Here is a 576716-nt window from a genome sequence, read left to right as displayed (position 1 = left end):
AGAAGAACCATACTTGGGAACTTTTTCCAAAGCTTGATGATAAGAATGGCATTGGCACAAAGTGGGTTTCCAAGAATAAATTGAATGATCATGGAGAAGTGGTAAGAAATAAGGCTAGATTAGTATTCAAAGGATGTGTTCAAATAGATGGATTTGAATATGATGGAATTTTTAATTGTGTTGCTAGATTAGAAGCAATAAGAATGTTTTTTTCATTTTATTGCTTTAGAAAAATCAAAACCTATTAAATGGATGTCAAATTTGCCTTCCTCAATGGAGACTTACAAGAAAAAATTTACATAGAGAAACCAAAAGGTTTTCAGCTAACAGAGAAATCAGATTAAGTTTGTAGAATCAAGAAGGCCTTATATGGTCTCGACCAAGTCCAAGGGGCTTGGAATTCTAAGGTAAATTGGTACTTGCTCAAGAGTGGACTCAAAAAGGTGTAGTTGATAGCAACTTATATGGCAAAGCAAAGGATGGAAAACTTATCGTGGTGGTTCTATATTTTGGTGACATTATCTTTGCCAGTGATTCAACTTTGGTGACCAATGAATTTGTAGTTGATATAAAGGCCAAGTTCAATATTTCCATGCTTCGAGAGTATCGTATTTCCTTCAATTGCAAATTGAATACTCACCCAAAAGAATTTTCATCTCTAAAAGAAAGTATCTCAAAGAAGTGCTAAGGAAATTCAGGATGGAAGAAGTCTCTTTTGTGAACTCTCCAATGGTTACAGGTTGCAAACATAGTAAGATGGATGAATCTATAGTAGTGGAACAAACTTTATATAGATCAATAGTTTGCAGCCTCTTATATTTGACTGCATCAAGACCATATATAAAATAGATTTTTGGTATAGTTGGAAGATTCCAAGTAGCCCTACGACAAAGGCATCTACTAGTAGCCAAGAGGATTCTTAGATATCTCAGAAAAATAATGGATTATGGATTGTGGTACCCTATAGGTAAATATTTTTCATTTACCTTTATATACTAATTCAGATTTGGCAAGCAATGTAGATGATCAAAAAAGCACAAGTGGTGTTGCTTCGTTTCTTGGAGAATGTCTAGTTTCAAGGTTGAGTAAGAAGAAAACATCCATTTCCTTGTCTAAAACTAAAGCAGAGTATATTGCAACAACTTCTTGTTGCACTCAACTATTTTGGATGAAGCAGACATTGCAGGATGTAAAAGTGCTCTATGATCAACCTATTCCCACTACTTTTGACAACACAAGTGCAATAAGCATGTCAAAGCATCCAATGTTCACTCGAAGGCAAAGCATGTTCGAACTAAGTATCATTTCTTAAGAGAGAAAGTTCCTAATCACATTGTGAAGCTAGAGTATGTCACTACAAAATAGGAAGTTATTGATATCTTCGCCAAGCCACTTCCTAGAGAATAGTTTGAGTATTTGAGGCAAATATTGGGAGTTATTACTCTTGGTCCTCCCCACTATATCTTCCTTCAAGATGAAGAAAGGAAATCGTTGTCTCTTAAGCACATCAAGGTCAAGCTTCCAGGTCCATAGGATCAACATGATCCAGTAAGATTATTGATAAGAGGAGTATGCTAACAGTGAGAGGATGTTGGTGTCTTTTCCATTAACATTAAAAGGGGAGAGATATAAAGATAGATACATGGGGATATACAAGGATAGATACATGGTGGTCAAACAAAATAAGTAATAAGAGAGGTACTTGGGAAAGGGCGGGTGTTAGTGATCCACAACCAATAACAACAACTGCACCAAAACTAAGTATTTTTTGTTAAGGATGTTTAGTTTGATTTTAGTGTTGCCATCAATTCCAAAGGGGAAGAGTGTTGGAATTATGTTATTATTGATGTCAACGAGTGGCACAAGTTTCAAAGAAGGCCTTAGGAGATCATGTTCCAACCATAAGAAGAGGAATCAAGGAGAAACATGATTGAGAATGGTGTAGAGAATTTGGAGAGATTTCTAGAGTAATAGATCATCTCAAATGTAGATGAGACCCACCTGAATCGAAAGAGCTCAAAAAATATTTCCACTGATAGAGCCAATCAAAGTTGTACGATCCCAAGAAAATGTTCAATAGGGATAGAAGGCTTGGAGACCCTTTTTGAGTGAAGCCAAGTTTGATGAAGCATCCAAGCCCAAAAACATAGATGGAGGAGATTCCATGCAAAGCACTAGCCATACATGGCACGAATGGAAATGTAGTATGAAGTAATGTGATTGGCCACAGGTGGATCCCATGATTACATCACATCCCAGTAGAGTTACCTCGATGAAGTTATAAGGATTTCTTAAAGTGCGAAAGTGGGTTGAAACCAGTAGATGATGTTATACCGGTGGAGGCAACCCGACAGGTGCAACCCGAATGTTTTTAAAGGGTGCACAAAGGTAAGTATGAGGATTCAGCAAAGGGGGATGATGCAAACCTGAGTTAAACTGCAGGAAAGCCTAGCAATGGTTGATGCAACATGTTCCCCAACCAGTATATCAGAATGAATTCATAGCGTTGAATGTTTTAGATGTTAACACGTAAGAAAGGTCATGGAATAAGTTGTTTTGATTCGTCTACCATCTAGAGGTCAACGTTGAAGTTTGACGACACACCCTCCCTCTAAAACCAAAAACCATGTTTAGGGGAGTGCAAAAACCACGAATGGTTTTGAGACCATGGAGGAGGGGCAAGGAACATGGCGGTAGTACTGCAATGTAGAAAAAGGCTAAGAATTTTTATAAAGAAAAGTGGTACAAAATGAAAGGCTAGGACATATTCTCTCTCCTCTCTCACAGAAGGATTGGTGGAAACATATGATTCGTCATAGGTGATGTCAACAACAATCCAATAAGAGATGGACACGTGGCTAGATGATTTGGTGTTTTTGGGGACCAGAAAGGCCCATTTGTGAGTGAGACATTGACCAACCATAGGCCAAAATGTGGCGCAGGTGATATCTCGGTGATCAAAGACTAGAAGAATAAAAGAGCGGTGCGCAAGGGAAGCATTGGGCAAGAGGCATCGAGCTGAAAATGTACATCTCGTTGAATCATAAATTACTAGAATCGCTCAGGTTCCCTCTGATATATGAGGAAGAATACTAGCTATAAGATGATGGCTATCTTCCTGGTACATTCAGGTTATCCCTATTGCTTTGAGAAAGATGCTTACAATTTCCTTCCATCGCAATTATTTTGATTCCGTTTTCAAAGTGTGTCAAGAACCAATATAGGACATGGTGGCCTACAACTTTAGGCTATCTTGGCCGAACCCAAGTTCCTACAGGTTCTTGGTGCAGTCTCAATACAATAAATACACCTTTTCCTTCAGGATCTACTTATCCAATCAAATTAATTAATATACTTCATTTTCTAAACACACTAAGGAGAAATAATCATAGTCGTATTGATTACATGAGTTGATGATAGGTGTAATCAGTTTACTGTATATATTTTCTCAAAATCACCTGCATGGTTAATTCCATAAAATGATTTTGCATTATTCATATTATAACAGTATAAATACAATATTCATTTCTGTATGTTAATATGTCCCATATCATCTATGATGAATTTAATTAAGAATAATTTCCTAGAATTTCATATTCCTTTTTCTTGGTAAATATACAGATTTAACCATAATAACAAAAACATCATCATGATTTCTACTTCGTAGATGTCCAACTTTTGATATGCATGATGATTAATGTCCACTGTAGAACAAACACAGAATATAACTTTGTAACATAATTTATAACATAATCAAAGAAGGCGAATGGGTATGTTGTTACCACAAAGTTACTTTATGTAACCGAATCACACTAGTGAGAACAATTTTCCTCCCAACCATTAACCCTTTTTGTTGGTCCCCGCCGAACTCAAATTGAACCTTTCCCCCCCAGAATCAACAACCACTGTTGGTCTATATTTTTCTTTCCCAATAGAATTTCTAAAATGACATCCCATTTTTTGGGAATCTGCTTTTCCTCATAACCTAGGATTTTTTTTTATAAAATGATTCTTTTTTTTGCATTTTTAATCCTTTAAAGCCCGACCTTATCTGCCACATGACGCTTTTCCACCCCTTCTAGTGTTGCTTCGCCACCGCACTCAATGATTTTCCTAGATTCCTTTCTCTACTTATCTAGAAAATCATCTAGTTCTACTTTAAGAGGATTTTTCTTCAGAGTGACTTGGGAAAGTTATATGTTTTTTCCCGCTTTTCCTAATATGGTCCCTTCCCCAAGATAAATGATCAGGGTAATGATCTCAATCTTCTTTTGTTATTTCCATCTAATTCATTTCAACCATCTTAAATCCACATAAATAATTACATTATCATAAACATGACTTGGCCAACCTATCATTATTACCAATATTTTTACTACTAATTATATTCTCTTAGTCATTATGACTTTACAAAACATAAGAAAAATAGGGATGTTACAATGTAAATGCTAGGCAAGCAATATGGTTAGCTTTCATAAGCAAATTTGACATGGAAATTAAACACATTAAGCAAAAGGAAAGCATGATCGTAGATATTTTCTTTCATTGCTTGCTAGTGTAGAATAAAATAATGTAAACTTTGAAACGGGAACTAATCTTGTTACTCATTTCATAGAGATAGCAAAAAAGTGACCTGATGTACATTGTGTTTTAGAATGGTAGTGATTTTCATGCCGATTTAAAAAAATGCTAATTCTGCATCAGACCCTTTTTCTAAAAAACATATTTTTTAACTTTAGATTTTATAATGTATGAAATGTAAATAATTATTTTTTCAATTTAATAACTTTTGAAGTGGTCGTTTTCTTCATATTTTTTTGTTTTTATTTTAATTTTAATTTTTTTGTAGTGAAGTTTTTATTGTTTTGCATTTTTTAATTAGAAGGTCGATATTTTGAATTTTCGATATTCTACATATTTATACATCCTTAATTAATTTTTCAATCCGCATGAAATAATAGTTTCTAAAAAACAATACTTTTTAACAATGGACATAGAAATAACCATTTTTAACCTAAATATAACTAAAAAACTACATGTTTTGATAATTTTTTGCTAGAATTGACATGTCAAAATCACAATTTTTATTCGGAAATTTTAACTAAAAATGGTTAAATAATAGTTTTTTTTATGAATTTCATGTTAAAATAATAATAATAATAACTTTTTTTTTTCAAAAAATAATGAATAACATAAAAATTAATGTGAAAATCACATATTACAAATATTGAACGCATAACAGTATCAGTTTCTGTAATCGCAATCAAATAACCACCGCCCCACTGCCCAGGGGGGTGGCTATCCGATTCTCAGAATCAGATAGCCACCACCCGACCACCCCCACAGGCGGCTCAGTGGTGGCCATCTAATTTTGAGAATCAGATAGCCACTGCCTAGCCACCCCTACAGGTGGTTGGGCGGTGGCTATCCAATTCGAGAATCACAAAGCCACCCATGGTGGTGGCCGGGTGGTGGCTAACTAATTCTTTCTAAGAGTGAGATAGCCACCCCCATGGGCAACTAGGCGATGGCTATTCAATTCCGAGAATTGGATAGCCACCCCCACGGACATCCGGGCGATGGCTATTTGATTCCAAGAATCAGATAGCCACCCCCCACGGGCGGTCGAGCAATGGTTTTCGATTCTGAGAATCAGATAACCACCCCCACCAGTGGTCAGACGATCGCTATCCGATTCTCAGAATCGGATAACCACCCCCTAACCGCCCTTGAGGTGGATATCCGATTCTCAAAATTGGATAGCTACCACTCGGTCGCCCCCACGGGCGGTCGAGAAGTGGCTATCTAATTCCGAGAATCAGATAAACACCACTCGACCACCCCCACAGGTGGGTGAGTGGTGGCTATCCGATTCCAAGAATCGGATAGCCACCGCCCAACCGCCCGTGGGGGTGGCCGGGAAGTGGCTATTCGATTCTCGGAATCAAATAGCCACCGTCCAGCTGCCACTGAGGGCCGTGGCTGATAAAATTGTTTTTTTAATAAAAAATAAATTTTGTTAAATATATATATATATAGATATATATATTTTAATTTTTTTTATTTTTTTTTAACTTTATAAAGATTTTAAATATTTTAAACGTTATTTTAAAAAATATCAAAATTATATTTAGCTTTTTTTAATTTTAAAGCTTTTTTGAAAATGATGTTTAATTTGAAAATATGTATTTTTTGTAAATTTTAATTGTTATTCGGGTTTTTATTTTATTTCAATTTCAACATTTTTTTTTAGGGTTTTTTGAAAATGTTTTTAATCTTAATTTTTGTAGTTTTTTAATTTTGTTTCCTTTTTTTTGTTATTTTTCTATTTTTTTGAGTCTAGTTTCTTTTTAATTTTATTTTGTTTTTTTAGTTTTTCCTAATGCTTTTTAAAAATTTCCTATTTTTACTTAATTTCATAGTTTTATTTTATTTTTTTTTTTTTTTCCAAATTTTTTTATGGTTTACCAAATTAAAAAAAAAAAAAAAAAAATGTTATTTTTTTGAAAATATGTTTTTCTTATTATTTATTTCTTTAAATTTTCTTAATTTTTTAATTCTTATATTTTATAGGTTAATTTTGTTTTTTTTCTTTTACATTTTTATGATTGATCTTTTTTCTTTTTTCTTTTTTTTTTATAGAATTGAGACATTGAGATCCATAATATGTTTGTGAGAATAATTTCGGCAAAATCACATAAAAAATAATTTTGTTTTTAATATATATTTTTATTTACGTTTTGGTATTTTTTTTTAACTTTTTTTTTGCATTTTTCTCATTGTTTTTTTTTTGTTTTTATTTTTAGTTTTATGTTTTCATTATTTTTTTGAAATTTTAATGTTTTTCGGAGTCATAACAAAATCTTTTACACCATTATTTAAAAATGTTGAAAATTTACCCAAAAAAAAAGAAAATGTGTTATTCGAGAATCAACACTTTTCGTTTTGAGGGTGTTTCTTGCACAATTTTTGCACATAAAAATTCAGTTTTACTGGCAATTTTTTTAAAATGTTGAAAATTAACCTTAAAAAAATCCATCGTTCCATTATTAGCACTTTTCATTTTCAGGATGGTTTTTGCACAATTTTTGCACAAAAAATTCGTTCTCACTGCCATTTTTAGAACATGTTCAAAATTGACCCTAAAAAAAAACCATCGTTCTAGTATACACACTTTTCGTTTTTAACATTGTTTTTCATGTTTTTTCGGGGTTTTTTGGGCAGAGTTCTTGTTTTGAGTTTATAATTCTTGTTTCAAAGTTTACATTGTTATAAAAACATATTTGGAGGAACAAATAAAAGTGATAGGAAAGCAGGAGCCGAAGTATCAAGAAATGCAGCTAAGGATACAACAAGGGAAAGTCATGGGATATGATTTAAACTCAAAAGGATTAATTACATATCAGAATAGTTTGTATATTCCAAGGTAACAACATTAAAGAAAATGATTATAGATGAATTCCATAAGGGACCATATGTCGGTCATCTAAAGTACCAAAATATGATAACCACCTTAAGAAAATAGTTTTTTTGGCTAGGAATGAAGAAGGAGGTGGCAGAGTACTTATCCAAATGTCTGCAATGCCAATAGGTGAAGGTGGAACATCAGCATCTAGTAGGATTGTTGAATCCACTACCCATACCTAAGTGGAAGTGGGAGGTGATATCCTTGGATTTTATAAATGGGTTGCGTAGGACGAGACATCAGAATGACTCTATCATGGTCGTAGTAGACACACTGACTAAAGCAACACAATTTATCCTAGTACAATCCACCTTTGGTACTACATAGATTGCTAATGTATTCATGTGGGATATCTTCTAGCTGCATGGAATACCAAAGATGATAATATCGAATAGAGATGCAAAATTTACATCCAACTTTTGGAAGGCTTTGTTTGTAGGCTTAGGAACTAAGTTGAAATTCAGTACTGCATATCATCCACAAAAGGATGGGAAAACTAAATGAACAAACAAAATTTTGGAGGATATGCTCTGAATGTATGTAATGGACAGACCCACCAAGTGGGAAGATTTTCTACATCTAGTGGAGTTTGCCTATAATAATAGCTATCAAGATACTATCAAGATGAGTCCTTTTGAAGCCTTGTATGGAAGGAAATTTCATACTCCACTCAGTTGGAGTCAACCTAAGGATAGATTGATTCTCAAACCACAAATCTTGTAGGAAATCAAACAAATCGTGCAAAAAAATTCAATACAATATTAAAATTTCCCAAGACTGCCAAAAACGTTATGTAGACCAAAAGAGAGACCATAAGGAATTGTGGGTGGGATACCATGTGTATCTAAGAGTTAAGCCTCAAAAAATTACTCTTAAAACTGGAGAGTGTGCAAAGCTAACACCTTGATTTTATGAACCATTTTAAATTATGGATCGCATGGGTCCAATAAAATACCAGTTGATACTGGCTATTTATGTTAAATTTTGTAATGTTTTTCATGTGTCATTACTCTAAAAATATGTTCATGATCCTTCTCATATAGTTGACTGGAATGTGTTACAGGTGGAGCCCGAAGGAGACTTTCTACTAGAACCACTCTGTATTTTGGAGCGGAAAGAGACTGTGCTCTGTAATCAGGTCGTGGGTTGGGTTAAAGTGCAGTGGAGGAACTTTACTCTTGAAGAGGCCACTTGGGAACTAGAAGACAATATGAAAGAAAATTATCCTGATTGGACTGCCATAGAGATGTCCAAGAAATACACACCGAGGATGGTGTACTTTTATTTTTGGGGGGAAGATGTAATATCCCTCTTTTTTGTAAAGTCATAATAGATAAGACATTATAATTAGTAGTTAAAAATACTGGTAATAATGGCATGTTGGCCAAGTTGATTGTGGAAAAAGAAACTATGATAATGTAATTAATTATGTTGAAATAATAAATTGTGATGTTGCAAGGAATTAGATGGAAAGAACAAAATAAAAAATGATATCATTATCGTAATCCATAGTTCTAGATGAATGGATTGGGTTTAGGTAAATAAGTAAAATACTGAACTTTGCCTTGAATCACTTCAAAGAAAATTCCCTTGGAGTAGAACCATGTGACTTCTAGATAACCAGGGAAAGAAATATGGTAAAAATCACCCATTATGGGGGAAACAACACTGGAAGTGGTGGAAAAGCACTGTAGTATAAAAACATGGGCTTTAAAGGATGAAAAAGAATCCTTTTTCCAGAAAAAACAGAAAAATCCTAAGCTACAGGGATTATCATATCCTCGAAAAACTGGACATCATTATAAGAATTTTGTTAGGGAAAGTGAGACATAAATAAAGCCTCTACCAGAACAACAAAGCTTGTTGGTTCTAGGAGAGGAATTCATCTTAGCTCAGGGGGAACTAGGAGATAAGGTTCAAGGTTGGTGGAAAATTGTTCAATCCAAATTAGTTCGGTTGCTCAAAATTGGATTTTGGTAACAATTTGCCCATCTTCTTTTTCAGATTATATAATTTCTCTAACAATAGTTTCTCTAAAATTCTGATATAATCGTGTGGCACTAAGTTATGTACAATTGTTTTACAATATTTATTTTATATTATTCTTATCATGCAGAAGTAGTTAAAGGTATGATCATTAGAAAAGTGGTGACATGGGTAGTGTGAATTTTTAAGAGGACTCAGTGGAACCCAGAAAGGGTATTACATATGTTAGGAATGTGATTGCATATGAATTGGTAGTTTTGTGCCCAATTTAAAGATGTATTCTTAGTATTGTAGGTTAGTAAATTCACTGTACCTTAATGTATACATTATGATTAAGACTATCGGGTCTCGTTTTTCATGTTACCTTATCATAAATATGAGAAATTTTCTCGTAAGACTATCAGTAGTCTAGTAGGCATAATGGGTTGTAGTGGTGGAGGGATGGTGCTAGGGATGAACGCATGTACGTTGGGGTCACAAGAGTACCACTGAAAATATAACACAAGTTTCACAAGGAAGGGAAACCCAGGTTCATGATTAACCCGAAACATAAAAAAAATGTTGAGTAAACAGGGTTCCTTTCAGGACAACAGAGGATTCAATGATAACATGATCCAAAATCTGATTCCCAATCCACCCCTGTGGTGACTAAGTATAATTATATGGAAAATGAGGAAATTAAATGACTCTCCCAAGAGTGAGACACGTTCGCTACTCTAATGCCTAGGTCAAATAATTATATCATGCACTGTAAGGTAGCATAGTGGAATTAGTTACTTCATTACCTATATAAGACCTCTTAAAATTAGGATGAAAAATGCCAAATAGACATGGGATTACATATATAAAAACAAAGAAGAAAACCAAAACAGAACTAATTGAATATCAATCTCGTAGTCAAGTAATTTCGATGTCTGTCGGGTTAATTTGTTCCCTTCTGTTTAATAGAGAAACTATAGTAAAACAATTTAAGAAGTGGATTCAACTCTGTGGATGGTCTCACTTCAATAATACACTCTAGTTAACAAACTAATTATAAAATGGAAGAATTTTAGTGCTAAACTGAAATAGTGAGAACAATGTCTCATTGCTAGAGCCATTCTAGCTCCAAATAAAAAATTCATTAAACAGTCACCCATTGGAAACCTTATCAGGAACCCTTCACTCACATTATTATGCATGCAATGGGAGTGATATCTACATGTGTGAGCCTAGATCCTAGCCAAGGCTATCTCCAAGAGACAATGCGTAGTCCTTTCCTGTAATAGACATAACATAAATCGCAAAGGAAATAGATGAATATAGTGAAATAGGGCTATCTTATTTTAACAAATGACAACAGTCTCATTCTAAACCATTTTCATACTCACGAGCAATACAAATATCACAAAGGTATTTACACTAACAGAGTGAAGAGTAGTCCACATTAAAGACTAAGGAATGACACAAATCTAGTGAAGTATCAATATCAAAATAGTAAATTATAGTCTGCATCCATAATTGACACACATTTTATACATTGAGGAATCATCAAAGGTACAACAATAATATCTAATCCCCATTAAAATAGTTGGCCGAGGAGGGTCATCACCCAAAGACAAAGCTCAAGGAGATGTCAAGAAGAACAATACATTATGCTGAATTTCTTAATAGAATCTGAGATTGATGATATGCATAAGAAGAAATAAAAGAATAAAGGGACTAGATGGCTAATTGCTAGGTAAATGTGTAATACATAGCGAAAGCAACCAAGGGGGCTTCATACAAAACCAATTTATGTAACTATGTCAACAAAGCTAGAGAATCTTTCCTCTAAGATGCATAAATCAGTTAAGACCCTTTAAGGAGATTTGAGAATCTAGAACCGACATGGGAAATTGTAAAACTTTAGGTTAGTTGGGCATATTTCTTGAAATACCCTCTGAAATTCCAAACCGTGGTCTAAGGTTACCTATGACTGCAATAAGAATCAATAGTAGACAAGTGAGCCATATATAATTATCGGTTGAAGGAATACATAACCTTCTACTATAGAAAAACAAATACCCCTAAATTATACCTTCATGGGGTGGTATTCATTGTAACCTGAGCATGGGAAACTGCATTGCATACCAAACATTGTAAGATAGCTAGTATAGTGAAACTATTTAACAACATAATAGGCATAAATGTCAGTTAGTGGAATAATTCAGCAAAGTTGTGCAAAGAGGAAGGGTGTGCACCACCTCTAGAGGTCCATCGATCCATTTCCATGGTCTACACAAAAAACTTACAGAAAATGGGTAATCACACATATTCATAAGATAAAAAAGTGATGGGGAGAACAACAAAACAAAATCCATATGTTATAATCACATACGATGGTCAAAACCCTAGGATTTCTACAGATGCGAGGAAAAGAGCTAGAAAAAAAGAAGTGATGAAACCCTAGTGATAAGAAGGTGTCCATCATTGGGAATGACCATGATCCTATCACTTCTCCCACCTAACCAACTTCATCTCTAAGGCATAATTCAGTTGTAGAATGAAACCACCAAAAACAGACAAAAAAAACCAAAGTGAAAATAGAGAGTTAAATTAAGTGTTGACAAGAGGGAAGGGAGGTCAAATGCAACGAACACCTACAGTTATGAGGATCCTTTTGTGTCGTTGATCCTTCAACATATGATCACCACCCTCTAAGTCTCATCAAATAAAATGATAGAAATCTGTGGAAAACTATGGTATGCTAAGGAAGTCGAGGCCACATGGCCCAAGGGACGTGTCACTCTCCCATTCAACCAAGGTACAAATGGAGGCATGGGTGGATAGGGATGCATTGGTGGCACTGGAAGGAGGTCATGGGGAAATACAAAAATTAAATGGAGGGGGTATCTATTAAGGTATAGAAGTATACCGTTTTACGAATTTTCAAGTGGGATAATGTATTATTGTTTAGTTAGTGGACAAGACCCTCTCGCTATGTAGTAAATAATCACTTCATATGAATACCTTCATCAAATATAATATAGTTATAATACTTAGAATGAGTATGGTGTATTCAAACCTAGCATATGTAGAATTGGGAAGCATATGAGGTAGGGAGTGTGGTCACCATTCTTTAAGGGAGGCAAGGTAAAATAGACTAAAGATAATCAAATGATTAAATGATTGTTATGTGTTATATTTGTAATACTATAATCATTGATAAATCATACCTCATGGCTACTTTTAAGATGACTCCATTGGGAGAAAAAAGAAATTAGGGATGGGGAACATGACACAAGTCTGATCCCCACATGTGTCATTAATGGAAGAATGCTAGAAGAGAGAGGTTTGAGGCCTAAAATGTGAAAGTGCATATGGGGAAGGCCAATGAAATAAGAAGAATGCATGGGAGGGACAACTACCTGCATGCATATCTGATATGTTGTCACGATGGGATGGCAAGTGAATTGCCACGATGTCGTTGGTTTGAGAGAAGGGAGATTGCATGACATCACAGTGCATGAAGGAGTGAAGGGGGAAAAGAGAGGGGGAAGGTTAGGGAGTGAACACAGGAAATAGGGAAAGGGAGGGATAGGAGTAGGACCTTATCTATCATTAGGACCAAGAATATTAGGGTGGAAGGGAGGGCTAATATAGGGTTGCAAGAAAACCATGAATATACTAAGGAAGATATGCAAAGCCGCCAATGCTATTTATTTTAGTTTTTCCTTCAACCAACAGATAAGCCTTATTCGCAAGGAGATCCTCTTCCGAGTTTAGAGATCAAAGAATGTGGAAGGGAAAGAAGGATGAGAACTTCGCAAGGAGATCCTCTTCCGAGTTTAGAGATCAAAGAATGTGGAAGGGAAAGAAGGATGAGAACGCATGAAGAACATTTTTTATTCTGCAAAACAATAATTTGAGCACATTATCTTTAAGAGAAGAGTCCATTTTCAAATATCAGATAACGATGAGGGAGTCTCCTATCTTTGACTCATCTTAAGAGAGCTATTATCAAACCCATGAGAAGCTTATACATTTCAACCTAGTTATTAGATTTTCCACCTAAAAGCCATGAGAATATATCCATAATTGTTCTTTTGGCATTTATAATCCATAATTATTCCTTCTGGATTTATAAGAATCCCTCCCCCTCCTTCCATCCCTGAATATATATATATATATATATATATATATATATATATATATATATATATTAATGTCAATAATAATAAAGCATTTTAATGCCCAAAGAGAAGAAGTAATTGGAAGTAAAATAATTCAATTAGCATGTAATAAGAATAATATAATTCATTGAATTATTAATATAAATCTAATTTATAAATAAATTACTTCAATGCCCATATGTGTGTCCATCTTAACCATGAATCTACCAAAATTCAAATCTCTTGAAGTACAAATATATTTTTTGTAATGCAAATGTATATTTAAACTCACACTTAAAATAAATAAAATATAAAATTAAAATAAATTTACACCATTAATCGTGGACCATAAATGCGTGAACTCCGTCGATAGCTGCCGGAACCTACGTTCACGTCGAGGGCATCATATTGAAGTCCGCCATAAATGATAGCATTGAACTCTATCATAAAAGGAAACGTTCGTGATGGAGGAGAGTACTCGAAAAACTAAAAATGAAACTTTCGTGAGGGAGGGGGAGAGTACTCGAAAAACTAAAAATGACCGTGGTTTGAGGTTCATCCATTCCAGCCGCTTAACATTACTATTAAACGTATTCATACCTTGAACGCTTAGATTCATTTTTTCACATAGAAAAGCTGGCCTACCCGAGGGGCCTTAGATTCTCTCCGACTTGGCTTTTCCAGGCAAGGTCGCTTTCGGCGATGAAGGACAGCGATTAGATTTTGATTGCTCGTACGGACGGCCAGGTTCTAACTCGAGGTTTGAGCAGAGCAGCTTACATGCAATGAACAAATCGACCGGCATCTTAAAAATTATATCACAGCTCTAGCCGTGGAGTTACCATAAAAAGATTGAAACTGACATACCAACTCCGGTGCAGAAAGTAGTGGAAACGAGAGAGAAAAGTTTTTTGATGAAACGCATTCAAAACCCTAGAAGCCGCAAACGCAAGAACCAATTGCTCAGGAATACATTTGAACTTCTTGTTCTCTGTCATGCTGAAGTCGCCGTTATCATCTTCTCTGAAAGCTGCGAGATTCACGAATTTGCAAGCCACAACGAGTAAGTCGCTTGTCCCCTTCGATCACTTTCACTCTTCAATGTACTTAGGTGTCAGTGTTTGCTTTCGGTGAAATAGTTGTTATCAGACAAGTCCACCGCCGCAAAAGCTTATTAAAATGGTTGTGTCTACAAATCCGTTTTATCAGCACAGTTTCGTATTTCATGCCATGCCACAGAAAGTATGAAAAATGGGTAAATTCGTTAGGGTTTTCAGATAAAGTTAACGGTAGCTAGAGTTCAATAGTTTTAGCAATTTTGGTAAAAGAGTGACCCTAAATTGAAGCGTCTGAAGTTGAAAATTAATATATTGGGCCATTTGTGTGCTCTTCCTGTTAGTGTTCGGCGTTTTAGATAGAATGAGTTGTGAATAACAAAATGGGATTCACAAATAAAATGGGAATATCTACGAATCGACTTCCGTAGGACACTACTCGTTCTAAGTATTTAGCCTCTGTGATAGAACCAGTTACAAATAGCAAAACATTCTGCAGAAATAAAAAGGTGACATAATGATTACTATCTCCGTTTAATCTTCCATTTCATTTGAGAGCATAAAGAAGACACCTCAATCTTAAACTACCATTTCCTTGGCATCGTCGAATAGCTAATTAAACGTTAAGCTATCACATGGGAAAGCAAGGGCGATAAAATTTGTTCCTTTGAATGTTTGAAAACACCGGATATTGAATTATTACCAGAAATTCAGGGAAACCATCCATTAGGCTGCCATAGGTTGTGTGGAATGACAAAATTAGGTATTTCAACCCTTCCTCTCCAGGTTTTATAACATTGATTAGAAAAGGTCACCTGTGCAGCCACAGCAACTGTCCGCACATAAGTTGTAATCTTGTTATGAGAAGTTCTGGGCATTACTTTATAATATTTTCATATGTCCTTCCTTTAACATAGTTGTCATATGAATTGCATCATTGTTATTATAAGTTCCTTTAATATAGTTTTCATAAGAATAACAGCATTGTTAATAGATATTCTTTCACATTCATAATATATATTCTTCACAGTAAATGAGAATATTTGTATTTTCCTTCCTTAACATGGTTGTTATTTTCTGTTCTGAGATCTTTAGCTAGTTATTTTTCTTTCAAAAATTTGCGAGACGAACTTGTTTCTATCCTTTGTAAACTTACTATCAACTCTACCATCGCCAAAGACAACAAGTGTAAATAATAGTATCAGAGAATAAGGTAGGGATTGGATTTGAACTTAAACATAAGTACGAAAGAATTTTACGTTATATTTTGTTGAATAATAAAAAAATTAAATATATGGTAAATAATAAAAATTTTATATTTATAAAATTTAATTTATAAAATGTCTAATAATAGAAAAATTAAATATATTGTAAATAATTAAAAATTTATTTTATAAAATATTACTGGATTAATTTATATAAGTTAATTATTTTATATTAATATTAGAATGAAAATAATATGAGTAGTTATTTTAATCTTTTAATTATATTAATTTTATTAACTATCTACAATATTTAATTACAAATAAAAAAATAACTTTCTACAATATTTAATTATAATTAAAAAAATTATCATAAATTATAATCAATAGAATTTAAATCTATATGTTAATGAGTTGTTATATCCTAAAATAAAATGCAAATAAAACTAATTTAAAAAATTTTAAAGGTTTTGGGATTTTTGGTGAGAAGTTATTTGGTAAAAGTAATCATAATAATTCGGTTTTTGACAAAAAGAGATAGTATCCATGGCAGTTAAATATGAAAATAATAATCCATTATAGTACTCTCATAGGTATAGTAACAAAAAGTTACCCATTATAGTGTGATGATACAGAGAGCAACACCTACTTACAATCAAACTTCCCATTCCAAAATTAAAAAGTGGAACCATGCCTATGTTGCCTATTAAGAATGATCAACTAAAAGCTATCTAGGAAATGCACAAATAAACAAATGTTTGATTTAACTTATTTATTATTAAAATTGACCAATATCATTTCATATTGCTTTATTAAATTTAAATATAAGTTGAATTAGATAATTATTTCATATTATTATATAAATCATTTTGATCTATATAAAAAGGGGTTTTTTTAGAAATTATTTATTATTGAAATGGACCAATATCATTTCATATTGCTTTATTAAATTTAAATATAAGTTGATTAATGTAATTATTTCATATTATTTTATAAATCATTTTTATCTATATAAAAATGAGTTTTTTTAAGCAATGATGTAATATTTAATGAGGATTTTCTTTTCAAGAATTATTATAATAATTTGGTGGTTAATATTTGATAATTTAATATAATGTTTTTATGATATATAATATTGATAACTTAAATCAAAAACATTTTTTTTTTTTTTAAATAATTGTATGGAGAGGAGCTTCTATTTCAATATGGGAGAGATATTGTCATGTGACGACACTTCTTACTTACCTGGGAACTATGGAGATTGTCTAGGTCCAGAGCCCCCCTCTAAGGCGCAACCCTACAATCTTTTCTTCTTAAACATAACATGAATTCAAAAATTGTTGTTCGTTATTTATTTAAGAATGTGAGGACACGTTCAGAAAGAAACAAACCATAACCTCATGGCGGGAGACATTAAAGGAAAATTATTCATGGTGACTATTAGGCTCAATAACTTTCAAGTGATTCAAGATGTTGAGAGAAGGGGTTAATGAGAAGGGGGGAGATAAATTTGACCCTAGGACCTAGGGGATATCACATGGAATAAACAATAAAGGAGCCATAACATCCTCCACATCACCAATTGATAACGTAACTAGAGAGGATATCATATTAGCTAGAAAATATGAGTTTAAATATGCATGCTTAGGCTAAGTGCTTCTGCTTGTTCTGCATTGTGGACCACCGACAAGGGGTGGACCTATAATTTGACTTGTAGTTAACATCTCTTAAAAATATTGTAACAACTCTGAGTTAAAAGTTAATGTAATAAAGCTAATAAAGAAAAAATAACACCAAGGTCATGGGACACATATTCCAAGAAAAAATATCCTAGTGGGAATCACTTGTTATGTATTGTGGAAAAGTGGAAATTGGAAAAGTAAATGACAAAGGAATTAAAAAGACAAAACAACATTATTGACATTTATTTATGAAAATAAATGAAAATAGGAGAAGAGGAATGTGAAAGGGTACATGTTGCATGTGAGGAGGAAATTGAATGAAAATAAAGAAATTAGAGGCATCAATAATAAAAAGACATCAGAGCATCAATTTGGGGGCTTTATTTTTCACATCAGTTTTGGAATTAGTCTCAGAGAGGAGAATAGCACCAAGAGGAGAAGGAAAGAAAGCAAGCAAAGGAAGGATAAGGAAAGTAAAGGAAGGACAAGGAAAAGCAAAGGAAAACAAGGATCAAGCAAGGAAAGGTTGGAGCAAGCAGCTTTAGTGGGAATATTTGCAGGAAACAGGTTGCATGTATGATTTCCTAATTGGGTTTTGGCATGCATGGTATATGCATGTGTGTATTAGGTCTATTTTATTGTCATTGGCATGGGCTTTGTCAAGTTTCGATTGTGGTTTTAACCTTGCCTTGCCATTTCCGAATAATCATTGTGTGATGGGATTCTTTCTTGGTTGAGCTTTGGATTGCCGAAAATTTCGGATTCGGGTGAGGCAGTCTCAGGAAAATCCCAAGGGTTGGGGTGGAGATGGTTTTCTCCGGGAAGCCCTTAATAGGAGGATGGAGATAGGAAAATTCCTCAAGGAATGATGAAGGAATTCTAGGGCATCTAAGCTCAGTTTGGTTTTGTTACCTGGGGACTAGTTTAGGTGAGATCACAGTATGGTGATGGTGGAGGTGGTTTAACCTCTAGATCCCCTTGGTTGTTTATGGAGTGGTTTATGCCATGAGATCCCATGTTCATGCTTTCAATATGGCATGGGGGTGATTGGATGAAGGAAAGATTTGATTCAACCCAATCTATGCTCAATTGGTACGTGGAAGTACCTAACATGGTTGGATTTTGCAAATGAATGATACAATCTCCTTCTCCTCTATAATTCATGAGTAGTTATACTTGTTATTATTTTTATTTAATGGTTTTTCTATCATTGTTATTTATCTACTTATAGGCTTGCTATAAGCATGGTTTTATGACAGATTCATGTTATGGCTCTCATGATATTTTTACTTGTAAATAACTGGTTAATGAATGCATGACCTTATTGGTTTTATGAAATCTATGGTGAGAAGGCATTGGCCCTTCTTGTTCAACTTCAGATAAGTCTCAGATCCTTGTTTTCAAATATGCATTCATGACATGTAGGTTTCATGTTTAACATGTGTTTGATGGAATGCCTACCTTGGTTGAGAGGGGTTGGGTCAAGTAATTGTACAAGTTTTTGTTTTAAAAGTTTTGTTTCTATGTTACTAATCTTTTCTGGAAGTTTCAATGAGTTCGGGGCAAAGGCCTGTGTCCTAGCACTAAAAATATGGCTGAGAATTCAAGGTCACTAGCAAAAAGCTTATGGGAAAATTCCACACTCACTGGGAAGTAGGCTTATGGGAGAGATTGGAGGCTTATAGTTTCTTGGAGGCCTTGTTAAGGGTCGATTGAGGCTCTAGTCCAATGAAAAAGAGAGTTAGCTTAGGGGGTGGACACTTGGATGGGTTGGATAGCTCCTAGAGGCCATGTAACACCTAAGGGAAGTTAGTAAGGTCTTAAGCTGTCATCTCCATTTCCTTAAGGTCTTATAGGAGGTTGAATATTATCATAGTGACCCTCAGCTCAATTTTACCCACGCGTAAACTGTTGAAAATGGGTAAATGTGGGAGGAGGAAGTGACAAATAATACCTCTTTACCCTATCCACATTTAGGTTGAAACGAAAATACTTTCAGGCTAGTGAGGAGATTGTTTTGAGAAAAATGCAATGGCCCAGGGTGTTCCTTAGTATGTGATAAACAAAGTACTTGAGAAGAAACCTTTAATAATTCAACCTTTGTACCCAAGAGCATTCCACATAGGAAATTTTGATCTAGTTCATGAGCCCCTTAGATGTGTCCAACTAAACCACTATGCACAACCACCTCTATTCAATTTTGGGTTTCCACAACTTTTCTACATGAATGAATTTAGTCAAATTATTTCCAATTCCTTCTATGAACCCCTACATCTAGAACAACAAGGGTAGAAATAGGAGAATAAACCTAACTTGTGACATGTTTAGGGGTTCTCTACATGGATCACAAGTAAGCTCCCAATTGCTAATGGGGAAGGTTGAGTGCTCCTAAGACGAATTTGACTAACCATTGAGTATTTCTCCTCCTATGAAACAAACTAAAATAACATCCTTCCATGGACTAAGAAAAGGAATTGGCCTATATCCCATGATTTCTACCCAATTCTTCTCAATCTAAGAATGAGTCAATGGTACTACTAGGGATTTTCCACAAAACATTCCCACTACTACTTTTTTCTAATAGCTTTAGGATATTTACTAAATGAATATCCTCACCTACCACCATTTTCACTTGGTTTTCTTGCCTCCTAACAAAACTAGGCTTATAAGAAGGTGGCAGGCTTGTATTGTATCATTAGCCACCTTCCCACATAAACCGTCTATAAGAGCATTGGAACAACAAAAATAAGTATAATGCAAGGATTTATGCCCCTCCTTATTTCCATCTACTAAATAGGAGAAAATCACATGAGCTTGAGCTTAGCATCATGAGGGATATTTCCCTTACTTGAACTAAGCAGGGACATTCAATAACCTAGATAGGTACAAATCTCATTGATAAATGAATGGTCAGACTAACTTTATAAACTCCTCATCCATTTATAAGATCACACTTGAGGGGAGAGGATACTCTCCAATATCCAACATATCATGAATCATGTTTGCAACTAATAAAGTCCATTACCACAAATAAAAGGAAGAGACAACTAACAAAGAGGGACACTGTGTCATCCTCCCACACCTATAACACATGTCAATGTTGAGTAATTCATACATTAGGGCTCACTTAACCTGAAATACAATTATAAAAACCTTATGAAAACCCATCATATTACATCATTGTATTTTCCTAAAAAAATATATAAATGATATATATTTATGAATGAATGTAATAAATATTTACTTTCCACACATATTAAATTATTTATATTCATTATATATAATTCTATAAATATTTAATATATATACCTATGACTTCTGAATTAAAAAAATATTATTTATTAATAATACTTTCTTTGATTTCACGACGTACTATAAAATATCAAAACAACAACATCATGTCACTTCCAAAGAAAAAGGTGTCAGATGTCGTATTTTAATATAAAGAAATTTTAGGTTGAAATGAATTCCATCTAATCACACTTTTTCAAATGAGACATAAAAATATATTTATATATATTTCATAAAGTTTGTAATGGTAAAAAACAAAACAACTTTGAAAAGGTCAAAACTAATTAATACTATAGTAAATAACAAAATTCGAAATCGTAAATCGAAACTACTCTAGGGTAGGGTAGGGTGGGCACAAAGGCATTACAATGTTTTAAAAATATTAAATTGTAAATCCTTACCAATACTAACCAAACATTATTTACCCTATAGAAATAATGGTATTAAAGTTTTATAATATCAATTTGGGACACATTTTGGCATGATAACTATTTAAATATAACACCACAAACTTAATAGGATAAATAGTTGAATGTTCATTTATTAGATATGTTATTTATATATCAGTAAATTTGAATTAAATATTTGAATTTTGTATGAAATTATTAATATAATATATTGAAATATGTAAATTCAAAACTGTAAAAATAGATCTATTAATGATGAGGTATTTTTTTTTACACTTTTTGATATGAAGTTATAAGTTAGATATGTTGAAAATATTATTTTTTTAAATTTACAAAAAAAATTATAAAAACAAAATATCTTTATATAATTTAAAAATATTATTTTAAATAAAATCACACTTCTCTACCTATCATAAAAAAAATTATATATAATTTAATAAATTCTACTATTACATTAACAAATTTGATTATCTTAAATTTATAACCAAATACTTCAGATGAATTGATAAAGAATCCATGTCATACTCTTAACATTTTATTATTTAGAATTATAATACATTAATTCATATTTCAATAATCCAAAGGGACACACTAAATCATAAATAAATATTACATTAATTAAACAAATACATTGTAATAATGCAATTCCAAAAATTAGATATGAAAATAGGTAATTATGTGAGTTTATGATGAACAATGGAAATATGAATATTAATATTCCTTTCAAACAAAATATAGGGATTATATATGAGAAATTTGGGTCTGGGTAATAAGGTTGATCTTATCCAGACTCGTACAAATTTTAATATTTAGAAAAAAGGGAAAAGCTTATAAGCAAACACTTTTATTTTAAAAAGTGAAATACGTTAATTTAAAAAACTTAGAAATTATAAATTTTAGAATGATCTACTAATTTTTTAGAACAATAGCTTTATGGGTGCTAAAATCTCCAATCAAGAAAATGACCAAAACTTTGAAGTTGAGACCTAAGTAACCGCAACGAGCTCAGTTGAACTATAAACTAAAATAGTTTTTGTTGTAGAGGAATGTGAAAAGAAAACATTGATAACCGCAACATTAATACTTTAAAAAAAATATGTTGTTAAAGAACCAAAAAGAAGCCTTCGAATAGAAGAATATAACATCAAACCATCAAACAAAGATTCACATCTATAGAAATTGGAATATCTAAATAGGAAGTATGGAAAATATTTTGAGGAGAAATAGGTATCTCTGCCTTTCCAATGCCATAAAAGATTGATATAACTTGTATTAGAGGATCAAGCATGGTTGAAAAACACTCTTGAAGAAGTACGAACACTATGAGCACCAATGTTGTTCGAACAGAAGTAATGAAATACTATCAAAATAATCATCCAATTCGTCGAAAGAGTTGCAAAACTACTATCGAAAATACAATGGAAGTTATCCAATAGACTAGGAAACAAGGTGGCATGATCCATTTAATCATTCAACTACATAGAAAAACAGAAATGCTAGGCATTCTCTATCAATAAGAAAAATCTCTATCATCACTAAACATATCCCCACCCATTAAAAAAACTAAAGTAGTAGTAAGAAAACACCAGTCGAAGCCCAGATGATAAACAACCTAGTTAGAAACACCAATTAATGAATTTTTACTCACAATTTGTTGACCACTTCCAAGAAAATAAGAGAAACATTGTATGATTGTACAAGAAATTATTCACACTGATATGAATTCATCAAGCATCCATTAAGATTATTCAATGAGTGTTCACCAAGGAAACTATAATTGATTTGATAATCAAGATTGATCCATGCTTATGTCTTTCACATTGTTTATGTAACAAGTTGAATACACAGCTAAAAATATTCCAAGAATTTTGATTCATAGGTAAATTTGTTAAATGCTTATGAGAGTGATTACATGGTATATATTTATAGTCAACATTCTTAAATCCTATGAACCGACATGATTAAATATTGTGCAGCAATAGGAGTACAAAACTATACTTCAACTGTAGTGTCATTCACAATGACATTTTCACCCATCTCATTAATCTAGGAACATAGTCAGTTAGGGGCTTTCCTTCAAGCAACTAAGTCTAGACTCCACTCAAAACAAATAACACCTTCCAAAATCAACAAGATCAGACATAGGTAGAGAGTAAATGGCAAAAACATCATATCCAAGACCTACCCTAGATGTATATACCATTGGTGTAATAGGAATAATGAACCCCTATCCACTCATCCCTCCTCTAATATATCCCATTTTGTTCATCAATGGAGACCTAATAACAATAATGTGGGTTGCAAAGCTAGGAGAAATAATATCATTATTTTCCACTAAAGCATGGGATGAACCACAAACATCAACATCGTCCTCTTAAAAAACAATGAGGTAACAATCAAGATCCTAAAATGTGGAAGAAGTAATAGGGGAGCTCAGTAACACACCAAAAATAGTCCTCTTCTTAACATTTTGTAGTCAACTGAATTCTAGCTCATGGCTTTGTTTGCAATCTTAGAAGTGCTTAACAATGTCATTCTTCTTAACCAACAATAATAAGAAGGAATAATAATATTTTTCAAAACATGATATCTATCAAACAATATATTACTATCTTCTTGAAGAGAGGCAATGTCATCAAAAAACTCATCAACATAGGTTTATAAATGGAAAACCATCATTAGTCATATGGTAATTACTCTCTTTCAACATACAAATTTCCTCCTTCAAGGAAACATTTTCTGAATAAGGAGAGCTTTAACTTCGTATTTCAATTCATTAACGAGGTTGGCCTTATTCTCAAACTAATTGATAAGGTTCTGGAATAAGGTTTCCATGGTTGTCGCTAGGACATCAATCTTCCAAGTTTTATTTTCTATAATAGTCCTAAATAAAATAGCCTTAGTCTTCAACTAATTCTTCAGTTCTTCATTCTTTGTCTACAACAAAGAAAAAAATGTTAAAAGGTAATGACCTAATTTTGAAGTCGATCAACTACCTCTTTCTCATGAAATTTTTACAATCTTTTACCTACTTGATAAATTGTTCACAACACCAATTTTAATGTGCTAGTCAAAACATTAAGGGAAAGTAAATGACTCTCCTATCATCAATAATAGACACGACTCTTCTATTACATGCATCACTAGATTTGTGTATAGTATTCTTACAATGATATAAAGCAGTAACAACCATGTTACACCCAATGATCAAGTTCAAACGCGCTAGCTAGCAATATCGCATACCACCACTAACAATGTATAACAAACAGGAAGCATATGTGTCTGCAAATAAATCCTTGAGAGGATGGATTGCATTGACAATTGGTCTAGGTAATAATTATTTGTCGTTTTTGTGACAATGTCTATCAAAAAAATATTAAAAAAATATCATTGATTAGGCTCCCATACAATTAAATAGGAGAGGAACTTTCCATTCATATGCCATGAACTCTTGGACTTAATTTGATCTTCGATAAATCTCATATTATCATATTCAATACATATATAATATGTTCTCCGTTTATTAACAATGGAATCAACCAAATCTTAATAAAAGATGATTATATAAAGAAATATGAGGCTTAATTAGATTTTAGATAAATCATATATTATTGTATTGAGTATATAAAGGGTATCTTTCATATATAACAACAAATAAACTAAATATAAGTATAATCACACAAACTACATGACCTTACCTTTGATAGCAATAATTTGTTTAAAAATGCCAACACTAATATATTAATATGATTTATCAAATAATATTATATGATACTAAGTTTTAATATAAAAAATATTTATCTCATAACTATTTATCAGTTAATAATAAATCATATAATTCTAATATAATATATATAAAAATATAAATAAATTCCTCACGAAAACATATAAGTTAACTAGTTAGGTGATGAAGTGCTCAAATTATGCTAAAAAGCAAAGTGTCAAAATTTTATTAAACTTAGCTTTAGATCAAAGAGATCATTATTTTGATTTCAATGTTGTGAATGACACTCAAATCTGAGCTCGTGTGTAGAAATTAGAGCAAGTAAAAGTTCATATTTGACTTGCTTACATGGCAGGATTGGATGACGTGGCAAGATCTTTCAGCAAATGAGGAGGCATCGAATGGTAGGTTGCCATTGGCCCCTGCATATCTCAAATCACATGTCATGGGTGGGTCCAGTTAAAGAATTGGCCCTAAGCAAGGCCAGGGTTGCGATGCGATATATCACAATCACACTTCACAGTAGGGAAGCCATTGCAAAAATCAGCCCCCATAGGTATCGGGTTGTGATGTGATATTGAAATCACAGATCAGAAAAGGGCCAATGTTACGGAGAATCGGCCCCTCATAAGTACCAGGTTGCAATGTGATATCAAAATCACATATCACAAATAGGGCAAAGTCTGATATATATATATATATATATATATATATATATATATATATATATATATATATATATATATATATATATATATGACCATCGGTACCCTATAATTGCGATTAGCGAAAGGATCCAGATTTCATACGTTATAGGCTACAATTTAATAACCCGTCGGGTCCCCCGTTATTGCAATCACACATTTCTACATTGTTCACAGACCATAAGCCTGCATAAATCTGTCGATTGCAATTTGCAGTGGACAGTCAGTGCCGATGGATTATGGCCTATTGCTGGGCAAAATTCTCGCTCGGTTAGCAGATTTTTGGAGAAAAAATGTGGGTTCCTATCAGATGTGGAGCAATTTGTGGAACAAATAGTGGGAGAACTAGGACAAGTCATAACTTCTTGATTTTTCCACCAAATTGGTTGAAAAAAGAGGATAGATAGCCCATTTTTAGTATTATGAACTCACGGAGATAGATGTCAGAGGAATTTGAGCATTGAAAACAAACTTTTGTTCGTAATTTTGAGCATAATAGAGAGGTCCAAGCATTGGAAGCTAGACCAAGGAGTTGTAGCCCAAGAGAGGTGAACTGCTCATCAAATCTTTATGTTCTGTGTTGTATTTTGATGTTCTCTATTATTATTTTGTTGTTATTCAGCATATGTTTTATGTTAAATTCTTTATATCATTTACGTAAGAAACTCTCATTGGAATCAATTCATTAAGAAAAATGGTTAATTCGTAAGCACTTGATAAGTAAATGATAAACATCTTGGGTTTTATTCTGGATGGGGAATTAGCACAACATTACTAATCTGCTCCATTTCAGATCAAGTTGGTATAAGACCACTGGTTTTTATTTACTAGATTTGCTTGTGCAAAGGAGTATTGTTTGCTAGTTTTGTGTCATGCTAACAAGGTTATAAATCAAAACAGGTGATGGAAAGCTAGTTGGAAGCCCTGAAGTTGGGTCTAGGGGAAGAAAAGTACAGTTGCCACAATCTCCAACACCAGCTTAGCCTCAAGTTGTAGTCGAGACTTGAGAGATCATGTCTCAGGAAGGAGAACCTACAAACACGACAAAAGATGAGAAGACCTTCAAAAAGGCTTTCTTTGATATGAAAAAGATGGTGAATGTCCTCTCAGAGGAATAACATGTTGCAAGGAGAATGTTCGAAACCTCCCAAAAGAGAAGGCTCTTCAGGAGGAGGTAATGGAAAAGGAGGTAATCTGAATCGAAACAAACCTCCAACCTCTCTACAATCTTATTCATCTTCTTCTTCACAAGAATATTCACACTCTTCCACTAATACAACCCATACTGATACTCATCATCATTCCTCAAAAGTAGCTGGAAAATAAACTCTACTTAAACTAGATGTTAAATTCGAGTTGCCCATGTATAATGGTGAAGTGGGTGGAGAGAAGCGTGAAAATTGGATTCGTGAGTTGGAGGTGCATTGTAGAATTCAGAATCTTCAAGAGAATGATATCAAAATTTAGTTGGCTTCATTGAGAATGGAGGGTACAACACTCATTTGGTGGGAAGCAAGGACTCAAGATGAGATCAAAAAACATGGTAAGATCTCTATTACTTGGTCTGATTTCATTGCTGCTATAAAAAGACAATTCTACCCTTTAGCTCATATGCAAAAAGCTATCATGAATTAGCAAAATTTCAGACAGTTAAAAGGTCAAAATGTGCAAGAGTATACTCAAGAGTTTAAAAGATGAGCTCTTATGCTAGGAGTAGACTTGTAGTTACAAGATACTTTGTTGAAATATAGAGGAGGTTTTCATATCTATCTTCAACACACCATTCTTATGTTTAATCCTAGGAATCTTCATGAGGTCTGTGTTCAAGCTACACACCTCAAAGAAAGAGGGAAAAATGTACAAGCAGAAGGTAAGAAGAAGCCATTCCAAAGTTGTGAAAAAGGAAAGAAATCTAAAGGAAAGTAAAAGAAAAATGCTTCTATTAAGAAAGAAGGGGAGAAACCCGTGTGTAAGAATTGTTCCAAAGAGGGCCATGATAAAGCACATTGTTGGAAACTTCATCCTGAATTAAGACCGAAGAAATTTTACAATAAAGGGAAACATAAGAAAAACATTGTTGTACAACAAGACTTGGGTTCTGACTCTAGTGATGAAACAAAGATCGCAGCCACAATCACTAAAGGAAAAGTCATGGCAAAAACAAGAAAAGAGGATGTCATGGCAAGCATTAGCAAAACAAATAACTCCTACAATGCTTCAAATCAAGAAAAAAGAATTGAGTTGTTCCATATCAGAGTTATTTCCAAACACAAAATGATTGATATGTTTTTTGAGAGTGGATCCTAGGGAAATTTAATTTCTACAGACTTGGTCGAAGTTAAATCTAGAAACTATGCCTCATTATAAACTGTATTCATTGGGTTAGATAACCAAGGATGAAAATCTTCAAGCCACAAGGAAATGCGATTTTAGGTTTGCTATTAACCAATTTCGTTGATGAAGTCGAATTAGACATAGTGCCGCTAGATATTTCTGGAATGGTGTTGGAATGGACATATCTATATGACTGAAAAGCCAGTTTCCATATATTTTAGAACAAATATCATTTGTTCAAAAATGTAGTGGAGTATATTATAAGATCCCATCATAGAAATCTTAATCTGTCTTTAGCAAGCGCAGGGCAAATGAAGTGGCTGATCAATTCCAACTAGAATCTTGTGCTCCTTATGATCAAGTAGGAGATTGACACAGAGCGTGAATCCTTTGTAGGCTATGACATGAAGCTAATAGACGAATTGGTTGATGTGGTTAATAAATATTGATATGTGTTTCAAGAACCAAAGGGATTGCCACTAAAAGGGGGAATTCAACATGAAATTTAGCTATAGCAAGACTGTCCACTCCCAAATATCGGTATGCATCAAATGTCAATTTTATAAAATTTAGAAATTAAGAAACAAGTACATGAATTGTTAGATAAAGGTGTAATTCATCCCTCAACTTTACCATGTGGTTCACCAATTATTTTGGTACTCAAGAAAGATGGAACCTGTCGCATGTGTGTAGATTATCGAGCTTTGAATAAAAATACCATAAAGAATCAATAATCACTGCACATAATAGATGATTTGCTAGATCATTTGAAGAATGAAATATATTTCACTAGATTACACTTGAGAAGTGGATATCATCAAGTTAGAGTAGCTGAGGAGGATATTTGGAAGACTATTTTTAAAACCAAACAGGGATTGTTTGAGTGGTTGGTTATGCCTTTTGGTCTTTGCAATGCTCTAGCTACATTCATTAGAGTTATGAACGACATTTTAAGATCCTTTATTGACCAGTTTGTAATTTTCTATTTAGATGATATTTTGATATTCAACAATTCACGAGAAGAGCATGTCAAGCATTTGAGAAAAGTATTAGATGTCTTGAAAAAGGAATAGTTATTTCTGATGATTTCTAAATGTGAATTCTGGAAAACTTTCTTAGTGTATCTGGACCACATAGTTGTAGGAGGTGAGTTGAAGATTGACCCCTCTAAAGTTTCCTTCATTGTGAATTGGCCAATACCCAAATCAATCACTAAAGTAAGGAGTTTTCTAGGAGCAACATAGTACTGGAGGAAATTCATTGCCACTTTCTCTTCCATAGCAGCTCCACTACATGTTTTGACTAGCATGAAGGTTGTCTTTCAGTCGGGAGGGAAATAACAAGAAACATTCGATGTTTTATCCAAAATATCAGTTCAACCCCAATTTTAGCATTACTGGATTTGAAAACCATTTGAAATACAAACAGATGCAAGTGGCTATGGCATGGGTACAGTTCTCTTACATCATGTTAAGCCCATTTCATTTCATTTTGAGATTTTTAATGTCATTGTTATTAACTATCCTACATATGATAAGGAGCTTTATGCATTGGTGCAAAGTGTGAAAAAATTAAATAATTACTTAATGGGAAAATAAACCATTATTCACAACAATCATCAACCATTGAAATATATGCAATCTCAAAAAAAATTACAGCAATCAAGGCACTTCCGTTGAATGGGATTCTTACAACAATTCCACTTGGTAATCAGCTACAAGAAAGGTATTTATAACAAAGTTGTTGGTATGCTTTCTAAACTGGTTGTTGATGTATCCATTTTACTCAAGAATGATTCTGTTTTTTCTAAAAGTTATGTTGAACAATATGAACAATGTAAACTTTGAAACTGGAACTGATACAATTACCTGTTTCATAGAGGTAGCAAAAAAGTGACCTGATTTTGAAAAGTGGCAATGCAAAATAGACATATTTTTTTAGCATACTTTTTGGCACTTTAAATTTTTTATGTGCGTTGCTTTTTAGAATGTTAGTGATTTGCCTCTTGATTTTAAAAAGTGTTGATTCTGAATGAGGCGTTTTTTTTAAAAGACCTATTTTTTTTAGTTCAAATTTTCTAATGTATTAAATGTGAATAATTATTTTCTAAATTTAACAATTTTTTAAGTTCTCTTCTTCTTCATATTTTCTTGTAGTGAGGTTTTTATTGTTTTGCATATTTAAAGAAGAAGGTCGATATTTTTAAAGTTCCGATATTCTACATATTTATATATCGTTAATTAATTTTTCAATGCACATCAAATAATTGTCTCTAAAAACCAATAATTTTTAACGATTGACATAAAAATAACCATTTTCAACATAAATATAACTAAGAAATTATACATTTTGATAATTTTTTTTTTCTAGAAATGACATGTCAAAATCACAATTTTTATAGGGGAAATTTAACAAAAAGTACTTAAATAATAGTTCTTTTATGAATTTCATGTCAAAAAAATAATAATAGTCACTGCTTTTTTCAAAAAATAATGGTTCACGTAAAAGTTAATGTGAAAATCACATAATACAAATATTGAACACATAACAACATTAATTGAATACTTATTCTTCTCATAAAATGTCAAAGTAAAAACATTACAAGCATAACTAATTAATAGTTATAGAAAATGAACTTGATTTCCAAGCATAACTTAAATTTAATCAACATTATCACGTAATCCAAACTCTTCATCCTCTAGAGTTTCATCATTGTCTTCTTCCATAATATTTTTTTCTTTATTTTGCTCATTTTCCTATTCTAATGGATTTTTGATATCTATGAATCTCCGAATGTACGCCTTTCCAGTCATTCTATGTAATGTTGGTTGAGGTTCATTTGCCTTTTTTGCCACATGTGATTCACTAAAATCCCCTTTCGTCAACACAATTTCTTGCATTGCATCTGGAAGAAATTGAAGAGCATTAATTATTTTCTGAATAAAATTGCAATGTACTAGATCCTTTTCAATGGAAATGCAATTTCTTCGTTTTTGTAGGCAACATGCTAGTGTTGTACCTAATTATCAAGCACAAAATAAATAATGAAGTAAATTAGTATAATGACATATAAATTAAGAAAGAAGATATTGAAATTCAATTTCATATAATAAAATTTACGTGAGCCGGAAAATAAATCTAGAACCCAATCTCCTTCATTTGAACATATGTCTATAAGATAGTTAATCAATAACTATGGCTTTTGATAAATGTTAACTATCTCTCCTTTTGCTTCTCTGTCTTCACATGTTAGTTTTTTCACAACAACATCATAAGCCAATACTTAGCTATGACTCTTTCCATCTACCCAATTAAAAAACATAGACATATTGCTATCATATTTTGGCCAACTATCAATATGGATGAACTCACAATCATTTATAAATGGTTGATATTCATGGATAAGAATATATGAATTTTTCCTATAACATGAAATAGTGAAAGTTCAATTAACTTGTACATAAGTGAAATTTTTAACATTAATCAAACATACATTTTTAATGTCTTACCATGTAAGCTGCATCCTTGAGTTTGTTTTCCCTTTGAAGCTTGACAATAACCTTGCCAATTGTGTGTCTGAATGAAATGTCACAAATCTTTATAATGGTGATGATGTGACTTCTACGGATCTTGAAACCACTTTACTAAGAGCTTGACAAGTATAAGGGTCACTATCATAGTCAAGGTTTGCTATATTGAAAACATGGGGAATATCTGGAATAACTAGGGAATAATCCCTTTTATGTATGAGTTTAACAATGTATTCATAGTCGCCTTGTATTACTTGATATTGAATAGTGTGAAGTCCATTCCAAATGAAACGAGTAAGAGTTGGATCAAGTTCAACATTCTTAAGATGTTGCTTTTTTAGTCTTTCTATATTAATTTTTCAATAAACGTTATGAAACTATCTGGCGCTCCATTTGCATCCTTCCTCATCTTTAATAAAATGAACAAATATATGTATAAGTTATAAAATAAAAATAGTATACAGATGAATAAAAATTTATGTATAAATCAACATACCTTTTTAAATGAAAGATGCAAAAATTTAGTGTTGATGTAGAACATGAATTTGGATAGTTGTGTGCAACATCATCCCAACTATCTTCACTATTTTCATATAAATTCTCTGATTGAATACATAAAGTAAAAAAAGTTAATATAATGATATGTATAACAAATAACACAAAGAACAATATGTTATATTTAAAAGAAAACTATAATCTAGAAATAAGTAAAAATAATTCAACAAACATACTTTTGAAATTCCTCAGACATTTCCTCCAATCATAATTCCCCTGACCTCACACGACATAATATTGCTTTGACAAGTTTTTCATCCTTCACTCCTTGCAATGCTCTCCAAGGTGTGATAGTCATATCTTCTGGAAGCCGCTTCATTTCAGAACTTCATTTACTACTGCTACATATCAATGGTGTGGACCTTTTAACCTTCTGGATTTTAATGCCAATGTTCTCCCACATGCTAAAAATCTCATTAATCAATTCCCATATGTATCCAGTTCTAAATGCGAACTCGAAAATGTTATCAATACCTTTGAACATATCAATATTTACTCTACTGCCTTTTGAATTGATTTTCTTCTCAATTTGATAGCCTATTTCCATACAACATTCCTTTCGGAAATATATAGTAACATTTATCTTATCCCCACCACATTTTTTTTCAAATTCACTATGAATAAATCTAACCCTTTGGATGAAAGTCATAAACATCCTATGCTCATTATCGGAATTATGATCCCATGCCACTAACTTTGCTTGTATATCTGATAAACCAACATAAATGATGCATTTCATTATTTCAAAATGTGGGTTATTGGGATATTCCTCCATCAATTATCTTTGAGCTTCTTAGAATGGTTCCCCCCAAGCACATAATAATTGTATTTAAAACCATTTGACTTATCAAATGCTTCTTTCTTGGGAACTTGAACTGGATCAACAAGAAGCACATAATTAACCACATAAGAATATGGATTGTACCTCATCAATGTCTTCAAGTTGTGAACATGCAGGTGGTGTAGCATCATGAATTACTAATTTTTTCTTGTTTGCCATATCTTCTTCTATCCCTGAGTAGAAACCACCGACAACATTCATAACATCTTGCTCTACGAAATGAATTCCTCCCAACATAATTGAAAGACTTTCAAAAAAAATCTGTCAAACAAAATATCATATGTCAATAAAAACTAAGTTATAAAAATATCATGAAACAGTTACAATAACACAAAACACAAAAATAAATAACAAGACTTTCGATATCTTGTGTAATGTCATTTCCGATTTGTTTACACAAATTTGTAGATACCTCTCTCGTGTCATACAATGAATATACTAACTGATATTTAATCCTGTCATGTGACATGGGCGGTTTTGTGAGTATATAAACAACACCTCATAAATTCCACCATCATTAGGGATATCAACATATAGATATGTCTGCACATCTTCACCTTCTCCTTCTTTCACATACCATATATTTTCTGGAAGTCTCACTTCTTTTGATTTCTTCAAGCATCAAATTGTCTTCATATCATTTAAGGCACTTAAAAGATTTGCAGCTATCAGCTCAAGTTTGTTTCGTTCAATAGTGATTTTTTAGGACCCACCTTCAATTTTAGCAGTCATTGGAACAAAAAGATTCACAAAAATCTTCTTTGATACCATTCTCCTACAAAAAAATACACATATAAATCAGTAAATTACAAAAAAATAATAGCTTAAAATAACAAAAAAAACAATAAATAATAATTAAATTTTTAAAACATAACAATTTAATTTTTTTTTTTTTAAATATAGCCCTTGTCACCCCAACTCAGAAAATCGGCTCGCCACCCAGGCCGGTGCCTAACCCCCCACCCCACCCCGACGGCCCAATAGCCTGCCACCCGACCTGTTTGTTAGGCCACTGGGTGGCGTGGGAGGGCCGGCACTAGATTCCTCGCCCCACCATGACAACCCAACTGTCGGCCTGGGTGGCGGGCCGTTGGGCTGCCAAGGTGGGGTGGGGTGGGCGGTTGGGCAACCAGTGCCCTGCCCCTCCCCCACAGGCCCGTTGGGCCATCAGGGACCATGACCGGGTCCACCACGCCCACTTTGGACATAGTGCATAAATCTGAACCATTTAAATTTTTAATTTCTACAAAAAAAGGATCAAAACTTGCACATGAAAAAAATAAAAACTAACCTTCCAAATGCGATAATCTTCCATTGAATATGTTTTTGATAGCAATGTAGTTGCTCCACAAATTCGCTCCAAGTCTTTTAACAAACCTCAAGAAACCTTGATGTGATGTGAGGAATAGTGATAAAGAAATTTATGTTATAGTGGAAATTACATAATTATTTTACTGAACGATTAATGTGGGACTAATTTGTTTTTATAAAAACTTTAACATGTAAATTTTGTTATGGAGATATAGGGAACTATGATAAAACGAACATTACAAAATTTTTTTACTACACGGTGAATATAGGATTAATTTGTTTTTATAAAGACTTTAACATATATTTCTTGTTATGGTGATATAGTAAACTGTGATATAACGAACATTACGGAATTGTTTTACAACACGGTGAATGTGGGATTATTTTTTATAGAAGATATAATAAAAATTAAAAATTAAAAAACATTCATTTGTCCAGTAAATATTATATAGTTTAAGTAAAAAAATTATTTAGGTAAAAGATTTAGTTTGCAATTTTAATTTAAATATTTAATTTAAAAGAAATTTTTTTATAAGAAAATTTTAGTTAAATTTTTTTAATAAAATGTAGAAGAAAATTATGGAGGGAAATACATGGAGGGAAAAAATTTGGCGAAATTTTTTGGAGGGAAACTTTGGAGGGAAATTTTCATTCTTTAAGTTATATATTATCATTAGGATAGTTCATTTGTATCATTCAACCTCTTTTGTTTTAAAGGCGTGGATTCTTCTAATAGTGAAGTTTCGCTTTGTGAAGTATCAACATCTTCGTTGCGTAACAACTCTATTCATATTGATGAATATAACGAAAATTCTTCCACTATGAATAAAGAGTCAAATATTCCACTTAGTCCTAATCCCAAGGACTATGAGAGTAGCATTGATGAAAGACAGGATGAATAATTTCACGTAAATAAAGAGTCACAGTTTCCACTTAGTCCTAATCCTATGGACTATGAGAGTAGCAGTGATGAAGATTATGAGGAAGATTTTCAAATAAATAAAGAGTTGTGGTTTCCATTTATTCTTAATCCTATGGAATATGAGAACAGTAGTCATGAAGAGCATGATGAAGAATTTCAAATCAATAGAGTGGCATGGTGTCCACTTAGTCCTAATCCTATGGAGTGTGAGAGCAACAGTGATGAAGAGCATGATGAAGAATTTCAAAAGAATGGCATGTCACAGTGTCTACTTAGTCCTAATCCTTTGGAGTATGAGAGCAGTAGTGATGAAGAGAATGATGAAGAATTTCAAAATAATGGAGTGTTACGGTGTCCACTTACTCCTAATCATATGAAATATTAGAGCAGCAATGATGAAGAGCATGTTGAAAATAGCATTCCAAGATATACTCCAACTTCGTTGGAAATAGCAAGAAATAGAAATGCTAAAAATAGTATTGCTATAAATAGCATTTCGGGATATATTCCAATTTTGATTTGTCCTTGAATCAAAAGTGAGAATTAAAGGAGACGCAGAGAGAGATGGCCAACGCTGAGAGCTTCTTCTGCTCTGGAAATGAAACCATTGACATTGTGGTCGTTGGAGGCGGCGTTGCAGGGCTGGCCACAGCCACTGCCCTCCACAGGATCGGCCTTAAGAGCGTGGTGCTGGAGCGCTCTGACTCTTTTCGAGCTACCGGTACGGGCTTGGTTATGTGGCCCAACGCCTGGAAAGCACTTGACGCTCTTGGCATAGCAGACACCCTTCGTCCAAATTACCCTTTGCTTGATGGGCCAAATGTATCTAAGGCGGAACTGAAGGAGAAGCTCGCGAAGCTGTACGAGGTCAGAGATCCGCACACAATATTTGTCTTTGGGTTCAGAACCCAACTCGGAGGTGGAAAATCGTCAGGGTTTGGCTTGATTTATGACAGCCTGGAGCACGCCAAGAAATATGAACCCAAGTACAGGCTTATCAGGGCCCTGGATGGTGGACGTCTCCAACACCAGTCTGCTATTCTACAGGCTTACGCTCATGCCAACAGTGTCCCTCTACTCCCGCCTCCTGCATGCAAAGATGGGGGACTGCACGTTGCAGATCTGCTCCATCACACAATTGCATGGCCCAAACTCTGCAGATCCGGGCCGGATCTATCCGATCCGAGCAAGATTCAAGAATACCCAGAACCCAGGCAGCAGATCGGTGGAAATATGCATCGATTGAGCAGAGGGTACGCAGACCGCGACATGCAAATGGAAGAACGACCCAATAAGAGGTCAGATCTGGAAGATTGCGTACAGCCAGATCACATGGCAATCAGCAGCGACACTGGTCCAGGCAGATCAGGAACTCAGCCAAAACGCAGACATCAGGTAACAACAACTCGATTTCAGATTTTTATTAAAACCCCTGAGAGGAAATCCTTTTTAGTATGGGTACATGCAGAAAGCACTATTTTGCAGCTAAAACAACAAATTTTGGCATTAAGATGTCCTGGTCAGATCCAACATTTAGTCAGTGGCAGGTGGTCTCTCTAGGACAACAGAACCCTGGGAAGCTATGAGATTAGTACAGGAGAAACCATTGTTTTGAACCTCAGGCTGAGAGGAGGGGCCATACCTCAGGGACAGCCAAGCAGCTCAGGAGGAGATAAGGGGAAAAAGACAGCACCTCAGCATCAACCCAAGGGAGGCTTCTCCTACAAAAACATTCTTCAAGGCAACAGCGACTCAGGGCCCTCACCAGATCAAGGCGGATATACACCCAGGCCATACATAGTAGATCAGCTAGGGAAAACTCCAGCCCTTAACTTTGATTCCACAGGGCTTGATGATTATGTTAAGTCCTATGAAACGCAGGCTCTAATATGTCGTTTCAACAGTTTTTGGCCAAAACCAATGGACCTATTTCATTGGATTTTCACCACTTGGACCATGGAATGTGATATACATTTATGCTCCAAAGGGTTTTTCATAGTTAGATTTGCATCCAGGGAAGTCAGAGATACAATCATCAGTGCTGGGCCTTGGTTCTGGGGAACGTCGGGGCTGTTCATGACTCCATGGTTTCCAGATTTCGATCCAAACAAAATGACTGTATCCAAAGTGCCGGTCTGGGTTCGTCTATATAACCTTCCCCTTCACTTTTGGAGTGAACGAGTCTTGGAAGGAATTGGGAACAGCATAGGGAAATACATCAAAACAGATCTGGAAAGGATTGATGAAAGGGTCTACACTTTTGCACGCATTTGTGTGGAAGTAGATCTAAGTAAAGGGCTGCCAGACAACATAAGGCTGATCTACAAACAACAAAATTGGTTGCAAGCACTAGATTATGAAAATATTGCTTTCAGATGCAGGCTCTGCAGACAAACAGGACACTTGCAAAGCACATGTCCAGAAGCAGAGAAAGTAAACACTAAAAGAAAGCAGAAAGGGAAGCAAAGGAAAGGATGGAAATTCCCCCCTCCTAACTCAGAGGATGAAGAATCAGAAGCAGAAGAGGAAGATACCCCCACAGAGAATGCTGAGGTATCCCAAGAAATGGGGACATAGAAGGAAACCATATCAGACAACACGGCTTCACAGCTTCACCCAAATCAGGCAGAGAAGACAAACGAGGATCAGAGCATGGGAGGGATCAAACGGCATCACCATCCAGATACTTCAGATTCAGACACGGAAATAGGCTCGCAGAAAGCAGAAACACAGTTAGTCATAGCTTCGATCGAGCCCACTCAAGGAGAGTGGCGCAAGGTCGAAAAGAAAAAGGGTAGAAAAACTTGAAGCATGAGTTTTACTCACATCTGAAATAAGTTTTTCTTGCCTCCTCCTTTCTTCTCTCTCTCCCTTTCTTTTTCTTCTTTTTGCACGTTAGTTGTGTAACGTTGCGAGGGGTACGAAAGCACCTAAGCCCAATGGGCAGCTTATGGAAATGCTTCAATGCATCTGCAAATGTAACTTTTCATTTTTTAAATAAAAGGTTACAGCTTTTTTCTCCGGAAAAAAAAGTGAGAATTAAAATTCGAATTTAGTCTCACTAGCTGTTTGAAAAACAATTAATTAATTCATCTTGAGTTAATTAGTTGGAGAAATTCAAACATGAAGTCCTTGTGAAGACATGCAACAATTATCCCTTTGATTGAGGAAGTTATCCCTTAATTAAGGAGATAAGCATGAGTTGTATTTTTGTTGTAATTAGTTAGCTCAGTTAGTTGAGTTAAGTCTAGTTAAATTAGTTCCAAGTAGTTTGTGGAACTGATTGTGAGTTCAGTCAGTAAATGCATGCATGCATGCAACTAGTGTTCTCTAGATAATTGAATATTCTCCCATAAATAACCAATGCATGTCACTTCAGAGAAAGACCCAGTTGAGATTAAAGGAAGGGACAATGTACTATCAGTTGGAGGAATTTTCTTACAAAGGAAACTCATCCATGTAGAAGGAATTATCTCCTTCAGGATTACACAGTTATTTCAGAGGTCAGAGCAATGTGTGAGGCATTATTACACACAGGTGGTAGCTTGAGGACCCAGAAGAAACTACGCAAGGAAATAGGAGGCTTAGAGGACTAAATGAAGGCATATGTGTTGTCTATTCTATCTATGAGCAACAGTGAGGGATTATATTGAGTGCTAGATAGCTTGTGAGCTAAAGCTTTGTGTAATCCTGAGATATTTCCACTTGTATGATAATACAGATAGTGGGGCTTTTAGTTGAGGCTTTACCCAAAGTATTATTTTGTGTTTCATGTGTATGATTTATTCTTGCTCAAATTGATTAAGCTTCTGCAAAGTTTGATAGTAGAAGTAGATAAAGTATTTTTCTTTAGTACATTGCATTATCAGGTGATCTACAGTCAAAATTTCTACATGGTATCAGAGCTAGCTGATCTACGTAGAAATTTCTATAGAGCATGATGAATAATTTCAAATGAATAGAGTGTCACAATGCCCACTTAGTCCTAATCCGATGGACTATTAGAGCAGCAATGGTGAGGAACATGATGAAGAATTTCAAATAAATAGAGTATCATGGTGTCCACTCAGTCCTAATCCTATGGACTATGAGAGCAACAATGATGAATATTTTCAAATAAATAAAGAGTCACAGTTTCCACTTAGTCATAATCCTAAGGATTATGAGAGTAGTAGTGAGGAAGGATAGGATGAAACACTTAGTCCTAATCCAAAGGAATATGAGAGCAGCAGTGACGAAAGGCAGAATGAAGAATTTTCAGTAATTAAAGAGTCACATTTTCGACGTAGTCCTGATCCTATGGAAGACGAGAGCAACACTGGAAATGGGCATGATGAAGAATATCCAATAAACATCGAGTGAAATTTTCCATTTAGTCCTAATACTAAGGACTATGAGAGTAGCATTGAAAAAGGGCAAGATGAAGAATATCCTCCAAGTCAGTATTTCAAAAGCACAAATGATCATAGTGAGGATAACATTCCTCAGAATGATGATGAAAATGCTTATAAAAATGATGATCCAATGATGGAGATGTTGCTAGGAAATATTGTATCCAGTGGTAGCAGCAGACCTTTTCGTATCAATCTAAGATGTTCTAGTTACACAAGGGGTAGTGTAGAATATCAGATGAGAAGAAGTTCTATGAACGCTCTCATTTCAAGTGAATGTTGTGAAAAATATTGCTTGAAACATATGGATTTCAAGTTTGCATTAGAGAAAAGGAAGATATATTTGTCAATGAATAAAAGCATGCAAAGTACATATTTAGTGGGGTTCATGCAATCTACATTGTCAGGGTATGATTATCATATTGGGTCTTTATTTATCTGTAGAAAGGATTTCAAAATGTTTCATTCAATGGGTAATTTTCGTTTGTCAACAATCCAAGATAATTTTGGAAAAGGATCCCACATTTTATTCAAAAGTATGTCATAAATGATAGTTTGGGCCATTATCAAATACTACAATTTCATGGATGAAATATTTCTTTTCAAATCATGAAGAGTGTATGCCAAATAGAGAGACAATACATATTCCAGATAATTTCTCAAGATGAGAAAATTACAACTTATACAAAGAATATGCAGAAGGTGCTGAGGGACATGGTCAATTTATTACATATCAATATTTTGTGAAGGTATGGAAGAGAGAATTCAACAATGTTTGTATTCCTAAGAAGATGAGGATGGGGATTTGCAGTACGTGTGCTTCTATTAAATAAAAAAAGGATAAATGTGAAGGGTCGGAAAGAGGTAAGCATTCATAACTTTAACTTTTAAAATTTTATAGTCATCAACTATGAAAACATATTTCTTAATGAATTTCTTTTATGTTGTGTAGATTCCAGTGTCAAAGAACTTCAAGAGAATCGCAAACAACAAACAAGTGAAAGGAAAAAGTTGCACAAGCATCGAAAGAAGTGTTACGATAATCTGAATAAATTTTTGGGTTTGATAATTGATGGTATGGACCAGAAGAAAAAACTTTTACCACATTTTTTTCACACACCCAAAAATTTACAAGAGAAAATTTTTATTCATTATCACTTGGTTGGTTGTATGGTCTTCAATGAAAAAATGTTGCCAAGGGTGTACTTCACAGCTCCAAATATTCATAATGATGCAACCCTGACAATAACGATAATTTATGATGTGCTTTCTCATAGGTATGGTGATATTCCTAAAGTTTTGTATCTGCAATTGGAGAACACTTGTCGCGAAAACAAAAGTCAAACTATTTTTGGATATCGAAACATGCTTGTTGAATTGTGAAATTTTCAGAAGGTAAAGGTTGGTTTCCTTCTTGTTGGGCACACTCATGACCATGTTGATCAAATGCTCAGTTGTTTTTCAGTCACATTGAGGAGGAAGGAAGTTCGGAGCTTGTCATCATTAATTGAATGTATTAAGAAATCATACATGACATAGCTTACTTTTGATGTGTTGGAAGAAACTGTTGACAGGCGATGATTTATTTTGGGATCGCATGTTGAGGAGAAATACATTGAACAACTTAATGACATAAGCTTCCAACATCAATTATGTATCAAAAAAATTGATGGGAAAACACTAATATAGGGCAAGAAGTACTCAACTACTCCAGAATGGGCATTGTCATCAGGTTTAGAATTTTTGAAGTCCATTCCATATCATCCAACATTTGCATAATAGAGATATGAATTATTCTGATTGCCTAGAAGAAATTAAAAAATGTATTAGATATACGTATGAGTACTTTGATATTGTTGTTTCAGTTTGGTGGTAGTATTTTATCAATAATCAAAGTGATATCATTTCAAGAACAAGAAATGAAGATATACCTTTGAAAAATTCATTTTTTTGGGCACAAAATGTGTCAAATGAACATGATGAAAGAAACATTGTTGAACAACAACAATCCCAAGCTATTATTAATTCTTCACAAATATAGGAAAGAGAGATGTATATTAGTTCCAGAAGATCTTGTGCACAATGTGAAGCCATGGAAGACCTTTATAGGGGTTCAGGATAGGATATTAAGGAGGGTTGCGTGATCGCAATGCTAGCAGATGGAGATCCCAATGGCTATCTATTCTAGGTTTCTAAGGTTATAACAGTCATTATTGAAAATGAATATGTTATAGGTGTTCAAGTACATTGGTATGCCAAAAATACACACCCATTCAATGGTGTGTATAAGCCATAGATGGTAGTTGATAAAAAAATTGGTGGAAAAAGAAAAAGAAAGGGTACAAATATAATTCATCTCATCATAGAACTCTTAAAATTGGAGGATGTTGACATACTTATTCATGACTTCAATTTAACAAAGAGAGAAACTCTTCACTTCAAGACGATAGAGATTTTGAAAAGGTTGTTACCAGAAGGAATAGTGTTGAGATGGGAGTCTGCCGAAACCAGTCATACATCCAGAAGGATTTTGAAACCTGAAACGGTAGGCATGCATGTGGACTCAGATGGGGCACTAGTTGATGAAAGAGAAGAAAATGGAACATCTTCATCTACATCTAGCCATTCATCTTAAGATGTGAATTCTGATTGTGTGGAAGAAAATACAAGTGATTTTGAATAATTTTCTAAGATATTTCATATAACTGCTATTTTCATCGTATCTTGAAATAAAAATTTTGATTTCCATATGGTGTTAAATCAGAAGTTATGAGTCTTTTTTATGTTTGTTGTATTATATGTTTTAATTATGATGATTTTTATTGTTTAGAATATCTACAATGCAACAATAACTTAGAGATATAATATATGTTTCATTCAATCCACAAATAATGACAATTTCATTAATTTAGTCATGTAATTTGTTCACAATGTCATGGTTTCTTAATTTTATGGTTGAAAATTTTCCAAAGCTTTTTGTATCTTTAATGTTATGGTTGAAAACAATTAGAATTTTAGCAATCTTTAGTGTCATTTTATTATATGTTTAACAACATGGATGAAAACTAATAGAAATATAAGGTGTTTTAGATCTCATTATTTTATCTTTATCATCATTACTACAACATGTTGAAATTATACTTAGGAAAGAAAAATGTTATTCTACCAAAAACATTAGTGTGTTTTTTCTCCTCAATCTTTGCACATAAAAATTCGGTTTTATTGGATTTTCTAAAAATGTTGAAAATTGACCGTAAAAAAGACCATAGTTCCAGTATCAACTCTTTTCGATTTCAGGGTGTTTTTTGCACAATTTTTACTCAAAAAATTGGTTTTCACTGCCATTTTTAAAACATATTCAAAATTGACCCTAAAAAAGAACCACCATTCCAGTATACGCACTTTTTGTTTTTAGCATTGTTTTTCATGTTACTTTGGGTTTTTTTGCCCACAATTCTCGTTTTGAGTTTATAGTTCCTGTTTTAAAGTTTACATTGTTTATGCACATGATGCTAAATTCCAAGACTTATATCCAGACTTGAGTCAAGGCCACCAAGTTGAGGAATTAGACTACCATGTACATGATAATTTTTTGTATCATTTCGGAAAACATTGTGTTACACTAGGAGAGGGAGTAAATGTCACAAGGGAAGCACACACTTCTCTTATTGTTGGACATTTTGGTGTAAGTAAAATAATGAAAAATCTTCCGAGGTATTTTTACTGGCCTTTTATGCTTGAAAGTATGTCACGTTTTATCAGAGGTTGTTCATTGTGTGCAGTCAATAAGTCTAGTAATAGGAAACTATAATTGTACACACCACTTTCCTTGCCTTCACATCCATGTGAGTGTTTCTATGGTTTTTGTAGGAGGTCTTCCTTTCTCAGGAAAATGTCATTATTATTTGTACGTAGTTGTGGATAGTTTCAACAAGATATTCATATTAATTCCTCCTAAAAAAACAAATTATAGCTAAACAAACAACTCAACTTTTCTTTCAAAATGTATGGGTTCATTTTGGATTACCTATTTCTATTGTAAGTGATCACGATTCACAATTTGTTGGGAATTTTTGGTCAAATTTATGGAACTTGATGGACAACAAGTTGAAGAAAAGTACAGTCTTCCATCCACAAACAAATTTTCAAACTGAAGTGGTTAACAAGACATTTATCCATTTGCTATGTTGATATTGTAAAAAACATCCTAATTCGTGGGATGAATAGTTGCATTATATTCAACATGCTTACAACTGAGCATAACACTCTTCTACTCTAACTTCTCCCTTTGAGGCATGTCTTGGTTATTTACCTAAATCACCTTTAGATTTCATCTTTGAGAAGGATGTCGCTATAGATGGACATAGCGACATAGACATAGCAAATAAATTCATTGAGCAAATTCTGTTGAGTCACGAAACAGTTCAAGAATAGCTATAAAAGAGTCAAGGAAAGTATACGGTAATGCATGATAAGCATCATGTGGATTATCAGTTTCAATTTGGTGATGAAGTTTGTATTTACATTAGTAAGGAAAGGCTTCAAGGTGAAGGTAAAAAGCTGAAACCAATCCCTTATGGTCCATTTAAAATTCTCGAAAAGATTCGTAATAATACTTTCAAGCTTGATTTTCCTTCATTTATGAAAAGTTATTCCATTGTTAATGTTGAAAATTTGAGATTGTATGAGCCTCATTTGATTGAAGATCAACGAGAAAGTGTACATATTCCATCAATTAAATGTTTTTCTCCATGATTTCTTGATGAGCTTCAGTAAGACACCATACTTGATAGACGAACAAGGTCATCAAAGAGGGGAAACATTGATTATCTTCGAGTGGCTCTCAAAGGTAAAAATCCATCAAAGGCCAAACGGATTGAAGAAGGGAGGGTGAGGGAACAATACCATTATTTGTTCAGTAACTGAATATAAAGTTTTGGGTTCCAAAAGCTTCCAGTGGGGAGGAGTGATCAGGTGCTCAAAATTATGCTCAAAAATCAAAATGCCAGAATTTTACTAAACTTAGCTTCAGATCGAAGATCTCATCATTCTGATTTCAATGGTGTGAACGACACTCAAATCTGAGCTTGTATGTAGAACTTAGAGCAAGTCAAATTTCAGATTTGACATGCTTACATGGGAGGCTTGGATGATGTAGCAAGGTCTTTCATCAAATGAGGAGGAGTTATGTGGCATGTTGTGATTAGCCCTCACATATCGCAAATCACATGTTGCAGGCGGGTCGTGTTAAAAAAATCTGCCCTAAGCAAGGCCAGGTTTGTGACGCGATAAATCATAATCGCACTTCGCAACAGGGAAGGCATTGCAGAAATTAGCCCCGACAGATATCGAGTTGCGATGCGATATCGCAATTGCAGATTAGTGAAGGGTCAGTGTTATGGAGAAACAACTCGCGGTAGGTATCAGGTTGTGATGCGATATCGCAAGAAAGGCATAGTCCCGCATATATATAAGATCGTATATACTCAATCATTGCGATTAGCGAAAAGATCCAGATACGATAAGTTATAGGCTACAATTTAATGTCTCCTCAGGGACGCCGATATCACAATCACACATTTCCACCTTATTCACAGACCATAAGCCTGCATAACTCTGTCGATTGTGATTTGCGATGGACAGTAGGTGTTGATGGATTATGGCCCACCACTTAACGAAATTCTCGCTCGGTTAGCATATTTTTGGAGCAAAAATGTGGGTTCCTGTCGGATGTGGAGAAATTTGTGGAACGAATAGTGGGAGAACTAAGAGAAGTCATAACTTCTTCAGTTTTCCACCAAATATGTTGCAAAAAGAGGCTAGATAGCCATTTTTGAGTATTCTGAACTCATGGAGATAGTTTTCAGAGACATTTGAGCATTGAAATCACACCTTTGTTTGTAATTTTGAGTATAATAGAGAGTCCCAAGCATGGGAAGCTGGATCAAGAAGACGTAGCCCGGGAGGGGTGAACTCCTCATCAAATTTCTATGTTGTGTGTTGTATTTTGATGTTCTTTGCTATTATTTTGTTGTTGTTCACCATATATTTTATGTTAAATTATTTGTAACATTTACATAAGAAACTCTGTCATGGAAATAGGTTCATTAAGAAAAAATGGTGAATCCTTAAGCACTTTATAAGCAAATGATAAGTATCTTGAGTTTTACTCTGAATGGGGAATTGACACAACAATACTAATCTTCTCCATTTGAGATCATTAGGTTTAGTAATTGGGGTGGGGAATAAGTTAAGCATTAAAAGAGAATCTTAAGTTTAATTTTACATTGATTTAAAATATATATATTTTTTTAATTAAATAGTAAATGTAGGGTTTTCATTTAATATTTCTATAATTAAAACTAAAATAACATTTTTACTATTTTTTCCTAATTTTAAAGAAATTTACAATATCTACAATTTAATTTAAAATATAGATTTGTTATTAATAAAATAAAACATTAACTGGTATTATTAAATTTTGAGTTGTTTTTTGTGCTATTTTTTGGAAGCTTTTCTTGTGGGGTTTTCTGGTGTAATTTCTCTAAAATCCTGGAGGAACTTATTGAAATCACAAGTTTGATGAGTAACCCCTACACAATCAATGTGCCCTACTAATTTTTCAAGGTGATGAAGCCATATATACAATAAAAAATAAAATAACACAAATTAAGATTTCACCTCAAATTTTACACTAGAAAATTGAAAAAGTCCCACTAATCCAATTAATTTTCATAATAATGATAAAAAAACATTTATTATATAGTTAAATATGAAGTTGTCTTTAGTGCAACATTTTGGAGTTTCCCATGTGGAATCCAGAATTTCTTATTTAAACTAGTTTTTTGACTAAAAATATGGATTCAACACCCTCCTAAGGCACTTCTATTTTGCAGAAGTTATTTGTGATTTCAATGAATTCTTGCTAAATTTTAAAGAAATTAAATCGAAAAAAACCCAAAAAAAAACTTCCAAAATATCACACTAATAACAACTCAATTAAATATATGATAAATATAAATTAAAAAAAATATACAATTTCTCATCCATCATTCGTTCTGCATACACGCATCCCAATAACAATTCTTTTGAAAGGCAACGGATCAACATTCATATGATAAAGATTATCTACTATTACTCCACAATTGAATTAAGATCAACCCATTTCTTCATATTTATATATTTACGAGAGATGTTTTACGAGCTACATAATATATAGAACAGGTAATTAAAGTAAATTTAATACACACTGATTAATTGATTGTTTGATGCTGATATAAATTTATTAAATAAAGAAATATTATATTATTAAAATTATGCTTTTTTCCATTTATATATATATATATATATATATATATTTAATTTTACAAATATATAATAAATTAAAATTAAAAAATAAATATAAATTATTATATACATGGAATAAATTCTAAGACTTACACCATATTACCATGACTGAAAAATCAATCATTATGAAAGGACACCATGATAATTTCGAAACGGGGAGGGTTGTCGCCGTGAATGTAGAAGGCACTGTCATAAATGTTCCATTCGAACATGTCAATCAGACACTCGAAACGGAAAGGGGTGTCGCCGTGAATGTAGAAGGCAAGATGTCATAAATGTTCCATTCGAACCGGTCAATCATACACTTTGAGAAGAGGGCAAGATGATCCATTGCAACCGGTCAATCATACACTTTCAGAGAAAAATAGGGCGCACATAAATTGTTGAAAATAAGTATTCTGTTAATTGTTATTAAATGAGCCGCGTTGTATTTGTATTATATATTTATAGTTGGATTTTGGCAGGTTAGTTATCCCCACACCGCAAATAAGTAGTTTGTCAATAAATATTATAGAGTAATACAAATAAATATTAATTGACCAGAGGACCAGAAACTATATATAGCTATAGTTCGATTTTGACAAGCCAATTATCCAAATTATTGATATACAACTCCGCTTATTTAATACACAACGCCCCTGATTTAATGCCCATTGACAAAACACACAATTGTGTTGCGCACACAAAGTGTCTAGGATTATCTGTTGGACTGTTTTAACTGAAAATGTGTACTTGGGGGACATGGCTTTACACGGCGGGACATGAACAACAGCGATCCGGACAAAGAGTGTGTAGCCCTGGGTTTTCGGAAGATCCAATGAACGAAGCAACCGGAGCTTTAAGATTAGAATATAAATCTACCCCTGGCGCTCTGACGAATACTGAAACTAGAGATACCTACCTCTTATCTGGTGTGGAAGGCAGCCAAAATGGGAAAGAAGAAGGTCGTGGTGAAACTCATTCAAAACCCTACCAGTCGCCACTCAAGTTTCTACAAACGCAAGGGCGGTTTGCTTAAAAAAGCGTTTGAGCTTTCTGTTCTCTGTGATGCTGAAGTTGCTCTTATCATCTTCTCCGAAACCGGCAAGATCTACGAGTTTGCAAGCCACGACGAGTAAGTTGCTTTCATCGCTTCATTTCAATTGCATTCTTTCTTCAATGCATTTGCTTATCAGTAATATGCTGGGTTGAAATTAATGTTCCCAATTTATCAATACAATTCGGTCAATAAGGTTATTAAAAATGGCATCTAAAGAGGTCTGCATAGCAAATTTCATGATGGAATAGGTATTGCCCGCTGGGTCCAAATGGAGCAAAAATGTTTAAAAATTATGTGTAATTTGTGAGCACTTTACCGTTCGTAAAGGGCCTAATTTCAATCTGATGTACTGACAGAGTTAGGGTTTTTTTTCAGCTGCATGATAAAGGGAAAAAATCGAACTTTTACAATAAGCAGATATATACCGGAAAAATAGTCCAGTGTGTGACGGGTAGTTGATAGGGTTTAAGAATAACATCCCACTCAGATTCTGGCATCCCAGTTGCAGATGCTTGAAAGTTCGTTGATTATTCGTTTTTTTTTGGGTACAAATCGTTGGGCTCTTGTGAGTCTCCAGTTTTGGAAACCGCCAAATGTTTGCTTCTCTGTCTTATTATTTTCCCCAGAGCCTATGCATCTTCCTCTGTTTTACGGTGATACAGGGATAACCCTCGTTTTCTTCTCAGATCTGCTCTCTTAGAGACGAAAATCCTACTTGATATTGTTACAATAGAGCAGTTACTGCGTTTTGCCAATAACTATTGGTATTACATATCGAAATGTCCAGTTTCCCGTCTCTCAAATTGCTATACCTGAAGGCTGCAGCTGATAATATATCGGCGATTTAAAAGTTAGAATTTGTAAAAATGAGCGGAATAAAAAAATATACATGGCGTTGTGTAGCTTAGGGTTTTCGGCGATTTCAAAGTTAGAATTTGTAAAAATGAATGGAATAAAAGAATATACATGGCGTTGTGTAGCTGGTGTTGTGTAGTTTAGGGTTTTAGACGATTTCAAAGTTAGAATTTGTAAAAATGAGTAGAATAAAAGAATATACATGTCGTTGTGTAGTTTAGGGTTTAATGGGCCTTTTCCCTTTGTGATATTGGTAGGGTTTTAGTTGGTTTATTTCGTGCAGGATACGGAAGAAAATACTCTAATCGAGTCTATTAAAGATTAGAGGTATTAAAAATTTGTGTTTTACTTGTTTTATTTCGTGCAGGATGAAGAATGTAATTCTCTAATGGAATCTGTAAAAGATTAAAGGTATTAATAACTTGAACATGCACCGAGAAGTACTTTTACGAAAACTGTTAGTACACAATTTTTTGATGGCAATGGACCGGGGAAGACATTGGAGCGATGGTGATCATATGTGATAATCATTTCTAAACAACTAGAACGCTGAGTAATCCTATTTATCTGCAGTGAATAGAGTGAAGTAGATGAGTTAAATATGAATGTAAAAACTCATTTTTCACAGGTTAGAGAGTAAGAGGTAAGAGAGAAAAAAGGGCGCAAGTCTTTCGGAGAAAATGGTGGAGCAAATTTTGGTGATTGTGTTGCTCCACGCCAACGTAAATAAGTATAAAGCTTAGTTTTTACTTTGTGAATGAGCAGCATCCTCATTTGAATGTATTTTCATGTTTTAGAATTCAATACTAAGTTTTTATTGTGTTGCTCCAACCTTCTCTTGTTTATCTTTGAGTTTGTCTAATAGCTCTGCGAAATGAAATAGCTTCGCCGTGGGTGAAGGTAGCTGCGTGAAAGTAGCTGTAGCTTCGCCAAAATCATAATTCTCTGCTCCTCTGTGAAAATTAAATTTCCTAAAAATTTCTAACATGGTATAGGAGCGAGTAAAATATTGTTAGTGTAAAAACAAGTGTTTTTACTAGCAGTAAGAATTATTTTGAGGGCATATTGTTTTTAGCATATTTACTAGCATGTAGAAAGTTTCGTTACGCTCAGAAATAGCAACATCAAGCACAAGCTTGACTAATCCTCAAACACCTAAGTTTAATGGAAAAAATATATGATTATTGGGCTATTACAATGAAAGCCCTGTTTTCTTCTCAAGACATTTGCGATTTGGTGGAGAATGGTTTTCAAGAACCAGTAGAATGGTTTTCAAGAACCAGTAGATGCAGTAGCATACAATGCCTTATCTCAACAAGAAAAAGATGTGTTAAGGGAGAACAGGAAGAAGGATTCAAAAGCCCTATTTTATGTCTTTCAAGCAGTTCATGAAAGTATTTTCCCAAGGGTTGTAGCAGCAACGAAGTCCAAGCAAGCATGGAACACCCTCCAGATAGCCTACCAAGGCATGGCAAAAGTCAAGACTACAAAGCTGCAAATGTTGATGAGAGATTTTGAAACACTTTGTATGAAAGAGTCTGAGAATATAAACTCGTTTTTTACACATATAAGTGGGTTGGTTACTCAAATCAAGTCTCATGGTGAGACACTTGAGGAAATAAAAATAGTTGAGAAAGTTTTGAGAAGTTTGCCACCAAGGTTTGAGGCCATTGTTGCGGCCATAGAAGAGACAAAGGACCTCTCACAGTTCTCAATGGATGAGCTTAATGCATTACTAATTTCTCATGAACATAGACTGAATAGAGTAGCATGCTCCTCATTGGAGCATGCCTTCAAGGCACAAGTATCATTTGGTCAAGGTCAAGGTAGAGGAAGAGGAAGAAGTCCACAAAGAGGTGGAAGAAGCAACCCTTCAAGCTCAAATGGAAGAAGCAATAATCAAAATCCAGGTCAAGGCCCAAGACAAAATCAAGCAGAAAGTCAGAAGTATGATAAAACTCAAGTTCAATGTCATTACTGTTAGAAGTATGGTCATTATGAAAATGAATGTAGAAAGAAGCAATACGACATTAGTAACAAACCAAACGTAAATTTCACAAGAGAAAATCATAACCATGATAGCATGGTTTTAGCTTCTAATGTAGCACAAGAAAAACATAGTGATATATGGTATCTAGATTCAGGGTGTAGCAACCACATGATAGGAAACATAGAAATGTTTTCTGATCTAGAGCAAAGTCTCTGTCATGGGAAAAGGAAGAGTTAATATCTTAACAAAGAAGCGGGAGAAGAAATGCATCTGAGATGTTTACTTTGTCCCCAGTGTGAAACATAATCTCACGAGCATTGGAAAGCTCATGCAGAAAGGCTATAATGTCTTCTTCAAAAATGATGTGTGCACAATTTTGGATAGGCCTCCAAGAAGACATCTGATTGCAAGGTTCAGATGACAAACAATAGAATGTTTCCCGTAAAAATAATATCTAATTTGCAGAAAGAAGGTGCACAAGCACAACTATCTATGAACTCACAAGAAGATGGAAGAAAAGAGGCAGCTGTCACACAAGTAAACATTCAAGCAGAGGTAAAAGATGAAAACTGGTTATGGCACTTGATATTTGGACATCTCAACTTTGGAGGTTTGAATTTGCTACATAGGAAAGGCATGGTGAAGAGTTTACCACTCATAGAAAAACCAGACAACATATGTGAAGGATGTATCTTGGGCAAGCAACATAGAGAGACATTTCTAGTAGGAAAGTCAGGGAGGGCAAAGGCACCTTTGGAAATTGTCCACTCAGATTTATGTGGACCAATGCAAACAACATCAATTGGTGGAAACCACTATGTATTGACCTTCATAGATGACTACAAAAGGAAAACATGGGTCTTTCTCCTAAAACAGAAAAGTGAAGTGTTTGAGTGCTTTCACCAATACAAGGCTCTTGTTGAAAAGCAAAGTGGACACTACACCAAAGTCCTTAGGACTGATAGAGGTGGAGAATACATCTCAAATGACTTCCTTCGATTTTGCAGGGAGAATGGAATTCACAAGTAATTTACAACAAGATATACACCGTAGCAAAATGGTGTGGCAGAAAGGAAGAATAGGACCATTATGGAGATGGCAAGGAGTGTGTTCTTTCACATTCCAGCGCTAGAATTTCTTTGGTGTAAATTGTCCAGTGATCTTCTCTTTTCGATTCCACAAGGTTGTAATTAGGGAAGTAGGAATAGAGTAACGAAAATTTCATATCATTTTTGGAATTTCTTGTGATTCGCTTCTAAGTTTACAAAACCCTCAGGTTGACAACTAAGTGTTGAAGGAGTCTCCTTAACTACAATTCTTGCACCCAAAATTTTGGTGCCATTGCTAGGGAGGTGATTTGAAATTGGTAAGAACTTTCCATTTTCTGCAATAGGGGTAAGTCTGCTATTATTTTTTCTTGCGGTATGCTTATATTGTTTTAAGGATTTTACGAGTGTTGATTTTTTTATTCTTTGCAGCAATTGACAAATTCTTTTCTTTAAAACATCTGAATTTTTTTTTTGGATTTGGTTTTTTGAAATGAATGCCTAAGAAAGGTGAGGGTGCGAAGCCCAATAAGGGCCAACAACACACTAAAAATTATGAAAAATCTTCTCATATTGGACCTTCTTTTGCAGGTAGAAAGTCCAAGCAGACCTAGACTCATCATGCCAGAACAGTCCTCTTGGATTTTGGAAATAGTGATTCAGGTGAGACACAACCCAAAAAGGGGAAGAAGGAGGCTAATGGTGATCGGAAAGTCCAATTCAACAATATTCAACCTTCATCTTCTAGAAGTGGTCCGATTGGAGGCACAACAATGACTGATCATGAAGTCCATGCATAGGTGAGGGTCAAGAACCAGGTAAATAAAGAGTAGTCCACTTTTGGATTTCCAATAGTGAACTCAGAAAATGAACGTGAAAATGAAGAACATTTCACCTTAACCTCTTCCACATTTTCAAGGTAAGGTGTGTGAAGGCCCAGATTCATTTATTTTTTAGTTTGATATATTATGTAAGAGTTATGATTATTCTTTTGATGCCAAGAAATTAAAATTGTTTCCTGCAACTCTCAAGGATTTAGCCTTGCACTGGTTCATGGGACTAGGAGTAAACATTGTAAGTTCTTGTGAACAAATGAAGAGAGTATTTTTGAATAAATATCAGGAATATTGTAAAACTAGAGAAATGTAGGATGAGATATCGACCATTGTACAAGGTGATGATGAGACTTTGGAGGACTACTTAGATATATTTTTTTTATATACTCCAAAGGTCCAAACACAAATTTTATTTAAGTACTATTCAAACCATGTCCCTACGAGGACTTACTGAGGCTTCTAGACATAATTTGAATTTGTTAGGACAAGGAGACATTGTTCAAAAAACTTTTGAACAAATTTGTGACTTGTGCATGAAGTTCTCACGAAATCAATCTCGATCCACTAGAGGAGGTTGAAGCAGAACTAAGAAATTGGGATCTACTGATGCTATGATCATTGGCTTGGAGAATAAAATGGACAATAGGAAAATCAAAATAATGAATATTGTTAGCAAACAAATAGACTCATTGAACAAAAACTAGAAAAAGAATAGGAGCCATTGTCTATTTTTTGCCCACAATGTAGGAAAAAGCATGCTTTAAAAGAGTGTTCTACTAATATAAAAAGTGCTAATAAATGTGTGATATGTGCAGAGAACCATGCCACCAAGGGTTACTCTCCATAACTGGATTAAAAGCTTCATTTGAAGCAGATCATTATGAACCTGAGCCATTACATGCCATTGGAGCATGAAGGAACTGGCCACAAGTAAGTGTAGGTATGGTTCCTGAACTACATTTTTATGGTTATAATGCACCTCCATATTCCTATAATAATAATAATCACTCTCAACATTGGGATCACAGAAACCATTTTCACCATGGGCAGTCCTCTCAACCTCGGAAACAAGGTTGGAGAGGGCCAAACCGTTCATATCATTCCTATCCTTCTGAGGTGCCATTATATCCTCCTTCATATGCACCGCATCATATGTCACAACCATCTTTTCCCTCTCTACCTCTTTTATTGTCACCATTTTCTTTGCCACCACTATTTAGACCACCTCAACCACCTGCTCAACTAGTACCAAATCCTAATAATAAGGTAGTATAACTAATTCATTCAGTTGGACCATCCCCTTCTCCTACCTATCAAATCCTGATGGTTGCGGTAAATGAGCTTCAATTGAGATGTGGAAGGGTAGTTAAACCTGAAAATAATAATAATAATAATAAGCCATAGTGATCATTGAGGAGAAAAATGAGGTGGAAACTCCTGATCATTTGAAAAATAATGTCACCATTCAACCCATTCTCGTACCTCTAGATTCACCATCTTCTTCAAACCAGCCCCCCTATCCAGAGAGGTTGCCTATGGAGAAGAGTGACCGCGAGTCCACTCTCGCTTCAGAGTTAAGGAATCTTTGTATAAAGGTCCCTTTACTTCAAACTATCTGAGAAATTACCATCCGTACAAAGATCAATAGGGAGTTATGCCTTAAACTGCCATGGAGGATGAGACTAGAACCTAGGACCATTCAATTTTGTTAAACACATATATGGTAGACAAAAAGTGTGAATGATAAGCATGAGAGTAAATATATTATTGACAATGATATACATTTATAGTACATGGTGTGACCCTTGTATTCATATTCCAAGTGGTCTCTTGGACACCCTTTGGATGTTCAGCTTCCACACCAACCCTTAGAGGATTAGGTGTCCAACATTACCCCGCTTAATCTGAAGGGTTATGTATGAGTCCAAGAAGAGAGTTGTAATACAAAATGTGAAGAAATGCATGGCATCACTAGGATGAATGTGCTCTCTCAAATGTTGGTATCAGAGGGTTGGTTTAAGGATGACCAACAACATTGGAACACTTAGTGTAGTTCTGAGAACTCTCCCAAGTCTAGCAAGAAGCTGAGGTCTTCTACTAGAGGAAGTGATCCTAATATTTTGAAGAGGGAAACCATCAACCTTGAAAGGGAGGCCTCACCCCGCATAAAAGGGAGAACCTCAACCTAAAACGAGAGGTCTCAACCTGTGATGGTCTAAGGATTACCACCAACTTTGGAATGCTTTATGCAATTCCTGGAACTCTTCGAAAACTGGCAAGAAGGTGAAGTCTTCTACTAGAGGAAGTGTCCCCAATTATTTGAAGAGGCATCACCAATTCAAGTCATGCTCAGGGGCATACTTGTCTCTGGCTACAACTCTGAATCTGGTATGCGAGGTTGTGGCTTAGGCTCACTTGATGTGGCTTTGAAGCTTGTAGATGACCTTCACTTCGCCCCCTGTCAGATACAAGGTGAGATGATGGAGAGAACTCAACTGCAAGATTGTTCGATACTATAGAACAAGTTCTGACATATGACTAAAATATTTTCTTGGTTGTTGAAGCCCATTGCCAAGAAGCGATCCATCCAAGGTGAATCTCTGTACTTGTAGGAGACTTGTTTTTGAAGCACATGTTTGAAGAATGACTGGTTTTATGACAATGATTACATGGATGAAGATCAAAACAATGATCTTTCATATGGAAAACTTGGTCACAATGTTTGCATTTAACATTCTATTGTTGATACTGTGGAAGAGGAGAAAAATCTGGAACAGCTAAAGGAGAACTGTCATAAAGAAATCTCGCACCCTAAAACTGAATGAACTTTCATTAATCTGGAATGTGAAAGGAACCATCATTTTCATATCCAAGACCAATTCTATTTTTGTTTTTGATAATCTATTCCCAAGCTTTGATAATGGGTTTGGGAAGTGAAAATTGACCTTTTGCATCTGCATGCACATCTACTCTTGGAATGGGTACTGCAGCAACCGTTTCTCACTACTGATGGGAGTCTGTCTCAATCTTGAATAGAGGATTATTTTGGATAGAAAATGGTTCATAATGAAACCTCTTCTGTTGAATCTCATACCACTGGAATTGAGACTCTAGTTACAAAAAGTCAATCTTTTCCTTTGCATTTTGTAGACATATTTTAATGTTGGAAAGATTTCCCTTGCTGATGTTTACCATCTCATATACAATGGAATGCATTAGGATATTCAATATGTTTAATGCATCTTCATGTTTGGCCATTGTCTTAATAGATAAACCCTGATATGCAAATTATTTTTTCCACAATGTTCTCCACTATGGGTGATTTTCATAAGTTTATTCATTGTACAATTCTTTTAAGGCTTCCACATGCACTCACAATCTCTAAATAAAATTGTATTTTTCAATAGCAACTTCAGAAATTAAATGCAATAGCCATTAAGTTACCAAGGCCAAGTTATCAAAGGATGGGACCAAGGCAGAACATGCACTATTCATGATACCTCCATTATTTACACAAAAATCCACGCCTTCTGCTGGAAATTTCGCCACGAGCATTTCACTTTCACGCTGCCATTACAGTCAAAACAACAAAGAATGTAGAAAATATAACTCTCACCATAAAACCTGCATACACCTAGGGTAAGGATGTTGAAGAGGGGTTTGCTGCAATTCCTCCAAATGCTACTATCACTATAAATCTAGAATTATTTTAATTTAAAGCACTAAGCTACAAGATGGCACGATCTTGAGAAGAAGGGATATCACAACCTAAAAGAGGTCAAAACCCTTCGGAACGAACTGTCTGAGGCTCTCCTTAAAGTCCTGGATGCGGCGAAGCTGGTGATGAATGCTCTGGAGGGCTATGATTTCTCAGAAAGTGGCACGATTCTCAGAGAGAAGAAGAGGCCCCCATTTTCTCCCAATAGAAAGGCTTGCATTTTGATTTTGGAATCCCTTTTCCCCATTTTTGGTGACGATGATAGTGGTGTAGTTCCTTCGGATGTCAAGGATTTGGCCCGGGAGATTGCCGATGCTTGGAGAAAAGAGATGAAAATTGAGAATGTGGAGTCTGCTAGTTGGTTGGATATTCAGGCCTTCCTGTAGCTCTTGGCCTCGTTTAGGAACTGTGAGAAGGATGAGCTTTGGAGGCTAATGTTTACTATTTTGGGCCGAAAGCAAGCTCCAGAGTTGTGTTGGTCTCTTGGATTGACCTCCGATGTTTCAGATGTTATCGATAAACTTTCCAAAACTGGTAGATAGTTAGAGGCCCTTAGATTTTCTCATGAATTTGGCATGGTGGATAAAGTGAATCCCGTGGATTTGTTGAAATGATATTTGGGACAAGTGGAGATTAGGCTGCAAAGGAAATTTTGATAAATAGACATGGCTCAAATGCTTATGAGAATGAATCATACACAAAGAAGGTGACTTCCATGCAAATTGTTCTTGGTCTTATCAAAACGTATGGTTTGCAAGTTTGCATTTTTGAATACCAATTGTAGAATAAACTAAGACAAATGAATCAGGAGGTATGGCCCATAACGTATCACCAAAAACAACGTAAATTAATGTGAGAGGGGAAGACCCATCAAAGTGCATTCGTAAATACAACTGAAGTGTCAAGGCTATTTGGAAAAAGACTAGTGGAACACAACGAATGAGATACCTGCATCACATGCCTGAGAGGGACTTCTTGCAGCTGAAGCCATGTTACATAGATACAAGAGATCTCATTCCACCATCTGCTCAGGAATATCCGATCCTAGGGCTCAATTTACTACGTCTTCTGGTGCAAAATAGAATTGTAGAATTTCACACAAAGCTGGAGCTCCTTTCACCTAAGGCATTTGAGAATCCATGCATTAAGCATGCTGTCGAATTAGAGTAATCATTCATGGAGGGTGCCTATAACCATGTTCTCAAAGCTTGGCAATCAGTCCTGCACAAAACTTATGTTTATTTCAAGGACCTTCATGCAAAAACTTTCAAAGATGAAATCAAAGGCTGCAATGAGAAGGCATATTATCACTATAGGATGCTAAGCAAATCTCAGGATGATTATTAACAAAAATTGAGCACTCATTCCACTAGTAGAGAAACTTTCGCGCTCATTCCATGAGTAGAGAAAGTACCTCGGACAACGCTGAGGAGGTTTCAGGCGTGACACACTGACAAAGAAACGATCACTGACATACTATTCGAGTAGGCACAAAAACTGAGAGGTAACTAAATGAAATATAGGAAGGGCATTACTACGTGCATATGTGAGCAGAGATTGCAGCTAGAATTTAGCTAAGAAAACATTCATGTGAGTAGAAATTGCACCTAGAATTTAGCTGAGAAAACATTCATGAAATGCAGAATTGATGGTAGAATTGACCTGCACAGAAAGGCCATAAAACAAGTGGCCCAAATATGAGCAAGGCAGGATATCGCCCGCTTTGATACCATGTTAATAACATACATGGAAGACACAAAGTGTGAATGATAAGCATGAGATTACATCTATTATTGACAATGATATGCATTTATAGTACATGCTGTGACCCTTGGATTCATATTCCAAGTGATTCTTTGGACTCCCTTTGGTTGTTCAGCTTCCACACCAACCATTAGAGGATTAGGTGTCCAACATTGGTAGAGTAGTTGAGTTGATGATAGGATGCACTTACAGATATTCTGGAAACCCAGTTGTTTCTATATAGATAGGTGATATCCTTGTCTTTAATGTATAAATAGACCTAGGGGTGACCATCAATGTTATGACTAGGAAAACCACAGAACAACTGGGTTGGGCCATATTTGTCCTACACCCATCGTGCTTGAACTTGCAGACAGATCTAAAATCAAGCCCAATGGAGTATTGGATGATGTGGTTGTCTCTATAGATTCATGGGAATACCCCACGGTTTTCACTGTGCTTCAGCCAAAGAATCCAGTGGTAAGACATCCTTTGATTATGGGACAACCATGGCTTTCCACGACCATTCTTATATTGGATGTCGCTTTAGTGATATGTACATTTCACATGGAGACTCTAGGAAAAAGGTCACCTTATATCCACCTGCTGATCTATTCGAGAACTCAAGGACAATTTATGGCTAGAGTATGACAACAATGATGAGGAGACCCGGTCTGTCTCTTTGATTCATCATCATACTTAGTCCACCCAGGATGGTGAATCATGAGATTTCTTTAACAATTTATAAACTATGCAAAATTTTAACGCACTTCATTAGATCTTTAGTCTGGATTTTCAAGAAAATTTGGATTCCCAACCTTCCTTATCCCATACTATGGCATCATCTTCCTATACTCTTGAGCCCGACCACTCTTTCTAAAATTAGTTCAGGAAAAATTTTACACATTAGCTCAGACCTGAATTCATCTTAGCAGGAGCATCTTATTACCTTGTTGCAAGATCATTTGGATGCATTCGCTTGCAGTTACGAAGACATGAAAGGAATTCCTCTTGAGACTTTTACTCATAATATCTATGTCTAGGAGGGAGCTTTACATGTCCGACAACTCTAGAGACGAATGAATCCCGCGCTAAGAGATATTGTTAAAGAGGAATTACAAAAACTCTTAGACACTAATTTCATCTATCTAATTTCTAACAGTCAGTGTGTATTTCCATTAGTGATAGTCCCTAAGAAAGATGGGAAATGGTGTATTTTCATTGACTACAGAGAATTAAACAAAGCCACACTCAAAGGATTAATTTCCCCTTCCTTTCATCGATGATGTGTTAGATACCCATGCTGGTAAACAATACTTTTCATTTTTAGATGGCTTTAGTGCGTATAACCAAATCCATATCTCACTCTCAGATCAAGACAAAACTACCTTTACATGCCCTTGGGGCACATTTTCTTATCAAGTGCTTCCTTTCAAGTTGTGTAATGCACCCGCCACCTTTCAAAGGGGCTTGCTCGCTATTTTTGCTGATCTTGAATGTGTTGAGATTTATATGGATGATTTTTCTGTGTTGGGTAACTCATTTGATGAAGCTCTTAGAAATATAGAAAAAGTTCTTTTATGTTGCTAAGAGGCTCATTTTGCTTTGAGTAATAAAAAGATGTAGATTAATATGAAAAGCAAGAGTGCTTCTTGGTGATTTGATTTCTGACAAAGGTATCCAGGTAGACACCACTAATGTTGAAGTCATTATTCGTTTCCCTACACCCAAACACAAAGGTAAGTGAGAGGTTTCCTGGGATATGCTGGGTATTACCCGATATTCGTTGAAAATTTTTCCAAGATATCTACCCACTTTTTCTATTATTACCTAAGGATATTGAATTCACCTGGTCCACAGCTTGCCAACAGTCGTTTGAGATATTGAGGGAAAAATTAGTACAAGCACCAGTTTTGAGGGTACCAAACTAGTCCCTCCCATTTCACATTTCCTCTGATGCCTTAGACACTACCATTGGTGCAACTTTAGGACAAGAGGAGCATAAACAATTGTATGCTATTTATTACATCAGTACAAAAATTTCACCTGACAAATTTAACTATAGAGAGACTGAGAAAGAATTTTTAGCTGTTATTTTTTTCTATTTATAAATTAATACATTACAGTACAGGATATGAATTTGATGTGCATATTGATCATTCTTATATAAAATATTTAATGAATAAACCTTTACCTAGCGGTAGAGTGACTAGGTGGTTGCTTTTATTATAGGAATTCAGTGTTACAATTATCGATAGACCAGAAAAGTCTAATGTTGTAGCTGATTGTATTTCTAAATTAAATAATCTCAGTGAAGTAATTCTTGTTGATGATGATTCCCCTGACGAACATATTTTTGTTATGTGAGCAAAATCCATATGGTTTGCTGACATAACTAACTATTTAGTCACCGGGAAAACACCACCTCACTTATCCGCTTGTGAAAAGTGGAATATCATTCAGAAAAGTGCTTCGTATTCTTGGATATAGGGAGAGCTCTTTTACACTTGACAATATTTTGTTATTCGTAGATGTGTGAGAGAGGAAGAAATGTTTGATATCTTAAAATTTGCCCATGATGAACCTTGTGGTGGCCACTTCGCTGATAAATGAAATGCATATAAACTTTTACGCACTAGCTATTTTTGGCCTTCTTTGTTTAAGGATGCCAAGAAACATGTGTTATCGGGAAATCTAGTGTCATTCAGAGCTGCTAGTCCCACTAAGATGGGTAGATATCTTAAAAACAAACAGATTAAAATCACTTGTTTTTCCTTTATGAGAGAGAGATGGGAAAGAAGCAGAGAGTACCAACCTCAGTCTTCCGCTTGGCTCCTTGCTTGTTTCCTTTCCCCTTTGACAGAATCTCGCCACTGCTTCCTTACTTGTCTAGCTTCAAAGAGCACCTGTAGATTCACAACAACATAATACCATCAAAGCATAGAGATCTTTCACTGTAAACAATATAGGACCAGATATATATTGACCATACAAATGCATATAACAACACAATATTCAGAGATACACAAGAATATTGAGGAAAACTCAAATAGCTTTATTAGTAAAAGTCATAGAAGAGAGGATTACAACCACTTGGTCTGACCCTGCACCATCCTCCCAGCTTGAAAGCCCTCTTGACCTCACACAAAGCAAGATCACCCAACAATGTCCTCAAAGAGAAACCACCAGCACCTCTTTGCAAATTACCAAATTCGAGCCTTTGGATCTCTTGGATGTGGGATCTATTTATAGATATTTTCAGGGGGGTGAGTCAGCTTCCGGGATTTTGATTAGTGTCATCTCTCTAATAGTTCTTAGTTCCACATAAAGATATTAGATCTCTTACTCATCCGTAGGCAAACTCAGAGAGGCAAGTGTCAAATGAGCAGTTTCTAGAAGATTCTATGGGTTTCCACCTAGAAAATACGTGTGCCAATTGTCTGCTCTCGCTCATTGCACCCTATGAAAGGGCTTTGCAGTATGCATCGCACTTTTTACATGTGGTAGATGAGATGCATTGCACCTTTAGCATTGGGCAGTCTGTATGGTTCTGCTTTGGCCAGTTCCAAGTAGCTTTTCATGGAGAACTTCTCGAAGATGATGTAATCAACTGACCATGCTCCTTTAGGGTATGAAACAACACTTTTAGGGACTTAGAAGCCCTTGGTTTATGGACATATGTGATTGGGGTTGCAGTGCCAAAATATGTCTATAATAGTTGCCCCCTAAAGCATGAGGTTGTAAATCTTTTGATGTCGGGTGAAATGCTTTATAATGAGGATCCGAGGTTTTTCACACTGGAAGGTGACCTGTAATAAGATACAATACAATACATTATCTTCATAATATTTCCATGATCTAGATGAGGTGGGCATTCCCAAGCTCAGCTTGATAAATTCATTTTCATGTACATAGGACAGACAACCGTCTATGTGCAGACTGATGATTTTGGTAGAGCCATCATCCCTTAGTTTGGATGATTATTTATGCAACAATGATGTACATTTGATGTCTTTATTTTCCTGATTATATCGCAGCCCCGATGGATGAAACTAGATCTGGGGACTTCAAAACTCGTTCAATCTTCACCCGAAAGTACAAGTCGATCCATGTGAAAATATTTCTGATGTCAAACATGGAAGGACATCGCCTGATTACCAACCAATGATGTAAGTTGTTAACAGACGCGAGAGGAATCACCGATGATGATGATGACCCTCAAGGTACTGCAGTACAATTCATGTGGTGTGAATACATGAGTTGATGTCGAACACCACACAAAATATTTCAGTCGAAGGCCATTAGTGTAAACCTGTCACCGGAAGTGAGAACTTGCCATTGAGGCATGCAAGCTTCAAAGTATTGGAAGGGTTGTCCGTAGGTCAACTTCTTGGATAATGAGCTGATGTCGACAAGAAGTTACCCGTTGTAGGAGGGCATTAATGTATCCCTCATCTACGACATGGAATGGAGCAAATTATTTTGTGGAGGTGAAAACAATTTGATGATACAAGGTTCAGGATGGCGGTCATGAAAGAATGAAGCGTGAAGGTATTGTAGCAGATGAGACACAAGCTGGGTAGGTGAATTCTCTGAGTGACTTCCCTTGAACATATCGGTGACACTGAAATGGATTGGTAGCATTAACCCCAAAAGTGGATGGTACGGTGGACCAATGGCGATACGACCGATGAACGGAATAAATGAACCCAACTCAATCATGGTGATGGAGTGAAAGTGTCATGTTCAAGAGCGACCTGCTACCAATAAAGTTTCTTCAAGTTTTCTTCCCAATTTTCCCCAGCCATTTCTGACCAGTACCTCTTTATTTTTTTCAAGCTTGAGGAGGATAACATATGCTTGTTCTATAATTTCCCTTCGGGCAAACCCGTCACTATGTTTTAACAAGCCTAGCGACAGTGAAACTCATTCTTGTCTGAATGGACAAGTTTGTCGCTATTATTTTAATGAGTTTAACGACAAGGATAACTTGGTCCTTTTCAATTTTAGAGAGTCTGAAAAAAGACAGAAAGAAGACTCCAATATTCCCTTTTTTATAACATAATCCCTTAAGTCCGAAAAAGTATAAAAGAATGCGAAAGGGATGAATTTTTGATAGTTTTAACAAGTCGAACAAGACAAATGCTCGATCTTTTTGTGTAATAATCCCTCAGGTCAAAAAAGATTAAAATCTAGAGGAGGGATAACACTTTCAATCACTTTAACGAGCTAAAGAGGCCAATCACTCAGCAATATTTTCATATTTTACAAGTCAGATGAAAAGAGCTTAAAGGAGACTCGTTTTCTGAGGAACGAGTGTTGTTTTTAGATAGCATCTGGTTCCAGGTAAGGTTTGGAACTTTCCAATCACAACAATGTAAAAAGGTGGCTAATAGGATCACTTGTTGCAGTTGTTCCTCAAAAGGGGTAAGCAATCAAATGGAGGTAGATGATTGGCAACAACAGAGTGCAGGTGATTGTAAGAACACGACCAAGGCTCAAAAATTGATGACTATGCATTCACAATGGTTATTTACCGGAGGTGGGTTCATTTTTTAATGAGTTTAAACTAGGGTGGAAATATGCTCATTGCTAGGTTTAATTTTTAACGAGCTTGAATTTCATGTAAAACTGCTCGTGCCAGTTGTATAATAAGCATGTCTCATTGATAGGTTCATTTTTTAGGGAGCTTGCACCATTCGAAATTATGCTCCGACTCCTTTCATTATGTACGCTAGGAATGACCAATCCTATGAGTTTAAAGGGTTAAGAACCTACAAACTAAGAAAATAAATGGTCGCTTTTCACTTTCACGCAAAAAGTTTGCATGCCCCTAGGTATAGCGAAGTAGAGTTTCCAAGGTTACCCCTCAATTTGCAGACAAAACACTTGTATATTGGGAAAGGCCTACCTTTCTAGGTTACCCTTCAATTTGCAGACAAAACATTTGTTCTATCGGGAAAGGCCTACCTTCTATCTTATTTCAGTCTAATCCCATTTTCCTAAACAGATGGGTGTGTTAGACCAGTCATATATCCTCTGCGGAAACCTACCCTATACCTCAAGTTTTCCTACCGAAGCAGGGCAGGGTACATGCCTCCTGGGTTTCAGTCTTGACCACTGAATCACTCGCGCTCATCAGGTGGACGGACTCGAGATTGATGAGACATTCCTTGCACAAAAAGACTTGTTAGTGATGGCATTTGACTATTAGCTATGTGTGAACCGGGGAATGAAAGCTGGTCTACGAGTTGGACCACTCTGCCTTCATGCAGAAAACACATTACTCTAAAGAGTGAGGAGATGATGGCTCCCATGCTATAAATGTAGTCACGCCCAAGGAGTAGATTGCAATCTAAAGGTCCTTCGACTACCATTACATTCAGATAAACGGTTTTCCTTCTCAAAGTTATAGGCAAATTTGGAAGGATCCCTAACGGCCGACTGGTTCCTTTATCGAAGCATGTCAGGTATTGCATCTCAGGCAAAAGCGATGGTGAACCAAGTGCCTTCCAAGCAGTTGAGGAAAGGATACTCACAGAAGCCCCTTCATCTATCATGGTACCAACCATGACCATCTTGTAAGTTTGCACTATGATTCGAAATGGTACATTAGATATTAAACGGGGCTTGCCTAGTAGATTCCAATCGAAGGAAATGACTAGGTTGCTTGGAGGTGGGACCGAATAAACAGCCGGATACAACTCTGATGAATTTCCTTCCTGTGGTAAATGAATGGGCAGATTGCCCCCATGTTCATCGGAGTCTGTGTTTACGAAAATAATTTGAACAGTGTTGTTCTCATTCTCTTCGGTGACTATATCATCTGAAGGTAAATCTTCTAAAGCTAAGATGGGGTCGACTGCCATCTCAACCTATTGACTTTGGTCCGATGTGGACATAGAGGGTCTATCTTCAATGATAGGTGCTTGGACTTACTCCAAAGGTGGGTCAATCGGATTTCCAACTAGTAATGGATTCGACAAGAGTTTCTTGTGCCAAGGAGGGAGTCACTGTGGTGATAAAGAACGATTGTCTAAGACTCTTTTAGCTTCATCTAGGAAGGGACAACGATGGAGGGCATGGTCGCCTTCACACAGTCTGCAGGGAAATTTAGATTTTCCTTTTTGTCCAGTGACTTCGCTTTCACTAGTTGACGGTGTACTTTCAACATGATTATCAGAGGTTGACGACACTGGATCGTGCAAGTGGGGAGACCAGTCCCTTAGGATCCGTGGGATGCAAGGACAATCTCGGTGATAGTGGTCTCCTTTGCAGATGACACATGAAGATTTGGGTTTGGACGGTGCAGTGTGTGGATTTTCGCTAGACGATGCATGGTTTCCCCTTTTTGCCGTTGGCTCCTTCTTCTTCTTCTCCTTCCCCTTCTTCTTCTTCTCAGTTACTTGGTTTTTAGTTTTACTATCTTTACAAAGAGAAGAGGAAGAAGGAGAGGGAGAGATAAAATATGTAGAAGGTTGGGGGGGAACTCTGGTATCATCTAGTTGTTGATTCGATTGTTCAAGAATCACGGTGCTTTGAACGACAGAGGTCTAGAAAAGCCATGCTGGCAGGCCAATTGTCAGTCCTGGAAGGGACAATGTGGCCATATGAGGTGCAACAACATCTCTCCAAGAAGAGAAAGGACTAGGACTTCCCCCAAGGGGAAATCCTTGGTTGGTGGAATCCATTTTCTCAACCTAAGACCAACGAGGCAACAGTGACATTATTCCGATTAAAATAAATTTTAGACGCTTTGACACAACTTGCTTTTTCAATTTTTAAGAGTCGAGGAAAAGCTAAAGATGACTCTAGTCACCTTTGATTTTTAATGAGCCTAAAGTGAAAAGTGCTTAGATGGACCTTTTCCTTTAGGGAGTCTGAAAATGAATGAAAGAGACTGCTCTGGAAATCTAGACAGGGGGATTACCAAACCAATCGCAAAACTACAGAATACTTTTTACGGTACGACAGTCAATCTTCTTGAATGTTGTGCTCAGTGCATTGCGATTGATAGGGCGGCAGACATGGCTTCCTAAGGATAAAGGATATAGCCTATTGTGGTCTCCCAATATATACTCGATGGTACATGGGAGCACAAGTCCATACTGGCACCTATCGTCTCAAAGAGGAGGAATCACCCAACCTATGATGAAAGCGACAGTTACCAGGCTTTACGACACCAGAATACTAGCTTAGACTTCTAGATGTTGTGCACTAGGTTCCAAAGAGTTTTTAAGTTCATTAAATTTATTTTACAGTTGATCTTTCTTAAGAAATTTTCCTTTCAAGTTCACCGCGTGATGTAGATATACGAATCCTAAAATGCATTCTAAGATGATAAATAGTCGTTTAATCCTCTTTTTGCAAATGAAAATCCTAGCTACTAAGGAAAGAGAAATGAAATCTTTTCAACATGGAGCAGAGAGCACACACTAGATGCACTATCCTAAATCAAAATCAACAAGCAGTCTAAATGCAAATGCATGTGCATGTATTTGTTTTCTACTTTCTTAATGCGTGAATGAAAAAACAAATGCTAAATACAAATCTGAATTATTTCTTATTTCAAAGTGACAGTACTAATGATTTTCTTTTCAAAAAACGACAGGAAGACAAGACAACACTTTGCGATTTTGAATTGAAAACTGCTTTCGACACTTGAAATACTACTAATTCAGATCAAATAGAAGAGTAATAGTACAATCGACTATCAAGAACAGTAGGATTCTTTTCTTTGACTGAAAACGACACTTGCGACACTTCCAAATCAAAAGACAATAGTTCAACTAAGCTACTTCTTTGTAAAAGAGAACTGTAAATGGCACACAATACATAAAAACATTCACAATTCTTTGTACAATAGAGGTTGGATGATGCAAGGAAGGGGGTTTCAACAGTGTTATACTGATCACAGACAACAAAACTCCTGAATAAAATTGAAGAGAGTGAAGAAGAGAGCAAAATCTGGAGGCAAATCTAGTCTTATCGGATCATCGCACCTACAACACAGGGAAACAGGGATGCATCCGACCTACTGCACACAGGAGGTGCGATTTATCCAGATTTCCTAAAGGAGAAGGTGCGATGGTCAGGGAACGAGACTTTAACTTGGTTTTTGGTCACAGTTTGCAGTTTAGTCCAAGGATTTAGGCCGAGAAAATGATAGTCAGTTACTACAAAGTATAGGGCTAATCTAATGAGGTTACTCAAGCTACCTCTAGGGAACTTAGGATGTTTGCAAGTCAACTGTTCAGTTCATAAAAAAACCCGGAGATTAACTGAAGCAGCATTGATATACTTTTCACTTGCATAGAAAATGAAGTTCGAAGGCTAGTTGGCTTGACTTCAAGCTCCGTCTCTGGTTTATGAATCAAACAAATAGAGACAAGCAATCAAACTAATCACTCCCCAACAGAGTCACCATTTTGTTATCGGGAAATCTAGTGTCTATTCAGAGCTGCTAGTCCCACTAAGATAGGTAGCTATATTAGAAATAAACAGATTAAAGTCACTTGTTTTTCCTTTACAAGAGAGAGATGGGAAAGAAGCAGAGAGTACCAACCTCAGTCTTCCACTTGGCTCCTTACTTGTTTCCTTTCCCGTTTGACTGAATCTCGCCACTGCTTCCTTACTTGTCCAGCTTCAAAGAGCACCTATAGATTCACAGCAACATAATACCATCAAAGAATAGAGATCTTTCACTGTAAACAATATAGGATCATATATATATTAACCATATAAATGCATATAACAACACAATATTCAGAGATACACAAGAATATGGAGTAAAACTCAAAAAGCTTTATTAGTAAAAGTCGTAGAAGAGAGGATTACAACCACTTGGTCTGAGCCTGTGCCATCCTCCCAGCTTGAAATCCCTCTTCACCTCACATAAAGCAAGATCACCCAACAATGTCCTCAAAGACAAACCAGCAGCACCTCTATGCAAATTACCAAATTCCAACCTTTGGATCTCTTGGATGAGGAATCCATTTATAGATACTTGCAGGGGGGTGAGTCAACTTCTGGGATTTTGATTAGTGTCATCTCTCTTATAGTTCTTAGTTTCACATGGAGATTTTAGATCTCTTACTCATTCCTGGGCGAACTCAGAGAGGCAAGTGTGAAATGAGCAGTTTCTAGAAGATTCTCTGGGTTTCCACCTAGCAAACTACTTGTGCCATTTGTCTGCTGTCACTCATCGCACCCTATGAAAGTGCTTTCGAGTATGCATCACAATTTTTACATGTGGAAGGTGAGATGCATTGCACCTTTAGCACTGGGCAGTCTGTATGGTCCTGCTTTTACTAGTTCTGAGTAGCTTTTCATGGAGAACTTCTGGGAGATGATGTAATCAGCTGACCTTGCTCCTTTAGTGCATGAAAAAACACTTTTAGGGACTTAGACGCACTTGGTTTATGGACATATGTGATTGGGGTTGCAGTGACCAAATATGTCTATAACAACATGTCAGTTGTTGTGATAGTTATCAACAGATGGGTCAATTTGTTCAAGCCAATGAAATGCCTTTATGTCCCCAGGTCATGATTGAGCCCTTTGAAAAATGGGCTATTGATTTCGTAGGACCCATAAACCCCACATCTTTAAATAAAAAGCATATCTTGGTTTGTACTGATTTTGTTACTAAATGGGTAGAAGCTAAACTTGTTTCTTTTGCCACTGAAAAAGTTGTTGATTTTCTATTTAATGAATTTTTTACTAGATTTGGTTTTCTTAAAGAAATTGTTTTTGAAAATGGACCGCAGTTTTCTTCTAACTTGGTAAAGTAAGTCATGAATCAGTACAACATTCGCCACATGAAATCTACACCGTACCACCCACAATCAAATGGCCAGGTGGAATCTACAAACAAGGTGATCGAATCCATCCTGACCAAAATAGTAAACATGCATATGAAGGATTGGGCTAGTTGATTACCTGAATCCTTATGGGCTTATCAAACCACTTGGAAGAATAGCATGGGGCATACACAGTATGAGCTGGTGTACGGAAAACAAGTCCTTTTACTGATTGAATTTCAGATAAGACTTTTAGAACTGTAGTTTAGTTGGGTCTAGATCCCTCGAAAGCACAACAACAACGTCTATTACAGTTAAATGAGTTGGATTAATTTCGAAGGGATGCTATTCAACATAATATTTTAGTGTAGCAGCAACGTAAGAAGTGGCATGACAAGTTTATCAGGAAGAAACAGTTCTTGCCACGTGATTGGGTACTTCTATATGACTCTAGATCTAAATATTTTAAAGGGAAGTTCCATACTCATTGGACAGGACCATATGAGGTAATTCAAGTCTTTGACAAAGGGGATGTAGAAGTCAAAACTATCGATGGGAGAAATTTAGTTTTCCTTGTGAATGGGCATAGGCTTAAATCATACTTTCAACCCATCACAAAGGAAGATTTCATGTAGTAAGTGCAGCAGCAGTACAAACTTCAGTTGGTAGGTGGCTATGCCAGCCTATTGTGATATGATTTCTTCTCTCTTGAAATAAAGTTTGAAGAAAATCCAAAAATATATATATATAATAATAATAATAATAAAATAAAAAGAAAAAGAGGTAAAGAAAAAAATCTTTTCATGTGATTTTGAAAATCAATTTTACTAACATGATTGCAGAAGGGTCAACTTGAAAGCCAACTTGCTGGCAAGAAGATCAAGTTCTAATAAAAGGGCAATGTTGCTTGATATTTAGATGTGTTGAATGTCACCAAGAACAAGCAGGTTCAAGTGCAGGAACGAAGCCCTTATCCAAGTTAGGGATAATTGGCACGAAAATTTTTATCCAAGCAAACACTCAATTCCCAATGCATTTAATTTTCAGATCAACACTATACAGGTAGATGTCAGGTGAAATTCTGCCCTTCTTCTATTCCCATTTTCTAAAAAAAAACCCTTTATTTTCTTCTTTTTAATCCCATGAAGTTTACCATCCCTTTCTTCAAAGAATCTTTCTCTATCCAATTTCGTATTTCCCTCTTTTTTTCCCTTGAAATTTTTTCCCTGAAGTCCCTTTTTGATTTGTCCCTCTTGGTGGCCTCTCCCTTGAATTCCCTGTCATAATTTCCTTCCTATTCTAAAATTTACCATTTTTCCCACTTCATTTTCCCCTCATGGACCGATTGAAGGATCTAATGTGAACTCACAAATCAGATCAGAAGGCATATATAAACACCAAAGAGTGGCGAATAAAACCTCCCTTGTATATCCAACAATTTTTTTTAATCCATCCTATGAATTATATCCTATCAAAATTTTTTGGTTCCCTTTCTCTTTCCAGATATGATACAAATATCCCTGGTGCAGGAATGTGTGTTTGAGTGCAAGCATGTTCAGTGCAGGATTGTTCAAGTGCAGGCATGTCTAGTGCAGGCATGTTTAAGTGCAGGCATGTTTAGTGCAAGCATGTTCAGTGTAGGCACATTCAATATAGGAATCTACACTGCTGAGCGTGCCCAATTAGGAAAACAAAGGTTCTAGTGCAAGAACACTTGATACAAAAATGTGTATTGAAAAGCTTATCTTTGTTTCATAAATTTTTGTACAGGAAAAATAAATGCACCACCTATAGATCATGGCATTCAATAATTTGTATTATCATTAACACTTTTCTTTATCATTTACTAAATTAGGAAGAAATCGTTTAAGTACAAAGATATTTTAGGATATGAAATATTATATTTTTAATGAGCACCGAGTACACCTTATGTGAGATCATGAAGTAAATGTGGGATGGTACAATTCTCCTGAAATCCAATACTTACCTCTTCTTGAAAAACTCGTCACATGTTAATGATGGCCTTAGTCCATATCCAACCTTGCATGACCATTACATTGAATCATTATTTAAATCGTCTCCTTTCCCAATCATCATTGTCTGCCTATACTTGAACCAATTCATATTCACATCCGTCCCAAGAGTGTGATTTTAATGATGAACCATGACCATTCGGGACGTCGTGAATATAGCGACAGATGTATAGCTCGACCATCATTTTGAGTTCTTTATATTGTAGTTGTCTTTCAAATTTTTAGACAAAGATTCGGTGAATTCAAATAGAGAAATGCCACCTGTAAGGATTCAACCATGGTCTGTAAAGGAGATGGAGAAAATGGCCAAGTATAGAAACAATCTTGTAATATTGTAGGAATCTGGGTTCCTCCCATTTCTCCAAAAATCTGATGGATTTGACTCAACCGTGGCACTAGAATTCATCTGGACTTTTGATGGAAGCCAAGCCAAGGTTGGTTCTTTGGAATTTGTGGTCACAGAGGATTCCATATCTCAGGCTACAAGTTTACCAGTAGAGGGATAACAATGGTTTAAGAAGGGGAAGATAGAGAAGATGTTGTGGCACTAATTCATGGTCAGCACAAAGCAAAAGGTGGACTGGAAGAACGGTCTCCAACATAATGCTATGACCAGAAAATGGAAGGATCTTCTTTATGTATTGAAAAAGCTTCTTACTTGTGAGGTTCATTATTCACTGACCTTCCTATATCACATATGATTTCTCCTGCATTTTGAGTCTGGTAGGCTCATTAATTTTCGTTATTATTAAAAGGTGTTCAGAGAGGGAACTCAAGCCAGGTTGCATACAAGTTATACCACCATGGGCTTATCACGATATTAATCAAGAAAGAACTAGAGGTTAAAAATGTGACCTAGGAAGAATTTTTAAGGGAGTTTCAGGGACGAGCTGCAGGGAAGACGACCAAGAAGAAGAGTGCAAGAAAGGAATAACAATCGAAAATTCGGACCCTGTGACCTACTGAGACTAGGAGGTAATATAGGAGAAGGACTTCATCTTCAAGGGTGGGTCATGTTCAGTCGACCTCCCTGATACTATTGGATGACTCACCACCTGTTTCATCAGGTAACAATAACCTCCCGATCCTCGCTAAGGTGGCGGCCCATATAGTAGTCAATGAAGACTATGCAGAGAAGGAAGATGACACACCCTTATCAGACCTCTTTGCTGGGATGAAGAAGAGAAAAATAATGTCGAGCGCAAGCAAAGACCTGACAAAGGATCAGATGGATGATAGGGAGCAGGACACTGAAGCCCTGGATAATTTTGAAGTTTCAGGTACTGAAAAACCTGGTAAGGTGAACGATAAGGGTACTGAGGCCCTTGATAACATTGAAGTTCCAGGCACTGAAGCCCTTAATAATTTTGAAGTTCTAGGTACTGAAACCACTAGTAAGGTGAATGTGCAGGGTACTGAGACCCTTTGTGACATTGAAACTCTGGGTATTGAAACCCTTGATGCTGTTGAAATGCAGGAACTGGGTGGCCAGGATAACCTTGACCTTGATGATGTTAGCACATGTTTAGAATCGACTACCAAGAAGTCTGCACCAGAGGAATTGGGAGTAGAAAACTCCACCCTTTGTTTGAATAATCGGATAGAAGAGCTCAAAGATCATTTTTACAACTTGGAGATATTAAACCAATCCATGAAAGAGCAGAATACATTGCGGAAGCAAATGAATGCAAAGTTGGCAAGAGAAGTGAAGGAGTAGAAAAGACAAGTTAAGATATGGAAATTTTGGGCCTCAAAGTGCTATAAACGTCTTAACAAGGTGACCAAGAAAATCAAGGAGGCTCAAAGCAGGAAGGCAAAGATAGTGAAAGCAGGGATTAACATACAAGTTCATAATTGAAGGGAAGCTCTTTTGTTTTGTTTTTTTTGCAACAGGTAAAGGTTGTGTTAGGACCCACAACAACATAGGGAGGGGAGGATGTTGGTAGGCTAAATTTCTTCACTTTTAACCCTTTTCCTACTTCAAAATCAAGACCTTAGACCTCTGTTTTAACCTTGCAACCACCTTATTCCTGCACTACTCCAAGAATCAAACCTTTTTGTGCGCTAGCTTTATATTTCATATTTAAGGGTTACAAATGTTCTTAATTAATTATTTTTATAGATTTTATACCTTTGATATTCTCTGCAACTAATATCTTCTTTCCTAAAGTATTTGGTAAGCAACATGTTAATCATTTCTTTAGCATGGTCGAGTGCAGGTAGAATTCCTACATTGATGGAAAATCCTAAACTTTTGTGACAACTCAGTACCTAGAGCGAACATCTTGTTTAGAATTAGTCATCTCGAGTTGGCCTCAGGGTTGAGATAAGTCAGGGATATGATAAAGATTAGGTCGCTGGTCAAATGCTCAAGTTTAGCATTTTGTTATAGCCAAAAGGCTTAGCATGTAATATTGTTGTTATTTTGTTAAAGATGAAAGGCTTAGATTGCAACAATGAATGTAATTTGGTTATGGCCGTAGGTCTGAAGGGATGTATATAATGTAGGATTCCACTAGAAAATGGTAGGGATTCGATTTCATCATAAACATTTGTTGATTCTGAAATGTAATATAAAGGGACTGCGCCATGTTATTTCAATCCTGTGTTTTAATTTTGTGTTGATGCATCATTGAGAGCTGAGTTTCCAAGTTTTCTAAACAAGGAAATGAGTTGGTTGGCCAGGGCCCAACCAACCCAACTCGTTCTCCCTCGCATTCTCCTTTCTCATTAAAGGCGTGTTGATTTCATTTTAATGCAAGGTGTGAATTAAGCAAATGGCCTCATTCTTTCACAAAGTTTAGGTTCGATTTCATTTATAAGAAATGTGTGATGAATTTGTGTTGTGGATGCTTAACTAAGTTTGATCTTACCCTTTTGTAATTTCTTCTCTTTAAATCTTATTATTATTTCTGCCTGGATCATGCAAGCACGTTGTTCCTACACTAGTTCATTTACAGTTCTACAGTCGATTTCTTTGGTTCATTATAGGAAGAGTTTTTTGTTCTTTTCTATTATAATAGTCTTGACGCGTTCCTGCAAGTGAGTGTTCATCTTTTAGAATTATCATTTATATCTTGAATTAACTATTCTTTGGTAATTAAAGAATGAACGTTGTTATAATGCTAGGGATGTTGGGTCCCTATAATACTAGTGATTACCCCATTACTATTGTAGTTATACCCCTTATTTATATTGTTGTGCCCCTATTACCCCCATATTGTTATTTCTGTGCCCCATAGAATCCCTCTATTGTTATTTTTGTGGCTTTATATTATTATTGTTAGGTCGGCTGGATTATATTGTGACTCCGTAGACTCCTATATATAGAAAGGAGGTTTTGTCATTTGTATCATCCAATTGTTCATTTATGTAATGTAAAGGAGGTTTCCCCCTCAAAGAGGCTGAATTCTAAGGCGTGGATCTCTCTTTTCTAACTTTTTGTGAGCTGGTTTCATAACATTTGGTATCAGAGCTTTGGATTCTAGGGTTTCGCTGCTCCAAACAGGTCATCGTGGCATTTTCGCTATAACTTTTTTTCTGTGACGTTTCAGAAGTCGCAAAACAAACCCATTTGAGAAGAAATCGTGCTAAACCTTGGATCCAAATTTCAGAGCTTTTCACGCGATATTTGCATAGATATGATCTGAGGAAGTTGGTCTTTTTGCAAACTCCTGAATTACATTCAAAACAGGTGATCTGGGGAAAATCATCATAACTTTCTCTCTGGGGATCGGATTGAAATTTCATAAGAAGGTACAGAAAGAGGACGGATTGTAGTTTCTTATGTGTCTGTTTCAGATTCAAAGGTTGAAACAGTGACTCGTGGCACGTCGTACAAGTTCGCTCTACTGAACCAGTCTAAAGACAAGTCACTGTGGGAGATTTCACATAACTCTTCCTTGCAGAATCCAATTTGGCTCAGACTTGTGGCATTGGAGAGAGGACATAGAAGGCTACTACAGGTAGCAATTTCAGAATTGGATTATCCGAAATTACAGAGATACATCAGATCCAATATCAGGCTTCTATAAAGTAAAAAAAGGTGTGTAGTTTTTTTTAAATTTTTGTGTAAGCTTGGTTTAACGGAATTCAAAGGGCATAGTAAAGCATTATTATCGGTAACTGATGCCCCGAGGAAAGAAAATGCAAACACCTAGTAAGGAACCTGAAAGCTCTAGCATGACCCATGAAGAAGAGGAAGAAATGCTACATGATATATCAAAATTACAAGAACAAGTGCAACAAATGTCACACTCACAAAAGCTAACAGAAGCTAAGATAAGTGGCGTGGAATCTAAGATAAATGGCGTGGAATCTAAGATAAAGGGCATGGAAGCTAAGATGGATGATTCGAAGACAGATTTGAAGAGAGACATGGCAGATTTGAAGATAGATATGAAGACAGACATGGAAGAATTGAAGAAGTTGCTACAAGAAAGGTTCACTAATGGTGAAAAGGTAGTAAAGGAAACTCATGATGAGAACAAAAAAAATGTTAATCATGATTCCATAGACGCTAATGTTGGATCGAAGAATCACCATATTCTAAAAATCGATATGAGGAAGTTTGATGGTAAGGATCCCGCCACATGGATATTACAGATGGAGCAATTCTTCGATCTCAATAATGTGCAAAATGCACAAAAGGTACGTATGGCAACTGTATATTTGGAACCAAATCAGTTTGTATGGTATCAATGGATTTTCTCTCGTAAACAATTTATCACTTGGGCAATTTTTACGGAAGAATTGATAGCACATTATGAAGATACAAAAAGCAACACTTTTTTTAGCCAATTGATAAGTCTCAAACAAAAGGGTTCAGTAATGGAGCACATTGAGGAGTTCCAAAAATTGAACATAAGGGTAAAAGATATTCCAGAGGAGCATAGGATTGATGTGTTCATAGGGTCTTTAAAGGATAATATCCAACATGATGTTCGCCTTTGGGAACCTGATTCATTAGAGAAGGCATTCAAGTTAGCAAGAAAAATGGAAAGCAAAATTATGGCAACCAGGAAGCATACCACTCACAACTATAAAGACGGAAGTGTTGTTGCCCCTAGTCTTCCACAACCTATAAGGTTGACACCACAACAATTGGAAGAAAAAAGAGCAAAAGGGCTTTGTTACAGTTGTGATAGCAAATACACTAAAGGTCATAAGTGTGCTGAGAAGAAATTATTCTACATAGATTGTGAAGAGGAAGAAGAAAAGGAGCAAGAAAGGTCAAAAGAAGAAGATATACTTCAAGAACAAAGCCTAGATGAAGAACAAATAAATCCGACCATATCTTGTAATGCATTGGCAGGAATTACCACTCCTCAAACCATCAAGATAGAAGGACAAATCAAGAAGAAAAAGGTAATAGTGTTGATTGATTCAGGAAGCACCCACAATTTTATTCATTGTAGGGTAGCAAAAGAATTGAATTTCTTCCTATATCCAGCACTAGAGTGTCAAGTGATGATTGCAAATGGAGGAACAATAAATTGCTCTGGAAAGTGCCATAATATCAAGCTATCCATGGGAGAATATGTATTGACTAGCCCAATGCTTTCCATTCCAATGGGAGGTGCGGATGTTGTATTAGGAGTCCAATGGCTACAATCCTTGGGTACAATAGCTTTTAATTTTCAAGAACTTTTCATCAAATTTTCTACGGAAGGAAAGGAAGTTGAATTAAGGGGTATTGCAGGGAAACCAGGAAAGATAATCAGCTCTCATGGTATGACAAAGCTTCTAAAAAAGGAGCAAAGAGGTGTAATTGCACAATTATGCTCGCTAGATGTTTCCACATTGGAATCATCTATTTCTCCAGATCTCCAAAAAGTCTTGGACAATCATTCCAAGGTATTTGAGACTCCCAAGGGTCTCCCACCTATGCGTGATCATGATCATGCTATTCATCTGATTCCAGGAAGTGTTCCTCCAAACATCAGGCCGTACAGATATCCCTATGTCCAAAAAAGTGAAATTGAACGTATGGTTGCAGAAATGCTAGAGGCTGGTATAATTCAACCGAGTCAAAGTTCTTTCTCAGCTCCAGTAGTATTGGTGCACAAGAAGGATGGATCATGGCGCATGTGTCCAGATTATAGGGAGCTCAACAAGCTCACTATTAAAGATAAGTTCCCCATTCCTGTTATTGATGAATTACTGGATGAATTGCATGGATCAATTTACTTCACCAAGTTGGATCTTCGTTCGGGATATCATCAAATCAGAATGAAGGTTGAAGACATTCCGAAAACGGCATTTAGAACTCATGAGGGTCATTATGAATTTTTGGTCATGCCTTTTGGCCTTACCAATGCACCTTCAACATTTCAAGGTTTGATGAATTCAATTTTCAAACCATTCCTTAGAAAATTTGTGTTAGTATTTTTTGATGATATACTAATCTACAGCAAGTCTTGGAAGGATCATGTTGAACATGTTGACAGGGTGCTACAACTATTGGAGGAGAAACAATTATATGCAAAAAGATCCAAATGTTTCTTTGGAGTCCAAGAGGTGGAATATTTGGGTCATATTGTATCTCATGAAGGAGTTAAGGTAGACCCTAGCAAAATTAAAGCCATTAAGGAATGGAAAATCCCCACATCCATAAAGCATCTGTGAGGATTTCTTGGGTTGACAGGGTATTATCGCAAGTTTGTTAAGAATTATGGGAGAATAGCAGCACCTCTAACAACATTATTGAAGAAAGATTCATTTGCATGGACTCCGAAAGCAACAAAGGCCTTTGAACATCTTAAAGAGGCAATGTGCCAAGCACCGGTCTTAGCTACACCGAACTTCACAAAAACCTTTATTGTGGAATGTGATGCTTCAGGAAATGGAATTGGTGTTGTTCTAATGCAAGATGAAAGACCCATTGCTTTTGAAAGTTGTCCAATCAAGGGAAAGTTTTTAAGCAAAGCTATCTATGAGAAGGAAATGTTGGAAATACTCCATGCACTTAAGAAATGGTGACCCTACCTAATGGGAAGACACTTCAAGGTAAAAACGGATCATGATAGCCTTAAATACTTTTTAGAACAAAGATTATCCTCTGAAGAGCAACAAAAGTGGGTCACAAAGATGTTGGGTTATGACTTTGAAATCATCTACAAAAAAGGGAAGCAAAATGTGGTGGCAGATGCACTCTCAAGAAAGGATGAGGATGTGGAAGCATTTTTGTGTGCCATTTCTACTATCCAACCAGATTGGATAAACGAAGCAAGGGAGGAATGGAAGAATGACGAAGAAGTGTGGGCACTTACTCGAAAGCTACAACAAGATTCCAGTACTTTTGATACATTTAGCTGGAAAAATGATTCGTTATGGTACAAAGATCGCTTATACCTCTGTAAGAATTCCCAGCTAAAACAAAAGATTCTTATGGAATTGCACACTTCTCCCTTAGGAGGGCACTCAGGATTTTTAAAAACTTACCACAGGGTTAAGAAGGAATTTTTTTGGGATGGCCTTAAATCAGATATTCAAAAGTTTGTGGCGGAATGTTTGGTTTGCCAGCAAAATAAAGTTGAAACAATTAAGACACCGAGTCTATTACAACCTTTATCCATTCCAAGCCAATGTTGGGAGGAGGTTTCAATGGATTTTATCACAGGTTTACCCAAGTCTGAGGGAAAGAGTGTCATCATGGTGGTAGTTGACAGACTTACCAAGTATGGACACTTTTGTGCATTATCACATCCATTTAAAGCTAGTACAGTTTCTACTGCATTTATGGAAACAGTTCAAAAGCTACATGGAAACCCAAAGATTATTGTAAGTGACAGAGATCCCATTTTCACTGGAAATTTTTGGACGGAATTATTTTCTTGTCTTGGTACTCAGTTAGCTCATAGCTCATCTTATCATCCTCAATCTGATGGGCAAACTGAGATAGTAAACAAATGTTTGGAAGGATATCTTCGTTGCTTTGTATCTGATAAACAGACACAATGGGTCAAATGGTTGCCTCTGGCTGAATGGTGGTATAACACTTCCTTCCATACAGCAACAAAAATGACCCCATTTATGGCACTTTATGGGTATCAACCACCATCCATCACATCATATTTAAGAGAAAATTCTAAGGTTCAGGCAGTGGAACATCACATCGAACATCAACAACAAGTCCTCCAACTCTTAAAGGATAACCTCGTGTTGGCACAAAATAGAATGAAACAACAGGCAGATCAACATCGCAGTGAAAGAAGTTTTGATGTAGGTGATTGGGTATTCCTACGGCTGCGACCATATAAGCAAATGTCCCTAAAGCAAGCTAAAAAGGATAATAAATTATCACCAAAGTATTATGGTCCCTACAAGGTGTTGCAAAAGATTGGTACTATGGCATACAAATTGGAGCTTCCTGCAGCTTCTCGATTGCACCCAGTTTTCCATGTTTCATGTTTAAAGAAGGTTATAGGTGACAAGCTCCCAATTCAAACAATATTGCCAGAACTTGACGAAGAAGGAAAAATTATATTGGAACTGGAAGCAGTCACAGAAACAAGAACTCGACAGCTACGAAATCGATCAATTTCAGAGTATCTTATCAAGTGGAAGAACTTATCCACTGAAGATTCCACATGGGACGATGAGAATTTTATGCAGAAGTATCCAGAACTACTCAAGCGTTGAGGACAACACTTTTTTGAAGGAGAGGGGCATGTTGGGTCCCTATAATACTAGTGATTACCCCATTACTATTGTAGTTATACCCCTTATTTATATTGTTGTGCCCCGATTACCCCCATATTGTTATTTCTGTGCCCCATAGAATCCCTCTATTGTTATTTTTGTGGCTTTATATTATTATTGTTAGGTTGGCTGGATTATATTGTGACTCCCTAGACTCCTATATATAGAAAGGAGGTTTTGTCATTTGTATCATCCAAGAATTGTTCATTTATGTAATGTAAAGGAGGTTGCCCCCTCGAAGAGGCTGAATTCTAAGGCGTGGATCTCTCTTTTCTATCTTTTTGTGAGCTGGTTTCATAACAGATTAGGTCGCTGGTCAAATGCTCAAGTTTAGCATTTTGTTACAGCCAAAAGGCTTAGCATGTAATATTGTTGTTATTTTGTTAAAGCTAAAAGGCTTAGATTGCAACAATGAATGTAATTTGGTTATGGCCGTAGGTCTGAAGGGATGTATATAATGTAGGATTCCGATAGAAAATGGTAGGGATTCGATTTCATCATAAACATTTGTTGATTCTGAAATGTAATATAAAGGGACTGTGCCATGTTATTTCAATCGTGTGTTTTAATTTTGTGTTGATGCATCATTGAGAACTGAGTTTCCAAGTTTCCTAAACAAGGAAATGAGTTGGTTGGCCAGGGCCTAACCAACCCAACTCGTTCTCCCTCGCATTCTCCTTTCTCGTTAAAGGCGTGTTGATTTCATTTTAATGCAAGGTGTGAATTAAGCAAATGGTTTCATTCTTTCACAAAGTTTAGGTTCGATTTCATTTATAAGCAATGTGTGACGAATTTGTGTTGTGGATGCTTAACTAAGTTTGATCTTACCCTTTTGTAATTTCTTCTCTTTAAATCTTAGTATTATTTCTGCCTGGATCATGCAAGCACGTTTTTCCTACACTAGTTCATTTACAGTTCTACAGTCGATTTCTTTGGTTCATTATAGGAAGAGTCTTTTGTTCTTTTCTATTATAATAGTCTTAACGCGTTCCTGCAAGTGAGTGTTCATCTTTTAGAATTATCATGTATATCTTGAATTAACTATTCTTTGGTAATTAAAGAATGAACGTTGTTATAATGCATTAATCTCTACCTGCATTGTATACTTTTAAGGCAAGGACCGAACTTCATATTTAATTTCAAAGTGAACCTTTCTGAATTAAGAAGGTTGAAAAAGGTAGATCAGATTTGTGTGAATAACTATTAGAGGGTTAAATCCTATTGTCACAATTAAGATGATTTCCTTAGTTGCATGAAAGAGTTCCTTCATTAAAGAAAAGTGTGCTTTGACTTTAGAAGTTAATTCTCATTTTGAAGTTAAGTTGTGTTGAAGCATATTTCTGCTTGTGGAAGCTATTTCAAAGTTTTGTTCACCTTTGTAAATTCTTTCCTTAAGTTAACACACTCTTTATTCTTTTATGAAAGAAATCTTGAGAATTTGGTGCAGGAATCTCTGTTTCTGGAACAGGAATAAATATCCTGATATAGGAAGAGAGTGCTCTAATCCTGAGGCTTATAGCTCCTACATGAGGACATAAATCCTCAATACAAGTATAAAATAAACTTTTTTCCGGTACTAGTGCAAGAATATTGCAAGAGTACACGAATAACAACTTAGTGTAGGGAGAAGGATCTATAGAGAAGTCAAACGTCTTCAAGGGTCCAATTGTTAATATGACATCCAAATGTACCAAAGATGGACATAGATTTCCATTTCAATTAGTCAGGATTTCTTATAAGAGTTTGAAAGTTCCTTTCATTTATTTCTCCACAAAAGTACTTTCTTTCACATTCCATCACTAGAATTTCTTTGGTGTAAATTATAGGGTGATGTTTTTTTTTCGATTTTGCAAGGTTGTAATTAGGGAAGTAGGAATAGAGTTAAGAAAATTTCATATCACTTTTGGCATTTCCTATGCTTCGCCTCTAAGTTTACGAAACCCCCCGTGTTGACAATTAAGTGTTGAAGGATTCTGCCTAACCACAATTCGTGCACCCAATAGTAATAACATTGTAACTTAAGCCATAGCCAAATTCATAAGAGCTAATAACCATGTTTCCATATGTGCTAGAGGGGTAAAGCTCCTTCACATAAAGTTTCTAGAATTATAAAGTTGATTCCATATAGACAATTTTCAAAGATTTATAAAAGCTATAATGAGTTATAATGAGGCATATTACACTCCCAAATGAGTATACGTCCTCCTCTTTCTATGTTCTCTCATGAGTAGAATTGATGATGATGCTAGAGATTGGACAACCTTCGTCTACTTAGTTCTAAAAGGCTCTCTATCCCTCCTATTTGCTAATGGGCCCCTCCAAAAATAAAGTATTCAAACAAATATTTGAAATATATATGGCCTCTTCAAGATCAATACTTTCTGTTAAAATCTTACCCATAATTTTTTTTTAATAGTAGAATATATTCAGAAGAGCAGGATTCTTTGGTCTTTACCCACATCTTCTCTTGATTCCCATTCTTCAAAAAGGTTTGGATTATGCTCTCCGTGATCTTTTTCTTATGCTAGTATGGCCCTCTCACCTATCCAATTTCTTTATTTCTTTGGAAGAAAACTATCTTGGAGAATTCCAAATGAAGTCAATTTTCAAAAAAGCATGGAAATATCTTCCAAAGTACATATGTTGGAAATAAATAATTCAAATTTTAAAACACTTATACACCTCCTTATGTAGTAGTGGTTTGAAATCTCTCTCATTCGTCAGAATGATTAAGGTCCAAAAATATCTCCCTTGTTACTTAGTAGTAGCTAGACCTTAAGGAGAAGAAGATTGTATCGAAGAGTAGTAGCTACGAACGTATCGAAGAGAATATTGTTGAGGCATATTCTTTGCTACTCTAAATGAGCTTGCATGTGTAACTTTTGTGAGTTTAATGTTGAAGTGCACGATCTGTTGTAGAGGAGTGATTGTTGTATATGCTAAAAATTGAGGACATGTGCATACAATAGTGAACTAGTGAACTTTGTTGCATGGAGCTTCTTGCATGAAGTGTGTCTAGAAGAGTGAGTTTCTATCTAGTGTATTTATGATATTGTCTTCATCAACTAGTATCGAATATCGAAGATTTATGCAAGAGTTGTAACTCATTGCTTGGTGAACCTTCTAAAGTATGCGTCAATGAAATAAATGAGAAAAGCCAAGAGGTTGAGAAAGTCAAAACAACAACAAGAGTTGTTTGAAGTCTATTTGAGAGAGTTGGAAGCCAAAAGGAAAAAGAATGTCTTAACATTAAAATGCATAAAGAAATGTGTAGATGACAACATCCTTCCTCTCATTGTAGATGCAAAGACAACGAAGGAGGCTTGGGATATCCTTGAGAGGAATTTTGGTGTAAGGGGGGGTAATCAAGTCAAGGATAGTAGTGTTGTATGACCTACTATAGTAGTGCTTGAAGATGAAAAAGAAGGTGGTTCTATAGTAGTAGATTTATAGAAAGTTGAAGAGTTTGATAAATCCCACTTGAATGTGGATGAAAATGATGGTGTGTTACCTAGATGAGTTGATTTTGTCATAGATAAAGTTGTCATTGGAGAAATAATTTGTTTGGTGGCTCTAGTAATTGAAATTGCTGACGTTAAATTTGATGAAGAAGAATTAACTAGCGATGAGTGGTTGCATATGATGTAACAAAAACGTCTTATTGATATGTTGTTATTCGGCGAGATAACCCCACTTGTGTCTCGATACCAAGAGGATAACAACTTGCAGTAACAAAGGTGAATAAAGAAGTGGAAAATAAAGATTATGATGCAATGACAGAAGCTGAGAAAGGCACGAGAGAGTTAGAGAAGAAAGCACAAGAGAAGAAAACTCTCATTGCATAGCAGAATGAATAGACTCAATATGGTTATGAAGATGTTTTTCATATAAACTTAACATTTATTTTGTGTGTGTAGAGGTTAGAAACAACCATGAAGAAACAATTTTTTTAAAGAAGAAATAAGCTCCCTTAAAGCATGGCTTGAAACACGATGTTTTGATGAAGTCTGCATAGAAGTTGCAACAATGAATGTTGAAGACAACAAAACGATGTAGAAGATGAAAATGTCAATGAAATTTTCGTGTACTGGAGTCTTGAAAAGATAAAATTTTACTAGGGATTTATGTTGCATCAAATTGATAATCAAAATATTGATGATAAAGATCAAATTATATGAGATGGCATGTGGCAACAATCCACATACAAGTAGATTTTTGAAGAACTAGAAGACATCTATGGATAACCTAAAATGATTTTCTATGTTTTCACGATAAACATAGATTTAATAATGGAAGAGGTGCAACAACAAATGAAGAAACTCAAAGTTTGTAGGTTATAGACAAAACACAAAGATGAAGAAATTTAGAGGATACATGATTTGGAGGAAAAGGAAAAAAAAATCCAACACAAACCCTGATGTGAAGTAAAGGGGAGTGTTGGAGATAATTATGAGACTGTTGGAGATAATTACGCATGTCTATCAAATAAATCATTCACCAGCACACTATCTCACACGGCCTCACACCATCTCACACCGCCTCAACTTGATCAAATTCTAAAGGGCAACACTGCCATAACACTTTCAACCTAAAGAAGCAATTAACCGACATTGTTTTTTGTATAAATGTAGATGATCAAGGATAGAAGAGACGAACAATCAGGTACTTGTAGCTGCATATTGGTAATTCTCCTTGGCTTTGGTATGTCAATCGTTTATAAAATCATGTCTGGTTTTTTGTTAGTAATGTACTTGCTTTGTCACTGTGTACGTTCTTTCAGAAATCCACAAACCAACAGAACTGTAACGAAACCAACGGACCTTTTAAGAAACAAAAGTTTCTGATATTCATGGTATTTTTCCAACAATATTGCCTTTGGCCTGTAATCCCTAAAGAAGTACTATTTTTTCATGTCCAAGTGTCAATAATAATGCCTTCTCTTACGGATAGTGTCTTCCAAAGGTATTTCCCTTTTAAGAAAAAAAGTTTCTGATATTCATGGTATCTTCTGACGGTATTGTCTCTGGTATTTAATCCCTAAAGAGGTACTAATTTTTCCTGTCAAGTGTCAATAATAATGCCTTCTGTTACGGATAATGTCTTCCAAAGGCATTTTCTTTTTGTCTCTGACGTCTAAACAAGTGCTAAGTTTTCTTGTGCTGTGTCCAAACAAGTGCTAAGTTTTCTTGTGCTGTGTCCAGAACAATTGGCCTTCTCCTGAAGTGTTCGCGACACCTTGGGCCATGTATTCGGTTTTCTTATTTTTATAACACAAAATTTATTAGACTATGAGAACGCTTCGTGTCCTTCTCGATTTTTATCATCTAGTATATCATCAAATTTAGATCTCATCAATTCTATTTTCACTATAACATTATGTGTCTCTAAGTTCACTTAAAAGTCTGGCTTTCAATGGAAGTACCGTGAATATTTGTTTTTATATTATTTCATAAACGAGAGCCTAAGGTACCATCCCTCATGTTTTGTTCCAAGTAAATGGATTTTCAAAGTATAAATTGGAATATTTATTTTTTAGATATGGTTGAAGAGGGAATTATATTTCGATGCTTTTTCCTTTTACACTTACAAATTGCTCAAATGTAATTTCCTTTTGTGAGAAGCGTGGCCACAATTCTGGCAAAATACTCGATACAAAACGGAACAACCACAAACGCGACGCCTTCCTCGCTTCAAAAGACCGAGGTAAGTGCTTATGTTTACAATCATCGTAGAAAAATGAAATCTCCGTTGTGTAGTATGAAGAAAGAAGCAGTTATAAGAGTGATTACTTTTTATAAAAAGATATTGCATTGTTAACCGATAAAGAACGTGTCGTATTGAGGCTTATGCTATCCCTGTGCTCCTTCATGAATTCTAATTCCAATCAGCATCTTACATATTTCACATCGTTGCTTTTGTTGCTAAATTTATGTGTCAGCTAATATGAATTAATGGATATTAAAGTTTAGTCAATAAGAAATACTGGTAAGAATTAAATCATCAACACAATAAGCAACAATGTCAATATTTAGGCACTGGAACAAATAAAAATAAAATAAATAATATGTTAGGAAAATATGTCGTTTTTCTGTTTCGCTAAACCATCGAAGAAGCATTAGATTATATTTTTGGTTGTTCCAAAGGTCTCTACCAGAAGCATAATCTTACGGTTCTCCCAATCCCAGCAATATCATGTTTATCCCTGATTTAAGTTTTAATGTAAATTAAATAACCTAAATTATATAACATATATATAGAGAGAAGTTCAGTAATGGTGGGGAATTTAACCAGTAATTTAATATCCCTTTAACAACATACCCGATGTCCAATAACAACACTTAAAAATATAAAAATATATTAATTGAATAAAATTTATACTTTAAAATTGTATGTGATAAAATAAAACCACTACAAATGAAAATTGTTGAGTCCATATTTCAACTTTTACAAATATAAGAGCATGACAATGTCATGGATATATACAAAATGTTGAGATTTTCTGTTTCATAAAATAAACAAAAATCTCTAATGTGTGACAACAATAGGAATTTGTTGCTAGATTAGTTCTAGGTAATTGGGAAATAGTTAATGTATCCTATATTTGTTGTGAGAGGATTTATGAGTTAGTTAGATTCTCTTGGCTATAAAATACAAGCCCGTACAAATATTGGTGAATGAGAGTTTGTGAGGAAATTGATTATTTTGTAATCCCCTGTTTGATAATAAAGAATTGCCGATGCCTATGTTTGGTGGACGTAGCCCAGATTGGTTGGGTGAACAACGTTAATCTGTTGTCTCCTGTGTATGATTTATTTGCTGTGTATATTGTTTATTTGTATGTTGCACACCTTTGCCTCTAACAAATGGTATCAGAGCAAGTTGGAGGCGTCGTGTGAGCGTGAGGGTGCTGAGTTTGCATACTGCTGCGTGGACCAACTGCGGATGCGTAGAGGTGAATCGGCCAACAGACCAGAGAACCTGCGTGGAGGTCGTTTTTCAATCTACGTGGAGCTCTTGTTTCCAACATGCGTGGAGGTAACATAGCAGTGGACCTCACCGGCATGAGCATCAAATATATATGCCACAAAGCAGTGAAAGCGAAAGATGATGGATGCTACTGTCACGTCTTCACTGTGCGTTAACTTTTCTGCTACGTTGAGGTTGGTCGATACCCCATTTACACGCTGGTCAATATTCCTGTTCAGCTGTATGGTATGTTGCCTGAAATTTTGTTTTTAAGGGCTGCATTGAGCTGCGTATGTTGGTATTTTAAGTGTATGTTTTCTGGTGCGGTTTGGTGTTGAACACTGTGCGCTCAACAAAAACCATATTGTTGTGCACTCAAAACAACCATATTGCTGTGCGCTAAAAAAAAACACCGTGTTGGCATGGCTGTGGGGCTGCGTATGATTAGTATTATTTGTGTTAAACCATATTGAATGGCTGCTGGTGCACTGGCATTATTTTGATTGAGGTTCAGTTTTGTGGTGTGCCTAGAAAATCTGAGTTTTTTATTTTGGCATTGGCGCGGAATTTGCACAGCAAATGAAAATTGTTTGTTTTTTGAAAACAAAGCCAGTGTACTATATGGCATAGGCATTTCTTTTGAGATTAACTTCTGTTATTTAAAGATCAGAGATAAATCTGGAAATTGTTTAGTTGGAACACGAATTTGGAGTGTTGCTTAAAATTAAGATATACATTGTTTTTTAATTTATGGTCTTTAATAGTTGGTTTTGGAGATTATTGTGTTTTTTGGTTAATACAAGATGGCAAAAACTCGGAGTGCCCATTTTGAAATCGAGAAGTTTAATGGCAAGAATAATTTTGAGATATGGAAGGTGAAGATGTATGATTTGCTTGTCCAACATGGTGTGGCAAAGGCGTTGTTGGGAAAATCCAAACAGCCTTACAACATCACAGATAATGAGTTGGCCGAGATGGATGAAAGAGCAATAAGTGCTATTCGACTGTGTCTGGCGGATGATGTCCTGTTTAGTATCGTGTCGGAGACAACAGCTGCTGGTTTGTGGACGAAACTAGAGAAACTGTACATGACCAAATTGTTAACCAATAGGATTCTCCTGAAGTGACAGTTGTACAGTTTGCAAATGAAGGAAGGTACATCGATTGCTCATCATTTAAATGTTTTTAATACTCTTCTGGCGCAATTACAAAGTATAGAAGTAAAAATTCAATCCGAGGATAAAGCTATTAGTTTATTGTGCTCATTGCCCGAATCATGGGATCATTTTGTTACTTCTATAAGTCTTAGTTCATCAGAAACTATTGAGTTTGATGATGTAGTTGCATCTTTATTATCGGAAGAAACAAGGAGAAGGTCGCATTCAGAAACCTCTACATCCGAAGCTATGATGGTTAGAGGTCGTTTGAAAGAAAGATGCTCCAGTAGGCCGAGCGACTCACGTTCAAAGTCAAAAGGGAAGAAGAGTAAGGTAAATTGTTGGTTTTGTGGCAAATCAGGGCATTTAAAGAAGGACTGCTAGAAGTGACAACAACAAACTTCTAAAGCAGATTCTTCGATAGAGAAGGAAGCAAATACAAGAGATACAGGTTCGACATCTGGTTCAGGTATGAGTGATGAAGTATTATCAGTTAATGTGTCAAATCATGGTAAACATTGGTTGTTAAATTCCGGTGCGTCAAACCACATGTGTATTCATAAAGACTGGTTTAAGATATATAAATCAATTGATGATGGTGTTGTGTACATGGGTAATGATGTAACATGTAATATTGTGGGAATTGGGAGTATACGACTGCAAATGTTTGATAGGACAACTAAAATGTTAACTGATGTGAGGCATGTACCAGATTTAAGGAAAAATTTGATTTCATTAGGAGCACTTGATTCAAATGGATATAAAACTGTAATTCAAGGTGGAGTAATGAAAATTTACAAAGGTATTTTACTAGTTATGAAAGCTAAGAAGGTAGGAAATCTATTTTAGTTAGAAGGAAGTACAGGGTCAGGTCATGTGTCTACGGTGTCTAAACATGACAGTAGTTCCATTCACTTATGGCATCAAAGATTGGGGCATATGAGTGAAAGAGGGTTAAAAGTTTTGGCTGATCGCAAGTTACTTCCAAATCTAAAGTCTGGAAAGTTAGATTTCTGTAAGCATTGTCTGTTTGGAAAACAAAGCAAACAAAAGTTTAAAACAGGCAAACATACTAGTAAGGGAATACTTGATTATATCCATTCAGATGTTTGGGGACTAGCCCCTACAACCTCATATGGTGGCTCGTCATATTTTGTATCGTTTATTGATGACTTTTCTAGGAAAGTTTGGGTCTACATGTTGAAAAGGAAGTCTGATGTTTTTTCAGTTTTCAAGCAGTTTAGAGCATTGGTAGAAAACAACACTGGTAGAACAATAAAATGTTTAAGAACTGACAATGGTAGAGAGTTTACTTCCAAGGAGTTTGACAGCTATTGCAAGGATGCAGGGATCGAGAGACATAAGACCACGGTTTATACTCCTCAGCAAAATGGAGTTGTTGAGCGCATGAATAGGACTCTTCTAGAGAGAGCAAGGAGTATGCTGAGTAACGCTGGGTTGCAAAAGGAGTTGTGGACAGAAGTGGTGGCAACATCTTGTTATGTGATAAACCGATCTCCATCAACGGCGATAGGCTGCAAGATTCCTCAAGAGGTATGGAAAGGTCACCCTTGTGACTATTCTAAACTCAGAGTGTTCGGTTGTGATGCATATGCTCTAGTACCTAAACATCAGCAAACTAAATTGGATCCAAAGTCTAAAAGGTATATCTTTGTTGGGTATGGTTGGAACAAAGGGATATAGATTGTGGGATCCTACTACCCGCAAAATCATCATCAACAGAGATGTAAATTTTAATGAATCCTCTCTTGTACAGTTAGATGTAGATAGTAGATTGAAACAGGAAGATGTATCTGACTTTCAACACATTCAGTTTGATAGCGTTTCTAATAATAGTCATGATGACCATAGTTCAGATACTAGTCATGAACAGGTTTCAGAATTAGAACATGAACAGGGTTTAGGTATAGATCATGAACAGGTCTCAGATACTGATTGTCAAGAAGTTCCTATAGATGGTAGTCAGCCAATCGAGGAAGTGCCAGAAACATCCTTAAGGAGGTCGACAAGAATCAAACGACCACTGAGAAGGTATGATGATTATGTCACTTCTGTTGCATTTACTGCTAATGATGATGAACCTTTGTGCTATCAGGAAGCAATAGAAGGTTCAAAAAGTGACAAGTGGAAAGCAGCCATGAAGGACGAAATGATGGCCTTAGGTAAGAATGGCACATGGGATCTGGTTGAGCTTCCGAAAGACAGGAAAATTGTAGGGTGTAAATGGGTTTTCAAGCTGAAACGGGGTGTGAATGTTATGGAAGACAGGTACAAAGTGAGGCTGGTTGCAAAAGGGTTTTCTCAGAAAGCCGACATTGACTTTCATGAAATTTTTTCACCAGTGGTTAAAATTGTTTCAATTAGAATTGTGTTAGCATTAGTGGTTTTTCTTGATTTAGAGTTGCAGCAGTTAGATGTTAAGACTGCATTTCTACATGGAGACTTAGATGAGGAAATTTATATGGAACAACCGGAAGGGTTCGTCAGCATCGCAATGAGAAATTTGTCTGCAGGCTCAAGAAATCATTATATGGCCTGAAGCAGTCGCCTTGGCAGTGATATAAGAAGTTCGATTCTTTCATGTTGAGTCAAAAATATGTTAGAAGTGAATATGATCATTGTGTTTATTTTAAACAGTTAAATAATGACATATTCATTATCTTGGTATTGTATGTTGACGATATGCTTTTAGCAAGCAAAAGCATAGAAGAAATCAACAGGTTGAAGGCTCAGATGGCAAGAACATTTGATATGAAAGATCTAGGAGCAGCAAGACAGATTTTGGGCGTGGAGATTTTCAGAGACAGGAGCAATGGTAAGCTATGGCTATCACAACAAAAGTATATTGAGAAAATACTTTGAGGTTTGGTATCAATAATGTGAAGCCTGTGTCAGTCCCTTTCGCTTCCCATTTCAAGCTTTCTTCGAGTTTATGTCCTAATTCAGATGAAGAAAAGGAATTTATGTCTCAAATTCCATATGCTAACGTAGTAGTGTGTTTAATGTATGCGATGGTGTGTACGCGACTAGATATTTCACATGCAGTTGGGGTTGTCAGCAGGTATATGGCAAATCTAGGTAAAGAACACTGGTCAGCAGTGAAATGGGTGCTTCGGTATTTGAGAGGCACAAGTAGTTATTGTATCACTTACAATAAGAGTAGTGAATTTGTTTGCGGGTATGTTGATTCTAATTTTGCAGGTGATTTGGATAAGAGAAGATCAACATCAGGGTATGTCTTTACTCTTGCAGGTGGAGCAATTAGTTGGATGTATAAGTTACAGAATATTGTTGCTTTATCCACTACTGAAGCAGAATACATTGCTGCTTCTCATGCTTGCAAAGAAGCGATTTGGTTGAAAGGTTTGTTTGGTGAGTTTGGTAGACTGCAGGACAACATCAAGTTATTGTGTGACAGTCAAAGTGCAATACATTTGGTTAAGAATCCGGCCTATCATAGTAAATCAAAGCATATACTGATCAAGTACCATTTTGTAAGACAGGTTATCACTAAAAGGGGAGTCTCTCTTGAAAAGGTGCATACAAAGGAGAATTGTGCAGACATGTTCACAAAACCAGTTTTGTTAGAGAAGCTACGTTGGTGTTTGGCTTCTCTTGGCTTGCAAAAAAGATAAAAATAATAAAAAAACAGGGTATCAGGCTAATTGTTGTCAAGGTGGAGATTGTTGAGATTTTTTGTTTCACAAAATAAGCAAAAATCTCTAATGTGTGACAATAATAGGAATTTGTTGCTAGATTAGCTCCAGGTAGTTGGGAAAGAGTTAATGTATCCTATATTTGTTGTGAGAGGATTTATGAGTCAGTTAGATTCTCTTGGCTATAAAATACATGCCCGTACAGATATTGGTGAGTGAGAGTTTGTGAGGAAATTGATTATTTTGTAATCTCCTATTTGATAATAAAGAATTGCCGATGCCTATGTTTGGTGGACGTAGCCTAGATTGGTTGGGTGAACCACGTTAATCTGTTGTCTCCTGTGTATGATTTATTTGCTGTGTATATTGTTTATTTGTATGTTGCACACCTTTGCCTCTAACTTCATGTATATGAAATTTGATATTTTAAAGAAAATACCACCAAAAACTCAAATTGTACTAAGCATTGCATTTTTTTTTCTTATAAAGTATCGAATTCTATTATGAGAATCATTTACCTGAGAAACCATCTCGAGTCGACTTCTTAGAGTTATATTCATTCATTTTAACCAATTTGATATATTCATCTAAAGTGGGGTCGTGGAAAGTGGATTTTCCTGCTTTGGAGATTTGAATTTCACGCCGAGAGTTCCAAGTGCCCTATTTTGAAATATCTATGACTCTGCTCAAAGTTTGTCCATGTAGAAGACGAAACATCGGACCAAACTTTGAATACAAGTTAATTTAGAAAATAAATTAGCTTTTACATTGGAATTTGCCCACTTATGAGGTGAATGAGAACCAGATATTTGCAGAAGGACGTAGACCAACGTATTAAACATTGAAGTGTGAAATACACACCAATATTTGAAAATGATCTTTTTATACATTTAATTTTTTTGACGACTGTACTCTGATTGTTTTTTTAATGGTTATTAAACATTGAAGTATGGAATGTACAACCATATTTGAAAATGTTCTTATTTGTAAATTTTTTTAATGGCTGTATTTTCATTTTTTTAAATGAGGGTAATTTCATTGTTTCTATGAAGTATGAATAATCAAAAATAAAAAAATTACAAAATACAAAAAAAATCGTAATATTAAAAAATATTTTGCAAAATTGCAACAATAATATTAAAAATTATTTTACAAAATTGTGAAGCTCACCTATTTATCATAACATAACTATTATGATAAGCCTGCTAGAGACTTACATGAAAATATAATGAGAATTACATGTATGAATTATGGGGAAAATACTGAAAAATTAATTAATAATAATTTAGGATTTCTTAAGAATAGATTTAATTTTAAACAATAATACTAAATTCAATTTAGGATTCATTTTAGGAAGTATTTGTATATATAAAAATAGGAAGTAAATAAGTTATACATTTTTAAGATTTGGTCTATTTTATTGAATTTTGGCATCTCATTTATTTAGAGTCTTTGAACATGAAATGTAATGTAGATGGAGATAAAAGTTATATTTTTATAATTAGTTTGTAAGTTTATCTAAACATCTATATTTAACATCATGAAATTCATGATTATCAATATTGTTATAGAAATAAAGTTCATTATTTTGGAAATTGTAAAATTATAGCTTATTTTGATTCATCCTTAAGAATTTATCTAACTTATTTCAAAGAATTTGATTTGTTTAGTTTCTGAATGTTGAAGATAATGGAGAATCCTATAATAGTGTGAGTTGGTTCACGAGACCTTACGATAGGAATTGGTTTCTCTTTCTTAGGGTATGGTTCTAGCTTCCCTATAGCCATATATGTTATATAATGTTTGAAGTATATTAAGAATGTAGAGCGTTCTGTAGAGCAAAACTCTCCCTGTTCAGACTCTCCTTGGTAGAGCTAACTAGTGGATTTTTAGTTATTAATTCAAGCATCTCATTTTAACATGGTATCAGAGCTACAGAGCTTAGGAACATGTCCCTGAGTGGAGAGAGGCTAGCACAACTGAGGTGGAATCAGCATGGATTTTGGCAAGAAAATCGCGTCGAAATCACTTCTACACTTACGCGATTCTTTATCTTCAAATCGACGTGAGTGCTTGGAGGAAAATCGCGTTGACCTCGTGTGACGGGAAGAGACTGCATTTTCTTTTTTAGTCTTTTCATGCTGCATGGTAGGCTGCCGTCTAAGAAGGTCACATGGATTGCAGTGTCAGAGTAGATCTGCGTGAAATAAAAGCCACTTGGAGGAGGCCGCGTTGGATGCCTGGAGGTGTGCATCCAATCCGGCAGCATGTTGGATCTGAATCACTTGATTGAGGCTAAGCAGTTTGCTCTTTGCCTTCCTAGGTCGAGGCCAACACTGCATCAAGCATCCGTGGAGGAAGGCAAGATCACTTGATTGAGGTCGGGCAGGTGTGAGGCCGAGCAGGTTTGGTGTGGTGAGCATGGATTCGCTGCCAAATCACAGGCCGAAGACTTTACCTGAGGCACAGTGGAGGATCTTCTTAGGGATCGCAAGCCGGAGACTTGCACAGAGGTCGAGTGGAGGATCTTCTCAAGGATCGCAGGCCGGAGACTTGCCGCTGCTGGCGGTCAAGGTCACGCTATATTTTTGATGTTGATTAATGGTGCATCATGGAAATACATTGGGTATTGGAAATTTTTTAAGTTTTTAAAGAGGGAGCTCTAATTAGAAAGGGTGAGCTTTTTCTTTGAAGGAAAGAATTAAGTAGTCCTTTTCAAAAGGAAAAAGAAAAGGGGCAATTATTTTTAAAGAAGGAATATGAGTTTTTTTTATTTAAAGTTCTTTTTTAAAAAGGAAAGGGGAAAGAATTCAAGCTCTTTTAACTCTTTATTTAAAGGAAAGGAGGGGTTTGTCAGTTGAAAAATGGGAGTGATGGAAAAAGGGGAGATATGGGCTCTCTTTCTTTTGGATCCGGGCTCATTTTTTTTAACAGTCATTTCAAATAGTTTATTTCTAAGAAGATTAGGGTCTTCTTTAATTAGGGTTAAAGTTCTTTTTATTCATTCAAGGTGAATAATCAAGTAGCATAAGCTTACCTCAATGAAAGCAACAAGCTGGATGGATGTAATTACTTTGGTTGGAAATTTAGGCTGCAAACACTGCTTGAGTGACACAATGCATGGACAATTGTGAACAATGATAAGGTGAAGCCAAACCTCGTTGCAGGAGGAATATCAACAACAATACAAGACTGGGACAAGTGAGAGACTAAGGCAAGAATACTCCTAAAATTGTCGGTCAAACATTGCATTACCCCCATATCCATGATTGTAAGACTGCACCAGAGATCTGGAAGATGCTCAAGGATCTCTATGCGGTCAAAAACACCGATCGGTTGTTGTTCTTGAAGAGCAAGATTCTCTCCATCAAGATGGAGGAGAATGAGATAATTGTATGATTAATTTCGCAGATAAAGGAGCTCAAGAACAAGCTGGGTGAAATCAGTGAAGTTATGTCAGATACAGATCTGGACATGATTACCATGAATGGTATGACTGACGAGTATCAGTTGTTCATCACTGGCTTGAATGCAAGAGAAAAAGCCCTCGTGTTTGAAGAATTGAAAGGGATCCTCATGCAAGAGGAGGAAGGGCGTCTGACTCATAAACCCCAGAGATCAGATCTGGCATTAATGGAGAAGAAGAAACCCTTCAGAGGAAAGACAAATGCAGCAAAGAAGAGCAGTGCATCCCCACAGAGAAAGATGCTCTCACATCAAGGTACGTCTTTCAATAAATGACTCTGTGACGAAATGTTTTTTTTGTGGTAGAACTGGCCATATAGCCAGATATTGTATGAAAAATAAGTTTGATGAAGGTCAGAAAAGACATAAGCGGCATGTAGGTCATTTTGCTGACGAGGAACACAGTCAGAACATCACAATGTATATATCTGATTCTGCACTTTTGGCTAAGGAGGATGAAACACATACCTGGTTTCCGACTCAGGTACATCCATCCACATGATGGGGAACAGACAGTGGTGTGAAGACTTCAAGGAGACCAGCAGTGGATCAAAAATCTATCTTGGCAATGAAAGAGGGTACCAAAACAAAGGTTATGGTAATATTCTTGTTGTTTTTATTGACGGAAATATTATAAATATCCATAATGTTATGTATGTACCTGGGATAAAAAATAATGTGATCTATGTTTCTACTATGACTCATCAGAATCTCAAGGTAGAGTTTTATAAATCATATTATGTCATTAAAGACCTGTTGGATTCTATGAAGCCTATTGCATCAGGTACTCATGTGGAAGGATTGTACTAGTTAAATGTCAAAAGCACACCACATCAGGCATTAGCATCATCTGCCATGACTATAATGGACTTATGGCACCAAAGGTTCGGCCATATTAACTTCAATGATTTGCTGCTTTTACAAAATAGGGGTATGGTTGAAGGTCTTCCTGTTTTAAAATCCACCCATATTGATTGTGATGCATGTGCACTAGGAAAGTTGCACAGAGATGAATTTCATGTGAATTTTGATAGATAGAGGAGAGATATACTCAAGCTGATACACACAGATCTATGTGAACCTATGTAGAATCGTTATGTGATGCATACTCTTTTTAATTGTTTATTGATGACTATACTAGATTTACTTGGGTGTATTTCCTCATGAAGAAGAGAAACACTTATGAACATTTCAAGGAGTTCAGAAGTATGGTTGAAAAGCAGACAGGTAAATGCATCAGAATTCTCTACTCAGATCAAGGGGCAGAGTACAAGAAAGCTTCTATACTCAAATACTACAAGGATAATGGGATACAACATCAGTTTATAGTACTCCATACTCCTAAATAAAAGGGGGTTATAGAGAGGAAGACTAGAACCCTTGTGGAGTGTGCTCGTAGTACGTTGAAAGCTAAGAATCTTTCTAACGGATTTTGGGCTGAAGCGATTAATACTGCAGTATATCTAAAGAATAGGAGTCCAACAAGAAGTTTGGATTTTAAAACTCCTTTTGAAGATTTATTTGTTTATAAACCTGCAGTTAAGCATTTGAGAGTTTTTGGTAGCAAAGCCTTTGCTCATATCCTAAGGGAAGATAAAAAGAAACTTGACTCAAAGGCCATCAAATGTATTTTTGTTGGCTATTGTACAAAGTTTAAGGCTTACAAACTGTTTAATCCCTCTACTCATAAATATGTTTGCGAGCAGAGATGTAGTCTTTCATGAGCAGGTTAATGATGCAAGCCATGAGAGTGCTAAGGAAGAATGGCACGTTCCCTTGTTGGTGGAAGAAGGAAGTGATGAATCAGGTGAAAGAAATGAGTAGTAGTAGATGCAGCAACAACAGGAAGGCAAAAAGCATGATGTAGCTGTGAAGCCAAGTCGAGAAAATGATGATCAGATAAGGTTTAAAGCTACCCCACCACTTAGAAGATCATGTAGGAAAGATCAGTTGCCAACAAGATATAGGGAAATTGTTTTTATAACTAGTATGATGAAGGTTGTTGAACCTTCTAGTTATAAGGAAGCAAATGAATGCAGTGAATGGAAAACAACCATGGAACAGGAGTATGAATCTATAATCAGAAACAACACTTGGCAGCTGGTTGAAATTCCTAAAGAGAAACAAACCATAGGGTGTAAATGGTTGTATAAACCCATGATGAATGTAGATGGAACCATAGATAAATTAAAAGCTAGATTGGTAGCAAAGGGGTATTCACAAAAAAAAGGAATTAACTATGAAGAAACATTTTCCCACATCTCTAATCTAAATACTATCAGAATGTTGATTGCTTTAGCTACTAAGAAACATTGGATGATTCACCAACTAGCTCTAAAATCAACATTTTTATATGGGTAGTTGAAAGAGGAGGTTTATTTAGAGCAACCTAAGCGGTTTTTCGAGAAAGGGAAAGAAAATTGACTTTGTAGATTAGTGAAAGCTCTATATAGACTAAAACAAGCACCTAGGTCCTAGTATGAAAAGACTGATTCATTTTTTCTGCAACTTGGTTACAACATAAGTAAAAATGACCCTAATTTGTATACCATGAAAGATGAAAAGGGGCACATAGTGTTGATTTATTTGTATGTAGATGATTTAATTATTACAGGTGATCCTATTGCTCTAATCAAAGGAATCAAGCAACAAATGTGACAGGTGTTCAAAATGAAAGACCTTGGTGAATTAAGATACTGTTTGGGTCTTGAGATCTGGAGAGATTCAGGACAAACTTTTCTGTCCCAAGGTAACTATGTCAAAGGACTACTCGAAAGATTCAGGATGGATCAGTGTAAGGTAACAGTAGTACCACTATAGCAGAACACTGAACTTCACAGTGAGGATGGATCTAAAGAGGCAGATGCGACACTTTATAGATAGTTGGTTGGGAGCTTAATCTGCCTGACCACTACTAGACCATATTTGGCTTATGTAGTCAGTGTGCTAAGTCAATACCTGTCCAAACCACTTGAGAGTCATTGGAATGTAGCAAAAGGTGTTTTAAGTTATCTATAAGGACATATAAACTATGGTATTATTTATACTTATTCTTTTGATGTTAGATTGACGAGATTTATAGATTTCAACTCGGCTAGAAATGTAGATGATTGTAGATCCATAACAGGATATGCATTCAGCATTGGATCTGGGGTGATTACATGGAGCAGTAAGAAATAGAACACAATTTCTTTGTCTTTAGTGGAAGCAGAGTATCAAGCTATGCGTACAGCAACATGTGAGACAGTTCGGTTGCGGAGACTTCTCTAGCATGTTAGGGAAGAATAGAAAGATGCAACAACAATCAGATGTGAAAACTAGAGTTCAATCAAACTTGCTAATAATCTGGTGTTTCACAAGAACACTAAACACATTGATACACAATTCCACTTTGTCAGGGAGAAAGTTCAATCAAAAGAAATCCATTTTGTATATTGTTAAATGTGTGATAATGTTGCAGACATTTTCACTAAGCCTCTTGGAAATATTAAGTTTGATATGTTTAGGGAGATGATAGGCATATTTGTGAACCCTTCTCCATTAAGGGGGAGTGTTGAAGATAATGGAGAATCCTATAATAGTGTGAGTTTGTTCACGAGACCTTAGGATAGGAATTGGTTTCTATTTCTTAGGGTATGGTTCTAACTTCCCTATAATCATGTATGCTGTATAATGTTTGAAGTATATGGAGAATGTAGAGCATTCTGTAGAGCAGACTCTCCTGCTTCAGACTCTCCTTTGTAACGCTGACCAGTGAGTTTTTATTTATTAATTCTATAGGAATTTGATATCCTAGTTTTTTTTTTTTTTGGGGAAAAACATAGTTTTTATTAATTAAGTCATATTTTCTATATATTAAACATACAAAACTATCTAGATTATTATTTAGTTCATTAGCAATATTCTTTAATTAATTGTTACTTTTTTCCTAAAAAATTAGTTATATTTATTTAAATATTTAAATTAAACTAATAACGCTTTTAAATTGAGAATAAAACTCATATCAAAAACCGATTTTCTTCTAATTAAAATACTACTTTAAAGAAAATGTAACATTTTTAGTTAGTAATACTCTTTTTTTTGTGTAATGCATAGTTTTTTCCTTTTATACTTTACAAATGTTTGTAATATGGAAATAACCTCTTCCAAATCAAGGCCAACTCTCGAGCTACGAGTAGAAGGTACATAAGTGAATTACTGCTAGTGTATTATTACTTTCTGATGTTACGAATTAAAAATCACTAACCTTCATGAGCCCAACATATTATTTCTTAGCACCATGGCCTTCTGAAACATTATAATAGCGTCCATGATGTACGTACATTACCGATAAAAAGGTTAAGCACATAACGTTGCAGTTTAAGGTAATGAAAAAGCTAGAAATAAAGTCAATACTATCAAAATAGGAAATAGGCGGAAGTTTTTGATGAGGAATTTTGTGAAGTATTCAATATTCTAAAAACTCTCAGCATAACTCTATAGTGTTGAGAAAGGGAAATCAAGAAGTGGAGTGTTATGAAGAGAGGTGTTAGAAAACATTAATTCTAACCACTTGCAATAAATGCAGTAGCTAGCCTCTTCTAGAGAATTCGGCAGATGTCTCGAGAGATAGATAGCTTCTAGGAGAAGCCACCGACTCCATAAACTTCTCTGTTGTATATAAAAACCTCTTCAGCAATTGAATGAAGATAGTGTTCTGAGTTTTGTGTTTAGTATCCATGTTGGGTTATCTGATTTGGTATCAGAGCTTAGGTGAGCTGTGAGAAGAAAGAGCTCAAGTGAGTTGTGAGGAGACAAAGATTAGGTGAAAGGTGGATTGTTGTGAAGGGTGAATTGTTGTGAGTTGGAGCACTCTGTTTGGCCTACCCATGTTGAAGGTTGAAGGCCTTGTGGAGCTGCCTAGAGCAGAGTAGAGCTGCGGAGCTGCTTCGAGCGGAGTAGAGCCACGTAGTAGAGTCAGCTGGGGCTGCTGTAAAGTGTTTTTGGAGGATGCCAAGGGTTGTAGCATTGTGGCGCTGTGATGCTCTATGTAAAGTGGAGGTCGATTAGTAAAGAGCATCATGAAGCCTGCCTGACATTTGGAACTTGGATTGTTTATTTGATACCTTATTTTTCAAGTGCATAGCCTTGTGTTTGGTGAGGAGGACTGTGTTATATGATAGAGACCGCCATAGAAGGTAAACCCCTACACTGTTTGTTTTTTTTGTTTTTTCTCCAAAGGCTATTGTAGGGACCTATGTTGGCATGGCCATAGGAAGCCGAGGTTTGAGAAAGGAAGTGGATGCTGAGAGAGTGTGAGTGCTACCTGGAGATAATACTTTGTAGAAACTGTTGGAGCTATTGCTACCGCTCCTTGATGGGCATGTTGTGAGCCCTACAAAGGTGGATCCTTTGTGAACACTAAAGAAGCTAAAAGCTTGAAGGTGAGTGTTTTGTTGAAAAAATTGTTCATTAATTGTTGTGTGAAAGTGAGAGAAGTAAAGTGGCATGAATGTTAAAAAAAAAAGCCAAGCTCATTATGTGTTTGGTTCTTAAAGTCAAAAAAGGTTTTTTTTTGTGCTATGTAATATGTATTATTGTAACATGAAACCAAAAAGGAAGGAGGATCGATTTAAATAAAGGAAAGAATTTATTGCATTTACACAGGGACATTAAAGTTGTAAAAGTACCTTGCCTCAAAATATTTATTTAGCGGAATATTTTTAAGTGGATTTATTAAAAAAAAGAAAAAAAAGAGGAGGCAGCTACATTATCCAATGATATTAGTTAAATTTTATGATTTATGCTTGATGGTTTATATTTGTGAAAATTAGTAATTTTTTTGGTGATTGGTACGGTGAAAAAAAAGAAAGTAACATGGCTAATGTATTGGAAGAATCTTATTTATCTAAATCTAACAAGTTAGACAGTGAAAATTATGCAAATTGGAAGCATAAGTTGCAAACTTTGATGGAAGGCAACAATACATGGGCAATTGTGTCTGGAGCTGAAGTTAAGCCAGTGTCCCCTCAAGCCACATATGTTGCAATTTAAGATGGGGAGACGGGAAAACAAAGCAAAGGTGTGTTTGCAGATGATGGTTAAGGACAACATTATTCCACACATTAGAGAGTGTAAAACATCCAAGGAGACATGGGACACTCTCAAAAATTTGTATGAGACAAAGACTAAAAATCGAATATTGTATTTAAAGAGTAAGCTTCTTTCAATTAAGATGGAAGAAAATGAAAGTGTTAGTGATTTTATTTCTAGAATTAAAGATCTAAAGGATAAATTAGGTGACATTTGTGAATCAATATCTAGTATAGACTTGGTTACTATGACATTAAATGGAACGATTGATGAATATCAAATGTTTATCACTGGTCTTTCAGTTAGAGAGAAGGCTCCTACTTTTGATGAGTTGGCAGGTATACTTATGCAGGAAGAAGAGCAGAGAAGAAGCCTTAAACAGAAATCTCCCAATTCAGATTTGGCATTGATGGCCAAAGGGAAGCAATCCTTCAAAGGCAAACAGTGGTAGAAAAATAAAGGAAAAAAGCTACAGGTAAAATCATTTCAAGGTACATCATTACTAAGGACAATTGCCAAATCAAGTAGAGATGATGTGTGTTATTACTGTGGAAAACCTAGTCATTTTTCTAAGAATTACATGAAAAGAAGGTCTGATCAATTTAAACAAAGAAGGCATTCAAGAAATTATGTTGATAGAGATGAAGCAATTAGTCATGACTTTAGCAATCTTAAATTGTTTGTGTCCAATGTTGCTTTATTAGCAGAAACTAATGATGATAATGCTTGGTTTATAGATTCTGGTGCATCAATCCATATGTCATGCAAAAGAGATTGGTTTGATACTTATCATGAGATTAATAATGGTGGACACATCTATTTAGGAGATAATAAATCACATGAAATTAAAGGATATGGTGATATAAGTGTTATGATGCCTAATGTACAAGAAAAACAAATTCAAAATGTGGTGTATGCTCCAGGATTAAAGAAGAACTTAATTTCAGTCTCTACTATCATAGATCAACATTCAAAAGTTGGATTTGTGAAATCACATTGTTTGGTAAAGGATGTGCGGGACAACTACAAGGTTGTTGCAAAAGGAATGAGAGTTGGAGGCTTATACAAGTTGGACGTAATGAAGAATGGGCATCAAGCTTTGGCATCAATAGGCATGTCAACTAAAGAACCTTGGCATGAAAGGTATGGACACTTAAATCATAATGACCTAATGTTACTACAAAAGAAACTGATGGTAGAAGGTCTTCCAATTATTAAGGGTGAACACTTTGATTGTGAAGGTTGTGCACTAGGAAAGCAACATAGGGAAGGATTTCCTGTGCATGAAAATAGAAGAAAATGTGAAATACTTGAACTAGTGCATACTGATGTATGTGGTCCAATGCAAACTAAGTCACTTGGTGGAGCATATTACTTTCTTATATTTATTGATGATAGCACTAGATACACCTGGGTATACTTTATAAGAAACAAAAGTAACGTGTTTGAATACTTTAAAGAATTCAAGAGTATGGTTGAAAAGCAAACAGGAAAGAGCATTAAAATTCTTCGATTAGATAAAGGTGGTGAGTACACTTCAGGAGCTTTTATCAAATATTGCAAACAAAATGGAATTATGCAACAATTTACAGTACCACATACACCTCAACAAAATGGAGTAGCTGAGAGAAAGAATAGAACATTAGTTGAATGTGCTCGTAGTATGTTAAAAAGTAAAGGAATTTCTAATAGTTTTTGGGCCGAAACCATTAACACAACTGTATATCTTAAAAATAGAAGCCCTACTAAGTATCTTGAGCACAAAACACCATTTGAAGCATTTTATGGTTTTAAACCTAAAGTTAGTCATTTAAGGATATTTGGATGCAAGGCCTTTGCTCATATTCCTAAAGAGGATAGGAGAAAGTTAGATGCCACAGCTATAAAATGTATTTTTATTGGATATTACACTGATCAAAAAGCATATAAAATGTATGATCGAAGTAATCACAAGGTCTTTGCAAGTAGAGATGTAATATTTCATGAGCATGTAGATAAGAAAATAAAAGAAGATGAACATAATATATGGCAGTCTCCTTATGGAAAGTTTAAAGAATAAGAAGAAGTTGTGGAATCAACTCAAGTACAAGAACACATGGACATTCCAAAAGACACATCAAGGAATCAAAGTCCACAAATAAGTGATGAAGGCACTCCACAGAGAAGAAAAGGAGAAGGTACTCCACAAAGTAATGAACCTCTAAGAAGGTCATCATGACAGATTCAAGCCCCCATCAGGTGTAAAGACTATGCCTTAATGTCTCAAGTAATGACTGTTTTTGAGCCCTTAAATTATGAGCAAGCCAAAAATCATAAAGAATGGATGGAAGCTACGAAAGTAGAATATGATTCTATAATGAAAAATGAAACTTGGGAATTAACAGAATTACCTGAAAATAAAGTCCCTATAGGATCAAAATTGTTATACAAGACAAAATTTAATGCAGATGGTAGCATAGACAAGTACAAGGCAAGATTGGTTGCAAAAGGTTTTTCACAAAAAGAAGGTATAGATTATGAAGATACCTTTGCTCCGGTTGCAAAATGAATACAATCAGAATAATGATAGCATTGAAAACTAAATATGATTGAAAGCTACATCAATTAAATGTAAAGTCATCTTTTCTAAATGGTGACTTAAAAGAAGAGATTTATCTTGTTCAACTAGAAGGATTTGTAAAGAAGGGTTAAGAACATCTTGTATGCAAGTTAAAAAAGGCCTTATATGGACTAAAACAGGCCCCCAGATATTGGTATGAGAAAATCGACAGATTCTTCTTTCAGCAAAGATTTAAAAAAAGTAAAAATTATCCTAATTTGTATGTCAAGACAGATAGAAATGGGGATATAGTATTACTCTCTATATATGTTGATTATCTAATAATAACAGGGAGGGCTGATAAATTAATTACAAATATAAAAATAAAGTTATCACACGAATTTGAGATGAAGGATCTTGGTGAGATGCACTATTGTCTAGGTCTTGAAGTATGGAGAGATGATGGAAGAACCCTAATCACACAAAGAAAATATACAAATGAAGTACTAAAGAGATTTCATATGAATGGATGTAAAGCAGTGAGTACTCCATTGGAACAAAATGTCAAAGTAAGAAGTGATGATGGAACAAAAGAGGTGAATGGAACATTATATCGAGAATTAGTGGGAAGTCTGAATTATCTCACTACCACTAGACCAAACATTGCTTATGCAGTAAGAATACTTAGTCAGTTCATGGCTAAGCCTCATGAAAGCCATTGGATAGTTGCACAAAGGGTCGTTTGATATTTAAAGGGAACTATCAATTTTGGTATTGAATATACTAATGCTTGTAATGTTGAATTGACAGGTCATTCTGATTCTGACCAGGCTGGAAATCTAGATGATAGGGAATCCACCATTGGATACATCTTCAATATAGGATCAAACGCTATATCATTGAGCAGTAAGAAACATGCAACAATTTCCTTTTCATCAACTAAAGCAAAATATAAAGCATTATGCAGTGGCACCTGTGAAGCTATATGGCTCAGAAGAATACTTGAAGATGTTGCTGAAGGTCAACAAGAACCTACAGTGATCAGATGTGATAATCAAAGCACCATCAAACTAGGGAACAATCCTGTATGTCATGCAAGGTCAAAACATATAGACACACAATATCATTTTGTAAGAGAAAAGGTCCAATCAAAAGAAATTTCTCTAATATATTGTAATACAAATGAGAATGTAGCTAACATATTCACTAAGCCTCTTGGGAAGGAAAAATTTGAGTTTTGTAGAAGTAAGTTATGTGTTGTAGAAAATCAAGATTATATTGTAAGCCTAGCTGAGACTTAGACCAACAGGCATGACAATTAAGAATATGTTTACAGTATCTTATGTATGCTGCTATAGTATATTTGTGATATGGTTGGAATTAAGGGGGAGTGTTGGAAAACATTAATTCCAACCACCTGCAATAAATGCAGTAGCTAGCCTCTTCTAGAGAATTCGGCAGATGTCTCGAGAGATAGATAGCTTCTAGGAGAAGCCACCGACTCCAGAAACTTCTTTGTTGTATATAAAAACCTCTTCAGCAATCGAATGGAGATAGTGTTATGAGTTTTGTGTTCACTATCTGTGTTGGGTTATTTGATTAGAGGCTCAATAATGAGAAATCAAGAAGTGGGGAGTTACCAAGGGAAGCTCAAAAATGAGAAGAACTATCTATCTATAGTCTAGAGGTGGCATAAGTGTTAACAGGGACTTAGGCAGTTTAAGGAAAGTAGAAGAATGCTCATTGATACCTGAAGGAGATTTGAGAGTTCTATATGTTTTATTTGAATTTATTTTTCATTTCGTTGAAGTTGTTAACACTAATTGTGAGAAAGAGCAATCATCACATAGCAACCAGTGGAAGAGCTTGAACAATTTGTAACAATCATGATGCTGACGAGCACTATCATCATGCGCACACTTGAATTGATAGAACAAATGAGGCTATAGTGGATGCTATGGGTATGCATCCATGGAATAATACTTGACCATGTTCGAGTAGCATATCAAAAAATAATATCTATAATGCTTTAGTTGCGTATACATTCATAAAATTCTTTGTGATGTTACAAATTTACAGGGGAAACACAATTTCACCGTTGTTATAACTCTTTAATAAAACGGTATTTAACATCAATGAGGCTATAATGGATGCTATGGGTATGTGTCCATGGAATAATACTTGACCATGTTCAAGCAACATATCAAAAAATAATATCTATAATGCTTTATGCCCACATGTAGATATCATGAACTTGCATTTCGTTGCATATATTTTTATAAAATTGTTCGTGATGTTACAAATTTTACAGGGGCAACACAATTTCACCATTGTTATAACCTTTTAATAAAATGGTATTTAAAATCAATGTGCTTGGTCTTCTTTTGAAAATTAAAATTCTTCGATAGTACAATTGTAGAAGTGTTGTTCCAGAAAATAGTTGTTGTTCCCTCTTAGTCGTGGCATAGATCTCTTAACATCCTTCTCATCCAAAGTGCTTGAAACATTGTTGCTTTTGAGGTGACATTTTCAGGTTCTCTTGTTGACAATGACATTATTGGCTACTTCTTGGAGGCCCATGAAATGAATCCAAAACCCAAATGAAAAACATATCCTGATGTGTTATTTTTGTCATCAACACTTTCTGTGCAGTCACTGTCGATGTAACCAACCAACCTAAAATCATTTGTAGCAGTGTATAACATAATCTTGACACTAAACTCACTGCATGCATTATATCCAGCCTAGTGGTGGTAAAATACATAAAGTTACCCACCATACTTTTGTATAATGTCAGATTGATATTGATGATGCAATCTTCTTTGCTCAACTTCAAACCCATGACAGTTGGAGTTGTTGTGGGATTGTTGTTTTGCATTTTAAACCTTTATAAAATGTCTGCTACATACGTTGCTTAGGAAATAAAAATACCATTTTCTATTTGCTTCATTTCTATGCCTTAAGGATATCTTAACAACCCCAAGTTAGTCATTTCAAATTCACTTTTCATGACTTCTTTGAAATCAATGATGAAGAAATCATGACTATCTATAAAAATTAAATCATCTAAATATAAGACAACAATAAGAAGTGTACCATCACTCTCTTTATTGTAGAGAGTAGACTCTCCATCACCTTTGTCGAAGCCATTGTCCAACAAGTAAGCATCTATCCTACTATACCATTCACGAGGTGTTTGCTTCAGCCCGTAAAGAGCTTTCTTCAATCTATACAGCTTGTTGTGTTGGCCTTCTACCTCATAATTAGGTGGTTACGCAACATACACTTCCTTTTTCAGCACTCCATTCAAGGATGTTGATTTTATGTCCATTTGATGAACTTTCCATCCATGTTGCGCTAAAATCCACATGACTTTACGCACTGTCTCAATCCTCATGACTAGCACAAATGTATCCACATATTCTTTTCCATGTTTCTATTTGTATCGTTTGACAAATACCCTCGCTTTATGCCTTTCAATATTCCCCTCAATGTTGGTCTTGGTCTTATAGACACACTTCACTCCAATGAATTCTTTCCCTTGTGGAAGGTTCACTAACTCCCATGTATCATTCTTTTCTATTACCTCTATTTTTTCCTCCATTACAATAACCCATTTTTTTCTTTGTCTACATACTCAAAATCGACTGGGTCATCTACATGACAAAATAGTGCAAATAAGGAATTCAGAGAGGCACTACTATCAGCTTTATCTTGTTGATAAATTTCATTGAAATTTCTGAATTTTTGTCTTCTTATTCTTGTGTAAGATGGGCTTGACATGCCACTTGGTGTTGTGGTCTACAACATGCTTGTAGAGGCACCTAGTTAACTACACAACACTTTCCTATTATTTGTTGACAATGTTACTTGTTGCCTACATTTTTGCGCTTGAATAGGAGTAGAGGGAGTCAGTATTAAGGAATTGTTTGTTGTTGTCAATTCCTCTTTGTCCTCATGTGATATACATGCTTTGATATTGACTATCTTCTCTAAACTTCCATCCCATGCCTCCTATTATATAAACTACACATCTTTGTTGATTATGACCTTCTTGGTTGATGGATTATGGAGCTTGTATGTCTTAGATTCATTCCTATATCCAAAAAATATTCATTTCTCCCCCTCGTTGTCCAAATTCTTCCGTAACTCATCTTGGACATGTGCATACACCACACATCCAAACACTATCATGTGAGTGACAACATGGTTTCTTCCACTCAATTCCTCTTTAGGAACTGCATTCCTGACACTTTTGGTTGGACACCTATTCATGATATATACTACATAAGCAACAACTTCAGCCCAATAATCATTTGGAAAATGTTTTGTTTTCAACATACTCCTTGCCATTTCCATAATGCTCCTATTCTTCCTTTCCGTGACACCATTTTGCTGAAGTGTATACCTTCCTATAAATTGCTTGTGGATTTCATGCTCCCTGCAAAATCGAAGGAAGTCATTTGAGATGTATTCACCACCTCTGTCAGTCCTCAAGACTTTGATGTAGTGTCCACATTGCTTTTCAACAAGGGATTTGTATTGACGGAAGCGCTCAAACACTTCGCTTTTCTGTTTTAGGAAGTAGACCCATGCTTCCTTATATAATCATCTATGAAAGTCAAAACATAATGGCTGCCACCAATTGATGGTATCTGCATTGGTCCACATAAATATGAATGCACAATATCCAAAGTTACATTTTCCTTTATTGACTTTCCTACTGGAAATGTCTCACTATGTTGTTTGCCTAAGTTGCATCCTTCACATAGGTTGTCCAGTTTTTCTATGAGTGGTAATTCTTTCAACATGCCTTTCTTATGCAGCAAATTCAAACCTCCAAAGTTGAGATGACCAAATCTCAAATGCCATAACCAATTTTCATCTTTGAATTCTGATTGAAAGTTTGCTTGTGTGACAACTACATTTTCTCTTTAATCCTCTTGTGAATTCATTGACATTTGTGCTTGTGCCCCTTCTTCCTTCAAGTCTGATTTTGTCTTTAAGGAAAACATTTTATTGCTTGTCATATGAACTTTTGCAATCAATTGTTTGCTTGGAGGCTTATCCAAAATTGTGCACTCATCATTTTTTAAAAAGACATTGTAGCCCTTTCAGATGAGTTGTCCAATGCTTATGAGGTTATGCTTCAAGCCAAGGACAAAGTAAACATCTGCGATGTATTTCTTCTCCCTCTTCTTTGTTAGAATATTGACTATTCATTTTCCCATGACAGAGACTTTTCTATCAGTCCATAATATCACTTCAGATTTCACACTTTCAACTAAATTGGAAAACATTTCTATGTTCCCTCACATATGTTTGCTACAAACTGAATCTAGAAACCATACATAACTTTGTTTTTCTTGTGCTACATTACAAGCTAAAAATATGCTATCATGGTTTTGATTTTCCATTGTGAAATTTGTTAGACACATACATGGAAAACACAAAAGATGAATGATAAACATGAGTATGTGTTCATTATTGACAATGATATAAATTTATAGTACATTCACATGACCTTTGGTTTTGTATTCCAAGGCCTTCTAGACTCCCTTAGATTATTCAGCTTCCACACCAACCCTTAGAGGATTAGGTACCCAACATTCCCCCACTTAATCTAAATGATTCCAAGAAGAGAGTTGTAATACAAAATGTGCAAAAATTCATGTCAGCACTAGGCTGAATGTTCTCTCTGAAATGTTGGTATAAAGGGCAGTGGTTTAAGGATGACCCCCGACATTGGAACGCTTAGTGCAGTTCCCGAAACTCTTCCAATTCTGGCTTGAAGCTGAGGTCTTCTGCTAGAGGAAGTTCTCCTAATGCTTTGAAGAGGGAAACCTTCAAGATTGAAAGGGAGGTCTCACCTTGCATAAAAGGGAGAACCTCATCCTAAAAAGCGAGGTCTCAACCTGTGATAGTTTAAGGATGACCAACAACTCTAGAATGCTTAATGCAATTCTTGGAACTCTTCCAAAACTAGCAAGAAGCTTATGTCTTCTACTAGAGGAAGTGTTCCTAATTCTTTGAAGAGGCATCACCGACTAAATGCATGTTGAAGATAATCTTTTCTCTATCTACAACTCTGAATCTAGTATGGCAGGTTGTGGCTCAAGCTTTATTGATGTCGCTTTGAAGTGTTAAAATTGGTAACCAGGGCAAAACTTCATGTGGGTCATCTTATTTATGTATGATAATATTTTTATTAGATTCCTCTCATCGAGAGGTGTAGGATTGATATAAATATCATCCAATTCCGATAAGTATTCATGGAGATATGCATTTATTTTGATTATGGAATTATCATCAAGCCGACCTACAACTCATGTAGGCTCAGAAGCCCAACAATCACATCTATTTAAACACAAAAATCATGTATAAATACAGGAGGACTTTTCCTAATTTTGACTCACTCATCTCATCTCATCTCTCTCTCTCTACTGCGTAGAAAAGAGTCTCTTCTCTACTATGCAGAAAAGGATCTCTCACTCACACATGTGAAGCTAGAAGCTACTAAAACTGAAGCTGCAACTATAGAAGTAAATATTGACCTGCATGGACTAGAAGATATCCTCATCTAAGTCACACTATAGGATCATCTAAATGTCCTCTAGCAGCCACAAATTTTGGTGGTGGAATCAAGTCAATCTGACGGACAGTTTGCAAGATATCAAATGCCCTAGTTTGAAGCTGGAAGCTGCCGAAACTGAAGCTGCAACTGCAGAAGTAAATATTGACCCGCATGGACTAGAAGATATCCTCATATGAACTACAATATAGGTTCATTTGAAGCTCCTATGAAAGCGGCAAATTTTGGTGGCGGAATTAAGTCAATCTGACAGATGGTTTGCAAGATATCGACTGCCCTAGTTTAAAGTCAGAAGCTGTTGAAACAGAAAATGCAACTACAGAGGTAAAGTTTGACCTATGTGGACTAGAAGATCTCCTCATTTGAACTACGTTGTAGGTTCATCTGAACCTCCTTTGGAAGCTGCAACTTTTGGTGGTGGAATCAAGCCGATCCAATGGTGAGTTTGTGAGATATCATCTACCCTAGTTTGATGATGAAGCTGCTAATGCTGATGCTGCTGATCTATAGTTTGCTATTGCTGATATGAATCAGATTTATTGTACTATTTCTCTGTGCTGAATGTTGAAGATAAAAGAAGATTTGATCAAAGGGTCTCCCCACACATTGTGGGGTTTTTCCCTAGCTATCCGCCACATCTTGTGTCTCTTGTCTTGGCTTGTTTTCTATTGATCGTTTAATGTTCTATCTACACTTTACTCTATGTACATGTGATTGCTAATATGTGGAATATAATAAGGAAAAGAAGTAAAGTGTTATAAGCATAGAACATACCATGTGTTAAGATGGTATCAGAGCTGAGGTGAAGACAAAGCCCGAGCAAGAGAAAGAGAAATCACCGAAGAGAATATTGGAAAGGCTATCCTAAAAGAACAATGGGGTCCTCAACACTCTTTCCTACTTAGGACAAGCTCCGTCAGAAATCTGACTATCACGGATGGAAGATGTCTATTGATCTAACCCTTGAGGATCAAGAAGTGTTTGGTCATGTAAGAGGCAATATCGTTGAGCCTCCATCAAATCCATCTGCTGCTAATAGGAACAAATGGAAAAACAGAGAAGTTCAAACAAAGAAGATCATCTGGGACTCTATCAACAAGCACTTGGTGGCCTACATCTCCAACCTGAACACCCCCAAGTAAATCTACAATAGACTGGTGAGTTTATTTAAATTAAATGATGCAAATTAAGTTTTGTTTCTTAGAAATAAACTAAGGGAAATCAAGGTGAGTAAAGATGAGAGTATGCAATACTTCTTAAGAATCACCAAGATCAAGAATGACATCCTATCTATTGGGGAGACTATTACTGATAGAGAAACGGTACGCACGACTTTTAGAGGATTACCATCTGAATGGTACATGTTCAAGACTACCATCTGAACAATAATATAATTCCTGTTTCAAGGAATTAATGGCTAGATGCACTCAAGAAGAAACAAGGGTAGAAGAGCAAGAAATGCCCATGCCTAAAGGTCCTCCTGCTACGTTTTCTTCTCATGCTAAGAAAAAAAAAATCTGGGACTAAATCAAAAGGAAAATATGGACCTTAGGGTGGAAGAAAAGGATGATGTTACATCTGCGATAAAGCAGGTCACTATGCAAGGAAGTGCCCTGATAGAAAGGACTCACACCAGGATGATGATAAAAATCCCTCTGATGGAAATCAAAAGAATGTCAAATTCAATAGCAAAGGTAAGAGGAGAGCTGGGAATCAAGGAAGAGGACAACCATTCAAAAAGTCTAGAAATTCCAAGATGTATTAAATGCACCTGACCTCAAAAAGAGCCTGGTGTCCATCTCGGTAATGGAAGACAAAGGCCACAAGGTAACCTTGAGCGATGGCAAGGTATGTGTATCGAAAAATAATGTTAAAGATGCCTTTACTCTTGGGTTTCATGTTATCAGGTCGATGAAAGTCAGGTAGGTGTCATGTTTTATGACACATCTCTTCAGTCTGAACTTTGGCATTGGAGGTTTGCCTACCTTCATTACAAAGATCTACTCAATGTAAGACATATGGTAATAGAGATGCCCAAATTCTATGTAGAAAAAGAAGGTGTATGTTTGGGATGTGCTAAAGGAAAGCTCAAAAGGGGACCATTCCCCTCAAGCCTAAGCAAGACCTATAATATATTATAGTTGGTTCGCTCAGGCATACCTGAGGTTGGCATTAAGAGGGAGACTACTACACCACATACTCTAGAGCAAAATGGTGTGGCACTGTATGATTGTGGAAGCTATCTCTATGGGTAGATGGTGTAACAATGCCTAATGTGGAAGAATCGATGGATCCTATTTATCCACCTCAGCCTTCCTCTTCCAGGAAAAGGCCTTAATGGCTTACGGGGCTACTTAATGGTGCTGAAGGAAATGTTGCACCCTAAGGAACCTTCCATGAAAGTAAGAAACCCAACAGGTATCAGGGATACCTGACCAGTATGAGTACAATCATACAAAATGAGCCTTCATCATTCTTTGATGCTGTCAAGCATCAAGTATGGAAGGATGCTATAACCATTATGGAGAATGATGTCTGGGAAGTAGTTCCCAGACCCCAAGACAAGATAGTTGTTACTTCCAAATGACTTTGCAAGATAAAGTTGCAGCAGATGGAAGTACGGAATAGTATAAGGCTCATTTTGTTGCTTGTGGTTTCTCCCAGAAAGAAGGTATAGACTCTGATGTGATATTTGCACCTGTTGCCAGATATATGACTATCTACTTGGTCATAGCCCTTGTGGCTTCACAAGGATGGAACCTACATCAGATGGATGTCAAGACCACATTCTTGCATGGTTTGATCAAAGGAGAGGTCTATGTCGCGCAACCAGAAGGATTTGAGATTTATGATTGAAAATCTCATGTATGCAGGTTGAAGAAGGTTCTCTATGGGCTAAAGCAAGCACCCTGAGCATGGTATGAGAGGATCGATAGCTACTTGATGAAGTGTTGAATCACTAGGAGTGAAGCCAATCCTAACCTTTACTTCAAGTTTGAAGATGACAAGCTTCTCATACTGGTGTTGTATGTGGATGACCTCTTTCTAATAGGTGCATACCCTCTCATTCACATATGTAAGAGGGAGTTGGCTTCTAAATTTGAAATGAGGAACCAAGGACTTGAAGTGTGGCAGATGCCAAGGGAAATTTTCCTATCTCAACGAAAATATGTGGTGAAGATTCTGAAAAGATATGGTATGGTGGACTACAATCCTGTGACTACCTCGAGGATCTTAACTTTCAAAAGTTATATGGTAGTGATGTCGAACCAGATTTGGGAAATGAATCTAAGTTTCAAAAACTCATTCGCATTGATGTTCTTGGTGAACCTCCACCTGAACATATGTTTTGTAGTTAGCATTGTGAGTTCATATTTGGTTGAGCCTCACTAGATTAGTGCCAAGAATCTTCTTAGATGTCTTCAGGACACAATCTCTCATGGATTGAGATACACTGCCGGAAATATGAAACTACATGATTATTCGAATGCTAATTACGCAGGTAGTGTGGAGGATCACTAGAGCACTTCTAGTGTTGTTTCTCTTTGGATTCTGCTTCAATATAATGGATGAGCAGGAAGCAGAAGTAGGTTGCCATAAGCACCACCGAGACTAGATACATATTTGATCTCTTATGAAGCTGACTAGTTGGGGAAGCTCTTCAGTGAGCTATTTGAACACATACCACTGTGATTCTCTGTAACAACGAGAGGTGGGATTCGATTATTGAGGAATCTCGTATTTGTAAATTGCTCCAGTAGATAGACATCATCTGGGATATGGTAAGTCAATGAGAAAGGAGGCTCCACCGCATTAAGATTATGTACAGGTCAATACACCTTGTCAAAGCCCCGAGTAAAGATCTAATCTATGATTTTCCCAAATGACTTGGAGTCATCTAGAAACCCTTGTAGAAGGGTCCTGCATGTTGCATACATTGAGCTCTGGGAGCTTTGAGGGCTTGTGGTTCTTACTGGAGCAACATACGACCACAGGGTGACTCACCCTCCCCTGGTGGTGTGCACGAGAACAAGATGATTCACTATCTTATGGGGCAAGATTATTCACTTTCTTGTGGAACAAGATGATTTGCTCTCCTATGTAACAGGATGATTAGTTCTCCTGGGAGGCCTAGATGATGTGTTCTCAATGGTGATTGTAGTAGGATTGATGTGTTCTCCTGTGAGGCATAGATTGAAGTGTTCTCCATGGTGATTGTATCGAGATTGGTGTGTTCTCCTATGAGGCCTAGATAGATGTGTTCTCCATGGTGGCCTAGATTGATGTGTTCTCCATGGCGATTGTAGCAGGATTGATGTGTTCTCGTGTGAGGACAGGATTGATTAGTTCTCCTGTTGAGGCATCCTACCTATGCAGTCTAGGACTCATGGGAAGTACCTCTCATCTAATCAATGAGTAGGTAAATGAAGTTAGAGACCATTGTAGTACTGATGGACGCATCGTTGTATCTACCCTACTCCCTACGCTAGGATGACCTCCATTGATCTGGGATCAATGATACTAGACTAGGACTAGTGGTAGGAGTTGTAACATACTATGACACTGACTTTGGGTCAGTTGAGACTAGTCAGTGACCAATGGTACATACTGAGACTGACTTCGTGTCAGTGCAATACTGTTCTAAGACCAGTGAGAGTGGTACATACTACGATACTATCTTCGGGTCGATTGAGACTACTCTGGGACCAGTGGTACACTCTCTGAGACTGCAATACTGGTTTGGGACTAGTGGTAGGAGTGGTACTTACTATGAAGCTGACTTCGGGTCGGTTGAAACTGGTCTGGGACCAGTGGTACGCACTTTGAGACTGACTTTGAGTAAATGGAGGATGATACTGGTCTGGGACTAGTGGAATTATAATCACTATGACACTGACCTCAGGTTGGTTGAGACTAGTCTAGGACCAGTGGTACATACTCTGAGACTGACTTTGAGTTAGTATGATACATCCTCAATCATTTCTTCTTCTTCATAATTCGGATAAAAGTAGAGCAGAACATAACAATGCAAGAGCAGAGTAGAACAGAGCGAAACAATACAGATCAATACAGGGTAGAAAAAGACAAAGCAGAATAGGTAGAATAGAGCAGAGCAGGGCAAGGGATAGGCTATACAGGGTAATGCATTTGATGGATGAATAGTAATGACTGATAGACAGATTGCAGATGAAGTTCTCCCTAGTTGAGAGGGAGTGTTAAAATTGGTAACTAGGGCAAACTTGATGTGGGTCATCTTATTCATGGCTAATAATATTTTTATTAGATTCCTCTCATCGAGAGGTGTAGGATTGATATAAAGGTCATCCAATTCCGATAAGTATTCATGGAAATATGAATTTATTTTTATTATGGAATTATTATCAAGCCGACCTACAACTCATGTAGGCTCAAAAGCCCAATAGTCACATCTATTCAAACACCAACATTGTGTATAAATATAGGAGGAATTTTCCTCATTTGGACTCACTCATCTCATCTCACCTCTCTCTCTCTACTCCGCAGAAAAGAGTCTCTTCTCTACTCTACAGAAAACATCTTCATATAAATAAACACTTCATATGAAATGGCTTGTTGGAAGCTCAATATTTTTCATACAGTTTATCCAATGTCCTCATCAAAACCTCTGTTGTATTTTATTTTAAAATGTTGGAAGTCATCAATAGTGTCAAGCATAGTTATATTGTTCCCAAGTTGTTTCTATTAATTATATCTAATTCTTCATCTTTCATTGTTTTTGGTTTCTTTGCTATTCCATATAATGGCATAATTTTTTTTCCTACATAATCTTCCATTTCATCCTACATAGTTAGTAGTTTCTTGCTATTAAACTTTTTAACCATAAAAGCCTCTTTCTCCTTTTCTCACACTCAATCCAAGAACCCTCCTTTCCTATGAGCTTTAACAACCAAATAAACCTTTGTGTTTGATATTTCTTAAGAATAAAATGACATAGGAAGAAAATATAAATAAATGAAGAAATAAAAAATAGAATGAAGAAATACAAAGGAGACACTAGTATATGTGCTTCAAACAATTTGGGCTACATTCATTGAGAAATAGGAAATCATTTGTTTTGTTTTATGCAACAAAATGAAGCAATTATAGAGTACAACACATATGTTACAACCTCATATTCTCTCTCCCCCATAGTGTTTTCTTCATCAATTACAATGCTCTGTCATTAGTATACAACTACAATTTAATTCCCTCATAAAAATAGGATTTCCTGTGAGGGAGGAAGAAAAACATGATGTAACATCCACCGTTATATATGGTACCTAATGATAAACAATCTAGAGTCACTGTCAAATTACAATAACTTATAAGATTATTTTTCCAAAAATTTCTCTTTGGGGAACTTGCCCTCCAACCCTACCCATGGGAGGCTCCAAAGAATTTTTGTCACCCCACTGGATCACTTAGTAGAAATAGTAAGGGGGCAAGCCCCTATACACCCCTTGTCGGGAACTAGAGACCAAACATGCTTAAAAATAGTACCTGTAAATGAAGAAGATAATCATCGTCCACAACTAACAAACTTTTGATAAGTGATTCAAGAATTTTATAAAAAATTTTCTCACTAAAACATATTTAAATTCCTTGTGTAAAGGGATAATTTCCTAACTTTTCTATAAAGTAAATTGAAATCTGATTATTATGAAACCTACACAATATCCAAATTTTCTACTCCTTTATGACATTGAAATCCGATTATTATGAAAACCATAAAGAATAATATTTAAAATAATTTTAAGAGAAACAAAAATATTATGCTGTATTGTCTTGTTATTTATATTATCATAATTCAATGTAAATTGAATATATTCTAAATAATTATGTAGATTCTCACTTTTAAATATACTACGTAAACTTATGGGAAAAAATATATTCTAAATAATTATGTAGATTCTCACTTTTAAATATACTACATAAACTTATGGGAAAAAAATATATCATAATTTAGGAGATAACTAGTTTTAAATAATTATTTAAATATAATCATTTACTTTCATGTAAAATACTAAATATCTTTTTTTTAACACCATATTTAAAAAGAAATCAATATTTTTTTCTACCTATCTTTAAATAATTTTTCCCCATATATGAAAATTATACTCACCGATATACAAAATGTGAATTTGATATGTTACAGTTGGAAAGGTTGCATGAAAAGATAAATATGTTGGAAAAAAGAAAAAAGGTAAGACGATATAGAGGGTTATACTCGTTTACTGTTTCATCATTTATATGAGAGGCTATTAAAAAATTTTAATTTATTTTATTTTCTTTTGTGTCTTCCTTTCTGATTTTTTATGCGCAAGAACATGGATGGTGAAAATTTGGAGTCATTAACTGTCAAAGAATTGCAACAACTTGAAAAGAAATTACGTAAAAGCATAAGAAGGATTTGCGATAAAAAGGTACATAAATTTAAAGGTAATTTTATATTTTTCATTAAATTATAATTAAAACTAATTTAATATTTTTTTGTTTATTGCAGATGAATGTATTTTCTCAGTGTTCCAAATTATTACTACACGAGGTACATCCAATATCCCTTTTTTTAGTAATATAATTTTAATGTTAATAATCTATTAATAAATTGAATGGCGTCAGCAGTACATTATGATAACCAAACTAAACTTTAACTGTTGTATTATTTTGAGAAAGTATGCGCTTATTCCGTAATTTGGAATACATATATGCCAAATCCTCCAAAGTGAATCAAATCATTCCCTTTAAATATCCTAAATTTAAGTACACATAAAATAATAAAACATCGATTTTACGACACCTAAAAGTATGAAACATTTTGGAATCATTTCAAAATGCAACACTATAGGGTTTTGTTAAGCTTTTTAATTTGATTGGATAGGCATAAATCCCAAATCCCTGGCTGGTAAGTGGCATTGGATAGGCATACATATTGAAAAGACCCAAATAGAAATAAAATTTAATAAAATAAAATCCATATTAGAAGCACAAATTTAAACCTAAAAGAAAATAAAAAAAAAAACAAAATTGTTGTTTTATTAGATTTGTATTTTAGAGTAACAATTAATTTAGAAGGAAATTTTTTGGTAATTATAATACTCAAATTAGGCACGTGTAATTTGTGTTTTCTATAGCATAGAAAACGCTACAAATTATTTATTTATATAGTTTTTAGTTTATATTTTTGAAAGTATTGATATTCAATTATTTTATTATCAAATTTCTAGGTTAAGATTCAAGGGTTTTTATGTTAATGGCTTAATAAATATTTACTATTAGTATATGTGTTATATTAGTATATGTGTTATATTACTTAATTGGGTAGAAATTTTTACTAGAATTGATTTATTATAATGAGATTCAATGTTATAATGGTCATGTTTTGTATTGTGCATTGGATTCAATGTAAGAGAAAGTTTTCCTTTTGAAGTGGATTGATGTTGATTGAGTTTTTGTCATTTGAAATATATTTTATCTTAGAATTTTGTCTAAAGAGTATATAATCTTAGCATTTTGTATGGACAAGCAAGTCATCTTATCATTTTTTTATAATTTTAATTCTAGAAAGTTTTTGAACGTGACATTTTTATGTGGTTGAGAAGAAGTAATAATGTACAAGTGGTCAAAATTTCATATCTTGATTCATTACTTATATATATATATATATATATATATATATATATATATATATATATATATATATATATATATATATATATATACACGTTAGCGTTACTACTGGTTTGTGATTAATTATGAAATTAATTTGAAATCTCATCTTGGATATATATATATATATATATATATATATATATATATATATATATATATATATATATATATCAGTTATAGAAAATATGTTTTTTAGAACCTTGAGGACATATCATGAACTACTCACGGAATTTTTTTAAGAATTTGATGCACTATAATTTATAATATATAATTTATGGACGATTAAATGATTTTAGGAGCTTTATCCTCGGGTTAAGAAGTTCATTTAAAAATAATATAGATACATGATATGCCATATTCACATAAAATTGTCATTTAACATATGAAACTATAGCATAAAATTATCATTTAACATGTAAAACTACGGTAGGGGAAGAAGAAACATAAGAGTTACACATGGGTTTACCTTGTTGGAAATTCTAGTAACCTTTTTTGGTATCCCTTCATGTAGAAGAAATAAAAAGTTACTTGCATAATCTCACTTTTATGTACCTTTAGGTAAATAAAAGGTCCCTTAGTAATACCTTAAACTTGATTTATATAATGTATTGGGTTTCCTTGTTGTTATATACACCATAACAACACTCAAAGAGACAACTCTCTAGAAATTAGATAGTAAGGTAGCATGGCCAAAGGCACAATTGGGCTTCCATAGTTATTGAACTAAGATTTCAAGCTAACTACTACTATTTTACCTTTCATGTATATTAGAGAGATATAGTACCTAATATTTCCTGGTCCATAGGACCCAATAACTATTTCCATTGGATCCTAAGAAATATCCAAAATTGACTGCACTAATTAAATTTACAAAGAGATCATACATGATTCACCAAGGAAATGATGATATAAGAAATCAGCTAACAAAATTGGATAGTCAAATCTATGATTTAAATGATAGGTCAATGAATATGGCCTATTTAATCAATTCTCAAACAAAAATAGAATGAAATGTGGAAAATAAGATGGATGATAAAAAAGAACATATGGAAGCAGTGTTAAAGCAATTGAAACAAAATATTGTTGAAAAATAAGTAACAATTTTAGGGATCCCTAAAAAGGATTAGAGAATCTACAAATGTGAGGCTCATGAAAATAACAATAGTACTCTTGTTGAATAAGTTTCCAATAATAAGGAAATTTTAAGAGAATTTAACTCCAAAAAATGATGTTACTTGTGGATGTTTTACAAAGGGAGTGGTCTTTCCAAAGGTTGAATTAAATAAGTTTGATGGAGTAGAGACCTTTACCTTAGTAAACCAAATAGAGAAATAATTTGAATTAGAATAAATTTTGTTACATTAAGAGCAATAACATGTGTACTAGACCAATTAAGGAAAGTGAATTGACCCTATTAAGGGTATCAATTAATAATAACCAGTACATAAAATTCATACAATAATATAAGTGAGAAAATAATGTGAAATAATGATTTCTCTATAATCAATTTGTAGAAAGGGATAAAGTATAAGCAATCATATGAAGTAGGAAGAAACATAGAATATTCATATCAATTCAAAATAAATAAAATGGAGATTTTTACAAGGACTTGGTAGATTTAGGATCCTATAAGTGAACAAGATTTTAGGCTTATACATAAATTACATTGATTAAATGACATTGGCCACTAGGCCTAAAAACCCTCAAAGGGGAGAACAAGTACATATTAGAAACTAAATTAACTCAGAAAAATTTGTTTTTATGTCTGTCGAGGAACCACACATAAGACAAATAAGACTTATCAATCACATTCATGGTAGATAATCATTAGGAAAATACGACCGAACTCTAGGGAGGAAAATAAAGCCTATTGTAGCCTTAGTTGATGAATGTCAATTTCCAGAGATTAAATGGCATGGTGTGAACACACTTCATTAAACACCATACCTACAACAGATTCAAGACAGGGAGATAAACATAGGAAAACAAAATAATACAAACAAATATTATGAAATGGCCGAGTGTTCGAGTGCATAATGTAGAAATAAAATCTATACCTTGAAAGTCAGAGTTATATCATCCAACACCATCTTTCTGCAAGACCAACATAGATTCATTATTAGTATAGTATTTAAAAAAAAAACTATATTATATGAGTAAGAAACTAGAGACTTGAATAAAAAGTTGTGTATTATAAGTTTGATTCTTAAGACTTGCGAGGGTCATTTTGAAGTAATAGAATGTTATGATAACAACGATAATGCTTAATGGAAAAAACCATAGGTTTAGGGTGACAACACTGAATCATAAATAATAAAATTCTTTAAGAGACCCAAAAATAAAAAACTCATAGGGACAATTCTAAATTAAAAGGGATAAATATAGAGGGGATTTCAAGCCTAAAAGCCATGAACAGTCAAAGCATACACTAGTGTAAAGTGACAAAGTCTTAGGGTTAACAAGGAAAAAACCTAGTTCACAATGTGATCAAGACCATATAGTGAAACTAACAAAGATTGTTAAGATTCAAGAGTGATATGGATGCTTACCAAAAACCCAAGGAATTGATGGCAAAGGAATGGTGTATTGGAAACATGACCACTTCGAATTCCTATATAATGATAGAAGGATGGGTTATTAAAAATACCCTTAAGGGCATGTATGCAAAGAAACTAAGGAACTGAGAATAATGAAGATCAGTACCATTGGAGATATGTGCAAGAAGGCACACAAAACATGTTGCAATGCCATTAAGGAAGTATTAACCTTGTGCAAAGTTAAATCCCCTTTACTTCCTACAAATTTCCATTGAAAACAATGAGTAAATTAGCAGGACAAATGAAAGAGTAAAGGGAGTTTGAATATAAAGGAATGAATTGTGAATTCCAAAACATTTACCATTTGTCCATGAGTCCATAGTTGTTTCTCCTTTGTGTAGACATGTCAACATAGATAGAAATAAGGAAAGCAATTGTAAGAATGAGGGCTACTGTGGAAATAAAATCCACTAGAACACATAAGAAAGATGATATCTTTCAAAATATCCATCTTTATATTTGCAAAACAAATCCAAGCAATCAAAATATGAGGTAGGCATGGGCGGTAATTCCATGTGAAGGAAGGTGGGATCATTAGGCTCGTTGCATATGAAATTTCAACCCATATGCGATGGATGGCCTACAAAATCTAACACATGCAGCATGTCAAGTAAGGGGTTAACCCATATATGTCAACACTTTTGACCTTGGTAGTGAGAAATTTAATGCATCCCATAATCGAATTTATTAAGAGTTACGGGGTGAAGTCTATAGAAATTTCTCAATAGATCACCTTTGCTCTGATACCATGTAGAATTTCCCACTATAGATCAATAGATTATGCAATATACTTCTACAACAAACTTTGTGGAAGCTCAATCGAATTGAGCAAGATCAATGAGAACACATATAACTGAGAATGAGAAATCAATCACACAGAACACAGAAGAAATAACCCAGGGAAAGCCGTAGCTAAAAACCCCACTATCTCTATATTATCATACAAGTGGAAATATCTCAGTATTACACAAAGCTTTAGCTCACAAGCTATCCAGCTCTCAGTACAATCCCTCACTGCTACTCATAGAGAAAATAGACAACACCTATGCCTTCTCATCTATCCTCCAAGCTTCCTATTTCCTTGCGCAGCTTCTCTTGGGTCCTCCAGCTTCAACCTGTGTGATTCTCACCTTACACACAACACTGACCTCTGAAATAACTACGCAATCCTGAAGGAGATAATTCCTTCTACATGGATGAGTTTCCTGTATAGGAAAAATCCTCCAACTGATAGTACACTATCCCTTCCTCTGATCTCAATTGGGTCTCTGTCTGAATTGACATGCATGAGTTATTTATGAGAGAATATTCAGTTATCTAGAGAGCAGCAGTTACATGCATGCAAGCATTAACTAACTGAATTCACAATTAGTTCAACAAACTATTTGAACTAATCTAACTAGACATAACTCAAATAACTGAGCCAACTAATTACAACTCAAACTACAACGCATCTTGATATCCTTAACTAAGGGATAAATTCCTCAATCAATGGAGAAGTTGTTGCATGTGTTCACGTAGACATCATGTTTGATTTCCTACAACTAATTAGCTCAAGATGAATTAATTAATTATTTTACAAATAACTACTAAGATCAAATTCGAATTTTACTTCTGAATTTTAGTTCAGGGACTAACTAAAATTGGAATCCATCTCGAAATGATATTTATAACAATGTTATTTTTAGCACTTCCATTTTTCATTCCTTGTTGCTATGTTCAACACTGGTACCTGAACTGTTATTTATAGCAATGCTATTTTTAGCATTTCTTGTTTCCATTTTCAACACTCCCTCTCAACAAGAAAGGCATTCAACTCGAACTCGATCTTGAACCTTTGGAATGTTCTGCATGCAACACTTCTACCAAGTGTTGTTACTCCACCAACTCTAGAAACATAAATTCTCACAATTGACCTCCCTGTTGGACTAGAAACATCCTCTGATGCTGAAGCTCCATCTGTCGCTGATAAGTACTCCCTCTCTGACCTCTAATCTACTGCAACACTCCATGCATCTCGCACCATTGCACACCTCTTTGTGCCATCCTGCACTGGTACAACAGTCCTGTGCCTCTCGCATTGTTGCAACTTGCTATCACTGCACTGTCTTGGGATTCCCGAAATGTAGCTCTCTCTGTCGCTCCATCCACATCTGTCTCTACCCACTTAGCAAGTCTTGCTACTCCTCGTCAGGGCTCTCGTAGCAAGGTCTAATCAAAGAGGTTGGGTACCTCAATGATCCTGCCCCTATTCCAGCCTTCTTAGGGATGTCATTCCACATTGCCCCACCTCCATCCTAGAGGTATGAATGCATGTGATCCCTCATCCCACTTGACTCAAAATTTCCCCCTACTGGAGGTCTCTGCATGAGTATGTGTCTCTACTCGATCTCCTCTCAACTTCTCTAGTTGTGGCTACTCCACAACCTCCTGAAGCTGCTTCACCAATTGTGGCTCCTCCACAATTGTCTAAAACTTCTTCTAGCCCAGCATGTTGAAAGGTAATGTACTCTCCCTCTCAACCACCAATTCTCCATCAGTTTCCTTGCTCCTCAAGGCTTTGCATGAATCTTGAACCATAAGAGCCTACACGTTCTTGACTCATGAACCAATCTCGTGGTGATGTGTCTAAGGAAAACCTTTCCCTTACTAAAGACTACATCACAGCCTTTTTCTTCCAGCATAGCGATCGACACCAATTTTTTCTTCAGTCCTGGTACATACTTGACATCGGTTAAGGTAATGTGAGCTCCATGCTCCCTCTGAAGGACAACCATGTCTACACATGTGACACTATACTTTTCATCATTACCCATCGTTATGAGTATCTAGAGATCTTTCCCCTCCAAGGTACTGAATAAACTCTTGTCACCGATCATGTGGAAAGAAGCTTCACTATCAAGAAACTAACCATATCCCACCATGGATGAAACGATGCATGGGAGGAGGGTGAAATCCAACTCGAAATGTGAGGCCAATGCCTCACCTTCAGATCGTTCCTTGGATTTCTTCAGTGGACAATTTGTTGCAAAATGGCACACCTGATGACAATGAAAGCATTGCACTTTCGATTTGTCAAACTTCTTCCCACCATGGGAAGAACTTGATTTTGGATGAGAATCCTTCTCCTTCCCTTTCTTTGCCTTACTCGCTAAGGCGTAATTTTCTTCATCCTCCTTGGATGAAGAACCATCTCTGGTGCTTCTTCTTATCCCCTCCTGCATCAGATCTGACCAAAGTCGTTACTAATATGGTAGTTTTTCTCTTCGATTTACGGAGTCTTGGTAGATATGCCAGCTCTTAGGAAGACCGAGGAGCACAAAACTCAACATGTCATCATCGACTGTCATGATCCTTACACTTCCAATCTCATCCATGCAGGTGGTGAGCTTGTTTAGATACGTAGAGATCGCGTCGCACTTTTCGCATTTGATTTTTCGAAGCTTGTATTTCAACACCAGCTTCCTTTGATCGCTGCTGTTCTGATATCGATATTTCAATATTTTCCACATCGAAAATGGTGTCTCCTTCCTCTAGCCACACATTTCATCCATTCCGCCAATTCTGTAGCGTTGGCCATTACCGGCTTGGGGACTTCTTCATCAATGAATTCCTTTAGACCGTTATCCTCTAATACTACTTCCATGCAATCCTTCCAGGTTATATAATTGGAACTGCCACCAAGAGCATATCCAAGTCTTAAACCATTGGATGCCATTGGTGAAATTGAGATGTGATAAGAACTCGATTTCTATATTTAGGAACCTCAAAGTTCAAACTTCTACCTTCTTGTATATTATTCTCTCCTTTGATCACCTTTGCTTTGATACCATGTAGAAATTCCCACTGTAGATCAACAGATTATGCAATATACTAAAGCAATCTACAAGATCTACTTCTACAACAAACTTTGCAGAAGCTTAATAAAATTGTGCAAGACCAATGAGAACACATATAACTGAGAATGAGAAATAAATCACACATAACAAAGAAGAAATAACCCAGGGAAAGCCTCAGCTAAAAAACCCCCTATCTCTGTATTATCATATAAGTGGACATATCTCAGGATTACACAAAGATTTAGCTCACAAGCTATCCATCTCTTAGTAGAATCCCTCACTGCTGCTCATAGACAGAATAGACAACACCTGTGCCTTCTCCTCTGTCCTCCAAGCCTCCTATTTCCTTGCGCAGTTTCTCCTGGGTCCTCCAGCTGCTACCTATGTGATTCTCACCTTACACACAACACTGACCTCTGAAATAACTGCAGAATCCTGAAGAAGATAACTTCTTTTTCATGGATGAGGAAATAACTGCAGAATCCTGAAGAAGATAACTTCTTTTGCATGGATGAGTTTCCTATATGGGAAAAATCCTCCAACTGATAGTACATTGTCCATTCCTCTGATCTCAACTGGGTCTCTGACTAAACTAACATGCATGAGTTATTTATGAGAGAATATTCAGTTATTTGGAGAGCAGCAGTTACATGCATGCAAGCATTAACTAACTGAACTCACAATTTGTTCAACAAACAATTTGAACTAATCTAACTAGACTTAACTCAGATAACTGAGCTAACTAATTACAGCTCAAAGTACAACTTATCCTGATCTCCTTAACTAAGGGATAAAATTCCTCAATCAATGGAGAAATTGTTGCATGTCTTCACATAGACTTCATGTTTGGTTTCTTACAACTAATTAACCTAAGATGAATTAATTAATTATTTTACAAATAGCTGCTAAGATCAAATTTGAATTTTACTTCTCAATTTTAGTTCAGGAACCAACTAAAATTAGAATCCATCCTGAAATGCTATTTATAGCAATTCTATTTTTAGCACTTCCATTTTTCATTCCTTGTCGCTATGTTCAACACTGGTACCCAAACTGTTATAGTAATGCTATTTTTAGCATTTCTAGTTTTAGAATTTCTTGTTGCCATTTTCAACAAAGTCCCTAACCCAATTTTATATAAGTCTGGTATTTCAACCATAGGCTCTATCACTTTAGAATGAGTCATGCTATTTGACTCTTGAATGAGTTATATTGTAGAACTTTTGAAATATATAAATTACAATGAATTGAGTTTATATATATATATATATATATATATATATATATATATATATATATATATATATATATATATATATATATATAATTCCTTTTTTCTAACATATACATCAAAACTAATGGGAATTACTTGAAGACTACAATATTCAACCGAACATAGTGTCTTTGTTGTAACATGAGATAATAGTGATACAAGGGTGTTATTTTCAATTAAAAATGTCCATATGTAGGATGATAGAATAGGAAAAACTCACCTGTTGAAGAAAATACTCCTCCAAGTGGACAATACAGATCATCAATATAAGTCTAGTGTTTCAACCATAGACTCTATCACTTTTGAATGATTCATGATATTTGACTCTTGAACGAGTTATATTGTAGCGCTTTTGAAATATATAGATTAAAAATAATTGATTATATATATATATATATATATATATATATATATATATATATATATATATATATATATATATAATTCTTGTGTTCTAAAATATACATTAAAACTAATGGGAATTACTGGAAGACTATAATATGAATCCCAACATAGTCTCTCTGTTGTAACATGAGAAAATAATGATAGTATGGAGTTATTTTCAATTAAAAATATTCATATGTAGGATAATGGAATAGGACAAACTCGCGTATCGAAGCAAATACTCCTCCAAGTGGACAATAGAGATCATCAAGAACAAGAAGTTTTGATTTTGGGATAGCAACACCACATTCCACAAATTCAACTTCAAGTGACACATCAAATCCAACTTTGGCAAGCTTGAGAAGGCGAAGACTCAGAAGTTTGAGTGATATTTATGAAAAGAATGAAGGTTAATGTAGTGAAGGTTTGAATTCTCTTTTGTCGGATAATATAGAATATAATATTCATATTTGTCAGATAATGGCTTTAGCAAAAGTGATGGTGAACATACTGTTTGTATTAAATAAAGTGATGGTAAGTTCTTAGTTGTGGTATTATATGTAGATGATTTAATTTTCACAGAGAATGAGGATCTTCTTATTGATAATTTCCAAGAAGTCATGAAAAATGGGTTTGAAATGTAAGATTTTGGGTTGTTAAAGTACCTTCTAGGAATAAAAGTGAAACAAATGGAAGATGGCATTTTTATTTTTAAAAATGAGTATGTAACATACATATTAAAGATATTTAAAATGAAAAACAACAAACATGCGCCAACACTAACAACAATGGGTTCAAGTTCAAAATTGAGTAAGGAAGATTCTAGCAACATTGTAAATATAACTCTATATAAATGCGTAGTTCGACACTTGATATATTTAACTACAACTAAACCTAATTTAACGTATGTAGTGATTTTGGCTTCTATATTCATGGAGACTCCAAAGGAGACACATTGGTTAACAACTTAAATAATTCTAAGGTATGTTAATGGAACCAAGAGATATGGAATTTTGTGTACCACATCAAATGAATTTAGGCTAGTTGGATATACTAATCATTGGGAAGGAAGTGTAGATGATACTAAAAGCACATCAAGCTATGTTATCCATTTGCATTCGGGAGTCATTTCATGGGTTTCCAAGAAACAATCAAATTTTTCTCTTTCCACAATTGATGTTGAATATGTAGTAGGAACAAGAGAAACTTGTCAAGAAATTTGGATAAAAACAATGTTGAAAGATTTAAGACGAGCAAAAAAATAGAGATTTATTGAGACAATAACTCTACATCTAAGTTATCCAAAAATTTCGTTTCCAAAAAAAAATAAACACATTGACACAAGGTGTCATTTTATTAGGGATCTTATCGACAATGCAAAAATTGTTTTGGAACATTACAGATCTCAAGATCCATATATGGACATCTTCACTAAACCATGGGAAAAAGAAAGTTATGCTCATCTAATGGATAATTTAGACATTGTGAATATTAGTATTTGTAATTAAGGGAAAGCATTAGAAATAATCCCAACTACCCCATTTAATCAATATGATTGCTCTATTCCTAAGTAAAAAGAAAACCACATCTTCGCCCCCATTCGTGGAGTAGAAGGAAAATCATGTCTCATATTTTTTACTTAAATTTGAAACTTTGCGTAACCAATCTTTTGACCGGCATACCACTTTTCATCTCCATAAACCACGAGTAACAAGAAGTCAACATCCATAAAGTAAAATCATGAAAATATTAATGCACAATTGATATGATCTTTTAATGTAGGGGTGAATTGAGCAATGCATACTTGAATTGCTTGCAATCAATATACATATTGATCAAATTTATGATTTACTAATAGTTAATTTATGTATTTGCATGGTTTTATGTTTTATTATATAGTTTTTTAGCTCTATGTAATCAGTGAAATGTGTGTTTTAATATACGTTAAGTACTAATGTTTTTACTGTGTGATTTTTTCATCCTTGTGTGCCTAAAATAACTTTAGTGTGTGTAAAAAAGGAGTTGTGGTAAAGCTCTATAATTTTTTTTTTGCAGTTGTTGAATGGAGGTGTAGCCTCCATCTTTTTAGTAAAATGTATTTTGTCTCATGAAATTATAATCTTAAAAATATATATTGTTGCATGCTTCATTTTCATACTTAATTTTTTTTTGTATGCAGGTTACTCTCTTTTACTTTGTTTTTTATCTTCTATCTCTTTTTTCACAATATTGGAGTTATAAATAAAATACTTAAATGTATTTAATGTTTAAGGCTGGATAAACCAACACTCCTTATGTGTTTCACGACATGTTCTTAACCATCTCTCATGGATCTATTAAATCTGGTGATACATGTGTTTACTAACACTTGCAGGGTTTGGTGTAATGACAATTGTGATTCGACGGGTACTTTACTCAATGAACCTCTAACATAGCATGTGTGTTCATGGAATAGTAAATAATACCCTTAATTCGACTACATATTGGAAAATATCTCTAAAAATCACTTTATTAGACCCCCTAGCAAAACGAATCCAATACACCTTCCAAATTTAAAAATCCCCTACTTTCACTATATATTGTAGGTACCAATTTTTTCATTAACATTTTTTAATCTTTATACCCCTTTGTATTTATATCTCTTTATTTTCTTTAACAATGGTAATAAAATTATGCACCTAGAAAGAAAAACCTAAATACTAAATAGGTAAAAGTTTGTGTGTTTCAATAAAAAAAGATGAAGATATAAGTTGGCTGATTTCACAATTGCACACCTTTCATTTCACTTATAGAATAGGAAGAGGAGACAAAGTACAATGAATACAGACACATGGAAAATCCTATCTAGTTAGAATGTACCAAATCATAGCCCTAACCTCTTCGCCTCGTGAACCATAGTTACATGGTAAGAGTGCCAAGTAAGTGTATCTCCATCAGGAACTAGAGCATGCAAGCATGCATCCCTTCCTTGAGATCTGTGTCCTCTACTTAATATGGAATATTTCCATACATAAACATTCTAATTGACTAAGGGTCTACACCACCTTAGTAAGAATAGCTCATGCATGCTAAAAATAGTGAAAGAAAAGCCTTAATAATAGAAAATATCTATCCATAACTGAAATTGCTAAATTTGAAATAACATCTGAACTCGAATTAATTGAAGACATGACATGTGTGCCCTTATCATGCATACACCCTCTTACAAATAATAGTTTATTTCACTGTCTCCTATGGTATGCATGTGCCCTCTACCAAGTAATAGTCGGTATCATTGTCTCCTTCACTTTCATTCAACTTGTTCATCATTGATGTAAGGAAAGGGTGAAGGTGTTGTATTTGTTTTCTCCTCTACTACCCCATCATTGGGAGGATAAATAGTGGAGAAACAAGTAAAAGATCTTAACACACACACACATTAGACATAGATCATAGGGGTATTACTAATGTGATGCATGTATGTTCTGTAGGAAGGTTTCTTGGAAGTAACAACAGAAGTGGGATGCAGGAGTGGGAGTGGAAGTGAGAGAAAGGGGTGACTTTTCCAAAAGCTCCTAGGTTGGGAGCATTTTTGGGAGTGAATTTTATATAATATATATTTCTATATATTTTGAAGCTTATATGTAAAAAAAAACATGGAGAATGATGAATTTGTGATAAAAAAACATAAAAACATGGATTAAACGATATAACATAATTAATCTATAAGTTATGATCTTTATCAACCATAGGTCTACAACTTACAAGTTCTCATTTATATAACATGCAAGGATGCACATAACCAAAATACCATCGAGTTCAATCCATCTCTGAATGGAAAATACATCAACAAATAGGCTTTGGATGACCTCTAGCATCCAAAAAAACCATGCTACAATAAATACCTACATATCATCAAAATCATTGGCTATCTCAGGATATTTTTCATGAATATCACCCTCCAAGCATTAACAGAAGATAGAAAAAACATAGCATGTCAAGTCATGATTCAGTTTGAGGGACAGGTACATTTTTAGTAGGGTCATGATAGAGGTGTCTAAAAACCAGTGTCACTAAAATCAACGTACATAGAGGGCTTGGTTATCTTGATTAAATATGAGTTTCGTACCTTAGTACATGATAAATTCCAATGGAAATATTGCAATCCCTTTAATCCTAAAATATTGAAAAATTGATAAGTATGTTAGATTTTAAGTGAGAGCTAAAAGTCTACATTCTCCATATCAAATGTAATAAGGTCGAAAAACTCTCAAGTATCCTGAGTCATTTCATGCTAATGTTAAAAATTTAAGAAAAATGATGAAAATAAAATATAAAGCAAAATGTCACTCTTACGTAAACATTACCATGAATTTGATATCAATACTGCGGCCATAGGTTTGAATATTAGGTTATTATGAACCTAATATTACCATAGTGTTTTCCTTCTCCCCCCACTCTCGATACTCCCAAAATACTCCTAAATCTCTATTTCTCCATCCCACTTGTTTTTGTCTCCATGTGCCAATATATTGTATAAACAATATCTTATAATACAAATATTGCTATAAAACATATAAAAACCCTTTACCCCCTTATTATATGCTTAATATATTATATCATTTTTTTCCTCAATTTTTATCCCTGAATATGAATGCACATGATATGGTATTTCTTTTTCAATGAACCTCCCGTGATTAGAGCAAAAGGTCTTGAGCTTGAATCACACCTAGCTCATGCTTGGGGAAGATTGTAGGACATTGGATAGACCAACACTCGTGTGTTTTACGACATGTGGTTAACCACCTCTCATGGATCCTTTAACTCTAGCGATGCGTTCGTTTATATTAACTTTATAGAAATAAAATAATTAAAAGTTAAAAAAATTCTTTATTTTTCTTATAGGTATTTCAATATAAAACTTCAATAAAATATTTGAATATTCATATATATAAATATATGGACACAAATATGAAGATAAAGCATGTATGTGTTGGTGTATGTTAATGTTAACCCTAGAAGAAGAAATTAAAAGTAAAATAATTTAGCTTGTTCTTAATAAGAAGAAAATTTGTAACTTATTGAATTTTTAAAAAACTCAAACAATTACACGATGAAATATGAAATATAGAAAAATATTGAAAATACAATTTAAAAAAAAAATACACGTGTGAGAGAGAGAATCACTATAGATCTATTTCAACAATAAATTTCTCTAGTTGCTAGATCCGTGGTTAAGATGGATAATTAATAAGCTATTCAATACATAGCAAATTTATTAAAGAATAATTGTCCTTCAACCTCTCTCATTATTTCAATTATACTATTATTACTTATAAATAATTTTAAATAATTAAAATATATTACAAGTTGTTGTTGTTGTTGTTGTTGTTGTTGTTGTTGTTGTTGTTGTTGAGGCTAAGCCATTGTCAACTTTAAAAAAAATTATTTCATATATATAATTATAATTATAATTATGATTATAATTATTTTTAAAAATATGGAAAATTTCATTTTTATTATATAAATTTATTTTTGTTATTAATAATACAATATATATTGTTAAGTCTCACTAGAATAACTGGTTCAAGATGGGTCTCCTCAACAAGGAGACCTGGGAGCAAACCTCAAGGGGTGGTTGTGCCTTGTGCTAGAGGGAGGAGGGTTGGTTGTGCCTTGTGCTAGGTGGAAGAGAAGGTTGGTGTTGCCCCGGGCAGTTGCCCTCTCTGGTTACTTTGACAACTTTGACAACTTGGGGGGTGATCCTGTGTCACCTTGACAACTTTCACAACTTGGTGGCGATCTTGGGTTACTTTGACAACTTAGATGCGGGATCACTTTGACAACTTAAATGCCTTTCAATGGCGGCTCAGCTACTCAAGCCACAGGTCAAGCCTAAAAAATCATAGACAACTTGATAAAGAAAAATGATACAATATATATTATTTATTTATTTTATAAATTATATATATAAATTAATTAAGTTAATTAAACATATGAAACTTTTATAAATATATTAAATAGACATCCTGCAGCATATAAATAAAAACAATCGACATTCTATTTAAAGGTTTCCAGAAAACTTGTTTATCTAAACAAACTTCTTTGTACAACTACTAATTATTTTAGTATTAAATAGACATCCAACAGCATATAAATAAAAGCACTCGACATTCTATTTAAAAAAAAACTTGTTTATTTAAACAAACTTCTTTGTATGATTACTAATTATTTTAGTATTATTTGTTTGTTGTTATTATTATATTATTTGTTTAGTTATTATTATAGTAATTTATTGTACTCGTCGTTAGTTGTGACGATAATGTATAATTAGGATAATGTATAATGAGTAGGTGGTGGATTTAGTATTCACATTATAAAATCTTAAACATGATTATTTATTTCTATAAATTGTTTTCGTCTTGATTTTTACTATTATGCTATAAAAATTTTAAAAAATAAAAATATAAAAAATAAAATATATATATAATAAGAAAACAAAATTTTATTGATGATAATAATAATATAATCCATCCTTATACACAATAATCATTTTTGTGGTTTGTCATTGCCGTTATAGGTACGCTGTTTGGAAAAGGAGAAAACTGAACTTCTTACAAAGGTGCTCTTTTCTTGAAACTCGAAATTCAGTTAAGATGCATATAATTTTTGGCTATGATGTCGATAGGCTGAGCTACATAACGTGATGGTTGTGTCGCAGCTGGGTACCAGAGGACATTCTTCCACTTCAGCGGTAGAGTTGTCCCAAATCTCTCATACTAGAGGCTATTCCTCCACTTCAGGAGCAGAGTTGTCCAGCGATGAGGTATGCTAATCACCGCCTCTCTATCTTTCTGTCTATCTTTATCCTATTTTAGTACTAATTAGGGAGCTGTATTGGCACATTTCCTCATCATAGCCTTTTTAGCGGTCGCTGTGACGAGAGCAGAGATGGCGACTCGTCCTCCAGCGAGCTGTCATAATGCGATAGTACTGCTCTATATCTAAACCTATCTTTATCAGCATTAAAATAAATCAATAACGAACAAAACGTGAATGCACTATGAGCATCATATATTTATTTTTACTTTTGAAACACATCATCGGCAGTTCAGCCTCTTATTGACTTATTGCTGCGATACCATGTCCAAACCTTTCGGAATGCATATTAATCTGTGCAGAAATGGCATGCCACGATTGCAACACCGAGTTGCCTTTTATACGTGAATATAATTAAAAATGACATTTGATGATTGCAACAACGAGTTGCCTTTTAGGGGTGAATATAATTTATTTATTTCTGATGCTCAGTTTTGTTTGTTGCACTGTTCCAAATTTATATTTCGATAGGGTTTATAAATACGTCCAAATAAATATTAAAATTTTAAAACAAAATATTTTGCTTTTGCTTAGTTTAAATGTAAGTTGATTATATTTATTTGGTTAGTATATAAATAATAACATCCATTAATGATGATATTCAAGTTAAGTTTCATGTCTTCCATGATGGGTGAAATGCTCACTCCATGTGTGGAACATTTTACAAAATACACATAGCAATATTCAAAATGTATTTCTCTAATCTATACCCAAAGTAAAAGGACTCCTCAACCTATTACTAATAACATCAATTAGTTAGTTAACATTGAAATGTCTTAAAGATTAAAGTTGGGAAATGTGTTGGAGTTTTTTTTTTGATATTTTAATCACCATCGGCTAATTCATAGTTATTAAATCATTTTATATAATTTAAAAATTGTTTAATAGATTTAAGATTAAAATTAAAAGTTAAAAATAAAAAAGTATTTAATAAAAAATTAATTTAAAGTAAAATTTGTTAAAAGTTAAAGGTTATAAATTAAATTTTGTATTTTTTTTAATTGTAAATAAACATGTTTATTTTGAAATAAAGTTTATTTTTTTAATAAAACTAAAAATAGATTAGATAATATTTATAAAAAAAATATATTTCTAATCATTATTACATATAAATGAAGCATATTAAAATCTAAACATAATATTGATATTTAATTTATTTTTACTCTATCATTTATTTCAATTATATCAGTGATATTATATTGGTTAACTAGAAAAAATAGCCTTAATGAAATAGGCTGCATCATCCTATTTTATGAAATAAGACCTTGAATAAGCTAATAACCAAATGCATTCAAAGAGAGTAGGACACATCATCCTATTTTAAGAAATGTGATTTAATTTTAGCTTGTAAGTGAAGAAAAAATATGTTAATGACTTAAAAAGCCATATGTCGTCATATATTGAGCACATATACATGTTTATAATAGTAAGAAAACCTAACCAATGCATTCATGAGAACCACGAAAAATTAGAATAATGCAAATGCTATATAAGAGAATAAGTTTTATATGAAATTTTTGTATTTAAGGGATTCGTTATTCACAAAGTATGTGGAAGATTATGTTCTCAACTAAGTAACTAGAAAGAAACACAATAAATAAAATGAGTTTTCCTTCACTATTATTATTAACATGATCAACTATGTTATTAAATGAATAGACATTGATGTCCTCCGTATACTCATTTTACTTAGTTATAAAGTAAAATGACATATTTTTAATTTCTTAGTTAATATGTATATAGAAAAAATGTTTAAATAAATATTATATTATCAAAATGTGAGAGATGTAACATAATGGATAATCAATAGTATTTGTAGAAATTATTGTGATTATTTTTTTATGAAGATTTTTATTACAAAGTGTGGAAAATTTTCATTAAAAAGGGATGGCATTATATTTTATGGAGATGCATTGTTAAAATGTCAATTTACCATTTTATGATATTTCCAATTCAATTTTTCATTTGCAATTAAATGTCTTTATAGAACAAAGGATCTAATGATTTACAAACTACATAGTTGAATTTTATTGCTAATTAGTAGGTATTTTTCTTTCATTATGAGTTGGATGTAGATTTATTTTTTATATAATGAAATATATATCTATAAAGTTAATTTTAAGGTTGGAAAAAAATCATAAAATGTACTTAAAAAGTTTTCCCAATATGTTATTATTTTATTAGAAAAATATTTTCATAATATATTTTTCAAACATTCGATAGTAAAAAATATGTGTCACTATTATACAATAGCTTTTAATTGCAATTAATTTTTTTTTTATATACATTTTATTTTTACCATATTGATTTAAAATAGACCTATAAGTTAGTTCTAGAAATAAAAGTTAATGTAAGAATGATAGAAAATTTGATCATGTTATGAAAATTTACTTTATATTCCCTTAATAATAAATTGTCTATGTTAAACAAAACATGCATTGTTTTGGATGTTCATGTTGATTCCATCCAATAGTCCTATGATTTTTGGTAGGTGCATTATTCCATACAACACATTTCTCATCGATTGCTATCTATTGATTATTTCTTAGGTGAACAAATAATTATAGAAAATCTTGTTTGGTAGTGTTAAAGTCTCTAATTTGGTGCTCATTTAGGACATTTTTATAATATTCATACATCTGAGGAATGTAATGAAAAATATTAATTAATAGGCCTTAGGCATTAGAGATGGATGACATAATTGGATTATGGGAACTTTATTGAGGGTTATTTGGTGTTTTGGAGATCATGTATAGTGCCCTTAAAGTAGTCAAGGATGGATCTATTTTGGAATTGGGATTTCTTTGTTCTATGTAGCGTATGGTTATTCCCAGTTGGGGTTTGGAAATAACAGGTTTGGTTTCTCATTATGCTCATGGTAAATAAGTCCCCTACAATCCAATAAAATGATTTTGTTTATTACATTATTTAGTAATTTTTCCTAATTTTAATCTAAATTTTCATAAAGAAAAAAAAAAAAAACTAATGATATTCAATTAAAATTTTTATTTGGGGTCCAAAAATGATAAAATTTGTTAACTTGACACTCAATGTAAACCATGGAGGCAATCTATGGCTCAATGGAATTCCAAAAAAGTGTCACATAGTAAAAAATGTGGAGGAAGAGAACTATAGGCATCTGAAAAATATGATGCATCAAAAATCCATATACATTCTTAAGAACATATGTAGAATATTAATCCATTCCTACTTTCCATCACACCTAGAATCCTAATTAGTGTTTTTGGGGCTTGCCTGATATTAACGCCCAAGATCACATGCATGTTCCAACGAACATGCATTTGTTACTGATAGCCACATTGTTATTTTTGGGGCCATCGTTATCATGGAAAAACCCTTAATGTCATAAATGTGTCTCGTAGATGATTTCTCTTAACTTGATAACTGCTTGTGATATTGTTTTTACTAAACTTGATTAGCTTCTTCTTTCACTTGATTATTAATAGTGTTGTTTATCATAAAACATCTACTAAAAGATAAGATAAATGAGATAACATGACACAAGATGTAGGTGATCATCTAGGGCCAAAACCTCTCCAACTAAGAGGAACACCCACAACAATTCTTCTATTTTTATAGAACTTAAATAGATGAACTCCAAAGCCTATGACCCTTGGAAAAGTGATCTTTAATTGAAAACTGGATGGTGGTATACAAATTGCAAGTGAAATTTTATGTATTTGGAGTAATGGATCAAGTTACAAAACACATAAAGTAATGAATTTTAAACTTAGTTAATGGAAAAAACAAAGAAAAAATACCATATCAGAAACACATAACAATAAAAATGATAAAGGAGTTCACCCCTCTCCTAGGCTACATCTCCCGGTCCAACAGGGCCTCTTTCATTAAGTGCTCAGATTTATGTCTTCATGGATTTACAGTTCTTAGAATGCAAAACAAATGTCTCCAATGGATCGATAAATGTAAAAAACCCCCATTTGCGCTCATTCTGCACATCATTTGGCCAAACACTGAGAAAGTTATGCTTCTTCCACATTTTTCCCAGTTTCCACAACTAACCATCTTCCAATTCAGCTCAAACCTGGGTTGAGGTCCCCAAACCCGGAACTTGCATGCAAACTTGGCCTACAATCCTACCCCACAGGCAAAATTGTCACATAGTTAAAATGTTCATTAACCCCTACTTTACAAAAAATGTGGTCATATGGGGGCCACGTGCCCAGGGGTTGGGGCTAACCATTGGCCCCTATTGACCATGCTCCCAACACCTAGCGCTTGTTCATTTTCTAGCATATAAGATCGTGTTGGTGGCCGAAAAATTCATGTGCCAAACATTAGAGACTTAGGTTATATAATGTGCCACAGGCCCTGGGTTGGTCCCTGTTGGAACAATTCTTAGTGGATGGCCCCCTTCACTCCCGCCTATGCTTATGTGAAGGGTCTTATGACTTGGTGCTATCCCCCATCCATTCTCTGCTCATGGTTGCATTGTGCGTTAATGGTGACGAGATTGTGACCATGGGGTTAGCCCTAAGCCCTGGCCCATGGTCCAGCCCTTTGATTTTGAGGGCGCAGGCATCAGAGCTTGCACTTAGCCTCGACCCTTAACTCTAATTTGAAATTCACTCCAATTTAATTAGAAGTTGAAACCTCATATGGTTAAGAAACAATTTAATGGTGTGGCGGCAGATAGTTTTTGTTGCTTTGTGCTTGATCGTTGGTTCGACTCCTGTGGGGTGCTTGGGCCCCCATATAGAATTTTGACTACCACCTGTAGGCCACATGGCAACCTCCCATTAGCATACATGGCCTCCTACCCTTGGTCCTTCCAAAACACATCCAATCAAAATGAACCATTTTTTGACCAGTTTGATGAGGCCAAGTGGAAGCCTATCACTGGCCCAAAATGTACAGTCTCCCTATCAATTTTGCAAACATTTACTTGTTTGGGAAATCTATCAGAACGCAATATCAAGAGCATACACTATCGGTTTTGAACAATTCAAGTTGTGTTGGATTCAAATTGTCGAGATCTATGCACTGGTATGAGTTTTGAACACTTTTGAACACTTCAAATTTTTAGTACTAAACTGATCACCTATATCACTCCTCCCAACTAGAAGCTTTTGGACATACAAAAGACTATTTCCAGTCAAAAAATAAATAAGGGTATAGTTCTCTCACCCTTCCCTTCTCAATCCATTTGGCTTTGCCTGAATTTGTACCTTGGAACCCCATATGAAGGTTCTTCTCGTTCCTTCTTCTTGATGTTCCTATTTCTCTGTCAAGGATAGGAGCTTGCTGCAACTCTTGAAGATGTTTAGAAGAGAAAAATTATGTTAAAGAAATATGAACATTCTCTCCTATGTCTTCAATCAAAGGAGGCTAACCATTTTCACGTTATTTTCAGCTTGAAAATTGTCTTTGCTAATGCAAAGCTTTACATTATTTCCGACCTAAAAACTATGGTCAACATGAATATTATCATGTCGACCATTGGTTTATTTTTTTCTATTCACCAAATGTGATCACCATTGCCATGTACTATCATTCTTCAAAGCCAAAACACTAGGAGACCCATACAAATATTAATTAGAACTAGTGTTCCATTTGTCAAATAATGCTCACATTTGATTCTTGATTCCTACTTTCTCTAACATTGGCATCTTGTTCAAACCAATGTTCAAAGGTGAATCATCCTGCTGCAAATCAACTTCATGTAGCTTTCCTGTTTTAAGAGGTAACACATTAAATTCCTAAAACATCTTATCATATGTATTAGTAACTTCAAACAAATCAGATTTTAAACTTGTGTCACATCCTTAGAAGGCTTCATATTCATCAACATGTTTATGTTTAATCATCAATGATGTAAAATTATGACTAGAATTTACAAGCCTCTTCATTTGTCCAACATTCACAAGAGATAAATTCAACTTCTTGCTATGTTCTCTAACAATGTACTCAATCCCATATTTAAACAAGTGGCACTTGTTCTCATGGCAATGAAGGATGGATTTCCTGTCATATAAGTATGGAGTTCCCAAAGCAATCCCACAAATGTCAAGTGGTACCACATCAAGTTCTACCTCATAAATAAAATCTACAGTGATGGAAGACCTAAGTATGCATTTTCTTATCACTTGCAACTTTGCACTATCACATACCCAACCCAAAGGATAAGGTTTAGGATGAGGAATGATTTCCAAATTTATTTTCTTGAAAACATCTTCTAAAATGAGGTTTTCTTTTGAACCACTATCAGAAAAAGAATCTACCTTGTTATCTTTTGTGATGATTCTAATATGAAATAAGTATATTCTTTCTCTTTCATTTGAGTTTTAATTGGTTTTCTAGAAGAACTAGTACTTGCAATTGAATCATTACCTTTCAATCCCATGACTATGATTTTTCTTTCATATTTGGAATTAGATCCTAGATCTTGTTGTATAGTTGCAATAGTCTTTTCTTTCTCCTTGCTATTAAATGTTTTAGGTCTCATCTCAAGATGAATTTTCCAACAATGGTATTTATCATGGCCTTCTTTAGAACAATGTTTACATATGAGTTTTTCTCCTTCCTTCTTGACTGAATAATTCTTTTTATCCTTGTATATGAATTACCCTTTTCCTTTTTCTCCAAGCTTGAATGACTTCTCACTAGTTTCTTTAGAAAGCTTTTTCCCTCTTGCCTCTAAAAGAGTTGCCTATACAAAAACTTCACCTAGTTTTGTAGGGTTAAACATGAGAATGGTGTGTCTCAAGTAACCATGTAAACCTCCAATTAATTGAGCAAAGTGTCTTGAGGGGACAAATATATACCCAAAATCAAAGCTCATTTTCTAAATCCTTGAGTGTAGCTTTGCACATTTTTACCCATAACGTTTCTAAAGTTTTTCCAATCCATGATAGTTTTTTTCATGTATGCTAATGGAAAAAACTGCCTTCTTATTGCCTTCATTCCAAGAGGATAAAATGTTAACATGTTTCATCATGTCCTATTGAGTTTTGGCCTCCCACCAAATAAGTGTTGCACATTCAAATATAAGAGAATAAAACCATATTCTTGTCTCATCATCCTTGATTCTTTGTATCATGCAATACACTTCAATCTGATGAATCCAATTATCTAATTTCTTAGCATCTACCTCTCCATTATACACAAGAAATTCAAAATTAATATCAAGCTTTAACAAAGGAGTTTTAACATTAACCTCATGAGAATTTGGAGGTATTTGTGAAAGGGTAGAAGAAGTAGGAGAAGATGAGAATGAGGATGAGGATGAGGATGGAGGTGAAGGTGGTGGTTTGTCACCATTTTGTCCATTCTATTTTGGATATTTCTCTCCTTTTCCTCCATCTCATTTTGGAGGTTTTGAGCTCTCTCCATACAATCGTGAATTAGGAGAATATGAGGATGATGATGAGGATGAGGATGGAGTTGAATGTGGTGGTTTTTCACCATTTCATCCATTCCCTTTTGTAGGTTTCTCTCCTTTTCCTCCATCTCTTTTTGGAGGGCTTTAGCTCTCTCCATTCAATCTTGAATTCCTCTCTTCATAAAGAAACTTTACCATTGAATACAATCACAAAGAAATATAATTTGAAAGTTCTTTCATATTCAGACATCCCTTCAAGACCTTGTTCATGTGCCATGACTATTGAAGCTTGAGGTGTGTTTGTTCTCCTTGAAACAATTTGAGATCCTGGCTCCACAAGTTCTCCTTCTCCTCTTTTAAGATTCAACCTTGTAATAATTAGAAAAAAAACTTGGAAACCAAATCAAATGTTCATAATAACTTGATGCTTTGATACCAAAATGATCTATAATTGAAAACTTCAAGGTGATATACAAACTACAAATGAAATTTTATGTATTTCGGGTAATGATTCATGTTACAAAACACATGAAGTAATGATTTTTAAAATTAGTTAATAGAAAAAACATAGACAAAATGCCCTATCCCAAACACATAACAACAAACATGATACAGGAGTTCACCTCTCTATTGTGCTTCATCTCTTGGTTGGGCTTGCAATGTAGGGCCTCTTTCATTAAGTGCCCAAATTTGTGTTTTCATTGCTTTACAATTGTCAAAATGAAAAAAAAATGTCTCCAATGGACCTAGGATTGTCAAAAAGCCTCATCTAGGCTCTATTTGCCCCTTATTTGAACAAAAAATAAGAAATTTATGCTTCTTCCAAGTTTTTCCAAATTTCCACCGCTAACCATCATCCAATTCAGCCCAAACCTTGCTGGAGCGTCCCAAATCTGGAACTGGTGTGCAAACTTGGCCTACGATTGTGCCTGATGGAAAAAAATACCAAACAGCTAAAATGTCAATTAACCCCCACTTTCCAAAAATTACAATCGTATGGGAGCCACATGCCCAAGGGCTGGGGCTAACCTCCTACCCCCACAAGTTGGGCCCCCAATACTTGGCGCTTGACCATGTTATGGCGCATAATAGCATGTCAGGTTTTGAAAATTTCACACCCCAAAAGTCAGAGACTGAGGTCATATTATGGGCCATAAGCCCTAGGGTTGGCCCCCATGAAAACCTCTTTGGGGATCGCCCCCTCCTCTCCCAACTGTGGTTATGTGAAGGGTGTTGTGACCTAGGGCTAACCACCATCCCTTCACTCGTGCTTGCATTGTATGTTAACAATGATGGGGATGTGACCACGAGGCTGGGCTAAACCCTGGCCCATGGTCCCACCCCTTAGTTTTGAGGGCACGGGGACTAGGGCTAGTGCTTAACCCTGGCCCTTAACTTTGATTTGAAAGGGGCTCCAATTTAATTAGAAGCCAAAACCTCATATGGTTAAGTAACAATGTAAGGGCGTGTTGGTAGATCGTTGTTGTTGCTTGGTGCTTGGTGCTTGGCCGTTGGTTCAAATATTGTGGGGTTGTAAAGCCCCCATAAAAAAATTTAACTGCCATGTGTAGGCCACATGTCAACCTCCCATTGGCCCACGTCGCCTCCCACCATTGGTCCTTCCAAAACACACTCAACCCAAAATATTATAATAAAACAATTCGAACCCAACAATATTAAAAATAATTTTGAGCCAATCAATATTAATCATTTTTGGACCAATCTAGAGAGACCATGTGGCAACCTACCACTGGCCCAAAATGTATTGTCACCCTATCAATTATGCATTTTTTTACTTGTTTGGGAATTCGATTAGAACTTGATATCAGGAGCATACATTATTGGTTTTGAATGATTCAAGTTGCACTGGATTCAAATCATAGAGATCTACTCATTGGTACATGTTTTGAACACTTTTGAACACTTTGAATATTGAGGACTAAACTGATCCCCTAGATCACAAAGACCCTCTAAGACGAAGTCAAACCTTGCTTCCAACAAATCCTACAATTTCAACTTGTCAAACAAATTATTTTGGAACTTTGACCTACCTAGAAAATTCTTTTGCAACATTGACCTACCCAGTAAATTCTTCTTCAACTTCAACTAGCCTAGCAAATTATTCTACAACTTTGACCTGCAAGTTCTTCTACAACTTCGACCTATAGAGTAGCTTCTTCTACCAAATAAAATTTTCTGCCTACATTTTCTTTGCCATAAAATTTTTCTACCAAACTATTGTGGAAACCCTAGCACAAGAGAGAGAGAGGCAAAAAAAAATCGAATTAGGTTCTTCTCCTTCTTTTTTTTCCTTTCCAGCATCTATATTGAGAATATAAAACTTTCTTGAGCGAGTCTACAAATGAGCTCTAGTTTCTTCTTATTTATAGTTTGTGAGGGGTAAAAATTGTTTTCTTTAGGCTGACTTGATTTTTGCATCATGACGAGGTCTTGGAGGTTCTTTTGACTCTATTTTGACACAAATAAATTATTTTTACAATATTTAACATCCCTATATGGGTCTTCAATACATGGCAATGACCGAATTGAATTATAGACTAAATAACAAGCTTCAAAAATACTCAATGGGTGCTTTTCCTTAAAAAAATTTCCTTGAGCATGAAACCCATGCCTCAAGAATAAAAAATAATAATTTTTTTTTTCTTTTCATTAAATATGAAAAATAATTATTAAATATTTCATTGTGAAGATCGAATCTAGTTACATATTTCAACACTCCCTCTTAACTAGGGAGGTATTCATAATTCATACAAGGTACTCAGATATTCTCAATATGAATAATTCTCATAATAATATCCAGATTGGTAACCCATCTATTTAGCATCATATCAAGTATCATTGTCACATAGAAAGGACTTGACTAATGACTCTTTCTCTCCACCAAATCAAATCAAAATGTTGGCAAGACTAAAGGCTTGCTTACATATCATCATTGTCTCTCAAGATGCACACCCCACCGAGGTGTTCAAAGAGTATGTCCTTCTGGTACAATTCTTATCTTGGATTCATAGTCCTCAAATAATATCAATCCTCTTTAACTACTATTATCCTGGATGTCGTACCACATCCTCAAAGAGTATTAGATGCGAGATGCTTACCCAATCCTCCATTCTTTCTTCCCAAAGTGAAGAAAATAATTATGTGTCTATATTTCCCTCTCAATTATGGAGGGTATACCCATTCCTATGAAGGAATGTACCAATTCCTATAAAAGGAATGTACCCAAGTTCCCTATTAACCAGGGGCTTGACCAAGCTCCCTCTTAACTATGGACTTGCTTCCAACTTCTTTCTGCTCTAGGTGGAGATCATGGGACCTTGAGTTGCTTGTAGAGATCCTTCTTTTGATGTCATGAAATTCATCTTCAAAAATTATGGAGCCTTCTTCTTTTTGTAGGGCATAGGTCATCCATCACTTTTCTCACTCATGTCATCCTTACTTTATTGAAAAGTGATCTTCTAGTCCACATCTAGCTTTCCTTCATACAACTACCTCTTCCACGTCATGCTTCCTTAAGGATCTTCCATCCCACCACATGAGTTCTAGTTGTACATGACATCTACAATTCCTTTTTGGTAGCCATGCATTAACCCATCTAGATGTTGTTTAAAAATAAGAAAATGAACCTCAAATAAAAATTACCTTTTATGATGGCCCTTCATCATGACATCTTTCTTGCCTGCAAAATCTTGCACACTCAAAGAGACATCTCCAAAAATTCGTATGTAAAGGGTCTCCTTTCTTTGTAGACTTTATCATAGTCTTCTCCTCCATGGAGATGTCATGATCAACTCTTCTAGTTGTCAGATGTTGACACCTCGTAGTTGCATCTTTCATGATTTCTTATTTCTTTATTCACATACTGCTTCCCAAGAACTTATATCCACGTCATTCATCTTTATCAACCACCTCATATTCCATTTGAGGACATATTATGTTGATTTCATTTAGTCAATATGTAAGCCATTCCTTCATGCATCTTCAAAGAAATACTCTTTATTTGATCATTCTCATGAGGTGGAGTATTCACCCATGACATTTGCAACTATGTGATGACATGACTCAATTAGATACATGCATACATACCACTTTCCCTATTTTGGTCATCTAGGCTTCCTTTAACAACCATTTTTTCTTGATTCAGAGTACTTCAACCATCCCGGTATGTTCCATTCCTTTGTCAACATACCATCATCCTTCTAATGAATCCCACAAAAGGTCGAATTCTGAATGGCACACTTACTTCTCCCAAGAGAGGTGAACCTTCTAATGAAGATTCCAATAGAGGTGAACCTTCTAATGAAGATTCCAATAGAGGATCTAGATTATCCTAATCTGACAGAAACTCCTTTCTCATGATAATGTTGTATGGTGAATTTATGATATCATGCTATATGAGTTTCATCTGCACTACACATGATTTTATGAGGTTACTAAGAGCTTCTTCCTTTATAATATGACTACTACATCCATGCAAACTTCCACTTCAAGCCATCTTTCAAGATTTTTATAATGGTGTCATGAGCTCTTTCTACAATAGCGTGCTTATAGTATGATGCCATATTCTACTAAGATGCATCTTGTCATAATGCTTCTTGTCTTGACTACCATGGTGGAGGTCTTTTCACTTACTACTTCTCCTAGATAGGTATTGGAGAAACGACAATAGTGAATGTCTATTGCTTTGGATTTCTTCTTACTAAGTGCATCCACTTCTTTCTTGATATGAGCTTCATTTAATTATTCCCTTTTGTTGTCGTTCTTGAATTTTAGACAAACTATTTTATAATGCCCATATTCTTGACAACCATAACATTGGATTTTTGAGATATAATTCTTCTGGTTTTTCTGAGGACCAAACTTGCGAAGCTTTCCTTTCCTCTTAGCCATGGCAACAAATTATTGTACGTGCTCATTTAATCCTACATCGTTTTGTTCCCTCAGCTGGGTTTCTTCAATTTTGCACAATGATCAAAGTTCATTGAATGGGGTAGCACCCTTCTTTCCATAGATGCTTGATGTAAAGTTGTCCCATTCCTACGATATTTCATTGAGAACTATGGTGGTCATTTATTTATTGAACATTATTTCTCCCAACACTTGTAGTTGGTCTCTTATTTCTAACACCCTCATAAAGTATGAGGTTATTCCTTCTTCCTTTGATATCTTCATCTTGTAAAGTTCTTGTCTTAATGATATCACTTCTCCTACAATACTTATGGAGAATAATTCTCCTAGCTTTCCATATATTTATTTAGATGTCTCTAACCTTAATACATAAGGTATGAGGGGATCCTTAATGGATTATATGAGAATGCTTTCATCCCTTACTTCCCCTTTCATATACTTTTCTATAGCTTGAGCTTTGGAGGTTTAGTGATCATAGCCTTAACATCTTCAACGAATTCATTCTCTATGAAGATCAAACCTGCCTTCTTCTTCCATCCAAGAAAGTTTGATGACCCAACCAATTTGTTTCTTTCATTGGAAAATGAAGTCATTTTAATATATTCATACATATGTATAACGATACTTACTTTTCATGTGAAGATGTTTCTTGATGTTATTATATTCAACTTGATGCCTTCTTAATTTTGATGATGATAGAAGACATCTTCTTGATGAAGCTGTGTTATTGATGAAGATGTATTCTCTCAAAAGTCGCCTTCAATGAAAGGGAGATCACCTTCATTCCTTGATGATGATGATTACACTCCTTCATGCTTCTCTAGTATGTAAATAATTTTAAATTCTTCAATGTGTAGTTATGCTATGGATGAGAGAGGGTTTTGAGGTCTTCTTAGTTCCTTCTAGTCACTCTTTTATAACTTACAACTTTAGATTTCAACCCTTCTTCAGAGTTTCAAATTTTTATTGCAAGACTACAATTTTAGCTTCTTCTGTAGAAACCCTAGTTGATACGTGTGACTAGAAGATGGTTGGATTTGTCTCCTTCGATTGAGATGGAATATTCTTATTATTAATTCAGATTGAAAGGGAGACTTCTCTTTCCCAAAAAATTGGCTCTCTTGGAGTAGCTTATACTTCATAATATTCCACTACAAGATGATGCCTTAATCTTTGCACATGTGGAGGAATATAGCTCAGAAACATATCTAAGATGCTTCGCTTCTCCTTCTTCATTCTTCATTAGGTGTTAGGTTTATTTTTCTCTATTTAACAAAATTATTGATGATTCTTATATTCTTTTATAGTGTTGAAACCCTTGAGTCTCCTTCTTTAAGTTTCCATTCCTTATCTTGTCGCCTTAGCTCTAATATAATGTTGAGAAATATAGGGGCAGCTAGAGTAGATGCCTTCTCTTAACCTTTTAACTTCTTATGATATATTTTTACTTAAGTTAATTATATTCTTCTTTCACTTGATTATTATTAGTATTAATTATCATCAAAAAACTACCAAACAATAAAATCAATGAGATAATAGGACACAAGATGTAGGTGATTAGCTAGGGCCAAAACCTCTCCAACTCAGAGGAAAACCCTCACGAATTATTCTCCTCTTATATATTTTCAATTGAAGAATTAAAAAACCTATGACCCTTAACCAAGACCCTCCAAGGCCATGTTGAACCTTTATTCTAGCAAATTCTACAATTTCGACTTGCCCAACAGATTCTTCTAGAACTCTGACCTGCCTAGTGGATTCTTTGGAAACTTCGAGCTAGCCAGCAAATTCTTCTACAACTTCGACCTACCCAAAAAATCATTCTGCAAAGTTGACTTTCGTACCAATTTCTTTTGACCAACACATTTTTATTCCCAACAAATTCTTCATCCCAACAAATGCAAAAACCCTAGCACAAGAGATAGAGAGGCCCAAAAATTCAATCTAGTTCTTCTCCTTCCTTTTCATCCTTTTCCAGCTTCTATCTTGAGAATAACAAACTTTCTTGAGTGATTCTCAAAATTAGGTGAAGTTCCTTCTTATTTATAGGCTTATGAGGGGTACAAATTCCTATCTTTAGGATGACTAGTCACTTCATGTAGGCCGACATGATCTATGAACCATGGCGAGGTTTTGGAGGGTATTTTGACTCTATTTTGAGTCAAATAAATTATTTTTACAATAATTAAGATGCCCAAATGGGTCTTCAATACATGAGAATGATTGAATTGACTTGTAGATTCAATAACAAGCCCTAGAATCACTCAATGGGTGCTTGACCTAAAAGAAAAAATCGCTTGAGAGTGAAGCCCATGCCTCAAGAATCAATAATAATAAATTTATTTTCCTCTTTATTAAATACAAAAAATCATGATTAGATATGTCATTATGAAGCCCGAACCTAGTTACATATTTCAACAGTGCCTCCATGGAGGGCTCATAACATTCGTCCCATGTGACGAGAAACATAAGGGAAGAGGGGTCGATTGCTCGATCAACCATTAGACATGTGTCTAGTTCAACAGAAATGATTTGTTTGGGGTATAATAGACCATGGCCATTATTATTAATTTGTTAAGGTAAGTACCTACCCTGAGTCCCTCTATCACTTTGGACTCATTTGCGATTACGCAGTTTGACAACTGAGTTCTATAACCTTAGGTTTAAGTTGGTAAATAATAGAGTTATACCTTGTATTGGAAGAATTTTCCACCGTTATTTGGATTTTCTTTTTTGGCATATTGGAGGAAAAGAGGTTTTATTTTTGGTTGAGACACAGCTTGCAAATCATGTGTTAATTTCACCCTCATAGTATGTTCTTTTACGTTTCTTTGCTATATGTATAATTCTTTGTAACATTGACTAAGATTTTTGTAATTTACTATGACTAATTTCTCTTTGTTCAGTGATACATGCAAAGGGAAAACACTGACTTTCTATAAAAGGATATAATCTCAAAAACATCCTCTACAGGGATTTTACAAATGCCATTCAATTATTGACCCTTTCTCGATGGTAATTCTCCAGAATTTAAGTGCAAAATAAAAATCCCATCTTGATTATATGTGTGTGTGTGTGTGTGTGTGTGTGTGTGTGTGTGTGTGTTGTAAATAATGAGGATTTTCATAGTAACAGGACTTTGGAGTGACAATTTTTCCCTCTTTCATCAAAGCTAAAATAATATATGCTACCCTAAAATTCCTTTTACATATTCCTATGAGAAATTTCCAGGTGTTTTGTAACAACAGTGGTCAAAATTCTTTTTAACGAAGTTAATAAAGGGGAAATGATAACTAAGGTCATGGGACACTTATTCCAAGCTGAATGTTGGGCAAGAAATCATAGTGTGGGTGTTCATTTTCTTTATTATTGCTTAGGAAATTGGCAAAGGCAATGACAAAGGCTTTGGAAAGGAAAACCGACATTCTTAACAATTTATTTATGAAAATAAAGAAAATTACGAGAAGGGAATGGTGAAAGGTCACGATTTGCATGTGAGAAGGAAAATGAAGGAAAATAATGGAAAAATGAAGAAAATAGAGGCATCATTAATAAAAAGGCTTCTCAGGATCAGTCCGTACCTTTTGTTAGTTTAACATTTTTATCAATTCAGTTTTGTAGCTCTCCCTCTATTTTCTCTCTCTCAAACTTTTGGACACTTACATTTTTCTTGGAGCACTTCGACATCAAGTCAAGGGGAGGAAAATAATGCAAATGGAAGAAAATATCAAGTAAGGAAAAGTAGGATCAAGAGGCTACAACAGGATTACTTACATGTATTGAGCTGCATGTATGATTTCCTTGCTAATTTTGGCATGCATGATTATGCATGTGGGTTCTTGGTTCTCATGTTGTCATGGGCACGGGTTTTTCTAGGTATGACAGTGTTCTTTAACCTTACCTTTCCATTTCTAGATAGTCATGGTCTGATGGGTTCTCTTGTATTTGGTTTAGCCAGATTGCTGGATGGTTTTCAAATTGTGTGATGTGGTATTTGAAAGAAGGAACATATGGCCTAGTAATCTGTAAACCAGACTCAAATTGTGTGAAAGCCAAATATTGTGTGCCTCAGTGGGCCCAGGAATCCTCAACGAGTGAATGAAGGGATATACAGTAAATCCTAAAGGTGTATGGTCTCGATCAGGCCTATTAATCCTTCGACGATGAATGATGGGATATACGGTAAATACTCTAGGGGGTTTCTTAATTAGGCCTAGGGGTCCTCAACCATTGTATGGTGGGATGTATGGTAAAGCCTAGAAACTAGGAGAAATGAAAATTCCTCATGGTGTGGGTGGATAAATTTTTGGAATCCATGACTGTTTAGGGCCTAGTCATTAGGTGGGGTTTACGGTAAAGCCTATTTATATTGATTAGGGTGAGGTGGTTTAGACTCGACAAGCCTTGGTTGATTTTGGTTATGATTCCCACATTCATGCTTCGAATATGGAATGGGGGTGATTGGCTAAAAGAAAGAGTTGGTTCAGCCAATCTATGGTCAGGTGGTACATGGAAGTTCTGAACCTGGTTGGCTTATGTATTCATTAATAAGAGTTTCTTATGATTGGTATTTCATGTGTAAATGTATTGGTTCATATGTGGTATTTATGGATATTGAATCCTTGTTATTTCTATTGGTTATATGTTGGTTATGAGTATGTTTCATGACAGTTATGATCTATGGATTTCATCATGTTTGATTTACAAATTAATGATCAATTAAGATATGACCTAATAGATGATAATGCAACTAATGTGATAAGACATCAATGTTTCATTATGAATCTCAGATAAGTATGAAACCCTATGTTTTGATATGTTGTTATGACCGCTAGATTACATCCTTGTGACATGTTTGATGAAATTATTGTCATGGATAGTAGGGGTCTAGTCAAGTCATTAATTAGTTATTTTCATTAGTATGTTTATTCCCATGTTATTTATCATTTCTGAAAGTTTCATGAAGTTATGGGTAGTGGCCTAAGTCCTGGCCCTGAAGAAGTGGCATAGAGTCCAGGGGTCACTGGCACAGAACTAGCTAAAATAGTCCATAATCTCCAACTTTCTTTGGTGTGGGAGTGACTCGAAGCCTATAGTCGCATGCATGCTTTGTCATGGGAGAAACTACGGTTCTAGGGTAGTGAAAAGGAAAGTTTTCTCAGGGGTTGGTCACTTGGAAGGGTTATTTGGTTCCTAAAGTTTTAGTCACGTGTGTGGAGGTGAAATTGGTTTTGTTTAGTCGGTTCCACTTACTTAACTTTACATGGGGAGTTGAATTAACTCATATTATCCTCTCATCAGAAGTTTACCCCAGTGGACCATTTTGCATGGGTAAATTTTTGGAGGATAGTGCTACAAAGTGGTATCAGAGCATGGTTTATGCCATCAACTCTATCGGTGGTGTGCGTTAGTCATGCATTCATGACAGTTGCATGTGGGTTCCTTATGCTTATGGTATATTTTCTTTTTGTGTAGGCATGGTGATGGTGATGGTTGTAGTGGTGGCACTATGTGAAAGTGGATGGTGTTATTATTGGATGTTGTCATCATGAGTATATATCGAATATGCATTGGTTATGCATGTCAATGATTACATATTGTTATTGTTATGAAACCATCTCACAAATAGATAGAAAATATAGATCAATGGCTTAGAAATTAGCCTCTTTAAGGGGGCAACCTCCTTTACATTATACAAATGAACAATTCTTGGATGATACAAATGAAAAAACCTCCTTTCTATATAAACGAGTCTAAGGGGTCACAATATAACCAAAGTCGACCTAACAATAATAATATAAGGGCACAAAAATAACAATAGTGGGCTTCTATGGGGCACAATAATAATAATATGGGGACAATAAGGGTTGCAATGACAATAGTAATGGGGGAATCACTAGTATTATAGAGACCTAACATGCCCCACTCCTTAAAAAAAGTGTTTTCCTCAATGTTTGAGTAGTGCTCGATGCTTCTGTATAGAATTCTCATCATCCCATGTGGAATATTCAGTGGGTAAGTTCTTCCACTTGAAACGATAATCGATTTTGTAGTTGTCGGGTTCCTTTCTCTATGGCTGCTTCAGGTTCCATTGTGATTTTTCCTTCCTCATCAAGTCCTTGAAATATTGTTTGAATTGGGACATTGTCACCTATAACCTTATTTAAGCATGAAACATGGAAAATTGGGTGCACTCAGGAAGCTGCACGAAGCTCTAATTTATATGCCATAGTTCCTATCTTTTGCAACACCTTGTATGAACCATAATACTTTGGTGATAATTATTATCCTTCTTAGCTTGCTTGAGGGACATTTGTTTATATGGCTGTATCAAAATGACTACCCAATCACCTACATCAAAATTTATTTCACTACGATGTTGATATGCCTGTTGTTTCATTCTATTTTGCACCAAAGTGAGGTTATCCTTTAAGATTTAGAGAACTTGTTGTTGATGCTCGATGTGATCTTCCACTTCTTGAACCTTAGAATTCTCTCTTAAATATGATGTGATGGATGGTGGAAAATATCCATAAAGAGCCATAAACGGGGTTATTTCTTTTGCAGTATGGAAGGAATTGTTATACCACCACTCAACCATAGGCAACCATTTCACCCATTGTGTTTGTTTATCATATACAAAGCAACAAAAATATCCTTCCAAACATTTGTTTACTATCTTAGTTTTCCCATCATATTGAGGATGATAAGATGAGCTATGAGATAACTGAGTACCAAGACAGGATAATAATTATGTCCAAAAATTTCTAGTGAAAATGGGATCTCTGTCACTTACAATAATATTTAGGTTTCCGTGTAGATTTTGAATTGTTTTCATAAATGCAGTAGAAATTGTACTCTTTTTAAATGGATGAGATAATGCACGAAATTGTGCATACTTGGTAAGTTTGTCAATTACCACCATGATAACAATCTTTCCTTTAGACTTGGGTCAACCTATGATAAAATCCATTGAAACCTCCTCCCAACATATCATAGCTTTCGTATCTAGGGTTTCAGTGCTCCAAACAGGTCATCGTCGCATTTTCGCTATAGCTTTTTTTTCTGCGATGTTTTAGAAGCTAAAAGAAACCCCATTTGCGATGAAACCTCTTTTATACCAAATGCTATGAAACCAACTCACAAATAGATATAAAAGATAGATCAACGACTTAGAAATCAACGTGTTCGAGGGGGAACATCCTTTATATTACACAAATGAACAATTCTTGGATGATACAAATGACAAAAACTCCTCTCTACATTTAGGAGCCTATGTGGTCACAATATAACCAAAGCCAACATAACAATAATAATATAAAGGCACAAAAATAACAATAGTGGGCCTCTATGGGGCATAATAATAATGATATGGGGACAACAATAAAAATAAGGGCTACAATGACAATAGTAACGGGGGAATCACTAGTATTATAGAGACCTAACAGTTATGGATACAATGATATTCTTGTACTTTCCATGCATGAGGTCATGATATGTTGTTTGTATAGTCATGCATTGATAGCTGGATAATGGTTGAAATGACGATTACATGCTAATATGATTATTTTTATACATGTATTATGCTAATATGGTTGATCGTGGAGATGAAATATCCTCCCGAATGATACTGAGGTATATTGATTATGTTTATATTTTCATTTAGATGACATGGTATACTTTCAGGAAGAAGAGAAAATGTGACTAGCAAGATGGTAGACAATAGTTCTTGAGACTCTCCCTGTGGATCAAATGAGAAGTGGGGTTTTGGGCACTCTTCTGACTTGGAAGACACATTGAGATATTTGAAGACATAATTAAGGAGTTGTAAAGTAGTTAATGATAGGATCATTGAGGCACATGAGAAACAAGAAGAAGTCAATGCAGTAATCCTTTAGAGTTTGTAAGAATTGCAGTGACAGGGGCCACTTCGTATCATCCACGAGAAGGAGGACAAGACTAGTGGGACATATGGATATAGGTCTAAACATGGGAACATGTCGGATAGCAATGAGACGATCAAAGATGGTAGAATTTTTTATACTCTAGATAGGAGAGGTGACATATAAAAGTTCTATTCTAGTTTTGGTTCTAACAGGAACTATGATTGTCATCATTATCATCCATATAGGAGGAGTGATATGGGATACTTTCCAGATGAATTCAAGAAAGAAAAAACACCTACATTTGATGATGATTTGAAGAAGCTGGAATATGTAGAAGCACAGTTACTTGGGTTGAATAAGTTCTTTGAGATGCATGAGTACAAAGAGAATATGAAGACCAGAATAGCTCTTCAGCCTTAAAGGGAAAGCAGACGTCTAGTGGGAAGACGTGAAGTGGATTAAAGACATATGGATAGAAGAGTTGAGTTGGCATGAATTCAAGAGACTTTTTAGGAAGAAGTACTTGTTAGAGAGGTACTAAGAACGTAAGGCTAAAGTCCAAAGATTTGTTAGTGGATTTCCTTTATCATTTAGAAATCGGATTGAGTATGATGAATCTCGGTCACTTGAGCATGTCATTAGGAAACTGAAGTAGTGTTATGAGTAGTCAAAGTGTAAGACTGAATCTTGTCAAGGTTGGAAGGGGAAAGACAAAGCTAAAGATAAATGGTAGCCAAAAATAACAAGGCCTCAAGATGTCAATGAGAAAGAGAATGTTGAACCTTACAAGAAGTTCAACAAGTTTAGACAGGGACATCAGTCACATCATGGAGGGTAATACTATAGGTGTGATGATACATGATGGTTGTAGTGTTGGACATACAACGAGGATCATGTTAAGAGGAATTTTTAGAAGAATTAGAGTGGTAGGCTTCATATTTGCAGTGCAGTGGAAGCGCAAACTTTTGGGGATGTTGGGCAGGGCATTCCTTGTATCTATGCAATATTTGATATCAGGCAGGAAGATCACCAGACATTTATTATCGATATGGATGGTAATATTTGTGATCAAGTTGTTTTAATTTTGATTGAACTTGGATCTAATTATCATTATGCTAGTCCTGACCTGGTGAATAAGTGTGGTTTAAATAAAGAAGTGCATGTAGAATCTTTCTTAGTGCAGTTTTCTATAGGTACAAAGAAAAAAGTTCAGCACTGGGTAAGAGATTTCAAATTTGAGTTGAGTGGTATGCCTACCTTAACACATTTGAATGTATTGTTGTTTGGATCATACAATATGATTTTGGGTATGGACTATTTGTATCCTCGTAGCAATAAGGTGGATTGTTATGACAAATCCATTGAGTGCTTGGATGATAATGGAGAACAAAGAATCCCGTAGGGTAAGAAGAAGGAAATATTAGTTAGAATGTTGATAACTATGCAGGAAAAGCGTAGTCATAGGAAAAAATGTGTGTTATTTGTAGTGCATATTTATAGAAATAAAGGTAAGGAGGATGAGGATGCATAGGTATTGAGAAAGTACTTGATCTTGCAACACCTGATCTTGCAGCAATTTCAGGATGAATTTCTAGTAGACATTTCAGAGTTTCTGCCTCAAACAAAAGTGGAATTTTCCATTGATTTGGTACCAGGGGCAGCACCAACATCGAAGGAACTTTATAGGATGAACACTCTAGAGTTAGTAGAGTTAAAGTTGCAATTGAAGGAAATTCTTGACAAGGGATACATTAGGCCAAGTGTATCACCTTGGGGAGCATTGGTATTGTTTTTGAAGAAGAAGTATGGTCCTCTTAGGTTATGCATTGATTACAAACATTTTAACAAGGTGACCATCAACAAAAGGTATCCATTGCTAAGGATTGATGACTTGTTCGATCAGTTGAAGGGAAAAGCAGTGTTCTAAAAGATTGATTTGAGATTCGTAGATCATCATGTACAAATTAAACAAGTGGACATCCCCAAAACATCTTTTTGGACCAAGTATGGGCATTATGAGTTTTTTGGACTTCCATTTGGTTTAACTAATGCTCCATCTATCTTTATGTGATTTATTAATAGTGTTTTGCATCCTTATCGGGATAATTTGTTATTGTATTCATTAATGACATCTTGATATATTATAAGAATAATGGAGAGAATTATGATCATTTAACAACAATGCTTAGATTGCTTAGAGAGCATCAGTTGCATGCTAATCTTAGTAAATGTAGTTTATTTCAGGCAAAGGTACATTACTTGGCACTTGTTGCTTCCAAGGAAGGCATAACAGTAGATCCAGAGAAGACAAAAGCTATTATGGAGTGGGAAGCTTCTAGAAATGTCGAAGAGGTAATATAATTTATGGGGTTAGCAAGTTACTATAGGAGTTTCATCAAGATATTCTCTCAGATTCCATATCTTATTACGTCACTACAGAGGAAAGGCTATAAATTGAAATGGGCAGAGGAATGCGCAGTAAGTTTTGAGCAGTTAAAGAAGTTGTTGAAAAATGCTCTAGTGTTAAAGATTGGAGACAAATAGTTTTTGGTACGTATAGATACATGTAAAAGAGGACTTAGTGAAGTCCTTACGCATGAAGGATAGGTGGTATACTATGAGTCACATAATATAAATGAGCACAAGTAGACTTATTTGACACATGATCTTGAGGTAGCAGTGATAATCCATGATTTGAACATGTGGAGGAACTACCTTCTTGGGAGGGGATTTGTACTCATAAGAGATCACAGTGGGTTGAGGTACTTATTTGACCAACCAAATCTAAATTCCAGGCAAGCTTTGTGGTTTTCCACGATTAGTGAGTTCGACTTTGAGATTAGGTACATGAAAGGAAAGGAGAACAAGGTCGGAGATTCTCTTAGAAGGAGAGTGGAGGTGAATCATATAGCAGTTATGAGTTATTTTGGGATATAATTACATGATAATATCTTAAAGGCCAGTCAGCAGGATGACAGGTATAGGGAGCTTATGCACATGTTACAATATGGAACATGTGATCAAGATGTGGACTATCATCTCACAGTAGATGGTTTGGTCATATTTAGAGACATGTTCTATGTGCCAGACAATACTGAGATGAAGAAGACTATCTTGAGAGAATTTCATGCTAAACCATATTTAGGTCATGAAGGATACGAGAAGACATTGAAAACAATGAACAAATTTTATTATTGGCCAAATAGGTGGTTGGATTGTTTGTAGGTGAACGTAAAGTGTAAGCATCGAGGTGGATCATTACAACTAATTATGATTCCAGAGTAGAAATGGGAGTGTATTTCCATGGATTCCATCACAGTTTTGCTGAGGACATCTAGACAAAATAATTACATCATGGTTGTTATGGAGAGGTTGACAAAGGTAGTGCACTTCATTCTAGTGAAGTTAGCTTATTTACCTAATGATGTAGCACATGTTTTTATCATAGATGTAGTGAGTTTGCATGGTGTTCTGAAGAAGATTGTGTCAGATAAGGATGCTAAGTTCACTTCCATGTTTTGGAAGGAGTTGTTTCCAAGATTAGGGACAAAGTTGGCGTTTAGCACAACTTATCATCCACAAATAGATTGATAAAAAAACAAGTTCAACACAATATTCGAGGACATGCTGAGGATGTCCGTGATGCAGTAGTATCAGAGATGGAAGGAGTACATTCTGTTGGTTGAGTTTTCTTACAACAATGGGTACTAGGAGTCATTGAGGATGAGTTTGTTTGAGTCATTGTATGGGCAAAGTTGTAATACTCCAATCAGTTGGGGTGATCCAGTTAATAGGTTATTAATTATGCTGAATATGTTGACATACATGGAACAAGAAATGTAGGTAATAAAGAAGAATCTGAAGGCAACAGAGAACACGAAAAAAATTTATGCAGATGAAAACAAGATGTTTAAGGGTTTCATGTTGGGGAACAGGTGTACTTGCACATCAAGCTGAAGAAGAGTGCCTTGAGGATTAGATCATGTGCCAATATGGCACTTTTCAAGATTCTTCAAAGTATTGGATCAATATCCTAAAGACTTGTAATGCCTCCGACAATAAAATTCCATGTGTTTTTCCATGTGTCATTGCTTAAGAAGCATGTTAAAAACCTTGATCATGTCATTGACTAGTTTGTATTACAGGTGTATCCAGAATGAAAATTATAGCGAGAAACATAATGTATTTTGCAAAGAAATATGACCATGCTATAGAACAAGGTAATTGAGTAGGTTAAAGTGCAGTGGAAGAACTTTAGGCTTGATGAATCTACATGGGTGATGGAATATGAGATTCAGGATATGTTTCCTTCTTTATTCGCTAGCTAAGAGAATTTTTTTTCACATGTGTTTCGGTGTGATTTTTAGTATATGCCCCGTATATGGATGCAAATAACGCCATGAGATGTGTTATAAATCTCCAATAAGAGGTATGGGTGTCAATTCATTATATTGGTCATGTTTTTATGTTGTCATGTTGGTTATTTCTTAGCAAGTTGATCATTGTAAATACTGAAACAAGCTAAGTTATCAAGCTACATGGGTAGTATGTTCTTCTTCCAACATTTTTGTTGGTTGTAGGTGTCACTGAACACTCAAGATGGTGTTCCCCCAAGGGGGAGGAATCTGTAACAACCCTAGTGAAAATTCTATCTAATAAAGTTAATAAAGGATAAATTATAACCAAGGTCATGGGACACTTCTTCCAAGATGAATATTGGGAAATACATCCTAGTGTGGTTGTTCATTTGGTTTATTATGGCTAAGGAAATTGACAAAGGCTCTGGAAAAGAAAAATGTCATTTTTGGCAATTTATTTATGAAAATAATGGAAATTAGGAGAAAAGGAAGGTGAAATGTCGCACATTGCATGTGAGGAGGAAAATGAAGGACAATAATTGAAAATTGAAGAAAGTATAGGCCTAATTAATAAAAAGGCTTATGAGGATCAATTGGTGCCCTTTTTCAGTTTAAAATATATATAAGTTCAGTTTTGGAACTTCCTCTCTATTCTCTCTCTCTCACACTCTTGGACACTTAGAGTTTTCTTGGAGCACTTCAACATCAGATCAAGCAATGCAAATGAAGGCAAAGGGAAGTAAAAATCAAGCAAGGAACAGTAGGTTAAAGTGGCTACAACATGATAGCTTGCAGGTATCGAGTTTTATGAATGATTTCTTTGCTATTTTCGGAATGCATGGTTAAAAATGTGTATTCTTGGCTCTCTTGTTGTCATGGGTATGGGTTTCTCCAGGTGTGACAGTGTTATTCAACCTTGCCTTTCCATTTTTAGATAGTCACAGTGTGATGGGTTCTCTTGTATTTGGTTGACCTAGATTTCTAGATGGTTTCGAAACCGAGTGAGTTGGTCTCTGAAATAAAGAACATATGGCCTAGTAATCCCTTAAATGCACTCAGATTATGAAAAAGCTAGATAATGTGTCCCTTGGTAGGGCTAAGAATCCTTGATCGCTAAATCATGAGATATGCCATAAAACCTAAAGGGTTGTAGGCTCAATTAGGCCTACGAATCCTTCCCCTATGAATAATGAGATATATGGTAAAGCATGGGGGTTGGAGTATTGATTAGAGCTAGGGATACTTGTTTTTTGTATGGTGGGATGTAGCATAAAGCCTAGTGACTAGGTGACAAGACAAATCCTCATGGTGTAGGTGGAGAAATCCACTGGAATCCATACTTGTTTAGAGCCTTGTGATCCTGTGGAGATTGTGGTAAATCTTGGTTCTATGTTATGAAACCAGCTCAAGAAAAGATAGAAAAGATAGATCAACGCCTTAGAATTCAGCCTCTTCGAGGGGGCAACCTCCTTTACATTACATAAATGAACAATTCTTGGATCATACAAATGACAAAACCTCCTTTATATATATAGGAGTCTAAGGAGTCACAATATAATCCAGCCGACCTAACAATAATAATGTAAAGCCACAAAAATAACAATAGAGGGATTCTATGAGGCACAGAAATAACAATATGGGGGTAATAGGGGCACAACAATATAAATAAGGGGTATAACTACAATAGTAATGGGGTAATCACTAGTATTATAGGGACCCAACATGCCCCTCTCCTTCAAAAAAAGTGTTGTCCTCAACGCTTGAGTAGTTCTGGATACTTCTGCATAAAATTCTCATCCTCCCATGTGGAATCTTCAGCGGATAAGTTCTTCCACTTGATAAGATACTCTGAAATTGATCGATTTCGTAGCTGTCGAGTTCTTGTTTCTGTGACTACTTCCGGTTCCAATATAATTTTTCCTTCCTCGTCAAGTTCTGGCAATATTTTTTGAATTGGGAGCTTGTCACCTATAACCTTCTTTAAACATGAAACATGAAAACTGGGTGCAATCGAGAAGCTGCAGGAAGCTCCAATTTGTATGCCATAGTACCAATCTTTTGCAACACCTTGTACGGACCATAATACTTTGGTGATAATTTATTATCCTTCTTAGCTTGCTTTAGGGACATTTTCTTATATGGTTGTAGCCATAGGAATACCCAATCACCTACATCAAAACTTCTTTCACTGCGATGTTGATCTGCCTGTTGTTTCATTCTATTTTGTGCCAACACGAGGTTATCCTTTAAGAGTTGGAGGACTTGTTGTTGATGTTCGATGTGATGTTCCACTGCCTGAAACTTAGAATTTTCTCTTAAATATGATGTGATGGATGGTGGTTGATACCCATAAGTGCCATAAATGGGGTCACTTTTGTTGTTGTATGGAAGGAAGTGTTATACCACCATTCATCTAGAGGCAACCATTTGACCCATTGTGTCTGTTTATCAGATACAAAGCAATGAAGATATCCTTCCAAACATTTGTTTACTATCTCAGTTTGCCCATCAGATTGAGGATGATAAGATGAGCTATGAGCTAACTGAGTACCAAGACAAGAAAATAATTCTGTCCAAAAATTTCCAGTGAAAATGGGATCTCTGTCACTTACAATAATCTTTGGGTTTCCATGTAGCTTTTGAACTGTTTCCATAAATGCAGTAGAAACTGTACTGGCTTTAAATGGATGTGATAATGCACAAAAGTGTGCATACTTGGTAAGTCTGTCAATTACCACCATGATGACACTCTTTCCCTCAGACTTGGGTAAACCTGTGATAAAATCCATTGAAACCTCCTCCCAACGTTGGCTTGGAATGGATAAAGGTTGTAATAGACCCGGTGTCTTAATTGTTTCAACTTTATTTTGCTGGCAAACCAAACATTCCTCCACAAACTTTTGAATATCTGATTTAAGGCCATCCCAAAAAAATTCCTTCTTAACCCTGTGGTAAGTTTTTAAAAATTTTGAGTGCCCTCCTAAGGGAAAAGTGTGCAATTCCATAAGAATTTTTTGTTTTAGCTGGGAATTCTTACAGAGGTATAAGCGATCTTTGTACCATAACGAATCATTTTGCCAGCTAAATGTATTAGAAGTACTGGAATCTTGTTGTAGCTTTCGAATAAGTGCCCACACTTCTTCGTCGTTCTTCCATTCCTCCCTTGCTTCGTTTATCCACTCTGGTTGGATAATAGAAATGGCACACAACAATGCTTCCACATCCTCATCCTTTCTTGAGAGTGCATCTGCCACCACATTTTGCTTCCTTTTTTGTAGATGATTTCAAAGTCATAACCCAACATCTTTGTGACCCACTTTTGTTGCTCTTCAGAGGATAATCTTTGTTATAAAAAGTATTTAAGGCTATCATGATCTGTTTTTACCTTGAAGTGTCTTCCCATTAGGTAGGGTCGCCATTTCTTAAGTGCATGGAGTATTGCCAACATTTCCTTCTCATAAATAGCTTTGCTTAAGAACTTTCCCTTGATTGGATGACTTTCAAAAGCAATGGGTCTTTCATCTTGCATTAGAACAACACCAATTCCATTTCCTGAAGCATCACATTCCACAATAAAGGTTTTTGTGAAGTCCAGCGTAGCTAAGACCGGTGCTTGACACATTACCTCTTTAAGATGTTCAAAGGCCTTTGTTGCTTCCGGAGTCCATGAAAATGAATCTTTCTTCAATAATGTTGTCAGAGGTGCTACTATTCTCCCATAATTCTTAACAAACTTGCGATAATACCCTGTCAACCCAAGAAATCCTCACAGATGCTTTATGGATGTGGGGATTTTCCATTCCTTAATGGCTTTAATTTTGCTAGGGTCTACCTTAACTCCTTCATGAGATACAATATGACCCAAATATTCCACCTCCTGGACTCCAAAGAAACATTTGGATCTTTTTGCATATAATTGTTTCTCCTCTAATAGTTGTAGCACCCTATCAACATGTTCAACATGATCCTTCCAAGACTTGCTGTAGATTAGTATATCATCAAAAAATACTAACACAAATTTTCTAAGGAATGGTTTGAAAATTGAATTCATCAAACCTTGAAATGTTGAAGGTGCATTGGTAAGGCCAAAAGGCATGACCAAAAATTCATAATGACCCTCATGAGTTCTAAATGTCGTTTTCTGAATGTCTTCAATCTTCATTCTGATTTGATGATATCCTGAACGAAGATCCAAGTTGGTGAAGTAAATTGATCCATGCAATTCATCCAAAATTCATCAATAACAGGAATGGGGAACTTATCTTTAATAGTGAGCTTGTTGAGCTCCCTATAATCCGGACACATGCGCCATGATCCATCCTTCTTGTGCACCAATACTACTGGAGCTGAGAAAGAACTTTGACTTGGTTGAATTATACCAGCCTCTAGCATTTTTGCAACCATACGTTCAATTTCACTTTTTTGGGCATAGGGATATCTGTACGGCCTGATGTTTGGAGGAACACTTCCTGGAATCAGATGAATAGCATGATCATGATCACACATAGGTGGGAGACCTTTGGGAGTCTCAAATACCTTGGAATGATTGTCCAGGACATTTTGGAGATATGGAGAAATAGATGATTCCAATGTGGAAACATCTAGCGAACATAATTGTGCAATTACACCTCTTTGCTCCTTTTTAAGAAGCTTAGTCATGCCATTAGAGCTGATTATCTTTCCTGGTTTCCCTGCAATACCCCTTAATTCAACTTCCTTTCGTTCTGTAGAAAATTTGATGAAAAGTTCTTGAAAATTAAAAGCTATTGTACCCAAGGATTGTAGCCATTGGACTCCTAGTACAACATCAGCACCTCCCAATGGAATGGAAAGCATTGGGCTAGTTAATACATATTCTCCCATGGATAGCTTGATATTATGGAACTTTCCAAAGCAATTAATTGTTCCTCCATTTGCAATCATCACTTGACACTCTGGTGCTGGATATAGGAAGCAATTCAATTCTTTTGCTACCCTACAATGAATAAAATTGTGGGTGCTTCCTGAATCAATCAACACTATTACCTTTCTCTTCTTGATTTGTCCTTCTATCTTGATGGTTTGAGGAGTGGTAATTCCCGCCAATGCATTACAAGATATGGTCAGATTTATTTTTCTTCATCTAGGCTTTGTTCCTGGAGTATATCTTCTTCTTTTGACCTTTCTTTCTCCTTTTCTTCTTCCTCTTCACAATCTATGTAGAATAATTTCTTCTCAGCACACTTATGACCTTTAGTGTATTTGCTATCACAACTGTAACAAAGCCCTTTTGCTCTTTTTTCTTCCAATTGTTGTGGTGTCAACCTTATAGGTTGTGGAAGACTAGGGGCAACAACACTTCCGTCTTTATAGTTGTGAGTGGTATGCTTCTTGGTTGCCATAATTTTGCTTTCCATTTTTCTTGCTAACCTGAATGCCTTCTCTAATGAATCAGGTTCCCAAAGGCGAACATCATGTTGGATATTATCCTTTAAATACCCTATGAACACATCAATCCTATGCTCCTCTGGAATATCTTTTACCCTTATGTTCAATTTTTGGAACTCCTCAATGTGCTCCATTACTGAACCCTTTTGTTTGAGACTTATCAATTGGCTAAAAAAAGTGTTGTTTTTTGTATCTTCATAATGTGCTATCAATTCTTCCGTAAAAATTGCCCAAGTGATAAATTGTTTACGAGAGAAAAGCCATTGATACTATACAAACTGATTTGGTTCCAAATATACAGTTGCCATATGTACCTTTTGTGCGTTTTGCACATTATTGAGATCGAAGAATTGCTCCATCTGTAATATCCATGTGGTGGGATCCTTGCCATCAAACTTCCTCATATCGATTTTTGGAATATGGTGATTCTTAGATCCAACATTAGCATCTATGGAATCATGATTAACATTTCTTTTGTTCTCATCATGAGTTTCCTTTACTACCTTTTCACCATTAGTGACCCTTTCTTGTAGCAACTTCTTCAATTCTTCCATGTCTGTCTTCAAATCTATCTTCAAATCTGCCATCGAATCCTCCATATTAGCTTCCATACCCTTTATCTTAGATTCCACGCCATTTATCTTAGATTCCACGCCACTTATCTTAGCTTCTGTTAACTTTTGTGAGCGTGACATTTGTTGCACTTGTTCTTGTAATTTTGATATATCATGTAGCATTTTTTCCTCTTCTTCATGAGTCATGCTAGAGATTTCAGGTTCCTTACTAGGTGTTTGCATTTTCTTTCCTCGGGGCATCAGTTACCGATAATAATGCTTTACTATGCCCTTTGAATTCCGTTAAACCAAGCTTACACAAAAATTTAAAAAAAACTACACACCTTTTTTCACTTTATAGAAGCCTGATATTGAATCTAATGTATCTCTGTAATTTCGAATCATACAGTTCTGAAATTGCTACCTGTAGTAGCCTTCTACATCCTCTTTCCAATGCCACAAGTCTGAGCCAAATTGGATTCTCCAAGGAAGAGTTATGTGAAATCTCCCACAGTGACTTGCTTTTAGACTGGTTCAGTAGAGCGAACTTGTACAACGTGCCACAAGTCACTGTTTCAAGCTTTGAATCTGAAACACACACACAAGAAACTACAGTCTGTCCGCTTCCTGTACCTTCTGACGAAATTTCAATCCGATCCCTAGAGAGAATGTTATGATGATTTTCCCCAGGTCACCTGTTTTGAATGTAATTCAGGAGTCTGCAAAAAGACCAACTTTCTTAGATCATATCTCCGCAAATATCGCGCGAAAAGCTCTGAAATTTGGACCCAAGGTTCAGCGCGATTTCTTCTCAAATGGGTTTTTTTTGCGACTTCTGAAACGTCACAGAAAAAACGTTATAGCGAAAATTCCACGATGACCTGTTTGGAGCAGCGAAACCCTAGAATCCAAAGCTCTGATACCAAATGTTATGAAACCAGCTCAAGAAAAGATAGAAAAGATAGATCAACGCCTTAGAATTCAGCCTCTTCGAGGGGGCAACCTCCTTTACATTACATAAATGAACAATTCTTGGATGATACAAATGACAAAACCTCCTTTCTATATATAGGAGTCTAAGGAGTCACAATATAATCCAGCCGACCTAACAATAATAATATAAAGCCACAAAAATAACAATAGAGGGATTCTATGGGGCACAGAAATAACAATATGGGGGTAATAGGGGCACAACAATATAAATCAGGGTTATAACTACAATAGTAATGGGGTAATCACTAGTATTATAGGGACCCAACATTCTATTGATGAGGGTGAGTTGGTTTATCCTTAGGAAGACCTAGTTGATTTTGGTTATGACTCCCATATTCATGCTTGGAATATGGCATAGGGGTAATTGGGTGAAAGAAAGATTACATTCAACCAATCTATGGTTGGGTGGTATGTTGAAGTCCCAAACCTAGTTGGCTTATGCATTCATTAATAAGAGTTTTGTATTATTGGTATTCTATGTGTAAATGTACTCATTCATATATGGTTTTTATGGTTGTTGTATCCTTTTCATTTATGTTGGTTATATGCTGGTTATGAGTATGTTCCATGACAATTATGATATATGGCTCTCATCATGTTTGATTTACAAATGAATGAACAATGAATATATGACCTAATAGATGATAATGAAACTAATGTGATAAGGTATCAATGTTTCCTTACAAATATAAGATAAGTATGAGACCCCTATGCTCAGATATGTTCTTATGACTTGTAGATTACATCATTGTGGCTTGTTTGATGACATTCCTGTCATGGCCAGTAGGGGTCCCATGAAGTCATTGATTAGTTATTTGCATTAGTATGCTTATTACCATGTTATTTATCATTTCTAAAAGTTTCATGAAGTTCTGGGTAGTGGCCTAAGTCTTGGCCCTAAAAACGTGGCATAGAATCTCGGGTCACTTATAAAGAACTAGGTGAAAAATTCCATAGTAGTTGGCTTTCCTTCATGTGGGACTGATTGGAAGCCTATATTCACATGAATGCCTTTTCATGGGAGTGACTAGGGCTCTAGGGCAATGAAAATGCATGTTGTCTTAGGGGTTGATTACTTGGAAGTGTTGGTTGACTCCGGAAGGGTCAGTATCATGTGTAGAAGGTCAGATTGGTTTTGTTTTATCAGTTCCACTTCCCTAATTGCACATGGGGAGTTGAATCACCTCATAGTAGCCTCTTGTCACATGTTTACCCTATTTGAATATTTAGATTGGGTAAATTTGGGAGGAGGGTGTTATATGTTTTGAGATCAAACTAAAATTGTTTCTCTCATCATTTTGCAAGTTAGTCCATGGCCACACTTGGGTTTTGTTCTGTGGCATTTCAGGGGTTAAAAACTTGCAATTTACTTCTTCCTACTATAGTTACTATATGTTCCTAATTTCAATTATGCTTTACAACTTCTTGATGCCTACTTCAGACTTCAACTTTTTTCTCTAGTTAAATATAATTTGGTTATAGTTGGGGTATTCGTAAAAGAAAAATACTATAACTAGCGAGGGTTCCCAATATTTTCTTGTATTTTTCTTTTAGTGGTAATTAGAATTATTTTGGGAAGAAATCCCATTCATCACAACTATAATGTTTGTTTTTATTTTTATCAAGGGTTTCCCCACTTTGTTAACTCATGTCTATGTTTTTTTGTTATATAAGCTATGGACGAAACCTACAGGGTTCGAAATTGGTTTTTTATTCTCCTTTTTGGGGAAAAGAACTATATAATTCCTTTTTTAAATTATTGCATGTTGATATATGTACATTATGGGTTTTTATGGCCTACACAGTTTTGTTCCTTTCTGTTCTCCATGCATGCATATAATGTAAATTATTTTTGTTCTTGCATGTGGTTATCATGGCAATATTGGAGTTTATGGAATTATTAATTTTTATTTATCTGTAACCATGCATGTGTACAAGGTATCTTTTACTACAACTTATAGTTATGTAATTATTATTTAATTTAGCAAAAAAAAATCTAGGCCAATGTCCTAGTGCTCTCCTATAATGGGGGACAACCTAAGGTTTTAATTAGGTCCTACTATAATATCCCTAGGCCTACACATTGTAATTTTAATTACATGGAAAATATTCTGGCGTGTCGGTGACATCAATAAATATTTGTAGAATAGCTGTGATTGGATCACTCACTAGTTCAATAAAATATATGGACTTGCGTTCTTATGAAAAAAGGGTTAGATGTGATTCTTTATGTGGTTTTTCTATGGCTACCATTGAAATCATTGCTAGTATGTTTATATCTTATGGAAGTCAAATCAACAATGAAATAGAGGATGAAGTAGACACACCTTCTACTAGTCCATTTAGAGTAGATCTCATACACAAAGCTACTCTTATCTCTGAGTTAGTGGTGTTGGTGCACTAAGATGTCCTATTACAAACAATCTCAATACCTACATCCATTATCAACCCAGGGCAAGTCTTTTTATTTCAAGAGTGTCAAGACTATATATGCAGTGAATTGAAAGGTCAACCTATGCTAGAATCATTGCAATTGCTAATGTCTATCTATATTCAATCCAAACGCTTTTGAAAGGATTTCATAACTCACTTTGCAATTCTACTTAATCTATTTTGGAAGAAAAAGAATCTGAATACACTTAGAAAGAATCACACTTGGTAGTCTTAACTGGAATTGAAACTAACTTACTTAACATGAAAGAGAGCTATGATAATTGAACAACAAATGACCAAATAAGAATCTCATGGAAAGAAAACAAATCTGGCTTTAAAATCTATGATAACATTACTTAGAATGAACAACAATAAAAAATGAACATAACCAATTTGAGAAAGAGAATCACGCATATATAATCACACAGCTAAGTCTTGAATCTTGAATAAAGAACAAATGTAAATCAGAATCTTCAATCATCATAGTGACCACAATGATATTAACTTAACAATAACAAAGAATAAATAATAAACGAAAATGATTATAACACAGGTGAAGTAGTATATCTTCTCTTTAGTGGGCCCAAAGTGTCCAGAAGTCCCCGCAATTAGATACTTAGAATATGGTTATGAATTAAACACAGTCTTCTTCATTAAAATAAGTATCTGAGTTACAACATCACCAAGATGAAAGTATTTATGTCCAAAAGAATAATTATAATCTATGAATTTCTAAACTAGCTGTTATGTTCTCCTTTCTGCCTTATATAACATTTACAAAATTAAAAAGATAAAAGTGAATCCTTAGGATCAAGGGATCCTAAGGATTTCACAATACTGAAACTGATTCCATCATAAAATAGCTTTGGTATTCCTCATCTTCTGTTGTCCTACTTGCCCTAGATGTTGTCTTCTTCCTTGACTGGCTACTACTGTTCTGTCGATTTAACATCCATCACCCAATCCGCATCTCTACACATAAAGAGAGTAAAAATCAGTTTTCCTTGCCCATATTTATGTAATGTGTTACTAATGTCTTTTACCCAACTTCAGCTATTGTTTTCTCTATTTTGATCTATAAAATGAAGATAAACATTTGAAGACAAATGCTAAATTAGGCTATTTACGAGGAGAAAACATACCTTTTTCTTGTCTCAACATAATCCCCAGCTTACCTTATTGCATGTCCTCATGAAATTAGATGGTAAGGTGTAATTGAGTTAAGGAATAGGTTGGGTATTCTTCCTCGTTGTACAACCTTAAACCATTTTTCTTTTTAAGCAGAGCGAAAGCCTGGTTCACTTCTTGATCTGTCAAGTCGTAATCGCTGCATTACCTATACAAGGTATACCATATAATTGGGCTTCTATACCAGAAACCTATCCACTCATGCCCCATGGTTAATACCATGTGTTGGAAATAATACTGAGAGGGGGGGGGGGGCTGAATCAATATTATCACATCAATAAAACTTTTTCATTTCCATATTCAGATTCATATATGCTACTTCCACAACTTCTTATGATTCAGTTAGTTGATCCTTAATGAGTGCATTAGAACATTATCAACCATATTAACAGTAAACAGGTGCAGTAAAATAGAACAGATCATCACACATAAGCCACACACATGAACACCATGATATAAGGTGGAAACCCAATGTGGGAAAAAACCACCTGCTACAAGTCATCTCAATCTTCTTCTTAATAAGCAAATCCTTTTACAATATTTATGTACTGGTGCAGTCTTATACCAGTACGTAGGCTTCTACCTGCAGAGAGCTACAACCCTCTCTCGTTCTCCAGTCTCTCCTGGAAGGGAGCTACAACCCCCATAGTTCTTGTACTAGCCGATCCATTTACTAGTACGCAGGCTGCTACCTACTACAATGCTCCAAAGTTTTCAACTGCTACTGGAAAGGAGCTACCACCCCCTTAGCTCTTGTACTAGCTAAGATACTAGTACGTAGGCACCGGCCTACAATCTTCTCTCCTCCAGGTACCACGTTTCATACATTTTCAGACTGGATACTCCTGAAGCACAACACATAATCTGAAAGGCCACGTTTCATCCAATTTTCATACTGGACCCATTAATATCATTGAAGCACATAATCAATCAATCTTCTGAATCACCCAAACACCAGATCAATACATATACAAGGATAATATATGTGTTAGCACCCAGATCTAGTCCATCAGATCACATAAATATGAGTCATTATGATCCTGATCCAATATTAGTTCTCATCCATCAATACTGAAGCTAAACACAATCAACCAAACAGGATATGCAGAATACTGACACCTTTAAATCGTCATCAGAACCCATCAACAACCAGAACCACCTGTGACTTCAAATGTCATAGCTCAAATTGTATACGCTACTACAATAAACCAAACCTGCATATATACGCGCTTACACCAAAGCCAACCAACGTACAGATCTATAAATATTCAAACATGACTTGCAGCGATTTCAAACTTAAGTTATACCCAGTTCAGATCATTTTTCAATATACAAATCTAGAATAAGCATAATCAAATATATAGAGATAGTTCATTTCAAACCATTTGATCCCGATCTATCCTTAGATCTTGTTCTCCATCAACCGGTGAGATCCCTCTTTAGCTCAGATCCAGATCTACACCATAACCCAAACATAGTATTCCAGATCTAGCACTTTATCAGATATTCAATAATTCAGATAATGCTTTGCCAAATGATCTCCTTCCTCTTTTATAGCCTTAGTCCTTTCTCAATACCACGGTCCAAAACCATAGGATCAAAAAACTGTTGGACTAATACCATGAACCAACCATGAAAGTGTGTGAGATCAACACTTTTGGATGCAATACCATGAACCAAAACCATAGGATCAAAAACTGTCGGACTAATACCATGAACCAACCATGAAAGTGCATGAGATCAACACTTTTGGATGCAATACCACGGACCAAAACCATAGGATCAAAAACTGGCGGACTAATACCATGAACCAACCATGAAAGTGTATGAACTTTTCTCTTGCATGAAGGGAACTTTTCTCTGCATGAAAGTGCGTAAACTTTTCTCTACATGAAATAAACTTTTCTCTGCATAAAAGTGCGTGAACATTTCTCTACATGAAATAAACTCTTCTCTGCATAAAAGTGCGTGAACTTTTCTCTACATGAAATAAACTTTTCTCTGCATAAAAGTGCGTGAACTTTTCTCTACATGGAATAAACTTTTCTCTGCATAAAAGTGCGTGAACGTTTCTCTACATGGAATAAACTTTTCTCTGCATAAAAGTGCGTGAAATTTTCTCTACATGGAATAAACTTTTCTCTGCATAAAAGTGCGTGAACTTTTCTCTACATGAAGGAAACTTTGTTGCACTATAATTTATCAAATAAATTTGCTGCACTATAATTTATCATTTGTGTGATTTGCCATCAAGGACAACACTTGTCTCATAATGCCAACGATCTCCCTCTTTGGACTTGTCATACTGAGAGTTGTCATCTGATATCTCTTCCGTAGATTCATCTAGATATATATAAGTGAGTTGATCTTCTATGAGTTGTTTGCCATCAAGTACAACACATGCATCATAATGCCAACAATCTCCCCCTTTGGACTTGATGGCAACAATACCAAATCACTCTCCCCCTTTGACATCAAGGGCAAAGGGCAAACCAAGATATTCTCTTTCTTAGAAAGGCATTCCGCTATTCATACTCCCCTTGAGTACCTGCTGAAATCTCTGAATGAGCTCCCCCTTTGTATATGCCAAGGTGTACCAATCTGTCCATGCTACATGTTGAAATCTCTGCTCTTGCTGAAATGTGTTGTTCATGCTCCCCCTGTGTGTAAGCAATGTCTGCAAAAAAAAAAAGGTGTTCTACAAGAACATGACTCTATACATCATACGTGACCTTCCTAGCACCAAATACTCATACATACATCCATCTCCCAACCAAGTGGGGATATACCAGAAAATGACAACCAAGTACATTACATCATTCATCCCAGGCATAGTGGGGAAACCACACAGACGTCCGTTACATGACCTTGATATGACTGAAATATTTCATCAAATGACTACAATAGATAGAGACACACTATTACATCATGAGTCTTGATATGACCTTTACATCGAATGATATACATGACATTTATAACAGAGACCAAACACCTAAATAAGATCATGATAAACATCAGCAATGACACTGAATGATCTGCTCCATAGCATCTGTCACCAGCAACTTGTATTAGTGCATGAATCATCAAGGTATGTCCATATCAACTCATCCTTTTGAACAGAATTCTGTATATACAGAATCATTCTATCATATGTGAGAAACACCATAGCCATCCAGATCTGCATGGACCAAGTATCATCAATTGGGAATATCAATCAACATATGTACGAAACAACCTATCATCATATAGGTAAGAACTCATCATCATCAAGTCTCCAACAATGCAACTTTGAATAATCATCCATGTATCCAGCCAACAATCCTCATCCATATATGTGCCAAGAACAATAGGAATCTTGCATCATAACTGTAATATATGATCTTTATGCATATGACGACAACAGCATATGAGTGACTCACCATCAAGTAAAGAAGATGTGAATTCAAGCTATGTACTTCTCCTTATCCTTATGAAGATCACCATGTCACCATTAGAGGATCAACCACAAATCTGATCTAAATATCAACTATGTAACCCCAAGAATCATCTGAACAACTCATAACCATATCATAGCAAGATGAATCATTTATCCATATAAGCATCATCACCAAGGACTATTAACCATAATGCCAACAATGCATTAAAAGCATATGCTCCCCCTAAACCTGTGCCATCTTGTTTACTGACAGATCTGATCATTCATATCAGCAAGAAGTATCAATACATAATCATTATCAAGTTAGAAACAAAACACTTCTAACCATCAAGTAATTTCCACACATCATCAGCAAATTGTAACCATTATCAAACAGCCAAATAATAAACCGAATCATGACTGATCCTTTTTCTGAGCTTGTCCCCACTTCTTTTCCTCACACTGACATATACGCGACTTTGCAGTGTCTAACTCGCGTATATACGCGACTTCCCTTTAAGAAACTTGCGTATGAGATTCAGGACACTGAAGTTTTACACTTTCAGCTCCCCCTAAGTCTGTTATGTCTGTGCTGTGCTGTGTCTCAGTACATTGTGCTATGCCACATCTTTCTGACTGTACTTCCTTCTTCTTCCATATCTTCAAGTGTGATGATGTTTTCTCCTTTTGGTGTGATGTCTGTCCTTTGTTCCTGCATTCCTTTGCTATATGTCCAAGCTTGTTACATGCATAACATCTTACATGTTTCATATTCCTCCTGTAGCAATCAGCAGCTTTGTGACCAAACATATTGCAAGAAAAACAATATCCATTAAAGTACCTGGAATGTGATGATCTTTCTGTGTGATGATCTTGAACCATTCTTCTTCTACATCTAGCTACAACATGTCCAAGATTATGACAGTCATAACATTCAATATTATTCATCTGAGTAAATGGCCGACTATTACTTCCATAGTTAGGAGTAAAAGACTTTCTTTGAAGAATCTCTTTCCTTGATTGTTGATGGGGTTGACCTCTCATCTCTCTTATCTCCTTGTTGATCATTTTAGATTTCTCTTTAGAGTTCCTTGCCTCACCTTGTGAACTAGATTCACCTTCAACAGATTCATGAAAACCAAGACCAGTCTTGATAGCAGGAGACCTTTGACTACTAAGAATATCATCCAAGGCTTTAGTACTATCTTGAAATCGTAACAGTTTATCCTTTTCTTCTAATTTACCTTTCAATATATTTACCTCAACTTGAAGTTGTTCTTCCTTTTCTAGACATTTCTTCTTCATGTCTTCTTCATCTTTCCTTCCTTCTTCCAACTGATGCCTTAGTTTGAGAATCTCCTTTTCTTGTTCTTCATTCAGATCCTGCTGCATTTGACGAATTCTAAAGGCACATTCCAGCTGAGATTTTAAGCTGATAACTTCGTTTACCTGCTTTTCAATAGCTTGGAGTAGATCTTTATTCTGCTTCTTTGATTCTTTAAGATCTTCCTTAAGTGAGCGGATCGTGGCTTCAAGACTTTCATAGTAATTGGATCTATCTCTGAGTTTGTTGATGGTTGTGCTTCTTTCATTGACTTCATCTCTTAGTGATGCTACTTCATCCTGCAACTTTTGATATTTGCCCTTGAATAACTTCCTTACCTTGTTTCCTTCCTCTAGGTGGGCTTTTAGTTTGGTAGCTTCTTCTTTGAAGTCACATTCCCTTTTGTTCAATAGATCTCATTGATCTCTGATTTTATCTGAAAGCCTTTTAAATTCTGCCTCTATTTGATATCTTTCTTGTTCACCCATAAGAGCAAATTCAGTTGTTTCGCTATCACTTTCATCTTTTCCAAATGGATAGATAGCTGGAACATCAGAGGATAGCAAATTCATACCTGATAGTTCATCTTCGTTCTGAAATGATTCTGAATCTGATTCTGAATCTGAAGAGCTTCTTACACCTAATCCCCAATCGATTCTCCCACTGTCATAGTTCTTCTGAGATGTCTTCTTCTGCTTATGTGCTTTCTTCTTAAGCTTCCTTCCGATTGTTCCATGGATCTCCTTTAAGCGATCAAGCCTCTACCAAAGGACCTGCTCTGATACCAATTGTTGGAAATAATACTGAGAGGGGGGGGGGTGAATCAGTATTATCACATCAATAAAACTTTTTCATTTCCATATTCAGATTCATATATGCTACTTCCACAACTTCTTATGATTCAGTTAGTTGATCCTTAATGAGTGCATTAGAACATTATCAACCATATTAACAGTAAACAGGTGCAGTAAAATAGAACAGATCATCACACATAAGCCACACACATGAACACCATGATATAAGGTGGAAACCCAATGTGGGAGAAAACCACCTACTGCAAGTCATCTCAATCTTCTTCTTAATAAGAAAATCCTTTTACAATATTTATGTACTGGTGTAGTCTTATACCAGTACGCAGGCTTCTACCTGCAGAGAGCTACAACACTCTCTCGTTCTCCAATCTCTCCTGGAAGGGAGCTACAACCCCCATAGTTCTTGTACTAGCCGATCCATTTACTAGTACGCAGGCTGCTACCTGCTACAATGCTCCAAAGTTTTCAACTGCTACTGGAAAGGAGCTACCACCCCCTTAGCTCTTGTACTAGCTAAGATACTAGTACGTAGGCGCCGGCCTACAATCTTCTCTCCTCCAGGTACCACGTTTCATACATTTTCAGACTGGATACTCCTGAAGCACAACACGTAATCTGAAAGGCCACGTTTCATCCAATTTTCATACTGGACCCATTAATATCATTGAAGCACATAATCAATCAATCTTCTGAATCACCCAAACACCAGATCAATACATATACAAGGATAATATATGTGTTAGCACCCAGATCTAGTCCATCAGATCACATAAATATGAGTCATTATGATCCTGATCCAATATTAGTTCTCATCCATCAATATTGAAGCTAAACACAATCAACCAAACAGGATATGCATAATACTGACACCTTTAAACTATCATCAGAACCCATCAACAACCAGAACCACCTGTGACTTCAAATATCATAGCTCAAATTGTATATGCTACTACAATGAACCAAACCTGCATATATACGCGCTTACACCAAAACCAACCCACGTACAGATCTATAAATATTCAAACATGACTTGTAGCGATTTCAAACTTAAGTTATACCCAGTTCAGATCATTTTTCAATATACAGATCTAGAATAAGCATAATCAAATATATAGAGATAGTTCATTTCAAACCATTTGATCCCGATCTATCCTTAGATCTTGTTCTCCATCAACTGGTGAGATCCCTCTTTAGCTCAGATCCAGATCTGCACCATAACCCAAACACAATATTCCAGATCTAGCGCTTTATCAGATATTCAATAATTTAGATAATGCTTTGCCAAATGATCTCCTTCCTCTTTTATAGACTTAGTCCTTTCTCAATACCACGGTCCAAAACCATAGGATCAAAAAACTGTTGGACTAATACCATGAACCAACCATGAAAGTGCTTGAGATCAACACTTTTGGATGCAATACCATGGACCAAAACCATAGGATCAAAAACTGTCGGACTAATACCATGAACCAACCATGAAAGTGCGTGAGATCAACACTTTTGGATGCAATACCATGGACCAAAACCATGGGATCAAAAATTGTCGGACTAATACCATGAACCAACCATGAAAGTGTGTGAACTTTTCTCTTGCATGAAGGGAACTTTTCTCTGCATGAAAGTGCGTAAACTTTTCTCTACATGAAATAAACTTTTCTCTGCATAAAAGTGCGTGAACATTTCTCTACATGAAATAAACTCTTCTCTGCATAAAAGTGCGTGAACTTTTCTCTACATGAAATAAACTTTTCTCTGCATAAAAGTGCATGAACTTTTCTCTACATGGAATAAACTTTTCTCTGCATAAAAGTGCATGAACTTTTCTCTACATGGAATAAACTTTTCTCTGCATAAAATTGCGTGAACTTTTCTCTACATGGAATAAACTTTTCTCTGCATAAAAGTGCGTGAACTTTTCTCTACATGAAGGAGACTTTGTTGCACTATAATTTATCAAATAAATTTGCTGCACTATAATTTATCATTTGTGTGATTTTCCATCAAGGACAACACTTGTCTCATAATGCCAACAATCTCCCCCTTTGGACTTGTCATACTGAGAGTTGTCATCTGATATCTCTTCCGTAGATTCATCTAGATATATATAAGTGAGTTGATCTTCTATGAGTTGTTTTCCATCAAGTACAACACATGCATCATAATGCCAACACCATGTTACTCTATTTATGTAAGCGAGTGGAGGCAACTTTGAAATTCCTGAATCCAAATGGCTATCTGTTTCTGATAGTATTGTTGGATGCTTCACATCTCTGCCTAGTTATAGATAAATATTCTTGTTTGATCTCCTAGAATTACTCGTTCCCTGCTTGTATAATGTCTGTGTGGAATGGCCCTAATTGGGCCACAACACCCATTCGTTTCATAAATTATTTGTCATGGACAGAGAGGTGAAGGGGTTTTGTAGGCTCTCCCCTAACCCATGGGACTATGCCATATTATTGTTTACTAAAAGTATTATGGGCCATGGCCCATTTGATCTAGTTAGTAGAAAAGGAAAGAAAGGAATGGAATTGGATATCCCCTACGAATGGGCCAAGATTGATGTTTATGTCATCTTCTAAAAATAAAGTATGCATGTAAAGTTCACACAAGAGGTGTTGTACCTCCTCATTCTGTTCTCTGAAACACTTGACGAAGTCTGGGGTTGTCTTGATTTCCACAGAATTGCCAACTTTAATAGCTTTGACCTTCAATGGGATCTCTAGTAAGAACAATGCGTAGTTAGTAGCAGGAGCTTGGCATGACAGGGCATCTGAATAAATAGAGAAAATAGCCTCCAATTGCTCTTTAGCCTTCTGTAACTTGACCTTTGGTTTTTCAACCTTCTTTTCGTCAGGCTTATAATTTGCAAAAGTTTCATCCTCTGTGACCATGAGTGCCTCAAATTTCTTTTGTAATTCTGGGTGTACTCGTAGCGGCACTACTTCCTCTTTATGTTGAGTTAATTCCTGCTGAGTCTTAACTAATTCATTCTATAATTTCCTAAAGACCGCTTCCCTTACAAAGGGAATCTAGGCAGGTGTGTCATATTTTTTGACCTCATCATCGCGTGTTTCCAAAGGATTAGTATGAACAACAGCCTCGATTGCTTCTTGAATCATGCAATAATGAGCTTGGGTGTTTTCTACAGTATCAGTTTGAATGGAAACATTGATAGTAGGGAAGTCCATTTGAGTTTCGTGTGGGAAAAGACAAGGTTCCTCTGTATGCATTTCACTATCTTATAAAAGACATGGCTCTGTTTGGGTTTCTTTTGACTAAACCAACAAGGTTTCAGTCTAGGTTTCAGCATTTTCACCAGAGAAATATTGAGTTTCGGTCTATGTGGCCTCCAATTCTAATTTCACTTTCTTAACCATGACTGCCTCCTTCAACCACTGTCTTAGATGTTTAATTATTTTATTTTGCCTCCTATATTTCCTGAGCATTTTCTTGAGTTTGTCATTGTACATTTGCTTTGTTGTGAAGTTGCATGACTGTATTTACTTCAGGTCCCTGTTTAGGTGAAATTTTGTCGACATCGGGGGGGTTCTATTGGAACCATATCTCCCGATGGATCTTCACCTTCCAAGTCTCTTTCGTCATGAATTTCTTACTCAGGAGACCCTAATGGAATGGTGTCTCTTGAGAAATTATTGTTTTCAGGGTTTTCTTGTACGTGAGCATTGTCCTAAGGGGACATCATAAAACTAGTGTTCCCTGGTTGATTTTCACCTTCAAATGTTTCTTCTATAGGGTTTTCTTCAATTGGGGGTCTAGTGGACTAGTAGATTCTGCTTAATTTCCTCCTCTAAGAGCTTCCTCTGCATGCATTTCTGCTTCAAGGGGCTTCTCCACATAAGGGACTAGCTCCCTCTGTTTTTCCAAATTGTCAGTAATCAGTAGGGTTTGATCATGACTGGTTTGGAGCGTAATGTTTCCCTTCAGAATTCTTAAATTACTCCCTTCTTTAACCAAATATCCCCATGTTTTCTAGTACTATGGCCACCTCTTCCTCATAGTCTTGCAAGGACTCATCCTGTGAACTTAGAGGGGGTGTGTGAGATGGCCCAACCTCATTTACTTGAATTGGGGTGTGTCTCTACGACTTCACCCACATAGAGCATCTTTGTTTTGCTAGGACTGAGGCCACAGAGGAATTGTTCCTTTTCTGTGTCCTTTTCGGACTTGTGGCTCTTGGCCCTTGATGTTCAGTTGCTGGGTTTCCTATAGGTGGGCCAGAGTAGGATTTACAACATTATCCAAGGTTAGTTGCTACTGGGCCAGTCCATGAATGATAATCAATATGATCAGCCCATGATGACTGATGACTGTATGTGGGTCCTTTGCTTTTCTAACTCGATGAGCAACATCATGAACTAGGGAATTTAAATAAAACGACAAGTTAACTATAATTTTTTGTTTTAAAATGGTTAACAGTTTAATTTGGCAGGGCTTTACCACATCCTGTCATCTGTCGCATGTGATGTACCTTTTCACAATGGCTGCCAATTCCTACCATGGCTATCTCAGAGCTATAGGGTGAACACTTTTTCCTATTCGCACCAATTTCTCATCTGGGTCCTGAAATACTGTGACCACATTGTGCAGAAGAGCATGTTTGTCTGTCTGCCTTGTTCCTTCAGCTAGAAGTTCGGTGACTTCGGTTATGACTACTTCAAAGACCGTTATGTTCTTGCCTCTTACCGTGGTGCTTACATTCTACAAATTCTGTAGAAATTCAAGTGTTAGCCCTTCGTGAAATCCATATGATTTTTTCAAATATTGCAGTAAGCGGGTGCACTCAAGAATTGGGCGAGCCTGGTCTAATACCATGAGCACTGTGGGTTCATTTCAGATGGCTCTACCTCCAATGGCATTTGTTTTCCTATGACTGGTTCACTTGCATGCACTTATCTCACACTTTCGCAATTAAAACAACAACAGAGAGCATTAATGCTATTGACAGGGAAATGATGTTGTTTTTAGAATTAATATCACATACAGTCAAGTCATCTATCTCAGCAAAAATATTTGACACAGGATCATAATCAATCTACATGCTATCCATAATGGTTTCGGTCCTTTTGCCAATCAGAAATAGTTTGATAATTATTATGCATACACAATCATCATGCAATCCTTTAACTAGAAATCAGTTTAAGAATTATCACACAACTATCCATAAATTGCAACACATGTTGTTCACATGCAGACCATCCCCCCTCCAATGAGAAAATGGCATCCACGTCTGCCAATCATGGGAAAAATCATAAATGAAGGCAACCAATAAGTAAAGGTATCACAATATAGGACAACAAAAATCAAAGTAGTACATGTCAACAGATTTGCAATGCCCATAAATTAAAATAGAGATTTAAAGCCTTATGTCAAAAGATTTTTACCTTAAGTGGGAAATTATCAAACGCATGATTGATGGTAAGTATTAATGACTATCATTATAGTGATTGGTCAAATATGATATAATGGATTTATGATATAAGTTTCCATGCATGTTCAACTTTTAGGAATGTTGTTCAAGTGGGAAATTTTCTTTTAGAAACGAATCCATGGGTGGTAATAAGACATAAAGAATTTGGTAGTGTCACATAGTACTTAAATACCACAAGCAAAGCCACTACTGCTAGCAAATGTCCATAGCCTCGATAGGGTTTCTTTTTAACCCTTCAAATGAGCCAAAGTCCTCCTTTTGATTTTTAGATGATTCTCCCTTTTCTTGCTATAAAGAGACCACTATGCTGGGATGGTAACCAGATAATCATAGTTCCATTCACCAGGATATAACAAAGTGATCAGGTTGGCTCGTGATGAGACCTCCTATACTTCTAACATTTTAATTATCAAGAAGGTCATTACCCTGGTTTGGTGGACAAAATGGAATGTCACCCATTACATCCTTATGATCATGGTAGGCTAGCTCATGCTGAGACCTCATATCCTCTTCAAGACAATGTTTGTTGCATTTTCATATTTCCATATTTTCATATTTTGCTGCTTTTATTATAAAAAGAGGGGGCTCATTTACTCCTTAAGAGTCAGGGATGGCATAAGAAGTAAAAAAAATTCCAATGAAAGTTATACGTTTAGCCCCATATCATCATATCAAAGGGGTTTACCCATTTGAAAGTGTGAAAGATAAACCAACATGGCATTAAAATAATAAATCATTTTATGATGTGTCCAAGGAGAAGATATTCAACCAATCATTATAGATATGCACCATGTTAGCTTTTGAATAAAGATAGCCATAAAAATGTTTAACATGTCATAATGGTATTAACATTTTTGTTCTTTATATTGGGCACAAATTCAACCAGATGGTTTTTATTCAAAACATAAAAGAGAAAAAAATGGAAAAAAGAATGACTGATGATGAAATAGCAAAGAGAAATCATAGTTATTCATTGTACTGATTTAAACAATAAAAACACAACAAGGAAAATCAGGGTTGTTCAATTGATTGAACAATAATCATTCAATTGATTTAACAACAAGAAATAATACAAAAACTATTGTTCAATTGATGGAACAACAAAACACACGAAAATGAAAAAAGTGTTGTTCAATGGATTGAACAACGATCGTTCAATCGATTCAACAACAAAATCATAAAAATGCAAAAAGTGTTGTTCAATTGATTGAACAACAATCGTTCAATCGATTGAATAACAAAATCGTAAAAGAGAAAAGGTGTTGTTCAATTGATTGAACAACAATCGTTCAATCGATTGAACTATAAAAAATCGAAAAACGCAGAAAGTGTTGTTCAATTGATTGAATAGAAATCTTTCGATCGATTGAACGAAAAGATCAAAATATGCACAAAGTGATGTTCAATTGATTTAACAACAGTTGTTCAATCGATTGAACGATAAAATCGTAAAAACGTAAAAAGTGATGTTTAATTGATTGAACAACAATCCTTCAATTGATTGAATAGCAAAATTGTAAAGACACAAAAGTGTTGTTCAATCGATTGGACAATAAAATCGTAAAGACTCAAAAAGTGTTGTTCAATTTATTGGACAAAAATCATTCAATTGATTGAACAAAAAATAGGCAATAAGTGTTTTTCAATTGATTGAACAACAATCGTTCAATCGATTGAACAAAAAACAGGCAAAAAGTGTTTTTGAATTGATTGAACAACAATTGTTCAATTCATTGAAAAACAATATATATACAAAAATAAGTGTTGTTCAATTTATTGAACATTAATCGTTTAGTCGATTGAATAGAAACACACATACAAAAATAAGTGTTTTTCAATTGTTTGAACAACAATCGTTTAATCAATTGAACAAAAACTACGAAACGCACACCAAAAACAAGAAAAATCCTCGTGTTTACATGCTGATGCCTAACTAGATTGCAATCAACCTTAAAGGAATATATACATCATTTACAATCAGAGGAAAATGCAATTTCACAAGAGCAATGTTGTTGGGTCATTACTCCCGGTAGCTAAAATTTTCATGGCATGGTTGTCACGTACCTATTGGCAGAAAGACTTCTTGGTGAGTGGTTTGTGATAAAGATGCACCCGGTGCCCATTCACCTTGAAGGAATGGATAGACCCATCATTGGTAGTCAAGGTGAGAGTACCATTGTTATGTACTTCTTAAATTTCATAAGGGCAGAGTACCTTGTATGTAACTTGCCAAGAAAGTCTTGGAATTTGGAGTCATAAAGGAGTCCTCAATCTCCTTTTTGAAACGTCTTCTATTTTATAAGATTGTCATTCCATTTTTCTACCGCTGAATAATTGCAGTCCATTGGAGAGAAAGTAGTCGAGCCTCATCTAATTCGTTTATTTGTTAGAGTCACTTGGTTTGGGCTTTTGTTAGATCTATTCCTAGTTCATGGGCCGTTCTTAGAGTATTTATTTCAAACACAATAGGAAAAATATGCTCTTTTCCATACACAAGTTGTTACGAATAATATCGAGTAGTATTTCACCAAGTTGTGTGGTAGGCCCACAAGGCCTTTGACAGTCTAGTAGCCTAGTCTCACTGATGTGTTGAGACTATCTTGGTTAGAATTGCTTCGATCATCTTATTGGTGCTTTCAACCTACCCATTTTCCTGCAGGTGATACATGGAAGCGATTCTATGTGTAATGTGGTAAATTCTAAGAGTAGTTGTAATCTTATGTCCTACAAATTTCCCTCCCCCATCTGTTATCATTTCCCGAGGTAAACCATACCATAGAAATAGCCCAAAAAGGAAACTAATTATAGATCCTTCTATAGTTCTTGGCAAATCTATTGTTTCTACCCACTTCATCACATAATTTGTGGCAACGAGTATGTAGGCCGTTTGGTTTGATTGTGGATGAAATGGGCCAACAAAATCTAGTGCCCACCATTCAAAGGGTTCTATCACTAATTGGGTCTGCAGTGGAATTTCATCGGATTGACCAGGTCAGTGCATCCTCTGGTAGCAATCACAAGCCTAGGCATATTTCTTAGCATCTTTAAAAATAGTGGGCCAATAATAGCCCATCTGTAGTACCTTATGCCCTATTCTATGATCTGCAAAGTGTCCTCCACAAGGCTCATCATGGCAAGCCTTCAGGATGTCATAAATTGCATCCTCACGAATGCATCTGTGTATACACATATCACTTCCCTTGTGAATAAGGTATCCAATCCAAGAAAACTTGGCACTGCGCTGGACAATCTGTTTTCTTTCTCTTGTTGTCAAGTGCTTGGGTATCTTCTCCATTTCTAGATAGTTTGCTACATCTACATACCATGGCAATTTGACTGCTACGGGAAACAAATGTTGATCTGGAAATTGGTCATCCATGTAAGACTCAAGTCCTTCATTCATCAAATTGGTAAAAATTTCGAGTATATCTCTTTGAAATGTACTTGGGGCATTACATAAGCCAAATGGTAACACTCTGTAAGTGAATGTACCCCAGGGATAGCTGAAGGTTGTTTTGTCTTGGTCATCAGGGGTGATTTGAATCTGATTATAGCCACTAAAGCTGTCTAGAAAGGAAAAGAACTGCTTCCCTACCAAAGTATCAAGGACTTTATCAATGAATGGAAGAGAGAGGTGATATTTCAGTGTTGCCTTATTCAATTCCCGATAATCCACACATATATGCCACTTCTTGTTTTTCTTAGGGACAACTACAAATGGAGAGACCCATTTGCTATCCAAAATGGGATAAATGAAATTCACATCCAGTAACTTCTATAATTCTTTTTTTAAAATGTCCTTGAGGTGTAGATTCAATCTCCGCTAAGGCTGCCAGATAGGAAAAGCATCCTTTTTGGTGTAGATATGATGTGGACACAATTGTGGGTCTATAACCTTCATATCAGAATAATCCCTAGCAAAAGCCCCTTTATATTTTTGCAGGACTTGAATGAGATTTTGCTGTTGATCACTGTGCAGGCTATCATTAATATTTAAGAATTTTCCTAGTTCAATTTCAATAGGCTTGTTGTTATGAACAATAGTTGCCCGAATATGATGATCATCAATATCTTTCAAACGGTCTTCCAAGGCTTCATTATTAAGAATTTATTTTAACATTTGACATTTTTCATTGTTTAGACTAGCTGGTTGATTGATAAAGTTATTCATAACATCATCATCAGTCTGATCCTTCAATTCAAGTGCCTTTTCTACTGTAAGTGGTGAACACATGCTTTCTTCCAAGCATGTGGGTGGTTGTTTACACATTTTTACAATGGGCACACTTGCTTTGCTAGGAGGATATAAAACAATATTTTTTATAGCATCCCCTTTAGCAATAGTCATGCTACCCTCTCGGAAGCCTATGTAAGCATTGACTATTGCCAGCCAAGGTCAACCAAAAATCATAGGGTGTCCATCCAATCGACTCTTTGTGTTTATAGCAATAAAATCTATGAGATACTCTGATGATTCAATAGAAACATAATATCCTGTAAAGTTCCCTCTTGCCTTACCACCAAATGATCAACAAGTTCTAGCAGAGTGGTGGTTGGTTCCAGAGCTGTAATATTGAGTGTTTGATAGGTTTTTGTTATTAAGATGTTAATTGCTACACTCAGATCAACTAGTGTATTTGGAAATAAGAGGTCATATATTTGAACTGTGACAATGGGATTCCTAGGATCTTCATATTTACTGGAGTTTCCCCTCCCAAGAGTAAACTAGATAATGTCCCTACAACATGAATGGTGGGTGCGAGTTTTTTCTTTCCTCACAGGCTTCTTTACACATAGCTCTTTAATCGTTTTACCATGAATAATAATGTTTTGGATGGCTAGGAGGAGAGGAATTTTAATACAAATATTTTTTAGTTCCCCTACAAGATCAAAATCTGGATAAGCAATTGTCTTGGGTATTGTTAGCCTTTCGGGAACGGGGCAGAAGTGATTATGGGATTAACCGAATATTTATGCTAATCTGTATCTTCTCCTTGTTTTATTTTGGTGTCAACTACAACTGATGGTATATGTATAGGTGGGGTTTCCAACTCAATTGATGGTTGGTCTTTATTTTTCCCAGGGTAATGATACATCTTGACCTCAATCTAAGTTCATTACATTCTTTTTATTTAATCTCATACTATGAGTTATCGACAATTTGTACCAGTTGAACCGATCTGTTATTGGGATTCAGATTCGGTTGAGCTGGTAATTGAGGGCACAGAAGAGGCTAAGGATTTTTTTGTAATGGATATGTAGCTCATAATGCAGGTCGAGGTTGAGGACCTATCCCCATAGGTGTATTGGATATCCCCAAAGGTTGCCGCCAATTCAGAGACTGGTTTGGCTTCTAAGAAGTAGAGGTAGGCCACTGGGATGGATATGGATTACCTTGCCAAATAGGAGCAAAAGGAGAATTCGGCTAGCCATTCCCAAGAAACGACTGAGTTGGCCAAGGTGACATATGGAATGGTTGGGATTTCCAATTCGAGTAAGGTGACTGAACTTGCCATGCTGCCCTAGGGTTTTGTTGTTGATTAAATGGTGAAGAGGGAAAGAACAGGGATGTGTCTTGTGACATACCTGTAGGTTTGATCTACCACTGATGATATTGGTTCATTAAATATACTAGATCTATCTCTTCTTCTACTTCCTTGAAAACTGCTTTCAACCCTAGAAGTGATGGACACTGTTCAGTGGCATGGTCCTTAGTGCAGATAGTGCATGTCTAAACCATGTTTAATGGGCACTCCCGTTGGTTGTGCTTCTTCCAGTAGCATGGGCAGAGAACGACCAAGTTTTGTTCTACTAAGGCTTGTTTCTGTTTAGCCTATAGGACGTCCAACTGTGTTGTGAGGGTGCCCACGATGTCTTTTTGAAATCTTCCAGGAGGTTACCAATTTCCATTCCTATTAAGCCTCCATTATGTGGTTTGCTTCCCCTGGTCATAGGATCTTAGCTTCTTACTCCTATGCATCTGCTTCCTCGCAAAACCTGATACACAAGAGAACGATTTCATCATAATCTTCTTGAGAAATATCTCCTTTCCCCATTAAATTTAGAGTTTCTATTCATTATTCTTTCATTCCATTAATTAAGATAGCTCTAGGACATCCTTTCGTAAGGTGGTGTGAGGGGATCTCTACAAATTATAGTGAAATCGTTCGACATATTCTACTAGAGTTTCATATTCCTTTGCAGCCATCTTAAAGATTTCATCTTTTAATTCCCTAGTGTTGCAAAAGTCTTGGTATCTTGTGACGAAGTAAGTTTTCATGTCATCCCAAGAGTTAATAGTATGTCCACATAGAACCATGAACCACCTCAAAGATGCTCCTTTTTGAGTAGAAGGGAACATTTTTAGTTTTTGAGGGTCGGTGGTATAGTCATATCCTCTGCAGAGGACATCCAACTCGAAAAGGAAGTCATCAAGATCCTCTGTGATCATCCCATTAAAATTTTGGATGCTTTGTAAAGGAATGGATTTCATCAGGGCTTTTGCCACTTGCTCAACTATGGGGTATTCCAATGTCAAGCTCTGACCTTGAGTTGGTTGATTTTCCATGTGGTAAAAAATTTGCCAATATCTTTTAGGGATTTCAGGGGGTTGTTTTTGTGTAAGCAAGGATTAGCAATCCGAGTAGGTTTTTTAGCATTGCCTAGAACTAGGATCATAGGAGATCCTTGTTTAGACAACTGAGGTTCTTCCTTAGCAGTTTCGCTGGTTTCTCCCTCTCCTTCTCTTAAGTTACATGATTTTCCCTCCTGTAGAGGATCATAATGTAAATTTGCTGTAGGCTGAAGACTCTGTTAAGATCCTCCAATTTGGCTATGAATCTTAGCGTAGGATACAGACGGTGAGCCTACTACCTAAGGGATTATAGTAGGGATTTTTCCAGTGACAGTTCGAAATCCTATTGATGCTTCAGACTTTGCTTTTCTTATGATTTTTTTATAAAAGTTGTTCTCCCAAGTCTCACCGATCCCTTGTGTTTTGTGGATTTAGGTGGGGGTCCTGATCCTTTTCTACCCTTTTATTCCTTGTCATTGATAAAAAAATATTTCTATTTAACTTCTATTCTTTTGCTAAAAAGTGTGCTGATGAGCAAGCACTTTACTTGCTGGTCACGCAGGTCTTACCTCTCATTTTTAAAACCCAATTCACTTACAGCAAGATAAAAGGAAATCACTTTGAAACACTCTCTCAAGCAACGATGCCAAAATGTTGGTGCACGAAGATGTCCTATTACAAACAATCTCAATACCTACATTCATTATCAACCCAAGGAAAGTCTTTTTATTTCAAGAGTGACAGCACTCTATGTGTAGTGAGTTCATAGGTCAATCTATGATGGAATCATTGCAATTGCTAATGTCTATCTATATTCAATCCAAACGCTTCTGAAAGGAATTCATAACACACTTTGCAATTCCACTTATTCTATTTTGAAAGAAAATGAATTGGAATACAATTAGAAATAATCACACTTGGCAGTCTTAGCTGAAATTGAAAGTAACTTATTTAACATGAAAGAGAGCTATGATAATTGAAAAACAAATGACTATATAAGCATCTCATGGAAAGAAATCAATTCTAGCTTTGAAATCTATGATAGCATTAGTTATAATGAACAACAATCTGCAATGAACATAACCAATTCGAGAAAGAGCATCACACATATAACATAACCATTTCAATAAATATCATCACGTATATATAATCACACAGCTAAGTATTCAATCTTGAATAAACAAAAATGTAAATCAGAATCATCAATCCTCACGATAATAAGAATGATATTAACTTAACCATAATAAAAGGTAAATAATAAATGGAAATGATTATAACACGGGTGAAGCAATAGATCTTCTCTTGAGTTGGCACAAAATCCCCTGAACTTTCCACTATTAGTTACTCGGAATATGATTATGAATTAAATGCAATCTTCTTCATTAAACTAAGTAACATAGTTACAACATCACCAAGATGAAAGTATTATATGTCCAAAAGAATAGTTATAATCTGTGAATTTCTAAACTAGCTATTTAGTTTGCCTTTTGGCCTTATATAACATTTAGAAAAGTAAATAGATAAAAGTGAATCCTCATAATCAAGGGATCCCGAGGATTTTTCTATACTCGATCTGATTCCATCATAAAATAGCTTCTGTCTACATGGTCTTCTATTGTCCTGCGCCCCAGATGCTGTCTTTTTCCTTTACTGGCTTCTGCTATTCTGTCGATTAAACAACCATCGTCGAATTTGCGTCTCTACACATAAAGATAGTAGAAATCAGTTTTCCATGCCGAGATTTATCTAATGTGTTACTAATCACTTTTACCCGAATGCAGTTGTTGTTTTCTCTATTTTGATTCATAAAACAAAGATAATCATATGAAGACAAATGCTAAATTAAGGTATTTACGAGGAGAAAACATACATTTTTCTTCTCCCAACAAGTGGAAGGTTGGAATCTTTAAATATGGTGTCAAGCTCCAACATTATACTTCCAAAAATGTTTAGTGTTATTAAACTCCCCTTAATTATGTAAAGGGAGGTGTGGGTTCATTTGTGGTAGAAAAGAATATATTGCGGCTTTGTTTAAACAAGTATTCTTTGAATAAATATGGTAACAATGCAAGTTGCTTATAAAAAGAAACGGATTGTTTCCCCTTACAATCTATCTAAGTTAGATCGCAATTGTGCTTACATTGTTGTCTGCGGTAGAAAGAGTGTATGAATATGTGAGTACATCTTAACATTAACGTGTGGGCTCTTTGTCGATGTTTGAAAAATACCTACACCTCGGGAGATGTTAATTATTACCGGCACAAGATGGTTTCGAGCATTTTCCGTCCATCATGGTTGAAACAATTATTGGGTATGTTCATATATGGAGGTGGATAAACAAAACGTAATGGTACACAAACTCAAATCCTTGCATGGAAAAATACTTTATGAGCATGCAAACTATGTGTTAGAGAATTATTTGCGTGTGCCCTGTAATGGAAATATATATATATATATAATTAATGGGTTTTCAATGTTCAAAACAACAAGTTGTTTATTGACATCTCACATTGTATCACCAATGCATTGCGATGATAAAACAGCTGTGGTTCTACAACGGTTAATGCATCTGATTTTTCATTCATAAAAATAATATAAAGATGGTTTTAGTAATGCATAGGACTTTGCATTTTCAGCACTACTTAACCATGATTTTATAACTACAAAGCATTTATCTAATACATGTGAAATATGGATTGATGAATATATATGACTTTATAATGTTGTTTCAATGCAAGTGAAATGAGCATGAATAGGCATGCCCTTATAATCACGAAGCATTTATGCACGTGAAACGTGATTAAATAGACATGGATTTATACACGTATGCATTTATTTAATGCATTTGTAATACTAGAAAATAGACCAACAATTATAATGGTGTGCTTTTGTATTATATGTTGGGAATAAAAACAACAAGATTAGTCATATTTTATAGTATTAACCTATCTTGTTGCATTGGAAAAGAGAAGAATGTTTTGTATTCAAGGGAAAAAGTATATTTTTACCCACAATTTTATGTTTAAAAGAACAAGTAGATTGTTAAACATGATTTTGGCAACAAGAAGAAAAACTAGGAGACAATACCATGGTTTTGAAAATTGATTCCCATGTTTTTTCATTTGGATTAAATGCATTAAAAGTGTTCATTTGGATTAAATGCATTAAAAGTGTAGTTTTCTAATTAATGGTTAAGGTATCACATATTTAAATAGTTATGGTTAAGTACCTGATGGTGTATGTAAAGGAAAAATATTATTTATGGATTTGACTTTTACTTGTTGAGGCAGGTTTTATGACTTTAATCAACAAAGTGGATGCAACCTAGATCAGGGTTCTTTAAACATGCAATTTTGTTTGGGATGGTCACTCTCAATGGGTTTTAAGCCTCTATTGGCCTAAATACCTCTTCCTCTTTTGAAATAAAAGAAAAGGGGTTTCTCCTACCACTATCCTACAATTAATCTGAAACTATTGTTTATGTTAATTTACCTATTCTACAAGTTAAATGATCTATAAAAATGTTACAAAGAAGAGAAGTCATAAACTAAAATGACTTGCAATAACAATGAATGGGGATTTTCTCTTCATGCAAATGATGAATATTTAAAATGCGAACTAAATTCAAAGTGTAAACTAACAATGTGATTGTAAATCTAGGATGTTTATACTTCTTGATTATATAAAGTAAAAGATAAAAACTAAAATAATATAAGAATTCAACCTTTTAAACGAAGACATATCAAACTAGACTCGTTTAAATGTTTCAACATCAAGAATTACCAACAAATGCAAACTATTTCTATCTAAATTGTCTACCAAGGTAAATTGGAAAGATAACGGTAATCATTTCCATTGATTAAATGATATTTCAATAACCCATTTATGAAACAATTAAATAAATAAATAACAAAATTTAATAAAAAATTAGAAACTACTATAACACAAATCTTACTGAAACTTATATAAAATGTCATCCTTTACAACCTGAATTCCTAGACACAATTCATAGGAACCTGGATTGAATTAATATCCAGATCAGTGTCACCCCTAAGATAGAAGTCACCGAAAAATGATATGACTGAATATAAAAAATTAAAATTGAACTAACATAGACGAAAATAAATGCAAATACATTCATTATTTTTTCGTGGATCCATGTCACAAAATGATAGTTGTTCTATCTTTGAAACTTTTAGAAATCAAATGTCAGAACGTTTAAAGGAAAATAATAAAAAAAGCTATGGAAAAGAGAAAATATAGAAGTATGCATTGTCTGATTCAAACTAGATCAACAAAACATACACAAAAAAAATATTCAAATGAAAATTTCCACCGTCATCATATGATTGACCAAAATTTATTTTTAGAATTTTCTTCCCTACAGCCTATGGCCTTTCACCAACATTTTTTTTTAGTATTTTCTTCCCTACAACTTATGGCCTTTCACCAACATTTCTTTTAACAATTTTCACTCCTACAGCTTATGGCCTTTCACTAACATTTCTTTTTATAATTTTCACTCCTACAACTTATAGCCTTTTAGAATGCACACCCCTATTTTTACATATATAAATACCCTTCCCATATTATAAGCTAAATGGCCTCTTTTTCTAATAATACACATGTAAGCACCCTAAAATTGTGTTTGACAATTTACTTTCAAAGGGAAAACTTGAATACTTTATGAAAATAAGTTTGCAGATAGGATCTGCTAAATATCTTCATTGTTAGATTAAAACTATCCTTCAACAAATCGAGCTTAGTGTTAAAGGGAATAAATCCAATTCCAATTTTTGTGAGATGCTATTCTCCAAAGATGAAACTAAATCTATTCCTCATTTGATTCTGATCTTTTTTTTCAAGAACAGAAAAAATACTTTCATATTAATAAGAAATAAGAACTTATAATTAAAACAGGGGATTAGGATCCCGCTAATTCATCTTCTGTTTGAAACAAAAAACGTTCCTACATTGTTCTAAAAATATTTGAACCTATTCTAGATTGGAATTTCCCTAATATTCTGAGATGGATCATTCCTATTATATCTTCCAATGATAGTTTTTGAGTTCATTAGCAGGTGCATACAATTAAACTAGAATGTGTCGCAATCCTTGAAGAGAACCAAAGGAAAAATATTTGTGGAATATCATGTCAGAACTTGAGTTGAAACCTTCTTTTGACAGCCAATTTGTTGCACCATTATGTCTCTGATAGATGTTGGTAATGGTGACAGAGTTGAAAGTCTTGAGAAGAACTTTGATACAACATTTCTATATATCTAGGTTTGGAGAGTTCAAGGAGCCTCTATTGTTTTTCCAATATATAATGGATTTGGAGTCCCCAAATATAGTAAGAGATGATATTCCAAGCCAAGATGCACAAAATATGAGCCAGAGAGAGTGAGGAGTTATGCTTGAGAATTAATTCCAGAACCGTAGTGCCAGTGGAACCCATAGTGTCTCTCAGAACTTATGTAGATAACCATTCGATATCCATAGGAGTCAAATGAAGAGACCACATCAAAAAGCCTATAGGGAAGGAAGGGATTTTTGGAATCAATTGTTTGTGGGAAGAGAATTCTAGATAGAAAGTAAAAATGTTGCAGCTGGTTTTCCATATGTTAGCAGGTATATTCTAAAAATTTTAAGGGCATTTCTGGCTATCCAAATTCCCCATATGATGAAAAAGGCTAGACTTCGGTGTTTGGGGTGCTCCTCAAGCCAACAAAAAAGGTAGGAAAGGATGTCACAGTGGTCCCAGGATGCAAAGGGATTAGTCATTCAGATCACACTTTTCCAGACAAAGGAGGCAAAAGGACATAGAATGAGGAGATGGTTAATGTCCTGTCTCGTAGATTTATAGAGGGAACATCTTCACGACCCCTGGAAACCTCACTTTATGATTGTATCCAAAGTGAATATTATATTATGTGTCACAAGCCAAGTTAAACATTGTATTTTGAGTGGGAGATTCCATTTCCAACTTTAGACCAGCCAAGGATAGATATGATTGTTTCGGTGAGGCTCATGTATTATCTCATATGCCTCGGATGTTGTTATCCAATCTATTTGTGATCCGACACACCAAGCAAATATGTCTTCTTTAGAGGAGAGAACAATTCCTAGAATTCTAAGATCAATGATGTATGAATTCCATTCCTGGATCAGATAAGCAGGTATTTCCAGATCTTCCCCAACTTTCTAGTGTGTATAAGTGGAGGACTAGAGATTTTTGTTTGTAATGCCCTTTATCACATAGAAACAATTTTATGTAGAAAATTAAAAAGTTGATAGGATAATAAATGAGGACCTTTTAGACTGGATAAGGGATCCAATCCTATTTTTGTGATAGAACCCTTTCCCACATCCCATTTTAGATTGTTGAATAGCCAATACTTGCTATGAAGAAAGTTGTGCCATGTGTCTACAAACTTTTTCCCCTCATCCTTTCTACAATATAATCTGTTTTAAGAATTCATTAAAAGTGTTTCAATCTTATCAAGATTATGATCTCCCTCTGATATATGAAGAATCACCAAGTTTTTCCCATGCCGAAAAATATTTAAGAGTTTTATTAATTTGGGATTTTCAGCAAAAATCTTCTATCATAAACGATTAGTGTTGCATAAAACTTCAGCAACCAACATAGATAAAATCAAGTTTCTATCATTAAATTCATAACAAAATATCACACTTATATCAACGTTGATATTGAGAGTCTAAATTTGGAGTTCTACAATAAAAAAATAAGTTCATTAAATGAACTCATTGATAATTGGTTCGTAGTGCCATTTTCCACCTGTAAAACAAAGTCTGATCAAATGCACTTAAAGCCACAATATAAGGCACAAAGATCTAGAAAATTCATTATTAATACTAAATTCGATTGATTGTAGTGTATTTAATATAATTTATCATTTAAATGATTTCATGTCAATCCTTCCCTTTTCCAGATGTTTTGTTCCCCACACAATCAATAAAACTGTGATATTGTAAAATGCCAAAATGAGTTGAACAACAACCATAAAATTTATTTCCCATTAGCTAGCTTGGAGTTTGATGTGCTCCTTTAATCATAGCCTTGTTAAATTGCGGCTCCAATTTTGGCCCGTTGACGCTCGTGGCAACATTCAATAGCATCCTAGGTTATATTTTGCAAATTGAGAGCCGAAATAATCACAAAGGATGGTGAGTGCTAAGATACTGAATGTGAGAAAGTCATGTTAATTGGGATTTTTGCATTCATCGACTCTGGGATATGGTGTTACATTGGATATTCAAGATGAACTGCGCAAATAATTGCTAAAATAGCTTGGTTTATGGTCTTTCGATGTGGAGAGCACACATAATTAGCATGAATCTTGGTCGCATATCCACCTTTACTGTGTTGTAATAATACCCTGCGAAACAAATATAACATGAATTGTTATTTCAACATATATATGAATGGAAATGCACTGATGAAATTTTCTCGATAACTTTATAAAGAACACAACACGTATGTTATTTCGCGTTGAAATTCTACAATGACAAGAAACAAATCAACGTGAATATGTTTACCGTTACATGATTCTATATTTTTATTCGACCTTTTTTCCCTATGTTTTGAATTATGAAATATTTGTCTTGTATATATCATATATATTTACAAGTGTTGGGTAATGTAAATTTGTGAGATTATGTTTTAATTTATATTATTTACTTAATATACACACAAAAGAGATGTGGTATATTATTAATATAACATTTATTTAATCTTTTATTTTTATATAGATATGTGTAGAATATACATGATATAAAAAGCTAAGAGATATAGTTTATAAAATTAATGGAAATATATATATAGGGAGAGAAAGAGATTATTTACAACATATGGAAGTCTATAATAGTTTACATGTGTGTCATTTTGATTTTAACTTAGAAATGCAAAAATAATAACAAGTGAAGGGTAGGAAGGGTCAAGGCTTAGCAACGAAATCATATTTTCTCATTTGTCAAACAAAATAGTCCTCAAAAGATAAAATTTTCAAAGAAAGTTGTTGGGACAGTGTCCTCTCGGGTAAATTCAGTAATCACTTTTGTTAATTATGTAAAGTATCCATATTTTGAGGAGAGCAATGCGAAGGTCGTAGGAGTCGAAGGGGATTTAGGAAGGTGAAAGCCTCTAATTTTGTTAGAAGTTAAGATGTTTTTTGACCCACACATGGTTTGCAAACCATGATATTGTAATGAAAGAAGCTATATACAGGAGTCATAGTGAGTTATAGGAGGTAGCTAATAATTCAAAATCATTGTATGTGCAAGTAGTCTAAGGAAGAAAATCTTTTTTCTGTACTTGGGCGAAGAAAGAAGCTAAATACAGGAGCCATAACGAGTCATAGGAGGTAACTAATAACTCAAAATCATTGTATGTGAAAGTAGTCTGAGGAAGAAAAGCCTTTTTTCTGTACTTAGGCGAAGGGGAAGGCTCCTACGGCTTTGTGCGCGAAGACCTTGGTATATTCGCAAGATGAGTGCATGTGTCATTGGAGCTATGTGCGCAGGGAGGAAGAGTCTGTAATAGAAGGATTATATCTAATAAAGAATATTTTGGAGCAACAATTATGTATCTGTGTCTTTATATTTACTTATGCAACTTATGTGTATTAGCTCTTTTTTCTGCATTTATCTGAACAAACACTTAATTGGTGTGCGCAACTGGTAGATCTATATGTTTACTTGATATGAAGTATTCCGCGAAGGGTTAGATTTTATTTTCTGTAAGTTGTTGTAATTTCCACACTTTAAGGGTTAGGGTTCGCGGAGCTCAAGATAAAGCCCCAGAAGTAATAACAACCCATCACACATAACTTTTTTATGCAGAAACCTGGTTCTGTCATCCCCCAATATTGCTTCGAGTGAGATTGCAGCCTACACTAGGCGGGTTGTCGCCTAAAGGGCCAACAGTGTATGGTTTTGTTGGTTGGCACAACTAACTTTGAACCTGGGGCAGGACACCTCAATCCAACAAATGGTTCCATTTCCAGGATCAAGATCTATCTGAGGAATGTGTGATGTCAAATAAATGGTTTCCAACTAAGAAGGAAATTGAGAAGTGCATAGATAGGAAGTTGCACGAATTTGCGGCTCAGGAAAACAAGAGTTCGTGTCTATCGAAAGAACTATGGTTGAATGTATATATGTATAGAGACAAGAATGAAATTTTCTTCTACTCTTTTCTGTGCAAATTACACCAGTGGTTGTCGAAATTAGAAGATAGACAAGGCATGTGGAAGTTGGAAAACCCTATTATGTCGACTCTAGAGTTGGTAAGGCATGTAGAAGCTTTAGAAAAAAACATCACAAGGGTTGTCGATTACTGGATCGATAGCATTTTGTGTGGATTCATTACTGAAATCAAGATCGATACATTTGTAAGCTATAGAAAAGTTGAACGAAGATTCATAAAAGGACCAAGAGGTAAGTATCTGAAATCCCTAAAGACTTGGATTAAAATGTTATTGTGCGAGAAAAGGGTTATGCCACTAAATTAATGTGTAAAAGAGATTTATTGGGAGTTAGGCGAAGTGGAAAAATGTTCAGAGGAAATCTAGATTCAGGTGTTGAGTACAGTTCTTTGTTGGGAGTGTCTCACAGTGATGAATAAAGTAGTGTTCTATGGACACCTATAGGTGTGCTATAGAAGGTAAACAAGGATACTCCGGGGATACCAAATTTATCCACTCTGCCTCCATCCTCACCTCCACCTCATACACCTACACCTACACCTCCACCTCCACCCCCACTATTGGATATGGTCAATGCTATGAAGATGCCCATATTCAGAGGTCAGGGGATAGAAGACCCTAAACAATATTGGTTTCTAACAGGCATTGTGTGGAAGTCACAACAAGTTACAGATGATGATTTGAAGAAAGCGTAGGTGGTTGCAACACTGCAAGATAGAGCACTAAGCTGGTACATTAAGTATTGTTCGGTGTATCCAAATGTAACACTAGATGAGACAAAGATGACACTAAATAATGAATTCAAAAAGCCTAAGTTGCAAGCCCAGTTACTGACAGAGGTCAAAGAGATCCCCCAGTAGGTGAATGAGTCTGTGTGGGACATTGATCAAAGGCTGAAATGTTTGTTGTAGCAGGCTAATATGGAGATCATAGAATATCAACATAGGGATTGGCACAATGCTTCACTATTACCCCATCTGAGATTGTCGCTGTCACAACAGAAAATTTGCACACAGGTTGAAGCATTAGAGATTAGTATGAGATTGGAAGCTTCACCCATTCATGATACAAATATGGGGGTGCAACAGATTCAGTCGCAGTTGGCTAGGTTACATATGGAGTTGTAGAGCCTAAAAAATGGGAATGAAGTCCCAACTAAGGTTCATACAGAAGTTTTGTGCTTGAAATGCAAAGGCTATGGTCATCATAAGGACCATTTCTCGATCTATCAGAATTATCTTATTGTGGGAGGCCCTGTTCCCTGAAGCCAGAAAACACCACTACACCGAGCACGGGAGTAGCACCATGGTGCGCTATTTGTAAGGTAATAGGTCAACATGCTAAAGATAATTGTCATCTACTACAGAAGTTTGTATAGACCCCCTCGCAGTTGCTTTGCAATTTCTATAAATCTGTGGGTCATGATGAGTGTCATTGTCAAAGTTATGAATTAATGATGGATAGAACCCCTACGTATACAATGCAGGGAGGGACTTGTCCACAATAATATCATAAAAAAACTACAATGTGCGAAGGATTCCAAGGCCGAGGAAGAGGGTGATGACAACGAGGTGGAAGGGGTCGTGGTCAGAACATCTGTTACAATTGTGGGGAAGCAGGTCATTTGGCACGTGATTGTTAGAATCCAACACACCCTTCCTATCAATATTGTCAACAATTCAACCATGTTATAGAAGATTTCATAGTGCTTATCAGAAATATGCAAGAAAAGGATACTCATAACCAAGAACCTATGCAAAAAATCCAAATGATGAGGTCAGAGCCTTGCGAGGATGGGCATAGTGTCAATATTGTTACACGAAGTTGTATAGATACTAGAGAAGATAAGGGGAAACATCCAGAAGCTGATGTATGGGTTCACAAGGCTGCTGATAAGGAGACATAATTCAATTTAAATAAGGTGAAGCAAATGTTTATGGAAGCAAAGAGGAGCTTCATGGATGAAGGAGCTTCTACATCAAGGACTCAAAATATGAGAAAGTATGAAGAAACAAGTACTACGCAGGAGACAAACCCATCATTATTAGCATCATTTTTAAAAACTTATATGAAACTCCTAAGGGATAAGAAGGAATTAGAAGGAATGCAGGAATTGATAGATAATTGCATTAGTAATAACAAGCCTATACTAGAACAATGCGTAGTACATTCAGTGCGAAAAAGTAAGAAGAGAATCAGTCACGAAATGAGATTAACTTGCCAGATTGGAAAATACGAAATGGACCATGTAATTCTTTATTTTGGGTCTGATGCAAATGTTCTACCAAAGAAAACATGGGGAAGAATGGGAATACTAGTGCTACAGTTGTCCCCAATCTAGTTGAGAATTGTCAATCAACAGAAGATTATTCCCATGGGGCTCCTACATGGAGTAACTGTGGATATTGAAGGGGTGGGCACCATAGACGAACTTAAAGTGATCGAAATAGTGGACGAAAATAACCCAAATCCAACATTGCTCGGAATTTATTAGGCGTTTGATATGAACGTGATCATCAACCTAAAGAAGTGCAACATGACATTTGGAAAGAAGGAAATAAGGGTGATCGTGCCATTGGATCCATCCGAAGGTGTGCGGAATACTGAACTTGTTCGCGATTATGAGGAAGATGACGACATTGAGCAGATTTATAACTAACTCTGTGGGATGAGGATTGTATCAACCCTACAGCAGATATGTAAATCACGTGGGAGAAGGACAACTCCTGTAATTCATATTCAGACGTCGAGCTCAAACACTGGTAGAATTGATTCCATGAAGTATCATCGCCGCGCTACAATAGGCTTACCAAATCGTTATGATGTATATCCACCGAGGAACACAATTTACCATATTATTATGGTTTAGAGGATATCAATTTATTTCTAGATAAATTTGAAAGGTATGTACGAGAGGAACATCGGTTCGAAGTGCTAGACATTGCACTATGAGCTACGCCTACCCGGTGGTGGGACACACATAAGAAAATTTTTGCAGATTGGAAGGAATATCAAAGAATGATGAAGTTGAGGTTTGGGTATGCCAAAACCCGCATTGTGGAGAAATACGCATGGCACTTGTTACAGGGAAAAGTGTCTATATAGAACTGCTCTATCCCACTAAGGTGTGACAACTGCCTTAGAAACAAACAGAGAAAAAGTACTTTCGTTTTTCTTTATGAATTATAGATAGAGAGGAATAGAAAGACCAACCTCTGTCTTGCGCTAATCTCCCGATTTGATCCCTCTCTTCTTTGATAGTCCTCAGCTACCTGCTCCCTTGCACGCCCAGCTTCACAAAGTACCTGTAAGATCACAGAAGCGTAGCACTATACAAAGACATGGATCTATAATCATAAACAATCTAGGATCAGATGTAAATTGACCATAAAAATGTAGCAAGCATCAATGACACAAAAGCATGGAGGAAAACTCAAATAGCTTTTATTGATAAACAAGAAAAGAGCCAAGAGGAGTTACAACCAGTTGTTCTGACCCAACATCAACCTCCCAGCAAAGAAGCCCCTCTTCACCTCAAACAAAGCTTAGATCACCCAACAATCTGATGTTTGTCTGAAGAAACCAACAGTAATTCCTTACAATATGCAAAATTCCAGCCTCCAACCTCTGGATCTCTGGGATGAGAGATCTATATATAGATATTTGCAGAGGTGTGAGTCAGCTCTGGGTTTTTGATTAGTGTCTTCTCTCTGATAGTTCTTGATGCCACTTGGAGATCTCATTGATCTCTTACTCATCCTTGGGCGATTCTGAGAGGCAAGTGTCCCAGGAGAAGTTTCTGGAAGATTCCATGATCATCCACCTTGCAAACTGTCTCCACCACTTGTCTTTTCCCCTCCATCGCACCCCATAGAAGGGCTTTTTGAAATGCAATGCACTTCCCATGTGTACAAGGTGCGATGCATCGCACCCTGGCCATGGAGCAAGTGAAATGATCCAGTTTTGACCAGTTCTGAGCAGTTTTTCATGGAGAACTTCTGGGAGAAGCTATAATGAGTTGACCTTGTTCCTTTAGGGGTTAGAACAACACTTTTAGGGACTTAGGAGCCCTTGGTTTATGGACATTTCATGCTTGGGGTTGTAGTGCCCAAAAATGTCTATAACAGTTGCCCCCTAAAGCATGACGTCGTTAATCTTTTGATGTCGGGTGAAATGCTTTATTATGAGGATCCGAAGTTCTTTCAAGCTGGGAGGAGACCTGTAATAAGATACAATACAATAAATTATCTTCATAATATTTTCATGATCTAGCTTAGGCGGGCATTCCCATGCTCAGCTTTATAAATTCATTTTCATGTACATAGGACATACAATCGTCTGAGTGTAGACTGATGATTCTGGTAGAGTCATCATCCCTTTGATTGGATGATTATCTGTGCAGCAATGATGTACATTTGATGTCTTTATTTTCCTGAATGTATATCGCAGCCCGGATGGATGAAACTAGATCCGGGGTCTTCAATCTCGTTCGATCTTCACTCGAAGTACAAGCCTATCCATGTGAGAAATGTTCTGAAGTCGAACATGGAAAGATATCACTTGATTACCAGCCAATGATGTAAGCTGTTAACAAGCACGAGAGGAATCACCGATAATGATAATGACCCTCAAGGTACTGCAGTACAATTCACATGGTGTGAATAAAGGACTTGGCGTCGAACACCACGCAAAATCTTTCGGTCGAAGGCCATTGATGTAAACGTGTCGCCTAAAGTGAGAAACTTTCCATTGAGGCATGCAAGCTTCAAAGTACTGAATGGGGTGTTCCTAGATCAACTTCTTGGATAATGAGTTGATGTCGACAAGAAGCGATCCATCACAGGAGGGCCTTAATGAATCCCACATCAATGACACGGAACGAAGCAAATGATTCTAATGGAGGTGAAAACGATCTGGTGATATAAGGCTTAGGGTGGCGGTCATGAAAGAATGGAGTATAAATGTATGGTAGTGGGTGAGACACAGGTGAATTCTCTGAATGACTTCTCTTGAACATATCGGCGACACTGATGTGATGGATTGGTAGCATTAACCCCAAATGTGGATGGTATGATGGGACCATGGTCACGTGACCGGTGAATGAAACAACCCAACCCAACTCGGACATGGAGTGGAAGTGTCATGTTCAAGGGCGACTTGCTACCAACAAAGTCTCTTCAAGTTTTTTTCCCAATTTTTCCCCAGTCATTGCTAACCAATACCTCTTTATTTTTGTCAAGCTTGAGGAGGATAACATATGCTTTTTCTATAATTTTCCCTTCGGGCAAACCCATCGCTATGTTTTAACGAGCCTAGCGATAGTGAAACTCATTCTTGTCTATAGACAAGTTTGTCGCTATTATTCTTTTTAACGAGTTTAACGACAAAGATAACTCGGTCCTTTTCAATTTTAGAGAGTCTGAAAAGGAACGTAAAGGTAACTCCAAAATTCCCTTTTTGTCATCTAATCCCTTATGGCCGAAAAAGTTTAAAACAATACAAAAGGGATGAATTTTTGATACTCTTAACGAACCGAACAAAACAAGCGCTCAATCTTTTTGTGTAATAATCCCTCAGGTCCAAAAAGATTAAAATTTAGAGGAGGGATAGCACTTCCTGTCCCTTTAAGGAGCTGGAGAGGCCAATGGCTCGGCAATCTTTTCATATTTTACGAGTCAGTTGAAAAGAGCTTAAAGGAGACTCGTCTTTTGAGGAACGATTGATAAAATGGATAGCAACTGATTCCAGGTAAGGTTTGGAATTTTCCAATCACGGCAGTGTTACAAGGATGGCTAGTGAAATCAGTCTTCGTAGCTGTTCCTCAAAATGGGTAAACAATCAAATGGAGGTGAATAATCGACCAATGCAAAAGTGGAGGTGATGGTGCAAACATGACCAAGGCTTTAATGGTTGAAGTATTACATCCACGATGGTTATTTACCGGAAATTGGTTCATTTTTTAATGAGCTTAAACTCTAGGAGAACATGTGCTCATTTCTTATGTTTATTTTTTAACGAGCATGAAGTCCGCGCTAAAACTGCTCAATGCAGGTTTATTTTTTAACGAGCTTGAACCCTGCAGTAACACTGCTCGTTTAATCCAGTCGTGTGATAAGAATGTCTCATATAAAAATGGAAATTTTTAGAGTTTTGCCCCACATCCTTTCTTTATGTAAGTTAGGAAATGACCAATCCAAAAAATAGATAAATGATCGCTCTTTGCTTGCACTCCAAAAGGTTTGCATGCCCCCAGGTATAAAACAGAGTTTCAAGGTTACCCCTTCTTTAGTCCGTTAAAACATTTGTTTTACCGAGAGAGGCCTAACTCTTACAGGTTACCCAAAGATTGTTCTATTCACAGCGCAAACAAAACACTTCTTCGACGATGTCTATCGAAATAGCCAAAGGTGAATGGAGGAAGTTACTCCGCTCACGTAACTTTGAGAAGAGAATCTTGTTCTAGAATAACCCCCTCTTCCAATCATGGATGGGAGTACAGACTAGTCATATTTTCTCGCAGAAACCTACCCTATACCCGAAGTTCTCCTGCCGAAACAGACCAAGGTGCATGCCCCCTGGGATTCAGTCATGTCCCCCCGAATCACTGGCACTCATCGGGTGGATGGACTGGAGATTGAGACATTTCTTGCGTGAAAATACCATTTAGGGATGGTATATGACTATTTGCTCTGTATGATCCGGGAAATGAAAGCTGGTATACGAGCTTGACCACTCTTCCTTCGTGCGGAAAAAACATTACTCTAAAGAGTGAGGAGACAATTGGTCCCATGCAATAAATATAGTCTCGTCCAAGGAGTAGATTGTAATCCAGGGGTCCTTGAACTACCATCACGTTCATGTGAACGGTTTTCCCTCTCAATGTTATGGGCACATTGGGAAGGATCCCTAACGGTCGACTGGTTCCCTTATCAAAACCTGTTAGATTTCTCATCTCAGGCAAAAGTGATGGCAAACCAAGCACTTTCCAAGCAGTTGAGGAAAGGATACTCACAGAAGCCCCCTCATCTATGATGGTACCAACCATAACCATTCTATATATTTGAACAATGATTCGGAATGGTATACTAGCTGGTAAACGGGGTCTTCCTAGTTGATTCCAGTCGAAGGAGACAACTAGGTTGCTTGGAGGTGGGACCGAATAGACGGTCGGGTACGACTCTGACGAACTTCCTTCATGCGGTAAAGGAACGAGTAAATTTCCCCCATGTTCATTGGAGTCTGTGCTTATGAAAAGAATTTGGACAGTGTCATCCTTATTCTCTTAAGTGATTGTATCATCTGAAGATGGAACCTCTGAAGGTAAGACCAGGTCAACTGCCGCCTCGACCTTTTGACTTTCATTTGGTATGGGTTCAGATGGCTTATCTTCAATGATAGATGCTTCAGCTGACCACCTGAGCGGGTCAGCCAGATTTTCAACTAGTGACGGACTCGGCAAGAGTTTTTTATATCCAGGAGGAAGTCGTAACAGTGAAACTAGACGATCGTCTAAAACTCTTTTAGCTTCATCTAAGAAGGGACAACGGTGGACGGCATGATCGCCTTCACACAGTGTACAAGGAAATCTATATTTTCCTTTTTGTCTTGGGGCTTCACTTTCACTAGTTGACGGTGTGTTTTCAACATGACCATCAGAGGTTGACGACACTAGGTTGTGCAAACGAGGAGACCAGTCCCTTAAGATTCGAGGGATGCAAGGACAATCTCTGTGATAGTGGTCTCCTTTCCAAATGACACATGGTGATTTAGGCCTGGTCGGTGCAGTGTGTGGATTTTCGCTAGATGACACTCGTTTTCCCCCATTCGCTTTTGGCTCCTTCTTCTTCTTCTCTTTCTTCTTCTTTTCCTTCTTCTCCTTAGGTACTTGACTTTTGGCTTTACCAGCGCCATCAATCAAAGAGGGAGGAGGAGAGGAAGAATTAGAGGAAGTAGAAGGTTGGTGGGTAATTCTGGACTCGTCTAGTTGCTGATTTGATTGTTCAGGAATTATGGTGTTCTAAATGACAGAGGTTGAGAAGAGCCATACAGGCAAACCAATTGTCAGTCCTGGAAGCAACAATGTGGCCATATGGGGTGCACCAACATCTCCCCAAGAGGAGAAGGGACTAGGATTTCCTCCAAGGGGAATTACTTGGTTCGTGGATTCCATTTTCTCAACCCAAGATCAACGTAGGAAAGGGTAATGAATATTCCGTTTAAAATAAATTTTAGAGGCTTTGACACAACTTGTTTTTTCAATTTTTAAGAGTCGAGAAAAACAAAAGATGACTCTAGTCTCCTTCTATTTTTAATGAGCTTGAAGTGACAAGTGCTTAGATGGACCTTTTCCATTAAGGAGTCTGAAAAGGAATGAAAGGGACTGCTCTGGAAATCTAGGTAGAGGGATTACCAAACCAATCGCAAAACTGCAGAATACTTTTTACGGTACGACAGTCAATCTTCCCGAATGCTGTGTTCAGTGCATTGCGATCGATAGGGCGTCAGACACGACTTCCTATGGATAAAGGATCAAGCCTATTGGGGTCTCCCAAAATATACTCAACGGTACGTGGGAGCACAAGTCCGTACTGGCACTTATCGTCTCAAAGTGGAGGAATCACCCAACCATCAGTGAGAACAACAGTTACCAGGCTTTACGACACCGGAATACGTCTCTAGCCTAGACTTCTAAATGTTGTGCGTTAAGTTCCAAAGCGTTGTTAGATTCATTGAATTTATTTTAAGCTGATCTTGTTTATGAAGTTTTCTTTTCGGGTTCACCACGAGATGTAGATGTAATTCCTAAAATGCAATCTAAGATGCTAAACAAACTTTTTATCTCCTTTATGCAATGAAAATCCTAGCTACTAGGGAAAAGAAAGATAGAATCTTTTCACAAAGAGCAAAGAGCACACTCTAAATTCACTTTCCTAAATCAAGCCAATCAGACTGTCTATATGCAAATGCACATGCATGTATTTTTTTTCGACTTTCTTAGTATATGAATGCTAAAAAGAAAGTTGATGCATAAATCTGAATTTCTTTTCAAGCAACAAATATCAACAAGTTTCTTTTCGAAATCAAAAAATGGAGACGATCACAACACTTTACGATTTTGAACTGAATAGTTGTTTTCGACACTAGAAAGTTACAAATTCAAACCAAAAGCAATAGTAATAGGATAATCGACCATCAACAGCAATCAAACTCTTTCCTACAATTTAAATCAACACTTGCGACAGTTTCAAATCAAAGGATGACAGTACGATTACGTTACTTTTGCAAAGGAGAACTGTAAATGACTCAACAAACACACAAAAACATCTACAGTTCTTTTGTACAAACGAGGCGGAATAACAGCAAGGAAAAGGGGTTTCAAAGAGACATATACTGATCACAGGCAGCAAAATTCAAGAATAGAACTGGAAAGAATGAACCACAGAAGCCACAACTACACAGAGCTAGTCTGATCAGCGCACCTGTAACACAGAGAATCTGAAATGCAGCGCAGGTTGTCCACTCGGGAAGTGCGCTGAAATTTAGAATCTCTGAACACTACCTACACTGGGCTAGAAACGAGACTCTGTTCGGGTTCCGGGTCACAGTTTGTGGTTCAGTTCTTGGGTTTTGGTCGAGCAAAAAGCAATCAGTAATGCAAAAATCAGGGGTAGATCTAAGGAGGATCAAAGAGTTATCACAAGGGCAATCAGATAGTTTGTGAATCAGTTCTTTAAATCATAAACAGATCCAGTAGATGGATTGAAGTAGAAGTTATCTACTTTGCATTTTTTATGGCAAATGCAATTCGAATGCTACTTGTAAGTTTATGAAACAAACAACAAAGAATGATAAACAAACAAACTAATTAGCCCCCCAGCGGAGTCGCCATTTTGTTACAGGGAAAAGTGTCTATATAGAACTGCTCTATCCCACTAAGGTGTGACAGCTGCCTTAGAAACAAATAGAGAAAAACTACTTTCGTTTTCCTTTATGAATTATAGATAGAGAGGAACAGAAAGACCAACCTCTGTCTTGCGCTAATCTCCCGATTTGATCCCTCTCTTCTTTGATAGTCCTCAGCTACCTGCTCCCTTGCACGCCCAGCTTCACAAAGTACCTGTAAGATCACAAAAGCATAGCACTATACAAAGACATGGATCTATAATCATAAACAATCTAGGATCAGATGTAAATTGACCATAAAAATGTAGCAAGCATCAATGACACAAAAGCATGGAGGAAAACTAAAATAGCTTTTATTGATAAACAAGAAAAGAGCCAAGAGGAGTTACAACCAGTTGTTCTGACCCAGCATCAACCTCCTAGCAAAGAAGCCCCTCTTCACCTCAAACAAAGCTTAGATCACCCAGCAATCTAATGTTTGTCTCAAGAAACCAACAGCAATTCCTTACAATATGCAAAATTCCAGCCTCCAACCTCTGGATCTCTGGGATGAGAGATCTATATATAGATATTTGCAGAGGTGTGAGTCAGCTCTGGGTTTTTGATTAGTGTCTTCTCTCTGATAGTTCTTGATGCCACTTGGAGATCTCATTGATCTCTTACTCATCCTTGGGTGATTCTGAGAGGCAAGTGTCCCAGGAGAAGTTTCTGGAAGATTCCATGATCATCCACCTCGCAAACTGTCTCCGCCACTTGTCTTCTCCCGTCCATCACACCCCATAGAAGGGCTTTTTGAAATGCAATGCACTTCCCATGTGTACAAGGTGCGATGCATCGCACCCTGGCCATGGAGCAAGTGAAATGATCCAGTTTTGACCAGTTCTGAGCAGTTTTTCATGGAGAACTTCTGGGAGAAGCTATAATGAGTTGACCTTGTTCCTTTAGGGGTTAGAACAACACTTTTAGGGACTTAGGAGCCCTTGGTTTATGGACATTTCATGCTTGGGGTTGTAGTGCCCAAAAATGTCTATAACAGCGGGATGATCCACGTGAGCACTTACATCATTGGAAAAAATCATGGGGAGAAGAACTACAGCTAGAGTGGGTTCATATCTTCTTCCACACTTTTGATACCATCCCAATGAATTGGTATTTAGAATCGGAGCTACGGCACGAGACCCTAGAATGGGATTCTTTGGAAGAAATTTTTCTGCCAACTTTTATCTTTGAATATGGATTTGAATGTATTAATGAGGCATAATAGGAGATTGAAGCTACAATATTTAGAATCCCTGAAGAATGGGTTGAATGGGTACAACTAGATTGGGGTATGTAGCTGCACCATGCGCACGAATGCTACAATGTGACCACGAAGGATGGGGATGAAGATCCTAGGAACATTCACATTCCTGAGTCTGAAGGACAACATGGAGTTGAGGGACCTAAGGCAAAAATCCCTGATATATCAAAGCCTTTAAACACCAAACATATGAATATTAGATTAGAAGCACAATTGAAGTTCGTGAACTTAGGAGACTATTGGGATGAAGATACAGTAGATAAGGCTGTGGAGCTATTGCAAGAGTATCAGGACTTGTTTCCCACCAATTTCTTTGATATAAAAGGGATAGTAGGGGATTTGGGAGTCATGAAGATCACTTTGAAGCCAGATGCAAAGCTAGTGAAACGGTGCCCCTACAGATTAAATCCTAAGTATAAGTAAAAAGTCCGCAAGGAATTGGATAAAATGCATGAAGCCGGGGTCATTGAACCTATCGAGAAGTTAGACTAGATTAGTCATATGGTTGTCCAAGAAACGAAAACACCGGCTGAAATTTAGATGTAAGTAAAATTAAGGAAGTTGAATGATGTGTGTGTCCATGATCCATTCCCTACACCATTCACGGATGAGTTATTAGAGAATGTTGGAGGACAGTAAAACTATTCATTCATGGATGGATTCTCAGGTTACCATCAGATCAAGATCGCTCCGGGGAACTAGAGTAAGACCACGTTCATGTTAGGCCCCTATACTACTAGTGTAACCCCTTATTGTTATTAGTATAACCCACTTATTATATTGATGTACCCATGTAGTGCCCATATTGTTACTATTATGCCACATAGAAGCCCACCATTGTTACTGTTGTGCCCTACAATATTATTGTTATGTAGGCTTTGATTGTATTGGGACCACTTAGACTCCTATATATAGAAAGGAGGTATTTTCATTTGTATCATCCAAGAATTGTTCATTTATGTAATGTAAAGGAGGTTGCCCCCTCGAAGAGGCTGAATTCTAAGGCGTGGATCTCTCTTTTCTATCTTTTTGTGAGCTAGTTTCATAACAGTTCATGACTAAATGGGGCTATTTTTAGTATACAGTGATTCCTTTCGGACTTAATAATTCCCCTATAATTTTCTCTAGGGTGGTAATTGCAACCTTAAAGGAATTTATCCATAAATTTTTGGAGTTCTATTTTGATGATTGGACATTGTTCGAGTTAGTAAAACGACATGTCTCTAGCCTGCGACTCATGTTGGATACTTGTCAAAAGAATTAGATAACCCTTAATTTGAAGAAATGCATATTCTATGTACCATACAAGATACTCTTGGGGCATGTTCTTTGCAATGAGGAATTGATGTTAGACCTTGCCAAAATTGCAGTAACCATCAATTTGGGAGCCCAAAAGAATGTTAAACAACTATGCACAACATTGGGCGATATGGGATATTATAGGAAGTTCATGAAAGCATATGTGCAAATCACTATGCGTGCAGAAAAAATATTGAAGAAGGATGTAACATTTTGCTGGGACAAGGATTGCAAGAAACGTTTGCATGCCTTAAAGGAGAAAAAGGTCATCGCACCCATTTTAGTGTTCCCTTATTGGAAGAAGGAATTCCACGTTCATCTAGATGCTTCCCGACTCATGCTACAAGTTGTGCTGATCCAACCAGGTGAAGGAGATATCGACCATCCAATATCATTTATAGGTAGATCATTGTCAAAGGTGGAAAATAACTATTAAACCACAGAGTGTGAAGGTTTAGCAATGGTATATGCACAACAAAAATTCAGGCACTATCTGTTGGATGTGCACTTCAACATGTATACATATCATTTTGCCTAAAATACTTGGTCAACAAGTCTATGTTAGGGGGGAATATTTGCATATGGTTGCTACTTTTCCAAGAATATGATTTTGAAGTAATTGTGAAGCCAAGGCACCTAAATGTTGTCTAGATCACTTATTGCAAATTGAGAATGGGGATGAGCCTATGATTCTGGAGGAAGGGTTGCCTTATGCACAACTCTTTCCTGTTCACGTTGTAGATGATCATTTCATAGATATAACTCAATTCTTACCTACGAGCACCACTCCTTAAGTGTATTCAATGCAACAAAAGAAAGAATTGGTGGTTCGAGTTGTAGATTTATCTGTTATCATTTATCTACGAAAGACTGCATAGGTATGTTCTAGAATATGAGTGGAAAAGTATCCTTGAAGAAGCGCATGGAGGAATAGCGAGAGGATATTATTTAGGAAGAGCATTTGTGCATAAGATCCTACGCTTAGGACTTCGGTGGATGACTCTGCATAAGGACTCCAAAATATATTGCAAGGCATGCGATGTCTGTCAGAGGATGGGGTGACCATCATGAAGAGATGAATTTCTACTGAATCTGCAAGTGACATTGTGGGCATTTGATAAGTGGGCAGTAGACTTTGTGGGACCAATACACCCACTACTGAGAAAGACAGGGACCAGATATATAATTATTGCGACCGAATACTTAACCAAGTGGGTGGAGGCATAGTCTGTAAAAGGTTGTAGTGATGTTACCAATGCGAAGATTATTTTTAAATAGATCTTGTCTTGGTTTGGCTGCCCTAAGATTTTGATGAGTGATAGGGGCACACACTTCTTAAATGAGACAATTGTTGCATTGCTTGAGAAATTCTAGATATACCATCAGAAGAGTATGCCTTCTCACCCTCATGCAAATGGAATAGTAAAAGGCTTCAACAAAATTCTAGAAAGCTCTTTGATGAAGATTTGCAATGCAAAGTGAAATGACTGTGATTTGTACATCCCAGCAGTCCTCTCTGCATATAAGACTACCCGCAAAAAGGTGACAGGCAAAACACTATTCAAACTAGTATATGGGAAAAAGGCTATAATGCCCATGGAGTACATAGTGCCAAACTTATGGATTGCATTAGTTACAAACATTTTTTATTGTGATACCTTGGAATAACGGCTCGCACAACTTATTGAGTTGAAGGAGGATTTCTTGTTGGCTATATTTAATCAGCATGTGCAAAAGGATAGTGAAAAGGCATGGCATGATCACCATATCAAACAACACACCTTCAAGATCAAAGAATTATTGTTTCTATATAATAGTAAGTTCACAAAGTTCACGAGCAAATTTTAGATGCATTGGTTGGGGCCATATGTTGTCAAGGAAATTGCATATTGAGGTGCAGTTCAACTTGCAAAGCTGAATGGGGAATTATTTCTAGGAAACATCAATGGGATTCAGTTGAAGTTTTACAGGGGTGATCTTGCCCCTATGTGATGACTATATGATTGCGGGATAGTCTTAGTAGCTAGCTACAGGGAAATACGGGACTATAAACTACACTGCCTGAAAGTTAGAAAGGAAAAGTGAAGGGGTTGCACGAGTAGTTGAAGGATGGCGTTGAGGGGAGGTGCGCTAGGTGGATGGGTCTCATGCAGCATGGATAAAAAATTATCGTTGGATGCAATGTAACTGATTTGATGGCCATTTTTATGTTGAAAGAAGGGGAGAAAATTCATTTATGGAGCATATCTTTGTAAATATGTCACCAAATGTACATTAATGATCAGGAATTGGAGGGAAAAGTTAGATTTGAATTCAAATTATTCTATAAATATGGCATACCGTTCCACATTTGAGCACTTTTCTGCCTGAGAGTTTGCGTTACATTTTTTTGCCTTTCTTTGTGCCAAGTATAGTGTTGGATGTCTAAGAAGAATTGTGGGGAACTTCTTTCATGGTCTGAATTCGCAAACTTTCTTGATTGGAAGGATAAGATCATCCTTGAGAGAATGACTGCAACTCACCCTAAGAGGGAACCAGCCCAACCTGTACCTACAGGTTTTCTAACCACTGCGTCTAGGTCACCAAGGCCTAAGGCATCTGCTTCGATGGTAGGAGATAAGAAGCAGAAAAAGACTTAACAAGTTCTGGTGTAACAATCACTGTGGAAAAACACGATTGAAACCCATCAGAAAGGGAAGATGGATCCGTCCAAACAATTGACAAAGCCCCTAGATATGGATGAGAAAGAACTGTGCGAGGGCATAGAGGAGATTGATGTAGAGGAGGTTGAGCCAATAGCTAGGTTGTCGAAGTATATCTCACCATGAAAATCCACCGCTAAAGTGCCGAAAGATCCAGATAATGTGTAGTTTATGGTTTCCACACCATTGTTGCTAGAGAGTATGTTGCTTGAGGGAAATTTTATAGGTCGTATATTGACTCTAAAAATGGAGGATTGGGAGCTGGGGGACCATGAGAAATTCCCATAAGTGGCACCAAGCAAGTACCTCACAAACATTTTCTGTGAAGATTCAAACGTTATGTGTCTAGAACCAATGAAATGGGTGATTCGTGTTGGGGCCGCGAGGCTCCTCAATATGTTGTGGGTGCCGCACTTTAGTCACTCCAATATTAACACCATCTGTGTGTGCCAACTGTTGACTCTGGTACATGATGGGTGTCTCTAACTGGGATAACCCATCTTGATCACTGATATGTTCATCCATAGAATAAAATTTCTTCCATACCAAGGAGTAGTACCTCGAGAGGCATTTGTAGGTACATCAAAATAGGCCAAGCTAGCGGATGAAATGAAGGGTGAATTTGGTCTATTGAAAAAGTCGCATGGATATTCCATCTAGTCCATCTCAGATGTTGTGGTGTAGTTTGTTGTGAAAATTTTAGTTGTTAAGATTATGAGAATGTGCCACGCAGATGAAGTACTAGCACCAATTGTCTCTTCGGTTGCAGAGTGCGTGAAATGCATCTAATATAACTGGGCTCGATACATGTAAAGTGTTTTTCGAGGAGTTGTGGGATGTCTATGATGAAGGCAAGGCATTCCACTATGCTTAGTTGGTGTTGTTGATCACCTTGGTGGCTAGGAGGACGCCCAAAGAGAGACAATTCCCTCACGAGAACTCGAACCTACCAAAGGCTACAAATTTCGCTTCGCTATGGGCTTCTAAAGACCCCACACGCATAATGGAGACAAAGACATTATGGGTTTTGTTTGAGATAGGACTAAGGATGGTGATCAATAGCATGCTAGGTTATCACCCATTGGGCATGCATAGTACGAAAATGTCGTTGATCTTAAGGCATATTTCCATAATCTGAACATTCAAGCAAAGAAGGATACCTTGGGCATATGGCATATGTTTCCTTACCTGGTGGCCAAGGAAGATATATTATGGGTTGTCATCAAGTGGCCAAGGAAGATATGTTAGGGGTTGTCAGCAAGTGGCCAAGTGACTAGCTCAACCCTTCAGATGCCAGCACAGGTACCAGTAAGGCTGCTAAAGGTTCAAAAACGTAGATCATGGTAGCAGAAAAGAAGAATGAAGCCTAGAAGGCTTCTGCTTGAGAAAATGTTGCGTAGAAGAAAGAAGTTGATGCAAGAGAGAAAGAGTCATGCGGCCAAGGAAAAGGAAGCGTCAAAGGAAAAGACTACATCATAGGGCACCATTGATGTCGACGACTCAGACATCGAGAGAACACATGTGGAGGAAGAAAGAGAGGCGGAAGAAGTAGGGGGCATAGAGTTGGAGTCCCCCTTCATTGTCCAGAAGCAGAATAAAAAGTACGATAAGTTAGTAGGTGGGATACCTTTAGTCCTCACTGAAGGGGACCTGCATGAAATTGGGGATGTGTTCCATGATGCAATGACGAATCTGATGAGCCACTTTGAAGAGAAGTACCAACAAACATTAAGGAAGGTACAACAAGGCCTATGGCATTTGCAGGTCCAAACACGTCTCATTCAAACGAGCATGGGTCAGGTGGGTATAAAGAAAATGAGCCTGAATCAAGTGAGAAGGTTAGTCTTGGATGCAGAAATGAGCATGGATCTTCTCACGGTATAACTACCATAAAGGTTCCTATGTGACGACTTAGCTGAAGAGAAGGCACACCTAGTAAATATGAATAACCCGAGTTTGAATATAGCCATGCTTTCCATTCAAACACTGCACGAGCTGCACCATGGGTGTCAGACAAACTCAGGATATAGGAGCAATGTGAAATGCTGGTCATAAATGAGGTAAATACTAATAACTAGTAGGTCTTTGAGGGAAAAGTTTCAGACCCTCAAGGAAAAGTAGGAGGTTATAGTGTGAAGCTAGCAGTTGGACACCGCTACTCCACAGGCCTACAGTGAGTGTCCAGAGCTCAAGATCCCAACAGAAGTGACCTCCAAGGAGAAAGTTCAAAGAATGGACGCTACAGTTAAAGAGTCTAAGGACAGAATCAACCAAATCAGTTTTGAGCTGCAATTTTAAATCTAAGAGTTACAACTAAAGATGCAACCCACTACTCCTCTAGAATTCAAAGAGAAGTGCAAAGCTACTATTAAAGAAGGAATGGACACCTTGGAAGATGCAGTCAAGAGATGCATTGAGCTATTTGAGTAGACCATGGAGTTATGGGCCTCGTTGTAGGACCATCCAACTCTGCAAAAAATTGGAGTGGACATCAAGGACAAGCAAAGGTAGTTTGATGAAATCCGATCGAGAGTGCACATCTTAGTACCTGTGCAAAGGTTCACTAGATTACAGGAAGGAAAGCTCATCCATAGTGAAATTGATGAGCTGCATTCCAAGGAAGCGATCATATTGTCAAGGATACAATCATGGGCAAATGAGACCAGTTAGTTGACTCTATTAGTGTAGAGCTAGCTTAAAGGGATGTAGCAGAAACAAAGGACCATGGGCCTTGTAGTTGAAGGCCCAACCACTGAAAAATGGTCGAGGAAGTGTGTCAATCTTCTAGATAGGGAGCAACAGACCTACAGGTGTTAAAGATTGATTTGAGTGAGTTGTAGGGGAGTATTGATACACCACGAACAAAGTGACTCGAGGACGAGTCAAAAAATTATGTTAGCAGCCTGTTGGGATAGGGTCCCCTGGGTAAATTTTGTAATCATTTTTGTTAATTATGTAAAGTCTCTGCATTTTGAGGAGTGAAGCACGAATGTCGTAGGAGTCGAAAAGGCTTTAGGAAGGTCAATGCCCCTTATTTTGTTAGACGTTAAGATGTTTTGTGACACACCCATGGTTAGCGAACCATGGTATTGTAATAAAAGAAGATATATAAAGGAGTCACAGCAAGCCATAAGAGCTAACTAATAATTGAAAATCATTGTATGGGTAAGTAGTTTGAGGCAGAAAGGTTTGTTTTATGTACTTAGTTGAAGGGGAATCTATTGCATCTATGTTCAAGGAGACCTTGGTAAGTCTGCACGAAAAGTGCACGGGCCCGTGCAGCTTTATGCGTAGGGGGGGAGAGTTTGTAATAGAAGGATTATATCTAATAAAGACTATTTTGGAGAAAAAATTGTGTGTCTATGCCTTTACATTTACTTATGCAATTTATGTGTATTCACTCTATTTTATGCATTTATCTAATGAAACACTTAATTGATGTGCGAAAGTGGTAGATCTACATGTTTACTTGATATTATGAATGTGTGAAGTGTTCCGAGAAGTATTAGATTCTGTTTTTTGTAATTTATTGTGATTTTTGCACTTTGAAAGTTAGGGTTCAAGAAGGTCAGGATAAGTCCCTGGAAGTAATAGGAACCCATCATACAAACCTCTGGATGCAAAAACCTAGATCTGTCATCCCCCAGTACTTCTTCTCGTGACAATGCAACCTGTGCTACACGGGTTGTGGCTGAAAGGGCCAGCAGTTTAAGGTTTTTTTAGTCGGCGCAGCTAACTCTAAACCTGTGTCAGGACCCCTCAAGCCAATAAAATCCTATTAGATTGAATCACCAATATTATCCAAAAAAAGATTTATGTGACCAGAAAAGAAATGTGGGAGAGACATGCAGAGTGATAAAAATAAATAAAAATCCAAGTGACAACTCTATTTATCATAATGAAATATATATAAATACATGTTTAGAATTTGAAGGAGAGATAACCATATAAAGTGTGATAATGTTGATAAGGGTAAACCATTGACTAATAGAGCACAAGAAAGGGATACTTTTTCAAAAAATTGAATGGGGCCCCTTCATTTTGAGTCAAATTGTAGGGGAGTTGTCGCTGGGCCAATGAATTAAAACATGTTGAGGTGAACCAATTATATTTGGTTAAGTAATCCAAAGGTTTGGAAATTTAGGAAACTAAAGGATAAAATTGTATAACAAAAGGGATGACAAGTACAAGAAGACAAACTGGAAAACCATCACACATGAATCTTTGAAATTTCTAACAAATAACACCTGACACAATCACTTATAGGAATCTCAAAATGTATACAAAATATATCAACGATCTGCCAAAATTTCTAACCCTTTTCATTCTTGAGAGCTTGTCTTTATAGAAAAGACAAACTAACTAAAAACAAGTTTCTAGAAAAAGCTCTAATTACAAAGTCTGAAAATCACAGCGTACATCTCAAATACATCCATATAAAACTTTAGACTCCTATCCGCATCGAAATATCATGTTTTTGCTAGAGTCATGGCTGGAGATAAGGATCACCAAGTCAAATTTGATAAGGTGGCTTCCAAGTCAACAGTTGACCCTGAGCTCTTTCCTCACAAATTCTTGAAAAATAGGGTACAATGGTCCAATCAAAACTCCAAAACCGTGATAGATGTTAGAAAACTGAGAAAGGTTTTTTTAAATGGATCAATTACAAACAAAAACCTCCTATTTTGAAACATTCTTTCTCATTTTTTGGAAAGCGTTCCCTAAATTAATGTGTTATACAAGAAAAAACAGTTTTAACTGACCATTTTTACAAAAAAGTGCTAGTACTCTGGTTGTTAACACTTTAACACTATTTTTTGTAACTTGGTGCTCATACTCGTGTTATCAATGCTTTTAAAAACTAACAACTAAAATTGTGATAACAGTTGGCTTCAGAACGATGTTTTCGATCATAGATGGCAGTAAGAACCCCTATAGACAAGAGGCCTGATCCATTTGGTTATCCCAACTCAACAACTACAACTTGCAACCTGTGTTGCAACTTGACTTGCAATAGACTGAAATCAAATTGTACAAACAAAAAATCACAACTACACACTACCGAAACTGAAAATTGTATAGTAAAATTCATCGCCAAGAATCAAAGTGAAAAATGTTGAAAATGAAACTCAAGAATTTTGAAAGAAAGGCTCAAAAGGATTCTCAAAGTTTTAGTTTATTCAAAAACATTCTACTCTATGATACTAAGAACCATTTCTAAATAACGTGATATTGAAACTCCAATGTAACCATGAAAGTAGTGAACCTCTTAATTGTATCCTATATCCATTTTTGTGGAAAAATAAGATAGGAAAAATTAATAAGGATAATAACAAAAAAATATTTGGTAGCTCATATATACAATACTTGGATCCTTTTCTTATGAAGGTAAAGGGATTTGATGTTTTAATTAAATTTAACTCCTTGTAATGTTAGGTCCATATACTACTAGTGTAGCCTCTTACTATTATTAGTGCAACCCTCTTATTCTATTATTGTGCCCATGTAGTCCCCATATTTTTATTATTATGCCCCATAGAAGCCCAATATTGTTATTTTTTTGCCCCTACAATAGTATTATTATGTAGGCTCTAATTATATTGGGACCCCTTACACTCCTATATATAGAAAGGAGGACTTATCATTTGTATCATCCAGGAATTGTTCATTTGTGTAATGTAAAGGAGGTTGAATCCTCAAAAAGGCTTATTAAGTCGTTGATCTATCTCTTCTATTTTGTGAGTTGGTTGCATCACATTTAGTATCAAAGCTTTTGATTCTAAGGTTTCGCTGCTTCAAACAGGTCATCATGGAATTTTCTCTATAGCCTTTTTTATACGAAGTTTTATAAGTTGAAATTAAAACCCATTTTAGAGGAAACCTTGATGAAACTCATGTCAAAGTTTTAGATCTTGTCTCGCTATATTTTCGGAGATATGATCCAAGGAAGTTAGGATTTTTAGAGGCTCCAAAATTCCATCGCAAATAGGTTACCTTGGAAAATCGTCATAACTTTCTCTCTAAGAATCAAATTCAAATTTTGTAAAAAGTAATAGAAATAGGATGGAATTTAGTTTGTTGGGTATCATTTTTAGGTACGAAGGTCAAAACTGTGACATGTGGCACTTCATACAAGTTTTCTCTACATAAAAATTCTATAATCAAGACATCGTGGGAGATTGGGCATAATCGTTTATTTAAGAATCCAATCTCCATCTACCCTGTGGGGTTGGAAATATGATGTATAGGGCTACCACAAGATGAAATTTAAAAACTTGGAGATTTGAAATTATAGAGTTACAACCATTTCAAGATCGAGATCCTAAAAGCAAGAAAAAGAGATATGAGGATGTTTGATGGAAAGAATCCGATAACTTGGATACAACAGATGGAGCAATATTTTGATCTACATGATGTGAAACTATTACAAAAGGTACATATTTCATCTTCATATTTAGAACCAAATTAGTTTGTATGGTATATAGGGCTTTGTTCTCTTAAACCACTTGTCACCTGGTCAATTTTCATGGAGGATATGATAGCACATTATAAGGATACACAGATAAACAACTTATGTAGCCAATTGATAAATCTCAAACAAAAGGAATAAATGTTAGATCACATTAAGGACTTCCAAAATTTGAATATAAGGATAAATGATATTCCAGAGAAGTAGAGGATTGATGTCTTCATAGGGACTTTAAAGGGTAACATTCAACGTGAGGTTCATCTTTGGGAACACGATTCATTGGAGAAGGCATTCAAATTGGCAAGAAAAATTGAAAGAGAAATTATGACAACAAGGAATCCTACCACTCACAACTATAAACATAGACGTGTTATTGCTCCTAGCCTTCCATAACCTACAAGGTTGACACCACAACAATTGGAAGAAAAAAGAGAAAAAGGGCTTGGTAACAGTTGCGATAGAAAATACGGTAAGGGTCATAAGTGTGGTGAGAAGAAATTATTTTACGTAGATTGAGAAGAGGAGGAACAAAAGGATCAAGAAACATGAAAAGGAGAGGATATACATGAGGAACCAACCCAAGATAAAGAAGAAATGAGTGCGACGATATCTTGTAATGCATTGGCAAGAATTACCACTCCTCAAAATCTCAAGTTAGAATGACATATCAAGAATAAAAAGGTTCAAGTAATGAAATATCACATCGACCATCAAAAACAAGTTCTCCAACTTTTAAAATATAAACTTACTTTGATGCACAATTGAATGAAACAACAAGAAGATCAGCATAGCAGTGAAATAAGTTTTGATGTAGGCGATTGCGTATTTTTACAGCTACAACCATACAAACAAATCTCGCTCAAGGAATCTAAGAAGGATAATAAATTATCACCAAAGTACTATGGCCCTTACAAGATGTTGCAAAACATTGGTACTATGGAATAAAAAATTGAGCTTCCTGCATCTTCCCGAGTGCACCAAGTTTTCCATGTTTCATGCTTAAAGAAGGTTATAGGTTACAAGCTCCCACTTCAAACAATATTGTTGGAACTTGACAAGGAAGGATAAATCATGGTGGAACTTGAGTCAGTCATGGAAACAAGAACCCGACAACTACGAAATCGATCAACTTCAGAGTATCTCATCAAGTGGAAGAACTTACCCACCGAAAATTTCACATGGGAGGATGAGAATTTTTATATAGAAGCATCCAAAACTACTCAAGTGTTGAGGACAACACTTTTTGAAGAAGAGGGGAATGTTAAGCCCCTATACCACTAGTGCATCCCCTTGTTGTTATTAGTGCAACCACCCTTATTGTATTGTTGTGCCCATGTAGTCCCCATATTGTTATTATTGTGCCCCATATAAGGCCACTATTTTTATTGTTGCACCCTTACAATATTATTGTTATGTGGGCTCTAATTATATTGGAACCCCTTAGACTCCTATATATAGAGAGGAGGTCATGTAATTTGTATCATCTAAGATTTTTTCATTTTTGTAACATAAAGGAGGTTTCCCCCTCGAAAAGGGTTATTTTGAAGTCATTGATCAATCTCTTCTTCTATTTTTTGAGCTGGTTTCATAACCTGTAAACTACCACATAATCATGGAAGGAAAAAGTAAACTCCTTTTGGTCAAATACAGGTTCACTACTTTCTTGAAACTGATGATGAACATTTTGTTGTATATAAAACATAGATGACCGAGCTATTAATTTATTATCACCTTATTCATGACCTTCCTGTGAGTTAGTTTGATAGTTGTCATACACTGGCTCATTGCTTTCATAAGGTTGATGCAAATGAAAACTTCCAGTTAAAGGGAATTCTACTTGTTGCTTGTCTATACCATCCTCATCATAATAATCATTCTTATCATATATAGTTAAATCAAAATCCTTTGTATAATAAAAAATAACCTCTTGATCTCCCATTCCTACTTCTTCAAAAACTGAGTGTGAATGATTTTTAACAAGCCATTGTTCTTCATAGGAATTTGCAATAGTCAATCCTTCATCAAGTTGACAACTCAAATCATAACAAAAAGTATGTGAAGTATCTAGAAAACTATCACATACATTTTCAGCCTCACTTTTTAGGAGAATATCTTCATTTTGATGTTGAATAGAATTTCCTAAAGAATGACTCTGATAAGACAAATCCTAATGTTTTCTCTGAATCAACAAGGCTTCTTGTTCTAACTGAAATTCTTCAACAATTCTCTCTAAACAATTAATCTTATCTTCTTGATTAAAAATGTTACATGAATAAAAAAAAGAATATATAAATGAAGAGAAATCTTCATGCAATTCATCATTGGAAAACATATTAATCCATTCCTTAAAACCTTGAAGAGAACCAGGGTCTGACACATACTCTATTATCTCAATTGATGAAGTACCTATATCAATAGTTGAGCTTACCATTCTAGAATCAATGGAGTCACCAATGAGACTCTTGAGCTATGAATCCTATTGACAATGGAGTCATGATGGAAGCTTCTACCTCTAGATTATTGAAAATGAAGTTGCCAAAGAAAAATATCGCAACAAAAATTGATGTCTAAATCTTTGTTTTCCCTCAAAGATCTGATCTAGACAATAAAGTCGTTCAGGGAGAATATATATTTTGTTCCCTGGAAATGATGCCAAAATGTTGTGAGCTACATAAAACCCTAATTGTTGGTAAAAGTCTAAGGTAACTTATAACCAATATTTTGAAGCAAAAGCCATCCCTTTCAATTCAAAGGGGTGTCTCATGTATTACTTAGTGCAAACTAACTGGTTATGTACTTAGCACATTCACTAGATTTGATTGGATTTAAACAAAATTCGTATGGAAAGGATGGGGAAAACCATTGGGCATGGAGTTTGCTTGACAAAAATTTATTTCTTACAGCTTATATGAACAAAATACAAAGGCAAGTTAGCAACAACTTTCTTAGACTTTTTTTCATTTATCTATGATAGAAGAAGATAGAAGTAAATAACAAAAACAGAGAAAATCATTAATTATGTTAAATATATTTAAGGTGGAAAAATATAACACTTTGGAAATGGTAAATCTAAGTTGATAAATAGAGTTCAGTTTTAATAACTTAATTTCCAAAATGTAGAAGACATATGGCTAATATTGTGAAACAAAAGAGATAATAAGTACCAGAAGACAAACCGAATAACCATGACATAGGAATCTCTAAAATCACGAAAAAATAACACGAGTCAAAATATCTTATATTAATGTCAAAATGTGTACAAAATATATCAAGAATATGCCAAAAATTTCTAACCATTTTTCATTCTCCAAAGCATGTCTTTATAGAAAAGAAAAACTAACTAAAATTTCGTTTCTAGTAAAGCTTTAATTACAAAGTCTAAAAATCATAGTTTACATCTCAAATACATTCATGTAAAACTTTCCAATCATATCTGCATATAAATATCATGTTGTTGCTAGAGCCACGATTGCAGATAAGGATCACCAAGTCAAATTTTATGAGGTGGCATCCATGTCAACAATTTTCCATGAGAATTTTCCTAATGAATTCCTCAAAAATAGGTTCAGTGATCCCTTCGATACTCCACAACCATGATAGTCATTAGAAAACGAGAGAAATTTTTTTAAATGCGTTCGTTACAAAAAAATGTCTTTCAGTTTTGAGAAATTCATATCATTTGTTTGGAAAACGTGCCCAAAATAACTTTGTTGTACAGGAAAAAATAGTGTTTTAACTAACCATTTTTACAAAATTGTGTTGCTACTCTGGATGTCAGCGCTTTAACGTGTTTTTTACAACTCAACAATCACACTCCCTTTGTCAGCCCTTTTAAAAACTAACAGCTAAAATTGTGATAACACCTGCACTACTTAATTCTCAATACCATGATTTTTGTTTATTAATTGATTTTTTAAAAGTTATTAGAATTAGTAAAATATCTTCAATACTATCTAGAGACCTTTGGAGGATAATAAATAAGTTTATTGATAAAAAGTACACATTTCTAGGAATCCATTCTAAAAATAACGAGGTAATCAAATGAATTACTAGTATATAAGGACGACCTCCATACCACAGGTATGACTGCTACTACTAGTAGGCATTCATAACCTCGCCAATGATACCTTTTAACCTATATTAGATGTTTGAGTCACATTATATTGGTTATATATTCATAGGTAACCATCCTATCTATTTTCTACTGTCGAAGTTGACTCAGAAGCCCCCTAGAGGGATGGTATGACATGTAGATTACTAAATATTTACAATATACTTTTATTTGAATATTGATTTGGAATCCCATGTATCACAAATGGAGTTGCTACTATAAGAAGACATCTATACCCTCAGTAGGGGTGTCTCTTAAACCCATTTTACCCAAGTGATTTTATCCCAAGAAGACAAAATAAAGAGGCTCTAGGACCATGAATACTTATTATTAATCTCAATTCATATTGTCCATTAAATGGAGGAGCACATCTAAAATCTCCTTAAGGAACACAATGATGTAAAAGGTCAAATGTTTACCAAAGTAATTGACTTCTCTTGTTTCATTAATCATAGATTGCTTTACAAGTGAAGTTGTTCTTAGGTCATTATTAAAAATATATTGCCTTTGGATAATAATTGAAATTTTATACTTCACACTTATATTGATAAAAATGAATATTTTATCATGGTAACAAGTTTCAGTAGAACAATAATTGCCTTGAAAATATTTTCCTTAATGTAAAACTTTCGATTCTTTTTTAGAGAGGTAAAAAATACCCAGTAGTGAAATCAATGTAAAAGGAGAGAAAAATGAAAGTATGAAAGTAGGCCAAGAACCAGTGAACATCAATATCAAATCGCAAGTTATGAAAGATAAAAAAGGTTCAAACTTTGAGGGATAATAATATCATTGAAATTTTTAAATATTTCCCTAGTTAATCTTTTAATACTATACTTATGTAAAAATTAGATTTAAGTAAACCTTCTATGCAATTTTTCATGGGCTTGGTCATCTTACTAGATGCTAAAGAAATCAAAATGTTGAACCGTAATAACTCTAAATCAAATGTGAAATCATGATACTGTTGAGAGCCATAACAAATCCATAAAAATAAAATATTATGAGTAAATTATTTCACTTTAAATATTCTGGTTCCAAAAGAGTTATGATTCTATTGAGTATCAGAACATAATGAAAAAAAAATACAAGAAAAAGAAATAAAATCAAGAAAACTCTCTTTATGGTGTCAAGATGGTGACTCGTCCTCAACTGATCGTTACATGGCTGCATTATTCCAATTAAATGAAAGAAAAATAATCTACTAAAACTAACCTAACTATCCTACCCTAAACTATCTAGTTGTCACCATCATTAGTGAAATAATATCTCCAATGTTAACACCAAAGTAGCTCAAATCCTGAAATGACAAAGAGAATCCCAATTACTAGTTTGGAGCATTGTGAAATTAAAAATAAAAAAAACATAGTTACTTGGAAAATATTCATTGAAAAATAAGGTATGTATGACCCTACCATTTTAATAAAAAAATTCAAAATACGAATCCCGAAGCCATACGTAATCTTGTCATAATGCAAATTTCTTTGATATGTTGAATCTTCAAATGACAATCGTATCTTTCAAGGATTTGTTAAGGAAATGAGATCCCATTTAACAAGCCTAGAGGTTGTAAGGTCTTGAATTAGTGAAATAAAGTTGCCAAATAACACACATATCTTCCTTGGGAATGATTGAAGAAAAGGAAGATGTTGTTCTGATTCATAAATACCATGTTCAATAGTTACATCACCTAGTATTATCATATCTAAAGAACAATGTCTAATAACACCATGTAAGATAAATAAGAAAAAGAGTAATGTGCACAAACCTCTACAAATAGATCGGGATATACCAAGTAAAATCAATTGATTAAAAGTAAATGAAAAGACTATCTTTAACTATCAAAATTATGATTAATGATAACTTCAAGAGATCTCTCTTCTCTTACCTAATCGTCATCAATATACCTAGGTGATGAATCCTTAAACATTAAGTGATCATGATGATTTTCATATTGCATGTTTTACAAGCCAAAAGGTTCATAAGCATCTAATCTTTCTTGAAAATGAGGTGTAATTTGTTAATTAAAATTTATATTTTCTTTTTCCAAAGGAGGTTCAATATCCTTTACTGGCTCTATCAATAAATTAGAACCATCAAGATCATGATCAATATGTTCTTTTTCAATTGAATACGAGAATAAATTAGAGTCAGAATTAAACAAAGATGCATTTTTATCAACAATTAAGCCCTCTTGCACTATATACCTAGTAGAAGGTTGTTCCAAAGAGAGACTAGTTTTCTTATGAATAGAATTGTGCTCAATTGATTATACCCACCTTACTTATTCATTGGAAATTTGAGAATATAAATTTTCTCAAGGATCCATCTGAAATTTTAGAGAAGGTTAATGTTGCAAATTGGTGTTGTGATATTTATCTACTCTACCAAATTCAATTGAATCTAGATCAATGGAAGGGGCCAAAGCATCAGAAATGATATCTAAGGTAGGAGACAAATCATTAAGATGAAATATAAAAAGGAAATGGTCAACCTTTCTTGAAAATATCTCTAAAGATGGATCATCTTCGATTAATAAAACCCTTAATTCCTCACATGTTATTTTGATCATAGGTTTCAAAAGAATCCAAAAATTATTTTATAAATCAACACCAATTAGAAATAGAATTTGGTGGAAAGGTTTCAAGCTATTCTTTGGTTCATCCATTGAATTTGAAAGAAAATAACCTACATAAAATAGTTAAATCACTTATTTTATGATTGATACATTTACACCAAAACTTATCAAGATGTTTCAATGCAGGTATACTTCCTTCACCATTGAACTAGAGCTTTCATAAGAGGTGAGTTGTATCATGAGGAATGTATGGTAATGTGAAGTTAAAAGTATCCTCACTTACATAGGTCTAGGTAGGTTCAATTGGTTAGATGCAAAAATAAACACACTAACTCTAAATAGGTTATATTGTCATCTAGCCTTCCTTCTAGTGTGAGTTGCAATGACGCAAAAAGGAAGGATTAAATCTGGAAGAAGTTAGATATTGAGGGTTTAACAATTTAATAATTTATTTTTCCCCATCCTTCCTTCTAACGTGATTTTATTAATGCAGGTTTTATGACCTTAGTAAAAAATGGGGATGTGACCTAGATTGGGGCTCTTTAAACAACTCAAGCTATTTGGGATGGTCACTCTGGATGGGTTTTAAGGGCCTTTTGGCCTAAATGCCTCTTCTTCTTTTGATAGAAAGGACAAGTGACTTTTCCTATTGCTATCCTGCAGTTAATATAAAACTTTTATTTTTGTTAATTTACCTATTCTACAAGTAAAATGATCAACAAAATATGTTACAAAGAAGAGAAGCTAGAAAATGAAGTGACCAACGATAATAATGAATTATGGTGTTCTCCTTTTGCAAATATTGAATATTTCAAATGTGAAATAAATACTAAATGTAAGTTAAGGATGTGATTATAAATATGGGATGCTAATACTTCATGACGCTATAGAGTAAATGATGAAAAATGCAACAATGTAAGCCTTCAACCTTTTAAACAAAGATAGATGAAACTGTACCTGTTTAAATGTTTAAACATCAAGAATTACCAACAAATGCAAACAATAAAGCATTAACTATTGCTATCTGAATTTTGGGCCGAAGTAACCAAGAAATATGATTGTAAATATTTCTAAAGATAAAATTATATTTCAATTACCTAATGATGAATAATTCAATCAATAAATAATGAAATTTAATAGCACATTAAAACCGGTTTCAACACAAATGCGTTAATTCCTAGACACAATTGAGAAGAACTCAATGGAAGTACTGATCATATGAATGTCAAATGTAGGACACAAGTTACTGAAGAATGATATGATCGAATATAAACAGTTAAAATTAATCTAATATAGACAACAAGAAATGCATATACATTCACTTTTTTCTCACGGATACAAGTCACTAAATGGTAGTTATTCTATCTTTGAAACTTTCAAAAATAAAATTATACACCATTAAAAAGGCATTAATAAAAGAACCAATGGAGAAAAAAAAGGATATAAGTATGTATTAACATAATCAAACGAGATAAAAAAAAAAAAAAGTTTCATAAAATAATTTCAAAATGAAGATTTCCATAGTCATCGTATGGTAAACTTGCATTTATTTTGAGTATTTTCTCCCCTACATCCTACGGCCTTCTAGATTGCATAGCCTTATGATTACAGATATCGGTACACTTCCCTTACTACAAGATAGATGGCCTATTTTATAATAATACATATGAAACCGCCATAAAATTGTGTTTGTCAATTTAATTTCAAAGGGAAAACTCGAATACTTCATCATAATAATTTGATCAGATAGGATCTGCTAAAGATCTCGATTGTTAGATTAAAACTTCCTTTCAACAAATTGAGATTATTGTTAACATGAATAAGACCAATTCAATTTTTTCATGGGAGGCTATTCTCTGAAGATTGAACTTAATGAACTCCTCACTTGATTATGTTCTACACACTTTTTTCCCTTATTCTTTCTACAACCTAATTTGTGGTAAGAATCCATTAAACATGTTTCAATCTTATCAGGCTTATGATCTCCCTTGGATCTATACAAATTCACCAAATTTTTCCCATGCTGAAGACTTTTAAGTGTTCTATTAATTTAGGATTTTGATCAACAATCTTCCATCACGGGTGACTAGTGTTAGATACACCTGCAATGACCAACATAGATATAATCAAGTTTGATCATTAGATTCATAACAAAATATCACAATTATATCAACGATGATCTTGAGAGTCTAAATTTGGACTTCCGAAATATAAAAATAATACCATTAAATAAACTTGTTGATAATTGCTTCACAATGTCATTTTCGATTTGCAAAACAAATATGGTCAAACGCAGTTAAAACCACAATATAAAGCATGACAATCCAAAAAATTCATGATTAATACTAATTTCTATTGATTCCAATGTGTTTAATTTGATTTATTTTTAAATGATTTCATGTCTATGCTTCTCTGGTCCTTCCCTTTTCCAAGCGTTTCATTCCTCGCATAACCAAGAAAATCGCGACATTCTAAAATGCCAAAATGAGTCGAACAACAACCTTCAAATTTATTACCCATTACCTAGCTCAGAGTTTCATGTGCTCTTTGACTCATAGTCTCATGTTAAACTGGGTTTCCAACTTCAACAAGTTGACGCTCGCAAAATTATTTAGCAACATCCCATATTACATTGTGCAAAGTGAGCATTGGCATATTCTCAAAGGATGGATGATAAGTGATGTGATATCAAATGTGAAAAAGTTATGTTGATTGGATTTTAGTATTAGTTGACTTTGGGATATGGCATTACATTCGATACTGAACATGGAATGTGCAAAGAATTGCTAAAATAGCTTTGTTTATGGTCCTGAAAACGTGGAGAGCCACCTAATCAACATGAATCATGGTCGCATATCCATATTTACTGTGTTGTAATAGTACCCTGCAAAACAAATAACATGAAATGTTATTTCAACACAATATATGAATGAAAATGCTGATGACATTTGCTCAAACACTTCATAAAAAACGGTAAAAAACGGAACATGTATGTTATTTTACGTTGAAATGTGATAACGGATAGGGTGTTATATATATATATATATATATATCAACATGAATATGTTTTAAATTACGACACATTTGTGCCATACATATTTACACGTGTTGGGTAATACAAGTTTGTGGTATTATGTTTGAATTTCTATTATTCACTTAATATGCATAGAAAATTGATGTGGTATACCATTAATATAATATTTATGAAACACTATATATATATTACTCACACGATACGAAAATCTATGATAGTTTACATGTGTGTCAATTTGTTGTTAAGTTAGAAGTGCAAAAATGATACCACGTAAAGGGTAGGATGGACTAAGGCTTCGTACTCAAATCGTCTTTTCTCACGAGTCAAACAAAATACCCCTCAAAAGGTAAGATTTCTAGAGAAATCCTATTAGATTGAATCTTCAAGATCATCCAATGCAATCTTTATGTGACCAAAAAAATAAAAAAATGTGGGAGAGGCAAGGAGAGCGGCATCATAAAAATAAATAGGAAATCAAAGCAACAACTCCAATGATCATAACAAAAGATATATGAAGACATGATCAATCTTCTATAGAGAAAGAAGCATATATATCGTGAAAATGAAAATGTGGATAAGGGGAAACCATTGACTAATAAAGCACAATAAAAGGGGACTTTTTAGGAAATTTCAATAGGCCCCATTCATGCTGAGTCAAACTGTAGGGAAATTGCTAGTGGGACAACATAATACTCTAATTTATGTGTGTGCAAGAAATTGATTCTAGGCTAATGGATGGAATATTGTTAGCAATTTTAACGTGATAACTAGTAGAGATTGAATATTTTAGATTTGAATTCTCTCACTTTATTTATTTGATGAAAAAGTCATAATCTTTGGGTTTTGTGAAATTGATATTTCAGATAATTGTTAGAAATGTTGATGATAGTGTTTGTATGAAAGAACCATGAATTTCACAATGAATCAAGCGGTATTGTCAAAACTAATCCCTTTTGAACAATCGTAAGATGGATTATAACTAATAATATTGTAGGTGATGAGGTCATTATGTATCACTATTGTTACATGTAGAGTGGAAGATCATCAACCTTAGTTTACAACAAGTAACTTACTATAGTAAACAACCTTGCCACTAAGACATTGTACTTGAAGAATAATGGGATAAAGTGTTATAAAAACATGAAATCATTTTAAATGTAATATCCTCTAGTTAGTTATGCTTAGAATTAAAGAGTATGTTTCCTTTTGTAAAATTTCAATAATGGACAAGGGGTTGAATCCCTTGTTATCATTGAGTGAGGGGTGAACTCCCTCACGAAACATTTAATAAAATAAATGTTTGTTGGCTTTTCCCTTCAAGGTTTCCACAGTAATATCAATGTCCATTTATGTTCTATTTGGTTATCGTGATGATATTGTTACATTGCATAAATGAAATCATTCATCATAATCACTTGCTAACTAAATGTTGTTAATGGTGGAAAGATATAATAGACTACATTGTGGTAATAGGTTTCACTATCATTCCACCTTTACACAAATAAATGTTCTATTTCTATTGTTACTTCACATTATGATGATCAGTTAAGTATGTGATAAGCCATTTATGGGATCTTACATGTTGGTAAATTTGATTAAAAAAATTACCCTATATATTTTGTATGTGGTCTACCAAGGGATGTGCAAGTAGTATCAAACCAAAATTTGTAGCACTCGCACCGCTTAGGTTCAGTAAGAATGAGGAGTAGAGGTATGAAGTTATTTAATTAACACTCATGTATTATACTAATGAAATTACATTGCAAGGTCTGTATTATAGTACATTTGATATGAAATGCATAATAATCCTAATTGTTTCTTTGAAGAAAAATAATGTTAATTAATGCTTTGAAGAATAATGGTGTTGATGGAATTCGAGTCCTCATAATTGATAAAAGTTAGTTACAAAACATGTTGCATTGATTATAACTAAATTATGGATAATTTTGAACACTCACACAGTGAATAGTGAGAGTGAGGATTACCTACTAGTTTTTGTATCCATATTCTTATGATAACATTAATGATAAATTAAAAGAGAATGTTTGGAATTGCAATGCATTGCTTATGATTTTGAGAAAAGAATGAATGCATGCATTTCTTTGTCAATAATGAAAATAGTATGATAGTGGAAAGAATGTAGAAAGGAAGGGGTTGTCCTTGATGTTCATGGGAGGATGCTAGAATGTTTAAGAAAAATATGAAGCAACCCACCTGTCTATCAATTGAATTTACACTATTTTGGTGGTCTGGTGTCTTTAATGTATTGTAATAAGTTATTGGAATATGAATCGGTTGATGTTTTGTTGATATTGTTGTTAAAAGTTATAAATAATTTGATAGTATTAGTTCATACTCATACTATTGGCTTAATGGTGGCAATATGTTAACCAAATATGGTTATGTTCCTAGCTTCCAAATTGTTACCACTATCTATTATTGATAGTCAATTACTAATGGTAAATTAGTATTATTATATGATTAAATACTTGCATAGAATTTTATGCATATTAATATAGTATGGAAGAAACTATGATGTCTATAGAAGTAGATATTTATTTAACCATACAAAAGAATGATTGTAAGTTCTGAAATGTCATAAAGAACTTTGATCATGATAAAAATAATCTCTTATATAAGTGATTGACAGTTAAAATGTATTTTTATAATAAAAAGAAAAGGGAAAATGGTTGTGGCTTTTTATATGAACTTGCATAAATGGTAAGTGGAATGATAAGGGTAGGAAAGAATATTTGACAACTTAATAATTTATTAACAATAATGGGAACATCTGTGATGGTACATTATGGTAAATCAGGTCTTGCAGAGCATGCTTGTTCCTCCTCTCACTATATATGCATGGAACAAGCTAAATTAATCCACAAGGAAGACCACTATTTAAAAAGAAGAATTAAAGAGGCAATAGAAATTGAAAAGTCTTCTAATAATATGAATAGGGATGATGGTCTTAAACTAAGTAATACCTGGAAACCCTTGTTAAACAAAATAAAGTAACTTTAATTTATACAAATTCTCCCTTAAGACAGCATTTTCAGCTCAAAAAAGTAAATAAATTAATATTAACATATATATATATATATAATTGCATAAATTAATAACCAAATTCTATTAATTAATTAATTAAAAGTTAAACTAAATTTAAAATTAATTTAATTAATTAATTAATTAATTTAAATTGATTTTATTTTAAATTTAGTTTAAACTAATTTTATTTTTAATTTAGGCCAAGTGAATTAATTTAATTAAAAATAAATAAATAAATTATTAATTAAACTAAATGTAAAAATTAAAAATTAATTAATTAATTAATTAATATAGTTTTAAATTTATTAATTAAACCAAATTTAAAATTAATTTAATTTAATTAATTAATTAATTAAATTGATTTTATGTTAAATTTGGTTTAAATTAATTTTATTTTTAGTTAGGTCAAATTAATCTTAAAAAAATAAAAAAAATAATATTTACTTTTAATATAGTTTTAAATTTATTAATAAAATTAATCCAATTAAACTAAATTTAAAAATTAATTAATTAATTAATATAGTTTTAAATTTATTAATTAAACCAAATTTAAAATTAATTTAATTAATTAATCAATTAAATGGATTTTATGTTAAATTTAGTTTAAATTAATTTTATTTTTAGTTAGGTCAAATTAATCTATTTAAGAAAAAAAATAAAAAATAAAAAATAAAAATATTTTACTTTTAATATAGTTTTAAATTTATTAATAAAATTAAAATTTAAAAACAAAATTAAAATTTATTTAATCCATTTAGTTTAAACTAATTTTATTTTTAATTTAGGCCAAATTAATTTAAGTGAAATTATTTTATTTATAATATATATATATATATATATATATATATATATTAAATTTATTAATTAAACTATATTTAAAAATTAATTAATTAATTAATATAGTTTTAAATTTATTAATTAAACTATATTTAAAATTAATTTAATTATTAATTAATTTATTAATTTATTAAATTGATTTTATTTAGCTTAAATTAATTTTATTTTTAATATTAGGTCAAATTAATCTAGTTAAAAAAATAAAAATAAAAATTACTTTTAATATAGGTTTAAAATCATTAATTAAATTAAAATTTAAAATCAAAATTAAAAATTTATTTAATCCTTTTATTAATAAATTGATGTAATTCAAGCCGACCTCTCCAAACCTAGGTTATCTATCCATCCTTCTATTAATAGGTTCTCATTTTCTTGACTCTCTCTTTCTCAAAATGCAGATCTCATTACCCTGATGATGGACTCACCTAGCTAGTCCGAAACGTTGGTTTCAAAATTGCTCACAGGTCTTTCCATTAATTTAAGTACATTATGCATGTTCTACAACTTAATAATAAAACTAGTATTAGCCAAGTGTTGCTAATTACGTTGATTGTTCCCAACCTTAGGCATGCCAATGTAATTCTACAGGTTGATATTTCAATTATGTTGTTAACATGTATTATCCTATGTACAACATGCATCTAACAAAATGTTTACATTATCATCCTTTGGAAATGATTTGATTTTGTGTGAATATTGTGTGTGACACTACATACTAAACCTAATGAGTTATGTCCATTATGTTATAGAATCATGGTATTTTTTTGTCATTATTAAACAAGATTTGAATGACATAGTTTATTTAGTTGGCAGTAAATTTTTCTTCGACTTAAAAGTATGCATGATTTCCTTTGGGCTAGTAATATTGCATGGTGATGTATACATATGTGCATAAAAATGGAATATCATTTTTTCATAGATTAGAACTATGGTGGATGATAATGTTTGGATTAGAATGGATATATATCTATTAGAAGGTCATTTTTCCTTAACTTTTGTTTTGAAAAACCTCTCCATGGAAACTTTTCATTAATATTCCTATAGATAATCTAGAGGAGGAACCGTTATTTTCTATGCATACTTTTAAATCATGGAAATGGTTTATGTAGAAGGAAAAGTAACATTATTGGTGCCTTCTTACTTTTTTTAAGTGTCGAGAAACATTGATGGATGTCAAAATTGAAATGCATATTGAGTATATTCGATAAGATGTTCTATAAATAACATGATTTTTTAAAGAGTGGCTTTATGAGATATAGTTGTGACCAAGGTTTCTAGTATGATTAAGAATGGGTAGCTTAGTTGCAACATAGTGATGCCACTAAGTTTTTAGCAGTATGATATATAAGAATCATTGAAAGGTAAGAGTATGAAAAACAATTTTAGACTAGGAATGTGGAGGTATAATGTTTACTATTATGTTAGGCCCTTATACTACTAGTGTAACCCCTTATTGTTATTAGTACAACCCACTTATTATATTGATGTACCCATGTAGTGCCCATATTGTTACTATTGTGCCCCATAGAAGCCCACTATTGTTATTATTGTGCCCTTACATTATTATTGTTATGTCGGCTTTGATTATGTTATGACCCCTTAGACTCCTATATATAGAAAGGAGGTCTTTTCATTTGTATCATCCAAGAATTGTTCATTTATGTAATGTAAAGGAGGTTGCCCCCTCGAAGAGGCTGAATTCTAAGGCTTTGATCTATCTTTTCTATCTTTTCTTGAGCTGGTTCCATAACATTTGGTATCAAAGCTTTGGATTCTAGGGTTTCGCTGCTCCAAACAGGCCTTCGTGGCATTTTCGCTATAACTTTTTTTCTGCGACATTTCAGAAGTTTAAAAAGAAACCCATTTGAGAAGAAAACGTGCGAAACCTCAGCATAGAATTTCAGAGCTTTTCGTGCTACATTTGCGGAGATATGATCTGAGGAAATTGGTCTTTTTGTAGACTCCTGAATTACATTCCAAACAAGTGACCTGGGGAAAATCGTCATAAATTTCTCTCTAGGGATCAAATTGAAATTTCGTAAGAAGGTACAGAAAGAGGACGGACTGTAGTTTCTTGTTTGCATTTTTCAGATCCAAAGGTCGAAACAGTGACACGTGGCACTTCATACAAGTTCGCTCTTCTGGAAAGGTCTATAATCAGGTCATCTTGGGATATTGTGCATAACTCTTTCTTGGAGAATCCAATTTGGATCAGACTGGTGGAATTGGAAAGAGGACACAGAGGGCTATTATAGATTACAATTTTAAAACTTAAAGATCTGAAAGTACAGAGTTACAGTCGTTTCAAGATCAAGCTCCTAAAATCAAGAAAAAGAAAGATGAGGAAGTTTGATGGCAAGGATCTGGTAAATTGGATACTTCAGATGGAGCAATATTTTGATCTACATGGTGTACAACTGTTACAAAAGGTATGTATTGCATATTGATATTTAGAACTGGATCAATTTTTATGGTATGAAGGACTTTGTTCTCGTAAAAAACTTATTACGTGGTCAATTTTCACGGAGGAAATGATAGCACATTATGAGGATACAAGGAGCAACACCTTATTTAGAGAAACACCACAACAATTGGAAAGAGTAAAAGGGATTGCTGACATAGTGGAAAGAAAAATTATGGAAACCAGGAAGCATACCCCTCACAACTATAAAGATGGAAAGGTTTTTTCTCCTAGCCTTCTACAACCTACAAGGGTTACACCACAACAATTGGAAGAAAAAAGAGAAAAAGGGCTTTGTTACAATTGTGATAGCAAATGCACTAAAGGTCATAAGTGTGCTGGAAAGAAATTATTTTACATAGAATATGAAGAGAAGGAAGAAAAGGATCAAGAAACATCAAAAGAAGAAGCTATACGTCGGGACCCCACCTTAGAGAAAGAAGAAATGAATCAGACCATATCTTGTAAATCATTGGCAAGAATTACCACTCCTCAAACTCTCAAGATAGAAGGACATATTAAGAAGAAAAAGGTGCAAGAAGTGAAAGATCACATCGAGAAAGAAGAAATGAATCCAACAATATCTTGTAATTCATTGGTCGAAATTACCACTCCTCAAACTATCAAGATAGAAGCACATATAAAGAAGAAAAATGTTCAAGCAGTGAAAGATCACATCGAGCATCAACAACAAGTTCTCCAAATTGTAAAGGATAACGCCACTTCAGTGCCAAATCAAACGAAACAACAGGTAGATCAACATCGTAGTGAAAAATGTTTTGATGTAGGGGATTGGGTATTTTTACTGCTACATCTCAAGCAAGCTATTTATGAGAAGGAAATGTTGCCAATACTACATGCACTTAAAAAATGGTGACGTTACCGAATGGGAAGACTCTTCAAGGATGAGGATGTGGAAGAATTGTTTTGTGCTATTTTTATTATCCAACTAGATTGGATAAATGAAGCAAGGGATGAATGGAAGAATGATGAAGAAGTATGGCGACTTATTCAAAAGTTGCAAAAGATCCCAATTCAAACAATATTTCCAGAAATTGAAGAGGAAGGAAAAATCATATTGGAACCTAGAGCAGTCACAGAAACAAGACTCCTACAGCTACGAAATCGATCAATTTCAGAGTATCTCATCAAGTGGAAGAACTTACCTACTGAAGATTCCACATGGGAGGACAAGAATTTTATACAGAAGCATCAAGAATACTCAAGCGTTGAGGAAAACGTTTTTGAAGGAGAGGGGCATGTTAGGCCCTTATACTACTAGTGTAACCCCTTATTGTTATTAGTACAACCCACTTATTAAAATGATGTACCCATGTAGTGCCCATATTGTTACTATTGTGCCTCATAGAAGCCCACTATCGTTATTATTGTGCCCTTACATTATTATTGTTATGTCGGCTTTGATTATGTTATGACCCCTTAGACTCCTATATATAGAAAGGAGGTCCTTTCATTTGTATCATCCAAGATTTTTTCATTTATGTAATGTAAGGGAGGTTGCCCCCTCAAAGAGGCCGAATTCTAAGGCATTGATCTATCTTTTCTATCTTTTCTTGAGCTGGTTCCATAACATATTATGTAAGCATGATATGCAAGATTTATGCATAGAATATATAGTGATGTCTTTCCTAAAATTCATTTTGATTATTTTGTAGGAAAATTGAAATGAACACCACTCATGTGACATGAGATGTTAGTCATGATTCTTGTGAATTGTTGGATTTCACAGGGTGCCTTGATTAAAGGCAAAAACCACGAGGACGATTAGATAGTAAGTTACATAATGTTTTAATTAATCATGAGTTTGCAATTGAAAATTATTCAAGGAAACATTCCATGACAGTACGAATTGAATTGTAAGTTTTATTTTATTTTAAAAATGTAGATTGACAAATAACGTTAAGGAAAAGTGGTAAAAATGTCGTAAAATGACTTTTATGATTTCTTTTTTAAGAAGATGTGTGTCTAAAAACACAAAAAGTGAAATGTAATTATTATTTATGAGAAGGTAAATATTTCATATATTTTTGGAATATTATGGGAGCCACAACATGAGAAGTTGGAACCCTAACTATCAGGAAACAGTGAAAATCAGTTATGGTCAATAAAGGAACAAGAAAAATCTTCAATTTTACCAAAAGGGATGACCATATTTGGTTGATCTAACCACCAAAATCTATCATGACTAGAGATAAATGCACAAGTGGAAGATGTAACTGGGATATAAAGGAAGTTTAAATTTAAAGGTGCTAGTGGGAGATAAATACTGGACCTTTACCCAGAACTAGCAGGAAACTACTTGGGCGAGGAGGTGTAAATTTGTGAATGATTTCAGATTAGTTTCCTCATAGGAAATGAGCCTAGCACTTAGGGGGAAACTACTAGAACTCTAATTCAAGGGTGGTCTCTATCATATTTCAAGAAATTCATGATACTTGACTTGTGGATATCTTTAGCAAGGGCTAAGACAATATCAATTTTGTATGTTTAGTGATTAGAGAGCTATATTCTCTTTGAGTACTTACATAGGTATTGTGATTAATAACTGATAATTAAACATATTAACCAGAATTTTATAAATGATTGATATTGAGAAATAATAACTGGATTCCATATGCCATAGGGTTCTTGCCAAGGAGGCTCATAAACCACCCAAGGAACTTGTTGTTTGGCTGATAAACCACTCTTAGAATGCTTTCCACAAATGATAAACAACCTGTAATTAAATTATTATCTGAAGTGCCCATGGTTTCTAAGAGTATTGGAAAGTAACAATCAATTTTTTTATTTATAAAGACAATGATTTTATTTTTACTAAATTGAACAATAGGTAAAGGACAAGTAAAATTTGAATATTTGCATAGCTGTAAATATTTATGGTTACTAATAATACATTATTTGTTTTACTTGTTGGTATTTATTGAAATTAAAATCCTTCATTTTGAAGGGGAAGATTCCCCTTTTGGTTGTTCTAGTTACAGAACTATCATGACTAGAGATAGATGTCATGAGTGACAGATGATCTAAAAAGCACATTGCAAAAGATAAACTAAATCTAAATAAAAAGATAAGGTTCCAATGGGAGATAACGGTTGGACAAAATTATAATGATCATGAGAGGAATAAAAGAACACTAAGAATAATGTTATTTTTAAGTGGGGAAAATGTGATATCCCTAGACCTGGTCATTATAATTTTAATTACCTGGAGCATATTCTAAAGTGCTTCAAAAATGGTAGTGGCATCAAGAAACGAATACAGAATAGTTGTAAGTTTATCACTCATTGGTTCAAGAAAATATATGGACGTGTGTGCTTATGAAAGAAGGGTTAGATATGATTCTTTCTATTTCTTGACTATGGGTACCATTGAAATCATTGCTTGTATGTTTTTCTTTTATGGATGTTGGACCAACAGTGAAGCAAACGATGAATAATATACACCTTGTACTAATCCATTTAAAGTAGATATGATATGTAAAGACTCCCTTATCTCTCCCTTAGTGGAAGTTTATAATTTTTAAAGATGATGTTGAACTCCAAGATCATACCTCCAAAAATACTCAAATTATTACACACATCTTAATTATGTAGAGGGACATAGAGGTTCATTTATGGTAGAAAATAATATATCACACCTTAATTTAAACAAGTATTCTTTGAATAAAGATGATAACAATGCAGGTTTCTTATAAAAATAAAAAAATGTTTCCCCTTACAATATGTCATACATGGATCCCAATCGTGCTTCCATTTGTTTCTGTAGCAGAAAAGGAGTGGAGGAGTGTGTAACTACATCTTGACATTGATGTACAGTTTTTGTGTCAATTGTTTGAAAAATACCTAAACCTTCATAGATGTTAATTAATAATTTGTTAAGATGGTTTCAAGGATTTCTTTACCATTATGGTTGAATCAATCAATGGGTATGTGATGCAGGAGCATTCAGTTTAGAAAAATCATTGTATTTTAGTAGACATATGGGGTCTTGTGTTTTAAGGAAGTTGGTTCCTAAGTGTTAAAGTAATGTAATTATTTAGGATTTTCAGTGATTTTAATGAGAATAGGAATTAATTAAGTATTGTGAGGCACAGTTGTAAATGTTCTCGAATGTTGCAGAACATGAGAGATTTAGGATAGTGGAAAGATTTGGGAATCAGTTGTAAATCTTAGATTAGGAGTTGGTTTCATGATTTGAGGAACTAGGGAGGAACCTTAGGGGTAAAGAAAAGATTTTAGGATTTTGTTGAGAAGTTTATGGATCTAAACCAGGAATTGGTTATAGAATCCTTTTGTATAAATGTAAGCCTAAAAGGCATAGAAAGGGGTTATCTAATTAGAAAGTTAGTAGTTACGTAGTTAGATAGGTTTAATTGTAAGCCTGCAGGCAGGTAAGAAAATAGAGGCCACTGATTAGAAAATCAAGTCAGAGAGGCAGAGAGTCTCATTATGTAATCATTTGTTTATATATATATATATATATATATATATATATATATATATATATATATATATATATATATATACATATATATATATATAGATATATATATATATATATATATAGATATAGATATATATATATACAGAGAATTCAATTCCTTAATTATGTGAGTGTGGATTGAGTAATCGAATGATAATTTTTGTATGAATTAGAGATTTTGCATAGTATATGTATGCAGGTGGAGTTTGAACAGAACACAGAGAAGAAGGGAGGGTGAAGGATTGTGTTGGATCACTTGAATTCATTTATAGGATCACAGTTGAGTTTCAAGAGTTACTGTGTTAAGAGTACGCGGGGTAAGTCCAAGAGGAAGTTGTGTTGTAGAATGTTATGAAACTAGCTCACAAAAAGATAGAAAAGATATATCAACGCCTTATAATTCAACCTCTTTGAGGGGGCAACCTCCTTTACATTACACAAATGAACAATTCTTTGATGATACAAAAGAAAAGACCTCCTTTCTATATATAGGAGTCTAAGGGGTCATAACATAATCAAAGCCAACATAACAATAATAATATAAGGGCACAATAATAACAATAGTGGGCTTCTATGGTGCACAATAGTAAAAATATGGGCACTACATGGGTACATCAATGTAATAAGTCGGTTGTACTAATAACAATAAGGGGTTACACTAGTAGTATAGGGGCCTAACATGCCCCTCTCTTTCAAAAGGCGTTGTCCTCAACGCTTGAGTAGTTCTTGATGCCTCTGTATAAAATCCTTGTCCTCCCATGTGGAATATTCAGCGGGTAAGTTCTTCCACTTGATGAGATACTCTTAAATTGATCGATTTCGTAGCTGTCAGGTTCTTATTTTTGTGACTACTCCAGGTTCTAATATGATTTGTCCTTCCTCTTCCATTTCTGGCAATATTGTTTGAATTGGGATCTTTTGCAACTTTTTAATAAGTGGCCATACTTCTTCGTCCTTCTTCCATTCATCCCTTGATTCGTTTATCCAATCTGGTTGGATAATAGAAATAGTACAAAAAAATGCTTCCACATCCTCATCCTTGAAGAGTCTTCCCATTCGGTAAGGTCGCCATTTTTTAAGTGCATGTAGTATTGCCAATGTTTCCTTCTCATAAATAGCTTGCTTGAGATGTAGCAGTAAAAATACCCAATCACCTACATCAAAGAAAATTTCACTACAATTTTGATCTACTTGTTGTTTCATTTGATTTTGCATTGACGTGGCGTTATCCTTTAAAAGTTGGAGAACTTGTTGTTGATGCTTGATGTGATCTTTCACTGCTTGAACCTTTTTCTTCTTGATATGTCCTTCTATCTCTATAGTTTGAGGAGTGGTAATTTCTTCCAATCCTTTACAAGATATGGTAAAATTCATTTCTTGATGCTTGATGCGATCTTTCACTTCTTGAACATTTTTCTTCTTGATATGTCCTTCTATCTTGATAGTTTGAGGAGTGGTAATTTCGACCAATGAATTACAAGATATGGTTGGATTCATTTCTCCTTTCTCAATGTGATCTTTCACTTCTTGCACCTTTTTCTTCTTGATATGTCCTTCTATCTTGAGATTTTGAGGAGTGGTAATTCTTGCCAATGATTTACAAGATATCATCTGATTCATTTCTTCTTTCTCTGGGGTGGGGTCGTGGCATATATCTTCTTCTTTTGATGTTTCTTGATCCTTTTCTTCCTCCTCTTCATATTCTATGTAAAATAATTTCTTCTCAACACACTTATGACCTTTAGTGCATTTGCTATCACAATTGTAACAAAGCCCTTTTTCTCCTTTTTCTTCCAATTGTTGTGGTGTAACCCTTGTGGGTTGTGGAAGGCTAGGAGAAACAACACTTCCATCTTTATAGTTGTGAGGGCTATCCTTCCTAGTTTCCATAATTTTGCTTTCCACTATGTCACAAATCCCTTTTACTCTTTCCAATTATTGTGGTGTTTCTCTAAAGAAGGTGTTGCTCTTTGTATCCTCATAATGTGCTATCATTTCCTCCGTGAAAATTGACCACGTAAAAAGTTGTTTACGAAAACAAAGCCCTTCATACAATAAAAATTGTTCCGGTTCTAAATATGAAGATACAATAAATACCTTTTGTAACAGTGGTACACCATGCAGATCAAAATAGTGCTCCATCTGAAGTATCCAATTTACCGGATCCTTGCCATCAAACTTCCTCATCTTGCTTTTTCTTGATTTTAGGAGCTCGATCTTGAAACGACTGTAACTCTGTACTTTCGAATCTTTAAGTTCTTAAATTATGACCTGTAGTAGCCCTCTGTGTCCTCTTTCCAATGCCACCAGTCTGATCCAAATTGGATTCTCCAAGATAGCGTTATACACAATCTCCTAGGATGACCTAATTATAGGCCTTTCTAGAAGAGCGAACTTGTATGAAGCGCCACGTGTCACTGTTACGACCTTTGGCTCTAAAAGATATATACAAGAAACTATGGTCTGTCCTCTTTCTATACCTTCTTACGAAATTTCAATCTGATGCTTAGAGAGAAGGTTATGAAGATTTTCCCCAGGTCACCTGTTTGGAATATAATTCAGGAGTCTGCAAAAAGACCAACTTCCTCAAATCATATCTCCACAAATATAGCGTGAAATGCTTTGAAACTCGGACCTAAGGTTTAGCGTGATGTCTTCTCAAGTGGTTTTTTTTTAGCTTCTGAAACGTCGCAGATAAAAAAAAAAAAAAAAAAAGTTATAGCAAAAATGCCACGATGACCTATTTGGAGCAGCGAAACCCTAGAATCCAAGGCTCTGATACCAAATGTTATGAAACTAGCTCACAAAAAGATAGAAAAGATAGATCAACGCCTTATAATTCAGCCACTTCAAGTGGGAAACATCCTTTACGTTACACAAATGAACAATTATTTGATGATACAAATGAAAAGACCTCCTTTCTATATATAGGAGTCTAAGGGGTCATAAAATAATCGGAGTCGACATAACAATAATAATGTAAGGGCACAATAATAACAGTAGTGGGCTTCTATGGGGTACAATAGTAACAATATGGGCACTACCTGGGTACATCAATATAATAAGTGGGTTGTACTAATAACAATAAGGGGTTACACTAGTAGTATAGGGGCCTAACATAGAACAACTAAACAAACGAAACCTTGAAGTAAGTCGAAACCATAGAGGAACCTTCAGAAATCAAATAAAACCAAAGTAAAGGATATAAAGAATTGAAATGGTGAAGAATGGGAACCACCAGATCAATCTAGATCGATGGATAAGATTGGTTGAGAAGAAATATGAAGAGACAATTAGGGTCGTCCAATGGAATGAAATCTATGGTCATCACATGGTGAAGATGCACAGGAGTTAGATAGAAGGACGAAGCAGTTGTCGTAGCCGTGAAGCTATTTTTGTGTGGCCTCAAAATCGTAAGTGTTATGTGAAAAATGGACCCGATGAAGATATGAACTGAGATTTAGTTGAGTTGAAGTCTGGAGGTGATCAAGGTGTCTGTTGAATCTCTGATCAGAGGGATATCAAGTGCTAAGAAAGCACAAAGGAATCTTTGAGAAACGGACTCGATGAGCTTTTTTTCAACGAGATTAAATCTTCGTTGAGATCCAGTGATCAAGACCCTCTGTTGGTGGATTGATCAGATGAATATAACGTGGAGAAGTGCATGCAAGTTAATACACTGAGCAGACCCGATATGTTTATGGATGTGAGTTAAAGTTGTTTGAGGTCTGGAGGAGGAATGGAGATTGCGTGACAGCCATTGATCTGATGGAGTGAGATCAATGCTGGAGGCTAAACGTGATAATAGAGCATCGATATATGTGCAAGGTGGTAGAAAGGTAATATTAAATGTGATTTATGGATATTTATATTATATGAGGTTATAATAGAAATCAAGCGAATAAAGATATTATGGTTTAATTCGGGTTTAACCAAAGTCTGAGACCATGGTATGGTTAAGATGAGCGGGTAGGCAGAAATCAACCAGAAGGTTAAGTAATAAGGTTTAAGGATTAACCAAAGTTTATGAAAGTTGAGTAAAGTTCTGCTCAAAAGGGTTAATTAAGGGTCAAAATATGGATAGTCAAAAGAAACATTTCCGCATGAGGTTTAATTAAGAAGCCTAAAGCCTTAATTTGTGAAGGCTTGACTAGGCAGGGAAATTGAAAATTCCTGGGACAAAATAGATTATGCATTTTATATGCATAATGTGGGTTAGCCAGCTTAGGCTGGCATCATTTGGTATCAGAGCTGAATGGTTTTTGAAATATATGGTATCAGAATAGAATAAGGAAATTTTATGTTATGTTTTAAAGACGTGTATGCAGGCAAGAGGAGATCAGGTTATTTGAAGAGATTGCAAAAGCATAAAGAAAACACAGTGATGTTTGTTTCTTGAGGAAAATGGAGATTCACTCAAATGTGAAGAGCGGATAGAGACTTCTTGTGGAGTCATACATGTATTGTTTTATTTAACTCTGGTTTGAGTTTTGCAGGTTAAAGACAGAATAAATATTGATAAAAGTAGACAGACAAATAAAGATATATGTGTTCTAAAGAACAAACTGAATGCAAGACTAGAAAAAAAAGTGGCACTGAACCTAAAGAATTAGACTGATTGTTGGACAGAGAGGACAAGATTGTACTCAGAAGGAAGCTGAGCAACAAGATTTTGAAAGCTTGGAATAATATTTGTTTTAAATATCATTGATATGCAGGTAATAATAATTAGTGAAGCAACTCTGCAAGAAGATCACAGCCTAAAGAGCAGTGATGAAGGAAGCAAGTAATGGTTTCTCAGAGAGAGTGGAAGAACCTAGTATTTCATTTACGTTTGAAATACTAGACGACAGTTGTGTTCTCAAAAGTGCATATGAGTTGAAGTCTAGAGCATGGAGTGCTCATATGGTTCCAGAGAGAAGCTTAGTTAGGTATCATGTAGCAGGGAGGACATGTTGTTGCAGACACTTGTGTAGCTCATAGTGAGTGAGTGAGGAACTCATAGAGATGGAGAAAATATGACTACTAATAGTCATTGTAGAGGTTCAGAGAAAAGCCACAAAGTGAAGAAGGAAAATGCTAAGGTAAATTGCAGGAGAATGAGTCAAGACGAAATTGACAAGGAGGTTACTGAGTTAAAAGAACAACTCAATGTATTGAGGATGATACTTGAGGAAAGCCAAAGACTAGGTTAGGTCTTGAAGAAAAGGCTAATGAAGTGGTATAAGATACAAAGAAGACTACAACAAAGGCAAATGAAGTGCCTGATAGAAAAAAATTAGAGAAGTTGAGTTAGAAATGGAAGTTTCCATTTGTGAACCAGAACAGGGTGAGGTTCTAGGTGTTAGTTCCAGTCTTCACAGCCTGTCACCTGGGTTCAAAATGGACTCTTACTGTGTCTAGTTTTCAGATATTTTTTGCACATTAGATTCAGTGAAAGTAATATTCTAAGTATGTTCATCAAAAGTAGATCGGAAGGAGCTTTCCAACGGTATATTGCACGCCTAAAACCGGTTCCTGGATCAGAAGATATGATCGAAATGAATGATTGATTCTTGTTTATGCATGATGCATGTTTTCTTACATTTTTACATTGTGAAAACTTCCTTCACCATTTTCATGGTTTATAGCTGCAAATCCAGTGAACTATGGTCGATTATGTGATCTATAATGTGTGGAATCATCAGTATCAATATTATTGATTTATGAAGGAGGTGATTGGCATGATTTTTTTGGGTTTTTAGGTCATTTGCTGCACACAGGGAAAATTTTACTGCAAAATCAGTTTCTGAAGTAATGGACATGAACTTTACAAAAGTGGAAGAGGTTTTTGTCAAACACATATTGTACAACAAAAACATCCTTCCATTTATGCACAGGTGCTACTATGTGGGAGATATGTAGTAAGTATTAAAGCCTACATTAAAACAAAACAAATTTTGCATTTGTTTTACTGTTTTAGCCATTGTATTTTGGCATCATTTTGTAACAGATCAGGGAAAATTTTAAGGATGAAAATTTATCTTAAAGTTTAGAAACCTTGGCAAATCCCACTAGTCCATAATATGAAATGTATAAAATGTTTGGAGATATTTTTTTAAAAATATTCAAATTTATAATATTTTTATATACTCTGTATATAATGTTTTGGCGATTTTTAGGGTAAAATAATTTCATTTTATAAAATTTGGGCAAATCATTTTTACAAAAAAATTGAAATTAGTGAATCTTTTTTTTTAGAAAAAGTATAGAAAATTAGCCCATGGGTGAATATTGGCCCCTAAAATTTTCCCTATAATAGATGGAAAGTAATTTTGAGAAACCCAAGGATTATTTTGTCAACCACGTGCAATATAACAAAATCCTCTTTTAGTTTATTCACAAGTGTCGAAAATTGGAATATTTGACTAGATCTTTACAACCTATTTTTATAGATTTAAATATTTAATGATTTCCTATTTTAGAGATTATTTTGACAGATTTCAAGCAATGGGAACCAAATTTCCAAAATGTGAGAGAGGTTTTTCTCAAAAATTACCTTATCTACAAAAACATCTTTCATTTTTGTATCAGGTGTTATGGTTCAAGAGATACGAGTTCATCTTTGACCCTTATTTTCATAAATTCGGTCCCTATTCTTAGCAGGGAATGCCAAATTTAATGCAATTGTTTCTATCTTTAGGGAGATGGTTGAGCTCAACTCCCTGAGTCCAGGGATGAGCTAATTGTATATATTTTATGAATTTCAGAGTGTAAAAGGTTTGAAATTTTCAGCAGGGGAAAGCTGTTATTGGACTGTGTAAAGCTTAAAATTTTCTTAATATTACTCTATTGGAGCAGTCTCTGCCCTTTAAACTTAGGATCCATCATGGTGTTTAATGTGCAGCATGTTGTTCTTGTAAATTCATTTCCATGCTTTGTTTTTTCTGCTAATTTAGTTACAACATTCTCTAATGGAAGTGTTAGGAATCCATCCACACATGATGCTCCTTTCACAATGATTATGTTGTTTAATGTAATGGTTATCTTTTCAGAATCCATCCTCTGTTAGACACTCTGTTGATTAACCATGTTCTTCTCTTTCTTCTAAAGTTGCCAATGTAGATCCGTCCCCTGATTGATGCCTACAGGGCAGCGGTCTTTTTCCTCTTTTCTTCTCTCATTATATCTTTAATCTGGCTGAACATTGCACTTACTTTGCACCAAGTTTGTTGGTAGAAACTAGCCTCGATTCCATAGCCCAATGGTCCCTTCTCTTGTTGTTTTTGACCCAAAATTTTCAACCAAATCCTCATTCTTCATAGCTAGCCTAAGATTCATTTATTTCAGCGACCCTCAGTTGGCAAAGAGAGATCCCTCTCTGGTATGGCAGGGCTAGATGCCAGATCAAAAGCATGGTTTGTGGTTACCTCAAAATTGCCTCTTCTCAGCCTTGAAGTTCATTCTGAGTGCTAACACTAGGTGAAGATGAGGACTTGAAGACTGAAACTCCAAGTGAGACCAAAAGGTCACATGATTTTAAATATAATAATTTGTGTATAGTTACAGGTGAAACATGTAAAGAAGTACAATTTGTTGATATTGTCATAAAGGAGGAAGAAGACATGGAGAATCTAAATTCTATTCTAAAAGAAGATGAGATAGATAGGTCTCATGTAAATGCCTGTACACAGATGGGGAAAAGTTTTACTTTTTAGCATATTGTAAGGACTAGAAGCAAAATAAGTTTGACTCCTGATGATGGCCAAAAGCAAGAAGAAGTGGAGAATCATATCAAGGAACCAAATGGAGGGCTTGAAGAGGTTGAAGGGAAGACCATCGAAGAATTTCTGAGTTATGTAGAGGACCTAGAACAACAGAAAGAATTTAGTAAAATATTGATGTTTGAAGTTGTTACAAGACAAGAACAATTTCTTGTGAAAGAAGGAGATGAGATTTAGTCTGAAGAATTGATATGTGAAGCAACAATTGAGACTGTTGAACTCCATAGTTTTCAAATTGATAATTTATGTATAAATACAAGAATCACAAGTAATGATGAAGTACTTATGAAGTGTAACAGAGAAGTTGAATTGTTGGAGTATTTGCTGGAATTTTTAGAGTATGACAGTGTGATTGCATAGGAAGGAGTTCACTACAATAAACAAGAGCATAAATAAATCATTGAAGCAGATGGTTTGGAGGAGAGACTTGCTGACAGTTTCATGAATTCTTTTGTGAATTTAAATCAACATGCTGATGTGCCGATAGAGGAGCAGAAATCAGAGCAACATACTAACGTGTTGCCAAAGGAAGAAGAGGCACCGAGGCCTTATGATTCTTATTTTAACATTTGTTTTGTGAGTGCAGGTTTACTTGCTGATGTTGGAGAAAATTTCACACAGATGAGCAGCCAAATAGAAATGGAAGAGGAAGATTTTGTGGAAGTGTTTAATCCATGGAACAAAGATGTTAAATTGCTGGAAATAATGTTGGAAAGTCAGGATTCAATGCAGAAAGAGACAAACATGAAAGAGGGTAAGGATGAAAGGGCAGTAAGTGATAGAATATGACCATTTAAAGCAGAAGATAATGAACAACAATTGGAAGAGTTAGTAAATAGCAACAACAACCTAAAACAAAGAGAAAGAGGTAGCAGTAAGTGGCAAAGTATAGACCAGCCCAAGGATGTGCTGGAGATTCAAATTCAAGAGTTATGGCAGTTAATGATGAAATATACCATATGGAGGAGACTGACAGCAGTAGGAAGTGTGATAAATTAGAATTTGAACCTGATTGACAAGGAGAGGAAGATGAAACAAAAGGCAGCTGACATACAATAACAACAAAGCTGTATAGATTTCAGACAACTAGAAACTAAGGTTTGGGATGTTGTAGGTTTTCTAACAACATATGAAGACACATTATTAGGAGATCATGCATGTTTTCTACCTTGGGAGTCTGATGCAAGAGCATTCAGCTCAAAAAAATTATGTATTTTAGTAGATATAGGGGGTCTTGTATTTTAGGGAAGTTGGTCTCCTAAGTGTTAAAATAATGTAATTATTTAGGCTTTTGAGTGATTTTAATGACAATAGGAATTAATTAAGTATTGTGAGGCATATTTGTAAATGTTCTTGAATGTTGGAGAACATGAGAGATTTAGGATAGTTGAAATATTTTGTAATCAATTGTAAATCTTAGATTGGGAGTTGGTTTCATGATTTGAGGAACCAGCGAGGAACCTTAGGGATAAATAAAAGATTTTAGGATTTTGTTGAGAAATTTATGGATCTAAACTAGTGATTGGTTATAGAGTCCTTTTGTATAAATTAAGCCTAAAATACATAGAAAGGGGTTAGCTAGTTAGAGAGCTAATAGTTACTTAGTTAGACAGTTTAATTATAAGCCTATGGGCAGGTAGGAAAACAGAGGCCACTGATTAGAAAATCAGGCTAGAGAGGCAGAGAGTGTCATTATGTAATCATTTGTTTATATATAGAGAGAGAGAATTCAATTCTTGAATTGTGTGTGTGGATTGAGTAATCGAATGACACTCTCGAATTACATTGCAAACAGGCCACCTTGGGAAAATCGTCATAACTGTCTCTCTGAGCATCAGATTGAAATTTCATAAGAAGTTATAGAAAGAGGATGGATTGTATTTTCTTGTACATATTTTTTAGATCCAAAGGTCAAAACAGGGACAGGTGGCACTTCATACAAGTTCGCCCTTCTTAAAAGGTATATAATCAGGTCATCTTGCGAGATTGTGCATAACTCTTTCTTGTAGAATCCAATTTTTTTCAAACTAGTGGCATTGGTAAGAGGACATAGAGGGCTACTATAGGTCACAATTTCAGATGTGAAATAGTTGAAATTACAGAGTTATAGTCATTTCAAGATCAAGCTCCTAAAATCAAGAAAAGGTGATATGAGGAAGTTTGATGGCAAGGATCCAGTAAATTAGATACTATAGATGGAGGAATATTTCAATCTACATGAGGTTCAACTATTACAAAAGGTACGCATTGCATCTTCATATTTAGAACCAGATCAATTTTTATGGTATAAAGGGATTTGTTCTCATGAGCCACTTGTTACGTGGTCAATTTTCATGGAGGAAATGATAGCACATTATGAGGATACAAAGAGGAACTCCTTCTTTAGCCAATTGATAAATCTCAAACAAAAGGGTTCAATGGAAGAGAACATTGAGTACTTTCAAAAATTGAATAGATGTATAAATTATATTCCAGAGAAGCAAAGGATTGATGTCTTCATAGGGACATTAAAGGATAACATTCAACATGAGGTTTGTTTTTGGGAACCTGATTCATTGGAGGAGGCATTCAAGTTGGCAAGAAAAATTGGAAGTGAAATTATGGCGACAAGGAAGTCTACCCCTCACAACTATAAATATGGAAGTGTTGTTTCTCCTAGCCTTCCACAACCTACAAGGGTTACACCACAACAATTGGAAGAAAAAAGAAAAAAGGGGCTTTGTTACAATTGTGATAACAAATACATTAAAGATCATAAGTGTGCTAAGAAAAAATTATTTTTCATTTATTGTGGAGAGGAGGAAGAAAAGGATCAATAAATGTCAAAATAAGAGTATATACATCAAGAACCAACCCCAGAGAAAGAAGAAATGAATCCGACCACATCTTGTAAACCGCTCGAAAGAATTACTACTCCTCAAGATATTAAGATAGAAGGACACATCAAGAAGAAAAAGATTCAAGAAGTGAAAGATCACATCAGGAAAGAAGAAATGAATCCAACCATATCTTGTAATGCATTGGCCGGAATTACCACTCCTCAAACTATCAAGATAGAAGGACATACCAAGAAGAAAAATGTTCAAGAAGTGAAAGATCACATCGAACATCAAGAAATGAATCTGACCCTATCTTGTAAAGCATTGGAAGAAGTTAACACTCCTCAAACTCTCAAGATAGAAAGACATACCAAGAAGAAAATGGTTCAAGCAGTGAAAGATCACATCGAGCATCAACAACAAGTTCTCCAACTTTTAAAGGATAACGTCACTTTGGTGCAGAATTGAATGAGACAACAGGTAGATCAACATCGCAGTGAAAAATGTTTTGATGTAGGTGATTGGGTAATATTACAACTACATCTCAAGCAAGCTCTTTATGAGAAGGAAATGTTGGCAATAATACATGCACTTAAGAAATGGCAACCTTACCCAATGGGAAGACACTTCAAGGTAAAAATGGATCATGATCTAGTCTTTGATACCTTTTAGAACAAATATTATCTTTAGAAGAATAGAAAATATGGGTCACAAATATGCTGGATTATGACTTTGACATCATCTATAGAAAAGGGAAGCAAAATTTTGTTGCAAATGCACTCTTAAGAAAGGATGAGGATGTGGAAGCATTGCTTTGTTCTATTTCTATTAACCAACCATATTGGATAAAAGAAGCAAGGGATGAATGGAAGAAGGATGAAGAAGTGCGGCCACTCATTCAAAAGTTGCGGAAGATCCCAATTCAAACAATATTGCCAGAACTTGAAGAGGAAGGAAAAATCATATTGGAACCTGGAGCAGTAACAGAATCAAGAACCCAACAGCTATGAAATCGACCAATTTCGGAGTATCTTATTAAGTGGAAGAACTTATTCGCTAAAGATTCCACATGGGAGGACAATAATTTTCTACAGAAGCATCAAGAACTACTCAAGCATTGAGGACAACATTTTTTGAAGGAGATGGGCATGTTAGGCCCCTATACTACTAGTGTAACCCCTTATTGTTATTAGTACAACCCCCTTATTATATTTTTGTACCCATGTAGTCCCCATATCGTTGCCATTGCACCCAATAGAAGCCCACTATTGTTATTATTGTGCCCTTACATTATTATTGTTATGTCAGCTCTGATTATATTATGACCCCTTAGACTCCTATATATAGAAATGAGGTCATGTCAGTTGTGTCATCCAAGAATTGTTCATTTGTGTAATGTAAAGGAGGTTGCCCCCTCAAAGAGACTTATTTCTAAGGAGTTCATCTATCTCTTCTATCTTTTTGTGAGCTGGTTTGATAACAAGAAGACCAGAATGCATAAATATATATGAAATTTATTAGCAAGATAAAGTTGATAATAGCATTGGTCTAAATTCCTTATTTGCCTTGTTTTTTCATGTAAATGACCCAATCCATTTTGAAGATACAGTGAAAGAAGAAAAATGGGTTACGGAAATGGAGGAAAAAATAGAAGAAATAGAAAAGAATGACACATGGGAATTAGTGAACCTTCCACAAGTTAAAGAATTCATTGGAGTGATGTGGTTCTATAATACCAAGAGTAACATTGAGGGGAATGTTGAAAGGCATAAAACGAGGCTATTTCTCAAAGGATAGAAGCAGAAACATGGAAGAGATTATGCGGAGACATTTGCAGTAATCACGAGGATGGAGACAGTGCGTACAATCGTGTCGATTGCAGTCCAACAAAGATGGAAAGTGTATCAAATGGACGTAAAATCAGCATTCTTGAATGGAGTGTTGAAAGAGGAAGTGTATGTTGTGCAACCACCTGGTTATGAAGTAGAAGGCGAAGAAGACATGGTGTATAGATTGATGAAATCTCTTTATGGGCTGAACCAAGCACTACATGCATGGTAGTAGGATAGATGCTTACTTCTTGGATAATGGTTTCGACAAATGTGATGGAGAGTCTACTCTCTACATTAAAGAGAGTGATGTTAAACTTCTTATTGTTTTCTTATATGTAGAAGATTTAATTTTTACAGACAGTGATGATTTCCTCATCATTGATTTCAAAGAAGTCATGAAAAGTGAATTTGAAATGACTGACTTAGGGTTGTTAAGATATCTTTTAGGCACACAAGTGAAGCAAATGGAAAATGGTATTTTTATTTCCAAGAAAAGTATGTAGCAGACATTTTGGGGAGGTTTAAAATGTAGAACAGCAAGCCCGCAACAACTCCAACTGTCATGGGGTTGAAATTGAGAAAATAAGATTGCAAAAACAATATCAATCTGACATTATACAAAAGTATGGTGGGAATCTTGATGTATTTGACCACCAATAGGCTGAATATAATATATGCAGTGACTTTGGTGTCAAGGTTCATGGAGACACACAAGGAGACGCATTGGCAAACAGTGAAAAAGATTCTAAGGTACCTCAATGGGACAAAATAGTATGGTATTTTATACACTGCTCCAAATTATTTTAAGCTAGTTGATTACACCGACAGTGACTGGGCGAGAAGTGTCAATGACAAAAAGAGCACATCAGGATATGTTTTTCATTTGGGTTATGGAGCCATTTCATGGGCCTCCAAGAAGAAACCAATAGTGTGATTGTCAACAACAAAAACTAAATCTGTCGCTGCAACAACAACATCGTGTGAGGCAGTTTTGGATGAAGATGATGTTGAGGGATCTATGCCACAACCAAGGGGAAACAACAACTAGTTTCTGTGACAACACTTCCGCAATTGCACTATCAAAGAATTTTGTTTTTGACAAGAGGACCAAGCACTTTGACGCTAAATATCATTTTATTAGAGAGTTATTAACAATGGTGAAATTGTGTTGCAACATTGCAGGTCACAAGGAATAGTTTGTTGATATTTTCACAAAGCCATTGGCATGTGAAAATTTTGTTTATCTCAAAGACTGTTTGGGAATTGTTAATAGCAGTAGTTGTGGTTAAGGTAGAGTGTTTGAAAATTAATCCCAACCACCGCGTTAAACACACTTACAACAACCATACTTTTCACATTGGTTTTTGCAAATTGTGGATTTCGTTTCCAAGCTGAAGGACTGAAGTTATGAGAAAAAAGTACATCAAACCATTCCGCAACACACCTCAAACATTTAAGAAGGAATGTGTATTTAATAAAGAGTTAGTAAATATGTATGGTCCAATATTTACTACACAACTCACACAACTCTTACTTGCACTCTGAAACCACTTACCTTGTACAATCGCCCATCATGTGTCTTAATGTTTTGAATTTGTCATAAATTTGTATTGAAATGTATTTTCAATATACATGTGTAAATGTCTTTTAGTTTTAGTGGACTGTGTAAGTTTGTGAGGTAGAGAGAAGAAAATCGTGGAGCATATATTGGTGGGTGCATGACAGTTTTTAGTGTGTGTTACTCAGAAACCTTGATGAAGCTTAAATTGTTGTAAACTTGTAAACTTATATTTTACTGGTGAATGAATTGCAATCTCATATAAATGTATTTTCATACATTAAAAATTTAATCCAAATCTTTTATTGTATTGCTCCAAAATTTTACTATATTTTCTGTGAATCAAATTTTTTGTTTTTTTTGAGACGGTAATTTGCTTGCTTGCGGCAACTGGAGAGTTGACCTCCACACTGATTTGCACAGAAAGACTCTCTCCTCTGCCCCTGTAAAATTTGTAATATCACAAACAATTTTGCCCCTGTAAAATTTGTAACATCACAGACAATTTTATGAAATATATACAGCTAAATGCAAGTTCATGATATCTACACGTGGACAGATGGTATTCTTTGATATGGACAGATGGTATTTTTTTGATATGCCGCTCGAACATGATCAAGTATTATTCCCTGGACACATACTAATAGCATCCACTATAGCCTCATTTGTTCTAGCAGACCAAGTATTCGCATGATGATAGTACTCGTCAGTACCGTGACTGTTACCAACTGTTCAAGCTTTTCCACGGGTTGCCACTATTACAGGGCCCTTCGGGACCAGATGACTGCTCTTTCTCGCAATTGGTGTTAACAGTTTCAACGAACTGAAAAATAAATTCAAATAAACCTTATAGAACTCTCAAATCTCCTTCAGGTATCAATGACCATTCTTCTACTTTCCTTAAACTCCCCAAGTTCCTGTTAACATTTCTGCCATTTATAGACTGCAGATAGACAGTTCTTCCCGTTTTTGAGCTTCCCTTGGTAACTCCCCACTTCCTGATTTCCCGTTATTGAGCTTCTCTTAGTAACACTCCACTTCTTCATTTCCCTTTCTCAACACTAGAGTTTTGCTGAGAGTTTTCTGAATATTGAATACTTCACAGAATTCCTCGTCAAAAAATTCCGCCTGTTTCCTATTTTGATAGTATTGACTTTATTTACTGCTTTTTCGTTACCTTAAACTGCAACGTTATGTGCCTAACCCTTTTATCGGTAATCTACCTACATCACGGGCACTCATATAATGTTTCAGAGGGCCATGGTGCTAAGAAATAATATCCTGGGCTCATGAAAGTTAGTGATTTCTAATTCCTAATATCCCAAATTAATAATACGCCAGTGGTAATTCGCTTATGTACTTTCTACTCCTAGCTTAGCCTTGATTTGGAAGAGGTTACTGCCATGTTACAAACATGTTTAAAGTATAAATGGAAAAAACTAGGCATTACAGAAAAAAGAAGAGGATTACTAACTAAAAACGTTACGTTTTCTTTAAAGTAGTATTTTAATTATAAGAAAATCGGTTTTTGATATAAGTTTTATTCTCGATTTAAAAGTTTTATTGGATTAACTTAAATATAAGTTTTATTCTTTATATAGAAGTTTTATTGGTTTAATTTAAAACTAATTTTCTAGTGAAAATTAACAATTAATTAAAGCAGATTGCTAATGAGCTAAATAATAATCTAGATAGTTTTATACTTTTAGTATACAGAAAAGAAATATGATTCAATTAATAATCTTGATAGTTTTATATTTTTAATATACAGAAAATAAATATGATTTAATTAATAGAAACTACGTTTTTTCAAAAATAAAAATAAAAAACTAAGATATCAACTTCCTATAATTAACATTTTTAAAAACTAATCAAATCAAATTCTTTGAAATAAGTTAGACAAAATCTTAAGGATGAATCAAAATAAGTTATAATTTCACAATTTCCAAAATAATAAACTTTCTTTCTATAGCAATATTGATAATCATGAATTGTATGATGTTAAATATAGATGTTTAGATAAACTTATAAATTGATTATCAAATCATAACTGTAATCTCCATCTACATTACATTTCATGTTCAAAAACTCTAAATAAATGAGATGTCAAAATTCAATAAAATAGACCAAATCTTAGAAATGTATAACTTATTCACTTCCTATTTTTATATATACAAATACTTCCCATATTGATTTTAATATTATTATATTTAACATTAAATCCATTCTTAACCAATCCTAAATTGTTATTAATTATTTTTTTAATATTTACCCATAATTCATCTATGTAATTCTGCTTATTATGTTTTCCAAATCTTAATGCGTTGATCTTTCTTATCATCAAATTTCATGTCTGTTTCTAACAAACTTATCATATTATATACACTGTTTACACTCTCAAATAACATAATAGTTATGTTATGCTAAATAAATCGGCTTCCCAACATAATAGTTATATTATGCTAAATAGATGAGCTTCGTAATTTTGTAAAGTAATTTTTAATATTATTATTAAAAATAATAATATTTTTGGAGGGAGAAACAATGAAATTACAATCATTAAAATAACAATGAAGTTATAGTCATTGAAAAAAATCTTATAATAAGAAGATCATTTTCAAATATGGTTGTACATTCCATAGTTCAATGTTTAATAAACATTTCAAAAAACAATGAGAGTACAGTCATTAAAAAAAATAAATGTATAAAAGGAAGATCATTTTCAAATATTGTGGTCGATTCCACACTTCAATGTTTAATAAGTCTGTCTACGTCCTTCTGCAAATATCCGGTTCTCATTTACCTCATAAGTGGGCAAATTCCAATGTAAAAGCTAATTTATTTTCTAAATTAACTTGTATTCAAAATTTGGTCGTATGTTTCGTCGTCTACATGGACATACTCTGAGCAAAGTCATAGATATTTCAAAATAGTGCATTTGGACATATGCTTGTGCAAGTAGTTAAATATAATGGAACTCTTGGCGTCAAATTCAAATCTCCAAAGCAGCGAAATATACTTCGGCCCCACTTTAGATGAATATATCAAATTGGTTAAGAGAGAATTAATATAACTCTAAGAAGTCGACTGGAGATGTTTTCTATGGTAAATGATCCTCATAATAGAATTCGATGCTTTATAAGAAAAAAAAAAATGCATTGCTTAGTGACAATTTTAGTTTTTCGTGGTATTTTCTTTAAAATATGAAATTCCATATACATGAAGTTTTTATGTATATATCCATGACATTGTCATGCTCTTATATTTCTAGAAGCTGAAATAATTTTTACTGATCATGTAAAATTTTTAAGTCTAATTTTCTATTCAATTCGATATATTTTCATATTTTGAAGTGTTGTTATTGGACATCGGGTATGTTGTTAAAGAGATATTAAATTACTGGTTAAATTCCCCACCTTTACTGAATTTTTAAATTATATATATAAGTGTTATAATTTAGCTTAATTAATTTCCATTCAAACTTAAATCAGGGATAAACCTGATATTGTTGGGATTGGGAGAACCGTAAGATTATGCTTATGGTAGAGACGTTTGGAACAACGACAAATATAATCTAATGCTTCTTCGATGGTTTAGCGGAAAAAAAACGACATATTTTCCTAACATATTATTTATTTTATTTTTATTTGTTTCTCAGTGCCTAAATATTGACATTGTTGCTTATTGCGTTGATGATCTAATTCTTACCAGTATTTCTTATTGCCTAAGCTTTAATATCTATGAATTATTTTATTTTTATGTGTTTCTCACTGCCTAAATATTGACATTGTTGCTTATTGTGTTGATGACTTAATTCTTACCAGTATTTCTTATTGCCTAAACTTTAATATCTATTAATTCATATTAGCGACACATAAATTTAGCAACAAAAGCAACGAAGTAAAATATGTAAGATCCTGATTGGAATTAAAATTCATGAAGAAGCACATGGGTAGCATAAGCGTCAATACCATTCGCTCTTTATCTGTCGACAATGCAATATCTTTTTACAAAAAGTAATCACTCTTATAACTGCTTCTTTCTTGATACTACACAACAAAGATTTCATTTTTCTACGATGATTATAAACAGAAGAACTTACCTCGGTTTTTGAAGCGAGGAAGGCGTCGCGTTTGTGGTTGTTTCCGTTTGTATCGAGTATTTTGCCAGAATTGTAGCGACGCTTCTCACGAAAGGAGATTACATTTGAGCAATTCGTAAGGGTAAAAAGAAAAAGCATCGAAATATAAACTCCCTCTTCGACCATATCTAAAAAATAAACATTCCAATTTATACTTTTAAGATCCATTTACTTGGAATAAAACATTAGGGACGGTACCTTAGCCTCTCCTTTATGAAATAATATAAAAATAAATATTCACTGTACTGCCATTCCAACCCAGAAAACCGAATACATGGTCCAAGGTGTCGTGAACACTTCAGGAGAAGGCCAATTATTCTGGACACAGCACAAGAAAACTTAGCATTTGTTTAGACGTTACAGACAAAAGGGAAATGCCTTTGGAAGACACTATCCGTAAGAGAAGGCATTATTATTGACACTTTGACCGGAAAAATTAGTACTTCTTTAGGGATTAAAGACCAAAGACAATACTGTTGGAAGATACCATGAATATCAGAATCTTTTATTTCTTAAAAGGGAAATACCTTTGGAAGACACTATCCGTAAGAGAAGGCATTATTATTGACACTTGACAGGAAAAATTAGTACCTCTTTAGGGATTACAGACCAAAGACAATATTGTTGGAAGATACCATGAATATCGGAAACTTTTGTTTGTTAAAAGGTCCGCTGGTTTCGTTACAGTTCTGTTGGTTTGTGGATTTCTGAAAGACCGGACACAGTGACAAAGAAAGTACAGTGCTAACAAAAAAACCAGACATGATTTTATAAAAGATTGAAATAACAAAGCCCAAGGAGAATTACCACTATGCAGCTACAAGTGCCTTACAACACTGATTGTTTGTCTCTTCTATCCTTGCTCATCTATATTTACAAAAAAAAAAAAGAGAGAGTGTAGGTTAATTGCTTCTTTAGGTTGAAAGTGTTATCCCAGTGTTGCCCTTTGGAATTTGAGCAAATTGAGGTGGTGTGAGATGGTGTGCTGGTCAATGATTTATTCATGCATAATTATCTCCAACACTCTCCTTAATTAGGACCCTCAACTTAACCATGAATTAACATAACTTAAACATGTCCAAGTCTAAGTGCTTACAAAGACTCAAAACTTTCACATCAGCGTTTGTGTTGGAAATTTTTTCCTTTTTTTCCAAATCATGTATCCTCTAAATTGTTTCCTCTTTGTCTTTTTTCTATAGCCTCCAAATTTTGAGTTTCTTCATTTGTTGTTGCAGCTTTTCCATCTTTCAATCTATGTTTATCATAGAAGCATAGAAAATCATTTTAGGCTATCCATAGATGTCTTCTACCTCTTCAAAAATCTACTTGTATATGGATTGTTGCCACATGTCATCTTGCATAATTTGATCTTTATAATCAATATTTTGATTATCAATTTGATGCAACATAAATCTCTAGTAAAATTTCATCTTTTCAGGACTCCAATACATGAAAATTTCATTGACATTTTCATTTTCTACATCGTCCATGTTGTCTTCAACATTCATTGCTGCAACTTCTATGTGGACTTCATCAAAACAAGGTTTTTCAAGCCATGCTTTAAGGAACTTTATTTCCTCTTCAAACTTTGTTGTTTCTTCATGGTTGTTGCTAACCTCTACACACAAAAAATAAATTTTAAGTTTATATGAAAAACAGCTTTTGGACCATATTGAATCTATTCATTCTGCTATGCAATAAGAGTTTTCTCCTCTTGCGCTTTATTCTCTGGCTCTCTAACACATTTATTTGCTTCTATTGTTGCATCAAAATCTTTATTTTCCGCTTCTTTATTAACCTCTGCTGCTGCCAACATGTTGTTCTCCTCTTGGTTTCCAGACACAAGTGGGTTCATCTTGCCAAATAACAACATATCAATAAGACGTTTTTGTTACATCTATGCAACCACTCATCACTAGTTAATTGTTCTTCATCAAAGTTAACATCAGCCATTCCAATTACTGGATCCACCAAACAACTTCTTGCTCCACTAGCAGCTTTATCATGCAAAAATCAACTCCTCTTGGTAACACACCATCGATGTCATCCACATTCAAGTGGGATTTATCAAAATCTTTGACTTTCTAAAAATATGTTACTATAGAACCGTCTTCTTTTTCATCTTCAAGCATTGCTACAGCAGGTCATACAACATTACTATCCTCAGCTTAATTACTCTCCCTTACACCAAAAGTCCTCTAAAGGATATCCCAAGCCTCCTTTGTTGTCTTTGCATCTGCAATGAGAGGAAGAAGGTTGTCATCTACACATTCCTTTATGCACTTTAATGCTAAGGCATTATTTTGCCTTTTGGCTTCCAACTCTCTCAAATAGACTTCAAACAACTCTTGTTGTTGTTTTGACTTTCTTAACCTCTTCATTTTTCCGATTTATTTAATGGACATATAATTTAGAAGGTTCACCAAGCAATGAGTTACAACTCTTTCATAACTCTTCAATACTCGATACTAGTTGATGAAAACAATACCATAATTACACTAGAGAGAAACTCAATCTTCTAGACACACTTCATGCATCAAGCTCCACGCAACAGAGTTCACTCGTTCACTATACAATACACATGTCGTCCAGTTTTAGCATATACAACAATCACTCCTCTATAGCAGCTCATGCACTTCAACATTAATGTCGCATACGTTACACACGCAAGCTCAATTTAGCATGGCAAAGAATATGCCTCAACAATATTCTGTTCAATATGTTTGTAACTTTACCGTCTCATGGAAATACATAACAATGTTGGCTAATAATAACAACTAATCTCAATGGTGCACACAACGGAATAATAGATAATAATACTGTCTCCAATTTTCTGGCTTGATTCATGGTGGAAGAGGACCAATGGCCAAACATGGTTCAGCTCCCAAAATATAATTGTGGCAAAGCTATGGCCTTTTGAAAAGGATACAATTTTTAAAGAGGATGAGAAGTATAGGAAGCTACTACTCCGAGGATACTTTTTCACTTGAGACCCAAACTCACAACTAGGTCCAATCAATCGGCGGCTACGGTTATGATGCTCTCCCTCTGATTCTGACTGGGACATCAAAACTGAAACTTGATGACTCAGTTGTGGCTAACCTAGTAACACAATATCCTCTCCCATACCATATTTTGATATTGTAAACCACCAAGAAATTTGAATGTAGAAATGATAACAACTATAAAAACTCAAGAGCAGATTATTAAGTTGTATTCTTAGGTGGAAATAAATAAGATAAACATGAGACATCAGCAAATCTTAATATTTTTAGAAATAAAATTGACAAACAATGAAAAAAAAATAGTGGAGCAGAGATTTCTCTTATCAATATTCAAAATGGCTAAATAGATTACATTATAAACATCGATAATAAATGGTTGAAGTAGAACTCAACACCTATGGAGTAGAACTAAAGTAAAACTGAATTATCTATGACACCTAGTAGACAACATAATCAAATGTGATGACACCTAACTGACAATGAGATTAATATCTCAACATCCCCTCCTAATCTCAATTGTTACATGTAGAGACACTTACAATGCCTAATTGTTCTCTTTGAAATTCAAATACATTCTTGCCCAATGGCTTTGTGAAGATATCTGCAAAGCTAATCTTTCGAACCACAAAAAGAAGGTACTATGTCCCCATCATTGACAAGCTCACGGATGAAATGAAAATGTGTGTGAATGTGCTTATTTTTTTGTGGAAAACATGATTTGTTTGATAAAGAAATCGCTAAACTATTGTCACAATAAATTGGAGTTGGCTCTTTCTGAAAATTTGAAATATCTTTCAATAATCTTCTCAACCACGGTGCATGACAAGTTATTGAATTTGCTGCTACATATATTTCCTCTGCAAAAGATATTGAAACAATTGACTGTTTCTTGAATGCCCATGAAATTAGATTTGTTCCAAGATGAAAAACATACACTAAGGTGCTTTTGCGGTCATCTAAACTCCCTGCATAATTGTTGTCTGTATAACTTGAAAGTGAACAATTTTTAGAATGTGTATAGAACAAGCCATAATCTATTGTCCCTAAAATATACCTTAATATCCTTTTTTCAACCTTCCAATGAGTGATCTTAGGTGACTGCGTTAAACTAGATACAAAACGTGTTGCAAAGATAATGGTAGGTCTAGTTGCAATTAGTCACAACAAACTACCAACTAGACTTTTGTACAGTGTGGAATCAATTGTTGGTGATACAATTTCTTTGATCAGTTTTGTGCCTTGGGCAATTGCTGTATCTACAAGTTTGCAATTATTCATACTGAACTTTTCGATGATATTAGGGGAATATTTTTGTTGACCAACATAAATTCGATTAGCAGATTGGTGAATTTTAATGCCTAAGAAGTATTTCATGACTCCTAGATATGTCATATCAAAATATGTTTGCATTGTTGCTTTGAAATATTATAACATCATATTTCCTTGATAAAGAAGATCATCTACATAAATTCATACAATAATAATTTACCTTCATGCATTTTTATATACAAACTTGGCTCACGGCTACTTTTGCAAAAACCTCTTTTGGTGAGACAGGTGTTAATGTGACTGTACAAGGCCCTTGGACCTTCTTTCAAGCCATACAAAGCTTTCTTCAATCTGTATACCTTATGATCCTATCATGGAACTTCAAAACCAAGAGGCTTCTCTACATAAACATCTTCCTGCAATATAAAATTTAGGATGGTAGATTTTACATCAAGCTGATATATTTTACATTTGTGTTGATTTTCTATGGAAAAAATAGTTTTGATAGTGTCTAACCTTGTTATTGGAGCAAAGGTTTCACCATAATTGACACCAAACTGTTGTGAGAATAATTTTGCAACCAACCTTGCCTTATGTTTCTCAATCTCCACCTTTTCATTCAGCTTGGTCTTATATACCCATGTTACACCAATTTTGGTTTTGTCTATTGGGAGATCAACTAATTCCCAAGTCTGATTCTTCTCTATGGCAGTAATTTCTTGGTTCATTGCATCTATCGAATGATTTTCTTTAACTACATCCTCAAAATGAGCTGGTTGAGATGAGAGAAATGCAAACATATTGTGTTGGTCAAACTCAAGCTCCTGCTCATATATTTCTTTGATGCCTATTGTTTTTCTTAGGTCCTTATAGTACTAGTGTAGCCCCTTATTATTATTAGTGCGACCAATTTATTGTATTTTTGTGCCCATGTAGTCCCTATATTATTATTATTGTGCCCCATAGAAGCCCACTATTGTTATTTTTGTGCCCTTACATTACTATTGTTATGTTGGCTTTGATTATATTATGATCCCTTAGACTCCTATATATAGAAAGGAGGTCTTGTCATTTTTATCATGGAAGAATTGTTTATTGGTGTAATGTAAAGGAGGTTTCCCCCATGAAGAGGCTTATTTTGAAGTCATTGATCTATCCCTTATTTTATTTTGTTTGCTAGTTTCAAATCATTTGGTATCAAAGTTTTGGATTGTAATGTTTCGCTGCTCCAAATAGGCCATTGTCAAATTTTCACTATAACTTTTTTTCTATGATGTTTCAGAAGTTTAAATTAAAACCCATTTGAGCCGAAATATATATGAAACTCGTGTCCAAATTTCATATCTTGTATCGCTATATTTTAGTAGATATGAGCTAAAGAAGTTAGGGTTTTAGGAGGCTTAATAATTCCATCTCAACAGGTCATCGTGGCATTTTCATTATAACTTTTGTTTTACGAACCTTAGGAGAATGAAATTAAAACCCATTTGAACCAAAATCATGTTGGAACTCATGTACAAACTTCAGAACTTGGTTCACTATATTTACAAATATATGATCCAAGAATTATTCACTTGTGTAATGTAAAGGAGGTTGCCCACTTGAAGAGGTTGATTTTGAAGTCATTGATCTATTTTTTCTTCTATATAAGGGAGTCTAAGGGGTCACAATATAATAAGAGCTGACATAAAAATAATAATGTAAGGGAACAACAATAACAATAGTGGGCTTCTATGGGGCACAATAAAATAATATAGGGACTACATGGGCAAAAAAATACAATAAGGGGGTTGCACTAATAACAATAAGGGCCTACACTAGTAGTATGGGGAACTAACTTGCCCCTGTCTTTAAAATGTGTTTTCCTCAATGCTTGAGTAGTTCTGGATGCTTCTGTATAAAATTTTCATCCTCCCATGGAGAATCTTTAGTGTTTAAGTTCGTCCACTTGCTGAGATACTCTGAAATTGATCGATTTCATAGTTGACATGTTTCTATTTCCATGACTTCTTCAGGTTCTAATATCATTTTTCCTTCCTCATCAAGTTCTAACAATATTGTTTGAACTAGGAGCTTGTCACCTATAACCTTATTTAAGCATGAAACGTTGAAAACAAGGTGCACTCGGGAAGCTACAGGAAGCTCCAATTTGTATGCCATAGTACCAATGTTTCGTAACACCTTGTAAGGACCATAGTACTTTGGTGATAATTTATTATCCTTCTTATCTTGCTCAAGGGACATTTGTTTGTATGGTTATAGCTGTAAAAATACCCAGTCACCTACATAAGAACATATTTCGCTACAATGTTGATCTACCTATTATTTCATTTGATTCAACAACAAAATGAGGTTATCCTTTAATAGTTAGAGAACTTCTTGTTGCTGCTTGATGTGATCTTCCATTGCTTGAACCTTAGAATTTTATCTTAAATATGATGTGATGGATGGTGTATGATATCCATAAAGTGCCATAAATTGGGTCATTTTTGTTGAGTCATTATACAACCATTCAACCAAAGGTAACTGTTAGCTCTGTTACAGTTTTCAACATTTGATGGACTATATTAGGTCAAACAGTGTTGCTCTGTGTTGCATAGGAGTTGTAGCTGTTTATTTTATCCTTGTCCTTCATTTTCATTATGTTGTTATAACTCCCCATACCTCTATTTCTTCTTTCCCCTTGAATCCTCCTTATTCTCCCTTAAACCCCTTTTATCCCTGTTTTACACCATCTTTGGTATAAAACCCATGCTTTCCTAGCTCCCGGGCGTTTATGTTTTAAAAAACCTTATAAAACCCTCATATCCATTTTTAAACCCCATATAAACCAATTATTTGTTTATCCCCGGGCTCTTAAGTCTCAACATTTAAAAAACCCCGATAACCCTATAAAATCTCGTATTAATCAATCTTTATTTAAACCCCGGCGCTAAGGCCCTAACCCATTATAATGCGCAAATATAATATAAATATAACCTGGCGGGCCTCTTACCTATCTTTTCACCTATCACATCAACCTCGGAGTGCATCTTCATTACCTCGACCGTCCGATCGTGCCCATTTCATGATCCAACAATAGTCGTTTACCCCGCTCCGTCAACCTGCGCATGCGATAACTACCGGGAAAGCGGTTTCGCACCTGTCAAATCTGACACGTGGCACTTGCTGACTTGTATCACATCCTCCCTATACGATTACCGCCATTGCCCAAAAGCGGTGCAGGGAAACCGCTTTCCGCCGCCGTACCTGTTTCCCCGTGCATTATCACCCGCGCATGTTAACCGCCCGTCGACCGTCCGATTTCCAATCCCACGATTCGACAGTCCTCATTCATTCCACTTCCCGCCTATTTATATTTCTCCCACTCATTAACGTTCACGCAGCTCCTACTCTCGATAGCTATCTAATCTCTCTCGTCGTGATCTAATGGCCCACATCTGACTTCGCACGCTATACTGCTGTCTCCCTGTCGTTTAAACTCCATGAAACTTTTGTGTGCGATGACTGTCGGATCTGCCCGATAATGGTCCAATTGCCCTCATTCACCCCCATCTTCCATTTGCATTTCTTCCCAATGGCTTCCATAATTCAATCCCCGCTATCGATCTCTGTGATCTGACTATCAATGTTCATTTGTTCCCCTTTTCTTCTGATAGCCCCCTAGATCTGATCTCTACCGTTTGATTTGCCAGATCCAATGGCCTATAATCCATTGTGCCTCCATGATATCCCATTGCCTCCCGCCGTCAGATCTAGGCCGTCCATCTGAATGATCCAACAGCCATCATTCATTCATGGCTCTTCGTCCATTTTCAAGACATTTTCCAATGCTTTTGGCTCGGCTCATGCATGCAAAGAAGGAAGTGATAATAGAGCAGTGTGCACATGAATTCCTCAGCTACCTACATTCAAAGGCACCATGGTAAAGGACAAGAAGGGTGGCTTCGAGCAAATCCATATATAAATCAGTCATGGAGCCGTGTACACATTAGATTCCATATGCTCAAAAAGGACATCAGAGTACAGAAAAAGTCATTTTGTTCATTAAAAATAGTCAGAATGTATCAGAGGCCCATGACAGTTTGTAAATGTGGTTGGTGGTCAGTTATGGCCCCTACAGGCATGAGTTATGCAGAGAAATTTTGTATTCAACCTCCATATATACCCAGAAAAACAATGTAATGAGGTTGATGAATGTAATTCTGCTGTAAACTTCAACTTCTGGAGACTGTAACTATTATGAGACCTACAGCTTCTGGTCTTCATTTCCAGCTAATACAAGCTTCATTTGCTGATGATTTCTCACTTTTGACTTCGGTTCTTTGTTCCAGGTTGTGCCTTTTTTGCATTATTTCATGTGCTGTTAATTTTTAGCATTAGAGGGGCTATCATCCCACCTCTTTGTTAGGATTTAGCATCCATCATTGAATTTGTTTGTAGGTTTCTATTGTTTTAATGCCAGAGAGTTGTCATCCTATCTGTGTATTACAAAACAGATTTATAGTCCTTTAAACTGGTTGCAGCTGGCCATCACAGGTTCTTGTGCATCTGCTGGTGTGATCAATGTTCTCCATCATCACATTGTCTCTAAAAATGTGAGTAATTGGTGGTTAAAATCCTTGTAGTCTGGGGGTGTTCACCCATGTCTGGGGTTAAGCATAGTAGGAGTGGTTATCAGGCTTGAAAATGCAACATTTTTTTCATTCATCCACCAATTTATCCAACCGTTTGTTGAGTTTGCAATGTTCCTGAGCATCTCTGATATACAACCTAGGAGAGTTTCTTGGGATGATAATTGTAACCACTTTACCCATTATCCTTTTTATCAAATACAAAGCAACGAAGATATCCTTCCATACATTTTTTTACTATCTTCATTTCTCTATGTATCTTGTGATTTTGAGCGGTAATTCTTGTCAATGCACTACAAGATATGGTAGGATTCATTTCTTCTTTACCTGGGGTTGGTTCCTAGTATATATCCTCTTCTTTTGATGTTTCTTAATGATTTTCCTCCTCCTCTTCACAATCTATGTAAATATTTTCTTCTCATCACACTTATGAACTTTAGTATATTTGCTATTATAACTCTAACAAAGCTCGTTTCCTCTTTTTCTTCCAATTTTTGTGGTGTCAACCATATAGGTTGTGGAAGGCTTGGAGAAACAACACTTCCATCCTCATAGTTATGAGTGGTAAGCTTCCTAGTTGCCATAATTTTTCTTTCAATTTTTCTTTGCAACTTGTATATCTTCTCCAATGAATCAGGTTCCCAAAGGCGAACCTCATGTTGGATGTGATCCTTTAAAGTCCCTTTGAAGACATCAATCCATTTCTTATCTAGAATATCATTTACCCTTATATTAAGTTTTTGGAAGTCTTCAATGTGCTTTGTCATTGAACACTTTTGTTTAAGATTTATCAATTGGCTAAAGAAGGCGTTGCTCTTTGTATCCTCATAATGTGATATCATTTCACCCATGAAAAATGACCAAGTGACAAGTAGTTTAGGAGAAAAAATTCTTTTATACCATACAAACTGATTTGGTTCTAAATATAAAGATGAAATACATATCTTTTGTAACAGTTGCACATCATGAAGATTAAAATATTTCTCCATCTGTAGTATCCAAGTTACAAGATCCTTGCAATCAAACTTCCTCATATCTCTTTTTCTTTCTTTTAGGAGCTTGATCTTGAAACAAATATAACTCTGTAATTGTGGATCTCCAAGTTCTAAAATTGTGTACTACAGTATCGCTTTGAGTCCTATATCTAACCCCATAGTTCTGATCAATGTTGGATTCTTCAAGAAAGAGTTATGCTCAATTTCTTATGATGCCCTGATTATAGACTGGTTCAATAGAACGAACTTGTACGAAGTTCCACGTGTCACAGTTTCGACATTCGGCCCTCAAAATGATACTCAACAAACTAAACTCCATCCTATTTCTTTCACATCTTACAAAATTTAAATCCCATGCTCAAAGACAAAGTTATGATGATTTTCCCGAGGTCACTCATCTGAGATGAAATTCAGGAGCCTACAAAACCCTAGTTTCATTGGATCATATCTCCGAAAATATAGCACGAAAAGATCTGGAATTTGGACCCGAGGTTAACTAAGATTTCAATGCAAATGATATTAATCTCATCTTCTAAAACTTCGTAGAAAAAAGGTTATAGGGAAAATGCCACAATGTCCTGTTTGGAGTAGCAAAACCCTAGAATCCAAAACTCCGATACCCAATTTTATGAAACCAACTCACAAAATAAAAGAAGAGATAGATAGATGACTTCAAAATTACCCTCTTTGAGGGGGAAACCTCATTTACATTACAAAAAATAACAATTCTTCCATGATACAAATGACAAGACCTCCTTTCTGTATATAGGAGTCTAAGGGGTCACAATATAATCAGAATCGACATAACAATAATAATGTAAGGGCATAACAATAACAATAGTGGGATTCTATGTGGCACAATAATAACAATATAGGGACTACATGGGCACAAAATTACAATAAGTGGGTTTCACTAATAACCATAACGAGCTACACTAATTGTATAGGAACCTAATAGCTTTCATATTGTCTTCTCAAGATGTCGAATAACTGGCGGATTCACTACTTAAGGATGTACCATTTTCAAAATGGTATTACTCTTATTCAAATTGGAATCTTGTCAGTTGTGGTGGATAAAAGGATTGATTTGAAGCTTCATCAACTTGGTGAGACAAAGATTTATTTAAAAAAAAATTACATCTATGCTTAAAACAAAATTATTGGTAATTGGATTATAAAGTCTATAGGCATTTGAATGCTCAGTATAGCCTACGAAAATACATCCTTCACTCCTATCATCAAGATTATTTCTTAGTTTCTCAAGAACATTTAACATGTTATTGATCAAAAAATTCTAAAGTGATATACATTTACCCTTTTACCATCACATGCTTCTTGAGGTACTATCTTTGAGACTATTTGTTGGAGATATGTTGAGTACATACACTGCTGTCAAAACTTCCCCCCCACGATCAAGCCCATGAGTTGAGACAGCAAGTGCGCTCATGTGTGATGAGTGCTCGTGTGGGCCAACTCAGGCACATTGTGGGATAGCAGGTGGACATTCAGTTATAGGTGTCTGAGTTAAGTTGGATGTGCCCATGTGTGACAGGCACCCATGCTACATGACTCAGTCGGATGTGTGATGGTAGCATGTTGGTTAAAGTCGACGGACTGGTGCGTGCCCATAGTGACAAGTGAGGCCAGCGAGCACCTAATAAGACATGTAGATGTCATGTGATGGTGGAGAGCAACAAACACGACCCGTACTACCTGCGACCTCGACTTGTGACGAGTTGTCCGAAGTGCGACAGAGGACGAGTTTATAGACTAGTTGGGCATGCGACGATGGGTAGTTCGACATGTTAGAATGGTTAGCTCGACTTGAGTGTTTGCATTGAGGCCGACCCATGCATGGGGGAAGGTTCATGACCCTTGGGCGAGTTGGATGAGTTAGCACACATATAAGTAAGAGGTGTGTGAGCACTTAAAGAAAGTAAGATTGAACACATTCAAGCATTGAGCAAAGATAAAGAGGAAGGGGACGCAAGGCAACATGTGGACAAGAAGAAGAGAGGGTCGAAGTTATCCGAGTTAGAAAAATTTGGGGTTTATTCGGCAAGACCAGTAGAAGGGTGAGTTAATAGACCAGCAGGTGAGAAGGAGTTGTGAACCAGCAGGTAGGAAAAAACAAATGGATGGATGGCAATATTGTGGGCAGACTACAACATGCAGACTAAACCTGCTAGGGAAATCTGACCCAGAGAGCAACCTGACTAAAGGGCGTTGCAGGTTGCATAGACCTGACCTAGTGGGTGACTCAACCCGGCATGTCACGCCCCTATCCTAGTGGTGATATTTCAACCACACATAGGTAGGTGTAGCATCACCACCCAATTTCATTTCACCAATACTAATGAGTAGGAACTACGCCCAACATTGAACACTTAAATATTTTTCTTCAATTACACTAAGCATTCATCATTTTACATAGTGGAAATAACATTTATCGTCATCATTTATAAATATGCACAGCGGATAACTTCTTTTAATGGGAGGATAAATACCTGATTAGAATCTGCCCAATAATAACAATACAACCTTTTACAAGTATTTTTACATATACAACCTTTGCCAAGAAACCCCAAGATTCACCTTAGCAATTCTGCCAAATTAAAGCAAATCGACCTGTTCCTTCAAGGTGACCCTCCCCAAGTCACCCTTTCGTTCAGCGGTGCCCTCGCTGGGCAAGGGCACCCACCCCCATGTCCACCTCTATGATCTTTCAAGCCATTGTTCTAACTCATGTCACTGTCCGCAGCCTATCGTGCATGAGCACCCAAGTTGTCTACAACTTGTTCAGGCACAGGCACCCTCACTTGTGTATCTCGACTCATGTCACCTACCTGTAGCTCATTACCGCAGTTCATCAGGGAGACACACCCCACAACTGGTCATTCGCACTGCATCTCACCCGTTTGAGTAGGGACACACCATCATTGGTCCTCCCCATTGCAGCTTGCTTGTTCGAGCAGGGTCGCCCAACCACTCGTCCTCTGCACTATAGCTTGCCCTTTCGGACAGGGTTGCCCCACTGTAACTCGTTCATGGGCTAGATTGCTCCACATGGAGTTCATCCACCTAGAACACTCAAAGCCTACAATTCGTCTTTGCCTTGGCTCAATATTGTGGCCCTCAGTCTACCTGTACCTCGCCCACTTTGTTTGCTCTTCTTCTTAGATCATCCGCCACTTATGCTTGAACTTGCTTTGGATGAATTTCTTGTTTTCTTTTCTCCATCAAGTCACCCTCTATATATATTCTACCTCCAAGAGTCAAGGTGGGTCGGCCTACCCATGCTGACCATACAAGTCACCTCATAAAATATCAAAAGGTGCATCGGTGCACCCAACCTGTTGCTCCTCACATCGGCCCACCGACTCATCAGTTTTTCGACACTTCTTATAAAATTGTTGCATACACTCTTCTATATTTAGCCAATTTTCTGAATTTCGATATTTTGACCCTCCAAGTATCTCGTCATCGCAACTTATCGTCACACGCTCGTCAGGGTGTGTTTAACTGAATGCACCTTCTTGTAGTTGCAACTCAACTCGTCACCTCTAACCAAATTTTTCCACACCTCCATCGATGATTGCACATGCTCAGCTTGTGGGAATGACATAGCAGGTGACACGACCTGGTAGGGCAACCCGAAGTGCAGAATTGGCGCGGGTGAAGTTTGAGCTAGGTTGTAGCAGCTTGTAGACATGGACCCGAAACATGAAGTGTTGGGCATGGGGAAGTGCCAGAAGGATGTGTAGTGGTATGGTTAATTGTAGGGCGTGGGTAGACCATTACGATGGGTAGAGGCACTGCAATTCTGAGTAGGCTGAAGTTGGGTGGACAGTGCACGGCCTTATTGGTAAAACTACAAAAAATTGTAAATTGAAGTGTGTTGGTTGTGTCGACAGCACGACTAATGCAAAATATTGTAAAATTTAATTTGTATATTATTTGGGCAGACCTCTGTATTGGGAGTTACCCCTCCCATTGAGTATTATGTATTTTATCCGGTGTGCATATATAATAATGAAATGAGAAAGTATGAATGAATGTTTTATCTACACTTCGATATAACTCTTGAAGAATTGAAAAATTGACTAAGCATTGAGAGTTAGGCATAGTCCATACATTAAAGTATTGGTGAAAAGAAAGAGTGTAGCGATGCCACACCCACCTATGTTTGGTTGGAAGACTACCACTGGGATAGGGGTGTGACAGTTGGTATCAGAGCTTGATTCAAGGTGATTCGAGCTTGGTTTAAGTATAAGGACATATGCCACTGCTACTTTGTATCAGTTGGTATTAGAGCCCACTTTCCGCGGGGTTTTTGATTTGAAGAAGGAAACTTGATTCAGGGTGATTTAAGCTTGATGAAGATTAAAGGTGAAGCGAATAGTAAAGACTTGAACTTGTTAAATGCATGAAGATGGAGGAAAGATATTTTCAAAACCTTGGAGTCATGACAGGTTATTAGAAGGACAAGAAGCAGAAACACTATGAAGCTCTTGTGCAAGTGTGGGAAATCTTGGGGCACATTGGGGATGAGATACTGGATATCTGGATGGCCTTGGGTAATATTCATGGAAGGACTACTGAACTGGATGAACTTGATGAGAAGATACAATAGGGTGACTGAAGCATCCAAGATCTCATGGATGAGTGAGTTCGTCTAAGGGAAATGTGTACCATGTTCTAGGCTAAAGTCAAGGGACTTGATGATGAGATCAAGAGGGACTTTCTTAGGAGGATAGTCAGGTCAAAGAATAAGTTGAAAGATCCCTTTGAGTTTGAATTGTTGAAGAAGGTTGTTGAGATAAAACGTAAGATAGATCCTACGGATGTTGGAATTTACAGGGTAAATTCCTCAGACAAAACACCAAAGGACACCACTCACAAATAGATCATAGATCAATACACCAGTATTGTTGACATGGTTAAAACCTCATAGAGGGAAATAGTCCATGTACTGAGCCAACACAGCCACTTCAGGAAATTTATTAATAAAAGAATTAAAATTTACATAAGCTTCTCTCATGAACAGTTACCCTAGAAATGACCCTCAATTCTCTTTAAATAGAGATCATCGACCAATCAGCTATTAAGCCACGGATCAAGTGTCGGTAATATCGAGGAGAGAATGAACCATTAGATCACTACATATCTTGACTATCTGATTGCAAGTTACAAAAGTACATAGTAAAGAAACACACTTTACTTAACTCTACACTAGACCAAGTTATACTTAACTATTTCCTATGTGTCAGAATATCCTAACATCCCACTTTAAGAACAACTTGGGATAGGATTAAAGGATGTAAAAATATGACACAATAGGATAAGGAAGGAGGTATTAGAGCCTATCCCCCCTTAGCGACAACTTCCTAACCTCCAACCATAAATCGAAGTTTAGTAAACTTTGCCTCCGTGAGAGCCTTTGTAAAGATGTCTACAACTTGATCATCTGTTGAACAATATTTCACTTCAATAACATGGTCGTGAATGAGCTTTCTGATCAAGTGCATGCGTAGTTCAATGTGTTTTTTGCGTTGATGTTGGACTGGATCTTTGCATAATTGAATGGCACTTTGAGTATCACACCAAAGTGTAGTCGGATGCTGCTGTTGAAAGCCAAATTCTGACAGGATATGATGAAGCCACAGGGCTTCCTTACTAGCTTCTATGGCACCACGATACTTTTCTTCTATTGAAGAAAGAGAAATGGCACTTTATTTCTTGCAAGCCCATGTAATAGATCCTGAACCAAGAGTGAACACATAACCTACAGTAGACTTCCAATCATTAGGGTCACCAACCCAATCAAAATCAGTGAAACCAACCAATAGAGGAGATTCTTCTGCACTGTAATGAATCCCAAACTAAACTGTACCTAGAACATAATGAAGTATTCTTTTAGCTACTTTCCAATGACTTTCATGTGGGCTTTGCATAAACCGAGCAATAAGGCCAGCAACAAAGGAAAGGTCAGGCCGAGTATGGGTCAGATATAAAAGGTTTCCTACAAGTTGACGGTATAAGGTAGCATCAACTTCAGGGGAAGTATAAGTGACTGAAAGTTTGGCTCCAGACTAAAAGGGAGAAGGGGCTGGCTTATAGTCTTCCATGTGAAAATGGCATAGAGGATCACATGCATACTTGGACTGGGAAATGAAAATACCTTCCTTGGATTACAAGACTTGAAGACCAAGAAAATAATGCAAGTGTCCTAAGTCTGTCATTTCAAACTTCTTTTTAAGGCTGGACTTCACATGGTTTATAAGGATGGGATCACTACTAGTAAGGATAAGATCATCAACACAAATAAGAAGAATGATAAGGGACTTGCCCACTTTCTTGCTGTAGATAGTATTGTCAGAATGGCACCTAGAAAATCCAGTTTCTAAAAGAAAGCTATCCTTTTTGGCATACCGAGGCCGAGGGGCTTGCTTGAGACCATAAGGGGATTTCTTAAGCTGACATACAATGCTAGAGTCTGTTTGTATAAAGCTAGTAGGTTGTTTCATATAGATTTCTTCATGCAAGTCCCCATGTAAGAGGAGAGATTTAACATCCATCTGATGGACTAGCATTTGAAAGAGGTAGCAAGGGAAAGAACAACGTGGATAGAGTTCATTTTGGCAACAGGGGAGAAGGTTTCGGTATATTCAATGCCTTCAACTTGTGAAAAACCCTTAGCAACAAGACAAACTTTATGTTTATAAACTTTTCCATCTAGTCCATACTTGGTTCTATAAACCCATTTGCATCTAACATGTTATCGTCCTTTTGGAATGGAACAAGATCCCATGTATCATTTGCAAATAATGAACGACATTCTTCATTCATAGTTGCATCCCAATCTGGATGGCCTGAAGCTTATGCAAAGGTGTCAAGATCACAATTAGTTGAATCTTGAGCTAGTAAAGAAGAGGCTCTATCGAACTGAGAATGTGTACATCGTTGATCTGTAGGATCACCGCCAAGAGCACCTGCTACATCCCGAGTAGCACGGACCCATTTTGGAAGCTGAGGAGCTGAAGGAGGATCCTGAGAAGGTGGGGGAGGATTTTCATCCTCGATGTCATCATTTGAAGAAGAAACATTTTCAGAAGTAGAAGGGAAAGAGAGAGGTGGCACATTCACTGAACTAGGCTCGTATGCCGATATATTTTCAACAAACTTTACATCTCTTCTAATGAAAACATTATTGGACTTATTTGGAATAAGTTTGTATCCTTTGACATCTTCAGAATATCCAACAAAAATACATTTTTCACTCTTAGGTTCTAAAGCTTTATGTTTCTCATCTAGAATATCGGCCCATGCTTCACTTCCAAAAACACGAAAGTGACTTACATTTGGTTTAATTGAGCTCCATGCTTCTTCTCAAGTGATATTCTTTAAAACCTTAGTAGGAGTGTGATTTATTATGTAATTTACATAGTTAATTACTTCTGCCCAAAAATTAAGGCTAAGTCCTTTAGATTGAAGCATAAATTAGCCATTTCCTTTAAGGTGCTATTCTTCCTTTCAGCTACACCATTTTTTTGTGGAGTATATGGAATAATATGTTGCATTTCAATTCCATTCTCAGTGTAAAAGTTGATGGATTTGTTGTTAACATATTCTCCACGATTATCATATCATAGCTTAAGAATTTGATGTCCAGATTGTTTTTTAACAAAGGCCTTAGAGGCTAAGAACATGTTAAATACTTCACTCTTGAGTTTTAAGAAGTATACCCAAGTACATCTGGAGAAATCATCAATTAAAGTTAAGAAATACTTGTAGCTAGAGAATGAAACAACTGGAAGTGGACCACATAAATCACTATGCACAAGGTGTAAATGGGCAGAGGCATGCCAAGAGCACATTTCTCAAAACTATCCCAATGATGTTTTCCAAGTACACATTCGAAACAAACACCCTGTCTGCAAGATACCATTGGAAGACCTGTCACAATATTTTCTTTACATAGATTCTGAAGGGAGCGATAGTTTAAGTGACCAAATCACTCATGCCAAAGTTTGCTCACTTCATCACTATGAGCAAAAAATACAAAGGGAAGATTTGATGACCCAAAGTTGTTAAACTTATACAACCTTATAGAATCATCAACAATTTCAATAGCTAAAATATGTCTAGGATCTCTTAGGTCCTTAATTATAACATCGTGAGATGAAAATTGAACGATTTTACCTTCACCTAAATGAGTTATCTGATATATAGATAGAGGGTTGCAGGGTAAGGTTGTAACACATAATACATCATTGAATTGACCATTGTCTATATGAACAGTTCCATTCCATACAACACTAAGAGATCTATCATCACCAACATATATATTTTTGGTGTTACAATCATTTAAAGAAGAAAACATGGCTTTGTTTTTGGCCATGTGAAAAGAAGCTCCAGAATCAGTGAGCCACTCATGAGAATGAGAAGAAGAAAGCACATTTAGTGCATATACAAACCGAGATGCTTAACAACCACATGCAGAAAGTGTTATTCCTGAAGATGAAGTTGAAGTTGTTGAGTGATCCAAATGGATATTATGCTTCTTCATTGCTTTCGTCTTCTTAAAGCATTTGGATTCTAAGTGGCCATTTGGATTACAAAAGTGGCAATGTTTATCAGTCTTCCTCCCTTTGTTTTTATTTTCCTTATCATTTTGTTGAAATGATTTTTCATTTTGAGACTGAAATAGCTTAGGACACTTGTTTGGTTTAGGACATTTCTTTTTAGGATTTGGTGTTGCTGGCAGCTAAGGCTTTCTTAGAAGAGTTTCCAAGATTAAGATGACCAAGATGTAAGAGTTTTTCTTGTTCTGTTATTAAAGAGTCACAAAAGGCATCAAAGGAAGGGGACTTGTAGTCTTGTCCTTGAGAAATGACAGCTTCTCTTGTAGAATGGAAGGTGGAAACAAACATAGAGTAGGCTGGACCAACTTAGTAAGAATGGAATAGATAAGGTTACCATCTTCTTCCTTAACCTTAACACCTTCCAAGAGAAGTCTAAGGGTCTTGAATTTGGAAAAAAATCTTCAATGGAAGAAAAATTATTGGGGTCCAGTGTAGGCAACTCATTTTCGAGCTGATGGGCTCTATGTTCATTTTTAATTCCAAAAGCATTAGTGATTTGTTTCATTGCTTCATTAGGAGTATCAAGTTCTATGGTATGGAATCTAAGGTCTAGAGAAATAGAAATCCCTATCAACCCACGTGCTTGATCTTGCCCATTTTCCCATTTGGCTATCATATCTTCATCTTTCGGTTTGGTTTCTTGGGCTAAGGTTATTTTGTAAAGACCTTTACTTCTAAGTAAATCCACAATGTAGAACCACCAATGGAAGTAGTTGGTGTTGTCAAGAATAACTTGGCATGGACTTTCCATTTGAACAGAAACTGAAGCTATAGATGTTGAAACTAAGTGTTCCAATGAAAATATCTCAAAAAAGTAGGCTGATTAAAAAAAACGGCTCTGAAAATGGCTTCCGAATGAGGAAGCTATGGCTTTTTGAAGAAAAGTTGTTGAAGATGCCGACGAAGTGCGAGAATGTGTGGAAATGAATGATAATGTTATATTTAGAAAAAAAAACTGCCCCATTTACAAACTTAATCTAATTATCTCAACAAAAAGAAAGACTTGAACTCAAGACCTCTATTCTCATAAAGTAGCTTTGGACCAAGTGAGCTAGATTAAAAGGATAGTAATTTTAGGAAAAGAGGAAGGGTTTTTATTTTTTGTAGTCACTGAAGCTTTGGGGTGCGTGCTTACTTGAAAAATCTCTTTTCTTCCTACAAAACAAAAAACAAAAAACCCAACACAGACATACAAAAAAAGCAAACCTTATGCCTTGAAGTTAGCTCTAGCCGAAAACTAAATATTTTCCTGAATGTTTCCGATTTTCCGAGATCACACTAAGGTGCGGTGGTAAAGAGCATACGCATGACAAAAATCCTTCCTTTCTATTTCTGATTTGCCCAAATCGCATAGAGTCGCGGGGCAAAGAGCATATGCAGAAATGAAACGTATAGATCCAGTAATAAAAAAAGAAAGAGATAAATAAACTGAAATAAACAAAGAGAAAATAACTAAAAACTGCAAATAAATATTGTATACCTCCATATCTTAAAAATGACGTAGCTAGGGCTACCAGAAACCTTTTCGCGTCAAATGAAAGGGGTTCCTCATTGGAACAAATGATCCTAATACAGTAGAGTAATCCTCTCAGCCCAAAAGCAATCAGTAATAGTAGATCTAGGAAACGACAGTCGAATGCAGTTCTACCGGATTCAGATTTGGATCACCAACGGATGCAGCCCTCAAAGAGCTCCGATACCATGCTGGAATTTACAGGGTAAGTTCCTCAGACAGAACACCAAAGGACACTACTCACAAATAGAACACAAATCAATACACCAGTATTGTTGATGTGGTTTAAACCCTCAAAGAGGGAAACAGTTTACGGCATAAGGCAACACAACCTCTTCAGGCAATTTATTAATGAATGAATGAAAATTTCCATAAGATTCTCTCATGAATGGTTACCGTAAAAATGACTCTCCATTCTCTTTAAATAAAGATCATGGACCAATCAGGTGTTAAGCCACGGATCAAGTGTCGGTAATACCAAGGAGAGAATGAACCATCATATCACTACATATCGTGACCGTTAGATTGCAAGTTAAAAAAGTACATAGTAAAGAAACACACTTTACCTAACTCTCCACTAGACCATGTTATACTTAACTATTTCCTATGTGTCGTAATATCCTAACATTGGAGGATGGAAATGCCTTGAGGTTGATTTTGTGCAGGTAACTGTACATGGAAAGAAGTTTGTTGCATTTATTGACATGGGGGAGCTAAACATATTTTCCTTAGTAGGAAGGCAACAACATATTTTGGGAAGAAAGATGAAATGAAAAGAGAATTGAGTGCTTTCAAGGCTATAAACTCTACCATGAAAGTTGTTACAGGTGTTTTGAAGAACACACAAGTGAAAGTTGGTTCGTGGTTTGGTAAGTTGGATTTGAGATTGATTGATATGGATGATCATGTTATGGTACTGGGGCAAGATTTCTTGATAGCTACACAAGCCATACCAATGGTGGACCATGACATAGCCTTGACTACATCTTGAGGACTAACCATGATCGTTCTGATGAATAGGGAGAGTCGCTTGGGATATCAACCAAGGATTGCTTTGATGAATTTGTATCCAAAGGATCCTAATGTGAAGCATGATTATGTGGAGCAAAGGGAATATGGATGTATGACTCAAGCAATGAAGGAGAAGAAGATGATTGATTTTGTTGCAAGAGCCAGGAAGAAAGATGGAGGTGGAAAAGTGCTTTCCCACATCTTGAGAATTATAACAATTGCATCTTCTATTGAGGAAATTCACCATGGAGTTGTTGATGAGAAGGAGTATGAGTACTTCTTCTAAGGAAGTGGTTGGGGGAGGTTATATAGGTAGAAATCCAGCTGGAATTGTGGACTTTTGCAGGTATGGCATGGCCATATATGACTTTCAATTGATGAAAGACAAGCTAGGAAATCTTGTATGTACACATGCTGAGATCATTGTTGTGCATGAGTACTTGAAGAAATAGTATCAGTTAGATACATGGGTGGATGAGAGCCAGGGGGGCAACTTCCCGGCCCTTCTCATGAGATAGACCTTTGGAGGTGGGTGTGTGCAGTGCCTTGATGATGAGGAGAATTTCACTGCCCTCACAAAGGCCCTTTGGGGATAAGCCCTCTATTTGACACATTATGATGATTATTGGATGAATGCAACTGCTTTGACAGCACATTGGCATTAACATCATGGGAAGCATGTTGCAGATGGGATGATGGATTACTTCATGGACCTGAGCATGACTTATTCTACACTTGGGATGGATTCTTTATCAACTTGAAATTGTGAGAGGATGTTGAGAGAAACAAATGATGGTGGCATGAGGAGGATCATTCTCATGGTTTGGGTGCGATAGTTAGATTAGCTACCCAGCTAGTTCGAGTCATGGGGGCATGTAGTCCACCGAGTTTTATGAGAGACATGTCTTGGTTATGGCTGAGATGTGTTATGCTGGATGGAGTATCAGGTCAGGAGCTTTCACATGGTAGTGACAGATGATGATTCGACACAATGTTTGTTGCAGTGGTTACATGTAGCTTGAGTTGAGGGGACGACCTCTTCATGGTTGAGCAGCATGGATTTTGAACAATGTAAACTTTGAAACAGGAACTATAAACTCAAAACGGGAACTCTGGCCAAAAAACCCCGAAAAACATCAAAAACAGCACTAAAAACAAAAATCGTTGATGCTGGAATAACACCTTTTTTTTTCCAGGGTAAATTTTCAGCATGTTTTATAAATGGCGGTGAAAACCAATTTTTTGTGCAAAAATTGTCAAAAAAACACCCTCAAAACGAAGTGTTGATATTCGAATAACATTTTTTTTTTCTCAATGGTAAAAGTTGTGCAAAAAACACCCTCAAAACGAAAAGTGTTGATGCTGGGATAACAATTTTTTTTTCAAGGGTAAAATTTCAACATTACGAAATAATAGCGTAAAATATTTTATCATGACCCCGAAAAACATTAAAAATTCAAAAAGAAAAAATTAAAACAATGAAAAACACAAAACAAAAAAAAAATTAAAAAAAAAAAAATAACAAAACATAAATAAAAATATATACTAAAAACAAAACATAAAATAAAAATAAAAAACAAAAAAATCAAACATCAAAAATAAAAATCAATCATAAAAATGCGAAAAATAAAATAAAAAATAAAAATAAAAATAAAAATTAACCTATAAAAAATAAGAATTAAAAAACTAGAAAAAAATTACAAATTATAAACAAATAAATAGTAAAAAAAACATATTTAAAAAAATGAAAAAAACAAATATATAAACCATAATAAAAATTGGGAAAAGAAAAAAAACACACATTAAAAAAAAGTAAAATTGAATTATCTATGACACCTAGTAGACAACATAATCAAATGTGATGACACCTAACTGACAATGAGATTAATATTGCTCAACATGCCCTCCTAATCTCAGTTGTTACATGTGGAGACACTTACAATGCCTAATTGTTCTCTTTGAAATTCAAATACATTCTTGCCCAATGGCTTTGTGAACATATCTGCAAAGCTTATCTTTCGAACCACAAAAATAAAGTACTATGTCCCCATCATTGACAAGCTCATGGATGAAATGGAAACGTGTGTGAATGTGCTTATTTTTTTGCGGAAAATATCATTTGTTTGATAAAGAAATCGCTAAACTATTGTCACAGTAAATTGGAGTTGGCTCTTTCTAAAAATTTGAAATATCTTTCAATAGTCTTCTCAACCACAGTGCATGACAAGTTATTGAATTTGTTGCTACATATATTTCCTCCGCAAAAGATATTGAAACGATTGGCTGCTTCTTGGATGCCCATGAAATCAGATTGGTTCCAAGATGAAAAACATACACTAAGGTGCTTTTGCGGTCATCTAAACTCCCTACATAATTGTTGTCTGTATAACTTGAAAGTGAACAATTTTTAGAATGTGTATAGAACAAGCCATAATCTGTTGTCCCTGAAATATACCTTAATATCCTTTTTTCAACCTTCCAATGAGTGATCTTAGGCGACTGTGTAAACCTAGATACAAAACTTGTTGCAAAGATAATGGTAGGTCCAGTTGCAATTAGTCACAACAAACTACCAACTAGACTTTTGTACAGTGTGGAATCAATTGTTGGTGATACAATTTCTTTGATCAGTTTTGTGCCTTGGGCAATTGCTGTATCTACAAGTTTGCAATTAGTCATACTGAACTTTTCGCTGATATTAGGGGAATATTTTTGTTGACCAACAAAAATTCGATTAGCAGATTGGTGTATTTTAATGCCTAAGAAGTATTTCATGACTCCTAGATATGTCATATCAAAATCTGTTTGCAATGTTGCTTTGAAATATTATAACATCATATTTCCTGGATAAAGAAGATCATCTACATAAATTCATACAATAATAATTTACCTTCATGCATTTTTATATACAAACTTGGCTCACGGCTACTTTTGCAAAAACCTCTTTTGGTGAGACAAGTGTTAATGTGACTGTACAAGGCCCTTGGACCTCGTTTCAAGGCATACAAAGCTTTCTTCAATCTGTATACCTTATGCTCCTATCATGGAACTTCAAAACCAGGAGGCTTCTCTACATAAACTTCTTCCTGCAATATAAAATTTAAGATGGTAGATTTTACATCAAGCTCATATACTTTACATTTGTGTTGATTTTCTATGGAAAAAATAGTTTTGATAGTGTCTAACATTGTTATTGGAGCAAAGGTTTCACCATAATTGACACCAAATTGTTGTGAGAATACTTTTGCATCCAACCTTGCCTTATGTTTCTCAATCTCCACTTTTTCATTCAGCTTGGTCTTATATACCCATGTTACACCAATTTTGGTTTTGTCTATTAGGAGATCAACTAATTCCCAAGTCTGATTCTTCTCTATGGCAGTAATTTCTTTGTTCATTGCATCTACCCAATGATTTTCTTTAACTGCATCTTCAAAATGAGTTGGTTGAGATGAGAGAAATGCAAACATATTGTGTTGGTCAAACTCATTCTCCTACTCATATATTTCTTTGATGCCTATTGTTTTTGTTAGGTCCTTATACTACTAGTGTAGCCCCTTATTATTATTAGTGCGACCCATTTATTGTATTTTTCTGCCCATGTAGTCCCTATATTATTATTATTGTGCCCCATAGAAGCCCACTATTGTTATTTTTGTGCCCTTACATTATTATTGTTATGTTGGCTTTGATTATATTATGATCCCTTAGACTCCTATATATAGAAAGGAGGTCTTGTCATTTTTATCATGGAAGAATTGTTTATTTGTGTAATCTAAAGGAGGTTTCCCCCATGAAGAGGCTTATTTTGAAGTCATTGATCTATCAGTTCTTTTATTTTGTTAGCCAGTTTCAAATCATTTGGTATCAAAGTTTTGGATGGTAATGTTTCGCTACTCCAAATAGGCCATTTTCAAATTTTCACTATAACTTCTTTTTCTACGAAGTTTCAGAAGTTTAAATTAAAACCCATTTGAGCTGAAATATCTATGAAACTCGTGTCCAAATTTCATATATTGTATCGCTATATTTTAGGAGATATGAGCTGAGGAAGTTAGGGTTTTTGGAGGCTTAATAATTCCATCTCAGCAGGTCATCGTGGCATTTTCATTATAATTTTTTTTTTACGAACCTTAGGAGAATGAAATTAAAACCCATTTGAACTAAAATCATGTTGGAACTCGTGTACAAATTTCAGAACTTGGTTCACTATATTTACAAATATATGATCCAAGAATTATTCATTTGTGTAATGTAAAGGAGGTTGCCCCCTTGAAGAGGTTGATTTTGAAGTCATTGATCTATTTTTTCTTCTATATAAGGGAGTCTAAGGGGTGACAATATAATAAGAGCTGACATAAAAATAATAATGTAAGGGAAAAACAATAACAATAGTGGGCTTCTATGGAGCACAATAAAACAATATAGGGACTACATGGGCAAAAAAATACAATAAGGGGGTTGCACTAATAACAATAAGGGCCTACACTAGTAGTATGGGGAACTAACTTGTCCCTGTCTTTAAAATGTGTTTTCCTCAATGCTTGAGTAGTTCTGGATGCTTCTGTATAAAATTTTCATCCTCCCATGGAGAATCTTTAGTCTTTAAGTTCTTCCACTTGGTGGGATACTCTGAAATTGATCGATTTCATAGTTGACATGTTTCTATTTCCATGACTTCTTCAGGTTCTAATATCATTTTTCCTTCCTCATCAAGTTATAACAATATTGTTTGAACTAGGAGATTGTCACCTATAACCTTATTTAAGCATGAAACATTGAAAACAGGGTGCACTCGGGAAGCTACAGGAAGCTCCAATTTGTATGCCATAGTATCAATCTTTCGTAACACCTTGTAAGGACCATAGTACTTTGGTGATAATTTATTATCCTTCTTATCTTGCTCAAGGGACATTTGTTTGTATGGTTATAGCTGTAAAAATAACCAGTCGCCTACATAAGAACATATTTCTCTACAATGTTGATCTACCTATTATTTCATTTGATTCAACACCAAAATGAGGTTATCCTTTAATAGTTAGAGAACTTCTTGTTGCTGCTTGATGTGATCTTCCATTTCTTGAACCTTAGAATTTTCTCTTAAATAGGATGTGATGGATGGTGTATGGTATCCATAAAGTGCCATAAATTGGGTCATTTTTGTTGAGTCATTATACAACCATTCAACCAAAGGTAACTGTTAGCTCTGCTACAGTTTGCAACATTTGATGGACTATATTAGGTCAAACAGTGTTTCTTTGTGCTGCATAGGAGTTGTAGTTGTTTATTTTGTCCTTCTCCTTCATTTTCATTATGTTGTTATAACTCCCCATACCTCTATTTCTTCTTTCCCCTTGAATCCTCCTTATTCTCCATTAAACCCCTTTTATCCTTGTTTTACACCGTCTTTGGTATAAAACCCCTGTTTTCCTAGCTCCCGGGCATTTATGTTTTAAAAAACCTTATAAAACCCTCATATCCCTTTTTAAACCTCATATAAACCCATTATTTATTTATCCCCGGGCGCTTAAGTCTCAGCATTTAAAAAACCCCGATAACACTATAAAAGCTCATATTAATCAATCTTTATTTAAACCCCGGCACTAAGGCCCTAACCCATTATAATGCACAGATATAATAAAAATATAACCTGGCGGGCTCCTTACCTGTCTTTTCACCTGTTTCATCAACCTCGGAGTGCATCTTCATTACCTCGACTATCCAATCGTGCCCGCTTCATTATCCAACGATAGTCGTTTTCCCTGCTCCGTCAACTTGCGCATGCGATAACTCCCGGGGAGAGCGGTTTCGTGCCTGTCAAATCTAACACGTGGCACTTGCTGACTCGTATCACATCCTCCCTGTACGATTACCGCCATTTCCCAAAAGCGGTACAAGGAAACCACTTTCCGTCGCCGTACCTGTTTCCCCGCGCGTTATCACCTGCGCATGTTAACCGCTCGTCGACCGTCCGATTTCCAATCCCACGATCCAACAATCCTCATTCATTCCACTTCCCGCCTACTTATATGTCTCCCACTCATTAACGTTCACGTAGCTCCTGCTCCCGATAGCTATCTTATCTCTCTCGCTGTGATCTAATGGCCCACATCTGTCTCCACACGCTATACCGCTGTCTCCCCGCCGTTTAAACTCCATGCAACTTTTGTGTGCGATGACCGTCGGATCTGCCTGATGGTGATCCAATGGCCCTCATGCACCCCAATCTTCCATTTTCATTTCTTCCCTATGGCTTCCATAATTCAATCCCTGCCATCGATCTCTATGATCTGACTATCAATGTTCATTCGTTCCCCTTTGCTTCCGATAGCCCCCTAGATCTGATCTCTGCCATTTGATTTGCCATATCCAATGGCCTATAATCCATCGCGCCTCTGTGACATCCCATTGCCTCCCGCCATCATATCTAGGCTGTCCATCTGAATGATCCAACGTCCATCATTCATTCATGGCTCTTCGTCCATTTTCAAGACATTTTTCAATGTTTTTGGCTCGGCTCATGCATGCAAATAAGGAAGTGATAATAGAGCAGTGTGCACATTAATTCCTCAGCTACCTACATTCAAAGACACCATGGTAAAGGACAAGAAGGATGGCTTCGAGCAAATCCATATATAAATCAGTCATGGAGTCGTGTACACATTACTTTCCATATGCTCAAAAAGGACATCAGAGTACAGAAAAAGTCATTTTGTTCATTAAAAATAGTCAGAATGTATCAGAGGCCCATGACAGTTTGTAAATGTGGTTGGTGGTCAGTTAAGGCCCCTACACGCATGAGTTATGCAGAGAAATTTTGTATTCAACCTCCATATATACCCAGAAAAACAATGTAATGAGGTTGATGAATGTAATTCTGTTGTAAACGTCAACTTCTGGAGACTGTAACTATTATGAGACCTGCAGCTTCTAGTCTTCATTTCCAGCTAATACAGGCTTCTTTTGTTGTTGATTTCTCACTTTTCACTTACGGTTCTTTGTTCCAAGTTGTGCCTGTTTTGCATTATTTCATGTGCTGTTAATTTTTAGCATTAGAGGTGCTGTCATCCCACCTATATGTTAGGATTTAGCATGCATCATTGAATTTGTTTGCAGTTTTTTGTTGTTTTAATGCTAGAGAGTTGTCATCCTATCTGTGTATTACAAAACAGATTTATAGACCTTTAAACTAGTTGCAGCTGGCCATCACAGGTTCCTGTGCATCTACTGCTGTGATCAATGTTCTCCATCATCACATTGTGTCTAAAACTGTGAGTAATTGGTGGTTAAAATCCTTGTAGTCTGGGGGTGTTCACCCATGTCTGGGGTTAAGCATAGTAGGAGTGGTTATTTGGCTTGAATATGCAGCATTTTTTTCATTCATCCACCAATTTATCCAACCGTTTGTTGAGTTTGCAATGTTCTCGAGCATCTCTGATATACAACCTAGGAGAGTTTCTTGGGGTGATAATAGTAACCACTTGACCCATTGTCTTTTTTTATCAAATACAAAGCAACGAAGATATCCTTCCATACATTTGTTCACTATCTTCATTTCTCTATCTATCTTGTGATTTTGAGTGGTAATTCTTGTCAATGCACTACAAGATATGGTAGGATTCATTTTTTCTTTACCTGGGGTTGGTTCCTGGTATATATCCTCTTCTTTTGATGTTTCTTAATGATTTTCCTCCTCCTCTTCACAATCTATGTAAATATTTTCTTCTCATCACACTTATGAACTTCAGTATATTTGCTATTATAACTCTAACAAAGCTCATTTCCTCTTTTTCTTCCAATTGTTGTGGTGTCAACCATATAGGTTGTGGAAGGCTTGTAGAAAAAACACTTCCATCCTTATAGTTATGAGTGGTAAGCTTCCTGGTTGCCATAATTTTTCTTTTAATTTTTCTTTGCAACTTGTATATCTTCTCCAATGAATCAGGTTCCCAAAGGCGAACCTCATGTTGGATGTGATCCTTTAAAGTCCCTTTGAAGACATCAATCCATTTCTTATCTGGAATATCATTTACCCTTATATTAAGTTTTTGGAAGTCTTCAATGTGCTTTGTCATTGAAGACTTTTGTTTAAGATTTATCAATTGGCTAAAGAAGGCGTTGCTCTTTGTATCCTCATAATGTGATATCATTTCACCCATGAAAAATGACCAAGTGACAAGTGGTTTAGGAGAAAATATTCCTTTATACCATACAAACTGATTTGGTTCTAGATATAAAGATGAAATACATATCTTTTGTAACAGTTGCACATCATGTAGATCAAAATATTTCTCCATCTGTAGTATCCAAGTTACAAGATCCTTACAATCAAACTTCCTCATATCTCTTTTTCTTTCTTTTAGGAGCTTGATCTTGAAACAAATATAACTATGTAATTGTGGATCTCCAACTTCTAAAATTGTGTACTACAGTATCCCTTTGAATCCTATATCTAACCCCACAGTTCTGATCAATGTTGGATTCTTCAAGAAAGAGTTATGCTCAATTTCTTGTGATGCCCTGATTATAGATTGGTTCAATAGAATGAACTTGTACGAGGTTCCACGTGTCACTGTTTCGACATTCGGCCTTGAAAATGATACTCAACAAACTAAATTACATCCTATTTCTTTCACATCTTACAAAATTTAAATCCCATGCTCAGAGACAAAGTTATGATGATTTTCCCAAGGTCACCCATCTGAGATGAAATTCAGGAGCCTACAAAACCCTAATTCCATTGGATCATATCTCCGAAAATATAGCACGAAAAGATCTGGAATTCGGACCCGGTGTTAACTAAGATTTCAATGCAAATGGCATTAATCTCATCTTCTGAAACTTCCTAGAAAAAGGGTTATAGGGAAAATGCCACAATGTCCTATTTGGAGCAGCAAAACCCTAGAATCCAAAACTCTGATACCCAATTTTATGAAACCAACTCACAAAATAAAAGAAGAGATAGATAAATGACTTCAAAATTACCCTCTTTGAGCGGGAAACCTCATTTACATTACAAAAAAGAACAATTCTTCCATGATACAAATGACAAGACCTCCTTTCTATATATAGGAGTCTAAGGGGTCACAATATAATCAGAATCGACATAACAATAATAATGTAAGGGCACAACAATAACAATAGTGGGATTCTATGCAGCACAATAATAACAATATAGGGACTACATGGGCACAAAATTACAATAAGTGGGTTTCACTAATAACCATAACGAGCTACACTAATTGTATAGGAACCTAATAGCTTTCAGATTGTCTTCTCAAGATGTTGAATAATTGGTGGATTCACTACTTAAGGATGTACCATTTTCAAAATGGTATTACTCTTATTCAACTTGCAATCTTGTCAGTTGTGGTGGATAAAAGGATTGATTTGAAGCTTCATCAACTTGGTGAGACCAAGATTTATTCTTCATCAACTTGGTGAGGCCAAGATTTATTTTAATAAAAATTACATCTCTGCTTAAAACAAAATTCTTGGTAATTGGATTATAAAGTCTATAGGCATTTGAATGCTCAGTATAGCCTACGAAAATACATCCTTCACTCGTATAATCAAGATTATTTCTTAGTTTCTCAAGAACATGTAACATTTTATTGATCAAAAAATTCTAAAGTGATATACATTTACCTTTTTACCATCACATGCTTCTTGAGGTACTATATCTTTGAGACTAGTTGTTGGAGATATGTTGAGTACATACACTGCTGTCAAACCTTCCCCCCCACAATCAGGCGCATGAGTTGAGACAGCAAGTGCGCTCATGTGTGATGAGTGCTGGTGTGGGCCAACTCAGGCACATTGTGCGACAGCAGGTGGACATTCAGTTATAGGTGTCTGAGTTAAGTTGGATGTGCCCATGTGTGACAGGCACCCATAATACATGACTCAGTCGGATGTGTGATGATAGCATGTTGGTTAAAGGCGATGGACTGGTGCGTGCCCATAGTGACAAGTGAGGCCAACGAGCACCTAATAAGACGTGTAGATGTCATGTGATGGTGGAGGGCAACAAACGCGACCTGTACTACCTGCGACCTCGACTTGTGACGAGTTGGCCGAAGTGCGACAGAGGACGAGTTTATAGACTAGTTGGGCATGCAATGATGGGTAGTTTGACGTGTTAGAATGGTTAGGTCGACTTGTGTGTTTGCATTGTGGCCGACCCATGCATGGGGGAAGGGTCATGAACCTTGGGCGAGTTGGATGAGTTAGCACACGTATAAGTAAGAGGTGTGTGAGCACTTAAAGAAAGTAATATTCAACACATTCAAGCATTGAGCAAAGATAAAGAGGAAAAGGATGCAAGGCAACATGTGGAAAAGAAGAAGAAAGGGTCGAAGTTATCTGAGTTAGAAAAATTTGGGTTTATTCGGCAGGACTAGCAGAAGGGTGAGTTAATAGACCAGCAGATGAGAAGGAGTTGTGAACCAGCGGGTAGGAAAACACAGACGGATGGGTGGAAATATTGTGGGTAGACTACGACATGCAGACTAAACCTGCCAGGAAAATCTGACCCAGAGAGCAACCTGACCAAAGGGTGTTGCAAGCTGCATAGACCTGACCTGGTGGGTGACTCAACCAAGCATGTCACGCCCCTATCCTAGTGGTGATATTTCCACCTCACATAGGTAGGTGTAGCATCACCACCCAATTTCATTTCGCCAATACTAATCAGTAGGAACTACGCCCAACATTCAACACTTAAATATTTTTCTTCAATTAGACTAAGCATTCATCATTTTACATAGTGGAAATAACATTTATCGTCATCATTTATAAATATGCACAGCGGATAACTTCTTTTAATGGGAGGATAAATCCCTGATTAGAATCTGCCCAATAATAACAATACAACCTTTTACAAGTATTTTTACATATACAACCTTTGCCAGGAAACCCCAAGATTCACCTTAGAAATTCTGCCAAAATAAAGCAAATCGACCTGTTACTTCAAGGTGACCCTCCCCAAGTTGCCCTTTCATTCAGCGATGCCCTCGCTGGGCAAGGGCACCCACCCCCATGTCCACCTCTATGATCTTTCAAGCCATTGTTCTAACTCATGTCACTGTCCGCAGCCTATCGTGCAGGAGCGCCCAAGTTGTCTACAACTCGTTCAGGCATAGGCACCCTCACTTGTGTCTCTCGACTTGTGTCACCTACTTGTAGCTCACTACCATAGTTCATCGGGGAGACACACCCCACAACTAGTCATTCGCACTACATCTCACCCGTTTGAGTAGGGCCAGACCATCGTTGGTCCTCCCCATTGCAGCTTGCTTGTTCGAGCAAGGTCACCCCACCACTGGTCCTCTGCACTGTAGCTCGCCCGTTCAGACAGGGTCGCCCCACTGTAACTCGTATGTGGGCTAGATTTCTGTACATGAAGTTCATCCACCTAGAATGATCAAAGCCTGCACTTCTTCTTTGCCTTGGCTCAATATTGTGGCCCTCAATCTACCTGTACCTCGCCAACTTTGTTTACTCTTCTCCTTAGATCCTCCACCACTTATGCTTGAACTTGCTTTGGATCAATTTCTTGTTTTCTTTTCTCCATCAAGTCACCCTATATATATATGCGACCTCCAAGACTCAAGGTGGGTCGGCCTACCCAGGCTGACCATACAAGTCACGTCATAAAATATCAAAAGATGCATCGGTCTACCCAAATTGTTGCTCCTCACATCGGCCCACCGACTCATCAGTTTTTTGACACTTCTTATAAACTTGTTGCATACACTCTTCTATATTTAGCCAATTTTCTGAATTTCGATCTTTTGACCCTCCAAGTATCTCGTCATCGCAACTTGTCGTCGCACGCTCATCAGGGTGTGTTTAACCAAATGCACCTTCTTGTAGTTGCAACTCAACTCGTCACCTCTAACCAAATTTTTCCACACCTCCATCGATGATTGCACATGCTCAGCTTGTGGGAATGACATAGCGGGTGACACGACCCGGTAGGGCAACCCGAAGTGCAGAATTGGCACGGGTGAAGTTTGAGCTAGGTTGTAGCAGCGTGTAGACAGGGACCCGAAACGTGAAGTGTTGAGCATGGGGAAGTGCCAGAAGGATGTGTAGTGGTATGGTTAATTGTAGGGCGTGGGTAGACCATTACGATGGGCAGAGGCACCGCAGTGCCGAGTAGGCTGAAGTTGGGTGGACAGTGCACGGCCTTATTGGTAAAACTGCAAACAATTGTAAATTGAAGTGTGTTGGCTATGTCGACAGCACGACTGATGCAAAATATTGTAAAATTGAAATTGTATATTATTTGGGCAAACCTCTGTATTGGGAGTTACCCCTCCCATTGAGTATTATGTATTTTATCCAGTGTGCATATTTAATAATGAAATGATAAAGTATGAATGAATGTTTTATCTACACTTCGATATAACTCTTGAAGAATTGAAAAATTGACTAAGCGTTGAGAGTTAGGCATAGTCCATACATTAAAGTATTGGTGAAAAGAAAGAGTGTAGTGATGCCACACCCACCTATGTTTGGTTGGAAGACTACCACTGGGATAGGGGTGTGACAGTTGGTATCAGAGCTTGATTCAAGGTTATTCGAGCTTGATTGAAGTATAAGGACATAGGCCACTGCTACTTTGTATCAGTTGGTATTAGAGCCCAATTTCCGCGGGGTTTTTGATTTGAAGAAGGAAACTTGATTCAGGGTGATTTAAGCTTGATGAAGATTAAAGGTGAAGCAAATAGTGAAGACTTCAACTTGCTAAATGCATGAAGATGGAAGAAAGATATTTTCAAAACCTTGGAGTCATGACAGGTTATTAGAAGGACAAGAAGCAGAAACACTATGAAGCTCTTGTGCAAGTGTGGGAAATCTTGGCGCACATTGGGGATGAGATATTGGATATGTGGATGGCCTTGTGTAATATTCATGGAAGGACTATTGAACTGGATGAACTTGATGAGAAGATATAATAGAGTGACTGAAGCATCCAAGATCTCATGGATGAGTGAGTTCGACTAAGGGAAATGTGTACCATGTTCTAGGCTAAAGTCAAGGGACTTGACGATGAGATCAAGAGGGACTTTCTTGATCGTAAACCCATTGTTATAGAAGAAGTTGAGCTTGATTACATTGATATACTTGGAGCTTATCATCAAGACATGAAAGAGGATGTTCTTATGGCTGGGTAACTTCGAGTAGAGGAAGTCAATGTGTGCCAAGTAGGTGCAGTTAAGTAGGATGCGATGAAGGAGAAGTTTGATGGAGCTCAAGCTAGACCAAGATCAAGTTGCTCAGATGAAATGAAAGGGGAGATTACATATCTTAAGAGGATAGTCAGGTCAAAGAATAAGTTGAAAGATCCCTTTGAGTTTGAATTTTTGAAGAAGGTTGTTGAGATAAAACGTAAGATAGATCCTACGGATGCTGGAATTTACAGGGTAAATTCCTCAGACAAAACACCAAAGGACACCACTCACAAATAGATCATAGATCAATACACCAATATTGTTGACATGGTTAAAACCCTCAAAGAGGGAAACAGTCCATGTCCTGAGCCAGCAGAGCCACTTCAGGAAATTTATTAGTAAAAGAATTAAAATTTACATAAGCTTCTCTCATGAACAATTACCCTACAAATGACCCTCCATGCTCTTTAAATAGAGATCATGGAGCAATCAGGTATTAAGCCATGGATGAAGTGTCGGTAATAGCGAGGAGAGAATGAAGCATCAGATCACTACATATCATGACTGTCAGATTGTAAGTTACAAAAGTACATAGTAAAGAAACACACTTTACTTAACTCTACACTAGACCAAGTTATACTTAACTATTTCCTATGTGTCAGAATATCCTAACATCCCACTTTAAGAACAACTTGGGATAGGATTGAAGGATGTACAAATATGACACAATAGGATAAGGAAGGAGGTATTAGAGCCTATCCCCCCTTAGCGACAACTTCCTAACCTCCAACCATAAATCAAAGTTTAGTAAACTTTGCCTCCGTGAGAGCCTTTGTAAAGATGTCTACAACTTGATCATCTGTTGAACAATATTGCACTTCAATAACATGGTCGTGAATGAGCTTTCTGATGAAGTGCATGTGTAGTTCAATGTGTTTTCTACGCTGATGTTGGACTGGATCTTTGCATAGTTGAATGGCACTTTGAGTATCACACCAAAGTGTAGTCGAATGCTGCTGCTGAAAGCCAAACTCTGACAGGATATGATGAAGCCACAGGGCTTCCTTACTAGCTTCTATGGCACCACGATACTTTTCTTCTACTGAAGAAAGAGAAATGGCACTTTATTTCTTGCAAGCCTATGTAATAGATCCTGAACCAAGAGTGAACACATAACCTGCAGTAGACTTCCAATCATTAGGGTCACCAACCCAATCAAAATCAGTGAAACCAACCAATAGAGGAGATTCTTCTGCACTGTAATGAATCCCAAACTGAACTGTACCTCGAACATAATGAAGTATTCTTTTAAATACTTTCCAATGACTTTCATGTGGGCTTTGCATAAACCGAGCAATAAGGCCAACAACAAAGGAAAGGTCAGGCCGAGTATGGGTCAGATACAAAAGGCTTCCTACAAGTTGACGGTATAAGGTAGCATCAACTTCAAGGGAAGTACAAGTGACTGAAAGTTTGGCTCCAGACTAAAAGGGAGAAGGGGCTGGCTTATAGTCTTCCATGTGAAAATGGCATAGAGGATCACATGCATAATTGGACTGGGAAATGGTAATACCTTCCTTGGATTACAAGACTTGAAGACCAAGAAAATAATGCAAATGTCCTAAGTCTGTCATTTCAAACTTCTTTTTAAGGCTGGACTTCACATGGTTTATAAGGATGGGATCACTACTAGTAAGGATAATATCATCAACATAAATAACAAGAATGATAAGGGACTTGCCCACTTTCTTGCTGTAGATAGTATTGTCAGAATGGCACCTAGAAAATCGAGATTCTAAAAGAAAGCTATCCATTTTGGCATACCGAGGCCGAGGGGCTTGCTTGAGACCATAAAGAGATTTCTTAAGCTGACATACAATGCTAGAGTCTGTTTGTATAAAGCTAGTAGGTTGTTCCATATTGATTTCTTCATGCAAGTCCCCATGCAAGAGGAGAGATTTAACACCCATCTGATGGACTCCCATTTGAAAGAGGTAGCAAGGGAAAGAACAAGGTGGATAGAGTTCATTTTGGCAACAGGGGAGAAGGTTTCGGTATATTCAATGCCTTCAACTTGTGAAAAACCCTTAGCAACAAGATGAACTTTATGTTTATAAACTTTTCCATCTAGTCCATACTTGGTTCTATAAACCCATTTGCATCTAACATGTTTTCGTCCTTTTGGAAGGGAACAAGATCCCATGTATCATTTGCAAATAATGAACGATATTATTCATTCATAGTTGCGTCCCAATCTGGATGGCCTGAAGCTTATGCAAAGGTGTCAAGATCACAATTAGTTGAATCTCAAGCTAGTAAAGAAGAGGCTCTATCGAACTGAGAATGTGTACATCGTTGATCTGTAGGATCACCGCCAAGAGCACCTGCTGCATCCCGAATAGCACGGACCCATTTTGGAAGCTGAGGAGCTGAAGGAGGATCCTGAGAAGGTGGGGGAGGATTTTGATCCTCGATGTCATCATTTGAAGAAGAAACATTTTCAGAAGTAGAAGGGAAAGAGAGAGGTGGCACATTCACTGAACTAGGCTCGTAGGCCGATATATTTTCAAAAAACTCTACATCTCTTCTAATGACAACATTATTGGACTTATGTGGAATAAGTTTGTATCCTTTGACATCTTCAGAATATCCAACAAAAATACATTTTTCACTCGTAGGTTCTAAAGCTTTATGTTTCTCATCTGGAATATCGGCCCATGCTTCACTTCCAAAAACACGAAAGTGACTTACATTTGGTTTAATTGAGCTCCATGCTTCTTCTCAAGTGATATTATTTAAAACCTTAGTAGGAGTGTGATTTATTATGTAATTTGCACAGTTAACTACTTCTACCCAAAAATTAAGGCTAAATCCTTTAGATTGAAGCATAAATTAGCCATTTCCTTTAAGGTGCGATTCTTCCTTTCAGCTACACCATTTTTTTTGGAGTATATGGAACAATATGTTGCATTTGAATTCCATTCTCAATGCAAAAGTTGATGAATTTGTTGTTAACATATTCTCTGTGATTATCAGATCATAGCTTAAGAATTTGATGTCTAGATTATTTTTTAACAAAGGCCTTAAAGGCTAAGAACATGTTAAATACTTCACTCTTGATTGTTAAGAAGTATACCCAAGTACATCTGGAGAAATCATCAATGAAAGTTAAGAAATACTTGTAGCTAAAGAATGAAACAACTGGAAGTGGACCACATAAATCACTATGCACAAGGTGTAAATGGGCATAGGCATGCCAAGAGCACGTTTCTCAAAACTATCCCAATGATGTTTTCCAAGTACACATTCGGAACAAACACCCTGTCTGCAAGATACCATTGGAAGACCTGTCACAATATTTTCTTTACATAGATTTTGAAGGGAGCGATAGTTTAAGTGACCAAATCACTCATGCCAAAGTTTGCTCACTTCATCATTATGAGCAAAAAATACCAAGGGAAGATTTGACGACCCAAAGTTGTTAAACTTATACAACCTTATAGAATCATCAACAATTTCAGTAGCTAAGATATGTCTAGGATCTCTTGGGTCCTTAATTACAACATCATGACATGAAAATTGAACGATTTTACCTTCACCTAAATGAGTTATCTGATATATAGATAGAAGGTTGCAAGGTAAGGTTGGAGCACATAATACATCATTGAATTGACCATTGTCTATATGAACAGTTCCATTCCATACAACACTAAGAGATCTATCATCACCAAGATATATATTTTTGGTGTTACAATCATTTAAAGAAGAAAACATGGCTTTGTTTTTGGCCATGTGAAAAGAAGCTCTAGAATCAATGAGCCACTCATGAGAATGAGAAGAAGAAAACACAGTTAGTGCATATACAAACCGAGATGCTTAACAACCACATGCAGAAAGTGTTTTTCCTGAAGATGAAGTTGAAGTTGTTGAGTGATCCAAATGGATATTATGCTTCTTCATGGCTTTCATCTTCTTAAAGCATTTGGATTCTAAGTGGCCATTTGGATTTAAAAAGTGGCAATGTTTATCAGTCTTCATCCCTTTGTTTTTATTTGCCTTATCATTTTGTTGAAATGATTTTTCATTTTGAGACTGAAATAGCTTAGGACCCTTGTTTGGTTTAGGACCATTCTTTTTAGGATATAACTTCTTAGGATTCTTTGAATTTGGTTGTTGCTGGGAAGCTAAGGCTTTTTTAGAGGAGTTTCCAAGATTAAGATGACCAAGATGTAGGAGTTTTTCTTGTTCTCTTATTAAAGAGTCACAAAAGGAATCAAAGGAAGGGGACTTGTAGTCTTGTCCTTGAGAAATGAAGGCTTCTCTTGTAGAATGGAAGGTGGAAACAAACATAGAGTAGGCTGGACCCAACTTAGTAAGAATGGAATAGATAAGGTTACCATCTTCTTCCTTAACCTTAAAACCTTCCAAGAGAAGTCTAAGGGTCTTGAACTTGGAAAAAAATCTTCAATGGAAGAAAAATTATTGAGGTCCAATGTAAGCAACTCATTTTCGAGCTGATGGGCTCTAAGTTCATTTTTAATTCCAAAAACATTAGTGATTTGTTTCATTGCTTCATTAGGAGTATCAAGTTCTATGGTATGGAATCTAAGGTCTAGAGAAATAGAAATCCCTATCAACCCACGTGCTTGATCTTGCTCATTTTCCCATTTGGCTATCTTATCTTCATCTTTCGGTTTGGTTTCTTGGGCTAAGGTTATTCTGTAAAGACCTTTGCTTCTAAGTAAATCCACAATGTAGGACCACCATTGGAAGTAGTTGGTGTTGTCAAGAATAACTTGGCATGCACTTTCCATTTAAATAGAAACTGAAGCTATAGATGTTGAAACTAAGTGTTCCAATGAAAATATCTCAAAAAATTAGGCTGATTAAAAAAAACGGCTCTGAAAATGGCTTCCGAATGAAGAAGCTATAGCTTTTTGAAGAGAAGTTGTTGAAGATGCCGACGAAGTGCGAGAATGTGTGGAAATTAATGATAATGTTATATTTAGAAAAAAAATTGCCCCCATTACAAACTTAATCTAATTAGCTCAACAAAAAGAAAGACTTGAACTCAAGACCTCTATTCTCATAAAGTATCTTTAGACCAAGTGAGCTAGATTAAAAGGATAGTAATTTTAGGAAAAGAGGAAGGGTTTTTATTTTTTTTAGCCACTGAAGCTTTGGGGTGCGTGCTTACTTGAAAAATCTCTTTTTTTCCTACAAAACAAAAAACAAAAAACCCAACACAGACATACAAAAAAACGCAAACCTTATGCCTTGAAGTTAGTTCTAGCTGAAAACTAAATATTTTCCTGAATGTTTCCGATTTTCCGAGATCACACTAAGGCGCAGTGGTAAAGAGTATACGCATGACAAAAATCCTTCCTTTCTATTTCTGATTTGCCTAAATCGCACAGAGTCACGAGGCAGAGAGCATATGCAGAAATGAAACGTATAGATCCAGTAATAAAAAAAGAAGGAGCTAAATAAACCGAAATAAATAGAGAGAAAATAACTAAAAACTACAAATAAATATTATATACCACCAGATCTTAAAAATGACGTAGCTATGGCTACCAGAAACCTTTTCGCATCAAATGAAAGGGGTTCCTCATTGGAACAAATGATCCTAACACAGTAGAGTAGTCATCTCGGCCCAAAAGCAATCAGTAATAGTAGATCTAGGAAACGACAGTCGAATGCAGTTTTACCGGCTTCAGATTTGGATCACCAACGGATGCGGCCCTCAAAGAGCTCTGATACCATGCTGGAATTTACAGGGTAAGTTCCTCAGACAGAACACCAAAGGACACTGCTCACAAATAGAACACAAATCAATACACCAGTATTGTTGATGTGGTTAAAACCCTCAAAGAGGGAAACAGTTTACGGCCTAAGGCAACGCGACCACTTCAGGCAATTTATTAATAAATGAATGAAAATTTCCATAAGATTCTCTCATGAATGTTTACCCTACAAATGACTCTCCATGCTCTTTAAATAGAGATCATGGACCAATCAGGTGTTAAGCCACGGATCAAGTGTCGGTAATACCAAGGAGAGAATGAAGCATCATATCACTACATATCGTGACCGTTAGATTGTAAGTTACAAAAGTACATAGTAAAGAAACACACTTTACCTAACTCTCCACTAGACCATGTTATACTTAACTATTTCCTATGTGTCGTAATATCCTAACAACGGAGGATGGAAATGCCTTGAGGTTGATTTTGTGCAGGTAATCGTACATGGAAAGAAGTTTGTTGCATTTATTGACATGGGGGAGCTACACATATTTTCCTTAGTAGGAAGGCAACAACATATTTTTGGAAGAAAGCTGAAATGAAAAGAGAATTGAGTGCTTTCAAGGCTATAAACTCTACCATGAAAGTTGTTGCAGGTGTTTTGAAGAACACACAAGTGAAAGTTGGTTCGTGGTTTGGTAAGTTGGATTTGAGAGTGATTGATATGGATGATCATGTTATGGTACTGGGGCAAAATTTCTTGATAGATACACAAGCCATACCAATGGTGTGCCATGACATAGCCTTGACTACATCTTGAGGACTAACCATGATCGTTTTGATGAATAGGAAGAGTCGCTTGGGATATCAACCAAGGATTGCTTTGATGAATTTGTATCCAAAGGATCCTAATGTGAAGCATGATTATGTGGAGCAAAGGGAACATGGATGTATGACTCAAGCAATGAAGGAGAAGAAGATGATTGATTTTGTTGCAAGAGCCAGGAAGAAAGATGGAGGTGGAAAGGTGCTTTCACACATATTGAGGATTATAACAAGTGCATCTTCTACTGAGGAAATTCACCATGGAGTTGTTGATGAGGAGTATGAGTACTTCTTCTAAGGAAGTGGTTGGGGGAGGTTATATAGGTAGAAATCCAACTGGCATTGTGGACTTTTGCAGGTATGGCATGGCCATATATGACTTTCAATTGATGAAAGACAAGCTAGGAAATCTTGTATGTACACATGCGGAGATTGTTGTTGTGCATGAGTACTTGAAGACATAATATCAGTTAGATACATGGGTGGATGAGAACCAGGGGGCAACTTCCCGACCCTTCTCATGAGATAGACCTTTGGAGGTGGGTGTGTGCAATGCCTTGATGATGAGGAGAACTTCACTGCCCTCACAGAGGCCCTTTGGGGATAATCCCTCTATTTGACACATTATAATGATTATTGGATGAATGCAACTGCTTTGACAGCACATTGGCATTAACATCATGGGAAGCATGTTGCAGATGGGATGATGGATTACTTCATGGACCTGAGCATGACTCATTCTACACTTGGGATGGATTCTTTATCGACTTGAAATTGTGAGAGGATGTTGAGAGAAACAAATGATGGTGGCATGAGGAGGAGCATTCTAATTGTTTGGGTGCGATAGTTAGATTAGCTACCCAACTAGTTCGAGTCATGGGGGCATGTAGTCCACCGCGTTTTGTGAGAGATATGTCTTGGTTATGGCTGAGATGTGTTATGCTGGATGTAGTATCAAGTCAGGAGCTTTCACATGGTAGTCACAGATGATGAGTCGACACAATGTTTGTTGCAGTGGTTACATGTAGCTTGAGTTGAGGGGACCGACCTCTTCATGGTTGAGCAGCATGGAGTTTGAAAAATGTAGACTTTGAAACAGGAACTTTAAACTCAAAATGGGAACTCTGGCCTAAAAACCCTGAAAAACATCAAAAACAGTGCTAAAATGAAAAGTGTTGATGCTGGAATAACACCTTTTTTTCCAGGGTAAATTTTTCAGCCTGTTTTAAAAATGGCGATGAAAACCAATTTTTTGTGCAAAAAGTGTCAAAAAAACACCCTCAAAACGAAGTGTTGATGTTCGAATGACATTTTTTTTTCTCAATGGTAAATGTTGTGCAAAAAACACCCTCAAAATGAAAAGTGTTGATTCTGGGATAACAATTTTTTTTCAACGGTAAAATTTCAACATTATTTTCAAGGGTAAAATTTTCAACATTACAAAATAATAGCGTAAAATATTTTATCATGACCCCGAAAAACATTAAAAATTCAAAAAAAAAATTAAAACAATGAAAAATCATAAAACAAAAAAATTAAAAAAAACAAAAAACAAAACATAAATAAAAATATATACTAAAAACAAAACATAAAATAAAAATAAAAAAACAAAAAAAATCAAACACCAAAAATAAAAATCAATCATAAAAAAGCAAAAAATAAAATAAAAAATAAATAAATAAATAAAAATTAGCCTATAAAATATAAGAATTAAAAAACTAGTAAAAAATTACAAATTATTAACAAATAAATAGTAAAAAAAGCATATTTAAAAAAATGGAAAAAACAAATATATAAACCATTAAAAAAATTGGAAAAAGAAAAAAAAAACACACATTAAAAAAAACTATAAAATTAGGTAGGTAAAAATAGAAAAATTATAAAAACATTAACAAAAAACTAAATAAAAAATTGAAAATTAAAAACAAACTAGATTTAAAAAAAAATGGAAAATTAACAAAAAAAAATTAAAACTAGTGAAATTAAGATTAAAATGATGATTACTTAAAAAAGTAAATGTAAAAATATATATATATAAGAGAAAAAATAAATAAAAAATGTTTAAAAAAAATTGTTTCATAAACAATAAAAGAATTTAGAAAAATAAATAAATAAATAAAAAATTTATATATATAAAATTAAATAAGTAAAAATAGAAAGATTAAAAAAATCATTAACAAAAACTAGCAAAAAAATAAAAAAATAGAAAATAAAAACAAACTAGATTAAGCAAAAATGGAAAATTAACCCAAAAAAAAAAATTTAAAAACTAGTAAAATTAATATTAAGAACATTTAGAAAAAACTAAAAAAAACAAAAATAAGCTTAAATTAAAAAATAAAATAAAAAACTAAAAAAAATCAAAATTTTAAAAATATATGTCTTTTCCAATTAAAAAAAAATAAAAATTAAAAAACATTTGAAACTTACAAAAACAATTGGGTTTTTGATTTAAAAAAAATAATAATAAATTTTTTTATTAAATTTTCATTATTTATTTAGAAACAAACAAAAAAAAAATTAAATATAATTTTTTTAAAACGATTTTTTTTTTCAATTTTAACAAAAAGTATTAAATTTTAATTTATTAAACAATTTTAATAAAAAATATATATTTTAAACAATTTTAATAAAAATGATATTTTAAACAATTTTAATAAAAATTAAATTATTAAAAAAAATTATTAAACAATTTTAATAAAAATTGAATTTTTATTTTTATTTTTTTTAATAAAAATAAATAAATAAATAAAAATTTGGCCCCAGCCGCGCCACCACCGGGCTGCAGGCGAGTTGTGGGGCGATTCCGGGAATCGCCCCACAGCTCGCTCACTGCTAGGTGGTGGCGCAGCCGAGGGCCAAACACCTTTTTTTTTTATAAAAACAAAATTTAAAAAAAAAATTAATTTAATTTTCTTTAAAATAGTTTAATAAATTTTTTAAATAATTTAATTTTTATTAAAATTGCTTAAAATTTAATAACTTTTATTAAAACTGTAAAAAAAAAAAAAATTGTTTAATAATTTTTTTTAAATAACCAATAAATAATTTTAATAAACATATTTATAATTAAAAATTAAAATTGTTTAATTTGGGTAGAGCGACCAAAAAAAAGAGAAAGAAAAAGAATCCAACATTAAGTTTTAAATCAAAAAATTAAATTTGTTGGAAGAAAATTAAAATATTTTTTATGATATATATATATATATATATATGGGGTTTAAAAACAAAAAAAAAAAAAATTATAATATTTTTTTAATAAAAAAATTTGTTAAAAAAAATATTTCTTTTTTAATAAAAAAAGATTGTTTCTATATATATATATATATATATATATATATAGATATATATTTATATATATATATATATATATATATATATATATATATATATATATATATATATATATATATATTTATTTATTTTTAAATAAAAATATGTTTAATAAAATATAATTGCATTTTTTCTTTTTTCAATAAAAATTACGCATTTTTTTAGTCTTTTTTAATAATTTAAATTTATTTTTGTTTTTTTTAATATTAATTTTACCAGTTTTTAAATTTTTTCATTAATTTTTTAATTATTTTTTATTTTTAATTAATTTTTTCTTAACGAGTTGTTTTTTTTTTTTTTTTTTTTTTTTTTTTTGCAGTTTTTACTAATGTGTTTTTTAATTTCTGTATTTTTACTTATATATATATATATATATATATATATATATATATATATTCTAAATTCTTTTATGGTTTGTGAGATAATTTTTTTTTTTTTTTAATATTAATTTTACTAGTTTTTTTATTTTTTTTTATACTATTTTGTTTTTAATTTTATTTTTTTTTCTTTTTCCTAGTTTTTGCTAATTTTTTTTTTTTTTTCTTAATTTCTCAATGTTTACTTACTTAATTTTATATATATATATATATATAATTTTGGTTTTTTTTTCCAAATTCTTTTATGGTTTATGAGATAATTTTTTTTAACATTTTTTATTTTCTATTTTTGTCTCTTATATATATATATGTATATGTTAGAGACAATTATTTCATGTGGATTGAAAATTTAATTAACGATATATAAATATTTAGAATATTGAAAATGCAAAATATCAATCTTCTTCTTTAAATATGCAAATCAATAAAACCCCACTATAAAAAAATAAAATAAAAATAAAAACTAGAAAATACGAAGAAGAAGAGCACTTCCAAAATTATTAAATTTATGGAATAACTATTTACATTTCATACATTAGAAAATTTAAAGTCAAAAATTAGGTCTTTTAAAGAAAGGGTATGATGCAGAATAACCATTTTTTTAAATCAGCATGAAAATCACTACCATTCTAAAACACAATGTACATAAAAAAACATTAAAGTGCCAAAAACTATGCTCTAAAAAAAACATGTGTGTTTTGCATCACCCCTTTTCAAAATCAGGTCACTTTTTTGCTATCTCTACAAAACGGGAAACAGTATCAGTTCCCGTTTCAAAGTTTACATTGTTTTTGTGACAAATGTGGTTAATGTTGTTGGATTGAGGAGACTTTCACGATCTTTTGAGACATAGACCTTGATGGAGGTTTGTGCGATGATCATAGAATAGAGTTTGGAAGCATGGGCAATGGATGTTGGATTTAGAGAGACTTTATGATGATGTGATGGTGTTATCGACAACAACAACATTTTTATAGTGGTGGAGGATTTTAGGCCCACAAATTGAGGTGGGTGCGCTCACATGCGACGAGTGGCCGTCTGGACTGACTCGGGCACATTGTGTGACAACAGGTGGACATTCGGTTAAAGGTGGACAAGTTATGTCGAGCTCACCGATGAGCGACGGGGACCCGTAGTACATGACTCAGGCAGATGTGCGATGAGAGTTCATCGGTTAAAGGCGATGGGCAGGCATGCACCCATAGCGTCTGTTAGGTCCCTATAGTACTAGTGATGACCCCATTAATGTTGTAGTTGTATCCCTTATTAATATTGTTGTGCCCCTATTGTCTCCATATTGTTATTACTGTGCCCCATAGAATCCCTCTATTGTTATTTTTGTGTGTTTATATTATTATTGTTGGGTTGGCTTGGTTATATTGTGACCCCTTAGACTCCTATATATAGAAAAGAGGTTTTGTCATTTGAATCATCCAAGAATTGTTCTTTTGTGTAATGTAAAGGAGGTTCCCCCTCGAAGAGGCTGAATTCTAAGGCGTTCAACTATCTTTTCTATCTTTTTGTGAGCTGGTTTCATAACATTTGGTATGAGAGCTTTGGATTCTAGGGTTTCACTGAACCAAATAGGTCATCATGGCATTTTCACTATAAAAAATTTTCTGCGATGTTTCAGAAGTGAAAAAAAAACTATTTGACAGGAAATCACACTGAACCTTGGTTCCCAATTTTAGAGATTTTCACACTACATTTGCAGAGATATGATCTGAGGAAGTTAGTCTTTTTATAGACTCCTAAATTACATTCCAAACAGGTGACCTAGGGAAAATCATCATAACTTTCTCTCTGAGCATCAGATTGAAATTTTGTAAGAAGGTACAGAAAGAGGACATACTATAGTTTCTTGTATATATTTTTCAGAGCCAGAGGTCAAAAAGTAACATGTGGCACTTCATACAAGTTCGCTCTTCTCGAATGGTCTATAATCATGTCATCTTGGGAGATTGCGCACAACTCTTCCTTGGAGAATCCAATTTGGATCAGACTAGTCGCGTTGGAAAGAGGACACAAAGGGCTACTACAGATCGCAATTTCAAAACTTGATGATCCGAAATTACATAGATACATCAGATTCAATATTAAGCTCCTACAAAGTGAAAAAAGGTGTGTAGTTTTTTTTTAATTTTTGCATAAGCTTGGTTTGAAAAATTAGTTGAAGAAATTCAAAGGCCATAGTAAAGCATTATTATCAGTAATTGATGCCCCGAGGAAAGAAAATGCAAACACTTAGTAAGCAACCTGAAATCTCTAGCATGACTCATGAAGAAGAGGAAGAAATGCAACATGATATATCAAAATTACGAGACCAAGTGCAACAAGTGTCACTTGCACAAAAAAGTAACAAAATCTAAGATGGATGGTTTAGAGAAAGATGTAGAAGATAGGATGGATGGTTTAAAAAAAGGTGTAGAAGCTAAGATGGATTGTTTAAAGAAATACGTAGAAGCTAATATGGATGGCATGGAAGCTTAGATGAATGGGATGGATGCTAAGATGAATGGCATGGGCGCTAAAATGGATGGCATGGATGATAAGATGGAAGAATTGGAGATAAATTTGAATAAGTTGCCACAAGAAATGGTCACTAATGGTGAAAGGGTAGTAAAGGAAACTTATGATGAGAACAAAAGAAATGTTAATCATGATTCCATAGACTCTAATGTTGGATTGAAGACCCACCATATTCCAAAAATTGATATGAGGAAGTTTGATGGCAAGGATCCCGCAACATGGATATTATAGATGGAGCAATTTTTCGATCTCAATAATGTGCAAAACACACAAAAGGTACATATTGAAACTTTATATTTGGAACCAAATCAGTTTGTATGGTATCAATGGCTTTGCTCTCGTAAACAAATTATCACTTCGGCAATTTTTATGGAAGAATTGACAGCAAATTATGAGGATACAAAAAGCAACACTTTTTTTAGCCAATTGATAAGTCTTAAACAAAAGGGTTCAATAATGGAGCACATTGAGGAGTTCCAAAAAGTGAACATAAGGGTAAAAAATATTCCAGAGGAGCATAGGATTGATGTGTTCATAGGGACTTTAAAGGATAATATCCAACATGATGTTTTCTTTTGGGAGCCTGATTCATTAGAGAAGGCATTTAGGTTAGCAAGAAAAATGGAAAGAAAAATTATGGCAATCAGGAAGCATATAACTCACAACTATAAAGATGGAAGTGTTGTTGCCCCTTGCCTTCCATAACCTATAAGGTTGACACCACAACAATTGGAAGAAAAAGATAAAAAGGGCTTTGTTACAGTTGTGATAGCAAATACACTAAAGGTCATAACTGTGCTGAGAATAAATTATTCTACAATGATTGTGAAGAGGAAGAAGAAAAGGAGTAAGGAAGGTCAAAAGAAGAGGATATACTCCAGGAACAAAGCCTAGATAAAGAATAAATGAATTTGACCATATCTTGTAATGCATTGGCTGGAATTACCACTCATCAAACCATCAAGATAGAAGGACAAATCAAGAAGAACAAGGTAATAGTGTTGATTGATTCAGGAAGTACCCACAATTTTATTCATTGTAAGATAGCAAAAGAATTGAATTGCTTCCTATATTAGCACCAGAGTGTCAAGTTATGGTTGCAAATGGAGGAACGATAAATTGCTCTGGAAAGTGCCATAATATCAAGCTATACATGGCAGAATATGTATTGAAAAGCCCAATGATTTCCATTCCAATGGGAGGTGCTGATGTTGTACTAGGAGTCCAATGGCTACAATCCTTGGGTACAATAACTTTTAACTTTCGAGAAATTTTCATGAAATTTATGCAGAAGGAAAAGAAGTTGCATTAAGGGTTATTGCAGGGAAACCAGGAAAGATAATAAGCTCTAACAGTATGACAATGCTTCTAAAAAAGGAACAACGAGGTGTAATTATACAATTATGTTTGCTAGATGTTTCCTCATCGAAATCATCTATTTCATTAGATCTTCGAAAAGTCTTAGACAAACATTCCAAGGTATTTGAGACTCCCAAAGGTCTCCCACCTATTCGTGGTCATGATCATGCTATTCATTTGATTCTAGGAAGTGTTCCTCCAAACATCAAGCTGTACAGATATCCCTATGCCCAAAAGAGTGAAATTGAATGTATGGTTGCAGAAATGCTTGAGGCTAGTATAATTCAACCTACCCAAAGTTCTTTCTCTGCTCCAGTAGTATTGGTGCACTATAAGGATGGATCATGGCACATGTGTCTAGATTATAGGGAGATCAACAAGCTCACTATTAAAGATAAGTTTCCCATTCCTGTGATTGATGAATTATTAGATGAATTGCATGGATCAATTTACTTCACCAAGTTAGATCTTCGTTCAAGATATCATCAAATCAGAATGAAGACTCAAGACATTCCGAAAACAACATTTAGAACTCATGAGGGTCACTATGAGTTTTTGGTCATGCCTTTTGGCCTTACCAATGCACCTTCTACATTTCAAGGTTTGATGAATTCCATTTTCAAACCCTTCCTTAGAAAATTTGTGTTAGTATTTTTTGATGATATATTAATCTACAATAAGTCTTGCAAGGATCATCTTGAACACGTTGACAAGGTGCTACAACTATTGGAGGAGAAACAATTATATGCAAAAAGATCCAAATCTTCCCTTGGAGTACAAGAGGTGGAATATCTGGGTCATATTGTATCTCATGAAGGAGTTAAGGTAGACCCTAGCAAAATTAAAGCCATTAAGGAATGGGAAATCCCCACATCCATAAAGCATATTCGAGGATTTCTCGGGTTGACATGGTATTATCACAAGTTTGTTAAGAATTATGGGAAAATAGCAACACCTCTAACAACATTGTTGAAGAAAGATATATTTTCATGGACTCCAAAAGCAACAAAAGCCTTCGAATATCTTAAAGAGGCAATATGCGAAGCACCAGCCTTACCTACACCAGACTTCACAAGAACCTTTATTGTGGAATGTGATGCTTCCGGAAATGGAATTAGTGCTATTTTAATGTAAGATGAAAGACCCATTGCTTTTGAAAGTCATCCAATCAAGGGAAAGTATTTACACAGAGCTATTTATGAGAAGGAAATGTTGGCAATACTACATGCACTTAAGAAATGGCGACCCTACCTAATGGGAAGACACTTCAAGGTAAAAGCGAATCATGATAGCCTTAAATACTTTTTATAACAAATATTATCCTCTAAAGAACAACAAAAATGGGTCACAAAGATGTTGGGTTATGACTTTGAAATCATATACAAAAAAGGGAAGCAAAATGTTGTGGCAGATGCACTCTCAATAAAGGATGAGGATGTGTTATCATTGTTGTGCGCCATCTCTATTATCCAACCATATTAGATAAATGAAGCAAAGGAGGAACAGAAAAATGATGAAGAAGTGTGGGAACTTATTCAAAAGTTACAACAAGATTCCAGTACATCTGATACATTTAGCTGGAAAAATGATTCGTTATGGTACAAAGATCATTTATACCTCTATAAGAATTCCCAACTCAAAAAAAATATTCTTCTGGAATCGCACGCTTCTCCCTTAGGAGGGCACTCAAGATTTTTAAAAACTTACCACAGGGTTAAGAAGGAATTTTTTTGGCGTGGCCTTAAATCAGATATTCAAAATTTTGTGGCGGAATGTTTAGTGTGCCAACAAAATAAAGCTGAAAAAATTAAGAAACCAAGTCTATTACAACCTTTATGCATTCCAAGCCAATGTTGGGATGATGTTTCAATGGATTTTATCACAGGTTTACCCAAGTCTGAGGGAAGGAGTGTCATCATGGTGGTAGTTGATAGACTTACCAAGTAAGCACACTTTTGTGCATTATCACATTCATTTAAAGCCAGTACAGTTTCTACGACATTGATGGAAATAATTCAAAAGCTACATGGAAACCCAAGGACTATTGTAAGTGACAAAGATCCCATTTTTATAGGAAATTTTTGGACAAAATTATTTTCTTGTCTTGTTACTCAGTTAGCTCATAGCTCATCTTATCATCATCAATCTAATGGGCAAATGGAGATAGTAAACAAATGTTTGGAAGGATATTTTCGTTGCTTTGTATCTTATAAACAGACACAATGGGTCAAATGGTTGCCTGTGGCTGAATGGTGGTATAACACTTCCTTCCATACTGCAACAAAAATGACCCCATTTATGGCACTTTATGGATATCAGCCACCATCTATCACATCATATTTAAGAGAAAATTCTAAGGTTCAAGCAATGGAACATCACATCGAGCATCAACAACAAGTTCTCCAACTCTTAAAGGATAACCTCATGTTGGCACATAATAGAATGAAACAACAGGCAGATCAACATCGGAGTGAAAGAAGTTTTGATGTAGGTGATTGGGTATTGCTACAGCTACAACCATGTAAACAAATGTCCCTCAAGCAAGCTAAGAAGGATAACAAATTGTCACCAAAGTATTATGGTTCGCACAAGGTGTTGCAAAAGATTGGTACTATGGCATACAAATTGGAGCTTCCTGCAGCTTCTCGAGTGCACCCAATTTTCCATGTTTCATGTTTAAAGGAGGTTATAGGTGACAATCTCCCAGTTCAAACAATATTTCCAGAACTTGACGAGGAAGGAATAATGATGCAGGAGCATCTAACCCCGCCATAATCAAAGAAGAATCCGAAGAGGAGTGAAGTTGATGTGGCAACAAAAACCAAATTTGCATTAAAATTCATATTATTAATGGAGTTTGTTGAGTGATTTCGGGAGAGATTTTTGTGGATGTAACAGATTCACGCCGTTGTAAATGCTTTATAAGCACGTTTTTATGTGTGAGATAGGGGGGCTCGAGAGAGAATACAATTTAATCGGTGTGGATTTAGCGACTAAGGCTGCAATGCCTTGGTTATATTGTGTGTTTGTATATAATCAAATATATATATATATATTATCAATTTTCTGTTGTCGTGTTATGGGTTTTTGCAGTTTAAAATTACAATTGAAATCTTGTGTTGGGAATTGTTGATTGACATTGGTCACTTTAGGACCGATGAGGATCTAATTATCGTGTATCTGTGATATATGATTGTTTGTTGAGGACAGCGTGCAGTGCAAAGGAAGACTGATTTTGATGCAGATTGGAATCGATCGGAATAGAGAACCATTCCAGTTGCATTACATTGATAAAGGATCAGATGTGAGTTATTATATATTTGTTTGTTTAGAGTGAATCGATTGCGATTGAATCGGATCGGAGTATGGAAGACTTACATCGCATCGGAATTGCGATGAACACGGAAAACTGAAAGCGCCTTTGCTGACTTCCAATTTGTGAAGTGATTATAGTGAAGGATTGGTCAGATTGGAGCGTCGAATTTTATGTAGTTTCCCATGTATTTTTTTTATATATGGAGGGTTATGTTTTAATGTAGACTCACGGTTGTAAAAAATGAAAAGGTTTAAAGTTTTAAAACGCTTCCGACGGGACTTAGTGGCCATAACCCACAGGTCCAGGTTCAAAATTTATACATGAAAGGAGATTTTGGGCTTACCCCAAGATTTCTTTTCATCAAAAAATTATATTGGAACCAGAAGCAGTCATAGAAACAAGAACTTGACAACTATGAAATCGATCCATCTCAGAGTATCTCATCAATTGGAAGAACTTATTCGCTGAAGATTCCACATGGGAGGATGAGAATTTTATACAGAAGCATCCAGAACTACTGAAGCGTTGAGGACAACACATTTTTGAAGGAGAGGGGCATATTAGGTCCCTATAATACTAGTGATGCTGCCATTAATATTGTAGTTTTATACCTTATTAATATTGTTATGCCCCTATTGTCCCCATATTGTTATTACTGTGCCCCATAGAATCCCTCTATTGTTATTCTTGTGCCTTTATATTATATTGTTAGGTCGGCTTGGTTATATTGTGACCCCTTAGACTCCCATATATAGAAAGGAAGTTTTTTCATTTGAATCATCCAAAAATGTTCTTTTTTATAATGTAAAGGAGGTTGCCCCCTCGAAGAGGCTAAATTCTAAGGCGTTCAACTATTTTTTCTATATTTTTGTGAGCTGGTTTGATAACACTCACCCAATCAGTTTTGTGTCGTATTTGAACAACAATTATGGAAAATATTTTGAGTTCACTCCAAGCTTCTAGTTATTCATAAAGAAAATTTAATTTGGTTATAGCCAAGGAAAGTACTAACTACATAAAGCACAGATTGTTCCTTCAAATAATTCAATTAGTCCTAATCCAATGTAAAGATACCTAACCAAATCACAAATATTTTACATTTCATGCCACACCTCCATCTTGAGGATTATGTTACTCCTTAATAAGGAGGGCATGATAAGGCCCTATTGTAACCTCCTTACATGAGTTACTTACGTAGCCATTTCATTTGACTAAGGCCCATTAGGTATTTATATAGTTGTCATTTATTTTAAAATAGCCCTATTCAATCAATAAGCATTATTAAGTGGTGGGTACTAATTAATGATAACAAAATGAGTAGTGAAGGTTCTATGAGAAAAAATATTCAAAAATCTTATATCTAATGGAATGATTTATCAAATTGCATTATTAAATTGTGGCTTTGTTGAAATAAAGTTACCCTTAAGAAAACTATAAACATTTCTCTTCATTTTCTAGATTATCAATAAAAAGTTTATATCATACTAATTTTATATTAGTGTTATCTTTATTTAATTTTATAATATATATATATATATATATATATTTTTAAATAATTATTAAATTATTGTTTTTATTGGTTAAGTACATTACAAATGCTAAGCATGAATGTTACATTACAAATACTAAGCATGAGTGTTAACTACTAAAAGCTGGCTTTTACCAATAATATGATCAACAAGATTATTAAGGTGGTAAAGAAAGTCATAAAAATTCTGATATAAATGACAGGATCAAAAACTTAATAAGTGATGATATAACCTCAAGAATTTATAATGTATCAAAACTGATTAAAGAAAGAATTCATATTATAATGATATTTAATGCAATTTTCTATCTCAACTATGGTGTACCCAAGTACCATGCGAGGTTATGTAAATTGCTAAGAAATTTTGTGAACCTAATTAAAAATAAATAGATTAATTCTCAATCGAATTTATTCAATTTTAATGTTATTTAATATTTACCAAAATCTTTCTCAACAAAGTAATATGGTTTATCAAACTAATCCAATTTATTCCATTTTAATGTTATTTAAATATTTACCAAAATCTTTCTCAACAAAGTAATATGATTTATTAAACAAACTGTTAATATGATTTATTAAACAAACTATTGATCCAGGTATACGAAATAACTATGAGTAAACAAATAGTGTGGCTACGAAATAACTACATTCCCATGAACTCAAAATTTTCTTGGGTAACATTTTTAAAATATCCACTTGACTCATTCTAATTCAAACTGAATACCAATGTAATGTGACCAGATGGCATTTAGGAGGATGATAGAAATTTAACGCACTTAAATTATTAATCCATACACATCAAGTTGACCATGGAGGTGTTAATGAAGGGATCATAATATTCTTCTTAAATGAGTTGATCAACCTGAGATTTAAGAATTGATCAACACAAGAACTAAATGGGCTTTTATGAATCAAGATTTATTGAAGAAGATCCATACGGGAGGATAGGTTCATGTGCGCTTATATCACTACCTTACTTAAATTAACGGAATCAACAATAACTTTACTTCTGAAATCATTTGTGGAAGTTTTTTTAAATGGTTTATTAGTGTCACCAACTATTAAATCATGTTATATTTTTAATTAATCAGTCACGAGTTGTTTTTATGGTAGTGAGATAATTTCTATATATTAATATATAGAAAATATATGTGATTTTTTCAATATTAAATATAGAATCGGCAAATAACATTAAAAAATAATATATATAAAATAAATTTTCGTTATATTTCATAGCAATTTAGATTGGTAAATCTTTACTGGTTTAATATAAATTGATATATAATTTTATTAAACAATTTAGACAAGTAATTTTTTATTTGTTTAACCTGAAAAAATATTTCCATATTTATGATAAATAACCTATCTTTATATTTAATTGAAATAAAATATTTTAATAAAATTTTATATATAATATAATTAAAAATAAAAATTTAAAAAAATTAAATAATTTTTTCTTTCCTCATTATTAAAGAATCATATTAAACTCCACCCTCAAAGATAAGTCCATCCGTAACGGCTGGAACTCACATTCAAGTCCAAGGTATCATATTGACATCTGCCATAGATGGCAGCTCCGTCCGTCTTCATTAATGAAATCTTGGTAAAGGAGGGGAAATGTAAAACTAAAAGTCAGTGTGATTTGGGTTAACGCTACTATTAAATGTCTAGATACAGAACGCTCAGATTCACTGTTCCACATAGAGAAGCGGGCATACTTTACTATTAAATGTCTAGATACAGAACGCTCAGATTCACTGTTCCACATAGAGAAGCGGGCATACTTTAATAGTTGGTGGGGTTTAGATTCTCCCCGACCGAAAATATTTGATGCTTCTCGTACAAAAGCTTTTCCAGGAAAGGTCACTTTCGGCGATGAAGGACAGCGATTAGGTTTTGATGGTTAATGAGGACAGCGATTAGGTTTTGATGGTTCGGAGCTGTTTACTCGCAATTAACGAAGCGACCCGTACCTTAAAAATTAGAGTATAAACATGGCCGTACAGTTATGACAAAACACGGAAACTAGGCATACCATCTCCGGTGAAGCAAGCACTGGAAATGGGAAAGGAAAGGAGAGAATGAAACGCATTCAAAACCCTAGAAGCCGCCATAGTAGTTTCTCGAAAGATAAAAACCGTTTGCTTAAAAAAACATTAGAGTTTTCTGTTCTCTGTGATGGTGAAATCGCGGTTATCATTTGCTCCGAAAGCAACAAGATTCGACAGATTGGAAGCCACGAGGAGTAAGTTGTCCATCCCTTTCGATCACTTTCATTCTTCAATCTATTTATTTGTCACTATTTGCTTTTGGTAAACTGTTTGTTAGCTTTATAATGACAATTCAACCTTCAGAAAAAGTTATTAAAATGAGCATGTCTAGATATCCATTTCCTCTCCAGATTTTCGCATTTGGAAAATGAGTGGCCCTTAATTGAATCCTCTAAAAACGAAATTAAACAAAATGGGTGATTTCTGTCAACTGATTTCCACATGTGTGCTGCTCTGTCTAGTATTCAGCCTCTTTGATAGAACGCTTTTCCAATAACGAAACACCATGTGCAAATGAAATGGTTGTTTTCTAGAAATTGATTTCCATACGAGCTGCTCTTTCAAGTATCCAACCGTTGCGATAGAACCAATTCCAAACAGAAGAATGTCATGTACAAATAAAAGGTTACATAATGATAAATGTCTACGCTTTATCTTACATGTCTTTTGAGAACTCAAAAAACATACTACTTCAGCCTCAAAATGCTACTTAAACCTTACCCTATCATAACGAAAAACAAGGGCGAGAAAGGACACACTTAACTTCGCTGTTTTGAAAGTTTGAAAATATAGGTCAATGATGAAAAACAAGGGCGAGAAAGGACACACTTAACTTCGCTGTTTTGAAAGTTTGAAAATATAGGTCTTCATTGAGATCATCAAAAAGCTACAACATTAACCAAGGAAAAGCCAGGGCCAAAATGGATACTCTTAAGCGTCGTTCTTGTGCACGTTTGAAAATGCGATGAAACATGGCATATATTATATTTAATATAAGTTTTGGAAAATTTAAACCAACCAGCCATTAAGTTAGCAGTTCTTCAGGTTTTATAATTATGGATTAAAAGAGTAGGTAGCCACTATGTCCATGAAGCTCTAGCCTTATAGCTATAAGATTTATTATTGTAAGTTTTCTGCATTCTTTGATAATATTTTTATTCTTTCTTTCTCTTTCTTAGATAGTAATTTTTCAACCTTTATATGTCTCATTTAAATTTAAAATATGGTCTTTCTTTTCTTTGGATACAAATTTGTTATCATTCTTTATAAAAGTATAATATAGATTTAATTTAAACAAAATTAAGAGTTTTACCTAGATAATTCCCATAAAGCTTTTCCATCACGTACGAATGTTTGGTTAGGTTTTGTTTTCATTTGGAATGTTTTGTTTTCATTTTATAATTTTAGTTTAAATTTCATTTTATAATTTTAGTTTAAAGTTTTTATTTTAAATTATAAAGTTTTTGTTTTAATATAATAATGTCAATATTATTTTTGTTTTAATTTATATTTTTTTCCTTTATAAATTTATATTTTGAAATATTAATATATTAACTTACTTTTATACATATACATTATGTTATGTTAGTATGTTTTTTCTTTCTAAAAAATTAAAGGTTCAAGTCTGAAAAAAAAATAGAGTATATACGTATTTATAAATTTGAGTAATTTAATAGCTATGTAAATGCAGGTTCCTAATCTCACAAGTAAGAAAACCTCATACACCTATTTGGTATCTAATTTGACAATGACATTAAAATTAAATTACTATTTTTTTTTTTTTTTCCTTATATCAAGTAGTCATTGTTTTGCTTTCACTATTAAAATGCATACATCATACTTATTAATTTTAGGAATTCAATAGCTATGTAAAGGAAGCTCCCCAATCCCACAAGTAAGAATGTGTGATACACTAATTTGGTGCCTATCTTGATAATAACATTACAATTAAATTACTATTTTCCTTTTTTTTGTAGATCAAGTAGTCATTATTATGCCTTCACTATTAAAATGCACACATCAAACTTTATACATTGAGATTTGTCCTTGAGAAAACTAAACCAGAAAGCTAAAGCTTTTGTCCATGTAAATTTAAAATAAACAACAAAACCATATAGATAAAAAATCATAAACAAGGTATCATTCTATTAATTATTCTAGATCTAACCTCAGCTATGGCCACAACTATGATTCAACTAGTAGATATAGACAAAAATAGAATAAAAAACATCTATATTAAAAAAACATCCACCTCGATGGTGTTTGGTTCATCACTCTCATCATCGGAGGTAAAGAACTCGGGATCTGCAAACTTCTTGGTAAGACTTTAAGTTCTTTAAATTAGCTTGCTTGTTTGATTTTGCATTCCATCAATGCACAAGAGGATTTCTTATTGGGTTTCCCAGAATTCCACTAAAACATTCCCCATAACTATTTTTAGCTGCTATTAAATGTTTGCAACATACATATGCCTTGTTTAGATGGTCCCGTAGTGTCCAATATCCATACTCCAACCTATTCCTCTACCTTTTCATCAATGATGAATCCACATTCAATTACAGCCTCCTTTGATGATTAGCAATTTTCCTTCAAATACGAGGTGGGGTGGATCTAACATATACTAATATTGACCTCTTCATTGAGTGCTTGGTGCTTGAGTTGAAGGGACTTTGTTGGCTTCATTAGCCTCTTTGATTATTAGAACAATTTCAATAAACCTTGTTTGATACAGAGATATCTAAGAGTATTAAGTGGTTAGGAGTGAAAACTTTGAGGAAAGATGAATTTGAGGGAATTTTGCTAGAGGCATTAGGGAAAAAAGAGAGGATAAAATGACACATGGAAAGTAGAGGGAGCGAAAATATTTCTCCCTGAAGACATTAGAAAAGGTTCCCAAGGGACCCCCTAGAACAAAAGAGAAGAAAAGCACTAAAAAATAGAAATTAAAAGAAACTATAGAATTAAAATCAACGCTAATTGAAAGATAAGGGTGGGCCTATAAAGGGAGGGAAAAGCCCCAAGAAATCCTAAAGACAAGAATGGTGCTTCGGATAACTAAATAAAAAACATTCAAACAAGGGAGAAACTTCCACGAATGACAACCAAACAAGAGAGTGAGTTGATACCATCCTTTAAAACTCGAGAGTTTATACAAGAAAGCACCTTTGATGACCTCCATTTCAATAACATTCATGACCCAAATGAAGGTAGTTTACTCAATTACTTTCTTTATGTCCCCTTTCCAAATTTTGTTCATGAAGCTAGGCATGGGTAACCTAGTTCTAGGAATGCCTACATCCTATGAATTAATGTTCAATGACAAGTATGAAATGGAAAATGAACCTTTTGTATTGGGTTAGTAGCCAAAATGTATGCAAATAAGCACAATTTCCTAGAAAGTGTGGGGTTTCCTTACTAAATTACTCAATAAAGTGTTTGAATTACTCATGGTAGTTCTTCCCATTAATATTAAATTGGTATCTGTAATATGATGAGTTCAGATTGAGTTGGACACCATTGTAAACCACATATAAATTAGAGAAATCTACTATTAATAAATGTGTCTTGATTCATTATTATTAATATTAAAAAAAAAGTTGTCATATTAATTTCATTAATTATATTTAATATTTATTCATATTTAAAAACATTGTTATGATAGATTGTGAATGGAAAAATGGAAACAAAAATTTCCCTTTCAATTAAATTATATTCTTATTAAAATAAATGGTTATGTTTTAAAGTAAGTTAAAAAAATAGTTATAAATCAAATTTAATTATAATAATAATAATAATTCTATTTATTTTAATATAATGTATAATTTTAAATTTTATTTACAAACTTTATTAAAATAAATGGTTATGTTTTAAGATAAGTTAAAAAAATAAAAAACAGTTACAAATAAAATTTAATTATAATAATAATAATAACTCTATTTTTTAATATAATATATAATTTTAAATTTTATTTTTAGTTGTTTCTTATGTTTTAAGATAAATTAAAAAAAATAGTTATAAATAATGATAATAATAATAATAATATTTTATTTTAATATAATATATAATTTTAAATTTTGTTCGCAAACTATCATAAAGGTTTAAAGATTTTAGCGTTTCCTCATAATTTGCTTTCTAAAAACAGTGGGAACGATTTACAGGTTAATATTTGATAAATTAACATAACGTATTCATAACCATTGAATTGATGGTTTAAACACACCATCCTCACAAAACCATGAAGAGTGAGAGCAACATAGCAGACCACCCTCAGTTGGTTGAATTAGCAAAAATACTAGAAAAATAGAACTGCATTGAGAAATAGGGCCGCATTGAGAGCATAGGAATAAAGAAAGTTGCATTTGAAAAGACAGAAAAAACTAAAAATCCTATTACACTAAACTTGAAACTCAAATGCAAAATAGTTGATGGGATAGTGACCACGAGCCTAAAACTTCTTGTATTCCAAATGAGAGCCACCACCAATCTTGAGAGAAAAGGAGTTGCTACAGATAATCTTGTATTGAGCTAGCTATTCACCTTTGTTCTCATGCTAGATATCTCAGATGAGGATATAGCCACAAAGGATAAAGAAAAATTAGACTACCTTTGCTAAATAGAAAGGGGACTAATGCAAACCAACATATTAGCCCAACATGCTATTTCATTTCATGAGTGAGAACTCAGAATATATCCTTGTAATTCGACCCCATATTAGGATAAGCCACGTTCACTCCAATAACATTCATAATTAAGCTCGAAGTCTGTTTGAAGGTGGAAAACTAGATTGAGTGTTCTTCAAAGGATTTCGGCACTACAAGCTTCATGATTTTAACAACCTCTCGTGTTCAACCACACCCAACCTCAATCGACTGGGTACCTTCATTCATGAAAACTACTAGATAGGGATTTTATTACCATATTGAATTATTTCCTTGCTACTCATTTAAGGTCGACGATGTAGATCTCATAGGTAAGTACCCTCCACGGTGGATTTCAAAAAATATATGTTAAACTAATAAAGTGACAAGAATTAAATATTATTTATGCTAATAGAAATCAAATAATTGAAATATTATAATATAAATTATTATATCAATAGGATTATAAAACATAGAAAGCACTGTCCCAATCAATTAATCAAATAATGTTACACATATAAATGTATATGTTTTTTTTCGAGATAGTGAAACTATATTGATCACACAATCATCTATTGTTGAATTCAGGTTTTTGTGATCCATAACATTTTTAAGAAGAGTTTTGGCGTAAATCACATGTAGAAAACCTTTGTCGACGCGTTTCGAACCAACCAGTGTGGTTCATCATCATCAGGACAAGTTGAAGAGTCAGATCATGGCTGCACATTAAATAGGGAGAGCATATCATCCAAATGGCTAGGTGTGACCATTAACAGTTATATAAAAATGGCTAGATTATATAATAATATTATAATGTTAATTATGGGTTAATAAGTCAAAAGGTAATAACTCATAGTAATATAATATTATAATCATAGTAACTAATTTTCTTCTTAATAAATAATTCAATAATTTATATATTATAATATATTATATATTTGAATCTTATTCTCTTTCATTTTATTTATAAATTTTATTTGGTTAATAAATTAACTTATTTAATTCATTTTAATTTATTTAATACTTTAAATCCAGTAGGGATAAGATATAGTCAAACTAGGTCAAATGAAGGGTTTTTTCTTTTTATTTTTATTTTTTTTTAATAATATTGATTTAATATAACTAATAATCGAATGGAATTAATAAATTTTTATTAAATATTAGTTAAAAAATTTTGGATTTATTAAGGTAATAAGTAAAGCCATCCAATGGATCTAGGGATGTTAGTACCAGCCCGGATTGATAATATTAAGATATTATTAATATGGTATAAGTAATAACAATATTAGAACGAGAGACAAAATTCTAAATACAAGAAGTTAAAGAAAAGGACAATTAATAAAACAAATTAACCAAAGGAGAAACCTTAGTAGGAAATAAAAGTCAAGGCTCAAAGGAGAAGGATATGGGATAATACTGGGAAATAAGAGGAAAGCTAGAAAGCTAGAAAAGGTCAAAAATAGGAGGAGGGGGGCGAAGGGAAAGGCATGACGATCAATCTAGTTGAGTAAATATCGTAATGAAACAATAATCTAGGAAATATCTAACTAGATAATATCTATCAACCTAACTAGACCTATGAACCCTCTCCAAACTAGGAAACTCCTCAAACAAAGAGTCACACATAAGACAATTAAGAGTTATAACCCCTAACACTCTCCCTTAATGACTACTTTCCTTGATCTTTATCATCTAAATTATTCACAATTATGTTTTCTGCAACACACATGATTCTCTATGAACTAAAGTATCTCTTGATTAGGAAATTGTATATGTGGTCCAACCTAGAATTTATAATATTAGCAAAATGTTGATGTCCATATAAAGGAATAGCCATCCACCAAAATGAGTGGGTAACTACCCACTCCAAGCACCGGTTTACTAGGATGTCCTTCATGTATATTATCCATCCAACCATCATATATTCATCCCTATAACTATACCTTTAACTTCCCCAACATCATCACCATTGTCATCCTAGATTTTCTTAACTTAACTATAACAAGGCTTTGGGTTTTGCTGCTTATCACCAACCATATTTTGGGTTTTCTAATCTTAACCTCAACTATGTCTGACTTCCAAGGAAGAAAAAAACTTTATCAGAATCCTTGTCCATATGTTCTCTCTCTCTAGCAAACATAAATCCTCATGTGGTTATTTTATTAGAAGCAATGCATCAAGTGGCTTTTAATGACCACAAACCATCACATCAAGTGGTATCTAGCTGACCATAAAATTCACATATAAATGGTTTCTACTTCCCATCAATATTCACTACAAAGTGGATTTTAGATTACCATGAACTACATGGGGTTACACATTCATCATCAAGCTTACATCATGGTAAACTTAGCCACATACTATTACAAACTCCACTCATGGATATACTAGGTAAATGCATTCCCTAGGACCACTGCATTACTCAAAACACGATACCATAAACTTGATTACAAACATAATTTGTGGCTCACATTACAATATGATCTTGAGTCTATTCCAAAATAGTCAGAAAATTCTAACTTTGACGCCACTATTGTTTAACTTCCAATACTGTCATCTTCATCACTACCATAAGCATTATCACCAACTACTCTTTTTTCGCTACATTGAGGATCACATATGTGTATTCACTTTTGATTTCTTCACTATAAGGTATCCTCCTCTTCCTTTTCTACATTCACACATGAAATTTCACTACTCGCGATTAATCATTGATGTCCATATAATAAAATATTCATACACTGAGGTACATGGCTACCATCTGTTGTACTTGCCAATTCTCAAGCACTTGTTTTCACCTTCATGGTTCATCAAAGGGCTAAACTTTCTTTAACTTCGACCATAATATTGTGAGATTGTTTCATCTTGAATTTCCGTCTAATGGGAAACACAATTCTTTATTTCCACATAAAGTTTATATATGAGTCCACTTTCCACTCACGTACTTATCTAAGAGGTTAATTCCACAACTATATGTCACATCCACTAGGTACATAAGATGAATGAACACTACATGTTTAAATTCTCTATCATACTAATCTACGCAAGCACGACATAATAAGGCTTATAGATAGCTATGGAAAAAACTTGCCTATGACTAGATATTTACAACCAATCATGCACCCCTTAAAACACGTAATTTCAATTGAAGTATAAGAAGCATTCTAAATTTATTACTAATTGCACACAAACAGTGATATATAAAGAAAAAATGATTCTCAACTAATAAGATTTTAACAAACAACGCATGCTCATAAAAACTCCAGAAGTAGACGCAACTGAGCCATTTTATTAATCAATTAAGTAGTACAATAGTATGGATGAATGCACCTGGTCTTGTCTCAATGGCAAGCATGACAAAATCTAGGTGATGAAACAATGATATCAAGTACTGGAAAATGTCTACTCCTCTAATGCTCTACGCTGCCTAAAAAACCTGACTGAAAAGGCAATGCAAGAAATTCCACTTCCACTACTCGGAAAACGCTACAGATTCAGGCCCAAGCTCCTTGACCAAAACATGCAAAATCCCATCAATGGTTTGGCTATATTTTTACCTCCCAAAGTCGACCCGTAAAGGCACTCTACAATCCCTAGTAATTATGCATTGTCTGTTGCAAATATACAGCTGGAAACCCCACCTTCAGTGCTCAAAAAATTTTGAAACTTTATATCTAGGATCCTTGTCAAAAACCCAAAGAAACCCATAAATGGTTTGGCTAGATTTTGACCTCCCAAATTCGACCTCTTCTATGGCTCATGCCCTCTAAACCACGTCAGAAATACGGCCTGCAAGGAATGACCACAAAGTCCTCCTCCAAGCTCTAAAATGGAAGAAAACACTACTACAAATACCTACCCTAACCTCCACGGCAAAGCTCAGCCTCAGGGATTGATACTCTACCCACCAAATGAGCTACCACACACTGCCTCTGCACTGGACTAGACAGTGCAAAAGTCACACTACCAAGCCAGAAGCTCAATTAGATCCCAAACTCTCCCACATGTCGACAATCCTCCTTAGCCTCCTCTCCGAAGAATCTCACATCATATCTCCACTGCTAAGCACAACCAATGAACTCGGCCTTGTCTCCACTATGTTGCCCAGTAATACACGCAACCTGGAAGAGAATGCTACTACTAGGAATCACAATGTGATCCTCCTCTTGAAGAAACGAAGAAAACCTTCCTAGGGTGGCACTCAAAGTCCCTCGAAGAAAGGGTGAGCTCTTCCCTTGAAGAACTTGTGCTAAATAGCCAGTGACTCGGCTAAGCAGCTCGAGCAACCAAAGCAAAATCAATAGACTCCAATAAGATGAATGAAATGAGGAGAGCTACCTTCCTTATATAGATTTAATGGAGCACTTTTTCCCTCTATTTTTCCCTTTTTCGTGGGTCCTTCACTAAGCCATCGATTTTCTTTCTCATGCAATTCAAACTATTGTCTTAGAAAGTGCTTATTTTCCTTGTGTGAACAAAATCAATATAGCTTACTTCTAACTCCTCAGTCTCCTAATAAAATCGAATGGCCCCCATCTCCTCCAAAATTGGCCATAAAATGTAGAAATAAATCATGTTCCAAAATCATTTAGGAAGGCACATTACAGCAAACCCAATTACATTTTGTCACTATGCATCACCTTTGCTTCACACATGTTACTATCTTCGATGCTTATCAATACAAAAAAGACTTCATTATATTCTATAGTAGGAATCTTCTATTTACATGAAGAGATCTTAGGTTGTGGCTTCCTCATTTGCAATTGTTCAACATGGGTGTTTTTGTCATCATTATCTTATTGGTTCCATCATTCATCTCCATAAATACCTGTCATTTGTTGGAGTAGTGAATTCTAACAAAATATATTCATATTGAAGTTGTGAATCTGAATATGTTTGTTAATTCTCAGGCATTGTCTAATGAAGTGACAATTTCACCAAAACGTTGAATTTCTGATTTAAATACTTCTATTTTTTTTGATGAAATCTGGCCTTGAGAGTGTTTGAATCCTTTTTTATATGGTGGAAATAGATTCAGCACCATCAAAAACACTCGGAACATCAAAAATCATGTAGTTTGACAACTATAACTTGGATTTCCAAAAAAATTAAACATTTTTTGTCAAAATTTACTGGAATTTCCATTATTTTCCAACTAAAAGTGTCACGTCCTTAAACTACACATTAATTATAATTCTAAAATGCTTTCTTCGTAATCTGTTTTCATTAATAGGTTCGTAAAGTACTTGCTTTCCCATTAAAAATATGTTCCCATGCCATGTAAATGGAATTTCCAAACACAACTATTTATGTCCTTCATGAGAACACTCACGATGCTACGAGCCCTTTAAACACATTTTCCAAAGCCGTTAAAATGGCTAACATGTTGGATTAGACCTTTGGCCTTTATCAACTTTGAACATATTTAAGTGAATACACTTACCAAGGTATTCACACGCTATCAAACTTATGCCCCTTTTTATCCATGGTAATTCTCCATAAATCTCTAGACATCTTCCTTTTGACTCACCCCAGGGAGGAAATGACAATCGTTGACCGTTACTTTCTACTTCAATTACCCTCACTTACCAAGGTAATTACATGCTATCAAACTTGTGCCCCTTTTTATCCATTGTAATTCTCCATAAATCTCTAGACATCTTCCTTTTAACTCACCCCAGGGAGGAAATGACAATCGTTGATCGTTACTTTCTACTGCAATTACCCTCGAGACTTTGCTGGTGTTTCCATGGAGCATTGAGGCTTGCCAACTACCAACCTTAGTCAATGCAATTCTAATACATCGTGCACAGAGGGAATCCCTTGAATATATTCCAAGGTATTGTGAAAACTGTGTCCAAATAAAATATCTGTAGAAGGTAACTTTTCGGAGTTTCTTCTTTAAAAGTAATTGCCACAACGAAACGCGCACCCCTACAGCAACGATAATTTCCAGAAAGGTGTGCATAACTAGCATCGATTCGACTGACAGCAATTTGCACCTTCAATCGGCCGTGTCGATGATGTGTTCAAATAACATGAAAAGTTTATTTCCACTTTGCTTCTCACATATGTCGGTATCATATATCACGTCGTCTGCGATAGATCTGGGGTTTGTTATGGTGGCGTTGTCTCTCAAAAGTTAATAAGATATGATATCATTTGAAATTCTTTAATATTTTATTTTTATTATGGAAAAGTATTAATAGAAGTTTTCCAAGTTTATTATAGTTTTGTTTGGTTAAAAGGTCGAAAAGTATTAATAGAAGTTTTCCAAGTTTATTATAGTTTTGTTTAGTTAAAAGGTCAACAAGTATGAAGGTCTAATAAATAGTAAAATTCAGATTTAATAGTGTTTTTCATATTTAGCCTTTTTAGTGCCATAATTTTACTTTGAAGCTCATGAAAATTAGTTATTAGTTCAGTAATGCTTATTTTTTTTTTGACACTAGAAAAGATAAAGATATTTTTTTTTTTTGAAATGAGGGTTGGTCAACTCATTTTAATATCTTTATTTCTTTTGTCCCTCTAACTCCTTACAACAATTTCTCCTTAAACTTAGAGGTAATAATATTTTTAATATTATTTTAATTATACAAAATGGCCTATTGTTTTTATCCCCAAATGATCTTTTGAAGATCAAACATCCTTATGTCACCCTGGCTTGAGTTGAAACTTGTTTTCAGTAGATTGTGAAGTAATTTTAAGAAGTCTATCCTCTTCGATGTTGTGTTACATTCTTTTATAAGTTTGATACATGGTCATAGCAACACTTTAAATGGGAAAATGGCTAGATGATGCAGATGATATGATACTCTGCATTTCCTTTAATTTCCAGGTCAAGGTTATAAATTTATTTTGAATTTTTTTCGATCTTTCTATGAGACTTTCTAGATATAATGCATCATCAAACTTGACACCCATATAAAACAATAGGAGTTAGATGAGTCCCAAAGAGGATTTTCTTTTTCAATTCCATATCCAAAGTTCCATTGAATAGAATTTCTTTCAAGCACATAATATGATTTTCATTCTCCATTAATCTCTCTCAATGCTATAATCGTAGTTGATCCTTTGTTCCATATTGATTCTAGATTTTTGTAGGAAGACAATTCCTCCAGTTCTTGTTTTCATATAAAAACATATCATATGTGATATTTTTTGAATCTAATTATCATGACTAATTTTATCGGTATGAAAAATCATACTCATCTTAGAACATAATTCTTGGAGGATCCTTAATTACTTGCTAATATTTTAAAGACAAATTTTCAAATTAACAATACCATTAACATATAGAAGGATAATGATGACTATAACAGCGAGATTTAGGACAACGCAACTTACTTACTCCCAACACTCTTATAGCCTATAAATGTATCCACGCTAAGAAGCATAGGGTTCAAAAGATGCCCCTTCTTGACTCAAATATTATAGCTAATCTCTTCTGACCAACACTGAATTTTCATAAACTTAGAAATAACATTTTTATGTAACCTTGTTGTAGTATCCCTTAAATCATAAGGAACCTTTATCTCTTTTGAATTCTTTCAAAGTTTTTTCTTGGAAATGATGTCAAAAGTTTTTTTAATGTCAACAAAACAACCTAAGAGACCAATTTGATTATTGTGGCACTGCTTTACAGTGATCCTAAAAGTAAATTGGTGGTCCATTATTGTATGGTATATCTTAAAACTAACTTGGACATTAGCCTTTTCTTTGTGGATTTGAAGCCATAGGGTAGTCTTCTTTCCAAAAATAATTCCACACAACTTGCATGAGATGGGGCTAGTCATAATCATTCGATAATTAGAGGATATTATCCTATCCCCTCTTTAAAATTAGGTATAATGGTGCTTTGATTTAGGGTTTTAGGAAGCCTTGCTTCACATTCAAATCAAAAAAGTTGTGTATATGAGGGATAAAAATAAGCCCTCTAGTTTTAAAAATTTCAACTTGGTAACCTTAAAAAACCATAACTTTCTTAGTTGCATGCCACATGACCCAAAATTATATGTCTTCAGGAGAAAACCTCTCACCCTATATATGAATGTCCAAAACGAGGTCCATGGCATTACATCATTCATAATTAACTTTGTTATAGGAATTCCAGCCCATCAAGGAAATCATTTTATTTTCTTTAGTTTTATGAATTATAATTTTTCTCCAAATATTCTTAGGATCCAATTTAGAAAGGTGCAATGATTTTTCTTGTTTTCTACTTGTATAGTACAAATTTTCCCCTTTAAGGATGACTTTTAAGAGGTCAAAGATAATTACTTCATTGAAAACATGGATATTACATATTACATAATCCACAATAGTACAAAGAAGCCCACATTTTGAAGTTACCTAGTTGGAGTTTTTTCACTCCATTATACCATCACAAATTATTAAGCCTTGAGGACTACAAAGTTTGACTAGCTTAGTACCAAAGAAATTTTGAATGTTCAAACCTACTTCTATATTTTTGATCTAAACATAAGGGTTCAGGTTTAGAATCATTGCTTTTAGTTTCATTTCTACCATTAAAGTCTAATAACAATTTAATACTAGCTTCACCCCTTAAAGTATGAGTATCTTGTTCTAGGTTATTATAAGGTCAACTTTTATCTAGATTTACATTTTCATAAAAGTATAAATACTAAGAGGGAAATAATAGATCGATATATAAATCCTCTTACCATTGATATATGAGATTTATATCCAAATGTAATGATTGAGAGGATATACCTCATAAATGAAATGGAATAGAACAGGTTATGCCTGCAATTCTTTGTGATAATATTTTTTTAGATGTTGACCTTAAAATGAATCCCTTAATATTGGGGTCCTTAGACTCATCAGAATCCTAAGTTTATACTAGAAAGATAACATCAATTTCACCTGGGATAGAAATTAACATGGGACCTTTTCACTATTAAAATTCATGACAATTCTATAAAAATATCTAAATTATTCCAAATTCATATATATATTCACTAAATCATACATATATTTAATATTTCATGTGGCATACGTAATTTCCATAAATAATTTGATATTGATAGATATTTTTCAAAATTTTATAGATAAACCATAAAACCATGGCATACAAAGTCAGTCTAACAAGGCCACAAATTCGCCGAGAAAACAATGGAATTTCCAGTTGGATTTTGAAAAATCTGGCAGAAAATTTTGGAAATATTGGTTATATGTGTGAAGCTTCACGATTTCGGGTGCCCCATAGGTTATTGATGGTGCCAAATATATTTCCACCATATAAAAATGATTCAAACCATCCTAGGATTGAATTTCTTGAAAATTTTCATCAGATTCTGAAATTGTGGCATCAGTAAACAACACTGAATACAAAAATAATTATATGCTATATGAAATATATATATATATATATATATATATATATATATATATATATATATATATATATATATATAGATATAACTAAATGAATAGTAATGTAAATTTAATTTATACTTTTAGGTTTGTGTTCATGGCTTTTAATAACCCATAATATTATTTTAAAGATAATTATTTATATTCTTTCATATATATATATATGACAAAAATTAGTGTCAAACTTTTTCTTTCGTTTTTTCTATAGACTTAATGTTAAAATTTAATATATATATATATATATATATATATATATAGAGAGAGAGAGAGAGAGAGAGAGAGAGAGAGAGAGAGAGAGAGAGAGAGAATTGTTGGTAAGATGGACAACCCTGATGTGTCCATAGATATCTCCATAGTTGGTGTTGTCTTTGCCATCTCGACCAATCCTAGACCTACTGCAGCCATTGTCAGGCTAGTCTTTGGTAGCTTCTCTGGCTACCACTCACTCTCTTCTCATGACCCCCTAGCCATCCTTTGATGCTAGTGTAGTTTCTGTTGCTCTGGTTGAATGCTATCTCTCAAACAATCTACTGCAGGCCCCTTTTACATTCAATTCTTATGAGAAAAACATAATTTTGATATTTTTTTTCAATTGGCTCCTCCTTCTCCTAGGATGAGGTTAATGACTCATATTTATTGACCTTCTCAGTGTTTGTGAGGAAACTCTCAAGTGAAATTTTCTATTTCTATGTCATCTCATCGATCTGGTTTCTTCCCTTGCAATAGATTTTCAAGAATGTATTGGAGTCCCCTGTATCGTTATGCACCTCCTTCATGAGGGTTGACAACTTTAGGACATGAATATGATCAATGATTATGATATAATCAAGTACACATCAATCTTCCTAGCTTCAATATTTAAGAGGTCGAGCTAAAGAAGGTGGTTCACCCTCTTCCTCTTATGCCAAAGATCTTAGAGAAGCCCTCAAGGCAGAGATCTTGCATCAGTTTCACAAATATTTCTCCTAGTTAGCCTTCTTATGGATCGGGTAGAAAATATCCCATCTATTAAAGTGGAAAATGATCAACCCGACTTTCTCAATGTTGATTGTATGCAACATAATATTGTTTTCTGATTCAATGTGATTTGGCCTTTAGCATCTGCATTCTTCGATCTGGTGTATTAGAATTCATCCTTGAATATGGATATGTTTGTCTTCTCAAAAGGTTTCTTTATAGTATGTGTTAAAAATATTGAGGATTGGCAAAGGTCTTTTATTTGGGACCATGGTTTTGGTGTCACTCTAGGCTTTTCTCTCAACCATGGTTTCTAGAATTTAACCCCCCTATATATGCTAACTTCGGCCACTCTTGTTTAGGTTCGACAACCAAATTTTTCTCTTCATTTATTAGATCCATATTTCCTAGCTGGTACTGGTAATGCCTTGGCTTGAGTTATTAATATTGACACAGATGGGCTTGCGAGGGATATTTCAACCTTTGCGCATATATTGAAATCAATCTCAGCAAGGGACTACTTAATAAAATCCTCCTAAACTGAATGGGAGTTATTTATTCATAATAACCTACAACCTAGTCATCTCCAGAATGCTTACTCTTATTTTCAAGGGAACTCTCCCCCATCAGTTGACATGAAAAGGACCTGAGAGTGGAAAGATCCAAAAGCTACAAACGGTTTTGAGCAACCTTCACTTCCTAAGAAAGACATCATGTAACAATCTAAAACATCCACATATAATGCAATGCCTCTAACCTTAGTGCATACACAGGAAGCTTCATCCTAATCCTCTAATGTTTTGCTATATCCCACAAATAGACAAGAACAAAACACAACAGTAATCATGGCGTCCCAATGAATGGGCACACATGCTTCCATGAACTAGATCACTCAGATAATGATAAGGAAGGAGCCAACATTGAAGACCCTCTAGAAATGGATGTGTATCAAGGAAATGTAGGTATTGTCACCTTTGCAACTATTCCAGACAAGTCCTTGGAATGGATTGATATATGAGAAAAGAAAAAGTCTTTGATAACACCTACAATCAATAATGGGTTCCAGAACCAAAGTTGTCATAAATGTATTGGTTTTGTAAATTTAGACTAGCTTTAGATATTGGATAAATCCATCCAAATATATTTAGATATCACATAATTAATTAATCCAAAAATAACAAAATGTTTCAATTCCCAAAATATAAAACATAAATTCACTTTATAGATATAGATATAGATACTAGAAATCATAAATATAGATATACATATACATACTCAAACCATAAATATATAGATATACATACACGAGAAAACATTTTTAATAAAAAAAAAATTAACTTCAAACTAACAGAATTTTAATAAATAGATATACATACATGAGAAAACATTTTTAATAAAAAAAAAATTAACTTCAAACTAACAGAATTTTAATAAAGAGAAAAATTAACTTGAAATTAACGACATCCCATTTTAGAGTTGAAATAAATAAATGTAATGGTATTAAATAAATAAATATAATGGTATTAAAATTTGAAAAACCAACTTAAAACAAAACATAAGTTTTACTCATAACTATTTAAATACAATATTGCAATTCTAGTATCAAATAATGTTTATTAAATATTAAGTTAAATATAAAAAAAACATAATTTATACGCCATTTAAATTTCACTATGATTTAAATTAAAATCTTCGTTTACCAATAAACTAAAATAAGATATTTTATTTTAATATTTTTTATAAATTATAAATATAAATCTAATATTTTATTTTAATTAAATTAAATTATATCATACCAATTTTATATTTACATTTTAAAGATGCACATTTTATATACACATCTCAGCCATGGACTTTTTGGAAGTAAAGGAAATAACATTCACAATTAAAAAAAAGTCTCTATTGTTAACCTATATGTTGGAAATAGAGATAAATATATTTTTTTACATTTTTATATCTATATTATTAATTGTTTTCTAACAGTTTACAACGACATGTATAACCATCTAAATAAATAGATTAATTGAGCAATGAAATATATATTAATTATATTTTAAATATATAATTAAATTTATTTTTATATTAATTTATTTAAAAACTAATTCAGATATATTTAAATTTCAAATTTCTTTAGGATATTGTTTATTGATGTTGTTTTTTTTTGAGTCATAATGTTGGTATTTTTAAAAAGATTTAATAAATTAAATTATTATAAATATTTTTTTCATATTTACATTAAAAATATTTTATATAAAATTTAAAATATAACTCTAAAAATATGTATTGAATTGAAAAATAAAGTCGTAACAGCTTCAGTAATCGGAAAAATGAGAAATTTTAGTGTTTGGAAAATGCCATGAAGGATAAATCAATCGTTACGAAAAGCTCCGATGGAATGTTTAGCATCAATGTAAAAGTCAGATGCTAGAAATGTTCCATTCAAACGTTTTAAAGATACTTGTAAAAGTTTGAGATGCATGTCCCACGCCTTTCTAGATAAAGTAGGCGACATATATATGAAAATTGGCATACATAAATAATTGATTGCGTCCAGAGTTCTCTGCTCGACTGTTCGGAACGGAAAAGGTATGGTTGTACGAGCTGGGTTTTTATTTGAAGTAAATGAAGGACAGTATGTACTTTAGGATGTCAGATGAGCCGCTGACATGAAAGGAACAGAGCAACTGAAACATTTAGACTAAAATATAAATCTAGCCGTACGGCCATGACAAATACTGAAACTGGGCAGAGCTACCTCTGACAGGGTGTGCAAAGTACCAAAAAATGGGAAAGAAGAAGCCGGAGATGAAGCGCATTCGAAAACCTACCAGTCGGCACTCATCCTTCTACAAAAGCAAGGGCGGTTTGCCTAAAAAGACATTTGAACTTTCTGTTCTCTGTGATGCTGAAGTTGCTGTTATAATCTTCTCTGAAACCGGCAGGATATATGAGTTTGCAAGCCACAACGAGTAAGTTGCATTCTTGGGTCCATTTCAATAGCATACTTTCTTCAATGCATTTACTTATTAGGAAATTGACGTTTCAAATTTATCATTACAATTTCACGGTCAAGAAGCTTATTAAAATGGGTATGTCGGGAGGTTTGTGTTTCATGAAATTTCAGAACAGGCTAAGTATAGCCCGCCGGGTCTAAAAGTACGAACAGCGTTTAAAAATGATTTGTAATTTTCTCAGCATTGAAGAAAACATTTACCATCTGGAAATGGGTTAAACTCATTCTGATAAATTGATAGAATTAGGGAGTCTTGGGTTTTCCCAAGTGTATAGTGGAAAAGAAAATTGTGTTTAAATTTTTGGAGGTGGTTTTAGTGTAAAAGGATATAAGCTATATGAAAACAAGTTTTATCACTAATTCTAATTTCTAGATATTTTGGTGTCTAGAATCTAATTTCTAGATTTTTGATGTTTAAAATTTATTTGCAAATAGTCTGACTAGTATTAAAGATGATTCAAAATTAACTGTTTATTCTCCTTTTTATACAAATCGTTTCTATGATGTGAGTCCCTAGTTTGGGAAACCGCCGAATGTTTGTTTCGCTGCTTTAAGTTTTTCTCCAGAGGCCAATCCCCAGTTTCTCGTCTCTGAAATTGCTGTACTTGGAGGTTGCAGCTGGCGATTTCAAAATTAGTATTTGTGAAAATCAGTGGGGTAAGAAAGTAAGTAATGGTGTTGTCTAGTGGGCAGTTCGCTTTATGAAGTCGAATGTGTTCCACTTGTTTTATTTGGTTCATGATGCAGAACGAATAGCTCTAATCGAAACTAGTAAAGGCTGAGCATTCTGTGAGAACTATTGTTATGGAAATTATTAGTCAACAGATTTTTCGGACAAATGGATCAGGGAAGACATTGCATCGAACGAAGGGTTATGTTATATCTCTCCATTGAATAGACTGAAGGCGATCAGATGCTCAAGATATTTGCCCTGTAATTTTTGAAGAACTAAATATCCGTTTATTTGTGTCAGGGTTAAGGTCCTGGTAGGCTGAAATACTGTGATAAATCCTTAAGAATTGTTCAGGAATATCCGTATGACTAAGATCAATTTTTTATCCTCAAATAGGCCTGCCTTCTAACAACACTTCTAGAGTGATGAGGTTAAGTGTAGGAAGTTGGTTGGTTTCTATGAGGTTCGTTCTGCTTGAGGATTTATGTTCAAATCTAGATATAAAATTTTGTGTAAAGATTTACGGTGGAATTAATATTTAACATTACACTATATTATTAATATTTAATATTTAATATATATATATATATATATATTATATTATATTATATTATATTATATTAGAAAAAAAAAAACTAAAAAAGTTATCATTCCAGTATAAAAATCTTACAAAAACCTTATTTGTTAAAAAACTAGACAATCAACTTTATTGATGAATTGGACAGCGCATTGGTGAGAAGCTCCACATGGAGACTCCTTTAACTGAAAGCTCTATATGGAATCAACTTAAAATCAAAAATACACATAGTGTTCACACAACTAGGGACATGACTGATCCAGGTGGATCTCTAGACACCAATGGCATGGAAAAGGCTCAAAAATTAAAGTGGCAATACTTAGGAACAATTTTATCCCTTGGGTTATAAACTAAAAGCATTAATGGATTGGCAATACTTAAGGAAAGCCAGAGGTCAGGATGTTCAAAGCTTTATAGAGGAATTTAGAAAACAAGCACTTAATTTGGGCATTGCGCTTGACTCACCTGAAGTAGTATCTAAGTATATTGGATCATTACATAGTTACCTTAGACATTCATTATTATTGTTTGAACCAACTACTATTGAATCAGATAGTGTAAAGGCCATTCATCTTGAGAACATGGGCAAAAATGAAAGAGATGATCATTTCATGAAACCACCTTTCAAACCTCCAAATGGAAAACCCAAAGTGAAAGGAAAAGGAAAGGAGAAGAGGACGACATCAACCAAGAAAGAGGAAGGAGAAAGACCTTATTGCACTCACTGCAAAAAGGAAGGTCATGAGGACGATCATTGTTGGAAACTGTACCCAGAAAAGAGACCAAATAAGTATGGAGGAAAAGGAAAGCAGAAGACAGTGGCAATTGTGCAGCAAGACCTTGGATTCGATTCTGGAGATGAAGCATTGGTCAGAGCAGCAGGAACAAAAGGTACTCTTACACCTCATGTTAATTCTGAATCACATGAAAGGCACTAGCTCAATAGATGAGTCTCTTCCTAATGAATGAAAGAGAATTGAGCTATTTCATATTAGAGTTATCATAAATCATACAAAAGTAGAAAGTCTATTTGATACAAGATCCCAAGCAAACTTAATTTCAGAGTCCTTGGTAAAGAAGCTAGGCTTAGAAGCCAAACCACATCCAAAACCTTACCCACTTGGATGGATACATGATAAAGCAAAATTGAATGTAACTAAGCAGTGCAAGGTTAAACTTGTGATTGCTTCTAAGTTAGTGGATGAGGTAAAATTCGATGTGATACCATTGGATATCTGTGGCATGGTGTTAGGGAGTCCATATCTATATGATAGAAAGGCAATATTCTTTTGTCATGAAAACAAATACCAAATCACAAAATATGGGGTAGAATATATTGTAAGAGCTCATGAAACAAAAAAATTCCAGTAAGGGTTGCATGCTTATGGTTGTAAGGGGGAAATATGTGAAATTATTCGATGATTTCTAGGGTTGTAATCATGTGCATAAAAAGGGATTATATGAATTAATTTATAACTATGATGAGATGTTTCAATAACCAAGGGGATTACCTCTAAAGAGGGAAATCCAACATGAGATCCATTTGCAACATGATGCTCATTTACCCAATATTATTATGTACAACATGTCGACCATTGAGATGGAGGAGATCAAAAAGCAGGTGCAGGAACTATTGAAACAAGGGGTGATCAGAAAAAGCACTTCTCCGTGTGGCTCACCGATTGTCTTAGTGCAAAAGAAAGATGGCACATGGAGGATGTGTGTGCATCATCGAGTACTAAACAAATTCATAGTGAAAAATCATTACCCTCTTCCCCGCATTGATGACTTATTAGATCAGTTAAAGAATGATATCTATTTCACCAAATTGGATTTGCGTAGTGGTTATCACCAGGTTCAAATTGCAGAGTAGGATGTGTATAAAACCACCTTCAAGACCAAACAAGGGTTGTTCGAATGGATGGTGATGCCATTCAGACATTGCAATGCTCCAACCACTTTCATGAGGGTCATGAATAATCTCTTTTGGCCTTTCATTTATGAATTTGTTCTTGTATATCTAGATGATATTCTTGTCTTTAGTAAAAGTTGGAATGAACATGTATGCCATGTGAAGGAAGTGCTTGGTATATTGAAAAAATAAAAACTCTATGTAAAATTGTCACAGTGTGAGTTTGGGAAAACCTTTTTGGTTTACGTAGGTCATATTGTTGGTCATGGTTAGTTAAAAATTGATCCTTCTAAAGTTGAAGCAATTGTAAATTGGCTTGAGCGTACTAGTGTAACTGAGGTTCGTAGTGTTTTAGGTACAGTAGAGTATTGGAGGAGATTTATTGCCAATTTATCTATTATTGCATCACCTTTACACGCATTGACAAGTGTAAACCAAGTCTTTCAATGGGGAGGAAAGAAGCAGAAGTACTTTGAAACATTGAAAGAAACAATCAGCACCATGTTAGGTTCCTATATCAATAGGTTTCATTTTTCATGATTGACAGTAGAAGGACCAAATATGTTCATCCTTGCATGCTGCAAAGGTTCCATATTTTGTAAATAAATCAAGAAAATTAAAAAATGAAAAGAGGGTATGCCCTAGAAGAAAAATCAAAGGGAAAAAAGAGTAAATTGGTCAGAAAAATAATGTTAATGAACCCCAAACCAAAAGACCAAGGAAGTATGCTAGTTTAAATGCCACTACTGTTCCATTGTTGTAGAGTTTCATTCTATACAGATGGTTGATTTTGGATACAGTTGATGAATAGCCAGACAGTCCAATCCTGGCTAGATCATGTTTGAATTTACTTGTCTTTACAATAGAGAATAAAGATCTGTCCAAACAGTTCAGGCTTGGCAGATAAGTAAATAGGTAGAGAAACAAAGGAGCCCAACTACTTAATCTGGGCCCTTGGAGGAGATAAGGGTAGACTTAGATAGGAGGGCATTCAAAAGAAAAGAGGAAAATCAGAGTTTGCTAGTCCAAATGCACCCAATTAAAAGGAAGAAAAAATGCTAGGTGTTTTTAGGCTGGGTATGTAGTTTGAGGTTGCAGAAGTAAGTTTGTGATCATTTTGTCTTATCAAGAAAGACTCTTCTCATCAATGACACAAATACCATGGCAAAATGACTGCAGGATAGTGGAAGCATGACTAATTTCCCCAATCATTCCCCCAGAAATCATTTACTAACATCCCCTCAAGGACCTTGGGATTTGCCCAAGGGTCCTAGTTCACTTCATTTTATGAGAAGTACTAAGTCAAACTCTGAGTTTACTTAGTGAAAAGAAGCCACTTTTCTTGTGTAACATTCATTTCCCTATGCCTAAGTTTTCGCTCTATAAACTTAGCATTTATTCATGCAGTTTCCTATCCATAATATCATATTGACATTAAATCTATTACTTAGCTCCTTTATCATTTCCCATCCCTATTTTACAAAAAACTATATAAAAAACCCAAAAAATAACTAAGTATCCCTACCCTTGGCAACTATAGCCATATAACATAAGTCCGGGAATTATTAGTCCATTTGGGACTTTAATAAGAACCCTTCCGCGTTCATAAACCTTGGGGTTTATTTAACATCTGGTTGAATAAATAACCATGCTAAACCCTCCCACCTAAACCATATGCTAACCCCACGTGCATGTATATAATGGGATTTGTTAACACTTGGTTAAACGAATAACCGTGGCACCCACATAAACCCATAACCCAAATTTTTATGCCCTGAAACATTATTAAAACATTTAAATAATGTGCGGGTCCCCTCATTTCAAAACCCCACTGCTTTTATTTCCCGTCCACCGTCCGATCCCGCGCCATAGATCTGACGACTAGCGGTGATATCGGAAGCCCTCACCTGCCGAACATTAGTGTCCGGGGGATGGGCGGTATTGCTGCCGTACCCCCACCACGCGTCGGCTTCTCGGCGTGATTGGAGCCCTCTCCCACAAAACCACCCTGGGCCAAAGGCGGTGCGGGAAAAACCACTTACCGCCCGCCACCTGCCCCCTGACGTCAGGTCCACGTCACCCGATGACGTTGCGTCCACGTCGCCCGCCGCTGCTCTGCACCACTGCCATGTCATCCGCTGACATCACCACCCGGCCACCGTGTCATGCGCCACGTCACCATACACGTCAGCTGCCACGTCATCCTCCGTACCTGCTACATGCCAAAAATACGTCATGATGACGTCATCACAAAAAGCGCCAAAAAGCGCTAAAATGTCCAAATTTCGTTAAAAAGTTGTGAAAACGATGGTTTTTGTTTATTTTTATTTATGCGCCTGTGGAGAACGTGCATGCCGTTTACGACGAATTTGCCTCCAGAACTCCAATTAGCCAACCAAACGAGTTCATCCTGCAAATTCGGCCCCCCAGCTCAGCATTGTACCTGCAATTTGTACCAGTCGCCTCTAAGAATAGGTATTTACCCATTGTTCACCCGTAAACCTCATTTTTAGAAATTTCTCCATTTGAAATCAACTGTGGAACTACAAATTCAAACTAAAATGCATTCTTACCCATGAATCATTTTTTAATCCACTAGGTGAGTCATTGTTCAAAAGCAAACCAGCAAATTTTTCCCTCCTCTGCAAATTAGCCATTAAACCGCGTTTCGAGCCCATTTCCACTGACAGAGTCTCTAATCGGCCCATGCATTGAGTTCATCTATCAAAGTCTTCTGCAAAGAGCCCCATCTCCTCTGTATATTCAGCTTCCCAATTTAACTGTGCACACTTTGACCTTCCTGTGAAATTTACCCGATAAACCCGCTTTTATATCAAAGTTTAGTCTGCCAGTCCCTTGACAAAGCCTCAGAGGCAGTTTTCAGTTTTTAGTTGTTGCACAAATCCAAATTTCAAATTACAAATAGAGAGAATTCAAAGATGGCCACTCCAACAGCCTTGGATCTCACTCCTCTCAATACACCTCACAAGGAACTAGAAGCATTACCTTTGGCTGATAGGGATCACTTAATTCAAGACTTGGTTGGTGATAGAAACCACCTGTAGACTTTCTGTCAACTGAGGAACAGTTATTTGAACAACAATGACATTTATGGCATTTGGGAATCAAACTTGCCCATATACTTCCTCCCTTCTGTCAATGTCTTCCCTGAAATAATTCGCCTCTGCTGTGAAAACTATGACCCAACTCAAAGGGCAGTCAAGTCTCCATCTGGGAGCATCCTCTTCCAGATAACTTCTAACTCCATCAATCAAATGCTAAACTTCAATCAAACTCAGCTTCTGGTCCCCCTCTCTATGAACTTCCTGCTTGATGAAGGTCCTAAACTCTCCAGCTCAGAGATAACCCGAATTGCCAAAGTATTCATGAGAGCAGACCGCCAACCTACAGGGTCACCTCCTTTTCTCTATGTATGTTTCAATGAAGTGGGCAAACTACTAGTAGATATGATATCTTATGTACTGGGCTTCAAGACAAGTGAGCATATTGATGATACTATATTGGTCTTGCTATCTGCATTTACCCTAAGACAACCCCCTGCTGTCAAATACAACTATGCCAAATTCATTGCCAATAAGATACATGACCAACTACTGAAACTGGATAGGGAGGGAAATTTCAAATTCTCATCTTACATCTATCATCTATTCATGTACTATCAGCCAAATTGTTTCCAATGCCCGATCAAAAGATTGGACTCCAAAGGAGAAAAAGGTCTGTGATTTTTTGGACCTCAGTCTTTCATGAAGTCCACAACTCCCCCTACTCTTACTGTGAGTTCATTGACCTGTTCATCTATCGAGTCTCTTGTCTCCTGATGAGAACTCCTCCTACTAGGCTATCCTATGACATGCAAAAAATATTGTAGCTTTCAAAGAACTACAGAATAGATGATTGGTACTTTTACCAGAATCACACTGTCATTAGGATATATGGCTGTGAGCTGTGTCCCTACAGGCTGCCAAGATATGTGCCAATGAGACTGTTTGCCTTAGAATATTATAGGCAATTTATCAACTCTGATTTAACTCATTTTCATAGCACCAAGAAAAAGGCTCAATTGAAATTCAAAGACCAACTAGGCCCCTTTGTCATGAACAAAAAAGAAGGATGGCAAGATGCTGATCAAATATTGGGGGAGAAATTCAGGTTAAAAAGAAGTTTTTGGTGGGTACCTTATGACCCAAATGGTTTTATCAATGCCAAAAAAATAAAATATAGGCTGTCAACCTATGAACATTGCAAAATCCCACAGATTGAACAATTTGCCAACCAAGATGAGTGGGTGGCAGGGACACTAGTTGAAGAATTCACCCAAGAAGAAATAATGGAGCAAAATGTAAAAGATTTGGGAAAGACTCTTGACTTGGATTCTTTTGAGCAGGTGACATTCAAACTGCCAAAGCAAGTTGGAGAAGCCACATCAGCTACTGTTCCACAAGCTACCCAAGAAAGGTCTACACCAACAACAAGGACAACAAAGGGCAAGGAGGTAGTTGATGCAGAGATAGAAACAATGACAGAACATCCAACTACTTCAACGGAACAGAGTCAAGGGCAAACCCCTCCACTGCAGACAGAGGCTCCATAGATACCAGCTTTACAGACTCCTCTCAATGAGGAAAGAGGAAAGAAGCGGGATAGGGAAGAAACTACACCTGCTAGTGGCTCAACACAGCAGCCAGAGGCCAAAAGGCAAAGAATAGATCCTCAAATTGAAGAGGAAATTAGTGAAGAAGTCATAGAGAGCCCAAGGAGGGAGAGGGAAACCAGTCAGCAAGCATCCATCAGCTCTCAAAGACAGGAAACAGAGAGGCAACATGGTATGGAGGTGTCCTCCTCAAGACAGCAAGGTGCACAACCATCTGGCATTAAAGGAACCTTCATGGAAATCAAGGCCCAAAATGAGATATTGAGGATACAGTTGTATGATCAATTTCTGAAGACAACACCCTCCAAACAGCAGAGATTAATGGCAGCTTATGATATTAAGGAGGAGAAAATGATCTTAAGTCATTTCAAACCGAAGATACCACAGCCACAAACAGCTGCAGATTACATAAAGACAAACTTAGAGGTCCTCGCCAAGGACATACACCCGATGGACCAAATTGAGCTACATAAGCAGACAGGTGAAATGGTCTATGCTACTCTAGCAGACAAGGTAATGCTGGCCCACCAATTGAAAGAATCATTGAAAAATACAAATACTCAATTGGATTTGGAGAGAATGTATTCATTGGCCAAAGACAACAGAATAAAGTCATTGGAGGAAATTATTATGGAACTAGGGCATGATCCTAAGGATGCCAACGGCATCAAAGCCCTCATAAGAAGAAAGGAAGAAGATATTGCTGCACTTAGAAAGCAGCTACGGCTACCTGCAACCATGCACCCTCAAACTACAGAACTTGTGCAAGAGAAAGAATGAGAAGATACAGTGGATTTGCTCATGAGGATGAATCAAAGGATAATTCAAATGGAGGAAGAGTTGAAGAAAGCATTGCAAAGCAAGCAGGGAGAGTCAACCTCCCAGCCACCGGTAACAACTCCAATAGTCCCCATGGCCCTTCCTACAACAGCATCAACAATTCCTCCTGTCATTCCATCACCAACAACAGGTACAGCGAGTACAGATCCTACAGCAGCAACAACAACAACACGAGAGTCTAGCTTGACTATGGAAGAAATGATGAGAGCAGTCAAAGAGCTAGAAGTCCAAATGACAAAGCTGAAAGAGGCCAAGGAAATGTTGGCCAAACTTAAAGTAAGCTATGACAAGTCCAAGGTAACAGTGGCTGAGAAAACAAGGGAAATAAAAGCCTTGGACAATAAAATAAAGTCCTTAGAAAAGGAGCTTACTCTAGATAAAACTCTAGCTGAGATCAAGAAAATTTTGTGGGCCAAGATTGGCCAATCTATCACTGACCAATGGCAATCAATCCAGACTATACATGAGCAAATAGATTTGATAGGCCAAGCTCAATTTGATACTCAAAAGGCTAGAGCAGCATTGGGAAACATGCCTAAATAAGCCAACAAAATGATTCAATTTTTGAATACTAATACCAAGGAACAGCTGGCAGCACTAGATATCAGGAACCGGACAGATACCATTTTGATAGTGAAGAAGGTGCTGACCCTGAGAAATTTTGTACAAACTCTAGAAAGAAAGTTCCAGGAAATGCAGGCAGAAATAAATGACTTCAAAATAATGTTTGCAACATTGCAGAGCAAAGGACTACCCAGCTTATTAACCAGCAGTGGAAGGCTGCTAACACATGAACAGTATGCCAACAGGGTGAATAATTATGTTGTCAATCAAATCACAACATCCTCTAGCACCTAAGAAGAAACAGGGCCTCCCTCTGGACAGAATCTTTATGATAAATTAGAAAATCTATTCTACATTGAACATGAGATAAATCAGCTTTTTGAGGTCCAGCCCAACTTTTATAGATATACTGAAGCCGATGAAACACGGATAAAAATACAAAGACATCAGTTACCTATGGAACACTGGTGGCAGAGAATGCTGGAAATTTTACCAAAGTGATTTTGTTTCTATTTTCCTCTTTTTTGGTCAGCTACAGGTCAGCATATTCAAAGGCAAGAGCCACCTGTCGAGGAGTAAAAAACATCAGAAAGAAGAAGCCAAATTGTGTCTGCAACTCATTTATGAAAAAATCAAGCACTGATGACATAACAAGACAACAAGACAGCAAACGCAGGAAACGTAGAATAAGGACGCAACCATCAGCCGACTCACTTAGTCCAGAAAGTCAAATATCTCTGACAAATTGGACAGCTAGGACACTAACATTTACTATGGCATTTATTTCTCTTATTTACTTCTTCTGAAGAGTTGGTGAAGGAACTTATTGCATGAAGACTTATCTACAAGATATTTTGTATCTCATTTTTGTATAAAGACCTCCCCATAGAATTTATTTGGGGTTGGTGATTTTCTCTCTGGACTGCGTTGTAAATTCTCAGACTCTCTAATACAAAGGTTGTTTGAAGTTCACTATTACTGCACCATCTGAATGTGGATTTGATGTTCTAGGAACTGCTACAGAATTCCTGTGTCTTTCTATGGATCAATAAGTTGCTCTAACCTGCGTTTATGTTTTCTGTGTTTGCAAATTTCATTCATGTTTCATGATCTTAGTAACAGAGAAAAATAATAGCCCAAAATTTGTTTAAATACACTATGTGTTCAATCTCTGCTATTAATTATGTTTTCTTCAGAATTAGTCATAAACAAGAATTCTTAGCTGCTCCTGTTTTCACTAATTCTTTCATTTTGAATACTCTTTGGGAATTCTTAACTGCTCCTTGATAATATTCATGCACCTTCCTGCCAGCATAGTGAAGGATTCTTGACTGCCCTTCACCCACTAGCTTACATCCCATTAATCCCCAGATTTCAGAATTGTTCCAAGACTGATTATCTTGCTCTGTAGCATTACCCTTTACCAAAGGAACACCTTTAGCAGTACACCATCATTGATCCCATTGCCCAATGGTATAAACTGTTTTTGATTTGCATCCCAGCTTTATTTAAGATCACCATCCAACAAACTAAAAATCAAACTCTGTGCATCATTACTAGCCTAAAATACTCCAAAAACAAAGCTAAATTACAAAGAGAGAGCCCTCTCCGATTGCAGGTAGGCTAGAACCTATAGCTAAAAGACTGGTTAGTGGTTACCTCGGCCGTATTCCCTTCTGGAGGCAGGGAACAACCTGAGTGATAACATCATTGGCGACTCCACTGGGGACCTGAATGACTATTTGTAACTGCTATCTATTTTCTAAAGCTACAGATGGAGCCTGAAGTTAGCCAGGTAGCTTTTGAAACTGTCTTTGCTGTGCATTTACAGGAGTAAATAAAAGCTGCTTCAGTCAATCTCCAGTATAGCTTTAGGCTTTAAACAGCTGTCCCAATGATTCGATCAGTTTCCCCGTTTTAACATATTCAAAGGAAAGAACAAAAGCCTCCTATATTCCAAAGAATTTCCTGTAGAGTATTGTAAAAAACTGTGATTCCTAAACATTCCCAGAAAATACCAAAAACACATTTAGGCTAGAACTTATAGCTAAAAGATTGGTTAGTGGTTACCTCGACCGTATTCCCTTCTGGAGGCAGGGAACAACCTGAGTGATAACATCATTGGCGACTCCACTGGGGACCTGAATGACTGTTTGTAACTGCTATCTATTTTCTAAAGCTACAGATGGAGCCTGAAGTTAGCCAGGTAGCTTTTGAAACTGTCTTTGTTGTGCATTTACAGGAGTAAATAAAAGCTACTTCAGTCAATCTCCAGTATAGCTTTAGGCTTTAAACAGCTGTCCCAAAGATTCGATCAGTGTCCCCGTTTTAACATATTCAAAGGAAAGCCCAAAAGCCTCCTATATTCCAAAGAATTTCCTGTAGAGTATTGTAAAAAACTGTGATTCCTAAACATTCCCAGAAAATACCAAAAACACATTTAGAAGCTGGCTCTGAAGAAGAAAACTCATTACACTAGGTCAAACCCTGATCCTGATCCTCCAACTATTTTTGAAAATCCCAACTTAATTTCTAAGATCCTTAGAAAACAAGGAAAACTAGAAAAATCTGCTGATTCAAACCTTGACATACTTCAGCAAAACCCTACAAAATCTGAGCTCACTCCTGGAAGAGCAACAGTCATTTCAACAGCCTCTCCTAGTTCCTCATCCACACGTCAAAGTATCCTCTCCACTCCCCCATCCACTGCACATATTTCCGCTGTTGTCCGAGCTGTTCCAGCTGTCTTATTTCTTCCTGTTGTCCCATTTATCCCTATAAATATGGCAAACAGTTATGCTCCTCTTCAGTTGCCTGGAAATCCAGGGGCTATGCCTCAGGATTATCAGAGAAAAATCACATATTTTGATGGCACTAGCTCCTATACAGCCCAGGAACACACTAAGAAAATGCAAGATTATTTTGAGAATTATGAAATAGATGATGATGATGTGAGAATGAAGATCTTTGTACAAAGTCTAACTGGTGATGTAAGGATTTGGTTTAGAGCACTTGCTGTAAATTCTATAGCTGATTCAGAAGCTCTTTATCAATACTTCTTAAACAGATGGGAGAAGAAGAAAGACCCTTTACACATTTTAACGGAATATGACAATTTGAAAAGAGGTCCACAAGAAACAGTCCAAGACTACTGTGCTAGGTTCAACAATGTCTATAATGCTATTCCTCAGAACCTTAGACCTCCACCTGATTTGACCTTGATCAAATTCCCTGATGGATTTGATTCTGACATGGCATATCAACTGAGGGAAAGAGCCCCTCCAAGCTTAGCAGAGATGAAAAATATAGCTGTTAGTGTGGAGGCAAACCTGATTGCCAAACGAAATTGAGCAAGAGCTGAAAGAAGAACAACTTTCAAAGAAGAGCCTTCAGCATTTGAACAAACACTGGATGCAATCATTAAAGGTATGGAAAGACTTGAAGATAGAGTGGAAACTATTGAAAGGAAATCATCTTGGGAAGGTCAACCAAGCAACACTGCAAGAAACCCAAACTTTAGAAAAAATCAAAATCCAAATGTTGGAAGGGCTGGCCCTGACCAGAACATCAGACCTCCATTTCAAGAGAACTATGCCGAAGCCTCAACATCTAGTGAACCAACAGAGGACACCCAAATCAATCTAATGGGATTGAACAATGAGCAACAAATCTTCCTAACCCAAGATGACCAAGAAGCTCATAATTTCAATCAATTTCAAACCAAATCCAGAGAGTCATTTGTTTTCAGAGAGGGTATGATGCAGCAATCTATGAGGTCCATAAACAATACAAATTAAGAAGCAGAACCATAGATGTGCCTGAATCTACCAAGCTCAAGGATACCAAGCAGCCAAAGAAAACAAAGGATAAAGTTGTCCTAACAGAACTCCCTGCTAGAACAGATCCCAACCCAAAGGAAGCCATTGTTGAAGACATATCAGACTTACAGCCCTCAAAAAATCACCCATCCACATCCCATTCTTCAAAAGAAAATCTAAACTGTCCTCCTGAAAATAGTTTCAAAACAGTTTTACCACAAAACAACATTTACAATGAAGAGAAGGTTACTGAAAATTCAGCTGAAAAGGAAAAATTTGCTGTCCACAATACAAAAATTCAGATAGAAAAACCTTTTAACTTAGAAACAGAAATAGGCAAGCTGAAAATAGCTATTCCTCTCTCTGAATTGGCTAAACATGAAATTTACAGACAGCAAATCAGTAGGTCACTTCAAATAACAGAGAATAGGGATGCAGTCAATGTTCTAGATGATCAACCAGAATCAATTTTCGGTCCTGAAGTCAATGGTAAAATAGTAGATCGAGGAGTTCCTCCATTCTATGTGAGTTTAAACATTCATGACAAGGTGCTGCATAATGCAATGTTTGATTCATGAGCTTCCCATAACCTAATGCCTAAGTCTGCGATGGAAAGACTAGACCTAGATATTACAAGGCCATACAAAGATTTGTTCTCATTTGATTCCAGCCAGGTCAGGTGTCTAGGCCTAATTAAAGATCTTTGTGTATCCTTAGTCCAATATCTAGCCAAAACAATCTTGATGGATGTGGTGGTAGCTGATATTCTACCTAAGTATGGTATGCTTTTGTCCAGATCTTGGGGTGCAAAACTCCAAGAATCTTTGCAGCTAGACATGTCCTATGCCACTATTTCAGTCTTTGGCCAGCCAAAGAAATTGTACCAGGAAACATTAATGAAATATGTGGTGAGCAGTCAGGAGAAACCCCAAAACTTCCCCATTTATTCAATGCATTCTGACATGGATTCACTCATTTTATATAATGCTGAGATATGTCCCAAAACTGATGTCAAATTCCTGAAAACAGCACAAACAGAAAGCATAAATGAACAATCTAGTACCCAAGATCAAAAAAATCTTGATGGGAATGATGCAAGAAAGGAAGATGACATATCATATGAGTTACAAAATCCAAATCTGCCCACTGAACAAGCTTCCAAAACCCTTAAGGCTAGTCATAACCAAGAAACCTTATGGTACTTAGAGTTTGATGGCTCAGTAAACAAATTAGGAGCAGGGGCAGGGGTTTGGATACATAACATGCAAAATGACCATGCTGAAGGTCATGCATATAGACTAAATTTCAGGTGTATAAACAATATGGCTGAGTATGAAGCCCTTTTCTTAGACCTCAAACTCACCAAAGGTCTAGGGGCAACCAAGGTTTCAATTCTAGGGGATTCAGATTTGATTATACAGCAGATGAAGGGAAACTTTAATACAAATGATCTCAGGTTGAGAGCTTACAGAGGGGCAGTGATTGAAATACTTAACACCTTCTTAGAATTTTAGCTCACTAAAATTCCAAGAAAGCATAATTTACATGCACATAGTTTGGAAACTTTTGCCAGCACTTGCAAGCTACCATTTGAGCCCAACCACCACTTCACTGCTGAAATCAAACACAGACCTGTTGTCCCAGATAATGTCAAAAATTGGCAGGTCTTTGAAAATGATACATAGATAAATAATCTCTTGACTTTGAAAGAGGAATTCTCAAGTATAAACATTGATACTAGCACCATTGATGAACAACAACAAATAGAGAAAAGTGAGCAAACTATATCAGCTAAAACAACAAATCTGATTTTGCACCCAACAACTTTTGATGACAAGAATTTACAAGACCTAAAGTAAATAGACCTTGATGAAATGACTAAGGGAGATCCAGGACTAAAAAGAGATTCTTGAAAATAAAGGCATCAAAGTTTTGTATTATAGACAATGTGTTGTTTTGGAAAAACCATGAAGGTATTTCACTTAATTGTCTAACATTGGATGAAACTGACAAAGTCCTTAAAGAATTTCATGCAGGGGACTGTGGTGGACACTTATATTGGAAATCAACAGCTGATAAAATCCTAAGGGCTGGATTTTATTGGCCTACACTCTTTGCTGATGCTAAGAAATATGTAACTTCTTGCCACAAATGCCAAGTTTTTGAAGGCAAGAAAAAGTTGCTGCCTTGACCCCTCAAACCTATTTCAACTGAAAGGCCATTTCAACAATGGGGTTTAGACTTCATTGGAGAAATCAACCCTTCATCCTCTGGCTAGCACAAGTGGATTTTGACTGCCACAGACTGTTTTACCAAGTGGATAGAAGCTGCCCCTTGCACGCAAGCCAATGACACAATCATCATACAATTCTTAGAAACCAACATCTTGTCTAGATTTGGTTGTCCGGAAAAGATTATTATAGACAATGCAGCTGCCTTTAAGTCCAAAAGAATGATCAATTTTTTCCACAAGTACCACATTACCTTGGGCCACTCCACAGCCTATTACCCTCAAGGTAATGGTCTAGCTGAGTCCTCCAACAAAAGCCTCATCAACATCATCAAAAAGGTCTTGGAGGAGAATAAAAAGAATTGGCATAAGAAGCTTGTGAATGCACTATGGGCAGACAGATTGACCACCAAAAGATCTATTGGAACCAGCCCATATGAATTGGTTTATGGCATGGAGGCAAGATTCCCTTCATCTTTGGGAATCCCAGTGATAAAGTTGCTACAAGAAATACAAGCAGAACCTAATGATATTCAAAGAAGGATCAATCAAACTATTCACTTGCAGCAGACTAGAGAGGAAGTATATCAGAGAAGTCAGGTTCTACAAGAAAAACTGAAAAAGATGTTTGATAAAAGAACCAAAGCAGAGGATTTCTTCATTGGGGATAAAGTGTTAAAGTGGGATTCTAGAAGAGAGGATAAAGGGAAACATGGCAAATTTGATTTTCTTTGGAAAGGACCATTTCTTATTCAGACTGTGCAAGGAAATAACACCTATTTTCTGAAAAGCTTGGATGGTACAAAAGATAAAGAAGGCCCAGTTAATGGGCGAATGCTCAAACATTACTTTGATCCCCTTGCTTAGAGATAGAGGGGTAGTTTTGTATGTAAATAGTTGTTTTTTCCAACAGTTTTTATTACAGCAATTAGATGAGGGATAAGATGCAGCAGATTTTGACCAAAAAATCAGGGAATTATACCACCTTTGTGTATATCTTGAATTTACCAGAAAAGAACAAAAGGAAAGACTTGGGAACTATAAAGATGATGACAAACACTCAGAGAAACAAGCAAAAAACAGAACTATAATTTTGCACAGATCAGGTCATGAGAAGAGCACACATGCCACAAAAGTTCAGATTACTGGTCTCCAACAGAAGGAACTTTCAGATTACAACAAGAGTTGAAAATAAGGCCATCTGACTTGCTGTTCTTGGCTTTTCTCCAGGAAAAGTCATCCCCAAGTGGAGCCACTGTTAGGTTCCTATACCAATAGGTTTCATTTTTCATGATTGACAGTAGGACCAAATATGTTCATCCTTCCATGCTGCAAAGGTTCCATATTTTGTAAACAAATCAAGAAAATTAAAAAATGAAAAGAGGGTATGCGCTAAAAGAAAAATCAAAGGGCAAAAAGAGTAAATTGGTCAGAAAAAATGATGTTAATGAACCCCAAACCAAAAGACGAAGGAAGTGTGATAGTTTAAATGCCACTACTGTTCCATTGTTGCGGAGTTTCATTCTGTACAGATGGTTGATTTTGGATACAGTTGATGAATAGCCAGACAGTCCAATCCTGGCTAGATCATGTTTGAATTTACTTGTCTTTAGAATAGAGAATAAAGATCTGTCAAAACAGTTCAAGCTTGGCAGATAAGTAAACAGGTAGAGAAACAAAGGAGCCCAACTGCTTAATCTGGGCCGTTGGAGGAGATAAGGGTAGACTTAGATAGGAGGGCATTCAAAAGAAAAGAGGAAAATCAGGGTTTGCTAGTCCAAATGCACCCAATCAAAAAGAAGAAAAAATGCTAGGTGTTTTTAGGCTGGGTAAGTAGTTTGAGGTTGCAGAAGTAAGTTTCTGATCATTTTTTCTTATCAAGAAAGACTCTTCTCATCAATGACACAAATACCATGGCAAAGTGACTGCAGGACAGTGGAAGCATGACTAATTTCCCCCATCATTCCCCCAGAAATTATTTACTAACATCCCCTCAAGGACCTTGAGATCTGCCCAAGGGTCCTAGTTCACTTCATTTTATGAGAAATACTAAGTCAAACTCTGAGTTTACTTAGTGAAAAGAAGCCACATTTCTTGTGTAACTTTCATTTCCCTATGCCTAAGTTTTCACTCTATAAACTTAGCATTTATTCATGCAGTTTCCTATCCATAATATCATATTGACACTAACTCTATTACTTAGCTCCTTTATCATTCCCCATCCCTATTTTACAAAAAACTATATAAAAAACCCAAAAAATACCTAAGTATCCCTACCCTTGGCAACTATAGCCATATAACATAAGTCCAGGAATTATTAGTCCATTTGGGACTTTAATAAGAACCCTTCTACATTCATAAACCTTGGGGTTTATTTAACATCTGGTTGAATAAATAACCACGCTAAACCCTCCCACCTAAACCATATGCTAACCCCACGCGCATGTATATAATGGGATTTGTTAACACTTGGTTAAACGAATAACCGTGGCGCCCACATAAACCCATAACCCAAAGTTTTATGCCCCGAAACATTATTAAAACATTTAAATAATGTGCGGGTCCCCTCATTTCAAAACCCCGCTGCTTTTATTTCCCGTCCACCGTCCGATCCCGCGCCGTAGATCTGACGGCTGGCGGCAATATCGGAAGCCCTCGCCTGCCGAACATTAGCGTCCGGGGGATGGGCGGTATTGCTGCCGTACCCCTGCCACGCGTCGGCTTCCCGGCATGATCGGAGCCCCCTCCTGCAAAACCACCCTGGGCCAAAGGCGGTGTGGGGAAAACTGCTTACCGCCCGCCACCTGCCCCCTGATGTCAGGTCCACGTCACCTGATGACGTCGCGTCCGCGTCGCCTGCCGCTGCTCTGCATCGCTGCCATGTCATCCACTGACATCACCACCCGACCACCGTGTCATGCGTCACGTCATCATACATGTCAACAGCCACATCATCCTCCGTACCTACTACGCGCCAAAAATACGACATGATGACGTCATCACAAAAAGCGCCAAAAAGCACTAAAATGTCCAAATTTCGTTAAAAAAGTCATGAAAACGACAATTTTTGTTTATTTTTATTTATGTGCCTATGGAGAACGTACATGTCGTTTACGACGAATTTGCCTCCAGAACTCCAGCTAGCCAACCAAACAAGTTCACCCTACAAATTCGGAACCTGGCTCAGCATTGTACCTGCAATTTGTACCAGTCGCCTCTAAGAACAGGTATTTACCCATTGTTCGCCCATAAACCCTGTTTTTAGAAATTTCTCCATTTGAAATCAACTGTGGAACTACAAATTCAAACTAAAATGCATTCTTACCCATGAATCACCACCTCTTAATCCACTAGGTGAGTCATTGTTCAAAAGCAAAACGGCAAATTTTTCCCTCCTCTGCAAATTGCCCATTAAACCGCGTTTCAAGCCCATTTCCGCCAGCAGAGTCTCCAATCTGCCCATGCACTGAGTTCATTTATCAAAATCTTCTGCAAAGAGCCCCATCTCCTCTGTATATCCAGCTTCCCAATTTAACTGTGCACACTTTCACCTTCCTGTGAAATTTACCCGGTAAACCCATTTTTATATCAAAGTTTAGTCTGCCAGTCCCTTGACAAAGCCTCAGAGGCAGTTTTCAGTTTTCAGTTGTTGCACAAATCCAAATTTCAAATTACAAACACAGAGAATTCAAAGATGGCCACTCCAGCAGCCTTAAATATCACTCCTCTCAACGCACCTCACAAGGAACTAGAAGCATTACATTTGGCTGATAGGGATCACTTAATTCAAGACTTGATTGGTGACGGAAACCACCTGTAGACTTTCTGTCAGCTGAGGAACAGTTATTTGAACAACAGTGACATTTATGGCATTTGGGAATCAAACTTGCCCATATACTTCCTCCCTTATGTCAATGTCTTCCCTAAAATAATTTGCCTCTGCTGTGAAAACAATGACCCAACTCAAAGGGCAGTCAAGTATCCATCTGGGAGCATCCTCTTCCAGATAACTTCTGACTCCATCAATTAAATGTTAAACTTCAATCAAACTTAGCTTCTGGTCCCTCTCTCTATGAACTTCCTGCTTGATGAAGGTCCTAAACTCTCCAGCTCAGAGATAACCCGAATTGCCAAAATATTCATGAGAGCAGACCGCCAGCCTACAGGGCCACCTCCTTTTCTCTATGTATGTTTCAATGAAGTGGGAAAACTACTAGTAGATATGATATCTTATGTACTGGGCTTCAAGACGAGTGAGCATATTGATGATACTATATTGGTCTTGATGTCTGCATTTACCCCAGGACAACCTCCTGCTGTCAAATACAACTATGCCAAATTCATTGCCAATAAGATACATGACCAACTGCTGAAACTGGATAGGGAGGGAGTTTTCAAATACTCATCTTACATCTATCATCTATTCATGTACTATCAGCCAGACTGTTTCCAATGCCCGATCAAAAGATTGGATTGCAAAGGAGAAAAAAGGTCTGTGATTTTTTGGACCTCAGTCTTTCATGCAGTCCACAACTCCCCCTACTCTTACTGTGAGTTCATTGACCTGTTTATCTATCCAATCTCTTGTCTCCTATTGAGAAATCCCCCTGCTAGGCTATCCTATGACATGTAGAAAATATTGTAGCTTTCAAAGAACTACAGAATAGGTGATTGGTACTTTTACCAGAATCACACTGTCATTAGGATATATGGTTGTGAGCTCTGTCTCTACAGGCTGCCAAGATATGTGCCAATGAGACTGTTTGACTTAGAATATTACAGGAAATTTATCAACTCTGATTTAACTCATTTTCATAGCACCAAGAAAAAGGCTCAGTTGAAATTCAAAGACCAACTAGGCCCCTTTGTCATGAACAAAAAAGAAGGATGGTAAGATGCTGATCAAATATTGGGGGAGAAATTCAGGTTAAAAAGAAGTTTTTGGTGGGTACCTTATGACCCAAATGGTTTTATCAATTCCAGAAAAATAAAATATAGGCTCTTAGCCTATGAACATTGCAAAATCCCATAGATTGAACAATTTGCCAACTAAGATGAGTGGGTGGCAGGGACACTAGTTGAAGAATTTACCCAAGAAGAAATAATGGAGCAAAATGTAAAAGATTTGGGAAAGACTCTTGACTTGGATTCTTTTAAGCAGGTGACATTCAAACTGCCAAAGCAAGTTGGAGAAGGCACATCAATTGCTATTCCACAAGCTGCCCAAGAAAGGTCTACACCAGCAACAGGGACAACAAAGGGCAAGGAGGTAGTTGATGCAGAGATAGAAACGATGACAGAACATCCAACTACTTCAACAGAACAGAGTCAAGGGAAAACCCCTCCACTGTAGACAGAGGCTCCACACATACCAGCTTTACAGACTCCTCTCAATGAGGAAAGAGGTAAGAAGCGGGATAGGGAAGAAACTACACCTGCTAGTGGCTCAACACAACAGCCAGAGGCCAAAAGGCAAAGAATAGATCCTCAAATTGAAGAGGAAATTAGTGAAGAAGTCATAGAGATCCCAAGGAGGGAGAGGGAAACCAGTCGGCAAGCATCCATCAGCTCTCAAAGACAGGAAACGGAGACGCAGCATGGTATGGATGTGTCCTCCTCAAGACAACAAGGTGCACAACCATCTGGCATTAAAGGAACCTTCATGGAAATCAAGGCCCGAAATGAGATATTGAGGATACAATCGTATGATCAATTTCTGAAGACAACACCCTCCAAATAGCATAGATTAATGGCAGCTTATGATATTAAGGAGGAGAAAATGATCTTAAGTCATTTCAAACCGAAGATACCATAGCCACAAACAACTGCAAATTACATAAAGACAAACTTAGAGGTCCTCGCCAAGGACATACACCCGATGGACCAAATTGAGCTACACAATCAGACAGGTGAAATGGTCTATGCTACTCTAGCCGACAAGGCAACGCTGGCCCACCAATTGAAAGAATCATTGAAAAATACAAATACTCAATTGGATTTGGAGAGAATGTCTTCATTGGCCAAAGACAACGGAATAAAGACATTGGAGGAAATTATTATGGAACTAGGGAATGATCCTAAGGATGCCAAGGGCATCAAAGGCCTCATAAGAAAAAAGGAAGAAGATATTGCTGCACTTAGAAAGCATCTACGGCTACCTGCAACCATGCACCCTCAAACTACAGAACTTGTGCAAGAGAACGAAGGAGAAGGTACAATGGATTTGCTCATGAGGATGAATCAAAGGATAATTCAAATGGAGGAAGAGTTGGAGAAAGCATTGCAAAGCAAGCAGGGAGAGTCAACCTCCCAGCCACCGGTAACAGGTCCAACAGTCCTCACTGTCCTTCCTACATCAGCATCAACAATTCCTTCTGTCATTCTAGCATCAACAACAGGTACAGCGACTACAGATCCTACAGCAGCAACAACAACAACACCAGAGTCTAGCTTGAGTATGGAAGAAATGATGAAAGCAGTCAAAGGGCTAGAAGTCCAAATGACAGAGCTGAAAGAGGCCAAGGAAAAGTTGGCCAAACTTGAAGTAAGCTATGACAAGTCCAAGGTAACAGTGGCTGAGAAAACAAGGGAGATAAAAGCCTTGGACAATAAAATAAAGTCCTTAGAAGAGGAGCTTACTCTAGATAAAACTCTAGCTGAGATCAAGAAAATCTTGTGGGCCAAGATTGGCCAATCTATCACTGACCAGTGGCAGTTAATCCAGACTATACATGAGCAAATAGATTTTATAGGCCAAGCTCAATTTGATACTCAAAAGGCTACAGAAACATTGGGAAACATGCCTGAACAAGCCAATAGAATGATTCAATTTTTGAATACTCATACCAAGGAATAGCTGGCAGCACTAGATATCAGGAACTGGACAGATACCATTTTGATAGTGAAGAAGGTGTTGACCCTGAGAAATTTTGTACAGACTCTAGAAAGAAAGTGCCAAGAAATGCAGGCAGAAATAAATGACTTGAAAATAAAGTTTGCAACATTACAGAGCAAAGGACTACCCAGCTTATTAACCAGCAGTGAAGACTACTAACACATGAACAGTATGCCAACAAGGTGAATAATTATGTTTCCAATCAAATCACAGCATCCTCTAGCACCTCAGAAGAAACGGGGCCTCCCTCTAGATAGAATCTTTATGATAAATTAGAAAATCTGTTCTACATTGAACATGAGATAAATCAGCTTTTTGAGGTCTAGCCCAACTTTTATAGATATACTGAAGCTGATGAAACACGGATAAAAATACAAAGACATTAGTTACCTACAGAAGACTGGTGGCAGAGAATGTTGGAAATTTTACCAAGGTGATTTTGTTTCTATTTTCCTCTTTTTTGGTCAGCTACAGGTCAGCATATTCAAAGGCAAGAGCCACCTATCGAGGAGTAAAAAACAGCAGAAAGAAGAAGCCAAATTGTGTCTGCAACTCATTTATGAAAAAATCAAGCACTGATGACACAGCAAGACAGCAAATGCAGGAAACACAGAATAAAGACGCAGCCATCAGCCGACTCACTTAGTCCAGAAAGTCAAATATCTCTGACAAATTGGACAGCTAGCACACCAACATTTACTATGGCATTTATTTCTCTTATTTACTTCTTCTGAAGAGTTGGTGAAGGAAGTTATTGCATGAAGACTTATCTACAAGATATTTTGTATCTCATTTTTGTATAAAGACCTCCCCATAGAATGTATTTGGGGTTGGTGATTTTCTCTCTGGACTGCGCTGTAAATTCTCAGACTCTCTAATACAAAGGTTGTTTGAAGTTCACTATTGCTGCACCATCTGAATGTGGATTTGATGTTCTGGGAACTGCTACAGAATTCCTGTGTCTTTCTATGGATCAATAAGTTGCTCTAACCTGCGTTTATGTTTTCTGTGTTTGCAAATTTCATACATGTTTCATGATCTTAGTAACAGAGAAAAAGAATAGCCCAGAATTTGTTTAAATACACTCTGTGTTCAATCTCTGCTATTAATTATGTTTTCTTCAGAATTAGTCATAAACAGGAATTCTTAGCTGCTCCTGTTTTCACTAATTCTTTCATTTTGAATACTATTTAGGAATTCTTAACTGCTCCTTGATAATATTCATGCACCTTCCCTCTGCCAGCATAGTGAAGGATTCTTGACTGCCCTTCACCCACTAGCTTACATCCCATTAATCGCCAGATTTCAGAATTGTTCCAAGACTGATTATCTTGCTCTGTAGCATTACCCTTTACCAAAGGAACACCTTGAGAAGTACACCATCATTGACCCCATTTCCCAATGGTATAAACTGTTTTTGATTTGCATCCCAGCTTTATTTAAGATCACCATCCAACAAACTAAAAATTAATGTACGTGCATCATAACTAGCCTAAAATACTCCAAAAACAAAGCTAAATTACAAAGAGAGAGCCCTCTCTGGTTGCAGGTAGGCTAGAACCTGTGGCTAAAAGACTGGTTAGTGGTTGCCTCGACCATATTCCCTTCTGGAGGTAGGGAACAACCTGAGTGATAACACACCGCTCCGGTCTTGGCCTTACCAGATCTCCAACATTCATTCAAGATCAAGATAGACACCAGTGGATATGCCATCAGAGTTGTACTAATGCAGCAAAAGAAGCCAATATGTTACCATATTCAGAGAGGTTCTCTCAGGCTCTAATAAACTATCCCACATATGACAAGGAGTTATATGCTTTGGTCCAAAGTGTGAAAAAGTGGAAACACTACCCAATCAGCAGACCATCATCCATACGGATCATCAATCCTTGCAGTATCTTCAGTCACAAACCAAGTTGCAACAATCTCGTCATTTCAAGTGGATGGGTTTTCTTCAGCAATTTCATCTAGTAATAAAGTATAAGAAGGGAACTACCAGCAAAGTGGTCGGTATGCTACCTCACCCTCCTATTTCTTCTTCTGTTATTTTTCATAATGCTTCATTATCTTTTGAAAGTTATGCTGAACAATATGATAATGATGATGAATTTAAGGAGATTTATGCAAAGCTAACCCATAGTTCACAAGTGGACAACTATCACTTGCAGGGGAAACTGTTGTATCACCTTGGAAAACTGTGCATACCAATAGGAGAAAGGGTACATGTAATCTGGTACGCCCACACATCCGTTGTGTCTGGTCATTTTGGTGTTGGAAAAACTTTGTGTCATGTACAAAGATTTTGTTTTTGGCCTCACATGAAGAACATAATGACTCACTATGTAAAGGGATGTGTGATGTGTTCTATTTCAAAGCCCTCTCATAGAAAACTCAGGCTCTACACACGACTCCCTATTCCGTGTCATCTATGGGAAAGTGTGTCGATGGATTTTGTACGAGGTTTACCTTTGTCTAGAAAAGGTCACAACTATTTGTATGTTGTCATTGACTGTTTTAGTAAGAGGTGTACTTTAATGCCTTGTAGAACGCAGATGACTGTAGAGAGGACTGCTTATATTTTCTTTCAGCATGTTTCGGTCCATTTTGGGTTGCCCACATCGATTATGTCAGATCAAGACTCTCGCTTTCACGAAGAGTTTTGGACCAACTTGTGGAAGATGATGAACACAGAGTTGAAAAGAAGCATGACATTTCATCCATAGACTGATGGAAAGACAAAAATTGTCAATCGTACCATGGTACACTTGTTGCGAGGCTATTGTGGGAAACATCCTAAGTTGTGGGATGAGAATCTTCCATATGTGCAACATTCCTACAATCAAGTAGTCCGCTCATCTACACATCGTTCACCATTTAAGACAAGTTTTGGCTACCTGCCAAAAGATACTTTTGATATGGTCTTTGGAAGGGAAGATGACTCCAATGGACATAATTACAGGGCCAAAGCACAACAGTTCATTCAGCGGATCCAGTTGATTCACTAAGTAGTACAGGAACAGTTGGAGAAAATTCAAGTCTGGTACAAGGCTCGACATGACAAACACCGAGTTGAACATCAATTTCAAGTGAGCGACAAAGTGTGGTTCCATATCAACAAGGACAGGATGAAGGGAGAAGGGAAGAAGTTGCGACCAATCTGGTATGGTGCATTCACCATCTTGGAGAAGATTGGAAACAATGCCTTCCATCTCGATTCACCGATATATATGCAAATGTACTCCATAGTGAATGTGGAAAACTTAAATTTGTATGAGCCACCATTGATTATGGACATCGAAGAGGTGGGCACAGTTCCTATAGTTGATGACTTTGCACGAGAGTATCTCAATGAGTTACCTGAAGACCTCATCCTTGACAGAAGAACCAAGACTTCACGATGGCGAGATGTGGAATACCTTCGAGCTGGTTTCTAGGGGATGCACCCTAGCAAGGAAAAATGGCTGGAAAAGGAACGAGTGAGGGGAAAATTCCCTCACTTTCCAATTGACTAATAAAGCTTTTGGCGGTCTAAAGGCTTGTCAATGGGGAGGATTGATCCAGGTGGATCTCCAGACACCAGTAGCATGGAAAAGGCTCAAAATTCAAAGTGACATTAAAATAATTGACATGACATCAGATCGAAGTGCTCGTTGCTCTAATTCCAACGGTGCGAATGACACTCCAATCCGAGTCTGAATGAAGGAGATAGAGGGAGTCAAAGTTGGGTTGACTTTTGCTGACTAGGTAGGGCTAATGAAGACACAAATTGGAATTTTTTGGTGGACGAAATTTGGCCAATTCCAACTAGAAAGTGTCGCCTGGTTAAAACGACTCCTTCGGTCAAAATTTGAATTTTAAAAAATGCCCATGTTTGTTTTGTTTAACAAAAAAAATATAAAAAAAAGGGTGGTGGGCCACCAACCCCACCACCCCAATCAAAACCTTATCAAAATATTTATTTATGGAGGGGCAGGCCATGACCCCCTTCCCCTCCCCTAATTCTACATAACCACCATTGACAGCGCACGGAGGTTTTTGGGTGGGCCGGCCATTGGGGCACGGACCCAATCCCGACAGCCTGACACCATGTCCTTAAGGAAAGCAACAGAGCCAATGGAGGTGGGGTGGGTGGGCCACCCAAGGCAGGCCCAACCTAACCCTTTTAAAAAAATAATAATAACAATTTTGTTATCTAAAAGGGAGGAGGCGAGGTTTGATTGCCCGAGCTCCTCCACAATATTTGGATCTCAAACCAACTACGCCATAATGGATTCCTTGAGAAATCTGTCACCATAGTTTTATTTGAATGCAGTTCATCAGTGCGCCTAGGCAGAGGAGGGAGCACATGCAGTTCGGGGAAGATTTTTGCAGGAGGGCCAAATTTTCACTTTATCAGATTTTGACAAATTTTATATGGTTTTAGCATTTGTTGACGTCGTGAATGTAATGATGCTATATGTTTCTCCATCAGAGTTCTGCACTTTTCGACCATTTTTCAGTATGGAGGTATAAAAATCCTTTTTTGTAACTGATGCTTGTACTCTTCTTTCTCATGCAAAAGTTGCGATGAAAGCCTCCCCATTGATTGAGCAGGGCCTAGAGATGTAGTCCAAGTCAGACGAACTTCATTATCAAGTTATGCTGTCTTCTTTCATGCTTTATGTGTTTCTCCACTTCCCTCATGTGCACATTAAATTTCTATATTTAAGCTACAATTTATGCATGTAATTCTTTAACACATCTATAAGCTAAAGATCTTGGATCAATAAGCTAGAGCCTTGCATCCAAAAACCCTAAGATGGCGTACTTCAGGCTTGAAGCCAAACAATGCTTTGAAAGGAGTTTTATAATCCAAACACTTAGTAGAACTCATACTCTTAAGATACGCTATAGTTTTTATAGCTTCTGCGCAAAAGCCATTGGTCAGATTCTTACCTTTCAACATACTGTGGGCACACTCCACGAGGGTTCTACTTTTTCTTTTTGAAACCCTATTTTCTTGAGGAGTGTAAGGTGTTGTGAACTGTTATTGTATTCCGTGTTCTTTGCAGTATTTGATGCAGTCACCCTTCTTGAATTCCCCACCTTGTTCTGAGCGAATAATTTTGATGAAATTTCCTATTTGATTCTCAATCATACTTCTAAATTGCTTGAAGTATTCAAAAGCATGACACTTTTTCCTAAGGAAATATACCCAAGTGAACCTTATACATTCATCAACAAAAGCAAGAAAATAGTAGGCCCCTCCTAACGACCTTGTCTGCATTGACCCACAAAGATCAGTGTGTACAAGTTCAAGTATATCCCTATGCTACTTATCAACAATACCAGCAAATTCATTTCTATGTAATTTACCAAGGGCACATGCTTCATAGTCAACATACATACTCTTCAAAACAGGAAGACCATTCACCATACCTTTTTTCTTAAGAAGTAGTAGGTGACTATTATGAAACCATCTCACAAAAAGATAGAAAAGATAGATCAACACCTTAGAATTCAGCCTCTTCGAGGGAGAAACCTCATTTACATTACACAACTGAACAATTCTTTGATGATTCAAATGACTAAACCTTCTTTCTATATATAGGAGTCTAAGGGGTCACAATATAACCAAGATGACCTAACAATAATAATATAAAGGCACAAAAATAACAATAGAGGGATTATATGGGGCACAATAATAACAATATGGGGTCAATAGGGGCACAACAATAACAATAAGAGATACAATGACAATAGTAATGGGGGAATCACTAGTATTATAGGGACCTAACATGCTGCTCTCCTTCAAAAAAGTGTTGTCCGCAATGCTTGAATAGTTCTGAATGCTTCTATATAAAATTCTCATCCTCCCATGTGGAATCTTCAATATGTAAGTTCTTCCACTTGATGAGATACTCCAAAATTTATCGATTTCGTAGCTTTTGAGTTCTTGTTTCTTTGACTGCTTCAGGTTCCAAAATGATTTTTCCTTCTTCATCAAGTTTTGACAATATTGTTTAAACTAGAATCTTGTCACCTATAACCTTATTTAAGCATAAAACATGGAACACTGGGTGCACTCAGGAAGCTACATGAAACTCCAATTTGTATGCCATAGTACCTATCTTTTGCAACACCTTGTATGGACCATAATACTTTGGTGATAATTTATTATCCTTCTTAGCTTGCTTGAGGGACATTTGCTTATATGGTTGTAGCCGTAGGAATACCCAATCACCTACATCAAAACTTCTTACGTCAGGACATCAATTACCAATAATAATGCTTCTCTATGCCTTTTGAATTCCTTCAAACTAATTTTTCAAACCAAGCTTATGCAAAAAATAAAAAAAAACTACACACCTTTTTTCACTTTGTAGGAGCTCGATATTGAATCTGATGTATTTCTATAATTTTGGATCTCCCAAGTTTGCAACTTCTTCTTGCTGTAACTCTATGAGAATTCTTTCTAACCCCGCAATTCTAATCAAGTTTAGGTTCTTCAATGAAGAGTTATGCCAAATCTCCCACGATGACCTTAGTAAAGATTAGTTCAGTAGCGTTAACTTGTACAACATGCCGTGGGTCACTGTTTCAACCTTAGGTTATAAAAATGACACCCAGAAAATCTACAGTCCGTCCTCTTTCTGTAAATCCTTACAAAAATTCAATTTGATGCTCAGAGCGAAAGTTATGACGATTTTCCCAAGGTGACCTGTTTGGAATGTAATTCGGAGGTCTGCAAAAACCCTAACTTTCTCATATTGTATCTCCGAAAATATAGCAAAACAGGATCTGAAATTCGTTGTCGCGGTTCAGACTGATTTATTCTCAAATGAGTTTCTTTTTTGCTTCTAAAGCTTCATAGCAAAAGAGTTATAATGAAAATTCCACAAAGACTCGTTTTAGATGAAATTCTGGAGCTTGCAAAAAACCCTAACTTTCTCTTATGATATCTCTGAATATATAGAGAGACAAGATCTGAAATTCAGTCTCAAGGTTCACTGAGATTTAGTCTCAAATGGGTTTTTTTTTATCCTCTAAAACATCATAGAACAAAAGTTATAGTGATACTTCCATGATGACCTGTTTGGAGCAGCGAAACCCTAGAATCCATTGCTCTGATACCAAATGTTATGAAACCATCTCACAGAAAGATAGAAAATATAGATCAACGCCTTAGAATTAAGCCTCTTTGAGGGGGAAACCTCCTTTACATTACACAAATGAACAATTCTTGGATGATTCAAATGAGAAAACCTCATTTCTATATATAGGAGTGTAAGGGGTCACAATATAACCAAGCCGACCTAACAATAATAATATAAAGACACACAAATAACAATAGAGGGATTCTATGGGGCACAATAATAACAATAGGGGAAAAACAATAACAATAAGGGATACAATGACAATAGTAATGGTGGAATCACCAGTATTAGAGGGACCTAATAGTCACTGAGGTTTATATGCCGAAATCTCTGATGACAAAAATTCTCTCCAGGGATGGCTGATGATGCCAATGCTTGATGTGACACACTTCTGACATCTAGTTTATACAATCCTTCTACACGTACACCTTTTGCAATGGAATTCATCCGATCCATCATGTCTTTAATCACACAATAAGATTTAAAGAAATCTACCTTAAGATCCTGATATGTTATTATAGATACAAAAATGAGGTTCTTTCTTATCTGGGTATGTACATAACATCATGGATATGCTTAATGTTTCCATCAGGTAGTACAATAGGGACATCTCCATATTCCTTGATTTCATACCCTGTATCGTCTCTAAGGTAGACCTTCGTACTAGTGTTGGATTCTATGAAAATTTTAAACCATTGTCTCTTACCTGTCATATGGGAGGACACTCCTCAATCCACGAACTAGAATTCTGCGTCATCCTCCTTAACTTGAAGCGCAGAATCAAACACGAAAAATCTGATATTTGAATTTTGATCTGCATCAGCCAGATGACCTGCCTGATTTTTGTGTCTCTGTTGACCTTCATCAAACTTCTTCTTCCGAAAATGTTTAGCCATATGACCAAACTTACCGCAATAAAAACATTTTGGTTCTGAATCACTTCTGTTTGGAGACATACCTTGAGATGGAGGTGGCTTTCTTTGTGGAGATCCTCCACTTTTGTGTGTTGCATTTGTCTTTCCTCTAAAGGGCTTTTTCTTTGCATTAGGGAAAGATATGAGCTCTGGGGTTTCAGGGTCATTCGCCTTTCCTCCTCCTGCATTAGGATCCCCATCAATTCTTCAAACTTGGGGACACTTTCTTTCACATACAACTCAGTGAGATGAACATCTGATAGTTGTCAATCATACCATTCATGGTAATTGTAACCAAATGAGTGTCTAATACAATTTCACCAATGTCGCTTAGCTTATTCTTAAGCTCCTTGATACGAGAGGTGAACGCTATTACTTATTCATTCTCCTCCATTTTAATGGAGAGAATTTTTCTCTGTAGAAACAGTAGGCGATTTGTATTCTTGATCTTGTATAAGTTTTTGAGAGTTGTCCAGATGTCTTTTGCAGCTTTACAATCTCGAACGTGAGGATTAATGAAATCTTTCACGGACAATTTGAGCAGCACCTTTGCTTTGTTCTCCCTCTTTTTCTAGTTTTGGATTGTTGTTGTTGTTCCACTTGTAGCTAGGGTTGGCTTCAACTCATCACCGTTTCCGATCATCCATGCATTTTGCCCCTCCAACAGGGTCTACAACTTAAATTTCCAATTGAAGTAATTGGAACCGTCGAGCTTATTGCTCTCGTTCAGATAGACCTCTGCCATCTGATTTTCATCTTGAAAAAAAACTGACCTCTAGAAAAATAAAAGCATATCTATCCGAGATTCGAAGAGTAATATTGAAAGGCAAGGTTTTTTTAATAAGATAAAACAAAAAACTCATCCCTTTTTGAATGTGTGTGCCCACGATTTTTTTAGACAAAAAAAAATAATGAAACCCAACATTTTTTGAGAGAAGGCAATAATTGAGGGCCTTACACTGTTTTTGGCCTCCGAACACCACTGTATCCAATACCACCATTTTATGGCCTCCGGTTTTGTGAGCACACAAAATGAAAAACACCTGAAGCAGCACACAGCCCACACGCAATGGATGCATGGTCTAGCACTTCACACCACGCTTTCATTGCGCCACAACACGACTCCTCTCCAATCTGCCTCCTCTGAACCTCTAAATCTAAATTGGTGTTTCTTTGAATAGTAGTAGGAGCTTTGAATGCTCCACGATTTGAATGCTTTCCATGTAGAAGCTGCACCACGCAGATTACACGGGCCACTCTTTCATTAGCCACAACACAATGCTCAACCCATAGCTCACTCCTCTAGCCCAGCCTCCCAAACTGCGCCTCTGATTCAAGTTGCACCCATGAATTCTCTTCCACTGCCAACCAATCAACAACAAACTGGATCAATTCTCCGGTATCCACCATGCGAGCAGTCTACCCACCATAGTTACCAAGTTCGTCCGTATTGGCGAAAAAAATACGTTAATTCGTCGGTTCGATTCGGTACGGCGATTAATTCGGTTAATTCCAATTCGGTTCGGTGAATATTTTTGTCAAATCCCCTGCGCGAGATCGCTATCTCCTGCTTTGTCCCTTGACTTGAATGTGTTTCGCACCCGAACATGAATACTTCACGTGTTTCGTTGCACCAAAGAATGACCTGTGTTTCGTTACACGGACACCTGACTATGGCCATACCCAATGGGTATGGTAAATTGATTTGGAAGTTTGATATATATCTATCCACATGGTTGATTAAATGAATATGAATTTTTTAAATTAAGGGATTTTCTAACTTTGTTTAAATATATTTTATAAATTCATAAGATCTTGTTGTATGTATGTAAATTTAAAAGTATTGATTTACTCATTTTTTACTTATTTTGTTAAAAAATAAAATTTACATTTATTTTATTAAATTAAAATTTTATTTTTTAATGGTTAAATTAGTAGAAATAGATCATTGAACTTACTTTTTAATTGTTGAATAGGAATCGGCAAGGTAAACTTTTAATTCCAGCTTTGCTTTGTTGATCCATTGGAAAAATACAAGTTCTCATCTGCACAATGTTGGTGAAAACAATACAAGGGCAAAACAAGTTTGGAACTAGGCAACCTTAGTGGAAAATTGAAATAATGTAGAGAAAGGCAAAGCTAATGCTCAGATCAATTACCTTTTATAAATTTTCTTATAAGAATATATATATATATATATATATATATATATATATATATATATATTTTTTTTTTTTTTTTTTTTTTCCTATAAAAATAATTTTTTTTCCAATAAAAAATATCAACTTGCTTAATTCATTATGTGATTACAGAAGCTTGAATACAGAAAATACCAACTTTTTCTATTTTAACAAATTGATAATTCTTATTGGAAAAAAATAAAAAAATATATATAATTTTTATAAAAAAATAAAAAATAGTAATTTCTATATTAGAAAATTTTTATAAAATGACAAATTGCAATTAAGAAAAAGATAATTCTTATCTTACAAGAAATTATAAAATAGCAAATTGGTTGCAAATCAATAACTTTTATATAGAACATAAAAAAATAGTAACTTCTATTTTGGAAAAAAATCAACTTATACAACTTTTATATTTTGTTAAAATTTTGAATATAATGATTGTTTATTTAAATTTATATATATATATATATAATATATAATATATATATATATAATATATATATATATATATATATATATATATATATATAAAGTACTTGTAATATGTATAGTGTCAAATTTTTTTCGTATTGAATTTTCTAGAGTCGAATTTTTTCCGTATCGTATCGAATTCGAATTCGAATCCGAATTCGAATTTGGTAACTATGCTACCCACGACGGCTCTCCAAACCTGCACGCTGCTCTTCCTGTGAACCTCCTCCTCAAATGACGTTGCTCTCACCTTCACGTAGCTTCCAACAACACCGAACCTATGGAATCACGAACACATCGACAGAAAGCCTCTGTTGCGCTACCACAACCTCAATAGCACAGCTCGACCTCCACACCAGTTAGGCATGCACACAACAGCTTCAACAAGCATGCACACAGGTTTGGGCCTCTCAACAGATCCGACATCGCTCTATTCACCCTGAGATCAGTGATTGTGGGGAGCATTGGAGAGATTCGCTCTAAGGAAAGCAGAAATCACCGAGCTTTTCCCCTTCGAATCTGCGATGGTCAGAGCCCTCTTTCCTGTAGAAAGAGCGATGATTACTATAAATTAAATTAAAAAAAAAAAATCGTGTTTCTCCTCTACCTTCTCACCATGCCAGCTATCTTCACACCAACTTCTCACTCAGCGATTTACAGGCTCTCTCAAACCTGAGCTCTGATACCATGTTAAAAAACTGAAGAATCAACTTTATTGATGAATTGGACAAATCACAAGTGAGGAGCTCCACTTGGAGACTGCCCTCTAACAAAATGCTCTACATAGAATCATCTTACAATAAAAAATATATACGTGGAATCATCTTACAATAAAAAATATATAGTGTTCACACATCTAGGGAAGTTAGAACAACTGCCTATAAAGTAATAACTAATTCCTAATATAACACTCTAGGGAACCAAATCTCTGGAGATTTACATATTCTCCCTTATCTTCAACCATATTATATTATAATAATATAAACACATTATCATAATATCAAATATATCAATTTTCTATTCTATATTCGTCTAGGTCTAATCATACCATAATGGAAAAAATAAAAACAAACACCATCACAAATTATAGTGTTGTAAATATAACACAATGTTACCGTTTATAAGGATACCCGCATAGGCTTAAGTAAATTTTAGTTAGATATAACGCTGTAAAGTTAAGTTTGAAGATATATATATTCTCGGTGTTTTTTTAAATAAGTTGCGTTTCTTTTTTAAATAATAAAATTTTTGGATTGTTTCTGAATAGAAGATTAGATTTAATTGCCTAAGGTATGATCTGGTTGTAACTGGGAAGGCCGTGGTAGATGCAGAATTTCAGTCTCTTCAAAGGAGCAATACAAAAAATTAAAATTCACACTATATTGTGAAACCCAAAAAAGCTAAAAACAGGTGGTTGGCGTTCTGTGACTGTTGTAAACTGATAATTACAAAACTATTACATAAAAGTAAAACTAAGATAATTGAAAGACAATTAGGGAGAGTTATTTGAATAGGTTGTTTACTTGTTTCGCTTGGATGGGTTCCATGTTTGGATGGGCTTCATGTTTTATATTTTTATTTTTAGAGTAATTTGTTATTGAGCTTGGCTATTATTATTAGTTTTGGTGGGAGGGTGGCATGTATCAATAACATGGCTGACATCATTGTTTTATGGGGTGTACTCTTCAGTGTGAACTGGCTCAACATCAATGATTTATAGGTATTAGGAGATTCTAAAAGTTCCATAGAGTGAATCGTTTCCATCTTCCTTTGTTGTAATATTGGATAAAGCACATCCGCATTTTGGAACGATCCACATCACCTTCAAGCACATATACAAGGAGAAAAACATTATTACTGATATGCTTTATAAAAGAGGATTTTCGTCGACACCTGGGGTCATTCATTGTGCTATTTACAAACATGTCTCAAATATTGTTTATGACAATCTTCTTACTTCCTAGTTGCTTCAATTTACTTGTTATTTTTTGCGGCAATTGACTTGTTATTTTTCATTGTACTGTCTCTGGTATTTTGGTCCGTTTTTCATTATACTCTTCATTTTCTCTATCCATTCTATCCATGGACCACTCATACAGATGAAGGATTAGTGAAAGATAGGATTAGCAGTTACAATTTCAAGACTTATATTTGTACTACTTTGGTTTTGATTCATATCGCTTTGTAAGAGACAGGATAAGCTGAATTGAGAAAGATCTATATACTTGTAATCTTTTTTATAATATATAAAAGACAAATGTTTTTTTCTTCTGAAAAAGAAGTATTTCTGCCTCGAAAGCAACCTGTTGCTAACCCGAAAGCAGCTCGGTTCAGGAAAGATGCCTATGTGTTGTTCAATGTGACATAGCCTTTGTCTATCACTTCCATTTTCCATTGCATGGGATCAAAACAGAGAAAAATATCCTCGAAAAATATTCTCTCTACTTTCATTCATTTTTGCTGATAGTCTATTAGCACTCTGCCTAGAATAAAATTAAGATACCAATAGATATCCATACTGTACAAGCATTCATTATATCTCCGGCGAGTATGACCTTCTATCAACCTCTGACAGCGCGTCATCGCCTATAAGAGTATGACATGCCTCCGACACTTCATTGTATGCTTATAGGCCAATTCCCTTTCAGGCTTAGATTAGTACTCTTGCACTGGCTGTGGAGTGAATTCCCTAAACCGAGTTGCTAAACTTTCAACACTTAATTGAGCCCGAGTACACCCACGTTGTTGATGGCATGCAGCTCCATGACATACAAGAGCATGCTGACACGACATGATGGCCTGCTTTGGGGTGGCTTGGGACTGAAATTCGATTCAAGATCTTGTAGGCTGAGTAGAAATTCACGAAGGGATTAGGCCTGTGATGAGAGTAGCCACTGAGAAGTGATTGTTTGCGAGGAGGTCTGAGTAGCTTACACGGGGAGGAATGCCAATGACTTCTGAAGAGTCGGAAGGCCCTCTCCCATAAGTGAGACATACATAAAGAAATAATGTTAGGACTTGAGAAAATAAGTATTTTATTAGAAAAACATAACGAAATAGTAATGCTGGTAAGATCGTTATTATGTATTAGTTTTAAATTAAATTTTTAAAGCTATTACTTATGCATATTATTGATATTTTTATAAAATATTATTTATTTATTAGTATTAGTGTTTTAAACTTAAAATTTTATATTAAAATTGAATAAAAATAAAAATAAAAATTATTATTTTTTAATTATTTTAAAATATTTATTAAATATATAATTATTATCCTACTCATTTATTTTCATTTTTCATTTTGCATTTTATCTCGGTGGTTTTAATATTTATTTTATTTTAATGATTATAATATTAATGTAATGTAAAAGTTTTAAGTAGTTAAAAAATAACAAAAAAAACACTATTAAAAAAATAAATGAGATGGGGTATTCATCCATGGTATTCATGTGGAACATAGTTTATTTAATGGGGCAAATTAAATCAAACTCGATCCTCTTCAATTCCCGATCTACCCAAGCACACATAGTGATGAAATCTCTTGATATGGAAACTTCTTTTAGAGTGAAAATTTCTTGAAATGGAAACCCTTTTTTATAATGAAAAGAGATATAATCAGTCTTTGGGCTTGGGTAAATTTGGAGTTAAGATAGATAGTAGTATATTTTTAATTTCTCAATATTTCTACAATAAATATAATAGTATATATTACCTTACCTTTATCAATTTATTTTAGTTATCATGGAACAATATTTTATCTAATTTGTCTATAAATTTATCTAATAGATGACGTTTATTGAGTTTATATTTTTGATATATTTATATTATTTTTTATGAAAAATATAAACTGAAAATAAGTAAAAATAAATGAAAATAAATTATATTTAGTATTTTTTAAAGGTTCAATTGTGAAGAATATTTGTTTTTGATAATTACAACTTATACTTTCAAATGAAATAGGCCAGAGTCGAGTCCTAGTAACGTAACTGGTTGAAAAAGGGCTTTGATAGCAAGTAACGTAACTGGTTGAAAAAGGGCTTTGATAGCAAGGTGGCCTCTGTTCAAATCTCATCAGGTTGCTAAGTGCGTGCTCTGGAAGAGATATCTAACTTACAAAAAGAAAATAAATAAATGAATTAGGTCAGAAATATTGAAATCAAATTATGGAGGTGCTTTATATCCCACAAGGAAGAGAGATTTGTAATACCTTAACTAATAATTAAGAACTTCATACATATCTTTATTAGGATACTTGAAAAAATAAAATTAATTAATTAGCTTTCATTTAGTTTTTGTATTTCTTGTGTGCATCCCAAATAACACATTAATATTATTTTTAAAGTGCTTTACTCTCTTACCTATTCATCGACCTTTTATATTATTTTAAGAATCATTAGAAATCACTATTTTTCACAAGTACACTTCCTGCAAGGGTGTCTCTAAATTTTTTCCTCTCGTTTACATTTTCTAGAAAAAAACAGATCTTAATTTTGAATTGTGGCTTCTCTACGATGTTATTCCAAGCCAATGATGACATTTTATGACACATTAATTGCATTGCAAATAGGGGAAAACACTTCAATGGGTTTATGATTACGGGGAATTCTTAATCTTTTTTAATCTTTTTTAACTGAGAATTCCAATTAATTGACTAAGAAGAGTTGGTTCCTCGAAGAGTGGATTGTTAGGCCATAATTTATTTTTGATTTTCCTTGTAACTCTCTAAATTGAACAAATTGTTGTAGTGGTTTTATTTTAGGTGAATTTTTGCTAAATTGGTTCTCTGATACTATTTTAAAGGAGAGGAACAAAATTGATGTAATATTCATATATTTTGGTTAATGAAAAATGGAGAGTGGTGTGTGGTGTGGTGCGGTGTGCACTAAACCAATCTTTTTCTTACAAGAGATTTGTGTTTACCTTTCTGCAATTCTCCTATTTATTTTCCTCACAATATAAAGAACTTTTGTTTTCTTTCATTTTGTTGAATTCGAGACCTTCATTCACCAAGGTCACATCGAAGTGTTGCAGAAGGCGGAGAAGGTAGAGGAGTTGTGCAAAGAAGTGCCTCAAAAGTGGCGCAGAGCTGAGAAAGAATGTTGAAGGGCCCCTAGAAACCAAAGGGACGAACCACCAAAGCCATGACTAAGTCCACCGGACCAACACTTAGTTGATTTATCTTTCTTTTGGAAATTTTGTTAGCTGTTTGGGTAGGGACATTTAATCCTAAAGATAATACCACAAAACAATTGATTTGAACCCATTATCTAAGCGACCAAAAATAGGAGTGTCAAGTAGACAAAGCATCTGACAGAGTTGGCGAATAGGGACCATTGGAAATCATACCTAGGAAGGACTAACGAGGAACCCCAACTCTAAATGACTAGTAGAGGGAAACCGGGACGTGTCATCTTGGCAGTAAGAACTAGAGGAAGAGCACCAGAGATCTTCACATCATAGCCAAGCAACCGCTCAAAGGTTCATTAAACCTAGATGATAAAATATGTTCCACCAATGGTTATCATCGGGACATAACAGAGTGGTTGGAGCCCACCCGACCGATCCCTAACTAAGAGTGCAAGTGAGAGCACCCAAGGCTATGTGACAAGCTCTAACCATTAGGACACATTGACAAATAATTTTAAAGGGCCTTTCAATGTTTTTTGTTGGGATTTTAATCCTGAATCATACGCTCATAGTGTATGAGCATTAGATCTTAGTGCTTCACTCCAAGGGCTATGTTGTGAAGATCTTTTGACTCCGGAGGCTATAGAATATAACATCAACTAGGTGGTTTTAGGTAAAGCACCTATTGTTTAAGGGAACCAATTCCTAAGGGGCTGAATTTAACAAATCTAAGGGTAGATTTTCATCATGCAGTATCAAAATAGACCTTGTGTTTATTTCAGAACAAGCTAGCAATCATTCCACCTACAGTTGATAGAGTGTTGATATAAGTGCTACAAGAGGTGTAAGAGGAGAAAAAGGGCAAAGACTTGTTGCCAACAGAGAAGTGTTGAGAGTGATGTGTCAGTTGGAAGAAAGAATGGAAACGATGGAGAATGGTCGAAATGATACATGAGATCTTGATGTTGGAGATGAGAGTGTTGAGGGGGAAGAAGAAACCAAAAAAGATGAAGTAGAAGAATCGAGAGAGATTAAGCTTCTGAATGAAGTTTTAGGTTCATTCATGAAACTAAAACTAGATTAACCCTCCTATACATGAAGTATGAATCTAGAGGAATTAATTGAATGAATGATGGAGAGGGATAAATTCTTTGATTATGAGGAAATATAAGAAGAAAGGAAGTTTAAGTTTGTACTGAACTGATTAAAGGGATATGAAACTCTATCGTGAGATAGTGTACAATCAGAATGGAGAAGAAAGAAGAAATAGAAGATTAAAAGCTAGGATGGGATGGTAGAAAAGCTCCGAGGAAGTTTTTGCCAAAATATTACAAGCAGACCTTGTTTGGAAATATGAAAAACCTCAAACATAGAGGCTTGATAGTCAAAGAATACATAAAAGAGTTCTACAAAGTAAACATCAAATTTAGATATGTGGAAGAATCATAAGGGAAGACTGCAAGGTATATCAATGGGTTCAAAATTGATATTCAAGATGAAAAAGATGTACTTTCTCTAAGGATAGTATAAGAGGGTTACCAATACAGCTAGAAGTAGAGGAGAAGCTTGTAAGAAAACATGTTAGCAAAGGTAAAAGTGCTACTAGAGGCTGAGGACAACAACAAAGTAAAGCGAGATCTACTGCATCTAAGGATGGGGATAGCAGTTCCATCCGACAATGAAAACAAGAAGGTGATTCTATAGGCTGAACATCTTTTCTAAAGGGCAAGGAAGAATAAGGAGAGAGGTTCGATGCTATAGGTGTGGCAAACTCAAAAACATGACATGAATTTCTAGAGAATAGAAAACCTGACCAAACTAAAGTTGTTGTAGCTACAATAGAAGAAGTAGAGGTAGAGGTGCAAGAAGCAGAAAATCTATCAGAGACATTAGAAGCTCTAATGATGAAGAAAATGTTGAACAAACGAGAGAAGGAAGTTGTGGAGACAGCTCAAAGGAAAGGTTTGTTCATGACAGTTTGCAAAGTCCAAGGTAAGTGATACAAGGTTGTGATTGATATTTGGAGCACAGATAATCTAGTGTCTATATAAGTTGTAGAGAAGTTGAAATTGAGGGAGCATAAGCACCCAACACCCTAGAATGTGTCTTGGGTAGAAAAAGGACATTATATTTTGGTTAATGAACATGTGAGGTTGAGTGACAAATTGGTAACTATAGATACAAGATCTTGTGTGATGTGATGTCCAAGGATGCGTGTCACTTTTTCTTGGAAGATCGTGGAAGTTTGACGAGAGTGTAGTGCATGATGGCAAGAAGAATACATATAAATTCCATAAGGATGGCATCAATCATACCTTGTTACCATTGCAAGAGGAAGGAACTTCCCGTAGTAGAGATTCAAGGACACTATTAATGAGTGGCAAAGAAATTTCTACAACAGTTAGAATGAGAAATGGTAAACTTTGTTATTGTTTGAATGCCTTGAGTAATTCTTACTCCTAGTACTATTTATGATTTATCTGTAGAGATTCAAGAAATGTTGGAAGAATATCATGATGTTGTAATATATGATCTACCAAATGAATTTCCATCGATAAGGAGTATCAGTCATCACATTGACTTGATGCCATATCCCAGTTTTCCCAATGCGGATTCTTAACGCGTGATGAGCACCAATAGTGTAGTAAGAATGTTGCAACTCTTAGAGCGACCATATTTACTTTATCAACTCGAGGTTCGTATAAACTTGGAGGTGACAATGTTGTATACACAAGGAAAAGTGATGGTTCAAACTTTTGTCACTGTTCATCTGGCGAGAGACCACTAGGGTTTTCAAGACATACTTCTATGGATTCATAAGAAGCTTGATTAGTGAAGAGATAAATAGAAATCTACTCTAGGAGAAAGTTTGTCTACTGCAATAAAGAAAATGACTGAAATCCTATGTTAAAAACACACCATTCCCTAAATAACTGCTGAGAAACTATGACTTACAAGAATTCCAAGCTAACATGTATGAAATTCTACTATTCTAAGCATGGAAGTTAAAAACATCAAACATCACTACTGTGCATGTAAAAGAACTGCAATAAATCTGTTTTTTTTCCTTTTTATTCTTTTTTATGGAAAATCAAGTGTCAACCCTAATCTCCTTTGGTGATGTGGCAGGTGGCTTAGGGATGTTGGTGGATGGTTGGGAGGTTTGGGAGACCCTCAGGTACCCTTTTGTGGCTTCCTAGAGGTCTTCCCTCAATTCGGCCTCCAAATAGGCCACTACAAGAAAACCTACAGGATGTCCTAAAAATCTACAAGATTCCCTGTATTTCTATAGTATACAGTCGAGAGAAAAACGATGGGTGTTGGAGGTGATGGAAGGATTAGGGAAGGTGGCTTGTGGGTGGAATGGAGTGAGAAAATTCCTAGGGTCACTTAGAACTCAAAACCAAGGTTATGAGATGATTGGATTTGATCAACATGCTTGGAGGAGTTTCTATGTAAAATGATGAAATTGGTGAAGGCCTTGTTGAAAGAAAGGAATGATTATGGATGGATGAAGTTGGAAGGTGATTGCTTGCTATGGGATCTCTCTCTACTTTTGAAACACCTGCTCTGCACTTAACATTGATATTTTCCAAAAATTCGTGTAAACAAGAAGAATTCTAATAAGCTAGAAATACATAGTTTAATGATCTAGTTGTCTACCTCATGCATGAGGAAATTGCAAAATAAAATGGAATCATTGATGAGATCTACTATAAGACTGAAAATGGAAGATATCGTAATTATATCCTACACTTGAAAACTCATCAAATGTTGGTTCAAGTAGAGTAAACTCTAATTTTTTATGAGAAAAATAGAAATTTGTCTTTTGGTGGCTGGATAGGGGTCCCTTCCTCAAGTCATGATCCCCGAAGGAAGAGGTGAGGCCGATACACCTACTGACTGTTTTGTGATGCTTTTTCCCCTTCTAACCTGCTGCAGAAGTAAAGTACAAATTGAAGCAAACTAATAAACAAGCTAATCAAATCTACACTGTGTGCAATGAAATACTTCTAAGGACAATTTAATCATGAATCTATGAAAGTAATCTAAGCATACATATACAAGAAGAGGATCCTTTGATTCTAGGATTGGGCCCTAACCCAAGAGCTTCATCCCTCTGAGTTAACTCAGTACTGGATCATGAAAACACTCATTCTCATTATCAAAATAGAAAATTACATATCAATGTCTTCCGCAAGTCTAGAGCTCAAAAATAACTAGTGTATTTACAAAAAAAAATTCAAATCCTAGTGAGGATCTATGCCTCTTTATTTATACAACTAAAGTCCCCAATGACTTCCTTAAATCTAGGGAGGCTCGACTCCCAATATCGAGATGAACTAACTCTTTGACTATCACTTTCTCAATTTCCTTTTGATCTTCATGACTTGGCTGCTTGTACTCCAAGTTGGTGTGATTAATGGAGGAATATTCAAATGAGGTAGGAATAAATGAGGAGGATTTACCTCCTACAATCTCTCTCCCTTGTCCCATTCAAATTTCAAACCTTAATCTGCCAAAATTCCTCATGTCTCTTTCAAACCTGCATTCAATGCATTTAGTCCACTAGGCATAATATCTCACTTTAACTCATTTCATTAAATAAAATATAATCAAAACATGTAATAGATTGTGAGAATATTTTATTTGACTAAGCTAGGAGGTGACTTAAGGTCCATATAGTTACCCAATGATGAGGATGATCATCACCCCCGTACTAAACGTGTTGCTCATCCTCCGAGCTACTCAATCAATATCCATGTCTTTCATAGCTCTAGTGGCCTCCCTGACATCCCATGCTTATGTTGTGGTTTCCTCTTCCTGTGCATAGAATCCTACCTTCCTTTCTACCTCCTCCCAATAGTAGTGGTGGATTGAGTTTCAAGCCAATCCAATTGACTTTGAACCTTAGGATGGTTTGTTTGTACATGGGTGTCTTGTTCAGTGCTTCTCTCATCCTTTGAGGACAATGGTGCTCTTTGATTTTCAAACTATATGGCAAAGTATTCCATCTCCTTTGGAAAGCTTGCATGCTATCATCCCCTAACAGTTTGAACATATCCTCAAAATGTGTAATTGCTTGCTCTTGGGCAACAAGATACCTGCGTGCAAGTTGAGGATCATTTGCAATTAAATTATGTGTGATGATGACAACCATTAGATTGGACTGCTTGACTCTTATCATGAGAGGCTCAATTTTCTCCCTTGCCAATATCTTCTTCATTTTTGGAGCTCTTGCTTCCTCATGGTTCATCCATTATGCCAAAGCCATCAACTGTAAATCCCACAACTTTGCATTAGGGTCCCATACATTCATATCTATCAAAGCCATGTTATGCAAGTAGAACACAAACATCTTAGCCCTATCCTCTAATGTAATTTGATCACAAAGATCAATTAACTGTCTAATTTGATAGGGTCTTGATTTGGAACTCTAGCCACTGTTCCTTAAGGAACAATGTATAGGACTTAGCTGTCATCCTACACTGGATTACTTCCAAATATAGACTGGCCATGGATGCCAATCAATTCTCTCTTTCTTACAGATGTCCTTTCAACCATGCATTTTTTGCATCCAACTGAGCCTTCATTATGGCCTCTCTGTCCCTCACGCTACTTATTTCTCTGCCCATCTATTTGATCTTTTCCTCCACATGACCAATGTGCTCAACTCCCTTGGACTTGGCAATCTGCATCCATATATGTGTTCTATCTCTTTCTTTCTCAAGCTCAAAGAATAATGGAATGGAAAATTTTTGTGGAATGACCCTACCCCCCTCAATAAATCTATAGTAGGAGTCAAGGTTAGGTTTAGGACTAGGTTCCCCTATCTCTTGGTCCTCTCTCTTTTTTTGTGGCTGCATACTTCCTTCCTTATCTAATTTGTGAGTTTCCTGTAGGTTTATCAGAGTTTCCTGCAAAACTGCCCCTGCTTCCTGTAGGTCTGGTTGTGTATCCCATAGGATGTCTTTTCCTTTGGATCATGTAGATCTGGTTTCAGGCCTTCCCACATAGGTGATAGGAGAGTTAGGGGAGGTTTGTGTTGAGGATCCTTCTTCTTGAGTTTTTATAAGAGGAGCCATCTTCTCCTGTTGTTTATGTGAGTCCTCAAAACAATGGGAACCTTGGTTGGAGTTTGGGGTTTTCCCTGCTTTATCCTTGTACTTTTTCTTGTTCTGAAGTATAAGGGGGTTTTCCTCTATCTTTTTCCTTTTTGTTTGATAGGGGTGTGAAGGGCAGCTGCTGCCTCTATCTCAGTTGGTTTTGGAGACACCCTAGGTGACTCCTCCTTGTCTTTTGCCTCTTCTTTTCCTTAGGATCCTCATCTTGTTTATCAGTGTCCTCCTTGACATCTTCCTCTATTTCTTCATCACCTTCTTTCTCTTCCTCCTCAGCTATCTCCTCTTCATCCCTCTCTTCTTATTCTTCTTCATATGTTTCAATGTCTTCTTCATCCTTTTCATTGACAATAAGGCTAATATCATATGTGAGGGATTTGATATCCTCCTTTGTTTGCATGTCTCTAAAAATTTCCCATTGGATATGAATTCTGAGGTTTTGGAGGGCATCTTCTATCATGATTCTAATTAATTCGTGATGGGCTAACTATTGGTAGTTTCCTTACTACACCTTTATGCTTGTATCTATTAGTGATTGCAAAAGGAAGTACTGTATGTTGAGCCTATGGTGAAGAGGTGTTTCTACTCCAAACATCAATTATTCAAGAATCCTAGAGTGCTATCCATAAACCACACCATACCTACCTTCACAGATATGTGTTTTATAAGGTGGTAGCTTACCTCATTCCAGGGGTATGGTAGGCTTGTTCTCCTTACTCCATTATTTTCTTCAATGGGCTCCTCTCCCTCTAAAGGGAATTTATTTTTCGCAGTTTGGCTATCCCCCTTGTCTCCCTTTCTCTAAGGCACTCCTAGGGGAAGTGTGGTAATTCTGCTTATGAGTTCATGGGTGAGCCCTATGGAGAGGCCTCTCACCACAACAGTGGCATGGGTTCTTGTTAGTGGAATGGAGAGAGAGAAATCCTAGGCTACTTCATCATCATACCACCTTAATTTCTCAAAATACCCCATCCAATTATGCCTTGTGAAGATTTCTAGCACAGGAGGATGTTGGTGAATCCTCACAGTGTTGATGGACTCCCTTCCATTAAACCCCCCTGTCATTTTTTCTGGTGAATTTTGAGGAGTAGAGATGTATGATACAAATTTTAATGAAGGAGGAAATGGGATTCAAATACTTGTGGAACTATTCCCTTACACAACTAGCAAATTAAATCAAACTAGGAGATTTTTCAGTTCTTTTCACATCGAAAAATGGAAGGAAATATAGAGCCTACCTCCTCATGGTGCTTTTTGTAGCCAACCCCTGTGTTTTTTCCTCTAAAACTGCTCCCTGCAGGTCCTGTAGACTCCCTGACTGTATCCTGTGTGATCTTGTTGGATTTCCTATGTGATCCTGTAGCAAGTCCTGCACAAGAGAATGATGAAATTTTTCTCTTCTGTAGGTTGCTTGGGTACGAGAGAAACTTTGCTAGAGTGAGCCTAGAGAAGATGAATGCATGTGTGCATGGGGATCAATGTTTATTTTTTATTATAGTTGAGTTGAGTGAGGTGGTGTACTAGTAGCCGAGGTATGATTTTCTGTTTTTAGACCATTGGTCCCCACTACCACATCCTCATTCCCCTCTCCTCATAATCAACTCCCACTTCGGGAACCTGTAGTCTCAACTGCTTCTGACCTCATTATCCTTTTCTTTGACTTGACTGCTGCCACGTGTCTGAGGACTAACTATTTTGTCCTTGCTAACAGAACAAACGTGGCCAAGTTAACTGGCCACCTTTCGCTTATAAACCAACTCACCCATAATCCTTACATATTTTGATTACATTATGAAAATGAGTGAGTGAAGTGAGATACTTACCTATGCTAATAATGCCCTGCTATAGTTTGTTGAGGACATGAGGTGCTTGTTGTGTGCGTTGGCTGCATGTTATTTCTCCTTCCCTTTTTTATATCTTTCCCTTTGATGATTTTCTTGATATGCAGGTACTAGTTGTTGAAGATGATTGTGTTGCTGCTGGTCTAGAGCTTCTTCTACCCTTGGATCTCCATGCTGGAAGCTCAGTCCAACTCATGATTTCTATTCTATGGGATAGGTTGCTACAGGATGCCTTGTAGTTGCTTCTCCCTCAGAATTCCTAATCATTTCCACTGTTGGAACTTGAGGGTGATGAAATGGATAGAGAGGAGGTCTAGGAGTGTGAATAATGAGAAATACATTCAGGTGTTGTTCCCTTTCACTCTATGTTTCATCTTTTCTCTGTGTTTTCTCTTGAATATTGTGAATTTTTTGAAAATTGACTTTTCTTTTTTAATGACGAATGCAGGGGTGAGAAAGGTGAGAGAGGTATGGTAATGAAATTGTGATGTGGGTTTTTTTTTTGACATGGGCAGGTCATTTCCTTGCCCTACGGTTACTCATATTAGGACTTTGAAGCCACTGTAATTCTTATAGGATCATCCTATAGGTTTCCAAGGGTTCCTGTAGGTTTATAGGGAATCTTGTAGAAAACACAATACCCTTGCAAATTGAGGCAAATGAGTGAAAAAAAATCAAAGGAATAGTGTAATGATGAAGGATAATGAACGGAGAAATAAAAATATCAGTGGAATAGGTCTCTTTTGATTCTCCTTTGCTCTCTGATCGTCCTCCTTCTGACCTGCAAACAATTTTTCATGATTTTTCTTTTGTTTTTTATTGTTATTTTATATTTTTGGAAAACCACTAGTTTTCCTCCAAGAGGTTTTCATTCTAGATGCTTGCCCTGGGTGCCTCAAGAGAGGTTTTCACCCAAAGATCCTTTTATTTCTCTTTTTTCTTTTTTTCTTTTTTTCTCAGTGACTTGATGAGGCAGGGGCTGAGACTTGCTCCACCACCATCATTGTTTTATTGATACCATAAATGAATTCTTGCTTTGACAATGGTCTTTTGTGATCTGAATTTAAATAGGAACACAACAAATTACAGAGATAACCATAAACATAGAGATGCAATGGAAATAATACTTCATTTCTTTAATCTAAAATACTAAAATATGCTTACAAATAAAAATGGGAGTACGCCAGCTAGGGCGATAGTAGCTTATCTCTGAGAAGAGATGTGGCAGCTACATGCCTCTGAACTAAACTACAATGAGGCTTAAGGGCCTTTATATTATTGAACAATAAGAGCAAACCATGAACAACCAAAACCCTAACCCGAGGAGATGTAACACCAAGAGTTAATGGGCCCCATTGGGGTGAGTTGGATAGCTAACTTCCCGGGGTTGTGACTTGGTCATATTATCTCCATTTGGTGCACATGATAGCCCATTAGAAAGATATTTCTGAGGACTACGAAAAAGAAGAAGATTTTACACATGAAATTGCTGGCGGTAGATTTCCAAAAAAATTTCATTTAGGGCCTCAAAACGGTTCCAAAAGTTTAGGACCCGAAAAAATTCTAAAAATAGTAAACTGTGCTACAATTAAGGAAACTGAAAAACTGAAAGAAGCAATGGTGGGGGTCCAAGTGGAATTGGCAGGTGGCCACTAATATCCACCTGGATCATTCCTCCCCCCTTAGGAAACAATGGTCCCCATTGCGTTGAGTTCCTCCATGAGATGAGGAAACTTCTACTAAACTTGGTCCGTGGTGAGCCACTTGCCCTGGTGAAGGAGTTTGCCTTCTTTGACAACTCGATAGAGTTGGATATTCTTCTGGCAAGTGTGCTTGATCTGTGTGTCTATGATCCGCTCAGTTTCAGCTTGTTCCATGCAATCTAGATTTAAATTTTTGGGTGTGAGCTGTTCTGCAATGTCATATGTGTCTAGTAATGGTGGAAATTATGGCCGAAGGTGGTCCACATTGAACAATGGGTGCAGGCCAAGGAATGGGAGAATTCTTAGCTCAAATGCATTGTCTCCCACAGCCTTGGTAAAGGTTTAAGGACCATATCGCAGTGGTCTAAGTTTCTAATAGCCTCCGGTAAGGCATTCCTTTTGCAAATGTAACCAGACTTTGTCGCCCACCTGAAACCTGTGTGGCACCCGATGTTGATCATGTCACTGCTTATACTTGGAATTTGATTTCTCCAAAATGTCATGGACCTACTGGCGAATATGTTGGATGTGCTCGATGAAGCTATTTGCCTTGTCTATTTCAAACTGGACATGAGCCGAATCTGCGTGAGTAGGTGCAAATGGCATGGCCACATCAATGGGACATAGTGGCTGGAATCCCAAGCCCACCTAAAAAGGGTTGTGGTTAGTCGAGCTATAGAGTGCCCAATTGTAGCTGTGTTGAACATAGGGGAGGCTCTCATCCCATGTGCTTGGATGATTTGAGCTGTACATGCGCAAAATGTGTACGATCATCCTATTGACAACCTCTATCTAGCCATCAGTTTGAGGGTGGAACGTTGTGGACTTAGTGAATTTGGTGTCCAACATCGACCATAGACTAGACCAAAATGTATTGAAGAACCTGTTGTCCTGATCTGAGATGATAGACTATGGGATCCTAAAGTGTACCCACACTGTTCAAAGAAGAGTTTAGCAGTGGCTTCGGCTATGATATTCTTCTTACACGCCGCCATAATGGCCATCTTCGAGAACCTATCGACGACCACAAAATCACAATCGTTTCCATGCTTAGTGGAAGTAATGCCTAACATGTAATCCATGGAGATGGATTCCCAAGGTCGACTAGGGGTAGGAAGCGGGGTATAGAGGCCTTGCTTCTTGATGGTCGGTTTTGCAATGGCATAGGAAGTGCATGATCTGATGTACTTCCTGACATCATGTCGAAGATTCAACCAATAGAAATACTTTTGCAGTACTGCCACCATTTTCTTGACCCCGAAATGAGCAGCTCGACTATAGTGTGCTTCCAAAATCATCTTAGCACACTCTTGAAGGAACACAAAGGTGATCCAGGAGGCATAATAAGGCATCTTGAAGGTGAAAATCTGGAACATGCTAACCCTCCAAGAGTGTCTGGTATGTGTGGCCGAATTTTGGGTCGATTTTGTAGAGAAATGGCCAATCAGAAGTCTCGCGCCCACAAGAGTTGAGCATGGTGGTCAATGCCATGATCGGTTGTCGACTGAGGCAATCTGCAACATTATTGGTGCTTCCCTTCTTATACTTGATATTCAAATGGAATTGTTGCAGATATGTGGACCACTTCTGATGTCGTTCATTCTGTAATTTCCCTTGGGTCTGTATGAACTACAGGGGTCGGTGGTCTATGAGGATGACCGTTTGGTTCCCCAAAATGTAATGCTTCCATTGTCGGCAGGCCTACACAATGGGATACATCTTTTTGTCATAAGTGGGATACTTCCGGACTGTGTCTAACAGTGTCTCACTGTGATATGCCATTGGATGCTCGTGTTGAGTAACGACTCCCCCAACAACATAGTTAAAGGCATTTGTCTCGACCTCAAATGGTTGATGCAAGTCTGGTAATGTGAGCACTGGTGCCGAGCACAGGCGATCTTTCAAGTATTTGAATGCCTTCTATTGAGATTAAAACCAAAATAATTTTGCTTTTTCTCCTTCCTTAGTGACTTCACTCAAGGACCAAGTGATATGAGAAAATCCCAACAGGAACATGTGATAGAAGTTGCTAAGACCTAGAAAGTTGTGGAGCTCTGTCAGAGTGGTTAGAGATGGCCAATCCTGAATGACTTGGATCTTGGCTGGATCCACATGCACCCCTTTTTCATCAATAATGTATCCAAGATACTGAATTTGGGTCATGCCAAAAGTGCATTTCTCCAAATTGGCACATAACTTGTGTTTCCACAGGGTTTGGAGAACCTGTCAGATGTGGTGGAGGTGCTCTTCCCAACTTTGGCTGAAGATCAGGATGTCATCTAAGTATACCACTACAAATGAGTTGGTGAATGGCCGCAAGATATCATCCATTAGTCTCATGAAGGTTGCAGGAGCATTCATCAATCCGAAAGGCATAACCAACCATTCGAAAAGGCCCTCCTTGGCTTTGAAGGTAGTCTTCCACACATCGGAGGGTTCGATTGGTACCTACTGATATCTTGACTTCAAATCGATCTTGTTGAAATATTTTTCCCCATTCAATTGGTCCAGGAGGTCATCAATCTGTTGGATCAGGTACCTATTACAGACAGTTATCTTGTTCAGTGCCCGATAGTCAATACAGGGTCTCAATGTCCCATCCTTCTTCTGTACCAACATAATCGGGCTCCCACAGGGCAATGAACTAGGACAGATGTGACCTTTCTGCAACAACTCCTAAATCTTCCTCTTGATTTCATCGTTCTCCAGAATAGAGTGCCAAAAGATTGGTCCATTGGGAAGCAGTGTACCTAGGTTCAGATCGATGGAGTGCTTGACTTGACAGTGTAGAGGAACCCCTGTGGGGGAGGTAAAGATGTCCCTGTACTCCTCCACGACCCTGTCCATCTGCAGTTGTCATGAGGAGGGGCCCTGTCTCGAGGTCATGGCCACCATCTTCTTCTTTCCTTGGGGGCGTATCATCAGGAAAGCAAATTTCCCAGCTAGGCTACCGAGAACTCCTGAAGAATTTTCCGGAAACGCAGATCCCCATTTCCGATACATAAATGGATATGATTCTTGTCCGAAACTTTGTACAAACATTTTTGGGCTGTTTCAAAAAATCAGAAACTTTAAATTTGGAATTGGATACGTTTCCAAGGGATTTAATTTTTTTTGGATCCATTTCTAGAAATCAAGAAATGAATCCACGAAAATTGTGATTAGAATCCACCCTTAAAATGTTAAAAAACTTGAAAATTTGTATAGCCATAAATAAATAATAAAAATGAAGAAATCAGATTTGCAAATAAACTCACTGTCAACAGAGTCTCATAAAATCTTTTCTAAATCTTTAGAAACAATGACACTCCATATATTTATCAAAGATTATTACTAAGAAAAAGATAGATGTTCAAAAATTCAAATAAAAGGGTTTGATGAATGTCTTCGTAAAGAGATTTATTTTAGCGATTGATTTTCATTTTGGTTAAGGTTTTGTTAATTGTCATTGATTTTGCTCTTGATTTCATAAATCCCTCCAATATAACAAATCTTCTCTAGCCAATCTTGTGCCTGCAGCTAGTCATGAGACCAAGCTGACATTGAGAATATTGAAATGTTCAAATAGGTCTTCATGGAATATCCCAATGATTCCATGGGACTTTTAATTGTCATGAAAGGAAGATAGATGTCATCTGCCATGCATGACATGTTCTTTGAAGGAGTTGGACCCGAAAGCACAAAGGTTGTAGCATTTTTGATGACATTATTAATGATGATGATAATATGTTGAATGTTATAATAATCACTGATGATGATGACAATGTTTATCTTGAATTGATGATGATGATTTGTTTATGTTGAATTCATGACGATGACTATGCATTTTTAGATATAGATTCTAGATTCTAAAAGATGAATGGTAATATGAAATATATCTATATATATATATATATATATATATATATATGCTTGTCGTTTCCTTGCCGTATAATATTCTCATATCTTGAAAATTTGTCGTATCTGTTTCAAACCCCGTATCTGTATCCGTTCCCATATCCATTTCAGTGCAACTTAGTTTCCCGGTTTTTGAAATGAGCTTATTGCATTGTTTTGCAATAACCAAAGAGATGGCAGTGGGTGGTGTTACCTCCGATATCCTATACAACTTATTTCCCAAAGTAACAATAACAGCATGAGACCTTGATTCATACACAACATGTCAGTTCCACAAGTATGGTTGTCCTAATATTACATCACAAACTTCAAGGGTAGCAATGTCACATAATACCTCATCCATGAAGGGCTTGATGTTGTATGGAAGGTGATAGTGTTGGATCACACAAAGATCCCGTCCTTGGTGAAGCCACTCGATGGTGTACGGTTGTTGATGTGTTTGGTTGGTAAGCCCAACCGCTTCACGACCTCTACCAAAATGATGTTCTTTTGGCTCTCACTGTCCACAATGAACTGTATCGGGGAGCCATTTACCCACATCTGGGAGTGGAAGAGACACTCCTCCTCCTCTGGATCTTCGGGTTCCTCCTTCTGGATCTTCATGGTGGCAACGGTAGTGTTGGGCTCCGCATCGATAATCTGCTTCCTTTTGTCATTCTCCTTGTCGGGTTCTGACTCAGAGTCAGAACCTGCATTTGTTTCTGAAACCTTTACCTCGGCCACTAGTGACTGCTTGGCTCGTCACTCACTTGTGTTGTGAGTGGAAGTCTTATGGAACTCACACCACTTTCCCATGTCCTTTTTCGGCTTCGCGGCGCTATTCCTTGCTTGCAGCTTTGGTGGGCTGTATGGGTAAATTGTATAGTTTTGTTATAGGGATTGTTAGAAGTGGTATCAGAGTGAGGATCCAATATTGTGGCCTATCTGGGAAAATGATTAATAAATACTTATGTTGTGAACATATAGTGTAGGAATAATGTAGAGGGGAGCTGAAAGTATACCTACTTACGGAGTTAACCCAGAGATGTCACTTTAATTAGATAGCAGACACCAAAACCCCACTGTCATGGTGTTGGAAACATTTCAATAATTAAGGACAAAAATGGTTAGTTTACACATAGACAACGAGAGATTCAAGTGATAATAGGAAAATATATTAAAAAATCTTTCTGATCACGAGAATAATAGAAAATCTATACCCATCTCTGGCAATGAAGGTAGGGACGAGGAGACAATACAAAGAGGTTAAAATTATTCTGAAGGCAATTACGCCCAACACTCGGAAGAAGATAAGGGTGGGAATGAAGAGGAATCTAATAATGTGTCATACCACTAGAAAAGTAAGAAGAAGAAGACAGAGTTAAAAGGGGAGTTCAAAAAGATAAATCCATTGACGTTTCACGAGGAAATGGAAGAAGCGACTGAGGCATGGTTGATTAACATTAATAAATGCTTCCAAATTTATGAATATGATGACAACCTAAAGGCAGGGGGTGACTTGGGGAGACATTTAGAAACACTTTAAGGAGAAGTATTTAACTGAGCGATTTTACGATGATAATGAAAAATAATTCGATGACATTCGATTGGGAAAACTCTCTATGAATGAGTTTGTTACCAAATTCACATCCTTGTTGAGTTACGTAGCTTACATTCAGGAGGAGAATGCCAAGGTTTAGCATTTCATGAATAGTCTACCAGCATTCATGAAAGAACGATTGGAATTTGATAACCCAAAAATGATGGACGAGGACATTCAAAAAGCGCGAATTAGTTATAAACATATGAAGTAAAAGGGAGAAGGCTGTAAGAGTTAGGCTAGTAAGAAAATACAAAAGAATTCCAAGAACATTAAAAATATCAAAATTGGAGGCACCAGAAGTCTACACAAAAATCAATACAACAAAACTCCTAGAAGGAATCAACAAAAATTTAAATCACAATGGGAATGAAAACAGGTGGAAGTCTAGAGTAAGCCTGAGTTCAATCAACAAGAGAAACCACCATAATAGTTTTGGGGTTGTGAAGAGCCTCATTATTACCAAAACTTCCCTCAGCACAACAGGACCGAACAAACTGCGGACATTCAAGAGACCTCCATAGTTAGTGAAGTGGTACACAACATACCAAAGTTAAATGCAGCCTTGGATGATCATAAAGTTGAATACCAACCCTCTATGATTAAGCTTGAAGATAAGATATATAAACATGTTGTGTCCATTTTGATAGACCCACGAGATAGATTAAATTATGTTAGCCCTAAGATCATTTAAAAGTGTCATTTACACACCTGTAAATTTAAGAACCTGTCGAGGCCTCGAAAATCACTGCATCAACATCGAAGAAACCCACCAGGTCTGGACCTTAAAGGCAACTCCTTTTCCATTTGGTGTGGTGGCTCCGACTGGATATAATGGGACTAGTTTCCCAATGGTTTGTAAATAGGATGGATAAGTGATTGATCTTGTATTATCTAATAATAATGATGGATGATTTACTCTATAATGCAAAATTATAAACAACTAATCTATCCCGGGAAATTTCCATTTTAGTGCAACTTTTGATGATCTTTATCTACAAATAGGCATATAGATGACTCCATTTATAAATAAAGACATTCATTCATATGATAATTACTTTGTTCAAGTAGTTGAACAAAGTAATAATTAAAACATTATTACTCTATTCTTCATATATCATTGATATAAATACGATTAAAAGATTAACATTCCTTAAACATTCAATAGTGATAAGTAAAAGGACTACTGTTAAAATGCATAGATATATCTAATGATAGAAATAATTGAAAAAACGTTGATTCATATAAAAGAATGGAACAAAGACATAGATAATAGTACCATATGTAATTTGAATCCCCTTCGATATTAATCACATTCAGATCCCATCTTTCAACTTAGAAATACTCTCACAAAAAGCAATAGTGCATATCTTATCAAAGCATTCTTCATTAAAATTTAGAATACAGGCTCAGTCTTCATAAAAAATATATATCGGAAGCACAATAGTGCAACTCCCGATCCAAGTTTTGATACAAAAATTGAGGACCCTCTCTAAATACAATGAAAGGGTCTATAAATACTTACTAACTAACTAACGATGAAATAAAAATGCTATGAGGTGGTATAACCAAATCATGAAAATATCCTTGAAATAGACATGCTTACAGTCGGTAGAATGATTCATTGTTTCGACTGATTATCATTTGGCTTGAGTTGGCATGTGGCGAGCATTGGTTGCAATTTTGGAGGGTGACTCATACATGAATGCAGTTGGGCTGAATACGTAGCATCATTAATTTGAGGAATCATGTAACTGATTGCATCGGTTAAACATTTTATTACTGCCTCTTGACTATGGAGTTTAACCAGGAATAAGCAAAAGGTGTCCCAAGTTAAACTTTGGATGCCTGTGATTAATCTCTCCTTCTTTGCTAATTGTTGTTTGCATTTCTGCTCCAATGCTTTAGCTGACGACAGTTTACCTGGGGTAGATTTTGAAATCAAATTAAACAGATAAATTGTATCATTGATTAATTCAATCAAATTACTAGTTGTTTCTCTACATCTTGAAGTTGCCTGCTCTTCTTTCATCAATTGAGACTGCCATTCTAGGAAAAGAATTTCCTTGTGCAATTCCAGAATTTGAGGCAGATTTGCAACTTGTCCCTCCTTGGTTTCTTGCCAAGCAAGAAAGTCTGTTAATGTCTCATTGGCCTACTCCAAATTCTGTCTTGCTTCAACTGATTTATCAACCATTGATGAAGAAATTGCATAGAGGGGTTGAGCAAGAGAAATATTATGACATAGTAAATTTAATTGATTAATCAGTGCTTTATTGATCTAGAGCGCTTCGGATTTGAATTCTGCTATTTGAGGAAAACCCTTGAACTTTTCTGTTTGTTATGCCAGTTGAGTGATTTGCTCATATTTCATTTTTATCAATTGTTCATTCATTGAATTTAGCTTAGCCAATGCTAAGGATAATTCTTTTTGTTTATGAACTGCGCTTTGATCTATTCTCTGCTTCTCCTTGAGCAATTGCTCGTCTAACTTGTTATTTAATTCCTGTTGCGCTGCTCACTACTACTCTAACTACTCTATCCTTTGCTGCCTTTCGGATACCTGTGCCTCAAGTGAAACAATTGTTTGATCTTTTTCTTTGAGTAAATTGATGACTTCCGTTGCTTTATCCATAGTAGCTACCGAGTATGCCTCGACATATTGAGAGATTTTTGTGAGGTCTTCGAAAGGATTAACTTCCTCTCTCGATACCACATTAGCCATCTCCATTTGTTCATGTAAAAGAGAAGGTTGATCAAGCTTTCTCTTTTTCCTTTGTCTTTTTACTATAGCCCTATTCTTAGAACTGTAGAAGACATGTAAAGGTGGTATTTCTTCTACACATAGGATGATTTCATTGGATGGATTTTCTGGAATTATCTCCATATCCTTTTGAGTGATTGGTGGGCCGTTGGTTCCTTCAGTTGGAATTGTATTAGTTGCTGTCTTGTGACTAGTTGTCACTTCAAGTGTGATAAATTCCTATAAGTTCTTAGTATTTCTTATAATGGAATCGAATTGCTGCCATTTTTTAAGAAGCTTGGGGTCAATCTGAGTATCTGTATCCGTGAATTGACTATATTTTCCCTATCCCTGTTCCTATTCCTTTTCTTTTTTGGAAACCTTTTCAATATCATAAGTCTTACTAGTAACTATTTTTTGAGTCTGAGCAAATGACTGGACTGTAGGTGTTGTGACTAAGAGGTCTAAAGGTAGAGTTTGCAACCTCTATTCTCTAAGCCTATTAAACACTCCTAGTCCTTCATCTTGATATTTAATTTTAGCAAATTCTTCAACTTGGAATAATGATTCAGATGACGCAAATGGATCATCGAAGACATCATCTTCATGATCAAATTTGGCAAGCTTGACTTGGTCAAGAACATTATAGGCCACCTTTCTGGGATCATACTGTCTGCTAGGAATTGCGGCAAGCTTTAGTGTTTGCAATTTTTCTATCTACTTCTCTGCATGCTTGTAATCATGAAGAGTAAAAATGCCGCACCATAATGGGAATGTAGGCCATACCTGTTTCTTGGAATTTTTAAGGGTTTTGGATGTCCCATCTACTGTTATCTGATAAGCCAATTCCTGAGCCATCAATTTATCACATACATACAGGGGAAGGACATGGGGTTTTGTATTGCCACCAAAAAGCCTTATATAAGTATTTTTCCTCCCCAAACCAACTATCTACTACTGTCAAATCTGCTTCTGCTTCTGGAGATATCTGGGGAGCAAGCTTATCAAAAATAGATTAATAAATAAGCAAAATAAAACCGTTGCATATTTCATACAAGTGATTTTTTTAATTTGCCTTCCATAACTGCTCATGATAGATATGTATTGGTTTAGGGTTTGCAGGGGTCCATCTCCACCCAAGCAATGGAAATTTAGAATTAAAACAAATAATATCCATAATGAATGCACTATAATAGAATGGGGGAATGGTCCTAGAAGTATGATATACTTTTGCCCTGTACTGTAGAATTACTGTGGCTAGTTTATCAGATAAAATATTGGCCCTATCCATCACATAGCCATTGATTGTAACCTCCATTAGAGGGACCATTTCTATAGTAAATTTAGTGGAGTCATGTATTCCCCACATTCTACACATCATAGCTCCAGCATAACAGTAAGGTGAAGCCAATGAGGCTACAAAGTACTTACCTGATGATTCATGCTTGTGCTTCTCAGGGAAGTGTCTCCACTGCTTAATCGATGTTGATTCTGACTCGTTTTCTTTTGTAAAAGCTTCTAAGAATTCTTTGTTATACCGCTTCTCAGGCTCAGGTGAGTGATACATTTTCCTTAGATCATTAGGCTGGAATGAGCCGAATATCCTCCCGTCAGTTGTGCAAAAGGTTTCGTTTGTAACTGGAATTTTTCCACCACCCATCTCATGACATCAATATATGGGAGGACTTTAGCTCGTGCTGCTATTTTGTGAAGAAAGGAGCATGCCAACTCTTTAAGAGTTCCTTCAGACTTATTAGTTGAATCAGCCGTGGCTTCTTCGGATAATTCTTCAGGCTCTTCAACTTCAATCAAATTATAGATAATCTCCCAACTAGTGTTTCGCAGTTCGAGACACATTGTTTCTGATATTAATCCCGTTTTACTCGGTCCTGGATCTTTTGCTGGAGGAGTTTTTGTTGCAGACTTCTTAGATTTCTTTTCCATTTTCTTTAGATTTTTGGTTTCAGCGGAATTATGCACAAGCGATTGAAAAACCATGATACAGGGAAATGCTGCTATAGATAATGAAAAAGAGTTATGTCGATTGGCAGGTGATAATGGAATATAGTTAGGGTTTGCTGCAGATGAAATCTAAAGAAAAGATCTACCCTTAACTGCTTCATTGAATATCTGTTTAATCTATCAATCTTGGTAAAGACGGTTTTAAATGCCCATCATGTTGTTTATGTGTTGAATGATTAATTCAAGCATGCCGTAGATTTCTTTGACGGATGATCAATGATAAATCACAAATCAGTGATCGAGAATGTCAAGGTGCAGGCTTTAATACTTGCTTTAAATATCTATGATCGCCGAAAGGTGATATAATGCATGCAAACCATTTTAAATACATTTTCGAGATGTGCGCCTAATTAATATATTGCAATCGGGGATGGACTTGGGCTTTCTCGTTTTCTCAATGTGATTTTGCTAATTTCCGATTGCGATATGCTTTATCGCATTGACGGTTTAGAGCATTCCTTGTTTATGTGTTGGCTTGTTATCATCGCTAATTTGCCAATTGCGATATGCTTTATCACATCGGAGGAATTAAGGGGCTTGATTATATTGTTCTTGGCTTTTGGCTTCTCCGATTCCCCGATTGCGATTGCATTTTCGAATCGGGGAGAATTGATAATGGTCTTCGTGGCTTTTGTGTATATTTCCTTTGCTATTGCGATATGCGATCTTCCAATCATTTTATCGCAATAACGAAGAGTTTTATAATATTATAAAAGTCACTTTATTTTCATTCAAAAGGCTTTTATAATAATTCATTTACCTTGCCCGTGGGGCTTTGGATTGATGGTGAATGGATGTGTTGTTAAGGCACCCCTTGCGATAGGTCACTGGTTCAAATCCCTCATGGGTACTTAGGTAGTCTTGACTAGAAAAAAAAATTAATTCATTTACCTTAAGCCTTTTCATAAGGGTTTTCCCTTAGGATGGGTTAATACCAATTTTATTTATTAACACACATATCTTACCTAAGTTGATTTAAAGGGACCCATTTCTTAATAAAATCTTTTATATAAATATTTTATTAGAAACGGGGGTTTGTTGTTTAGCACAACAATTGACGATTTAGTGGGAGAAACTGTTATCTCTGAGAAAGTAATATAATACTTTAACTTTCTTGATCTGAAAACCTTAACTGATAGAGAAAATCTAATATAACTAGATAATCATAAATTTTGAACTTAATGATAACTATTTTTGCTATATATTTCTCTACTTAAAACTAAATACATTCTAAGCTTTAGATTAACCCCAATTTGGTTGATAATGATAAAAACAAAAGACTTTTTCAACTTAGCTTTTATAATGACTCCTTTGTCATAGGTAGAGCCTCTGCTGCAAGCAAACACCTATAGTCTCGACAGGGTTACCTTTTAACCATTAGATCATTCATTGTTCCATCCGTTTCAGAGTATAATTAAAAAAAAAAATTTCAAAAGATATGTTTCCACTTTTTTTGTATTGCAATTTCCTTTTTCCCTTATTTTGTAAGATAAAAAGCCATTGTCCTGGTTTGGTGGCCAGCTGTTGACAATGCCATTCACTAGTTGTAATTTAACTGAATACGATGGCTCGTGATGAGACCCCTTGTCTTATAATAATAAGCCATTACCCTATTTTAGTATGCAGTATTGGTAATGTTAGTTGAACTATTCCCCCATGATCATGGTAAGCAGGCTTGTAATAAGACCCCTTATCTTTTATATCAAATATATTTTAGAATTACACTCTGAGTAATTATTAACTTCGATGAATGGGATGAACAATTTTCTCTTTAAGAAAATATGGATGTTAGAGTAAGAGTTCAATATGCTAAGATTGAATCAGTCTCTATTTTGTATTGATAACTATTTTTAGGCTTCTAAAACTTTAAAATGATTTACAGTATTTCTAAGCTTTGAGAAGATTTCACAAAAATAAAATGGGGTTTTTATAATCTAATTATATCTAATTTCCTAGAATCTTCCTTTTCCTTCATGGATTCCATTTCTTAAAACTAAATATTAAAACTATTTTCTTTTGAGTAACTTTTCAATATAGTAAAGACCAATGGAAGGCTTTTCATAACTTTATTTGCTAGGATTCTAAACAAACTAATTTATTCACACAAATCCTACTGAAAATTGAATATTTACAAAGGGAGAAGGGGTTACCTCCTGAATTGAAGAATTTTTTCAGAATAAGGCTGTTGACAGGGAGAGAATCTCCCTTTCCCGATAGATCTTGCAATATGAATGTAGAAGGGCTTATCTTCTCATTGATTTGGAATGGTCCAAGCCACATTTTCTGAAACTTAGTGTGTTTTCCTTTATTCTCATGGGCTTTGTCCCACTTCAAAATTAGATCACCAACTTGTAAATGTTTTAAGCTGGTTGAGGTTGCATCAGAAGATGGATTAATAATCTGCGGATGTTTTGCATGTATAATTCGAGCTTTCTCCCTTTCTTCCTCTACTTTCAGGATTTGATCATGTCTCACTTAGATAGAAGATGAGGGAGTTTCTTCAATAAACTGCACTAAGGCTAGTGATGGAAGTACTAAATTTGTTGGCATGACAGCTTCATTTCCATACACTAGATTAAATGGAAAAGTGCTTATTGAGGGTTTCTGTGTTATTCGATCAACCCATAGTGCAAATGTCAAAGATTTATGCTAGTTTTTATGATTCTGCTTGATATTTCCCTTAATGATTTTGATGAGATTTTTATTGGTAGATTCTGTTAAACCGTTACCCTGAGGGTAGTAGTTTGCAGCATATTTCAACTTAAATCCTCTTTTGATAGCAAAGTCAAATATAGAATTACCATAGAAGTAAGATGCATTATAAAAAATAAGAGCGTTTGGGACACCAAACCTGGTAATGATGAATTGATCTATGAATTCGATAATTGCCTCACAGTTTGCTGTCTTCAAAGGAATTGCTTCAACCCACTTAGTAAAGTAATCAGTGGCTATGAGGATATACCTATGTTGTTTGGATGAATGTGGCATGATTTCTCCAATGATATCCAATCCCCATTGTTCAAAAGGTTGTTCAATGTTGCCTGGTTGGCTTCCTTTGTCTTCCACTATTAGTTTGATAACTTTGGCATTTCCTTACATATCCATGAGTATCTCTGAACAAGGTGGGCCAGTAATATCCAGCACGAACGATTTTGTGGGTTGTTGTATCAACTCCAAAATGTCCCCCTGCTGGTCCATCGTGTAGCTCCTGCAAGACCTTTTGCGCTTTAGGTCTTTCTAAGCATCTAAACAGAATTGAATCATAATTTCGTCTAAACAATACATCATCTACAATTATGAAGTTTTGGCTTTCAGTCTTATAGCACGTTTGATTTTATAGGAAAGATTAGAAGGAGCATATCCATTTTTCAAATAAAAAATCAGATCTGCGTATTGGGAGTCAGGATTAGTGGTACATATCTGATTGATTTCTTCAGTACCTTTTGTATTTTTAGGTTCCTGAATGTTAGAATATCTTGCCAACAACCTGCAAAAACCTTGGTCTTTGACAATCTTTGCTGGTTTTATTTCCAAGTCATATTCTTGTAGTGTTGTGATCCAATTTGCTCTCTTTTCTCCTAATTCCCTTTGAAATAGTAACTGTCTTACTACTGAAAAAGGGACTATAACTTTTATGTGAGCTTTTAAGAGAAAGGGTCTATAGTGTTTGATGGCTTTATATACAACAAAAACTTGTTTTTAACTTCCGAGTAATTAAGTTCAGCACCTTGAAGGTTTGAACTATAAAATGAGATTGGTGCTTCCAAATTTTAATCGTTAATTGGTGTGTGTACTGCTGCGTAAGAAGAATCATATGCAAGACTATATAAGATGAAATGATTTGAAAAATTAGGAGCGTTTAAAGCAGGGGCATTTATGATTGATTGTTTGATGGAATAAAATGCCTCTTTTTGTACAGGCCCCCATTTAAACACTGAATTTTTCTTAATCACGATCTGTAATGGTAAAACAATCTATGAAAATTTTGGTACAAATCTTTTTACAAAGTTAATTTGACCTAAAAATGATTGCATGGATTTTTTATTATGAGAAAATGGTATATCAAAAATTTCTTTGATTCTATCCGGATCAATATAAATTCCATCTTTTGAAACAATGAAGCCCAAGCATTTACCTTGGTCAAGAGTGAAAAAGGATTTCTTAGGATTGAGTGAAATACCATATGTTTTGCAACGTTCAAATATTTGTTTCAGATCATGCAAATGACTTGATTTTTTCTTAGAGAATACAGTAATATCGTCTAAATAGACAAATACTAATTTATTGATCAGTCCTTTGAATGATATGTCCATCGCTCTTTTGAATGTACCTCGAGCATTGATTAACCCGAAAGGCATTTTTTCGTAGCCATAAGTTCCCCACTTAGTTCTGAAAGTAGTCTTAACTCTGTCATCAAGGTGTACCAAAATTTGGTTATACCCTAAAAAACCATCTAAGAAGGACATCAGTTTAGAACCGGCTACTGATTGGAGAGTTTGCTCCATTGTTGGTAGAGAGAAGTTATCCTTTTGACTTGCCTTGTTAAGATTTCTAAAATCAATACAAATTCTAATGTCACCATTTTTTTCCTTACTGGCACCACATTGGACACCCAATTTGAATGTCTAACAGGAAAAATTATCTTAGCTTTCAAGAGTTTATTTAATTAAGCTTTTATTTGACTCTATAAGTTAGGATGAATCTTCCTTAATTTCTGTTGTACTGGTTTTTGTTTAGAAAGCATTGGAATCGTATGTTGTATGATAGACGTATCATATGTTTTCAGATCATCATATTTCCAAGTGAAGACATTTTTATATTTATGAAATAATCTAATGAATGCAATTCTTTCTTCTAAAGAAATTCCTAATCCCAAATTGATGTTTTGTGGATTGTCCTCAGTACCAAGGTTTACTAATTCAAAACTCAAAGTTGAACTTTGGAGCTTTGAATTAGTAACATGTTTAAAACTATCTTTGATGTCATAAAGATCTTCAAGGTTGACCACTAGTCTAGGTATTGAGTTTTCTTCAAGATTTTCCTTCATTTGAAGGTCATGATCACTTTCATCAATAATTTGATCATCATAGGATTTGTCAGAAGTTAAGAAATTTAAAATGTCTTCATCGTGATTGAACACTCGCCACTTAGTGACATTATCAGGAATTGATAGCCTAAAAATTAATTCTACTGAGAATCTATCGGTATTGTAATCTTCAGATGGAAGGAGCTTAGAAGAAACATTAGCTAGCAAATTTGCTACTACATTCTGGGATCTAGGGATGGGAGAAATATTAAATGCCAAAAATTGAGATATTACTTCTTGTACCAAGGATTGATAGTGTTTAAGGTGACTAGAAAGGCAATGAATAGTATTTCTGACTTGTCTTATAACAAGTTCCGAATCACTAAACACTTTCAAATATTGAACTTTAAGACCAATTGCTTTATAATGTTCTTGAACCAAGGCTTCATATTCAGCCATATTGTTTGTGCATTCAAATTCCAGCCTGTATGATAACATGGTCTTTTCTCCCTCGGGACTAACTAAAATACATCTGGCTCTTGCACCTTCACTAGATTTAGACCCATCAAAATATAATGACCAAAACAAAGATTTATCTACAGTTTTATTTACAGTTTCCTCGGCAATTTTAACACACCTTGATGTATCTATTTGAGAAAAAATTTCAATTTGAGATGTGAAATTATTAACTGAGAAGGGTAATGGTTGAACAGTAAAATTGCCAAAGAATGATTTAGCTGAGTAATTCCCCAAAATGTTGTTGTTGAATTCTATTGGTTGATTTTCTTGTTCAAACTCAGTAACAATATGATTCATATGCTTCTCTCGATCGATCTTTATTTGATTTGGCTTTCCTTCATAAGGTAACCACATATGAGACCAATCGGTAGAAATATAACCATGAAGTTTCTTAGACCAGTCTCTACTCAAAATCAAACCATAGAATTCAGGTATATCAACGATTAAAATATCAATTCTTTGAACCACCCTTGGATCTGCTAATAACATAATAGTAACTGAATTGATTTGTCCTAAAACCTGGACCTTAGTTCTATCCAACTGAACAATATGAATTGCAGACTTTTGGGGTTCTATGTTCAGTTTGGAATAAATTGAAGCTGGGATTATATTCGAAGAAGCCCCTGAGTCAATCAAATAGTTGTGTATATTTCTATTATAGATCTCGTAGGTTAAGAGAAAAGGAGGAGTATTGGAATTTGATCTATCTCCAATTAAAACAACATCAGTAGCTTCTACTCTACCAGGAGGTGGTTTACCTGATTCATTGGCAACTTGGGACAGTACAACATTAGGAAGAGGAGAAGATGGTACTGCATCTAACTCCTTAAGAAACAACTTTTGTTGGTGTTTGAGTTTACTGAGTTCAAACATGGTAATATTTTCTTTCGTTTTCTTCATGTCTTCAATAATGTTGTAGTCCATAGAGTTTGTAACCACTAATGTTTTAGCTATTGTAGGTGGATTTGAAACTGATGGCTGATTTTGAGAAGGTGGGGTTGGAGATTTCTTTATGGGAGTTTTCTCTTTTGTAGGAGTACTTGTGTTTCTTTTCTTTTGATTTTTTTGAATAGGTTCAGAAGTACCTTTACTCCTGGTAGTAACTGGGAAAGGTTCCTGTTCATTTTTTGTATCAGAATTAGGTAAAATGAAATCCCACATCCCATGGCATTCAACAGTTACTTCTTCTTTAGTTTCTCCAGATGATAAGACAGTCTACTCTTCTTCATCTTCTTCCAGATCTAAGTCTGCAATGGATATAGCATTTGGTGGCTTTGATTCAGGTTTCTTAAAGTTCCTAAATGGCCTTTTTGTTGAAGTTTCAACTACCTGCTTTTTGATTTCTATGATTTCATTTGACATAGTTTTGAGAACTTTTTGAAGACCCTCCATATCGTGTGGATCTTTAACCATTTCTTCTTTGAATCATATTTGAAAAAAACCTTTTTAGATTTTCTGTCCTCAAGAGTAGCTTTCTTTTCCAAAGCGGTGATACGTTTTTCCACAGCAATTGCCTCTTTCATGTTTTCTACTAGAGTAGGTTTTCCTGCTCTATCTACAAAGAGAGCTATGTTTGAAGGTAAAGCTGTTATATACCATTCACTTCTAACTTGTTCAATAGGTTTAGAGGTAGTTGGGATTTTATTCAAGAGTTCATTAAACCTGGAATTGAATTCTTTTATAGGTTCTTTGGACTCTGTCCTAAGATTTGAAAGATCATTGATTAATGTTTCTACAGATCTATCATCACCGTATTTTGTCAAGAATTTTTCTTGAATATATTCCAATTGGTAATGGATCATGATGGTAAAGAAAAGTACCAAGACCGAGTTGATCCTTGTAGGGTATAAGGGAAACTCCTAATGACCACATCTTCCTCTGTAACTCCCTTTAGATTGACTGATAACATAAAGTTGTTAATATGTTCGTCTGCTGGTATTCCTACATCTGGATGAAATTTTGGAAACCATTTTTCGATGTGTGCTGGCAATGGATGCAAAGGTGCAGGCATAGTGACTGCACCAGGACTACTCCATGGATTTTGTGCCATTGTCAAGATAGTAGATGATAATGTTGATGAAGTTCCAGATGGTTGGTAAAGAGAAGATATTGAGATTCCAAAAAGTTGTGAAGTTGATGTTGAAATTCCTATTCCTTGTTGAACAACAATTTGTAATGGAGGAGTGGATGGTTGACTTCACAATGGAGAAGATGAAATGGAGGATGATGATGAGATTGTTTCACTATCAGATCCTTCAGTTTTTTTCCTTGCCCTTTTCCTTTTGGGCAAAGGTAACTCAGTAGGTTCAATACCAAGCTTTTCACTCTGAAGTCTGGTGAGGGGGTGAGAGGGAATGAATTGCAAAGTCACACTGCCTTGAGATACCTCAGATTTTTGTGGTGATATTGAGAAGCCTTGAAGTTTATGGATGAGAGACTGTACTTCAGGAGATTCAATACTTAATTTGTCTGAGATATGTTGGGGTTAAACAGTGGGATTTGTCTCCTCTTCTGCTCGTTTGAAGAATGGAGTTACAACATGCAAAGGAGAAGTCGGAGGTGAGGTGGAGGGAGATTTACTCTTAGAATGGGTTGAAGGTTTGGATTTGCTTGCCATTCATAGCTCATTGTTGTTGGGAAAAGTATCCAATACGGAATGACCCTATCCCACTCTAAGGGTGATAGTACCTCAGCAACAACCGAAGCAAAGCTATCTAAGATTTCTTCTTTATGAAAGTAAAATAGGGGAGAAAGAGATCCACTAACCGATGTCTTTCGCTAATGGTTGATCCAATCTTCTCTCCTTGCTGCTTGCTCCCAGCTCCTTGCTCTTTCACTGACCCAGCTACACCAAGATCCTGCAAAATGGCAAGAGAGGGAAACTACAAGAAGCATACATTCATAATTGATTCAAGGATTAGAATAAATCAAATACACAAGTATGACAATACATCATTGAGACACATGCATATAGAAGAACCTCAAATGCTTTATTAATGGAAGAAGTAAAGTTCAGGAAGTGATAGAACCATAAGAGGCCCAATCTAGCATCACCTTCCCAGCAGAAAGAAATCTCCTCTTCACCTCCTTCAAAGCAAATCACCCAATAGTTCTAAACTCAAACCAACAGCACTTCCTTACATTCACAAGATTCCAGCCTCCGGATCTCATAGGGTAGAGATCCTTATATAGAGTTTTGGAGAGAGCATGAGTCAGCTTGATGTGTGACTAGTGTCCTCTCTAACTCCAGTTATTCTTCAGTTCTTGAGTCCACTTGGAGGTTCTTGCTTCCACTTGGAGATCTAGACCCTCTTACTCATCACCAGGCGAATTCCTTGATCCAAGTGTGCCACTTGTCCAAGTACGCTCAACGCAGGTGGCCTTCTTTGCAGTTGACATTCAGCGCAGGTACAGAGTGGAGAACTTGACATTCAGTGCAGATGCTCAGTGGAGCAGTTGACATGATCCAGAATTTGCTTGTTTCTGAGTGTTTTCAGGTGGAGAACTGTTATTCAGTGCTGTGGTTTGCTGACCCTATTCCTCTAGGGGTAGGAACAACATGTTTAGGGACTTTGGATCCCTTAGATTATGGACATTTCATGCTTCATGCTGTAAGGCACAAAAATGTCTATAACAGTTGCCCCCTAAAGTATGAGGTCATTTATCGGGTGAAATGCTTTATCAAGAGGATCCGAAGTTCATTCAATCGCTGAGAGGTGACCTGTAATAAAATACAATACAATACATTATTTTTCATTCTGCTTTCATGATCTAGCTGAGGCGGGCATTCCCATGCTCAGCTTTATAAATTCATTTTGGTACATAGAACAGACAATCGTCTGATGGTAGACTGATAATTCTCTGCTGAAATTATCATCCTTTGAGTAGGATGATCATCTGCTGCAATGATGTACATGTCAAATGTATTTATATTTCCTAAATATATATCGCAGCCCGGATGGATGAAACTAGATCCGGGGTCTTCAAACTCATTCGATCTTCACTCTAAGTACAAGTCGATCCATGTGAGAATTGCGCTGAAGTCGAACATGGAAAGACATCGCTTGATTACCGGTCAATGATGTAAACCGTTAACAAGCGCGAGAGGAATCACTGATAATGATGATGACCCTCAAGGTACTGCAGTACAATTCACGTGGTGTGAATAAAGGACTTGGCGTTGAACACCACGTAAAATCTTTCGGTCGAAGGTCATTGATGTATACCTGTCACCGGAAGTGAGAAACTTGCCATTGAGGCATGCAAGCTTCAAAGTACTGGGGGTTTTGTTCCGAGATCAACTCCTTGGATAATGAGCTGAAGTCGACAAGAAGCGATCCGTCAAAGGAGGGCCTTAATGAATCCCACATCAGTGACACGGAACGGAGCTAATGATTTTAGTGGAGGTGAAAACAATCTGTGACATATGATTCAGGGAGGCGGTCATGGATGGATGAAGGATAATGTATGGCAGTGGATGGGACACGGTTGACTCTTTCTGAACAACATCTCTTGAACATATAACGACACTGATGCGATGGATCGATAGCATTACCCCAAATGTGGATGGTTTGGCGAGACCATGGTGATGAGACCGGTGAATGAAACAACCCAACCCGATGTAGTATGGAGAAAAAGTGTCATGTTCAAGAGCGACTTGCTACCATTAAAGCTTTGAGGTTCTCCCAATTTTTCCCCAGTCATTTCTGACCAGTACCTCTTTATTTTTTTCAAGCTTGAGGAGGATAACATATGCTTGCTCTATAACCTGCCCTTCAGGCAAGCCCATCGCTATGTTTTAACGAGCCTAGCGATAGGGAAACTCGTTCTCGTCTAAAGACAAGTTTGTCGCTATTTAATCATTTTAACGAGTCTAACGACGAGGAAAACTCGGTCCTTTTCATTTTTAGAGAGTCTGAAAAGGTACAGAAAGTTAACTCCAAAATTCCTTTTTCGTCATCTAATCCCTTAAGTCCGAAAAAGTGTAAAACAATACAGAAGGGATGAGTTTTCGATAACTTTAACGAGCTGAATAACACAAGTGCTCGACCTTTTTGTGCAATAATCCCTCAGGTCCAAAAAGATTAAAATCTAGAGGAGGGATAGCTCTTCCGGTCACTTTAACGAGCTGGAAGGCCAAAACTCGGCAAACTTTTCATATTTTACGAGTCAGATGAAAAGAGCTTAAAGAAGACTCGTCTTTTGAGGAACGAGTGATAAACAGGGATAGAAACTGATTCCAGGTATAGGTTGGAATTTTCCAATCACGGCAGTGTCACAAGGATGGCTAGGTGAAATCACTCTTCGCAGCTGTTCCTCAAAATGGGTAAACAATCATATGGAGGTGAACGATCGGCCAAATGACGGTGGAGGTGGCAGGTGCAAACACGACCAAGGCTTTTTATGGCTGATAAATTTACGATCACAGAGGTTATTTACCGGAAATAGGTTCATTTTTTATTTAAAAATGAGCTTAAACTCTGGGGGAAACATTGCTCACTGCTTTTATTTATTTTTTAACGAGCATGAAGACCGCGTTAAAACTGCTCGGATCTTGCGTTTATTTTTTAACGAGCATGAACTTTATGCTAAAACTGCTCGATATACCAGTCATAAGATAAGAATGTCTCCTGAAAGATCCCATTTTTTATAGAGCTTGCGCCTTACCAAAGCTATGCTCCCTCTCATCCTTTCTTTATGCAAGTTCGGAAACGGCTAATCCTACGAGTTTAAAGGGTTAGACCTACAGGTTTAAAGGGAGGACCTAAAAATTTTAAAAAATAAATAGTCGCCCCTTGCTTGCACTCCAAAAGGTTGCATGCCCCCAGGTATAAAATACAATTTCAAGGCTGCCCCTCCTCCTTCCCACCTCTGTTTTTCTTTGGGTGTTCACAGCTACTTGTCATCTTGCCAGTCTAATGTTAACGATACTTGTCTTCTCGTTATTTTTAACGGGTCTTACGCGATACTTGTCTTCTCGTCAACCCAGCTTTTAACAGATCTTTTGCAAGATCGCAAGAGAACAACTACTTGCGACAAGAGAAGAACACTACTCAAAGACAAAACATTTGTGTTATTGAGGGAGGCTTGCCTCTCTCTGGTTACCCAAAGATTGTTTCATTAATCTTTCAAACAAAACATTTCCTCGGCACTGTCTACCGAAATAGACAAGGGTGAATGACCCTTGTCAAACACGTAACCTTGACAAAAGAATCCTATCGTAGAACAACCCCTCTTCCACCCACGGACGGGGTACGGACTAGTCATATTCTCTCGCAGAAATTCTATCTTATACCCAAAGTTTTCTCTGCCCAAAGCAAACCAGGATGCATGCCCCCTGGGTTCCAGTCCCATCTTTCCGAATCACTCGCACTCATCAGGAAGGAGGACTGGGGGTGGAGACATTTCTTGATTAAATAGACCATTCAGGGTTGGTATGTGACTGTTTGCGATGCGTGATCCCGGAAATGAAAGTTGGTCTACGAGCTTGACTCTTCTTCCTTCGTGTGGAAAACACATTACTCTAAAGAGTGAGGAGACTATTGCTCCCATGCAATATATATAGTCTCGTCCAAGGAGTAGGTTATAATCCAAGGGTCCTTGAACGACCATCACGTTCATTTGAATGGTCTTCCCTTTCAATGTAACAGGCACATTGGGGAGGATCCCTAATGGTCGACTGGTTCCTTTATCGAAACCCGAGAGATTTCTTATCTCAGGCAAAAGCGCCGGGGAACCCAGTGCTTTCCAAGCAATAGAGGAAAGGATACTCACAGATGCCCCTTCATCAATGATAGTGCCAGCCATTACCATTCTGTATATTTGGACTATGATTCTGAATGGTATACTGGCTGGCAACCGGGGTCTGCCTAGTTGATTCCAATCAAAGGATACAACCAGGTTGCTTGGTGGTGGGACCGAATATACGGCCGGATATGACCCTGACGATGTTCCTTCCTACGATAAAGGAATGGGCACATTGCCCTGATGCTCATCAGAGTCTGTGTTGATGAAAAGAATCTGGATGGTGTCATCCTTATTCTCTTCAGCGAGGGTGTCATTTGAAGATGAGTCTTCAGTGACGGTGTCATTTGAAGATGAAACTTCTGAAGGGAGAACCGGGTCAACTGCCGTTTCGACCTTTGGACTTTCGTCCGGTCTGGATTCAGTAGGTTCATTTTCAGTGACTGACGCTTCAGCCGACCACTTGAGCGGGCCAGCTGTATTCTCAACCAACGAAGGACTTGGCACGAGTTTTTTGTATCCAGGAGGAAGTCTCAATGGTGAAACCGGACGATCTTCCAAAACTCTCTTCGCTTCGTCTAAGAAGGGACAACGGTGGATGGCGTGATCGCCTTCACACAGTCTGCAGGGGGATCTTACTCCCCCTCTCTATCTTGAACCTTCACTTTCGCTAGTTGATGGTAAGCATTCAACATGGCTATCAGAGGTTGATGCTCCCGAATTGTGCAAACGAGGGGACCAGTCCCTTAATATCCGGGGAATACAGGGACAATCTCTATGGAAGTGGTCTCCTCTACATATGACACATGGCGATTTAGGCCCGGTCTGTGCTGTGTGTGGATTTTTGTCAGATGTCTTTTGCTTGCCCCCAGTCGCCTTAGGCTCCTTCTTCTTCTTCTCTCTCTTCTTCTTCTCCTTCTTCTCCATGGGAGCTTGGCTTTTGCCGGCTCTACCTTGCGAAGACGAGGGATTGGAGGAAGAGTTATAGGAAGTAGAAGGCTGGTGGGCAGCTCTAGACTGATCTAACTGTTGACTCGACTGTTTAGGAACCATGGTGTTCTGAACTACATTGGTTGAGAATAGCCAAATTGGCAGGCCAATTGTCAGTCCTGGAAGCGACAATGTGGCCATGTGGGGCGCACCAACTTCTCCCCAAGAGGAGAAAGGACTAGGATTTCCATCATGGGGAATTCCTTGGTTGGGGCGTTCCATGTTCTCAACCTACAGATCAACGCAGGAATAGGAGGTGATTATGTTCCGTTTAAAATAAATTTTATAATGACGCTTTAGACACAACTTGCTTTTTCACTTTTTAGGAGTCGAGAAAAAGCTAAAGATGACTCTAGTCTCCTTCGATGTTTTAACGAGCCCGAAGTGACAAATGCTCGGATGGACTTTTTCAGTTATAGAGTTTGAAAAAGGCCAAAAGAAACTGCTCTGGAGATCTAGGCAGAGGGTGTGCCAAACCTTTCGCAAAACCACAGAATACGTTTTACGGTACGGGTGGTCGATCTTCGTGACTGCTGTGTTCACTGCATTGCGATCAGTAGGGCGGCCGACACGGCTTCCTATGGATAAAGGCTTTGTTCCTATAGGGGTCTCCCAATATATACGCGACGGTACGTGGGAGCACAAGTCCGTATTGATACTTATCGTTTCACCGTGGAGGAATCACCCAACCACTCAACGCTAAGATATCACGTTTAACGACGCCGGAACACGTCTCTAGCTTAGACCTCTATGTGTTTGCGTTATGTTTCAAAGCGTTGTTATGTAAATTCAATTCATTTTAAGTTGATATTGTTTAGCAGTTTGCCTTTATGGATCACCATGAGATGTATAATACAACTTCCTAAATGTAGTCTAAGATGATAAGCAAGCTTTTCAATCTTTCAACTTTGAAAATCTTAACTACTGAGGAAAAAGAAAGACATCATCTTTTCACACAGATCATAGAGCACACACTAATGCACTTTTCCCTAAATCAACATACAAATTGTCAAAATGCACATGCACAATGCAGGTATTTCTTTTCTCTTTCTTAATGTTGATGTATTACAAAAAGAAAGCTGTTGTATAATTTTGAATTCAATTTCAAGTGAAAGCAAACAAGCTTTGTCCAAAATCAAAAGACACCTTAAGATTTACTTGTTTCAACACTAGAAATACATAAATTCAAACCATATGACGAAAGCAAAAGCTCAATCAGCTATGAACAATAAATAAACTAACTCTTAAGATCAATACGACACTCATCACAGGTCTAGATCTAAGAGGCCACAGCAAGACTAGTTCACTTTTCGTTATGGGAAACTGCAAATGATATAAGAAATGCAAAGAAAAAATACAGTTTCTTTATACAACCGAGGCGGAATAGTGGCAAGGAAAGATGGTTTCAGATAGGTACATTGACTGATAACAGGCTGCAAAAACAAGGATGAAAACAGGGCAATAAACAGCAGGGAACCCCAGTTGCACAAGGCAAAACTGGTTCAGCGCAGGTAGTACACTGTCAGTTTGACATTCAGCGCAGGTAGCCCCTTCAAGACCTGCGATGAAATGCAGACTGCCTTCACAGTGCCTGCAATGAAGAGAGAAACTCTCGTTTCTCTTGGTTTCCGGGTCACAGATTGCTCAAAAATTCACAGTTTTTGGCCAAATCAAAAGCTATCAATCAAGTACACACTAAAGGGTAATTAGGAGGATGAAAAGCTATCACTAAGAGCTGTTCAGAGTCCTTCTGGATCAGCTCTTCAAATCATAAACATGCCCAGAAACTGAGCTAGAGTAGCTGCCCTCTACTTTGCATTTGAAAGATCCAAATGCAGTTTGATTCGGTACTCCCTGTGTTTATGAAATGAATAGCAAAAACACAAACAACCAACAAGATACGATCCCCAGTGGAGTCGCCAATTTGTTGTTGGGAAAAGTATTCAATACGGAATGACCCTATCCCACTCTAAGGGTGATAGTACCTCAGCAACAACCGAAGCAAAGCTATCTAAGATTTCTTCTTTATGAAAGTAAAATAGGGGAGAAAGAGATCCACTAACCGATGTCTTTCGCTAATGGTTGATCCAATCTTCTCTCCTTGCTGCTTGCTCCCAGCTCCTTGCTCTTTCACTGACCCAGCTACACCAAGATCCTGCAAAATGGCAAGAGAGGGAAACTATAAGAAGCATACATTCATAATTGATTCAAGGATTAGAATAAATCAAATACACAAGTATGACAATACATCATTGAGACACATGCATATACAAGAACCTCAAATGCTTTATTAATGGAAGAAGTAAAGTTCAGGAAGTGATAGAACCATAAGAGGCCCAATCCAGCATCACCTTCCCAGCAGAAAGAAATCTCCTCTTCACCTCCTTCAAAGAAAATCACCCAATAGTTCTAAACTCAAACCAACAGCACTTCCTTACATTCACAAGATTCCAGCCTCCGGATCTCATAGGGTAGAGATCCTTATATAGAGTTTTGGAGAGAGCATGAGTCAGCTTGATGTGTGACTAGTGTCCTCTCTAACTCCAGTTATTCTTCAGTTCTTGAGTCCACTTGGAGGTTCTTGCTTCCACTTGGAGATCTAGACCCTCTTACTCATCACCAGGCGAATTCCTTGATCCAAGTGTCATTTTGGAAGCTTCCTGGGCGCTGACACCTTGAGGAATGACTGTGCCACTTGTCCAAGTACGCTCAGCGCAGGTGGCCTTATTTGCAGTTGACATTCAGCACAGGTACAGAGTGGAGCACTTGACATTCAGTGCAGATGCTCAGTGGAGCAGTTGACATGATCCAGAATTTGCTTGTTTCTGAGTGTTTTCAGGTGGAGAACTGTTATTCAGTGCTGTGGTTTGCTGACCCTGTTCCTCTAGGGGTAGGAACAACATGTTTAGGGACTTTGGATCCCTTAGATTATGGACATTTCATGCTTCATGCTGTAAGGCACAAAAATGTCTATAACACTCATGCCCTCCTTCTAGTGTCAAAAATGTTGAGGCCTCGAAAATCGCTGCATCAACATCGGGGAAAACCACCTGGTCTGGACCTTAAAGGCAGCTCCTTTCCCGTTTGGTGTGGTGGCTCCAGCTAGATATAATGGGACCAGTTTCCCAATGGTTTGTAAATAGGATGGATAAGTGATTGATCTTCTATTATCTAATGATAATGATGAATGATTTACTCTATTTTCCAAAATTATAAACAACTAATCTATCCCGAGAAATTTCCATTTTAGTGCAACTTTTGATGATATTTATCTACAAATAGGCATATATATGACTTCATTTATAAATAAAGATATTCATTCATATGATAATTAGTTTGTTCAAGTAGTTGAACAAAGTAATAATTAAAACATTATTACACTATTCTTCATATCTCATTGACATAAATACGATTGAAAGAATAACATTCCTTAAACATTCAATAGTGATAAGTAAAAGGACTACTGTTAAAATGCATAGATATATCTAATGATAGCAATAATCGAACAAACGTTGATTCATATGAAAGAATGGAACAAAGACATAGATAATAGTACCATATGTAATTTGAATCCCCTCCAATATCAATCGCATTTAGATCCCATCTTTCAACTTAGAAATACTCTCACAAAAAGCAATAGTGCATATCTTATCAAAGCATTCTTCATTAAAATCAGAATATAGGCCCAGTCTTCATAAAAAATATATATCATAAGCACAATAGTGCAACTCCCGATCCAAGTTTCGATACAAAAATTGAGGACCCTCTCTAAATACAATGAAAGGGTCTATAAATACTTACTAACTAACTAACGATGAAATAAAAGTTTTGTGAGGTGGTATAACCAAATCATGAGAATCTCCTTGAAATAGACATGCTTGCAGTCAGTAGAACTATTCATTGTTTCGATTGATTATCCTTTGGCTTGAGCTGGCATATAGCGAGCATTGGTTGCAATTCTAGAGGGTGACTCATACGCGAATGCAGTTGGGCTGAATACGTAGCATCATTAATTTCAGGAATCATGTAACCGATTGCATCGGTTAAACATTTTATTGCTGCCTTTTGACTATGGGGTTTAACCAGGAAGAACCAAAAGGTGTCCCAAGTTAAACTTTGGATGCCTGCGATTAATCTCTCCTTCTTTGCTAATTCCTATTTGCATTTCTTCTCCAATGCTTTAGCTGATGGAAGTTTACCTGGGGTACATTCTGAAATCAAATTAGACAGATAAAGTGTATCATTGATTAATTCAATCAAATTACTAGTTGTTGATCTACATCTTGAAGTTGCCCACTCTGCTTTCATCAATTGAGATTGCCATTCTAGGAAAAGAATTTCCTTGTGCAATTCCAGAATTTGAGGCAGATTTACAGCTTGTCCCTCCTTGGTTTCTTTCCAAGAAAGAAATTCTGTTAATGTTTCATCGGCCAACTCCAAATTCTGGCTTGCTTCAACTGATATATCAACCATTGATGAATAAATATCACAGAGGGGCTTAGCAAGAGAAATATTATGACATAGTTAATTTAATTGATTAATCAATGATTTATTGACCTGGAGTGCTTTAAAACCCTTGAAATTTTCTATTTGTTGTGACGATTGAGCGATTTGCTCATCTTTCATTTTGCTCAATTGTTCATTCATTGACTTCAGCTTAGCCAATGATAAGGATAATTCTTTTTGTTTATGAACTACGCTTCGGTCTATCCTATGCTTCTCCTTCAGCAATTGCTCGTTTAGCTGGTTATTTAATTGCTATTGTGCTGCTAACTGCTGCTCTAACTGCTCTATCCTTTGCTTCCTTTCGGATACTCGTGCCTCAAGTGAGACAATTGTTTGATATTTTTCTTTGCGTAAATTGCTGACTTCCGATGCTTTATCCATAGTAGCTGTCGAGTATGCCCTGGCATATTGAGAGAGTTTTGTAAGGTCTTCGGAAGGATTAACTTCCTCTCTCCATACCACATTAGCCATCTCCATTTGTGCACGTAAAAGAGAAGGTTGATCAAGCTTTCTCTTTTTCCTTTGTCTTTTTACTATAGCTCTATGCTTAGGACTGTAGAAGACATCTAAAGGTGGTATTTCTTCTCCACGTAGGATGATTTCATCGTATGGGGTTTCTGGAATTATCTCCATATCCTTTTGAGTGATTGGTGGGCCACTGGTTCCTTTAGTTGGAACTGTATTAGTTGCTGTCTTGTGACCAGTTGTCACCTCAGGTGTGCTAAATTCCTGTAAGTTATTAGTATTTATTATAATGGAATCGAACTGCTGCCATTATTTAAGAAGCTTTGGGTCAATCTGAGTATCTGTATCCGTGAATTGACTATCTTTTCCCTATCCCTATTCCTGTTCCTGTTTATTTTCTTTTTTGGAGACATTTTCAATATCAAAAGTCTTACCAGTAACTATTTGTTCAATATGAGTAGATGACTAGACTGTAGGAACTGTGACTAAGAGGTCTAAAGGCAGAGTTTGCAACCTCTGTTCTCTAAGCCTATTAAACACTTCTAGTCATTTATCTTGATATTTGATTTTAGCCAATGCTTTAACTTGGAATAATGATTCAGATGAGGCAAATAAATCATCGAATACATCATCTTCATGATCGAATTTGGAAAGCTTGGCTTGGTCAAGAACATTATAGGCCACTTTTTTGGGATCATACTGTCCATTAGGAATTGTGGCAAGCTTTAGTGTTTGCAATTTTTCTGTCTCCTTCTCTGCGTGCTTGTAATCACGAAGAGTGAAAATGCCACACCATAATGGGAATGTAGGCCATACCTTTTTCTTGGAATTTTTAAGGGTTTTGGATGTCCCATCTACTGTTATCTGATAGGCCAATTCCCGAGCCAATAGTTTATTAGGCACATACAGGGGAAGGACATGGGGTTTTGTATTACTACCAAAAAGCCTTATATAAGTGAATTTTTCCTCCCTAAACCAACTACCTACTGCTGTCAAATCTGTTTCTACTTCTGGAGATATCTAGTGAGCAAGATTATCAAAGATAGAGTAATAAATGGGAAAAATAAAACTTTTGCATATTTTGTACAGGTCATTTTGCTAATTGGCCTTCCATAACTGCTCATGATAGATATGAATTGGTTTAGGGTCTACGGGGGTCCATCTCTACTAGAGCAATGGAAATTCAGAATTAAAACAAATAGTATCCATAATGAATGCACTATAATAGAATGGGGGAATGGTCCTAGTAGTATGATATACATTTGCCCTGTACTCTAGAATTGTTGTGGCTAGTTTATCAGATAAAATATTGGCCCAATCCATCACATAGCCATTGATTGCAACCTCCATTAGAGGGACCATTTCTATAGTAAATTTAGTGGAGTCATGTATTCCCCACATTCTACACATCATAGCTCCGACATAACAGTAAGGAGAAGCCAATGAGTCTACAGAGTACTTACCCGATGATTCATGCTTGTGCTTCTCAGGGAAGTGTCTCCACTGCTTAATCAGGGCTGATTCTGACTCGTTTTCTTTTGCAAAAGCTTCTAAGAATGCTTTGTTGTATCACTTCTCAGGCTCAGGTAAGTGATACATTTTCCTTAGATCATCAGGCTGGAACGAGCCGAATATCCTCCCATCAGTTATGCAAAAGGCTATGTTTGTAACTCGAATTTTTTCCACCACCCATCTCACGACATCAGTATATGGGAGGATTTTAGCTCACATTACTATTCTGTGAAGAAAGGAGCATGTCAACTCTTTAAGGGTTCCTTCAGACTTATTAGTTGAACCAGTTGTGGCCTCTTCAAATAATTCTTTAGGCTCTTTAACTTCAATAAGATTATAGATACTCTACCAGCTAGTGTTTCCTAGTCCGAGACACGTTGTGTTTGATATTAATCCCTTTTTACTCGGTTCTGGATCTTTTGATGGAGGAGCTGCTGTTGCAGACTTCTTAGATTTCTTTCCCATTTTCTTCATATTTCTAGTTTCAGCGGGATTCTGCACAAGCAATTGAAAAACCGTGATACAGGGACATGCTGCTATAGATAATGAAAAATAGTTACATCGATTGGAAGGAGATAATGGAATATAGATAAAGTTTATCGCAGATGAAATCTAAAGAAAAGATCTACCCTTAACTGCTTCGTTGAATAGCCATTTAACCTGTCAATCATGGTAAAGACGGTTTTAAATGCCCATCATGTCGTTTATGTTCCGAATGATTAATTCAAGCATGACTTAGATTTCTTTGATGGATGATCAATGATAAATCGCAAATCAGTGATCGGGTATGTCAAAGTGCAGGCTTTAATACTTTCTTTAAATATCTCCAATTGCCAAAAGGTGATATAATGCATGCAAACCATTTTAAATACATTTTTGAGATGTGCACCTAATTAATATATCACAATCAGGGATGGACTCGGGCTTTCTTGTTTTGTCAATGTGATTTTGCCGATTGCTGATTACGATATGCTTTATTGCATCAGAGGATTTGAGAAGTCCTTGTTTATGTGTTGGCTTGTTGTTGTCATCGCTAATTTTCCAATTGTGATATGCTTTATCACATCGGAGGAATTAAGGGGCTTGATTATATTGCGCTTGGCTTTTGTCTTCTCCGATTCCCCGATTGCAATTGCCTTTTCTTCGTGGCTTTTGCATATGTTTCCTTTGTTATTGCAATATGTGATCTTCCGATTGCTTTATCGCAATAACGAAGAGTTTTATAATATTTTAGAAGTCACGCTTTATTTTCATTCAAAAGGTTTTTATAATAATTCATTTACCTTAAGCCTTTTCATAAAGGTTTTCCCTTATGATGGGTTGATACCAATTTTATTTATTAACACATAAATCTTACCTAAGTTGATTTAAAGGGACCCATTTCTTAATAAATTCTTTTATATAAAGATTTTATTAGAAATGGGGGGTTGTCGTTTAGCACAATAGAACCCCTAGTTAGTGCAACTAGCCACCAGGGAAAAAGAAGGATGACAACCAAAATAGATGACTGCCTTATTGAAATAACAGATCAACAAATTAATGTAAATATGAATGTGTTACCTTTGGGGTCTTATGATGTTTTAATTGAAATGGATTTGTTGGAAAAACATTTGTTGTTAGTGAAGAATAAGGACAAAACCGTTAGTTACCACAATAAAGAGGGTGTAAGATAGGAAATTCAAGGGGTAAAAAGACCAATAAAACTATGACCAATTACCGCCTCCCGGTTAGGTAAATACACTAGGAATGGATGTCCAATTTATGCAGTGCGAGTGGGTTTTACTAATTCTAAAAATAAGACAACGTCTTTAGAGAGCTTAACAATCATTCCAGATTTTGCTAATGTGTTTCTGAAAGAAATTCCATGGCTACTTCCCACCTACCTCCTAAGTGATATATCAATTTCACCATAGAATTAATTATGGGGGCTGCACCTGTGTCAAAAACTCCTTACCGATGAGTATTACTAAATTAACTGAGCTTAAAACGCAATGGCAATAATTACTCGTAAAGGGCTATATCCGCCCAAGTGCGTCCCCATGGGGAGCGTGTGTCTTGTTTGTCAGGAAAAAGGATGGTACTACTGGACTATGCATTGATTACTAACAACTTAACAAGATCAAAATAAAGAATAAGTATCCCTTGCCCAGAATCGATTATTTATTCGATCCAGTCGAAGGAGCTATGGTGTTTTCTAAGATATATTTGCAGTCGGGGTACCATCATATAAGGGTGAGGGAGGAGGACATTCCTAAAACTGCTTTTTAGATCCGTTATGGCGATTATGAATTTTTGGTTATGCCCTTTGGCCTTACAAACACTCTAGAACCCTTTATGAGGCTTAGGAACATTTTATTTCATCCTTATATTGATAGGTTTGTCATAATATTTATTGATGACGTTCTCATATACTCAAAGAATTTAGAGGAACAAAAAAAGCATTTGAAAATAGTTTAGAAAACATTATGGGGACATCAATTGTATGTTGAATATAGTAAGTGTGATTTCTATAAAGAGTAGATTCAATATTTAGGACATATCATCACTGCAAAAGGGATATATGTTGATGTAGAGAAAATCAAAACTATTATGGAATGGCTTGTTCCTTCCAATTTTTCTAAGATATGATCTTTCATGGGTTTAGCAGGATACTATTGCCCTTTTATTGAAGGATTCTCTAGAATAGCTAACCCTATTACCTCCTTGCAAAGGAAAGGAAAATTTTTCTAGTGGATTGTTAATGGTTAGTGTAGTTTTAAGTTACTGAAATATTTATTAACAATAGCTCCAGTGTTAAAAATAACAAACCCTGATAAGGAGTTTGTTGTTTACATCGACGCATGTCAGGAAGTATTGGAAGGTGTACTGATGTAAGAATTTAAAGTTATTGCATATGAATCCCAAAAAATAAAGGAGCATCAACAAAGATATTTTTCTTATGACTTAGGATTAAATGCAGTTGTACACACTGTAAAGGTGTGGAGACATTATCTTCTAGGAAAAATATTTGTGTTAATGACTGACCATAGCATCCTAACCAGTTTCTTTAAACAACCTAATCTTAATGCATGACAAGCAAGGTGGAACACCCTTTTGAGTTAATTTGATTTTGACATTAAGCATCTAAGAGGGAAAGAAAATCGATTAGTAGACCCATTGAGTAGGAAGTTGCATCATCTATATGAAATATCGTACATTCAGGTTGAGTTTAATTTTTCATATTTGATTAAGGAAGTTGCGGATAAAGATCCAAAATATTTATTTTTATGGCGACAAACCAAATAAGAAAATAGTTCATGGAAACAAACCAATTATGGTATAAATAAGGACAATATTTTGATTTTGAGAGCAAGAATATATGTTCCAAATCAGGTGGTTATTAGATAATTAATAATGGATGAATTTCATAAGAGACCCTATGCTGCCCATTGTGGATATAAAAAATGGTTTTATCCTCTTAAGATTTTTTTTCTTGGCTTGGAATGAGGAGAGATACCATGGAATAATTGGCCAAATGTTTGTAGTGTCAGCAAGCTAAGGTTAAGCACCAACATCCAACTAGATTTCTTCACCCGCTGCTTGTTCGAGAACGAAAATGGGAGGTCATTACTCTAGATTTTATCATTGGTTTTCCTAAAACTAAGAGGAAGAATGATTCAATCATGGCTGTAGTAGATAAGTTGAGTAAAGTAGCCCATTTTATCCACGTTCAGTCAACGTAACTGACTATGCAAATTGCAGACATATTTATGTGGAATTTTTTTAGATTGCATAGAATGCCCAGCGTTATGATTTCTGGCATAGATGTGAAATTCACATAATCCTTTCTGGCATAGATGTGAAATTCACATAATCCTTTTGGAAAATGCTCTTTACTGGCATGCGAACTCAATTTCATTTAAACACCGCATATCATCTACAAAGCGATAGAAAAACAGAGAGAGTGAACTAAGTGTTGTAAGATATGTTATGAATATACATAATGCAACAACCAAACAAATGGGAAGAATACATCCACTTAGTGGAATTTGAATATATTAACAGTTACCATGAATCACTATAAGTGAGCCCCTTTGAAGTGTTCTATAGAAGGAGGTATAAAACACCCATTAACTGGAGTACCCCATAGATAAACTAATGTTAGGGCCTGACATGTTGGTAGAGATGGATATCACTATAAAAAAGGTCCAAGAAAAGTTGAAATCCGCTCAAGATAGATAGAAGGTATACACGGCCAAGAAAATGACTTTTAAGGAATTTCAAATAGGGGACCATGTGTATGTTTGAGAGAGACCCAAAAGGAGCTCTTTACAGTGGAAAGGATGTGTGAAACTGGCCCCACGATACTATGAACCCTTCCAAATTTTAGAAAAGGTTGGGCTTGTTGCATACCAGGTTGCATTACCTAGCCATATGCGATTCCATAACACGTTTCACGTAACTTATTAAAAATATACGTATATGACTCTAGGCATATAATTAACTAGAAAGAGGTGTGTGTAAGAGTGTTGACAAATAATGTTTTATCTTTCTCTTAATAGTTGAATATGGTTATGAAATATCTAAATTTTTTAATATTTTGTGATATTGGAATAGGTAGAACCAGACAAAGAATTCTTGGTAGAGCATCCACGCATTAAAAATTTGGAAAAATTTATCAAAAGTTCAGTTGTGTAATTAATGTAATTGAAATCAATAAAATAAAAACAATTAATAATTAAAAAACATCATATATATATATATATATATATATATATATATATATATATATATATATATATATAAAACATCCAAAAAAATATATAAAAAATTATATTAAATAGATAAAAAATATTTGGAAAATTATATTAAAATAGAAAAAAAAATATTTATATATAGTCTATATATTTTTATTATATTTTAACTTGGTTTATTTTTGGGTAATTGAGTAAAATGGTTGAGACAAATACACTGAAATATAGATTTAACAAATACTGTGAAATTTAGCTTTAATAGTGTTTTTCCTCTTTAAATCCCTTAGTGACACAATTTCACTATGGCTTAGCTAGTTTTGTTGAGTTAAAATGTGAAGGGGATGATAGCATTAAAAATATTGTGCAATTATTTTCATCTTCAAATTCTTTTGTTTAAAATTTCATTTTGGCACTCATCCAAATTACTGCTTCTTTTAATAATCTTTATCTGTTTCTTAACACCCGTAAAGATACTAAAGATAGAGTGATACTTTTAATTTTTGAAATAAAGATTAGATATCTTTGTTGGATGCTTAATCTACTAAAAATCTTAAGTCTGAAATATAAAGAGTCATTGTCGTCCAAAAAACATCTTGCTATATAGAAACCAAGGTTCATAATATATTGTATAATAAACGCATACTTATATTTCATATCATATCTATTATTTTATATTGTTTAACCTGGTATCACAACTAGTGAACTACTACCCTAGTCAAGTGTGAGCAACTTGTTTTGTGGCCTTTTATGAATGTAAGTTCTGCCTTATTGGCTCTATCATATTGGCCAGAACTTGAGGTTTCTCATTGTGCACTCGTCCATAGGGATTCTAATGCTCCATTAAATTCGATGTCTGTCAAAGCCCGATGTCTTCAATGTGTGCCTAACTAATTTGGCCTCTGTCGTAAATCCGTTTTCCGGTGGTGAAAGACGTATATGGTTTTGGAGTTGCCCTTTTCTCCTACAAAATTGATGGAAAATACTTATATATATATATAGATATATATAAAACCAGTCTAGTCCTTACATTGGAGTCAGACTAGAGAGTCGAATTTGTTTACATATGATCGGTGTAGCATGGCTAACATTTGCGATTCTTTCAACGCAAGGCTAAAATCGCATATGACTTAAGTCGTTTGCAGTGCTCTATGTAAAATAGCGGCACCTGTGTGAGGTGAACCTATTCGTCGGCATCTTCTGGAGTAAAACATTTGTATCCCTCTATTTGCAAGACATCAATTCTAACAGTCACTAGGGGACCAAGGTGGAATTGCATCAGAGAGTGTTTAATATCTATGCTCTTTGCATTGAAACAACACGAGTTTTTTGCATTGAAGGTTGGTCGTTGCGTTGAATGTGCACAGATTTCGTCCGTGTGTCCAGAACAATTTGACTGTATCACCATTAAAGCTGCATTAAACCATTGTTTGAAGTCTTGAAGGTCGTGCATGTTGAACACTGGTTCATTTCCTCTTTTTTGTATTGTATGCATGAGGTATATGATCCATAGGATGGTTTATCCCTTGGTTGAATTCAATTTGCGTTGAACATTCTCCTGTGTGTATGCCTTGATTGGTTCATTCTTTGTGTAATGCTTTGAAAGGGTTGTTTTATCTAAATGTTGCATGTGATTGGGATGGTTGTGGTATGTGCTGGTTGTGGTTGTTTGGTTTGTTGGAATGAAGTCTTGAATATTCTTTGAAATGATTAAAAAAAAAATCTCACCTAAACGATGGGCATTGGTCCATTGGGACATGTGAGAATGTGGGCCATGAACTCCTATTCGTTGTTAGATAAAACATGTTGATTTCTGATATGTCAAATACGTACCTCCTGTCATATTCACTTGTATTGTATTGTTATATGTGTTGGTAGTGCATTGCTATATCTGTTGGTTGAATATGGTTGAATATTGAACTGTCGTTGATGTTGTGTCTATGAAGTTCTTGTTATGTGAAGGGTATATACTATATTATTTGTGTGCTTATTCATTTATGTATTGTATTAGATTTTTATTGTTGTTCAATTTGTTGGCTCCTCGTTAATGGTGGTGTAGAAGGTCAACCCTCCCATGTGTTTTGTGGCATGTGCTTAAATCTAGCGGATGTGTCTGTTTACTAACACCTACGAGATTTAAACACATGCCACGAAACACACAGGGACCATTGAACTTCTACACCACCATTAACGAAGAGCCAACACAATTGATTTACACTAGTAAACTGAGCACAAAAAATTTGTTGCCCGATGCGCACTTCTTACATTGACTGCGAGTGTCTATCCCCAATTCAGCCAGCTAATACAAGCGCATCCTAATTATAGTATGCTCGAATGCTTTGAGGTTATATTGATATATTATTATAGTGGAGCATCGTACATGTTATTGTACAGTTGAAGCATCGAATCCCTTGAAATTTGAGCTTTTCCCTCTATTAAGAATCGACTAAAGTGGTGAATGCATTGTCTTTCCATCTTTAATTGAGTGCAAATAATGATATTTTAAAATTTGGTTGTACCGGAAGATTTCATGTTTTTTAATGACTAATCTTCATTCTAGTTGTGTGAGATTGCATTATACAATAATTTTCTAGGTAACTCATATCTTTTTTATTTGGAATTTTCAATAAGTTGAAATTTGTAGTTTTATTATAATTTTTATTTGATTTTTGAGTTTTTATTTTTTCTCAAAAAATTACCAAATTGGATGATGGATTAGATCTCTTCAGTACTCCAATACATTTCAATGTAAATGATATAGTAAAAATTAGTAAGAACATTATTTTCTATTTTATAATTTATCTGCAAAATGCACATGACAAGATTGATTTTTTGCAACTAAATCTCAGTTCCAACGAGATGAATTATAGCATAAGAGTTCTCATTTTGAATTGGTTTTTGTTCGAAACAACCCTTTATTTGAATTTGAAATAGACTCCCATCAATAGTTAGAAAGTAATCACATCGATAAGATTGAGGTTGGTTCAGATTAAGTGCCTAATGCAAGAGAACATTCGCATTCAGATGTTGAAGTATCAGTCCTTGGGAAGAGATTCTCAATAACAAGCACAAAACCAATACTGGATATGCTAAGGACGTGTCCCTTCATATTCCATACTATTCCAAGCCAATCTAATTTTAGAGTACATGATTTCTTCATGACAACTCATCTTCTCATGTTCCTACTGTTGGTATGAGTGGTTCATTAACCTAGGAAGAAATGAAACTAAATAATTGATTTTAGACCAAGAAAAATGACACAAGTAAACAAAGATTTTACGTGATAAAACCTTTGTAGTGTGTTAAGGAAACATCCATGGGGCAAGGGATTAGATTATTTATTTGATAAAGAATGATTCTCCGTAATACAATAGTTCAGGCATTCATCAGTTTATAAGAGCCTCCTCCATTACATAACGTTGTTTCAAGTATTAAACTAACTGAACAGTAACTAATACAATTTTACACATATTTAGGAAATTCATTTTCAAATTTCAAAAAAATCCACCTCAAAACATTTTTCCTAATCCCTTTCCCATGCCCATTCATCATCTCTTCTACAAGTGAAGAGAGGCTAAACACCATCGCAGCTTCTCTACTATAACTGGCTTTGTGAATTTGTTTTCACAATTCTCCCATGTATGGACCTTCTTAAAAGCTACTTTTCCGCCATCGATCACATGTCTCAGAAAATGATACCTTACATCAATGTGCTTGGTCTTTCTGTGATAAGTTCGATTTGTAGCCAAGTGAATAGCACTCTGACTGTCACATAGTACATTCACTTTCTCCTACATCCTTCCAATCTCATCAAGTAGACCCTTTAACTAGATTTCTTCTTTACTGGCATCTAAAGCAGCTGTATATTTTGCTTCGGTAGTAGACAAAACAATTGTTTCTTGAACCTTTGACATCCAACTAATTTCTCCACCTACAAGAGTAAAGACATAACCTGTAGTAGATTTCCTTTTGTCCAAATCACCTGCGTAATCAGCATCCACATATCCGCACACTGTTCCTTCACTGCCATTAAAGATGATGCAATGATCACTTGTTCCTCTTAAATACCGAAACACCCATTTCATTGCTCGCCAATGTTCTTCATCTGGATTTGCCATGAATCTACTGACAACTCCAATTGCATGTGAAATGTCAGGTCTTGTAGATTCCATCAGATACATTAAGTTTCCTACATCATTTGCATATGGTACACGAGACATATATTGCTTTTCTTCATTATTTCTAGGACTCAAAATCGAAGAAAGCTAAAAAAGGGAAGCTAATGGAACTGTTAGTGTCGGTATCTTCATCCCTCCATCAGTGATGAAATTCTCTTGTTGCATTGCATGTTAGGTGTCTCATCCGATCATCTGCATTCTATTGGAGTCATGGATCATCTGATGGTAGCGGCATCTTATAAATTTTCCCTCATGATCTCTACCTGCTGGCCCATTTTCATACACTTAGGTTATTCGCAGTTATCTTTTCCTTTACATCTGCAAAAGTCATTTTTAGGGTTTTAGGTCTCATTAGGTCTAGGGTTTTGTCAATAAGGTCTTAAAAATGCTCAATAATCGTTAGCAGGCACATGAGGAGGTCAAATAAAGTCTCAGCAACAAAAATTTCAATAATCTCATGCTCAGTGATTGATTTTTCCTCAAAACCCTATTTTGAGGAAAAACAAAGTTTTTTATATTTTATGTACAAAATTTCATGTAATTCAATTTTTTCGATATGTAATATTTTAAGAGGTAGCCCTAGTCACCTTGCTAAGCCTTTGCACTCCAGTTCCTGCAATAAAAACAAAATGTCAAAGCATTTAGTCCATCAAAAGCAAAAAGTAAGACAAACTACCCAAAACAGTGTTTTAAAAAGCAAATGAAAGAGAAACATTAGCGAAGTGGGTTCTCATAAGTCAAAAATTAAAACCATTGGTATATAAAGTTTTTTCATGCCAAGGAAGTTCATTTGTATGCCAAAGGAGAGGAGAGCAAGCACAAATCGCGCTTTTGAGCCAAGGGAGCAATTTTGCATCCATACAATGAAAATTTGCAGCCACGACGAACCTGGGTCAAGGCGCGGTGCACTTGGCCTGCGCGGCGCACACAAAGCGCAGTCTACGTTGAAATTTTTAACTGGCATGATGCACCAGAGAGGTGCAACGCACCTGTCAGTGGGCACGGCACACCAGTTTTCAAACCACGAAATTCATCGAAATCTTCCTCCAAGCTTCAAAATCGCTTATTCCTCATCTCACAAGTAAGTCAATACCTCCATATGGCCAATGCATGAGTTTTATTTAGTTTTTATGGTGTTTCAATAGGGAAACAATTAAACCCTAGTTCTTTGAATAGTTTGTTGAAAAAAATACCCAGGGTTTACAAATTACTTTTTTTGCTATCTAAAACCCACCCCTACCATTTTCAATCCCTCACTACATTTTATTCACCTCTTTTATCCTTCCATTTTCCACTTACATATACCTATTCCCCCTGTCCCTAAAACTAATAACCCTAATCCCTACCTTCACTTATCTCAAACCCTAATTAACAACCCTAAACCCTAAATATTATTCCCCAAACCCTTCCATTCCCCCAAAACCCAACCAGAAGCATCCCCAACCCCTCATTAATAGTCCCTTCACACTCCTTATCATCAATCCCTATCTTTTAGTAGCAAATACCTATTGTCACTCTAAAATCTCTTCATAATCATCTAAGAAAACTCAAGCATTGGCAAATATGGAGTCAGATTCTTCTTATGACAAAAATGAGGAAACAGACAGTGACTCCTCCAAAGAAATCCATGCACCAAGGAGACCTCCCAAGAGTGGAAAACATAATCGGGAGGAGTCTACTTCACTTACTGAGCTGTTGGCTTGCCCTCTTGCTGTGACATGCTTCCAACATCAATCTTGTTATCAATTTTATGAGATGGTGGAAAGAGTCAAATACCACCATGAGCTTGCCAGACTGTTTTTGCTCCATCTTCATAATGGCAAAGTCAATTTAGTTGGTGTGACATTCACCTTGACACCTGAGACTATAGCTCAAGCAACCGATATTCTGAATGTAGGTGAGCAGTGGAATACGGAGTAGCTGGTGGATAGAGATCATTACGAGCCTTATATTAAGGCTAGTTTTCATAGGCATGTCAGTAACGTCTTCCCCTCCAGGTACCTACAAGACACATATGCTCCCCTTATGAAACTCACAATCAAATATTTCAGCTGTGAAGGCAGATTTTCTCGCCTATACACCTATCACATAAGATTGTTGATGCATTTTACTAGGGTGAGGATGATGAACCTCCCATATTTCATTTGCCGGAATATTGAGAAAATGACCACACTAGTTCAAAGGAAGCCTCCTCATCAGCAATATAACAACATCTATCACTTTCGATTAATCAAAATTGTGGTTTTGCATCATCTTAGTTTACTAAATGTTTCATGGGAGGATTTCATTTCACATGAGGTCTTCACTAGTCCTCAAGTGCCCCCATCAGTTTTTCATGAGGCAAGAGAGCCTTCACATCGGAAATAGGTGCATGAGACTCAAACCACTAGTGTGCCAGTGTTTTTCACTTACCAAAAGGGCACCAGGAGATTGTTTGCAGCAGCAAAATGAGTACTATCTCCACCCGGGGTGGAAGGGGTCTCGTTTCCTTCAACAACAGAGTAGGTACAGGACAAGGGTAAGTAGCCATTGCATGATGAGGGGCCTTTAGAAGGTCAAGAGGCAGATTTCATTCTCATTCAAGATGATGACACTGATTTGAGCTCAAAGCTCAAGGAGATCATCCAGGGGTAGCAAGATGGCATTCATGACTTGTCTCTCAATCTAGAAAGAGCCAAGTGGATAATCAACTATCTAGAGTAGAGGAAAAAACAGTTATAGGATCCGCAAACCATCATGGAGCTCCAAAACATAAGGGAAAATCGACAAGCTGCCAAGAGGAGGAAAACCAAGTTGAAACCACTTGAACAAGAAATTGAAGCTGATCATGAATCTTGGCTTGAGATGACAAACACGCACTCGGAAAAGATGCTGGAGAAGTCCAACAAAGAGAAAAAGATGTTGAGGCACATGGCCTACCACTACCTGGCGAGAAACAAAAGTTGCAAAGCAAGAATTAGGATTTTGAAGGCTAAGTTGAGGAAAGCATTGAGGAAGAGAAAAGAGCAAGACAAACTCCAGATCTTGGTTGAGGCTTCCTTAGCCTAACACAACACCTGATGCAGGATACTCAGCCCAAACTTCAAGAAATTTACTTTTTGTAAATTTTGAATTTCTGGAGTAAAAAACAAGTTTTTCTACCTGGTGCACCGTGCCACCTGGCGCGTGCTTTTGCTAAGGACCTCCTTTGGAGGAAAACTCAAAATTTTTGGATTCCTCAGGAAAAATTATGAATTCTCACACATGGCCAAGAAATTTGTCAAGCTTTGAGCTTCCAAAAGGGTCAAAAACACCTCAGAAATGCCCTTTCTGCCCCTTTTTGGCCACACACGAAGTAGTTTTGGGAGAAATCATTTTTGTAGGGGAAAATGGACACCAAATTTAGAAATTCCACTTGTTCTGGAATGTAGATAGGTAGACCTTTCCAAAAAGCCCACTTGGAGCAAATTTTGTGCACGGGAAGGCCTCCAAATTCAGCTGCAAAGTAGCACGACACAGGGACAGGAGCACGGCGCACAAGATGAAAATTAGTCATTTTTGCCAAATAACTCTGTTTTTTGCCTAGTTTTTTCTCAGTTTGATTTTTCTCTCTCTAATAGTCAATATCATGATGTAATTTGATGTAAATTGATGGATTATGATGTAAATATGCTAAAATTTCACTCATGGAGGTAGATACATCATGAAAAGGTAATTTGCAACTGAATGAATCAGTTTCCTAGGTTTTAGAGGCATGTTGTTCCATTGCCTACTTTTCAATTCTTAGATTAGATCTTGTTGAAATAGCTCCTAAACTTATGAATTTGACCCCTAAAGCCTAGCATGAGTTGTTTGTTGCCTATATCTAGTAGTTTTTCAGTCATTGGTAAAGGTTGGACTCTTGTGAATGCGTTGAGCATTATTGTACATTCATATCTGCAGTTTGGCAAAGGAATAGACCAGGGTTTGCAGCACTTTGTGGGATTCTTGTGGAAACTTGATTTGGTATTGTTTTTCATTCTATAATGCAACTTTACATGTGTTTATGTATGCCATCATCTCTCTCTGTTCATCTCAACTAAACGAAACAAAGATAAAGGTAGAATACATTGATGTTACAGTGCTCTACCTAGGGTTTGTTTAGTTATTTATGTTTTCAGCTGTTTGAAGAGGATCCCTGAGATTTTCATGCCCTCTCCAACTCCTCAGTAGTCTAGAAGCTCTCCATATCACTAAATTTGAAGTACTAAACCATTTTCCTACCTCGCCCCATAGAGATCTTTGCAAGACTGTGTCCATTCCCCGGACCCAAATCTGCCTTTCACATTCGAGCCAGCAAACCAAAAAATTAAATTCAATCAAACTCCTCAGAGCACATACCTAGCCTAAAATCAGTCTTTACATCAGTCATCTCAAACCTCATTGATCATATTTTCTTGAGATTGACAAGGAGAGAGCGCTCTCCCAACCTGGTAGGGCTAGCTACCAGGTTAAGTGTGGTTTGATGTTACCCTAGAACCTGCCTTTCTCAGCCTGAAGTAGATTTAGGCCCTAACAAGAACATTAATAGGTTTCACATTTTTCATAACAAACTTTTCAAGTACTCTTTCCACATAGTCCAATTGTGATAACCAAATGAGGGATTAGTGGATCCCCATTAATGAGTTGCTTAAATTTTTGTATAAATAGGAGCACCTCCTCCATTCCAAAAGGAGGACTCTTGGAGCATGTATCCAACTTATGATGGAATAGAATAAAGCTTCATTTTACATAAATTTCCATTCTATAGCTTTAATAACAACGTCAGGCGAGACTGACGAGTGCCCAATAACATGTGTGGAGGTTGTGCGATAGTGGAGGGTGACCGATTGGGTGTGTGACGATGGATAGGCCGATGTGTTAGAATGGTAGGGCTGACATGAGTATTTGCAGTGAGGCTGACCCACACATGGGTGAAGTGTCGTGACCCTTGGGCAAGTTGGACAAGTTGGTACATGTATAAGTCAGAGGTGTGTATGAGCACTTGAAGAAAGAAAGCATCAATGCATTCAAGCATTGAGCGAAGGAAAAAACGAAGAGGATTCAAGGCAACATGCAGATGAGTAGAAGTGAGGGCTGAAGTTAGCCGAGTGGGAAGATTTTAAGGTTTCTTAGGAAGGTCCAATGGAAGTGTGAGTTAGCAAACCGACAGGAAAGTAGGAGTTGTGAACTTGCAGGTGGGCGAACACATGTTGATGGGTGGCACAACTACAGTAGGACTGTGACGTGCAAGCTTGACCCAACATGGTAGCCCAACCTAAGGGAATCGCAGGGCATCCAAACCCAACCTGGTGGGCTACACAACCTGACAGAGCGACCTGGAGTGCAGAACGGGTGCTGGTGAAGTGTGACCCAAGTTGCAGCAGTGTATGGACAGGGACCTGAAACGTGAAGTGTTGGGCACAGGGAAGTGCTAGAAGGACATGCAACAATGTGGTAAAGTGGAGGGCATAGGTAGACTGCTACGATGGGCAGAGGCATGGCAGTGCGGGGTAGGCCGAAGTTGGGTGTACCATGCATGGCACGATTGGTAAAACTACAGACACTTATAAATTGAAGTCTGTTGGTCGTGGTGGTAGTATGACTATTGTAAAACATTGTAAAGTTAAAATTGTATATTATTTGGGTAGACTTCTGTATTAGGAGTTGCCCCTCCCATTGAGTATCATGTATTTTATCTGTTCTCCATATATAATGATGAGATGATGAAGGATGAATGAATTTTTTATTTTCACTGGGATATAACACTTGAAGAATTGAAATATTGCCTAAGTGTTGAGAATTGGGTGTAATCCGTGTTGGGAAATTTAATTGCTTAAATTGCTTTCATTAAATTATCAACCAGGGATACTCGTTAGCTTGAGATGATGCTGACAAAATATATGCAGGCATAGAAAACTAACTCTATGTCTAACTAAATGATTTCTAATTCAATATAATATGCAAGGGAAGAGGCTCCTAATTGAGGAGGTCCTGGTTGTCCTTCCCTACAGTATTGTAGATTGAAAAGAAATCATTGATTACATAAACTAGAAACTTGAAATAAAGACAAGAGAATGAATTTTAATTGTTGTTTAGATTCAAATAGAGAGAGAGACTAATTTAGTCCCTTGATTGTCCCCTCGTATACTGATCCAAACTAAACTAAGATTCATTCATAAGCATAAGAGATGAAATAACTTGAAACTTAAAAGCAAAAGAATGAATTTCAATTATTATGCAAATCAAATAGAGAGAGCCTAACTTAGACCCTTGGTTGTCCCCCCATATGCTGATAAGATTTTAATTTAAAACTCATTCATCAATCACAAACAAATCCTCAAACATCTAGGCAATTAAATGAAATAAGATCTATTACGGAATAAAATGTTTCTTGGATCTTTTCAGAGTGAGCTTAATTCTCTTAAGAACAAAGTGACAAGCCGTTCCATATACTAAATTAAGATAATTTATATCTAAAACTATAGAATGGAAATTTATGTAAAAAGAAGCTTTATTCTATTCCATCATAGGTTGGATACATGCTCCAAGAGTCCTCCTTTTGGAATGGAGGAGGCACTCCTATCTATACAAAAATTTAAGCAAATAACTCATTAATGGGGATCCACTAATCCCTCATATGGTTACAACCAATATGAGACACATATTCCTTTATCCATGACTTTTTTCCATGAGATATGCTTGACCCATATCCCAAATCTCCTTCAAATATTCAAGGGAATTCGAATTTGAGTCTTGGAGGCCACATAAGAGTATTTTGGAACCTTCCAAATCACCTGCACATGTCACCAAACTCATTCCACCTTTAGGTATAAGCAAATACATGTTATTTTTCTAACTTTTAATCATAAATTCACTTTAAATGCATAAAATAAATAACTTTGGAAAATGAAACTATCAACCCATATGGTAATGAAAATATAATGATAATATGATGAAATGAGGTGAGAAAATGAGGATAAAGGTGAAAATGGAGTGAAAACGTATGCTAATTTTGCAACCCAACATACCCCCCAACTTAAGTTATTGCACGTCTTCATGCAATCTATTGCATTGATTTACTTTAATCATGATTTTATCTTTTGAATTGTCTCCCTTTTATATGAAATTTGGTTGATGTTAATTCTTATTTCATCTTCGCATAACCATTTGACAGCTTTGTTCCTTTTCCAAAGTGTCATTTTGAAAAATATTTGATTGCAACATATTAATTTGGTTGGTTCTTGTGTGGAAACCAACTTTTATTAGTATTGGTTCTTGTGTAACAATACTTTTGTTATTTTTGTGTTGCATCAAAATATTTTGAAAACATTTAATCAACCATTCATTCTATGATCATCATTTGCAAAACATGTAACGTTTTGAATCATAATGCAATAGTAGTTGTTTGGAAAAGTATGTTGGCTAGGATGACATGTGTATAAAGGATGTATATGACATATGAAAGGTGATATATCGCGAAATGTGAATATGAGGTACAAACATGAAGTCTCCCTGCAACTATAGATATGACAATTTGAAAAAGGAAGTGAGGAAATTTCCAAGGTTACAACTTTAAGCACTTTAAGGAATTGCATGACTAAAAATAAGAAAACCACATACCTTCACTTACCCTCAATATACATGAGTTGTGGATGCTGAAGAGTGTGGCTGCTGATGTTGTTGGATCATGGAGTATGTAAACAAAGGAATTTGGATCTTCTTCTGTGTTCTCTTTGCTGATGACAAGGTTTGAATCTTTATTGTTGCTATAACAAATTGATCTGCTGCAAACTGTTAAAATGATATAGTCTTCAATCGTTACAACACTTGATGGTACAATTCTAATCATGCGAATAAATGTGTCGATGTCGAGCATGAAGAGAAGTCATTGGATTACCAACCGTTGATACATGTCATTAACCAATGCGAGAGAACTCACCATTAATGTCCATGAGTGCCAAGGTATCTAAGTACATCTTGCGAAGGGTGAATAGATGAGCTAATGTCAAGCCACTTGCAAGATCCAACGATCAAGGGACATTGGTGTATTCCCATGATTGTTGGCGAGAGATACTATACAAGCTTCAAAGTACTATTAAGGACTCTAGTCTTCAACCTAGATAATGTGCTGATGTTGATAGGGCAAGACTTCTTAGAAGGGAGGCCTTAAGGAATCATCCATCATCTAACTCAAGCATGAAATAATAATTTTGAAGGATTATGGATGAGAAATTTTGCAGCGGATCAAGGTTTATTTGGAAAAATGAAAAAGAAATGTAATGGATCAGGTTTGTAGAGGAGCCGAATGTTTTTGTTGATGGGTTACAAGTTAGTGAAAGTGAGGCAGGAAAATGATTGTGAAGGAAAATTTATTGACTGAAAAAGTGAGAATGCAATGAAGGTTTTATTTACTTAAAAGGGAGGAATACAATGATGAATGTAAAGGGAAATTAAGTGAATGTTTTATTGACTGAAGAAGCATGGATGCAATGGAGACACTAGCATTTGAAAGGCTTGCAAGTGATGGATCTTATCTGACATCATGTGCTCATGCATTGATGTTTCATCTTTGTTGCCACTTTGATAATTTTCTTGTGAAAGAAATGTGGTCTTTGAGAGGATTTTCAATGATTTGATAGATATTATGACATTCTCCCCCTTTTCTTACCCAAAAGCATGTCCTCATGCTTGAAATGGGGTCTTTAAAAGACAATGTTTGCTTGTCGTCATTTGTTTATCTTCCTAGGACCTGCAAAAACTTAGTACTTTTTCTGTAGTGAAATGTAAGTTTATCATAAGGGAGAGGTGATCAATCTCTCTATTTATGAAATTTACAAAAAAAACTAAGAATTTGTACTAATAAAACAAATTCATGAAAGAAAAACTGGAAAAATTTATACCTGTGTCGAAACTAGTGCCTCATTTTACCTCCTATATCTTGTTAGCAATTTATTCATTCTTTAAATGCTTCAAATTTTGATGATATATTTCTCATTCTGTATATCTCATCGAGATCTTTCCAATGATGCTTGAATCGTCAAAATCTGATGTCTTATGAGAAAGTTGTGCTTATTTGAAATTTGGGTGAAACAGTGAAGATTGTCATAAGGTTTCTCAGTTGCAGGATTGTGCCCTTCCTGCATCTAAAAATATTATCTATCTTCTTTCGCTGAGCCTTGACATAAAATTTTCCAGTTTGTGATGTCATTAGCTTATGTACCTGCAAGACTTAAAGAAACATGATCATATAAAAATACTTTATGAAACGAAAATTCATGAGCTGGAAAATGCCCTTATCATTCTTCTTCTTGATCCATTTTCAGTGTTGAAGAATGAGCTGGAAGATGGAGGGTGACTGTGTAGTAGTGATGTGGCAGTAGGTGATATGGCAAATGGATGATGTGACATGTTGACTGATGATGTGGCAGTGAATATGAAATATTGGTCAATGGTGTGCTACCATGTGGTGGCAAAATTGTTGTTAAATTAATGTTGTGTCAATATTGAAGAATAATTAACAAATTCCAATCCCTACAGGATTTGAACTCATGACCTCCATTACCTAATTTGAATGACTTACCAATAAATCACTAGTCACAATTATGAATTTAATGGACTTTTGGAAATTTTAATTATTCTAAAATGAAAATTGAAACAACTACTTGACAAGTGGCCAATCTAAATCCAAGATTTTTAGGAAATATGATTCCAAAATATTTTCCAAATCATTTTTCATATCTTTTGAATTCATCCTTTCCAAGATTCTTAAGAAAATGAAATTCCAAAATATTTGCCAAATCATTTTTCATATATTTGAATTCATCCTTTCTAAGATTCTTAGGAAAATGAAATTCCAAAATATTTGCCAAATCATTTTTCATATCTTTTGAATTCATCCTTTCCAAGATTCTTAGGAAAATGAAATTTCAAAATATTTGCCAATCACTTCTCATATCTTTTGAACTCATCATTTTTTGCCTAGAAAGTAGAATTTTTTTAACAATTTTTATTCTTTAAAAGCTTGGGAAATTTTTATGATTTTTTAATATATTTTTTTGTTGCAGGTTGTAAGCATGGAGAAAATCTCATCTTTGTAGTAAGAAATTTTTTTAATAATTAATATTTTTTTTGTTATTTAATTATTAATTTTTTTTATCAATTTTTTTAAAATTTATTGATTGATTTTTTTCTCTGCATCTTGGCAACACTACTAGATGGCTGGCCATGGCTCTGTGGCTGAGCCAATGAATGGCCATGGCCTTGGCTACTGGCTACATTTAATTGAAAAAACATTTTTTCCACGTAACCTCACAGATAACACTTCAGAGAACCCTGAAATCTGTCAAATGGTTATGAATTTTGCGAAAATATTTTTTGATAAACATAATTCACCCCGTTCTAAGAAAAACCCATGTTTTAGAATTTTCATATTTGTTTTCATTAGGTCACAAAATGAATTTTAAAAAATGAAGTTTTTAACCTCTGCGAATTTGGCCTCTACTCAGTTAACTACCGCCTGAAATTCTTTTTTTTTATTTTTTAAATCAGGACAATGCACAACTATCTTTCATTTTTTTCAAAAGCAAACATAACATTTGCAGCAATTTGTTTCCTTGGCATCCATGAATTTTTATTTGTTCACTTTATTCTCATTTTCGTTTTTGTGGTTTTATTTGTTTTTATTTATTTTTATTATTTTTAAAAGAAACAAATAATGAAATAATTTTTTCTCAACAAAAGATATACTAACATGAAATCACTTTTTTGATCCTCCAAGTCACACAAAGTGCAGGAGGAGAGAATACTTATGAATTCTTTGTGTAATTGAAATCTGAAATTTGAAAAGAAATATAAGAATAATTTGATTTCAAACCTCAAATTTTAACTTTCTAAACTCCACTCATTTTCTTTCTTCACAAATATCCCCTTGATTGTAGATCTCCTTGCCAATGGTTAATGAATGATGTGGCTCTTTACTCCACCACCAAAATTTCCAGAAAAAATGAAATCAAATTTGAAATTCAAAAACTTAAAAAAATCTCTCCAAGCTTAGTTTTATTTTCCTATTCTATACTATTATATTTTGAGAACGAGATTTCCTTTTGTTTTTTGTTTTTAAGTGGAGTATTTTCAATGAAGCCATTTATGGATCAAAATATCTAGTATGCTCACATCCAAATGTGAAAAATATACCTTAATGTTTACAAGGATATGAGAGATCAATTGCACATTTGGATTAAATGCTAGGATTCATTGAAGAATGGAAGAATGTTGTGGCCTAGTCAACTTTTGAAACCAATCTTCAATATAGTCCTAATTCTCTTGTCTCTCCTCCAAACGCTTGAATATCATTCTAGATCTCCTGTCCATAAATGGATTAGTTCAAAACTCTTATAGTGAAAAGATTGATTGAAATTTATGCATCATATTTATCATCATTTATATATGCAGCTAAAAATTAGATTCAAAGCTAACTCCTATGTACACTTCCCCATGTTACTAAGATCTTGCTCTCACCAAGTCATCCTTTCAACATAAGTTAGTTCTTCCAAAGAAAAATATTGGTACTGAATTAAATTCCTAATGCCTAAATCCCTAGCACCATCCCCGACAATGGCACCAAAATGTTGGCCAATTTAATTGCTTAAATTGCTTTCATTAAATTATCAACCTGGGATAATCATAAGCTTGTGATGATGCCAACAAAATATATGCAAGAGTGAGAACCTAACTCTATGTCTAACTAAATGATTTCTGATTCAATATAATATGCAAGGGAAGAGGCTCCTAATTCAGGAGGTCTTGGTTATCCTTCCCTACAATATTATAGATTGAAAAGAAACCATTGATTACATAAAACCAAAAAATTGAAATAAAGACAAGAGAATGAATTTTAATTGTTGTTCTGATCCAAATAGAGAGAGAGAGAGAGAAACTAACTTAGTCTCTTGATTGTCCTCTCGTATACTGATCCAAACTAAACTAAGATTCATTCATAAGCATAAGAAATGAAATAACTTGAAACTTAAAAGCAAAAGAATGAATTTCAATTATCATGCAAATCAAATAGAGAGAGAGAGCCTAACTTAGACCCTTGGTTGTCCCCTCATATGCTGATAAGATTTTAATTTAAAACCCATTCATCAATCACAAACAAATCCTCAAACATCTAGGCAATTAAATGAAATAAGATCTATCATGATATAAAATGTTTCTTTGATCTTTTCAGAGTAAGCTCAATTCTCTTAAGAACAAAGTAACAAGCTATTCCATATACTACATTAAGGCAATATATATCTAAAACTACAAAATGGAAATTTATGTAAAATGAAGCTTTATTCTATTCCATCATAAGTTGGATACATGCTCAAAGAGTTCTCCTTTTGGAAGCAACTAACTCATTAATGGGGATCCACTAATCTCTCATATGGTTACAACCAATATGAGACACATATTCCTTTATCCATGATTTTTCTCCATGAGATATGCTTGACCCATATCCCAAATCTCCTTCCAATCTTCAAGAGAATTCGAATTTGAGTCTTGGAGGCCACATAAGAGTATCTTGGAACCTTCCAAATCACCTACACATGTCACCAAACTCATTCCACCTTTAGGTATAAGCAAATACATGTTATTTTTCTAACTTTTAATCATAAATTCACTTTAAATGCATAAAATAAATAACTTTGGAAAATGAAACTATGAATCCATATGGTAATGAAAGTATAATGATAGTGTGATGAGATGAGGTGGCAAAATGAGGATAAAGGTGAAGATGGAGTGAAAATGTATTCTAATTTGGTGGCCCAACAATCCATACTTTCAAGTATTGTTGAAATGAAAGAGTGTAGCGGTGTTGCACCCGCCTATGCATGGTTGGAAGACTACCACCGGGATAGGGGCATTACACCCACTCACTTTGCATGTCATTAGGAGGGGTGGTGTGGCTTCTCGCCCAGCATGAGGTGTAGGAAGGACAATGCATCATTTCATGATGAGGTTTTTTCTAGACTCATTTTATATTTGGTTTGTGATGAATGATGAGTGTATGAACCCTATGTGTGTAATTTCCTTGGTGCGTGTGGGATTTTCCTTCCCCTATTGTAGTTTTAAAATGGGCCATTGCCATGATTTTCAACTAAAACTTTAAATTTGGAAATGGGAATATTGAGTTCTGAATTGTCATGCTAAAGAAGGTTCAATGTCTAGGGTTCATAGTAGTGGTAGGTCCTTGCTTTTATATTTTGGTTTCAAGGATGATCATCTAGCTAGAGACAACAGAACTAGAAAAAGTGCATACTCAAGCTTGGCAATTATTTTCCAGGCTAGTGTTTTGGATGGTTGGCAAAATTATGATGGGTGCAATTTTAGCTTGACATTGTTGTGTTGCTCTGTCTTGGTATTTATGCACAGATTTAAGTATCTAATATTTTTTCTCCTTCCTGATTTTGTAATGTTATTTGCTTATAGTTATCTTTGGTGTGGTGTTTCCCTCTTTGAAGGGTTTGCATGGTGGTTTGTTAATGTTTTGTACCCCCTCAGTTGGGAAGCCTTGCTGTCTAGGGAGAAGGATTGTACTACAAGTTTTTTGGCTCGTCATATTAAGGGATTTTGGTATTTTCCTCTTAGTGATTGTTTTGTAGCTTGGTCAGCTAAGAGTTCATAATAATTGATCAAGGTTCAATTACTTTGGGCATGGTTGTAGTTGGCCAAAAGAAATTTGGTTGAAAATTGTAGTGTCGGGAGGGGCATGGGTAGTTTCTCCCTAGGTTTTGGTTTTAGTATTCAGTTGTGAGTAGTGGTTGACACGGCATGACTTTTGGGATTTGTGGGGTTTCGTTCTTTGGAACTATGTTGGTTTCTAATCTGTGGTAGTCAATATGCCTTGTGAGAGTGTGCATGGTTGTTGTGGGGATGATGAATGTGGCCAGTATAATCATTCTATTACATAATCATAAGCATAGGATGCAATGGTTACCTATCAGTCAACAATCTCTCATAGACACGAGAAAAGATTCAAAGACTTGAGGCCTAAGGTGCATAAGACCATCAAGCTTATTCTGATTTGGAACTCTTAGAGGAGGTGTCCCATTTGCTTCTTGACCCTCGACACCCTAGGGAAAGAAGGAATCAATATATGCATTTAGCCACTCTTCCTTGGTAGTCAAAGACTTTACTTGGACCATCTTAAATAAAAACCATGAATATAAGAACATCATTATCTAATTTCTCAATGATATTCAACGCAATCTGTGGAAGCAACAAGCCTATATAGATAGACTGGAAGGTCACTTACCTCAAATTGAGAGACAAATTAAATGTGATTTTAAGCCCTCAATTCCACTTGGTTCAAGTGTGAAGAATATAGCTCTAGTATTATCATTAGACACATGACTTGGTTCTTATGTTCTGGTTATGTTCTTGCAGGCTCTTTTATGTTATCTAGTTCCCTGTTTGTATTTGTTTCCAGGTTTGCCATATAGACTTTTTATACTTTTAAAACTAGCTAAGAACTTTTTGGTTTTCTACGTGGAAAAGTAAATATGATAATTTTCAAAATAGACTTATGAATAATGTAATATGATTTTTGAAAGAAATATAATTAATTTACACAAATATATATATATATATATATATATATATAAACAATTGAATGGACTTAAGAATTAAAACATATTATTTTATAATTTTTTTCTTTTATTTCCTTATAAACCTAAAATTAAAATCAAATTTTAATATTAGTATTTCTATTAGTTTTAAATATTATTTATTAACTCAAAAAAATATTTTCCAAATAACTTTAATAAATTAGTTTTTTATGTTCAAAATCATTATCCCAAAATAACTCATTCTAAAACATTATGTCCAATATATCTTCCACACCACTCAGCGTTTTAATCTTCGGGAAAAATATTGTTCTCACTTAAATGCTAATTTTGATTCAATTTCAGAAAATATTTTATTTTTAATAAAATAAATTATTAATTCTTCAATAGACTAATTATAATTCATTATGAGAATGATCTTTTATTATTAATTAAATAAAATACTAAATATTATTTTTAAAATATTAAATATTATTTTTAAAATACTAAATATTATTTTTATTTTTTTTTATTTTTATAAAATTATATGATATGTCAAAGTTTTTGATTAAATTATCATAAATTTATCATAATTTTAAATTTATTGATTGTGAGAGAAATCAAAAATTTCGAGATATATATTTTTACCCAAGTTTGACAATAAAAAACTTTATTGTTGTTCCACAATAAAAACTTTATTGTTGTTCCACAATAAAAAGTTATATATATATAGATATATTTTCACATTCACATTCTTAATCCTAGTCCAAGTCCATTTCCTTAAAACAAATTCCCATATCATCAAATTTTCTATAAGTTGTTGGTTTTAGTACCATGATTGTTATGATTACCAATGGATCGAGTGGTTGAAAACTTATTTTCTCTCGATTGAAATAGCGGGTTTGACTCCTTATGAATGAGTCCCTCTTTTGAGATGTCAGGATTATTGAATTTGGATTATCCCTGACCATCATGAACGTCATGACCATCGCTCGAACGGGACCTAGTAAATCAATGGTTTTTTCCTTCTCCATGCTTTAAAATATAAAGAAGCGTTATACAAGGGATGGGTAGTGTTACACTCCCAAGCCTGTTACACTCCCAAGCCTGCGGTAGTCTTTCTTTTCACCAATACTTATGTTCGTGGACTATGCCTAACCACTTATTCCTACTTAGTTTGTATTTCGCAACCAAGTATTATTAATGTTATCCTTTATACCAATGAACATCCATACACATTCATTATCATCAACAATTATAAATGAACAATGATTTTGCCCGAATAATATATTATACAATCTTTTACAAGTTACAAGCTTTACAAGTATACTTGGAAACTCCGAGTTTCACACTTAGCGAAATTTACAATCGTCGACAAACTCGGTTGCCCAACTCATCGACGCCTCTATTTTCAGTGTTAGTTTAGCCCCGGAGCTAGATTTATATTATAATCGTAACGTTCCAGTTGCTTCGTTCATCGCATGTCAGCGGCTATTCTTAAAACCTACGGTTAGACACTGTTTGTCCGGATAAACTATCAAAATGCAATCGCCGTCCTTAATCGCTCAAAGCGACCTCCCATGGAAAAGCCAGCTCGTCAAGTACACATTTTGCGTTACAAACAGTCGAACAGATTTTACCACTACCAACTTCGCTTGATGGAATTTTTTCGTACCCGATTTCCCTCCTTGCCATAAGAATTTATGAAACTCCTGAGCCATTTGGGATATCAGCCTTATAGGGGCCAGAAAAGCTGAAAACTAGGAAATTTGTGAGCACTCCATACTGGGTATAGCCAGAGAGCTCCACATTTAGGATATTTTAACTGGAACTTCAATTAAAAAGATTCCCACGACTAATGATGAAACGGTGTGACTAATGATGAAAGGGTGTGGATATTTTAACTGGAACTTCAATTAAAAAGATTCCCACGACTAATGATGAAAGGGTGTGACTAATGATGAAAGGGTGTGAGAGAAATAGGCGTAGCTAGATATTTAAATTCTCACAAAAGCCTCCGAAACTTAAAGACCATGAACCCGGAAAAGATGGCTTTGAATTTATTTACTTACATTGGAAGTGCATAACCGAATTTCTCCCATTTTTTTCCGACCTTTGGAGGCTTTCACAAACTTGTCCACCACGTTTTTAAAATTACAGCGTTTTTTATTTAAATCACCTCCCAGTAACAAGGTATCATCAGCAAATCCAGAGTTACTAATCCTTCTTACTCCCCCTGAGAACCGGATACCTCAGCAAGCTCCAATTCCTCATTCATACTCAATCTCTGGGACTGAAATGGGACTGAGATAAATATATAAGGGAGAAGATTATTTAGAAAAAGCCAGCAGGCCTCCCATTAACGAGAAGAAGAATCTATGGGCGTGATATGCAAGCTACAATCCAACTTATAAAAAATCATGAAATCCAAACTGCCTCATAACATGAAAAAGGAATTGATTTTTTACTCCTCCCATTAACGAGAAGAAGAATCTATCTGCGTGATAGGGAAGCTACAATGCTACTTATGAAAAATCACGAAATCCAAACGGCCTCATAACATTATAAAGGAATTGATTGTTTACTCCATCAAAGGCATTGCCTACGCACAACTTTATAATAATTCGCCTTCCTTGTTTAGATCTCTTGAACTAAACTAATTTTATCTACAATTTTGGTTTTCTAAGATGATATTAGAGAGAAGGGCCTGTGATTTTAGAAATAATTTTAATTTACAAGGAAGAAATATGGAAAAAGGGAAAGGATTGAACTCTTTTGGAATGAGAGCAATTAAATAATCTTACTTAACATCTCTTGATACACAAAAACATTGTCCACATATAATAGATATACATATAATAGATATACTTTATTATATGCCAACAAAAAGGATAAAAGCCTGTTAAAAAATTGCTTGAGTAAAGGGCTTATCCAATTCCCTTGAGCAGATTGCTTGCTGAACCTATTTCCATATAAATGGAAAATGCAACAACACATTATATTATTTTGAAGGAATGAAGAGATATAAGCCAACCTATCCTCCTCTTCTTTTCTTTTCTTTTCTTCTTCTTCTTCTTTTTTTTTTTTTTTTGACTATCTTCTAATTTGAAAGGTTCTTATAAAAATTGGTGAAAGGTTTCTATATTTTAATCACCATAGTTCGTCATCCTATAGAGCCTTTTGGAGCAAACTAAACCCCTAAGTTTCTTCTAATAAGATGTCATCTACTATATCTTCATTCTCCAATCTTTTGTGACGAATCTGTCGATGTTGTTGATGGAGACATACTCCCACAATTCTATCTTTTTGATACTCCATGACCCAAACCTTTAATGTTATTTTTTACAACTTTGGTCTTTCGTTTTTAAATGAAGACAAGGAATCTGAAGACCCATATTCTCCATCCCTAGGAGACTACATCACATACTCCCTATGATCTCATCCCTTCGAGAATGAAATGCAGGCGGAGGGGTCCATAATCTTATAAGAAATATGTCTATCCTAGTAGCAATGTAACTTGGCCCAATTCTCTAACTATTGCAGGTGTACTTTCCATGCTTCAAATAATGATCAATTAGTTCAAGGGAAGTCAAAAGATCTCCAAAGTACACATAAATGAATCTTGAACAAGTCTCCACACTTTTCTCTCTTAGGGATGAATGGTGACATTGAAATCCCCATTGATAATGCATTTAATTCTAAACTGTGAGGTCTCATTATTGATTAAAGAATTCCAACATTGAGACTTTTCCTATGATATATAGGACCTTAAACATTTGTAATATTAATAACACATAACTTATTATTGGGAATATGTGTCGACTCCTATGAAATTAATTTGAAGACTACACCTAACCATAGAGTACACAATCCTCTCAATGCCCCATAGAATCATATCTCAAAGCATGGCTTGTTCTCCATATCGTATTGCTCCTTTGGAGAGATTCATTTACACCAACCTTTTTCTCTTGGAAGTAAATAATTAGGGTATTTCCATGCATTAATAAACTTCAAACTTCTAATAAGTTTTCAGTGCTCCCTGAGCCTCTACAATTCGGAGGGACTATTTCATAATTTATTGGTAACATTTTGGGTTCCCCCTTCAACCAGATTGGGACCACTTCCCTTTCTTGTCATCCTCAGCTAACCCTTAAAAGATATTTCTAGGGTGGATTGTGTTCAAAGCTCCTTGTCTATTTTTATGTTGGTACTACAAATTTCCCTTTTCACTTCTCTACCAACTTTCAATGGAAATTTCGTTACCTCAGAGTCTTTCATACCTTTCATCTCTAAAATTAACAAAGTAAGGGGCTTGAGAGTTTCTAAGGATTCAAGGGGAAAGAAAATTTTCATCCTTATTAGATTCCCCTTCTTCTTCAAATAGAGTTTCATCTGGAAGAGGAATTCAATTGAGGACAACTATGGGAGTTGGTACTTCTTCAGTGTGGACTTGATTTCCCTGGTTATTTTTTATTTTATTTTCTTCTCGTTCCTCTAGGTTTTCTAGAACAAAAGAACTACTTGCTTTGGGTCATTCTTCATGGCATTTAAAGGAAGAAGATGCCTAACATTTTGATAGGGCCTTTTTTAAACTAGAACCTTTTTTTCAAATTGTAACTTGCCAGCGCCTTTCCACCAATTGTTTCCTTATTAGTCCCTCTACATCACTTTCACTATTGCCATTATTCTCCCTCTTATTATGGTTTTCTAGGGGCCTATGTGTGAGGGAAATATGTTGCAAAATGTCCTCATTCATGGCACATTTTACATTTGAATAGAAGATCATCATAATCAACCTTTTGCATGAAGGACCAACTATCAAGGTTTAAGTGCACTAGTTCAAAAGGTCATTTTTCCAAATTAGCTTCTACACAAATCCATGGATAGGCTTTCATTCCTCCATGTGGCTTGGCCCAATAAATGTACTTTTCTAGGGTGGTTTGAATACTTTCTAAGGTCTTATCATTCTAGCAGTGTTGAAGGGAATTCTGCCTGTTTAGATAAAAGGCCTTGAGTGTCCATGAAATATGAAAACTTATGACAAATAAAATGTCTATCTTCTTTCTCTCCACACAAAAAGGCAAAGAACTATTTACCACAAAATGAGGAAGAAATGATCCCTTTAGTCTTGGGACACTAGTTATTTTCACATAGGTAGTGAGGGCCAAAGTAAAAAAATGACCGAGTACTGGACACTAGCCCATAACCCCCAATGTATTTGCATCAACATTAACATGCATAATGTCAACTATTTTCTTCACAAATTTGCTATAGAAGGCCAAGAACTATTTTCCACCAAAACTTTGAACGCCAAAACATTTGGGGAAGCAGTGAACGAGGATAATTATTCTCCACCAAAGCTTTAAAGGCCAAAACATCTAGAGAACCAGTGAACGAGGATAACTATTCTCCACCAAAGATTTGAGGGCCAAAACATCCAGGAAGTATTGCAGAGATGCAGCACCCAACATTGAAACCTAGCCTACACAACTAGTTGAATAAAGTGAAATGAGACATAGTCTCATAAACCTTTTAATCAATATCTTTGATTTAAACATATTAAGTCGGAAAAAGAAATACATATTCTTTATATTTATACAAAATGTTATAAATGATTTATCTTTATTTTAGATATTTATTTTTCTATTATTTTTTCCAACTTTATACTATTTTAAAAAGAAAATCTATTTCCAATAAAACTTAAAATAGACCTTTTGAATTATATATAATATTTTATGAAAATTGCATAAAATCTATTCGTAATTAAACATATTTGTAAATAAATTAAATATTTTTAATATATATTAAAAACCACAATAAACTTAATTTTGTACAAGGCTTAAAAAATAGAGAATGATACATAGCTTGGACTTATAAGGGTAATAATACAACCATTAATAAAAAAAATCCAGATAATCAATATGAAAAACGAATAAAAAGTTAGCCAAAAAGATTATAATACATCGGAGCAATATTATAACTTAATAAAAAAAAAATTATAGCTAATTTAATTTATATTATTTATAATAATTTTAAATATAGTCTTTTTAATAACTAAAAACTGCTAACAACAAATAAGTAGTCTTTCATAGAAATGATTAAGACGATTAATATGCGTAAATAATAATTCTTAAAAATTTAATTTAAAATGAGAATATATGACAACTCCTTTATCAACTTTACCATTTTGTTATGTTTTCTTATATGATGTCCGTGGCTGAATATATTATATAGAATACGCATTTTCTTGAGGCTAAACTGTATACCCTCCTATTCAACAAATTATTCCATAACCCTAGTGCGACATGTTCAGCAAATCATAACCGACCATATTTAAGGCCAGAGCTTTTTGAACATAGACCATAAATCTAAGGCAGAGGTATGTTCTTCAACCATGCTTATCGCGATTTATAGGAGTGTTTCTGCAAACCATAACATAAACCATGAAGGGAAAAACCCAAGACTTAGTTGTTCACACATTTCAGGGTAAACATCTTGAGCAACTCATCTACTTCACTCTACTCACTGCAGATAAATAGGATTACTCTAGTTGTTTAGAAAATATTAATGATCACATATGATCACCCTCACTCCAATGTCTTCCCCGGTCCATTGCCGTAAAAAATTGTGGACTAACTGTTTTCACAACAGTACTTCTCGGAGCATGCTCATGTCTTTAATATCTCTAATATTTAATAGATTCGATTAGAGTATTTTATTCTGTATCTTGCACGAAATAAAACAACTAAAACACTACCAATATCACAAAGGGAAACGGCCCATTACACCCTAAGATACACAACGCCATGTATATTATTTTATTCCACTCATTTTTACAAATTCTAACTTTGAAATCGCCTCGAAATTATCAGCTGCAACCTCCAGGTATAGCAATTTGAGAGACCGGAAACTGGACATTTCCAATATGTAATACCAATAGTTATTGGCAATACGCAGTAACTGCTCTATTGAAACTAATCTAAAATAGGATATTCGTCTGTAAGAGAGCCGACCTGAGAAGAAAACGAGGATTATCCCTGTATTACGGTAAAGCAGAGGAAGATGCATAGCCTCTGGGGAAATAATAAGACAGAGAAGCAAATATTTGGCGGTTTCCAAAACCGGAGACTCACAACAGCCCAACGATTTGTACCAAAAAAACAAATAATCAGCGAACTTTCAAGCATCTGCAACAGAGATGCCAGAATCTGACTGGCCAGGTTATTCTCAAACTCTCTCAACTACCCGTCATACACTCGACTATTTTTCCAGCATATATTAACCTAACTTCGATACACTGAACTATTTTTCCAGCATATATTAACCTAACTTTTATGATCGGTTTTTTTATCTGTTTATTCTAAAAATTCGTTTTTTTTCCTTTATCATACAGCTGAAGAAACCCCTAATTCTGCCCTTTACGGATGGTAAAGTGCTCGCAAATTACAAATAATTTTTAAACATTTTTGCTCCATTTGGACCCAGCGGGAAATACCAATTCCATCATGAAATTTGATACGCAGACCTCTGTAGATGACAATTTTAATAATTTTATTTGGAACATTAATTTGAACGAAGCCGATTACTAATAAGCAAATGCATTGAAGAAAGAATGTTGAAATCGTAATTTCAACGCTGCTTACGTACGCAGCCCAAAAACCACCAGCATGAAAACCACAAAACCGGCCAGAGCTCATCGCACCGCCTTCCCACGAAAAGCTGTTTCCGTATGTTTTGCTCCGATGCGTTTTGGTGCTGGCACGTGGCTCTCGCATGACGTAGGCAACTCTGACATATCGGGAGCTATCGTTCACTCATGTGAGCGCTTCCGATATCTTTCTCGTCCGTTGGATCTGCTCCATTTTTTTTCAGCCGTTGATTGGTTAAACTTGCACACGGGCCTGCGTCAATTCAAGTTACGTGGAGTGTAAGGTTTCAGTTTGACCGCCTTGGAGGATACGCTGTGACCTTTAATGCATTTATGAAGTTTTGGTGAGGCCCTTTTAATATGGGTATGGGTGCATATGCTCTTTAGTTAAGTTTTTTAAATATGGGTATGGACACAATTTATTATATGTTTTTATATATATTTTTCATATATGGCATGTATTAAAGTTTAAAGTCGTATGTAATAAGTTTCATGTTTGAGTGTGTTGATTTTTTTATTAAAAATATATAGCACACGGGAAGAAAATAGAGGTGCGTATTCACAGCAGTGAAAAATGATGATGGTGCGGTAAAAGAAGAAGAAGAACCAGAGGATGTATGCACAACAGTGCACGAATACATTCAGTGATGTTTTGTGAGGTATTTTTAAAAAAAAAAAAAAGTAGCGAAAAACTATGTGTGGTTTTGCACGAAGCGAGTTTTTGTAAGTTTGTGTAAGTTTTGTTTTTACAGCAGTATGTAAAATTGTTTTACACCAGTGAATGTAAATGGAGGCTTTACAGCAGTAAGTTGTTTTTCACAGCAGTGAATATAAAAGGGATTTTACAGTGGTAAATCTTTGCATCAGGTTTTAATGAATAGAATGTTTTTATGGTGGTGAAATACTCTGTTTCTCTGTGAAATTTTTTTAAGCTGTTTGTGCACAAAAAATCCTGTGGAGGTAAAACAGAGCATTGTCTCTGTGGTGGTTATTTTGTTGGTTTTGGTATTTCTCCATTTAAAAATACCCAACAGTGGTATCAGAGCAGGCTTAGGCTCTTTAAATAAGTTAAAGAAGCTGAAGGGAGAAGGTTGTTGCTGCAGCAAAACTTCTCAGGGAGACAAAAGACTCAGACATCAAAGGATTCAGGTATTCCAAAAGTTTTTTTTGTGTTGCTGAAGAAGCAGTGATTTGCTTTAAACACACAGTCAAGGATTTAGAGGCATAGATCAGAATACAAGGAATGGCCAGCACAAGCACTGGTATGGGTTTGTTTAACACCCAGCTCCCACAGTTTAATGGGAAAAACTATGACTACTGGGCAATAACCATGACAGCCCTGTTTGCCTCTCAAGACTTATGGGAAATAGTTGAGGAAGGTTTTGAAGAACCAGCAGATGAAACTGAGTTCAATGCACTAACTCAGGGAGAGAGAGATCAGTTGAAGAGCAATAGGAAGAAGGATTCGAAAGCCCATATGTTGTTGTATCTAGCAGTAGACCAGAGTGTGTTTCCAAGGTTAGCAACAGCTAAGACAGCAAATGAAGCATGGCAAACCCTCAAGACAGCCTATCAAGGCATGGAGAGAGTGAAGACAGCAAAGCTACAATTGCTGAGAAAGGATTTTGAGAACTTGAACATGAAGGAGTCAGATAACATTGACTCATTCTTCACTCATGTGATTGGTGTAATCACACAAATGAGAACCCATGGAGAAACCATTGAAGACAAAAGGATTGTGGAGAAAATATTGAGGGTCTTACCCTCAAAGTTTGATGCAATAGTCACCACCATTGAAGAGACAAAGGATCTCTCAAACTATTCAGTTGATGAGCTACATGCATCACTGATAACACATGAGCAGAGGTTGAGTAGGAATGAAAACTCATCTCTTGAGCAAGCCTTCAAGACCCAGATGTCCTTTGGAAGAGGAAGAGGTCAAGGCAGAGGAAACCGAAGAGGAAGAGGCAGAAGCCAGAACAGAGGTGGAAGGAACAGCCCATCAAATGCACAAGGAAGAGGCAGCAATACAAATCAGAACCAAGGCCAAGGCAGCATCCAACAAGGAGGACAACATCATGCTTAAGGACAAAGGTATGATAAATCTAATGTTCAATGCTATTATTGCAAAAAGTATGGACATTATGCTAGTGATTGTAGAAAGAAACAGCATGATATGAACAGTAGACAAAATGCAAATGTTACAAGAGAAAACAGCAGTCAAAATAATGTCCTGTTAGCTTGTAACATGGCTGAAACACATAGTGAGGACATATGGTTTTTAGACTCAGGTTGCAGCAACCATATGACAGGGAATATAGCCCTCTTTTCAGCCTTAAATCAGAATTTGAAATCAGAGGTCACACTAGGAACTGATTGTAAAGTGTCTGTTATGGGAAAAGGGGAGATAAAAATATTTACAAAACAAGGAGAAAGGAAAACCATAGCAGATGTCTACTATGTCCCCGGAATGAGATGTAACCTCTTGAGTGTTGGACAGCTTATCCAAAAGGGTTACAATGTTTACTTTGTAAATGATGTGTGCACCATCAAGGACATACCACCCAGCAAAAGATGCATTGCTGAAGTGAAGATGACAAGGAACAGGATGTTCCCTCTCCGGATCAGGGCAGACATGAAAAACAAAGGTGAAATTGCAGCAGTCACTCAAGAGGCTTTCCAAAGCGTGCCAAAGGATGAGAACTGGTTATGGCACTTGAGATTCGGGCATCTAAATTTTGGAGGTCTAAACTTACTGAGCAGAAAAGGAATGGTAAAGGGATTACCATTGATAGAGAAACCGGACAGCCTATGTGAAGGCTGCATTTTGGGAAAACAACATAGAGAAAGTTTTCCATCAGGGAAGAGCATAAGGGCAAAGACACCTTTAGAGATTATCCACTCAGATTTGTGTGGACCAATGCAAGCTCCATCATTAGCTGGCAGCCTATATTTCTTGACATTCATTGATGATTTTACAAGAAAGACTTGGATATATTTCCTCAAGAACAAAAGTGAAGTCTTTGAGAAATTCCAAAATTTCAAAGCACTTGTGGAGAACCAAAGCGGACTGCACATAAAAGTTCTGAGAACTGATAGAGGAGGTGAGTATATCTCCAATGAATTCCTTAAGTTTTGTAGAGAAAATGGAATTCATAAACAGTTTACAACACGGTACACCCCACAGCAAAATGGAGTTGCTGAAAGGAAGAACAAAACCATCATGGAGATGGCAAGGAGCATGTTGAAGGCAAAGCATTTGCCAAATGAGTATTGGGCTGAAGCTGTACATTGTGCAGTTTATATATTGAACAGGTGTCCTACAAAAGCAGTCATGAACAAAGTGCCAGAAGAGGCATGGAGTGGGAGAAAGCAAGGAGTCACCCACATGAGAGTTTTTGGATGTGTGGCCTATGCACACATACTAGATCAGCTAAGGAGGAAGTTGGACAACAAAGGGGAGAAATGCATCTTCATTGGATACAGTGATGAATCCAAAGCCTACAGGCTGTACATTCCATCTACCAAGAAGTTCTTTGTCAGCAGGGATGTTCAATTCATTGAAGAGGAAGCTTGGGATGGAAGCATAGAGAAAACAGTCAATGTTAAAAATTGTTTGTCTCATGATGAAGATGAAGAGGAAGTGGCTGAAATACACCCCCAAACAGCAGCGCCAACACAAGGACAGCAAGGGACACCATTGAGGATCAATGAGAGTGCTTCTCCAAGCACACCACAAGGAGGAAATTCAAGTGCATCTTCAAGCACTTGCACACCAAGTGAACGAGGTAAGAAGTTTAGAAATCTAAGTGATATTTATGATGAAGGAATGAATTCCTTATTTGCCTTGTATTGTCATGTTGATGATCCTATTCATTTCGAAGATGCAATTAAATATAGGAAATGGATAGAAGCTATGGATGAGGAGATGAATGCCATAGAGAGAAACAAAACATGGGATTTGGTTGAGCTACCGAAAGGCAAAGAAGTCATTGGTGTGAAATGGGTCTACAAGACCAAGAGCAATGCTGAAGGCAAGATTGAAAGGCATAAAGCAAGGCTGGTTGTCAAAGGCTACAAGCAGCAGTATGGTAGAGATTATGAGGAGACTTTCGCACCGGTTGCAAGAATGGAAACCGTGAGAGTAGTGCTGTCCATAGCAGCTCAAAACAAATGGAAAGTCTACCAAATGGATGTGAAATCAGCATTCCTAAATGGAGTGTTAATGGAAGAGGTTTATGTGGAACAACCTCTCGGATATGAGAAGAAAGGTGAAGAGCACAAAGTGTGCAAATTGAAGAAAGCTCTTTATGGGCTGAAGCAAGCGCCAAGAGCATGGTACAGCAGGATAGATTCATATCTATTGGATAATGAATTCGACAAGTGTGAAGGAGAACCCACAGTCTAGATCAAGGAAAAGGATGGTAAGATTTTAATTGTTGTCTTATATGTTGATGATGTAATTTTCACAGGTAATGATGATCAGCTCATTGAGAATTTTAAATCAGTCATGAAAGATGAATTTGAAATGACTGACATGGGTTTGTTGAGATACTTCTTAGGCATAGAAGTAGATCAAAATGAAAAAGGAATTTTTATATCTCAAGCAAGATATGTAAATCAAGTTTTGGGCAGATTTAAGATGGAAGAATGCAAGGCAGCAATCACTCCCACAGTGATGGGATTAAAACTCAGCAGAGAGGACAGCAGCAAGGATTTTGATCCTAGCTTGTATAAAAGCATTGTGGGCAGCCTTATGTATTTAACAGCAACCAGGCCTGATTTAATGTATGCTGTTAGTTTAATTTCCAGGTTCATGGAGAGGCCGAAGGAGGCACATTGGCAGGCAGCAAAGAGAATTTTGAGGTATGTCAAAGGTACCAAAATGTTTGGAATTTTATATCATGCCTCAGAACATTCAGATTTGGTTGGATACACTGACAGTGATTGGGCTGGAAGTGTAGATGATCGGAAGAGCACTTCCGGTTATGCTTTTAATATGGGTTCAGGAGCCATTTCATGGGCTTCTAAGAAGCAGTCCATTGTAGCATTGTCTACAGCAGAGGCTGAATATGTGGCAGCTACAGCAGCAGCATGTCAAGCAGTGTGGATGAGAAGAATGTTGAGAAGCTTAGGCCAAGAGTAGGCAAAAGCGACAGTGATCTTTTGTGACAATAGCTCTGCTATTGCATTGTCAAAGAATTCAGTGTTTCATAAAAGAACGAAACACATTGATACAAGGTTTCACTACATCAGAGAATTGGTGAACAATGGAGAAATTGTCTTGGAACATTGCAGGACTCAAGAACAGGTAGCGGACATCTTGAGAAAGCCATTGGATCAGAAGAGCTTTGAATTTTTGAGGAAGTGTCTCGGTATGACCGAATGCCCAGCTGTTGAAATTAAAGGGGAGTGTTGAAATCGTAATTTCAATGCTGCTTACGTACGCAGCCCAAAAACCACCAGCATGAAAACCACAAAACCGGCCAGAGCTCATCGCATCGCCTTCCCACGAAACGCTGTTTCCGTATGTTTTGCTCCGATGCGTTTTGGTGCTGGCACGTGGCTCTCGCATGACGTAGGCAACTCTGACATATCGGGAGCTATCGTTCACTCATGTGAGGGCTTCCGATATCTTTCTCGTCCGTTGGATCTGCTCCATTTTTTTTCAGCCGTTGATTGATTAAACTTGCACATGGGTCTGCGTCAATTCAAGTTACGTGGAGTGTAAGGTTTCAGTTTGACCGCCGTGGAGGATACGCTGTGACCTTTAATGCATTTATGAAGTTTTGGTGAGGCTCGTTTTAATATGGGTATGGGCGCATATGCTCTTTAGTTAAGTTTTTTAAATATGGGTATGGACACAATTTATTATATGTTTTTATATATATTTTTCATATACGGCATGTATTAAAGTTTAAAGTCGTATGTAATAAGTTTTATGTTTGAGTGTGTTGACTTTTTTATTAAAAATATATAGCACACGGGAAGAAAATAGAGGTGTGTATTCACAGCAGTGAAAAATGATGATGGTGCGGTAAAAGAAGAAGAAGAACCAGAGGATGTATGCACAGCAGTGCACGAATACATTTAGTAATGTTTTGTGAGGTATTTTTTTTAAAAAAAAGAAGTAGCGAAAAACCATGTGTGGTTTTGCACGAAGCGAGTTTTTGTAAGTTTGTGTAAGTTTTGTTTTTACAGCAGTATGTAAAATTGTTTTACACCAGTGAATGTAAATGGAGGCTTTACAGCAGTAAGTTGTTTTTCACAGCAGTGAATATAAAAGGGATTTTACAGTGGTAAATCTTTGCATCAGGTTTTAATGAATAGAATGTTTTTATGGTGGTGAAATACTCTGTTTCTCTGTGAAATTTTTTTAAGCTGTCTGTGCACAAAAAATCCTGTGGAGGTAAAACTGAGCATTGTCTCTGTGGTGGTTATTTTGTTGATTTTGGTATTTCTCCATTTAAAAATACCCAACAAAGAATGCAGTCGAAATGAAGCGAAGAAACTTACTCGTTGTGGCTTGCAAACTCGTAAATCTTGCCTGTTTCGGAGAAGATGATAAGAGCAACTTCAGCATCACAGAGAACAGAACGCTCAAACGCTTTTTTAAGCAAACCGCCCTTGCGTTTGTAGAAACTTGAGTGGCGACTGGTAGGGTTTTGAATGAGTTTGCTTCGTTCATCGGATCTTCCGAAAACCCAGGGCTACACCGTATTTGTCCGGATGGCTGTCGTTCATCGCCGAAGTACACATTTTCCTTACAGACAGTCAAGCAGATATCCTAAACACTAACACTATTAGTTATTTATTTGCGCAACAGGCATGTGCAACAGACGTGTGCTTTAAATGAGCTAGGCTGTATATGTTTATATTTATTGGCTTGCTAAAATCCAATAATAAGTATATACAACATCCACTTATTTAATACACAGTAACAAATTACATATTTTCAGCAACCCTTTTTTCTAAACATGTATGATTGACCGGTTCGAAAGGAACATTTATGACATCTTGCCTTCGATTTATGTGCGCCCTCTTTTACTGAAAGTGTATGATTGACCGGTTCGAATGGAACATTTATGACATCTTGCCTTCGATTTATGTGCGTCCTCTTTTACTGAAAGTGTATGATTGACCGGTTCGAATGGAACATTTATGACATCTTGCCTTCTACATTCAAGGTATATATAGTGTCTGCTCCACTGCTACGTTCACGGCGACACCCCTTCCCGTTTCGAGTGTATGATTGACCGGTTCGAATGGAACATTTATGAGATGTTGCCTTCTCCATTCACGGTGACACCCCTTACCCTATCGACCCTATCGAAATTATCATGGCGTCATTTGAAATGATTGCTTTTCCTATCATAATATGCCGTAGTCTAATTATTCGGAGGACTTGTTCGGAAAGTTATGGTAATTCTGATCATTTTTAAAGAAAATCTAACAAGGATTTTTGTAAATCCAAGTTATAGTCGATAAACTTTAAAATTTTAGGTGTCCCATAGGTTTTTGATGGTGCTGAATTCATTTCCACCGTGCAAAACACGATTCAAACATCCAAGATTTTTTGAAATTTTTTTGCACAAATTCCAGTTCTGGCGATTCCCCCACCTAAATAGACGAATCCGTTAATACACTGTAAGTTTTATAATTTATTTTAGGTATATAATAATTTATATTTATTTTAATTTTAATTTATTATATATTTATAAATATAAATTTGAAAAAGAAAAAAATAATAATATAACATTTTAATATTTAATAAATTTATATCCGCATAAAACAATTAATCAATTAATCAGGATGTATTAAATTTACTTTAATTACATGTTCTATACACTATCGGGCTTGTAAAATATCTCTTGTCAATAACGTAAATATACAAATACGAAGAAATAGGTTGACCCTAATTCTAAAATTGTGGACTAATAATAGCCCCTCAAAAGAGTTGTTATTGGGATGCTTATATGTAGAACGAATGATGCTGAGAAACTGTGCATTTTTTTGCAATCTATATATGTTTAAGAGTTATTTAACTTTATAATAAATATTTTTTATTATGAAAATTTAATAATATGAGTTAAATTTTTATTTTATTAATAACAAACTTACATTTTAAATTATTATTATTAATAAGAAAATTTAATAATGTGAATTAATTTTTTATTTTATTAATAATAAATTTATATTTTACATTAAATTTTAAATATTGTAGTTTTCTTTAAAATTAAAAAAATAATGATACAAATATCATTTATTTTTAATTATAAAAGAAATTAAATGAAAACACTACTTTTACTATTTAGTTATAGAAAATTAATTTAAATCAATCTAAAATTCAACTTAAGATTCCCTTTTAATGCTTAACTTATTCCTTATTGCCCAATTACTAAACCTAACTAATTACCTTATAGGTTTTATAAGGAATTTATATATATATATATAAATATATATATATTATAGAATTATATGATTTATTATTAATTAATAAATAATTATTACATAAATATTTTTTATATTTCAATTTAGTATCATATAATATTATTTCATAAATCACACTAATATATTATTGTTGGTATTTTTTAACACGTTATTCTTATCAAATATAAAGTCATGTAGTTTGTGTCATTATACTTATATTTAGTTTACTATATAGGAAATATAATTTTTTATATTTAATACAATAATATAAAATTTATCTAAAATTTAATTAAGTCTTATATTTTTTATATAATCATATTTTATTAAGATTTGGTTTATTGGAGAACATATTATATATGTATTGAATATGACAATATGAGATTTATCAGAGATCTAATTAAGTGAGGGTTTATGGCATATGAATGGAAAGGTCGTCTCATATTTAATTGTAAGGGTGCTTAATCAATGATATTTTTTTTTGATAGACATTGTCACAAAAGCGACAAATAAATATTACTTAGACCAATTGTCAATGCAATCCATCCTCTCAAGGATTTATTTGTAGACATATATGTTTCCTCTTCGTTATACAATGTTAGTGCTGGTATGCGATATTGCTAGCTAGCGCGTTTATTCTTGATGATAGGACATTCATTTAATTTTCCTTATTCTTTTGACTAGCACATTAGAATTGGTGTTGTGAAGAATTCATCAAGTAGGTAAAAGATTGCAAAAGTATTATGAGAAAAAGATAGTAGATCGAATTTATAATGCAGTTGTTACCTTTCAATATTTTGTTTCTTTGTTGTAGACATAGAATGAATAACTAAAGAATTAGTTGAAGACTGAGGCTATTTTATTTAGGACTATTGTGACAAAGAAAACTAGGAAGGTTGATGTCCGAGGGAGAACCATGGAAAGCTTATTCCATAACCCTATAGATGAATTTGAGAATAAGGCCAGCCTTTTTAATGATTTGAAAGATGATGTTAAGGATCTCTCTATTAAAAAAAAGTTTGCTTGAATGAGGAAATTCGTTGGTTGGAGGAGAGTAATGCCCATCCGACTAATGAGGTTTTCCACTTATAAGACTATGCTGATGAGTTGTGTGATGACACTACTTCTCTTCAAGCAGATAATAATATATTGTTTGATATATATCATGCCTTGAAAACTATTATGATTTCTTTGTTATTGTTGTTGACTAAGAAGAATGACACCATTAAGCGTTTCTAAGACTGCAAACCGAGCCTTGAGCTAGATTCAGATAATTGCAAAATGTTGAAAAGAAGACATTGTCGGTGTGTTACTGAGCTCACCTATAACTTCTTCCACCTTTGAGGATCTTGATTGTTAACTCATTATATTTTTGGAGGTCGATGTTGATGTTTGTGCTTAATCACATGCTTTAATGGCAACTAACGATATTATTTACCCTACCTTTGAAAAACACACTATTATTATTCGGTCTTGATTGCTAAACAAAATGGGATATATTAGAGGAGGGATGAGTGGATAGGGGTTCCTTATTCCTATTGTTAGGTTCCTATACCAAAAGGATTCATAATTTTGAATGACTAAAGTTAAGCCTTGTAATATTATACATACCTTTGCTTTTTGCAAATGTTTTCCATATTAAAAATTAGGAAAATGTAAAGAGGGTATGTCCTAAAAGAAATATCAAAGGACAAAAAGAATAAGAGAAGGTCAAAAAATGAAAATATATGAACCCCCCCAAAAAAATAGACCATCAAAGTGTGCAAGTCTAAATGCCACTATTATTTACTTTTATGCATAATAATGACTGTGTGTAGCTTGTTATTCATGCCACAATCCAAGGTAATCAAACTATTTAATCTTGATTATATCATGCTTTGAATTTTATGTTTATAATTAGAGAATAAAATCTGCCCAAACAGTTTAATCTTGGCAGATCATTAGATAGGTAGAGAAAATAAAAGGAGCTCATCAGTTTAATATAAGCCCTTGGATGATATAAGGTTACAATTAGATAAGTTACTTTTCAAAAGAAAAATGAAAGATAAGGGTTTGCTAGCCTAAATGACCCAAATAAATGAAGAAAAATGGTAGGGTAAGTAATGGGTAAGTTGAGGAAAGGATGTTGAAGTATAAAGTTGATTGGATCAAAACACATGCACCATGCTTAGACACATATTTTAATATGTATGATCAATTATGGAAGCAAAAAGAAAGGTTTGCAAGTTAATATGATTAACTCCTCATCATTCATTTTTCCCCTTACTTACTAATTTCCTATCCACAAGTATCTTCTAGTACTTTAAACCCTTCACGTCAAAGAGGCTCAGAGCATTTATCTGATTTTTTGTGGTACCAGACCCTCGACTTAATGGCTTATGGACATCAAGTGTTAGAATCCCCTTCATAAAATTCATTTCCCCCTCACTACCCTAATAAAACCCCTTTTCCTATGGTTAAACTTCATTTGCCTAGGAAAAGTAAAAACCCCCCATGTTAAATTCTATTTCATTCAAAAAACCCACAAAAGTGTTTTATCCTAAGCATCAAATGTATATGGTAAAAATGCACAAATTTTACATTTATGCTTATTATTAAAGTTCACTCCACACATTCATTTCATATTAATTTTTAAACATTATTATATAAATCCCTGATAGACCTTTTCCCGTATATTAATTAAATCCCCTAAATAAATATCCCAACCCTTAGTTTTAATATAAACTATAATATTTACCCCATATCCCAACAAAACAGATAAATCCCATCATTAAACCCTGCCCAATTGATTAAATCTGTGATTAAGTGTTAATTAATCCCAAACCGCCAAAGTTTAAAGCCCTGGGCCCCCTTGAATCCCATGCTCTTATCACCCGCACACCTACCTCATGTAACTGCCATCCGATTGCCATCTCCCTCATCCGATGGTCCACAGCCATATCGGCTGCACCCGACGACCGAACTTTACCCGTTCAATAAGGTGGTTTTCCCTGGCCCCCCAACTGCTATGTGTTGAGCGCTGGAGTAGATCGGGTGACCCCTCCTCAATATCGCATCCTCCACAAAAGCGGTGTGATGGCTTGGGAAACCACCTCCCCGCTCAACTTGATAAACCGCCCACTTTTCATTCATAAATTACCCACCAAAAAATGATCGTTGCTCCATAAAAAAGGCTGAGAAACCCTTTTTCACCTTTCTCGCTCGTTTTCTTTGTGAACCTCTGTGAACCATTGTGATTCCACCAAACACTAAATTTACCAATCGAACTCCAAATTCACTCCTGAAGAAGCTGCAGAGACCCCAATCAACGTCTCAATCCGTACCAGAGCCATTTGAACTTCTGTAGCTATCGTGAACTCAAAATTTGAAGATAATCCACCCAATTCTAGGTATTTCACCACGAATTACCACCCTTTCAAATTTGAAAATGTTCATCCTGTAAAGTGCTTTAATTGAGCAAAATTAATTAAAATTACTTTAAATTTGAAAGTTTGTTTCCTAGACCCTTCTCAAAACTGCCAGTTTCCGTCAAAACCTTTGAATACACCTGTGAAAGTCAAATTCAAATCCACAAGAAATAAATTATGGCTGCCCTTGTCGCCATGGATGTCAAACCTATCACTACTCATTTGGACCTACACCACCTCCCCCTGGCAGACACGGACATTCAAATCAAAGATACAAGTGCATATGAAGTCTTCTCAAACTTCATTGTTTGAGTAAAGATACATACCTGAACCATTCTAATGACATTGGTCTTTGGGAATCCAACTTGCCCAAATACCAATTTCCCCGAGTACATCTCTTTCCTGAAATTGTCCATATGTGCCATGCCTGCTACATTCCCAACCAGAGATTTGTAATGTCCCCTGGCTAGAAAGTGTTGTTTACTATCACAGCTGAATCGATCAGTGAGATGCTACAACTCCAACTAGGACCAAACCTGACCCCACTCTCCATTGGGGATATGTTAGACCAATACACCAATTTGAGTCCATCTAGACTGGCTCAATTATTTCATTCATTGTAGATGGGCAACACATTCCTACAATTTCCCCTCCATATGTTTCTGCCATGTTCTCTGAAAGGGGAAAACAAATCGTAAGCATGATTTCATGTATTCTAGGTTGCAACATTGATGAATTTATTGATGAGCTTATCCTAGGCTTCATGTCCATTTAAACCCTAGGAAAGCCTCCTGTTACTCTGTATGATTATCCCCAGTTCATGGCTGAAAGAATGCATGAACAGTTTACTAGGATGCACAATGAGAGAGTATTCAAATACTCATCTATACTATAACATGTGTTTTTATATTATCAATCAGACAGATTTCCATTCACCCTCCAGAAGCTGGATACCAAAGGCCAGCCCAGATCTGTTACCTTTCAGACACCACTTTTTCACAAGTATTGATCTCCTTACACCTGTACAAATTTCATTGACTTTTTTGTCCATCTAGTCATGACTATGCTGATAGGAATTCATCCACCTAGAATAAGCCAGGAGATCAAAAGAGTCCTCCAATTGTCCAGACAAAGTAAAGTGGGAGATTGGTACCTTTACCAAAACCACACAGAAATAAGAATCTATGGGTGCCAGCTTGCCCCATAGAAACTCCCCAAATACCTCCCCACAAGGTTATTTGCTTTAGAGTATTATAGGTAGATAATGAACTCAAATGAAGTAAATTTTGCATCAGCCAAGAAAAGAACTCAGTGCAGAGTCAAAAATCTGTTAGGCCCTTTCATTCGCAACTCTAGAGAAGCAGGGCAGGAGTCAGTTAAGATTCTTCAACAAATGAAGTTCCAAAATAGTTTCATATGGCGATATGACCCTCAAGGGTTTATGACCAAACTTAGAAAAAAAGTAAAATTGGGGCCTTACGTTCATCATCACATACCAGAGATTGAAAGATATGCAAATCAATCGGAGTGGTTGGAGAACACTCTTGTTCTTGGTGGAGTAGGTGGTGTTGTTGGAATTGAACTCCTACCTCTAGCTATAAATCTACCCATAGAGTCTCTTTCTCTATGCATATCAAATTTTTTTTTGAATGTAAGAGATAAAGTTACCTAGTTACACTTCCTTGGCAATGGTGCCAAAATGTTTAGTTAATTTAGTATCCTAAATTGTTTTGCATAAATTATCAACCGAGGCTAGTAAGATAATGAAGTGTAGTGCACTGTAGGTTCTAGTTAACCCTTCTTACTTCATTGTTTTGTATTTTGATATTGCTTTGTTTTGGGGGTTTCTTTGTTTCCTAATGATGTACAGTTTGAATTATGAGAAACTGAGTCTAAATTTCCTAAAGGTGAACTAATTAAAATCTAAGTTAAAGGAAGGAAAAATAGAGCATCTATCCTATTTTGTCATTTAATCCTAAGTCAAAAATTAAAAGGTGAAGTTGTAAGGAAAATTGAAATAATTACAGAGAATGAAACTAACCAAAGTACTTCTAGTTGTCCAAACCTTCAATTTTGGAAGATAACTTTCTTGAGATGGCATACAAGCAACTTCCTGTACTGTGTGGTCGAAAGAACTAAGTAAAACATGCATACAATAAGTGATTGGTTTTAATCCTTGTGTAAAATGAATGTTTAGCCATTTAGTTTAGGATGGATATCAGCTTGAAATGGTTGTCAAAAACATTTATTCACACAATGCATTGGCAATTTGAACTAGGAAATAAATAACCAACAAAACAATGAGTAAATTAATCAACAATGCATCCTTATTACCTTTCAACCTTACCCTGTTAAAAAAAAACAAGTTTCATTTATGAAATAGCTAAGAGAAACAACACTGCACCATTGAATTCTAACATTATGCTACTGAACATAATTAAAAGAAATAAAACTACAAGTAATCAACCTAAGTTGCAAACACTGCTAAAAGCAAATGATGAGATTAAAACTGAACAGAAAACAAATGAAAAGAAAACCTCCTTCAATGCAGGGGCCCTCTGCAACTAACTAGGTTGAGCTGCTAACTAGTTTAAAATACTCTTTTAAATGATCATTGGCCAACACAAGGCTTTATATTATAAATAGGAACAAAAGTTCAAAATTACAAAGCTGCAAGTCTGAGCTTAATACATCCAAAAACTTCGAACTCCTCTAAGTTCTATACAACTAAGATTTAAAGAAAACATTCATAATTGTCTTTTGAGAAAATTTAGCTACATGTGGTCTCCACGTATTACAATAGATCTGTGTAAATGGTTGATCAGCTACATGTGAGTTTAATTCAATCAAGATGGTTGCACAAAACCATTAACACCAGTGGCTAATCTGAGTTAATGCTGCAACAAAACTGTCGGGTTTATTAATTAGCCACGAAGAGTGGACAAAGAGTCCTATTGCTCTCGGGTTTCTTCATTTGACTCCACCTTTGATTGTGGTCTTGAGCTAGCTTTCTTTTTTTATATGGGCTGGGTGACTAGGATAGGATCCATGTCGAGATGATTCCAGAGATGCCCATGTCGTCGGTTTCTTCGTTTGACACATGTAACCTGTTCAATCGTGGAAGTAGCTACAGAACACACGGTTAGCTGCAGAATAGGCTGCATTCTGTAGCTAATCTGCAAAAACTTATTTCAAATAGAAAAAACATAAAAGTATAACACGTCAATCATTTAATGTCTTCCTTGAGCAAAATCTATCATTTATCGGTGTTGGGACCTATATTTTATGGAAAACAAGAGAAAGATGTGATAAAAGTTGTCAAAGAGAGAGTAATTCTGAGTTCCAACAGCCTGCAGGACAACCTTTGTAAGCATAAGACTCCCTACCAAATTCAAAGACCTGCAAGTCCATTTCCTGATCTTGTCCAGAATTTTGTTAATTATCGGCTCCCACACTCCCTTGCTCGGAGGTTTGTCCGTAAGAGGCATTCCAAGGTACTTAGAAGGTAACTGATCACTTTGAAATCCAAGAATTCTGGTGAGGTTCCTCTGAATAACAATGTAAGTGTTAAAAGGAAAACCTTTGATTTGTCAAGGCTTACCTTTGTTAAAAATTACAGAGCTGCAAGTCTAAGCTTAATACATCCAAAAACTTCGCACTCCTCTTAGTTTTGTATAACTGAGATTTAAAGAAAACATTGATAATTGTCTTTTGAGAAAATTTAGCTACGTGTGGTTTCCACGTATTACAATAGATCTGCATAAATGGTTGATCTGCTACAGGTGAGTTTAATTCAAGCAAGATGGTTGCATAAAACCATTAACACTGGTGGCTAATCTGAGTTAATGTTGCAAAAAAACTGTCGGATTTATTAATTAGCCATGAAGAGTGGACAGAGAGTCCTATTTCTCCTGGGTTTCTTCATTTGACTCCACCTTTGACTGTGTTCTTGAGCTGGCTTTTTTGTCAATATGGGCTGGGTGACTAGGATAGGATCCATGTCGAGATGATTCTAGAGATGCCCATGTGGCTAGTTTCTTTGTTTGACACCTGTAACCTGTTCAACCATGGAAGTAGCTATGGAACACATGGTTAGCTGCAAAATAGGCCGCGTTCCGTAGCTAATTTGCAAAAACTTATTTCAAATAGAAAAAACATAAAAGTATAACATGTCAATCATTTAATGTCTTCCTTGAGAAAAAATCTATCATTTATCAATGATGGGGACCAATCTTTTATGGAAAACAAGAGAAATATGTGAGAAAAGCTGTCAAAGAGAGAGTAATTTTGAGGTCGAACAGGGTGCAAGACAACCTTTGTAAGCACAAGATGCCCTGCCAAATTCAAAGACCTACAAGTCCATTTCCTGATCTTTTCCCGAAGTTTGTTAATTAATGGCTCCCACACTCCCTTGCTCAGAGGTTTGTCCGTAAGAGGCATTCCAAGGTACTTAGAAGGTAACTGATCCCTTTGAAATCCGAGAATTCTGGTGAGGTTCCTCTGAATAACAATGTCAGTGTTAAAAATAAAACCTTTGATTTGTCAAGGCTTACCTTTGTACGAGCAGCCATAGCAAATTCATTCATGATTTGTTTGAAACCTTTGGCTTCCTTGACCGTGGGAATACCCTGCAGCATAGTGTCATCTACAAATTGTTGATGAGTCGAAGCAACTCCATCTATGGTAAGTTTCAGTCCCTAGATTCTTCCTTCGACATCTGCCATTTTGATCACTCTACCTAGCCCTTCAATCATGAGCACAAAGAGGAAGGGGGAGAGCGGATCTCCTTTTCTGAGACCCCTAGAAGGCATAAAGGTTCTTGAGGGTGAGCCATTAAACAGGATTGAAAAACTAGCCGTGGATACTAGGGCCATAACCCATCTAATCCAGTTGTGGTCGAAACCATAAGCTCTCTCACTGCCCTGATGTAAGACCAACTTAGCTTGTCATAAGCTTTCGCTAGGTCAATCTATATGACCATACCAGCTTGCTTATTTGTCTTAAGAGAGTGTACCACCACATGAGTGTGTATGATGTTATTGAGAATCTATCTTCCTTCCACATAACCATTTTTCTCCTCTGAGATAAGAGCTGGAAGAAGGGGCTTGAATATGTTAGCTATCACTTTGGAAATAATCTTGTACACCACATTACATAAAGCTACGGGTCTGAATCTATCCGGTGTCATAGCTTTTTTCTACTTTGGAATGAAAGCTATGAAAGAGGTATTGAGAGCCTTCAAAACCATTCTGGATCTTCTGGAGTCTTCCACTACATCAAGGATGTCTTGTTTGATTGTTTTCCAGCATGCTTTGAAGAAGTCCACATTGAATCCATACGGGCCAGGAGCTTTCCCATTTTGCATCTCATTGATAATTTCATTGACCTCATCTTCAGACACTGGCCTGTTAAGATTGTGATTTTCCTCCCTTGTTACAAGCTTGGGAATGTACTTTGTGAAATTGCTAATGAACCGTGACCTATCTAAGAGAGGCTCCTTTGCAATGCTAAGTGTTGTACTTGGACGAATTCCATTTCTTTGTGGGAGACAAGCTCTTTCATTTGAAAATCTCTAAGTTTTGAAATTTTGTTATGTGACTTGTGATCCAAAGTTGATTTATGAAAAAACTTTGTGTTTTCTTCCCCTTCTCTAATCCACTGCACTCTCGAATTTTGCCTCCAAAATATCTCCTCTTGGATGCACCTATCTTCCCATTCCTTCTGAAGAGACTGAGCTTGAGTTTTCCATTTCTTGATAAAACCATCTGTGATTATGATTTGATTAATCCCCTGGAGTTTCTGTTCAACTTCTCTTTTGGCTTTAAAAATATTACCAAACTTTTTCTTGTTCCAATTTTTGAGTCTGGAGTTGATGTGTTTAAGTATTTGTTGCAACATAAACATTTTTGTGCCTTGAATGGGCAAATCTTCCATCCACCATTTGTCAATATTGTTGGTGAAGTCAAGGTGAGAGAGCCAGACATTTTCAAACCTAAAAGGTTTTTTCCTTGGTGTACCCATGAAATCGGCTTCAAGCTGGACAGGCCAGTGGTCCAAGCCTCCAAAGGGAAGGATTAGCACTGACATGTCAAGGCCTATGAGAAGGAGGTCCTCTCAGATTATGAATCTATCTAGCTTAGAAGCAACTTTAGAAGCCCCTACTCTCTTGTTGTTCCAGGTGAAAGTGCCATTTATTGTTTCATTATCCACTAGAAGTTCTGGAAGGCAATGGAGTCTATGCCTAGTGTTCTAGTGCCACCTTTTTTCTTTGTAAGAGATTTAATCATATTGAAATACCCTGCCAGAATCCAAGGCATATCAGGATATCTCTCTCTCAGCTCCTCAAGGGAGGTGAGAAGCTTGAGTTTGTCTTCTAGTTTTTGAGGACCATAAACATTTGTAATCATGTAAGTCTCCCTATCACCCAAAGGTTAAATCAACAGTGATAGATAGTCCCTGGACGCTTTTGCATCCAGGATTCCATGTTTATGGGGATCCCAAAGCGTAAGAATTCCTCCTATCAAGTTGTCTGCCTTAAACTCTAGATACTCATACTTTCTTAAGCATTTGATATGTATTTACCTGATCTTGTCCATCGAACAATTAGTTTCCTAAATAAAAACCATATCTGGTTTTTCTTCTTTTATTCTACTGCTAAGATTTCTTTGTTTCCTTTTACTTCCTAAGCCCCTAATGTTCCAGGTTGTAAGCTTCATTAAGAAAGGTTTGTAAAGGAGTAGCTGGTGAGATCTCTCATCTTAGCTAAGTTAATTAGGATTTTTCCACATTCAGTCAGTAGCTCATTATGTCTTTTTCTTCCTCTTTTCCTACCCGGATTCTGGGAAGAGTGCCCCGGTGTTTTCTCCATTGTTTTCATCCCTCTATTCTCCTGGTTGTCATGGTTTCTTTTGACTCTAAATCCCTTTGATTAGGATCTCCAGAGGAAAAGCTATTGAACCATGTCAAACTCCTCCTCTGGAAGGGAGACAACCCCTTTGGCAATACCCTGCTCCAGAAACTTTTCTAGATCTAAGTTCCCCCTCTCAAGAATCTCCTAGAGTTCATGGTCCTCTGTTACCGCCTCACTTAGGGTCATCTCATGGTCCCTACTCAGCTCCACAATGCTCGGTAGATCATCCTTTTTCTAGTTGTTCTCAGGAATATCCTCCATGCCAGCATCCCTATCCTTCTCATTGGTACTAGTTTCCAATTCCTGGTCTTTCCCCTTGTTTCAAACTTCTTCTTCTAAGATTTTAAAACTGTTGTGGCTCAGTTTCCCATCCTCATTGATTTTATTTTGGTACCGCTTTCCTCCTTTCCCTTTGCCCCCCACCTTAGTGAAACCCTTGAGATCTTTGCTTGTGGTGGTTTTTGTGTTGCTCTCTAGTTTGTTTGATGGGCAGTCTCTGTATAGGTGCCCGTGTTCATGGCACTTATGACATCTGAGAGGGACATGTTCATAGTCCACCGCCTACACCCATTCTTCATGATACACTTCTAAAATGATCTCATCTAGAAGTGCCCTAGATAAGTCCATTTCCACAGAAATTCGAGCAAATGAAGTGTATTTACCTCTTAGAGTCGCATCTGATATTTTTATAAAATGCCCTAGTTTATTATCGATAGCCTTTAGAGACCCTGACAGCCAATAATCTAAAGGAAGGGAGTATAGTCTTATCCATACCAATACCAAAGTGAACATTTCTCATTCTGGGACAAAATTAATTACCCATGGTCGCATGTAAAGGCCTGCAGCAACATAAAAACAGGGTCCTCCCTCAAACACTCTGTCTTTGTCTTCTAAGCTTGTGAGCTCCACACTAAAGAATCCCTTCGATCCAAGGTGAAGGTTTATTTCCCTCTTTGGTTTCCAGTGGTTCCTTATCCATGTGTGCAAGGCCTTCTCCATCAACCAAATCCCCATAAATTTTCTTATAACTACATGTTCCACCATGTGTTCTTTGTGCACTTGTAGCGTTGGTTCACTTAAAATGACCCGAGGAATAATGGTCGACTTGGGTTTATAGACCCGTGTCACGCTCATAGCTGCAATTTTCTTACTGCTATCTTCTTTCTCTTCTCCCTGCTATCTTCCTCATGATTTTCTTTCTGTCCGTGAGGTTTGATATTTCCTGTATTAATATCGTTATTTATCACGTCCGGTGATTTCTTGAAGTGATGCAAACCAGTTCCCTTGCTTCTGTTCGTGACTATTTGACTATAGGAGGGATCAGAGCTCCCTTCTCCACGACCTGCTATGGTTACTAGTGCTAAACCCTAACTCAAACCCTAGTTGAGATTGCAGAGCCACCATTCGTCAGAGACTTCAGGTCAAATTTCGACCATTACTCATTGCACATTTCACTATCGCTACTCACCCTAAGAAAGTTTAAATTTATACATTTAGATGTTTATATAATTTCATTAGGTTATGCTTAGATGTTTAATCTTTGATGGAGAAGTGTAATTATTTGCTTGAGAAAAATGTTTTTTTTTTGGAAAATTATGTTGTAAATGCCATAATATTTGTTTTTTTATAGGCTTTTCTCACAGATACAAACCATATCTATACTAGCATATTTGCATGTCCGAAAAACACCCATAAGTGATGGAATAATTTGTACGAAATATGAAAAATAAGAAAATTGGAGCTTAATATTCTGAATGTGGTATGCCTAGATTGTAGGTGAACTCATTGTTTGTAAAAGTTGTTACAATTTGCAGGTCATTAATAATTATAAATTTTCACTTTTGGACTTAATGCAGCTAACAAACACTATGGACATGCTAGATGACACTATTGAATATTTGAAGATCTTTTAGAAGAAGGTCCAAGTATGTAGTTTGTTTTTGTTTTTTTATTTTTATACATTTACAGATCCTTATGGCCCTAACATGTATTTATTTTGACAATTACTTTGTTTGGTGAAACTCTCCAAAATTTAGTTTTTGTACATGATGATATTGAATGTATTTTTTTAAACATTTACATATTTCATGCACATTATGTTTTTTTGTTTGAAACTTATATCAGGCATATTATTCTTTAACTGGATTGGCATTGAAGTAACTTAAATGGAAAACATGGTAGGTGTGTAAGTTAATTTTAATTATCTAATTTAGTTGCCTACATTCACTATTTTAATGTGAAAGCAATTATGAATATGATTCGCAGAAGTTAAAAAAAACCTTGTAAAAGTAAATATTTAAAGTCATATGAAGGGCACTTTAAAAATAAAACAGTCATTAAAATTTTTGCTAATGGGTAAGGTGACCTGTCAAATTTAACACCTGATGGCTGTAGTCTAATAAGTCGAAGGAATTGCCTGGAAAGCTACCGAAATTCCGGTCATATTTAGAGAAAATCCGGCAAGGATTTTTGTAAAACCAAGTTATAGTTGTTAAACTTCAAAATTTTAGGTGTTCTAGACATTTTTGATGGCGCTGAATCCATTTCCACCATCAGAAACACGATTCAAACATTGCCTCTCCAAGATTTTTTGAAAATTTTTTGCCCGGATTCCTACCACTTTTGGCCGTCCTGGTAATTCCTCCGCCTAGATAGACAAATCCGTATGGTGTAAGTTTTATAATTTATTTTAGGTATATAATAATTTATATTTATTTTAATTTTAATTTATTATATATTTATAAATATAAATTTGAAAGGAAAAAAATTAATAATATAACATTTTAATATTTAGTAAATTTATATCCGCATAAAACAATTAATCAGGATGTCTTAAATTTACTTTAATTCTATAAACTATCGGGCTTGTAAAACATCTCTCGTCAATAACGTAAATATACAAATACGAAGAAATGGGTTGACCCTAACTCTAAAATTGTGGAGTAATGATGGCCCCTCAAAAGAGTTGTTATTGGGATGCTTATATGTAGAACGAATGATGGTAAGAAACTGTATATTTTTTTGCAATCTATATATGTTTAGGATTTATTTAACTTTATACTAAATATTTTTTATTATGAAAATTTAATAATATGCGTTAAATTTTTATTTTATTAACAATAAATTTATATTTTAAATTATTATTATCATTATTATGAAAATTTAATAACATGGATTCATTTTTTATTTTATTAATAACAAATTTATATTTTAAATTAAATTTTAAATATTGTAGATTTCTTAAAAATTAGAAAAATAATAATAAAAATATTATTTATTTTTAATTATAGAAAACACTACTTTTATTATTTAATTATAAAAATATTAATTTAAATCAATCTAAAATTCAACTTAAGATTCCCGTTTAATGCTTAACTTATTCCCTGCCCAATTACTAAACCTAACTAGTTACATTATATGTTTTATAAGGAATTTGTTTATATGTATTTATATATACATTTTTTTAGAGTTATATGATTTATTATTAATTAATAAATAATTATTACATAAATAGTTTTTATATTTCAATTTAGTATCATATAATATTATTTCATAAATCACACTAATATATTAGTGTTGGTATTTTTTTAACACGTTATTCTTATCCAATGTAAAGTCATGTAGTTTGTGTCATTATACTTATATTTAGTTAATATTTAGTTTACTATATACGAAATATATTTTTTTATATTAATATAATAATATAAAATTTATCTAAAATCTAATTAAGTTTTATATTTTTTTATATAATCACATTTTATTAAGATTTGGTTTACTGGAGAACATATTATATATGTATTAAATATGATAATATGAGATTTATCAAAGATCTAATTAAGTTAGAGGGTTTATGGCATATGAATGGAAAGTTCTTCTTATATTTAATTGTATGGGTGCTTAATCAATGGTATTTTTTTCGAGAGACATTGTCCGAAAAGCGACAAATAAAGATTACTTAGACCAATTGTCAATGCAATCCATCCTCTCAAGGATTTATTTGTAGACACATATGTTTCGTCTTCGTTATACATTGTTAGTGCTGGTATGCGATATTGCTAGCTAGCACGTTTGAACTTGATCATTGGGTGTAATGTGGTCGTTGTGGCTCTATATCATTACAAGATTAGTAAACACAAATATAGTGATAGATGTAATGCAGAGTTGCGTCTATTCTTGATGATAGGATGGTCATTTAATTTTCCTTATTCTTTTGACTAGCACATTAGAATTGGTGTTGTGAAGAATTTATCAAGTAGGTAAAATATTGCAAAAGTTTTATGAGAAAAAGATAATAGATCGACTCTATAATGCGGTTGTTACCTTTCAGTATTTTGTTTCTTTGTTGTAGACATAGAATGAAGAACTGAAAAATTAGTTGAAGAGTAAGGCTATTTTATTTAGGACTATTGTGACAAAGAGAACTAAGAAGGTTGATGTCCTAGGGAGAACCATGGAAAGCTTATTCCATAACCCTATAGATGAATTTGAGAATAAGACCAACATTTTTAATGTTTTGAAAGACGATGTTAAGGATTTCTCTATTATAAAAAAGTTTCCTTGAAGGAGGAAATTCGTAGGTTGGAGAGTAATGCCCATCCGACTAATGAGGTTTTCCACTTATAAGACTATGTTGATGAGTTGTGTGATGACACTACTTCTCTTCAAGCAGATAATAATAGATTGTTTGATAGATATCATGCCTTGAAAACTATTATGATTTCTTTGTTATTGTTGTTGACTAAGAAGAATGACACCATTAAGCGCTTCTAAGATTGCAAACCGATCCCTGAGATAGATTCAGTTAATTGTAGAATGTTGAAAAGAAGATATTGTCGGTGTTTTACTGACCTCACCTATAACTTCTTCCACCTTTGAGGATCTTGATTGTTAACTCATTATCTTTCTGGAGGTCGATGTTGATGTTTGTGGTTAATCACATGCTTTAGTGGCAACTAATGATATTATTTCCCCTAGCTTTGAAAAACACGCTATTATTATTTGGTCTCTACTCCTAAACAAAATGGGATATATTAGAGGAGGGATGAGTGGATAGGGGTTCCTTATTCCTATTGTTAGGTTCCTATACCAATAGGAGTCATAATTTTGAATGTCTGAAGTTAAGCCTTGTAATATTATACATACCTTTGATTTTTGCAAATGTTTTCCATATTAAAAATTAAAAAAATGTAAAGAGGGTATGTCCTAAAAGAAATATTAAAGGACAAAAAGAATAAGAGAAGGTCAAAAATGGAAACATATGAACCCCCCTAAAAAAAAGAGACCATGAAAGTGTGCAAGTCTAAATGCCACTACTATTTAATTTTATGCATAACAATGATTGTGTGCAGCTTGTTATTCATGCCACAATCCATGGTAATCAAACTATTTAATCTTGATTATATCATGCTTTGAATTTTATGTTTATAGTTAGAGAATACAATCTGCCCAAATAGTTTAATCTTGGCAAATAATTAGATAGGCAGAGAAAATAAAAGGAGCTCATCAGTTTAATCTAAGCCCTTGGATGATATAAGGTTAGAATTAAATATATTACTTTTCAAAAGAAAAATGGATGATAAGGGTTTGCTAGCCTAAATGCACCCAAATAAATGAAGAAAAAATGGTAAGGTAAGTAATGGGTAAGTTGACGAAAGGTTGCTGAAGTATAAAGTTGATTGGAACAAAACACATGCACCATGCTTAGACTACCACCGGGATAGGGGCATTACACCCACCCACTTTTCATGTCATTAGGAGGGGTGGTGTGGCTTGTCACCCAACATGGGGTGTAGGAAAGAGAATGCATCGTTTCATGATGAGGTTTTTTCTAGACTCATTTTATATTTGGTTTGTGATGAATGCTGAGCATATGAAACCTATCTATGAAATTTCCTTGGTGCATGTGGGATTTTCCTTCACCTATTGTAGTTTTAAAAGGGGACATTGCCATGATTTTCAACTAAAACTTTAAATTTGGAAATGGGAATATTGAGTTATGAATTGTCATGCTAAAGAAGGTTCAATGTCTAAGGTTCATAGTAGTGGTAGATCCTTACTTTTATGTTTTGGTTTCAGGGATGATCATCTAGCTAGAGACAACGGAACTAGCAAAAGTGCATACTCAAGCTTGGCAATTATTTTTCAGGCTAGTCTTTTGGATGGCTGGAAAAATTGTGATGTGTGCAATTTTAGCTCGACATTGTTGTGTTGCTCTGTCTTGGTATTTATGCACAGATTTAAGTAGCTAATATTTTTTCTCCTTCCTAATTTTGTAATGTTATTTGCTTATAGTTATCGTTGGTGTGGTGTTTCCCTCTTTGAAGGGTTTTCATGGTGGTTTGTTAATGTTTTGTGCCCCCTCAGTTGGGAAGCCTTGCTGTCTAGGGAGAAGGATTGTGCTTCAGGTTTTTTGGCTCGTCATATTAAGGGATTATGGTATCTTCCTCTCTGTGATTGTTTTGTAGCTTGGTCGGCTAAGAGTTCATAATAATTGATCAAGGTTCAATTACTTTGGGCATGGTTGTAGTTGGCCAAAAGAAACTTGGTCGAAAATTGTAGTGTCGAGAGGGGCATGGGTAGTTTCTCCCTAGATTTTGGTTTCAGTATTCAGTTGTGAGGGGTGGTTGACAGGGCATGAATTTTGGGATTTGTGGGGTTTCTTTCTTTGGAACTATGTTGGTTTATTATCTATGGTAGTCATTATGCCTTGCGAGAGTGTGCATCGTTGTTGTGGGGATGATGGATGTGGCTAGGATAATCATTCTATTACATAGTAATAAGCATAGGATGCAATGGATACCTATCACTCAACAATCTCTAACAATACATGAGAAAAGATTCAAAGACTTGAGGCCTAAGTTGCACAAGACCATCAAGCTTATTCTAATTTGGAACTCTTAGAGGAGGTGTCCCAGTTGCTTCTTGACCCTCGACACCCTAGGTAAAGAAGGAATCAATATATGCATTTAGCCACTCTTCCTTGGCAGTCAAAGACTTTACTTGGACCATCTTAAATAAAAACCATGAATATAAGAACATCATTATCTAATTTCTCAATGATATTCAACACAATCCATGGAAGCAAGAAGCCTATATAGGTAGATTGGAAGGTCACTTACCTCAAATTGAGAGACAAATTAAATGTGATTTTCAGCCCTCGACTCCACTTGGTTCAAGTGTGAAGGATATAGCTCTAGTATTATAATTAGACACATGACTTGGTTCTTATGTTCTGGTTATGTTCTTGTAGGCTCTTTTATGTTATCTAGTTTCTTGTTTGTTTTTGTTTCCATGTTTGCCATATAGACTTTTTTTACTGTTAAAACTAGCCAAGAACTTTCCAGTTTTCTACATGGAAAAGTAAATATGATAATTTTCAAGATAGACTTATGAATAATGTAATATGAATTTTGAAAGCAATATAATTAATTTACACAAAAATGTATATATCTATATATATAAAATAATAATATAAATAATAAAATAATATTTTAACAATTAAATAAACTTAACAATTAAAACATATTATTTTATAATATTTTTTTTCTTTTATTTACTTATAAATCTAAAATTAAAATCAAATTTTAATATTAATATTTCTATTAGTTTTAAATATTATTTATTAACTCAAAAAAGATATTTTCCAAATAACTTTAATAAATTAGTTTTTGTATGTTAAAAATCGTTATCCCAAAATAACTCATTCTAAAACATTATGTACAATATATCTTCCACACCACTCAGCCTTTTAATCTTCGGAAACATATTGTTCTCACTTGCATCTTTAAAATGCTAATTTTGATTGAATTTTAGAAAATATTTTATTTTTAATAAAATAAATTATTAATTCTTCAAGAGACTAATTATAATTCATTACGAGAATGATATTTTATTATTAATTAAATAGCATACTAAATATTATTTTTAAAATATTAAATATTATTTTTTTATATAAAATTATATCACAGGTCAAAGGTTTTGATTATATTATCATAAATTTATCATATTTTTAAATTTATTGAGTGTGAGAGAAATCAAAATTTTCGAGATATATATTTTTACCTAAGTTTTACAATAAAAGTTTTTACATTTTAATAATGTTTCAAAATAAAAAGTTATATATATATTTCAAGTTCTAGTTCTAGTGCCAGTGCCAGTGCCAATGCCAGTCCTAATCCATTTCCTTAAAACAAATTCCCATATTTGGATCCATCAAATTTGCTAAGTTGTCGGTTTTGGTACCTTGATTGTTATGATTACCAATGGATCGAGTGGTTCAAAACTTATTTTCTCTCGATTGAAATAGAGGGTTTGACTCCTTATGAATAAGTCCCTCTTTTGAGATGTCAGGATTATTGAATTTGGATTACGCCTGACCATCATGAACGTCATGACCATCACTCGAACGGGACCTAGTAAATCAATGTTTTTTTCCTCCTCCATGCAGTTAGAAATAATTAATTCCTACTTGTCTATGGTTGTAATTCTCCATTTGAGGAGTTTGTTCCTACATAATAGGAATTTAGTTTTGCCTAGTTTAGTGTGTGGTTGAAAGAATCTCTCAACCACACTAGTGTACGTCCAAGATAGAATTCCTATCTTGAGACTATTGATTGTATAAATATGTGTGTAATTTCCTCATTCATGAATAATAGAGAATATATTGTTGTGTGTAATTTTATCTTGGTATCAGAGCCCTGAGGGCTGGCCCCTCGTGGGCTTGGCCCATCCTGGGCTGAGGAAATAAAAGAGTATTTTTTTTTTTAATTTGTCCATCGAGCATCGAACAGGGTTCCGGTGAGCTGGGCGGTGTTCTGGTGCGCTGAGTTTGGAGAGGTCTATGGAGTTTCTCTATTTGTTCTTGGGCATTGAGCGTTGATATTTTCTGACGCTGGATCGTACTCCATTAGTGACTTAGAGAGATTGATTAGAGCTTGTCTGCATGGCGTGAACGGTGGTTTCGATTCCACTCGCCATTAAAGAATCAAGAAGGGTTTCGAGACTGTGGTGGAGGGTTTTTTGAAACCTGCATTGAGATCAAGCTCCTTGTTTAAACCGGGGAGCGGGCTCAGAGACCTGACTTAGCTCGGAGGCGATGCAAACGGTTTAAATTGATCCAGCACTATGGTGGATTGGTTTGGTGCTGCGTTGTTGTGGCAAAGAACCCCGAATGCCTGCGTTTGACTGCCATCATTTGGATTATTTCGTAGCATTTGGAGCAGAGGAGACCCTCATTGCAGACTGGTGCTCTGTGGAGGAGATCCCGTTTCAATTCAAGTCCAGAAGTGCAGTGAAGACCGTGTTACACTCAGAGATGAGCCTATTCGGGGTTGCTGCAATGGGTGGACCTCCAGGTTCATGGATTCGACTGTTTTCCTTATATTTCATAAATCGATACCTCTGTATTCAATCGGCCTAATCTAGGAACATCAGGATATTTTGAGTTTTTTGCATTTTCTGCTTTGTTTCTGGTTCCTGGAGAAGCCCAGCTGGAGAATGTGGGTGAATTCCCTATTTTGGAGAGCTTGTTTCAGCGCTTGTGTCCATTGATTTTAGGCTATTGGATGAGGATTTTACTGTGGGTGCCTTCTTGATCAGGTTTGGGCATTGACTTTGTCGCTGTAGAGATCAGAATTCTCTGGTAGGTGCCAAGATCCAACTGAGGCCACTGAGGATAAGGTGCAGAAATCATTTGTGAAGGAGTATGCGTGTGACTAAACTTATGTGTGGAGGATCATTGCATGTGTAAGCAAACTTTTTGAACCTCTCTGTGGATTGCCAAGTTCTACAGCGTGGATGTGTGATAAAGCCGTGTGGAGGAGCCATTCCTGTCGGTGAGAGGAGAATGTGCTTGCTGGTCAAGGAACTCCAGTGTTCTGGGGACTTAATAATGGACCCATCGTTGGTCTCTGTACTATGAACATTACCGTGAAAGGATGACCAACGATGCCAGGAAATCTAAAAGGCTCACATGTTTTACTTGCCTTACAGCGTATATGAAATAGTGGAAGGGATGTATGTGCCCAACTCTCATAACATGCACCCATTGCAACTGTTTTTGAGGGACTATGTCAACATGATTGCTGCCAAATATCCCTTTTGGAACAGAACACGAGGGGCAAATCATTTTTTCGTTGCCTGTCATGATTGGAGGGGCAGTGCAGAATGTTGCACTTAACACTAAAGCAGACCATCACGTTCCACTCCATGATGACATTCCAGGATGGAACCTTGTATTTTGGCCTAGATGGATTATTTTCCTGTGCAGATTGCTGATTGTTGAAAGCCATTTTTGGTCTAGCGGCATGTGTTAAAAAAGTGAAGATTCAACAGCATTTACTTATTGCACTGGATGTTCCAGCCCCTATATTGAGCAGACATCATGCTGAGATAATCTCATGTCGGTATTGAGTGGCACTCTATGGGAGAGGCTCATTAGAAAGTTCCAATTGATATAGCCAAGCTTCTTAATGAAGGCTTGTCTGTCAGGTGCTTGCTGATTGTTTGATTCTGCGTTTCAATGTTTCTTATAAAGTAAAGTGCACGGAGAAAGATGTTTTTACTGGAAAACCCTCTACTGTGGTTATTACTGATGAATGTCCAGAGGTTGGAGTCTGCGGAGGTGGCAAAACACACTTTGATCTCAGCGGTGCCGCTATTAACAGCATTGCAATTCCCGGGAGAGATGCAGATCTCCGTAAAATTGGAGCTTGAGTAGGATTTTGGCTTGAAGGTGGATTTGCAATGAGCTAGCTTTGCTATTGTCGAAATGTTTTTTTAATTCTCTGATGATGTTGCAATATATTGATTAACTGTCATGACAATAAAACTAGTTGTAATTTAAGTGACATTAGTATGACCAACTATTGTCACAATGCTGAGTGTGTTGGAACTGGTCATTCCAACACTAAGCAAATTTGCAGGGAATGGTGAACACATGACAGTGAAAACGACATCAATTGGAGCTACATCAGAGATTGGAGGATGATTGAGATCGTGTTGCAGATTGTTAGCGAGCATGAGGCAGTATGCTTGAAAACAATGACTAGCCTTGATACTGTGAGTAGGGGAAGTGGCATTATGTTGCGATGCCAGGAGAATTGGATACTGAAATGCGATGGAGGATTGGACCGTGGAGTCCTAGATTACTGTTCTTGAAGGGAAAATTGTGTTCTCTTCGTGTGGCTGTGAGTGCCTATGTTCCGGTTTCTTTATCAGTGGACCCCTCATAGATGAGGTAAAGGAGCAGCGACAACGTTTATGGTGGACAACAAAGTAGATGTTTGTTTGAATTAGTGTGGTTTGTGGAATAGACTCCCTAGCATGTTATAAGCAAGTCCAGTTATTGTAATGGTCATTGTATGTACCCAGAAACTCCAAAATGTAGAATGAAATGTAAATTTTTTAAAGGCATCTGAAAGTTCGTGGTGATCTCAAAACCACTTTGTAATGGTTTATGGTCAGCCTGAAACCATCTTTTGTCACTGTAAAGTGATGGTTTGTGGTGAGCCAGAAACCACATATAGAGCCTTAATGGCTACAGGACTTGCCCGGTGGTGGCACATTTAAGTTCTGGATTTGCCCGGTGGTGGCAGATCGGACTTGCCCGGTGGTGGCATATTGAAGTTGGCGGATTTTCCCGGTGGTGGTAGATCGGACTTGCCCGGTGGTGGCATATTGAAGTTGGCGGATTTGCCCGGTGGTGGTAGATCGGACTTGCCCGGTGGTGGCATATTGCCTGAGTGGCTAATGTGTGCACAGGAGCAGGTGGACTACAGTAACACCTAGCTCACGGTCTCAGATATTGGTGTGTCTGAGCACAAGAGGGTCGGCACACTTTTCTATCTGACAGTTGCGTCGAAAGGCGCAATCAGCGCAACTGTGTGCCATTGTTATTTGGACATGAATATTTGGCTTAGAAAGGCATTGATCTCTCTTTGTTTTTGGAAGTTCTGTACATGCAATTCGCCTGATGTTAGTGGATTTGACTATCATGACAAGTAGTCATTAAGGGGGGGAGTTAGAAATAATTAATTCCTACTTGTTTGTGGTTGTAATTGTCCATTTGAGGAGTTTGTTCCTACATAATAGGAATTTAGTTTCTCCTACTTTAGTGTGTGTTTGAAAGAATCTCTCAACCACACTAGTGTACGTTCAAGATAGAATTCCTATCTTGAGACTATTGATTGTATAAATATGTGTGTAATTTCCTCATTCATGAATAATAGAGAATATATTGCTGTGTGTAATTTTATCTCATGCTTTAAAATTTAATGAAGCATTATACAAGGGATGGGTAGGGTTTTGTTTGTGGTTTAAGTATGATATTTTCTGTTCAATAAAATAGTTGGATAGTGAGATATGAGTATGGCAAGAGCTAACAGGCCTACCATTGGGCATTAAATGCCTGGTTACATGCGCCTCAGATAACTTTTTAACACACATGCCATTATTTTTTATTTATCTATCACTGGGCGCTCGTGTTATAAAAAGCTATCAGGGCAGATGTAGCCAGGCATTTAATGCCCAATGACAGGCCCGTTAGCTCTTGCCATATGAGTATAAGGTTATTTTTAACATCGTCAGTATGCATATTTATGGATATTTTTAAACAATTTTTTGATATTTTTAAAAATAATTAATATTAAAACTATAGAAGATCCAAATTTATTGTAAAAAGTATTTCTCTATGCTTTTAACTAGTTTAATTTATTAGTTTAATTTATTTCTTTACTTTAGATTCTAAACATGATAGAAAACAATTAATCCCATTCGCACAGCGAGGGAGGACAGTAAGATAGGAAAGTTTGAATTTCAAATTGTGAAATCGAAGGAATAGTGAGTCATGGTCGTGTTTATTTATTTGTTTTTTATTTAATTGATTTTTTTCCGAATAGCCGTCGGTGGGGATATTGCTACCTTTAAGAATTTGCACACAGGACGCGGGATGAGGTTCATTTGCCTCCGCGTTGGTGGAATCCAAGTAAATTGAATCCCTCATCATCATTGAGGGAATTTCAGTATTTCATTTGAATTTTAAAGTAATTCATTTGTAATTAATTCCATCTTTTCATATAATATATTTATTTTAATTGGGTGAGGAAAAACTGGTTATTTTGAGTAGCCTCGTCTAGAAATAAAATTTGCTTAATTTATTGGCGAGAAGGGGTTTTATAAATATTTTTAAGGAAATATTTTGAAAAAAAAAAATTGAGTATGAAACAAAAAAATTGTTATTGAAAGAATATTAAAGATATAAAAAATTTCTTTTGGAACTATAAGATTTGTTTTTTGGCATTTACAAGCATTTTAGGGCAGATATAGGGATTAGTTTTTGTTGGAAAGAACTATGAGTAAAGGAAAGTCTGAGATCTAGAGTTTTCCGTATGACTCATTTTTTCCAAAGATAATGTAAGCATCCAACACAAAGCAACCCTAGATTATTTTGGAGTCTACATATTAGCGTAACGAAAAAGTGAATACTATGAAGCTTCAAATCCTTTCGAGAAAATTTGAAACATTCAAGATGAATGTGATATAAATCATTCACTAGTTCATGACCAATGTGATGATAATTGTGAATCAACTCAACAGTTATAGCTAGGCTATTGAAGGCTAGACAAAATGGGTAAATTTGTCGGGAGCATAGTAATGAAGTTTTAGATGGTTTTCATTAGTATAGAGAAGTCCAAATACAGATTAACTGATGGGATCTTTTTTGTCCAATAAATAATGAATTCGTATGGCAGATGATTCCTTAGAACCTACCTTAAGGACTTCGGCATCGATTGGTATAAGAAGAGAAAGAAGAGGTAGATGTCAAAGAGATAAATGTAATCATCAAGGTCAAGGAAGAAGTACACCAGAACAATGAGGACAATCAAATCATCCTAAGCACTCTCAGATTCATAGGGGATGAGGCATGAGATAGATAGAAATGTCCAAGGTACAATCTTACTAGTACAAAAGTTATGGAAACTATGAAAGTGAATGTAGAAAAAGCTAGTTAGATCTACACAAGGGAAGATGAAATGTCTCCAACACTAATGAAGGGACATTTAAATCAATTTTCATATCATGTCAAATCACTAAAGAATATCCCCACAAGGATCTTTGGTTCTTTGATAGTGACCGCGAAAAACACATGACAAGTAACAATGGGTTATGTTATAGTATTGATAACTTTGTTCAATATGAAACTATTTTAGGATATGATCATCATGTTAAGAACATAGGAAAAGTGTTTTGTATGTCCTAAATAAGAAAAAAGAGAAGAAAGATATTTGTGATTTCTTTTATGTACCAAATCTTAAACATAAAATATTATTTATTTGATAATTGAGTCAATGTGGTTATAACAACGACTTCAAAGACTCCACATGCCCAATTTTAGATAAATCTCATAGTAAAAGACATGTTGCAATGGTCCAGATCATGAAAAATATAATGTTCACTTTGAATATGATAAATTTAAATATTTCACAATCATAAGCACAAAATATCTTAAGAATATATGAGACCTAGTTGTGGCACCTTAATATTGTCATCTACCTTTTTGGAGTCTTAGTATATATCGGAAACAAACTGTGGTTAAGATATTACCCACATTGAATGAGAAAATTGGCCATTGTATAAGTGAATTTGTTTCCAACATATGTACTTTGGAAGTTATTTCCATGCTTTTTTGTAAATTGAATTCATTTGGAATTCTCCAAGATAGTTTTCTTCCCAAGAATTAAAGAAATTCGCTAGGTGTGAGGGCCAGACTAGCATAGGAAAAATATCATGGAGAGCGTAATCCAAATGTTTTTTAAGAATGGGAATTACAGGAAGATGTGGGAGATAAGCTAGGATTGTGAAAGGAAAAGATGGCATTTAAAAGACACAAGAATCCCGCTCTTCTGAATATATTCTATTATTAAAAAAATTTGATGAGTCAAATTTTAACAGAATGTATTGATCTTCAAGTGGCCATATATGTTTCAAATATTTGTTTGAATAATTTTTTTTTGGAGGGGCCCATTAGGAAATAGGAGGGATAGATAGCCTTTTTGAACTAAGTAGACGAAGGCTCCCGAATCTTTAGCATCATCATCAATTCTCCTTGTGGGAGGTATACTTGTATGGGAGTGTAATATGCCTCATTATAACTTATGGTAGCTTAAGGAAAAAAAATATTGTAAACTCCAACTCAAGAAAATTCACACTATAGTAATTAAATTTTGGTTCAAGAACCCAAACGATAAGAATTATAAGGAAAATAATTGAAACCATATGTATGAAATTATGTTGTTTCATTGTTCATTCACTTTAATAGATTACTATATCTTCATTGACATTTACTAAACTATAAACTTTGCATTTATATTCTCTCTTTGATTCATGTAAGTATAAATCTTTCACAGTTGTCTATATGGAATCAACTTTATAATTCTACAAACTTTATGTGAGGGAAGTTTACCCCTTTCGCACATATGGAAACATGGTTATTAGCTCTTATGAATTTGGCTATGGCGTAAGTTACGATGTTATTATTATATCTTAAAAGTTTCTTTAATTGCTTATTCCGTTAGATTGTCACCCATCGTGGAATGACATAACCTCCATAGCATCATTTAATAGATGGAGTTTTATTACAATGTCTTTGTGTGATAATATGGTCTCCTCCATCTTCGTCTACCACCACCAAACCAATTTTCCCAAATTATTTTCTTCCACAAATCTTCATTTCCTATTATTACTCGGCATAGAAGCTTTACACCCATCATAAAATTCACCAGAAGTGGATCATTGATTCCAAGGCCCCCTTCTATTTTTGGAGAATTAACCACTACCCACATATCAATATGAGATATTTTTACATCTAAATTCCCTCATTGCCATAACGATTTATGAATCTCTTGAGCTATTTGGGATCTCACCCCTATAGTGGCTAGAAGAGATGGAAACTAATACAGAGGAAAGTTGAGATCACTTCCTTGATAATGATTACCCTACAAATTGAGTTAGCTCAGATGGTTCCATGATGAGAAAATTTTAAGTTGAACTTCAACAAAAAAGACTCCAATGAATGATTATTATAAAAGGATCTTAGCAAAATAGGCATACATCGATATTTAAATGATTTCCAAGCCTCTGAAACATAAATAACATGAACATAGAGAATATGGATTTGAATTAATTTACTTACATTCAGAGTGTACAACTATTCTTTTCCCATTGTCAATAGACCTTTGGAAGCTTTCACAAACATGTCTAGCACCATTTTAAACCTGCAATGATTATTACTCAAGCACCTACCAGTAGGAAGGTATCATAAACAAGTTGAGGATTACTAATGATTTTCATGCCCCCTGAGAATCAAATACCTAGGAAAGCTCCAATACTTCATTCATATTCCAATTATCCTACCTATGTACTCTAAGACTACGATAAACAAATAAGGGGAATGAGGGTCCTCGTATCTTAAGCCTCTCGATGCTTTAAAAGAGCCAAAAATCCTCCCATTAAGTAAAGGAGCAATCCATGGGCCTTATAAGAAAGATACAATCGAACTTACGAGAGAACCATCAAACCCAAACTGCTTGATAAAAAAAGAAATAAATTGATTTTTTACTCAAGTAAGACATTACCCATGTACATCTTTATATATAATACCTTTTCTTGCTTGGATCTACTGAATGAAAATTCTTTTATCCACAATTTGGTAGTTTCACCAAAACCTCCCTTTTACGTAATGAGCTTAGAAAGAAGGGGCGTGTGGAAACATGCAATAATTTTCGGAATAATTTTGTAGAAGGAATTATAAAGAGAGATGGAAAAATTTCATTAGAAAGGGGGATGGATTGAACTCTTTTGGAATGAGAGCAATGAAGGAGAATTTAATACCAACTCTCATCTCGTGACACTTAAAAATATATTCCACCGTCTAATAGAGATCATAATTTATTATATGCCAACAAGAATGATAAAAGCTTGAATTGTTCTCCATATTATATTATTGTTTTGGAGGGATTCATTTACCACCAAATTTTTCTCTTGGATGACAATAATTAGGGTTTGTACCCGCTTTAATAGATTTTAAGCTTTTAACAAATTTTTCTTGCTCTCTAACCCCATGTCGTTACATGATAATATTTTCATCATTTGCTTGTAAGTTTTTGGGTTCCAACTTCAATACAGTCACTACCACTTGCCTTCCTTGTACCTTGACTAACCCTATAAAGAGACTTCCATGGTGGATTGTGTTTCAAGCTCCTTGTCCTTTTTAGTTTTGTCACTATAGATTTCTCTATTCATATTTCTATGAACATTCGTTGCAATTTTTCTTTCCTCAATATCTTTCATAATTTCCACCTTAGGAATTTCATCTACAAAATCAATAATGTAAGTTCCTTCATATTTTCTTGGGATTGAAGGGGAAAGAAAAATATCCTCCTTGCTAGATTCCCCTTCAACTTCGATTGGAATGTCCTCTAAAAGAGACATTTCATTTAGTGTATCGTTGGGAGTTGGAACTTCATCAGTGCTAACTTCATATTCATCATTTTTTTTATCCTCCCTCTTCTGGGTGTCATAACATGAAGAAACTATTTACTTAGCTTTGTTCCTCATGGGATTTAGAGGGGGAACATGTCTAACATTTTGATAGGGCGTTTGATGAAACTAGAGCCTTCTCTATAAATCGTGACTTATTAGTTTCCACCGAATACTTTCTTCTTAGTCACCTCTATGCTGCTTTGGCTACTACCATTGTTGTCCCTCTTATTCTTTCTTTCTCTAGGTCTCTATATGAGGGAAATATCCTACAAAATGTCCTCATTCATGGCACATTTTTCAATTCAATAGAAGATGATCATAATCAATCTTTTGCCAAAAGGACCAATTGGTAAGGTTTATTTGCACTAGTTCTGAAGGTCCTTTCTCAAAATCAACCTCTGCACAAATCCATGCACAAGATTGAATTCCCTCGTGTGTCTTAGCCAAATCGGTGCACTTTTCTAGTTGTTTGTAATAATTCTGGAGGTTGCATCATTCTACCGATGGAGAGGGAAATATGGAAGCTTCACCCACATCGAAAGGACAAAAGGAATGCCATTCTTAGGGTTGAACATCAGGGTTCCATCTATACAGGTAAAGCCCCTAAGTTCCTATGAAATATGGAACATTATGAAAAATTGGATCTCTATCTTCCTTCTCTTCAAAGAGGAAGGAAAATAACCCCTTACCACAAAATGAAAGAGAAATGTTCCCTTTAGCCTTGCACTAGTTATATTCAACCTAGGTAGTCATGAAGTAGGGGAGGGCTAAAGGATAAAAATATGACCCAATAAAGTCAATTTCACAGAATGCAACACCATATTCCCCAATGGCTCGACATTCACATTAAAATACAAAATGTCATTTATTTTTTTCACAAATTTGTTGGGGCGAGGCAAAGGACTACAATAACTATTCACCAATAAAGCTTTGAGAGCCAAAATATCTGGTGAAGCCATGTAGAAATTTCCCACCCCATAGTGGAAACCATATTAAGTGCAAGCAAGGACAAAAAGGAGCTTGACTACTAGTTGAAATAGGAAGAAAAAAAATTATCATGAATAAATGAGACATAAAAAATTAAGAACAAAACATTGTTTATTAAAGATATGAATTTAAACATATTAACTCTGAAAAAGATATACATATTCTTTAAATTTAAACTTATATAAAATATTAAAGATAATCTACATTCATTTAATATTTTATTTTCTATTAATCACTTCAACATTATACTAAAACGAAAAAATATCCAAACTAAAATTTAAAGTAGACCTCCTTTCTTATATATAACCTTTTATGAAATTCACATAAAATCTAGTATTAATTTAACATGCCTTTTCCTAACAAATTATATGTATATATATTCGATTTTTCCCTATGACTGCCCAAGCTGAGAAAAACCTAAGACTGCCCAGGTTTGTAAATACATCCGACTGAATTTAGCCCCTTTCCGGATGTTAAAGTGCTCACAAATTACAAATAAATTTTAAACAGTTAGACCCTTGCGTTTGTAGAAAGTAGAATGACGGCTGGTAGGGTTCTGAATGCGTTTTCAGCTTCACTATCTTCTTCCCATTTTGGCTTCCTTCAACACAAGATAAGAGGTAGGTACCTCTATTTTCAGTGTTAGTTTAGCGCCGGAGCTAGATTTATATTATAATCGTAACGTTCCGGTTGCTTCGTTCATCGCATGTCAGCGGCTATTCTTAAAACCTACGGCTACACACTGTTTGTCCGGATAAACAATAAAAATGCAATCGCTGTCCTTAATCGCTCAAAGCGACCTCCCATGGAAAAGCCAGCTCGTCCAAGTACACATTTTGCGTTACAAACAGTCGAACAGACTTTACCACTACCAACTTCGCTTGATGGAATTTTTTCGTACCCGATTTCCCTCCTTGCCATAAGAATTTATGAAACTCCTGAGACATTTGGGATATCAGCCTTATAGGGGGCAGAAAAGCTGAAAACTAGGAAATTTGTGAGCACCGTTGATGATGATTACCCTCCATACTGGGTATAGCCAGAGAGCTCCACATTTAGGATATTTTAACTGGAACTTCAATAAAAAAGATTCCCACGACTAATGATGAAAGGGTGTGACTAATGATGAAAGGGTGTGAGAGAAATAGGCGTAGCTAGATATTTCCAAAACCGGAGACTCACAAAAGCCCAACGATTTGTACCAAAAAAACGAATAATCAGCGAACTTTCAAGCATCTGCAACAGAGATGCCAGAATCTGACTGGTCAGGTTATTCTCAAACTCTCTCAACTACCCGTCATATACTCGACTATTTTTCCAGCATATATTAACCTAACTTTGATACAGTGAACTATTTTTCCAGCATATATTAACCTAACCTTTATGATCGGTTTTTTTATCTGTTTATTCTAAAAATTCCTTTTTTTTCCTTTATCATACAGCTGAAAAAACCCCTAATTCTGTCAGTACATCAGATTGAATTTAGGCCCTTTACGGATGGTAAAGTGCTCGCAAATTACAAATAATTTTTAAACATTTTTGCTCCATTTGGACCCAGCGGGAAATACCAATTCCATCATGAAATTTGATACGCAGACCTCTGTAGATGACAATTTTAATAATCTTATTTGGAACATTAATTTGAACGAAACCGATTACTGATAAGCAAATGCATTGAAGAAAGAATGCAGTCGAAATGAAGCGAAGAAACTTACTCGTTGTGGCTTGCAAACTCGTAAATCTGGCCGGTTTCGGAGAAGATGATAAGAGCAACTTCAGCATCACAGAGCACAGAACGCTCAAACGCTTTTTTAAGCAAACCGCCCTTGCGTTTGTAGAAACTTGAGTGGCGACTGGTAGGGTTTTGAATGAGTTTCACCTCCACCTTCTTCTTTCCCTTTCCCATTTTTCGTATCTCTAGTTTCGGTATTCGTCACAGCCCAAGGGCTACATAAATATTTTAATCTTAAACCTCCGGTTGCTTCGTTCATCGGATCTTCCGAGAACCCAGGGCTACACCGTATTTGTCCGGATCGCTGTCGTTCATCTCCCACAGTGCAAAGCCAACTCGCCCAAGTACACATTTTCCTTACAAACAGTCAAGCAGATATCCTAAACACTAACACTATTAGTTATTTATTTGCGCAACAGACGTGTGCTTTAAATGAGCTGTGCTGTATATGTTTATATTGAATTATTGGCTTGCTAAAATTATATTGAATTATTGGCTTGCTAAAATCCAACAGCAAGTATATATAAATGAGTTGGGCTGTATATGTTTATATTAAATCATTGATTTTCAAAAATCCAACAGCAAGTATATATAGTTTTCGCCCAAAATTTAATAATAAGTATATACGACATCCACTCATTTAATACATATTAGCAAATTACTTATTTTCAGCAACCTATTTTTCTTAAAGTGTATAATTAACCGGTTTGAAAGGAACATTTATGAGATCTTGCCTTCGATTTATGTGCATCCTCTATGATTGACCGGTTCGAATGGAACATTTATGACATCTTGCCTTCTACATTCATGGTATATATAGTCTCTGTTCCTCTGCTACGTTCACGGCCACACCCCTTCCCTTCCCGTTTAGAGTGTATGATTGACAGGGTCGAATGGAACATTTGATGGTGCTGAATCCATTTCTACTATCCAAAACACGATTCAAACATTCCCGTTTCGAGTGTATGATTGACCGGTTCGAATGGAACATTTGATGGTGCTGAATCCATTTCCACCATCAAAAACAGGATTCAAACATTGCCTCTCCAAAAAATTTTGAAATATTTTTGCCCAAATTCCAGTCCTGGCAATTATCCGTTCATATGCTGTAAGTTCTTAATTTATTTTAGGTATATAATAATTTATATTTATTTTAATTTTAATTTATTATATATTTATAAATATAAATTTGAAAAAAAAAATTAATAATATAACATTTTAATATTTAGTAAATTTATATCCGCATAAAACAACTAATCAGGATGTATTAAATTTACTTTAATTACATGTTCTATATACTATCGGGCTTGTAAAACATCTCTGGTCAATAACGTAGATATACAAATACGAAGAAATGGGTTGACCCTAATTCTAAAATTGTGGACTAATAATAGCCCCTCAAAAGAGTCGTTATTGGGATGCTTATATGTAGAACGAAATGATGGTGAGAAACTATATATTTTTTTGCAATCTATATATGTTTAAGATTTATTTAACTTTATAATAAATATTTTTTATTATGAAAATTTAATAATATGAGTTAAATTTTTATTTTATTAATAACAGATTTATATTTTAAATTATTATTATTATTAAGAAAATTTAATAATAATAAATTTATATTTTAAAAAAATAATGATAAAAATATCATTTATTTTTAATTATAAAAAAATTAAATAAAAACACTACTTTTACTATTTAATTATAAAAAATTAATTTAAATCAATCTAAAATCAACCTAAGATTCCCTTTTAATGCTTAACTTATTCCCTACTGCCCAATTACTAAACCTAACTAGTTACCTTATATGTTTTATAAGGAATTTATATATATATATATATATATTAGAATTATATGATTTATTATTAATTAATAAATAATTATTACATAAATATTTTTTATATTTCAATTTAGTATCATATAATATTATTTCATAAATCACACTAATATATTAGTGTTGGCATTTTTTAACACGTTTTCCTTATCCAATGTAAAGTCATGTAGTTTGTGTCATTATACTTATATTTAGTTTACTATATAGGAAATATATTTTTCTATATTCAATACAATAATATAAAATTTATCTAAAATCTAATTAAGTCTTATATTTTTTTATATAATCACATTTTATTAAGATATGGTTTATTGGAGAACATATTATATATGTATTGAATATGATAATATGAGATTTATCGGAGATCTAATTAAGTCATAGGGTTTATGGCATATGAATGGAAAGTTCCTCTCGTACTTAATTGTATGGGTGCTTAATCAATGATATTTTTTTCGATAGACATTGTCACAAAAGCGACAAATAAAGATTACTTAGACCAATTGTCAATGCAATCCATCCTCTCAAGGATTTATTTGTAGACACATATGTTTCGTCTTTGTTATACATTGTTAGTGCTGGTATGCGATATTGCTAGCTAGCATGTTTGAATTTGATCATTGGATGTAATGTGGTCGTTGTGGCTCTATTTGATTACAAGATTAGTAAACACAAATATAGTGATAAATGTAATTCTTGATGATAGGACATTCATTTAATTTTCCTTATTCTTTTGACTAGCACATTAGAATTGGTGCTGTGAACAATTTATTAAGTAGGTGAAAGATTGCAAAAGTATTATGAGAAAAAGATAGTAGATCGACTTTATAGTGCGTTTGTTACCTTTCAGTATTTTGTTTCTTTGTTGTAGACATAGAATGAATAACTGAAGAATTAGTTGAAGACTAAGGCTATTTTATTTAGGACTATTGTGACAAAGAAAACTGGGAAGGTTGATGTCCTAGGGAGAACCATGGAAAGCTTATTCCATAACCCTATAGATGAATTTGAGAATAAGGCCAGCCTTTTTAATGATTTGAAAGATGATGTTAAGGATCTCTCTATTAAAAAAGGTTAGCTTGAAGGAGGAAATTCGTAGGTTGGAGGAGAGTAATTCCCATCTGACTAATGAGGTTTTCGACTTATAAGACTATGTTGATGAGTTGTGTGATGACACTACTTCTCTTCAAGTAGATAATAATATATTGTTTGATAGATATCATGCCTTGAAAACTATTATGATTTCTTTGTTACTGTTGTTGACTAAGAAGAATGACACCATTAAGCGTTTCTAAGATTGCAAACCGAGCCTTGAGCTCGATTCAGATAATTGCAGAATGTTGAAAAGAAGTCATTGTCGGTGTGTTACTGAGCTCACCTATAACTTCTTCCACCTTTGAGGATCTTGATTGTTAACTCATTATATGTTTGGAGGTTGATGTTGATGTTTGTGCTTAATCACATGCTTTAGTGGCAACTAATGATATTATTTACCCTAGCTTTGAAAAACACACTATTATTATTCGGTCTTGATTGCTAAACAAAATGGGATATATTAGAGGAGGGATGAGTGGATAGGGGTTCCTTATTCCTATTGTTAGGTTCCTATACCAATAGGATTCATAATTTTGAATGACTAAAGTTAAGCCTTGTAATATTATACATACCTTTTCTTTTTGCAAATGTTTTCCATATTAAAAATTAAAAAAATATAAAGAGGGTATGTCCTAAAAGAAATATCAAAGGACAAAAAGAATAAGAGGGTCAAAAAATGAAAATATATTAACCCCCCCAAAAAGAAGAGACCGTCAAAGTGTGTAAGTCTAAATGCCACTATTATTTACTCTTATGCATAACAATGATTGTGTGCAGCTTGTTATTCATGCCACAATCCAAGGTAATCAAACTATTTAATCTTGATTATATCATGCTTTGAATTTTATGTTTATAGTTAGAGAATAAAATCTGACCAAATAGTTTAATCTTGGCAGATCATTAGATAGGTAGAGAAAATAAAAGAAGCTCATCAGTTTAATCTAAGCCCTTGGATGATATAAGGTTAGAATTAGATATATTACTTTTCAAAAGAAAAATGAATGATAAGGGTTTGCTAGCCTAAATGCACCCAAATAAATGAAGAAAAAATGGTAGGGTAAGTAATGGGTAAGTTGACGAAAGGATGTTGAAGTATAAAGTTGATTAGTTGACGAAAGGATGTTGAAGTATAAAGTTGATTGGATCAAAACACATGCACCATGCTTAGACACATATTTCAATATGTACGATCAATTATGGAAGCAAAAACAAAGGTTAGCAAGTTAATATGATTAACTCCTCCTCATTCATTTTTCCCCTTACTTACTAATTTCCTATTCACAAGTATCTTCTAGTACTTTAAATCCTTCAAGTCAAAGAGGCTCAGAGCATTTATCTAATTTTTAGTGGGACCGGACCCTCGGCTTAATGACTTATGGACATTAAGTGTTAGAATCCCCTTCATAAAATTCATTTCCCCCTCACTACCCTAATAAAACCCCCTTTTCCTAAGGTTAAACTTCGTTTGCCTAGGAAAAATAAAAACCCCCCATGTTAAATTATATTTCATTCACAAAACCCACAAAAGTGTTTTATCCTAAGTATCAAATGTATGTGGTTAAAATGTGCAAATTTTACATTTATGCTTATTGTTAAAGTTCACTCCGCACATTCATTTCATATTTTAATTTTTAAACATTATTATATAAATCCCTGATAGTCCTTTTCCCGTATATTAATTAAATCCCCTAAATAAATATCCCAACCCTTAGTTTTAATATAAACTATACTACTTACCCCATATCCCAACAACACAGATAAATCCCATCATTAAACCCTGCCCGAGTGATTAAATCTGTGATTAAGTGTTAATTAATCCCAAACCGTCGAAGTTTAAAGCCCTGGGCCCCGTCGAAACACATGCTCTTATCACCCGCGCACCTCCCTCACCTAACTGTAATATGATTTCCATCTCCTTCATCCGATGGTCCACAGCCATATTGGCTGCACCCCACGACCGACCTTTACCCACCCGATAAGGTGGTTTTCCCTGGCCCCCCAACTACTATGTGTTAAGTGCTGGAGTAGATCGGGTGACCCCTCCTTAATATCGCCTCCTCCACAAAAGTTGTGTGATGGCTTGGAAAACCACCTCCCCGCTCAACCTGATAAACCGCGCATGTTCATTCATAAATTACCCACCAAAAAATGACCGTTGCTCCACAAAAAGGTTGAGAAACCCTTTTTCACTCGTTTTCTTTGTGAACCTCTATGAACCATTGTGATTCCACCAAAAGCTAAATTTACCAATCGAACTCCAAATTCACTCCTGAAGAAGCTGAAGAGACCCCAATCAACCTCTCAATCCGTACCAGAGCCATTTGAACTTTTGTAGATGCCGTGAACTCAAAATTTGTAGATAATCCACCCAATTCCAGGTATTTCACCACGAATTACCACTCACCCTTTCAAATTTGAAAACATTCATCCTGTAAAGTGCTTTAACTCAGTAAAATTAATTAAAATTACTTTAAATTTGAAAGTTTGTTGCCTAGACCCTTCTCAAAACTACCAATTTCTTTGAAAACCTCTGAATACACCTGTGAAAGTCAAATTCAAATCCACAAGAACTAAATTATGGCTGCCCCTGTCACCATGGATGTCAAGCCTATCACTACTCATTTGGACCTACACCACCTCCCCCTGGTAGACAGGGACATTCAAATAAAAAATGCAAGTGCATATGAGGTCCTTCTCAAACTTCATTGTTTGAGTAAAGATAGATACCTAAACAATTCTGATGACATTGGTCTTTGGGAATCCAATTTGCCCAAATACCAATTTCCCCAAGTACATATCTTTCCTGAAATTATCCATATGTGCCATGCCTGCTACATTCCCAACCAGAGATTTGTAATGTCCCCTGACTAGAAAGTGTTGTTTACTATCACAGCTGAATCAATCAATGAGATGCTACAACTCCAACCAGGACCAAACCTGACCCCACTCTCCATTGGGGATCTGTTAGACTAGTACACCAATTTGAGTCCCTCTAGACTGGCTCAATTATTTCAAACATTCATTGTAGAAGAGCAACACATTCCTAAAATTTCCCCTCCATATGTTTCTGCCATGTTCTCTGAAAGGGGCAAACAAATCATAAGCATGATATCATGTATTCTAGGTTGCACCATTGATGAATTTATTGATGAGCTTATCCTGGGCATCGTGTCCATTTAAACCCTAGGAAAGCCTCTTGTTACTCTGTATGATTATGCCCAGTTCATGGCTAAAAGAATGCATGAACAATTTACTAGGATGCACAATGAGAGAGTATTCAAATACTCATCTATACTATACCATGTGTTTTTATATTATCAGTCAGACAGATTTCCATTCACCCTCCAAAAGCTGGATACCAAAGGCCAGCCTAGATCTGTTATCTTTTGGACACCACTTTTTCATAAGTATTCATCTCCTTACACCTATACAAATTTCATTAACTCTTTTATCGATCCAGACATGACTATGCTGATAGGAAGTCCTCCACCTAGAATAAGCCAGGAGATCAAAAGAGTCCTCCAATTGTCCAGGCAAAGTAAAGTGGGAGATTGGTACCTTTACCAAAACCACACAGAAATAAGAATCTATGGGTGCCAGCTTGCCCCATAGAAGCTCCCCAAATACCTCCCCACAAGGTTATTTGCTTTAGAGTATTATAGGAAGATAATGAACTCAAATGAAGTAAATTTTGTATCAGCCAAGAAAAGAACTCAGTTCAGAGTCAAAAATCTGTTAGGCCCTTTCATTTGCAACTCTAGAGAAGCAGGGTAGGAATCAGTTAAGATCTTCAACAAATGAAGTTCCAAAATAGTTTCATATGGAGATATGACCCTCAAGGGTTTATGACCAAACTTAGACAAAAAGTAAAATTGGGGCCTTACGTTCATCATCCCATACCAGACATTGAAAGATATGCAAATCAATCGGAGTGGTTGGAGAACACTCTTGTTCTTGGTGGAGTAGGTGGTGTTGTAGGAATTGAACTCCTACCTCTAGCTATAAATCTACCCCTAGAGTCTCTTTCTCTATGCATATCAAATTTTTTTTTGAATGTAAGAGATAAAGTTACCTAGTTACACTTCCTTGGCAATGGCGCCAAAATGTTTAGTCAATTTAGTATCCTAATTTGTTTTGCATAAATTATAAACCGAGGCTCGTAAGCTAATGAAGTGTAGTGCACTGTATGTGCTAGTTAACCCTTCTTACTTCATTGTTTTGTATTTTATATTGCTTTGTTTTGGGGGTTTCTTTGTTTCCTAATGATGTACAGTTTGAATTATGAGAAACTGAGTCTAAATTTCATAAGGGTGAACTAATTAAAATCTAAGTTAAAGGAAGGAAGAATAGAGCATCTATCCTATCTTGTCATTTGAACCTAAGTCAAAAATTAAAAGGTGAAGTTGTAAGGAAAATTGAAATCATTACAGAGAATGAAACTAACCAAAGTACTTCTATTTGCCCAAACATTCAATTTTGAAAGATAACTTTTTTGAGATGGCATACAAGCAACTTTCTGTACTGTGTGGTCGAAAGAACTAAGTAAAACATGTAGACAGTAAGCGATTGGTTTCAATCCAAGTGTAAAATGAATGTTTAGCCATTTAGTTTAGGATGGATATCAACTTAAAATGGTGGTCAAAAGCATTTATTCACACAATGCATTGGCAATTTGAACTAGGAAATAAATAACCAACAAAACAATGAGTAAATTAATCAACAATGCATCCTTATTACTTTTCAACCTTACCCTGTTAAAAAAAACAAGTTTCATTTATGAAATAGATAAGAGAAACAAGACTGCACCATTGAATTCTAACATTATGCTACTGAAAGTAATTAAAAGAAATAAAACTACAAGTAATCAACCTAAGTTACAAACACTGCTAAAAGTAAAAGATGAAATTAAAATTGAACAGAAAACAAATGAAAAGAAAACCTCCTTCAGTGCAGGGGCCCTTTGCAACTGACTGGGTTGAGCTGCTAACTAGTTGAAAATACTCTTTCAAATGATCATTGGTCAACACACGGCTTTATATTATAAATAGGAACAAAAGTTCAAAATTACAGAGCTGCAAGTCTGAGCTTAATACATTCGAAAACTTCGAACTCCTCTCAATTCTGTACAACTGAGATTTAAAGAAAACATTCATAATTGTCTTTTGAGAAAATTTAGCTACATGTGGTCTCCACGTATTACAATAGATCTGCATAAATGGTTGATCAGCTATAGGTGAGTTTAATTCAAGCAAGATGGTTGCATAAAACCATTAACACTAGTGGCTAATCTGAGTTAATGATGCAACAAAACTGTTAGATTTATTAATTATCCATGAAGAGTGGACAGAGAGTCCTATTGCTCTCGGGTTTCTTCATTTGACTCCACCTTTGACTATGGTCTTAAGTTGGCTTTTTTTTTATATGGGCTGGGTGACTAGGATAGGATCCATGTCGAGATGATTCCAGAGATGCCCATGTGGTCGGTTTCTTTGTTTGACACATGTAACCTGTTCAACCGTGGAAGTAGCTACGGAACACACGGTTCACTGCAGAATAGGCTGGATGCCGTAGCTAATTTGCAAAAACTTATTTCAAATAGAAAAAACATAAAAGTATAACACGTCAATGATTTAATGTCTTCCTTGAGAAAAAATCTATTATTTATTAGTGTTGGGAGTTATCTTTTATGGAAAACAAGAGAAAGATGTGAGAAAAGTTGTCAAAGAGAGAGTAATTCTGAGGTCCAACAGTCTGCAGGACAACCTTTGTAAGCACAAGACTCCCTGCCAAATTCAAAGACCTACAAGTCCATTTCCTAATCTTGTCCTGAATTTTGTTAATTACCGGCTCCCACACTCCCTTGCTAAGAGGTTTGTCTGTAAGAGGCATTCTGGTGAGGTTCCTCTGAATAACAATGTCAGTGTTAAAAAGAAAACATTTAATTTGTCAAGGCTTACCTTTGCTCAAAATTACAGAGCTGCAAGTCTGAGCTTAATACATCCAAAAACTTCGAACTCCTCTCAGTTTTGTAGAACTGAGATTTAAAGAAAACATTCATAATTGTCTTTTGAGAAAATTTAGCTACATGTGGTCTCCATGTATTACAACAGATCTGCTACAGGTGAGTTTAATTCAAGCAAGATGGTTGCATAAAACCATTAACACCGGTGGCTAATCTGAGTTAATGCTGCAACAAAACTGTCAGATTTATTAATTAGCCATGAAGAGTGGACAGACAGTCCTATTTCTCCTGGGTTTCTTCATTTGACTCCAGCATTGACTGTGGTCTTGAGCCGGCTTTTTTGTCGATATGGGCTGGGTGACTAGGATAGGATCCATGTTGAGATGATTCTAGGGATGCCCATGTGGCCAGTTTCTTCGTTTGACACCTGTAAACTATTCAACCATGGAAGTAGCTATGAAACACATGGTTAGCTGCAGAATAGGCTGCATTCTGTAGCTAATTTGCAAAAACTTATTTCAAATAGAAAAAACATAAAAGTATAACACGTCAATCATTTAATGTCTTCCTTGAGACAAAATCTATCATTTATCAGTGATGGGGACCTATCTTTTATGGAAAACAAGAGAAATATGTGAGAAAAGTTGTCAAAGAGAGAGTAATTCTGAGGTCCAACAGCCTGCAGGACAACCTTTGTAAGCACAAGACGCCCTGCCAAATTCAAATACCTGCAAGTCCATTTCCTGATCTTGTCCTGAAGTTTGTTAATTACCAGCTCCCACACTCCCTTGCTCAAAGGTTTGTCCGTAAGAGGCATTCCAAGGTACTTAGAAGGTAACTGATCCCTTTGAAACCCGATAATTCTGGTGAGGTTCCTCTAAATAGCAATGTCAGTGTTAAAAATAAAACCTTTGATTTGTCAAGGCTTACCTTTGTACCGGTAGCCATAGCAAATTCATTCATGATTTGTTTGAAAGCTTTGGCTTCCTTGACCGTGGGAATACCCTGCAGCATAGTGTCATCCACAAATTGTTGATGAGTCGAAGCAACACCATCTATGGTAAGTTTCAGTCCCTAGATTCTTCCTTCAGCATTTGCCATTTTGATCGCTCTACCTAGCCCTTCCATCATGAGCACAAAGAGGAAGGGGGAGAGCGAATCTCATTTTCTGAGACACCTAGAAGGCATAAAGGTTCTTGAGGGCGAGCCATTAAGCAGGATTGAAAAACTAGCTGTGGATACTAGGGCCATAACCCATCTAATCCAGTTGTGGTCGAAACCATAAGCTCTCATCACTGCCCTGATGTAAGACCAGCTTAGCTTGTCATAAGCTTTCGCTAGGTCAAGCTATATGATCATACCAGCTTGCTTATTTCTCTTAAGAGAGTGTACCATCACATGGGTGTGTATGATGTTATTGAGAATCTATCTTCCTTCCACATAACCATTTTTCTCCTCTGAGACAAGAGCTAGAAGAAGGGGCTTGAGTATGTTAGCGATCACTTTGGAAATAATCTTGTACACCACATTACATAAAGCTATGGGTCTGAATCTATCCGGTGTCATAGCTTTTTCCTGCTTTGGAATCAAAGCTATGAAAGAGGCATTGAGAGCCTTCAAAACCATTCTGGATCTTCTGGAGTCTTCCACTACATCAAGGATGTCTTGTTTGACTATTTTCCAGCATGCTTTGAAGAAGTCCACATTGAATCCATACGGGCCAGGAGCTTTCCCATTTTGCATCTCATTGATAATTTCACTGACCTCATCTTCAGAAACTAGCATGTTAAGATTGTGATTGTCCTCCCTTGTTACAAGCTTGGGAATGTACTTTGTGAAATTGCTAATGAATCGTGACCTATCTAAGAGAGGCTCCTTTGCAATGCTAAGTGTTGTACTAGGAAAAATTCCATTTCTTTGTGGGAAACAAGCTCTTTCATTTGAAAATCTCTAAGTTTTGAAATTTTGTTATGTGACCTGTGATCCAAAGTTGATTTATGAAAAAACTTTGTGTTTTCTTCCCCTTCTCTAATCCACTGCACTCTCGATTTTTGCCTCCAAAATATCTCCTCTTGGATGCACCTATCTTCCCATTCCTTCTGAAGAGACTCAGCTTGAGTTTTCCATTTCTCGATAAAACCATCTATGATTATGATTTGATTAATCCCCTCGAGTTTATGTTCAACTTCTCTTTTGGCTTTAAAAATATTACCAAACTTTTTCTTGTTCAAATCTTTGAGTCTGGATTTGATGTGTTTAAGTCCTTGTTGCAACATAAACATTTTTGTGCCTTGAATGGGCAAATCTTCCATCCACTATTTGTCAATATTGCTGGTGATGTCAGGGTGAGACAGCCAGACATTTTCAAACCTAAAAGGTTTGTTCCTTGGTGTACCCATGAAATCGGCTTCAAGCTGGATAGGCCAGTGTTCCAAGCCTCCAAAGGGAAGGATTAGAGCTGACATGTCAAGGCCTGTGAGAAGGAGGTCCTCTGAGATTCTGAATCTATCTAGCTTAGAAGCAACTTTAGAAGCCCCTACTCTCTTGTTGTTCCAGGTGAAAGTGCCATTTATTGTTTCATCATCCACTAGAAGTTCTAGAAGGCAATGGAGTCTCTGCCTAGTGTTCTAGTGCCACCTTTTTTCGTTGTAAGAGATTTAATCATATTGAAATCTCCTACCAGAATCCAAGGCATATCAAGATATCTCTCTCTCAGCTCCTCAAGGGAGGTGAGAAGCTTGAGTTTGTCTTCTAGTTTTTGAGGACCATAAACATTTGTAATCATGTAAGTCTCCCTATCACCCAAAGGTTGAATCAACAATGATAGATAGTTCCTGGACGCTTTCACATCCGGGATTCCAAGTTTCTGGGGATCCCAAAGCATAAGAATTCCTCCTCTCGAGTTGTCTGCCTTAACCTCTAGATACTCATACTTTCTTAAGCATTTGATATGTATTTCTCTGATCTTGTCCATCGAACAATTAGTTTCCTAAATAAAAACCATATCTGGTTTTTCTTCTTTTATTCTACTGCTAAGATTTCTTTATTTCCTTTTACTTCCTAGGCCCCTAATGTTCCAGGTTGTAAGCTTCATTAAGAAAGGTTTGTAAAGGAGTAGCTGGTGAGATCTCTCATCTTACCTAAGTTAATTAGGAGTTTTCCACATTCAGTCAGTAGCTCATTATGTATTTTTCTTCCTCTTTTCCTACTCGGATTCTTGGAAGAGTGCCTCGGTGTTTCCTCCATTGTTTTCATCCCTCTATTCTCCTGGTTGTCATGGTTTCTTTTGACTCTAGAGCCCTTTGATTAGGATCTCCAGTGGAAAAGCTATTGAACCATGTCAAACTCCTCCTTTGGAAGGGAGTCAACCCCTTTGGCAATACCCTGCTCTAGAAACTTTTCTAGATCTAAGTTCCCCCTCTCAAGAATTTCCTGCAGTTCATGGTCCTCTCTTACTGCCTCACTTAGGGTCATCTCATGGTCGCTACTTAGCTCCACAATGCTCGGTATATCATCCTTTTGCTGGTTGTTCTCAGGTATATCCTCCATGCTAGCATCCCTATCCTTCTCATTAGTACTAGTCTCTGATTCCTGGTCTTTCCCCTTGTTTCAAACTTCTTCTTTTAAGATTTTGAAAGTTTTGTGGCTCAGTTTCCCATCCTCGTTGATTTTCTTTTGGTACCGCTTTCCTCCTTTCCCTTTGCCCCCCACCTTAGTGAAACCCTCGAGATCTTTACTTGTGGTGGCTTTTCTGTTGTTCTCCGGTTTGTTTGATGGGAAGTCTCTGTATAGGTGCCCGTGTTCATGGTACTTATGACATCTGAAAGGGACATGTTCATAGTCCACCACCTGCACCCATTCTTCATGATACACTTCTAAATTGATCTCATCTAGAAGTGCCCCAGATAAGTCCATTTCCACACAAATCCATGCAAATGAAGTGTATTTACCTCTGAGAGTCGCATCTAATATTTTTATAAAATGCCCTAGTTGATTTTCGATAGCCTTTAGAGACCCCAACAACCAATAATCTAAAGGAAGGGAGTATAGTCTTATCCATACCAGTACCAAAGTGAACGTTTCTCATTCTGGGACAAAATTCATCACCCATGGTTGCATGTAAAGGCCTGCAACAACATAAAAACAGGGTCCTCCCTCGAACACTTTGTCTTTATCTTCTAAGCTGTGAACACCACACTAAAGAATCCCTTGGATCCAAGGTGAAGGTTTATTTCCCCCTTTGGTTTCCAGTGGTTCCTTATCCATGTGTGTAAGGCCTTCTCCGTCGACCAAATCCCCATAAATTTTCATATAACTACGTGTTCCACCATGTGTTCTTTGTGCACTTGTAGCGCTGGGTCACTTAAAATGACCCGAGGAATAATGGTCGACTTGGGTTTATAGACCCGTGTCGCGCTCATAGGTGCAACTTTCTGACTGCTATCTTCTTTCTCTTCTCCCTGCTATCTTCCTCATGATTTTCTTTCTGTATGTGAGGTTTGATGTGTTCTATGTTAATATCCTTAGTTATCACGTCCGGTGGTTTCTTGAAGCGATGCAAACCAGTTCCCTTGCTTCTGTTCGTGACTATTTGACTATAGGAGGGATCAGAGCTGCCTCCTCCACGACCCGCTATGGTTACTAGTGCCAAACCCTAACTCAAACCCTAGTTGAGATTGCAGAGCCACCATTCGTCCGAGACTTCAGGTCAAATTTCAACCATTACTCATTGCACATTTCACTATCGCTACTCACCCTAAGAAAGTTTAAATTTATACATTTAGATGTTTATATAATTTCATTAGGTTATGCTTAGATGTTTAATCTTTGATGGAGAAGTGTAATTATTTGCTTGAGAAAAATGTTTTTTTTTTTTGGAAAATTATGTTGTAAATGCCATAATATTTGTTTTTTTATAGGCTTTTCTCACAGATACAAACCATAGCTATATTAGCATATTTGCATGTCCGAAAAACACCCATAAGTGATGGAATAATTTGTACGAAATATGAGAAATAAGAAAATTAGAGCTTAATATTCTGAATGTAGTATGCCTAGATTGTAGGTGAACTCATTGTTTGTAAAGTTTGTTACAATTCGCAGGTCATTAATAATTAAAAATTTTCACTTTTGGACTTAATGCAGCTAACAAACACTATGGACATGCTAGATGACACTATTGAATATTTGAAGATCTTTTAGAAGAAGGTCCAAGTATGTAGTTTGTTTTTGTTTTTTTATTTTTATACATTTACAGATCCTTATGGCCCTAACATGTATTTATTTTGACAATTACTTTGTTTGGTGAAACTCTCCAAAATTTAGTTTTTGTACATGATGATATTGAATGTATTTTTTTAAACATTTACATATTTCATGCACATTATGTTTTTTTGTTTGAAACTTATATCACACATATTATTCTTTAATTGGATTGGCATTGAAGTGACTTAAATGGAAAACATGGTATGTGTGTTTCAATTTCTGTTAAGTTAATTTTAATTGTCTAATTTAGTTGCCTACATTCACTATTTTAATGTGAAAGCAATTATGAATATGATTCGCAGAAGTTAAAAAAAAACTTGTAAAAGTAAATATTTAAAGTCATATGAAGGGCACTTTAAAAATAAAACCGTCATTAAAATTTTTCCTAATGGGTAGGGTGACCTATCAAATTTAACACCTGATGGGTGTAGTCTAATTAGTCGGAGGAATTGCCGCGAAAGCTACTGAAATTCTGGTCATATTTAGAGAAAATTCGGCAAGGATTTTTCTAAAACCAAGTTATAGTTGTTAAACTTCAAAATTTTAGGTGTCCTAGACATTTTTGATGGTGTTGAATCCATTTCCACCATCAAAAACACGATTCAAACATTGCATCTCCAAGATTTTTTGAAATTTTTTTGTCCAGATTCCGGCCACTTTTGGCCGTCCTGGTAATTCCTCCGCCTGGATAGACGAATCCATTAATATGGTGTAAGTTTTATAATTTATTTTAGGTATATAATAATTTATATTTATTTTAATTTTAATTTATTATATATTTATAAAGATAAATTTGAAAAAAAAATTAATAATATAACATTTTAATATTTAGTAAATTTATATCCGCATAAAACAATTAATCAGGATGTATTAAATTTACTTTAATTACATGTTCTATATACTATCGGGCTTGTAAAACATCTCTCGTCAGTAACGTAAATATACAAATACGAAGAAATGGGTTGACCCTAACTCTAAAAATGTGGAGTAATAATAGCCCCTCAAAAGAGTTGTTATTGGGATGCTTATATGTAGAACGAATGATGGTGAGAAACTGTATATTTTTTTGCAATCTATATATGTTTAAGATTTATTAAACTTTATAATAAATATTTTTTATTATGAAAATTTAATAATATGAGTTAAATTTTTATTTTATTAATAATAAATTATTATTATTATTATTATTATGAAAATTTAATAACTTGGGTTAATTTTTTATTTTATTAATAAAAAATTTATATTTTAAATTAAATTTTAAATATTGTTGATTTCTTTAAAATTAGAAAAATAATAATAAATGAAAATTTAATAATATGAGTTAAATTTTTATTTTATTAATAATAAATTTATATTTTAAATTATTATTATTATTATTATGAAAATTTAATAAGTTGGATTATTTTTTATTTTATTAATAAAAAGTTAATTTTTTATTTTATTAATAAAAAATTTATATTTTAAATTAAATTTTAAATATTGTTGATTTCTTTAAAATTAGAAAAATAATAATAAATGAAAATTTAATAATATGAGTTAAATTTTTATTTTATTAATAATAAATTTATATTTTAAATTATTATTATTATTATTATGAAAATTTAATAAGTTGGATTATTTTTTATTTTATTAATAAAAAATTTATATTTTAAATTAAATTTTAAATATTGTTGATTTCTTTAAAATTAGAAAAATAATAATAAAAAATATTTATTTTTAATTACAGAAAAATTAAATGAAAACATTACTTCTACTATTTAATTATAAAAAATTAATTTAAATCAATCTAATATTCAACTTAAGATTCCCTCTTAATGCTTAAATTATTCCCTGCCCAATTACTAAACCTTACTAGTTACCTTATATGTTTTATAAGGAATATATATATGTATGAGAATTATATGATTTATTATTAATTAATAAATAATTATTACATAAAATATTTTTTATATTTCAATTTAGTATCATATAATATTATTTCATAAATCACACTAATATATTAGTGTTGGTATTTTTTAACACGTTATTCTTATCAAATGTAAAGTCATGTAGTTTGTGTCATTATTCTTATATTTAGTTTACTATATAGGAAATATATTTTTCTATATTCAATACAATAATATAAAATTTATCTAAAATCTAATTAAGTCTTATATTTTTTTATATAATCACATTTTATTAAGATTTGGTTTATTGGAGAACATATTTTTCTATATTCAATACACTAATATAAAATTGATCTAAAATCTAATTAAGTCTTATATTTTTTTATATAATCACATTTTATTAAGATTTGGTTTATTGGAGAACATATTATATATGTATTGACTATGATAATATGAGATTTATTGGAGATCTAATTAAGTCAGAGGGTTTATGGCATATGAATGGAAAGTTCCTTTCATATTTAATTGTATGGGTGCTTAATCAATGATGTTTTTTCCAATAGACATTGTCACAAAAGCGACAAATAAAGATTACTTAGACCAATTGTCAATGCAATCCATCCTCTCAAGGATTTATTTGTAGACACATATGTTTCCTCTTCGCTATACATTGCTAGTGCTGGTATGCAATATTGCTAGTTAGAACGTTTGAATTTGATCATTGGATGTAATGTGGTCGTTGTGGCTCTATATCATTACAAGATTAGTAAACACAAATATAGTGATAGATGTAATGCAGAGTCGTGTCTATTCTTGATGATAGGACATTCATTTAATTTTCCTTATTCTTTTGACTAGCACAATAGAATTGGTGTTGTGAACAATTTATCAAGTAGGTAAAAGATTGCAAAAGTATTATGAGAAAAAGATAGTAGATCGACTTTATAATGCGGTTGTTACCTTTCAGTATTTTGTTTCTTTGTTGTAGACATAGAATGAAGAACTGAAGAATTAGTTGAAGACTAAGGCTATTTTATTTAAAACTATTGTGACAAAGAAAACTAGGAAGGTTGATGTCCTAGGGAGAACCATGGAAAGCTTACTCCATAACCCTATAGATGAATTTGAGAATAAGGCCAACCTTTTTAATGATTTGAAAGATGATGTTAAGGATCTCTCTATTAAGAAAAAGTTTGCTTGAAGGAGGAAATTCGTAGGTTGGAGGAGAGTAATGCCCATCCGACTAATGAGGTTTTCCACTTATAAGATTATGTTGATGAGTTGTGTGATGACACTACCTATCTTCAAGTAGATAATAATATATTGCTTGATAGATATCATGCCTTGAAAACTATTATGATTTCTTTTTTATTGTTGTTGACTAAGAAGAATGACACCATTAAGCGTTTCTAAGACTGCAAACTGAGCCTTGAGCTAGATTCAGATAATTGCAGAATGTTGAAAAGAAGACATTGTCAGTGTGTTACTAAGCTCACCTATAACTTCTTCCACCTTTAAGGATCTTGATTGTTAACTCATTATATTTTTGGAGGTCGATGTTGATGTTTGTGGTTAATCACATGCTTTAGTGGCAACTAATGATATTATTTACCCTAGCTTTGAAGAACACACTATTATTATTCGATCTTGATTGCTAAACAAAATGGGATATATTAGAGGAGGGATGAGTGGATAGGGGTTCCTTATTCCTATTGTTAGGTTCCTATACAAATAGGATTCATAATTTTGAATGACTAAAGTTAAGCCTTGTAATATTATACATACCTTTCCTTTTTGCAAATGTTTTCCATATTAAAAATTAAAAAAATGTAAAGAAGGTATGTGCTAAAAGAAATATGAAAGGACAAAAGGAATAAGAGAAGGACAAAAAATGAAAATATATGAACCCCGGAAGAAAAAAGAGACCATCAAAGTGTGCAAGTCTAAATGCCACTATTATTTACTTTTATGAATAACAATGATTGTGTGCAGCTTGCTATTCATGCCACAATCCAAGGTAATCAAACTATTTAATCTTGATTATATCATGCTTTGAATTTTATGTTTATAGTTAGAGAATAAAATCTGACCAAACAGTTTAATCTTGGCTGATCATTAGATAGGTAGAGAAAATAAAAGGAGCTCATCAGTTTAATCTAAGCCCTTGGATGATATAAGGTTAGAATTAGATAGATTACTGTTCAAAAGAAAAATGAATGATAAGGGTTTTCTAGCCTAAATGCACCCAAATAAACGAAGAAAAAATGAAAGGGTAAGTAATGGGTAAGTTGAGGAAAGGATGCTGAAGTATAAAGTTGATTGGATCAAAACACATGCACCATGCTTAGACACATATTTCAATATGTATGATCAATTATGGAAGCAAAAACAAAGGTTTTCAAGTTAATATGATTAACTCCTCCTCATTCATTTTTCCCCTTACTTACTAATTTCCTATCCACAAGTATCTTCTAGTACTTTAGATCCTTCAAGTCAAAGAGGCTTAGAGCATTTATCTAATTTTTGGTGGGCCCGGACCCTTGGCGTAATGACTTATGGACATCAAGTGTTAGAATCCCCTTCATAAAATTCATTTCCCCCTCACTGCCCTAATAAAACCCCTTTTCCTAAGGTTAAACTTAATTTGCCTAGGAAAAGTAAAAACCCCCCATGTTAAATTCTATTTCATTCAAAAAACTCACAAAAGTGTTTTATCCTAAGTATCAAATGTATGTGGTTAAAATGCGCAAATTTTACATTTATGCTTATTGTCAAAGTTCACTCAGCACATTCATTTCATATTAATTTTTAAACATTATTATATAAATCCCTGATAGACCTTTTCCCGTATATTAATTAAATCCCCTAAATAAATATCCCAACCCTTAGTTTTAATATAAACTATACTATTTACCCCATATCCCAACAAAACAGATAAATTCCATCATTAAACCCTCCCTGATTGATTAAATCTGTGATTAAGTGTTAATTAATCCCAAACCGCCAAAGTTTAAAGCACTGGGCCCCCTCGAAGCCCATGCTCTTATCAGCCGCGCACCTCCCTCACCTAACTGCCATCCAATTGTCGTCTCCCTCATCTGATGGTCCACAGCCCTATCGGCTACACTCGATAACCGACCTTTACCCGCCCGATAAGGTGGTTTTCCCTGGCCCCCAACTGCTATGTGTCAAGCACTGGAGTAGATCGGGTGACCCCTCCTCAATATTGCCTCCTCCACAAAAGCGGTGCGATGGCTTGGGAAACCACCTCCCTGCTCAACCTGATAAACCGCCCACTGTTAATTCATAAATTACCCACCAAAAAATGACCGTTGCTCTATAAAAAGGCTGAGAAACCCTTTTTCGCCTTTTTCGCTCGTTTTCTTTGTGAACCTCTGTGAACCATTGTGATTCCGCCAAACGCTGAATTTACCAATCGAACTCCAAATTCATTCCTGAAGAAGCTGAAGAGACCCCAATCAACCTCTCAATCCGTACCAGAGCCATTTGAACTTCTGTAGCTGCCGTGAACTCAAAATTTGTAGATAATCCACCCAATTCCAGGTATTTCACCACGAATTACCACTCACCCTTTCAAATTTGAAAACGTTCATCCTGTAAATTGCTTTAATTGAGTAAAATTAATTAAAATTACTTTAAATTTGAAAGTTTATTGCCTAGACCCTTCTCAAAACTGCCAGTTTTCGTCAAAACCTCTGAATACACCTGCGAAAGTCAAATTCAAATCCACAAGAACTAAATTATGGCTGCCCCTGTCGCCATGGATGTCAAATCTATCACTACTCATTTGGACCTACACCACCTCCCCCTGGGAGACAGGGACGTTCAAATCAAAGATACAAGTGCATATGTGGTCCTTCTCAAACTTCATTGTTTGAGTAAAGATAGATACCTAAACCATTCTGATGACATTGTTCTTTGGGAATCCAATTTGCCCAAATACAAATTTCCCCAAGTACATATCTTTCTTGAAATTGTCCATATGTGCCATGCATGCTACATTCCCAACCAGAGATTTGTAATGTCCCTTGACTAGAAAGTGTTGTTTACTATCATAGCTGAATCGATCAATGAGATGCTACAACTCCAACCAGGACCAAACCTGACCCCACTCTCCATTGGGGATCTGTTAGACCAGTACACTAATTTGAGTCCCTCTAGACTGGCTCAATTATTTCAAACATTCATTGTAGAAGGGCAACACATTCCTAAAATTGCCACTCCATATGTTTCTGCCATGTTCTCTGAAAGGGGCAAACAAATCATAAGCATGATATCATGTATTCTAGGTTGCACCATTTATGAATTTATTGATGAGCTTATCCTGGGCTTCATGTCCATTTAAACCGTAGGAAAGCCTCCTATTACTCTGTATGATTATGCCTAGTTCATGGTTGAAAGAATGCATGAACAGTTTACTAGGATGCACAATGAGAGTGTATTCAAATACTCATCTATATTATACCATGTGTTTTTATATTATCAGTTAGACAGATTTCCATTCTCCCTCCAGAAGCTGGATACCAAAGGCCAGCCCAGATATGTTATCTTTCAGACACCACATTTTCACAAGTATTCATCTCCTTACACCTATACAAATTTCATTGACTCTTTTGTCCATCCAGTCATGACTATGTTGATAGGAAGTCCTCCACCTAGAATAAGCCAGGAGATCAAAAGAGTCCTCCAATTGTCCAGGCAAAGTAAAGTGGGAGATTGGTACCTTTACCAAAACCACACAGAAATAAGAATATATGGGTGCCAGCTTGCCCCATAGAAACTCCCCAAATACCTCCCAGCAAGGTTATTTGCTTTAGAGTATTATAGGCAGATAATGAACTCAAATGAAGTAAATTTTGTATCAGCCAAGAAAAGGACTCAGTTCAGAGTAAAAAATCTGTTAGGCCCTTTCATTTGCAACTCTAGAGAAGCAGGGTAGGAATCAGTTAAGATTCTTCAACCAATGAAGTTCCAAAATAGTTTCATATGGAGATATGACCCTCAAGGGTTTATGACCAAACTTAGACAAAAAGTAAAATTGGGGCCTTACGTTCATCATCCCATACTAGAGATTGAAAGATATGCAAATCAATCAAAGTGGTTGGAGAACACTCTTGTAGAAAAGGCTAATACAAAGGTAGATGTTGAGAATACTTAATTGATTTTAGAAAGATAGCTTGATGAAAGCTCATTCCTGCAGGTACCACAGCAAGAAACAACCATGAGTACCCCTACTATTTTGCAGACTCCTCAGAATGAGGAAAAGAATCCCAAGAGGAACAAAGAGAGAGCCTCCACTACAAGCATGGACACATCTAATGTGTAGTATGAAGGCAGCCGAAGCAAAAGACCCGGGTTGAATCCCATTTTAGAATAGGAAGACACAGAAGGCTTAGAAGAAATAACTAATACTCTGTTTGACATGAGAAAAAGCACAACTCCATATGGAGAAACACATGAGCCATCCGCCTCACAGACTCAGATCTTGGAAAGGCAACTAAGTGTAGAAGTCTCCTCATTTAGCAGACCTATTGATAGAGATAAGGGTATAAAGGACAGATTTAAAGAAATGAAGATGAGAAACTAGAAACTGAAGGCACATTCTTACGCACAATACTTAAATCTCACACCTACCAATCAAACCAGGTTGATTTCAAATTTTGACATCAAGGAAGGAAATATGCAATTGTCTTTCATAAAACCAATTGTACAATAACCAAGGACATCAGCAGATTACAAAAAGATTGATTTTGAGGTATTGGCAAGGGATATTCATCCCATGGACCAAATTGAGTTTCACAAATAGGCTAGAGAGATGATTTACTCCACCCTTACAGGTAAAGCCATAGTGGCCCATCAATTGCAGAATTCATTGACCAATATCTCAGCTCAATATCAGTTAGGGAAGGCCTCCTCGAAGGCCAAAGATACCATAATCAAGTGTTTGGAAGACTTAGTGACTGAATTGGGACATGATGCCAAGGACATTAAAGCCACAAAACAACTGATAAAGGAGAAGAATGATGACATTGCAACACTTAAAAAGAAATTGAAGATACCTTAGCTACAACATTCCCAGACATAGGAAGTCTTGGAAAACCAAACCAGACATGAAGAATTGATGGACTTAGCCCTAAAATTAAATGATCAGTTCATGGAAACAGAGAAGGAATTGGACACTTTAATTCAATTGAAGCACAGTGATATTTCCACTACATCTGTAAATGTCATCCCAGCACTCTCAATAGTTGTTCCTTCCACATTGGTTGCCTCATTGGCTCCCACAGCTCCTATGGCCACAACAGAACAGCTTTCAACACAGTCTACATCAGCAGCAAGTACATCAGGTGAAGAAGTAACAAAATTGGTTAGAGCTATGGAATAAATGTCCATACAGGCTACATAAATGAATAAGCTGAAAGAAAATGTGACATGCTTAGAAATTGATTGCAAGCTTACCAAAATCATGCACAAGGAAGAAGTGCAGAAGGCTGCTAGAATGATTGAAATAATAAAGGCCATGGAGAAGGACCTAACACTGAAAGAACCTCTTGGGCAAGCTAACGAACTACAATGGGCCCATATCATTGACTCTTTCAATGATATTTGGCCATCTATTTAGGTAATTTTTGAGCAGGTAGATCTAATAACGATGGCCACAACAGCCATCCAAAAGGTAAAAGAAGAATTAGGAGAGATGCCCGAAGATGCCACCAGAATTATCCAATTCCTAAACAGTAAAAACAAGTATGAGCTTTAGGAATTGGAAATACAGGACAAAACTAAAACAATTTTGGAAGTGCGGAAGGTCCTTTCCAAGAGAAACTTCATGTTAAACTCGGAGGACAAGTGTCAAAATATGCAGGTAGTTGTTGACAAATTTATGGCTAAATTTCAAATTTTGAGAGAAAAAGGGTTATCGAGTCCCTTAGTAATAAATGAAAAAATCATGACACAATAGGATTATAACAGCAAAATCAGAGAGCTAGCAAAGGAACAAGTCAGTACATCATCAATCAAGGCATTGCCAATAGGCAAAGTACTATACTAGACGTTTGAAAACTTGTTTTACCTCCAACATGACGTAAAGCACTTGTTTGTCAATAAGCCTACTTTTTACAAGTACATTGACGCAGATGAAATATTTAGAAGGATGCTGAAGATCCAATTACCTGATGCTGAGACATGGGAGAAATTGACTAATTTACTGTAAGAAATATGCAGTAAAAAGGTTAGTGTATAGTAAAACTAAAACAACCACGTGAAAAGATGAAGATAGTTCAACAGAGTCAAAGAGTATCAGTGTCAAAGTGTATTGGATGAAATCCAAAAGTAAATGAAGCTTTCGTCGTGAAAGATCAAACAACAAAGTAGCACAAAGGGCTAAAACAAAACCATAAAGGCTAGCAGTACCACAATAAATCGGACATCATGAAAGAGTTCAATAGTTGTCTCGATCTTCTTGCAAGAAGATATTTTCATTTCCTAGATTAAATCAGAAGTGAGTTTGAGATATTTTGTAATAATTTTTCTATAAATACTTCACAATTTGAAGTATGTAATGTGGATTCTTAGACATTTCTATAGAATTTTGATCAAAAGGACTGTAAAGCTATTCTATCATTAGCTGAGCTAGCAAGTTGGATTGATGACTAAAGACAAGATGATGCAGGAGCATCGGCATTAGCCAGCAATGTGGAGGATTGTCCACATGTTGTGGCTAATCACAGTAAAATTCATTAACTGTTTGGTCGAATTCGGGATTACTGAGAAGGATAAAACTTCTCAAACAGTTTGTTATTGAAATAAGTATGAGATTGCCTTATTTTAAATTAGAGATAAGATTTGTTAAATATGTGTGCACGAGAACTAGTAAATAGGGAATTCTGTTAGAGTTTTAAAAATAGAAGATTATGTATCAATTTGTTAGCAGAATTACTGGAAGGATTAATGAGAGGAAATTGTAATAAGCGAGGAGATCTTTGCAGTGTTGGGGGGTGTTATTGTGTGGAGCGAAAGCTCAAATTTGCAGGGAGTGAGTGTGGGGTTTTTTTTGTATGGAGCGAAAGCTCAGAAGTTGTTGTGTGTGAACTGTGTTTTATTTGACAGAGGATTTTTCTTATGTAATTGAGACAATGCGAGACTCTGTTTTTTCTGTTCGTTAAGAATAAAAAATAAATATTGTGTCTCTTTATATAGTGCGCCGTGGAGTTCGAATACTGGTCTTCTGTTTAAAATCGCTTGAATTGTTGATGGTCTGTGTATTTGTATATTATATTGTAGAAATTCCTGTGTTTAAAGTGATCCTGGCATCGTTGAATCTGCGAGCAGGAAGAAATCTGTTAACACAGAGAATGGGTGCAAGAAAATCATTTAGTGTAACTTTTGAGCAGATTTAAATTACATTCAGTTGATTGGTATGATATATCGGGTCCAATAATCCATGGGAACGGATTGACTGTGTTTAAAAAAAAATCGCATTATATGACAATGGAATGGATGTGGAAGGTTTATTAAGTTTATGGGAAATCAGATCCAATAGATATCGCATTTCTCACAAAGAAATGACACCGAACCCAGCGATTGGCGATTTCCAATTATATCACATCTGAACTGTGGGTGTTATTAACAGTTTTGGCTTCCAAAACGTGGTGACTTGCGAGTGCCGATTGTAATTGCATCGGAGTATAGAGATTTGGATCGGATCGCAAGCTTGGAGCGCGTAGAACAGTGATTGATATTATATCAGTGTTTGACGGAGTTGGAGTACCTTAAAAACAACGATTGATATCTCATCAAATCGTGGGGAAAATACCAAATTCCTGTGGTTTATTACAATTCAGCTAATTGTGAATTGATTCGAGCATTGGTTGAATAGATCTGGGTTGCATTGAATGTTTTGATATAACAATATTTATGAAACTGTTATGAACAGTATTTAGCACTGTTTTAAATGGTTATATATGAATTCGTTAGCTGGAGATTTAAATGCGTGGCAACTTCAGGACCGATGAGATCTGGGTTTATTTGAAGGGCATAAACAAGTGTCACAGCTTGAGATGAATGTATGCTGTAGGAGCGTTGGAATTAAAACAAGCGAGTTCGAGGTTGAAGCAGATTTCAATTCCAAAAACTGGAGAGAGCAGTATTAATTGAAATAGAATGCTGAAGGACCAGAGGCCTAACTCTAGAAATCGATTGAAGATGGAGATTCTGTATGAGTGAAGGCGCAGTGCACAAATGGGAGAAAAAGTGTATTTCTGGTGATCGATTTGGTAAGTTCTAATTAGCAACAGAGGTTTTGCAATCGACTTCAGTTAATGTCAATTTCTGAAGTCTGTATATGTATCGATCCTTTAAAGAGAAAGGATTGAATCGAAAGTTCGATTAGAATCAGTGTTAGAACATTAGCATGATGAGTCGATCTTATGGAGGGCGCGATTGTTTTAAGGAGAATCTGACTGAACTAGTGTGTAAAAGTGTTTGTGAAATTGCTAGGATTTGAGATTTTAAGAGCTAATTTTTGAGATGCATTTTATATGCATCAATTGAAGTATGATTCTGGGTTTGCAGGGTCAGCCTTGCGTCACAAGATATTTCATAGGATTCATGTGTTGAGAGAAGTGAAAACAAGTATTTTCTTATATTATCATTATCTTTCTTAAAGTTTCTCCACAATCTTTTATGTATTTCAGGATCTGAATGCTATAATTGGAACAATCTCTCAGAATTTGTTTAATTACACTTTTTTTTAATAGTTATGCATATGAATGTTTTAAACTGATATCTAAGTTAAGGAATTCTTAATTGCTCCTTACTTTAGGTTGTCTCTTGCTGATTCAGATCAAAGGATTTTTAATCTCCCTTTGCTTTCGATTACCCTCTATTCCTCATTCATATCTCAGTTTGAGAGCCCTTAATTGCTTTCTCACCATAATTAAAACCCTTTCACCCCCCTGTTCCAAAGACCTACAATTTACTTTGCTAGCTTGCCCTTTGAGCATTCCCTTTAGTGAGTTAATCTAGTGTCGCTTCCCTTCTATTGAATCCATAGCCCAATGGTCTAAAGAGATCATTTTATCTAGCTATTTCAAAGATCCCACCACCCAATCTTGAATATAAATAAAAAAACTTCAAGAGCATTCATAAATAGTCCGAAATCCAAGCAAACAAAGATAAATCATATAGATAGAGCCCTCTTTGAGGCTAGGTTGGCTAGAGCCTATGCTCTAAAGTTGGTTTGTGGTTACCTCGGTCATTTTCTTTCTTCTGATAAATTCTAGAGAAATTTCTGAGTGATAACATAGTGGCAACCATATTGGGGAACAACGAATCCTTAGTCCTAATAAAGCTTTAAGAAAATTCTAAATCTACATTCTAAGCCTCTTAAAGTCATTTGTTAGATGTTATTTTCAAAAAATCTTACAAGAACAATTAAAAAATTTGAAATTCTGGATTTTTGGAAGACTCATTTTACTAGGGCTAATCTAGATCCAAACCCTACCCCAGTAGTTGATAATCCCAACCTGATTTCAAGAAAATATAAAAAAGAAGAAAGTTCAGTTAGCCAAATACCATTAGTTAAAGCTAATTCATGTCCTGATGAGTGGTTATTTTTAGAATAACTTCCCTTTGATGTGCCATTTGATCTTTCATTATTTAGAAGAAAATCTAAAAATCCAATTGATGAAACTGTTCTAGATCCTGATTTTATTGTAGACCTTGAACTTCAACAGGCCAACAAATCGTTTGATGAATACATTCTGAAAACTCCACAATCATCCATTAATACTACCACTACCCTTGAGCTTTCTGAAAAATTGTCCATTACTTTGAATTCACCATTGTTCCCTTCAACTTCAACAATAATACCTTCTGAAGTCCATTCTTCACCACCATTTATACCTACACTCCCTCACCAACCTATCATTAGTCATTCATCATCTGCTAGTTCTGGTTCTTCATCCACTACTGCATAATCTCCAAGTACCTCAACCCCACATCTCAGCCTCTCCCAACTCACAACAATGGTCGACAGATATGCTCCTCTCATTTTCCTTGCCAAACTTCATGCTATGCCTGGAGATTATCAAAGTAAGATTTACCTGTTTGATGCTACTGGTCATTACACTACCTAGTAGCATGTAAACAAGATGTCTGACTTTTTTGAATTGCATGAAATAGATGAAGCAGATGTCTAGATGAGACTCTTTGCCCAAACTTTGACTAGTGATGCAAGAAGTGGTTCAAAGGCTTTCCTGCCAACCATATTGAACAGCTAGAAAATTTCCAAAGGTTGTTCATTGATAGATGGGAAAAGAAAAAGAATCCCCTACAAATCCTTTCAGAATATGAGAATATTAGAAGGGGGCCTAATGAATTTTTTAAAGATTACTGCACTAGATTAAATAATATATATAACGCAATCCCAGTTAACCTTAGACCCCCATCTGACTTAGCATTAATAAAGTTCCCTGATGGTTTTGACACAGATATGGCATACCAACTTAGGGAAAGAAACCACCCAACGTTAGAAGAAATGCAAAGTGTAGCAGTCAATGTAGAAGCTAATTTTTTAGCTAAGAGTTAGAAATGAAAGGAGAGGAACTGCAAAGGATGAAACTTCACAATCTAACATTAAAATAGATAGCTTAGCCAAAAGTATGGAAAGACTAATGGATAGAATAGAGAACATAGAAAGGAAATCTCAATGGGATAACCAACAAGCACCTCGAGTTAGAAACCCAAATTTTAGAAAAGACCAAAACATTGGGAAAAATGGACTAGATTAGAACATTAGGCCCCCTTTTCAAGAAAAATATGTAGAGACATCCCATCCCGAAGATCCAAAACAAGATACACAAATTAACCTAATGGGAATAAATGATGAGGACATTGTTTTTCTAACCCAAGATGAGCAAGGACTGTATATGTTGCAGCAATTACAAATACAGTCTGGGGAATCATTTGATTACAAATAGGGATATGATTCTACCATCTTTGAAGTTCATAAAGAGTATAACCTAAGAAGCAAAAAGAATGTTGATGTCCCTGACCAAACTAAGAAAACAATACAAAATCTACCCTAGAAAATAAAAGAAGTCCCTGTTTCAAAAATCCTCCAAATTCTCCCTAAGGAAAACCCAAAGCCTTCTAGCCTCGACAATTGTAGACATAACCTCTAATCAACCTTATACTGATCAACCGTCCACTTTAATTCCACCTCAGGAATGTGGACAAAGCTCAAAACATTAGATTTGAAAATCCACATAAGGAGGTCCCCAATAAAGGAAAAGAAAACAAGCCTACTCAAATCCCCGCTACAAAAATTCAAAACCTTCAAACAGAAAAAGTATCTTTGCCATTCAATTAGGGAGTAGAGATAGAAAAGATAAAGATTTCAGTTCCTTTAACAAAACTAATCAAGAATGAAACTTATAAATCATAGATAACCCAAACCTTAAACATTGCTGAAAATGAGGATTCAGTCAACTTATTTGATGACCAACCAGAACTCATATTTGGTCCAGATGTTAAAAGAAAACCATTAGAAGGAGGTGTTCCCCCTTTTTACATTAGCCTTAGTATCCATGACAAAATTCTACACAATGAAATGTTGGATTCTGGGGCCTCTCACAACTTAATTCCCAAATCAGTGATGGAGAAATTAAACCTAGACATTACAAGGCCTAATAAAGATTTATTTTCATTTGACTCTAGTCAGGTAAAGTGTCTAGGATTGATTAAAGACCTGTGTGTTACTTTAGTCCAATATCTTTCCAAAAGCATCCTTATGGATATTGTAGTTGTTGACACCCCACCAAAGTATGGCATGCTGTTATGCGGATCATGGGGAGCCAAACTTTAGGGATCCTTACAACTAGATATGTCATATGCAACAATATCTATTTTTGGACAACCTAAGAAACTATACCAAGAAAACTCAATGAAATATATGGTAAGTAGCCAGGATCGGCCTCAGAACTTTCCCATCTACTCCATACACTCAGATATCAATTCTTTTATCCTGTATAATGTTGATCAAACACAAGAAGAAATTTTAGAGAGTATTAATACAGAACCAAAAGACATTGCAGTTTCCACACAAAATGAAATAGACCATACTACAAAAATGTTCAATGAACAAGATGATCAAATTTTTATAAAATATGAAAATTTTGTTGCCCCAGATAGTGCAAATATAGATCATGAGATATTATGGAATTTAGAATTTGATGGATCAGTAAATAGGTTAAGAGAAGGAGCAGGAGTGTGGATATATAATTTGGAAAATAATTATTTAGAAGGCCATGCATATAGATTGAATTTTAAATGTACCAATAATATGGCTCAGTATGAAGCATTAATTTTAGGTCTTAAGTTAATTAGGAATATAGGAGCTAAAAGAGTTTTTGTCATTGGAGACTCTGAACTAATTGTAAAATAGATTGATCGTGTATATATGACAAAGGACCCTAGATTAAGTTGTTATAGGGGAATTATCATAGAAATACTTAACACTGTCCTAGAATCAAAGCTTGCAGTAATTCCTAGAAAACATAACATGCAAGCCCATAGTTTAGAAATGTTTGCCAGCACCTACAAATTACCCTTCCGGCCAACCATCAGTACACTGCTGAAGTTAGGCATAGACCTACAATTCCAGATAATTTGAAGAATTGGCAGATATTTTCTGATGACAAACAGATAAATAACTTTTTAATTTTAGAAGAGGAGTTTACCAATAACAATATAGATACCGATACATCAATAGATCTTGACACTAAGGATGAGATAAAAATAAATGAGATAGAAGGTGATGAAATAGATATCTCAACCGAACTAAATTTACCAAATTAGATGTAGATAACTTAGAGCAAATTGAGATTGATGAAATAATTAGTGAAGAAACCGAAGTAATTAATCTCAAGGATAATTTCTTACCAAAGGGATTAACCCCTCTGGAAGATTTATTTGATTCAAATGATGTTCTTAGGAAACCTAAAATGGAACCTTGAAGGTCTAATGTAGAGGAATGTAATATAGGCACCCATGAAAATCCTAAACTGATCAAACATTCAAAATCATTAACCCAAACTGAAAAAGTGAAATACATTGAGTTGTTGAAAGAATTCTAGGATCTTTTTGCTTGGAGTTATGAGGACCTCAAATCCTATGACATCAACATCATCCAACACACAATTCCTATTAAAGAAAATCAAAATCCTCTCAAACAAAAACTTAGAAGGATTAATCCTATCTTATTACCTGAAATTGAAAAAGAAATTTAGAGGATGTATGATGCCAAAATAATTGCACCAATCAGATTTTCTGATTGGGTTTCAAACTTGGTGCCAACTAGAAAGAAAATTGGTGAGATCAGACTCTGTGTGGATCTCAAAAACCTAAACAAGTGCCACTAAAATATAATCACCCTCTCCCCAAAATTGACCACATTTTACAAAGAGTAGTTAGATCAACCAAAATCTTATTGTTGGATGGGTTTTTTGGTTACAATCAAATCTTGGTTCATCCAGATGACCAACCCAAAACTACCTTTACTACTCCTTGGGGCACATTTATGTATGTGAAAATGCCTTTTGGGCTAATGAATGCAGGAGCCACTTTCCAGAGGGCTATGGATATATCCTTTGCAAAATAAAATCATGATTTCATTGTGATATATCTAGATGATATTACAGTATTTTTAAAATCTGACAATCAACATTTGGATCATCTAAGGCAAGTTTTTATTAAATGTAGGAAATTTGGAATCTCCTTAAACCCCAAAAAGTCCTTGTTTGGGTTAGAAGAAGGAAAATTGTTAGGTCACATAATTTCAAAAGATGGTATAAGAATAGACCCCGCTAGAATAGAAGCCATCCTGCAAATAAGACACCCTAAGAATATTAAAGAGTTACAATCTTTCTTAGGAAAAATTAATTTTCTTAGAAGATTTATATCTATCTAGCAGAGTTAAATAGATCACTAAACAACATGCTAAAAAGGGAATCCACCATAAAATGGACCGTTGAGGCTAAAAAATCTTTTGAAGACATTAAACTAGCCTTCACTAAAACACCTATGTTAATCAGTCCTAAATTTGATAGAGATTTCATCTTGTTTTCCTTTGCTTTTGAGCACACAATTGCTTCAGTTCTATTGCAGAAAAATGACTAGGGCTATGAACAACCCATTTCTTTCTTCAGCAAAGCCCTGAGAGATGCCACCTTGAAATATAATATAATGGAAAAACAAGCATTGGCTTTAGTCAAAGCCATTAAGTACTTTAGGTTATACATCTTATATTCTCATATAGTAGCCTATGTTCCTAATTCAGTAGTTAAAGACATCCTAACTCAGGATGGTCCTGATGGAATGAGGGGAAAGTGGATTGCTACTATTTTAGAGTGTGATATAGAAATCATACTTACTAAGTTAATCAAGGGCTAAGGTTTAGTCAAAAACATGTCTGAATCAAACTGCCAGGCCTTAGATATAAACTTTATTGCAACAATATATAATGAAGAGGAGATGGCGACTCCACTAATCAGCCAAGCCTTTATTGAATCACCTTGGTATGTTGATATTATTTATGTTTTACTGAATTTACAAGCTCCTCCTGAGTTATCTAGGACTAAAAGTAGCTTTTGAAGATGAAATCCAAGAAATTTTGTATATTAGACAATGCTCTGTTTTGGAGAGATCATGAAGGTATTCTTCTCAATTGATTATTAAAAGAAGAATCTAACAAAGTTTTGGAAGAATTTCATGCAAATGACTGTGGAGGACACCGTTACTGGAAGACCACAATAGATAAAATCCTTAGAGTTCATCTCTACTGGCCTACCTTGTTTGTTGATGTCAAAAAATATGTGACCTCCTGTCACAAATGCCAAATTTTTGAGGGGAAGAAAAAGCTCTTACCTTTACCCCACAAGCTAATCTCTGCAGAAATACCGTTTCAACAATGGGGTTTAGACTTTATTGGTGAAATTCACCCACCCTCCTCTGCCCAACACAAATGGATTCTCACAACCACAAACTACTTCACAAAATGGATAGAGGTCATACCTTCAAGGCAAGCCACAGATACTATTATCATAACCTTCCTTGAAACCGATATTCTATCAATATTTGGATTTCAAAATAAGCTCATTACTGATAATGCAGCAGCCTTTAAATCCAAAAGAATGATAGATTTCTGCAATAAATACCATATCACCCTTGGCCATTCCATAGCCTATTACCCTCAAGGTAATGGACTAGCATAATCATTAAACAAAAGCCTAGTAAACATCATCAAGAAGTTACTAGAGGAAAATAAGAAAACTTGGAATAAAAATCTAGTCAATGCCTTATCGGCAGACAGATTGACTACTAAGAAATCAATTGGTACTTCTCCCTATCAACTAGTTTATGGGCTAGAAGTTGTATTTCTATCCTCTTTGGGAGTACCAGTAATGAATATACTTCAAGAATTGTAGGTTGAACCAAATAGTATCCAAAGAAGAATCAACCAAACTATTCATCTACAACAAACCAGAGAAGAGGTCTATGTCAGGTCCCAAGTTGTGCTGGAAAATATTAAAAAGGTTTTTGATAAGAGAACCAAGGCTGAAGATTTCTACATTGGTGACAAAGTGCTTAAGTGGGATTCAAGGAGGGAAGACAAAGGAAAACATGGGAAATTTGATTTCCTATGGAAAGGTCCCTATGTCATTTATGCTTATAGAGGAAATAATGCCTTCTTCTTGAGAGAATTTAATGGTACAGATGCAGAAGGTGGACCGGCAAATGGTCGAATGCTAAAACATTACTTTGAACCAAGTTACTAATTTTCATTTCCCAGTTGTACATACTTTATTTACAAAGTCTAGTTTGGATTGGATGGTGATATTTGAAGTTGAAGCTTGAAGAGAAGGCCCTAATCTTTAAAAGATTTACTATCATAAGTATCAATAACGTAGATTCATAGAAGGACAATTTGCAAGGTAACATCAACAACAATTCAATGGCTACTGATCTTTAGAGTTCTTGTCATTTCACTAAAAAATGCCATCCCCATGTGGAGCCACTGTTAGGTTTCTATACCAATAGGAGTCATAATTTTGAATGACTAAAGTTAAGCCTTGTAATATTGTACATACCTTTGCTTTCTGCAAATGTTTTCCATATTAAAAATTAAAAAAATGTAAAGAGGGTATGTCCTAAAAGAAATATCAAAGGATAAAAAGTATAAGAGAAGGTAAAAAAATGGAAATATATGAATCCCAAAAACAAAAAGAGACCATGAAAGCGTGCAAGTCTAAATGCCACTACTATTTACTTTTATGCATAATAATGATTGTGTGCAGCTTGTTACTCATGCCACAATCCATGGTAATCAAATTGTTTAATCTTGATTATATCATGCTTTGAATTTTATGTTTATAGTTAGAGAATAAAATCCGACCAAACAATTTAATATTGACAGATCATTAGATAGGTAGAGAAAATAAAAGGAGCTCATCAGTTTAATCTAAGCCCTTGGATGATATAAGGTTAGAATTAGATAGATTACTTTTCAAAATAAAAATGGGTGATAAGGGTTTGCTAGCCTAAATGTACCCCCAAATAAATGAAGAAAAAATTGTAGGGTAAGTAATGAATAAGTAGAAGATATGTTGCTGAAGTATAAAGTTGATTGGATCAAAACACATGCACCATGCTTAGGCACATAATTCAATATGTATGATCAATTATGGTTGCAAAAACAAAGGTTTGCAAGTTAATATGATTAAATCCCCTTCATTCATTTTTCCCCTCACTTACTAATTTCCTATCCACAAGTATGTTCTAGTACTTTAAATCCTTCAAGTCAAAGAGGCTCAGAGCATTTCTCTGAATTTTGATGGGACCACACCCTCGGCTTAATGGCTTATGGACATCAAGTGTTAGAATCCCCTTCATAAAATTCATTTCCCCCTCACTACCCTAATAAAACCCCTTTTCCTAAGGTTAAACTTCATTTGCCTAGGAAAAGTAAAAACCCCGCATGTTAATTTTATTTCATCCAAAAAACTGACAAAGTGTTTTATCTTAAGTATCAAATGTATGTGATTAAAATGCACAAATTATACATTTATGCTTAGTGGTAAATTTCACTCCGCAAATTCATTTCATATTAATTTTTAAACTTTATTATATAAATCCCCAATATACATTTTCCCGTATATTAATTAAATCCCCTAAATAAATAACCCAACCCTTAGTTTTAATATAAACTATACAATTTACCCCATATCTCGACAAAACAGATAAATCTTATCATTAAACCCCGCCTGATTGATTAAATCCATGATTAAGTGTTAATTAATCCCAAACCGCCAAAGTTTAAAGCCCTGGCCCCCCCTGAAGCCCATGCTCTTATCACCCACGCACCTCCCTCGCCTGACTACCATCTGATCGCCATTTCCTTCATCCAACGGTCCACAGCCATATCAGCTACACCCGATAACCGACCTTTACCCACCTGATAAGGTAGTTTTCCCTGCCCCCCTGACTGCTACGTGTCGAGCACTAGAGTAGATTAGGTGACCCCTCCTCAATAATGCCTCCTCCACAAAAGCGATGCGATGGCGTAGGAAACTGCATCCCCGCTCAACCCGATAAACCGTCCACTCTTCATTCATAAATTACCCACCAAAAAATGACTGTTTCTCCATAAAAAGGCTGAGAAGATCTTTTTCGCTTGTTTTCTTTGTGAACCTCTGTGAACCAATGTGATTCCTCCAAACGCTAAATTTACCAATCGAACTCCAAATTCACCCTCAAGAAGCTGCAGAGTCCCCAATCAACCTCTCAATCCGTATGAGAGCCATTCGAACTTCTGCAACTACCGTGAACTCCAAATTTGAAGATAATCCACCCAATTCCAGGTATTTCACCACGAATTACCACTCACCCTTTCAAATTTGAAAACGTTCATCCTGTAAAGTGCTTTAATTGAGTAAAATTAATTAAAATTACTTCAAATTTGAAAGTCTGTTGCCAAAACCCTTCTCAAAACTGCCAGTTTCCGTAAAAACCTCTGAATACACCTATGAAAATCAAATTCAAATCCACAAGAACTGAATTATGGCTGCCCTTGTCACCATGGAGGTTAGACCTATCACTACTCCTCATTTGGACGTAGACCACCTCCCCCTAGCAGAGAGCGACTTTCAAATCAAAGATACAAGTTCATATGAGGTCGTGCTCAAACTTCATTGTTTGAGTAAAGACATATAACTGAACCATTCTCATCACATTGGTCTTTGGGAATCCAATTTTCCCAAATACCAATTCCCCCAAGTACATATCCTTCTTGAAGTTGTCGATATCTGTCATGCCTATTACATTCCCAGCCAGAGAGTTGTAATGTCCCCTGACCAGAAATTGTTGTTTACTATCACAACTGAATCAATCAATGAGATGCTATAGCTCCAATTAGGACCAAACCTGACTCCACTCTCCATTCAGGATCTCTTAGACTAGTACACCAAGTTGAGTCCCTCTATACTGGCTCAATTGTTTCAAACATTCATTGTAGAAGAGAAACACATTCCTAAAATTGCCCCTCCATTTGTTTTTGCCATGTTCTATGAAAGGGGCAAACAAATCCTAACCATGATATCATTTATTCTAGCTTGCACCATTGATGAATTTATTGATGAGCTTATCCTAACCGTCATGTCTATTTACAACCCAGGAAAGCCTCCTGCTACTGTGTATGATTATGCCCACTTCATAGTTGAAAGAATGCATGAACAATTTACTAGGATGCAGAATGAGAGAGTATTCAATACTCCTCTATACTATACCACATATTTTAATATTATCAGTCAAACAGATTTCCATTCACCCTCCAGAAGCTGGATACCAAATGCTAGCCCAAATCTGTTATCTTTTGGACACCACCTTTTCCCAAGTATTCATCTCCTTACACCTATACATATTTCATTGAATCTTTTGTCCATCCAGTCATGACTATGCTGATAGGAAGTCCTCCACCTAGAATAAGCCAGGAGATCAAAAGAGTACTCCAAGTGTCCAAGCAAAGTAAAGTGGAAGATTGGTACCTTTACCAAAACCAAGCAGAAATAAGAATCTATGGGTGCCAGCATGCCCCATACAAACTCCCCAAATACCTCCCCATGAGGTTATTTGCTCTAGAGTATTATAGGCAGATAATGAACTCAGATGAAGTAAATTTTGTATCAGCCAAGAAAAGAACTCAGTTCAGAGTCAAAAATCAGTTAGGACCTTTCATTTGCGACTTTAGAGAAGTAGGGCAGGAAGCAGATAAGATTTTGCAAACAAACGAAGTACCAAAACACAGATTCATATGGAGATATGACCCTCAAGGGTTTATGACCATACTTAGACAAAAGGTCAAATTGGGGCCTTACATTCATCATCCAATACCAGAGATTGAAAGATATGCAAGTCAATCTTAGTGGTTGGAGAACACTCTTGTCGATAGGGATAGTAAAAAGGTAGATGTTGAGAATACCTTAACTGAATTAGAAAAACAGCTTGATGGAAGCTCATTCCTGTAGGTACCATAGCAAGAAGCAACCATGAGTACCCCTACTATTTTTCAAACTCCTTAGAATGAGGAAAGGAATCCCAAGAGGAATAGAGAGGGAGCCTCCACTTTAGGCATGGACACATCCAATGTGCAGTATGATGGCAGCCAGAGCAAAAGGCCCAGGCTCAATCCTATTTCAGAATAGGAAGACACAGAAGGCTCAGAAGAAATAACTAATATTGAGTTTGACATGAGTAAAGGCATAGCTCCATATGGAGAAACACATGAGGCATCCAGCTCATAGACTCAGATCTTGGAAAGGAAACTAAGTGTAGATGTCTCCTCATTTAGCAAACCTATTGATAGAGATAAGGATATAAAGGACAAATTTAAAGAAATGAAGATGAGAAATGAGAAACTAAAGGCACAGTCTTATGCACAATACTTAAAGCTCACACCTACCAATCAGAGCAGGTTGATGTCAGATTTTGACATCAAGGAAGGAAAGATGCAAATGTCTTTCATAAAACCAACTATACAACAGCCAAAGACATCAACAGATTACAAAAATATTGATTTTGAGGTATTGGCAAGGGATATTCATCCCATTGACGAAATTGAGTTTCACAAACAGGCTAGAGAGATGATTTACTCCACCCTTACAGGTAAAGCCATAGTGGCCCATCAATTGCAGAATTCATTGAGCAATATCTCAGCTCAATATCAGTTAGAAAAGGCCTCCTCATAGGCCAAAGATACCAGAATCAAGTCTTTAGAGGACTTAGTGATTGAATTGGGACATGATCCTAAATACATTAAAGCCACTAAACAACTAATAAAGAAGAAGAATGATGACATTTTAGCACTTAAAAACAAATTGAAGATACCTTAGCTAGAGCATCCCCAAACACGGGAAGTCTTGGAAAACCAAAATAGACATGAAGAATTTATGGACTTAGTCCTAAAATTGAATGATCGGTTAAAGGAAAGAGAGAAGGAATTGGACACTTAATTCAATTGAAGCAAAGTCATATTGCCACTACATTTGTAAATGTCATCCCAACATTTTCAACAGTTGTTCCTTCCACATTGGCAGCCACATTGGCTCCCACAGCTCCTGTGGCTACAACAAAACAGGTTTCAACACAGTCTACATCAACAATAGGTACATCAGGTGAAGAAGCAACAAAATTGGTTAGAGCTATGGAAGAAATGTCCGTACAGGCTATAAATGAATAAGCTGAAAGAAAATGTGACAAGCTTGGAAACTGATTGCAAGCTTGCCAAAATATGCACAAAGAAGAAGTGCAAAAGGCTGCCAGAATGATTGAATGAATAAAGGCCATGGAGAAGTACCTAACATTGAAGGAACCTCTTGGGAAAGCTAAGGAACTGCTATGGGCCCATATCATTGACTCTGTCAATGATATTTGGCCATCTATTCAGGTAATTTTTGAGCAGGTAGATCTAATAAAGATGGCTACAGAAGCCATCCAAAAGGTAAATGAAGAATTAGGAGAGATGCCCGAAGATGCCACCAGAATCATCCAATTCCTAAACAGTAAAAAAAAGTATGAGCTTCAGGAATTGGAAATAGAGGACAGAGCTGAAACAATTTTTGAATTGAGGAAGGTCCTTTCCAAGAGAAACTTGATGTTAAACATAGAGGACAAGTGTCAAAATATGCAGGTAGCGTTTAATAGATTTATGGCTAAATTTCAAAATTTGAGAGAAAAAGGGTTACCCAGTCCCTTAGTAATAAATGACAAGCTCATCACACAAAACGATTATAGCAGAAAAATCAGAGAGCTAGCAAAGGGACAGGTCAGTACATCATCAATCAAGGCATTTCCAATAGGAAAAGTACTATACCAGACGATTGAAAACTTGTTTTACCTCCAACATGAGGTAAAGCACTTGTTTTTCAATAAGCCGACTTTTTCCAAGTACATTGAGGCAAATGAAATATATAGAAGGATGCTGAAGATCCAATTACCTGATGCTGAGACATGGGAGAAATTTACTATTTTACTGTAAGAAATATGTAGTAAAAAGGCTAGTGTACAGTAAAAGTAAAACAGCCAGGTGAAAAGATGAAGACAGGTCAGCAGAGTCAAAGAGTATCAGTGTCAAAGTGTATCAACAAAAGCAAATGAAGCTTCCAACGTGAAAGATCAAACAACAAATCAACACAAAGGGCTAAAACCAAACCGTAAAGGCCAATAGTACCACAATAAATGGGACAGCATGAAGTAGTTCAATATTTGTCTCTATCTTCTTGCAAGAAGATATTTTCATTTCCTAGATTAAATTTCTAGTCAGTTTGAGATATTTTGTAATAATTTTTGTATAAATACTTCACAATTCAAAGTATGTAGTGTGGATTCTTAGACATTTCTATAGAATTTGGATCAAAATGACTGTAAAGCTATTGTATCATTGGCTGAGCCAACAAGTTGGATTGATGAATAAAGACAAGATATTTCATAGGATTCATGTGTTGAGAGAAGTGAAAACAAGTATTTTCTTGTGTTATTGTTATCTTTCTTAAAGTTTTTCCAAAATCTTTAATGTATTTTGGAATCTGAATGCTATAACTGGAAAAATATCTCAGAATTTGTTTAATTACACTTTGTTTTAACAATTGTGCATATAAATGTTTTCAAATGATATCTAAGTTAAGGAATTCTTAATTTCTCCTTAGTTTAGGTTATCTCTTGCTAATCTAAATCAAAGGATTCTTAATTTCCCTTTGCTTTTGATTACCCTCTATTCCTCATTCATATATTAGTCTGAGAATCCTTAATTGCTCTCTCACCCTGATCAAAACCATTTCACCCCCTTGTTCCAAAGACCTGCACTTTACTCTGCTAGATTTCCCTTTGAACATTCCCTTTAGTGAGTTGATCCAATGTTGCTACCCTTCTGTTGACTCCATAGCCCAATGGTCTAAAGATATCATTTTATCCATCTGTTTCAAAGATGCCATCACCCAATCTTGAATATGAATAAAAAACCTCCAGAACATTCATAACTAGCCTGAAATCCAAGCAAACAAAGCTAAATCATATAAAGAGAGCCCTCTCTAAGCCTAGGTTGGCTAAAGACTATGGTCCAAAGTTGGTTTGTGGTTACCTCGGTCATTTTCTTTCTTCTGATAACATCTAGAGAAATTCCTGAGTGATAACACCTATTACACTAATGGTATATACATATAGGGTAGGTCTTAGATATGATGTTTCCGCCATTTCCTCACTAACTCTGTCCAATCTTGTTGATTTTAGAAGGTGTTTTTTGTTTTAGGTGGAGTCTAGACTTAGTTGCCTGAAGGGAAGCCCCTAAGTGACTATGTTTCTAGATTAATGAGATGGTTGATTATGTCACTGTAAATGACAGTGTGGTTGAAGTATAGGGTTGTACTCCTATGTTGCACAATATTTAAGCATTTTGGTGCACATGATTTAATCATGTCAACTATAAAACTATAATATGTCATCACACTCTTAAGAATTAGAGAAATTTACCTATAAATAAAAATTCTTGGAATATTTGTAGCGATGCATTCAACTTGTTACATAAACAACGTGAAAAACATAAGCATGGATCAGTCTTGAATATGAAATTGATTATGATTTCCTTGGTGAATGATCATTGAATAATCTTAACGGATGCTTGATGAATTCATATATGTGTGAATCATTGCATGTACAATCATATGATGTTCCTCTTATTTGTTTTTTATTTTCTTGGAAGTGGTTATCATGTCGGCTTTGACTAGTGTTTTCTTGCTACTACTTTAGTTTTGTTTAATAGGGGGGAGATGTTTAATGATGATAGAGATTTTACTTATTGATATAGAATGCCTAGAATTTATGTTTTTCTATGTATCTTACTGATTAAATGGATAATATCACCTTATTTCCTAGCTTATTAAATAACTTCCATTGTGTTTTTGATATTTGCTTTATAACTTTTTTGACAAATTGGTTGATTGTTTTGATAGTATTTCATTACTTATGTTTTGTCAACATTGGTGTTGATAATGTTCATACTAATTCAAGAGTTTTTTTGTACCATCCTTCATCCTTTAAGCTAAGCTATATCAATCTTTGTTGGCATTGGAAATTCAGAGATACCTAGTTGTCCTTATAAATTTCTCCATACTGCCTAGTTGGATCTTTCAATTCTTGTAGATCTCAATATTTTTTTGATGGTTGATGGTAGTTTCTTCTATTTGAAGGCTTGGTTTTGGTTTTCCAACAACATATATTTTTCTAAAGCATTAATGTTGTGGTTACCAATGCTTTCTTTTCTCATTCCTCTACAACAAAACCTATTTTAGTTTATAATTCATTTGAGCTCATTTGGGTTACTTAGGCCTCCACTTCAAAATTCTAGTCATTTTCTTGATTAGAGATTTTAGCACCCATAAGGCTATTATTCTTACAAGCTAGTGGATCATTTTGAAATCTATATTTTGAACTTAAATGATTTTTTGAAACTAGCATATTTCTCTCTTTAAAATAAGAGCATTTCCTCATAAGTTTTTCTCTTTTCCTCTACTTATTAAAATTTGATTACCTAGGCCAAAATTTACCATGTATAATCCCTATATTTTGTTTAAAAAGAATATTAATATTGATATTTTCCAGTCAAACCATTGTTCACAACAAACTCACATAATTTCCTATTGCCATATCTATTTTTTCTTAACACTAGAAATTCCATTATTAGAATGTCTTTGTTTAATTAATATAACAATATACTGTTTATTTATGATTGATATCTTTTCGAATATTTATTTATGACTCGCATCAATAAGGAAATTCTTTATCATAGACTTATTTGTATATAGTTAATATTTATAGAATTATATATAATGAACATAACTTAATATGTTTTTAATGTAAATATTTATTGTATTAAGAAAATAATATATGTATATGTATCTATATATATATATATATATATGAATTAATCCATTAGGAAAAGACGAGGATGTAACATGATGGGTTTCCACGTGAGTTTCTACAGGGGGTTTTGGTTTGCATAGGGTTTCTACAATTGTACTTTATGTTATGTGAGCACCAATGTATGGATTAATCAACATCCATATTTGTTCTAGGTGTGTGAGGATCACACAATGTCCCTCCTTGCTCGTTGTCTCCTCCATTTATGTGCGGCAATGGCCTTTATTAGTTGCAAACATGATTCATGATATGCTGGATATTGGAGAGTATCCTCTCCCCTTAAGAGTGATCTTCTAAATGGATGAGGAATTTATATAGTTAGTCTGACCATTCATGTATCAATGGGATATATACCCACCCAGGTTACTAGATGTCCCTCCTTAGTTGAAGTAAGGGAAATGTCCCTCATGATGCTAAGCTCATGCTCATGTTATTTTCTCCTATTTAGTATATGGCAATAAGGAGGTTCATAAATCCTCTCATTGTAATTATTTTTGTCGTTCCAATGCTCTTATAAATGGGTAATGCAAGAAGGCAGCTAATGGTTCAATAAAATCCCATCTACTTGGGCCTTTCATGTCACCTTCTTATAAGAATAGTCATGTTAGGAAGTAAGACAACCAAGTTAAAATGGTGGTTGGTGAGGATATTCATTTAGTAAATATCGTAAAGCTATTAAAAAAAGTACTAGTGGGAATGTTTTGTGGAAAATATATAGTAGTACCATTGACTCATTCTTAGATTAAGAAGAACTGAATAAAAATCATGGGATATAGGCCAATTTTTTTTCTTATCCGATGGATGGATGTTATTTTAGTCTATTTCATAGGAGGAGAAATTCTGAATGCTTAGTTAAAATTGGTCTTAGAACCCCTCAACCTCCCTCCTTAATAAGTGGGAGCCTACTGGTGATTCATGTAGATAACCCCCTAACATCTCGCAAGTTCAGTGTATTCTCCTATTACTCCCCTTTTAGTTCAAGATGTAGGGGTTTATGGAAGGAATAGGAAAAATTTTATGAAATTCATTCATGTAGAAAAGTTTTGGAAAACCAAAGTTGACTAGAGGTGGTTGTGGATAGTGGTTTAGTTGGATAAATATAAGGGGATCATGAACTAGATAGAAATTTCCTATGAAAAATTCTCTTGGGTACAAAGGAAAAATTATTAAATGTTTCTTTTCAAGTGATTTGTTTGTCAGATACTGAGGCACAACCTAGGCCATTTCAAAATTTTCAAAATAAGCTCCTCACTAGCCCATAAGCCCTGTCATTTCAAGCTAAATATTTATAGGGTAAGGGGGTGGTATTCGCAGGAGATGTTAACTCCAAGTCAAATTATAGACCCACCTCCTATTAGTGGTCTGCAATGCATATAAAGTAGAAGAAATTACCCTAAGCATGCAAATTTCGACTCATCTCTTCTGATTAGTATGACATATTCTGTAATTCTGCTATCTGGTGATGTGGAGGATGTTTATAGTAGATTTGACATCAAAATATACTAAAATAGAAAATATACCGAGAAATATCAAGATCGATCTGATAATATGAAATCAAAATGCTTCTTTATTGATAAAACCCTTGAGGTAGGGTAACACCATACAATTACTCCTTAAGGAAGGAAATCACTCCACAAGCCATCACCTACCAATACAAAACAATACTTGACATCTCTCAATGGGGAGTCTCTAGCCTCTATATAGGCATCATACATATAATACCATCGGTCTTTCAATACCATATATCTAATACAATGGGCTTATAACATTATTCCTACCTACTTGTGGTCCCTTAGATGATGCAAATAAACCACTTTATTTATTAACTATGGCACATCACATTATTACATTATTCCTTGCGGTACCTCCCCTTGTACCCCATATTATCCCCCCTAAGTATACTGCATTCCACCCCCGTTAAACATATTTTGTCCTTGAAACATAAGAATAATACAAATAATAAGATCTACTTAAAAGAGTAGTCCACTGGTACCATGCACGTGCATCTAGATATCCTAGAGATAGGTGATTACTCGATCTAGTCGGTGCCTCGCTATCTTGAGATGGGAGTTGATCCTAGTAGTTCCTTTATGTCGATGTGTTGTGCGTGGATCGTCGCACCTCTCTATATGTCGTGCAGGGGTTGTTGTCTTTGTTGCTAATTATTTGCCATCTTTTTGGTTGTTTTCGTGTTGGGTGATGTGGGTGGTGATATGTTGAAGTTTTAACGAATGGTGTATATTTTTGTAATTCACCACCTAATGGAGCTTGATTGGTATCTGGTACATGTTGTGGAGACTAAAATTGTTGCTTATCTTTCAGTATTACTTCAACCCTAGACTCTTCATCTACTGTATCAATACCTACAACATTTTCTTTTTCAGCCTACTTGGACTCTACCTGTTCATTGATAGAAATATCCTGTAATATAATTTTCTTCTTTTTATACCAAAGCTTCAAGAATTTCTTCTACACATTAATATTGATATTACCAACAAATCCCATCCAAGGGTATCCCAAAACATCATCCACATTAGCCATATATGACGCATAAAAATCAGAATGCAATACATAATTGTCCATAGAAATCTTCAAATATTTATAAACTTGAACATCCTCATTATCAACATGTGTGTTTTCAATGTGTTTTGCTGGAACTTGCAATTTTTTTGCCAAATTAACATTGATAAAATTATGCTTACAACTAGGATTATAGATGCAATGATCTTCTCCTTTTCAATACATCCATGAATCTGTAATAAGGAGATACCAGTAGAAAATAACTTGTTATGTTCCTCATTATCTTGTTTTCTAGCATGAGACCATTTGTCTAAAAGGACTTTCAAATTCTTCATTAATAAGGCTTACCATCTTCTTGTTGTCAAGTGAGTCCCACCATATGATCACCTCATCTTTAAAATAAAATCGTGTTATATATTTCCAAAGTGTTGGCCATGTTGACTAAATATTTTTAAGGAATTCTTCAATAGTAGGACCATTATCACATCCTGTAAAAATCATTTCAGTAGAAGCCATGAAGTAGAATGAGGGTTTTGAAAAAAAAATTACCTACTTTATCTGGAAAATTTAAAATGGCCACAACTCAGTCAATATGGCTCAGAATCCTTATTATAGTCTGTTTTCTAAAATGAAACGATAATTCTGCATCTTTTTGTGTGATATAAATCTCGATCTGGCTACTCTAGATTTTAAGATTCGCACTGAAAATGTTTCGCCATCACATTTAAAAAAAAAAGAAATAGCTTGTTTTAAATCAACGATATCTCCCTCATCTAGACTTCAATTTGATCGATTTTTTTTTTTGAATTTGGGTATTTTTTCAAGAGGATCTCAAATCTGCAATTATTTTCCCAAATTTATCCACAAAAACTGTTAAGATTTATTGGAGATCTTTCGTCCACGAATTATCGTCAGAAAATTTTCTGTAACACAACTAATTTTAAATCAATGATATCTCCCTTATTTAGACTCCAATTCGGCCGATTGTTTTTTTGAATTTGGGTATTTTTTCAAAGAGAATCCAAATATGCTATTTTTTTTTTGAAAATCTAGGACCAAAAGTTTCATATCTGATCTGCAAAAAAAAAAAAAAAATCTCCTCACTTTGCCTAAGAAAGTGCTTTCATACCACTAGTCATAGATCTAACCTGAAAATATATTAAAATAAAAAATATACCTAGAAATAACAATATTGATCCAATAATATGAAATAAAAATGCTTCTTTATTGATAAGACCCTTGAGGTAGGGTAACACCATACAATTAGTCCTTAAGGAAGGAGATCACTCCACAAACCATCACTTGCCAATACAAAACCAGTACTTGACGTCTCTCAATGGGAAGTCTCTAGCCTCTATATAGGCTTCATAGATACAATACCATGGGTCATTACCATGGATATGTCAATACCATATATCTAATGCAATGGGCTTATAATATTATTCCTAAATACTTGTGGTCCCTTACATGATGCGGGTTAACCACTTTATTTATTAACTATAGCCCATCCATTATTACATTATTATCTTGTGTACCTCCCTCTGTACCCCATAATATCTCCCCGAGGTAGACTAAATGTTATGGCTCCTTTATTGTCTAGTCCATGTGATATCCCCTAGGTCCCAAGGTCAAATTTATTCCCCCCTTTCTCATCAACCCCTTCTCTCAACATCTTGAATCACTTAAAAGTTATTGATCTTAGTAATCACCATGAATCATTTTCCTTGAATGTTTTTGACCCTAAGGTTATGGTTTGTTTCTCTCAAAATGTGTACAAGAATTCTTAATTAAATAAGGAAGAACGATTTCTGAATTCATGTTATGTTCATGAAAAAACGGTTTGCATGATTGCGCCTTAGAGGGGGGGCTCGAACTAGACAATATCTGTTGTTCCTAGGTGGGTAGTAAGTACCACCTCTCCTTGGTAACTTTGAAGGTGAAGCATGAGATTCATAGTGTAAGCAACTTACAATAACCTGGGCACTTAGAGTAGGGAATGCTCATGTTCATAAGTTCCTAAATGATTTGTATCTCACTAAATGTTGAAGGGCTAGGAACCTTGATAAAGCTCCCATATCTAAAGGATTGGTCTATTCAATTTTGTTTGATGTAATTTTTGTTTAAAGACTATGTATCCCAATATAAAATTCAAGGAAAATATCTCACTTTTACTCAAGGATCAGTACTTTGTGGCTTTAGATTTAGAAGGCATGTTACAAGAACTAGTGGTTTCTTGGAATCTCCCTCTTACAAACATTTTTGTCTCTCTTGACCCACACAAGTTCTTTCTAGCTTGGGTAGATCAAGAATTGGGATAAGCTATTCATTTTATTAAAATTTATGGTTTGAATCTAGAATGAAAACATTTATGGGAGACTTTTCTCCATTTTCATGTCCTCTTAGCTGCAAATGCAGTGTTTGGGGGAGATCTCAATTTTACACTTTCACTTAAATTTATGTAGGGATCTCATCCCCATTAATATCGTCTTGATGACTTTTTTTAATACTTGTTCATATAGCTTCATGTTGTGGATATTTCCCAATGAAATTTCCACCACACCTAAATGAATCGGTGCAGTGGTGAAGAATGTGTGGAAAAATATTATATTGATTCCTTATCTCAAAATGAATTGGTTATGGGCCTTGAATTCTCAAATCTTGGGTAGAAGTAGCAGATATTTTAGATCATCTTGTAGTTGTTTTGAAACTAGTTTCTCGTTTCTCTAGAACTTTGACATATGTCTCTTTTTAAATTTTCTCAAAAATAAAAGATGGAGGAGGTTTATCATAATTTAGTTTCTTCAAACTAGATCACCTTGAATCATTCTTCTAATGTTTTCAAAATAAAACGATTTGCAAGAAGTTTTAAGTAGATGAAAACATATCTTCTCTATTAATTTAAAATCAAATAATAGATGCACATGTAGAAATGAAGCAAAAGCTAAAGAATATCCTTCTAGTTACCCCTTGAATGTTTATGAGGTTTCACTACATTCCATTTTGGATTAAAGAACGGGTCTCTTAGAAAAGGAAAAGTTTCATGGAATTTATAAACTAAGTTCATTTGGATCACAAAACGAGATAACAACAAGTTCTTTTCCAAATCTACTAGGGAGGTACGAAAGCTTAATATCATTTGGTAAATAAGGTTTGGGAGGGATCTTAGGTTTCCTTTTTTGTTGATAAAGTAGAGGTTAGTAAGGATTATTTTAGTTAATTGTCTTCAAAGCCTCCTAGGTATCCTATCTAGGAAATATTTTGAGTTCTAAATATCTTTCACAGATTTTTTATAAAGAAATGAATGAGGAACTATCAAAAGATGTCTCAAAAGAAGAGATTTAGTCTACTCGCTTTTCGATGTAGGAATATAAATTTCTAGGGAAGATGGCATTACAATGGAATTCTATTAAGGATTTTATGAACTCATTAAGGATGACCCTTTTAGAGTACTTATTAAATCCAAATAATTCAACAATATCCTAGGAGAATTCAACTTGACACATAAAGCTCTCATTCCTGAGAAGCCAGATACTTGTTCCATTGAATATTTTTGTGTTTCTCCTATTGTAATATTATCTAGAAGATAATTTCCAATTCAATAGAATCAAGCCAATGTTCAATGATTTTATATTTGAGGGGAAAAATGATTTTCTTTTAAAGAGAAAAATCCATGATGTTATCTCTATGGCTAAAGAAGCCATGCATAAATAAAGGCTTCAAAAGTCAACCTCCATTATATTAAAACTAGATCTCTTGAAGGCAAATCTCAAGGTTAGGTGGGCCTTCCTTTGTTTGGTTTTATCATAAATGGGTATATGAATCCCAATGGTCAATTGTATCATAGATTGTATTTGAACTACAATTTTTCTATATTGATCAATGAATCCCCATCCACATATTTCTAGTCCTTTGGAGGACTCACACTACGTTAACCAATCTCCCCATTAATGTTTCTTTTGGTGGGAAAGGAGATTAGAAAATTGATTGCATAGGCCAAAAATAAAGGGAACCTTAAGGGGTTCAGAGTGTATCCCTTGAGGCCTTAATTCATATGTTGGTTTTATATAATGCAAGCCTTAATGCATATTTTGTTCAGGCATAGGTCGTTTTTCGACAACGTGATTTTGTTGCCTTCAGTAACAATTCACTCATTTAAAATATTCTCGCTGCATATTGTTCTTTATATATATATATATATATATATATATATATATATATATATATATAGTATTAGTATAAATAATCTCTATATATTTTAAAGACCAAAATCAATAATTTTGAGATTCCTTGATGTATATTTTTTTGTTATTAAATTTTTATATTATTATTTTCTAGTTATTAATATATATTTAAATATAGGTATCAATTATATTGGGAAGTACAAAGAATATCTCTCTAAATATTTTAGGGCCAAAATTAATAATTTTATTACAGTATATAAAATTGCATCTAAAAGTGTTGATAGACATTGGCCAAAACAAATACCCTAAAAAATTAAAAATGTTGTAAGTGATGAAAAATCTCCAAATACTAATAGGGTGAGCATCCAAATATTTTATTGATGTGTTTCAATGAATTTTTTCTTATTAATATTTATTTTCTAAATACTAAATGTGCATGGAATGACTTTTATATCTCTTTGATACTAGGTTGTAGTATTATTTTGGATGTTTCATGTACACTCCATGTGGAGTAGTGAGGAAATTACAAATTTATCCCATGTTATTAATTAATTTATATATATCCTTATAAAATTATGTTATTTATAATGAATGTTGATGTATTTTATTTCATTTTTTGTTGACAAATTTTTAATTTTTAAAGTAAGTATTATTTTATTTCTTTTAATATAACTTCACATGACAACATCTCTCCCATATTGAAATGGAAGCTCCTCCCTACTCAATTATTTGAAAAATATAAAAACTGAAATTATGTCTTTTTCATTTAAATTATCAATACTATGTATCATGAATAAATTATATTAAATTATCAATTATTAACCACCAAAAAGAAAATCCTCTCCAAAAATTATATAGTTTCAGAAAAAATTATATAATAATAATATGAGATAAATTCATAATTATTTAATTCATAAAGCAATATAAAATGACATTTGTCAATTTTAATAATAAATAAGTTAAATCAAACATTTATTTATTTGTGCATGTTTATTTATTTGTGCCTTTCCCAGCTAGCTTTTAGTTGACAATTCTTAATAGGCAATATAGTCATGGTTCATTTTTTGAAGTTCCTAACGGGAGGTTTCATTGTATCTAGGTGTTGCTTTACCTACAATAGAAATACGGGAAGTTTCATTGTATCTAGGTGTTGCTTTACCTACCATAGAAGAAGTTTCATTGTATCTAGGTGTTGCTTTACCTACCATAGAAGTACAATGGGTCACTGTTTGTTACTATTCCTATTAGAGTACGACAATCGGGTAGTGTTTTTCATACATTACTGCCACATACACTATTTTCTTTTTTAGTGGTTCTGATCACAACATTTATTTAAATAAATATTGTTCAAATTTTCAAGATTATATTTTCTATTTTGGGTTATCAATTCTAATTATCATAAATAGATTATATTAAATTATCAAACAATCGAATTATTATAATTACTTTTACAAAATGAATTCTCAAAAAAAAAATCGGGAAACTTTTAAAAATTTAGTATAAAAATTTAATTTATAATTGAATATGGTTAAAGAAAATGTTATGATTAAATTCCAAGATTAATATTTCTAAATTAACAAGTTTTTATTTGCATTTTATTTTAAGATATAACAACTTATTAACATATAAATATAAATTCACTTAAAATTTAATATTATTTCTATTCAATATAAATTAGGATAATTTTTTAATTATAATTAAATATACTAAGTAGTTAATAAAATTAATGCCATTATATAATTAAAAAATTAAATAATTATTATCATTATCTTCATTCTAGTATTAATATAGAATAATTAACTTTTATATATATATATATATATATATATATATATATATATTATTATTAAGCAAATTATAATGTAAAATCCATACGTACATAAGTTTACGTTCAAAATTCAAATCCAATCCCTGCATTCTTCTCTAATATTATTATTTATACTTTTTGTCCTTGACGATGATAGAGCTGTCTATCTGGAAAATTGGACGTTTCATAAACATTTAGGTGTTATTTAAAAAATAATAATATTTAATTTAAATTTATAAATTACAATATAAATATATTAAAATAAATATATGAATTTCAAAAATGATTTATCCAATGTAAAATAATATCATTAAATAATATTAATTAATTTAAATTTATAAATTATAACATAAACATATTAAAATAAATATATGAATTTCAAAAACGATTTATGTAAAGTAAAATAATATCATTATAATATCAGTGATAGAAGGATGAAATTGTCAATTTGTTTGAAAAGAAATTTGGTGATATTTTGTAAATCTTAATAACAAGTTTGCAGAGAACAAGTTTGCGACCGATAATAAGAAGTTCATCCCGCAAATCTTTGAAGGAAAAATAACTAACTAAAGATAGTAGAAGAAAAAATGACAAGCATGTTAAGGGAATGAAAGATACAAATATTCTCAGTTACAGTGAACAAAATATATTAACAATGCTCTGACAAGCATGTTAAGGGAATGAAATATACAAATATTCTCAGTTACAGTGAACAAAATATAATGCTCTGACAACCATGTTACTGGAATGAAATATACAAATATTCTCAGTTACAGTGAACGAAATATATTAACAGTGCTCCCATTCTTATGACAACTATATTAAAGGAACCTATAATAACAATGCTGCAATTCATATGACAACTATGTTAAAACAGTAATGCCAAGAACTTCTAATAACAAGATTACAACTTTTGTGCAGACTGTGGCTGTGGCTGCACAGGTGACCTTTTTTAATCAATGTTATAAAACCCGGAGAAGAATGGTTGAAATACCTAATTTTGTCATTCCACACAGCCTATGGCGCCCTAATGGATGGTTTCTCTGAATTTCTGGTAATAATTCAATATGCTGTGTTTTCAAACATTGAAAGGAACAAATTTTATCGCCCTTGCTTTGCCATGTGATGGCTTAACGTTTAATTAGCTATTCGATGATGTCAAAGGAAATGGTAGTTTAGGATTGAGGTGTCTTCTTTATGCTCTCAAATGAAATGGAAGATAAAAGGGAGATAGTAATCATTAGGTCACCTTTTTATTTTTGCACGATGTTTTGCTATTTGTAACTGGTTCTATCACAGTGGCTAAATACATAGAACGAGTAGTGTCCAATGGAAATCAATTAGTAGATATTCCCATTTTATTTGTGAAACCCATTTTGTTATTCGCTACTCATTCTATCTAAAACGCTGAATACTAAGAGGAACAGCACACGAATCACCCAATTTATTTATTTTCAACTTCAGACACTTCAATTTAGTGTTTGTTTTTTACCAAAATTGCTAAAAGTATCTGAACTCTAGCTGCCCATAACTTTATCGGCGAACCGTAACAAATTTTACCCATTTCTCATACTTTTTGGGACATGGCCGGACATACTAACTGTGGTGATAAAACTGATCTCTAGATATAACCATTTTAATAAGTTTTGCGGCGGTGGAATTGTCTGATAACAACTATTTCACCGAAAGCAAATACTGGCAGATCAGTACATTGATGAGGAAAGTGATCGAAAGGGATGAACGACTTACTAGTTGTGGCTTGCAAATTCGTGAATCTCGCCGGTTCCAGAAAAGACGACGGCGACTTCAGCATCACAGAGAACAGAGAGCTCAAATGCATTCGTGAGCAATTGGTTCTTGCGTTTGCGGCTTCTAGGGTTTTCAATGCGTTTCATCAAAAACCACCTTCTTTCTCATTTGCACTACTTTATGCGTTGAATGAGTTGGTATGTCAGTTTCAATCTTTCTATGGTAACTCCACCGTGGATTTGTTCATTGCATGTAAGCCGCTGTGCTGAAACCTCGAGTTACAACGTGTCCCTACGAACAATCAAAATCTAATCGCTGTTCTTCATCGCCGAAAGCGACCTTGCCTGGAAAAGCCAAGTCGTACGAGAGGTATCAAATATTTTTCCGTCAGAAATAATCTAAGGCCCCTCGGGGTATGTCCGCTTTTCTATGTGGAAAAAGTGAACCTAAGCGTTCATGGTATCAAGACGTTTAATAGTAATGTTAAGAGGCTGGAAAGGACTAACCTCAAACCACGCTCATTTTTAGGTTTTCGTGTAATCTCCCCCTACGTCACGAAAGTTTTCTTTTCTTTACAATAATGGACGGATCTATCTTTCATGGGAGAGTTCAACGCTATCATTTATGGTGGACTTCAATATAATGGCGGACTTCAATATGATGCCCTTGGCGTGGAGGGAAGTTCTAGTAGCTATCGAGGGAGTGAAGGTAAGTTCTAGTAGCTATCGAGGAAGTTAACGTGGTAAATTTATCGTGGTGTAAAGACTTCTGGAGTAACGTTGGAATAACGTTATATAATGTATGTGATCCATCCAACATTAATAAATTTATTTTAACTTTATATTGTATTTACTTGTATTTTTATGTTTTAAATTAAAATCCTGCGTAGAGTTTTCTCATTTTATATATTATAACATAAAAGCCTGCATAGAGTTTTCTCATTTTATATATTATGATGTACGGTATAGTAATTCTTTTTGGTTGTATACTAATTTTTTTGATGATGAGTAAAACATGTACACATCTACATTACACTATCAAAGCTATGCATTATGAAAACATTTTATAGGTTTTGTTTTTCCTTATTTTATATATATATAAATTATATTTTAATTTTATGAATTTAAATATTAAAATATTTTTATGATAATAATAAAGACTATTTTTTCTTTCTCATTATTTTTATATAAATAAAATTAATATATTTTTTTTAAATAAAAATTTAAATATGTTATTTATTGGGGTAGTTATATAAACTAAATGATTGGTAAATACTCATAGGTATCAATCACTAAATAAGATAAAAATATTTACTTCATAATAAATCTCAGGTTATTAATATCCAAAACATCTTAAAATTAAAAAAATTATAATTATAAATATTCTTGTTAATAGTTATAAAAATAACTAATATATAAGTCAAACATAAAAAATTATAATTATAAATATTCTTGTTAATAATTATAAAAATAACTAATATATAAGTTAAACATAGTATGGAATAGGATTCTTATGCATGGACATTTACCCCACTTTACCATGAAGATTCTTAATGTCTAAATATACTTTGTTATAGTAAAATGGGACAATATCATGATTATCAATAACACCCCAAAAAACTATATTTTATTTCATATAATACTTTCTCACAGGATAATTTTTTTTAACTGGCTGGTTCGAAACCGGTCGACAAAAGTTTTTCTATGTGATTTTCGCCCAAGATTCCTCAACAAATTGATATGGATCACAGAAGTCTCAATTCAGTAAGAGAAAAAATAGCCTCACTACTTTGGAGACAGATCTCAACCTTTGATTTGTGTATAATATTCTACAATATTCCATGGAAGTTAAATCCATATCACCCACTTAATAATTATTGACAATTGAAATCAAAATTTTTGAAACCCTATTAGAAAAATAAATATGCCATCCACTAGTTATCATTTTTTTTTTTTTGTATTTAGAAGATTAAAAAACTGTATGCATTTTGAAGAATACAAAGAGGCATCAAATTTCTTAATGTGTAAACCTCTTTAAGTGTGAAACTTAAAAAGACATTTGCATTACAAAAGATACATTTGTAATTCAAGAGATTTGATCATTGGTAGATTCGTGGTTAATATAGACACACAAATATGGGCATTGAAATAATTTATTTATAAACTTAGGTCATGTTAATTATTTTTTATTAATATATTTTAAGGAACACCTTAATATTACTTAATTGTCCATATTAAAATATGTTAGTTACAATTCAAGTTGCTTTTTATTCATATTTTTAAATACCACATTAGTTCTATATTAATAATTAAATGAATTATATTATTCTTATTAAATGCTAATTGACTTATTTTACTTTCAATTACTTCTTCCCTTTGGGCATTAAAATATTTTATTATTCTTAACATTAAATTATATATTATTTTAGGGATGGCATGACGGGGGATTCTTATAAATCTCGAAGGAACAATTATGCATTATAAATCCCTAGCAAACAATTATGGATAAATTCTAGTGGGTTTTAGGTGGAAAATCCAATATGAGTTTCTCATGGGTTTGATAATAGTTCTCTGAAGAGGAGTCAAAAATAGTAGAATTCTCTAGTATTTGAAAACGGACTCTCAAGACAGTGTGCTAAAATTATTGGTTTGCGGAATAAAAATTATTCTTTAGACCTTCTCATCCTTCTTTCCCTTCCACATTCTTCGATCTCTAAACTCGGAAGACGATCTCCTTGCCAATAAGGCTTCTCTGTTGGCTGGAGAAAAAATTAAAATAAATATCATTGGTTGTTTTGCATATATTCCTTAGGACGTTCACGGTTTTCTTGCAACCCTATTTTTGCCCTACCTTCCCCCTAATATTTTTTTGCCTAATGATCTATATGGTCCTACTCTTATCACTCCCCTTCCCTGTTTCTTGTGGTTGCTCCCTTACCCGCCCTTTCTCAATTCCACCTTTGCTCTTTCATGTGCCATGATGTCACGCTACCTCCCTTCCCTCAAATCAACGACATCTTGGAAATTCACTTGCCATCCCATCGTGGCAGCATATCAACTCAGTCTGTATGTAGTTGTCCCTCCCATGCATTCTTTTGATTTCGTCATCCTTCGCCATATGCAATTTCGCATTTCAAGCCTCAAACCTCTCTCTTCTAGCGTGCTTCCATTAATGGCACATTTGGGTCTCATACTTTCATACAAGTTTGAGAAAATGAAATATGCGATAGGTGCCCATTCAGATGGATCAGTGATGACGATGGTATCTTGATATGGTGAAATACTGCAAAAACATCTCATGGCCCTTGTGTGGAATTTTGCCATCACTGGAATTGAATTGTAGAGCGATATTGAGCCGATGTATGATGCGGTAGGAGTCAGTTCAGTTATTGTAGGGATGATGATGGCACCTTAGGATGCCAAAAATAAATCATGGAAATGCAGTTAAATTGAGGGTTGAACGCACTCCAGCTTTCACGGGTTGTGTTCATCTAGAACTTGGGTCTAATCTCTCGTTGATTAATTATTGGATGATTTTTTTGGGTTAATAGAGTGGCGTCGAGTAGAAGAAATTCTTGAACGCTCAATGATGACCCTCATGGAGTCTGCTTCCCTTCTGGTGCATAGTTTAGTCCACGGCTAAAACATCAATGCAGTTGGATATCTTGGTGCCTTTCTCTTTCTGGCGCGGAGGTAGAAGTTTCAAGTTTTCTCAATTCGGGTATTATCCTCAGTTCAGTTCAAATTGTAAGTGTATTTCTCTATAGTGGAAACGATACGGATTTGCAAACAAAGGCCAGTGGATAGTGTTTTTGAGACCTAATTGTCTTAACAAGGTTAAAGTTTCTATATGGGGTTTAGGGTCTCTCGAAACCACCCTCTGTAGTTTGGAAAATTCCCACTCAAGTCAAAATTTTTAATTGAACCTCTGTATTATTCCTATTGTTGAATTCTAAGTGTCCCTCAAATGGAGCTAGTTTGGAAAATTCCCACTCAAATCAAAATTTTCAATTGAACCTCTCTATTATTCCTATTGTTGAATTCTAAGTGTCCCTCAAATGAAGCCAAGTTACTCTAATTGTGACTCCTTTTCCTCTTCAATATGTACCCAATGCAGGAAGGAACATACAAAGTTAAGAAAGAAATTTATGACTTCCATTTCATGGTATATCAACAATGTGCTTCTGAGAATGCTGCTATAGACTTCATTGAATCTCAGCAGCAAAGAATTCCATGTTTGGAAGACGAGGTGGATGCCCTATACAACATAATGGAAAACCTTCAGATCTAGCTAGCAAATCTATACAGTCCAACAATGGAGCAAATCTATACAGTCCAACAATGGAGCGAGTGTGGGACTTCGATCTTTATCGACCTGCAGACCCTTCTGAGTAGTTTGGATATGAAACGATCAATCGTATTTGGATTTTTTTTCTAATTTTGTCGGATATATACTACTAGTTTAATAAGAGTACTCCTTGTAGACATCATCTGTTTTGTAAATTGGGTAGGGTAGTTAGTAGCAGTTTTGATATACCAGCAACTTATGATCAGATTGATCATGTAATTCCCCTGGGTATTTTCCGCATCTGGCCAAAGACTTAATACATATAAGTACTAAATTATACTCACAATAAAAAGTGAAAATATAAACTTTTTATATTATTATTCTAATTACTTAACCTTTCTCCAAACTTGATATAAATTTAGGTCACTTAAACTTTTTATATTATTATTCTAATTATTTAACCTTTCTCCAAACTTGATATAAATTTAAGTTACTTACCATGTACATTGAAATATTTTGTTTATGAGAAAGAGGGAGTGAAATAATTTTACCGCGTTTCTTTATATTATGTTATGATACTTTTATCCACACTATTTTTGTAGTTAAGGAAAATATCTTTTTTTTTGAAGAATGTGGGAAGGATTGTCCAATGACACTCTCGGCGTACAATAAATAAAATTATATAAAAATGAAATTTCAAAATGAAAATTCAATTACATTATTTATATCTCTTTTTTTTTCAACTAAAGGACTCTCAGCCATTCCAATTGAAGTGTCCTAATAATGAAATGTTTTTTATAATGATTTTTTTAATGTTAACTATCAATGTTATATTTAGTACATAAAAAAATATAGATCTCACTTATATTACAATGTATAAAGCCATTATAATTTAGACAATTAATAATCAATAATGAATCTCTAAATGTGCATTTGTACAAAAACATCTTAGTATAAGGGTTAAGAGTGATCAAATCTCTTGAGGTGCAATCCTAGGTTAGAGTGCAAAACTTGAAAAAGGTTTGCACCTCAACATCTTTAATCTCTTTGGGCTTAATAAATCAGTGATTAAAATAGATCTATATTGGTAATATATATACCATGTGTAACTTTTCATTATTTCAATTTTATTTTTGAATGGGTAAATGGAAATATTTCTTTGAAAGTCACCTTCACTACATGTGACTGTGCACAAGTTAAACACGTAATTCCAACAAATCTTTGCTAGGTTTTAAACAAAATTGACAAAAACAGATATGAAAAATGACCAAACTATAAAATAATAAGAGTACTTGAAATGTTTTAGGATGTTTTGACCACCAAAATAATTTATTTTTTTCAGTTGCTTTATATAATGCATACATATATGCATAGTTGAAATTAAAAGATTTTACTTAATATGGGAATTGGAATATTTTATTCATGAATATTGGTGATATTAAAATATTTTTATAATATTAATATATTCTCAGCTACATGTCCATGTTAGCTATGTTTCATTGTGAAATATTTAATTTACCGCATATATTGTTTTTTTTTTAATTATTAATATTAAGAATTGAATGAATTACACATCTTTCTCATACTGAGTTGAAGAATAAACTTCTCGATCAATTATTTATGCTAGGAAGTCACATAAAAAAAATATTGGACCATAATATATATATGGAAAGATTAACAAAAAGAAGTGTGCAATATTTTTTAATAATTAACTTAATATACACTTTTGGCAGACACCAAGTTGGTATCTAGTTTAGCGATGTAGTAGAATCATTTTATGGGTAAGCTGAAAACATGATAGAATGAAGATGATGCAAGGGGAGTAACGCATATAGGTATATAAAGTTTCCATGGATGAATGGTTCATTAACCATGTGCGAGAAGGAGTTTCCTAGAGAAGTAATAAATACAATAGTTGGTTAGTGATGTACTTGAGTGAATGGCTAAACTTTTATATGGACTTCAACAATGTCTATGATTTGTAGGTATAACAAGAAGATTGACAATGAACAATGAACATGACCAAATATTAGGGATGAGTAATTAAAAAAACAAAGATGGAAAAAGATATTAATTTAATGAAAATTTCTCATTAAAAGGGAATGTGAAGTAACAATTCCTATTTGCAAAGTTTGATGGATAATATGATGAATGATGTAATAATGTAAGATCATTCTAGAAGTAGGAGAGACTCGGACGCAGGACAAAGAGCTAGGGTTTTCAAGCTTCTATAGGGACTTCAACATGATCAAATCACTTTCGAAGAAAAAAGGGGGGGAACCAGAACTTTACGCAAAGACTCTTCAGCATTTCAAACTTTTATAGATAATATGAAGCTAGTAGACACTGATATGAGTAATGGTCTCTTTACTTGGAACAATAAAAGAGGAGGAGAGTCTCAAGTAGCCTCAAAGTTAGACAAATTCATAATCTCAAAGGACCTTATGCTCACCGACAAGGAAATGATAGCGAGAATTCTCCCCTTTGGAGGCTTGGACCATTGACTTGTTCAACTTGAGGTTCAGGGCATTGGTACTCCTAGGAACAAACCTTTTAGATTTGAGAATATCTGGCTCACCCATCAAGATTTCATTAAAAACATTGCAAAATGGTGGACAAAAGATCTGCATATTCAAGGTATAAGAATGTTCTTGCTACACAAAAGACTAAAGCACATCAATCTTAGACTGAAAGACTAGAACAAGAATGAATTTGGCAATATTTTTTAAGCGAAAAAAGTTGTTGAAGATAAAATGCAGGAACTCAATCAAGCCCTTATCATGGATGGCTTTGATAAAGTTAGAAATGATCAAGTCACCAAAAATCATCAAGACTAGGAGAATTTATGTAAACAAGAGGAAATATTTTGGGGACAAAAATCTAGAGTTCAATGGCTAAAAGAAGGGGAGTGAAACACTAGATTTTTCCACAGATCCACCATGGTAAATAGATCTCATAATAGGATCTCTTCAATCAAGGACGAGGGAGGTCATCTACTTTATTCCCATGAAGATATAGGAGTTGTGTTAGTTTAGCACTTTCGAGGTATATCAAAGGAAACCATTTCAGACAAAGATCATTTTATGAGGGACTTAACAAGGCATATACCTCGGCTGCTTACTAGAGAGGATAATTTCAATCTCAATAGGCCAGTGACTGAAGAGGAGGTTAGTGAGGTCATCAAAGAAATGTAGAATGGTAAAACAACAAGTCCTGATGGATTTAATGTGGATTTCTTTAAAGCTTGCTGGAATATTGTTAAACAGGATATTCTGAATGTAGTGGAAGATTCCAAGATGAATAGAACTACTTTGAAGGTGCTCAATACTTCCTTCAACTCCCTGATCCCCAAACAGGACAATTTTCAGACTCCAGACAGGTTTAGACCCATAGCTTTGTGTAATGTGGTATACAAGATAATATCCAAGGTTGTTTCCAATAGACTCAAACCACTTCTTCCTACTCTAGTCTCTGTGGAGCAATCTATTTATGTGGAGGGCAGACAAATTCTCAATAACATCATTCAATCACATGAGGTGGTGCACTCATTGACAAGCAATAGGAAGGCTGGAATGATTATGCAATTGGACCTAGCCAAAGCTTATGATAAGTTGAATTGGACCTACATCAAGAATGTCCTTAATGCTTTTGGGTTTGATCATAACTGGGTAAGATGGGTCATGGCCCTGGTAACCTCTTCTAGCTTTTCAATTATAGTTAATGGCTCTCCTTCTAAGACTTTTACTCCTTCAAGAGGCTCAGGCAGGGAGATCCACTCCCTCCCTTTCTCTTCATCCGCATGATGGAAGGACTTGGTTAGTCTATCCAACATGTTAGAAAATTATATATTACAGAGCAATGGAACACATAAAATATTGCAGAAATATAAACATAGAAAACGCACAAAACAAGAGAGACACAGATATACGTGGTTCACCCAGTTTGGGCTACGTCCACCCCGAACATCCAGTCCTTCCTTTCTATTATCGAGCAAAATGAAGAGACACAACCTACAGCAAATCCGCTGTAATATCCTCTGTTTTCTCTCACAGTATCACCTCTCTATTTCTCGCTCACAGAATACACATCTATCACACAGCCTCAAATACAATACCCTCATACAAAGAGAGGGGTTGCCTTCTAGGGCAAAAAACCCTAAACTAAACATAAGTTCTACCGTTAGATCATCCACCTCATGAACGGCCCAGATTGACTAGAAATTACTATACCTTTACAAGGCAATTTTATAGCTGTTTTTAGCTTCGAGGGCGCTGCCCCCGAAACCCCCCGCCAGGGGGGGGGCTCCCAAAGGTCGCAGCCACCCCCCTCTGGACCCCCGCTGCAGCGAATATTTTATGGGCAGCGTTGCCGCCCCCATTTCGAACTGGGGTCCTATGTGGCAATACCTTTGAATATAGAAGATAATCAGGCTCCACACCCAACAATCTCCCACTTGGAGACTAATTGTATTAACTCCACCGCTGCTCCATTTGCTGGACAATGACTCCTCTTTGGACCTGGCTGTTTCTCATCTTCATCGTCATCCTTGAAGACCAACTGAAACTGAGCATATTCTCAGTTCTCCCTGGTTACAACTTTTGTTAGCATATCTGCAGGATTCTGGCTAGTGTGTATCTTTTCCAGCTTCAACTCTCCATCTTCCAACACTGATCGGATGAAATGGTACTTGAGCTGTATGTGTTTAGTCCTGGAATGAAATGCTGAGTTCTTTGGAATATGAATGGCACTTTGGCTATCACTCTATAACGTGCCCATATCATGCTCCTTACCCAATTCACCCATAAACCTTTGTAACCAAATCATTTCTTTATTAGCCTCTGTAGCAGCAACATACTCTGCTTCTGTTGTTGAAAGTGCAACAACACTTTGGATTTTTGAAACCCAACTGACAGCTGTTCCTCCAACAGTAAATACATATCCTATAGTGCTCCTCCTGTTATCTCTGTCACCTGTCATATCTGCATCAACATATCCTTGTAGGCAGATGTTTGAACCACCAAAGCATAATGCTTGATTTGTGGTACCTTTCAAATATCTAAGAATCCATTTCACTGCCATCCAATGTTCCTTTCCTGGATTGTTCATGTACCTGCTTACAACTCCCACTGCATGTGCAATATCAGGCCTTGTGCAGACCATTGCATACACTAAGCTTCCAACTGCTGATGCATATGGAACTTTAGACATATAATCCATGTCTTCTTGGGTCTTTGGGCACATTTCCTTGCTAAGTTTGAAAGGGCTAGAAAAAGGTGTACTAACTGGTTTTGCATTGTGCATGTTAAATCTTTTCAACACCTTTTGTATGTACTCATTCTAAGACAATGTTAATTTACGATTTTTTCTGTCTCTAGTTATTCTCATACCAAGGATTTGTTTTGCAGCTCCCAAATCCTTCATTGCAAATGAATTTGCCAATTTTCTTTTGAGCACATTTATTTCCTGCATGTTAGATCCTGCAATAAGCATGTCATCTACATACAATAACAATATAATATAGCTGCCATCATTTTGCTTTTTCAAATAAACACAATGATCAGAGTGACATCTAGTATAACCTTGTTCAGACATAAACTTGTCAAATTTTAGATACCACTGCCTTGGAGCCTGTTTTAAGCCATACAAGCTCTTCTTCAACCTGCACACTAGTTTCTCCTTCCCTTTCACCTCATATCCTTGTGGCTGCTGCATATATATCTCTTCCTCCAAATCCCCATGGAGAAAGGCTGTCTTTACATCTAACTGCTCAAGATGCAAATCTTCAGCTGCTACAAGACTTAAAATAGTTCTGATTGAAGTAATTTTAACAATAGGAGAAAATATTTCATCAAAATCAATACCTTTCTTCCGTGCAAACCCCTTCACCATAAGTCTAGCTTTATACCTTTGTTTTCTTCCATCTTCTTCCTTCAGCCTGTAAACCCATTTATTCTTCAATGTAGTTTTTCCTACAGGCAACCTGACTAAATCCCATGTCTGGTTATGCATTAAGGAGTCCATCTCTTTTTCCATGGCTACCTCCCACTTCTTCTTGCTTTCAACCTGCATTACTTCTTCATAACATTCGGGTTCACCGGAATCAGTCAACAATAAATAATATAATGAAGGAGAGTATCGTTCAGGGGGTCTACTCATCTTGGTAGATCTTCTAACACCACTTTCAGGTGTTTGGGGTGCCTGTTGTTGTTGTGGTTGTTGATTATTGTTATTTTCAGGCACCTTTACTTTTTCAGTGATTTCATCAAAGGCCTCACAACCAAAAGGCTTTAAAATAGAGTAGTTTACCTTTTTACCTATCCATGCTTCCTCTGGAACACCACCATCCAAGGAACTTGAAGGGCCTCTATTTATTAGATAAACAACAGTATCTACAGCATCTGCCCAAAACTGTAAAGGCAATCCTGCATGCAATCTCATGGACCTTGCACGCTCCATGATTGTTCTATTCATCCTTTCTGACACACCATTTTCTTGTGGTGTTCTTAGAACTGTCTTCTCTCTGCAAATTCCATGCTATGAACAGTACCTATCAAACTCGTTGCTGCAATATTCACCTCCATTGTCTGATCTAAGACACTTCAATTTCTTTCTTGTCTCAATCTCAACCAAAGCTTTCCATTTCTTGAAAGTATCAAATACATCAGATTTATTCTTAATACAATAAATCCAAGTTTTTCTAGTTGCATCATCAATAAAAGTAACATAATAACGAGAGCCACCGAGAGATGATACCTGAGCAGGTCCCCATACGTCTGTATGCACAAGCTCTAATTTTTCATTCTTCTTTTCTTTCCCAACTCTGAGAAATCTGCCTCTCTTCTATTTTCCATAAATGCAGTTCTCACAGAAGTCCAAATCAACATTCTTCAAACCCGGCAACAAATTCCTTGAGTGAAGAATCTTCATCCCCTTTTCACTCATGTGTCCGAGCCTATGATGCCATAATGCTGCATCTGCTCCTTTGGAAGTTAAAGCATTAACAGAGTTAGAAATACCATTGCATAAATACAATGTACCAACCTTTTCACCTTTTGCTATTACCAGGGCTCCTTTAGTGACCTTCCAAGCTTTATCTGTAAAAGTTGTCACACAACCTTCACCGCCTAACTGCCCTGTTGAAATCATATTTTTCTTTAGATCTGGAACATGCCTTACCTCCTTTAATATCCATTGGTTTCCATTCTGCTGTTTTACAAGAACCTTACCCATTCCAACGATTTTACAGGGTTCATCATCACCCAGACGAACTTGTCCAAAATCTCCTTGAACATAGTCATGAAAGTATTTCTTATCAGGTATGGCATGGAATGAAGCCCCTGAATCTACCACCCAGGAATCAGTAATATTTTTGAAAGAAAGAATCAAAGCATCTTGTAACACCTCACCTGTCACATTTGCTTCATGATTGTTTTCTTGCTGTGCATCTCCTTCTTTTCCCTTCTGAGATCTACAATCTTTCTTTAGGTGTCCTTTCTTTCCACATTTCTAGCACACTATCCCCGATCTGGACTTGGATCTTCCTTTCCTTGATTTACTGCGATATCCTGAGCTCTTTCCTCTTTCCATTTTTCTTCCTCTAGACTCTGCACTCAAAGCATTTCCCGATGTCTCACCGAAGCTTTTCCGTCGCATTTCCTCGCTAAGGATAGCACCGACAACATCATCAAACTTTAAAGTACTAGATCCAGAAACGGAGTTACTAATGGCCATTACCAAACCATTCCAACTTTCTGGTAATGAGCACAAGAATAATAGAGATCTAACTTCATCATCAAAGTTTACCCCTACAGAACTTAACTGACTTGTAACTGTATTAAAATCATTTAAATGGTTTGCAACAGATCCACCTTCCGACATATTCATATTAAATAACCGTTTCATAAGAAATACCTTGTTGAGGCCGAGGGTTTTTCATATAGTTTCAACAACGTCTGCATCAAACCCTCTGTCGTGGTTTGCTTCGAAATGTTGAAGGCGACTGACGCAGCAAGGCACAACCGTATTGTTCCGAGTGCCTTTCTATCGAGAAGGTTCCATTCTTCGTCTTTCATACCCGTCGGCATCTTTGTTTTTCCGCCCAATGGTAGGTATAGATCTTTCTGATACAGATAATCTTCCATCTGCATCTTCCACAGCGAGAAGTTTTGGCCGTTAAATTTCTCGACCCTAAACTTACCATCTTCCGCCATTGCTCCCACTCAAACCAGGAACCCTTCTTTCCTGTGATTTTATCAGCCAAATAGACCTTCGGCTCTGATACCAGTTGTTAGAAAATTATATATTACGGAGCAATGGAACACATAAAATATTGCAGGAATATAAACACAGAAAATGCACAAAACAAGAGAGACACAGATATACGTGGTTCACCCAGTTTGGGCTACGTCCACCCCGAACAGCCAGTCCTTCCTTTCTATTATCTAGCAAAATGAAGAGACACAACCTACAACAAATCCGCTGTAATATCCTCTGTTTTCTCTCACAGTCTCACCTCTCTGTTTCTCGCTCACAGAATACACATCTATCACACAACCTCAAATACAATACCCTCATACAAAGAGAAGGGTTGCCTTCTAGGACAAAAAACCCTAAACTAAACATAAGTTCTACCGTCAGATCATCCGCCTAATGAACGGTCCAGATTGACTAGAAATTACTATACCTTTACAAGGCAATTTTACAGTTGTTTTTAGCTTTTAGGCTCCACACCCAACACAACATGCAAAAGAAGTTGGTAATATCAATGGTCTCCAACTTTCCGAGACCGGATAGGCTTTGACCCATCAACAATTTGTTGATGATACTATGTTATAGGGAATCCCCACGGTCAAAGAAGCACTAACGTATAAACAAATCTTGTGTGACTTTGCCATGGCTACAGGTATGGAAGTTAATATCTCCAAATATAATTTTTTTTCTTTAATACCAATATTTCTATTCGGAGAAATATCTCCAGAATTCTGGGCTTTCAAAGCTATGTCCTTTCTTCCAAATACTTGGGAGTCCCTCTAACTGATAAACCTTTACACAAGAGAATTTGTGAGTCGGTGATTAATAAGATGCAGGATAAAATCAGGAAATGGACTATTAGATCTTTAAACTTGGCTAGCTGGTTAGTGCTTAGAAAAGTTGTTATTGAATCAATCCCGGTCTTCATGCCAAGGATAATTTTATGGGCGAATGTTCGCCCTTTGGCGAAATTAAGGGGTTTTAAATTTTTAGTGGGCGAATATTTTGTATCATAGTACATTTTTACAAATCACCTCAAATAGCCCACCTTATTTTAAGGGAGAGGGTAAAAAAGGTAAATTTAGCCCTTGAAATTAGGACTTACAACCTTCCATTCGCCCATTTTCAAGAATAGGTTTTATTTAAGTAAATCCATTCGCCCATTTTCAAGAATAGGTTTTATTTAAGTGAATCCTATGGGCCAAATACCATATTTATAAAAGAGGTATGGTAAATTAATAAAAATATAAATAAATGAGAGGTATGGTAAATAAATAAAACATTTTTTATATTTACTCCTTAAGTCACCTTATATACATGTAACGGTGTAAACAAATAAAAATATAAGTAAAGTGGAGATATGGTAAATAAATAAAACGTCTTTTTATACTTACTCAAACGGTATGGTAAATAAATATAAATATAAATAACTTAGACGTATCGTAAATAAATAAAACCTCTTTCTATATTTAGTCCATAACCCTCGTTCTATTTATGAAGGCTCAAGAAAGAGGTTTTATTTAAGTGAATCCTATGGGCCAAATACCATATTTGTAAAAGAGGTATGGTAAATTAATAAAAATATAAATAAACGAGAGGTATGGTAAACAAATAAAACATTTTTTTATATTTACTCCATAAGTCACTTTATATTTACGAACACTAAAAAAATGGGTTATATTTAGGTGAAACCTATGGCCAAAATACTATGGGACAAATACCATGGACTAGATTGTTATTAATACCATGCAAAAAACCATTATTAACCCTAATATTAAAATTAATAAAAATAAAAATGGCACATGGTATTGACCCATGGTATTCACCAAAATGGCACATGGTATTGACCCATGGTATTCACCTGGAATGTAGCCTATTTAAATGGGGGAATTAAACCGGCATGTAGCCTATGCTAAGATTCACTAGGACTTTACAAAGTTTTATTATTTAGTGAAAGACTCGCCAAGATCTTACAAGATTTTATAATTGAGTAAAATATTCGCCATGCCTAGTGAGAGATTCCCCAAAAAATTATATATACATATTATATTATTGATAAAATCGCCTTCCATTTTTCCTATATACCATGGAGATTCGCCCATTTATTATATTTATAAATTTAGGGGGGGTTCTTAAAATTTTCCCTGCTTCATGCTATCAGCCCTTCCAGCTCCAAAAGGAGTTTTGCAACAATTTAGAACCATTCAAAGATTCTTTCTTTGGGGTAAGGGGGAGGAAAGAAAGAAATGGGCCTTGGTAGGCTGGGATAAGATTTGCAAACCTAAAAACGATGGGGGTCTTGGATTGGATGATCCGGAAGTACTAATGAAAGTTTTAGGGGAAAAATTATGGTGGCGTTGGGTAAAAGACCCAAAGGCTTAGTGGGCTAGCATCTGGAAAGAAAAATATGCTAGCTCTTGGCAAAATAATGATCACATAAGGATGCCTGGCATCATAAAGGGCTCACAGATCTGGAATAAGGCCTGGGAGAATAGAGGCTTAGTAAAAAAAATAGATTCTGGCAAATAAGAGAGGGAGATATTACTTTGTTTTGGGAGGATAAATGGAAACAAGAACCTACACTATTAAGAGAGGACCTTCTGGACCTCAAGAAAGAGACAGATACCAAAGGTTTATTTAAGGTGAAAGATTTTTGGGATCAAACCAATAGTGAAGGAAAATGGAGAACCTGGAAGAATATAGATTACAGGGATGACAACCCCTTGAAAGCAAAAGCAGAGGCACTTCTGAAAATGTTGGAACAAAAGAAAATTTTAGTGACAAGGGGGCATGACCAACTTAGATGGGGCAACAATAATGAAGGTACCTTCAATCTTAAGGAGGAAAAACGCATACTCCTTGAGTTGGACTCCAATGTACTAGACAGGGTATGGCAAAACCTTTGGAGGCATCAAGGATGGATGAAGATCAAACTCTTCATGTGGCTGGTACATCATAAGAAAATTCTGGCTTGGGATAACATTCGAAAGAGGGGTGTTCTGGGTCCTTCCAGATGCCAGCTCTGTCAAGCCCAAGAAGAAACAATGGAGCACCTTATCAAAAGTGCTGATGCTGAGAGGGTTTTTATTCGACACTACATAAAAAATCCTGAGTCTATTAGTCTCCCATGTGCCAATAGGTCTCAAGCCTCTTGTTGATTAGACTGACCATTATAATATATTTATAATATTATGAAAGGATAATTCCCAAGGAGGATAGCTCATTACTAATTAATTTTTGGATCACACTGCCATTGTCTTGGTAAATTTCTCCACATCAGACTAGTTCAAAGTCTTAGATATGCAAGCTTCTACATTCATAGTGGATACTTCAATATTAATTAATTTTTGGATCATATTAATATTACATTGATAAAGTTCTCTAGTACATTGGGTTAGTTTAAAACTTACACGAGCAAGCTTCTAAATTCATAATTTGTGGTGAAATGAAGCTTTTCTCTGAATCTTTAGATGAACAAGAATTTTACAACTACATTTTAGAACAATTTCCTGAGCAATTTGGTGTTCTAGTTTTGATAATTGAGAATTACTTGAATCAACATTATAAAGGATACGTAGAAGATCTTCATAACATAAGGTCTCTTATGAATAATTATTTCCAATGGGAGAGGGGCACAAATTGTTCTTGTGGTTTAATCATGCTCAATCATATTCCCATGGATAACAAACATTTAAGTCTAGAATTCTCAAATAATTCAGTGGGGCTTAACGAAATGGAGGAAAATGGAAGACAATAAGGAAATGCTTATTGTGGTACTTTGGATTGGATTAGGAATTGTTTCTCTTAATGTTTTAGGCACCCAATTGAAAAATAAAAATAACTTAAGTATTCTAATATTTAAGTATTGAGGGGTTTTTGCATTGCATTATATTAGATATCATTTTTTGGGGCTAAACTACGTTAAGTAAGTCATTCATCTATGGCCATTTCCATGAGTGGTAGTCGTAAGTGACTAATTTCTCATGATCTTTGAATAGTCCACTTAGCACTCATTTCATCGGGTGCTGCTGACAAGGGTGAAGATGTTTTTTCCTATCGATGTTTGAGGAACCCATTTGATAAATTGAGCATGCTACCATCACTTATTAAGTTGAAAATTGTATTATTAGAGCTGTTTGAACAACAGTCGGAAAATTGTAGATCCAACCATAGAGATAGAATGGATTTTTATGAGTGCAACATGCTTGCACTGCAAAAGGAAAATTTAGTGGGAATGGAAAGCATCTTCAATGCATATTAGAGTTGACACTATCATTGAGTATTGGCCTATTATATTTGATGTCATAATGTGTTGATTGGTTCGTATGGAAAACTTCTATTCAAAATTAAATGGCCAAGGAAAGCATGTTAAAAGCATGTTAGAGTTGATGTCAAAATGAGGATCAATGTGTTAGAGTTGTCCTAGAAATAATGATAAATATCTCAAGAAATTATTCATTATAAATCTTTGAGAGGAGAAAAACAAAATTAAAATTAAATCCACGATGCAAACATCTTTAATGAATAAGAGAGTTGAGTTATAATGAGGATTGATGTCTAAAGGGGAAAAAATGTTGTGAATTAGAAAGGATTGAAGGTTTGTACACAAAGGCTAGAATTAGGTTATAAGGATAGGAGTGATGAATGCCAAAAATGAAATTTAGAAGTGACTACATGGATAGGCATGTCTAGGGATTTTAGAATTTTAATTTAATTATCAATAATTATTAGGTAGATGTTCGTAAGTTAACTTCCATGAAATATTCTATTAGTGGTAATAAGAGATCAAGGGTTGAGATTTATCTCAACGATAGCTATGTTGATTTTCCCCTTTTAATTAAATTGATCAATTAGAAATAAATTTCATGTCAGAAAGTTTTAGATGAAATGAGTTACAGTTTTTTGTGCTTGTGGTATTGATAGACCATGATATTGGCCCATTGTATTGTAAAAAATCCTATTTATAAGTTTTGAGTTTCCATGGTTAAGAGTATTGTCAATGTTGTTTAGAAAGTATATATGTTTAACTCATATCATAATCATTTTTATAATAATAATAAATTATAATTTAGTTAATTTTTATGTTTTTCCTTTCAATCTTGGCAATGTGAGAGCGCCCTTAATGGAATAAATGTGAGTAAAAAAATCCTTAGTTCAAATCCATGTTTGCTTACCCATTGATGTGTGTTTGAGAGTTGTGCAGCTCACTTAGGGATTATAGTGGTAGCCATCAAAACCAACACCATGTCATGTGTGTCAATTGTGGATTCCTCGAGTTCAGAAATAAATAAATATTAGCACTATGAAAGGTTATGGTAAACTAAGTGTTTTGATCTGTATAGATTAATGTCGATTCCTATATGGATGTGCTAGTTTCTAGCAAAACGGTTGAAAAATATTTCTTGATTTTTAACAGAAAGAATATTTCTTATTTTCCCTCCATTAATAGTGGAAGTTAACAAAAAAATCATCATATAAATGGAAAATAATGAAAAATTTAACGTTTTAAAATTTCCTTAAATAACAACAAGAACTAAAAGACAATAAAAAATATAACCATAAAATGTGCAACATTTAAATTTCAATATTCCAAAACAAAAAAGAAAATAAATATCCTTCTCTAATCAATGTAAATTATGAAACAAGATACTCACATTTAAATTTCAATATTTAAAAAAAAAATTATCACTGTAGAAACAACTTTTGAACAAAAAATTACAAAATAAAAAATTAACATTTTAATTTGAATATTTCAAAATTTAAGGAATTAATTCTCACATAAACAAAAACTCTTATTTACAAGAAAAACAACATTACTTAAAATGATACATTAATGAACCTTTCTTAAAGCCCGACTTATAGAAATAGATTTTATGTTTTTGTTCTTCATTTGAGTAAACAAAACAAAAAGACAAAAAAATGTGAGACGGATAAAAGCTATTACATGAAAATAAGGTTGGTACACAATACCCATAAAGACAAAAGTTATCACATGAGAGGTTTAATCTTCCAATTAAAATGGATTGTTTAGATGTAGGATAAGGATTGTGACCTGCTACACATCATCATCATCTCTTCATTTAGATTATGTCAAAGAATTAATTAAAAAGAAAATCTAACCATTGGAGATAACTTATTGATTCATTATCGAAATAACACTCCATGAAAACAATATCGTTCAAACCATATTTACGACCATTAGACCAAAAAAATTATTCTAAACGCTTAAAATCACTTATTCATTGTCAAAATAATATTCTATGGCAATTAAAAATTCCGAGACATGTTTTGAGTGATAATCACATCAAAATTCATTTGTCAGTGTGTTTCGCACCAAGAAGTGTGGTTCATAGTCAGGACAAGATAAAGAACCAAATCTAGGTATAGCTTAAATAAAGAGAGATCATTCAAACGATTAGAAAAAAATAGCTATAATTGACCACAGGGACAGGGTAACAACTATATTTGACTGGTCCGAGAGATAGTCAATTCATTAATTAATTTGTTAGATATAATTATTTTCGATTCATATGAACCTGAATAAATCTAATTTAAAAATATTTTTAAATTAGATTTATTCAGGTTCATATGAATAAAAAATAATTATATCTAACAAGTTAATTAATGAATTGACTATCTCTCGGACCAGTCAAATATAGTTGCTACCCTGTCCCTGTGGTCAATTATAGTTGTTTCTTGGTTCACTATAGCTATTTTTTTCTAACTGTTTGAATGATCTCTCTCTATTTAATCTATGCCTCGATCTGGTTCTTCATCTTGTCCTGATTATGAAGCACACTTGTTGGTTCGAAACTCGTGACAAATAAATTTTGATGTGATTATTACACAACACCTGTCTCAAAAATTCGATATGGATCACAGGAGCCTCAATTCAATAACTAAAAATTTATTCCAAATGTCATAATAAAATTAAGCAACTTTATCCATCTAAAGTTTTTTAATGGATATCAGGCCGTGTCCTTTAGTAATTTCTTGTAACTCATAACCCTTTGGAAAACATTCAAATAATCTTAAACCAGGGATTAATATATATTTAGGCCACCGCATATTGTTTTCATCGAACCGTCATACTAATATAAATTATAAACAAACTTCATGGATACATTGACATTCTGGAGGCCCAGGTAAGCTCAAACGATGCACTAATTTCCCCTCATCATTGAATATTATTGTTTTTAATTCTTTGTCCATCAACATTATCCATCCACTGCTATTCAGCTCTGCATAAATGAGTCTGTATAATGTCAGGGAATGTGAGTTACAGAACCCTGTCACTGATCTATTGGCATGTGCATGCACTTCACACCATCCATATGATGTGGCATTCCCATTCTTCTTCCACAAACAAAGATCACGATAATATTTTGACATATCAACACAACTTGGCCATCACATCCACTTAAATGTGTGTATTCATAACTTGCTGAACCTGGCATGTACCATGTGTCTTCCTTGGGCAGCATAATTTCTTTCCCATGTCTGTCAGCTAGAGTAAATGCTAGCATGCACTTGCTTGTGCTGGGATTAAGCCGGCAGTGGCAAACGCCAATTCTTAAAAAGAAGTCGCTCAACCAATTGGCTTATCATATTATGTATGCTTATAGGGGAGAGATGTCTAATGTTTTACAGGGACCAGTAATTGATATAATACCAGTCCCACCAAACCACCAGAAATTGAGACTTCTGCAACCAATATTTAAACAAAGATAAATAACATTAAGTATAAATAAGTATAATTTATGTGCAAATTTTCCCAAAACATTGATTGTGCCCACAACTACCCATAAATAATATCTTAATACTTAAAAGTGCAAATTATATTGATCCAACTAGAAAACAGATAAAACCATAAATGCTTCCAAAATGATTTGTTCTAGAAGTACAAAGTAGCAGTCACTTCAACCCCCACACATTAGAACTGAAGCTTTGTATAACAAATAAATATCCATACCTGCACATAATAAAAGTGAATGTATGTCAGCCATAACTGTTGTGATGTTCAACATTTAAACCCCCTATGTTCAATAAATGACACCCAACCCAATAAAATTTAAACCCACTTTGTTCAATAAATGACATCCAACCTAATAACTTCAATAAATGACACCCAATTCGTTGCATTTCTCATTAAAACAAATCAAAGCACATGGATCAAAAAATAACAAATTCCCAACCATTAGATCACATCAGATTAAATCCAGACCATAGATTCAAAATGAAGCCATTGCAATCCATGTCCATCCTCACCACCAATTAAATTCAAGTGCCAAAAAGTATAAAAGTTCAACCACTCTTGAAGTTGCATGTTATGCTTTCAAACTATTCACCAACCTTAAAGACAAAACATCACAAAATAGCTGTCAGTATATCCAAGTTAGTTATATCATTTACAACACATTTTTCTTACAGTTCTATTTTCATCTCTCACATTTCTTACAGTTTCAGTTCTTATAGATTCAGTTTTAGTTTCATGAAAATCAAAACACAACCTAGGGCATTCTCTCTTAGGTCCATAATGCTTATTTTAAGGGATGGATAAATACCAACAATATAGACAGCTAATGGGACAATATTAATAGTATCAAGTTTGTAAATTAAAAAAAAAAACAGGTAGATGATACAAATTAATGAAGAAAATGGCTCTAGTCAGTACATGAAGAGAAACAAGGTGTCACTTGTTGCCTTTATCACATCAAGAATCTCATGTTTAAATACAGAAGCAACATGCAACAATAAAAAGTTGAGTGAAAAGAGAGGAACATGTTGAATGGGGATTTGGACAAAGAAAGCCTAAAGAACCACTTAGGTAACATAACACATTGAAGGGATTAAGACAAGATGGGAGTCTGACAAGGAATGATGTAGGGATTCAAACAAAATGCAGCAAAATGTAAGAAGTATGCCTGCAAAATATTCACCCACATTGACGTGAAGATGGAACTGCAATTCATGTACATGGATTTCAACTAAGCCCACCTTTGAAGTAAAGATATTCCACAAGATAGATGGTTGAAGATACATCCATATAGAGCTTGTTTTTCCTGTTTTAAAGTTTTCCTATTTTAAACCTTTAATGTCGTTGAGACGTTTGGACCCATTACCCAGGTAAAGGCTTCTCAAAGTTTTCCTATTTTAAACCTTTAATGTCATTGAGACGTTTGGACCCATTACCCAGGTAAAGGCTTCTCATTCATATCTGAACAATTTAGATATCCTATCCACAATGAACAAACAAACCTAGAGACAAAGTTTCAAATACATTTCTATCAGTATTGAATGTAAAAAATGCATTTATAGTATACCACTCCAAATACCAAAGTACATAACATAAATGAGCTTAGAAATGCCATGCATCTCTATGAAATTAACATTCAAAATTTAGCATTTTTTATATGATTTATGAATTAACACACCAAAGTAGATTATTCTTGGTTCTCTCTTAGGTCCATAATGCTTATGTTAAAGGATAAATAAATATTAAAGACTAACACTATAGAAAGCCAATGGGACTATATTAATAGTTTAAATTTGGTAGATAAGAACAAAGAACTGGTGGATGAGACCCATTACTAAATGGAACAACTCCAGTCACTAGATGAAGAGAAGCAGGGTAATGCTTGATGCCTTGAGCACATCAAGAGTCTCGTGTTTAAACTACAAAAGCAACATGCAACAATAAAAAGTTGAGTGAAAATATAGGAACATGTTAAATGGGGATTTGGACAAAGAAACCCTGAAGAACCACATAGCTAACATAACATATTGAAGGGATTAAGAAAAAATGAGAGTTTGACAAAGAATGATTATAGGGATTCAAACAAATCACATAAAAATCTAAGTATGCCAGCAAAATATTCATTGACATCAACGTGAAGATTCAACTAAGAGCTATCATCCTTCCTGGAGTCAATGTAAGCACAAAAATTTACCTGCAAGATCCATTAAGAAAAGATGAGCACGTGGTTCACCTCATTTACATATAAACAGGGAGTTCACCATAACTTGAAAATCCCCCAACTTTCAATGGTAGCACCTTAGGTATTGCAGCCGAAGTTTAGTTGCTTGGACATTTCTCTAGTGACATGAAGGCTAAAATAGCAACTTATCATAAGTCAGCATGCAAAAATATGTAGGAACATGATGATCAACTCAATTGAAATTTGTTTAACCATAATTTCACAAGGCAATTTCTTTCTGAGAAACATTTTAACAAAAGCTTAATGAAATTTTATAATAAGAAACAAAAACTATAGCCCAATTGGAAGATAAGCATAGATTTATTGTCCTTGTGTTGGCTGTAAAATAGATCAGAAGCTTCAGATGAGTTGCTCAATTAGTGGTCAAATTTGCAATAAAACTTTGGCTGTTGGAACTGAAAACCTCGTATGAGGCCACCAATAAACATCATCAAGACTAATGGTACCATAGACAAGACTTGCAAAATAAAGTGAAGAAAAAGTTGAAAGGAGAAAAGGAAAAGGGGGTTTAGATCATTCTTGAAATATTATCAGAAAGTAAACAAAACAATGTAAAAGGAAGAAAATAACATAAAAAAATGAACAAGAAGTAGTGGAAGGGCCCTATTGGAAGGTTGCTGTACCCAAGGGGAAACTTTTCAGAATGAAGGACCATAAAGAAGGCACAACTAGCCTCAAACTATTGCAAATGTGGAAAGCTGCACCCTCATTACTCCTATTCACTTTATCTAATTTGATATATGAGGTCAATAATTACTCAAAACTTTACAAATCGATGATATGCTTTCTTGATTTAAGGAAAAGGCATGGCCTCACTTATATATGTAGACAAGATACAAATAAGAGTTGTAGTTGAAATGAATGTTTACATGGCTAGAAACTTCAACTATAAGTGACATGAGGAAAAAATTTGTTATGGTGGCAAGTTGTGATCAAGAGTGCTTCAAGGGGTCTCAAGTTGGAGCCTTGCTCAAATTCAACACCATGCTTGGTTTGGCCAATGATAACTCCTTGATAGCCAGAGATCCATTTCTGGAGAAATGCATCCTTACAAAAAAAAAAAAAAAAACTAGATAATGAATGTTAAGAGGGATAGGTTTTAGTGGGAGGAACTAGAACTGAATTGAACTTAGAACTTAACTAGATGTTTAACTAAATAGGAGGCTGATTTGAAGACCTACAAAAGCAACACTCTAGTTCACTGAAGGTGACACATGCATGCACCCTCTACCAAATAGCAGCCTATATTTGTATCCAACGACACCATCATTACTCCTATTCACTTTATCTAATTTGATATATGAGGTCAATAATTACTCAAAACTTTACAAATTGATAATATGCTTTCCTAATTTAAGAAAAAGGCATGGCCTTTCTTATATATGTAGACAAGATACAGGTAAGAGTTGTACTTGAAATTAATGTTTACATGACTAGAAACTTCAACTGTAAGTGAGATGAGGAAAAAATTTGTTATGGTGGAAAGTTGTGATCAAGAATGCTTCAGGGGGTCTCAAGTTGGAGCCATGGTCAAACTAAATACCACGTTTGGTTTGGCCAATGACAACTCCTTGATAGCCAGAGATCCATTTCTGGAGAAGTGCATCCTTATAGAAAAAAAAAACTAGATAATGAATGTTAAGAGGGATAGGTTGTAGTGGGAGGAACTAGAACTGAATTGAACTTAGAACTTAACTAAATGTTTAACTGAATGGGAGGTTGATCTGAAGACCTACAAAGGAAACCCTCTAGTTCACTAAAGCTGACACATGCATGCACCCTTTACAAAACAACCACCTATATTTCTATCCAACTGCACCCTCATTACTCCTATTCACTTTATCTAATTTGATATATGAGGTCAATAATTACTCAAAACTTTAAAAATTGATAATATGATTTCTTGATTTAAGAAAAAGGCATGGCCTCTCTTATATATGTAGACAAGATACAAGTAAGAGTTGTAGTTAAAATTAATGTTTACATGACTAGAAACTTCAACCTTTAAGTGACATGAGGAAAAAAAATTTTATGGTGGCATGTTGTGATCAAGAGTGCTTCAGGGGGGTCTCAAGTTGGATCCTTGGTCAAATTAAATACCATGCTTGGTTTGGCCAATGATAACTCCTTGATAGCCATAAATCCATTTCTAGAGAAGTGCATCCTTACAGAAAAAAACTAGATAATGAATGTTAAGAGGGATAGGTTGTAGTGGGAGGAACTAGAACCTAATTGAACTTAGAACATAACTAGATGTTTAACTAAATGGGAGGCTGATTTGAAGACCTACAAAAGTAACACTCTAGTTCACTGAAGGTGACACATGCATGCACCCTTTACCAAACAGCAACCTATATTTCTATCCAACTGCACCCTCATTACTCCTATCCACTTTATCTAATTTGATATATGAGGTCAATAATTACTCAAAACTTTACAAATTGATAATATGCTTTCCTGATTTAAGAAAAAGGCATGGCCTCTCTTATATATGTAGACAAGATACAAGTAAGAGTTGTAGTTGAAATTAATATTTACATCACTAGAAACTTCAATTGTAAGTGACGTGAGGAAAAAAATTGTTATGGTGCCAAGTTGTGATCAAGAGTGCTTCAGGGGGTTTAAAGTTGGAGCCTTGGTCAAATTAAATACCATGCTTGGTTTGGCCAATGATAAATCCTTGATAGCTAGAGATCCATTTCTAGAGAAGTGCATCCTTACAGAAAAAAAATAAAAAAAAAAGATAATGAATGTTAAGAGGGATAGGTTGTAGTGGGAGGAACTAGAACTAAATTGAACTTAGAACTTAACTAGATGTTTAACTGAATTGGACACTGATCTGAAGACCTACAAAACCAATAGTCTAATACACTAGAGGGGACACATGCATGCACCCTCTACCAAATAACAACCTATATTTCTATCTAACTTCACCCTCATTATCGAAGAACAGACCTAGAACATACCTAGAAGGCATTATGCAAATCCACTTGGTGAGGCAGCGGGGGCCGTGAATGAATTCAATTGTGATAACAAACATGAGTCTAAACAAATTAATTCAAACAATAGTAACTACTAGATCTTCTCATGGTATCTTAACTCTAAAGACAAGTTATCAAAACACCAAAACAATATTTTGAGTGGTCAAACCAAACAAGAGCTCTGTTGGGAAATGCATAACAAAACCAATCAATACAGTCATGGTATTTTAAGTGTAAAGAGAAGTTATCAAAAAAACAATTTTTGATTATTTTGAAGACATACAACAAAATGATTCTGTATATTTGATTTTCCAAGGACACTAACATACATGTTGATAATTTCTTGTAATAAAGTAGAAGTACTTTTGCCTTGTATGAAAGCATAATTTACAAATATTCTTGTCTAAATGCATGCAATAATTTTACAGGTTGTTGCATCTATGGCAAAAGGTAGTTATGTTGCTTGTACAAGGAGAAGTGGTAGGAGAGTGACAAGGGGTGTGCAGTTGTGATGCACATTGTCTAATGAGGACATGACAGGTGATGTCAATGTCAACAATGCCCGAAGGAATATTGTTGAGGATGACCATGCGACTGAAGCTGATGTTATCACAACATCAGCCACACAACCACCATCAACAACAGTCCAAGGGGCAAGTTCAACTAGAAATATCAGTGCTATAAGATGATGGAAAGAAGAAGAAATGTTAGTTGCAATTGATGACATAGAGTTTAGTGGATACTCAGTTCAGGCATCTGCAAAAAACATGGTATTCCTCCCTCATCAATACATTATTGGATAAATGGACTGACTCATACAAAATGTAAAGGGCCTCTTACAGTTATGATTGAGGAGGAGGAAGCCGAGGTGGTTGAGTGGTGTAAAGAGATGGCCCAAATGTGACATGGGCTAGAGTTGATACAACTCAAATCCACAGTTGCTCAAATCTATCAAGGGAGACCAAACCCATTCAAAGATGGGTTTCCTGGTCAATCATGGTGGTTTGGGTTTAAGAAAGGGCATCAAGAAATTGTATTGCATACTGCTGAGGGCCTTGATAGAGACAAAGCATTAAATTTGCACCCTGTAGTTGTGCAAAAGCTCTATGACACACTTTCTAGTGCTTACAATAAACATTCTTATGGAGCAGACCATATATGGAATTGTGATGAAATAGGTTTACAGGCAGGGAGGAATTGTGGCATGCGGGTAATTTCCAAGAGAGGGAGCATAAATGTGCCAATGATTTTGCCTAGGAGTGGGGAGTGGATAACTATTTTATGTTGTGTCAATGCAATTGGTACTTCAATCCCAGGATTTTATCTATTCAAAGGTAAAAATCAATTGAAAAATTATATATAGAACTGTGAAGCAGGTGAATGCATGGCTGCACATCCCCATGCATGGATGACTAAAGAACTATTTTTAAGTTGGATTTTTCACTTTGTTGCATCGGTACTAGGTGGCATCTTGCCTAATAAGAGACACCTATTGATATTAGATGGCCATGGGAGCCGCATGGTTGTATAAACAATTGAGGAAGCAAACAATTTAGGCATCGACCTGTTGACATTTCCTACTCATACCACTCACAAACTACAACCCCTTGATGTTAGTGTGTTTGTCCCTTTCAAGAACTATTTTAGGTCGCAACATGCTGCATGGATGGCGAAGAATCCAGGAGTTGACGTGAAAAGGTTCGAGCTAGCAGAGCTTGTAAGTAAAGCTTTTAAAAGGGCTTTGACACCATCAAATATCAAGGCTAGCTTTAGGAGGACAGGAATCTGACCACTAAACCCTGATGCTCTTATGCATGATACTAGTTGTATCCATGCATTTCACGTGGATGGTTAGGAAGAAGGGAATGCCCAAACAATTGTTGAAGTGCAAGAAGTAGATGACCAAGATGATGTGGTTGTAGCTGGTAATATGATTTCCCTCTCTGAAGGACAATTATATGATGAAGATGATGAAACTGTATGTGAGACACAGTGTAACCATGAACAAATAGGCAGTAACATGGAGATTGTTCCACCAACTCAAGAACATGAAACTCTTGTTGTTCATATTGTTAATGACATTGTTGAACATGCAGTTGACAATGACCAATTGACATTGCCAAGCCAAGTAACCCCACCTTCATGGATAGCAGAAGCAATGATTAATATGAATGCACATAGTGTCTTAACAACCAATGAACAAAGCATGAACACGCCCTCTCAACCAGCAGAATTGAACAGTGAAAATGTTCATTTTTTATGGACAATAGACCAATGGAAGAAGATGAAGCGCATAATGAGGCATCAAGTGAAGATAATGATATAGTTCAATCAGTTCCATCAGATACTGAAAGGGAAGTACCAAGCAATGACACGCAGGTGGGAGGGGTGGAGAAGATACTTGGTTGGTTCCTAAAGCTACCAGTAGAGAGAGTATCAATGAAAAAAAAGCAAGGTACACCAGGTAGTCTTCGTTTGGGTCGAAGCTTGTAGGACTATATAAACCTGTTAGTTGAGTCTGAAAAAAAAGAAATTTGAAATGAAAGAATTAAAAGAGAAAATGAAGGATTTAGTAAAGAAGAAGAAGGCAACAAGGATTGTTGCAACGCAACGTCAAGCACATGAAAGGATTGAAAGAGACAAAGCAAGGCATGTTAAGGACCAACAAAAAAAATGGGAAGACAGGAAAAGGAATCAAGAAAGACACAATAAATTCTTGAAAAGGAACAAGGGATGATCAATATGGTTGACAATGATACAAGCATAGCTGATGAAGCCAGGATTATTTCAAACTCATTGGACTCCATTGTAGATAATACGCCATTATTTAAGATCTCATAAACATTCAAGTGCCTCACTATCAAACTGAGGGTTTATCCACTTGCCTTATACCTACCAGAGGAGGTGTCAATTCTATGTATGCTCATTACACACCTCCACTTAATGCAAGGGTCAGTAGTGCAAATGTGATGTATGGGTACTCAATACCTCCATGGTTGGAAGCTGCAAATTGGACTCAATCATATTGCAGCAATTAACCATTTCCTAATCAACCCTTTTTAGGTAGGCCAACCTACCTAGCTCAAGAAGGTAACTCGAGGAGTTTTGGCACTCAAGATTCCCAGGGCCATAAAGAATAAGGTTGTCATATGTTTTTGATTGTAACCACATGATGATGTGGATTTTGGATGGATTGTATCTTTTTCTTGTCACATAAACATTTTGGCTTACAATCTAGGTTGTTTTATTTCATATTATGTGAAGCATTGTAGCCAAAATTCATTTTAGAAGGAACATCTATAGTCTATTATAACGTTGAAATCTTACCTGAGAATGCAAATGGGATTTTCTGTTATGCATATACACACCAAATGGTTTACACAAGTGAAACAATGACAACATTTTTAGTTTACATTTCATGAGACTGTAGCAATACTTCATGATGAGACAATAGATAATGCACATAATACCTCTAATTAAAATATAAAACATTTCAAGGATTTCCTTGCATGGGAAGGAAGATAATTGACTACTTGCATCCCTTTCATTTCTACTATACATTTTGAACTCTCTAGATGTTGTTTGGCTGCACACAGCATTATGAAAGGAGTCTATTCACTCCTTGTCCTTTTTGGATGAACATTATATAAAAATCCTCTTTGGAAGCTATGCAAAAAGATCATTGAATTGATAATCATAAACATCAAGAAAACACAACAGAAATGTGTCTACATAAAGTAACTTTGAACTATTACAAATGAATAAAAATTAAGGTTTTTTCCTCTCAAAAAATCTTGCATCTTTCCAAATAGTACACACAAAAAAACCCTAATTTTTGTTGAGCAAAAATCTGAAACAAATCTGAAACAAGTCATTCAACTTCATTATTTACAATATAGTAAAATCGCTAAAAAATTAACCAATACTAGAAGTACGAGTAAAAGAAATCAAAATATTTAAATGCAAAATTACCACAAAAAATATACATAGCATCTGAAAACTCAAATCTAATAAAAAAAATTAAAACTAACAGACCTAACAAAACACAACAAGTGTAAAAGCCTGAATGGACTACCTCCTTTATGAAAATTCAACTCAAATTTTCAATTAAATTGGTTATTTGTTAATGAGAGCATAGACCAAAAGTGTAAAAGAACAAAGATTCAGAGCCACCGAAATAGCAATACGCAGGAAATGGTCAACACTCACCCCCTGCAGACAAAAACGTAGGGCCACAGGAAATTGATCCAATAGTGAACATGAGCAAAAATGAACAAGTGTTCATTATAATATTGTCCGTAATAGGGGGCCAAAATGACCCTTTATTCATCCATGCATACACTGTCATTGGAAATAATTGGCACCATAAACCCTACATACCCCAACATTTCTGACCATAAAAAGAAAACAGATCCAGACCAATTTATTTAATGGCATCTAAGATGGCTAGAGATCACCAAAATGAACTCCCCAATGTTAGGATGGACAAAGTTTTCTATTGCTAAAGGTAGCTTGCTGCAAGCACCTTATCTATCACATCCTGTAACAACGATTTGATTGAGATGCATAAACACAATTGTGTAAGCATAATCAATCTGATTAGTGTGTTGCTTTCAAGTTCGAATCCATTAAAAAGTTCACAATGCTTTATTTGTGAGAACTGTTGGTTTTGCCTTGGCTTGGAGGACAGATTCTACTTCACCATAGCTACTCATGCTACTCCTTTTGGCACCACTAAAGAAATCATTTACATGTTTAGTTATTGTGGCTCCGAAATATTCTATGGGGCTATGGCTCAACTTCAGTCTCTGTGACAACTAGTGCTTAGTTCCAATGTACTTAGCCACCTTTTTGTTGTCAATCATATTGATCCCTTCGATGGTACCCTATATTTTGTGGAAGGAAAAAGGCTGGCTAGCTTGTTAGTTTACTTTCAGGAGCATACCTCCACCAAATGGTTTCCTCTGTTATAATTTTATTGGCAATTTATTTTGCTAAATGTCAATCTCTATACTTGACATTTCCAATTGTCCAATTTCAAGTTTTGGAATTGAATTCATTGCTACTCTTTAACATGCTCAAATGTCCACATTTAAATGCCTTAAGTAAATGTTTTTACTTGTTACAATTGTTGCCAGTAACTTTGTGGTTCATTAAAATATACCAAATAAAAATTAAATTATAACTGACTCAAGGAACACATGATGTCTTAAAGAAAACTATAAACGATGTAACCATACCAAAACTCAATTAACAATCTTCCACCAACACAACTTATAAATCAATCTATCTCGGAATACGCTACAGTTAAATCTAATGTATAGCATAAACATCAAAATTCATACATTTACATTAGGGATAAGTAAAACCCTAAACCTCAAAATTCATACATTCACATTAGGCATAAGCAAAACCCTAAACCTGCAAAACCCTAAATCTGCAAAACCCTTTGAAATGCAACGTGAAACTCCAAGAGAAAAAATAACAAAAATTCCAATAGGAAGGTGAGGTGTTGAAAAAAACAGGGGCAATGGCTGGTAGGATTGTTCCTACCGGATAGACATAGAAGCCATGTCCAATCGTGTTCCATGTCCAGACCTTCTCTAGAGCTCACCAGACCTTCTTCAGAGCTCACGAGACCTGCAACCAACTCGGAAAACATAAAAAAGTAGGAAATTATCCAATGGCATAACTATTCAAAGACAATTCGAAACAAAAACCATAAAACCTGTAAATTTACCTTCGACCTCGAACTGGCTAGAAATTGGTACTCACTCCTTTCCAAACAACAGGCCACATGAATGAAACAACCACCAAGGTATTTGTAAACCCCCGGCGGTCCAGAACGAACAACAATTGCAGGGGGGAATGAAACAAGAACAACAAAAACCTTGTTTCGTTAACGAGTGCGTGCAAGCAAACTAGCCCGGTTAACAGGTCAACAATGGCAAACAAGGTGCACAGGTAATGGAGCCGTCCCGTGCCATCATCAGCGGAGGGCTTTGCCGAGAATACACGGAGCAAAACAGACATCGCGGCAAATAAGTGGAAGCAACCAAAGAAAATAATAAAATTAGGTTTTTTCAACGCTAACACCCACCACCCACCACAACACGTGGAAGGACACGTTAAGGCAATTGTCGTACAAGTGGGAGTGGCGTCCACTTGACCGTAGCTGAGGTGGAGGGAAGGGCGCACAGGGAATGGCGTCCCTCCCCTACATACCATCGACGCATAGGGATTTTCTGGCAACTAAACCGCACGGGCTGCAACATGGTTCACTGATCAGACTTCCCCCTCTCAGATGTAGTTAATGACATGTACCCACATGTATTTAATGTCAATTCTATGCGGAGGAGTTCAACCTCCACAGTTGTCTGCGCAAATTTCATAACAAGCTGCACAGATGGGCGCCCAAATTTTTGAATTGAAAGTTCAAACCTTCCAAAATTCATCCGGACTACCCATCATTCGCAGGCCGTGTTGTGGTAAACGATAACTTCTGCAAAGGCTCTTCCACGAAATTAATAGTTCAGAAAAAATCCCTGGTGTTCAGTGGGAGCGGCTTCACTGTGTACAATCCGAGCGAGAACCTCGTCTTCAGAGTAGAAAACTATTGTTCCGATCAGAAGAGCGAAACCCTTGTCATGGACACCACTGGAACGACTCTCCACACAGTGCGACGCAAGGTATATATAAATAATTGCTATCTATTGTCGTGCCAAGCGTTCATTCACCATTCTAAACAGCTCTGGCAACGTCGTTGGAGAGGTCTGTTTCACATCAATCCATGCCTCATGTCTTGTCTCTCCACACTATTTTGTGGCGTGTGGATGCAAAATTCTGAAGAAAAAAAATGTGGTTTTGCAGGCAAAGACAAAGCAGGTGAGATTTGCTGAGATAAAGCTCGGAGGAGATGGGTTCAATCTGGTAGTTTGGCCTGCCTACGACCAAACCTTTATTATGGGATTACTTATCATGCAACTGATGCAGCGTCAATTCTACCGTGTGGCAGAGTCAAAGAGAGGAAGGATTAAGTTTTAGATTTTCCTCATTTCTGGGTACTCCAATTGCCAAATTACGCTAAAGAAGAATTGAAGATGAATTTTGCACCTCTGTTTTTCAATTCATCAATAAATGTGTATAATGCCACGTTGGTGGGTCATGCTCTCTGTATGTATATTCTGCGGATGAAAGTGGAGTAACGAAACTCCTTTCCGGCATGGCCAAGGATCGTGAGCCTTTATCCCGTATACCAAACTCAAGTAACATCGGTTTGAGATAGAGGCATAATTCAGAAGAAAATAAAAAATAAAAACTAAGTTGAAGATTGTAGATATGTATTTCTTTTGTGGCCAACAGTTTTTTTGGACCACGATTCAGATTTATTTTTAAGTAAATTATCATTTGGTCTCTGCATTTTACAGGCTATTTTCAAGTGACATTCAAAATTATTGAAGTTTCATTAGATTGAGTGGGATATAGGGAATCAAAATATCACTCTATATTAACTAGAAACCGAATTCTAGACAACTACTGTCTGCAGAAACTACTTTGTGGTTATAAAATGTGGATTATTAGTGGAATTCATATATATTAATTTAATTTCAGATTTTAAAATATTTTAAAGAAACATAATAAAATTTATAAAATACTCACTCCATTTATATATATAATAAAATTTATAAAATTCACAATTTAGTTATTATTTTTAGGCAGATAGGCCTTCTTATGCATCAACAATTGTCAACGCTTTTAACCTGAACCGTTTGATCAAGTTTGACAGTTTCAACCGTTGATTTGAAGTTGACTGCTTTTTCCAAATATTTGAGTTGCCTTCTTTTCACCTCCAATTCTGCTGTGCATTGAACCTGGCCCTTTGAGTTGCATTACTGTTTTTTCCAATTCTTTTGTCACTCTCGAAGATATTTTCACTTCTTTTTCTTTGACAGTTGTTGTTGCTATTCTTCTTCCCTGGCTTTTGGCAGCTTTTTTGCAAGCACTAAGCTTCATCTACCAAGCTTCATCTACCATCACCTTTGATGGGAAGCTTATAACATTGACCTCAGCAGTGGATCCAAATACTCTGTCTCCTGCAATCCTCGGTGGATACCTTTCTTTATCACTGGAAACAAATAGGTCACTATCACGGTATTTTTATATTTTCCCATTTTCTTTCTATTGTTTTGTATGTGTTATATGTACAGATATATATCTCCCACGCATGGGCTGGATGCAACGAGTGTTTAGATTAGAAGCCCAAAAGTGAGTGATGGTCTTTGGTTCGTTTGAAATTTTGTAGCAGAATATATATAATAAATGTGGAATGGTGATTTGTATAAAGTCACTGTTCAGATTCGAAATACAAAAAGTAAGGTTACAGATGGTTGCTACAGGCCATCATCTAATAGATTTGAGTATTGTTGTTGAAGAGTGTTTGTTTCTTTTGTCTTGACCCATATGAACAGAAAACATGTCTTCAGAAGCAAGGGAACATGTCTACAGATGGTTGCTACAGGCCATCATCTAATAGATTTGAGTATTGTTGTTGAAGAGTGTTTGTTTCTTTTGTCTTGACCCATATGAACAGAAAACATGTCTTCAGAAAGTTTTGAACCCAGGTCTAAGCATTGCTATTGTTTTGATCTAACCAGCTGACCACAACCTGCTTGACATAGTGTGTTTTATATTTAGTGATAAATTCCTTGATTTAATCTTTCTTCAAGATCTTTATCACTGGAAACAAATAGGTCACTATCAGGGTATTTTTATATTTTCCCATTTTCTTTCTATTGTTTCGTATGTGTTATATGTACACATATTTCATTTTCATATAAAAAATAATTTTTGAAAAATTCTTCGGCGAAAATCACATCGAAAAATTTTTGTCGACGCGTTTTGAACCAACCAGTGTGGTTCATCGTCAGGACAAGTTGAATGAGCAGATGTGGCTATGCACTTTAAATAGATACGGCAGAATATCCACTGACTCAGATAACTCGATAAGGTAACAGCTAAAAAGACAACAGCTAGATTTGACCTCATAACGGCTAGTTTGACCATGATAAGGGGTATTAATTTATATTATTTATTTATTTTATTTATATAAAAGAAATTTCAGTTATTAATATAGAATAAATTAATATAATAAGTAAATCATAAAATAAATTAATTACAAATCAACTAATTTTAAATATATTAATAAACCTAAATTAATTTAAATTAATTTAGGTTTATTAATATATTTAAAATTAGTTGATTTGTAATTAATTTATTTTATGATTTACTTATTATATTAATTTATTCTATATTAATAACTGAAATTTCTTTTATATAAATAAAATAAATAAATAATATAAATTAATACCCCTTATCATGGTCAAACTAGCCGTTATGAGGTCAAATCTAGCTGTTGTCTTTTTAGCTGTTACCTTATCGAGTTATCTGAGTCAGTGGATATTCTGCCCTCTCTATTTAAAGTGCATAGCCAGATTTTCTCATTCAACTTGTCCTGACGATGAACCACACTGGTTGGTTCGAAACGCGTCGACAAAAATTTTTCCATGTGATTTTCGCCGAAGAATTTTTCAAAAATTTGATATGGATCACAGAAGTCTCAATTCAATAAAAAATAATTTGTTTTTAGCCCATCAATATTGAAAAAAAGCTAAAATAATGCAAACGTATTAACCCTTCACCAAAATTAAATTCCTGCCTTCATGTCCCTCTGGCCATGTCGATCTGCTCCATATTTTAAGTGGTATGGTTTACATAAATTTGGAGTTCTCCTTCCCTATGCTCTCTTTTCTTTCTAATTAGTAAGGAGCTCAACGCTCTTTTCCCGTGATTAGTAGTAGTACTGATATAGAAATTAGAATGATTGGTATATGAACCTTAAACAGCTACTCAACCTAACGTGCTGAACATTTCTGGAATCCGCAACGGCATTTTGTGAAGAAATAATTGTAATTAACATCAACGTATTGCTAAATCAACCTGAGATGCAGCGTTGCATAGGCATTAAGATTTCAGCTAATACACATTGTTGTTTTATGTGGCTGTGATAATAAACATTTCAAGCTTGCGGATTGCAATTTTGCCATACGTGTATTTTTTTTCCTATTTTTGTTTGTAGTTTAAGACAAACTGACTATTTATTGTTTTTTATTTTGCCAGACATTTCACTGTAGGCATGGGAAGGCATATCTCTTTAATACTATGCTGCTGAATCACACAATTGTGATTAATAAAGGTTGATGATCAAAATGTGTATTGCGTTTGAACTTGACATTTTTATAAACTTAAATTATGTCCCCATCAATATGATAGTACGTGTCATTCTTGATCAATGACATCTATTTTTTATGCCTACTATTCCCTCCGAAAGCTGCCATAGAAAGTCCTAATGTTCAAGTTGATAGATTGATTTTAACATTTTCGATGTCTTCCGTGCTTTTCTAGGCAAGGATGGAACGAGCCTTAGCAAGTGATCTGGCATTTTGTGAAGAAATAATTGTAATTAAGAACAACGTATTGCTAAATCAACATGAGATGCAGCGATGCATATGCATTAAGATTTCAGCTAATACACATTGTTGTTTTATGTGGGTGTGATAATAAACATTTCAAGCTTGCGGATTGCAATTTTGCCATACGCGAATTTTTTTTCCTGTTTTTGTCTGCAGTTTAAGACAAACTCACTATTTATTGTTTTTTATTTTGCCAGACATTTCACTGTAGGCATCGGAAGGCATATCTCTTGATCTGGCATTTTGTGAAGAAATAATTGTAATTAAGATCAACGTATTGCTAAATCAACGTGAGATGTAGCGTTGCATATGCATTAAGATTTCAGCTAATACACATTGTTGTTTTATGTGGGTGTGATAATAAAAATTTCAAGCTTGCGGATTGCAATTTTTCCATACGTGAATTTTTTTTCCTATTTTTGTTTGTAGTTTAAGACAAACTCACTATTTATTGTTTTTTATTTTGCCAGACATTTCACTGTAGGCATGGGAAGGCATATCTCTTTAATACTATGTTGCTGAATCACACAATTGTGATTAATAAAGGTTGATGATCAAAATGTGTATTGCGTTTGAACTTGACATTTTTATAAACTTAAATTATGTCCCCATCAATATGATAGTGCATGTCATTCTTGATCAACGACATCTATTTTTTATTTTATTTTTTCAATATACATTTATGTAATGAATGGGATCCATCCAACTTGTATCTTTTACCATTTTACTAATTCATCATCAGAATCAATGATATTAGTACAAACACTTGTGATATGAGTACGTATTCACTATATATTCACTATGAAGAGACCCTTTTTCACTCATATTTAATCCTACCTCTGAATAATATGGTTTGTAAGTTCAGATTATATATATTTAAGTTTCAAAGTTTCAGTTTTCGTGCTGTGAGTTTCTTTTAGTTTTGAAAAAAAATCAGACTTCAAGTTTAGGTTCATGACATTTTATGATGCTCTTGAGGCAAGGATTCAATGTATAAAAACGTGTTGCTATTGCTAGAATACCCAATACCTCCCTCTCTGGGATTCTCAATACTAATGGTCTTGGACTAAGACATGATAAAGTTTAATATTCCTCAGTATCATGTTTGGCTTTCGAGCTTCTTTAGTTAACGTCACAATCGTTCTTTTGTGCAGGAATCATCTTGGAGCCAGTCAGGAGGAGTTCTTCTTACCGCACAGAGATCCCCAAGCGAATCTAGAAAGAACCAAAGGTGATCCTTTCTACACTTCCTGTCAATATATGTCAAATAGATGAACATGTGTGTAACATGTACCTTTTTCAGATAACCTTACGGTTTGTAAATGCTTTAGTTTTTCTCTCATAAAAGAAATTCTTGTTGAAAGAAAAGCTGATAAACTGCATATCTCCTTTTGTCGAAATAGTTGTAGGTTTCTTTGTTTTGGTTCAATAGTTGTTAGGGAATATTGAGAAAATGAACTTTCAGTTGTGCGTTAGTGACCCATTTCCATGTTTTTCAAGTGACTTTGTGGACCAAAAGGGGGGGGAACTTGTCCCAAGGGCTAAATTAGGATATGCAACATTATTATGCTAACAAATTTGATGTCTTAAAATTTATTTTTTAAGAAAATGCTTTAGTTTTTCTCTCATAAAAGAATTTTTTGTTGAAAGAAAAGCTGATAAACTGTATATCTCCTTCTGTCGAAATAGTTGTAGGCTGCTTTGTTTTGGTTCAATAGTTGTTAGGGAATATTGAGAAAAGGAACTTTCGGTTATGCAAAGTGTTGAATGACTTTATATGCACTGATGAATACATGAATATGTGAAATAATACATGTGTAGAATAAGACTTGTTTGCATAAGAAATTGAATTTTTTTTATAGCATTGTTCTGCACGGTTTAATGAGTCGAGAGTCTCATCATATTCATACGTCAATACCCCCTTCGAAGACAAATAAGAAAGTACACTAAAATTTACACTAAAATCAATCAGATACTCGTTTTTAGAGCAAACCAACATTAGATATATTAGGACCTTGGGATAAGAGAGTGAGTCAACTACCCAAGGTTGCAAATCAAACTAGTGTCATTAAAGAGTGAAAAATCCTTCTACACTCATATTACCAGGACCACTCCACTCACAATGGAGCGAAATGCGACACAACATTGGATTGTAATTGAAGGTAGCCCGCCTTCTTTTACATCTCCTTTGGGCATTTTGTGTAACGGGGATCCCTTCAAGGATTTCGGAACTGAGTCGGGGACTCAAGTATCCTGTCCACACAGCGTGCTATCTATGACTATGTCCCCCCTGGTAATGTTTGTGATTTGAGGTATCTCTAGTGGCCAATACTTCTAGGTACTTACCTAAGGTGACTGGGACGGGCTGTCCTAGTACCTCAAACGGACGGACCTACTTTGTCTTCATTTTTTGGGAGGGTGCTCATCTTCACGAGAGTACTTGGCCCCTCAATCTGAGGTTCGGGCGAAGCTCAAAAGTAACCGTAACCGTACATTTGGCCATCCTTCTCTGTTACTCATTGAGAGACTGGGTTTCATCTCCAGTAATTGGTGTTTATCAGACAAGGTAATTTAACTTTGTTTGCTGATTGTCATTTTTAGTGTATTTTTTCTTTTTTAGTACTTGAGTGCTATCGTTTTTGAGACTTAAAGAATATCACCTTAAAATTTATCTGATAAAATATACCAGTCATTGTGACTACATTCGTCCCTCACCATCAATCCAGATGGTTGTTAGGACTTCCTCCACTCACTGTGGAGAATCTGCCGAGATCCACTAACTCGGATTCTTCATCTTCGAGGAATCAGTCTCCTAAATTTCACACAGGATCTATGTGGACAACTGACGATTTGTTTATTTGATTCAGCAACGGCTCTGTTTCAAATCATATCAGAATTGATGGAAGCAATAGGTGTTACTATTGAAAAAACAGATGAGTCCAAATTAATATCACATGGATCTTTTGATGCATTAGTACTTCTACCTAAGCTAACCTTAACTGACAACACCTACAAGGTCATCTCATCTTTAATAGTGTTGTGAATGACAATTTACTCTCAAACCTTCTGCCCTTATTATTGTTTCACCATCGAAAGTTAGCCTTGCTAGATTAGTTCCCTCATTCACATCACATTATTCTTTACATGACTTTTGTGTTGTGGTGATTTGATGAATTACAGGTACTACTATCATAGAAATAGAATCCCTGTATTAATGCTATGGAGCCAGCATTGACTACAAATGCCATTCCTCTGCTGTTGAATGGTTCCACTGATATTCAACCATTGCTCCAGATAATCGATATTGGTTCTGTTACATCATTAAAAACAACATCCTCGCACTTTTGCATTACTCTATCTGATGGAACACATCAACACAAGACTTTGCTACCATCAACATATAGCCAACAAGTTGCATCTGAAGACATTCAAATTGGCTCAATAATTCTTCTTAAAAAAGCCGCTTGCACGGTGCTTCAAAACTCCTCGTAAGGCCCAACTTTTGAATTTACCCTTTTCTATTTTTTGTCTTCTATACGCTTCTTGCATTACAAAAAAAAAAAAAAAAAAAATCTTCATTAATTCATTTCTCATTTTTTTACATAAGATCCATCCGAGTGGTTGAGCTTGAAGTTGTGATGCGCTCAGCAGCATTGACGAAGGACTCATCAACACTACTACATGCAAAGGCAGGTACATCCCAAGTTAGCTCTTCATCAACAGAAGATACCTTTCCCTCTGTAGTTACTCCACCAATTACGGCAACAACTACAACAATTCCATTCACGGCACTCAATCCTACTCGAAAATATTGGTCAATCCAAGGTAGAGCATCTGCAAAAACATCATTGAAGACTTACAACAATGTGCGAGGATCAGGAAAATTTTTTGGGTTTGACCTTATCAATCGTGATAAGGAAGAGATCCACCTTTCTGCATTTGCTGAATTGGCTGAATCTCTTTACAGTCTAATTCAAGTTGGGCAGCTATACATTGTTTCAAATGGCACAATTAAAGAAGCAAATCCAAACTACAACCACCTCAAGAACAAATGGGAAATTTACTTGTTTGCTGCTTCCACTATCAATCCATGTCCCATAGATGATCCAACGTTTCCTTACCAGAGCTTTCACTTCAAGACTATTGCTGAAATAAAAAGTGCAAGTCCAAATACGAATGTGGATGTCATTGGTGTTGTTACTTCCACCTCACCTACACCAACAATTTGACGAAAAGACGAAAGTGAGACATTAAGGAGAACACTCATATTAAAAGACAAGTCGGGTTTTAGCATTGATGTAACATTATGGGGAGGCCATTGTGACTCTATAGGACAAAACCTTGCTGAATTATACTCTTTTGAAAACCCACCAATCCTTGCAATCAAAGGAGGTCGTGTATCTAAATTTAATGGCACCACAATAGGGATGATATCAACAAGCACTCTCATCATAAATCCACAAGTTGAAGAAACTCATCAACTACATGCATGGTTTCGTGAAATAGGTTATAGCTCTTCTTCTCCATCTTTGAGTAGAAACTATGGTGTTGCTTCGAAACATGCCCTACCATGAAAGACGTTCCATGAAATTGCTGGCATGCAAACCTCCGCTAAAGCAATATGGGTTTCAGTTCGTGCAACAATAACTGCTCTTCAGATGGACGACTTCTACTTTCTAGCATGTTCCTTAGATTTCAATGGAAAACAATGCATGAAGAAGGTTGTGGAGCATTCTAACAATCTTTGGCATTGTACAAAATGTAACGACGACTTCCCAGAATGTGACTACCGTTACAAACTTAAAATTGAGCTACATGACCACACCGGGCATCTGCAGAATGTCACAACGTTCAATGATGCAGGAAACGAGCTCATGGGCATCACGGCAAAAGACCTGTTCCTTCTTTCTATCGAACCAGCTGATCTGCAGGAAATTTGTGGCCGAATTTCAGGACGCCACTTCCTGCTAACACTTTCCATTAAAGCAGATTACTTCAATGGTGTTCAATGCTTACAACCAATACTGATAAATTCAAAAGAAATTCAATATGCCTCTGCATGCAAAGAAACCCTCAATGACATTCAAGCAATGTCCACTTCAAAACGACCTGTTGTTCGCCGCCTTTGAAAAGTTTTTTTGGGTCTCTTCAAACACTACTGTTTTTACATAAACAAACATTTCTGCACAACTCATTGTTTCATATTGTTGTAAATTACACCCATGTTATTGTGATGCACACTGTTTCTGCAAATACTCTCTTCTAGTTATTCCAAAATATGTATGTTTACCACTTTTCATTTTACATAATATAGATATCAACATTTGTAAAGACTTACTACATAATTTTCCCGTTCGTTGTTTACATGTCTATACATTGATCTCTTGCTTGCTAATCTATTCATGCTATTGTTCAAACTTGAAAAAAAAGAAAGAAGAAGGAAGAAAAATCTTGGTTATCTTGCTCCTCTCCTCTCAATAATAGATGCCATAATAACATATGATTTTATAGTACTCCTAATTGCATGTTTTTCCTTCTAACTAATCTACCTACATTCACTGATGTTCAAATAAGAAAAAAAAATTCTAGAACTTGTAATACATTCTCCAAACATGCAATAATTGTTTATGAAAACTAACACTAATTTTTTGTACTTGTTTAGATATGCAAAAAACAAAAAAATGCGGACAAACACGAGCGGCGACGTCTTCTTTATGCACAACAAAAGGATACAATAAATGCACGGCGGCGACTACTTTATAAAAACTGCAACAACCCTACTACTTCCTCTACATCCCTTCCCACCTCAAATGCTCTCCCAACTATACAAACCTCAAATGCTCTCCCAACTATACAAACCAACCCATCTCACCTTCAATCCAATATATCCCTCCCCTTAATGAAGAACACCGTCGCTTTCGAGAAAGGATTGATGAACTTTCTAGCATGCATGTTTGCACAATATGCAAAGAAGCATACCCAGGAATGAAAACAAAGCTTTTACACGGTAGACTTTCTTGTTTTCGTTGTGCATCATCTAAATCTACCAATCATTTTTTCTGAACTAAACAAAATGAACCCTGGTGAACAACCCTATGTCCTTCAATAGTTAACACAAGTTGAAGAAATGCTCATTTCACGTGTAAACCCCATTCTACAAGTCACTCATGCTCGTGGTGGTCAATACAAATATAGTGGCTATACAATTAGCTTCCCTTAAGACATCACCACTATTGCCAAATACTTACCCCGAATGATTTCTGACTTAGACATCCTCATTGTGAAAAGGCAAAATCCATCTGAAAAGGCTTATGAATTCTTCGTTTGCAAATCACGTGTCCTTGCAGCGCTTGAATACAAAACAAAAAATGACCCTTACTACTGTGATGTTCAATTCAATTCATCTGCTATTTCTGCACTACCAGATCACCCTACCGATATTTCTTCTCTTCTCTGTAATGTAACCACCTCCTCTTTTGAACCCCATCAAACCAATATTGGTTCTACTTATGATACTGATGTCATGCTACCTCCATTAGAAATCCAACCCTCTTCTTTCGTTCCAATACTCCCAAATTCAAGTACTGAGCTTGAGCACATTTGTAATTATTTTCACTTGACCCATTCAAATTCAACAAGCTCTATCGATTGGCCTCCAATATCTTTAACAACGATGAATGAATACAACACCATAGGCCTCTTTGCCATGGAATTCCCCACACTCTTCCCTACAGACATTGCCATGATCATGCAACCAAGAGTTACAAAAGTTGAGATGCATGAATATGCTTTACACTTGCTGCACTACCACGATAGCTGATTTGGCCAACACCCAAGATTCTGCTACTATCTTTATAACATTCTAATGCGCCATCGTAGCCAAACTACTGCTAGTGTTTTTGTGAAAAAGTACATTGAGAACAACTTGCCAACAACAGTTTCAGACCTACGACAGTGTCTTCGTGACTCTCCAGATTCAAGATTGCCAGAGCAAATAATGCGGTTCGGTTCAGCCATACGAGGAAAAAGATCTTTCTGGAACAGACGACGACTGAGCTGACTGACATGATCATGCAAATAGGAAGTCCTACATTCTTTTTCACTCTCAGTGCAACTGATACTAAATGGCATGACTTGCACATGATCATGCCTGCCAGTGTTCCTTCCAATTCAGTCAACCACTTCCAATGGAAAATCCAAAACATAATTAAGAACCCACATCTAACAGCCCAATATATGCATTGTAGATTTACAATTTTTCTCGAAGAAATCCTGCAAAAAGGCCTCCATGCAGTAGACTATTGGTGCAGGTATTTTTTAATATCCATTTTCTTCTACATTAATTTTCTACATTTCATATATATGTTTTAACGAGATTTTACCTTCATATTATATTCAGATACGAATGGCAACATAGAGGATCCGCACACATTCATGGCTTCCTCTGGCTACAAAATGCACCAAACATGGACACAATTGACTGGAACAATGCATTAGAAGTTGCTAATGCACAGAAATATTTCGACCACTACGTAACTGCCTGGAATCCACGTCAAGCAGAGCACCGAAATATTCCGCTTCAGCAATCAACAATTCATAACCCATGTCTTCTTGACACAGCATCAATATTCACATCCAATCAATTTGAAGACTATACAGAGCTTGTCAACTGCATTCAATGTCATACAAAGTGTCATGAGTCTTCTTGTCTTCGCAAGAAAGACAATGTACTTAGCTGCCGGTATGGAGTACCATGGGAGTTGAAGTCCACATCTTCACTTTTCATTGATGATAAAGGTCATAAAACCTATGTCCCTGCACGCAATGATGAAAGATTGAATATTCACAATGCCGATCTCCTCTCTATTTGGAGAGCAAATGTTGATTGCCAACCAGTCCTTTCTCGACATGTTGTGTTAAAATATATTTAAAAATATGCAGCAAAATCAGAAACAAGATCTGAGAGCTACCGTCAAATGCTATCACGGCTATCACAAAGTTCCATTCCAGAAGCACCTACGGTTGTTGTTATACAAAAACTCCTTACAAAAACCATTGCAGATAGAGACATTGGAGCACAAGAAATATGCCATATGTTACAAAAGTTACCTCTTTCTCTCAGCAGCCATACATTTCGGTCTTTGAATGTCAACAAGTCTGTTTTTAAACGTGTTTCACAAGATACTGAGAACCCTGGTTTGACACCAAACTTTATCCTTGCATACATGAACAGGCCTGTCTCATTGGAATCACTGCCCCTCCTTGAAGCTTCACGCTCATGGTCATATTCTTCCCAGCAGAAAAAAAACCCAATGGAAACACATATTCCCACCAATGATTGTACATGTATTGCCCCGTTACAATGTCATTCCTTCCTCTGATGATCCTTCTAATGCCACTTTTTGCTGGAGTGAATTACTATTGTATTTCCCCTTCTGAACACTCCCCAATGATATTGGTTCAACTGATGCAGAAATTATTGCACACTGGGAACAAAAAAAGGGTACATATACACCATGGCATGTCCATCGAGAAATTAAAAACCCACAAACCACACATACTGAAGATCAAACTACCCTCGACATCCCTCCTGATTCCATGCAGATGAACGAATGGCAAATCCTTTCTCAGCTGCACCCAGGTTACAATATTGCAATTGATGACCTTGACATGATTGGCTACCGTGACTTCGATGCCAACCACAATTGGTGACATAATACTATCCCTCCCCACTTGCAAGAAACTGCCATAAATTTCGTTGAAATCAACCGCTCAAGGATTCAAAACGAACATCATTCTTTTTGCAACCTTCCCCAAGATCACACATTATCTCCTACCCAAAACATAGCCTTCACCACTATTTTTTCACACTTTAAAACCCCTTCGCCAAAACCCCCACGCAAAATCCTCATACAAGGAACAGCTGGGACAAGAAAATCCCATTTGATTAAATGTCTGCACCATGCATTTGTGGAAAAATCACCAGCAAACAAAAACCCTTTGTTGTTACTTGCACCAACAGGCGTTGCAACAATTCACTCTGCCCTTTGTATCCCTATCCAAACAATGCATCCTCTTGAAGGCCAACCACTCCTACAACTGCAAGAGCAACTCCGTCATGTAGAGTACATTCTCATTGATGAAATGAGCTTCATTGGTCCAAAAATGCTTTCTCGCATTGACGATCATCTAAGAGAGGCATTCCCTCTTCACCGAAATGCACCATTTGGTAATCGCTCAATTATCCTTGTCGGAGATTTAGGCTAGCTACCACCTGTAAAAGACATTCCTTTATATGCTGGGACATCACGTGGCACTACACTTTGGCGCAGCTTCGACATATTCATAACACTTTCAACCGTTTTTCATCAACAAGGAGCTAGCCCGTCCCAGGTTGCTTTCCAGCAAATACTCACAAATCTCAGAAATGGAATATCTACACTTGAAGATTGGCAACACCTAATGTCAAGAACAAGTTCGTCTCTTACACATGAAGAGCAATGCACATTTGAAGAATCCATGCACCTATATGCAATAAACAACTCAGTTGTTTTGCATAATAAGAAAATGCTTAAAAAATTGAACATCCCAGTAGTGCTTTGCTCTGCAGAACAACAAAGGCAGAGAAATCCTACTACAACGGAAGATGAGCATTTGCCTGCAAAAGTGCTCTTATGCAATGAACAAAAAGTTATGCTCACCAGCAACTTATGGGTACATGCAGGCCTCGTCAATGGCACACTTGGGAAGGTCATCTCAATATTTTATTCTATTGGTTCAAAGCCCCCAGAATTACCATCCTTCGTGGTTGTCGACTTTATACAATACAAAGGAACACCATGGGACATTTCACACCCAACATATGTACCCATTTCTCCCATCACAAGGGGTGCACGCCGTCAGATACCACTTCAAATGGCATGGGCTTTAACGATACACAAGTCACAAGGAATGACATTAGACAAAGCAACAGTAGACATCGGCACCAAAGAACGACAAGGGCTAACGTTCACTGCAATTTCAAGAGTGCGTTCATTGGCAGACATTCAAATCAATCCAGCATTCCCATTCTCACGCATTGCAGAAATGCACAAGAATCCATATCTTAAGCGTAGACAACAAGAGGAATCATTGCTTGCATCAAAATCTATGCAGGAGAATATACTCTAGCCAATCGTACAACCTGTTTTCCAGAATTACCCACATGGTAAACACCACTTGCTGCAATAACCAAATTTCACATACATTTGCTTTCTATTACATTTAACCTCATATGATTTTATATTAGTTTGAAATCATTTATTTTATTTCAAATATTCAAACAAAATATTTCCCGCCATGAACAACAAGGTCTAGCATTCACTGCAATTTAGAAATTTCTTTAAAATTTTTTTTATTTTACTTCAGCGCTTTAAAAAACATGCTTTCGTCAAACACATCCATTGTCACTTACAATATTTTATTTTTGGATGGAAACAGGTATGGATACAGGTTATTTATGATTGTTGTATGAGTATTGCCAAGAAATTCAGCATCCTGCCCCAGCAAACATTGCCTCTTTACCGTTTGCATCCAACCATTGAATTGTTAAAGAAGGTAAAAGAAATACTCAAGATAACAATTCACATCCATGAAAGTGACACACACAGAAAAATGCAGCATCAATTGCAGGAACAACTCTGTTTCCGATGCCATGCCCCATCATGCATATATGATTACCTGCTCATTGTCAATTACATCTATATGTAATAAAATGCTCTTATTGTACATGTGTTTAGAAGCCAAATAATACTTTCATTGTATATATGTTTAGTTATTAGCTACCAAACATGTCTCTATGTGTAGACCATATGTAAAATTTCAAAAAATACATTGCAAAGCATGTAACTATCTCCTGTATAATTGCTTGTGATAAACATACAATACCAAGTAAAATATTTAGAAGTATTCAAGTGTAATAAGTCTACTATGTTCCACCAAACATGATGCATAGTTATGGAGTGTCATAAGTTTTTTTGTACCTACAATTTTAATAAAAACTCAGTTTACATAGATTTGGCCTTTTGAGTGTGGTTTCTATTGTTCATGGAATGCTAGATGTTATGCTACTCACGTTAAGTTATCTTTGTTTTTGTTTTCAAAAAAGTTATATAGGAATATGTATACCTTACATGGGCTTCTGCAATGACATTTATAGAGTGGTTAGTTGTTTGTTTTTAAAATAAAATACATTTACATGAAATTTTCTAATTCTCTTCTTTTTTGTTTCAGTCATGTCAGCATTTTTAAATACATGTGAATGAATAGAAAGTCTTGTGGTTTTCTTTAAGTATTTCTGCTTTGACATGCTGCTTTGTTCTCTTTTTCACTTCTAGTATAAAGATCTTACATTCCTAGTCTATTCTGTCTCCTAAATCTTTTACTCTATTTCATATTTAATAAATTGTACAATATCAATAGCATCGGAGAAGGTGGCCCGACCTTTTATAAAAATTCAACAATTCCAACTTCATAAATCTATCGGCCTCTCTTTTTACCTTTTGGTACAATTGCTAGTTTATCCATGTTCATTTTTATGTTTTTGTTGTAATTATGAAAAAAGGTAAATTTGATAATAATTTTTTTATAATTTATTT

The 576716-nt window shown here is 35.4% G+C and overlaps 2 protein-coding genes across 7 annotated transcripts; both read left to right on the top strand.

Annotated features, from left to right (window-relative positions):
• Positions 1–47628: 47628 nt before the first annotated feature.
• On the top strand, positions 47629–134144 carry LOC149182524 (agamous-like MADS-box protein AGL11). 3 transcript variants are annotated; one of them, XM_089418589.1, is made up of 8 exons: positions 47629–47994; positions 85267–85348; positions 117288–117335; positions 117457–117555; positions 117636–117677; positions 133454–133495; positions 133595–133699; positions 133793–134144. In XM_089418589.1, exons 1-8 carry the CDS (start codon positions 47810–47812, stop codon positions 133799–133801), a joined length of 612 nt encoding a protein of 203 aa, XP_089274715.1. In that variant the 5' UTR covers positions 47629–47809; the 3' UTR covers positions 133802–134144. The 3 variants fall into 3 exon arrangements, with proteins under 3 accessions (XP_089274715.1, XP_089274714.1, XP_089274716.1); XM_089418588.1 differs by having other exon boundaries at positions 85264–85348; XM_089418590.1 differs by lacking the exon at positions 117457–117555 and having other exon boundaries at positions 85264–85348.
• A 194974-nt stretch (positions 134145–329118) lies between these two features.
• LOC149182523 (MADS-box transcription factor 50-like) lies at positions 329119–566306 on the top strand. Of its 4 annotated transcripts, none has more exons than XM_089418585.1 (4): positions 329119–329322; positions 458794–458862; positions 491228–491296; positions 566235–566306. In XM_089418585.1, exons 1-2 carry the CDS (start codon positions 329138–329140, stop codon positions 458795–458797), a joined length of 189 nt encoding a protein of 62 aa, XP_089274711.1. In that variant the 5' UTR covers positions 329119–329137; the 3' UTR covers positions 458798–458862; positions 491228–491296; positions 566235–566306. The 4 variants fall into 4 exon arrangements, with proteins under 4 accessions (XP_089274711.1, XP_089274710.1, XP_089274712.1 ...); XM_089418584.1 differs by lacking the exon at positions 566235–566306 and adding an exon at positions 528208–528341; XM_089418586.1 differs by lacking the exon at positions 458794–458862.
• Positions 566307–576716: the final 10410 nt, after the last annotated feature.

Source organism: Pinus tabuliformis, chromosome 3_2 (assembly GCF_031772625.1).
Source record: "Pinus tabuliformis cultivar Carrire ecotype Pingquan chromosome 3_2, CPIR1, whole genome shotgun sequence".
In the NCBI taxonomy this organism is placed as follows: domain Eukaryota; kingdom Viridiplantae; phylum Streptophyta; class Pinopsida; order Pinales; family Pinaceae; genus Pinus; species Pinus tabuliformis.
The sequence above is the reverse complement of the archived record's forward strand: the minus strand, read 5'-3'. Positions and strand labels throughout refer to the sequence as shown.

Coding starts and splice junctions, on each gene's coding strand:
- LOC149182523 (XM_089418586.1), top strand. CDS start 329,138: ATGGGAAAGAAGAAGCCGGAGATGAAGCGCATTCGAAAACCTACCAGT.
- LOC149182524 (XM_089418588.1), top strand. CDS start 47,810: ATGGGAAAGAAGAAGGTCGTGGTGAAACTCATTCAAAACCCTACCAGT. Junction 117,556..117,635: donor GAAGGATTTGCGATAAAAAG/GTACATAAATTT, acceptor TGTTTATTGCAG/ATGAATGTATTTTCTCAGTG. Junction 133,496..133,594: donor AAACTGAACTTCTTACAAAG/GTGCTCTTTTCT, acceptor GTTGTGTCGCAG/CTGGGTACCAGAGGACATTC.